The sequence below is a fragment of the Mesoplodon bidens genome, assembly GCF_964165515.1.
Source record: "Mesoplodon bidens genome assembly, chromosome: Y".
NCBI classification, from domain to species: Eukaryota; Metazoa; Chordata; class Mammalia; order Artiodactyla; family Ziphiidae; genus Mesoplodon; species Mesoplodon bidens.
Window position 1 is genome coordinate 30,584,318 of NC_138180.1, and position 576,716 is coordinate 31,161,033.

The following is a 576,716-nucleotide window of genomic DNA, read 5'->3' on the forward strand; positions in this document are numbered from 1 at the left end:
ATGGGCAGAAGATCTAAAGAGACGTTTCTTCAAAGAAGACACAGAGATGGCCAAGACGCACATGAAAAGCTGCTCAACATCACTAATTATTAGAGAAATGCAAATCAAAACTACAATGAGGTAAGACCTCACACCTGTTAGAATCGGCATCATCAGATAATGTACAAACAACAAATTCTGGGGAGGGTGTGGACAAAAGGAACCCTCTTCCGCTATTGGTGGGAATGTAAATTGATTCAGTCACTATGGAGAACAGTATGGAGGTTCCTTTAAAAAACTAAAAAGAGAATTACCATAGGATCCAGCAATCCCACTTCTGGGCATATACCCAGAGAAAACCATAAATCACAAAGACACATTCACCACAATGTTCATTGCAGCACTATTTACAATAGCCAGGTAATGGAAGCAACCTAAATGGCCACAGACAGAAGAATGGATAAAGATGTGGTACATATATAAAATGGAATATTACTCAGCCATAAAAAGGAATGAAACGGTCATTTGTAGAGAAGTTGATGGATCTAGAGACTGTCATGCAGAGTGAAGTAAGTCAGAAAGAGAAAAACATATATTGTATATTAATGTCTATATGTGGAACCTAGAAAAATGGTACAGATGAACTGGTTTGCAGGGCAGAAATAGACACAGAGGTAGAGAACAAACGTATGGACACAAAGTGGGGGAAGCCATGGGGTGGTGGTGGTGGGATGAGTTGGGAGATTGGGATTGGCCTGTATACATGTTTATGCATAAAATAGATAACTAATAATAACCTACTGTATAAAAAAATAAATAAAATTAAATTTCAATTTTTTTAAAAATAAAATGTAAAAATAATACAGAAAAAAAAGTTCTTCCATTCACACTGATATATTTATAAGAATGAATTATTTCCATGCTTATATCCATAAATACATAAAAGAGGAATAAAATCTAACTTGAACCAAAAAAAAAAAAAAACTGAACCTAACAGTTATACAGAGGAAAACACTACCAAGGCACTTGTTCCAGTGGTAAACAATTCTGAAATTGGTCAGAGGTGGGGAATCATCTCCCATACAGCCAGCAGCCCCGCCCACCCACGCAAGGAGCGTCCTTATTGCAAACCTGGGGGACCGTGCCGAGGCCTCTGTGAGTATACGTGAGCTGAGCCCCAGGCCAGCTGCTGCTAAACTGTTCCCACCCTTCCCAGGTGAAACACCTGAATATGTACAAGGGCTTGAAAGCCTAGAAGAAGGGCCGTGGAGCCACACCAGCGACAGCACGCAGGCCAACTTGGTGCCTGCAGGTCAGCCAGGATGGTCCTGGCCACGGGCGCTCTTCTGGAAGCTTTCCATTGCCCTGCCTGAGATACCCCTCCTGTCCCGGCCCCCACTCCTTTTTTTCCTTCCTCACCTCAGCCCGGAGAGATATTCCAGTGGAATTTATGGGTGACACATCCTCTTGTTTACAGGTGGCAGCCTGGCAACTCCTGCCGAAATTCCAGCAGAGCCCCACTCACACCGGGCCACCAACAAAGCCGTGAACTCTCACACCCTCCCACCGGCACAGCCCCGAGACTGCTGATGGTGCAGAGAATATGGAGTCAGGCACAGCTGCAGGGGCTATTGCTGCCTGGAGTGCTGTTTATATTGACCTCAACCCAGGCACACCTGGGAAGGGCTTGCCGACAGGGTCAGGCTGCCCAGGTCAGCTAATCCTCAGCCCTCAGGGAATCACATTGCAGAAAATGGACCTCGCTAAGACAGAATATTCGCCAAGGAAAAAAAGTACACAATGCCATTTGCAGCACCGTAGATGAGTCTAGAGGTAATCACGTGACTTGGAGTAAGTCAGAAAGTGAAAGACACATATCATATCATATCACTTATAGGTGTTACCTATAAATTGATACCAGGGCAGATATTTCCACGGAGAAGGGCAATCACAGATTCATTAAACAAACTTATGGTTCACCAAAGGAAAGGTGTGAGGATTGAATTCATTACGATATTGGGGTTAACAGACATATACAAACACAGTAGACGTATATAATCACCAAAGACCTACGGAGTACCAAGAGAAGACTACTCAACATTCTGTCATAACGTAAATGGGAAAAGGATCCCAGGGAGAACAGACATATGTATATGTGTAAAAGAACCACCTCTTGCACACCTACAACAAGCTAAACGTTGTACTCAAACTTGCTGTAATAAAAACTAAAAAATTAAATTAAAAACACGAACAAGAAGTAGTGAGACAAACTTGAGGGGCTTTCTCCTGGCACATTCCGTTCTACATTCCAATCTAGAACGCTTCTTCCATTGAGGCTCTGCTGCCCTAGTAACCAGATTTGGTAAGGGAGAACTGCTGCCACCTTGTGGCCGTTTCACACAACAGCAGCTTTAATCCCAGCGCTAATGGTCAGTGCATATTCCAAATCATTACATGCCTGTAAATGACACCTGCCCTGAAAAGAAATCCTGGGGTCATATATCGACCAAAAAATTCAAAAGACGTCCATATTTCAAAACGACAGTTTCAAGAGGCATATTTCACGCACATTAGTGTTCTGCTTCTTTTGCTTTCTTTCTTTCTTTGTTAAAAATACGGGAATGGAAAAAGGCAACCCTCAGAATGGGCGAAAACGTTCACAAACGAATCAATGGACAAAGGTTTAATCTCCAATATATATAAACAGCTCATGCAGCTTAATATTAATAAAACAAACAACCCAATACAAAAATGGGCAGAAGATCTAAATAGACGTTTCTTCAAAGAAGACACAGAGATGGCCAAGACGCACATGAAAAGCTGCTCAACATCACTAATTATTAGAGAAATGCAAATCAAAACTACAATGAGGTAAGACCTCACACCTGTTAGAATCGGCATCATCAGATAATCTACAAACAACAAATTCTGGGGAGGGTGTGGACAAAAGGAACCCTCTTCCGCGATTGGTGGAAATGTAAATTGATACAGTCACTATGGAGAACAGTATGGAGGTTCCTTTAAAAAACTAAAAAGAGAATTACCATAGGATCCAGCAATCCCACTTCTGGGCATATACCCAGAGAAAACCATAAATCACAAAGACACATTCACCACAATGTTCATTGCAGCACTATTTACAATAGCCAGGTAATGGAAGCAACCTAAATGGCCACAGACAGACGAATGGATAAAGATGTGGTACATATATAAAATGGAATATTACTCAGCCATAAAAAGGAATGAAACTGGGTCATTTGTAGAGAAGTTGATGGATCTAGAGACTGTCATGCAGAGTGAAGTAAGTCAGAAAGAGAAAAACAAATATTGTATATTAAGGCCTATATGTGGAACCTAGAAAAATGGTACAGATGAACTGGTTTGCAGGGCAGAAATAGAGACACAGAGGTAGAGAACAAACGTATGGACACAAAGTGGGGGAAGCCATGGGGTGGTGGTGGTGGGATGAGTTGGGAGATTGGGATTGACCTGTATACATGTTTATGCATAAAATAGATAACTAATAATAACCTACTGTATAAAAAAAATAAATAAAATTAAATTTCAAAATTTTTAAAAATAAAATGTAAAAATAAAACAGAAAAAAATGTTCTTCCATTCACACTGATGTATTTATAAGAGTGAATTATTTCCATGCTTATATCCATAAATACATAAAAGAGGAATAAAATCTAATTTGAACCAAAAAAGAAAAAAAACTGAACCTAACAGTTATACAGAGGAAAACACTACCAAGGCACTTGCTCCAGTGGTAAACAATTCTGAAATTGGTCAGAGGTGGGGAATCATCTCCCATACAGCCAGCAGCCCCGCCCGCCCACGCAAGGAGCGTCCTTATTGCAAAGCTGGGGGACCGTGCCGAGGCCTCTGTGAGTAAACGTGAGCTGAGCCCCAGGCCAGCTGCTGCTGAACTGTTCCCACCCTTCCCAGGTGAAACACCTGAATATGTACAAGGGCTTGAAAGCCTAGAGGAAGGGCCGTGGAGCCACACCAGCGACAGCACGCAGGCCAACTTGGTGCCTGCAGGTCAGCCAGGATGGTCCTGGCCACGGGCGCTCTTCTGGAAGATTTCCATTGCCCTGCCTGAGATACCCCTCCTGTCCTGGCCCCCACTCCTTTTTTTCCTTCCTCACCTCAGCCCGGAAAAAATATTCCAGTGGAAGTTATGGGTGACACATCCTCTGCTTTACAGGTGGCAGCCTGGCAACTCCTGCCGAAAATCCAGCAGAGCCCCACTCACACCGGACCAACCACAAAGCCGTGGACCCTCACACCGTCCCACCAGCACAGCCCAGAGACTTCTGATGGTGCAGAGAATATGGAGTCAGGCACAGCTGCAGGGTCTATTGCTGCCTGGAGTGCTGTTTATATTGACCTCAACCCAGGCACACCTGGGGAGGGCTTGCCGGCAGGGTCAGGCTGCCCAGGTCAGCTAATCCTCAGCCCTCAGGGAATCACATTGCAGAAAATGGACCTCGCTAAGACAGAATATTGGCCAAGGAAAAAAAGGACACAATGCCATTTGCAGCACCGTAGATGAGTCTAGAGGTAATCACGTGACTTGGAGTAAGTCAGAAAGTGAAAGACACATATCATATCATATCACTTATAGGTGTTACCTATAAATTGATACCAGGGCAGATATTTCCACGGAGAAGGGCAATCACAGATTCATTAAACAAACTTATGGTTCACCAAAGGAAAGGTGTGAGGATTGAATTCATTACGATATTGGGGTTAACAGACATATACAAACACAGTAGACGTATATAATCACCAAAGACCTACGGAGTACCAAGAGAAGACTACTCAACATTCTGTCATAACGTACATGGGAAAAGGATCCCAGGGAGAACAGACATATGTATATGTGTAAAAGAACCACCTCTTGCACACCTACAACAAGCTAAACGTTATACTCAAACTTGCTGTAATAAAAACTAAAAAATTAAAATAAAAACACGAACAAGAAGTAGTGAGACAAACTTGAGGGGCTTTCTCCTGGCACATTCCGTTCTACATTCCAATCTAGAACACTTCTTCCATTGAGGCTCTGCTGCCCTAGTAACCAGATTTGGTAAGGGAGAACTGCTGCCACCTTGTGGCCGTTTCACACAACAGCAGCTTTAATCCCAGCGCTAATGGTCAGTGGATATTCCAAATCATTACATGCCTGTAAATGACACCTGCCCTGAAAACAAATCCTGGGGTCATATATCGACCAAAAAATTCAAAAGACGTCCATATTTCAAAACGACAGTTTCAAGAGGCATATTTCACGCACATTAGTGTTCTGCTTCTTTTGCTTTCTTTCTTTCTTTGTTAAAAAAACGGGAATGGAAAAAGGCAACCCTCAGAATGGGCGAAAACGTTCACAAACGAATCAATGGACAAAGGTTTAATCTCCAATATATATAAACAATTCATGCAGCTTAATATTAATAAAACAAACAACCCAATACAAAAATGGGCAGAAGATCTAAAGAGACGTTTCTTCAAAGAAGACACAGAGATGGCCAAGACGCACATGAAAAGCTGCTCAACATCACTAATTATTAGAGAAATGCAAATCAAAACTACAATGAGGTAAGACCTCACACCTGTTAGAATCGGCATCATCAGATAATCTACAAACAACAAATTCTGGGGAGGGTGTGGACAAAAGGAACCCTCTTCCGCTATTGGTGGAAATGTAAATTGATACAGTCACTATGGAGAACAGTATGGAGGTTCCTTTAAAAAACTAAAAAGAGAATTACCATAGGATCCAGCAATCCCACTTCTGGGCATATACCCAGAGAAAACCATAAATCACAAAGACACATTCACCACAATGTTCATTGCAGCACTATTTACAATAGCCAGGTAATGGAAGCAACCTAAATGGCCACAGACAGACGAATGGATAAAGATGTGGTACATATATAAAATGGAATATTACTCAGCCATAAAAAGGAATGAAACTGGGTCATTTGTAGAGAAGTTGATGGATCTAGAGACTGTCATGCAGAGTGAAGTAAGTCAGAAAGAGAAAAACAAATATTGTATATTAAGGCCTATATGTGGAACCTAGAAAAATGGTACAGATGAACTGGTTTGCAGGGCAGAAATAGAGACACAGAGGTAGAGAACAAACGTATGGACACAAAGTGGGGGAAGCCATGGGGTGGTGGTGGTGGGATGAGTTGGGAGATTGGGATTGACCTGTATACATGTTTATGCATAAAATAGATAACTAATAATAACCTACTGTATAAAAAAAATAAATAAAATTAAATTTCAAAATTTTTAAAAATAAAATGTAAAAATAAAACAGAAAAAAATGTTCTTCCATTCACACTGATGTATTTATAAGAGTGAATTATTTCCATGCTTATATCCATAAATACATAAAAGAGGAATAAAATCTAACTTGAACCAAAAAAGAAAAAAAACTGAACCTAACAGTTATACAGAGGAAAACACTACCAAGGCACTTGCTCCAGTGGTAAACAATTCTGAAATTGGTCAGAGGTGGGGAATCATCTCCCATACAGCCAGCAGCCCCGCCCGCCCACGCAAGGAGCGTCCTTATTGCAAAGCTGGGGGACCGTGCCGAGGCCTCTGTGAGTAAACGTGAGCTGAGCCCCAGGCCAGCTGCTGCTGAACTGTTCCCACCCTTCCCAGGTGAAACACCTGAATATGTACAAGGACTTGAAAGCCTAGAGGAAGGGCCGTGGAGCCACACCAGCGACAGCACGCAGGCCAACTTGGTGCCTGCAGGTCAGCCAGGATGGTCCTGGCCACGGGCGCTCTTCTGGAAGATTTCCATTGCCCTGCCTGAGATACCCCTCCTGTCCTGGCCCCCACTCCTTTTTTTCCTTCCTCACCTCAGCCCAGAAAAAATATTCCAGTGGAAGTTATGGGTGACACATCCTCTGCTTTACAGGTGGCAGCCTGGCAACTCCTGCCGAAAATCCAGCAGAGCCCCACTCACACCGGACCAACCACAAAGCCGTGGACCCTCACACCGTCCCACCAGCACAGCCCAGAGACTTCTGATGGTGCAGAGAATATGGAGTCAGGCACAGCTGCAGGGGCTATTGCTGCCTGGAGTGCTGTTTATATTGACCTCAACCCAGGCACACCTGGGGAGGGCTTGCCGGCAGGGTCAGGCTGCCCAGGTCAGCTAATCCTCAGCCCTCAGGGAATCACATTGCAGAAAATGGACCTCGCTAAGACAGAATATTGGCCAAGGAAAAAAAGGACACAATGCCATTTGCAGCACCGTAGATGAGTCTAGAGGTAATCACGTGACTTGGAGTAAGTCAGAAAGTGAAAGACACATATCATATCATATCACTTATAGGTGTTACCTATAAATTGATACCAGGGCAGATATTTCCACGGAGAAGGGCAATCACAGATTCATTAAACAAACTTATGGTTCACCAAAGGAAAGGTGTGAGGATTGAATTCATTACGATATTGGGGTTAACAGACATATACAAACACAGTAGACGTATATAATCACCAAAGACCTACGGAGTACCAAGAGAAGACTACTCAACATTCTGTCATAACGTACATGGGAAAAGGATCCCAGGGAGAACAGACATATGTATATGTGTAAAAGAACCACCTCTTGCACACCTACAACAAGCTAAACGTTATACTCAAACTTGCTGTAATAAAAACTAAAAAATTAAAATAAAAACACGAACAAGAAGTAGTGAGACAAACTTGAGGGGCTTTCTCCTGGCACATTCCGTTCTACATTCCAATCTAGAACACTTCTTCCATTGAGGCTCTGCTGCCCTAGTAACCAGATTTGGTAAGGGAGGACTGCTGCCACCTTGTGGCCGTTTCACACAACAGCAGCTTTAATCCCAGCGCTAATGGTCAGTGGATATTCCAAATCATTACATGCCTGTAAATGACCCCTGCCCTGAAAACAAATCCTGGGGTCATATATCGACCAAAAAATTCAAAAGACGTCCATATTTCAAAACGACAGTTTCAAGAGGCATATTTCACGCACATTAGTGTTCTGCTTCTTTTGCTTTCTTTCTTTCTTTGTTAAAAAAACGGGAATGGAAAAAGGCAACCCTCAGAATGGGCGAAAACGTTCACAAACGAATCAATGGACAAAGGTTTAATCTCCAATATATATAAACAATTCATGCAGCTTAATATTAATAAAACAAACAACCCAATACAAAAATGGGCAGAAGATCTAAAGAGACGTTTCTTCAAAGAAGACACAGAGATGGCCAAGACGCACATGAAAAGCTGCTCAACATCACTAATTATTAGAGAAATGCAAATCAAAACTACAATGAGGTAAGACCTCACACCTGTTAGAATCGGCATCATCAGATAATCTACAAACAACAAATTCTGGGGAGGGTGTGGACAAAAGGAACCCTCTTCCGCTATTGGTGGAAATGTAAATTGATACAGTCACTATGGAGAACAGTATGGAGGTTCCTTTAAAAAACTAAAAAGAGAATTACCATAGGATCCAGCAATCCCACTTCTGGGCATATACCCAGAGAAAACCATAAATCACAAAGACACATTCACCACAATGTTCATTGCAGCACTATTTACAATAGCCAGGTAATGGAAGCAACCTAAATGGCCACAGACAGACGAATGGATAAAGATGTGGTACATATATAAAATGGAATATTACTCAGCCATAAAAAGGAATGAAACTGGGTCATTTGTAGAGAAGTTGATGGATCTAGAGACTGTCATGCAGAGTGAAGTAAGTCAGAAAGAGAAAAACAAATATTGTATATTAAGGCCTATATGTGGAACCTAGAAAAATGGTACAGATGAACTGGTTTGCAGGGCAGAAATAGAGACACAGAGGTAGAGAACAAACGTATGGACACAAAGTGGGGGAAGCCATGGGGTGGTGGTGGTGGGATGAGTTGGGAGATTGGGATTGACCTGTATACATGTTTATGCATAAAATAGATAACTAATAATAACCTACTGTATAAAAAAAATAAATAAAATTAAATTTCAAAATTTTTAAAAATAAAATGTAAAAATAAAACAGAAAAAAATGTTCTTCCATTCACACTGATGTATTTATAAGAGTGAATTATTTCCATGCTTATATCCATAAATACATAAAAGAGGAATAAAATCTAACTTGAACCAAAAAAGAAAAAAAACTGAACCTAACAGTTATACAGAGGAAAACACTACCAAGGCACTTGCTCCAGTGGTAAACAATTCTGAAATTGGTCAGAGGTGGGGAATCATCTCCCATACAGCCAGCAGCCCCGCCCGCCCACGCAAGGAGCGTCCTTATTGCAAAGCTGGGGGACCGTGCCGAGGCCTCTGTGAGTAAACGTGAGCTGAGCCCCAGGCCAGCTGCTGCTGAACTGTTCCCACCCTTCCCAGGTGAAACACCTGAATATGTACAAGGGCTTGAAAGCCTAGAGGAAGGGCCGTGGAGCCACACCAGCGACAGCACGCAGGCCAACTTGGTGCCTGCAGGTCAGCCAGGATGGTCCTGGCCACGGGCGCTCTTCTGGAAGCTTTCCATTGCCCTGCCTGAGATACCCCTCCTGTCCCGGCCCCCACTCCTTTTTTTCCTTCCTCACCTCAGCCCGGAAAAAATATTCCAGTGGAAGTTATGGGTGACACATCCTCAGCCTTACAGGTGGCAGCCTGGCAACTCCTGCCGAAAATCCAGCAGAGCCCCACTCACACCGGACCAACCACAAAGCCGTGGACCCTCACACCCTCCCACCAGCACAGCCCAGAGACTTCTGATGGTGCAGAGAATATGGAGTCAGGCACAGCTGCAGGGGCTATTGCTGCCTGGAGTGCTGTTTATATTGACCTCAACCCAGGCACACCTGGGGAGGGCTTGCCGGAAGGGTCAGGCTGCCCAGGTCAGCTAATCCTCAGCCCTCAGGGAATCACATTGCAGAAAATGGACCTCGCTAAGACAGAATATTGGCCAAGGAGAAAAAGGACACAATGCCATTTGCAGCACCGTAGATGGGTCTAGAGGTAATCACGTGACTTGGAGTAAGTCAGAAAGTGAAAGACACATATCATATCATATCACTTATAGGTGTTACCTATAAATTGATACCAGGGCAGATATTTCCACGGAGAAGGGCAATCACAGATTCATTAAACAAACTTATGGTTCACCAAAGGAAAGGTGTGAGGATTGAATTCATTACGATATTGGGGTTAACAGACATATACAAACACAGTAGACGTATATAATCACCAAAGACCTACGGAGTACCAAGAGAAGACTACTCAACATTCTGTCATAACGTACATGGGAAAAGGATCCCAGGGAGAACAGACATATGTATATGTGTAAAAGAACCACGTCTTGCACACCTACAACAAGCTAAACGTTGTACTCAAACTTGCTGTAATAAAAAATAAAAAATTAAATTAAAAACACGAACAAGAAGTAGTGAGACAAACTTGAGGGGCTTTCTCCTGGCACATTCCGTTCTACATTCCAATCTAGAACGCGACTTCCATTGAGGCTCTGCTGCCCTAGTAACCAGATTTGGTAAGGGAGAACTGCTGCCACCTTGTGGCCGTTTCACACAACAGCAGCTTTAATCCCAGCGCTAATGGTCAGTGGATATTCCAAATCATTACAGGCCTGTAAATGACACCTGCCCTGAAAAGAAATCCTGGGGTCATATATCGACCAAAAAATTCAAAAGACGTCCATATTTCAAAACGACAGTTTCAAGAGGCATATTTCACGCACATTAGTGTTCTGCTTCTTTTGCTTTCTTTCTTTCTTTGTTAAAAAAACGGGAATGGAAAAAGGCAACCCTCAGAAAGGGCAAACACGTTCACAAACGAATCAATGGACAAAGGTTTAATCTCCAATATATATAAACAGCTCATGCAGCTTAATATTAATAAAACAAACAACCCAATACAGAAATGGGCAGAAGATCTAAAGAGACGTTTCTTCAAAGAAGACACAGAGATGGCCAAGACGCACATGAAAAGCTGCTCAACATCACTAATTATTAGAGAAATGCAAATCAAAACTACAATGAGGTAAGACCTCACACCTGTTAGAATCGGCATCATCAGATAATCTACAAACAACAAATTCCTCGGAGGGTGTGGACAAAAGGAACCCTCTTCCGCTATTGGTGGGAATGTAAATTGATTCAGTCACTATGGAGAACAGTATGGAGGTTCCTTTAAAAAACTAAAAAGAGAATTACCATAGGATCCAGCAATCCCACTTCTGGGCATATACCCAGAGAAAACCATAAATCACAAAGACACATTCACCACAATGTTCATTGCAGCACTATTTACAATAGCCAGGTAATGGAAGCAACCTAAATGGCCACAGACAGACGAATGGATAAAGATGTGGTACATATATAAAATGGAATATTACTCAGCCATAAAAAGGAATGAAACTGGGTCATTTGTAGAGAAGTTGATGGATCTAGAGACTGTCATGCAGAGTGAAGTAAGTCAGAAAGAGAAAAACATATATTGTATATTAATGCCTATATGTGGAACCTAGAAAAATGGTACAGATGAACTGGTTTGCAGGGCAGAAATAGACACAGAGGTAGAGAACAAACGTATGGACACAAAGTGGGGGAAGCCATGGGGTGGTGGTGGTGGGATGAGTTGGGAGATTGGGATTGGCCTGTATACATGTTTATGCATAAAATAGATAACTAATAATAACCTACTGTATAAAAAAAATAAATAAAATTAAATTTCAAATTTTTTAAAAATAAAATGTAAAAATAATACAGAAAAAAAAGTTCTTCCATTCACACTGATATATTTATAAGAATGAATTATTTCCATAAATACATAAAAGAGGAATAAAATCTAACTTGAACCAAAAAAAAAAAAACTGAACCTAACAGTTATACAGAGGAAAACACTACCAAGGCACTTGTTCCAGTGGTAAACAATTCTGAAATTGGTCAGAGGTGGGGAATCATCTCCCATACAGCCAGCAGCCCCACCCGCCCACGCAAGGAGCGTCCTTATTGCAAACCTGGGGGACCGTGCCGAGGCCTCTGTGAGTATACGTGAGCTGAGCCCCAGGCCAGCTGCTGCTAAACTGTTCCCACCCTTCCCAGGTGAAACACCTGAATATGTACAAGGGCTTGAAAGCCTAGAAGAAGGGCCGTGGAGCCACACCAGCGACAGCACGCAGGCCAACTTGGTGCCTGCAGGTCAGCCAGGATGGTCCTGGCCACGGGCGCTCTTCTGGAAGCTTTCCATTGCCCTGCCTGAGATACCCCTCCTGTCCCGGCCCCCACTCCTTTTTTTCCTTCCTCACCTCAGCCCGGAGAGATATTCCAGTGGAATTTATGGGTGACACATCCTCTTGTTTACAGGTGGCATCCTGGCAACTCCTGCCAAAAATCCAGCAGAGCCCCACTCACACCGGGCCACCAACAAAGCCGTGAACTCTCACACCCTCCCACCAGCACAGCCCCGAGACTGCTGATGGTGCAGAGAATATGGAGTCAGGCACAGCTGCAGGGGCTATTGCTGCCTGGAGTGCTGTTTATATTGACCTCAACCCAGGCACACATGGGGAGGGCTTACCGACAGGGTCAGGCTGCCCAGGGCAGCAAATCCTCAGCCCTCAGGGAATCACATTGCAGAAAATGGACCTCGCTAAGACAGAATATTCGCCAAGGAAAAAAAGGACACAATGCCATTTGCAGCACCGTAGATGAGTCTAGAGGTAATCACGTGACTTGGAGTAAGTCAGAAAGTGAAAGACACATATCATATCATATCACTTATAGGTGTTACCTATAAATTGATACCAGGGCAGATATTTCCACGGAGAAGGGCAATCACAGATTCATTAAACAAACTTATGGTTCACCAAAGGAAAGGTGTGAGGATTGAATTCATTACGATATTGGGGTTAACAGACATATACAAACACAGTAGACGTATATAATCACCAAAGACCTACGGAGTACCAAGAGAAGACTACTCAACATTCTGTCATAACGTACATGGGAAAAGGTTCCCAGGAAGAACAGACATATGTATATGTGTAAAAGAACCACCTCTTGCACACCAACAACAAGCTAAACGTTGTACTCAAACTTGCTGTAATAAAAAATAAAAAATTAAATTAAAAACACGAACAAGAAGTAGTGAGACAAACTTGAGGGGCTTTCTCCTGGCACATTCCGTTCTACATTCCAATCTAGAACGCTTCTTCCATTGAGGCTCTGCTGCCCTAGTAACCAGATTTGGTAAGGGAGAACTGCTGCCACCTTGTGGCCGTTTCACACAACAGCTGCTTTAATCCCAGCGCTAATGGTCAGTGGATATTCCAAATCATTACAGGCCTGTAAATGACACCTGCCCTGAACACAAATCCTGGGGTCATATATCGACCAAAAAATTCAAAACACGTCCATATTTCAAAACGGCAGTTTCAAGAGGCATATTTCACGCACATTAGTGTTCTGCTTCTTTTGCTTTCTTTCTTTCTTTGTTAAAAATACGGGAATGGAAAAAGGCAACCCTCAGAATGGGCGAAAACGTTCACAAACGAATCAATGGACAAAGGTTTAATCTCCAATATATATAAACAGCTCATGCAGCTTAATATTAATAAAACAAACAACCCAATACAAAAATGGGCAGAAGATCTAAAGAGACGTTTCTTCAAAGAAGACACAGAGATGGCCAAGACGCACATGAAAAGCTGCTCAACATCACTAATTATTAGAGAAATGCAAATCAAAACTACAATGAGGTAAGACCTCACACCTGTTAGAATCGGCATCATCAGATAATCTACAAACAACAAATTCTGGGGAGGGTGTGGACAAAAGGAACCCTCTTCCGCTATTGGTGGAAATGTAAATTGATACAGTCACTATGGAGAACAGTATGGAGGTTCCTTTAAAAAACTAAAAAGAGAATTACCATAGGATCCAGCAATCCCACTTCTGGGCATATACCCAGAGAAAACCATAAATCACAAAGACACATTCACCACAATGATCATTGCAGCACTATTTACAATAGCCAGGTAATGGAAGCAACCTAAATGGCCATAGACAGACGAATGGATAAAGATGTGGTACATATATAAAATGGAATATTACTCAGCCATAAAAAGGAATGAAACTGGGTCATTTGTAGAGAAGTTGATGGATCTAGAGACTGTCATGCAGAGTGAAGTAAGTCAGAAAGAGAAAAACAAATATTGTATATTAAGGCCTATATGTGGAACCTAGTAAAATGGTACAGATGAACTGGTTTGCAGGGCAGAAATAGAGACACAGAGGTAGAGAACAAACGTATGGACACAAAGTGGGGGAAGCCATGGGGTGGTGGTGGTGGGATGAGTTGGGAGATTGGGATTGACCTGTATACATGTTTATGCATAAAATAGATAACTAATAATAACCTACTGTATAAAAAAATAAATAAAATTAAATTTCAAAATTTTTAAAAATAAAATGTAAAAATAAAACAGAAAAAAATGTTCTTCCATTCACACTGATGTATTTATAAGAGTGAATTATTTCCATGCTTATATCCATAAATACATAAAAGAGGATTAAAATCTAACTTGAACCAAAAAAGAAAAAAAACTGAACCTAACAGTTATACAGAGGAAAACACTACCAAGGCACTTGCTCCAGTGGTAAACAATTCTGAAATTGGTCAGAGGTGGGGAATCATCTCCCATACAGCCAGCAGCCCCGCCCGCCCACACAAGGAGCGTCCTTATTGCAAAGCTGGGGGACCGTGCCGAGGCCTCTGTGAGTAAACGTGAGCTGAGCCCCAGGCCAGCTGCTGCTGAACTGTTCCCACCCTTCCCAGGTGAAACCCGTGAATATGTACAAGGGCTTGAAAGCCTAGAGGAAGGGCCGTGGAGGCACACCAGCGACAGCACGCAGGCCAACTTGGTGCCTGCAGGTCAGCCAGGATGGTCCTGGCCACGGGCGCTCTTCTGGAAGCTTTCCATTGCCCTGCCTGAGATACCCGTCCTGTCCCGGCCCCCACTCCTTTTTTTCCTTCCTCACCTCAGCCCGGAGAGATATTCCAGTGGAAGTTATGGGTGACACATCCTCTTCTTTACAGGTGGCAGCATCGCAACTCCTGCCAAAAATCCAGCAGAGCCCCACTCACACCGGGCCACCCACAAAGCCGTGGACCCTCACACCCTCCCACCAGCACAGCCCCGAGACTGCTGATGGTGCAGAGAATATGGAGTCAGGCACAGCTGCAGGGGCTATTGCTGCCTGGAGTGCTCTTTATATTGACCTCAACCCAGGCACACCTGGGGAGGGCTTGCCGGCAGGGTCAGGCTGCCCAGGTCAGCTAATCCTCAGCCCTCAGGGAATCACATTGCAGAAAATGGACCTCGCTAAGAGAGAATATTCGCCAAAGAAAAAAAGGACACAATGCCATTTGCTGCACCGTAGATGAGTCTACAGGTAATCACGTGACTTGGAGTAAGTCAGAAAGTGAAAGACACATATCATGTCATATCACTTATAGGTGTTACCTATAAATTGATACCAGGGCAGATATTTCCACGGAGAAGGGCAATCACAGATTCATTAAACAAACTTATGGTTCACCAAAGGAAAGGTGTGAGGATTGAATTCATTACGATATTGGGGTTAACAGACATATACAAACACAGTAGACGTATATAATCACCAAAGACCTACGGAGTACCAAGAGAAGACTACTCAACATTCTGTCATAACGTACATGGGAAAAGGATTCCAGGAAGAACAGACATATGTATATGTGTAAAAGAACCACCTCTTGCACACCTACAACAAGCTAAACATTGTACTCAAACTTGCTGTAATAAAAAATAAAAAATTAAATTAAAAACACGAACAAGAAGTAGTGAGACAAACTTGAGGGGCTTTCTCCTGGCACATTCCGTTCTACATTCCAATCTAGAACGCGACTTCCATTGAGGCTCTGCTGTCCTAGTAACCAGATTTGGTAAGGGAGAACTGCTGCCACCTTGTGACCGTTTCACACAACAGCAGCTTTAATCCCAACTCTAATGGTCAGTGGATATTCCAAATCATTACAGGCCTGTAAATGACACCTGCCCTGAAAAGAAATCCTGGGGTCATATATCGACCAAAAAATTCAAAAGACGTCCATATTTCAAAACGACAGTTTCAAGAGGCATATTTCACGCACATTAGTGTTCTGCTTCTTTTGCTTTCTTTCTTTCTTTGTTAAAAAAACGGGAATGGAAAAAGGCAACCCTCAGAATAGGCGAAAACGTTCACAAACGAATCAATGGACAAAGGTTTAATGTCCAATATATATAAACAGCTCATGCAGCTTAATATTAATAAAACAAACAACCCAATACAAAAATGGGCAGAAGATCTAAAGAGACGTTTCTTCAAAGAAGACACAGAGATGGCCAAGACGCACATGAAAAGCTGCTCAACATCACTAATTATTAGAGAAATGCAAATCAAAACTACAATGAGGTAAGAACTCACACCTGTTAGAATCGGCATCATCAGATAATGTACAAACAACAAATTCTGGGGAGGGTGTGGACAAAAGGAACCTTCTTCCGCTATTGGTGGGAATGTAAATTGATACAGTCACTATGGAGAACAGTATGGAGGTTCCTTTAAAAAACGAAAAAGAGAATTACCATAGGATCCAGCAATCCCACTTCTGGGCATATACCCAGGGAAAACCATAAATCACAAAGACACATTCACCACAATGTTCATTGCAGCACTATTTACAATAGCCAGGTAATGGAAGCAACCTAAATGGCCACAGACAGACTAATGGATAAAGATGTGGTACATATATAAAATGGAATATTACTCAGCCATAAAAAGAAATGAAACTGGGTCATTTGTAGAGAAGTTGATGGATCTAGAGACTGTCATGCAGAGTGAAGTAAGTCAGAAAGAGAAAAACAAATATTGTATATTAAGGCCTATATGTGGAACCTAGAAAAATGGAACAGATGAACTGGTTTGCAGGGCAGAAATAGAGACACAGAGGTAGAGAACAAACGTATGGACACAAAGTGGGGGAAGCCATGGGGTGGTGGTGGTGGGATGAGTTGGGAGATTGGGATTGACCTGTATACATGTTTATGCATAAAATAGATAACTAATAATAACCTACTGTATAAAAAAATAAATAAAATTAAATTTCAAAATTTTTAAAAATAAAATGTAAAAATAAAACAGAAAAAAATGTTCTTCCATTCACACTGATGTATTTATAAGAATGAATTATTTCCATGCTTATATCCATAAATACATAAAAGAGGAATAAAATCTAACTTGAACCAAAAAAGAAAAAAAACTGAACCTAACAGTTATACAGAGGAAAACACTACCAAGGCACTTGCTCCAGTGGTAAACAATTCTGAAATTGGTCAGAGGTGGGGAATCATCTCCCATACAGCCAGCAGCCCCGCCCGCCCACGCAAGGAGCGTCCTTATTGCAAAGTTGGGGGACCGTGCCGAGGCCTCTGTGAGTAAACGTGAGCTGAGCCCCAGGCCAGCTGCTGCTGAACTGTTCCCACCCTTCCCAGGTGAAACCCCTGAATATGTACAAGGGCTTGAAAGCCTAGAGGAAGTGCCGTGGAGGCACACCAGCGACAGCACGCAGGCCAACTTGGTGCCTGCAGGTCAGCCAGGATGGTCCTGGCCACGGGCGCTCTTCTGGAAGCTTTCCATTGCCCTGCCTGAGATACCCCTCCTGTCCCGGCCCCCACTCCTTTTTTTCCTTCCTCACCTCAGCCCGGAGAGATATTCCAGTGGAAGTTATGGGTGACACATCCTCTTCTTTACAGGTGGCAGCCTGGCAACTCCTGCCAAAAATCCAGCAGAGCCCCACTCACACCGGGCCACCAACAAAGCCGTGGACCCTCACACCCTCCCACCAGCACAGCCCCGAGACTGCTGATGGTGCAGAGAATATGGAGTCAGGCACAGCTGCAGGGGCTATTGCTGCATGGAGTGCTGTTTATATTGACCTCAACCCAGGCACACCTGGGGAGGGCTTGCCGGCAGGGTCAGGCTGCCCAGGTGAGCTAATCCTCAGCCCTCAGGGAATCACATTGCAGAAAATGGACCTCGCTAAGACAGAATATTCGCCAAAGAAAAAAAGGACACAATGCCATTTGCTGCACCGTAGATGAGTCTACAGGTAATCACGTGACTTGGAGTAAGTCAGAAAGTGAAAGACACATATCATGTCATATCACTTATAGGTGTTACCTATAAATTGATACCAGGGCAGATATTTCCACGGAGAAGGGCAATCACAGATTCATTAAACAAACTTATGGTTCACCAGAGGAAAGGTGTGAGGATTGAATTCATTACGATATTGGGGTTAGCAGACATATACAAACACAGTAGACGTATATAATCACCAAAGACCTACGGAGTACCAAGAGAAGACTACTCAACATTCTGTCATAACGTACATGGGAAAAGGTTCCCAGGAAGAACAGACATATGTATATGTGTAAAAGAACCACCTCTTGCACACCAACAACAAGCTAAACGTTGTACTCAAACTTGCTGTAATAAAAAATAAAAAATTAAATTAAAAACACGAACAAGAAGTAGTGAGACAAACTTGAGGGGCTTTCTCCTGGCACATTCCGTTCTACATTCCAATCTAGAACGCTTCTTCCATTGAGGCTCTGCTGCCCTAGTAACCAGATTTGGTAAGGGAGAACTGCTGCCACCTTGTGGCCGTTTCACACAACAGCAGCTTTAATCCCAGCGCTAATGGTCAGTGGATATTCCAAATCATTACAGGCCTGTAAATGACACCTGCCCTGAACACAAATCCTGGGGTCATATATCGACCAAAAAATTCAAAACACGTCCATATTTCAAAACGGCAGTTTCAAGAGGCATATTTCACGCACATTAGTGTTCTGCTTCTTTTGCTTTCTTTCTTTCTTTGTTAAAAATACGGGAATGGAAAAAGGCAACCCTCAGAATGGGCGAAAACGTTCACAAACGAATCAATGGACAAAGGTTTAATCTCCAATATATATAAACAGCTCATGCAGCTTAATATTAATAAAACAAACAACCCAATACAAAAATGGGCAGAAGATCTAAAGAGACGTTTCTTCAAAGAAGACACAGAGATGGCCAAGACGCACATGAAAAGCTGCTCAACATCACTAATTGTTAGAGAAATGCAAATCAAAACTACAATGAGGTAAGACCTCACACCTGTTAGAATCGGCATCATCAGATAATCTACAAACAACAAATTCTGGGGAGGGTGTGGACAAAAGGAACCCTCTTCCGCTATTGGTGGGAATGTAAATTGATACAGTCACTATGGAGAACAGTATGGAGATTCCTTTAAAAAACTAAAAAGAGAATTACCATAGGATCCAGCAATCCCACTTCTGGGCATATACCCAGAGAAAACCATAAATCACAAAGACACATTCACCACAATGTTCATTGCAGCACTATTTACGATAGCCAGGTAATGGAAGCAACCTAAATGGCCACAGACAGACGAATGGATAAAGATGTGGTACATATATAAAAAGGAATATTACTCAGCCATAAAAAGGAATGAAACGGTCATTTGTAGAGAAGTTGATGGATCTAGAGACTGTCATGCAGAGTGAAGTAAGTCAGAAAGAGAAAAACAAATATTGTATATTAATGCCTATATGTGGAACCTAGAAAAATGGTACAGATGAACTGGTTTGCAGGGCAGAAATAGAGACACAGAGGTAGAGAACAAACGTATGGACACAAAGTGGGGGAAGCCATTGGGTGGTGGTGGTGGGATGAGTTGGGAGATGGGGATTGACCTGTATACATGTTTATGCATAAAATAGATAACTAATAATAACCTACTGTATAAAAAAATAAATAAAATTAAATTTCAAATTTTTAAAAAATAAAATGTAAAAATAAAACAGAAAAAAAGTTCTTCCATTCACACTGATGTATTTATAAGAATGAATTATTTCCATGCTTATATCCATAAATACATAAAAGAGGAATATTATCTAACTTGAACGAAAAAAGAAAAAACAAACTGAACCTAACAGTTATACAGAGGAAAACACTACCAAGGCACTTGCTCCAGTGGTAAACAATTCTGAAATTGGTCAGAGGTGGGGAATCATCTCCCATACAGCCAGCAGCCCCGCCCGCCCACGCAAGGAGCGTCCTTATTGCAAAGCTGGGGGACCGTGCCGAGGCCTCTGTGAGTAAACGTGAGCTGAGCCCCATGCCAGCTGCTGCTGAACTGTTCCCACCCTTCCCAGGTGAAACACCTGAATATGTACAAGGGCTTGAAAGCCTAGAGGAAGGGCCGTGGAGGCACACCAGCGACAGCACGCAGGCCAACTTGGTGCCTGCAGGTCAGCCAGGATGGTCCTGGCCACGGGCGCTCTTCTGGAAGCTTTCCATTGCCCTGCCTGAGATACCCCTCCTGTCCCGGCCCCCACTCCTTTTTTTCCTTCCTCACCTCAGCCCGGAGAGATATTCCAGTGGAAGTTATGGGTGACACATCCTCTTCTTTACAGGTGGCAGCCTGGCAACTCCTGCCGAAAATCCAGCAGAGCCCCACTCACACCGGACCAACCACAAAGCCGTGGACCCTCACACCCTCCCACCAGCACAGCCCAGAGACTGCTGATGGTGCAGAGAATATGGAGTCAGGCACAGCTGCAGGGGCTATTGCTGCCTGGAGTGCTGTTTATATTGACCTCAACCCAGGCACACCTGGAGAGGGCTTGCCGGCAGGGTCAGGCTGGCCAGGTCAGCTAATCCTCAGCCCTCAGGGAATCACATTGCAGAAAATGGACCTCGCTAAGACAGAATATTGGCCAAGGAAAAAGAGGACACAATGTCATTTGCAGCACCGTAGATGAGTCTAGAGGTAATCACGTGACTTGGAGTAAGTCAGAAAGTGAAAGACACATATCATATCATATCACTTATAGGTGTTACCTATAAATTGATACCAGGGCAGATATTTCCACGGAGAAGGGCAATCACAGATTCATTAAACAAACTTACGGTTCACCAAAGAAAAGGTGTGAGGATTGAATTCATTACGATATTGGGGTTAACAGACATATACAAACACAGTAGAAGTATATAATCACCAAAGACCTACGGAGTACCAAGAGAAGACTACTCAACATTCTGTCATAACGTACATGGGAAAAGGTTCCCAGGAAGAACAGACATATGTATATGTGTAAAAGAACCACCTCTTGCACACCAACAACAAGCTAAACGTTGTACTCAAACTTTCTGTAATAAAAAATAAAAAACTAAATTAAAAACACGAACAAGAAGTAATGAGACAAACTTGAGGGGCTTTCTCCTGGCACATTCCGTTCTACATTCCAATCTAGAACGCTTCTTCCATTGAGGCTCTGCTGCACTAGTAACCAGATTTGGTAAGGGAGAACTGCTGCCACCTTGTGGCCGTTTCACACAACAGCAGCTTTAATCCCAGCGCTAATGGTCAGTGCATATTCCAAATCATTACAGGCCTGTAAATGACACCTGCCCTGAAAACAAATCCTGGGGTCATATATCGACCAAAAAATTCAAAAGACGTCCATATTTCAAAACGACAGTTTCAAGAGGCATATTTCACGCACATTAGTCTTCTGCTTCTTTTGCTTTCTTTCCTTCTTTGTTAAAAATACGGGAATGGAAAAAGGCAACCCTCAGAATGGGCGAAAACGTTCACAAGCGAATCAATGGACAAAGGTTTAATCTCCAATATATATAAACAGCTCATGCAGCTTAATATTAATAAAAAAACAACCCAATACAAAAATGGGCAGAAGATCTAAAGAGACGTTTCTTCAAAGAAGACACAGAGATGGCCAAGACGCACATGAGAAGCTGCTCAACATCACTAATTATTAGAGAAATGCAAATCAAAACTACAATGAGGTAAGACCTCACACCTGTTAGAATCTGCATCATCAGATAATCTACAAACAACAAATTCTGGGGAGTGTGTGGACCAAAGGAACCCATTTCCGCTATTGGTGGGAATGTAAATTGATACAGTCACTATGGAGAACAGTATGGAGGCTCCTTTAAAAAACGAAAAAGAGAATTACCATAGGATCCAGCAATCCCACTTCTGGGCATATACACAGAGAAAACCATAAATCACAAAGACACATTCACCACAATGTTCATTGCAGCACTATTTACAATAGCCAGGTAATGGAAGCAACCTAAATGGCCACAGACAGACGAATGGATAAAGATGTGGTACATATATAAAATGGAATATTACTCAGCCATAAAAAGGAATGAAACTGGGTCATTTGTAGAGAAGTTGATGGATCTAGAGACTGTCATGCAGAGTGAAGTAAGTCAGAAAGAGAAAAACAAATATTGTATATTAAGGCCTATATGTGGAACATAGAAAAATGGTACAGATGAACTGGTTTGCAGGGCAGAAATAGAGACACAGAGGTAGAGAACAAACGTATGGACACAAAGTGGGGGAAGCCATGGGGTGGTGGTGGTGGGATGAGTTGGGAGATTGGGATTGACCTGTATACATGTTTATGCATAAAATAGATAACTAATAATAACCTACTGTATAAAATAATAAATAAAATTAAATTTCAAAAATTTTAAAAATAAAATGTAAAAATAAAACAGAAAAAAAAGTTCTTCCATTCACACTGATGTATTTATAAGAATGAATTATTTCCATGCTTATATCCATAAATACATAAAAGAGGAATAAAATCTAACTTGAACCAAAAAAGAAAAAAAACTGAACCTAACAGTTATACAGAGGAAAACACTACCAAGGCACTTGCTCCAGTGGTAAACAATTCTGAAATTGGTCAGAGGTGGGGAATCATCTCCCATACAGACAGCAGCCCCGCCCGCCCACGCAAGGAGCGTCCTTATTGCAAAGCTGGGGGACCGTGCCGAGGCCTCTGTGAGTAAACGTGAGCTGAGCCCCAGGCCAGCTGCTGTTGAACTGTTCCCACCCTTCCCAGGTGAAACACCTGAATATGTACAAGGGCTTGAAAGCCTAGAGGAAGGGCCGTGGAGCCACACGAGCGACAGCACGCAGGCCAACTTGGTGCCTGCAGGTCAGCCAGGATGGTCCTGGCCACGGGCGCTCTTCTGGAAGCTTTCCATTGCCCTGCCTGAGATACCCCTCCTGTCCCGGCCCCCACTCCTTTCTTTCCTTCCTCACCTCAGCCCGGAGAGATATTCCAGTGGAAGTTATGGGTGACACATCCTCTTCTTTACAGGTGGCAGCCTGGCAACTCCTGCCGAAAATCCAGCAGAGCCCCACTCACACCGGGCCACCCACAAAGCCGTGGACCCTCACACCCTCCCACCAGCACAGCCCCGAGACTGCTGATGGTGCAGAGAATATGGAGTCAGGCACAGCTGCAGGGGCTATTGCTGCCTGGAGTGCTGTTTATATTGACCTCAACCCAGGCACACCTGGGGAGGGCTTGCCGGCAGGGTCAGGCTGCCCAGGTCAGCTAATCCTCAGCCCTCAGGGAATCACATTGCAGAAAATGGACCTCGCTAAGAGAGAATATTCGCCAAGGAAAAAAAGCACGCAATGCCATTTGCAGCACCGTAGATGAGTCTCGAGGTAATCACGTGACTTGGAGTAAGTCAGAAAGTGAAAGACACATATCATGTCATATCACTTATAGATGTTACCTATAATTTGATACCAGGGCAGATATTTCCACGGAGAAGGGCAATCACAGATTCATTAAACAAACTTATGGTTCACCAAAGGAAAGGTGTGAGGATTGAATTCATTACGATATTGGGGTTAACAGACATATACAAACACAGTAGACGTATATAATCACCAAAGACCTACGGAGTACCAAGAGAAGACTACTCAACATTCTGTCATAACGTACATGGGAAAAGGATTCCAGGAAGAACAGACATATGTATATGTGTAAAAGAACAACCTCTTGCACACCTACAACAAGCTAAACGTTGTACTCAAACTTGCTGCAATAAAAAATAAAAAAGTTAAATTAAAAACACGAACAAGAAGTAGTGAGACAAAGTTGAGGGGCTTTCTCCTGGCACATTCCGTTCTACATTCCAAAGTACAACGCGTCTTCCATTGAGGCTCTGCCGCCCTAGTAACCAGATTTGGTAAGGGAGAACTGCTGCCACCTTGTGGCCGTTTCACACAACAGCAGCTTTAATCCCAGCGCTAATGGTCAGTGGATATTCCAAATCATTACAGGCTTGTAAATGACACCTGCCCTGAAAATAAATCCTGGGGTCATATATCGACCAAAAAATTCAAAAGACGTCCATATTTCAAAACGGCAGTTTCAAGAGGCATATTTCACGCACATTAGTGTTCTGCTTCTTTTGCTTTCTTTCTTTCTTTGTTAAAAAAAACGGGAATGGAAAAAGGCTACCCCCAGAATGGGCGAAAACGTTCACAAACGAATCAATGGACACAGGTTTAATCTCCAATATATATAAACAGCTCATGCAGCTTAATATTAATAAAACAAACAACCCAATACAAAAATGGGCAGAAGATCTAAAGAGACGTTTCTTCAAAGAAGATACAGAGATGGCCAATACGCACATGAAAAGCTGCTCAACATCACTAATTATTAGAGAAATGCAAATCAAAACTACAATGAGGTAAGACCTCACACCTGTTAGAATCGGCATCATCAGATAATCTACAAACACCAAATTCTGGGGAGGGTGTGGACAAAAGGAACCCTCTTCCGCTATTGGTGGGAATGTAAATTGATACAGTCACTATGGAGAACAGTATGGAGGTTCCTTTAAAAAACTAAAAAGAGAATTACCATAGGATCCAGCAATCCCACTTCTGGGCATATACCCAGAGAAAACCATAAATCACAAAGACACATTCACCACAATGTTCATTGCAGCACTATTTACAATAGCCAGGTAATGGAAGCAACCTAAATGCCCACAGACAGACGAATGGATAAAGATGTGGTACATATATAAAATGGAATATTACTCAGCCATAAAAAGGAATGAAACGGTCATTTGTAGAGAAGTTGATGGATCTAGAGACTGTCATGCAGAGTGAAGTAAGTCAGAAAAAGAAAAACAAATATTGTATATTAATGCCTATATGTGGAACCTAGAAAAATGGTACAGATGAACTGGTTTGCAGGGCTGAAATAGAGACACAGAGGTAGAGAAGAAACGTATGGACACAAAGTAGGGGAAGCCATGGGGTGGTGGTGGTGGGATGAGTTGGGAGATTGGGATTTACCTGTATACATGTTTATGCATAAAATAGATAACTAATAATAACCTACTGTATAAAAATATAAATAAAATTAAATTTCAAATTTTTGAAAAATAAAATGTAAAAATAAAACAGAAAAAAAGTTCTTCCATTCACACTGATGTATTTATAAGAATGAATTATTTCCATGCTTATATCCATAAATACATAAAAGAGGAATAAAATCTAACTTGAACCAAAAAAGAAAAAAAAACTGAACCTAACAGTTATACAGAGGAAAACACTACCAAGGCACTTGCTCCAGTGGTAAACAATTCTGAAATTGGTCAGAGGTGGGGAATCATCTCCCATACAGCCAGCAGCCCCGCCCGCCCACGCAAGGAGCATCCTTATTGCAAAGCTGGGGGACCGTGCCGAGGCCTCTGTGAGTAAACGTGAGCTGAGCCCCAGGCCAGCTGCTGCTGAAATGTTCCCACCCTTCCCAGGTGAAACACCTGAATATGTACAAGGGCTTGAAAGCCTAGAGGAATGGCCGTGGAGCCACACCAGCGACAGCACGCAGGCCATCTTGGTGCCTGCAGGTCAGCCAGGATGGTCCTGGCCACGGGCGCTCTTCTGGAAGCTTTCCATTGCCCTGCCTGAGATACCCCTCCTGTCCTGGCCCCCACTCCTTTTTTTCCTTCCTCACCTCAGCCCGGAAAGATATTCCAGTGGAAGTTATGGGTGACACATCCTCTTCTTTACAGGTGGCAGCCTGGCAACTCCTGCCGAAAATCCAGCAGAGCCCCACTCACACCGGACCAACCACAAAGCCGTGGACCCTCACACACTCCCACCAGCACAGCCCAGAGACTGCTGATGGTGCAGAGAATATGGAGTCAGGCACAGCTGCAGGGGCTATTGCTGCCTGGAGTGCTGTTTATATTGACCTCAACCCAGGCACACCTGGGGAGGGCTTGCCGGCAGGGTCAGGCTGGCCAGGTCAGCTAATCCTCAGCCCTCAGGGAATCACATTGCAGAAAATGGACCTCGCTAAGAGAGAATATTCGCCAAGGAAAAAAAGGACACAATGCCATTTGCAGCACCGTAGATGAGTCTCGAGGTAATCACGTGACTTGGAGTAAGTCAGAAAGTGAAAGACACATATCATGTCATATCACTTATAGGTGTTACCTATAAATTGATACCAGGGCAGATATTTCCACGGAGAAGGGCAATCACAGATTCATTAAACAAACTTATGGTTCACCAAAGGAAAGGTGTGAGGATTGAATTCATTACGATATTGGGGTTAACAGACATATACAAACACAGTAGACGTATATAATCACCAAAGACCTACGGATTACCAAGAGAAGACTACTCAACATTCTGTCATAACGTACATGGGAAAAGGTTCCCAGGAAGAACAGACATATGTATATGTGTAAAAGAACCACCTCTTGCACACCAACAACAAGCTAAACGTTGTACTCAAACTTGCTGTAATAAAAAATAAAAAATTAAATTAAAAACACGAACAAGAAGTAGTGAGACAAACTTGAGGGGCTTTCTCCTGGCACATTCCGTTCTACATTCCAAACTAGAACGCGACTTCCATTGAGGCTCTGCTGCCCTAGTAACCAGATTTGCTAAGGGAGAACTGCTGCCACCTTGTGGCCGTTTCACACAACAGCAGCTTTAATCCCAGCGCTAATGGTCAGTGGATATTCCAAATCATTACAGGCCTGTAAATGACACCTGCCCTGAAAAGAAATCCTGGGGTCATATATCGACCAAAAAATTCAAAAGACGTCCATATTTCAAAGCGGCAGTTTCAAGAGGCATATTTCACGCACATTAGTGTTCTGCTTCTTTTGCTTTCTTTCTTTCTTTGTTAAAAAAAACGGGAATGGAGAAAGGCAACCCTCAGAATGGGCGAAAACGTTCACAAATGAATCAATGGACACAGGTTTAATCTCCAATATATATAAACAGCTCATGCAGCTTAATATTAATAAAACAAACAACCCAATACAAAAATGGCCCGAAGATCTAAAGAGACGTTTCTTCAAAGAAGACACAGAGATGGCCAAGACGCACATGAAAAGCTGCTCAACATCACTAATTATTAGAGAAATGGAAATCAAAACTACAATGAGGTAAGACCTCACACCTGTTAGAATCGGCATCATCAGATAATCTACAAACAACAAATTCTGGGGAGGGTGTGGACAAAAGGAACCCTCTTCCGCTATTGGTGGGAATGTAAATTGATACAGTCACTATGGAGAACTGTATGGAGGTTCCTTTAAAAAACTAAAAAGAGAATTACCATAGGATCCAGCAATCCCACTTCTGGGCATATACCCAGAGAAAACCATAAATCACAAAGACACATTCACCACAATGTTCATTGCAGCACTATTTACAATAGCCAGGTAATGGAAGCAACCTAAATGGCCACAGACAGACGAATGGATAAAGATGTGGTACATATATAAAATGGAATATTACTCAGCCATAAAAAGGAATGAAACTGGGTCATTTGTAGAGAAGTTGATGGATCTAGAGACTGTCATGCAGAGTGAAGTAAGTCAGAAAGAGAAAAACAAATATTGTATATTAATGCCTATATGTGGAACCTAGAAAAATGGTACAGATGAACTGGTTTGCAGGGCAGAAATAGAGACAAAGAGGTAGAGAACAAACGTATGGACACAAAGTGGGGGAAGCCATGGGGTGGTGGTGGTGGGATGAGTTGGGAGATTGGGATTGACCTGTATACATGTTTATGCATAAAATAGATAACTAATAATAACCTACTGTATAAAAAAAATAAATAAAATTAAATTTCAAAATTTTTAAAAATAAAATGTAAAAATAAAACAGAAAAAAATGTTGTTCCATTCACACTGATGTATTTATAAGAATGATTTATTTCCATGCTTATATCCATAAATACATAAAAGAGGAATAAAATCTAACTTGAACCAAAAAAGAAAAAAAACTGAACCTAACAGTTATACAGAGGAAAACACTACCAAGGCAATTGCTCCAGTGGTAAACAATTCTGAAATTGGTCAGAGGTGGGGAATCATCTCCCATACAGCCAGCAGCCCCGCCCGCCCACGCAAGGAGCGTCCTTATTGCAAAGCTGGGGGACCGTGCCGAGGCCTCTGTGAGTAAACGTGAGCTGAGCCCCAGGCCAGCTGCTGCTGAACTGTTCCCACCCTTCCCAGGTGAAACACCTGAATATGTACAAGGGCTTGAAAGCCTAGAGGAGGGGCCGTGGAGGCACACCAGCGACAGCACGCAGGACAACTTGGTGCCTGCAGGTCAGCCAGGATGGTCCTGGCCACGGGCGCTCTTCTGGAAGCTTTCCATTGCCCTGCCTGAGATACCCATCCTGTCCCGGCCCCCACTCCTTTCTTTCCTTCCTCACCTCAGCCCGGAGAGATATTCCAGTGGAAGTTATGGGTGACACATCCTCTTCTTTACAGGTGGCAGCCTGGCAACTCCTGCCAAAAATCCAGCAGAGCCCCACTCACACCGGGCCACCCACAAAGCCATGGACCCTCACACCCTCCCACCAGCACAGCCCCGAGACTGCTGATGGTGCAGAGAATATGGAGTCAGGCACAGCTGCAGGGGCTATTGCTGCCTGGAGTGCTGTTTATATTGACCTCAACCCAGGCACACCTGGGGAGGGCTTGCCGGCAGGGTCAGGCTGCCCAGGTCAGCTAATCCTCAGCCCTCAGGGAATCACATTGCAGAAAATGGACCTCGCTAAGAGAGAATATTTGCCAAGGAAAAAAAGGACACAATGCCATTTGCAGCACCGTAGATGAGTCTACAGGTAATCACGTGACTTGGAGTAAGTCAGAAAGTGAAAGACACATATCATGTCATATCACTTATAGGTGTTACCTATAAATTGATACCAGGGCAGATATTTCCACGGAGAAGGGCAATCACAGATTCATTAAACAAACTTATGGTTCACCAAAGGAAAGGTGTGAGGATTGAATTCATTACGATATTGGGGTTAACAGACATATACAAACACAGTAGACGTATATAATCACCAAAGACCTACGGAGTACCAAGAGAAGACTACTCAACATTCTGTCATAACGTACATGGGAAAAGGATCCCAGGGAGAACAGACATATGTATAAGTGTAAAAGAACCACCTCTTGCACACCTACAACAAGCTAAACGTTGTACTCAAACTTGCTGTAATAAAAACTAAAAAATTAAATTAAAAACACGAACAAGAAGTAGTGAGACAAACTTGAGGGGCTTTCTCCTGGCACATTCCGTTCTACATTCCAATCTAGAACGCGACTTCCATTGAGGCTCTGCTGCCCTAGTAACCAGATTTGGTAAGGGAGAACTGCTGCCACCTTGTGGCCGTTTCACACAACAGCAGCTTTAATCCCAGCGCTAATGGTCAGTGGATATTCCAAATCATTACAGGCCTGTAAATGACACCTGCCCTGAAAAGAAATCCTGGGGTCATATATCGACCAAAAAATTCAAAAGACGTCCATATTTCAAAACGACAGTTTCAAGAGGCATATTTCACGCACATTAGTGTTCTGCTTCTTTTGCTTTCTTTCTTTCTTTGTTAAAAATACGGGAATGGAAAAAGGCAACCCTCAGAATGGGCGAAAACGTTCACAAACGAATCAATGGACAAAGGTTTAATCTCCAATATATATAAACAGCTCATGCAGCTTAATATTAATAAAACAAACAACCCAATACAAAAATGGGCAGAAGATCTAAAGAGACGTTTCTTCAAAGCAGACACAGAGATGGCCAAGACGCACATGAAAAGCTGCTCAACATCACTAATTATTAGAGAAATGCAAATCAAAACTACAATGAGGGCTTCCCTGGTGGCGCAGTGGTTGGGAGTCTGCCTGCCGATGCAGGGGACACGGGTTCGTGCCCTGGTCTGGGAAGATCCCAAATGCCGCGGAGCAACTGGGCCCGTGAGCCAAAATTACTGAGCCTGCGCGGCTGGAGCCTGTGCTCCGCAACAGGAGAGGCCGCGATAGTGAGAGGCCTGCGCACTGCGATGAAGAGTGGCCCCCACTCTCCACAACTAGAGAAAGCCCTCGCACAGAAACGAAGACCCAATACAGCCAAAAATAAATAAATAAATAAATAAATAAAACTACAATGAGGTAAGACCTCACACCTGTTAGAATCGGCATCATCAGATAATCTACAAACAACAAATTCTGGGGAGGGTGTGGACAAAAGGAACCCTCTTCCGCTATTGGTGGAAATGTAAATTGATACAGTCACTATGGAGAACAGTATGGAGGTTCCTTTAAAAAACTAAAAAGAGTATTACCATAGGATCCAGCAATCCCACTTCTGGGCATATACCCAGAGAAAACCATAAATCACAAAGACACATTCACCACAATGTTCATTGCAGCACCATTTACAATAGCCAGGTAATGGAAGCAACCTAAATGGCCACAGACAGACGAATGGATAACGATGTGGTACATATATAAAATGGAATATTACTCAGCCATAAAAAGGAATGAAACTGGTTCATTTGTAGAGAAGTTGATGGATCTAGAGACTGTCATGCAGAGTGAAGTAAGTCAGAAAGAGAAAAACAAATATTGTATATTAAGGCCTATATGTGGAACCTAGAAAAATGGTACAGATGAACTGGTTTGCAGGGCAGAAATAGAGACACAGAGGTAGAGAACAAACGTATGGACACAAAGTGGGGGAAGCCATGGGGTGGTGGTGGTGGGATGAGTTGGGAGATTGGGATTGACCTGTATACATGTTTATGCATAAAATAGATAAATAATAATAACCTACTGTATAAAAAAATAAATAAAATTAAATTTCAAAATTTTTAAAAATAAATTGTAAAAATAAAACAGAAAAAAATGTTCTTCCATTCACACTGATGTATTTATAAGAATGAATTATTTCCATGCTTATATCCATAACTACATAAAAGAGGAATAAAATCTAACTTGAACCAAAAAAGAAAAAAAACTGAACCTAACAGTTATACAGAGGAAAACACTACCAAGGCACTTGCTCCAGTGGTAGACAATTCTGAAATTGGTCAGAGGTGGGGAATCATCTCCCATACAGCCAGCAGACCCGCCCGCCCACGCAAGGAGCGTCCTTATTGCAAAGCTGGGGGACCGTGCCGAGGCCTCTGTGAGTAAACGTGAGCTGAGCCCCAGGCCAGCTGCTGCTGAACTGTTCCCACATTCCCAGGTGAAACACCTGAATATGTACAATGGCTTCAAAGCCTAGAGGAAGGGCCGTGGAGGCACACCAGCGACAGCACGCAGGCCAACTTGGTGCCTGCAGGTCAGCCAGGATGGTCCTGGCCACGGGCGCTCTTCTGGAAGCTTTCCATTGCCCTGCCTGAGATACCCCTCCTGTCCCGGCCCCCACTCCTTTCTTTCCTTCCTCACCTCAGCCCGGAGAGATATTCCAGTGGAAGTTATGGGTGACACATCCTCTTCTTTACAGGTGGCAGCCTGGCAACTCCTGCCGAAAATCCAGCAGAGCCCCACTCACACCGGGCCACCCACAAAGCCGTGGACCCTCACACCCTCCCACCAGCACAGCCCCGAGACTTCTGATGGTGCAGAGAATATGGAGTCAGGCACAGCTGCAGGGGCTATTGCTGCCTGGAGTGCTGTTTATATTGACCTCAACCCAGGCACACCTGGGGAGGGCTTGCCGGCAGGGTCAGGCTGCCCAGGTCAGCTAATCCTCAGCCCTCAGGGAATCACATTGCAGAAAATGGACCTTGCTAAGAGAGAATATTCGCCAAGGAAAAAAAGGACACAATGCCATTTGCAGCACCGTAGATGAGTCTCGAGGTAATCACGTGACTTGGAGTAAGTCAGAAAGTGAAAGACACATATCATGTCATATCACTTATAGGTGTTACCTATAAATTGATACCAGGGCAGATATTTCCACGGAGAAGGGCAATCACAGATTCATTAAACAAACTTATGGTTCACCAAAGGAAAGGTGTGAGGATTGAATTCATTACGATATTGGGGTTAACAGACATATACAAACACAGTAGACGTATATAATCACCAAAGACCTACGGAGTACCAAGAGAAGACTACTCAACATTCTGTCATAACGTACATGGGCAAAGGATTCCAGGAAGAACAGACATATGTATATGTGTAAAAGAACAACCTCTTGCACACCTACAACAAGCTAAACGTTGTACTCAAACTTGCTGTAATAAAAAATAAAAAAGTTAAATTAAAAACACGAACAAGAAGTAGTGAGACAAAGTTGAGGGGCTTTCTCCTGGCACATTCCGTTCTACATTCCAAACGAGAACGCGACTTCCATTGAGGCTCTGCTGCCCTAGTAACCAGATTTGGTAAGGGAGAACTGCTGCCACCTTGTGGCCGTTTCACACAACAGCAGCTTTAATCCCAGCGCTAATGGTCAGTGGATATTCAAAATCATTACAGGCTTGTAAATGACACCTGCCCTGAAAAGAAATCCTGGGGTCATATATCGACCAAAAAATTCAAAAGACGTCCATATTTCAAAACGGCAGTTTCAAGAGGCATATTTCACGCACATTAGTGTTCTGCTTCTTTTGCTTTCTTTCTTTCTTTGTTAAAAAAAACGGGAATGGAAAAAGGCAACCGCCAGAATGGGCGAAAACGTTCACAAACGAATCAATGGACACAGGTTTAATCTCCAATATATATAAACAGCTCATGCAGCTTAATATTAATAAAACAAACAACCCAATACAAAAATGGGCAGAAGATCTAAAGAGACGTTTCTTCAAAGAAGACACAGAGATGGCCAAGACGCACATGAAAAGCTGCTCAACATCACTAATTATTAGAGAAATGCAAATCAGAACTACAATGAGGTAAGACCTCACACCTGTTAGAATCGGCATCATCAGATAATCTACAAACAACAAATTCTGGGGAGGGTGTGGACAAAAGGAACCCTCTTCCGCTATTGGTGGGAATGTAAATTGATACAGTCACTATGGAGAACAGTATGGAGGTTCCTTTAAAAAACTAAAAAGAGAATTACCATAGGATCCAGCAATCCCACTTCTGGGCATATACCCAGAGAAAACCATAAATCACAAAGACACATTCACCACAATGTTCATTGCAGCACTATTTACAATAGCCAGGTAATGGAAGCAACCTAAATGGCCACAGACAGACGAATGGATAAAGATGTGGTACATATATAAAATGGAATATTACTCAGCCATAAAAAGGAATGAAACGGTCATTTGTAGAGAAGTTGATGGATCTAGAGACTGTCATGCAGAGTGAAGTAAGTCAGAAAAAGAAAAACAAATATTGTATATTAATGCCTATATGTGGAACCTAGAAAAATGGTACAGATGAACTGGTTTGCAGGGCAGAAATAGAGACACAGAGGTAGAGAACAAACGTATGGACACAAAGTGGGGGAAGCCATGGGGTGGTGGTGGTGGGATGAGTTGGGAGATTGGGATTGACCTGTATACATGTTTATGCATAAAATAGATAAATAATAATAACCTACTGTATAAAAATATAAATAAAATTAAATTTAAAATATTTTAAAAATAAAATGTAAAAATAAAACAGAAAAAAAGTTCTTCCATTCACACTGATGTATTTATAAGAATGAATTATTTCCATGCTTATATCCATAAATACATAAAAGAGGAATAAAATCTAACTTGAACCAAAAAAGAAAAAAAACTGAACCTAACAGTTATACAGAGGAAAACACTACCAAGGCACTTGCTCCAGTGGTAAACAATTCTGAAATTGGTCAGAGGTGGGGAATCATCTCACATACAGCCAGCAGCCCCGCCCGCCCACGCAAGGAGCGTCCTTATTGCAAAGCTGGGGGACCGTGCCGAGGCCTCTGTGAGTAAACATGAGCTGAGCCCCAGGCCAGCTGCTGCTGAACTGTTCCCACCCTTCCCAGGTGAAACACCTGAATATGTACAAGGGCTTGAAAGCCTAGAGGAAGGGCCGTGGAGCCACACCAGCGACAGCACGCAGGCCAACTTGGTGCCTGCAGGTCAGCCAGGATGGTCCTGGCCACGGGCGCTCTTCTGGAAGCTTTCCATTGCCCTGCCTGAGATACCCCTCCTGTCCTGGCCCCCACTCCTTTTTTTCCTTCCTCACATCAGCCCGGAAAGATATTCCAGTGGAAGTTATGGGTGACACATCCTCTTCTTTACAGGTGGCAGCCTGGCAACTCCTGCCGAAAATCCAGCAGAGCCCCACTCACACCGGGCCACCCACAAAGCCGTGGACCCTCACACCCTCCCACCAGCACAGCCCAGAGACTGCTGATGGTGCAGAGAATATGGAGTCAGGCACAGCTGCAGGGGCTATTGCTGCCTGGAGTGCTGTTTATATTGACCTCAACCCAGGCACACCTGGGGAGGGCTTGCCGGCAGGGTCAGGCTGGCCAGGTCAGCTAATCCTCAGCCCTCAGGGAATCACATTGCAGAAAATGGACCTCGCTAAGACAGAATATTGGCCAAGGAAAAAAACGACACAATGCCCTTTGCAGCACCGTAGATGAGTCTAGAGGTAATCACGTGACTTGGAGTAAGTCAGAAAGTGAAAGACACATATCATATCATATCACTTATAGGTGTTACCTATAAATTGATACCAGGGCAGATATTTCCACGGAGAAGGGCAATCACAGATTCATTAAACAAACTTATGGTTCACCAAAGGAAAGGTGTGAGGATTGAATTCATTACGATATTGGGGTTAACAGACATATACAAACACAGTAGACGTATATAATCACCAAAGACCTACGGAGTACCAAGAGAAGACTACTCAACATTCTGTCATAACGTACATGGGCAAAGGATTCCAGGAAGAACAGACATATGTATATGTGTAAAAGAACAACCTCTTGCACACCTACAACAAGCTAAACGTTGTACTCAAACTTGCTGTAATAAAAAATAAAAAAGTTAAATTAAAAACACGAACAAGAAGTAGTGAGACAAAGTTGAGGGGCTTTCTCCTGGCACATTCCGTTCTACATTCCAAACGAGAACGCGACTTCCATTGAGGCTCTGCTGCCCTAGTAACCAGATTTGGTAAGGGAGAACTGCTGCCACCTTGTGGCCGTTTCACACAACAGCAGCTTTAATCCCAGCGCTAATGGTCAGTGGATATTCAAAATCATTACAGGCTTGTAAATGACACCTGCCCTGAAAAGAAATCCTGGGGTCATATATCGACCAAAAAATTCAAAAGACGTCCATATTTCAAAACGGCAGTTTCAAGAGGCATATTTCACGCACATTAGTGTTCTGCTTCTTTTGCTTTCTTTCTTTCTTTGTTAAAAAAAACGGGAATGGAAAAAGGCAACCGCCAGAATGGGCGAAAACGTTCACAAACGAATCAATGGACACAGGTTTAATCTCCAATATATATAAACAGCTCATGCAGCTTAATATTAATAAAACAAACAACCCAATACAAAAATGGGCAGAAGATCTAAAGAGACGTTTCTTCAAAGAAGACACAGAGATGGCCAAGACGCACATGAAAAGCTGCTCAACATCACTAATTATTAGAGAAATGCAAATCAGAACTACAATGAGGTAAGACCTCACACCTGTTAGAATCGGCATCATCAGATAATCTACAAACAACAAATTCTGGGGAGGGTGTGGACAAAAGGAACCCTCTTCCGCTATTGGTGGGAATGTAAATTGATACAGTCACTATGGAGAACAGTATGGAGGTTCCTTTAAAAAACTAAAAAGAGAATTACCATAGGATCCAGCAATCCCACTTCTGGGCATATACCCAGAGAAAACCATAAATCACAAAGACACATTCACCACAATGTTCATTGCAGCACTATTTACAATAGCCAGGTAATGGAAGCAACCTAAATGGCCACAGACAGACGAATGGATAAAGATGTGGTACATATATAAAATGGAATATTACTCAGCCATAAAAAGGAATGAAACGGTCATTTGTAGAGAAGTTGATGGATCTAGAGACTGTCATGCAGAGTGAAGTAAGTCAGAAAAAGAAAAACAAATATTGTATATTAATGCCTATATGTGGAACCTAGAAAAATGGTACAGATGAACTGGTTTGCAGGGCAGAAATAGAGACACAGAGGTAGAGAACAAACGTATGGACACAAAGTGGGGGAAGCCATGGGGTGGTGGTGGTGGGATGAGTTGGGAGATTGGGATTGACCTGTATACATGTTTATGCATAAAATAGATAAATAATAATAACCTACTGTATAAAAATATAAATAAAATTAAATTTAAAATATTTTAAAAATAAAATGTAAAAATAAAACAGAAAAAAAGTTCTTCCATTCACACTGATGTATTTATAAGAATGAATTATTTCCATGCTTATATCCATAAATACATAAAAGAGGAATAAAATCTAACTTGAACCAAAAAAGAAAAAAAACTGAACCTAACAGTTATACAGAGGAAAACACTACCAAGGCACTTGCTCCAGTGGTAAACAATTCTGAAATTGGTCAGAGGTGGGGAATCATCTCACATACAGCCAGCAGCCCCGCCCGCCCACGCAAGGAGCGTCCTTATTGCAAAGCTGGGGGACCGTGCCGAGGCCTCTGTGAGTAAACATGAGCTGAGCCCCAGGCCAGCTGCTGCTGAACTGTTCCCACCCTTCCCAGGTGAAACACCTGAATATGTACAAGGGCTTGAAAGCCTAGAGGAAGGGCCGTGGAGCCACACCAGCGACAGCACGCAGGCCAACTTGGTGCCTGCAGGTCAGCCAGGATGGTCCTGGCCACGGGCGCTCTTCTGGAAGCTTTCCATTGCCCTGCCTGAGATACCCCTCCTGTCCTGGCCCCCACTCCTTTTTTTCCTTCCTCACATCAGCCCGGAAAGATATTCCAGTGGAAGTTATGGGTGACACATCCTCTTCTTTACAGGTGGCAGCCTGGCAACTCCTGCCGAAAATCCAGCAGAGCCCCACTCACACCGGGCCACCCACAAAGCCGTGGACCCTCACACCCTCCCACCAGCACAGCCCAGAGACTGCTGATGGTGCAGAGAATATGGAGTCAGGCACAGCTGCAGGGGCTATTGCTGCCTGGAGTGCTGTTTATATTGACCTCAACCCAGGCACACCTGGGGAGGGCTTGCCGGCAGGGTCAGGCTGGCCAGGTCAGCTAATCCTCAGCCCTCAGGGAATCACATTGCAGAAAATGGACCTCGCTAAGACAGAATATTGGCCAAGGAAAAAAACGACACAATGCCCTTTGCAGCACCGTAGATGAGTCTAGAGGTAATCACGTGACTTGGAGTAAGTCAGAAAGTGAAAGACACATATCATATCATATCACTTATAGGTGTTACCTATAAATTGATACCAGGGCAGATATTTCCACGGAGAAGGGCAATCACAGATTCATTAAACAAACTTATGGTTCACCAAAGGAAAGGTGTGAGTATTGAATTCATTACGATATTGGGGTTAAAAGACATATACAAACACAGTAGACGTATATAATCACCAAAGACCTACGGAGTACCAAGAGAAGACTACTCAACATTCTGTCATAACGTACATGGGAAAAGGTTCCCAGGAAGAACAGACATATGTATATGTGTAAAAGAACCACCTCTTGCACACCAACAACAAGCTAAACGTTGTACTCAAACTTGCTGTAATAAAAAATAAAAAATTAAATTAAAAACACGAACAAGAAGTAGTGAGACAAACTTGAGGGGCTTTCTCCTGGCACATTCCGTTCTACATTCCAATCTAGAACGCTTCTTCCATTGAGGCTCTGCTGCACTAGTAACCAGATTTGGTAAGGGAGAACTGCTGCCACCTTGTGGCCGTTTCACACAACAGCAGCTTTAATCCCAGCGCTAATGGTCAGTGCATATTCCAAATCATTACAGGCCTGTAAATGACACCTGCCCTGAAAACAAATCCTGGGGTCATATATCGACCAAAAAATTCAAAAGACGTCCATATTTCAAAACGACAGTTTCAAGAGGCATATTTCACGCACATTAGTGTTCTGCTTTTTTGCTTTCTTTCTTTCTTTGTTAAAAAAACGGGAATGGAAAAAGGCAACCCTCAGAATGGGCGAAAACGTTCACAAACGAATCAATGGACAAAGGTTTAATCTCCAATATATATAAACAGCTCATGCAGCTTAATATTAATAAAACAAACAACCCAATACAAAAATGGGCAGAATATCTAAATAGACGTTTCTTCAAAGAAGACACAGAGATGGCCAAGACGCACATGAAAAGCTGCTCAACATCACTAATTATTAGAGAAATGCAAATCAAAACTACAATGAGGTAAGACCTCACACCTGTTAGAATCGGCATCATCAGATAATCTACAAACAACAAATTCTGGGGAGGGTGTGGACAAAAGGAACCCTCTTCCGCTATTGGTGGGAATGTAAATTGATACAGTCACTATGGAGAACAGTATGGAGGTTCCTTTAAAAAACGAAAAAGAGAATTACCATAGGATCCAGCAATCCCACTTCTGGGCATATACCCAGAGAAAACCATAAATCACAAAGACACATTCACCACAATGTTCATTGCAGCACTCTTTACAATAGCCAGGTAAAGGAAGCAACCTAAATGGCCACAGACAGACGAATGGATAAAGATGTGGTACATATATAAAATGGAATATTAGCCATAAAAAGGAATGAAACTGGGTCATTTGTAGAGAAGTTGATGCATCTAGAGACTGTCATGCAGAGTGAAGTAAGTCAGAAAGAGAAAAACATATATTGTATATTAATGCCTATATGTGGAACCTAGAAAAATGGTACAGATGAACTGGTTTGCAGGGCAGAAATAGAGACACAGAGGTAGAGAACAAACGTATGGACACAAAGTGGCGGAAGCCATGGGGTGGTGGTGGTGGGATGAGTTGGGAGATTGGGATTGACCTGTATACATGTTTATGCGTAAAATAGATAACTAATAATAACCTACTGTATAAAAAAAATAAATAAAATTAAATTTCAAAAATTTTAAAAATAAAATGTAAAAATAAAACAGAAAAAAAAGTTCTTCCATTCACACTGATGTATTTATAAGAATGAATTATTTCCATGCTTATATCCATAAATACATAAAGGAGGAATAAAATCTAACTTGAACCAAAAAAGAAAAAAAACTGAACCTAACAGTTATGCAGAGGAAAACACTACCAAGGCACTTGCTCCAGTGGTAAACAATTCTGAAATTGGTCAGAGGTGGGGAATCATCTCCCATACAGCCAGCAGCCCCGCCCGCCCACGCAAGGAGCGTCCTTATTGCAAAGCTGGGAGACCGTGCCGAGGCCTCTGTGAGTAAACGTGAGCTGAGCCCCAGGCCAGCTGCTGCTGAACTGTTCCCAACCTTCCCAGGTGAAACACCTGAATATGTACAAGGGCTTGAAAGCCTAGAGGAAGGGCCGTGGAGGCACACCAGCGACAGCACGCAGGCCAACTTGGTGCCTGCAGGTCAGCCAGGATGGTCCTGGCCACGGGCGCTTTCTGGAAGCTTTCCATTGCCTTGCCTGAGATAACCCTCCTGTCCCGACCCCACTCCTTTCTTTCCTTCCTCACCTCAGCCCGGAGAGATATTCCAGTGGAAATTATGGGTGACACATCCTCTTCTTTACAGGTGGCAGCCTGGCAACTCCTGCCAAAAATCCAGAAGAGCCCCACTCACACCGGGCCACCCACAAAGCCATGGACCCTCACAACCTCCCACCAGCACAGCCCCGAGACTGCTGATGGTGCAGAGAATATGGAGTCAGGCACAGCTGCAGGGGCTATTGCTGCCTGGAGTGCTGTTTATATTGACCTCAACCCAGGCACTCCTGGGGAGGGCTTGCCGGCAGGGTCAGGCTGCCCAGGTCAGCTAATCCTCAGCCCTCAGGGAAACACATTGCAGAAAATGGACCTCGCTAAGAGAGAATATTCGCCAAGGAAAAAAAGGACACAATGCCATTTGCAGCACCGTAGATGAGTCTCGAGGTAATCACGTGACTTGGAGTAAGTCAGAAAGTGAAAGACACATATCATGTCATATCACTTATAGGTGTTACCTATAAATTGATACCAGGGCAGATATTTCCACGGAGAAGGGCAATCACAGATTCATTAAACAAACTTATGGTTCACCAAAGGAAATGTGTGAGGATTGAATTCATTACGATATTGGGGTTAACAGACATATACAAACACAGTAGACGTATATAATCACCAAAGACCTACGGAGTACCAAGAGAAGACTACTCAACATTCTGTCATAACGTACATGGGAAAAGGTTCCCAGGAAGAACAGACATATGTATATGTGTAATAGAACCACCTCTTGCACACCAACAACAAGCTAAACGTTGTACTCAAACTTGCTGTAATAAAAAATAAAAAATTATATTAAAAACACGAACAAGAAGTAGTGAGACAAACTTGAGGGGCTTTCTCCTGGCACATTCCGTTCTACATTCCAATCTAGAACGCTTCTTCCATTGAGGCTCTGCTGCCCTAGTAACCAGATTTGGTAAGGGAGAACTGCTGCCACCTTGTGGCCGTTTCACACAACAGCAGCTTTAATCCCAGCGCTAATGGTCAGTGGATATTCCAAATCATTACAGGCCTGTAAATGACACCTGCCCTGAAAAGAAATCCTGGGGTCATATATCGACCAAAAAATTCAAAAGACGTCCATATTTCAAAACGACAGTTTCAAGAGGCATATTTCACGCACATTAGTGTTCTGCTTCTTTGGCTTTCTTTCTTTCTTTGTTAAAAAAACGGGAATGGAAAAAGGCAACCCTCAGAATGGGCGAAAACGTTCACAAACGAATCAATGGACAAAGGTTTAATCTCCAATATATATAAACAGCTCATGCAGCTTAATATTAATAAAACAAACAACCCAATACAAAAATGGGCAGAAGATCTAAAGAGACGTTTCTTCAAAGAAGACACAGATGTGGCCAAGACGCACATGAAAAGCTGCTCAACATCACTAATTATTAGAGAAATGCAAATCAAAACTACAATGAGGTAAGACCTCACACCTGTTAGAATCGGCATCATCAGATAATCTACAAACAACAAATTCTGGGGAGGGTGTGGACAAAAGGAACCCTCTTCCGCTATTGGTGGAAATGTAAATTGATACAGTCACTATGGAGAACAGTATGGAGGTTCCTTTAAAAAACTAAAAAGAGAATTACCATAGGATCCAGCAATCCCACTTCTGGGCATATACCCAGAGAAAACCATAAATCACAAAGACACATTCACCACAATGTTCATTGCAGCACTATTTACAATAGCCAGGTAATGGAAGCAACCTAAATGGCCACAGACAGACGAATGGATAAAGATGTGGTACATATATAAAATGGAATATTACTCAGCCATAAAAAGGAATGAAACTGGGTCATTTGTAGAGAAGTTGATGGATCTAGAGACTGTCATGCAGAGTGAAGTAAGTCAGAAAGAGAAAAACAAATATTGTATATTAATGCCTATATGTGGAACCTAGAAAAATGGTACAGATGAACTGGTTTGCAGGGCAGAAATAGAGACACAGAGGTAGAGAACAAACGTATGGACACAAAGTGGGGGAAGCCATGGGGTGGTGGTGGTGGGATGAGTTGGGAGAATGGGATTGACCTGTATATATGTTTATGCATAAAATAGATAACTAATAATAACCTACTGTATAAAAAAAATAAATAAAATTAAATTTCAAAAATTTTAAAAATAAAATGTAAAAATAAAACAGAAAAAAATGTTCTTCCATTCACACTGATGTATTTATAAGAATGAATTATTTCCATGCTTATATCCATAAATACATAAAAGAGGAATAAAATCTAACTTGAACCAAAAAAGAAAAAAAACTGAACCTAACAGTTATGCAGAGGAAAACACTACCAAGGCACTTGCTCCAGTGGTAAACAATTCTGAAATTGGTCAGAGGTGGGGAATCATCTCCCATACAGCCAGCAGCCCCGCCCGCCCACGCAAGGAGCGTCCTTATTGCAAAGCTGGGGACCATGCCGAGGCCTCTGTGAGTAAACGTGAGCTGAGCCCCAGGCCAGCTGCTGCTGAACTGTTCCCACCCTTCCCAGGTGAAACACCTGAATATGTACAAGGGCTTGAAAGCCTAGAGGAAGGGCCGTGGAGGCACACCAGCGACAGCACGCAGGCCAACTTGGTGCCTGCAGGTCAGCCAGGATGGTCCTGGCCACGGGAGCTCTTCTGGAAACTTTCCATTGCCCTGCCTGAGATACCCCTCCTGTCCCGGCCCCCACTCCTTTCTTTCCTTCCTCACCTCAGCCCGGAGAGATATTCCAGTGGAAGTTATGGGTGACACATCCTCTTCTTTACAGGTGGCAGCCTGGCAACTCCTGCCGAAAATCCAGCAGAGCCCCACTCACACCGGGCCACCCACAAAGCCGTGGACCCTCACACCCTCCCACCAGCACAGCCCAGAGACTGCTGATGGTGCAGAGAATATGGAGTCAGGCACAGCTGCAGGGCCTATTGCTGCCTGGAGTGCTGTTTATATTGACCTCAACCCAGGCACACCTGGGGAGGGCTTGCCGGCAGGGTCACGCTGCCCAGGTCAGCTAATCCTCAGCCCTCAGGGAATCACATTGCAGAAAATGGACCTCGCTAAGAGAATATTCGCCAAGGAAAAAAAGGACACAATGCCATTTGCAGCACCGTAGATGAGTCTACAGGTAATCACGTGACTTGGAGTAAGTCAGAAAGTGAAAGACACATATCATATCATATCACATATAGGTGTTACCTATAAATTGATACCAGGGCAGATATTTCCATGGAGAAGGGCAATCACAGATTCATTAAACAAACTTATGGTTCACCAAAGGAAAGGTGTGAGGATTGAATTCATTACGATATTGGGGTTAACAGACATATACAAACACAGTAGACGTATATAATCACCAAAGACCTACGGAGTACCAAGAGAAGACTACTCAACATTCTGTCATAACGTACATGGGAAAAGGATTCCAGGAAGAACAGACATATGTATATGTGTAAAAGAACCACCTCTTGCACACCTACAACAAGCTAAACGTTGTACTCAAACTTGCTGTAATAAAAACTAAAAAATTAAATTAAAAACACGAACAAGAAGTAGTGAGACAAAGTTGATGGACTTTCTCCTGGCACATTCCGTTCTACATTCCAATCTAGAACACTTCTTCCATTGAGGCTCTGCTGCCCTAGTAACCAGATTTGGTAAGGGAGAACTGCTGCCACCTTGTGGCCGTTTCACACAACAGCAGCTTTAATCCCAGCGCTAATGGTCAGTGGATATTCAAAATCATTACAGGCCTGTAAATGACACCTGCCCTGAAAAGAAATCCTGGGGTCATATATCGACCAAAAAATTCAAAAGACGTCCATATTTCAAAAAGGCAGTTTCAAGAGGCATATTTCACGCACATTAGTGTTCTGCTTCTTTTGCTTTCTTTCTTTCTTTGTTAAAAAAACGGGAATGGAAAAAGGCAACCCTCAGAATGGGCGAAAACGTTCACAAACGAATCAATGGACAAAGGTTTAATCTCCAATATATATAAACAGCTCATGCAGCTTAATATTAATAAAACAAACAACCCAATACAAAAATGGGCAGAAGATCTAAAGAGACGTTTCTTCAAAGAAGACACAGAGATGGCCAATACGCACATGAAAAGCTGCTCAACATCACTAATTATTAGAGAAATGGAAATCAAAACTACAATGAGGTAAGACCTCACACCTGTTAGAATCGGCATCATCAGATAATCTACAAACAACAAATTCTGGGGAGGGTGTGGACAAAAGGAACCCTCTTCCGCTATTGGTGGGAATGTAACTTGATACAGTCACTATGGAGAACAGTATGGAGGTTCCTTTAAAAAACTAAAAAGAGAATTACCATAGGATCCAGCAATCCCACTTCTGGGCATATACCCAGAGAAAACCATAAATCACAAAGACACATTCACCACAATGTTCATTGCAGCACTATTTACAATAGCCAGGTAATGGAAGCAACCTAAATGGCCACAGACAGACGAATGGATAAAGAGGTGGTACATATATAAAATGGAATATTACTCAGCCATAAAAAGGAATGAAACGGTCATTTGTAGAGAAGTTGATGGATCTAGAGACTGTCATGCAGAGTGAAGTAAGTCAGAAAGAGAAAAACAAATATTGTATATTAATGCCTATATGTGGAACCTAGAAAAATGGTACAGATGAACTGGTTTGCAGGGCAGAAATAGAGACACAGAGGTAGAGAACAAACGTATGGACACAAAGTGGGGGAAGCCATGGGGTGGTGGGGGTGGGATGAGTTGGGAGATTGGGATTGACCTGTATACATGTTTATGCATAAAATAGATAACTAATAATAACCTACTGTATAAAAATATAAATAAAATTAAATTTCAAATTTTTTAAAAATAAAATGTAAAAATAAAACAGAAAAAAAGTTCTTCCATTCACACTGATGTATTTATAAGAATGAATTATTTCCATGCTTATATCCATATACATAAAAGAGGAATAAATTCTAACTTGAACCAAAAAAGAAAAAAAAAAAAACTGAACCTAACAGTTATACAGATAAAACACTACCAAGGCACTTGCTCCAGTGGTAAACAATTCTGAAATTGGTCAGAGGTGGGGAATCATCTCCCATACAGCCAGCAGCCCCGCCCGCCCACGCAAGGAGCGTCCTTATTGCAAAGCTTGGGGACCATGCCGAGGCCTCTGTGAGTAAACGTGAGCTGAGCCCCAGGCCAGCTGCAGCTGAACTGTTCCCACCCTTCCCAGGTGAAACACCTGAATATGTACAAGGGCTTGAAAGCCTAGAGGAAGGGCCGTGGAGCCACACCAGCGACAGCACGCAGGCCAACTTGGTGCCTGCAGGTCAGCCAGGATGGTCCTGGCCACGGGCGCTCTTCTGGAAGCTTTCCATTGCCCTGCCTGAGATACCCCTCCTGTCCTGGCCCCCACTCCTTTTTTTCCTTCCTCACCTCAGCCCGGAAAGATATTCCAGTGGAAGTTATAGGTGACACATCCTCTTCTTTACAGGTGGCAGCCTGGCAACTCCTGCCGAAAATCCAGCAGAGCCCCACTCACACCGGACCAACCACAAAGCCGTGGACCCTCACACCCTCCCACCAGCACAGCCCCGAGACTGCTGATGGTGCAGAGAATATGGAGTCAGGCACAGCTGCAGGGGCTATTGCTGCCTGGAGTGCTGTGTATATTGACCTCAACCTAGGCACACCTGGGGAGGGCTTGCCGGCAGGGTCAGGCTGCCCAGGTCAGCTAATCCTCAGCCCTCAGGGAATCACATTGCAGAAAATGGACCTCGCTAAGACAGAATATTGGCCAAGGAAAAAAAGGACACAATGCCATTTGCAGCACCGTAGACGAGTCTAGAGGTAATCACGTGACTTGGAGTAAGTCAGAAAGTGAAAGACACATATCATATCCTATCACTTATAGGTGTTACCTATAAATTGATACCAGGGCAGATATTTCCACGGAGAAGGGCAATCACAGATTCATTAAACAAACTTATGGTTCACCAAAGGAAAGGTGTGAGGATTGAATTCATTACGATATTGGGGTTAACAGACATATACAAACACAGTAGACGTATATAATCACCAAAGACCTACGGAGTACCAAGAGAAGACTACTAAACATTCTGTCATAACGTACATGGGAAAAGGATCCCAGGGAGAACAGACATATGTATATGTGTAAAAGAACCACGTCTTGCACACCTACAACAAGCTAAACGTTGTACTCAAAATTGCTGTAATAAAAAATAAAAAATTAAATTAAAAACACGAACAAGAAGTAGTGAGACAAACTTGAGGGGCTTTCTCCTGGCACATTCCGTTCTACATTCCAATCTAGAACGCGACTTCCATTGAGGCTCTGCTGCCCTAGTAACCAGATTTGGTAAGGGAGAACTGCTGCCACCTTGTGGCCGTTTCACACAACAGCAGCTTTAATCCCAGCGCTAATGGTCAGTGGATATTCCAAATCATTACAGGCCTGTAAATGACACCTGCCCTGAAAAGAAATCCTGGGGTCATATATTGACCAAAAAATTCAAAAGACGTCCATATTTCAAAACGACAGTTTCAAGAGGCATATTTCACGCACATTAGTGTTCTGCTTCTTTTGCTTTCTTTCTTTCTTTGTTAAAAAAACGGGAATGGAAAAAGGCAACCCTCACAATGGGCGAAAACGTTCACAAACGAATCAATGGACAAAGGTTTAATCTCCAATATATATAAACAGCTCATGCAGCTTAATATTAATAAAACAAACAACCCAATACAAAAATGGGCAGAAGATCTAAAGAGACGTTTCTTCAAAGAAGACACAGAGATGGCCAAGACGCACATGAAAAGCTGCTCAACATCACTTATTATTAGAGAAATGCAAATCAAAACTACAATGAGGTAAGACCTCACACCTGTTAGAATCGGCATCATCAGATAATCTACAAACAACAAATTCTGGGGAGGGTGTGGACAAAAGGAACCCACTTCCGCTATTGGTGGGAATGTAAATTGATACAGTCACTATGGAGAACAGTATGGAGCTTCCTTTAAAAAACTAAAAAGAGAATTACCATAGGATCCAGCAATCCCACTTCTGGGCATATACCCAGAGAAAACCATAAATCACAAAGACACATTCACCACAATGTTCATTGCAGCACTATTTACAATAGCCAGGTAATGGAAGCAACCTAAATGGCCACAGACAGACGAATGGATAAAGATGTGGTACATATATAAAATGGAATATTACTCAGCCATAAAAAGGAATGAAACTGGGTCATTTGTAGAGAAGTTGATGGATCTAGAGACTGTCATGCAGAGTGAAGTAAGTCAGAAAGAGAAAAACAAATATTGTATATTAATGCCTATATGTGGAACCTAGAAAAATGGTACAGATGAACTGGTTTGCAGGGCAGAAATAGAGACACAGAGGTAGAGAACAAACGTATGGACACAAAGTGGGGGAAGCCATGGGGTGGTGGTGGTGGGATGAGTTGGGAGATTGGGATTGACCTGTATACATGTTTATGCATAAAATAGATAACTAATAATAATATACTGTATAAAAAAATAAATAAAATTAAATTTCAAAATTTTTAAAAATAAAACAGAAAAAAATGTTCTTCCATTCACACTGATGTATTTATAAGAATGAATTATTTCCATGCTTATATCCATAAATACATAAAAGAGGAATAAAATCTAACTTGAACCAAAAAAGAAAAAAAAACTGAACCTAACAGTTATACAGAGGAAAACACTACCAAGGCACTTGCTCCAGTGGTAAACAATTCTGAAATTGGTCAGAGGTGGGGAATCATCTCCATACAGCCAGCAGCCCCGCCCGCCCACGCAAGGAGCGTCCTTATTGCAAAGCTGGGGGACCATGCCGAGGCCTCTGTGAGTAAACGTGAGCTGAGCCCCAGGCCAGCTGCTGCTGAACTGTTCCCACCCTTCCCAGGTGAAACACCTGAATATGTACAAGGGCTTGAAAGCCTAGAGGAAGGGCCGTGGAGCCACACCAGCGACAGCACGCAGGCCAACTTGGTGCCTGATTGTCAGCCAGGATGGTCCTGGCCACGGGCGCTCTTCTGGAAGCTTTCCATTGCCCTGCCTGAGATACCCCTCCTGTCCCGGCCCCCACTCCTTTCTTTCCTTCCTCACCTCAGCCCGGAGAGATATTCCAGTGGAAATTATGGGTGACACATCCTCTTCTTTACAGGTGGCAGCCTGGCAACTCCTGCCGAAAATCCAGCAGAGCCCCACTCACACCGGGCCACACACAAAGCCGTGGACCCTCACACCCTCCCACCAGCACAGCCCAGAGACTGCTGATGGTGCAGAGAATATGGAGTCAGGCACAGCTGCAGGGCCTATTGCTGCCTGGAGTGCTGTTTATATTGACCTCAACCCAGGCACACATGGGGAGGGCTTGCCGGCAGGGTCAGGCTGCCCAGGTCAGCTAATCCTCAGCCCTCAGGGAATCACATTGCAGAAAATGGACCTCGCTAAGACAGAATATTCGCCAAGGAAAAAAAGGACACAATGCCATTTGCAGCACCGTAGATGAGTCTAGAGGTAATCACGTGACTTGGAGTAAGTCAGAAAGTGAAAGACACATATCATATCATATCACTTATAGGTGTTACCTATAAATTGATACCAGGGCAGATATTTCCACGGAGAAGGGCAATCACAGATTCATTAAACAAACTTATGGTTCACCAAAGGAAAGGTGTGAGGATTGAATTCATTACGATATTGGGGTTAACAGACATATACAAACACAGTAGACGTATATAATCACCAAAGACCTACGGAGTACCAAGAGAAGACTACTCAACATTCTGTCATAACGTACATGGGAAAAGGATCCCAGGGAGAACAGACATATGTATATGTGTAAAAGAACCACCTCTTGCACACCTACAACAAGCTAAACGTTGTACTCAAACTTGCTGTAATAAAAAATAAAAAATTAAATTAAAAACACGAACAAGAAGTAGTGAGACAAACTTGAGGGGCTTTCTCCTGGCACATTCCGTTCTACATTCCAATCTAGAACGCGACTTCCATTGAGGCTCTGCTGCCCTAGTAACCAGATTTGGTAAGGGAGAACTGCTGCCACCTTGTGGCCGTTTCACACAACAGCAGCTTGAATCCCAGCGCTAATGGTCAGTGGATATTCCAAATCATTACAGGCCTGTAAATGACACCTGCCCTGAAAAGAAATCCTGGGGTCATATATCGACCAAAAAATTCAAAAGACGTCCATATTTCAAAACGACAGTTTCAAGAGGCATATTTCACGCACATTAGTGTTCTGCTTCTTTTGCTTTCTTTCTTTCATTGTTAAAAAAACGGGAATGGAAAAAGGCAACCGTCAGAATGGGCAAACACGTTCACAAACGAATCAATGGACAAAGGTTTAATCTCCAATATATATAAACAGCTCATGCAGCTTAATATTAATAAAACAAACAACCCAATACAAAAATGGGCAGAAGATCTAAAGAGACGTTTCTTCAAAGAAGACACAGAGATGGCCAAGACGCACATGAAAAGCTGCTCAACATCACTAATTATTAGGGAAATGCAAATCAAAACTACAATGAGGTAAGACCTCACACCTGTTAGAATCGGCATCATCAGATAATGTACAAACAACAAATTCTGGGGAGGGTGTGGACAAAAGGAACCCTATTCCGCTATTGGTGGGAATGTAAATTGATACAGTCACTATGGAGAACAGTATGGAGGTTCCTTTAAAAAACTAAAAAGAGAATTACCATAGGATCCAGCAATCCCACTTCTGGGCATATACCCAGAGAAAACCATAAATCACAAAGACACATTCACCACAATGTTCATTGCAGCACTATTTACAATAGCCAGGTAATGGAAGCAACCTAAATGGCCACAGACAGACGAATGGATAAAGATGTGGTACATATATAAAATGGAATATTACTCAGCCATAAAAAGGAATGAAACGGTCATTTGTAGAGAAGTTGATGGATCTAGAGACTGTCATGCAGAGTGAAGTAAGTCAGAAAGAGAAAAACAAATATTGTATATTAATGCCTATATGTGGAACCTAGAAAAATGGTACAGATGAACTGGTTTGCAGGGCAGAACTAGAGACACAGAGGTAGAGAACAAACGTATGGACACAAAGTGGGGGAAGCCATGGGGTGGTGGTGGTGGGATGAGTTGGGAGATTGGGATTGGCCTGTATACATGTTTATGCATAAAATAGATAACTAATAATAACCTACTGTATAAAAAAATAAATAAAATTAAATTTCAAATTATTTAAAAATAAAATGTAAAAATAATACAGAAAAAAAAGTTCTTCCATTCACACTGATGTATTTATAAGAATGAATTATTTCCATGCTTATATCCATAAATACATAAAAGAGGAATAAAATCTAACTTGAACCAAAAAAAAAAAAAAACTGAACCTAACAGTTATACAGAGGAAAACACTACCAAGGCACTTGTTCCAGTGGTAAACAATTCTGAAATTGGTCAGAGGTGGGGAATCATCTCCCATACAGCCAGCAGCCCCGCCCGCCCACGCAAGGAGCGTCCTTATTGCAAACCTGGGGGACCGTGCCGAGGCCTCTGTGAGTAAACGTGAGCTGAGCCCCAGGCCAGCTGCTGCTAAACTGTTCCCACCCTTCCCAGGTGAAACACCTGAATATGTACAAGGGCTTGAAAGCCTAGAAGAAGGGCCGTGGAGCCACACCAGCGACAGCACGCAGGCCAACTTGGTGCCTGCAGGTCAGCCAGGATGGTCCTGGCCACGGGCGCTCTTCTGGAAGCTTTCCATTGCCCTGCCTGAGATACCCCTCCTGTCCCGGCCCCCACTCCTTTTTTTCCTTCCTCACCTCAGCCCGGAGAGATATTCCAGTGGAATTTATGGGTGACACATCCTCTTGTTTACAGGTGGCAGCCTGGCAACTCCTGCCGAAAATCCAGCAGAGCCCCACTCACACCGGGCCACCAACAAAGCCGTGAACTCTCACACCCTCCCACCAGCACAGCCCCGAGACTGCTGATGGTGCAGAGAATATGGAGTCAGGCACAGCTGCAGGGGCTATTGCTGCCTGGAGTGCTGTTTATATTGACCTCAACCTAGGCACACCTGGGGAGGGCTTGCCGACAGGGTCACGCTGCCCAGGTCAGCTAATCCTCAGCCCTCAGGGAATCACATTGCAGAAAATGGACCTCGCTAAGAGACAATATTGGCCAAGGAAAAAAAGGACACAATGCCAGTTGCAGCACCGTAGATGAGTCTAGAGGTAATCACGTGATTTGGAGTAAGTCAGAAAGTGAAAGACACATATCATATCATATCACTTATAGGTGTTACCTATAAATTGATACCAGGGCAGATATTTCCACGGAGAAGGGCAATCACAGATTCATTAAACAAACTTATGGTTCACCAAAGGAAAGGTGTGAGGATTGAATTCATTACGATATTGGGGTTAACAGACATATACAAACACAGTAGACGTATATAATCACCAAAGACCTATGGAGTACCAAGAGAAGACTACTCAACATTCTGTCATAACGTACATGGGAAAAGGATCCCAGGGAGAACAGACATATGTATAAGTGTAAAAGAACCACCTCTTGCACACCTACAACAAGCTAAACGTTGTACTCAAACTTGCTGTAATAAAAACTAAAAAATTAAATTAAAAACACGAACAAGAAGTAGTGAGACAAACTTGAGGGGCTTTCTCCTGGCACATTCCGTTCTACATTCCAATCTAGAACGCGACTTCCATTGAGGCTCTGCTGCCTTAGTAACCAGATTTGGTAAGGGAGAACTGCTGCCACCTTGTGGCCGTTTCACACAACAGCAGCTTTAATCCCAGCGCTAATGGTCAGTGGATATTCCAAATCATTACAGGCCTGTAAATGACACCTGCCCTGAAAAGAAATCCTGGGGTCATATATCGACCAAAAAATTCAAAAGACGTCCATATTTCAAAACGACAGTTTCAAGAGGCATATTTCACGCACATTAGTGTTCTGCTTCTTTTGCTTTCTTTCTTTCTTTGTTAAAAAAACGGGAATGGAAAAAGGCAACCCTCAGAATGGGCGAAAACGTTCACAAACGAATCAATGGACAAAGGTTTAATCTCCAATATATATAAACAGCTCATGCAGCTTAATATTAATAAAACAAACAACCCAATACAAAAATGGGCAGAAGATCTAAAGAGACGTTTCTTCAAAGAAGACACAGAGATGGCCAAGACGCACATGAAAAGCTGCTCAACATCACTAATTATTAGAGAAATGCAAATCAAAACTACAATGAGGTAAGACCTCACACCTGTTAGAATCGGCATCATCAGATAATCTACAAACAACAAATTCTGGGGAGGGTGTGGACAAAAGGAACCCTCTTCCGCTATTGGTGGAAATGTAAATTGATACAGTCACTATGGAGAACAGTATGGAGGTTCCTTTAAAAAACTAAAAAGAGAATTACCATAGGATCCAGCAATCCCACTTCTGGGCATATACCCAGAGAAAACCATAAATCACAAAGACACATTCACCACAATGTTCATTGCAGCACTATTTACAATAGCCAGGTAATGGAAGCAACCTAAATGGCCACAGACAGACGAATGGATAAAGATGTGGTACATATATAAAATGGAATATTACTCAGCCATAAAAAGGAATGAAACTGGGTCATTTGTAGAGAAGTTGATGGATCTAGAGACTGTCATGCAGAGTGAAGTAAGTCAGAAAGAGAAAAACAAATATTGTATATTAAGGCCTATATGTGGAACCTTGTAAAATGGTACAGATGAACTGGTTTGCAGGGCAGAAATAGAGACACAGAGGTTGAGAACAAACGTATGGACACAAAGTGGGGGAAGCCATGGGGTGGTGGTGGTGGGATGAGTTGGGAGATTGGGATTGACCTGTATACATGTTTATGCATAAAATAGATAACTAATAATAACCTACTGTATAAAAAAATAAATAAAATTAAATTTCAAAATTTTTAAAAAAAAAATGTAAAAATAAAACAGAAAAAAATGTTCTTCCATTCACACTGATGTATTTATAAGAGTGAATTATTTCCATGCTTATATCCATAAATACATAAAAGAGGAATAAAATCTAACTTGAACCAAAAAAGAAAAAAAACTGAACCTAACAGTTATACAGAGGAAAACACTACCAAGGCACTTGCTCCAGTGGTAAACAATTCTGAAATTGGTCAGAGGTGGGGAATCATCTCCCATACAGCCAGCAGCCCCGCCCGCCCACGCAAGGAGCATCCTTATTGCAAAGCTGGGGGACCGTGCCTAGGCCTCTGTGAGTAAACGTGAGCTGAGCCCCAGGCCAGCTGCTGCTGAACTGTTCCCACCCTTCCCAGGTGAAACCCCTGAATATGTACAAGGGCTTGAAAGCCTAGAAGAAGGGCCGTGGAGGCACACCAGCGACAGCACGCAGGCCAACTTGGTGCCTGCAGGTCAGCCAGGATGGTCCTGGCCACGGGCGCTCTTCTGGAAGCTTTCCATTGCCCTGCCTGAGATACCCCTCCTGTCCCGGCCCCCTCTCCTTTCTTTCCTTCCTCACCTCAGCCCGGAGAGATATTCCAGTGGAAGTTATGGGTGACACATCCTCTTCTTTACAGGTGGCAGCCTGGCAACTCCTGCCGAAAATCCAGCAGAGCCCCACTCACACCGGGCCACCCACAAAGCCGTGGACCCTCACACCCTCCCACCAGCACAGCCCCGAGACTGCTGATGGTGCAGAGAATATGGAGTCAGGCACAGCTGCAGGGGCTATTGCTGCCTGGAGTGCTGTTTATATTGACCTCAACCCAGGCACACCTGGGGAGGGCTTGCCGGCAGGGTCAGGCTGCCCAGGTCAGCTAATCCTCAGCCCTCAGGGAATCACATTGCAGAAAATGGACCTCGCTAAGAGAGAATATTCGCCAAAGAAAAAAAGGACACAATGCCATTTGCAGCACCGTAGATGAGTCTACAGGTAATCACGTGACTTGGAGTAAGTCAGAAAGTGAAAGACACATATCATGTCATATCACTTAAAGGTGTTACCTATAAATTGATACCAGGGCAGATATTTCCACTGAGAAGGGCAATCACAGATTCATTAAACAAACTTATGGTTCACCAAAGGAAAGGTGTGAGGATTGAATTCATTACGATATTGGGGTTAACAGACATATACAAACACAGTAGACGTATATAATCACCAAAGACCTACGGAGTACCAAGAGAAGACTACTCAACATTCTGTCATAACGTACATTGGAAAAGGATCCCAGGGAGAACAGACATATGTATAAGTGTAAAAGAACCACCTCTTGCACACCTACAACAAGCTAAACGTTGTACTCAAACTTGCTGTAATAAAAACTAAAAAATTAAATTAAAAACACGAACAAGAAGTAGTGAGACAAACTTGAGGGGCTTTCTCCTGGCACATTCCGTTCTACATTCCAATCTAGAACGCGACTTCCATTGAGGCTCTGCTGCCTTAGTAACCAGATTTGGTAAGGGAGAACTGCTGCCACCTTGTGGCCGTTTCACACAACAGCAGCTTTAATCCCAGCGCTAATGGTCAGTGGATATTCCAAATCATTACAGGCCTGTAAATGACACCTGCCCTGAAAAGAAATCCTGGGGTCATATATCGACCAAAAAATTCAAAAGACGTCCATATTTCAAAACGACAGTTTCAAGAGGCATATTTCACGCACATTAGTGTTCTGCTTCTTTGGCTTTCTTTCTTTCTTTGTTAAAAAAACGGGAATGGAAAAAGGCAACCCTCAGAATGGGCGAAAACGTTCACAAACGAATCAATGGACAAAGGTTTAATCTCCAATATATATAAACAGCTCATGCAGCTTAATATTAATAAAACAAACAACCCAATACAAAAATGGGCAGAAGATCTAAAGAGACGTTTCTTCAAAGAAGACACAGATGTGGCCAAGACGCACATGAAAAGCTGCTCAACATCACTAATTATTAGAGAAATGCAAATCAAAACTACAATGAGGTAAGACCTCACACCTGTTAGAATCGGCATCATCAGATAATCTACAAACAACAAATTCTGGGGAGGGTGTGGACAAAAGGAACCCTCTTCCGCTATTGGTGGGAATGTAAATTGATACAGTCACTATGGAGAACAGTATGGAGGTTCCTTTAAAAAACTAAAAAGAGAATTACCATAGGATCCAGCAATCCCACTTCTGGGCATATACCCAGAGAAAACCATAAATCACAGAGACACATTCACCACAATGTTCATTGCAGCACTATTTACAATAGCCAGGTAATGGAAGCAACCTAAATGGCCACAGACAGACGAATGGATAAAGATGTGGTACATATATAAAATGGAATATTACTCAGCCATAAAAAGGAATGAAACGGTCATTTGTAGAGAAGTTGATGGATCTAGAGACTGTCATGCAGAGTGAAGTAAGTCAGAAAGAGAAAAACAAATATTGTATATTAATGCCTATATGTGGAACCTAGAAAAATAGTACAGATAAACTGGTTTGCAGGGCCGAAATAGAGACTCAGAGGTAGAGAACAAACGCATGGACACAAAGTGGGGGAAGCCATGGGGTGGTGGTGGTGGGATGAGTGGGGAGATTGGCATTGACCTGTATACATGTTTATGCATAAAATAGAAAACTAATAATAACCTACTGTATATAAATATAAATAAAATTAAATTTCAAATTTTTTAAAAATAAAATGTAAAAATAAAACAGAAAAAAATGTTCTTCCATTCACACTGATGTATTTATAAGAATGAATTATTTCCATGCTTATATCCATAAATACATAAAAGAGGAATAAAATCTAACTTGAACCAAAAAAGAAAAAAAACTGAACCTAACAGTTATACAGAGGAAAACACTACCAAGGCACTTGCTCCAGTGGTAAACAATTCTGAAATTGGTCAGAGGTGGGGAATCATCTCCCATACAGCCAGCAGCCCCGTCCGCCCACGCAAGGAGCGTCCTTATTGCAAAGCTGGGGGACCGTGCCGATGCCTCTGTGAGTAAACGTGAGCTGAGCCCCAGGCCAGCTGCTGCTGAACTGTTCCCACCCTTCCCAGGTGAAACACCTGAATATGTACAAGGGCTTGAAAGCCTAGAGGAAGGGCCGTGGAGCCACACCAGCGACAGCACGCAGGCCAACTTGGTGCCTGCAGGTCAGCCAGGATGGTCCTGGCCACGGGCGCTCTTCTGGAAGATTTCCATTGCCCTGCCTGAGATACCCCTCCTGTCCTGGCCCCCACTCCTTTTTTTCCTTCCTCACCTCAGCCCGAAAAACATATTCCAGTGGAAGTTATGGGTGACACATCCTCTGCTTTACAGGTGGCAGCCTGGCAACTCCTGCCGAAAATCCAGCAGAGCCCCACTCACACCGGACCAACCACAAAGCCGTGGACCCTCACACCCTCCCACCAGCTCAGCCCAGAGACTTCTGATGGTGCAGAGAATATGGAGTCAGGCACAGCTGCAGGGGCTATTGCTGCCTGGAGTGCTGTTTATATTGACCTCAACCCAGGCACACCTGGGGAGGGCTTGCCGGCAGGGTCAGGCTGGCCAGGTCAGCTAATCCTCAGCCCTCAGGGAATCACATTGCAGAAAATGGACCTCGCTAAGACAGAATATTCGCCAAGGAAAAAAAGGACACAATGCCATTTGCAGCACCGTAGATGAGTCTAGAGGTAATCACGTGACTTGGAGTAAGTCAGAAAGTGAAAGACACATATCATATCATATCACTTATAGGTGTTACCTATAAATTGATACCAGGGCAGATATTTCCACGGAGAAGGGCAATCACAGATTCATTAAACAAACTTATGGTTCACCAAAGGAAAGGTGTGAGGATTGAATTCATTACGATATTGGGGTTAACAGACATATACAAACACAGTAGACGTATATAATCACCAAAGACCTACGGAGTACCAAGAGAAGACTACTCAACATTCTGTCATAACGTACATGGGAAAAGGTTCCCAGGAAGAACAGACATATGTATATGTGTAAAAGAACCACCTCTTGCACACCAACAACAAGCTAAACGTTGTACTCAAACTTGCTGTAATAAAAAATAAAAAATTAAATTAAAAACACGAACAAGAAGTAGTGAGACAAACTTGAGGGGCTTTCTCCTGGCACATTCCGTTCTACATTCCAATCTAGAACGCTTCTTCCATTGAGGCTCTGCTGCCCTAGTAACCAGATTTGGTAAGGGAGAACTGCTGCCACCTTGTGGCCGTTTCACACAACAGCAGCTTTAATCCCAGCGCTAATGGTCAGTGGATATTCCAAATCATTACAGGCCTGTAAATGACACCTGCCCTGAAAACAAATTCTGGGGTCATATATCGACCAAAAAATTCAAAAGACGTCCATATTTCAAAACGACAGTTTCAAGAGGCATATTTCACGCACATTAGTGTTCTGCTTCTTTTGCTTTCTTTCTTTCTTTGTTAAAAATACGGGAATGGAAAAAGGCAACCCTCAGAATGGGCGAAAACGTTCACAAACGAATCAATGGACAAAGGTTTAATCTCCAATATATATAAACAGCTCATGCAGCTTAATATTAATAAAACAAACAACCCAATACAAAAATGGGCAGAAGATCTAAAGAGACGTTTCTTCAAAGAAGACACAGAGATGGCCAAGACGCACATGAAAAGCTGCTCAACATCACTAATTATTAGAGAAATGCAAATCAAAACTACAATGAGGTAAGACCTCACACCTGTTAGAATCGGCATCATCAGATAATGTACAAACAACAAATTCTGGGGAGGGTGTGGACAAAAGGAACCCTCTTCCGCTATTGGTGGGAATGTAAATTGATACAGTCACTATGGAGAACAGTATGGAGGTTCCTTTAAAAAACTAAAAAGAGAATTACCATAGGATCCAGCAATCCCACTTCTGGGCATATACCCAGAGAAAACCATAAATCACAAAGACACATTCACCACAATGTTCATTGCAGCACTATTTACAATAGCCAGGTAATGGAAGCAACCTAAATGGCCACAGACAGACGAATGGATAAAGATGTGGTACATATATAAAATGGAATATTACTCAGCCATAAAAAGGAATGAAACGGTCATTTGTAGAGAAGTTGATGGATCTAGAGACTGTCATGCAGAGTGAAGTAAGTCAGAAAGAGAAAAACAAATATTGTATATTAATGCCTATATGTGGAACCTAGAAAAATGGTACAGATGAACTGGTTTGCAGGGCAGAACTAGAGACACAGAGGTAGAGAACAAACGTATGGACACAAAGTGGGGGAAGCCATGGGGTGGTGGTGGTGGGATGAGTTGGGAGATTGGGATTGACCTGTATACATGTTTATGCATAAAATAGATAACTAATAATAACCTACTGTATAAAAATATAAATAAAATTAAATTTCAAATTTTTAAAAAATAAAATGTAAAAATAAAACAGAAAAAAATGTTCTTCCATTCACACTGATGTATTTATAAGAATGAATTATTTCCATGCTTATATCCATAAATACATAAAAGAGGAATAAAATCTAACTTGAACCAAAAAAGAAAAAAAACTGAACCTAACAGTTATACAGAGGAAAACACTACCAAGGCACTTGTTCCAGTGGTAAACAATTCTGAAATTGGTCAGAGGTGGGGAATCATCTCCCATACAGCCAGCAGCCCCGCCCGCCCACGCAAGGAGCGTCCTTATTGCAAACCTGGGGGACCGTGCCGAGGCCTCTGTGAGTAAACGTGAGCTGAGCCCCAGGCCAGCTGCTGCTAAACTGTTCCCACCCTTCCCAGGTGAAACACCTGAATATGTACAAGGGCTTGAAAGCCTAAAAGAAGGGCCGTGGAGCCACACCAGCGACAGCACGCAGGCCAACTTGGTGCCTGCAGGTCAGCCAGGATGGTCCTGGCCACGGGCGCTCTTCTGGAAGCTTTCCATTGCCCTGCCTGAGATACCCCTCCTGTCCCGGCCCCCACTCCTTTTTTTCCTTCCTCACCTCAGCCCGGAGAGATATTCCAGTGGAATTTATGGGTGACACATCCTCTTGTTTACAGGTGGCAGCCTGGCAACTCCTGCCGAAAATCCAGCAGAGCCCCACTCACACCGGGCCACCAACAAAGCCGTGAACTCTCACACCCTCCCACCAGCACAGCCCCGAGACTGCTGATGGTGCAGAGAATATGGAGTCAGGCACAGCTGCAGGGGCTATTGCTGCCTGGAGTGCTGTTTATATTGACCTCAACCCAGGCACACCTGGGGAGGGCTTGCCGACAGGGTCAGGCTGCCCAGGTCAGCTAATCCTCAGCCCTCAGGGAATCACATTGCAGAAAATGGACCTCGCTAAGAGACAATATTGGCCAAGGAAAAAAAGGACACAATGCCAGTTGCAGCACCGTAGATGAGTCTAGAGGTAATCACGTGATTTGGAGTAAGTCAGAAAGTGAAAGACACATATCATATCATATCACTTATAGGTGTTACCTATAAATTGATACCAGGGCAGATATTTCCACGGAGAAGGGCAATCACAGATTCATTAAACAAACTTATGGTTCACCAAAGGAAAGGTGTGAGGATTGAATTCATTACGATATTGGGGTTAACAGACATATACAAACACAGTAGACGTATATAATCACCAAAGACCTACGGAGTACCAAGAGAAGACTACTCAACATTCTGTCATAACGTACATGGGAAAAGGATCCCAGGGAGAACAGACATATGTATAAGTGTAAAAGAACCACCTCTTGCACACCTACAACAAGCTAAACGTTGTACTCAAACTTGCTGTAATAAAAACTAAAAAATTAAATTAAAAACACGAACAAGAAGTAGTGAGACAAACTTGAGGGGCTTTCTCCTGGCACATTCCGTTCTACATTCCAATCTAGAACGCGACTTCCATTGAGGCTCTGCTGCCTTAGTAACCAGATTTGGTAAGGGAGAACTGCTGCCACCTTGTGGCCGTTTCACACAACAGCAGCTTTAATCCCAGCGCTAATGGTCAGTGGATATTCCAAATCATTACAGGCCTGTAAATGACACCTGCCCTGAAAAGAAATCCTGGGGTCATATATCGACCAAAAAATTCAAAAGACGTCCATATTTCAAAACGACAGTTTCAAGAGGCATATTTCACGCACATTAGTGTTCTGCTTCTTTTGCTTTCTTTCTTTCTTTGTTAAAAAAACGGGAATGGAAAAAGGCAACCCTCAGAATGGGCGAAAACGTTCACAAACGAATCAATGGACAAAGGTTTAATCTCCAATATATATAAACAGCTCATGCAGCTTAATATTAATAAAACAAACAACCCAATACAAAAATGGGCAGAAGATCTAAAGAGACGTTTCTTCAAAGAAGACACAGAGATGGCCAAGACGCACATGAAAAGCTGCTCAACATCACTAATTATTAGAGAAATGCAAATCAAAACTACAATGAGGTAAGACCTCACACCTGTTAGAATCGGCATCATCAGATAATCTACAAACAACAAATTCTGGGGAGGGTGTGGACAAAAGGAACCCTCTTCCGCTATTGGTGGGAATGTAAATTGATACAGTCACTATGGAGAACAGTATGGAGGTTCCTTTAAAAAAGTAAAAAGAGAATTACCATAGGATCCAGCAATCCCACTTCTGGGCATATACCCAGAGAAAACCATAAATCACAAAGACACATTCACCACAATGTTCATTTCAGCACTATTTACAATAGCCAGGTAATGGAAGCAACCTAAATGGCCACAGACAGACGAATGGATAAAGATGTGGTACATATATAAAATGGAATATTACTCAGCCATAAAAAGGAATGAAACGGTCATTTGTAGAGAAGTTGATGGATCTAGAGACTGTCATGCAGAGTGAAGTAAGTCAGAAAGAGAAAAACAAATATTGTATATTAATGCCTATATGTGGAACCTAGAAAAATGGTACAGATGAACTGGTTTGCAGGGCAGAAATAGAGACACAGAGGTAGAGAACAAACGTATGGACAAAAAGTGGGGGAAGCCATGGGGTGGTGGTGGTGGCATGAGTTGGGAGATTGGGATTGGCCTGTATACATGTTTATGCATAAAATAGATAACTAATAATAACCTACTGTATAAAAAAAGAAATAAAATTAAATTTCAAATTTTTTAAAAATAAAATGTAAAAATAATACAGAAAAAAAAGTTCTTCCATTCACACTGATGTATTTATAAGAATGAATTATTTCCATGCTTATATCCATAAATACATAAAAGAGGAATAAAATCTAACTTGAACCAAAAAAAAAAAAAAACTGAACCTAACAGTTATACAGAGGAAAACACTACCAAGGCACTTGTTCCAGTGGTAAACAATTCTGAAATTGGTCAGAGGTGGGGAATCATCTCCCATACAGCCAGCAGCCCCGCCCGCCCACGCAAGGAGCGTCCTTATTGCAAACCTGGGGGACCGTGCCGAGGCCTCTGTGAGTAAACGTGAGCTGAGCCCCAGGCCAGCTGCTGCTAAACTGTTCCCACCCTTCCCAGGTGAAACACCTGAATATGTACAAGGGCTTGAAAGCCTAGAAGAAGGGCCGTGGAGCCACACCAGCGACAGCACGCAGGCCAACTTGGTGCCTGCAGGTCAGCCAGGATGGTCCTGGCCACGGGCGCTCTTCTGGAAGCTTTCCATTGCCCTGCCTGAGATACCACTCCTGTCCCGGCCCCCACTCCTTTTTTTCCTTCCTCACCTCAGCCAGGAGAGATATTCCAGTGGAATTTATGGGTGACACGTCCTCTTGTTTACAGGTGGCAGCCTGGCAACTCCTGCCGAAAATCCAGCAGAGCCCCACTCACACCGGGCCACCAACAAAGCCGTGAACTCTCACACCCTCCCACCAGCACAGCCCCGAGACTGCTGATGGTGCAGAGAATATGGAGTCAGGCACAGCTGCAGGGCCTATTGCTGCCTGGAGTGCTGTTTATATTGACCTCAACCCAGGCACACCTGGGGAGGGCTTGCCGACAGGGTCAGGCTGCCCAGGTCAGCTAATCCTCAGCCCTCAGGGAATCACATTGCAGAAAATGGACCTCGCTAAGAGACAATATTGGCCAAGGAAAAAAAGGACACAATGCCAGTTGCAGCACCGTAGATGAGTCTAGAGGTAATCACGTGATTTGGAGTAAGTCAGAAAGTGAAAGACACATATCATATCATATCACTTATAGGTGTTACCTATAAATTGATACCAGGGCAGATATTTCCACGGAGAAGGGCAATCACAGATTCATTAAACAAACTTATGGTTCACCAAAGGAAAGGTGTGAGGATTGAATTCATTACGATATTGGGGTTAACAGACATATACAAACACAGTAGACGTATATAATCACCAAAGACCTACGGAGTACCAAGAGAAGACTACTCAACATTCTGTCATAACGTACATGGGAAAAGGATCCCAGGGAGAACAGACATATGTATAAGTGTAAAAGAACCACCTCTTGCACACCTACAACAAGCTAAACGTTGTACTCAAAGTTGCTGTAATAAAAAATAAAAAATTAAATTAAAAACACGAACAAGAAGTAGTGAGACAAACTTGAGGGGCTTTCTCCTGGCACATTCCGTTCTACATTCCAATCTAGAACGCGACTTCCATTGAGGCTCTGCTGCCTTAGTAACCAGATATGGTAAGGATGAACTGCTGCCACCTTGTGGCCGTTTCACACAACAGCAGCTTTAATCCCAGCGCTAATGGTCAGTGGATATTCCAAATCATTACAGGCCTGTAAATGACACCTGCCCTGAAAAGAAATCCTGGGGTCATATATCGACCAAAAAATTCAAAAGACGTCCATATTTCAAAACGACAGTTTCAAGAGGCATATTTCACGCACATTAGTGTTCTGCTTCTTTTGCTTTCTTTCTTTCTTTGTTAAAAAAACGGGAATGGAAAAAGGCAACCCTCAGAATGGGCGAAAACGTTCACAAACGAATCAATGGACAAAGGTTTAATCTCCAATATATATAAACAGCTCATGCAGCTTAATATTAATAAAACAAACAACCCAATACAAAAATGGGCAGAAGATCTAAAGAGACGTTTCTTCAAAGAAGACACAGAGATGGCCAAGACGCACATGAAAAGCTGCTCAACATCACTAATTATTAGAGAAATGCAAATCAAAACTACAATGAGGTAAGACCTCACACCTGTTAGAATCGGCATCATCAGATAATCTACAAACAACAAATTCTGGGGAGGGTGTGGACAAAAGGAACCCTCTTCCGCTATTGGTGGGAATGTAAATTGATACAGTCACTATGGAGAACAGTATGGAGGTTCCTTTAAAAAACTAAAAAGAGAATTACCATAGGATCCAGCAATCCCACTTCTGGGCATATACCCAGAGAAAACCATAAATCACAAAGACACATTCACCACAATGTTCATTGCAGCACTATTTACAATAGCCAGGTAATGGAAGCAACCTAAATGGCCACAGACAGACGAATGGATAAAGATGTGGTACATATATAAAATGGAATATTACTCAGCCATAAAAAGGAATGAAACGGTCATTTGTAGAGAAGTTGATGGATCTAGAGACTGTCATGCAGAGTGAAGTAAGTCAGAAAGAGAAAAACAAATATTGTATATTAATGCCTATATGTGGAACCTAGAAAAATGGTACAGATAAACTGGTTTGCAGGGCCGAAATAGAGACTCAGAGGTAGAGAACAAACGCATGGACACAAAGTGGGGGAAGCCATGGGGTGGTGGTGGTGGGATGAGTTGGGAGATTGGCATTGACCTGTATACATGTTTATGCATAAAATAGATAACTAATAATAACCTACTGTATAAAAATATAAATAAAATTAAATTTCAAATTTTTAAAAAATAAAATGTAAAAATAAAACAGAAAAAAATGTTCTTCCATTCACACTGATGTATTTATAAGAATGAATTATTTCCATGCTTATATCCATAAATACATAAAAGAGGAATAAAATCTAACTTGAACCAAAAAAGAAAAAAAACTGAACCTAACAGTTATACAGAGGAAAACACTACCAAGTCACTTGCTCCAGTGGTAAACAATTCTGAAATTGGTCAGAGGTGGGGAATCATCTCCCATACAGCCAGCAGCCCCGTCCGCCCACGCAAGGAGCGTCCTTATTGCAAAGCTGGGGGACCGTGCCGAGGCCTCTGTGAGTAAACGTGAGCTGAGCCCCAGGCCAGCTGCTGCTGAACTGTTCCCACCCTTCCCAGGTGAAACACCTGAATATGTACAAGGGCTTGAAAGCCTAGAGGAAGGGCCGTGGAGCCACACCAGCGACAGCACGCAGGCCAACTTGGTGCCTGCAGGTCAGCCAGGATGGTCCTGGCCACGGGCGCTCTTCTGGAAGATTTCCATTGCCCTGCCTGAGATACCCCTCCTGTCCTGGCGCCCACTCCTTTTTTTCCTTCCTCACCTCAGCCCGGAAAATATATTCCAGTGGAAGTTATAGGTGACACATCCTCTGCTTTACAGGTGGCAGCCTGGCAACTCCTGCCAAAAATCCAGCAGAGCCCCACTCACACCGGGCCAACCACAAAGCCGTGGACCCTCACACCCTCCCACCAGCACAGCCCAGAGACTTCTGATGGTGCAGAGAATATGGAGTCAGGCACAGCTGCAGGGGCTATTGCTGCCTGGAGTGCTGTTTATATTGACCTCAACCCAGGCACACCTGGGGAGGGCTTGCCGACAGGGTCAGGCTGCCCAGGTCAGCTAATCCTCAGCCCTCAGGGAATCACATTGCAGAAAATGGACCTCGCTAAGAGACAATATTGGCCAAGGAAAAAAAGGACACAATGCCAGTTGCAGCACCGTAGATGAGTCTAGAGGTAATCACGTGATTTGGAGTAAGTCAGAAAGTGAAAGACACATATCATATCATATCACTTATAGGTGTTACCTATAAATTGATACCAGGGCAGATATTTCCACGGAGAAGGGCAATCACAGATTCATTAAACAAACTTATGGTTCACCAAAGGAAAGGTGTGAGGATTGAATTCATTACGATATTGGGGTTAACAGACATATACAAACACAGTAGACGTATATAATCACCAAAGACCTACGGAGTACCAAGAGAAGACTACTAAACATTCTGTCATAACGTACATGGGAAAAGGATCCCAGGGAGAACAGACATATGTATAAGTGTAAAAGAACCACCTCTTGCACACCTACAACAAGCTAAACGTTGTACTCAAACTTGCTGTAATAAAAACTAAAAAATTAAATTAAAAACACGAACAAGAAGTAGTGAGACAAACTTGAGGGGCTTTCTCCTGGCACATTCCGTTCTACATTCCAATCTAGAACGCGACTTCCATTGAGGCTCTGCTGCCTTAGTAACCAGATTTGGTAAGGGAGAACTGCTGCCACCTTGTGGCCGTTTCACACAACAGCAGCTTTAATCCCAGCGCTAATGGTCAGTGGATATTCCAAATCATTACAGGCCTGTAAATGACACCTGCCCTGAAAAGAAATCCTGGGGTCATATATCGACCAAAAAATTCAAAAGACGTCCATATTTCAAAACGACAGTTTCAAGAGGCATATTTCACGCACATTAGTGTTCTGCTTCTTTTGCTTTCTTTCTTTCTTTGTTAAAAAAACGGGAATGGAAAAAGGCAACCCTCAGAATGGGCGAAAACGTTCACAAACGAATCAATGGACAAAGGTTTAATCTCCAATATATATAAACAGCTCATGCAGCTTAATATTAATAAAACAAACAACCCAATACAAAAATGGGCAGAAGATCTAAAGAGACGTTTCTTCAAAGAAGACACAGAGATGGCCAAGACGCACATGAAAAGCTGCTCAACATCACTAATTATTAGAGAAATGCAAATCAAAACTACAATGAGGTAAGACCTCACACCTGTTAGAATCGGCATCATCAGATAATCTACAAACAACAAATTCTGGGGAGGGTGTGGACAAAAGGAACCCTCTTCCGCTATTGGTGGGAATGTAAATTGATACAGTCACTATGGAGAACAGTATTGAGGTTCCTTTAAAAAACTAAAAAGAGAATTACCATAGGATCCAGCAATCCCACTTCTGGGCATATACCCAGAGAAAACCATAAATCACAAAGACACATTCACCACAATGTTCATTGCAGCACTATTTACAATAGCCAGGTAATGGAAGCAACCTAAATGGCCACAGACAGACGAATGGATAAAGATGTGGTACATATATAAAATGGAATATTACTCAGCCATAAAAAGGAATGAAACGGTCATTTGTAGAGAAGTTGATGGATCTAGAGACTGTCATGCAGAGTGAAGTAAGTCAGAAAGAGAAAAACAAATATTGTATATTAATGCCTATATGTGGAACCTAGAAAAATGGTACAGATGAACTGGTTTGCAGGGCCGAAATAGAGACTCAGAGGTAGAGAACAAACGCATGGACACAAAGTGGGGGAAGCCATGGGGTGGTGGTGGTGGGATGATTTGGGAGATTGGCATTGACCTGTATACATGTTTATGCATAAAATAGATAACTAATAATAACCTACTGTATAAAAATATAAATAAAATTAAATTTCAAATTTTTAAAAAATAAAATGTAAAAATAAAACAGAAAAAAATGTTCTTCCATTCACACTGATGTATTTATAAGAATGAATTATTTCCATGCTTATATCCATAAATACATAAAAGAGGAATAAAATCTAACTTGAACCAAAAAAGAAAAAAAACTGAACCTAACAGTTATACAGAGGAAAACACTACCAAGGCACTTGCTCCAGTGGTAAACAATTCTGAAATTGGTCAGAGGTGGGGAATCATCTCCCATACAGCCAGCAGCCCCGTCCGCCCACGCAAGGAGCGTCCTTATTGCAAAGCTGGGGGACCGTGCCGAGGCCTCTGTGAGTAAACGTGAGCTGAGCCCCAGGCCAGCTGCTGCTGAACTGTTCCCACCCTTCCCAGGTGAAACACCTGAATATGTACAAGGGCTTGAAAGCCTAGAGGAAGGGCCGTGGAGCCACACCAGCGACAGCACGCAGGCCAACTTGGTGCCTGCAGGTCAGCCAGGATGGTCCTGGCCACGGGCGCTCTTCTGGAAGATTTCCATTGCCCTGCCTGAGATACCCCTCCTGTCCTGGCCCCCACTCCTTTTTTTCCTTCCTCACCTCAGCCCGGAAAAAATATTCCAGTGGAAGTTATGGGTGACACATCCTCTGCTTTACAGGTGGCAGCCTGGCAACTCCTGCCGAAAATCCAGCAGAGCCCCACTCACACCGGGCCAACCACAAAGCCGTGGACCCTCACACCCTCCCACCAGCACAGCCCAGAGACTTCTGATGGTGCAGAGAATATGGAGTCAGGCACAGCTGCAGGGGCTATTGCTGCCTGGAGTGCTGTTTATATTGACCTCAACCCAGGCACACCTGGGGAGGGCTTGCCGGCAGGGTCAGGCTGGCCAGGTCAGCTAATCCTCAGCCCTCAGGGAATCACATTGCAGAAAATGGACCTCGCTAAGACAGAATATTCGCCAAGGAAAAAAAGGACACAATGCCATTTGCAGCACCGTAGATGAGTCTAGAGTTAATCACGTGACTTGGAGTAAGTCAGAAAGTGAAAGACACATATCATATCATATCACTTATAGGTGTTACCTATAAATTGATACCAGGGCAGATATTTCCACGGAGAAGGGCAATCACAGATTCATTAAACAAACTTATGGTTCACCAAAGGAAAGGTGTGAGGATTGAATTCATTACGATATTGGGGTTAACAGACATATACAAACACAGTAGACGTATATAATCACCAAAGACCTACGGAGTACCAAGAGAAGACTACTCAACATTCTGTCATAACGTACATGGGAAAAGGTTCCCAGGAAGAACAGACATATGTATATGTGTAAAAGAACCACCTCTTGCACACCAACAACAAGCTAAACGGTGTACTCAAACTTGCTGTAATAAAAAATAAAAAATTAAATTAAAAACACGAACAAGAAGTAGTGAGACAAACTTGAGGGGCTTTCTCCTAGCACATTCCGTTCTACATTCCTATCTAGAACGCTTCTTCCATTGAGGCTCTGCTGCCCTAGTAACCAGATTTGGTAAGGGAGAACTGCTGCCACCTTGTGGCCGTTTCACACAACAGCAGCTTTAATCCCAGCGCTAATGGTCAGTGGATATTCCAAATCATTACAGGCCTGTAAATGACACCTGCCCTGAAAACAAATTCTGGGGTCATATATCGACCAAAAAATTCAAAAGACGTCCATATTTCAAAACGACAGTTTCAAGAGGCATATTTCACGCACATTAGTGTTCTGCTTCTTTTGCTTTCTTTCTTTCTTTGTTAAAAATACGGGAATGGAAAAAGGCAACCCTCAGAATGGGCGAAAACGTTCACAAACGAATCAATGGACAAAGGTTTAATCTCCAATATATATAAACAGCTCATGCAGCTTAATATTAATAAAACAAACAACCCAATACAAAAATGGGCAGAAGATCTAAAGAGACGTTTCTTCAAAGAAGACACAGAGATGGCCAAGACGCACATGAAAAGCTGCTCAACATCACTAATTATTAGAGAAATGCAAATCAAAACTACAATGAGGTAAGACCTCACACCTGTTAGAATCGGCATCATCAGATAATCTACAAACAACAAATTCTGGGGAGGGTGTGGACAAAAGGAACCCTCTTCCGCTATTGGTGGGAATGTAAATTGATACAGTCACTATGGAGAACAGTATGGAGGTTCCTTTAAAAAACTAAAAAGAGAATTACCATAGGATCCAGCAATCCCACTTCTGGGCATATACCCAGAGAAAACCATAAATCACAAAGACACATTCACCACAATGTTCATTGCAGCACTATTTACAATAGCCAGGTAATGGAAGCAACCTAAATGGCCACAGACAGACGAATGGATAAAGATGTGGTACATATATAAAATGGAATATTACTCAGCCATAAAAAGGAATGAAACGGTCATTTGTAGAGAAGTTGATGGATCTAGAGACTGTCATGCAGAGTGAAGTAAGTCAGAAAGAGAAAAACAAATATTGTATATTAATGCCTATATGTGGAACCTAGAAAAATGGTACAGATGAACTGGTTTGCAGGGCAGAAATAGAGACACAGAGGTAGAGAACAAACGTATGGACACAAAGTGGGGGAAGCCATGGGGTGGTGGTGGTGGGATGAGTTGGGAGATTGGGATTGGCCTGTATACATGTTTATGCATAAAATAGATAACTAATAATAACCTACTGTATAAATAAATAAATAAAATTAAATTTCAAATTTTTTAAAAATAAAATGTAAAAATAATACAGAAAAAAAAGTTCTTCCATTCACACTGATGTATTTATAAGAATGAATTATTTCCATGCTTATATCCATAAATACATAAAAGAGGAATAAAATCTAACTTGAACCAAAAAAAAAAAAAACTGAACCTAACAGTTATACAGAGGAAAACACTACCAAGGCACTTGTTCCAGTGGTAAACAATTCTGAAATTGGTCAGAGGTGGGGAATCATCTCCCATACAGCCAGCAGCCCCGCCCGCCCACGCAAGGAGCGTCCTTATTGCAAACCTGGGGGACCGTGCCGAGGCCTCTGTGAGTAAACGTGAGCTGAGCCCCAGGCCAGCTGCTGCTGAACTGTTCCCACCCTTCCCAGGTGAAACACCTGAATATGTACAAGGGCTTGAAAGCCTAGAGGAAGGGCCGTGGAGCCACACCAGCGACGGCACGCAGGCCAAATTGGTGCCTGCAGGTCAGCCAGGATGGTCCTGGCCACGGGCGCTCTTCTGGAAGCTTTCCATTGCCCTGCCTGAGATACCCCTCCTGTCCCGGACCCCACTCCTTTCTTTCCTTCCTCACCTCAGCCCGGAGAGATATTCCAGTGGAAGTTATGGGTGACACATCCTCTTCTTTACAGGTGGCAGCCTGGCAACTCCTGCCGAAAATCCAGCAGAGCCCCACTCACACCGGGCCACACACAAAGCCGTGGACCCTCACACCCTCCCACCAGCACAGCCCAGAGACTGCTGATGGTGCAGAGAATATGGAGTCAGGCACAGCTGCAGGGCCTATTGCTGCCTGGAGTGCTGTTTATATTGACCTCAACCCAGGCACACCTGGGGAGGGCTTGCCGGCAGGGTCAGGCTGGCCAGGTCAGCTAATCCTCAGCCCTCAGGGAATCACATTGCAGAAAATGGACCTCGCTAAGAGAATATTCGCCAAGGAAAAAAAGGACACAATGCCATTTGCAGCACCGTAGATGAGTCTAGAGGTAATCACGTGACTTGGAGTAAGTCAGAAAGTGAAAGACACATATCATATCATATCACTCATAGGTTTTACCTATAAATTGATACCAGGGCAGATATTTCCACGGAGAAGGGCAATCACAGATTCATTAAACAAACTTATGGTTCACCAAAGGAAAGGTGTGAGGATTGAATTCATTACGATATTGGGGTTAACAGACATATACAAACACAGTAGACGTATATAATCACCAAAGACCTACGGAGTACCAAGAGAAGACTACTCAACATTCTGTCATAACGTACATGGGAAAAGGATCCCAGGGAGAACAGACATATGTATATGTGTAAAAGAACCACCTCTTGCACACCTACAACAAGCTAAACGTTGTACTCAAACTTGCTGTAATAAAAACTAAAAAATTAAATTAAAAACACGAACAAGAAGTAGTGAGACAAACTTGAGGGGCTTTCTCCTGGCACATTCCGTTCTACATTCCAATCTAGAACGCAACTTCCATTGTTGCTCTGCTGCCCTAGTAACCAGATTTGGTAAGGGAGAACTGCTGCCACCTTGTGGCCGTTTCACACAACAGCAGCTTTTATCCCAGCGCTAATGGTCAGTGGATATTCCAAATCATTACAGGCCTGTAAATGACACCTGCCCTGAAAAGAAATCCTGGGGTCATATATCGACCAAAAAATTCAAAAGACGTCCATATTTCAAAACGACAGTTTCAAGAGGCATATTTCACGCACATTAGTGTTCTGCTTCTTTTGCTTTCTTTCTTTCTTTGTTAAAAAAACGGGAATGGAAAAAGGCAACCCTCAGAATGGGCAAACACGTTCACAAACGAATCAATGGACAAAGGTTTAATCTCCAATATATATAAACAGCTCATGCAGCTTAATATTAATAAAACAAACAACCCAATACAGAAATGGGTAGAAGATCTAAAGAGACGTTTCTTCAAAGAAGACACAGAGATGGCCAAGACGCACATGAAAAGCTGCTCAACATCACTAATTTTTAGAGAAATGCAAATCAAAACTACAATGAGGTAAGACCTCACACCTGTTAGAATCGGCATCATCAGATAATCTACAAACAACAAATTCTGGGGAGGGTGTGGACAAAAGGAACGCTCTTCCGCTACTGGTGGGAATGTAAATTGATACAGTCACTATGGAGAACAGTATGGAGGTTCCTTTAAAAAACTAAAAAGAGAATTACCATAGGATCCAGCAATCCCACTTCTGGGCATATACCCAGAGAAAACCATAAATCACAACGACACATTCACCACAATGTTCATTGCAGCACTATTTACAATAGCCAGGTAATGGAAGCAACCTAAATGGCCACAGACAGACGAATGGATAAAGATGTGGTACATATATAAAATGGAATATTACTCAGCCATAAAAAGGAATGAAACGGTCATTTGTAGAGAAGTTGATGGATCTAGAGACTGTCATGCAGAGTGAAGTAAGTCAGAAAGAGAAAAACAAATATTGTATATTAATGCCTATATGTGGAACCTAGAAAAATGGTACAGATGAACTGGTTTGCAGGGCAGAAATAGAGACACAGATGTAGAGAACAAACGTATGGACACAAAGTGGGGGAAGCAATGGGGTGGTGGTGGTGGCATCAGTTGGGAGATTGGGATTGGCCTGTATACATGTTTATGCATAAAATAGATAACTAATAATAACCTACTGTATAAAAAAATAAATAAAATTAAATTTCAAATTTTTTAAAAATAAAATGTAAAAATAATACAGAAAAAAAAGTTCTTCCATTCACACTGATGTATTTATAAGAATGAATTATTTCCATGCTTATATCCATAAATACATAAAAGAGGAATAAAATCTAACTTGAACCAAAAAAAAAACAAAACTGAACCTAACAGTTATACAGAGGAAAACACTACCAAGGCACTTGTTCCAGTGGTAAACAATTCTGAAATTGGTCAGAGGTGGGGAATCATCTCCCATACAGCCAGCAGCCCCGCCCGCCCACGCAAGGAGCGTCCTTATTGCAAACCTGGGGGACCGTGCCGAGGCCTCTGTGAGTAAACGTGAGCTGAGCCCCAGGCCAGCTGCTGCTAAACTGTTCCCACCCTTCCCAGGTGAAACACCTGAATATGTACAAGGGCTTGAAAGCCTAGAAGAAGGGCCGTGGAGCCACACCAGCGACAGCACGCAGGCCAACTTGGTGCCTGCAGGTCAGCCAGGATGGTCCTGGCCACGGGCGCTCTTCTGGAAGCTTTCCATTGCCCTGCCTGAGATACCCCTCCTGTCCCGGCCCCCACTCCTTTTTTTCCTTCCTCACCTCAGCCCGGAGAGATATTCCAGTGGAATTTATGGGTGACACATCCTCTTGTTTACAGGTGGCAGCCTGGCAACTCCTGCCGAAAATCCAGCAGAGCCCCACTCACACCGGGCCATCAACAAAGCCGTGAACTCTCACACCCTCCCACCAGCACAGCCCCGAGACTGCTGATGGTGCAGAGAATATGGAGTCAGGCACAGCTGCAGGGGCTATTGCTGCCTGGAGTGCTGTTTATATTGACCTCAACCCAGGCACACCTGGGGAGGGCTTGCCGACAGGGTCAGGCTGCCCAGGTCAGCTAATCCTCAGCCCTCAGGGAATCACATTGCAGAAAATGGACCTCGCTAAGAGACAATATTGGCCAAGGAAAAAAAGGACACAATGCCAGTTGCAGCACCGTAGATGAGTCTAGAGGTAATCACGTGATTTGGAGTAAGTCAGAAAGTGAAAGACACATATCATACCATATCACTTATAGGTGTTACCTATAAATTGATACCAGGGCAGATATTTCCACGGAGAAGGGCAATCACAGATTCATTAAACAAACTTATGGTTCACCAAAGGAAAGGTGTGAGGATTGAATTCATTACGATATTGGGGTTAACAGACATATACAAACACAGTAGACGTATATAATCACCAAAGACCTACGGAGTACCAAGAGAAGACTACTCAACATTCTGTCATAACGTACATGGGAAAAGGATCCCAGGGAGAACAGACATATGTATAAGTGTAAAAGAACCACCTCTTGCACACCTACAACAAGCTAAACGTTGTACTCAAACTTGCTGTAATAAAAACTAAAAAATTAAATTAAAAACACGAACAAGAAGTAGTGAGACAAACTTGAGGGGCTTTCTCCTGGCACATTCCGTTCTACATTCCAATCTAGAACGCGACTTCCATTGAGGCTCTGCTGCCTTAGTAACCAGATTTGGTAAGGGAGAACTGCTGCCACCTTGTGGCCGTTTCACACAACAGCAGCTTTAATCCCAGCGCTAATGGTCAGTGGATATTCCAAATCATTACAGGCCTGTAAATGACACCTGCCCTGAAAAGAAATCCTGGGGTCATATATCGACCAAAAAATTCAAAAGACGTCCATATTTCAAAACGACAGTTTCAAGAGGCATATTTCACGCACATTAGTGTTCTGCTTCTTTTGCTTTCTTTCTTTCTTTGTTAAAAAAACGGGAATGGAAAAAGGCAACCCTCAGAATGGGCGAAAACGTTCACAAACGAATCAATGGACAAAGGTTTAATCTCCAATATATATAAACAGCTCATGCAGCTTAATATTAATAAAACAAACAACCCAATACAAAAATGGGCAGAAGATCTAAAGAGACGTTTCTTCAAAGAAGACACAGAGATGGCCAAGACGCACATGAAAAGCTGCTCAACATCACTAATTATTAGAGAAATGCAAATCAAAACTACAATGAGGTAAGACCTCACACCTGTTAGAATCGGCATCATCAGATAATCTACAAACAACAAATTCTGGGGAGGGTGTGGACAAAAGGAACCCTCTTCCGCTATTGGTGGGAATGTAAATTGATACAGTCACTATGGAGAACAGTATGGAGGTTCCTTTAAAAAAGTAAAAAGAGAATTACCATAGGATCCAGCAATCCCACTTCTGGGCATATACCCAGAGAAAACCATAAATCACAAAGACACATTCACCACAATGTTCATTTCAGCACTATTTACAATAGCCAGGTAATGGAAGCAACCTAAATGGCCACAGACAGACGAATGGATAAAGATGTGGTACATATATAAAATGGAATATTACTCAGCCATAAAAAGGAATGAAACGGTCATTTGTAGAGAAGTTGATGGATCTAGAGACTGTCATGCAGAGTGAAGTAAGTCAGAAAGAGAAAAACAAATATTGTATATTAATGCCTATATGTGGAACCTAGAAAAATGGTACAGATGAACTGGTTTGCAGGGCAGAAATAGAGACACAGAGGTAGAGAACAAACGTATGGACAAAAAGTGGGGGAAGCCATGGGGTGGTGGTGGTGGCATGAGTTGGGAGATTGGGATTGGCCTGTATACATGTTTATGCATAAAATAGATAACTAATAATAACCTACTGTATAAAAAAAGAAATAAAATTAAATTTCAAATTTTTTAAAAATAAAATGTAAAAATAATACAGAAAAAAAAGTTCTTCCATTCACACTGATGTATTTATAAGAATGAATTATTTCCATGCTTATATCCATAAATACATAAAAGAGGAATAAAATCTAACTTGAACCAAAAAAAAAAAAAAACTGAACCTAACAGTTATACAGAGGAAAACACTACCAAGGCACTTGTTCCAGTGGTAAACAATTCTGAAATTGGTCAGAGGTGGGGAATCATCTCCCATACAGCCAGCAGCCCCGCCCGCCCACGCAAGGAGCGTCCTTATTGCAAACCTGGGGGACCGTGCCGAGGCCTCTGTGAGTAAACGTGAGCTGAGCCCCAGGCCAGCTGCTGCTAAACTGTTCCCACCCTTCCCAGGTGAAACACCTGAATATGTACAAGGGCTTGAAAGCCTAGAAGAAGGGCCGTGGAGCCACACCAGCGACAGCACGCAGGCCAACTTGGTGCCTGCAGGTCAGCCAGGATGGTCCTGGCCACGGGCGCTCTTCTGGAAGCTTTCCATTGCCCTGCCTGAGATACCACTCCTGTCCCGGCCCCCACTCCTTTTTTTCCTTCCTCACCTCAGCCAGGAGAGATATTCCAGTGGAATTTATGGGTGACACGTCCTCTTGTTTACAGGTGGCAGCCTGGCAACTCCTGCCGAAAATCCAGCAGAGCCCCACTCACACCGGGCCACCAACAAAGCCGTGAACTCTCACACCCTCCCACCAGCACAGCCCCGAGACTGCTGATGGTGCAGAGAATATGGAGTCAGGCACAGCTGCAGGGCCTATTGCTGCCTGGAGTGCTGTTTATATTGACCTCAACCCAGGCACACCTGGGGAGGGCTTGCCGACAGGGTCAGGCTGCCCAGGTCAGCTAATCCTCAGCCCTCAGGGAATCACATTGCAGAAAATGGACCTCGCTAAGAGACAATATTGGCCAAGGAAAAAAAGGACACAATGCCAGTTGCAGCACCGTAGATGAGTCTAGAGGTAATCACGTGATTTGGAGTAAGTCAGAAAGTGAAAGACACATATCATATCATATCACTTATAGGTGTTACCTATAAATTGATACCAGGGCAGATATTTCCACGGAGAAGGGCAATCACAGATTCATTAAACAAACTTATGGTTCACCAAAGGAAAGGTGTGAGGATTGAATTCATTACGATATTGGGGTTAACAGACATATACAAACACAGTAGACGTATATAATCACCAAAGACCTACGGAGTACCAAGAGAAGACTACTCAACATTCTGTCATAACGTACATGGGAAAAGGATCCCAGGGAGAACAGACATATGTATAAGTGTAAAAGAACCACCTCTTGCACACCTACAACAAGCTAAACGTTGTACTCAAAGTTGCTGTAATAAAAAATAAAAAATTAAATTAAAAACACGAACAAGAAGTAGTGAGACAAACTTGAGGGGCTTTCTCCTGGCACATTCCGTTCTACATTCCAATCTAGAACGCGACTTCCATTGAGGCTCTGCTGCCTTAGTAACCAGATATGGTAAGGATGAACTGCTGCCACCTTGTGGCCGTTTCACACAACAGCAGCTTTAATCCCAGCGCTAATGGTCAGTGGATATTCCAAATCATTACAGGCCTGTAAATGACACCTGCCCTGAAAAGAAATCCTGGGGTCATATATCGACCAAAAAATTCAAAAGACGTCCATATTTCAAAACGACAGTTTCAAGAGGCATATTTCACGCACATTAGTGTTCTGCTTCTTTTGCTTTCTTTCTTTCTTTGTTAAAAAAACGGGAATGGAAAAAGGCAACCCTCAGAATGGGCGAAAACGTTCACAAACGAATCAATGGACAAAGGTTTAATCTCCAATATATATAAACAGCTCATGCAGCTTAATATTAATAAAACAAACAACCCAATACAAAAATGGGCAGAAGATCTAAAGAGACGTTTCTTCAAAGAAGACACAGAGATGGCCAAGACGCACATGAAAAGCTGCTCAACATCACTAATTATTAGAGAAATGCAAATCAAAACTACAATGAGGTAAGACCTCACACCTGTTAGAATCGGCATCATCAGATAATCTACAAACAACAAATTCTGGGGAGGGTGTGGACAAAAGGAACCCTCTTCCGCTATTGGTGGGAATGTAAATTGATACAGTCACTATGGAGAACAGTATGGAGGTTCCTTTAAAAAACTAAAAAGAGAATTACCATAGGATCCAGCAATCCCACTTCTGGGCATATACCCAGAGAAAACCATAAATCACAAAGACACATTCACCACAATGTTCATTGCAGCACTATTTACAATAGCCAGGTAATGGAAGCAACCTAAATGGCCACAGACAGACGAATGGATAAAGATGTGGTACATATATAAAATGGAATATTACTCAGCCATAAAAAGGAATGAAACGGTCATTTGTAGAGAAGTTGATGGATCTAGAGACTGTCATGCAGAGTGAAGTAAGTCAGAAAGAGAAAAACAAATATTGTATATTAATGCCTATATGTGGAACCTAGAAAAATGGTACAGATAAACTGGTTTGCAGGGCCGAAATAGAGACTCAGAGGTAGAGAACAAACGCATGGACACAAAGTGGGGGAAGCCATGGGGTGGTGGTGGTGGGATGAGTTGGGAGATTGGCATTGACCTGTATACATGTTTATGCATAAAATAGATAACTAATAATAACCTACTGTATAAAAATATAAATAAAATTAAATTTCAAATTTTTAAAAAATAAAATGTAAAAATAAAACAGAAAAAAATGTTCTTCCATTCACACTGATGTATTTATAAGAATGAATTATTTCCATGCTTATATCCATAAATACATAAAAGAGGAATAAAATCTAACTTGAACCAAAAAAGAAAAAAAACTGAACCTAACAGTTATACAGAGGAAAACACTACCAAGTCACTTGCTCCAGTGGTAAACAATTCTGAAATTGGTCAGAGGTGGGGAATCATCTCCCATACAGCCAGCAGCCCCGTCCGCCCACGCAAGGAGCGTCCTTATTGCAAAGCTGGGGGACCGTGCCGAGGCCTCTGTGAGTAAACGTGAGCTGAGCCCCAGGCCAGCTGCTGCTGAACTGTTCCCACCCTTCCCAGGTGAAACACCTGAATATGTACAAGGGCTTGAAAGCCTAGAGGAAGGGCCGTGGAGCCACACCAGCGACAGCACGCAGGCCAACTTGGTGCCTGCAGGTCAGCCAGGATGGTCCTGGCCACGGGCGCTCTTCTGGAAGATTTCCATTGCCCTGCCTGAGATACCCCTCCTGTCCTGGCGCCCACTCCTTTTTTTCCTTCCTCACCTCAGCCCGGAAAATATATTCCAGTGGAAGTTATAGGTGACACATCCTCTGCTTTACAGGTGGCAGCCTGGCAACTCCTGCCAAAAATCCAGCAGAGCCCCACTCACACCGGGCCAACCACAAAGCCGTGGACCCTCACACCCTCCCACCAGCACAGCCCAGAGACTTCTGATGGTGCAGAGAATATGGAGTCAGGCACAGCTGCAGGGGCTATTGCTGCCTGGAGTGCTGTTTATATTGACCTCAACCCAGGCACACCTGGGGAGGGCTTGCCGACAGGGTCAGGCTGCCCAGGTCAGCTAATCCTCAGCCCTCAGGGAATCACATTGCAGAAAATGGACCTCGCTAAGAGACAATATTGGCCAAGGAAAAAAAGGACACAATGCCAGTTGCAGCACCGTAGATGAGTCTAGAGGTAATCACGTGATTTGGAGTAAGTCAGAAAGTGAAAGACACATATCATATCATATCACTTATAGGTGTTACCTATAAATTGATACCAGGGCAGATATTTCCACGGAGAAGGGCAATCACAGATTCATTAAACAAACTTATGGTTCACCAAAGGAAAGGTGTGAGGATTGAATTCATTACGATATTGGGGTTAACAGACATATACAAACACAGTAGACGTATATAATCACCAAAGACCTACGGAGTACCAAGAGAAGACTACTAAACATTCTGTCATAACGTACATGGGAAAAGGATCCCAGGGAGAACAGACATATGTATAAGTGTAAAAGAACCACCTCTTGCACACCTACAACAAGCTAAACGTTGTACTCAAACTTGCTGTAATAAAAACTAAAAAATTAAATTAAAAACACGAACAAGAAGTAGTGAGACAAACTTGAGGGGCTTTCTCCTGGCACATTCCGTTCTACATTCCAATCTAGAACGCGACTTCCATTGAGGCTCTGCTGCCTTAGTAACCAGATTTGGTAAGGGAGAACTGCTGCCACCTTGTGGCCGTTTCACACAACAGCAGCTTTAATCCCAGCGCTAATGGTCAGTGGATATTCCAAATCATTACAGGCCTGTAAATGACACCTGCCCTGAAAAGAAATCCTGGGGTCATATATCGACCAAAAAATTCAAAAGACGTCCATATTTCAAAACGACAGTTTCAAGAGGCATATTTCACGCACATTAGTGTTCTGCTTCTTTTGCTTTCTTTCTTTCTTTGTTAAAAAAACGGGAATGGAAAAAGGCAACCCTCAGAATGGGCGAAAACGTTCACAAACGAATCAATGGACAAAGGTTTAATCTCCAATATATATAAACAGCTCATGCAGCTTAATATTAATAAAACAAACAACCCAATACAAAAATGGGCAGAAGATCTAAAGAGACGTTTCTTCAAAGAAGACACAGAGATGGCCAAGACGCACATGAAAAGCTGCTCAACATCACTAATTATTAGAGAAATGCAAATCAAAACTACAATGAGGTAAGACCTCACACCTGTTAGAATCGGCATCATCAGATAATCTACAAACAACAAATTCTGGGGAGGGTGTGGACAAAAGGAACCCTCTTCCGCTATTGGTGGGAATGTAAATTGATACAGTCACTATGGAGAACAGTATTGAGGTTCCTTTAAAAAACTAAAAAGAGAATTACCATAGGATCCAGCAATCCCACTTCTGGGCATATACCCAGAGAAAACCATAAATCACAAAGACACATTCACCACAATGTTCATTGCAGCACTATTTACAATAGCCAGGTAATGGAAGCAACCTAAATGGCCACAGACAGACGAATGGATAAAGATGTGGTACATATATAAAATGGAATATTACTCAGCCATAAAAAGGAATGAAACGGTCATTTGTAGAGAAGTTGATGGATCTAGAGACTGTCATGCAGAGTGAAGTAAGTCAGAAAGAGAAAAACAAATATTGTATATTAATGCCTATATGTGGAACCTAGAAAAATGGTACAGATGAACTGGTTTGCAGGGCCGAAATAGAGACTCAGAGGTAGAGAACAAACGCATGGACACAAAGTGGGGGAAGCCATGGGGTGGTGGTGGTGGGATGATTTGGGAGATTGGCATTGACCTGTATACATGTTTATGCATAAAATAGATAACTAATAATAACCTACTGTATAAAAATATAAATAAAATTAAATTTCAAATTTTTAAAAAATAAAATGTAAAAATAAAACAGAAAAAAATGTTCTTCCATTCACACTGATGTATTTATAAGAATGAATTATTTCCATGCTTATATCCATAAATACATAAAAGAGGAATAAAATCTAACTTGAACCAAAAAAGAAAAAAAACTGAACCTAACAGTTATACAGAGGAAAACACTACCAAGGCACTTGCTCCAGTGGTAAACAATTCTGAAATTGGTCAGAGGTGGGGAATCATCTCCCATACAGCCAGCAGCCCCGTCCGCCCACGCAAGGAGCGTCCTTATTGCAAAGCTGGGGGACCGTGCCGAGGCCTCTGTGAGTAAACGTGAGCTGAGCCCCAGGCCAGCTGCTGCTGAACTGTTCCCACCCTTCCCAGGTGAAACACCTGAATATGTACAAGGGCTTGAAAGCCTAGAGGAAGGGCCGTGGAGCCACACCAGCGACAGCACGCAGGCCAACTTGGTGCCTGCAGGTCAGCCAGGATGGTCCTGGCCACGGGCGCTCTTCTGGAAGATTTCCATTGCCCTGCCTGAGATACCCCTCCTGTCCTGGCCCCCACTCCTTTTTTTCCTTCCTCACCTCAGCCCGGAAAAAATATTCCAGTGGAAGTTATGGGTGACACATCCTCTGCTTTACAGGTGGCAGCCTGGCAACTCCTGCCGAAAATCCAGCAGAGCCCCACTCACACCGGGCCAACCACAAAGCCGTGGACCCTCACACCCTCCCACCAGCACAGCCCAGAGACTTCTGATGGTGCAGAGAATATGGAGTCAGGCACAGCTGCAGGGGCTATTGCTGCCTGGAGTGCTGTTTATATTGACCTCAACCCAGGCACACCTGGGGAGGGCTTGCCGGCAGGGTCAGGCTGGCCAGGTCAGCTAATCCTCAGCCCTCAGGGAATCACATTGCAGAAAATGGACCTCGCTAAGACAGAATATTCGCCAAGGAAAAAAAGGACACAATGCCATTTGCAGCACCGTAGATGAGTCTAGAGTTAATCACGTGACTTGGAGTAAGTCAGAAAGTGAAAGACACATATCATATCATATCACTTATAGGTGTTACCTATAAATTGATACCAGGGCAGATATTTCCACGGAGAAGGGCAATCACAGATTCATTAAACAAACTTATGGTTCACCAAAGGAAAGGTGTGAGGATTGAATTCATTACGATATTGGGGTTAACAGACATATACAAACACAGTAGACGTATATAATCACCAAAGACCTACGGAGTACCAAGAGAAGACTACTCAACATTCTGTCATAACGTACATGGGAAAAGGTTCCCAGGAAGAACAGACATATGTATATGTGTAAAAGAACCACCTCTTGCACACCAACAACAAGCTAAACGGTGTACTCAAACTTGCTGTAATAAAAAATAAAAAATTAAATTAAAAACACGAACAAGAAGTAGTGAGACAAACTTGAGGGGCTTTCTCCTAGCACATTCCGTTCTACATTCCTATCTAGAACGCTTCTTCCATTGAGGCTCTGCTGCCCTAGTAACCAGATTTGGTAAGGGAGAACTGCTGCCACCTTGTGGCCGTTTCACACAACAGCAGCTTTAATCCCAGCGCTAATGGTCAGTGGATATTCCAAATCATTACAGGCCTGTAAATGACACCTGCCCTGAAAACAAATTCTGGGGTCATATATCGACCAAAAAATTCAAAAGACGTCCATATTTCAAAACGACAGTTTCAAGAGGCATATTTCACGCACATTAGTGTTCTGCTTCTTTTGCTTTCTTTCTTTCTTTGTTAAAAATACGGGAATGGAAAAAGGCAACCCTCAGAATGGGCGAAAACGTTCACAAACGAATCAATGGACAAAGGTTTAATCTCCAATATATATAAACAGCTCATGCAGCTTAATATTAATAAAACAAACAACCCAATACAAAAATGGGCAGAAGATCTAAAGAGACGTTTCTTCAAAGAAGACACAGAGATGGCCAAGACGCACATGAAAAGCTGCTCAACATCACTAATTATTAGAGAAATGCAAATCAAAACTACAATGAGGTAAGACCTCACACCTGTTAGAATCGGCATCATCAGATAATCTACAAACAACAAATTCTGGGGAGGGTGTGGACAAAAGGAACCCTCTTCCGCTATTGGTGGGAATGTAAATTGATACAGTCACTATGGAGAACAGTATGGAGGTTCCTTTAAAAAACTAAAAAGAGAATTACCATAGGATCCAGCAATCCCACTTCTGGGCATATACCCAGAGAAAACCATAAATCACAAAGACACATTCACCACAATGTTCATTGCAGCACTATTTACAATAGCCAGGTAATGGAAGCAACCTAAATGGCCACAGACAGACGAATGGATAAAGATGTGGTACATATATAAAATGGAATATTACTCAGCCATAAAAAGGAATGAAACGGTCATTTGTAGAGAAGTTGATGGATCTAGAGACTGTCATGCAGAGTGAAGTAAGTCAGAAAGAGAAAAACAAATATTGTATATTAATGCCTATATGTGGAACCTAGAAAAATGGTACAGATGAACTGGTTTGCAGGGCAGAAATAGAGACACAGAGGTAGAGAACAAACGTATGGACACAAAGTGGGGGAAGCCATGGGGTGGTGGTGGTGGGATGAGTTGGGAGATTGGGATTGGCCTGTATACATGTTTATGCATAAAATAGATAACTAATAATAACCTACTGTATAAATAAATAAATAAAATTAAATTTCAAATTTTTTAAAAATAAAATGTAAAAATAATACAGAAAAAAAAGTTCTTCCATTCACACTGATGTATTTATAAGAATGAATTATTTCCATGCTTATATCCATAAATACATAAAAGAGGAATAAAATCTAACTTGAACCAAAAAAAAAAAAAACTGAACCTAACAGTTATACAGAGGAAAACACTACCAAGGCACTTGTTCCAGTGGTAAACAATTCTGAAATTGGTCAGAGGTGGGGAATCATCTCCCATACAGCCAGCAGCCCCGCCCGCCCACGCAAGGAGCGTCCTTATTGCAAACCTGGGGGACCGTGCCGAGGCCTCTGTGAGTAAACGTGAGCTGAGCCCCAGGCCAGCTGCTGCTGAACTGTTCCCACCCTTCCCAGGTGAAACACCTGAATATGTACAAGGGCTTGAAAGCCTAGAGGAAGGGCCGTGGAGCCACACCAGCGACGGCACGCAGGCCAAATTGGTGCCTGCAGGTCAGCCAGGATGGTCCTGGCCACGGGCGCTCTTCTGGAAGCTTTCCATTGCCCTGCCTGAGATACCCCTCCTGTCCCGGACCCCACTCCTTTCTTTCCTTCCTCACCTCAGCCCGGAGAGATATTCCAGTGGAAGTTATGGGTGACACATCCTCTTCTTTACAGGTGGCAGCCTGGCAACTCCTGCCGAAAATCCAGCAGAGCCCCACTCACACCGGGCCACACACAAAGCCGTGGACCCTCACACCCTCCCACCAGCACAGCCCAGAGACTGCTGATGGTGCAGAGAATATGGAGTCAGGCACAGCTGCAGGGCCTATTGCTGCCTGGAGTGCTGTTTATATTGACCTCAACCCAGGCACACCTGGGGAGGGCTTGCCGGCAGGGTCAGGCTGGCCAGGTCAGCTAATCCTCAGCCCTCAGGGAATCACATTGCAGAAAATGGACCTCGCTAAGAGAATATTCGCCAAGGAAAAAAAGGACACAATGCCATTTGCAGCACCGTAGATGAGTCTAGAGGTAATCACGTGACTTGGAGTAAGTCAGAAAGTGAAAGACACATATCATATCATATCACTCATAGGTTTTACCTATAAATTGATACCAGGGCAGATATTTCCACGGAGAAGGGCAATCACAGATTCATTAAACAAACTTATGGTTCACCAAAGGAAAGGTGTGAGGATTGAATTCATTACGATATTGGGGTTAACAGACATATACAAACACAGTAGACGTATATAATCACCAAAGACCTACGGAGTACCAAGAGAAGACTACTCAACATTCTGTCATAACGTACATGGGAAAAGGATCCCAGGGAGAACAGACATATGTATATGTGTAAAAGAACCACCTCTTGCACACCTACAACAAGCTAAACGTTGTACTCAAACTTGCTGTAATAAAAACTAAAAAATTAAATTAAAAACACGAACAAGAAGTAGTGAGACAAACTTGAGGGGCTTTCTCCTGGCACATTCCGTTCTACATTCCAATCTAGAACGCAACTTCCATTGTTGCTCTGCTGCCCTAGTAACCAGATTTGGTAAGGGAGAACTGCTGCCACCTTGTGGCCGTTTCACACAACAGCAGCTTTTATCCCAGCGCTAATGGTCAGTGGATATTCCAAATCATTACAGGCCTGTAAATGACACCTGCCCTGAAAAGAAATCCTGGGGTCATATATCGACCAAAAAATTCAAAAGACGTCCATATTTCAAAACGACAGTTTCAAGAGGCATATTTCACGCACATTAGTGTTCTGCTTCTTTTGCTTTCTTTCTTTCTTTGTTAAAAAAACGGGAATGGAAAAAGGCAACCCTCAGAATGGGCAAACACGTTCACAAACGAATCAATGGACAAAGGTTTAATCTCCAATATATATAAACAGCTCATGCAGCTTAATATTAATAAAACAAACAACCCAATACAGAAATGGGTAGAAGATCTAAAGAGACGTTTCTTCAAAGAAGACACAGAGATGGCCAAGACGCACATGAAAAGCTGCTCAACATCACTAATTTTTAGAGAAATGCAAATCAAAACTACAATGAGGTAAGACCTCACACCTGTTAGAATCGGCATCATCAGATAATCTACAAACAACAAATTCTGGGGAGGGTGTGGACAAAAGGAACGCTCTTCCGCTACTGGTGGGAATGTAAATTGATACAGTCACTATGGAGAACAGTATGGAGGTTCCTTTAAAAAACTAAAAAGAGAATTACCATAGGATCCAGCAATCCCACTTCTGGGCATATACCCAGAGAAAACCATAAATCACAACGACACATTCACCACAATGTTCATTGCAGCACTATTTACAATAGCCAGGTAATGGAAGCAACCTAAATGGCCACAGACAGACGAATGGATAAAGATGTGGTACATATATAAAATGGAATATTACTCAGCCATAAAAAGGAATGAAACGGTCATTTGTAGAGAAGTTGATGGATCTAGAGACTGTCATGCAGAGTGAAGTAAGTCAGAAAGAGAAAAACAAATATTGTATATTAATGCCTATATGTGGAACCTAGAAAAATGGTACAGATGAACTGGTTTGCAGGGCAGAAATAGAGACACAGATGTAGAGAACAAACGTATGGACACAAAGTGGGGGAAGCAATGGGGTGGTGGTGGTGGCATCAGTTGGGAGATTGGGATTGGCCTGTATACATGTTTATGCATAAAATAGATAACTAATAATAACCTACTGTATAAAAAAATAAATAAAATTAAATTTCAAATTTTTTAAAAATAAAATGTAAAAATAATACAGAAAAAAAAGTTCTTCCATTCACACTGATGTATTTATAAGAATGAATTATTTCCATGCTTATATCCATAAATACATAAAAGAGGAATAAAATCTAACTTGAACCAAAAAAAAAACAAAACTGAACCTAACAGTTATACAGAGGAAAACACTACCAAGGCACTTGTTCCAGTGGTAAACAATTCTGAAATTGGTCAGAGGTGGGGAATCATCTCCCATACAGCCAGCAGCCCCGCCCGCCCACGCAAGGAGCGTCCTTATTGCAAACCTGGGGGACCGTGCCGAGGCCTCTGTGAGTAAACGTGAGCTGAGCCCCAGGCCAGCTGCTGCTAAACTGTTCCCACCCTTCCCAGGTGAAACACCTGAATATGTACAAGGGCTTGAAAGCCTAGAAGAAGGGCCGTGGAGCCACACCAGCGACAGCACGCAGGCCAACTTGGTGCCTGCAGGTCAGCCAGGATGGTCCTGGCCACGGGCGCTCTTCTGGAAGCTTTCCATTGCCCTGCCTGAGATACCCCTCCTGTCCCGGCCCCCACTCCTTTTTTTCCTTCCTCACCTCAGCCCGGAGAGATATTCCAGTGGAATTTATGGGTGACACATCCTCTTGTTTACAGGTGGCAGCCTGGCAACTCCTGCCGAAAATCCAGCAGAGCCCCACTCACACCGGGCCATCAACAAAGCCGTGAACTCTCACACCCTCCCACCAGCACAGCCCCGAGACTGCTGATGGTGCAGAGAATATGGAGTCAGGCACAGCTGCAGGGGCTATTGCTGCCTGGAGTGCTGTTTATATTGACCTCAACCCAGGCACACCTGGGGAGGGCTTGCCGACAGGGTCAGGCTGCCCAGGTCAGCTAATCCTCAGCCCTCAGGGAATCACATTGCAGAAAATGGACCTCGCTAAGAGACAATATTGGCCAAGGAAAAAAAGGACACAATGCCAGTTGCAGCACCGTAGATGAGTCTAGAGGTAATCACGTGATTTGGAGTAAGTCAGAAAGTGAAAGACACATATCATACCATATCACTTATAGGTGTTACCTATAAATTGATACCAGGGCAGATATTTCCACGGAGAAGGGCAATCACAGATTCATTAAACAAACTTATGGTTCACCAAAGGAAAGGTGTGAGGATTGAATTCATTACGATATTGGGGTTAACAGACATATACAAACACAGTAGACGTATATAATCACCAAAGACCTACGGAGTACCAAGAGAAGACTACTCAACATTCTGTCATAACGTACATGGGAAAAGGATCCCAGGGAGAACAGACATATGTATAAGTGTAAAAGAACCACCTCTTGCACACCTACAACAAGCTAAACGTTGTACTCAAACTTGCTGTAATAAAAACTAAAAAATTAAATTAAAAACACGAACAAGAAGTAGTGAGACAAACTTGAGGGGCTTTCTCCTGGCACATTCCGTTCTACATTCCAATCTAGAACGCGACTTCCATTGAGGCTCTGCTGCCTTAGTAACCAGATTTGGTAAGGGAGAACTGCTGCCACCTTGTGGCCGTTTCACACAACAGCAGCTTTAATCCCAGCGCTAATGGTCAGTGGATATTCCAAATCATTACAGGCCTGTAAATGACACCTGCCCTGAAAAGAAATCCTGGGGACATATATCGACCAAAAAATTCAAAAGACGTCCATATTTCAAAACGACAGTTTCAAGAGGCATATTTCACGCACATTAGTGTTCTGCTTCTTTTGCTTTCTTTCTTTCTTTGTTAAAAAAACGGGAATGGAAAAAGGCAACCCTCAGAATGGGCGAAAACGTTCACAAACGAATCAATGGACAAAGGTTTAATCTCCAATATATATAAACAGCTCATGCAGCTTAATATTAATAAAACAAACAACCCAATACAAAAATGGGCAGAAGATCTAAAGAGACGTTTCTTCAAAGAAGACACAGAGATGGCCAAGACGCACATGAAAAGCTGCTCAACATCACTAATTATTAGAGAAATGCAAATCAAAACTACAATGAGGTAAGACCTCACACCTGTTAGAATCGGCATCATCAGATAATCTACAAACAACAAATTCTGGGGAGGGTGTGGACAAAAGGAACCCTCTTCCGCTATTGGTGGGAATGTAAATTGATACAGTCACTATGGAGAACAGTATGGAGGTTCCTTTAAAAAACTAAAAAGAGAATTACCATAGGATCCAGCAATCCCACTTCTGGGCATATACCCAGAGAAAACCATAAATCACAAAGACACATTCACCACAATGTTCATTGCAGCACTATTTACAATAGCCAGGTAATGGAAGCAACCTAAATGGCCACAGACAGACGAATGGATAAAGATGTGGTACATATATAAAATGGAATATTACTCAGCCATAAAAAGGAATGAAACGGTCATTTGTAGAGAAGTTGATGGATCTAGAGACTGTCATGCAGAGTGAAGTAAGTCAGAAAGAGAAAAACAAATATTGTATATTAATGCCTATATGTGGAACCTAGAAAAATGGTACAGATGAACTGGTTTGCAGGGCAGAAATAGAGACACAGAGGTAGAGAACAAACGTATGGACACAAAGTGGGGGAAGCCATGGGGTGGTGGTGGTGGGATGAGTTGGGAGATTGGGATTGGCCTGTATACATGTTTATGCATAAAATAGATAACTAATAATAACCTACTGTATAAAAAAATAAATAAAATTAAATTTCAAATTTTTTAAAAATAAAATATAAAAATAATACAGAAAAAAAAGTTCTTCCATTCACACTGATGTATTTATAAGAATGAATTATTTCCATGCTTATATCCATAAATACATAAAAGAGGAATAAAATCTAACTTGAACCAAAAAAAAAAAAAAACTGAACCTAACAGTTATACAGAGGAAAACACTACCAAGGCACTTGTTCCAGTGGTAAATAATTCTGAAATTGGTCAGAGGTGGGGAATCATCTCCCATACAGCCAGCAGCCCCGCCCGCCCACGCAAGGAGCGTCCTTATTGCAAACCTGGGGGACCGTGCCGAGGCCTCTGTGAGTAAACGTGAGCTGAGCCCCAGGCCAGCTGCTGCTAAACTGTTCCCACCCTTCCCAGATGAAACACCTGAATATGTACAAGGGCTTGAAAGCCTAGAAGAAGGGCCGTGGAGCCACACCAGCGACAGCACGCAGGCCAACTTGGTGCCTGCAGGTCAGCCAGGATGGTCCTGGCCACGGGCGCTCTTCTGGAAGCTTTCCATTGCCCTGCCTGAGATACCCCTCCTGTCCCGGCCCCCACTCCTTTTTTTCCTTCCTCACCTCAGCCAGGAGAGATATTCCAGTGGAATTTATGGGTGACACATCCTCTTGTTTACAGGTGGCAGCCTGGCAACTCCTGCCGAAAATCCAGCAGAGCCCCACTCACACCGGGCCACCAACAAAGCCGTGAACTCTCACACCCTCCCACCAGCACAGCCCCGAGACTGCTGATGGTGCAGAGAATATGGAGTCAGGCACAGCTGCAGGGTCTATTGCTGACTGGAGTGCTGTTTATATTGACCTCAACCCAGGCACACCTGGGGAGGTCTTGCCAACAGGGTCAGGCTGCCCAGGTCAGCTAATCCTCAGCCCTCAGGGAATCACATTGCAAAAAATGGACCTCGCTAAGAGACAATATTGGCCAAGGAAAAAAAGGACACTATGCCAGTTGCAGCACCGTAGATGAGTCTAGAGGTAATCACGTGATTTGGAGTAAGTCAGAAAGTGAAAGACACATATCATATCATATCACTTATAGGTGTTACCTATAAATTGATACCAGGGCAGATATTTCCACGGAGAAGGGCAATCACAGATTCATTAAACAAACTTATGGTTCACCAAAGGAAAGGTGTGAGGATTGAATTCATTACGATATTGGGGTTAACAGACATATACAAACACAGTAGACGTATATAATCACCAAAGACCTACGGAGTACCAAGAGAAGACTACTCAACATTCTGTCATAACGTACATGGGAAAAGGATCCCAGGGAGAACAGACATATGTATAAGTGTAAAAGAACCACCTCTTGCACACCTACAACAAGCTAAACGTTGTACTCAAACTTGCTGTAATAAAAACTAAAAAATTAAATTAAAAACACGAACAAGAAGTAGTGAGACAAACTTGAGGGGCTTTCTCCTGGCACATTCCGTTCTACATTCCAATCTAGAACGCGACTTCCATTGAGGCTCTGCTGCCTTAGTAACCAGATTTGGTAAGGGAGAACTGCTGCCACCTTGTGGCCGTTTCACACAACAGCAGCTTTAATCCCAGCGCTAATGGTCAGTGGATATTCCAAATCATTACAGGCCTGTAAATGACACCTGCCCTGAAAAGAAATCCTGGGGTCATATATCGACCAAAAAATTCAAAAGACGTCCATATTTCAAAACGACAGTTTCAAGAGGCATATTTCACGCACATTAGTGTTCTGCTTCTTTTGCTTTCTTTCTTTCTTTGTTAAAAAAACGGGAATGGAAAAAGGCAACCCTCAGAATGGGCGAAAACGTTCACAAACGAATCAATGGACAAAGGTTTAATCTCCAATATATATAAACAGCTCATGCAGCTTAATATTAATAAAACAAACAACCCAATACAAAAATGGGCAGAAGATCTAAAGAGACGTTTCTTCAAAGAAGACACAGATGTGGCCAAGACGCACATGAAAAGCTGCTCAACATCACTAATTATTAGAGAAATGCAAATCAAAACTACAATGAGGTAAGACCTCACACCTGTTAGAATCGGCATCATCAGATAATCTACAAACAACAAATTCTGGGGAGGGTGTGGACAAAAGGAACCCTCTTCCGCTATTGGTGGGAATGTAAATTGATACAGTCACTATGGAGAACAGTATGGAGGTTCCTTTAAAAAACTAAAAAGAGAATTACCATAGGATCCAGCAATCCCACTTCTGGGCATATACCCAGAGAAAACCATAAATCACAAAGACACATTCACCACAATGTTCATTGCAGCACTATTTACAATAGCCAGGTAATGGAAGCAACCTAAATGGCCACAGACAGACGAATGGATAAAGATGTGGTACATATATATAATGGAATATTACTCAGCCATAAAAAGGAATGAAACGGTCATTTGTAGAGAAGTTGATGGATCTAGAGACTGTCATGCAGAGTGAAGTAAGTCAGAAAGAGAAAAACAAATATTGTATATTAATGCCTATATGTGGAACCTAGAAAAATGGTACAGATAAACTGGTTTGCAGGGCCGAAATAGAGACTCAGAGGTAGAGAACAAACGCATGGACACAAAGTGGGGGAAGCCATGGGGTGGTGGTGGTGGGATGAGTTGGGAGATTGGCATTGACCTGTATACATGTTTATGCATAAAATAGATAACTAATAATAACCTACTGTATAAAAATATAAATAAAATTAAATTTCAAATTTTTAAAAAATAAAATGTAAAAATAAAACAGAAAAAAATGTTCTTCCATTCACACTGATGTATTTATAAGAATGAATTATTTCCATGCTTATATCCATAAATACATAAAAGAGGAATAAAATCTAACTTGAACCAAAAAAGAAAAAAAACTGAACCTAACAGTTATACAGAGGAAAACACTACCAAGGCACTTGCTCCAGTGGTAAACAATTCTGAAATTGGTCAGAGGTGGGGAATCATCTCCCATACAGCCAGCAGCCCCGTCCGCCCACGCAAGGAGCGTCCTTATTGCAAAGCTGGGGGACCGTGCCGAGGCCTCTGTGAGTAAACGTGAGCTGAGCCCCAGGCCAGCTGCTGCTGAACTGTTCCCACCCTTCCCAGGTGAAACACCTGAATATGTACAAGGGCTTGAAAGCCTAGAGGAAGGGCCGTGGAGCCACACCAGCGACAGCACGCAGGCCAACTTGGTGCCTGCAGGTCAGCCAGGATGGTCCTGGCCACGGGCGCTCTTCTGGAAGCTTTCCATTGCCCTGCCTGAGATACCCCTCCTGTCCTGGCGCCCACTCCTTTTTTTCCTTCCTCACCTCAGCCCGGAAAAAATATTCCAGTGGAAGTTATGGGTGACACATCCTCTGCTTTACAGGTGGCAGCCTGGCAACTCCTGCCGAAAATCCAGCAGAGCCCCACTCACACCGGGCCAACCACAAAGCCGTGGACCCTCACACCCTCCCACCAGCACAGCCCAGAGACTTCTGATGGTGCAGATAATATGGAGTCAGGCACAGCTGCAGGGGCTATTGCTGCCTGGAGTGCTGTTTATATTGACCTCAACCCAGGCACACCTGGGGAGGGCTTGCCGGCAGGGTCAGGCTGGCCAGGTCAGCTAATCCTCAGCCCTCAGGGAATCACATTGCAGAAAATGGACCTCGCTAAGACAGAATATTCGCCAAGGAAAAAAAGGACACAATGCCATTTGCAGCACCGTAGATGAGTCTAGAGGTAATCACGTGACTTGGAGTAAGTCAGAAAGTGAAAGACACATATCATATCATATCACTTATAGGTGTTACCTATAAATTGATACCAGGGCAGATATTTCCACGGAGAAGAGCAATCACAGATTCATTAAACAAACTTATGGTTCACCAAAGGAAAGGTGAGAGGATTGAATTCATTACGATATTGGGGTTAACAGACATATACAAACACAGTAGACGTATATAATCACCAAAGACCTACGGAGTACCAAGAGAAGACTACTCAACATTCTGTCATAACGTACATGGGAAAAGGTTCCCAGGAAGAACAGACATATGTATATGTGTAAAAGAACCACCTCTTGCACACCAACAACAAGCTAAACGTTGTACTCAAACTTGCTGTAATAAAAAATAAAAAATTAAATTAAAAACACGAACAAGAAGTAGTGAGACAAACTTGAGGGGCTTTATCCTAGCACATTCCGTTCTACATTCCAATCTAGAACGCTTCTTCCATTGAGGCTCTGCTGCCCTAGTAACCAGATTTGGTAAGGGAGAACTGCTGCCACCTTGTGGCCGTTTCACACAACAGCAGCTTTAATCCCAGCGCTAATGGTCAGTGGATATTCCAAATCATTACAGGCCTGTAAATGACACCTGCCCTGAAAACAAATTCTGGGGTCATATATCGACCAAAAAATTCAAAAGACGTCCATATTTCAAAACGACAGTTTCAAGAGGCATATTTCACGCACATTAGTGTTCTGCTTCTTTTGCTTTCTTTCTTTCTTTGTTAAAAATACGGGAATGGAAAAAGGCAACCCTCAGAATGGGCGAAAACGTTCACAAACGAATCAATGGACAAAGGTTTAATCTCCAATATATATAAACAGCTCATGCAGCTTAATATTAATAAAACAAACAACCCAATACAAAAATGGGCAGAAGATCTAAATAGACGTTTCTTCAAAGAAGACACAGAGATGGCCAAGACGCACATGAAAAGCTGCTCAACATCACTAATTATTAGAGAAATGCAAATCAAAACTACAATGAGGTAAGACCTCACACCTGTTAGAATCGGCATCATCAGATAATCTACAAACAACAAATTCTGGGGAGGGTGTGGACAAAAGGAACCTTCTTCCGCTATTGGTGGGAATGTAAATTGATACAGTCACTATGGAGAACAGTATGGAGGTTCCTTTAAAAAACTAAAAAGAGAATTACCATAGGATCCAGCAATCCCACTTCTGGGCATATACCCAGAGAAAACCATAAATCACAAAGACACATTCACCACAATGTTCATTGCAGCACTATTTACAATAGCCAGGTAATGGAAGCAACCTAAATGGCCACAGACAGACGAATGGATAAAGATGTGGTACATATATAAAATGGAATATTACTCAGCCATAAAAAGGAATGAAACGGTCATTTGTAGAGAAGTTGATGGATCTAGAGACTGTCATGCAGAGTGAAGTAAGTCAGAAAGAGAAAAACAAATATTGTATATTAATGCCTATATGTGGAACCTAGAAAAATGGTACAGATGAACTGGTTTGCAGGGCAGAAATAGAGACACAGAGGTAGAGAACAAACGTATGGACACAAAGTGGGGGAAGCCATGGGGTGGTGGTGGTGGGATGAGTTGGGAGATTGGGATTGACCTGTATACATGTTTATGCATAAAATAGATAACTAATAATAACCTACTGTATAAAAATATAAATAAAATTAAATTTCAAATTTTTTAAAAATAAAATGTAAAAATAAAACAGAAAAAAAGTTCTTCCATTCACACTGATGTATTTATAAGAATGAATTATTTCCATGCTTATATCCATAAATACATAAAAGAGGAATAAATTCTAACTTGAACCAAAAAAGAAAAAAAAAAACTGAACCTAACAGTTATACAGATAAAACACTACCAAGGCACTTGCTCCAGTGGTAAACAACTCTGAAATTGGTCAGAGGTGGGGAATCATCTCCCATACAGCCAGCAGCCCCGCCCGCCCACGCAAGGAGCGTCCTTATTGCAAACCTGGGGGACCGTGCCGAGGCCTCTGTGAGTAAACGTGAGCTGAGCCACAGGCCAGCTGCTGCTGAACTGTTCCCACCCTTCCCAGGTGAAACACCTGAATATGTACAAGGGCTTGAAAGCCTAGAAGAAGGGCCGTGGAGCCACACCAGCGACAGCACGCAGGCCAACTTGGTGCCTGCAGGTCAGCCAGGATGGTCCTGGCCACGGGCGCTCTTCTGGAAGCTTTCCATTGCCCTGCCTGAGATACCCCTCCTGTCCGGACCCCACTCCTTTCTTTCCTTCCTCACCTCAGCCCGGAGAGATATTCCAGTGGAAGTTATGGGTGACACATCCTCTTCTTTACAGGTGGCAGCCTGGCAACTCCTGCCGAAAATCCAGCAGAGCCCCACTCACACCGGGCCACACACAAAGCCGTGGACCCTCACACCCTCCCACCAGCACAGCCCCGAGACTGCTGATGGTGCAGAGAATATGGAGTCAGGCACAGCTGCAGGGCCTATTGCTGCCTGGAGTGCTGTTTATATTGACCTCAACCCAGGCACACCTGGGGAGGGCTTGCCGGCAGGGTCAGGCTGCCCAGGTCAGCTAATCCTCAGCCCTCAGGGAATCACATTGCAGAAAATGGACCTCGCTAAGACAGAATATTCGCCAAGGAAAAAAAGGACACAATGCCATTTGCAGCACCGTAGATGAGTCTAGAGGTAATCACGTGACTTGGAGTAAGTCAGAAAGTGAAAGACACATATCATATCATATCACTCATAGGTTTTACCTATAAATTGATACCAGGGCAGATATTTCCACGGAGAAGGGCAATCACAGATTCATTAAACAAACTTATGGTTCACCAAAGGAAAGGTGTGAGGATTGAATTCATTACGATATTGGGGTTAACAGACATATACAAACACAGTAGACGTATATAATCACCAAAGACCTACGGAGTACCAAGAGAAGACTACTCAACATTCTGTCATAACGTACATGGGAAAAGGATCCCAGGGAGAACAGACATATGTATATGTGTAAAAGAACTACCTCTTGCACACCTACAACAAGCTAAACGTTGTACTCAAACTTGCTGTAATAAAAAATAAAAAATTAAATTAAAAACACGAACAAGAAGTAGTGAGACAAACTTGAGGGGCTTTCTCCTGGCACATTCCGTTCTACATTCCAATCTAGAACGCAAATTCCATTGAGGCTCTGCTGCCGTATTAACCAGATTTGGTAAGGGAGAACTGCTGCCACCTTGTGGCCGTTTCACACAACAGCAGCTTTAATCCCAGCGCTAATGGTCAGTGGATATTCCAAATCATTACAGGCCTGTAAATGACACCTGCCCTGAAAACAAATCCTGGGGTCATATATCGACCAAAAAATTCAAAAGACGTCCATATTTCAAAACGACAGTTTCAAGAGGCATATTTCACGCACATTAGTGTTCTGCTTCTTTTGCTTTCTTTCTTTCTTTGTTAAAAAAACGGGAATGGATAAAGGCAACCCTCAGAATGGGCAAACACGTTCACAAACGAATCAATGGACAAAGGTTTAATCTCCAATATATATAAACAGCTCATGCAGCTTAATATTAATAAAACAAACAACCCAATACAGAAATGGGCAGAAGATCTAAAGAGACGTTTCTTCAAAGAAGACACAGAGATGGCCAAGACGCACATGAAAAGCTGCTCAACATCACTAATTATTAGAGAAATGCAAATCAAAACTACAATGAGGTAAGACCTCACACCTGTTAGAATCGGCATCATCAGATAATGTACAAACAACAAATTCTGGGGAGGGTGTGGACAAAAGGAACCCTCTTCCGCTATTGGTGGGAATGTAAATTGATACAGTCACTATGGAGAACAGTATGGAGGTTCCTTTAAAAAACTAAAAAGAGAATTACCATAGGATCCAGCAATCCCACTTCTGGGCATATACCCAGAGAAAACCATAAATCACAAAGACACATTCACCACAATGTTCATTGCAGCACTATTTACAATAGCCAGGTAATGGAAGCAACCTAAATGGCCACAGACAGACGAATGGATAAAGATGTGGTACATATATAAAATGGAATATTACTCAGCCATAAAAAGGAATGAAACGGTCATTTGTAGAGAAGTTGATGGATCTAGAGACTGTCATGCAGAGTGAAGTAAGTCAGAAAGAGAAAAACAAATATTGTATATTAATGCCTATATGTGGAACCTAGAAAAATGGTACAGATGAACTGGTTTGCAGGGCAGAAATAGAGACACAGAGGTAGAGAACAAACGTATGGACACAAAGTGGGGGAAGCCATGGGGTGGTGGTGGTGGGATGAGTTGGGAGATTGGGATTGGCCTGTATACATGTTTATGCATAAAATAGATAACTAATAATAACCTACTGTATAAAAAAATAAATAAAATTAAATTTCAAATTTTTTAAAAATAAAATGTAAAAATAATACAGAAAAAAAAGTTCTTCCATTCACACTGATGTATTTATAAGAATGAATTATTTCCATGCTTATATCCATAAATACATAAAAGAGGAATAAAATCTAACTTGAACCAAAAAAAAAAAAAACTGAACCTAACAGTTATACAGAGGAAAACACTACCAAGGCACTTGTTCCATTGGTAAACAATTCTGAAATTGGTCAGAGGTGGGGAATCATCTCCCATACAGCCAGCAGCCCCGCCCGCCCACGCAAGGAGCGTCCTTATTGCAAACCTGGGGGACCGTGCCGAGGCCTCTGTGAGTAAACGTGAGCTGAGCCCCAGGCCAGCTGCTGCTGAACTGTTCCCACCCTTCCCAGGTGAAACACCTGAATATGTACAAGGGCTTGAAAGCCTAGAGGAAGGGCCGTGGAGCCACACCAGCGACGGCACGCAGGCCAAATTGGTGCCTGCAGGTCAGCCAGGATGGTCCTGGCCACGGGCGCTCTTCTGGAAGCTTTCCATTGCCCTGCCTGAGATACCCCTCCTGTCCCGGACCCCACTCCTTTCTTTCCTTCCTCACCTCAGCCCGGAGAGATATTCCAGTGGAAGTTATGGGTGACACATCCTCTTCTTTACAGGTGGCAGCCTGGCAACTCCTGCCGAAAATCCAGCAGAGCCCCACTCACACCGGGCCACACACAAAGCCGTGGACCCTCACACCCTCCCACCAGCACAGCCCAGAGACTGCTGATGGTGCAGAGAATATGGAGTCAGGCACAGCTGCAGGGCCTATTGCTGCCTGGAGTGCTGTTTATATTGACCTCAACCCAGGCACACCTGGGGAGGGCTTGCCGGCAGGGTCAGGCTGGCCAGGTCAGCTAATCCTCAGCCCTCAGGGAATCACATTGCAGAAAATGGACCTCGCTAAGAGAATATTCGCCAAGGAAAAAAAGGACACAATGCCATTTGCAGCACCGTAGATGAGTCTAGAGGTAATCACGTGACTTGGAGTAAGTCAGAAAGTGAAAGACACATATCATATCATATCACTCATAGGTTTTACCTATAAATTGATACCAGGGCAGATATTTCCACGGAGAAGGGCAATCACAGATTCATTAAACAAACTTATGGTTCACCAAAGGAAAGGTGTGAGGATTGAATTCATTACGATATTGGGGTTAACAGACATATACAAACACAGTAGACGTATATAATCACCAAAGACCTACGGAGTACCAAGAGAAGACTACTCAACATTCTGTCATAACGTACATGGGAAAAGGATCCCAGGGAGAACAGACATATGTATATGTGTAAAAGAACCACCTCTTGCACACCTACAACAAGCTAAACGTTGTACTCAAACTTGCTGTAATAAAAACTAAAAAATTAAATTAAAAACACGAACAAGAAGTAATGAGACAAACTTGAGGGGCTTTCTCCTGGCACATTCCGTTCTACATTCCAATCTAGAACGCAACTTCCATTGTTGCTCTGCTGCCCTAGTAACCAGATTTGGTAAGGGAGAACTGCTGCCACCTTGTGGCCGTTTCACACAACAGCAGCTTTTATCCCAGCGCTAATGGTCAGTGGATATTCCAAATCATTACAGGCCTGTAAATGACACCTGCCCTGAAAAGAAATCCTGGGGTCATATATCGACCAAAAAATTCAAAAGACGTCCATATTTCAAAACGACAGTTTCAAGAGGCATATTTCACGCACATTAGTGTTCTGCTTCTTTTGCTTTCTTTCTTTCTTTGTTAAAAAAACGGGAATGGAAAAAGGCAACCCTCAGAATGGGCAAACACGTTCACAAACGAATCAATGGACAAAGGTTTAATCTCCAATATATATAAACAGCTCATGCAGCTTAATATTAATAAAACAAACAACCCAATACAGAAATGGGTAGAAGATCTAAAGAGACGTTTCTTCAAAGAAGACACAGAGATGGCCAAGACGCACATGAAAAGCTGCTCAACATCACTAATTTTTAGAGAAATGCAAATCAAAACTACAATGAGGTAAGACCTCACACCTGTTAGAATCGGCATCATCAGATAATCTACAAACAACAAATTCTGGGGAGGGTGTGGACAAAAGGAACGCTCTTCCGCTACTGGTGGGAATGTAAATTGATACAGTCACTATGGAGAACAGTATGGAGGTTCCTTTAAAAAACTAAAAAGAGAATTACCATAGGATCCAGCAATCCCACTTCTGGGCATATACCCAGAGAAAACCATAAATCACAACGACACATTCACCACAATGTTCATTGCAGCACTATTTACAATAGCCAGGTAATGGAAGCAACCTAAATGGCCACAGACAGACGAATGGATAAAGATGTGGTACATATATAAAATGGAATATTACTCAGCCATAAAAAGGAATGAAACGGTCATTTGTAGAGAAGTTGATGGATCTAGAGACTGTCATGCAGAGTGAAGTAAGTCAGAAAGAGAAAAACAAATATTGTATATTAATGCCTATATGTGGAACCTAGAAAAATGGTACAGATGAACTGGTTTGCAGGGCAGAAATAGAGACACAGATGTAGAGAACAAACGTATGGACACAAAGTGGGGGAAGCAATGGGGTGGTGGTGGTGGCATCAGTTGGGAGATTGGGATTGGCCTGTATACATGTTTATGCATAAAATAGATAACTAATAATAACCTACTGTATAAAAAAATAAATAAAATTAAATTTCAAATTTTTTAAAAATAAAATGTAAAAATAATACAGAAAAAAAAGTTCTTCCATTCACACTGATGTATTTATAAGAATGAATTATTTCCATGCTTATATCCATAAATACATAAAAGAGGAATAAAATCTAACTTGAACCAAAAAAAAAACAAAACTGAACCTAACAGTTATACAGAGGAAAACACTACCAAGGCACTTGTTCCAGTGGTAAACAATTCTGAAATTGGTCAGAGGTGGGGAATCATCTCCCATACAGCCAGCAGCCCCGCCCGCCCACGCAAGGAGCGTCCTTATTGCAAACCTGGGGGACCGTGCCGAGGCCTCTGTGAGTAAACGTGAGCTGAGCCCCAGGCCAGCTGCTGCTAAACTGTTCCCACCCTTCCCAGGTGAAACACCTGAATATGTACAAGGGCTTGAAAGCCTAGAAGAAGGGCCGTGGAGCCACACCAGCGACAGCACGCAGGCCAACTTGGTGCCTGCAGGTCAGCCAGGATGGTCCTGGCCACGGGCGCTCTTCTGGAAGCTTTCCATTGCCCTGCCTGAGATACCCCTCCTGTCCCGGCCCCCACTCCTTTTTTTCCTTCCTCACCTCAGCCCGGAGAGATATTCCAGTGGAATTTATGGGTGACACATCCTCTTGTTTACAGGTGGCAGCCTGGCAACTCCTGCCGAAAATCCAGCAGAGCCCCACTCACACCGGGCCATCAACAAAGCCGTGAACTCTCACACCCTCCCACCAGCACAGCCCCGAGACTGCTGATGGTGCAGAGAATATGGAGTCAGGCACAGCTGCAGGGGCTATTGCTGCCTGGAGTGCTGTTTATATTGACCTCAACCCAGGCACACCTGGGGAGGGCTTGCCGACAGGGTCAGGCTGCCCAGGTCAGCTAATCCTCAGCCCTCAGGGAATCACATTGCAGAAAATGGACCTCGCTAAGAGACAATATTGGCCAAGGAAAAAAAGGACACAATGCCAGTTGCAGCACCGTAGATGAGTCTAGAGGTAATCACGTGATTTGGAGTAAGTCAGAAAGTGAAAGACACATATCATACCATATCACTTATAGGTGTTACCTATAAATTGATACCAGGGCAGATATTTCCACGGAGAAGGGCAATCACAGATTCATTAAACAAACTTATGGTTCACCAAAGGAAAGGTGTGAGGATTGAATTCATTACGATATTGGGGTTAACAGACATATACAAACACAGTAGACGTATATAATCACCAAAGACCTACGGAGTACCAAGAGAAGACTACTCAACATTCTGTCATAACGTACATGGGAAAAGGATCCCAGGGAGAACAGACATATGTATAAGTGTAAAAGAACCACCTCTTGCACACCTACAACAAGCTAAACGTTGTACTCAAACTTGCTGTAATAAAAACTAAAAAATTAAATTAAAAACACGAACAAGAAGTAGTGAGACAAACTTGAGGGGCTTTCTCCTGGCACATTCCGTTCTACATTCCAATCTAGAACGCGACTTCCATTGAGGCTCTGCTGCCTTAGTAACCAGATTTGGTAAGGGAGAACTGCTGCCACCTTGTGGCCGTTTCACACAACAGCAGCTTTAATCCCAGCGCTAATGGTCAGTGGATATTCCAAATCATTACAGGCCTGTAAATGACACCTGCCCTGAAAAGAAATCCTGGGGACATATATCGACCAAAAAATTCAAAAGACGTCCATATTTCAAAACGACAGTTTCAAGAGGCATATTTCACGCACATTAGTGTTCTGCTTCTTTTGCTTTCTTTCTTTCTTTGTTAAAAAAACGGGAATGGAAAAAGGCAACCCTCAGAATGGGCGAAAACGTTCACAAACGAATCAATGGACAAAGGTTTAATCTCCAATATATATAAACAGCTCATGCAGCTTAATATTAATAAAACAAACAACCCAATACAAAAATGGGCAGAAGATCTAAAGAGACGTTTCTTCAAAGAAGACACAGAGATGGCCAAGACGCACATGAAAAGCTGCTCAACATCACTAATTATTAGAGAAATGCAAATCAAAACTACAATGAGGTAAGACCTCACACCTGTTAGAATCGGCATCATCAGATAATCTACAAACAACAAATTCTGGGGAGGGTGTGGACAAAAGGAACCCTCTTCCGCTATTGGTGGGAATGTAAATTGATACAGTCACTATGGAGAACAGTATGGAGGTTCCTTTAAAAAAGTAAAAAGAGAATTACCATAGGATCCAGCAATCCCACTTCTGGGCATATACCCAGAGAAAACCATAAATCACAAAGACACATTCACCACAATGTTCATTGCAGCACTATTTACAATAGCCAGGTAATGGAAGCAACCTAAATGGCCACAGACAGACGAATGGATAAAGATGTGGTACATATATAAAATGGAATATTACTCAGCCATAAAAAGGAATGAAACGGTCATTTGTAGAGAAGTTGATGGATCTAGAGACTGTCATGCAGAGTGAAGTAAGTCAGAAAGAGAAAAACAAATATTGTATATTAATGCCTATATGTGGAACCTAGAAAAATGGTACAGATGAACTGGTTTGCAGGGCAGAAATAGAGACACAGAGGTAGAGAACAAACGTATGGACACAAAGTGGGGGAAGCCATGGGGTGGTGGTGGTGGGATGAGTTGGGAGATTGGGATTGGCCTGTATACATGTTTATGCATAAAATAGATAACTAATAATAACCTACTGTATAAAAAAATAAATAAAATTAAATTTCAAATTTTTTAAAAATAAAATATAAAAATAATACAGAAAAAAAAGTTCTTCCATTCACACTGATGTATTTATAAGAATGAATTATTTCCATGCTTATATCCATAAATACATAAAAGAGGAATAAAATCTAACTTGAACCAAAAAAAAAAAAAAACTGAACCTAACAGTTATACAGAGGAAAACACTACCAAGGCACTTGTTCCAGTGGTAAATAATTCTGAAATTGGTCAGAGGTGGGGAATCATCTCCCATACAGCCAGCAGCCCCGCCCGCCCACGCAAGGAGCGTCCTTATTGCAAACCTGGGGGACCGTGCCGAGGCCTCTGTGAGTAAACGTGAGCTGAGCCCCAGGCCAGCTGCTGCTAAACTGTTCCCACCCTTCCCAGATGAAACACCTGAATATGTACAAGGGCTTGAAAGCCTAGAAGAAGGGCCGTGGAGCCACACCAGCGACAGCACGCAGGCCAACTTGGTGCCTGCAGGTCAGCCAGGATGGTCCTGGCCACGGGCGCTCTTCTGGAAGCTTTCCATTGCCCTGCCTGAGATACCCCTCCTGTCCCGGCCCCCACTCCTTTTTTTCCTTCCTCACCTCAGCCAGGAGAGATATTCCAGTGGAATTTATGGGTGACACATCCTCTTGTTTACAGGTGGCAGCCTGGCAACTCCTGCCGAAAATCCAGCAGAGCCCCACTCACACCGGGCCACCAACAAAGCCGTGAACTCTCACACCCTCCCACCAGCACAGCCCCGAGACTGCTGATGGTGCAGAGAATATGGAGTCAGGCACAGCTGCAGGGTCTATTGCTGACTGGAGTGCTGTTTATATTGACCTCAACCCAGGCACACCTGGGGAGGTCTTGCCAACAGGGTCAGGCTGCCCAGGTCAGCTAATCCTCAGCCCTCAGGGAATCACATTGCAAAAAATGGACCTCGCTAAGAGACAATATTGGCCAAGGAAAAAAAGGACACTATGCCAGTTGCAGCACCGTAGATGAGTCTAGAGGTAATCACGTGATTTGGAGTAAGTCAGAAAGTGAAAGACACATATCATATCATATCACTTATAGGTGTTACCTATAAATTGATACCAGGGCAGATATTTCCACGGAGAAGGGCAATCACAGATTCATTAAACAAACTTATGGTTCACCAAAGGAAAGGTGTGAGGATTGAATTCATTACGATATTGGGGTTAACAGACATATACAAACACAGTAGACGTATATAATCACCAAAGACCTACGGAGTACCAAGAGAAGACTACTCAACATTCTGTCATAACGTACATGGGAAAAGGATCCCAGGGAGAACAGACATATGTATAAGTGTAAAAGAACCACCTCTTGCACACCTACAACAAGCTAAACGTTGTACTCAAACTTGCTGTAATAAAAACTAAAAAATTAAATTAAAAACACGAACAAGAAGTAGTGAGACAAACTTGAGGGGCTTTCTCCTGGCACATTCCGTTCTACATTCCAATCTAGAACGCGACTTCCATTGAGGCTCTGCTGCCTTAGTAACCAGATTTGGTAAGGGAGAACTGCTGCCACCTTGTGGCCGTTTCACACAACAGCAGCTTTAATCCCAGCGCTAATGGTCAGTGGATATTCCAAATCATTACAGGCCTGTAAATGACACCTGCCCTGAAAAGAAATCCTGGGGTCATATATCGACCAAAAAATTCAAAAGACGTCCATATTTCAAAACGACAGTTTCAAGAGGCATATTTCACGCACATTAGTGTTCTGCTTCTTTTGCTTTCTTTCTTTCTTTGTTAAAAAAACGGGAATGGAAAAAGGCAACCCTCAGAATGGGCGAAAACGTTCACAAACGAATCAATGGACAAAGGTTTAATCTCCAATATATATAAACAGCTCATGCAGCTTAATATTAATAAAACAAACAACCCAATACAAAAATGGGCAGAAGATCTAAAGAGACGTTTCTTCAAAGAAGACACAGATGTGGCCAAGACGCACATGAAAAGCTGCTCAACATCACTAATTATTAGAGAAATGCAAATCAAAACTACAATGAGGTAAGACCTCACACCTGTTAGAATCGGCATCATCAGATAATCTACAAACAACAAATTCTGGGGAGGGTGTGGACAAAAGGAACCCTCTTCCGCTATTGGTGGGAATGTAAATTGATACAGTCACTATGGAGAACAGTATGGAGGTTCCTTTAAAAAACTAAAAAGAGAATTACCATAGGATCCAGCAATCCCACTTCTGGGCATATACCCAGAGAAAACCATAAATCACAAAGACACATTCACCACAATGTTCATTGCAGCACTATTTACAATAGCCAGGTAATGGAAGCAACCTAAATGGCCACAGACAGACGAATGGATAAAGATGTGGTACATATATAAAATGGAATATTACTCAGCCATAAAAAGGAATGAAACGGTCATTTGTAGAGAAGTTGATGGATCTAGAGACTGTCATGCAGAGTGAAGTAAGTCAGAAAGAGAAAAACAAATATTGTATATTAATGCCTATATGTGGAACCTAGAAAAATGGTACAGATAAACTGGTTTGCAGGGCCGAAATAGAGACTCAGAGGTAGAGAACAAACGCATGGACACAAAGTGGGGGAAGCCATGGGGTGGTGGTGGTGGGATGAGTTGGGAGATTGGCATTGACCTGTATACATGTTTATGCATAAAATAGATAACTAATAATAACCTACTGTATAAAAATATAAATAAAATTAAATTTCAAATTTTTAAAAAATAAAATGTAAAAATAAAACAGAAAAAAATGTTCTTCCATTCACACTGATGTATTTATAAGAATGAATTATTTCCATGCTTATATCCATAAATACATAAAAGAGGAATAAAATCTAACTTGAACCAAAAAAGAAAAAAAACTGAACCTAACAGTTATACAGAGGAAAACACTACCAAGGCACTTGCTCCAGTGGTAAACAATTCTGAAATTGGTCAGAGGTGGGGAATCATCTCCCATACAGCCAGCAGCCCCGTCCGCCCACGCAAGGAGCGTCCTTATTGCAAAGCTGGGGGACCGTGCCGAGGCCTCTGTGAGTAAACGTGAGCTGAGCCCCAGGCCAGCTGCTGCTGAACTGTTCCCACCCTTCCCAGGTGAAACACCTGAATATGTACAAGGGCTTGAAAGCCTAGAGGAAGGGCCGTGGAGCCACACCAGCGACAGCACGCAGGCCAACTTGGTGCCTGCAGGTCAGCCAGGATGGTCCTGGCCACGGGCGCTCTTCTGGAAGATTTCCATTGCCCTGCCTGAGATACCCCTCCTGTCCTGGCGCCCACTCCTTTTTTTCCTTCCTCACCTCAGCCCGGAAAAAATATTCCAGTGGAAGTTATGGGTGACACATCCTCTGCTTTACAGGTGGCAGCCTGGCAACTCCTGCCGAAAATCCAGCAGAGCCCCACTCACACCGGGCCAACCACAAAGCCGTGGACCCTCACACCCTCCCACCAGCACAGCCCAGAGACTTCTGATGGTGCAGAGAATATGGAGTCAGGCACAGCTGCAGGGGCTATTGCTGCCTGGAGTGCTGTTTATATTGACCTCAACCCAGGCACACCTGGGGAGGGCTTGCCGGCAGGGTCAGGCTGGCCAGGTCAGCTAATCCTCAGCCCTCAGGGAATCACATTGCAGAAAATGGACCTCGCTAAGACAGAATATTCGCCAAGGAAAAAAAGGACACAATGCCATTTGCAGCACCGTAGATGAGTCTAGAGGTAATCACGTGACTTGGAGTAAGTCAGAAAGTGAAAGACACATATCATATCATATCACTTATAGGTGTTACCTATAAATTGATACCAGGGCAGATATTTCCACGGAGAAGAGCAATCACAGATTCATTAAACAAACTTATGGTTCACCAAAGGAAAGGTGAGAGGATTGAATTCATTACGATATTGGGGTTAACAGACATATACAAACACAGTAGACGTATATAATCACCAAAGACCTACGGAGTACCAAGAGAAGACTACTCAACATTCTGTCATAACGTACATGGGAAAAGGTTCCCAGGAAGAACAGACATATGTATATGTGTAAAAGAACCACCTCTTGCACACCAACAACAAGCTAAACGTTGTACTCAAACTTGCTGTAATAAAAAATAAAAAATTAAATTAAAAACACGAACAAGAAGTAGTGAGACAAACTTGAGGGGCTTTCTCCTAGCACATTCCGTTCTACATTCCAATCTAGAACGCTTCTTCCATTGAGGCTCTGCTGCCCTAGTAACCAGATTTGGTAAGGGAGAACTGCTGCCACCTTGTGGCCGTTTCACACAACAGCAGCTTTAATCCCAGCGCTAATGGTCAGTGGATATTCCAAATCATTACAGGCCTGTAAATGACACCTGCCCTGAAAACAAATTCTGGGGTCATATATCGACCAAAAAATTCAAAAGACGTCCATATTTCAAAACGACAGTTTCAAGAGGCATATTTCACGCACATTAGTGTTCTGCTTCTTTTGCTTTCTTTCTTTCTTTGTTAAAAATACGGGAATGGAAAAAGGCAACCCTCAGAATGGGCGAAAACGTTCACAAACGAATCAATGGACAAAGGTTTAATCTCCAATATATATAAACAGCTCATGCAGCTTAATATTAATAAAACAAACAACCCAATACAAAAATGGGCAGAAGATCTAAAGAGACGTTTCTTCAAAGAAGACACAGAGATGGCCAAGACGCACATGAAAAGCTGCTCAACATCACTAATTATTAGAGAAATGCAAATCAAAACTACAATGAGGTAAGACCTCACACCTGTTAGAATCGGCATCATCAGATAATGTACAAACAACAAATTCTGGGGAGGGTGTGGACAAAAGGAACCCTCTTCCGCTATTGGTGGGAATGTAAATTGATACAGTCACTATGGAGAACAGTATGGAGGTTCCTTTAAAAAACTAAAAAGAGAATTACCATAGGATCCAGCAATCCCACTTCTGGGCATATACCCAGAGAAAACCATAAATCACAAAGACACATTCACCACAATGTTCATTGCAGCACTATTTACAATAGCCAGGTAATGGAAGCAACCTAAATGGCCACAGACAGACGAATGGATAAAGATGTGGTACATATATAAAATGGAATATTACTCAGCCATAAAAAGGAATGAAACGGTCATTTGTAGAGAAGTTGATGGATCTAGAGACTGTCATGCAGAGTGAAGTAAGTCAGAAAGAGAAAAACAAATATTGTATATTAATGCCTATATGTGGAACCTAGAAAAATGGTACAGATGAACTGGTTTGCAGGGCAGAAATAGAGACACAGAGGTAGAGAACAAACGTATGGACACAAAGTGGGGGAAGCCATGGGGTGGTGGTGGTGGGATGAGTTGGGAGATTGGGATTGGCCTGTATACATGTTTATGCATAAAATAGATAACTAATAATAACCTACTGTATAAAAAAATAAATAAAATTAAATTTCAAATTTTTTAAAAATAAAATGTAAAAATAATACAGAAAAAAAAGTTCTTCCATTCACACTGATGTATTTATAAGAATGAATTATTTCCATGCTTATATCCATAAATACATAAAAGAGGAATAAAATCTAACTTGAACCAAAAAAAAAAAAAACTGAACCTAACAGTTATACAGAGGAAAACACTACCAAGGCACTTGTTCCAGTGGTAAACAATTCTGAAATTGGTCAGAGGTGGGGAATCATCTCCCATACAGCCAGCAGCCCCGCCCACCCACGCAAGGAGCGTCCTTATTGCAAACCTGGGGGACCGTGCCGAGGCCTCTGTGAGTAAACGTGAGCTGAGCCACAGGCCAGCTGCTGCTGAACTGTTCCCACCCTTCCCAGGTGAAACACCTGAATATGTACAAGGGCTTGAAAGCCTAGAGGAAGGGCCGTGGAGCCACACCAGCGACGGCACGCAGGCCAAATTGGTGCCTGCAGGTCAGCCAGGATGGTCCTGGCCACGGGCGCTCTTCTGGAAGCTTTCCATTGCCCTGCCTGAGATACCCCTCCTGTCCCGGATCCCACTCCTTTCTTTCCTTCCTCACCTCAGCCCGGAGAGATATTCCAGTGGAAGTTATGGGTGACACATCCTCTTCTTTACAGGTGGCAGCCTGGCAACTCCTGCCGAAAATCCAGCAGAGCCCCACTCACACCGGGCCACACACAAAGCCGTGGACCCTCACACCCTCCCACCAGCACAGCCCAGAGACTGCTGATGGTGCAGAGAATATGGAGTCAGGCACAGCTGCAGAGCCTATTGCTGCCTGGAGTGCTGTTTATATTGACCTCAACCCAGGCACACCTGGGGAGGGCTTGCCGGCATGGTCAGGCTGCCCAGGTCAGCTAATCCTCAGCCCTCAGGGAATCACATTGCAGAAAATGGACCTCGCTAAGACAGAATATTCGCCAAGGAAAAAAAGGACACAATGCCATTTGCAGCACCGTAGATGAGTCTAGAGGTAATCACGTGACTTGGAGTAAGTCAGAAAGTGAAAGACACATATCATATCATATCACTCATAGGTTTTACCTATAAATTGATACCAGGGCAGATATTTCCACGGAGAAGGGCAATCACAGATTCATTAAACAAACTTATGGTTCACCAAAGGAAAGGTGTGAGGATTGAATTCATTACGATATTGGGGTTAACAGACATATACAAACACAGTAGACGTATATAATCACCAAAGACCTACGGAGTACCAAGAGAAGACTACTCAACATTCTGTCATAACGTACATGGGAAAAGGATCCCAGGGAGAACAGACATATGTATATGTGTAAAAGAACCACCTCTTGCACACCTACAACAAGCTAAACGTTGTACTCAAACTTGCTGTAATAAAAACTAAAAAATTAAATTAAAAACACGAACAAGAAGTAGTGAGACAAACTTGAGGGGCTTTCTCCTGGCACATTCCGTTCTACATTCCAATCTAGAACGCAACTTCCATTGAGGCTCTGCTGCCCTAGTAACCAGATTTGGTAAGGGAGAACTGCTGCCACCTTGTGGCCGTTTCACACAACAGCAGCTTTTATCCCAGCGCTAATGGTCAGTGGATATTCCAAATCATTACAGGCCTGTAAATGACACCTGCCCTGAAAAGAAATCCTGGGGTCATATATCGACCAAAAAATTCAAAAGACGTCCATATTTCAAAACGACAGTTTCAAGAGGCATATTTCACGCACATTAGTGTTCTGCTTCTTTTGCTTTCTTTCTTTCTTTGTTAAAAATACGGGAATGGAAAAAGGCAACCCTCAGAATGGGCAAACACGTTCACAAACGAATCAATGGACAAAGGTTTAATCTCCAATATATATAAACAGCTCATGCAGCTTAATATTAATAAAACAAACAACCCAATACAGAAATGCGTAGAAGATCTAAAGAGACGTTTCTTCAAAGAAGACACAGAGATGGCCAAGACGCACATGAAAAGCTGCTCAACATCACTAATTTTTAGAGAAATGCAAATCAAAACTACAATGAGGTAAGACCTCACACCTGTTAGAATCGGCATCATCAGATAATCTACAAACAACAAATTCTGGGGAGGGTGTGGACAAAAGGAACGCTCTTCCGCTATTGGTGGGAATGTAAATTGATACAGTCACTATGGAGAACAATATGGAGGTTCCTTTAAAAAACTAAAAAGAGAATTACCATAGGATCCAGCAATCCCACTTCTGGGCATATACCCAGAGAAAACCATAAATCACAACGACACATTCACCACAATGTTCATTGCAGCACTATTTACAATAGCCAGGTAATGGAAGCAACCTAAATGGCCACAGACAAACGAATGGATAAAAATGTGGTACATATATAAAATGGAATATTACTCAGCCATAAAAAGGAATGAAACGGTCATTTGTAGAGAAGTTGATGGATCTAGAGACTGTTATGCAGAGTGAAGTAAGTCAGAAAGAGAAAAACAAATATTGTATATTAATGCCTATATGTGGAACCTAGAAAAATGGTACAGATGAACTGGTTTGCAGGGCAGAACTAGAGACACAGAGGTAGAGAACAAACGTATGGACACAAAGTGGGGGAAGCCATGGGGTGGTGGTGGTGGCATCAGTTGGGAGATTGGGATTGGCCTGTATACATGTTTATGCATAAAATAGATAACTAATAATAACCTACTGTATAAAAAAATAAATAAAATTAAATTTCAAATTTTTAAAAAATAAAATGTAAAAATAATACAGAAAAAAAAGTTCTTCCATTCACACTGATGTATTTATAAGAATGAATTATTTCCATGCTTATATCCATAAATACATAAAAGAGGAATAAAATCTAACTTGAACCAAAAAAAAAAACAAAACTGAACCTAACAGTTATACAGAGGAAAACACTACCAAGGCACTTGTTCCAGTGGTAAACAATTCTGAAATTGGTCAGAGGTGGGGAATCATCTCCCATACAGCCAGCAGCCCCGCCCGCCCACGCAAGGAGCGTCCTTATTGCAAACCTGGGGGACCGTGCCGAGGCCTCTGTGAGTAAACGTGAGCTGAGCCCCAGGCCAGCTGCTGCTAAACTGTTCCCACCCTTCCCAGGTGAAACACCTGAATATGTACAAGGGCTTGAAAGCCTAGAAGAAGGGCCGTGGAGCCACACCAGCGACAGCACGCAGGCCAACTTGGTGCCTGCAGGTCAGCCAGGATGGTCCTGGCCACGGGCGCTCTTCTGGAAGCTTTCCATTGCCCTGCCTGAGATACCCCTCCTGTCCCGACCCGCACTCCTTTTTTTCCTTCCTCACATCAGCCCGGAGAGATATTCCAGTGGAATTTATGGGTGACACATCCTCTTGTTTACAGGTGGCAGCCTGGCAACTCCTGCCGAAAATCCAGCAGAGCCCCACTCACACCGGGCCACCAACAAAGCCGTGAACTCTCACACCCTCCCACCAGCACAGCCCCGAGACTGCTGATGGTGCAGAGAATATGGAGTCAGGCACAGCTGCAGGGGCTATTGCTGCCTGGAGTGCTGTTTATATTGACCTCAACCCAGGCACACCTGGGGAGGGCTTGCCGACAGGGTCAGGCTGCCCAGGTCAGCTAATCCTCAGCCCTCAGGGAATCACATTGCAGAAAATGGACCTCGCTAAGAGACAATATTGGCCAAGGAAAAAAAGGACACAATGCCAGTTGCAGCACCGTAGATGAGTCTAGAGGTAATCACGTGATTTGGAGTAAGTCAGAAAGTGAAAGACACATATCATACCATATCACTTATAGGTGTTACCTATAAATTGATACCAGGGCAGATATTTCCACGGAGAAGGGCAATCACAGATTCATTAAACAAACTTATGGTTCACCAAAGGAAAGGTGTGAGGATTGAATTCATTACGATATTGGGGTTAACAGACATATACAAACACAGTAGACGTATATAATCACCAAAGACCTACGGAGTACCAAGAGAAGACTACTCAACATTCTGTCATAACGTACATGGGAAAAGGACCCAGGAAGAACAGACATATGTATATGTGTAAAAGAACCACCTCTTGCACACCTACAACAAGCTAAACCTTGTCCTCAAACTTGCTGTAATAAAAAATAAAAAATTAAATTAAAAACACGAACAAGAAGTAGTGAGACAAACTTGAGGGGCTTTCTCCTGGCACATTCCGTTCTACATTCCAATCTAGAACGCGACTTCCATTGAGGCTCTGCTGACCTAGTAACCAGATTTGGTAAGGGAGAACTGCTGCCACCTTGTGGCCGTTTCACACAACAGCAGCTTTAATCCCAGCGCTAATGGTCAGTGGATATTCCAAATCATTACAGGCCTGTAAATGACACCTGCCCTGTAAAGAAATCCTGGGGTCATATATCGACCAAAAAATTCAAAAGACGTCCATATTTCAAAACAACAGTTTCAAGAGGCATATTTCACGCACATTAGTGTTCTGCTTCTTTTGCTTTCTTTCTTTCTTTGTTAAAAACACGGGAATGGAAAAAGGCAACCTTCAGAATGGGCGAAAACGTTCACAAACGAATCAATGGACAAAGGTTTAATCTCCAATATATATATAAACAGCTCATGCAGCTTAATATTAATAAAACAAACAACCCAATACAAAAATGGGCAGAAGATCTAAAGAGACGTTTCTTCAAAGAAGACACAGAGATGGCCAAGACGCACATGAAAAGCTGCTCAACATCACTAATTATTAGAGAAATGCAAATCAAAACTACAATGAGGTAAGACCTCACACCTGTTAGAATCGGCATCATCAGATAATCTACAAACAACAAATTCTGGGGAGGGTGTGGACAAAAGGAACCCTCTTCTGCTATTGGTGGGAATGTAAATTGATACAGTCACTATGGAGAACAGTATGGAGGTTCCTTTAAAAAACTAAAAAGAGAATTACCATAGGATCCAGCAATCCCACTTCTGGGCATATACCAAGAGAAAACCATAAATCACAAAGACACATTCACCACAATGTTCATTGCAGCACTATTTACAATAGCCAGGTAATGGAAGCAACCTAAATGGCCACAGACAGACGAATGGATAAAGATGTGGTACATATATAAAATGGAATATTACTCAGCCATAAAAAGGAATGAAACGGTCATTTGTAGAGAAGTTGATGGATCTAGAGACTGTCATGCAGAGTGAAGTAAGTCAGAAAGAGAAAAACAAATATTGTATATTAATGCCTATATGTGGAACCTAGAAAAATGGTACAGATGAACTGGTTTGCAGGGCAGAAATAGAGACACAGAGGTAGAGAACAAACGTATGGACACAAAGTGGGGGAAGCCATGGGGTGGTGGTGGTGGGATGAGTTGGGAGATTGGGATTGACCTGTATACATGTTTATGAATAAAATAGATAACTAATAATAACCTACTGTATAAAAAAAATAAATAAAATTAAATTTCAAAATTTTTAAAAATAAAATGTAAAAATAAAACAGAAAAAAATGTTCTTCCATTCACACTGATGTATTTATAAGAATGAATTATTTCCATGCTTATATCCATAAATACATAAAAGAGGAATAAAATCTAACTTGAACCAAAAAAGAAAAAAAACTGAACCTAACAGTTATACAGAGGAAAACACTACCAAGGCACTTGCTCCAGTGGTAAACAATTCTGAAATTGGTCAGAGGTGGGGAATCATCTCCCATACAGCCAGCAGCCCCGCCCGCCCAGTCAAGCAGCGTCCTTATTGCAAAGCTTGGGGACCGTGCCGAGGCCTCTGTGAGTAAACGTGAGCTGAGCCCCAGGCCAGCTGCTGCTGAACTGTTCCCACCCTTCCCAGGTGAAACACCTGAATATGTACAAGGGCTTGAAAGCCTAGAGGAAGGGCCGTGGAGGCACACCAGCGACAGCACGCAGGCCAACTTGGTGCCTGCAGGTCAGCCAGGATGGTCCTGGCCACGGGCGCTCTTCTGGAAGCTTTCCATTGCCCTGCCTGAGATACCCCTCCTGTCCCGGCACCCACTCCTTTTTTTCCTTCCTCACCTCAGCCCGGAGAGATATTCCAGTGGAAGTTATGGGTGACACATCCTCTTCTTTACAGGTGGCAGCCTGGCAACTCCTGCCGAAAATCCAGCAGAGCCCCACTCACACCGGGCCACCCACGAAGCCGTGGACCCTCACACCCTCCCACCAGCACAGCCCCGAGACTTCTGATGGTGCAGAGAATATGGAGTCAGGCACAGCTGCAGGGGCTATTGCTGCCTGGAGTGCTGTTTATATTGACCTCATCCCAGGCACACCAGGGGAGGGCTTGCCGGCAGGGTCAGGCTGCCCAGGTCAGCTAATCCTCAGCCCTCAGGGAATCACATAGCAGAAAATGGACCTCGCTAAGAGACAATATTGGCCAAGGAAAAAAAGGACACAATGCCATTTGCAGCACCGTAGATGAGACTAGAGGTAATCACGTGACTTGGAGTAACTCAGAAAGTTAAAGACAAATATCATATCATATCACTTATAGGTGTTACCTATAAATTGATACCAGGGCAGATATTTTCACGGAGAAGGGCAATCACAGATTCATTAAACAAACTTATGGTTCACCAAAGGAAAGGTGTGAGGATTGAATTCATTACGATATTGGGGTTAACAGACATATACAAACACAGTAGACGTATATAATCACCAAAGACCTACGGAGTACCAAGAGAAGACTACTCAACATTCTATCATAACGTACATGGGAAAAGGATCCCAGGAAGAACAGACATATGTATATGTGTAAAAGAACCACCTCTTGCACACCTACAACAAGCTAAACCTTGTACTCAAACTTGCTGTAATAAAAAATAAAAAAATTAAATTAAAAACACGAACAAGAAGTAGTGAGACAAACTTGAGGGGCTTTCTCCTGGCACATTCCGTTCTACATTCCAATCTAGAACGCGACTTCCATTGAGGCTCTGCTGCCCTAGTAACCAGATTTGGTAAGGGAGAACTGCTGCCACCTTGTGGCCGTTTCACACAACAGCAGCTTTAATCCCAGCGCTAATGGTCAGGGGATATTCCAAATCATTTCAGGCCTGTAAATGACACCTGCCTTGAAAAGAAATCCTGGGGTCATATATCGACCAAAAAATTCAAAAGACGTCCATATTTCAAAACGACAGTTTCAAGAGGCATATTTCACGCACATTAGTGTTCTGCTTCTTTTGCTTTCTTTCTTTCTTTGTTAAAAATACGGGAATGGAAAAAGGCAACCCTCAGAATGGGTGAAAACGTTCACAAACGAATCAATGGACAAAGGTTTAATCTCCAATATATATAAACAGCTCATGCAGCTTAATATTAATAAAACAAACAACCCAATACAAAAATGGGCAGAAGATCTAAAGAGACGTTTCTTCAAAGAAGACACAGAGATGGCCAAGACGCACATGAGAAGCTGCTCAACATCACTAATTATTAGAGAAATGCAAATCAAAACTACAATGAGGTAAGACCTCACACCTGTTAGAATCGGCATCATCAGATAATCTACAAACAACAAATTCTGGGGAGGGTGTGGACAAAAGGAACCCTCTTCCGCTATTGGTGGAAATGTAAATTGATACAGTCACTATGGAGAACAGTATGGAGGTTCCTTTAAAAAACTAAAAAGAGAATTACCATAGGATCCAGCAATCCCACTTCTGGGCATATACCCAGAGAAAACCATAAATCACAAAGACACATTCACCACAATATTCATTGCAGCACTATTTACAATAGCCAGGTAAAGGAAGTAACCTAAATGGCCACAGACAGACGAATGGATAAAGATGTGGTACATATATAAAATGGAATATTACTCAGCCATAAAAAGGAATGAAACTGGGTCATTTGTAGAGAAGTTGATGGATCTAGAGACTGTCATGCAGAGTGAAGTAAGTCAGAAAGAGAAAAACAAATATTGTATATTAATGCCTATATGTGGAACCTAGAAAAATGGTACAGATGAACTGGTTTGCATGGCAGAAATAGAGACACAGAGGTAGAGAACAAACGTATGGACACAAAGTGGGGGAAGCCATGGGGTGGTGGTGGTGGGATGAGTTGGGAGATTGGGATTGACCTGTATACATGTTTATGCATAAAATAGATAACTAATAATAACCTACTGTATAAAAAAAATAAATAAAATTAAATTTCAAAATTTTTAAAAATAAAATGTAAAAATAAAACAGAAAAAAATGTTCTTCCATTCACACTGATGTATTTATAAGGATGAATTATTTCCATGCTTATATCCATAAATACATAAAAGAGGAATAAAATCTAACTTGAAACAAAAAAGAAAAAAAACTGAACCTAACAGTTATACAGAGGAAAACACTACCAAGGCACTTGCTCCAGTGGTAAACAATTCTGAAATTGGTCAGAGGTGGGGAATCATCTCCCATACAGCCAACAGCCCCGCCCGCCCACGCAAGGAGCGTCCTTATTGCAAAGCTGGGTGACCGTGCCGAGGCCTCTGTGAGTAAACGTGAGCTGAGCCCCAGGCCAGCTGCTGCTGAACTGTTCCCACCCTTCCCAGGTGAAACACCTGAATATGTACAAGGGCTTGAAAGCCTAGAGGAAGGGCCGTGGAGGCACACCAGCGACAGCACGCAGGCCAACTTGGTGCCTGCAGGTCAGCCAGGATGGTCCTGGCCACGGGCGCTCTTCTGGAAGCTTTCCATTGCCCTGCCTGAGATACCCCTCCTGTCCCGGCCCCCACTCCTTTTTTTCCTTCCTCACCTCAGCCCGGAGAGATATTCCAGTGGAAGTTATGGGTGACACATCCTCTTCTTTACAGGTGGCAGCCTGGCAACTCCTGCCGAAAATCCAGCAGAGCCCCACTCACACCGGGCCACCCACAAAGCCGTGGACCCTCACACCTTCCCACCAGCACAGCCCCGAGACTGCTGATGGTGCAGAGAATATGGAGTCAGGCACAGCTGAAGGGGCGATTGCTGCCTGGAGTGCTGTTTATATTGACCTCAACCAAGGCACACTTGGGGAGGGCTTGCCGGCAGGGTCAGGCTGCCAAGGTCAGCTAATCCTCAGCCCTCAGGGAATCACATTGCAGAAAATGGACCTCGCTAAGACAGCATATTCGCCAAGGAAAAAAAGGACACAATGCCATTTGCAGCACCGTATATGAGTCTAGAGGTAATCACGTGACTTGGAGTAAGTCAGAAAGTGAAAGACACATATCATATCATATCACTTATAGGTGTTACCTATAAATTGATACCAGGGCAGATATTTCCACGGAGAAGGGCAATCACAGATTCATTAAACAAACTTATGGTTCACCAAAGGAAAGCTGTGAGGATTGAATTCATTACGAAATTGGGGTTAACAGACATATACAAACACAGTAGACGTATATAATCACCAAAGACCTACGGAGTACCAAGAGAAGACTACTCAACATTCTGTCATAACGTACATGGGAAAAGGACCCAGGAAGAACAGACATATGTATATGTGTAAAAGAACCACCTCTTGCACACCTACAACAAGCTAAACCTTGTACTCAAACTTGCTGTAATAAAAAATAAAAAATTAAATTAAAAACACGAACAAGAAGTAGTGAGACAAACTTGAGGGGCTTTCTCCTGGCACATTCCGTTCTACATTCCAATCTAGAACGCGACTTCCATTGAGGCTCTGCTTCCCTAGTAACCAGATTTGGTAAGGGAGAACTGCTGCCACCTTGTGGCCGTTTCACACAACAGCAGCTTTAATCCCAGCGCTAATGGTCAGTGGATATTCCAAATCATTACAGGCCTGTAAATGACACCTGCCCTGAAAACAAATCCTGGGGTCATATATCGACCAAAAAACTTCAAAAGACGTCCATATTTCAAAACGACAGTTTCAAGAGGCATATTTCACGCACATTAGTGTTCTGCTTCTTTTGCTTTCTTTCTTTCTTTGTTAAAAAAACGGGAATGGAAAAAGGCAACCTTCAGAATGGGCGAAAACGTTCACAAACGAATCAATGGACAAAGGTTTAATCTCCAATATATATATAAACAGCTCATGCAGCTTAATATTAATAAAACAAACAACCCAATACAAAAATGGGCAGAAGATCTAAAGAGACGTTTCTTCAAAGAAGACACAGAGATGGCCAAGACGCACATGAAAAGCTGCTCAACATCAATAATTATTAGAGAAATGCAAATCAAAACTACAATGAGGTAAGACCTCACACCTGTTAGAATCGGCATCATCAGATAATCTACAAACAACAAATTCTGGGGAGGGTGTGGACAAAAGGAACCCTCTTCTGCTATTGGTGGGAATGTAAATTGATACAGTCACTATGGAGAACACTATGGAGGTTCCTTTAAAAAACTAAAAAGAGAATTACCATAGGATCCAGCAATCCCACTTCTGGGCATATACCCAGAGAAAACCATAAATCACAAAGACACATTCACCACAATGTTCATTGCAGCACTATTTACAATAGCCAGGTAATGGAAGCAACCTAAATGGCCACAGACAGACGAATGGATAAAGATGTGGTACATATATAAAATGGAATATTACTCAGCCATAAAAAGGAATGAAACGGTCATTTGTAGAGAAGTTGATGGATCTAGAGACTGTCATGCAGAGTGAAGTAAGTCAGAAAGAGAAAAACAAATATTGTATATTAATGCCTATATGTGGAACCTAGAAAAATGGTACAGATGAACTGGTTTGCAGGGCAGAAATAGAGACACAGAGGTAGAGAACAAACGTATGGACACAAAGTGGGGGAAGCCATGGGGTGGTGGTGGTGGGATGAGTTGGGAGATTGGGATTGACCTGTATACATGTTTATGCATAAAATAGATAACTAATAATAACCTACTGTATAAAAAAAATAAATAAAATTAAATTTCAAAATTTTTAAAAATAAAATGTAAAAATAAAACAGAAAAAAATGTTCTTCCATTCACACTGATGTATTTATAAGAATGAATTATTTCCATGCTTATATCCATAAATACATAAAAGAGGAATAAAATCTAACTTGAACCAAAAAAGAAAAAAAACTGAACCTAACAGTTATACAGAGGAAAACAATACCAAGGCATTTGCTCCAGTGGTAAACAATTCTGAAATTGGTCAGAGGTGGGAAATCATCTCCCATACAGCCAGCAGCCCCGCCCGCCCAGTCAAGCAGCGTCCTTATTGCAAAGCTGGGGGACCGTGCCGAGGCCTCTGTGAGTAAACGTGAGCTGAGCCCCAGGCCAGCTGCTGCTGAACTGTTCCCACCCTTCCCAGGTGAAACACCTGAATATGTACAAGGGCTTGAAAGCCTAGAGGAAGGGCCGTGGAGGCACACCAGCGACAGCATGCAGGCCAACTTGGTGCCTGCAGGTCAGCCAGGATGGTCCTGGCCACGGGCGCTCTTCTGGAAGCTTTCCATTGCCCTGCCTGAGATACCCCTCCTGTCCCGGCCCCCACTCCTTTTTTTCCTTCCTCACCTCAGCCCGGAGAGATATTCCAGTGGAAGTTATGGGTGACACATCCTCTTCTTTACAGGTGGAAGCCTGGCAACTCCTGCCGAAAATCCAGCAGAGCCCCACTCACACCGGGCCACCCACGAAGCCGTGGACCCTCACACCCTCCCACAAGCACAGCCCCGAGACTGCTGATGGTGCAGAGAATATGGAGTCAGGCACAGCTGCAGGGGCTATTGCTGCCTGGAGTGCTGTTTATATTGACCTCATCCCAGGCACACCAGGGGAGGTCTTGCCGGCAGGGTCAGGCTGCCCAGGTCAGCTAATCCTCAGCCCTCAGGGAATCACATAGCAGAAAATGGACCTCGCTAAGAGACAATATTGGCCAAGGAAAAAAAGGACACAATGCCATTTGCAGCACCGTAGATGAGTCTAGAGGTAATCACGTGACTTGGAGTAACTCAGAAAGTTAAAGACAAATATCATATCATATCACTTATAGGTGTTACCTATAAATTGATACCAGGGCAGATATTTCCACGGAGAAGGGCAATCACAGATTCATTAAACAAACTTATGGTTCACCAAAGGAAAGGTGTGAGGATTGAATTCATTACGATATTGGGGTTAACAGACATATACAAACACAGTAGACGTATATAATCACCAAAGACCTACGGAGTACCAAGAGAAGACTACTCAACATTCTATCATAACGTACATGGGAAAAGGATCCCAGTAAGAACAGACATATGTATATGTTTAAAAGAACCACCTCTTGCACACCTACAACAAGCTAAACGTTGTACTCAAACTTGCTGTAATAAAAAATAAAAAAATTAAATTAAAAACACGAACAAGAAGTAGTGAGACAAACTTGAGGGGCTTTCTCCTGGCACATTCCGTTCTACATTCCAATCTAGAACGCGACTTCCATTGAGGCTCTGCTGCCCTAGTAACCAGATTTGGTAAGGGAGAACTGCTGCCACCTTGTGGCCGTTTCACACAACAGCAGCTTTAATCCCAGCGCTAATGGTCAGGGGATATTCCAAATCATTACAGGCCTGTAAATGACACCTGCCTTGAAAAGAAATCCTGGGGTCATATATCGACCAAAAAATTCAAAAGACGTCCATATTTCAAAACGACAGTTTCAAGAGGCATATTTCACGCACATTAGTGTTCTGCTTCTTTTGCTTTCTTTCTTTCTTTGTTAAAAAAACGGGAATGGAAAAAGTCAACCCTCAGAATGGGAGAAAACGTTCACAAACGAATCAATGGACAAAGGTTTAATCTCCAATATATATAAACAGCTCATGCAGCTTAATATTAATAAAACAAACAACCCAATACAAAAATGGGCAGAAGATCTAAATAGACGTTTCTTCAAAGAAGACACAGAGATGGCCAAGACGCACATGAAAAGCTGCTCAACATCAATAATTATTAGAGAAATGCAAATCAAAACTACAATGAGGTAAGACCTCACACCTGTTAGAATCGGCATCATCAGATAATCTACAAACAACAAATTCTGGGGAGGGTGTGGACAAAAGGAACCCTCTTCCGCTATTGGTGGGAATGTAAATTGATACAGTCACTATGGAGAACACTATGGAGGTTCCTTTAAAAAACTAAAAAGAGAATTACCATAGGATCCAGCAATCCCACTTCTGGGCATATACCCAGAGAAAACCATAAATCACAAAGACACATTCACCACAATGTTCATTGCAGCACTATTTACAATAGCCAGGTAATGGAAGCAACCTAAATGGCCACAGACAGACGAATGGATAAAGATGTGGTACATATATAAAATGGAATATTACTCAGCCATAAAAAGGAATGAAACGGTCATTTGTAGAGAAGTTGATGGATCTAGAGACTGTCATGCAGAGTGAAGTAAGTCAGAAAGAGAAAAACAAATATTGTATATTAATGCCTATATGTGGAACCTAGAAAAATGGTACAGATGAACTGGTTTGCAGGGCAGAAATAGAGACACAGAGGTAGAGAACAAACGTATGGACACAAAGTGGGGGAAGCCATGGGGTGGTGGTGGTGGGATGAGTTGGGAGATTGGGATTGACCTGTATACATGTTTATGCATAAAATAGATAACTAATAATAACCTACTGTATAAAAAAAATAAATAAAATTAAATTTCAAAATTTTTAAAAATAAAATGTAAAAACAAAAACAGAAAAAAATGTTCTTCCATTCACACTGATGTATTTATAAGAATGAATTATTTCCATGCTTATATCCATAAATACATAAAAGAGGAATAAAATCTAACTTGAACCAAAAAAGAAAAAAAACTGAACCTAACAGTTATACAGAGGAAAACACTACCAAGGCACTTGCTCCAGTGGTAAACAATTCTGAAATTGGTCAGAAGTGGGGAATCATCTCCCATACAGCCAGCAGCCCCGCCCGCCCACGCAAGGAGCGTCCTTATTGCAAAGCTGGGGGACCGTGCCGAGGCCTCTGTGAGTAAACGTGAGCTGCGCCCCAGGCCAGCTGCTGCTGAACTGTTCCCACCCTTCCCAGGTGAAACACCTGAATATGTACAAGGGCTTGAAAGCCTAGAGGAAGGGCCGTGGAGGCACACCAGCGACAGCACGCAGGCCAACTTGGTGCCTGCAGGTCAGCCAGGATGGTCCTGGCCACGGTCGCTCTTCTGGAAGCTTTCCATAGCCCTGCCTGAGATGCCAATCCTGTCCTGGCCCCCACTCCTTTTTTTCCTTCCTCACCTCAGCCCGGAAAGATATTCCAGTGGAAGTTATGGGTGACACATCCTCTTCTTTACAGGTGGCAGCCTGGCAACTCCTGCCGAAAATCCAGCAGAGCCCCACTCACACCGGACCAACCACAAAGCCGTGGACCCTCACACCCTCCCACCAGCACAGCCCCGAGACTGCTGATGGTGCAGAGAATATGGAGTCAGGCACAGCTGCAGGGGCTATTGCTGCCTGGAGTGCTGTTTATATTGACCTCAACCCAGGCACACCTGGGGAGGATTTGCCGGCAGGGTCAGGCTGCCCAGGTCAGCTAATCCTCAGCCCTCAGGGAATCACATTGCAGAAAATGGACCTCGCTAAGAGAGAATATTCGCCAAGGAAAAAAAGGACACAATGCCATTTGCAGCACCGTAGATGAGTCTAGAGGTAATCACGTGACTTGGAGTAAGTCAGAAAGAGAAAGACACATATCATATCATATCACTTATTGGTGTTACCTATAAATTGATACCAGGGCAGATATTTCCACGGAGAAGGGCAATCACAGATTCATTAAACAAACTTATGGTTCACCAAAGGAAAGGTGTGAGGATTGAATTCATTACGATATTGGGGTTAACAGACATATACAAACACAGTAGACGTATATAATCACCAAAGACCTACGGAGTACCAAGAGAAGACTACTCAACATTCTGTCATAACGTACATGGGAAAAGGATCCCAGGGAGAACAGACATATGTATATGTGTAAAAGAACCACCTCTTGCACACCTACAACAAGCTAAACGTTGTACTCAAACTTGCTGTAATAAAAAATAAAAAATTAAATTAAAAACACGAACAAGAAGTAGTGAGACAAACTTGAGGGGCTTTCTCCTGGCACATTCCGTTCTACATTCCAATCTAGAACGCGACTTCCATTGAGGCTCTGCTGCCCTAGTAACCAGATTTGGTAAGGGAGAACTGCTGCCACCTTGTGGCCGTTTCACACAACAGCAGCTTTAATCCCAGCGCTAATGGTCAGTGGATATTCCAAATCATTACAGGCCTGTAAATGACACCTGCCCTGAAAACAAATCCTGGGGTCATATATCGACCAAAAAATTCAAAAGACGTCCATATTTCAAAACGACGGTTTCAAGAGGCATATTTCACGCACATTAGTGTTCTGCTTCTTTTGCTTGCTTTCTTTCTTTGTTAAAAAAACGGGAATGGAAAAAGGCAACCCACAGAATGGGCGAAAACGTTCACAAACGAATCAATGGACAAAGGTTTAATCTCCAATATATATAAACAGCTCATGCAGCTTAATATTAATAAAACAAACAACCCAATACAAAAATGGGCAGAAGATCTAAAGAGACGTTTCTTCAAAGAAGACAGAGAGATGGCCAAGACGCACATGAAAAGCTGCTCAACATCACTAATTATTAGAGAAATGCAAATCAAAACTACAATGAGGTAAGACCTCACACCTGTTAGAATCGGCATCATCGGATAATCTACAAACAACAAATTCTGGGGAGGGTGTGGACAAAAGGAACCCTCTTCCGCTATTGGTGGGAATGTAAATTGATACAGTCACTATGGAGAACAGTATGGAGGTTCCTTTAAAAAACTAAAAAGAGAATTACCATAGGATCCAGCAATCCCACTTCTGGGCATATACCCAGAGAAAACCATAAATCACAAAGACACTTTCACCACAATGTTCATTGCAGCACTATTTACAATAGCCAGGTAATGGAAGCAACCTAAATGGCCACAGACAGACGAATGGATAAAGATGTGGTACATATATAAAATGGAATATTACTCAGCCATAAAAAGGAATGAAACGGTCATTTGTAGAGAAGTTGATGGATCTAGAGACTGTCAGGCAGAGTGAAGTAAGTCAGAAAGAGAAAAACAAATATTGTATATTAATGCCTATATGTGGAACCTCGAAAAATGGTACATATGAACTGGTTTGCAGGGCAGAAATAGAGACACAGAGGTAGAGAACAAACGTATGGACACAAAGTGGGGGAAGCCATGGGGTGGTGGTGGTGGGATGAGTTTGGAGATTGGGATTGACCTGTATACATGTTTATGCATAAAATAGATAACTAATAATAACCTACTGTATAAAAAATAAATAAAATTAAATTTCAAATTTTGAAAAAATAAAATGTAAAAATAAAACATAAAAAAAGTTCTTCCATTCACACTGATGTATTTATAAGAATGAATTATTTCCATGCTTATATCCATAAATACATAAAAGAGGAATAAAATCTAACTTGAACCAAGAAAGAAAACAAACTGAACCTAACAGTTATGCAGAGGAAAACACTACCAAGGCACTTGCTCCAGTGGTAAACAATTCTGAAATTGGTCAGAGGTGGGGAATCATCTCCCATACAGCCTGCAGCCCAGCCCGCCCACGCAAGGAGCGTCCTTATTGCAAAGCTGGGGGACCATGCCGAGGCCTCTGTGAGTAAACGTGAGCTGAGCCCCAGGCCAGCTGCTGCTGAACTGTTCCCACCCTTCCCAGGTGAAACACCTGAATATGTACAAGGGCTTGAAAGCCTAGGGGAAGGGCCGTGGAGGCACACCAGCGACAGCACGCAGGCCAACTTGGTGCCTGCAGGTCAGCCAGGATGGTCGTGGCCACGGGCGCTCTTCTGGAAGCTTTCCATTGCCCTGCCTGAGATACCCCTCCTGTCCCGGCCCCCACTCCTTTCTTTCCTTCCTCACCTCAGCCCGGAGAGGTATTCCAGTGGAAGTTATGGGTGACACATCCTCTTCTTTACAGGTGGCAGCCTGGCAACTCCTGCCGAAAATCCAGCAGAGCCCCACTCACACCGGGCAACCCACAAGGCCGTGGACCCTCACACCCTCCCACCAGCACAGCCCCGAGACTGCTGATGGGCAGAGAATATGGAGTCAGGCACAGCTGCAGGATCTATTGCTGCCTGGAGTGCTGTTTATATTGACCTCAACCCAGGCACACCTGGGAAGGGCTTGCCGGCAGGGTCATGCTGCCCAGGTCAGCTAATCCTCAGCCCTCAGGGAATCACATTGCTGAAAATGGACCTCGCTAAGACAGCATATTCGCCAAGGAAAAAAAGGACACAATGCCATTTGCAGCACCGTAGATGAGTCTAGAGGCAATCACGTGACTTGCAGTAAGTCAGAAAGTGAAAGCCACATATCATATCATATCACTTATAGGTGTTACCTATAAATTGATACCAGGGCAGATATTTCCACGGAGAAGGGCAATCACAGATTCATGAAACAAACTTATGGATCACCAAAGGAAAGGTGTGAGGATTGAATTCATTACGATATTGGGGTTAACAGACATATACAAACACAGTAGACGTATATAATCACCAAAGACCTACGGAGTACCAAGAGAAGACTACTCAACATTCTGTCATAACGTACATGGGAAAAGGATCCCAGGGAGAACAGACATATGTATATGTGTAAAAGAACCACCTCTTGCACACCTAGAACAAGCTAAACGTTGTACTCAAACTTGCTGTAATAAAAAATAAAAAAATTAAATTAAAAACACGAACAAGAAGTAGTGAGACAAACTTGAGGGGCTTTCTCCTGGCACATTCCGTTCTACATTCCAATCTAGAACGCGACTTCCATTGAGGCTCTGCTGCCCTAGTAACCAGATTTGGTAAGGGAGAACTGCTGCCACCTTGTGGCCGTTTCACACAACAGCAGCTTTAATCCCAGCGCTAATGATCAGTGGATATTCCAAATCATTACAGGCCTGTAAATGACACCTGCCCTGAAAACAAATCCTGGGGTCATATATCGACCAAAAAATTCAAAAGACGTCCATATTTCAAAACGACAGTTTCAAGAGGCATATTTCACGCACATTAGTGTTCTGCTTCTTTTGCTTGCTTTCTTTCTTTGTTAAAAAAACGGGAATGGAAAAAGGCAACCCTCAGAATGGGCGAAAACGTTCACAAACGAATCAATGGGCAAAGGTTTAATCTCCAATATATATAAACAGCTCATGCAGCTTAATATTAATAAAACAAACAACCCAATACAAAAATGGGCAGAAGATCTAAAGAGACGTTTCTTCAAAGAAGTCACAGAGATGGCCAAGACGCACATGAAAAGCTGCTCAACATCACTAATTATTAGAGAAATGCAAATCAAAACTACAATGAGGTAAGACCTCACACCTGTTAGTATCGGCATCATCAGATAATCTACAAACAACAAATTCTGGGGAGGGTGTGGACAAAAGGAACCCTCTTCCGCTATTGGTGGGAATGTAAATTGATACAGTCACTATGGAGAACAGTATGGAGGTTCCTTTAAAAAACTAAAAAGAGAATTACCATAGGATCCAGCAATCCCACTTCTGGGCATATACCCAGAGAAAACCATAAATCACAAAGACACATTCACCACAATGTTCATTGCAGCACTATTTACAATAGCCAGGAAATGGAAGCAACCTAAATGGCCACAGACAGACGAATGGATAAAGATGTGGTACATATATAAAATGGAATATTACTCAGGCATAAAAAGGAATGAAACGGTCATTTGTAGAGAAGTTGATGGATCTAGAGACTGTCAGGCAGAGTGAAGTAAGTCAGAAAGAGAAAAACAAATATTGTATATTAATGCCTATATGTGGAACCTCGAAAAATGGTACACATGAACTGGTTTGCAGGGCAGAAATAGAGACACAGAGGTAGAGAACAAACGTATGGACACAAAGTGGGGGAAGCCATGGGGTGGTGGTAGTGGGATGAGTTGGGAGATTGGGATTGACCTGTATACATGTTTATGCATAAAATAGATAACTAATAATAACCTACTGTATAAAAAATAAATAAAATTAAATTTCAAATTTTTTAAAAATAAAATGTAAAAATAAAACAGAAAAAAAGTTCTTCCATTCACACTGATGTATTTATAAGAATGAATTATTTCCATGCTTATATCCATAAATACATAAAAGAGGAATAAAATCTAACTTGAACCAAGAAAGAAAACAAACTGAACCTAACAGATATACAGAGGAAAACACTACCAAGGCACTTGCTCCAGTGGTAAACAATTCTGAAATTGGTCAGAGGTGGGGAATCATCTCCCATACAGCCTGCAGCCCAGCCCGCCCACGCAAGGAGCGTCCTTATTGCAAAGCTGGGGGACCATGCCGAGGCCTCTGTGAGTAAACGTGAGCTGAGCACCAGGCCAGCTGCTGCTGAACTGTTCGCACCCATCCCAGGTGAAACACCTGAATATGTACAAGGGCTTGAAAGCCTAGGGGAAGGGCCGTGGAGGCACACCAGCGACAGCACGCAGGCCAACTTGGTGCCTGCAGGTCAGCCAGGATGGTCGTGGCCACGGGCGCTCTTCTGGAAGCTTTCCATTGCCCTGCCTGAGATACCCCTCCTGTCCCGGCCCCCACTCCTTTCTTTCCTTCCTCACCTCAGCCCGGAAAGATATTCCAGTGGAAGTTATAGGTGACACATCCTCTTCTTTACAGGTGGCAGCCTGGCAAATCCTGCCGAAAATCCAGCAGAGCCCCACTCACACCGGGCCACCCACAAAGCCGTGGACCCTCACACCCTCCCACCAGCACAGCCCCGAGACTGCTGATGGTGCAGAGAATATGGAGTCAGGCACAGCTGCAGGGGCTCTTGCTGCCTGGAGTGCTGTTTATATTGACCTCAACCCAGGCACACCTGGGGAGGGCTTGCCGGCAGGGTCAGGCTGCCCAGGTCAGCTAATCCTCAGCCCTCAGGGAATCACATTGCAGAAAATGGGCCTCGCTAAGTGAGAATATTGGCCAAGGAAAAAAAGGACACAATGCCATTTGCAGCACCGTAGATGAGTCTAGAGGTAATCACGTGACTTGGAGTAAGTCAGAAAGTGAAAGACACATATCATATCATATCACTTATAGGTGTTACCTATAAATTAATACCAGGGCAGATATTTCCACGGAGAAGGGCAATCACAGATTCATTAAACAAACTTATGGTTCACCAAAGAAAGGTGTGAGGATTGAATTCATTACGATATTGGTGTTAACAGACATATACAAACACAGTAGACGTATATAATCACCAAAGACCAACAGAGTACCAAGAGAAGACTACTAAACATTCTGTCATAACGTACATGGGAAAAGATTCCCAGGAAGAACAGACATATGTTTATGTGTAAAAGAACCACCTCTTGCACACCAACAAAAAGCTAAACGTTGTACTCAAACTTGCTGTAATAAAAAATAAAAAATTAAATTAAAAACACGAACAAGAAGTTGTGAGACAAAGTTGAGGGGCTTTCTCCTGGCACATTCCGTTCTACATTCCAATCTAGAACGCTTCTTCCATTGAGGATCTGCTGCCCTAGTAACCAGATTTGGTAAGGGAGAACTGCTGCTACCTTGTGGCCCTTTCACACAACAGCAGCTTTAATCCCAGCGCTAATGGTCAGTGGATATTCAAAATCATTACAGGCCTGTAAATGACACCTGCCCTGAAAACAAATCCTGGGGTCATATATCGACCAAAAAATTCAAAAGACGTCCATATTTCAAAACGACAGTTTCAAGAGGCATATTTCACGCACATTAGTGTTCTGCTTCTTTTGCTTTCTTTCTTTCTTTGTTAAAAATACGGGAATGGAAAAAGGCAACCCTCAGAATGGGCGAAAACGTTCACAAACGAATCAATGGACAAAGGTTTAATCTCCAATATATATAAACAGCTCATGCAGCTTAATATTAATAAAACAAACAACCCAATACAAAAATGTGCAGAAGATCTAAAGAGACGTTTCTTCAAAGAAGACACAGAGATGGCCAAGACGCGCATGATAAGCTGCTCAACATCACTAATTATTAGAGAAATGCAAATCAAAACTACAATGAGGTAAGACCTCACACCTGTTAGAATCGGCATCATCAGATAATCTACAAACAACAAATTCTGGGGAGGGTGTGGACAAAAGGAACCCTCTTCCGCTATTGGTGGGAATGTAAATTGATACAGTCACTATGGAGAACAGTATGGAGGTTCCTTTGAAAAACTAAAAAGAGAATTACCATAGGATCCAGCAATCCCACTTCTGGGCATATACCCAGAGAAAACCATAAATCACAACGACACATTCACCACAATGTTCATTGCAGCACTATTTACAATAGCCAGGTAATGGAAGCAACCTAAATGGCCACAGACAGACGAATGGATAAAGATGTGGTACATGTATAAAATGGAATATTACTCAGCCATAAAAAGGAATGAAACTGGGTCATTTGTAGAGAATTTGATGGATCTGGAGACTGTCATGCAGAGTGAAGTAAGTCAGAAAGAGAAAAAGAAATATTGTATATTAAGGCCTATATGTGGATCCTAGAAAAATGGTACAGATGAACTGGTTTGCAGGACAGAAATAGAGACACAGAGGTAGAGAACAAACATATGGACACAAAGTGGGGGAAGCCATGGGGTGGTGGTGGTGGGATGAGTTGGGAGATTGGGATTGACCTGCATACATGTTTATGCATAAAATAGATAACTAATAATAACCTACTGTATAAAAAAATAAATAAAATTAAATTTCAAAATTTTTAAAAATAAAATGTAAAAGTAAAACAGAAAAAAAAGTTCTTCCATTCACACTGTTGTATTTATAAGAACGAATTATTTCCATGCTTATATCCATAAATACATAAAAGAGGCATAAAATCTAACTTGAACCAAAAAAGAAAAAAAAACTGAACGTTACAGTTATACAGAGGAAAACACAACCAAGGCACATGCTCCAGTGGTAAACAATTCTGAAATTGGTCAGAGGTGGGGAATCATCTCCCATTCATCTAGCAGCCCCGCCCTCCCACGCAAGGAGCGTCCTTATTGCAAAGCTGGGGGACCGTGCCGAGGCCTCTGTGAGTAAACGTGAGCTGAGCCCCAGGCCAGCTGCTGCTCAACTTTTCCCACCCTTCCCAGGTGAAACACCTGAATATGTACAAGGGCTTGAAAGCCTAGAGGAAGGGCCGTGGAGGCACACAAGCGACAGCACGCAGGCCAACTTGGTGCCTGCAGGTCAGCCAGGATGGTCCTGGCCACGGGTGCTCTTCTGGAAGCTTTCCATTGCCCTGCCTGAGATACCCCTCCTGTCCCGGCCCCCACTCCTTTTTTTCCTTCCTCACCTCAGCCCGGAGAGATATTCCAGTGGAAGTGATGGGTGACACATCCTCTTCTTTACAGGTGGCAGCCTGGCAACTCCTGCCGAAAATCCAGCAGAGCCCCACTCACACCGGGCCACCCACAAAGCCGTGGACCCTCACACCCTCCCACCAGCACAGCCCCGAGACTGCTGATGGTGCAGAGAATATGGAGTCAGGCACAGCTGCAGGGGCTATTGCTGCCTGGAGTGCTGTTTATATGGACCTCAACCCAGGCACACCTGGGGAGGGCTTGCCGGCAGGGTCAGGCTGCCCAGGTCAGCTAATCCTCAGCCCTCAGGGAATCACATTGCAGAAAATGGACCTCGCTAACACAGAATATTCGCCAAGGAAAAAAAGGACACAATGCCATTTGCAGCACCGTAGATGAGTCTAGAGGTAATCACGTGACTTGGAGTAAGTCAGAAAGTGAAAGACACATATCATATCATATCACTTATAGTTGTTACCTATAAATTGATACCAGGGCAGATATTTCCACGGAGAAGGGCAATCACAGATTCATTAAACAAACTTATGGTTCACCAAAGGAAAAGTGTGAGGATTGAATTGATTCCAATATTGGGGTTAACAGACATATACAAACACAGTAGACGTATATAATCACCAAAGACCTACGGAGTACCAAGAGAAGACTACTCAACATTCTGTCATAACGTACATGGGAAAAGGATCCCAGGAAGAACAGACATATGTATATGTGTAAAAGAACCACCTCTTGCACACCTACAACAAGCTAAACGTTGTACTCAAACTTGCTGTAATAAAAAATAAAAAATTAAATTAAAAACACGAACAAGAAGTAGTGAGACAAACTTGAGGGGCTTTCTCCTGGCACATTCCGTTCTACATTCCAATCTAGAACGCGACTTCCATTGAGGCTCTGCTGCCCTAGTAACCAGATTTGGTAAGGGAGAACTGCTGCCACCTTGTGGCCGTTTCACACAACAGCAGCTTTAATCCCAGCGCTAATGGTCAGTGGATATTCCAAATCATTACAGGCCTGTAAATGACACCTGCCCTGAAAACAAATCCTGGGGTCATATATCGACCAAAAAATTCAAAAGACGTCCATATTTCAAAACGACAGTTTCAAGAGGCATATTTCACGCACATTAGTGTTCTGCTTCTTTTGCTTTCTTTCTTTCTTTGTTAAAAAAACGGGAATGGAAAAAGGCAACCCTCAGAATGGGCGAAAACGTTCACAAACGAATCAATGGACAAAGGTTTAATCTCCAATATATATAAACAGCTCATGAAGCTTAATATTAATAAAACAAACAACCCAATACAAAAATGGGCAGAAGATCTAAAGAGACGTTTCTTCAAAGAAGACACAGAGATGGCCAAGACGCACATGAAAAGCTGCTCAACATCACTAATTATTAGAGAAATGCAAATCAAAACTACAATGAGGTAAGAACTCATACCTGTTAGAATCGGCATCATCAGATAATCTACAAACAACAAATTCTGGGGAGGGTGTGGACAAAAGGAACCCTCTTCCGCTATTGGTGGAAATGTAAATTGATACAGTCACTATGGAGAACAGTATGGAGGTTCCTTTAAAAAACTAAAAAGAGAATTACCATAGGATCCAGCAATCCCACTTCTGGGCATATACCCAGAGAAAACCATAAATCAAAAAGGCACATTCACCACAATGTTCATTGCAGCACTATTTACAATAGCCAGGTAATGGAAGCAACCTAAATGGCCACAGACAGACGAATGGATAAAGATGTGGTACATATATAAAATGGAATATTACTCAGCCATAAAAAGGAATGAAACGGTCATTTGTAGAGAAGTTGATGGATCTAGAGACTGTCATGCAGAGTGAAGTAATTCAGAAACAGAAAAACAAATATTGTATATCAATGCCTATATGTGGAACCTAGAAAAATGGTACAGATGAACTGGTTTGCAGGGCAGAAATAGAGACACAGAGGTAGAGAACAAACGTATGGACACAAAGTGGGGGAAGCCATGGGGTGGTGGTGGTGGGATGAGTTGGGAGATTGAGATTGACCTGTATACATGTATATGCATAAAATACATAACTAAAAATAACCTGCTGTATAAAAATGTAAATAAGATTAAATTTCAAAATTATAAAAAATAAAATTTAAAAATAAAACAGAAAAAAGTTCTTCCCTTCACACAGATGTATTTATAGGAATGAATTATTTCCATGCTTATATCTATAAATACATAAAAGAGGAATAAAAGCTAACTTGAACCATAAAAGAAGAAAAACTTGAAACCACCAGTTATACAGAGGAAAACCCTATCAGGGCACTTGCTGCAGTGGTAAACAATTCTGAAAATGGTCAGAGGTGGGGAATCATCTCCCATACAGCCAGCAACACACCCCCCACACAAGGAGCGTCCTCATTGCAAAGCTGGGGGACCGAGCCGAGGCATCTCTGAATAAAGGTGAGCTGAGCCCCAGGCCAGCTGTTGCTGAACTGTTCCCACCCTTCCCAGGTAAAACACCTGAATATGTACAAGGGCTTGAAAGACTAGAAGAAAGGCCGTGGAGCCCCACCAGCGACAGCACGCAGTCCAACTTGGTGCCTGCAGGCCAGCCAGGGTGGTCCTGGACCCAGGCGCTGCTCTTCCGGAAGCTTTCCATTGTCCTGCCTGAGATACGGCACCTGTCCCGGCCCCACTGCTTTTTTCCTTCCTCACCTCTGTCCGGAGAGAAATTCCAGCGGAAGGTATGGGTGACACATCCTCTTCTTTACAGGAGGCAGCCTGGCAACTCCTGCAGAAAGGCCAGCAGAACTCCACTCACACCGGGCGACAAACAAAGCTGTGGCCCCTCACTCCCTCCCACCAGCACAGTCCCGAGACTGCTGACGGGGCAGAGAATATGGAGTCAGCCACAGCTTCACGGGCTATTGCTGCCTGGAGCGCTGTTTATATCGACCTCAACCAGGCACACCTGGGGAGGGCCGGCCGGCAGGATAAGGCTGCCCACGTCAGCTAATCCACAACCCGCTGGGAATCACATTGTTGAAAATGGACCTCGCTAAGTCACAATAGAAGGCAAGGAAAAAAAGGACACAATGCCATTTGAAGCACCGTAGATGATTCTAGAGGTAATCACGTGACATATAGTAAGTCAGAAAGTGAAAGACACATCATATCATATCACTTATAGGTGTTACCTAAAAATGGATACCAGGGCAGATATTTCCACCGAGAAGGGCAATCAGAGATTCATTAAACAAACTTATGGTTCACCCATGGAAAGGTGTGAGGATTGGTTTCATTACGATATCGGGTTTAACAGACTTATACAAACACAGGTGACACATATAATCACCAAAGACCTACGGAATACCAAAAGACTACTCAACATTCTGTCATAACGTACATGGGATAAGGATCCCAGGAAAAACAGACATCTGTATATGTGTAAAAGAACCACATCTTCCACACCTACAACAAGCCAAACATTGTAATCAAACTTGCTGTAAAAAAAAATAAAAATTAAATTAAAAACATGAACAAGAAGTAGGGAGACAAACTTGAGGGGCTTTCTCCTGGCACATTCCATTCTAAATTCCAATCTAGAACACGACTTCCATTGAGGCTCTGTTGCCCTAGTAACCAGAATTGGTAAGGGAGAACTGCTGCCACCTTGTGGCCGTTTCACACAACAGCAGCTTTAATCCCAGCGCTAATGGTCAGTTGATATTCAAAATCATTGCAGACCTGTAAATGACACCTGCCCTGAAAACAAATCCTGGGGTCACTTATCGACCAAAAAATTCAAAGGACGTCCATATTTCAAAACGACCGTTTCAAAAGGCAAATTTTACGCATATTAGTTTTCTACTTCTTTTTCTTTCTTTCTTTTTTGGTTAAAAAAACGGGAAAGGAAAAAGGCATGCCTCAGAAGGGGCGAAAATAGTTGCAAACGAATCAATGGACAAAGGTTTAATCTCCAATATATATAAACAGCTCATGCAGCTTAATATTAAAAAAACAAACAACCCAATACAAAAATGGGCAGATCTAAAGAGAAGTTTCTTTAAAGAAGACACAGAGATGGCCAAGACACACATGAAAAGCTGCTCAACAGCACTAATTATTAGAGAAATGCAAATCAAAACTACAATGAGGTATCACCTCGCACCTCTTAGAATCGGCATCATCAGAAAATCTACAAACAACAAATTCTGGGAGTGAGTGGACAAAAGGAGCCCTCTTCCACTATTGGTGAGAATGTAAATTGATACAGTCACTACGGAGAACGCTATGGAGTTTCCTTAAAAAATCTAGAAATAGAATTACCATCTGATCCAGCAATCCCACTTCTGGGCATATACCCAAAGAAAACCATAAATCAAAAAGGCACATTCACCACAATGTTCATTGCTGCACTATTTACAATAGCCAGGTAATGGAAGCAACCTAAATGCCCACAGACAGATGAATGGATAAAGATTGGGTACATATATAAAATGGAATATTACTCGGCCATAAAAAGGAATGAAACTGGGTCATTTGTAGAGAAATCGATGGATCTAGAGACTGTCATACAGAATGAAGTAAGTCAGAAAGAGGAAAACAAATATTGTATATTAATGCATATATGTGGAACCAAAAAAATTGTACAGATGATCTGGTTTGCAGGGAAGAAATAGAGACACAGAGGTAGAGAACAAACGTATGGACACCAAGTGTGGGAAGCCATGGGTTGGTGGTGGTGGGATGAGTTTGGAGATTGAAAATGACCTGTATACATGTATATGCATAAAATACATAACTAATAATAGCCTGCTGTATATAAAAGTAAATAAAATTAAATTTCAAAATTATATAAAATAAAATTTAAAAATAAAACAGAAAAAAGTTCTTCCCTTCACACAGATGAATTTATAGGAATGAATTATTTCCATGCTTATATCTATAAATACATAAAAGAGGAATAAATTCCAACTTGAACCAAAATAAAAAAATAAACCTGAACCTATCAGGTATACAGAAGAAAACCCTACCAAGGCAATTGCTCCTGCGGTAAACAATTCTGTAGTTGGTCAGAGGTGGGGAATCATCTCACATATAGCCAGCAGCCACACGCCCCCAAGCAAGGAGCATCCTCATCGTGAAGCTGGGGTACCGTGCCGAGGCCTCTGTGAGTAAACGTAAGCTGAGCCCCAGGCCAGCTGCTGCTGAACTGTTCCCACCCTTCCCAGGTAAAACACCTGAATATGTACTAGGGCTTGAAAGCCTAGAGGAAGGGCCGCGGAGCCACACCAGCGACCGCACGCAGGCCAACTTGGTGCCTGCAGGCCAGCCAGGGTTGTCCTGGCCCCGGGCGCTCTTCCGGAAGCTTTCCATTGTCCTGCCTGAGATACCCAACCTGTCCCGGCCCCCACTGCTTTTTTCCTTCCTCACCTCTGTCCGGAGAGAAATTCCAGCGGAAGGTATGGGTGACACATCCTCTTCTTTACAGGAGGCAGCCTGGCAACTCCTGCAGTAAGGCCAGCAGAACCCCACTCACACCGGGCCACCAACAAAGCCTTGGCCCCTCACTCCCTCCCACCAGCACAGCCCCGAGACTGCTGGCGGGGCAGAGAATCTGGAGTCAGGCACAGCTTCAGGGGCTATTGCTGCCTGGAGCGCTGTTTATATTGAACTCAACCAGGCACACCTGGGGAGGGCCGGCCGGCAGGGTAAGGCTGCCCAGGTCAGCTAATCCACAACCCTCAGGGAATCATATTGTTGAAAATGGACCTCGCTAAGTCAGAATAGAAGGCAAGGAAGAAAAGGACACAATGCCATTTGCAGCACCGTAGATGAGTCTAGAGGTAATCACGTGACATGTAGTAAGTCAGAAAGTGAAAGACACATATCATATCATATCACTTATAGGTGTTACCTAAAAATAGATACCAGGGCAGATATTTCCACGGAGAAGGGCAATCACAGATTCATTAAACAAACTTATGTTTCATCAAAGGAAATGTGTGAGGATCGGTTTCCTTATGATATCGGGGTTCACAGACATATACAAACACAGGTGACATATATAAGCACCAAAGACGTACGGAATACCAAGAGAGGACTACTCAACATTCTATCATAACGTACATGGGAAAAGGACCCCAGGAAGAACAGACATCTGTATATGTGTAAAAGAACCACATCTTCCACACCTACAACAAGCCAAACATTGTAATCAAACTTGCTGTAATAAAAAATAAAAATTAAATTAAAAACACGAACAAGAAATAGGGAGACAAACTTGAGGGGCTTTCTCCTGGCACATTCCATTCTAAATTCCAATCTAGAACAGGACTTCCATTGAGGCTCTGTTGCCCTAGTAACCAGATTTGGTAAGGGAGAACTGCTGCCACCTTGTGGCCGTTTCACACAACAGCAGCTTTAATCCCAGCGCTAATGGTCAGTTGATATTCAACATCATTGCAGGCCTGTAAATGACACCTGCCCTGAAAACAAATCCTGGGGTCACATATCGACCAAAAAATTCTAAGGACGTCCATATTTCAAAACGACCGTTTCAAAAGGCATATTTTATGCACATTAGTGTTCTGCTTCTTTGTCTTTCTTTCTTGTTTGGTTAAAAAGACGGGAATGGAAAAAGGCATCCCTCAGACTGGGCGAAAATCGTTGCAAACGAATCAATGTACAAAGGTTTAATCTCCAATATATATAAACAGCTCATGTAGCTTAATATTAAAAAAACAAACAACCCAATACAAAAATGGGCAGAAGTTCTAAATAGACTTTTCTTCAAAGAAGACACAGAGATGGCCAAGACGCACATGAAAAGCTGCTCAACAGCACTAATTATTAGAGAAATGCAAATCAAAACTACAATGAGGTATCACCTCACACCTGTTAGGATCGGCATCATCAGAAAATCTACAAACAACAAATTCTGGGGAGGGTGTGGACAAAAGGAGCCCTCTTCCACTATTGGTGGGAATGTAAATTGATACAGTCACTATGGAGAACAGTATGGAGTTTCCTTTAAAAAACTAGAAATAGAATTTCTATCCGATCCAGCAATCCCACTTCTGGTCATATACCCAGAGAAAACCATAAATCAAAAAGGCACATTCACCACAATGATCATTGCAGCACTATTTACAATAGCCAGGTAATGGAAGCAACCTAAATGCCCACAGACAGATGAATGGATAAAGATGGGGTACATATATAAAATGGAATATTACACGGCCATAAAAAGGAATGAAACTGGGTCATTTGTAGAGACATCGATGGATCTAGAGACTGTCATACAGAATGAAGTAAGTCAGAAAGAGGAAAACAAATATTGTATATTAATGCATATATGTGGAACCAAAAAAACTGTACAGATGAACTGGTTTGCAGGGAAGAAATAGAGACACAGAGGTAGAGAACAAACGTATGGACACCAAGTGTGGGAAGCCATGGGTTGGTGGTGGTGGGATGAGTTTGGAGATTGAAAATGACCTGTATACATGTATATGCATAAAATACATAACTAATAATAGCCTGCTGTATATAAAAGTAAATAAAATTAAATTTCAAAATTATAAAAAATAAAATTTAAAAATAAAACAGTAAAAAGTTCTTCCCTTCACACAGATGAATTTATAGGAATGAATTATTTCCATGCTTATATCTATAAATACATAAAAGAGGAATAAATTCCAACTTGAACCAAAATAAAAAAAAAACCTGAACCTATCAGGTATACAGAAGAAAACCCTACCAAGGCAATTGCTCCTGCGGTAAACAATTCTGTAGTTGGTCAGAGGTGGGGAATCATCTCACATATAGCCAGCAGCCACACGCCCCCAAGCAAGGAGCATCCTCATCGTGAAGCTGGGGTACCGTGCCGAGGCCTCTGTGAGTAAACGTAAGCTGAGCCCCAGGCCAGCTGCTGCTGAACTGTTCCCACCCTTCCCAGGTAAAACACCTGAATATGTACTAGGGCTTGAAAGCCTAGAGGAAGGGCCGCGGAGCCACACCAGCGACCGCACGCAGGCCAACTTGGTGCCTGCAGGCCAGCCAGGGTTGTCCTGGCCCCGGGCGCTCTTCCAGAAGCTTTCCATTGTCCTGCCTGAGATACCCAACCTGTCCCGGCCCCCACTGCTTTTTTCCTTCCTCACCTCTGTCCGGAGAGAAATTCCAGCGGAAGGTATGGGTGACACATCCTCTTCTTTACAGGAGGCAGCCTGGCAACTCCTGCAGTAAGGCCAGCAGAACCCCACTCACACCGGGCCACCAACAAAGCCTTGGCCCCTCACTCCCTCCCACCAGCACAGCCCCGAGACTGCTGGCGGGGCAGAGAATCTGGAGTCAGGCACAGCTTCAGGGGCTATTGCTGCCTGGAGCGCTGTTTATATTGAACTCAACCAGGCACACCTGGGGAGGGCCGGCCGGCAGGGTAAGGCTGCCCAGGTCAGCTAATCCACAACCCTCAGGGAATCATATTGTTGAAAATGGACCTCGCTAAGTCAGAACAGAAGTCAAGGAAAAAAGGACACAATGCCTTTTGCAGCACCGTAGATGAGTCTAGAGGTAATCACGTGACATGTAGTAAGTCAGAAAGTGAAAGACACATATCATATCATATCACTTATAGGTGTTACCTAAAAATAGATACCAGGGCAGATATTTCCACGGAGAAGGGCAATCACAGATTCATTAAACAAACTTTTGTTTCATCAAAGGAAATGTGTGAGGATCGGTTTCCTTATGATATCGGGGTTCACAGACATATACAAACACAGGTGACATATATAAGCACCAAAGACGTAAGGAATACAAAGAGAGGAGTACTCAACATTCTATCATAACGTACATGGGAAAAGGATCCCAGGAAGAACAGACATCTGTATATGTGTAAAAGAACCACATCTTCCACACCTACAACAAGCCAAACATTGTAATCAAACTTGCTGTAATAAAAAATAAAAATTAAATTAAAAACACGAACAAGAAATAGGGAGACAAACTTGAGGGGCTTTCTCCTGGCACATTCCATTCTAAATTCCAATCTAGAACAGGACTTCCATTGAGGCTCTGTTGCCCTAGTAACCAGATTTGGTAAGGGAGAACTGCTGCCACCTTGTGGCCGTTTCACACAACAGCAGCTTTAATCCCAGCGCTAATGGTCAGTTGATATTCAACATCATTGCAGGCCTGTAAATGACACCTGCCCTGAAAACAAATCCTGGGGTCACATATCGACCAAAAAATTCTAAGGACGTGCATATTTCAAAACGACCGTTTCAAAAGGCATATTTTATGCACATTAGTGTTCTGCTTCTTTGTCTTTCTTTCTTTTTTGGTTAAGAAGACGGGAATGGAAAAAGGCATCCCTCAGACTGGGCGAAAATCGTTGCAAACGAATCAATGTACAAAGGTTTAATCTCCAATATATATAAACAGCTCATGTAGCTTAATATTAAAAAAACAAACAACCCAATACAAAAATGGGCAGAAGTTCTAAATAGACTTTTCTTCAAAGTAGACACAGAGATGGCCAAGACGCACATGAAAAGCTGCTCAACAGCACTAATTATTAGAGAAATGCAAATCAAAACTACAATAAGGTATCACCTCACACCTGTTAGGATCGGCATCATCAGAAAATCTACAAACAACAAATTCTGGGGAGGGTGTGGACAAAAGGAGCCCTCTTCCACTATTGGTGGGAATGTAAATTGATACAGTCACTATGGAGAACAGTATGGAGTTTCCTTTAAAAAACTAGAAATAGAATTACCATCTGATCCAGCAATCCCACTTCTGGTCATATACCCAAAGAAAACCATAAATCAAAAAGGCACATTCACCACAATGTTCATTGCAGCACTATTTACAATAGCCAGGTAATGGAAGCAACCTAAATGCCCACAGACAAATGAATGGATATAGATGGGGTACATATATAAAATGGAATATTACTCGGCCGTAAAAAGGAATGAAACTGGGTCATTTGTAGAGACATCGATGGATCTAGAGACTGTCATACAGAATGAAGTAAGTCAGAAAGAGGAAAACAAATATTGTATATTAATGCATATATGTGGAACCTAAAAGATGGTACAGATGAACTGGTTTGCAGGGAAGAAATAGAGACACAGAGGTAGAGAACAAACGTATGGACACCAAGTGTGGGAAGCCATGGGGTGGTGGTGGTGGGATGAGTTGGGAGATTGAGATTGACCTGTATACATGTATATGCATAAAATACATAACTAAAAATAACCTGCTGTATAAAAATGTAAATAAGATTAAATTTCAAAATTATAAAAAATAAAATTTAAAAATAAAACAGAAAAAAGTTCTTCCCTTCACACAGATGTATTTATAGGAATGAATTATTTCCATGCTTATATCTATAAATACATAAAAGAGGAATAAAAGCTAACTTGAACCATAAAAGAAGAAAAACTTGAAACCACCAGTTATACAGAGGAAAACCCTATCAGGGCACTTGCTGCAGTGGTAAACAATTCTGAAAATGGTCAGAGGTGGGGAATCATCTCCCATACAGCCAGCAACACACCCCCCACACAAGGAGCGTCCTCATTGCAAAGCTGGGGGACCGAGCCGAGGCATCTCTGAATAAAGGTGAGCTGAGCCCCAGGCCAGCTGTTGCTGAACTGTTCCCACCCTTCCCAGGTAAATCACCTGAATATGTACAAGGGCTTGAAAGACTAGAAGAAAGGCCGTGGAGCCCCACCAGCGACAGCACGCAGTCCAACTTGGTGCCTGCAGGCCAGCCAGGGTGGTCCTGGACCCAGGCGCTGCTCTTCCGGAAGCTTTCCATTGTCCTGCCTGAGATACGGCACCTGTCCCGGCCCCACTGCTTTTTTCCTTCCTCACCTCTGTCCGGAGAGAAATTCCAGCGGAAGGTATGGGTGACACATCCTCTTCTTTACAGGAGGCAGCCTGGCAACTCCTGCAGAAAGGCCAGCAGAACTCCACTCACACCGGGCGACAAACAAAGCTGTGGCCCCTCACTCCCTCCCACCAGCACAGTCCCGAGACTGCTGACGGGGCAGAGAATATGGAGTCAGCCACAGCTTCACGGGCTATTGCTGCCTGGAGCGCTGTTTATATCGACCTCAACCAGGCACACCTGGGGAGGGCCGGCCGGCAGGATAAGGCTGCCCACGTCAGCTAATCCACAACCCGCTGGGAATCACATTGTTGAAAATGGACCTCGCTAAGTCACAATAGAAGGCAAGGAAAAAAAGGACACAATGCCATTTGAAGCACCGTAGATGATTCTAGAGGTAATCACGTGACATATAGTAAGTCAGAAAGTGAAAGACACATCATATCATATCACTTATAGGTGTTACCTAAAAATGGATACCAGGGCAGATATTTCCACCGAGAAGGGCAATCAGAGATTCATTAAACAAACTTATGGTTCACCCATGGAAAGGTGTGAGGATTGGTTTCATTACGATATCGGGTTTAACAGACTTATACAAACACAGGTGACACATATAATCACCAAAGACCTACGGAATACCAAAAGACTACTCAACATTCTGTCATAACGTACATGGGATAAGGATCCCAGGAAAAACAGACATCTGTATATGTGTAAAAGAACCACATCTTCCACACCTACAACAAGCCAAACATTGTAATCAAACTTGCTGTAAAAAAAAATAAAAATTAAATTAAAAACATGAACAAGAAGTAGGGAGACAAACTTGAGGGGCTTTCTCCTGGCACATTCCATTCTAAATTCCAATCTAGAACACGACTTCCATTGAGGCTCTGTTGCCCTAGTAACCAGAATTGGTAAGGGAGAACTGCTGCCACCTTGTGGCCGTTTCACACAACAGCAGCTTTAATCCCAGCGCTAATGGTCAGTGGATATTCAAAATCATTGCAGACCTGTAAATGACACCTGCCCTGAAAACAAATCCTGGGGTCACTTATCGACCAAAAAATTCAAAGGACGTCCATATTTCAAAACGACCGTTTCAAAAGGCAAATTTTACGCATATTAGTTTTCTACTTCTTTTTCTTTCTTTCTTTTTTGGTTAAAAAAACGGGAAAGGAAAAAGGCATCCCTCAGAAGGGGCGAAAATAGTTGCAAACGAATCAATGGACAAAGGTTTAATCTCCAATATATATAAACAGCTCATGCAGCTTAATATTAAAAAAACAAACAACCCAATACAAAAATGGGCAGATCTAAAGAGACGTTTCTTTAAAGAAGACACAGAGATGGCCAAGACACACATGAAAAGCTGCTCAACAGCACTAATTATTAGAGAAATGCAAATCAAAACTACAATGAGGTATCACCTCGCACCTCTTAGAATCGGCATCATCAGAAAATCTACAAACAACAAATTCTGGGAGTGAGTGGACAAAAGGAGCCCTCTTCCACTATTGGTGAGAATGTAAATTGATACAGTCACTACGGAGAACGCTATGGAGTTTCCTTAAAAAATCTAGAAATAGAATTACCATCTGATCCAGCAATCCCACTTCTGGGCATATACCCAAAGAAAACCATAAATCAAAAAGGCACATTCACCACAATGTTCATTGCTGCACTATTTACAATAGCCAGGTAATGGAAGCAACCTAAATGCCCACAGACAGATGAATGGATAAAGATTGGGTACATATATAAAATGGAATATTACTCGGCCATAAAAAGGAATGAAACTGGGTCATTTGTAGAGACATCGATGGATCTAGAGACTGTCATACAGAATGAAGTAAGTCAGAAAGAGGAAAACAAATATTGTATATTAATGCATATATGTGGAACCAAAAAAATTGTACAGATGATCTGGTTTGCAGGGAAGAAATAGAGACACAGAGGTAGAGAACAAACGTATGGACACCAAGTGTGGGAAGCCATGGGTTGGTGGTGGTGGGATGAGTTTGGAGATTGAAAATGACCTGTATACATGTATATGCATAAAATACATAACTAATAATAGCCTGCTGTATATAAAAGTAAATAAAATTAAATTTCAAAATTATATAAAATAAAATTTAAAAATAAAACAGAAAAAAGTTCTTCCCTTCACACAGATGAATTTATAGGAATGAATTATTTCCATGCTTATATCTATAAATACATAAAAGAGGAATAAATTCCAACTTGAACCAAAATAAAAAAATAAACCTGAACCTATCAGGTATACAGAAGAAAACCCTACCAAGGCAATTGCTCCTGCGGTAAACAATTCTGTAGTTGGTCAGAGGTGGGGAATCATCTCACATATAGCCAGCAGCCACACGCCCCCAAGCAAGGAGCATCCTCATCGTGAAGCTGGGGTACCGTGCCGAGGCCTCTGTGAGTAAACGTAAGCTGAGCCCCAGGCCAGCTGCTGCTGAACTGTTCCCACCCTTCCCAGGTAAAACACCTGAATATGTACTAGGGCTTGAAAGCCTAGAGGAAGGGCCGCGGAGCCACACCAGCGACCGCACGCAGGCCAACTTGGTGCCTGCAGGCCAGCCAGGGTTGTCCTGGCCCCGGGCGCTCTTCCGGAAGCTTTCCATTGTCCTGCCTGAGATACCCAACCTGTCCCGGCCCCCACTGCTTTTTTCCTTCCTCACCTCTGTCCGGAGAGAAATTCCAGCGGAAGGTATGGGTGACACATCCTCTTCTTTACAGGAGGCAGCCTGGCAACTCCTGCAGTAAGGCCAGCAGAACCCCACTCACACCGGGCCACCAACAAAGCCTTGGCCCCTCACTCCCTCCCACCAGCACAGCCCCGAGACTGCTGGCGGGGCAGAGAATCTGGAGTCAGGCACAGCTTCAGGGGCTATTGCTGCCTGGAGCGCTGTTTATATTGAACTCAACCAGGCACACCTGGGGAGGGCCGGCCGGCAGGGTAAGGCTGCCCAGGTCAGCTAATCCACAACCCTCAGGGAATCATATTGTTGAAAATGGACCTCGCTAAGTCACAATAGAAGGCAAGGAAGAAAAGGACACAATGCCATTTGCAGCACCGTAGATGAGTCTAGAGGTAATCACGTGACATGTAGTAAGTCAGAAAGTGAAAGACACATATCATATCATATCACTTATAGGTGTTACCTAAAAATAGATACCAGGGCAGATATTTCCACGGAGAAGGGCAATCACAGATTCATTAAACAAACTTATGTTTCATCAAAGGAAATGTGTGAGGATCGGTTTCCTTATGATATCGGGGTTCACAGCCATATACAAACACAGGTGACATATATAAGCACCAAAGACGTACGGAATACCAAGAGAGGACTACTCAACATTCTATCATAACGTACATGGGAAAAGGACCCCAGGAAGAACAGACATCTGTATATGTGTAAAAGAACCACATCTTCCACACCTACAACAAGCCAAACATTGTAATCAAACTTGCTGTAATAAAAAATAAAAATTAAATTAAAAACACGAACAAGAAATAGGGAGACAAACTTGAGGGGCTTTCTCCTGGCACATTCCATTCTAAATTCCAATCTAGAACAGGACTTCCATTGAGGCTCTGTTGCCCTAGTAACCAGATTTGGTAAGGGAGAACTGCTGCCACCTTGTGGCCGTTTCACACAACAGCAGCTTTAATCCCAGCGCTAATGGTCAGTTGATATTCAACATCATTGCAGGCCTGTAAATGACACCTGCCCTGAAAACAAATCCTGGGGTCACATATCGACCAAAAAATTCTAAGGACGTCCATATTTCAAAACGACCGTTTCAAAAGGCATATTTTATGCACATTAGTGTTCTGCTTCTTTGTCTTTCTTTCTTTTTTGGTTAAAAAGACGGGAATGGAAAAAGGCATCCCTCAGACTGGGCGAAAATCGTTGCAAACGAATCAATGTACAAAGGTTTAATCTCCAATATACATAAACAGCTCATGTAGCTTAATATTAAAAAAACAAACAACCCAATACAAAAATGGGCAGAAGTTCTAAATAGACTTTTCTTCAAAGAAGACACAGAGATGGCCAAGACGCACATGAAAAGCTGCTCAACAGCACTAATTATTAGAGAAATGCAAATCAAAACTACAATGAGGTATCACCTCACACCTGTTAGGATCGGCATCATCAGAAAATCTACAAACAACAAATTCTGGGGAGGGTGTGGACAAAAGGAGCCCTCTTCCACTATTGGTGGGAATGTAAATTGATACAGTCACTATGGAGAACAGTATGGAGTTTCCTTTAAAAAACTAGAAATAGAATTACCATCCGATCCAGCAATCCCACTTCTGGTCATATACCCAGAGAAAACCATAAATCAAAAAGGCACATTCACCACAATGATCATTGCAGCACTATTTACAATAGCCAGGTAATGGAAGCAACCTAAATGCCCACAGACAGATGAATGGATAAAGATGGGGTACATATATAAAATGGAATATTACTCGGCCGTAAAAAGGAATGAAACTGGGTCATTTGTAGAGACATCGATGGATCTAGAGACTGTCATACAGAATGAAGTAAGTCAGAAAGAGGAAAACAAATATTGTATATTAATGCATATATGTGGAACCTAAAAGATGGTACAGATGAACTGGTTTGCAGGGAAGAAATAGAGACACAGAGGTAGAGAACAAACGTATGGACACCAAGTGTGGGAAGCCATGGGGTGGTGGTGGTGGGATGAGTTGGGAGATTGAGATTGACCTGTATACATGTATATGCATAAAATACATAACTAAAAATAACCTGCTGTATAAAAATGTAAATAAGATTAAATTTCAAAATTATAAAAAATAAAATTTAAAAATAAAACAGAAAAAAGTTCTTCCCTTCACACAGATGTATTTATAGGAATGAATTATTTCCATGCTTATATCTATAAATACATAAAAGAGGAATAAAAGCTAACTTGAACCATAAAAGAAGAAAAACTTGAAACCACCAGTTATACAGAGGAAAACCCTATCAGGGTACTTGCTGCAGTGGTAAACAATTCTGAAAATGGTCAGAGGTGGGGAATCATCTCCCATACAGCCAGCAACACACACCCCCACACAAGGAGCGTCCTCATTGCAAAGCTGGGGGACCGAGCCGAGGCATCTCTGAATAAAGGTGAGCTGAGCCCCAGGCCAGCTGCTGCTGAACTGTTCCCACCCTTCCCAGGTAAAACACCTGAATATGTACAAGGGCTTGAAAGACTAGAAGAAAGGCCGTGGAGCCCCACCAGCGACAGCACGCAGTCCAACTTGGTGCCTGCAGGCCAGCCAGGGTGGTCCTGGACCCAGGCGCTGCTCTTCCGGAAGCTTTCCATTGTCCTGCCTGAGATACGGCACCTGTCCCGGCCCCACTGCTTTTTTCCTTCCTCACCTCTGTCCGGAGAGAAATTCCAGCAGAAGGTATGGGTGACACATCCTCTTCTTTACAGGAGGCAGCCTGGCAACTCCTGCAGAAAGGCCAGCAGAACTCCACTCACACCGGGCGACAAACAAAGCTGTGGCCCCTCACTCCCTCCCACCAGCACAGTCCCGAGACTGCTGACGGGGCAGAGAATATGGAGTCAGCCAGAGCTTCACGGGCTATTGCTGCCTGGAGCGCTGTTTATATCGACCTCAACCAGGCACACCTGGGGAGGGCCGGCCGGCAGGATAAGGCTGCCCACGTCAGCTAATCCACAACCCGCAGGGAATCACATTGTTGAAAATGGACCTCGCTAAGTCACAATAGAAGGCAAGGAAAAAAAGGACACAATGCCATTTGAAGCACCGTAGATGATTCTAGAGGTAATCACGTGACATATAGTAAGTCAGAAAGTGAAAGACACATCATATCATATCACTTAGAGGTGTTACCTAAAAATGGATACCACGGCAGATATTTCCACCGAGAAGGGCAATCAGAGATTCATTAAACAAACTTATGGTTCACCCATGGAAAGGTGTGAGGATTGGTTTCATTACGATATCGGGTTTAACAGACTTATACAAACACAGGTGACACATATAATCACCAAAGACCTACGGAATACCAAAAGACTACTCAACATTCTGTCATGACGTACATTGGAAAAGTATCCCAGGAAAAACAGACATCTGTATATGTGTAAAAGAACCACATCTTCCACACCTACAACAAGCCAAACATTGTAATCAAACTTGCTGAAAAAAAAATAAAAATTAAATTAAAAACACGAACAAGAAGTAGGGAGACAAACTTGAGGGGCTTTCTCCTGGCACATTCCATTCTAAATTCCAATCTAGAACACGACTTCCATTGAGGCTCTGTTGCCCTAGTAACCAGAATTGGTAAGGGAGAACTGCTGCCACCTTGTGGCCGTTTCACACAACAGCAGCTTTAATCCCAGCGCTAATGGTCAGTTGATATTCAAAATCATTGCAGACCTGTAAATGACACCTGCCCTGAAAACAAATCCTGGGGTCACTTATCGACCAAAAAATTCAAAGGACGTCCATATTTCAAAACGACCGTTTCAAAAGGCAAATTTTACGCATATTAGTTTTCTACTTCTTTTTCTTTCTTTCTTTTTTGGTTAAAAAAACGGGAAAGGAAAAAGGCATCCCTCAGAAGTGGCGAAAATAGTTGCAAACGAATCAATGGACAAAGGTTTAATCTCCAATATATATAAACAGCTCATGCAGCTTAATATTAAAAAAACAAACAACCCAATACAAAAATGGGCAGATCTAAAGAGACGTTTCTTTAAAGAAGACACAGAGATGGCCAAGACGCACATGAAAAGCTGCTCAACAGCACTAATTATTAGAGAAATGCAAATCAAAACTACAATGAGGTATCACCTCGCACCTCTTAGAATCGGCATCATCAGAAAATCTACAAACAACAAATTCTGGGAGTGAGTGGACAAAAGGAGCCCTCTTCCACTATTGGTGAGAATGTAAATTGATACAGTCACTACGGAGAACGCTATGGAGTTTCCTTAAAAAATCTAGAATTAGAATTACCATCTGATCCAGCAATCCCACTTCTGGGCATATACCCAAAGAAAACCATAAATCAAAAAGGCACATTCACCACAATGTTCATTGCTGCACTATTTACAATAGCCAGGTAATGGAAGCAACCTAAATGCCCACAGACAGATGAATGGATAAAGATTGGGTACATATATAAAATGGAATATTACTCGGCCATAAAAAGGAATGAAACTGGGTCATTTGTAGAGACATCGATGGATCTAGAGACTGTCATACAGAATGAAGTAAGTCAGAAAGAGGAAAACAAATATTGTATATTAATGCATATATGTGGAACCTAAAAGATGGTACAGATGAACTGGTTTGCAGGGAAGAAATAGAGACACAGAGCTAGAGAACAAACGTATGGACACCAAGTGTGGGAAGCCATGGGTTGGTGGTGGTGGGATGAGTTTGGAGATTGAAAATGACCTGTATACATGTATATGCATAAAATATATAACTAATAATAGCCTGCTGTATATAAAAGTAAATAAAATTAAATTTCAAAATTATAAAAAATAAAATTTAAAAATAAAACAGAAAAAAGTTCTTCCCTTCACACAGATGAATTTATAGGAATGAATTATTTCCATGCTTATATCTATAAATACATAAAAGAGGAATAAATTCCAACTTGAACCAAAATAAAAAAAAAAACCTGAACCTATCAGGTATACAGAAGAAAACCCTACCAAGGCAATTGCTCCTGCGGTAAACAATTCTGTAGTTGGTCAGAGGTGGGGAATCATCTCACATATAGCCAGCAGCCACACGCCCCCAAGCAAGGAGCATCCTCATCGTGAAGCTGGGGTACCGTGCCGAGGCCTCTGTGAGTAAACGTAAGCTGAGCCCCAGGCCAGCTGCTGCTGAACTGTTCCCACCCTTCCCAGGTAAAACACCTGAATATGTACTAGGGCTTGAAAGCCTAGAGGAAGGGCCGCGGAGCCACACCAGCGACAGCACGCAGGCCAACTTGGTGCCTGCAGGGCAGCCAGGGTTGTCCTGGCCCCGGGCGCTCTTCCGGAAGCTTTCCATTGTCCTGCCTGAGATACCCAACCTGTCCCGGCCCCCACTGCTTTTTTCCTTCCTCACCTCTGTCCGGAGAGAAATTCCAGCGGAAGGTATGGGTGACACATCCTCTTCTTTACAGGAGGCAGCCTGGCAACTCCTGCAGTAAGGCCAGCAGAACCCCACTCACACCGGGCCACCAACAAAGCCTTGGCCCCTCACTCCCTCCCACCAGCACAGCCCCGAGACTGCTGGCGGGGCAGAGAATCTGGAGTCAGGCACAGCTTCAGGGGCTATTGCTGCCTGGAGCGCTGTTTATATTGAACTCAACCAGGCACACCTGGGGAGGGCCGGCCGGCAGGGTAAGAATGCCCAGGTCAGCTAATCCACAACCCTCAGGGAATCATATTGTTGAAAATGGACCTCGCTAAGTCAGAATAGAAGGCAAGGAAGAAAAGGACACAATGCCATTTGCAGCACCGTAGATGAGTCTAGAGGTAATCACGTGACATGTAGTAAGTCAGAAAGTGAAAGACACATATCATATCATATCACTTATAGGTGTTACCTAAAAATAGATACCAGGGCAGATATTTCCACGGAGAAGGGCAATCACAGATTCATTAAACAAACTTATGTTTCATCAAAGGAAATGTGTGAGGATCGGTTTCCTTATGATATCGGGGTTCACAGACATATACAAACACAGGTGACATATATAAGCACCAAAGACGTACGGAATACCAAGAGAGGACTACTCAACATTCTATCATAACGTACATGGGAAAAGGATCCCAGGAAGAACAGACATCTGTATATGTGTAAAAGAACCACATCTTCCACACCTACAACAAGCCAAACATTGTAATCAAACTTGCTGTAATAAAAAATAAAAATTAAATTAAAAACACGAACAAGAAATAGGGAGACAAACTTGAGGGGCTTTCTCCTGGCACATTCCATTCTAAATTCCAATCTAGAACAGGACTTCCATTGAGGCTCTGTTGCCCTAGTAACCAGATTTGGTAAGGGAGAACTGCTGCCACCTTGTGGCCGTTTCACACAACAGCAGCTTTAATCCCAGCGCTAATGGTCAGTTGATATTCAACATCATTGCAGGCCTGTAAATGACACCTGCCCTGAAAACAAATCCTGGGGTCACATATCGACCAAAAAATTCTAAGGACGTCCATATTTCAAAACGACCGTTTCAAAAGGCATATTATATGCACATTAGTGTTCTGCTTCTTTGTCTTTCTTTCTTTTTTGGTTAAAAAGACGGGAATGGAAAAAGGCATCCCTCAGACTCGGCGAAAATCGTTGCAAACGAATCAATTTACAAAGGTTTAATCTCCAATATATATAAACAGCTCATGTAGCTTAACATTAAAAAAACAAACAACCCAATACAAAAATGGGCAGAAGTTCTAAATAGACTTTTCTTCAAAGAAGACACAGAGATGGCCAAGACGCACATGAAAAGCTGCTCAACAGCACTAATTATTAGAGAAATGCAAATCAAAACTAGAATGAGGTATCACCTCACACCTGTTAGGATCGGCATCATCAGAAAATCTACAAACAACAAATTCTGGGGAGGGTGTGGACAAAAGGAGCCCTCTTCCACTATTGGTGGGAATGTAAATTGATACAGTCACTATGGAGAACAGTATGGAGTTTCCTTTAAAAAACTAGAAATAGAATTACCATCCGATCCAGCAATCCCACTTCTGGTCATATACCCAGAGAAAACCATAAATCAAAAAGGCACATTCACCACAATGTTCTTAGCAGCACTATTTACAATAGCCAGGTAATGGAAGCAACCTAAATGCCCACAGACAGATGAATGGATAAAGATTGGGTACATATATAAAATGGAATATTACTCGGCCATAAAAAGGAATGAAACTGGGTCATTTGTAGAGACATCGATGGATCTAGAGACTGTCATACAGAATGAAGTAAGTCAGAAAGAGGAAAACAAATATTGTATATTAATGCATATATGTGGAACCAAAAAAACTGTACAGATGAACTGGTTTGCAGGGAAGAAATAGAGACACAGAGGTAGAGAACAAACGTATGGACACCAAGTGTGGGAAGCCATGGGTTGGTGGTGGTGGGATGAGTTTGGAGATTGAAAATGACCTGTATACATGTATATGCATAAAATACATAACTAATAATAGCCTGCTGTATATAAAAGTAAATAAAATTAAATTTCAAAATTATAAAAAATAAAATTTAAAAATAAAACAGAAAAAAGTTCTTCCCTTCACACAGATGAATTTATAGGAATGAATTATTTCCATGCTTATATCTATAAATACATAAAAGAGGAATAAATTCCAACTTGAACCAAAATAAAAAAAAAAACCTGAACCTATCAGGTATACAGAAGAAAACCCTACCAAGGCAATTGCTCCTGCGGTAAACAATTCTGTAGTTGGTCAGAGGTGGGGAATCATCTCACATATAGCCAGCAGCCACACGCCCCCAAGCAAGGAGCATCCTCATCGTGAAGCTGGGGTACCGTGCCGAGGCCTCTGTGAGTAAACGTAAGCTGAGCCCCAGGCCAGCTGCTGCTGAACTGTTCCCACCCTTCCCAGGTAAAACACCTGAATATGTACTAGGGCTTGAAAGCCTAGAGGAAGGGCCGCGGAGCCACACCAGCGACCGCACGCAGGCCAACTTGGTGCCTGCAGGCCAGCCAGGGTTGTCCTGGCCCCGGGCGCTCTTCCGGAAGCTTTCCATTGTCCTGCCTGAGATACCCAACCTGTCCCGGCCCCCACTGCTTTTTTCCTTCCTCACCTCTGTCCGGAGAGAAATTCCAGCGGAAGGTATGGGTGACACATCCTCTTCTTTACAGGAGGCAGCCTGGCAACTACTGCAGTAAGGCCAGCAGAACCCCACTCACACCGGGCCACCAACAAAGCCTTGGCCCCTCACTCCCTCCCACCAGCACAGCCCCGAGACTGCTGGCGGGGCAGAGAATCTGGAGTCAGGCACAGCTTCAGGGGCTATTGCTGCCTGGAGCGCTGTTTATATTGAACTCAACCAGGCACACCTGGGGAGGGCCGGCCGGCAGGGTAAGGCTGCCCAGGTCAGCTAATCCACAACCCTCAGGGAATCATATTGTTGAAAATGGACCTCGCTAAGTCACAATAGAAGGCAAGGAAGAAAAGGACACAATGCCATTTGCAGCACCGTAGATGAGTCTAGAGGTAATCACGTGACATGTAGTAAGTCAGAAAGTGAAAGACACATACCATATCATATCACTTATAGGTGTTACCTAAAAATAGATACCAGGGCAGATATTTCCACGGAGAAGGGCAATCACAGATTCATTAAACAAACTTATGTTTCATCAAAGGAAATGTGTGAGGATCGGTTTCCTTATGATATCGGGGTTCACAGACATATACAAACACAGGTGACATATATAAGCACCAAAGACGTACGGAATACCAAGAGAGGACTACTCAACATTCTATCATAACGTACATGGGAAAAGGACCCCAGGAAGGACAGACATCTGTATATGTGTAAAAGAACCACATCTTCCACACCTACAACAAGCCAAACATTGTAATCAAACTTGCTGTAATAAAAAATAAAAATTAAATTAAAAACACGAACAAGAAATAGGGAGACAAACTTGAGGGGCTTTCTCCTGGCACATTCCATTCTAAATTCCAATCTAGAACAGGACTTCCATTGAGGCTCTGTTGCCCTAGTAACCAGATTTGGTAAGGGAGAACTGCTGCCACCTTGTGGCCGTTTCACACAACAGCAGCTTTAATCCCAGCGCTAATGGTCAGTTGATATTCAACATCATTGCAGGCCTGTAAATGACACCTGCCCTGAAAACAAATCCTGGGGTCACATATCGACCAAAAAATTCTAAGGACGTCCATATTTCAAAACGACCGTTTCAAAAGGCATATTTTATGCACATTAGTGTTCTGCTTCTTTGTCTTTCTTTCTTTTTTGGTTAAAAAGACGGGAATGGAAAAAGGCATCCCTCAGACTGGGCGAAAATCGTTGCAAACGAATCAATGTACAAAGGTTTAATCTCCAATATATATAAACAGCTCATGTAGCTTAATATTAAAAAAACAAACAACCCAATACAAAAATGGGCAGATGTTCTAAATAGACTTTTCTTCAAAGAAGACACAGAGATGGCCAAGACGCACATGAAAAGCTGCTCAACAGCACTAATTATTAGAGAAATGCAAATCAAAACTACAATAAGGTATCACCTCACACATGTTAGGATCGGCATCATCAGAAAATCTACAAACAACAAATTCTGGGGAGGGTGTGGACAAAAGGAGCCCTCTTCCACTATTGGTGGGAATGTAAATTGATACAGTCACTATGGAGAACAGTATGGAGTTTCCTTTAAAAAACTAGAAATAGAACTACCATCCGATCCAGCAATCCCACTTCTGGTCATATACCCAGAGAAAACCATAAATCAAAAAGGCACATTCACCACAATGTTCATTGCAGCACTATTTACAATAGCCAGGTAATGGAAGCAACCTAAATGCCCACAGACAGATGAATGGATAAAGATGGGGTACATATATAAAATGGAATATCACTGGGCCGTAAAAAGGAATGAAACTGGGTCATTTGTAGAGACATCGATGGATCTAGAGACTGTCATACAGAATGAAGTAAGTCAGAAAGAGGAAAACAAATATTGTATATTAATGCATATATGTGGAACCTAAAAGATGGTACAGATGAACTGGTTTGCAGGGAAGAAATAGAGACACAGAGGTAGAGAACAAACGTATGGACACCAAGTGTGGGAAGCCATGGGGTGGTGGTGGTGGGATGAGTTGGGAGATTGAGATTGACCTGTATACATGTATATGCATAAAATACATAACTAAAAATAACCTGCTGTATAAAAATGTAAATAAGATTAAATTTCAAAATTATAAAAAATAAAATTTAAAAATAAAACAGAAAAAAGTTCTTCCCTTCACACAGATGTATTTATAGGAATGAATTATTTCCATGCTTATATCTATAAATACATAAAAGAGGAATAAAAGCTAACTTGAACCATAAAAGAAGAAAAACTTGAAACCACCAGTTATACAGAGGAAAACCCTATCAGGGCACTTGCTGCAGTGGTAAACAATTCTGAAAATGGTCAGAGGTGGGGAATCATCTCCCATACAGCCAGCAACACACCCCCCACACAAGGAGCGTCCTCATTGCAAAGCTGGGGGACCGAGCCGAGGCATCTCTGAATAAAGGTGAGCTGAGCCCCAGGCCAGCTGCTGCTGAACTGTTCCCACCCTTCCCAGGTAAAACACCTGAATATGTACAAGGGCTTGAAAGACTAGAAGAAAGGCCGTGGAGCCCCACCAGCGACAGCACGCAGTCCAACTTGGTGCCTGCAGGCCAGCCAGGGTGGTCCTGGACCCAGGCGCTGCTCTTCCGGAAGCTTTCCATTGTCCTGCCTGAGATACGGCACCTGTCCCGGCCCCACTGCTTTTTTCCTTCCTCACCTCTGTCCGGAGAGAAATTCCAGCGGAAGGTATGGGTGACACATCCTCTTCTTTACAGGAGGCAGCCTGGCAACTCCTGCAGAAAGGCCAGCAGAACTCCACTCACACCGGGCGACAAACAAAGCTGTGGCCCCTCACTCCCTCCCACCAGCACAGTCCCGAGACTGCTGACGGGGCAGAGAATATGGAGTCAGCCACAGCTTCACGGGCTATTGCTGCCTGGAGCGCTGTTTATATCGACCTCAACCAGGCACACCTGGGGAGGGCCGGCCGGCAGGATAAGGCTGCCCACGTCAGCTAATCCACAACCCGCTGGGAATCACATTGTTGAAAATGGACCTCGCTAAGTCACAATAGAAGGCAAGGAAAAAAAGGACACAATGCCATTTGAAGCACCGTAGATGATTCTAGAGGTAATCACGTGACATATAGTAAGTCAGAAAGTGAAAGACACATCATATCATATCACTTATAGGTGTTACCTAAAAATGGATACCAGGGCAGATATTTCCACCGAGAAGGGCAATCAGAGATTCATTAAACAAACTTATGGTTCACCCATGGAAAGGTGTGAGGATTGGTTTCATTACGATATCGGGTTTAACAGACTTATACAAACACAGGTGACACATATAATCACCAAAGACCTATTGAATACCAAAAGACTACTCAACATTCTGTCATGACGTACATGGGAAAAGGATCCCAGGAAAAACAGACATCTGTATATGTGTAAAAGAACCACATCTTCCACACCTACAACAAGCCAAACATTGTAATCAAACTTGCTGTAAAAAAAATAAAAATTAAATTAAAAACACGAACAAGAAGTAGGGAGACAAACTTGAGGGGCTTTCTCCTGGCACATTCCATTCTAAATTCCAATCTAGAACACGACTTCCATTGAGGCTCTGTTGCCCTAGTAACCAGAATTGGTAAGGGAGAACTGCTGCCACCTTGTGGCCGTTTCACACAACAGCAGCTTTAATCCCAGCGCTAATGGTCAGTTGATATTCAAAATCATTGCAGACCTGTAAATGACACCTGCCCAGAAAACAAATCCTGGGGTCACTTATCGACCAAAAAATTCAAAGGACGTCCATATTTCAAAACGACCGTTTCAAAAGGCAAATTTTACGCATATTAGTTTTCTACTTCTTTTTCTTTCTTTCTTTTTTGGTTAAAAAAACGGGAAAGGAAAAAGGCATCCCTCAGAAGGGGCGAAAATAGTTGCAAACGAATCAATGGACAAAGGTTTAATCTCCAATATATATAAACAGCTCATGCAGCTTAATATTAAAAAAACAAACAACCCAATACAAAAATGGGCAGATCTAAAGAGACGTTTCTTTAAAGAAGACACAGAGATGGCCAAGATGCACATGAAAAGCTGCTCAACAGCACTAATTATTAGAGAAATGCAAATCAAAACTACAATGAGGTATCACCTCGCACCTGTTAGAATCGGCATCATCAGAAAATCTACAAACAACAAATTCTGGGAGTGAGTGGACAAAAGGAGCCCTCTTCCACTATTGGTGAGAATGTAAATTGATACAGTCACTACGGAGAACGCTATGGAGTTTCCTTAAAAAATCTAGAAATAGAATTACCATCTGATCCAGCAATCCCACTTCTGGGCATATACCCAAAGAAAACCATAAATCAAAAAGGCACATTCACCACAATGTTCATTGCTGCACTATTTACAATAGCCAGGTAATGGAAGCAACCTAAATGCCCACAGACAGATGAATGGATAAAGATTGGGTACATATATAAAATGGAATATTACTCGGCCATAAAAAGGAATGAAACTGGGTCATTTGTAGAGACATCGATGGATCTAGAGACTGTCATACAGAATGAAGTAAGTCAGAAAGAGGAAAACAAATATTGTATATTAATGCATATATGTGGAACCAAAAAAATTGTACAGATGATCTGGTTTGCAGGGAAGAAATAGAGACACAGAGGTAGAGAACAAACGTATGGACACCAAGTGTGGGAAGCCATGGGTTGGTGGTGGTGGGATGAGTTTGGAGATTGAAAATGACCTGTATACATGTATATGCATAAAATACATAACTAATAATAGCCTGCTGTATATAAAAGTAAATAAAATTAAATTTCAAAATTATAAAAAATAAAATTTAAAAATAAAACAGAAAAAAGTTCTTCCCTTCACACAGATGAATTTATAGGAATGAATTATTTCCATGCTTATATCTATAAATACATAAAAGAGGAATAAATTCCAACTTGAACCAAAATAAAAAAAAAAACCTGAACCTATCAGGTATACAGAAGAAAACCCTACCAAGGCAATTGCTCCTGCGGTAAACAATTCTGTAGTTGGTCAGAGGTGGGGAGTCATCTCACATATAGCCAGCAGCCACACGCCCCCAAGCAAGGAGCATCCTCATCGTGAAGCTGGGGTACCGTGCCGAGGCCTCTGTGAGTAAACGTAAGCTGAGCCCCAGGCCAGCTGCTGCTGAACTGTTCCCACCCTTCCCAGGTAAAACACCTGAATATGTACTAGGGCTTGAAAGCCTAGAGGAAGGGCCGCGGAGCCACACCAGCGACCGCACGCAGGCCAACTTGGTGCCTGCAGGCCAGCCAGGGTTGTCCTGGCCCCGGGCGCTCTTCCGGAAGCTTTCCATTGTCCTGCCTGAGATACCCAACCTGTCCCGGCCCCCACTGCTTTTTTCCTTCCTCACCTCTGTCCGGAGAGAAATTCCAGCGGAAGGTATGGGTGACACATCCTCTTCTTTACAGGAGGCAGCCTGGCAACTACTGCAGTAAGGCCAGCAGAACCCCACTCACACCGGGCCACCAACAAAGCCTTGGCCCCTCACTCCCTCCCACCAGCACAGCCCCGAGACTGCTGGCGGGGCAGAGAATCTGGAGTCAGGCACAGCTTCAGGGGCTATTGCTGCCTGGAGCGCTGTTTATATTGAACTCAACCAGGCACACCTGGGGAGGGCCGGCCGTCAGGGTAAGGCTGCCCAGGTCAGCTAATCCACAACCCTCAGGGAATCATATTGTTGAAAATGGACCTCGCTAAGTCACAATAGAAGGCAAGGAAGAAAAGGACACAATGCCATTTGCAGCACCGTAGATGAGTCTAGAGGTAATCACGTGACATGTAGTAAGTCAGAAAGTGAAAGACACATATCATATCATATCACTTATAGGTGTTACCTAAAAATAGATACCAGGGCAGATATTTCCACGGAGAAGGGCAATCACAGATTCATTAAACAAACTTATGTTTCATCAAAGGAAATGTGTGAGGATCGGTTTCCTTATGATATCGTGGTTCACAGCCATATACAAACACAGGTGACATATATAAGCACCAAAGACGTACGGAATACCAAGAGAGGACTACTCAACATTCTATCATAACGTACATGGGAAAAGGACCCCAGGAAGAACAGACATCTGTATATGTGTAAAAGAACCACATCTTCCACACCTACAACAAGCCAAACATTGTAATCAAACTTGCTGTAATAAAAAATAAAAATTAAATTAAAAACACGAACAAGAAATAGGGAGACAAACTTGAGGGGCTTTCTCCTGGCACATTCCATTCTAAATTCCAATCTAGAACAGGACTTCCATTGAGGCTCTGTTGCCCTAGTAACCAGATTTGGTAAGGGAGAACTGCTGCCACCTTGTGGCCGTTTCACACAACAGCAGCTTTAATCCCAGCGCTAATGGTCAGTTGATATTCAACATCATTGCAGGCCTGTAAATGACACCTGCCCTGAAAACAAATCCTGGGGTCACATATCGACCAAAAAATTCTAAGGACGTCCATATTTCAAAACGACCGTTTCAAAAGGCATATTTTATGCACATTAGTGTTCTGCTTCTTTGTCTTTCTTTCTTTTTTGGTTAAAAAGACGGGAATGGAAAAAGGCATCCCTCAGACTGGGCGAAAATCGTTGCAAACGAATCAATGTACAAAGGTTTAATCTCCAATATATATAAACAGCTCATGTAGCTTAATATTAAAAAAACAAACAACCCAATACAAAAATGGGCAGAAGTTCTAAATAGACTTTTCTTCAAAGAAGACACAGAGATGGCCAAGACGCACATGAAAAGCTGCTCAACAGCACTAATTATTAGAGAAATGCAAATCAAAACTACAATGAGGTATCACCTCACACCTGTTAGGATCGGCATCATCAGAAAATCTACAAACAACAAATTCTGGGGAGGGTGTGGACAAAAGGAGCCCTCTTCCACTATTGGTGGGAATGTAAATTGATACAGTCACTATGGAGAACAGTATGGAGTTTCCTTTAAAAAACTAGAAATAGAACTACCATCCGATCCAGCAATCCCACTTCTGGTCATATACCCAGAGAAAACCATAAATCAAAAAGGCACATTCACCACAATGTTCATTGCAGCACTATTTACAATAGCCAGGTAATGGAAGCAACCTAAATGCCCACAGACAGATGAATGGATAAAGATGGGGTACATATATAAAATGGAATATCACTGGGCCGTAAAAAGGAATGAAACTGGGTCATTTGTAGAGACATCGATGGATCTAGAGACTGTCATACAGAATGAAGTAAGTCAGAAAGAGGAAAACAAATATTGTATATTAATGCATATATGTGGAACCTAAAAGATGGTACAGATGAACTGGTTTGCAGGGAAGAAATAGAGACACAGAGGTAGAGAACAAACGTATGGACACCAAGTGTGGGAAGCCATGGGGTGGTGGTGGTGGGATGAGTTGGGAGATTGAGATTGACCTGTATACATGTATATGCATAAAATACATAACTAAAAATAACCTGCTGTATAAAAATGTAAATAAGATTAAATTTCAAAATTATAAAAAATAAAATTTAAAAATAAAACAGAAAAAAGTTCTTCCCTTCACACAGATGTATTTATAGGAATGAATTATTTCCATGCTTATATCTATAAATACATAAAAGAGGAATAAAAGCTAACTTGAACCATAAAAGAAGAAAAACTTGAAACCACCAGTTATACAGAGGAAAACCCTATCAGGGCACTTGCTGCAGTGGTAAACAATTCTGAAAATGGTCAGAGGTGGGGAATCATCTCCCATACAGCCAGCAACACACCCCCCACACAAGGAGCGTCCTCATTGCAAAGCTGGGGGACCGAGCCGAGGCATCTCTGAATAAAGGTGAGCTGAGCCCCAGGCCAGCTGCTGCTGAACTGTTCCCACCCTTCCCAGGTAAAACACCTGAATATGTACAAGGGCTTGAAAGACTAGAAGAAAGGCCATGGAGCCCCACCAGCGACAGCACGCAGTCCAACTTGGTGCCTGCAGGCCAGCCAGGGTGGTCCTGGACCCAGGCGCTGCTCTTCCGGAAGCTTTCCTTTGTCCTGCCTGAGATACGGCACCTGTCCCGGCCCCACTGCTTTTTTCCTTCCTCACCTCTGTCCGGAGAGAAATTCCAGCGGAAGGTATGGGTGACACATCCTCTTCTTTACAGGAGGCAGCCTGGCAACTCCTGCAGAAAGGCCAGCAGAACTCCATTCACACCGGGCGACAAACAAAGCTGTGGCCCCTCACTCCCTCCCACCAGCACAGTCCCGAGACTGCTGACGGGGCAGAGAATATGGAGTCAGCCACAGCTTCACGGGCTATTGCTGCCTGGAGCGCTGTTTATATCGACCTCAACCAGGCACACCTGGGGAGGGCCGGCCGGCAGGATAAGGCTGCCCACGTCAGCTAATCCACAACCCGCTGGGAATCACATTGTTGAAAATGGACCTCGCTAAGTCACAATAGAAGGCAAGGAAAAAAAGGACACAATGCCATTTGAAGCACCTTAGATGATTCTAGAGGTAATCACGTGACATATAGTAAGTCAGAAAGTGAAAGACACATCATATCATATCACTTATAGGTGTTACCTAAAAATGGATACCAGGGCAGATATTTCCACCGAGAAGGGCAATCAGAGATTCATTAAACAAACTTATGGTTCACCCATGGAAAGGTGTGAGGATTGGTTTCATTACGATATCGGGTTTAACAGACTTATACAAACACAGGTGACACATATAATCACCAAAGACCTATTGAATACCAAAAGACTACTCAACATTCTGTCATGACGTACATGGGAAAAGGATCCCAGGAAAAACAGACATCTGTATATGTGTAAAAGAACCACATCTTCCACACCTACAACAAGCCAAACATTGTAATCAAACTTGCTGTAAAAAAAATAAAAATTAAATTAAAAACACGAACAAGAAGTAGGGAGACAAACTTGAGGGGCTTTCTCCTGGCACATTCCATTCTAAATTCCAATCTAGAACACGACTTCCATTGAGGCTCTGTTGCCCTAGTAACCAGAATTGGTAAGGGAGAACTGCTGCCACCTTGTGGCCGTTTCACACAACAGCAGCTTTAATCCCAGCGCTAATGGTCAGTTGATATTCAAAATCATTGCAGACCTGTAAATGACACCTGCCCAGAAAACAAATCCTGGGGTCACTTATCGACCAAAAAATTCAAAGGACGTCCATATTTCAAAACGACCGTTTCAAAAGGCAAATTTTACGCATATTAGTTTTCTACTTCTTTTTCTTTCTTTCTTTTTTGGTTAAAAAAACGGGAAAGGAAAAAGGCATCCCTCAGAAGGGGCGAAAATAGTTGCAAACGAATCAATGGACAAAGGTTTAATCTCCAATATATATAAACAGCTCATGCAGCTTAATATTAAAAAAACAAACAACCCAATACAAAAATGGGCAGATCTAAAGAGACGTTTCTTTAAAGAAGACACAGAGATGGCCAAGATGCACATGAAAAGCTGCTCAACAGCACTAATTATTAGAGAAATGCAAATCAAAACTACAATGAGGTATCACCTCGCACCTGTTAGAATCGGCATCATCAGAAAATCTACAAACAACAAATTCTGGGAGTGAGTGGACAAAAGGAGCCCTCTTCCACTATTGGTGAGAATGTAAATTGATACAGTCACTACGGAGAACGCTATGGAGTTTCCTTAAAAAATCTAGAAATAGAATTACCATCTGATCCAGCAATCCCACTTCTGGGCATATACCCAAAGAAAACCATAAATCAAAAAGGCACATTCACCACAATGTTCATTGCTGCACTATTTACAATAGCCAGGTAATGGAAGCAACCTAAATGCCCACAGACAGATGAATGGATAAAGATTGGGTACATATATAAAATGGAATATTACTCGGCCATAAAAAGGAATGAAACTGGGTCATTTGTAGAGACATCGATGGATCTAGAGACTGTCATACAGAATGAAGTAAGTCAGAAAGAGGAAAACAAATATTGTATATTAATGCATATATGTGGAACCAAAAAAATTGTACAGATGATCTGGTTTGCAGGGAAGAAATAGAGACACAGAGGTAGAGAACAAACGTATGGACACCAAGTGTGGGAAGCCATGGGTTGGTGGTGGTGGGATGAGTTTGGAGATTGAAAATGACCTGTATACATGTATATGCATAAAATACATAACTAATAATAGCCTGCTGTATATAAAAGTAAATAAAATTAAATTTCAAAATTATAAAAAATAAAATTTAAAAATAAAACAGAAAAAAGTTCTTCCCTTCACACAGATGAATTTATAGGAATGAATTATTTCCATGCTTATATCTATAAATACATAAAAGAGGAATAAATTCCAACTTGAACCAAAATAAAAAAAAAAACCTGAACCTATCAGGTATACAGAAGAAAACCCTACCAAGGCAATTGCTCCTGCGGTAAACAATTCTGTAGTTGGTCAGAGGTGGGGAGTCATCTCACATATAGCCAGCAGCCACACGCCCCCAAGCAAGGAGCATCCTCATCGTGAAGCTGGGGTACCGTGCCGAGGCCTCTGTGAGTAAACGTAAGCTGAGCCCCAGGCCAGCTGCTGCTGAACTGTTCCCACCCTTCCCAGGTAAAACACCTGAATATGTACTAGGGCTTGAAAGCCTAGAGGAAGGGCCGCGGAGCCACACCAGCGACCGCACGCAGGCCAACTTGGTGCCTGCAGGCCAGCCAGGGTTGTCCTGGCCCCGGGCGCTCTTCCGGAAGCTTTCCATTGTCCTGCCTGAGATACCCAACCTGTCCCGGCCCCCACTGCTTTTTTCCTTCCTCACCTCTGTCCGGAGAGAAATTCCAGCGGAAGGTATGGGTGACACATCCTCTTCTTTACAGGAGGCAGCCTGGCAACTACTGCAGTAAGGCCAGCAGAACCCCACTCACACCGGGCCACCAACAAAGCCTTGGCCCCTCACTCCCTCCCACCAGCACAGCCCCGAGACTGCTGGCGGGGCAGAGAATCTGGAGTCAGGCACAGCTTCAGGGGCTATTGCTGCCTGGAGCGCTGTTTATATTGAACTCAACCAGGCACACCTGGGGAGGGCCGGCCGTCAGGGTAAGGCTGCCCAGGTCAGCTAATCCACAACCCTCAGGGAATCATATTGTTGAAAATGGACCTCGCTAAGTCACAATAGAAGGCAAGGAAGAAAAGGACACAATGCCATTTGCAGCACCGTAGATGAGTCTAGAGGTAATCACGTGACATGTAGTAAGTCAGAAAGTGAAAGACACATATCATATCATATCACTTATAGGTGTTACCTAAAAATAGATACCAGGGCAGATATTTCCACGGAGAAGGGCAATCACAGATTCATTAAACAAACTTATGTTTCATCAAAGGAAATGTGTGAGGATCGGTTTCCTTATGATATCGGGGTTCACAGACATATACAAACACAGGTGACATATATAAGCACCAAAGACGTACGGAATACCAAGAGAGGACTACTCAACATTCTATCATAACGTACATGGGAAAAGGACCCCAGGAAGAACAGACATCTGTATATGTGTAAAAGAACCACATCTTCCACACCTACAACAAGCCAAACATTGTAATCAAACTTGCTGTAATAAAAAATAAAAATTAAATTAAAAACACGAACAAGAAATAGGGAGACAAACTTGAGGGGCTTTCTCCTGGCACATTCCATTCTAAATTCCAATCTAGAACAGGACTTCCATTGAGGCTCTGTTGCCCTAGTAACCAGATTTGGTAAGGGAGAACTGCTGCCACCTTGTGGCCGTTTCACACAACAGCAGCTTTAATCCCAGCGCTAATGGTCAGTTGATATTCAACATCATTGCAGGCCTGTAAATGACACCTGCCCTGAAAACAAATCCTGGGGTCACATATCGACCAAAAAATTCTAAGGACGTCCATATTTCAAAACGACCGTTTCAAAAGGCATATTTTATGCACATTAGTGTTCTGCTTCTTTGTCTTTCTTTCTTTTTTGGTTAAAAAGACGGGAATGGAAAAAGGCATCCCTCAGACTGGGCGAAAATCGTTGCAAACGAATCAATGTACAAAGGTTTAATCTCCAATATATATAAACAGCTCATGTAGCTTAATATTAAAAAAACAAACAACCCAATACAAAAATGGGCAGAAGTTCTAAATAGACTTTTCTTCAAAGAAGACAAAGAGATGGCCAAGACGCACATGAAAAGCTGCTCAACAGCACTAATTATTAGAGAAATGCAAATCAAAACTACAATGAGGTATCACCTCACACCTGTTAGGATCGGCATCATCAGAAAATCTACAAACAACAAATTCTGGGGAGGGTGTGGACAAAAGGAGCCCTCTTCCACTATTGGTGGGAATGTAAATTGATACAGTCACTATGGAGAACAGTATGGAGTTTCCTTTAAAAACTAGAAATAGAATTACCATCCGATCCAGCAATCCCACTTCTGGTCATATACCCAGAGAAAACCATAAATCAAAAAGGCACATTCACCACAATGTTCTTAGCAGCACTATTTACAATAGCCAGGTAATGGAAGCAACCTAAATGCCCACAGACAGATGAATGGATAAAGATGGGGTACATATATAAAATGGAATATTACTCGGCCGTAAAAAGGAATGAAACTGGGTCACTTGTAGAGACATCGATGGATCTAGAGACTGTCATACAGAATGAAGTAAGTCAGAAAGAGGAAAACAAATATTGTATATTAATGCATATATGTGGAACCTAAAAGATGGTACAGATGAACTGGTTTGCAGGGAAGAAATAGAGACACAGAGGTAGAGAACAAACGTATGGACACCAAGTGTGGGAAGCCATGGGGTGGTGGTGGTGGGATGAGTTGGGAGATTGAGATTGACCTGTATACATGTATATGCATAAAATACATAACTAAAAATAACCTGCTGTATAAAAATGTAAATAAGATTAAATTTCAAAATTATAAAAAATAAAATTTAAAAATAAAACAGAAAAAAGTTCTTCCCTTCACACAGATGTATTTATAGGAATGAATTATTTCCATGCTTATATCTATAAATACATAAAAGAGGAATAAAAGCTAACTTGAACCATAAAAGAAGAAAAACTTGAAACCACCAGTTATACAGAGGAAAACCCTATCAGGGCACTTGCTGCAGTGGTAAACAATTCTGAAAATGGTCAGAGGTGGGGAATCATCTCCCATACAGCCAGCAACACACCCCCCACACAAGGAGCGTCCTCATTGCAAAGCTGGGGGACTGAGCCGAGGCATCTCTGAATAAAGGTGAGCTGAGCCCCAGGCCAGCTGCTGCTGAACTGTTCCCACCCTTCCCAGGTAAAACACCTGAATATGTACAAGGGCTTGAAAGACTAGAAGAAAGGCCGTGGAGCCCCACCAGCGACAGCACGCAGTCCAACTTGGTGCCTGCAGGCCAGCCAGGGTGGTCCTGGACCCAGGCGCTGCTCTTCGGGAAGCTTTCCATTGTCCTGCCTGAGATACGGCACCTGTCCCGGCCCCACTGCTTTTTTCCTTCCTCACCTCTGTCCGGAGAGAAATTCCAGCGGAAGGTATGGGTGACACATCCTCTTCTTTACAGGAGGCAGCCTGGCAACTCCTGCAGAAAGGCCAGCAGAACTCCACTCACACCGGGCGACAAACAAAGCTGTGGCCCCTCACTCCCTCCCACCAGCACAGTCCCGAGACTGCTGACGGGGCAGAGAATATGGAGTCAGCCAGAGCTTCACGGGCTATTGCTGCCTGGAACGCTGTTTATATCGACCTCAACCAGGCACACCTGGGGAGGGCCGGCCGGCAGGATAAGGCTGCCCACGTCAGCTAATCCACAACCCTCAGGGAATCATATTGTTGAAAATGGACCTCGCTAAGTCACAATAGAAGGCAAGGAAGAAAAGGACACAATGCCATTTGCAGCACCGTAGATGAGTCTAGAGGTAATCACGTGACATGTAGTAAGTCAGAAAGTGAAAGACACATATCATATCATATCACTTATAGGTGTTACCTAAAAATAGATACCAGGGCAGATATTTCCACGGAGAAGGGCAATCACAGATTCATTAAACAAACTTATGTTTCATCAAAGGAAATGTGTGAGGATCGGTTTCCTTATGATATCGGGGTTCACAGCCATATACAAACACAGGTGACATATATAAGCACCAAAGACGTACGGAATACCAAGAGAGGACTACTCAACATTCTATCATAACGTACATGGGAAAAGGATCCCAGGAAGAACAGACATCTGTATATGTGTAAAAGAACCACATCTTCCACACCTACAACAAGCCAAACATTGTAATCAAACTTGCTGTAATAAAAAATAAAAATTAAATTAAAAACACGAACAAGAAATAGGGAGACAAACTTGAGGGGCTTTCTCCTGGCACATTCCATTCTAAATTCCAATCTAGAACAGGACTTCCATTGAGGCTCTGTTGCCCTAGTAACCAGATTTGGTAAGGGAGAACTGCTGCCACCTTGTGGCCGTTTCACACAACAGCAGCTTTAATCCCAGCGCTAATGGTCAGTTGATATTCAACATCATTGCAGGCCTGTAAATGACACCTGCCCTGAAAAGAAATCCTGGGGTCACATATCGACCAAAAAATTCTAAGGACGTCCATATTTCAAAACGACCGTTTCAAAAGGCATATTTTATGCACATTAGTGTTCTGCTCCTTTGTCTTTATTTCTTTTTTGGTTAAGAAGACGGGAATGGAAAAAGGCATCCCTCAGACTGGGCGAAAATCGTTGCAAACGAATCAATGTACAAAGGTTTAATCTCCAATATATATAAACAGCTCATGTAGCTTAATATTAAAAAAACAAACAACCCAATACAAAAATGGGCAGAAGTTCTAAATAGACTTTTCTTCAAAGAAGACACAGAGATGGCCAAGACGCACATGAAAAGCTGCTCAACAGCACTAATTATTAGAGAAATGCAAATCAAAACTCCAATGAGGTATCACCTCACACCTGTTAGGATCGGCATCATCAGAAAATCTACAAACAACAAATTCTGGGGAGGGTGTGGACAAAAGGAGCCCTCTTCCACTATTGGTGGGAATGTAAATTGATACAGTCACTATGGAGAACAGTATGGAGTTTCCTTTAAAAAACTAGAAATAGAATTACCATCCGATCCAGCAATCCCACTTCTGGTCATATACCCAGAGAAAACCATAAATCAAAAAGGCACATTCACCACAATGTTCTTAGCAGCACTATTTACAATAGCCAGGTAATGGAAGCAACCTAAATGCCCACAGACAGATGAATGGATAAAGATGGGGTACATATATAAAATGGAATATTACTCGGCCGTAAAAAGGAATGAAACTGGGTCATTTGTAGAGACATCGATGGATCTAGAGACTGTCATACAGAATGAAGTAAGTCAGAAAGAGGAAAACAAATATTGTATATTAATGCATATATGTGGAACCTAAAAGATGGTACAGATGAACTGGTTTGCAGGGAAGAAATAGAGACACAGAGGTAGAGAACAAACGTATGGACACCAAGTGTGGGAAGCCATGGGGTGGTGGTGGTGGGATGAGTTGGGAGATTGAGATTGACCTGTATACATGTATATGCATAAAATACATAACTAAAAATAACCTGCTGTATAAAAATGTAAATAAGATTAAATTTCAAAATTATAAAAAATAAAATTTAAAAATAAAACAGAAAAAAGTTCTTCCCTTCACACAGATGTATTTATAGGAATGAATTATTTCCATGCTTATATCTATAAATACATAAAAGAGGAATAAAAGCTAACTTGAACCATACAAGAAGAAAAACTTGAAACCACCAGTTATACAGAGGAAAACCCTATCAGGGCACTTGCTGCAGTGGTAAACAATTCTGAAAATGGTCAGAGGTGGGGAATCATCTCCCATACAGCCAGCAACACACCCCCCACACAAGGAGCGTCCTCATTGCAAAGCTGGGGGACCGAGCCGAGGCATCTCTGAATAAAGGTGAGCTGAGCCCCAGGCCAGCTGCTGCTGAACTGTTCCCACCCTTCCCAGGTAAAACACCTGAATATGTACAAGGGCTTGAAAGACTAGAAGAAAGGCCGTGGAGCCCCACCAGCGACAGCACGCAGTCCAACTTGGTGCCTGCAGGCCAGCCAGGGTGGTCCTGGACCCAGGCGCTGCTCTTCGGGAAGCTTTCCATTGTCCTGCCTGAGATACGGCACCTGTCCCGGCCCCACTGCTTTTTTCCTTCCTCACCTCTGTCCGGAGAGAAATTCCAGCGGAAGGTATGGGTGACACATCCTCTTCTTTACAGGAGGCAGCCTGGCAACTCCTGCAGAAAGGCCAGCAGAACTCCACTCACACCGGGCGACAAACAAAGCTGTGGCCCCTCACTCCCTCCCACCAGCACAGTCCCGAGACTGCTGACGGGGCAGAGAATATGGAGTCAGCCAGAGCTTCACGGGCTATTGCTGCCTGGAGCGCTGTTTATATCGACCTCAACCAGGCACACCTGGGGAGGGCCGGCCGGCAGGATAAGGCTGCCCACGTCAGCTAATCCACAACCCGCAGGGAATCACATTGTTGAAAATGGACCTCGCTAAGTCACAATAGAAGGCAAGGAAAAAAAGGACACAATGCCATTTGAAGCACCGTAGATGATTCTAGATGTAATCACGTGACATATAGTAAGTCAGAAAGTGAAAGACACATCATATCATATCACTTATAGGTGTTACCTAAAAATGGATACCAGGGCAGATATTTCCACCGAGAAGGGCAATCAGAGATTCATTAAACAAACTTATGGTTCACCCATGGAAAGGTGTGAGGATTGGTTTCATTACGATATCGGGTTTAACAGACTTATACAAACACAGGTGACACATATAATCACCAAAGACCTAGGGAATACCAAAAGACTACTCAACATTCTGTCATGACGTACATGGGAAAAGGATCCCAGGAAAAACAGACATCTGTATATGTGTAAAAGAACCACATCTTCCACACCTACAACAAGCCAAACATTGTAATCAAACTTGCTGTAAAAAAAAATAAAAATTAAATTAAAAACATGAACAAGAAGTAGGGAGACAAACTTGAGGGGCTTTCTCCTGGCACATTCCATTCTAAATTCCAATGTAGAACACGACTTCCATTGAGGCTCTGTTGCCCTAGTAACCAGAATTGGTAAGGGAGAACTGCTGCCACCTTGTGGCCGTTTCACACAACAGCAGCTTTAATCCCAGCGCTAATGGTCAGTTGATATTCAAAATCATTGCAGACCTGTAAATGACACCTGCCCTGAAAACAAATCCTGGGGTCACTTATCGACCAAAAAATTCAAAGGACGTCCATATTTCAAAACGACCGTTTCAAAAGGCAAATTTTACGCATATTAGTTTTCTACTTCTTTTTCTTTCTTTCTTTTTTGGTTAAAAAAACGGGAAAGGAAAAAGGCATCCCTCAGAAGGGGCGAAAATAGTTGCAAACGAATCAATGGACAAAGGTTTAATCTCCAATATATATAAACAGCTCATGCAGCTTAATATTAAAAAAACAAACAACCCAATACAAAAATGGGCAGATCTAAAGAGACGTTTCTTTAAAGAAGACACAGAGATGGCCAAGACGCACATGAAAAGCTGCTCAACCGCACTAATTATTAGAGAAATGCAAATCAAAACTACAATGAGGTATCACCTCGCACCTGTTAGAATCGGCATCATCAGAAAATCTACAAACAACAAATTCTGGGAGTGTGTGGACAAAAGGAGCCCTCTTCCACTATTGGTGAGAATGTAAATTGATACAGTCACTACGGAGAACGCTATGGAGTTTCCTTAAGAAATCTAGAAATAGAATTACCATCTGATCCAGCAATCCCACTTCTGGGCATATACCCAAAGAAAACCATAAATCAAAAAGGCACATTCACCACAATGTTCATTGCTGCACTATTTACAATAGCCAGGTAATGGAAGCAACCTAAATGCCCACAGACAGATGAATGGATAAAGATTGGGTACATATATAAAATGGAATATTACTCGGCCATAAAAAGGAATGAAACTGGGTCATTTGTAGAGACATCGATGGATCTAGAGACTGTCATACAGAATGAAGTAAGTCAGAAAGAGGAAAACAAATATTGTATATTAATGCATATATGTGGAACCTAAAAGATGGTACAGATGAACTGGTTTGCAGGGAAGAAATAGAGACACAGAGCTAGAGAACAAACGTATGGACACCAAGTGTGGGAAGCCATGGGTTGGAGGTGGTGGGATGAGTTTGGAGATTGAAAATGACCTGTATACATGTATATGCATAAAATATATAACTAATAATAGCCTGCTGTATATAAAAGTAAATAAAATTAAATTTCAAAATTATAAAAAATAAAATTTAAAAATAAAACAGAAAAAAGTTCTTCCCTTCACACAGATGAATTTATAGGAATGAATTATTTCCATGCTTATATCTATAAATACATAAAAGAGGAATAAATTCCAACTTGAACCAAAATAAAAAAAAAAACCTGAACCTATCAGGTATACAGAAGAAAACCCTACCAAGGCAATTGCTCCTGCGGTAAACAATTCTGTAGTTGGTCAGAGGTGGGGAATCATCTCACATATAGCCAGCAGCCACACGCCCCCAAGCAAGGAGCATCCTCATCGTGAAGCTGGGGTACCGTGCCGAGGCCTCTGTGAGTAAACGTAAGCTGAGCCCCAGGCCAGCTGCTGCTGAACTGTTCCCACCCTTCCCAGGTAAAACACCTGAATATGTACTAGGGCTTGAAAGCCTAGAGGAAGGGCCGCGGAGCCACACCAGCGACAGCACGCAGGCCAACTTGGTGCCTGCAGGCCAGCCAGGGTTGTCCTGGCCCCGGGCGCTCTTCCGGAAGCTTTCCATTGTCCTGCCTGAGATACCCAACCTGTCCCGGCCCCCACTGCTTTTTTCCTTCCTCACCTCTGTCCAGAGAGAAATTCCAGCGGAAGGTATGGGTGACACATCCTCTTCTTTACAGGAGGCAGCCTGGCAACTCCTGCAGTAAGGCCAGCAGAACCCCACTCACACCGGGCCACCAACAAAGCCTTGGCCCCTCACTCCCTCCCACCAGCACAGCCCCGAGACTGCTGGCGGGGCAGAGAATCTGGAGTCAGGCACAGCTTCAGGGGCTATTGCTGCCTGGAGCGCTGTTTATATTGAACTCAACCAGGCACACCTGGGGAGGGCCGGCCGGCAGGGTAAGGCTGCCCAGGTCAGCTAATCCACAACCCTCAGGGAATCATATTGTTGAAAATGGACCTCGCTAAGTCACAATAGAAGGCAAGGAAGAAAAGGACACAATGCCATTTGCAGCACCGTAGATGAGTCTAGAGGTAATCACGTGACATGTAGTAAGTCAGAAAGTGAAAGACACATATCATATCATATCACTTATAGGTGTTACCTAAAAATAGATACCAGGGCAGATATTTCCACGGAGAAGGGCAATCACAGATTCATTAAACAAACTTATGTTTCATCAAAGGAAATGTGTGAGGATCGGTTTCCTTATGATATCGGGGTTCACAGCCATATACAAACACAGGTGACATATATAAGCACCAAAGACGTACGGAATACCAAGAGAGGACTACTCAACATTCTATCATAACGTACATGGGAAAAGGATCCCAGGAAGAACAGACATCTGTATATGTGTAAAAGAACCACATCTTCCACACCTACAACAAGCCAAACATTGTAATCAAACTTGCTGTAATAAAAAATAAAAATTAAATTAAAAACACGAACAAGAAATAGGGAGACAAACTTGAGGGGCTTTCTCCTGGCACATTCCATTCTAAATTCCAATCTAGAACAGGACTTCCATTGAGGCTCTGTTGCCCTAGTAACCAGATTTGGTAAGGGAGAACTGCTGCCACCTTGTGGCCGTTTCACACAACAGCAGCTTTAATCCCAGCGCTAATGGTCAGTTGATATTCAACATCATTGCAGGCCTGTAAATGACACCTGCCCTGAAAAGAAATCCTGGGGTCACATATCGACCAAAAAATTCTAAGGACGTCCATATTTCAAAACGACCGTTTCAAAAGGCATATTTTATGCACATTAGTGTTCTGCTTCTTTGTCTTTATTTCTTTTTTGGTTAAGAAGACGGGAATGGAAAAAGGCATCCCTCAGACTGGGCGAAAATCGTTGCAAACGAATCAATGTACAAAGGTTTAATCTCCAATATATATAAACAGCTCATGTAGCTTAATATTAAAAAAACAAACAACCCAATACAAAAATGGGCAGAAGTTCTAAATAGACTTTTCTTCAAAGAAGACACAGAGATGGCCAAGACGCACATGAAAAGCTGCTCAACAGCACTAATTATTAGAGAAATGCAAATCAAAACTACAATGAGGTATCACCTCACACCTGTTAGGATCGGCATCATCAGAAAATCTACAAACAACAAATTCTGGGGAGGGTGTGGACAAAAGGAGCCCTCTTCCACTATTGGTGGGAATGTAAATTGATACAGTCACTATGGAGAACAGTATGGAGTTTCCTTTAAAAAACTAGAAATAGAATTACCATCCGATCCAGCAATCCCACTTCTGGTCATATACCCAGAGAAAACCATAAATCAAAAAGGCACATTCACCACAATGTTCTTAGCAGCACTATTTACAATAGCCAGGTAATGGAAGCAACCTAAATGCCCACAGACAGATGAATGGATAAAGATGGGGTACATATATAAAATGGAATATTACTCGGCCGTAAAAAGGAATGAAACTGGGTCATTTGTAGAGACATCGATGGATCTAGAGACTGTCATACAGAATGAAGTAAGTCAGAAAGAGGAAAACAAATATTGTATATTAATGCATATATGTGGAACCTAAAAGATGGTACAGATGAACTGGTTTGCAGGGAAGAAATAGAGACACAGAGGTAGAGAACAAACGTATGGACACCAAGTGTGGGAAGCCATGGGGTGGTGGTGGTGGGATGAGTTGGGAGATTGAGATTGACCTGTATACATGTATATGCATAAAATACATAACTAAAAATAACCTGCTGTATAAAAATGTAAATAAGATTAAATTTCAAAATTATAAAAAATAAAATTTAAAAATAAAACAGAAAAAAGTTCTTCCCTTCACACAGATGTATTTATAGGAATGAATTATTTCCATGCTTATATCTATAAATACATAAAAGAGGAATAAAAGCTAACTTGAACCATACAAGAAGAAAAACTTGAAACCACCAGTTATACAGAGGAAAACCCTATCAGGGCACTTGCTGCAGTGGTAAACAATTCTGAAAATGGTCAGAGGTGGGGAATCATCTCCCATACAGCCAGCAACACACCCCCCACACAAGGAGCGTCCTCATTGCAAAGCTGGGGGACCGAGCCGAGGCATCTCTGAATAAAGGTGAGCTGAGCCCCAGGCCAGCTGCTGCTGAACTGTTCCCACCCTTCCCAGGTAAAACACCTGAATATGTACAAGGGCTTGAAAGACTAGAAGAAAGGCCGTGGAGCCCCACCAGCGACAGCACGCAGTCCAACTTGGTGCCTGCAGGCCAGCCAGGGTGGTCCTGGACCCAGGTGCTGCTCTTCGGGAAGCTTTCCATTGTCCTGCCTGAGATACGGCACCTGTCCCGGCCCCACTGCTTTTTTCCTTCCTCACCTCTGTCCGGAGAGAAATTCCAGCGGAAGGTATGGGTGACACATCCTCTTCTTTACAGGAGGCAGCCTGGCAACTCCTGCAGAAAGGCCAGCAGAACTCCACTCACACCGGGCGACAAACAAAGCTGTGGCCCCTCACTCCCTCCCACCAGCACAGTCCCGAGACTGCTGACGGGGCAGAGAATATGGAGTCAGCCAGAGCTTCACGGGCTATTGCTGCCTGGAGCGCTGTTTATATCGACCTCAACCAGGCACACCTGGGGAGGGCCGGCCAGCAGGATAAGGCTGCCCACGTCAGCTAATCCACAACCCGCAGGGAATCACATTGTTGAAAATGGACCTCGCTAAGTCACAATAGAAGGCAAGGAAAAAAAGGACACAATGCCATTTGAAGCACCGTAGATGATTCTAGATGTAATCACGTGACATATAGTAAGTCAGAAAGTGAAAGACACATCATATCATATCACTTATAGGTGTTACCTAAAAATGGATACCAGGGCAGATATTTCCACCGAGAAGGGCAATCAGAGATTCATTAAACAAACTTATGGTTCACCCATGGAAAGGTGTGAGGATTGGTTTCATTACAATATCGGGTTTAACAGACTTATACAAACACAGGTGACACATATAATCACCAAAGACCTGGGGAATACCAAAAGACTACTCAACATTCTGTCATGACGTACATGGGAAAAGGATCCCAGGAAAAACAGACATCTGTATATGTGTAAAAGAACCACATCTTCCACACCTACAACAAGCCAAACATTGTAATCAAACTTGCTGTAAAAAAAAATAAAAATTAAATTAAAAACATGAACAAGAAGTAGGGAGACAAACTTGAGGGGCTTTCTCCTGGCACATTCCATTCTAAATTCCAATCTAGAACACGACTTCCATTGAGGCTCTGTTGCCCTAGTAACCAGAATTGGTAAGGGAGAACTGCTGCCACCTTGTGGCCGTTTCACACAACAGCAGCTTTAATCCCAGCGCTAATGGTCAGTTGATATTCAAAATCATTGCAGACCTGTAAATGACACCTGCCCTGAAAACAAATCCTGGGGTCACTTATCGACCAAAAAATTCAAAGGACGTCCATATTTCAAAACGACCGTTTCAAAAGGCAAATTTTACGCATATTAGTTTTCTACTTCTTTTTCTTTCTTTCTTTTTTGGTTAAAAAAACGGGAAAGGAAAAAGGCATCCCTCAGAAGGGGCGAAAATAGTTGCAAACGAATCAATGGACAAAGGTTTAATCTCCAATATATATAAACAGCTCATGCAGCTTAATATTAAAAAAACAAACAACCCAATACAAAAATGGGCAGATCTAAAGAGACGTTTCTTTAAAGAAGACACAGAGATGGCCAAGACGCACATGAAAAGCTGCTCAACCGCACTAATTATTAGAGAAATGCAAATCAAAACTACAATGAGGTATCACCTCGCACCTGTTAGAATCGGCATCATCAGAAAATCTACAAACAACAAATTCTGGGAGTGTGTGGACAAAAGGAGCCCTCTTCCACTATTGGTGAGAATGTAAATTGATACAGTCACTACGGAGAACGCTATGGAGTTTCCTTAAGAAATCTAGAAATAGAATTACCATCTGATCCAGCAATCCCACTTCTGGGCATATACCCAAAGAAAACCATAAATCAAAAAGGCACATTCACCACAATGTTCATTGCTGCACTATTTACAATAGCCAGGTAATGGAAGCAACCTAAATGCCCACAGACAGATGAATGGATAAAGATTGGGTACATATATAAAATGGAATATTACTCGGCCATAAAAAGGAATGAAACTGGGTCATTTGTAGAGACATCGATGGATCTAGAGACTGTCATACAGAATGAAGTAAGTCAGAAAGAGGAAAACAAATATTGTATATTAATGCATATATGTGGAACCTAAAAGATGGTACAGATGAACTGGTTTGCAGGGAAGAAATAGAGACACAGAGCTAGAGAACAAACGTATGGACACCAAGTGTGGGAAGCCATGGGTTGGAGGTGGTGGGATGAGTTTGGAGATTGAAAATGACCTGTATACATGTATATGCATAAAATATATAACTAATAATAGCCTGCTGTATATAAAAGTAAATAAAATTAAATTTCAAAATTATAAAAAATAAAATTTAAAAATAAAACAGAAAAAAGTTCTTCCCTTCACACAGATGAATTTATAGGAATGAATTATTTCCATGCTTATATCTATAAATACATAAAAGAGGAATAAATTCCAACTTGAACCAAAATAAAAAAAAAAAACCTGAACCTATCAGGTATACAGAAGAAAACCCTACCAAGGCAATTGCTCCTGCGGTAAACAATTCTGTAGTTGGTCAGAGGTGGGGAATCATCTCACATATAGCCAGCAGCCACACGCCCCCAAGCAAGGAGCATCCTCATCGTGAAGCTGGGGTACCGTGCCGAGGCCTCTGTGAGTAAACGTAAGCTGAGCCCCAGGCCAGCTGCTGCTGAACTGTTCCCACCCTTCCCAGGTAAAACACCTGAATATGTACTAGGGCTTGAAAGCCTAGAGGAAGGGCCGCGGAGCCACACCAGCGACAGCACGCAGGCCAACTTGGTGCCTGCAGGCCAGCCAGGGTTGTCCTGGCCCCGGGCGCTCTTCCGGAAGCTTTCCATTGTCCTGCCTGAGATACCCAACCTGTCCCGGCCCCCACTGCTTTTTTCCTTCCTCACCTCTGTCCAGAGAGAAATTCCAGCGGAAGGTATGGGTGACACATCCTCTTCTTTACAGGAGGCAGCCTGGCAACTCCTGCAGTAAGGCCAGCAGAACCCCACTCACACCGGGCCACCAACAAAGCCTTGGCCCCTCACTCCCTCCCACCAGCACAGCCCCGAGACTGCTGGCGGGGCAGAGAATCTGGAGTCAGGCACAGCTTCAGGGGCTATTGCTGCCTGGAGCGCTGTTTATATTGAACTCAACCAGGCACACCTGGGGAGGGCCGGCCGGCAGGGTAAGGCTGCCCAGGTCAGCTAATCCACAACCCTCAGGGAATCATATTGTTGAAAATGGACCTCGCTAAGTCACAATAGAAGGCAAGGAAGAAAAGGACACAATGCCATTTGCAGCACCGTAGATGAGTCTAGAGGTAATCACGTGACATGTAGTAAGTCAGAAAGTGAAAGACACATATCATATCATATCACTTATAGGTGTTACCTAAAAATAGATACCAGGGCAGATATTTCCACGGAGAAGGGCAATCACAGATTCATTAAACAAACTTATGTTTCATCAAAGGAAATGTGTGAGGATCGGTTTCCTTATGATATCGGGGTTCACAGCCATATACAAACACAGGTGACATATATAAGCACCAAAGACGTACGGAATACCAAGAGAGGACTACTCAACATTCTATCATAACGTACATGGGAAAAGGATCCCAGGAAGAACAGACATCTGTATATGTGTAAAAGAACCACATCTTCCACACCTACAACAAGCCAAACATTGTAATCAAACTTGCTGTAATAAAAAATAAAAATTAAATTAAAAACACGAACAAGAAATAGGGAGACAAACTTGAGGGGCTTTCTCCTGGCACATTCCATTCTAAATTCCAATCTAGAACAGGACTTCCATTGAGGCTCTGTTGCCCTAGTAACCAGATTTGGTAAGGGAGAACTGCTGCCACCTTGTGGCCGTTTCACACAACAGCAGCTTTAATCCCAGCGCTAATGGTCAGTTGATATTCAACATCATTGCAGGCCTGTAAATGACACCTGCCCTGAAAAGAAATCCTGGGGTCACATATCGACCAAAAAATTCTAAGGACGTCCATATTTCAAAACGACCGTTTCAAAAGGCATATTTTATGCACATTAGTGTTCTGCTTCTTTGTCTTTATTTCTTTTTTGGTTAAGAAGACGGGAATGGAAAAAGGCATCCCTCAGACTGGGCGAAAATCGTTGCAAACGAATCAATGTACAAAGGTTTAATCTCCAATATATATAAACAGCTCATGTAGCTTAATATTAAAAAAACAAACAACCCAATACAAAAATGGGCAGAAGTTCTAAATAGACTTTTCTTCAAAGAAGACACAGAGATGGCCAAGACGCACATGAAAAGCTGCTCAACAGCACTAATTATTAGAGAAATGCAAATCAAAACTACAATGAGGTATCACCTCACACCTGTTAGGATCGGCATCATCAGAAAATCTACAAACAACAAATTCTGGGGAGGGTGTGGACAAAAGGAGCCCTCTTCCACTATTGGTGGGAATGTAAATTGATACAGTCACTATGGAGAACAGTATGGAGTTTCCTTTAAAAAACTAGAAATAGAATTACCATCCGATCCAGCAATCCCACTTCTGGTCATATACCCAGAGAAAACCATAAATCAAAAAGGCACATTCACCACAATGTTCTTAGCAGCACTATTTACAATAGCCAGGTAATGGAAGCAACCTAAATGCCCACAGACAGATGAATGGATAAAGATGGGGTACATATATAAAATGGAATATTACTCGGCCGTAAAAAGGAATGAAACTGGGTCATTTGTAGAGACATCGATGGATCTAGAGACTGTCATACAGAATGAAGTAAGTCAGAAAGAGGAAAACAAATATTGTATATTAATGCATATATGTGGAACCTAAAAGATGGTACAGATGAACTGGTTTGCAGGGAAGAAATAGAGACACAGAGGTAGAGAACAAACGTATGGACACCAAGTGTGGGAAGCCATGGGGTGGTGGTGGTGGGATGAGTTGGGAGATTGAGATTGACCTGTATACATGTATATGCATAAAATACATAACTAAAAATAACCTGCTGTATAAAAATGTAAATAAGATTAAATTTCAAAATTATAAAAAATAAAATTTAAAAATAAAACAGAAAAAAGTTCTTCCCTTCACACAGATGTATTTATAGGAATGAATTATTTCCATGCTTATATCTATAAATACATAAAAGAGGAATAAAAGCTAACTTGAACCATACAAGAAGAAAAACTTGAAACCACCAGTTATACAGAGGAAAACCCTATCAGGGCACTTGCTGCAGTGGTAAACAATTCTGAAAATGGTCAGAGGTGGGGAATCATCTCCCATACAGCCAGCAACACACCCCCCACACAAGGAGCGTCCTCATTGCAAAGCTGGGGGACCGAGCCGAGGTATCTCTGAATAAAGGTGAGCTGAGCCCCAGGCCAGCTGCTGCTGAACTGTTCCCACCCTTCACAGGTAAAACACCTGAATATGTACAAGGGCTTGAAAGACTAGAAGAAAGGCCGTGGAGCCCCACCAGCGACAGCACGCAGTCCAACTTGGTGCCTGCAGGCCAGCCAGGGTGGTCCTGGACCCAGGCGCTGCTCTTCGGGAAGCTTTCCATTGTCCTGCCTGAGATTCGGCACCTGTCCCGGCCCCACTGCTTTTTTCCTTCCTCACCTCTGTCCGGAGAGAAATTCCAGCGGAAGGTATGGGTGACACATCCTCTTCTTTACAGGAGGCAGCCTGGCAACTCCTGCAGAAAGGCCAGCAGAACTCCACTCACACCGGGCGACAAACAAAGCTGTGGCCCCTCACTCCCTCCCACCAGCACAGTCCCGAGACTGCTGACGGGGCAGAGAATATGGAGTCAGCCAGAGCTTCACGGGCTATTGCTGCCTGGAGCGCTGTTTATATCGACCTCAACCAGGCACACCTGGGGAGGGCCGGCCGGCAGATAATGCTGCCCACGTCAGATAATCCACAACCCGCAGGGAATCACATTGTTGAAAATGGACCTCGCTAAGTCACAATAGAAGGCAAGGAAAAAAAGGACACAATGCCATTTGAAGCACCGTAGATGATTCTAGATGTAATCACGTGACATATAGTAAGTCAGAAAGTGAAAGACACATCATATCATATCACTTATAGGTGTTACCTAAAAATGGATACCAGGGCAGATATTTCCACCGAGAAGGGCAATCAGAGATTCATTAAACAAACTTATGGTTCACCCATGGAAAGGTGTGAGGATTGGTTTCATTACGATATCGGGTTTAACAGACTTATACAAACACAGGTGACACATATAATCACCAAAGACCTAGGGAATACCAAAAGACTACTCAACATTCTGTCATGACGTACATGGGAAAAGGATCCCAGGAAAAACAGACATCTGTATATGTGTAAAAGAACCACATCTTCCACACCTACAACAAGCCAAACATTGTAATCAAACTTGCTGTAAAAAAAAATAAAAATTAAATTAAAAACATGAACAAGAAGTAGGGAGACAAACTTGAGGGGCTTTCTCCTGGCACATTCCATTCTAAATTCCAATGTAGAACACGACTTCCATTGAGGCTCTGTTGCCCTAGTAACCAGAATTGGTAAGGGAGAACTGCTGCCACCTTGTGGCCGTTTCACACAACAGCAGCTTTAATCCCAGCGCTAATGGTCAGTTGATATTCAAAATCATTGCAGACCTGTAAATGACACCTGCCCTGAAAACAAATCCTGGGGTCACTTATCGACCAAAAAATTCAAAGGACGTCCATATTTCAAAACGACCGTTTCAAAAGGCAAATTTTACGCATATTAGTTTTCTACTTCTTTTTCTTTCTTTCTTTTTTGGTTAAAAAAACGGGAAAGGAAAAAGGCATCCCTCAGAAGGGGCGAAAATAGTTGCAAACGAATCAATGGACAAAGGTTTAATCTCCAATATATATAAACAGCTCATGCAGCTTAATATTAAAAAAACAAACAACCCAATACAAAAATGGGCAGATCTAAAGAGACGTTTCTTTAAAGAAGACACAGAGATGGCCAAGACGCACATGAAAAGCTGCTCAACCGCACTAATTATTAGAGAAATGCAAATCAAAACTACAATGAGGTATCACCTCGCACCTGTTAGAATCGGCATCATCAGAAAATCTACAAACAACAAATTCTGGGAGTGTGTGGACAAAAGGAGCCCTCTTCCACTATTGGTGAGAATGTAAATTGATACAGTCACTACGGAGAACGCTATGGAGTTTCCTTAAGAAATCTAGAAATAGAATTACCATCTGATCCAGCAATCCCACTTCTGGGCATATACCCAAAGAAAACCATAAATCAAAAAGGCACATTCACCACAATGTTCATTGCTGCACTATTTACAATAGCCAGGTAATGGAAGCAACCTAAATGCCCACAGACAGATGAATGGATAAAGATTGGGTACATATATAAAATGGAATATTACTCGGCCATAAAAAGGAATGAAACTGGGTCATTTGTAGAGACATCGATGGATCTAGAGACTGTCATACAGAATGAAGTAAGTCAGAAAGAGGAAAACAAATATTGTATATTAATGCATATATGTGGAACCTAAAAGATGGTACAGATGAACTGGTTTGCAGGGAAGAAATAGAGACACAGAGCTAGAGAACAAACGTATGGACACCAAGTGTGGGAAGCCATGGGTTGGAGGTGGTGGGATGAGTTTGGAGATTGAAAATGACCTGTATACATGTATATGCATAAAATATATAACTAATAATAGCCTGCTGTATATAAAAGTAAATAAAATTAAATTTCAAAATTATAAAAAATAAAATTTAAAAATAAAACAGAAAAAAGTTCTTCCCTTCACACAGATGAATTTATAGGAATGAATTATTTCCATGCTTATATCTATAAATACATAAAAGAGGAATAAATTCCAACTTGAACCAAAATAAAAAAAAAAACCTGAACCTATCAGGTATACAGAAGAAAACCCTACCAAGGCAATTGCTCCTGCGGTAAACAATTCTGTAGTTGGTCAGAGGTGGGGAATCATCTCACATATAGCCAGCAGCCACACGCCCCCAAGCAAGGAGCATCCTCATCGTGAAGCTGGGGTACCGTGCCGAGGCCTCTGTGAGTAAACGTAAGCTGAGCCCCAGGCCAGCTGCTGCTGAACTGTTCCCACCCTTCCCAGGTAAAACACCTGAATATGTACTAGGGCTTGAAAGCCTAGAGGAAGGGCCGCGGAGCCACACCAGCGACAGCACGCAGGCCAACTTGGTGCCTGCAGGCCAGCCAGGGTTGTCCTGGCCCCGGGCGCTCTTCCGGAAGCTTTCCATTGTCCTGCCTGAGATACCCAACCTGTCCCGGCCCCCACTGCTTTTTTCCTTCCTCACCTCTGTCCAGAGAGAAATTCCAGCGGAAGGTATGGGTGACACATCCTCTTCTTTACAGGAGGCAGCCTGGCAACTCCTGCAGTAAGGCCAGCAGAACCCCACTCACACCGGGCCACCAACAAAGCCTTGGCCCCTCACTCCCTCCCACCAGCACAGCCCCGAGACTGCTGGCGGGGCAGAGAATCTGGAGTCAGGCACAGCTTCAGGGGCTATTGCTGCCTGGAGCGCTGTTTATATTGAACTCAACCAGGCACACCTGGGGAGGGCCGGCCGGCAGGGTAAGGCTGCCCAGGTCAGCTAATCCACAACCCTCAGGGAATCATATTGTTGAAAATGGACCTCGCTAAGTCACAATAGAAGGCAAGGAAGAAAAGGACACAATGCCATTTGCAGCACCGTAGATGAGTCTAGAGGTAATCACGTGACATGTAGTAAGTCAGAAAGTGAAAGACACATATCATATCATATCACTTATAGGTGTTACCTAAAAATAGATACCAGGGCAGATATTTCCACGGAGAAGGGCAATCACAGATTCATTAAACAAACTTATGTTTCATCAAAGGAAATGTGTGAGGATCGGTTTCCTTATGATATCGGGGTTCACAGCCATATACAAACACAGGTGACATATATAAGCACCAAAGACGTACGGAATACCAAGAGAGGACTACTCAACATTCTATCATAACGTACATGGGAAAAGGATCCCAGGAAGAACAGACATCTGTATATGTGTAAAAGAACCACATCTTCCACACCTACAACAAGCCAAACATTGTAATCAAACTTGCTGTAATAAAAAATAAAAATTAAATTAAAAACACGAACAAGAAATAGGGAGACAAACTTGAGGGGCTTTCTCCTGGCACATTCCATTCTAAATTCCAATCTAGAACAGGACTTCCATTGAGGCTCTGTTGCCCTAGTAACCAGATTTGGTAAGGGAGAACTGCTGCCACCTTGTGGCCGTTTCACACAACAGCAGCTTTAATCCCAGCGCTAATGGTCAGTTGATATTCAACATCATTGCAGGCCTGTAAATGACACCTGCCCTGAAAAGAAATCCTGGGGTCACATATCGACCAAAAAATTCTAAGGACGTCCATATTTCAAAACGACCGTTTCAAAAGGCATATTTTATGCACATTAGTGTTCTGCTTCTTTGTCTTTATTTCTTTTTTGGTTAAGAAGACGGGAATGGAAAAAGGCATCCCTCAGACTGGGCGAAAATCGTTGCAAACGAATCAATGTACAAAGGTTTAATCTCCAATATATATAAACAGCTCATGTAGCTTAATATTAAAAAAACAAACAACCCAATACAAAAATGGGCAGAAGTTCTAAATAGACTTTTCTTCAAAGAAGACACAGAGATGGCCAAGACGCACATGAAAAGCTGCTCAACAGCACTAATTATTAGAGAAATGCAAATCAAAACTACAATGAGGTATCACCTCACACCTGTTAGGATCGGCATCATCAGAAAATCTACAAACAACAAATTCTGGGGAGGGTGTGGACAAAAGGAGCCCTCTTCCACTATTGGTGGGAATGTAAATTGATACAGTCACTATGGAGAACAGTATGGAGTTTCCTTTAAAAAACTAGAAATAGAATTACCATCCGATCCAGCAATCCCACTTCTGGTCATATACCCAGAGAAAACCATAAATCAAAAAGGCACATTCACCACAATGTTCTTAGCAGCACTATTTACAATAGCCAGGTAATGGAAGCAACCTAAATGCCCACAGACAGATGAATGGATAAAGATGGGGTACATATATAAAATGGAATATTACTCGGCCGTAAAAAGGAATGAAACTGGGTCATTTGTAGAGACATCGATGGATCTAGAGACTGTCATACAGAATGAAGTAAGTCAGAAAGAGGAAAACAAATATTGTATATTAATGCATATATGTGGAACCTAAAAGATGGTACAGATGAACTGGTTTGCAGGGAAGAAATAGAGACACAGAGGTAGAGAACAAACGTATGGACACCAAGTGTGGGAAGCCATGGGGTGGTGGTGGTGGGATGAGTTGGGAGATTGAGATTGACCTGTATACATGTATATGCATAAAATACATAACTAAAAATAACCTGCTGTATAAAAATGTAAATAAGATTAAATTTCAAAATTATAAAAAATAAAATTTAAAAATAAAACAGAAAAAAGTTCTTCCCTTCACACAGATGTATTTATAGGAATGAATTATTTCCATGCTTATATCTATAAATACATAAAAGAGGAATAAAAGCTAACTTGAACCATACAAGAAGAAAAACTTGAAACCACCAGTTATACAGAGGAAAACCCTATCAGGGCACTTGCTGCAGTGGTAAACAATTCTGAAAATGGTCAGAGGTGGGGAATCATCTCCCATACAGCCAGCAACACACCCCCCACACAAGGAGCGTCCTCATTGCAAAGCTGGGGGACCGAGCCGAGGCATCTCTGAATAAAGGTGAGCTGAGCCCCAGGCCAGCTGCTGCTGAACTGTTCCCACCCTTCCCAGGTAAAACACCTGAATATGTACAAGGGCTTGAAAGACTAGAAGAAAGGCCGTGGAGCCCCACCAGCGACAGCACGCAGTCCAACTTGGTGCCTGCAGGCCAGCCAGGGTGGTCCTGGACCCAGGCGCTGCTCTTCGGGAAGCTTTCCATTGTCCTGCCTGAGATACGGCACCTGTCCCGGCCCCACTGCTTTTTTCCTTCCTCACCTCTGTCCGGAGAGAAATTCCAGCGGAAGGTATGGGTGACACATCCTCTTCTTTACAGGAGGCAGCCTGGCAACTCCTGCAGAAAGGCCAGCAGAACTCCACTCACACCGGGCGACAAACAAAGCTGTGGCCCCTCACTCCCTCCCACCAGCACAGTCCCGAGACTGCTGACGGGGCAGAGAATATGGAGTCAGCCAGAGCTTCACGGGCTATTGCTGCCTGGAGCGCTGTTTATATCGACCTCAACCAGGCACACCTGGGGAGGGCCGGCCGGCAGGATAAGGCTGCCCACGTCAGCTAATCCACAACCCGCAGGGAATCACATTGTTGAAAATGGACCTCGCTAAGTCACAATAGAAGGCAAGGAAAAAAAGGACACAATGCCATTTGAAGCACCGTAGATGATTCTAGATGTAATCACGTGACATATAGTAAGTCAGAAAGTGAAAGACACATCATATCATATCACTTATAGGTGTTACCTAAAAATGGATACCAGGGCAGATATTTCCACCGAGAAGGGCAATCAGAGATTCATTAAACAAACTTATGGTTCACCCATGGAAAGGTGTGAGGATTGGTTTCATTACAATATCGGGTTTAACAGACTTATACAAACACAGGTGACACATATAATCACCAAAGACCTGGGGAATACCAAAAGACTACTCAACATTCTGTCATGACGTACATGGGAAAAGGATCCCAGGAAAAACAGACATCTGTATATGTGTAAAAGAACCACATCTTCCACACCTACAACAAGCCAAACATTGTAATCAAACTTGCTGTAAAAAAAAATAAAAATTAAATTAAAAACATGAACAAGAAGTAGGGAGACAAACTTGAGGGGCTTTCTCCTGGCACATTCCATTCTAAATTCCAATCTAGAACACGACTTCCATTGAGGCTCTGTTGCCCTAGTAACCAGAATTGGTAAGGGAGAACTGCTGCCACCTTGTGGCCGTTTCACACAACAGCAGCTTTAATCCCAGCGCTAATGGTCAGTTGATATTCAAAATCATTGCAGACCTGTAAATGACACCTGCCCTGAAAACAAATCCTGGGGTCACTTATCGACCAAAAAATTCAAAGGACGTCCATATTTCAAAACGACCGTTTCAAAAGGCAAATTTTACGCATATTAGTTTTCTACTTCTTTTTCTTTCTTTCTTTTTTGGTTAAAAAAACGGGAAAGGAAAAAGGCATCCCTCAGAAGGGGCGAAAATAGTTGCAAACGAATCAATGGACAAAGGTTTAATCTCCAATATATATAAACAGCTCATGCAGCTTAATATTAAAAAAACAAACAACCCAATACAAAAATGGGCAGATCTAAAGAGACGTTTCTTTAAAGAAGACACAGAGATGGCCAAGACGCACATGAAAAGCTGCTCAACCGCACTAATTATTAGAGAAATGCAAATCAAAACTACAATGAGGTATCACCTCGCACCTGTTAGAATCGGCATCATCAGAAAATCTACAAACAACAAATTCTGGGAGTGTGTGGACAAAAGGAGCCCTCTTCCACTATTGGTGAGAATGTAAATTGATACAGTCACTACGGAGAACGCTATGGAGTTTCCTTAAGAAATCTAGAAATAGAATTACCATCTGATCCAGCAATCCCACTTCTGGGCATATACCCAAAGAAAACCATAAATCAAAAAGGCACATTCACCACAATGTTCATTGCTGCACTATTTACAATAGCCAGGTAATGGAAGCAACCTAAATGCCCACAGACAGATGAATGGATAAAGATTGGGTACATATATAAAATGGAATATTACTCGGCCATAAAAAGGAATGAAACTGGGTCATTTGTAGAGACATCGATGGATCTAGAGACTGTCATACAGAATGAAGTAAGTCAGAAAGAGGAAAACAAATATTGTATATTAATGCATATATGTGGAACCTAAAAGATGGTACAGATGAACTGGTTTGCAGGGAAGAAATAGAGACACAGAGCTAGAGAACAAACGTATGGACACCAAGTGTGGGAAGCCATGGGTTGGAGGTGGTGGGATGAGTTTGGAGATTGAAAATGACCTGTATACATGTATATGCATAAAATATATAACTAATAATAGCCTGCTGTATATAAAAGTAAATAAAATTAAATTTCAAAATTATAAAAAATAAAATTTAAAAATAAAACAGAAAAAAAGTTCTTCCATTCACACTGATGTATTTATAAGAATGAATTATTTCCATGCTTATATCCATAAATACATAAAAGGGAATAAAATCTAACTTGAACCAAAAAAGAAAAAACAAACTGAACCTAACAGTTATACAGAGGAAAACACTACCAAGGCACTTGCTCCAGTGGTAAACAATTCTGAAATTGGTCAGAGGTGGGAAATCATCTCCCAAACAGCCAGCAGCCCCGCCCGCCCACGCAAGGAGCGTCCTTATTGCAAAGCTGGGGGACCGTGCCGAGGCCTCTGTGAGTAAACGTGAGCTGAGCCCCAGGCCAGCTGCTGCTGAACTGTTCCCACCCTTCCCAGGTGAAACACCTGAATATGTACAAGGGCTTGAAAGCCCAGAGGAAGGGCGGTGGAGCCACACCAGTGACAGCACGCAGGCCAACTTGGTGCCTGCAGGTCAGCCAGGATGCTCCTGGCCACGGGTGCTCTTCTGGAAGCTTTCCATTGCCCTGCCTGAGATACCCCTCCTGTCCCGGCCCCCACTCCTATTTTTCTTTCCTCACCTCAGCCCGGAGAGATATTCCAGTGGAAGTGATGGGTGACACATCCTCTTCCTTACAGGTGGCAGCCTGGCAACTCCTGCCAAATTCCAGCAGAGCCCCACTTACACCGTGCCACCCACAAAGCCGTGGACCCTCACACCCTCCCACCAGCACAGCCCCGAGACTGCTGACGGGGCAGAGAATATGGAGTCAGGCACAGCTGCAGGGGCTATTGCTGCCTGGAGTGCTCTTTATATTGACCTCATCCCAGGCACACCTGGGGAGAGCTTGCCGGCAGGGTCAGGCTGCCCAGGTCAGCTAATCCTCAGCCCTCAGGGAATCACATTGCAGAAAATGGACCTCGCTAAGACAGAATATTAGCCAAGGAAAAAACGCACACAATGCCATTTGCAGCACGGTAGATGAGTCTAGAGGTAATCACGTGACTTGGAGTAAGTCAGAAAGTGAACGACACATATCATATCATATCACTTATAGGTGTTACCTATAAATTGATACCAGGGCAGATATTTCCACGGAGAAGGGCAATCACAGATTCATTAAACAAACTTATGGTTCACCAAAGGAAAGGTGTGAGGATTGAATTCATTACGGTATTGGGGTTAACAGACATATACAAACACAGTAGACGTATATAATCACCAAAGACCTACGGAGTACCAAGAGAAGACTACTCAACATTCTGTCATAACGTACATGGGAAAAGGATCCCAGGAAGAACAGACATATGTATATGTGTAAAAGAACCACCTCTTGCACACCTACAACAAGCTAAACGTTGTACTCAAACTTGCTGTAATAAAAAATAAAAAAATTAAATTAAAAACACGAACAAGAAGTAGTGAGACAAACTCGAGGGGCTTTCTCCTGGCACATTACCTTCTACATTTCAATCTAGAACGCGACTTCCATTGAGGCTCTGCAGCCCTAGTAACCAGATTTGGTAAGGGAGAACTGCTGCCACCTTGTGGCCGTTTCACACAACAGCAGCTTTAATCCCAGCGCTAAAGGTCACTGGATATTCCAAATCATTACAGACCTGTAAATGACACCTGCCCTGAAAACAAATCCTGGGTTCATATATCGACCAAAAAATTCAAAAGACGTCCATATTTCAAAACGACAGTTTCAAGAGGCATATTTCACGCACATTAGTGTTCTGCTTCTTTTGCTTTCTTTCTTTCTTTGTTAAAAAAACGGGAATGGAAAAAGGCAACCCTCAGAATGGGCGAAAACGTTCACAAACGAATCAATGGACAAAGGTTTAATCTCCAATATATATAAACAGCTCATGCAGCTTAATATTAATAAAACAAACAAACCAATACAAAAATGGGCAGAAGATCTAAAGAGACGTTTCTTCAAAGAAGACACAGAGATGGCCAAGACGCACATGAAAAGCAGCTCAACATCACTAATTATTAGAGAAATGCAAATCAAAACTACAATGAGGTAAGACCTCACACCTGTTAGAATCGGCATCATCAGATAATCTACAAACAACAAATTCTGGGGCGGGTGTGGACAAAAGGAACCCTCTTCCGCTATTGGTGGGAATGTAAATTGATACAGTCACTATGGAGAACAGTATGGAGGTTCCTTTAAAAAACTAAAAAGAGAATTAACATAGGATCCAGCAATCCCACTTCTGGGCATATACCCAGAGAAAACCATAAATCACTAAGACACATTCACCACAATGTACATTGCAGCACTATTTACAATAGCCAGGTAATGGAAGAAACCTAAATGCCCACAGACAGACGAATGGATAAAGATGTGGTACATATATAAAATGGAATATTACTCAGCCATAAAAAGGAATGAACCTGGGTCATTTGTAGAGAAGTTGATGGATCTAGAGACTGTCATACACAGTGAAGTAAGTCAGAAAGAGAAAAACAAATATTGTATATTAATGCCTATATGTGGAACCTAGAAAAATGGTACAGATGAACTGGTTTGCAGGGCAGAAATAGAGACACAGAGGTAGAGAACAAACGAATGGACACAAAGTGGCGGAAGCCATGGGGTGGTGGTGGTGGGATGAGTTGGGAGATTGGGATTGACCTGTATACATGTATATGCATAAAATAGATAACTAATAATAACCTACTGTATAAAAAAATAAATAAAATTAAATTTCAAAATTTTAAAAAATAAAATGTATAAATAAAACAGAAAAAAAGTTCTTCCATTCACACTGATGTATTTATAAGAATGAATTATTTCCATGCTTATATCCATAAATACATAAAAGGGAATATAATCTAACTTGAACCAAAAAAGAAAAAAAAAACTGAACCTAACAGTTTTACAGAGGAAAACACTCCCAGGGCACTTGCTCCAGTGGTAAACAATTCTGAAATTGGTCAGAGGTGGGAAATCATCTCCCATACAGCCAGCAGCCCCGCCCGCCCACGCAAGGAGCGTCCTTATTGCAAAGCTGGGGGACCGTGCCGAGGCCTCTGTGAGTAAACGTGAGCTGAGCCCCAGGCCAGCTGCTGCTGAACTGTTCCCACCCTTCCAAGGTGAAACACCTAAATATGTACAAGGGCTTGAAAGCCTAGACGAAGGTCCGTGGAGCCACTCCAGCGACAGCACGCAGGCCAACTTGGTGCCTGCAGGTCAGCCAGGATGGTCCTGGCCACGGGTGCTCTTCTGGAAGCTTTCCATTGCCCTGCCTGAGATACCCCTCCTGTCCCGGCCCCCACTCCTTTTTTTCCTTACTCACCTCAGCCCGGAGAGATATTCCAGTGGAAGTTATGGGTGACACATCCTCTTCTTTACAGGTGGCAGCCTGGCAACTCCTGCCGAAAGTCCAGCAGAGACCCACTCACACCGGGCCACCCACAAAGCCGTGGACCATCACACTCACACCAGCACAGCCCCAGGACTGCTGACAGGGCAGAGAATATGGAGTCAGGCACAGCTGCAGGGGCTATTGCTGCCTGGAGTGCTCTTTATATTGACCTCAACCCAGGCACACCTGGGGAGGGCTTGCCGGCAGGGTCAGGCTGCCCAGGTCAGCTAATCCTCAGCCCTCAGGGAATCACATTGCAGAAAATGGACCTCGCTAAGACAGAATATTCTCCAAGGAAAAAAAGCACACAATGCCATTTTCAGCACCGTAGATGTGTCTAGAGGTAATCACGTGACTTGGAGTAAGTCAGAAAGTGAAAGACACATATCATATCATATCACTTATAGGTGTTACCTATAAATTGATACCAGGGCAGATATTTCCACGGACAAGGGCAGTCACAGATTCATTAAACAAACTTATGGTTCACCAAAGGAAAGGTGTGAGGATTGAATTCATTACGATATTGGGGTTAACAGACATATACAAACACAGTAGACGTATATAATCACCAAAGACCTACGGAGTACCAAGAGAAGACTACTCAACATTCTGTCATAACGTACATGGGAAAAGGATCCCAGGAAGAACAGACATATGTATATGTGTAAAAGAATCACCGCTTGCACACCTACAACAAGCTAAACGTTGTACTCAAACTTGCTGTAATAAAAAATAAAAAATTAAATTAAAAACACGAACAAGAAGTAGTGAGACAAACTCGAGGGGCTTTCTCCTGGCACATTCCGTTCTACATTCCAATCTAGAATGCGACTTCCATTGAGGCTCTGCTGCCCTAGTAACCAGATTTGGTAAGGGAGAACTGCTGCCACCTTGTGGCCGTTTCACACAACAGCAGCTTTAATCCCAGCGCTCTTGGTCAGTGGATATTCCAAATCATTACAGGCCTGTAAATGACACCTGCCCTGAAAACAAATCCTGGGGTCATATATCGACCAAAAAATTCAAAAGACGTCCATATTTCAAAACGACAGTTTCAAGAGGCATATTTCACGCACATTAGTGTTCTGCTTCTTTTGCTTTCTTTCTTTCTTTGTTAAAAAAACGGGAATGGAAAAAGGCAACCCTCAGAATGGGCAAAAACGTTCACAAACGAATCAATGGACAAAGGTTTAATCTCCAATATATATAAACAGCTCATGCAGCTTAATATTAATAAAACAAACAACCCAATACAAAAATGGGCAGAAGATCTAAAGAGACGTTTCTTCAAAGAAGACACAGAGATGGCCAAGACGCACATGAAAAGCTGCTCAACATCACTAATTATTAGAGAAATGCAAATCAAAACTACAATGAGGTAAGACCTCACACCTGTTAGAATCGGCATCATCAGATAATCAACAAACAACAAATTCTGGGGGGGGGTGTGGACAAAAGGAACCCTCTTCTGCTATTGGTGCGAATGTAAATTGATACAGTCACTATGGAGAACAGTATGGAGGTTCCTTTAAAAAACTAAAAAGAGAATTACCATAGGATCCAGCAATCCCACTTCTCGGCATATACCCAGAGAAAACCATAAATCACAAAGACACATTCACCACAATGTTCATTGCAGCACTATTTACAATAGCCAGGTAATGGAAGCAACGTAAATGCCCACAGACAGACGAATGGATAAAGATGTGGTACATATATAAAATGGAAAATTACTCAGCCATAAAAAGGAATGAAACTGGGTCATTTGTAGAGAAGTTGATGGATCTAGAGACTGTCATACAGACTGAAGTAAGTCAGAAAGAGAAAAACAAATATTGTATATTAATGCCTATATATGGAACCTAGAATAATGGTACAGATGAACTGGTTTTCAGGGCAGAAATAGAGACACAGAGGTAGAGAACAAACGAATGGACACAAAGTTGGGGAAGCCATGGGGTGGTGGTGTTGGGATGAGTTGGGAGATTGGGATTGACCTGTATACATGTATATGCATAAAATAGATAACTAATAATAACCTACTGTATAAAAAAATAAATAAAATTAAATTTCCATATTTTTAAAAATAAAATGTAAAAATAAAACAGAAAAAAAGTTCTTCCATTCACACTGATGTATTTATAAGAATGAATTATTTCCATGCTTATATCCATAAATACATAAAAGAGGAATAAAATCTAACTTGAACCAAAAAAGAAAAAAAAAACTGAACCTAACAGTTTTACAGAGGAAAACAATACCAAGGCACTTGCTCCAGTGGTAAACAATTCTGAAATTGGTCAGAGGTGGGAAATCATCTCCCATACAGCCAGCAGCCCCGCCCGCCCACGCAAGGAGCGTCCTTATTGCAAAGCTGGGGGACCGTGCCGAGGCCTCTGAGAGTAAACGTGAGCTGAGCCCCAGGCCAGCTGCTGCTGAACTGTACCCACCCTTCCCAGGTGAAACACCTGAATATGTACAAGGGCTTGAAAGCGTAGACGAAGGGCCGTGGAGCCACACTAGCGACAGCACGCAGGCCAACTTGGTGCCTGCAGGTCAGCCAGGATGGTCCTGGCCACGGGTGCTCTTCTGGAAGCTTTCCATTGCCCTGCCTGAGATACCCCTCCTGTCCCGGCCCCCACTCCTTTTTTTCCTTACTCACCTCAGCCGGAGAGATATTCCAGTGGAAGTTATGTGTGACACATCCTCTTCTTTACAGGTGGCAGCCTGGCAACTCCTGCCGAAAGTCCAGCAGAGCCCCACTCACACCGGGCCACCCACAAAGCCGTGGACCCTCACACCCTCCCACCAGCACAGCCCCGAGACTGCTGACAGGGCAGAGAATATGGAGTCAGGCACAGCTGCATGGGCTATTGCTGCCTGGAGTGCTCTTTATATTGAACTCAACACAGGCACACCTGGGGAGGGCTTGCCGGCATGGTCAGTCTGCCCAGGTCAGCTAATCCTCAGCCCTCAGGGAATCACATTGCAGAAAATGGACCTCGCTAAGACAGAATATTCGCCAAGGAAAAAAAGGACACAATGCCTTTTGCAGCACGGTAGATGAGTCTAGAGGTAATCACGTGACTTGGAGTAAGTCAGAAAGTGAAACAAACATATCATATCATATCACTTATAGGTGTTACCCATAAATTGATACCAGGGCAGATATTTCCACGGAGAAGGGCAGTCACAGATTCATTAAACAAACTTATGGTTCACCAAAGGAAAGTTGTGAGGATTGAATCCATTACGATATTGGGGTTAACAGGCATATACAAACACAGTAGACGTATATTATCACCATAGACCTACGGAGTACCAAGAGAAGACTACTCAACATTCTTTCATAACGTACATGGGAAAAGGATCCCAGGAAGAACAGACATATGTATATGTGTAAAAGAACCACCTCTTGCACACCTACAACAAGCTAAACGTTGTACTCAAACTTGCTGTAATAAAAAATAAAAAATTAAATTAAAAACACGAACAAGAAGTAGTGAGACAAACTCGAGGGGCTTTCTCCTGGCACATTCCGTTCTACATTCCAATCTAGAACGCGACTTCCATTGAGGCTCTGCTGCCCTAGTAACAAGATTTGGTAAGGGAGAACTGCTGCCACCTTGTGGCCGTTTCACACAACAGCAGCTTTAATCCCAGCGCTAATGGTCAGTGGATATTCCAAATCATTACAGGCCTGTAAATGACACCTGCCCTGAAAACAAATCCTGGGGTCATATATCGACCAACAAATACAAAAGACGTCCATATTTCAAAACGACAGTTTCAAGAGGCATATTTCACGCACATTAGTGTTCTGCTTCTTTTGCTTTCTTTCTTTCTTTGTTAAAAAAACGGGAATGGAAAAAGGCAACCCTCAGAAGGGGCGAAAACGTTCACAAACGACTCAATGGACAAAGGTTTAATCTCCAATATATATAAACAGCACATGCAGCTTAATATTAATAAAACAAACAACCCAATACAAAAATGGGCAGAAGATCTAAAGAGACGTTTCTTCAAAGAAGACACAGAGATGGCCAAGACGCACATGAAAAGCTGCTCAACATCACTAATTATTAGAGAAATGCAAATCAAAACTACAATGAGGTAAGCCCTCACACCTGTTAGAATCGGCATCATCAGATAATCAACAAACAACAAATTCTGGGGAGGGTGTGGACAAAAGGGGCCCTCTTCCGCTATTGGTGGGAATGTAAATTGATACAGTCACTATGGAGAACAGTATGGAGGTTCCTTTAAAAAACTAAAAACAGAATTACCATAGGATCCAGCAATCCCACTTCTGGGCATATACCCGGAGAAAACCATAAATCACAAAGACACTTTCACCACAATGTTCATTGCAGCACTATTTACAATAGCCAGGTAATGGAAGCAACCTAAATGGCCACAGACAGACGAATGGATAAAGATGTGGTACATATATAAAATGGAATATTTCACAGCCATAAAAAGGAATGAAACTGTGTCAAATGTAGAGAAGTTGATGGATCTAGAGACTGTCATACACAGTGAATTAAGTCAGAAAGAGAAAAACAAATATTGTATATTAATGCCTATATGTGGAACCTAGAAAAATGGTACAGATGAACTGGTTTGCAGGGCAGAAATAGAGACACAGAGGTAGAGAACAAACGAATGGACACAAAGTGGGGGAAGCCATGGGGTGGTGGTGGTGGGATGAGTTGGGAGATTGGGATTTACCTGTATACATGTATATGCATAAAATAGATAACTAATAATAACCTACTGTATAAGAAATAAATAAAATTAAATTTCAAAATTTTAAAAAATAAAATGTAAAAATAAAAGAGAAAAGAAGTTCTTCCATTCACACTGATGTATTTATAAGAATGAATTTTTTCCATGCTTATATCCATAAATACATAAAAGGTAATAAAATCTAACTTGAACCAAAAAAGAAAAAAAAACTGAACCTAACACCTATACAGAGGAAAACACTACCAAGGCACTTGATCCAGTGGTAAACAATTCTGAAATTGGTCAGAGGTGGGAAATCATCTCCCATACAGCCAGCAGCCCCGCCCACCCACGCAAGGAGCGTCCTTATTGCAAAGCTGGGGGACCGTGCCGAGGCCTCTGAGAGTAAACGTGAGCTGAGCCCCAGGCCAGCTGCTGCTGAACTGTTCCCACCCTTCCCAGGTGAAACACCTGAATATGTACAAGGGCTTGAAAGCCCAGAAGAAGGGCCGTGGAGCCACACCAGCGACAGCACGCAGGCCAACTTGGTGTCTGCAGGTCAGCCAGGATGGTCCTGGCCACGGGTGCTCTTCTGGAAGCTTTCCATTGCCCTGCCTGAGATACCCCTCCTCTCCCGGCCCCCACTCCATTTTTAACTTCCTCACCTCAGCCCGGAGAGATATTCCAGTGGAAGTTATGGGTGACACATCCTCTTCTTTACAGGTGGCAGCCTGGCAACTCCTGCCGAAAGTCCAGCAGAGCCCCACTCACACCGGGCCACCCACAAAGCCGTGGACCCTCACACCCTCCCACCAGCACAGCCCGAGACTGCTGACGGGGCAGAGAATATGGAGTCAGGCACATCTGCAGGGGCTATTGCTGCCTGGAATGCTGTTTATATTGACCTCAACCCAGGCACACCTGGGGAGGGCTTGCCGTCAGGGTCAGGCTGCCCAGGTCAGCTAATCCTCAGCCCTCAGGGAATCACATTGCAGAAAATGGAACTCGCTAAGACAGAATATTCGCCAAGGAAAAAACGCACACAATGCCATTTGCAGCACGGTAGATGAGTCTAGAGGTAATCACGTGACTTGGAGTAAGTCAGAAAGTGAAAGACACATATCGTATCATATCACGTATAGGTATTACCTATAAATTGATACCAGGGCAGATATTTCCACGGAGAAGGGCAATCACAGATTCATTAAACAAACTTATGGTTCACCAAAGGAAAGGTGTGAGGATTGAATTCATTACGATATTGGGGTTAACAGACATATACAAACACAGTAGACGTATATAATCACCAAAGACCTACGGAGTACCAAGAGAAGACTACTCAACATTCTGTCATAACGTACATGGGAAAAGGACCCCAGGAAGAACAGACATATGTATATGTGTAAAAGAACCACCTCTTGCACACCTACAACAAGCTAAACGTTGTACTCAAACTTGCTGTAATAAAAAATAAAAAAATAAATTAAAAACACAAACAAGAAGTAGAGAGACAAACTGGAGGGCCTTTCTCCTGGCACATTGAGTTCTACATTCCAATCTAGAACGCGACTTCCATTGAGGCTCTGCTGCCCTAGTAACCAGATTTGGTAAGGGAGAACTGCTGCCACCTTGTGGCCGTTTCACACAACCCCAGCTTTAATCCCAGCGCTAATGGTCAGTGGATATTCCAAATCATTACAGGCCTGTAAATGACACCTGCCCTGAAAACAAATCCTGGGGTCATATATCGACCAAAAAATTCAAAAGACGTCCATATTTCAAAACGACAGTTTCAAGAGGCATATTTCACGCACATTAGTGTTCTGCTTCTTTTGCTTTCTTTCTTTCTTTGTTAAAAATACGGGAATGGAAAAAGGCAACCCTCAGAATGGGCGAAAACGTTCACAAATGAATCAATGGACAAAGGTTTAATCTCCAATATATATAAACAGCTCATGCAGCTTAATATTAATAAAACAAACAACCCAATACAAAAATGGGCAGAAGATCTAAAGAGACGTTTCTTCAAAGAAGACACAGAGATGGCCAAGACGCACATGAAAAGCTGCTCAACATCACTAATTATTAGAGAAATGCAAATCAAAACTACAATGAGGTAAGACCTCACACCTGTTAGAATCGGCAACATCAGATAATCTACAAACAACAAATTCTGGGGAGTGTGTGGACAAAAGGAACCCTCTTCCGCTATTGGTGGGAATGTAAATTGATACAGTCACTATGGAGAACAGTATGGAGGTTCCTTTAAAAAACTAAAAAGAGAATTACCATAGGATCCAGCAATCCCACTTCTGGGCATATACCCAGAGAAAACCATAAATCACAAAGACACATTCACCACAATGTTCATTGCAGCACTATTTACAATAGCCAGGTAATGGAAGCAACATAAATGGCCTCAGACAGACGAATGGATAAAGATGTGGTACATATATAAAATGGAATATTACTCAGCCATAAAAAGGAATGAAACTGGGTCATTTGTAGAGAAGTTGATGGATCTAGAGACTGTCATACAGAGTGAAGTAAGTCAGAAAGAGAAAAACAAATATTGTATATTAATGCCTATATGTGGAACCTTGAAAAATGGTACTGATGAACTGGTTTGCAGGGCAGAAATAGAGACACAGAGGTAGAGAAAAAAAGTATGGACACAAAGTGGGGGAAGCCATGGGGTGTTGGTGGTGGGATGAGTTGGGAGATTGGGATTGACCTTTATACATGTATATGCATAAAATAGATAACCAATAATAACCTACTGTATAAAAAAATAAATAAAATTAAATTTCAATATTTTTAAAAATAAAATGTAAAAATAAATCAGAAAAAAAGTTCTTCCATTCACACTGATGTATTTATAAGAATGAATTATTTCCATGCTTATATCCATAAATACATAAAAGAGGAATAAAATCTAACTTGAATCAAAAAAGAATAAAAAAAACTGAACCTAACAGTTTTACAGAGGAAAACACTACCAAGGCACTTGCTCCAGTGGTAAACAATTCTGAAATTGGTCAGAGGTGGGAAATCATCTCCCATACATCCAGCAGCCCCGCCCGCCCACGCAAGGAGCGTCCTTATTGCAAAGCTGGGGGACCGTGCCGAGGCCTCTGAGAGTAAACGTGAGCTGAGCCACAGGCCAGCTGCTGCTGAACTGTTCCCACCCTTCCCACGTGAAACACCTGAGTATGTGCAAGGGCTTGAAAGCCTAGAGGAAAGGCCGTGGAGCCACACCAGCGACAGCACGCAGGCCAACTTGGTGCTTGCAGGTCAGCCAGGATGGTCCTGGCCACGGGCTCTCTTCTGGAAGCTTTCCATTGCCCTGCATGTGATACACCTCCTGTCCCGCCCCAACTCCTTTTTTTCCTTCCTCACCTCAGCCCGGAGAGATATTCCAGTGGAAGTTATGGGGGACACATCCTCTTCTTAACATGTGGCAGCCTGGCAACTCCTGCCGAAAGTCCAGCAGAGCCCCACTCACACAGGGCCACCCACAATGCCGTGGACCTCACACCCTCCCACCAGCACAGCCCCGAGACTGCTGACGGGGCAGAGAATATGGAGTCAGGCACAGCTGCAGGGGCTATTGCTGCCTGGAGTGCTGTTTATATTGACCTCAACCCAGGCACACCTGGGGACGTCTTGCCGGCAGGGACAGGCTGCCCAGGTCAGCTAATCCTCAGCCCTCAGGGAACCACATTGCAGAAAATGGACCTTACTAAGACAGAATATTCGCCAAGCAAAAAGAGCACACAATGCCATTTGCAGCACCGTAGATGAGTCTAGAGGTAATCACGTGACCTGGAGTACGTCAGAAAGTGAAAGACACATATCATATCATATCACTTATAGGTGTTACCTATACATTGATACCAGGGCAGATATTTCCACGGAGAAGGGCAATCACAGATTCATTAAACAAACTTATGGTTCACCAAAGGAAAGGTGTGAGGATTGAATTCATTACGATATTGGGGTTAACAGACATATACAAACACAGTAGACGTATATAATCACCAAAGATCTACGGAGTACCAAGAGAAGACTACTCAACATTCTGTCATAACGTACATGGGAAAAGGATCCCAGGAAGAACAGACATATGTATATGTGTAAAAGAACCACCTCTTGCACACCTACAACAAGCTAAATGTTGTATTCAAACTTGCTGTAATAAAAAATAAAAAAATAAATTAAACACACGAACAAGAACTATTGAGAAAAACTTGAGGGGCTTTCTTCTGGTACATTCCGTTCTTAATTACAATGTAGAACGCGACGTCCATTGAGGCTCTGCTGCCCTATTAACCAGATTTGGTAAGGGAGAACTGCTGCCACCTTGTGGCCGTTTCACACTACAGCAGCTTTAATCCCAGCTCTAATGGTCAGTGGATATTCCAAATCATTACAGGCCTGTAAATGACACCTGCCCTGAAAACAAATCCTGAGGTCATATATCGACGAAAAAATTCAAAAGACGTCCATATTTCAAAACGACAGTTTCAAGAGGCATATTTCACGCACATTAGTGTTCTGCTTCTTTTGCTTTCTTTCTTTCTTTGTTAAAAAAACGGGAATGGAAAAAGGCAACCCTCAGAATGGGCGAAAACGTTCACAAACGAATCAATGGACAAAGGTTTAATCTCCAATATATATAAACAGCTCATGCAGCTTAATATTAATAAAACAAACAACCCAATACAAAAATGGGCAGAAGATCTAAATAGACGTTTCTTCAAAGAAGACACAGAGATGGCCAAGACGCACATGAAAAGCTGCTCAACATCACTAATTATTAGAGAAATGCAAATCAAAACTACAATGAGGTAAGACCTCACACCTGTTAGAATCGGCATCATCAGATAATGTACAAACAACAAATTCTGGGGAGGGTGTGGACAAAAGGAACCCTCTTCCGCTATTGGTGGGAATGTAAATTGATACAGTCACTATGGAGAACAGTATGGAGGTTCCTTTAAAAAACTAAAAAGAGAATTACCATAGGATCCAGCAATCCCACTTCTGGGCATATACCCATAGAAAACCATAAATCACAAAGACACATTCACCACAATGTTCATTGCAGCACTATTTACAATAGCCAGGTAATGGAAGCAACCTAAATGCCCACAGACAGACGAATGGATAAAGATGTGCTACATATATAAAATGGAATATTACTCAGCCATAAAAAGGAATGAAACGGTCATTTGTAGAGAAGTTGATGGATCTAGAGACTGTCATACAGATTGAAGTAAGTCAGAAAGAGAAAAACAAATATTGTATATTAATGCCTATATGTGGAACCTAGAAAAATGGTACAGATGAACTGGTTTGCAGGGCAGAAATAGAGACACAGAGGTAGAGAACAAACGAATGGACACAAAGTGGGGGAAGCCATGGGGTGGTGGTGGTGGGATGAGTTGCGAGATTGGGATTGACCTGTATACATGTATATGCATAAAATAGATAACTAATAATAACCTACTGTATAAAAAAAATAAATAAAATTAAATTTCAAAATTTTTAAAAATAAAATGTAAAAATAAAACAGAAAAAAAGTTCTTCCATTCACACTGCTGTATTTATAAGAATGAATTATTTCCATGCTTATATCCATAAATACATAAAAGAGGAATAAAATCTAACTTGAACCAAAAAAGAAAAAAAAAACTGAACCTAACTGTTTTACAGAGGAAAACACTACCAAGGCACTTGCTCCAGTGGTAAACAATTCTGAAATTGGTCAGAGGTGGGAAATCATCTTCCTTCCAGCCAGCAGCCCCGCCCGCCCACGCATGGAGCGTCCTTATTGCAAAGCTGGGGGACCGTGCCGAGGCCTCTGTGAGTAAACGTGAGCTGAGCCCCAGGCCAGCTGCTGCTGAACTGTTCCCACCCTTCCCAGGTGAAACACCTGAATATGTACAAGGGCTTGAAACCCTAGACGAAGGGCCGTGGAGCCACACCAGCGACCGCACGCAGGCCAACTTGGTGCCTGCAGGTCAGCCACGACGGTCCTGACCACGGGTGCTTTTCTGGAAGCTTTCCACTGCCCTGCCTGAGATACCCCTCCTGTCCCGGCCCCCACTCCTTTTTTTCTTCCCTCACCTCAGCCCGGAGAGTTATTCCAGTGGAAGTTATGGGTGACACATCCTCTTCTTTACAGGTGGCAGCCTGGCAACTCCTGGTGAAAGTCCAGCAGAGCCCCACTCACACCGGGCCTCCCACAAAGCCGTGTACCCTCACACCCTCCCACCAGCACAGCCCCGAGACTGCTGACGGGGCAGAGAATATGGAGTCAGGCACAGCTGCAGGGGCTATTGCTGCCTGGAGTGCTGTTTATATTGACCTCAACCCAGTCACACCTGGGGAGGGCTTGCCGGCAGGGTCAGGCTGCCCAGGTCAGCTAATCCTCAGCCCTCAGGGAATCACATTGCAGAAAATGGACCTCGCTAAGACAGAATATTCGCCAAGGAAAAAAAGCACACAATGCCATTTCAGCACCGTAGATGAGTCTAGAGGTAATCACGTGACCAGGAGTACGTCAGAAAGTGAAAGACACATATCATATCATATCACTTATAGTTGTTACCTATAAATTGATACCAGGGCAGATATTTCCACGGAGATGGGCAATCACAGATTCATTATACAAACTTACGGTTCACCAAAGGAAAGGTGTGAGGATTGAATCCATTACGATATTGGGGTTAACAGACATATACAAACACAGTAGACGTATATAATCACCAAAGACCTACGGAGTACCAAGAGAAGACTACTCAACATTCTCTCATAACGTACATGGGAAAAGGATCCGAGGAAGAACAGACATATGTATATGTGTAAAAGAACCACCTCTTGCACACCTACAACAAGCTAAACGTTGTATTCAAACTTGCTGTAATAAAAAATAAAAAATTAAATTAAAAACACGAACAAGAAGTAGTGAGACAAACTTGAGGGGCTTTCTCCTGGTACATTCCGTTCTAAATTACAATCTAGAACACGACTTCCATTGAGGCTCTGCTGCCCAATAACCAGATTTGGTAAGGGAGAACTGCTGCCACCTTGTGGCCGTTTCACACAACAGCACCTTTAATCCCAGCGCTAATGGTCAGTGGATATTCCAAATCATTACAGGCCTGTAAATGACACCTGCCCTGAAAACAAATCCTGGGGTCATATATCGACCAAAAAATTCAAAAGACGTCCATATTTCAAAACGACAGTTTCAAGAGGCATATTTCACGCACATTAGTGTTCTGCTTCTTTTGCTTTCTTTCTTTCTTTGTTAAAAAAACGGGAATGGAAAAAGGCAACCCTCAGAATGGGCGAAAACGTTCACAAACGAATCAATGGACAAAGGTTTAATCTCCAATATATATAAACAGCTCATGCAGCTTAATATTAATAAAACAAACAACCCAATACAAAATTGGGCAGAAGATCTAAAGAGACGTTTCTTCAAAGAAGACACAGAGATGGCCAAGACGCACATGAAAAGCTGCTCAACATCACTAATTATTAGAGAAATGCAAATCAAAACTACAATGAGGTAAGACCTCACACCTGTTAGAATCGGCATCATCAGATAATCTACAAACAACAAATTCTGGGGAGGTTGTGGACAAAAGGAACCATCTTCCACTATTGGTGGGAATATAAATTGATACAGTCACTATGGAGAACAGTATGGAGGTTCCTTTAAAAAACTAAAAAGAGAATTACCATAGGATCCAGCAATCCCACTTCTGGGCATATACCCAGAGAAAACCATAAATCACAAAGACACATTCACCACAATGTTCATTGCAGCACTATTTACAATAGCCAGGTAATGGAAGCAACCTAAATGCCCACAGACAGACGAATGGATAAAGATGTGGTACATATATAAAATGGAATATTAAGCAGCCATAAAAAGGAATGAAAATGGGTTATTTGTAGAGAAGTTGATGGATCTAGAGACTGTCATACAGACTGAAGTAAGTCAGAAAGAGAAAAACACATATTGTATATTAATGCCTATATGTGGAACCTAGAAAAATGGTACAGATGAACTGGTTTGCAGGGCAGAAATAGAGACACAGAGCTAGAGAACAAACGTATGGACACAAAGTGGGGGAAGCCATGGGGTGTTGGTGGTGGGATCAGTTGGGAGATTGGGATTGACCTGTATACATGTTTATGCATAAAATAGATAACTAATAATAACCTACTCTATAAAAAAATAAATAAAATTAAATTTCAAATTTTTTAAAAATAAAATGTAAAAATAATACAGAAAAAAAAGTTCTTCCATTCACACTGATGTATTTATAAGAATGAATTATTTCCATGCTTATATCCATAAATACATAAAAGAGGAATAAAATCTAACTTGAACCAAAAAAGAAAAAAAAACTGAACCTAACAGTTATACAGAGGAAAACACTACCAAGGCACTTGCTCCAGTGGTAAACAATTCTGAAATTGGTCAGAGGTGGGGAATCAATTCTCATACAGCCAGCAGCCCCGCCCGCCCACGCAAGGAGCGTCCTTATTGCAAAGCTGGGGGACCGTGCCGAGGCCTCTGTGAGTAAACGTGAGCTGAGCCCCAGGCCAGCTGCTGCTCAACTGTTCCCACCCTTCCCAGGTGAAACACCTGAATATGTACAAGGGCTTGAAAGCCTAGAGGGAGGGCCGTGGAGCCACACCAGCGACGGCACCCAGGCCAACTTGGTGCCTGCATGTCAGCCAGGATAGTCCTAGCCACGGGCACTCTTCTGGAAGCTTTCCATTGCCCTGCCTGAGATACCCCTCCTGTCCCGGCCCCCACTCCTTTTTTTCCTTCCTCACCTCAGCCCGGAGAGATATTCCAGTGGAAGTTATGGGTGACACATCCTCTTCTTTACAGGTGGCAGCCTGGCAACTACTGCCGAAAGTCCAGCAGAGCCCCACTCACACCGGGCCACCCACAAAGCCGTGGACACTCACAACCTCCCACCAGCACAGCCCCGAGACTGCTGACGGGGCAGAGAATATGGAGTCAGGCACAGCTGCAGGGGCTATTGCTGCCTGGAGTGCTGTTTATATTGACCTCAACCCAGGCACACCTGGGGAGGGCTTGCCGGCAGGGTCAAGCTGCCCAGGGCAGCTAATCCTCAGCCCTCAGGGAATCACATTGCAGAAAATGGACCTCGCTAAGACAGAATATTCGCCAAGGAGAAAAAGGACACAATGCCATTTGCAGCACTGTAGATGAGTCTCGAGGTAATCACGTGACTTGGAGTAAGTCAGAAAGTGAACGACACATATCATATCATATCACTTATAGGTGTTACCTATAAATTGATACCAGGGCAGATATTTCCATGGAGAAGGGCAATCACAGATTCATTAAACAAACTTATGGTTCACCAAAGGAAAGGTGTGAGGATTGAATTCATTACGATATTGGGGTTAACAGACATATAGAAACACAGTAGACGTATATAATCACCAAAGACCTACGGAGTACCAAGAGAAGACTACTCAACATTCTGTCATAACGTACATGGGAAAAGGATCCCAGGAAGAACAGACATATGTATATGTGTAAAAGAACCTCCTCTTGCACACCTACAACAAGCTAAACGTTGTACTCAAACTTGCTGTAATAAAAAATAAAAAATTAAATTAAAAACAAGAACAAGAAGTAGTGAGACACACTTGAGGGGCTTTCTCCTGGCACATTCCGTTCTACATTCCAATCTAGAACGCGACTTCCATTGAGGCTCTGCTGCCCTAGTAACCAGATTTGGTTAGGGAGAACTGCTGCCACCTTGTGGCCCTTTCACACAACAGCAGCTTTAATCCCAGCGCTAATGGTCAGTGGATATTCCAAATCATTACAGGCCTGTAAATGACACCTGCCCTGAAAACAAATCCTGGGGTCATATATCGACCAAAAAATTCAAAAGACGTCCATATTTCAAAACGACAGTTTCAAGAGGCATATTTCACGCACATTAGTGTTCTGCTTCTTTTGCTTTCTTTCCTTCTTTGTTAAAAATACGGGAATGGAAAAAGGCAACCCTCAGAATGGGCGAAAACGTTCACAAACGAATCAATGGACAAAGGTTTAATCTCCAATATATATAAACAGCTCATGCAGCTTAATATTAATAAAACAAACAACCAAATACAAAAATGGGCAGAAGATCTAAAGAGACGTTTCTTCAAAGAAGACACAGAGATGGCCAAGACGCACATGAAAAGCTGCTCAACATCACTAATTATTAGAGAAATGCAAATCAAAACTACAATGAGGTAAGACCTCACACCTGTTAGAATCGGCATCATAAGATAATCTACAAACAACAAATTCTGGGGAGGGTGTGGACAAAAGGAACCCTCTTCCGCTATTGGTGGGAATGTAAATTGATACAGTCACTATGGAGAACAGTATGGAGGTTCCTTTAAAAAACTAAAAAGAGAATTACCATAGGATCCAGCAATCCCACTTCTGGGCATATACCCAGAGAAAACCATAAATCACAAAGACACATTCACCACAATATTCATTGCAGCACTATTTACAATAGCCAGGTAATGGAAGCAAGCTAAATGGCCACAGACAGACGAATGGATAAAGATGTGGTACATATATAAAATGGAATATTACTCAGCCATAAAAAGGAATGAAACTGGGTCATTTGTAGAGAAGTTGATGGATCTAGAGACTGTCATACAGAGTGAAGTCAGTCAGAAAGAGAAAAACAAATATTGTATATTAATGCCTATATGTGGAACCTAGAAAAATGGTACAGATGAACTGGTTTGCAGGGCAGAAATAGAGACACAGAGGTAGAGAACAGACGTATGGACACAAAGTGGAGGAATCCATGGGGTGGTGGTGGTGGGATGAGTTGGGAGATTGGGATTGACCTGTATACATGTATATGCAAAAAATAGATAACTAATATTAACCTACTGTATAAAAAAATAAACAAAATTAAATTGCAAAATTTTTAAAAATAAAATGTAAAAATAAAACAGAAAAAAAGTTCTTCCATTCACACTGATGTATATATATCAATGAATTATTTCCATGCTTATATCTATAAATACATAAAAGAGGAATAAAATCTAACTTGAAACAAAAAAGAAAAAAAAACTGAACCTAACAGTTATACTGAGGAAAACACTACCAAGGCACTTGCTCCAGTGGTAAACAATTCTGAAATTGGTCAGAGGTGGGGAATCATCTCCCATACAGCCAGCAGCCCCACCCGCCCACGCAAGGAGCGTCCTTATTGCAAAGCTCGGAGACCGTGCCCAGGCCTCTGTGAGTAAACGTGAGCTGAGCCCCAGGCCAGATGCTGCTGAACTGTTCCCACCCTTCCCAGGTGAAACACCTGAATATGTACAAGGGCTTGAAAGCCTAGAGGGAGGGCCGTGGAGCCTCACAAGCGACGGCACGCAGGCCAACTTGGTGCCTGCATGTCAGCCAGGATAGTCCTAGCCACGGGCGCTCTTCTGGAAGCTTTCCATTGCCCTGCCTGAGATACCCCTCCTGTCCCGGCCCCCACTCCTTTTTTTCCTTCCTCACCTCAGCCTGGAGAGATATTCCAGTGGAAGTTATGGGTGACACATCCTCTTGTTTACAGGTGGCAGCCTGGCAACTCCTGCCGAAAGTCCAGCAGAGCCCCACTCACACCGGGCCACCCACAAAGCCGTGGACACTCACAACCTCCCACCAGCACAGCCCCGAGACTGCTGACGGGGCAGAGAATATGGAGTCAGGCACAGCTGCAGGGGCTATTGCTGCCTGGAGTGCTGTTTATATTGACCTCAACCCAGGCACACCTGGGGAGGGCTTGCCGGCAGGGTCAGGCTGCCCAGGGCAGCTAATCCTCAGCCCTCAGGGAATCACATTGCAGAAAATGGACCTCGCTAAGACAGAATATTCGCCAAGGAGAAAAAGGACACAATGCCATTTGCAGCACTGTAGATGAGTCTCGAGGTAATCACGTGACTTGGAGTAAGTCAGAAAGTGAACGACACATATCATATCATATCACTTATAGGTGTTACCTATAAATTGATACCAGGGCAGATATTTCCATGGAAAAGGGCAATCACAGATTCATTAAACAAACTTATGGTTCACCAAAGGAAAGGTGTGAGGATTGAATTCATTACGATATTGGGGTTAACAGACATATAGAAACACAGTAGACGTATATAATCACCAAAGACCTACGGAGTACCAAGAGAAGACTACTCAACATTCTGTCATAACGTACATGGGAAAAGGATCCCAGGAAGAACAGACATATGTATATGTGTAAAAGAACCTCCTCTTGCACACCTACAACAAGCTAAACGTTGTACTCAAACTTGCTGTAATAAAAAATAAAAAATTAAATTAAAAACAAGAACAAGAAGTAGTGAGACACACTTGAGGGGCTCTCTCCTGGCACATTCCGTTCTACATTCCAATCTAGAACGCGACTTCCATTGAGGCTCTGCTGCCCTAGTAACCAGATTTGGTTAGGGAGAAATGCTGCCACCTTGTGGCCGTTTCACACAACAGCACCTTTAATCCCAGCGCTAATGGTCAGTGGATATTCCAAATCATTACAGGCCTGTAAATGACACCTGCCCTGAAAAGAAATCCTGGGGTCATATATCGACCAAAAAATTCAAAAGACGTCCATATTTCAAAACGACAGTTTCAAGAGGCATATTTCACGCACATTAGTGTTCTGCTTCTTTTGCTTTCTTTCTTTCTTTGTTAAAAATACGGGAATGGAATAAGGCAACCCTCAGAATGGGCGAAAACGTTCACAAACGAATCAATGGACAAAGGTTTAATCTCCAATATATATAAACAGCTCATGCAGCTTAATATTAATAAAACAAACAACCCAATACAAAAATGGGCAGAAGATCTAAAGAGACGTTTCTTCAAAGAAGACACAGAGATGGCCAAGACGCACATGAGAAGCTGCTCAACATCACTAATTATTAGAGAAATGCAAATCAAAACTACAATGAGGTAAGACCTCACACCTGTTAGAATCGGCATCATCAGATAATGTACAAACAACAAATTCTGGGGAGGGTGTGGACAAAAGGAACCCTCTTCCGCTATTGGTGGGAATGTAAATTGATACAGTCACTATGGAGAACAGTATGGAGGTTCCTTTAAAAAACTAAAAAGAGAATTACCATAGGATCCAGCAATCCCACTTCTGGGCATATACCCAGAGAAAACCATAAATCACAAAGACACATTCACCACAATGTTCATTGCAGCACTATTTACAATAGCCAGGTAATGGAAGCAACCTAAATGGCCACAGACAGACGAATGGATAAAGATGTGGTACATATATAAAATGGAATATTACTCAGCCATAAAAAGGAATGAAACGGTCAATTGTAGAGAAGTTGATGGATCTAGAGACTGTCATGCAGAGTGAAGTAAGTCAGAAAGAGAAAAACAAATATTGTTTATTAATGCCTATATGTGGGACCTAGAAAAATGGTACAGATGAACTGGTTTGCAGGGCAGAAATAGAGACACAGAGGTAGAGAACTAACGTATGGACACAAAGTGGGGGAAGCCATGGGGTGGTGGTGGTGGGATGAGTTGGGAGATTGGGATTGACCTTTATACATGTTTATGCATAAAATAGATAACTAATAATAACCTACTGTATAAAAAAATAAACAAAATTAAATTTCAAAATTTTGAAAAATAAAATGTAAAAATAAAACAGAAAAAAAATTCTTCCATTCACACTGATGTATATATAACAATGAATTATTTCCATGCTTATATCTATAAATACAAAAAAGAGGAATAAAATCTAACTTGAACCAAAAAAGAAAAAAAAAAACTGAACCTAACAGTTATACAGAGGAAAATTCTACCAAGGCACTTGCTCCAGTGGTAAACAATTGTGAAATTGGTCAGAGGTGGGGAATCATCTCCCATACAGTCAGCAGCCCCACCCGCCCACGCAAGGAGCGTCCTTATTGCGAAGCTGGGAGACCGTGCCCAGGCTTCTGTGAGTAAACGTGAGCTGAGCCCCAGGCCAGATGCTGCTGAACTGTTCCCACCCTTCCCAGGTGAAACACCTGAATATGTACAAGGGCTTGAAAGCCTAGAGGAAGGGCCGTGGAGCCACACCAGCGACGGCACGCAGGCCAACTTGGTGCCTGCAGGTCAGCCAGGATGGTCCTGGCCACGGGCGCTCTTCTGGAAGATTTCCATTGCCATGCCTGAGATACCCCTCCTGTCCCGGCCCCCACTCCTTTTTTTCCTTCCTCACCTCAGCCCGGAGAGATATTCCAGTGGAAGTTATGGGTGACACAACCTCTTCTTTACAGGTGGCAGCCTGGCAACTCCTGCCGAAAATCCAGCAGAGCCCCACTCACACCGGGCCACGCACAAAGCCGTGGACCCTCACACCCTCCCACCAGCACAGCCCCGAGACTGCTGATGGTGCAGAAATATGGAGTCAGGCACAGCTGCAGTGGCTATTGCTGCCTGGAGTGCTCTTTATATTGACCTCAACCCTGGCACACCAGGGGAGGGCTTGCCGGCAGGGTCAGGCTGCCCAGGGCAGCTAATCCTCAGCCCTCAGGGAATCACATTGCAGAAAATGGACCTCGCTAAGACAGAATATTCGCCAAGGAAAAAAAGGACACAATGCCATTTGCAGCACCGTAGATGAGTCTCGAGGAAATCACGTGACTTGGAGTAAGTCAGAAAGTGAAAGACACATATCATATCATATCACTTATAGGTGTTACCTATAAATTGATACCAGGGCAGATATTTCCACGGAGAAGGGCAATCACAGATTCATTAAACAAACTTATGGTTCACCAAAGGAAAGGTGTGAGGATTGAATTCATTACGATATTGGGGTTAACAGACATATACAAACACTGTAGAAGTATATAATCACCAAAGACCTACGGAGTACCAAGAGAAGACTACTCAACATTCTGTCATAACGTACATGGGAAAAGGATCCCAGGAAGAACAGACATATGTATATGTGTAAAAGAACCACCTCTTGCACACCTACAACAAGCTAAACGATGTACTCAAACTTGCTGTAATAAAAAATAAAAAATTAAATTAAAAACAAGAACAAGAAGTAGTGAGACACACTTGAGGGGCTTTCTCCTGGCACATTCCGTTCTACATTCCAATCTAGAACGCGACTTCCATTGAGGCTCTGCTGCCCTAGTAACCAGATTTGGTAAGGGAGAACTGCTGCCACCTTGTGGCCGTTTCTCACAACTGCAGCTTTAATCCCAGCGCTAATGGTCAGTGGATATTCCAAATCATTACAGGCCTGTAAATGACACCTGCCCTGAAAAGAAATCCTGGGGTCATATATCGACCAAAAAATTCAAAAGACGTCCATATTTCAAAACGACAGTTTCAAGAGGCATATTTCACGCACATTAGTGTTCTGCTTCTTTTGCTTTCTTTCTTTCTTTGTTAAAAATACGGGAATGGAAAAAGGCAACCCTCAGAATGGGCGAAAACGTTCACAAACGAATCAATGGACAAAGGTTTAATCTCCAATATATATAAACAGCTCATGCAGCTTAATATTAATAAAACAAACAACCCAATACAAAAATGGGCAGAAGATCTAAAGAGACGTTTCTTCAAAGAAGACACAGAGATGGCCAAGACGCACATGAAAAGCTGCTCAACATCACTAATTATTAGAGAAATGCAAATCAAAACTACAATGAGGTAAGACCTCACACCTGTTAGAATCGGCAACATCAGATAATCTACAAACAACAAATTCTGGGGAGGGTGTGGACAAAAGGAACCCTCTTCCGCTATTGGTGGGAATGTAAATTGATACAGTCACTATGGAGAACAGTATGGAGGTTCCTTTAAAAAACTAAAAAGAGAATTACCATAGGATCCAGCAATCCCACTTCTGGGCATATACCCAGAGAAAACCATAAATCACAAAGACACATTCACCACAATGTTCATTGCAGCACTATTTACAATAGCCAGGTAATGGAAGCAACATAAATGGCCTCAGACAGACGAATGGATAAAGATGTGGTACATATATAAAATGGAATATTACTCAGCCATAAAAAGGAATGAAACTGGGTCATTTGTAGAGAAGTTGATGGATCTAGAGACTGTCATACAGAGTGAAGTAAGTCAGAAAGAGAAAAACAAATATTGTATATTAATGCCTATATGTGGAACCTTGAAAAATGGTACTGATGAACTGGTTTGCAGGGCAGAAATAGAGACACAGAGGTAGAGAAAAAAAGTATGGACACAAAGTGGGGGAAGCCATGGGGTGTTGGTGGTGGGATGAGTTGGGAGATTGGGATTGACCTTTATACATGTATATGCATAAAATAGATAACCAATAATAACCTACTGTATAAAAAAATAAATAAAATTAAATTTCAATATTTTTAAAAATAAAATGTAAAAATAAATCAGAAAAAAAGTTCTTCCATTCACACTGATGTATTTATAAGAATGAATTATTTCCATGCTTATATCCATAAATACATAAAAGAGGAATAAAATCTAACTTGAATCAAAAAAGAATAAAAAAAACTGAACCTAACAGTTTTACAGAGGAAAACACTACCAAGGCACTTGCTCCAGTGGTAAACAATTCTGAAATTGGTCAGAGGTGGGAAATCATCTCCCATACATCCAGCAGCCCCGCCCGCCCACGCAAGGAGCGTCCTTATTGCAAAGCTGGGGGACCGTGCCGAGGCCTCTGAGAGTAAACGTGAGCTGAGCCACAGGCCAGCTGCTGCTGAACTGTTCCCACCCTTCCCACGTGAAACACCTGAGTATGTGCAAGGGCTTGAAAGCCTAGAGGAAAGGCCGTGGAGCCACACCAGCGACAGCACGCAGGCCAACTTGGTGCTTGCAGGTCAGCCAGGATGGTCCTGGCCACGGGCTCTCTTCTGGAAGCTTTCCATTGCCCTGCATGTGATACACCTCCTGTCCCGCCCCAACTCCTTTTTTTCCTTCCTCACCTCAGCCCGGAGAGATATTCCAGTGGAAGTTATGGGGGACACATCCTCTTCTTAACATGTGGCAGCCTGGCAACTCCTGCCGAAAGTCCAGCAGAGCCCCACTCACACAGGGCCACCCACAATGCCGTGGACCTCACACCCTCCCACCAGCACAGCCCCGAGACTGCTGACGGGGCAGAGAATATGGAGTCAGGCACAGCTGCAGGGGCTATTGCTGCCTGGAGTGCTGTTTATATTGACCTCAACCCAGGCACACCTGGGGACGTCTTGCCGGCAGGGACAGGCTGCCCAGGTCAGCTAATCCTCAGCCCTCAGGGAACCACATTGCAGAAAATGGACCTTACTAAGACAGAATATTCGCCAAGCAAAAAGAGCACACAATGCCATTTGCAGCACCGTAGATGAGTCTAGAGGTAATCACGTGACCTGGAGTACGTCAGAAAGTGAAAGACACATATCATATCATATCACTTATAGGTGTTACCTATACATTGATACCAGGGCAGATATTTCCACGGAGAAGGGCAATCACAGATTCATTAAACAAACTTATGGTTCACCAAAGGAAAGGTGTGAGGATTGAATTCATTACGATATTGGGGTTAACAGACATATACAAACACAGTAGACGTATATAATCACCAAAGATCTACGGAGTACCAAGAGAAGACTACTCAACATTCTGTCATAACGTACATGGGAAAAGGATCCCAGGAAGAACAGACATATGTATATGTGTAAAAGAACCACCTCTTGCACACCTACAACAAGCTAAATGTTGTATTCAAACTTGCTGTAATAAAAAATAAAAAAATAAATTAAACACACGAACAAGAACTATTGAGAAAAACTTGAGGGGCTTTCTTCTGGTACATTCCGTTCTTAATTACAATGTAGAACGCGACGTCCATTGAGGCTCTGCTGCCCTATTAACCAGATTTGGTAAGGGAGAACTGCTGCCACCTTGTGGCCGTTTCACACTACAGCAGCTTTAATCCCAGCTCTAATGGTCAGTGGATATTCCAAATCATTACAGGCCTGTAAATGACACCTGCCCTGAAAACAAATCCTGAGGTCATATATCGACGAAAAAATTCAAAAGACGTCCATATTTCAAAACGACAGTTTCAAGAGGCATATTTCACGCACATTAGTGTTCTGCTTCTTTTGCTTTCTTTCTTTCTTTGTTAAAAAAACGGGAATGGAAAAAGGCAACCCTCAGAATGGGCGAAAACGTTCACAAACGAATCAATGGACAAAGGTTTAATCTCCAATATATATAAACAGCTCATGCAGCTTAATATTAATAAAACAAACAACCCAATACAAAAATGGGCAGAAGATCTAAATAGACGTTTCTTCAAAGAAGACACAGAGATGGCCAAGACGCACATGAAAAGCTGCTCAACATCACTAATTATTAGAGAAATGCAAATCAAAACTACAATGAGGTAAGACCTCACACCTGTTAGAATCGGCATCATCAGATAATGTACAAACAACAAATTCTGGGGAGGGTGTGGACAAAAGGAACCCTCTTCCGCTATTGGTGGGAATGTAAATTGATACAGTCACTATGGAGAACAGTATGGAGGTTCCTTTAAAAAACTAAAAAGAGAATTACCATAGGATCCAGCAATCCCACTTCTGGGCATATACCCATAGAAAACCATAAATCACAAAGACACATTCACCACAATGTTCATTGCAGCACTATTTACAATAGCCAGGTAATGGAAGCAACCTAAATGCCCACAGACAGACGAATGGATAAAGATGTGCTACATATATAAAATGGAATATTACTCAGCCATAAAAAGGAATGAAACGGTCATTTGTAGAGAAGTTGATGGATCTAGAGACTGTCATACAGATTGAAGTAAGTCAGAAAGAGAAAAACAAATATTGTATATTAATGCCTATATGTGGAACCTAGAAAAATGGTACAGATGAACTGGTTTGCAGGGCAGAAATAGAGACACAGAGGTAGAGAACAAACGAATGGACACAAAGTGGGGGAAGCCATGGGGTGGTGGTGGTGGGATGAGTTGCGAGATTGGGATTGACCTGTATACATGTATATGCATAAAATAGATAACTAATAATAACCTACTGTATAAAAAAAATAAATAAAATTAAATTTCAAAATTTTTAAAAATAAAATGTAAAAATAAAACAGAAAAAAAGTTCTTCCATTCACACTGCTGTATTTATAAGAATGAATTATTTCCATGCTTATATCCATAAATACATAAAAGAGGAATAAAATCTAACTTGAACCAAAAAAGAAAAAAAAAACTGAACCTAACTGTTTTACAGAGGAAAACACTACCAAGGCACTTGCTCCAGTGGTAAACAATTCTGAAATTGGTCAGAGGTGGGAAATCATCTTCCTTCCAGCCAGCAGCCCCGCCCGCCCACGCATGGAGCGTCCTTATTGCAAAGCTGGGGGACCGTGCCGAGGCCTCTGTGAGTAAACGTGAGCTGAGCCCCAGGCCAGCTGCTGCTGAACTGTTCCCACCCTTCCCAGGTGAAACACCTGAATATGTACAAGGGCTTGAAACCCTAGACGAAGGGCCGTGGAGCCACACCAGCGACCGCACGCAGGCCAACTTGGTGCCTGCAGGTCAGCCACGACGGTCCTGACCACGGGTGCTCTTCTGGAAGCTTTCCACTGCCCTGCCTGAGATACCCCTCCTGTCCCGGCCCCCACTCCTTTTTTTCTTCCCTCACCTCAGCCCGGAGAGTTATTCCAGTGGAAGTTATGGGTGACACATCCTCTTCTTTACAGGTGGCAGCCTGGCAACTCCTGGTGAAAGTCCAGCAGAGCCCCACTCACACCGGGCCTCCCACAAAGCCGTGTACCCTCACACCCTCCCACCAGCACAGCCCCGAGACTGCTGACGGGGCAGAGAATATGGAGTCAGGCACAGCTGCAGGGGCTATTGCTGCCTGGAGTGCTGTTTATATTGACCTCAACCCAGTCACACCTGGGGAGGGCTTGCCGGCAGGGTCAGGCTGCCCAGGTCAGCTAATCCTCAGCCCTCAGGGAATCACATTGCAGAAAATGGACCTCGCTAAGACAGAATATTCGCCAAGGAAAAAAAGCACACAATGCCATTTCAGCACCGTAGATGAGTCTAGAGGTAATCACGTGACCAGGAGTACGTCAGAAAGTGAAAGACACATATCATATCATATCACTTATAGTTGTTACCTATAAATTGATACCAGGGCAGATATTTCCACGGAGATGGGCAATCACAGATTCATTATACAAACTTACGGTTCACCAAAGGAAAGGTGTGAGGATTGAATCCATTACGATATTGGGGTTAACAGACATATACAAACACAGTAGACGTATATAATCACCAAAGACCTACGGAGTACCAAGAGAAGACTACTCAACATTCTCTCATAACGTACATGGGAAAAGGATCCGAGGAAGAACAGACATATGTATATGTGTAAAAGAACCACCTCTTGCACACCTACAACAAGCTAAACGTTGTATTCAAACTTGCTGTAATAAAAAATAAAAAATTAAATTAAAAACACGAACAAGAAGTAGTGAGACAAACTTGAGGGGCTTTCTCCTGGTACATTCCGTTCTAAATTACAATCTAGAACACGACTTCCATTGAGGCTCTGCTGCCCAATAACCAGATTTGGTAAGGGAGAACTGCTGCCACCTTGTGGCCGTTTCACACAACAGCACCTTTAATCCCAGCGCTAATGGTCAGTGGATATTCCAAATCATTACAGGCCTGTAAATGACACCTGCCCTGAAAACAAATCCTGGGGTCATATATCGACCAAAAAATTCAAAAGACGTCCATATTTCAAAACGACAGTTTCAAGAGGCATATTTCACGCACATTAGTGTTCTGCTTCTTTTGCTTTCTTTCTTTCTTTGTTAAAAAAACGGGAATGGAAAAAGGCAACCCTCAGAATGGGCGAAAACGTTCGCAAACGAATCAATGGACAAAGGTTTAATCTCCAATATATATAAACAGCTCATGCAGCTTAATATTAATAAAACAAACAACCCAATACAAAATTGGGCAGAAGATCTAAAGAGACGTTTCTTCAAAGAAGACACAGAGATGGCCAAGACGCACATGAAAAGCTGCTCAACATCACTAATTATTAGAGAAATGCAAATCAAAACTACAATGAGGTAAGACCTCACACCTGTTAGAATCGGCATCATCAGATAATCTACAAACAACAAATTCTGGGGAGGTTGTGGACAAAAGGAACCATCTTCCACTATTGGTGGGAATATAAATTGATACAGTCACTATGGAGAACAGTATGGAGGTTCCTTTAAAAAACTAAAAAGAGAATTACCATAGGATCCAGCAATCCCACTTCTGGGCATATACCCAGAGAAAACCATAAATCACAAAGACACATTCACCACAATGTTCATTGCAGCACTATTTACAATAGCCAGGTAATGGAAGCAACCTAAATGCCCACAGACAGACGAATGGATAAAGATGTGGTACATATATAAAATGGAATATTAAGCAGCCATAAAAAGGAATGAAAATGGGTTATTTGTAGAGAAGTTGATGGATCTAGAGACTGTCATGCAGAGTGAAGTAAGTCAGAAAGAGAAAAACAAATATTGTATATTAATGCCTATATGTGGAACCTAGAAAAATGGTACAGATGAACTGGTTTGCAGGGCAGAAATAGAGACACAGAGCTAGAGAACAAACGTATGGACACAAAGTGGGGGAAGCCATGGGGTGTTGGTGGTGGGATCAGTTGGGAGATTGGGATTGACCTGTATACATGTTTATGCATAAAATAGATAACTAATAATAACCTACTCTATAAAAAAATAAATAAAATTAAATTTCAAATTTTTTAAAAATAAAATGTAAAAATAATACAGAAAAAAAAGTTCTTCCATTCACACTGATGTATTTATAAGAATGAATTATTTCCATGCTTATATCCATAAATACATAAAAGAGGAATAAAATCTAACTTGAACCAAAAAAGAAAAAAAAAACTGAACCTAACAGTTATACAGAGGAAAACACTACCAAGGCACTTGCTCCAGTGGTAAACAATTCTGAAATTGGTCAGAGGTGGGGAATCAATTCTCATACAGCCAGCAGCCCCGCCCGCCCACGCAAGGAGCGTCCTTATTGCAAAGCTGGGGGACCGTGCCGAGGCCTCTGTGAGTAAACGTGAGCTGAGCCCCAGGCCAGCTGCTGCTCAACTGTTCCCACCCTTCCCAGGTGAAACACCTGAATATGTACAAGGGCTTGAAAGCCTAGAGGGAGGGCCGTGGAGCCTCACCAGCGACGGCACCCAGGCCAACTTGGTGCCTGCATGTCAGCCAGGATAGTCCTAGCCACGGGCACTCTTCTGGAAGCTTTCCATTGCCCTGCCTGAGATACCCCTCCTGTCCCGGCCCCCACTCCTTTTTTTCCTTCCTCACCTCAGCCCGGAGAGATATTCCAGTGGAAGTTATGGGTGACACATCCTCTTCTTTACAGGTGGCAGCCTGGCAACTACTGCCGAAAGTCCAGCAGAGCCCCACTCACACCGGGCCACCCACAAAGCCGTGGACACTCACAACCTCCCACCAGCACAGCCCCGAGACTGCTGACGGGGCAGAGAATATGGAGTCAGGCACAGCTGCAGGGGCTATTGCTGCCTGGAGTGCTGTTTATATTGACCTCAACCCAGGCACACCTGGGGAGGGCTTGCCGGCAGGGTCAAGCTGCCCAGGGCAGCTAATCCTCAGCCCTCAGGGAATCACATTGCAGAAAATGGACCTCGCTAAGACAGAATATTCGCCAAGGAGAAAAAGGACACAATGCCATTTGCAGCACTGTAGATGAGTCTCGAGGTAATCACGTGACTTGGAGTAAGTCAGAAAGTGAACGACACATATCATATCATATCACTTATAGGTGTTACCTATAAATTGATACCAGGGCAGATATTTCCATGGAGAAGGGCAATCACAGATTCATTAAACAAACTTATGGTTCACCAAAGGAAAGGTGTGAGGATTGAATTCATTACGATATTGGGGTTAACAGACATATAGAAACACAGTAGACGTATATAATCACCAAAGACCTACGGAGTACCAAGAGAAGACTACTCAACATTCTGTCATAACGTACATGGGAAAAGGATCCCAGGAAGAACAGACATATGTATATGTGTAAAAGAACCTCCTCTTGCACACCTACAACAAGCTAAACGTTGTACTCAAACTTGCTGTAATAAAAAATAAAAAATTAAATTAAAAACAAGAACAAGAAGTAGTGAGACACACTTGAGGGGCTTTCTCCTGGCACATTCCGTTCTACATTCCAATCTAGAACGCGACTTCCATTGAGGCTCTGCTGCCCTAGTAACCAGATTTGGTTAGGGAGAACTGCTGCCACCTTGTGGCCGTTTCACACAACAGCAGCTTTAATCCCAGCGCTAATGGTCAGTGGATATTCCAAATCATTACAGGCCTGTAAATGACACCTGCCCTGAAAAGAAATCCTGGGGTCATATATCGACCAAAAAATTCAAAAGACGTCCATATTTCAAAACGACAGTTTCAAGAGGCATATTTCACGCACATTAGTGTTCTGCTTCTTTTGCTTTCTTTCCTTCTTTGTTAAAAATACGGGAATGGAAAAAGGCAACCCTCAGAATGGGCGAAAACGTTCACAAACGAATCAATGGACAAAGGTTTAATCTCCAATATATATAAACAGCTCATGCAGCTTAATATTAATAAAACAAACAACCAAATACAAAAATGGGCAGAAGATCTAAAGAGACGTTTCTTCAAAGAAGACACAGAGATGGCCAAGACGCACATGAAAAGCTGCTCAACATCACTAATTATTAGAGAAATGCAAATCAAAACTACAATGAGGTAAGACCTCACACCTGTTAGAATCGGCATCATAAGATAATCTACAAACAACAAATTCTGGGGAGGGTGTGGACAAAAGGAACCCTCTTCCGCTATTGGTGGGAATGTAAATTGATACAGTCACTATGGAGAACAGTATGGAGGTTCCTTTAAAAAACTAAAAAGAGAATTACCATAGGATCCAGCAATCCCACTTCTGGGCATATACCCAGAGAAAACCATAAATCACAAAGACACATTCACCACAATATTCATTGCAGCACTATTTACAATAGCCAGGTAATGGAAGCAAGCTAAATGGCCACAGACAGACGAATGGATAAAGATGTGGTACATATATAAAATGGAATATTACTCAGCCATAAAAAGGAATGAAACTGGGTCATTTGTAGAGAAGTTGATGGATCTAGAGACTGTCATACAGAGTGAAGTCAGTCAGAAAGAGAAAAACAAATATTGTATATTAATGCCTATATGTGGAACCTAGAAAAATGGTACAGATGAACTGGTTTGCAGGGCAGAAATAGAGACACAGAGGTAGAGAACAGACGTATGGACACAAAGTGGAGGAATCCATGGGGTGGTGGTGGTGGGATGAGTTGGGAGATTGGGATTGACCTGTATACATGTATATGCAAAAAATAGATAACTAATAATAACCTACTGTATAAAAAAATAAACAAAATTAAATTGCAAAATTTTTAAAAATAAAATGTAAAAATAAAACAGAAAAAAAGTTCTTCCATTCACACTGATGTATATATATCAATGAATTATTTCCATGCTTATATCTATAAATACATAAAAGAGGAATAAAATCTAACTTGAAACAAAAAAGAAAAAAAAACTGAACCTAACAGTTATACTGAGGAAAACACTACCAAGGCACTTGCTCCAGTGGTAAACAATTCTGAAATTGGTCAGAGGTGGGGAATCATCTCCCATACAGCCAGCAGCCCCACCCGCCCACGCAAGGAGCGTCCTTATTGCAAAGCTCGGAGACCGTGCCCAGGCCTCTGTGAGTAAACGTGAGCTGAGCCCCAGGCCAGATGCTGCTGAACTGTTCCCACCCTTCCCAGGTGAAACACCTGAATATGTACAAGGGCTTGAAAGCCTAGAGGGAGGGCCGTGGAGCCTCACAAGCGACGGCACGCAAGCCAACTTGGTGCCTGCATGTCAGCCAGGATAGTCCTAGCCACGGGCGCTCTTCTGGAAGCTTTCCATTGCCCTGCCTGAGATACCCCTCCTGTCCCGGCCCCCACTCCTTTTTTTCCTTCCTCACCTCAGCCCGGAGAGATATTCCAGTGGAAGTTATGGGTGACACATCCTCTTGTTTACAGGTGGCAGCCTGGCAACTCCTGCCGAAAGTCCAGCAGAGCCCCACTCACACCGGGCCACCCACAAAGCCGTGGACACTCACAACCTCCCACCAGCACAGCCCCGAGACTGCTGACGGGGCAGAGAATATGGAGTCAGGCACAGCTGCAGGGGCTATTGCTGCCTGGAGTGCTGTTTATATTGACCTCAACCCAGGCACACCTGGGGAGGGCTTGCCGGCAGGGTCAGGCTGCCCAGGGCAGCTAATCCTCAGCCCTCAGGGAATCACATTGCAGAAAATGGACCTCGCTAAGACAGAATATTCGCCAAGGAGAAAAAGGACACAATGCCATTTGCAGCACTGTAGATGAGTCTCGAGGTAATCACGTGACTTGGAGTAAGTCAGAAAGTGAACGACACATATCATATCATATCACTTATAGGTGTTACCTATAAATTGATACCAGGGCAGATATTTCCATGGAAAAGGGCAATCACAGATTCATTAAACAAACTTATGGTTCACCAAAGGAAAGGTGTGAGGATTGAATTCATTACGATATTGGGGTTAACAGACATATAGAAACACAGTAGACGTATATAATCACCAAAGACCTACGGAGTACCAAGAGAAGACTACTCAACATTCTGTCATAAAGTACATGGGAAAAGGATCCCAGGAAGAACAGACATATGTATATGTGTAAAAGAACCTCCTCTTGCACACCTACAACAAGCTAAACGTTGTACTCAAACTTGCTGTAATAAAAAATAAAAAATTAAATTAAAAACAAGAACAAGAAGTAGTGAGACACACTTGAGGGGCTCTCTCCTGGCACATTCCGTTCTACATTCCAATCTAGAACGCGACTTCCATTGAGGCTCTGCTGCCCTAGTAACCAGATTTGGTTAGGGAGAAATGCTGCCACCTTGTGGCCGTTTCACACAACAGCACCTTTAATCCCAGCGCTAATGGTCAGTGGATATTCCAAATCATTACAGGCCTGTAAATGACACCTGCCCTGAAAAGAAATCCTGGGGTCATATATCGACCAAAAAATTCAAAAGACGTCCATATTTCAAAACGACAGTTTCAAGAGGCATATTTCACGCACATTAGTGTTCTGCTTCTTTTGCTTTCTTTCTTTCTTTGTTAAAAATACGGGAATGGAATAAGGCAACCCTCAGAATGGGCGAAAACGTTCACAAACGAATCAATGGACAAAGGTTTAATCTCCAATATATATAAACAGCTCATGCAGCTTAATATTAATAAAACAAACAACCCAATACAAAAATGGGCAGAAGATCTAAAGAGACGTTTCTTCAAAGAAGACACAGAGATGGCCAAGACGCACATGAGAAGCTGCTCAACATCACTAATTATTAGAGAAATGCAAATCAAAACTACAATGAGGTAAGACCTCACACCTGTTAGAATCGGCATCATCAGATAATGTACAAACAACAAATTCTGGGGAGGGTGTGGACAAAAGGAACCCTCTTCCGCTATTGGTGGGAATGTAAATTGATACAGTCACTATGGAGAACAGTATGGAGGTTCCTTTAAAAAACTAAAAAGAGAATTACCATAGGATCCAGCAATCCCACTTCTGGGCATATACCCAGAGAAAACCATAAATCACAAAGACACATTCACCACAATGTTCATTGCAGCACTATTTACAATAGCCAGGTAATGGAAGCAACCTAAATGGCCACAGACAGACGAATGGATAAAGATGTGGTACATATATAAAATGGAATATTACTCAGCCATAAAAAGGAATGAAACGGTCAATTGTAGAGAAGTTGATGGATCTAGAGACTGTCATGCAGAGTGAAGTAAGTCAGAAAGAGAAAAACAAATATTGTTTATTAATGCCTATATGTGGGACCTAGAAAAATGGTACAGATGAACTGGTTTGCAGGGCAGAAATAGAGACACAGAGGTAGAGAACTAACGTATGGACACAAAGTGGGGGAAGCCATGGGGTGGTGGTGGTGGGATGAGTTGGGAGATTGGGATTGACCTTTATACATGTTTATGCATAAAATAGATAACTAATAATAACCTACTGTATAAAAAAATAAACAAAATTAAATTTCAAAATTTTGAAAAATAAAATGTAAAAATAAAACAGAAAAAAAATTCTTCCATTCACACTGATGTATATATAACAATGAATTATTTCCATGCTTATATCTATAAATACAAAAAAGAGGAATAAAATCTAACTTGAACCAAAAAAGAAAAAAAAAAACTGAACCTAACAGTTATACAGAGGAAAACACTACCAAGGCACTTGCTCCAGTGGTAAACAATTGTGAAATTGGTCAGAGGTGGGGAATCATCTCCCATACAGTCAGCAGCCCCACCCGCCCACGCAAGGAGCGTCCTTATTGCGAAGCTGGGAGACCGTGCCCAGGCTTCTGTGAGTAAACGTGAGCTGAGCCCCAGGCCAGATGCTGCTGAACTGTTCCCACCCTTCCCAGGTGAAACACCTGAATATGTACAAGGGCTTGAAAGCCTAGAGGAAGGGCCGTGGAGCCACACCAGCGACGGCACGCAGGCCAACTTGGTGCCTGCAGGTCAGCCAGGATGGTCCTGGCCACGGGCGCTCTTCTGGAAGATTTCCATTGCCATGCCTGAGATACCCCTCCTGTCCCGGCCCCCACTCCTTTTTTTCCTTCCTCACCTCAGCCCGGAGAGATATTCCAGTGGAAGTTATGGGTGACACAACCTCTTCTTTACAGGTGGCAGCCTGGCAACTCCTGCCGAAAATCCAGCAGAGCCCCACTCACACCGGGCCACGCACAAAGCCGTGGACCCTCACACCCTCCCACCAGCACAGCCCCGAGACTGCTGATGGTGCAGAAATATGGAGTCAGGCACAGCTGCAGTGGCTATTGCTGCCTGGAGTGCTCTTTATATTGACCTCAACCCTGGCACACCAGGGGAGGGCTTGCCGGCAGGGTCAGGCTGCCCAGGGCAGCTAATCCTCAGCCCTCAGGGAATCACATTGCAGAAAATGGACCTCGCTAAGACAGAATATTCGCCAAGGAAAAAAAGGACACAATGCCATTTGCAGCACCGTAGATGAGTCTCGAGGTAATCACGTGACTTGGAGTAAGTCAGAAAGTGAAAGACACATATCATATCATATCACTTATAGGTGTTACCTATAAATTGATACCAGGGCAGATATTTCCACGGAGAAGGGCAATCACAGATTCATTAAACAAACTTATGGTTCACCAAAGGAAAGGTGTGAGGATTGAATTCATTACGATATTGGGGTTAACAGACATATACAAACACTGTAGAAGTATATAATCACCAAAGACCTACGGAGTACCAAGAGAAGACTACTCAACATTCTGTCATAACGTACATGGGAAAAGGATCCCAGGAAGAACAGACATATGTATATGTGTAAAAGAACCACCTCTTGCACACCTACAACAAGCTAAACGATGTACTCAAACTTGCTGTAATAAAAAATAAAAAATTAAATTAAAAACAAGAACAAGAAGTAGTGAGACACACTTGAGGGGCTTTCTCCTGGCACATTCCGTTCTACATTCCAATCTAGAACGCGACTTCCATTGAGGCTCTGCTGCCCTAGTAACCAGATTTGGTAAGGGAGAACTGCTGCCACCTTGTGGCCGTTTCTCACAACTGCAGCTTTAATCCCAGCGCTAATGGTCAGTGGATATTCCAAATCATTACAGGCCTGTAAATGACACCTGCCCTGAAAAGAAATCCTGGGGTCATATATCGACCAAAAAATTCAAAAGACGTCCATATTTCAAAACGACAGTTTCAAGAGGCATATTTCACGCACATTAGTGTTCTGCTTCTTTTGCTTTCTTTCTTTCTTTGTTAAAAAAACGGGAATGGATAAAGGCAACCCTCAGAATGGGCGAAAACGTTCACAAGCGAATCAATGGACAAAGGTTTAATCTCCAATATATATAAACAGCTCATGCAGCTTAATATTAATAAAACAAACAACCCAATACAAAAATGGGCAGAAGATCTAAAGAGACGTTTCTTCAAAGAAGACACAGAGATGGCCAAGACCCACATGAAAAGCTGCTCAACATCACTAATTATTAGAGAAGTGCAAATCAAAACTACAATGTGGTAAGACCTCACACCTGTTAGAATCGGCATCATCAGATAATCTACAAATAACAAATTCTGGGGAGGGTGTGGACAAAAGGAACCATCTTCCGCTATTGGTGGGAATGTAAATTGATACAGTCACTATGGAGAACAGTATGGAGGTTCCTTTAAAAAACTAAAAAGAGAATTACCATAGGATCCAGCAATCCCTCTTCTGGGCATATACCCAGAGAAAACCATAAATCACAAAGACACATTCACCACAATGTTCATTGCAGCACTATTTACAATAGCCAGGTAATGGAAGCAAGCTAAATGGCCACAGACAGACGAATGGATAAAGATGTGGTACATATATAAAATGGAATATTACTCAGCCATAAAAAGGAATGAAACGGTCATTTGTAGAGAAGTTGATGGATCTAGAGACTGTCATGCAGAGTGAAGTAAGTCAGAAAGAGAAAAACAAATATTGTATATTAATGCCTATATGTGGAACCTAGAAAAATGGTACAGATGAACTGGTTTGCAGGGCAGAAATAGAGACACAGAGGTAGAGAACAAACGTATGGACACAAAGTGGGGGAAGCCAAGGGGTGGTGGTGGTGGGATGAGTTGGGAGATTGGGATTGACCTGTATACATATTTATGCATAAAATAGATAACTAATAATAACCTACTGTATAAAAAAATAAATAAAATTAAATTTCAAATTTTTTAAAAATAAAATGTAAAAATAATACAGAAAAAAAAGTTCTTCCATTCACACTGATGTATTTATAAGAATGAATTATTTCCATGCTTATATCCATAAATACATAAAAGAGAAATAAAATCTAACTTGAAACAAAAAAGAAAAAAAAACTGAACGTAACAGTTATACAGAGGAAAATATTACCAAGGCATTGCTCCAGTGGTAAACAATTCTGAAATTGGTCAGAGGTGGGGAATCATCTCCCATACAGCCAGCAGCCCCGCCCGCCCACGCAAGGAGCGTCCTTATTGCAAAGCTGGGGGACCGTGCCGAGGCCTCTGTGAGTAAACGTGAGCTGAGCCCCAGGCCAGCTGCTGCTCAACTGTTCCCACCCTTCCCAGGTGAAACACCTGAATATGTACAAGGGCTTGAAAGCCTAGAGGGAGGGCCGTGGAGCCTCACCAGCGACGGCACGCAGGCCAACTTGGTGCCTGCATGTCAGCCAGGATAGTCCTAGCCACGGGCACTCTTCTGGAAGCTTTCCATTGCCCTGCCTGAGATACCCCTCCTGTCCCGGCCCCCACTCCTTTTTTTCCTTCCTCACCTCAGCCCGGAGAGATATTCCAGTGGAAGTTATGGGTGACACATCCTCTTCTTTACAGGTGGCAGCCTGGCAACTCCTGCCGAAAGTCCAGCAGAGCCCCACTCACACCGGGCCACCCACAAAGCCGTGGACACTCACAACCTCCCACCAGCACAGCCCCGAGACTGCTGACGGGGCAGAGAATATGGAGTCAGGCACAGCTGCAGGGGCTATTGCTGCCTGGAGTGCTGTTTATATTGACCTCAACCCAGGCACACCTGGGGAGGGCTTGCCGGCAGGGTCAGGCTGCCCAGGGCAGCTAATCCTCAGCCCTCAGGGAATCACATTGCAGAAAATGGACCTCGCTAAGACAGAATATTCGTCAAGGAGAAAAAGGACACAATGCCATTTGCAGCACTGTAGATGAGTCTCGAGGTAATCACGTGACTTGGAGTAAGTCAGAAAGTGAACGACACATATCATATCATATCTCTTATAGGTGTTACCTATATATTGATACCAGGGCAGATATTTCCATGGAGAAGGGCAATCACAGATTCATTAAACAAACTTATGGTTCACCAAAGGAAAGGTGTGAGGATTGAATTCATTACGATATTGGGGTTAACAGACATAGAGAAACACAGTAGACGTATATAATCACCAAAGACCTACGGAGTACCAAGAGAAGACTACTCAACATTCTGTCATAACGTACATGGGAAAAGGATCCCAGGAAGAACAGACATATGTATATGTGTAAAAGAACCTCCTCTTGCACACCTACAACAAGCTAAACGTTGTACTCAAACTTGCTGTAATAAAAAATAAAAAATTAAATTAAAAACAAGAACAAGAAGTAGTGAGACACACTTGAGGGGCTTTCTCCTGGCACATTCCGTTCTACATTCCAATCTAGAACGTGACTTCCATTGAGGCTCTGCTGCCCTAGTAACCAGATTTGGTTAGGGAGAAATGCTGCCACCTTGTGGCCGTTTCACACAACAGCAGCTTTAATCCCAGCGCTAATGGTCAGTGGATATTCCAAATCATTACAGGCCTGTAAATGACACCTGCCCTGAAAAGAAATCCTGGGGTCATATATCGACCAAAAAATTCAAAAGACGTCCATATTTCAAAACGACAGTTTCAAGAGGCATATTTCACGCACATTAGTGTTCTGCTTCTTTTGCTTTCTTTCTTTCTTTGTTAAAAAAACGGGAATGGATAAAGGCAACCCTCAGAATGGGCGAAAACGTTCACAAGCGAATCAATGGACAAAGGTTTAATCTCCAATATATATAAACAGCTCATGCAGCTTAATATTAATAAAACAAACAACCCAATACAAAAATGGGCAGAAGATCTAAAGAGACGTTTCTTCAAAGAAGACACAGAGATGGCCAAGACCCACATGAAAAGCTGCTCAATATCACTAATTATTAGAGAAGTGCAAATCAAAACTACAATGTGGTAAGACCTCACAACTGTTAGAATCGGCATCATCAGATAATCTACAAATAACAAATTCTGGGGAGGGTGTGGACAAAAGGAACCCTCTTCCGCTATTGGCGGGAATGTAAATTGATACGGTCACTATGGAGAACAGTATGGAGGTTCCTTTAAAAAACTAAAAAGAGAATTACCATAGGATCCAGCAATCCCTCTTCTGGGCATATACCCAGAGAAAACCATAAATCACAAAGACACATTCACCACAATGTTCATTGCAGCACTATTTACAATAGCCAGGTAATGGAAGGAAGCTAAATGGCCACAGACAGACGAATGGATAAAGATGTGGTACATATATAAAATGGAATATTACTCAGCCATAAAAAGGAATGAAACGGTCATTTGTAGAGAAGTTGATGGATCTAGAGTCTGTCATGCAGAGTGAAGTAAGTCAGAAAGAGAAAAACAAATATTGTTTATTAATGCCTATATGTGGGACCTAGAAAAATGGTACAGATGAACTGGTTTGCAGGGCAGAAATAGAGACACAGAGGTAGAGAACTAACGTATGGACACAAAGTGGGGGAAGCCATGGGGTGGTGGTGGTGGGATGAGTTGGGAGACTGGGATTGACCTTTATACATGTTTATGCATAAAATAGATAACTAATAATAACCTACTGTATAAAAAAATAAACAAAATTAAATTTCAAAATTTTTAAAAATAAAATGTAAAAATAAAACAGAAAAAAAATTCTTCCATTCACACTGATGTATATATAACAATGAATTATTTCCATGCTTATATCTATAAATACATAAAAGAGGAATAAAATCTAACTTGAACCAAAAAAGAAAAAAAAAACTGAACCTAACAGTTATACAGAGGAAAACACTACCAAGGCACTTGCTCCAGTGGTAAACAATTGTGAAATTGGTCAGAGGTGGGGAATCATCTCCCATACAGTCAGCAGCCCCACCCGCCCACGCAAGGGGCGTCCTTATTGCGAAGCTGGGAGACCGTGCCCAGGCCTCTGTGAGTAAACGTGAGCTGAGCCCCAGGCCAGATGCTGCTGAACTGTTCCCACCCTTCCCAGGTGAAACACCTGAATATGTACAAGGGCTTGAAAGCCTAGAGGAAGGGCCGTGGAGCCACACCAGCAACGGCACGCAGGCCAACTTGGTGCCTGCAGGTCAGCCAGGATGGTCCTGGCCACGGGCGCTCTTCTGGAAGATTTCCATTGCCCTGCCTGAGATACCCCTCCTGTCCCGGCCCCCACTCCTTTTTTTCCTTCCTCACCTCAGCCCGGAGAGATATTCCAGTGGAAGTTATGGGTGACACATCCTCTTCTTTACAGGTGGCAGCCTGGCAACTCCTGCCGAAAGTCCAGCAGAGCCCCACTCACACCGGGCCACGCACAAAGCCGTGGACCCTCACACCCTCCCACCAGCACAGCCCCGAGACTGCTGATGGTGCAGAGAATATGGATTCAGGCACAGCTGCAGTGGCTATTGCTGCCTGGAGTGCTGTTTATATTGACCTCAACGCTGGCACACCTGGGGAGGGCTTGCCGGCAGGGTCAGGCTGCCCAGGGCAGCTAATCCTCAGCCCTCAGGGAATCACATTGCAGAAAATGGACCTCGCTAAGACAGAATATTCGCCAAGGAAAAAAAGGACACAATGCCATTTGCAGCACCGTAGATGAGTCTCGAGGTAATCACGTGACTTGGAGTAAGTCAGAAAGTGAAAGACACATATCATATCATATCACTTATAGGTGTTACCTATAAATTGATACCAGGGCAGATATTTCCACGGAGAAGGGCAATCACAGATTCATTAAACAAACTTATGGTTCACCAAAGGAAAGGTGTGAGGATTGAATTCATTACGATATTGGGGTTAACAGACATATACAAACACTGTAGAAGTATATAATCACCAAAGACCTACGGAGTACCAAGAGAAGACTACTCAACATTCTGTCATAACGTACATGGGAAAAGGATCCCAGGAAGAACAGACATATGTATATGTGTAAAAGAACCACCACTTGCACACCTACAACAAGCTAAACGTTGTACTCAAACTTGCTGTAATAAAAAATAAAAAATTAAATTAAAAACAAGAACAAGAAGTAGTGAGACACACTTGAGGGGCTTTCTCCTGGCACATTCCGTTCTACATTCCAATCTAGAACGCGACTTCCATTGAGGCTCTGCTGCCCTAGTAACCAGATTTGGTAAGGGAGAACTGCTGCCACCTTGTGGCCGTTTCTCACAACTGCAGCTTTAATCCCAGCGCTAATGGTCAGTGGATATTCCAAATCATTACAGGCCTGTAAATGACACCTGCCCTGAAAAGAAATCCTGGGGTCATATATCGACCAAAAAATTCAAAAGACGTCCATATTTCAAAACGACAGTTTCAAGAGGCATATTTCACGCACATTAGTGTTCTGCTTCTTTTGCTTTCTTTCTTTCTTTGTTAAAAAAACGGGAATGGAAAAAGGCAACCCTCAGAATGGGCGAAAACGTTCACAAGCGAATCAATGGACAAAGGTTTAATCTCCAATATATATAAACAGCTCATGCAGCTTAATATTAATAAAACAAACAACCCAGTACAAAAATGGGCAGAAGATCTAAAGAGACGTTTCTTCAAAGAAGACACAGAGATGGCCATGACGCACATGAAAAGCTGCTCAACATCACTAATTATTAGAGAAGTGCAAATCAAAACTACAATGTGGTAAGACCTCACACCTGTTAGAATCGGCATCATCAGATAATCTACAAATAACAAATTCTGGGGAGGGTGTGGACAAAAGGAACCCTCTTCCGCTATTGGTGGGAATGTAAATTGATACAGTCACTATGGAGAACAGTATGGAGGTTCCTTTAAAAAACTAAAAAGAGAATTACCATAGGATCCAGCAATCCCTCTTCTGGGCATATACCCAGAGAAAACCATAAATCACAAAGACACATTCACCACAATGTTCATTGCAGCACTATTTACAATAGCCAGGTAATGGAAGCAAGCTAAATGGCCACAGACAGACGAATGGATAAAGATGTGGTACATATATAAAATGGAATATTACTCAGCCATAAAAAGGAATGAAACGGTCATTTGTAGAGAAGTTGATGGATCTAGAGACTGTCATGCAGAGTGAAGTAAGTCAGAAAGAGAAAAACAAATATTGTATATTAATGCCTATATGTGGAACCTAGAAAAATGGTACAGATGAACTGGTTTGCAGGGCAGAAATAGAGACACAGAGGTAGAGAACAAACGTATGGACACAAAGTGGGGGAAGCCAAGGGGTGGTGGTGGTGGGATGAGTTGGGAGATTGGGATTGACCTGTATACATGTTTATGCATAAAATAGATAACTAATAATAACCTACTGTATAAAAAAATAAATAAAATTAAATTTCAAATTTTTAAAAAATAAAATGTAAAAATAATACAGAAAATAAAGTTCTTCCATTCACACTGATGTATTTATAAGAATGAATTATTTCCATGCTTATATCCATAAATACATAAAAGAGGAATAAAATCTAACTTGAACCTAAAAAGAAAAAAAAAAAAGTGAACGTAACAGTTATACAGAGGAAAACATTACCAAGGCATTGCTCCAGTGGTAAACAATTCTGAAATTGGTCAGAGGTGGGGAATCATCTCCCATACAGCCAGCAGCCCCGCCCGCCCACGCAAGGAGCGTCCTTATTGAGAAGCTGGGGGACCGTGCCGAGGCCTCTGTGAGTAAACGTGAGCTGAGCCCCAGGCCAGCTGCTGCTCAACTGTTCCCACCCTTCCCAGGTGAAACACCTGAATATGTACAAGGGCTTGAAAGCCTAGAGGGAGGGCCGTGGAGCCTCACCAGCGACGGCACCCAGGCCAACTTGGTGCCTGCATGTCAGCCAGGATAGTCCTAGTCACGGGCACTCTTCTGGAAGCTTTCCATTGCCCTGCCTGAGATACCCCTCCTGTCCCGGCCCCCACTCCTTTTTTTCCTTCCTCACCTCAGCCCGGAGAGATATTCCAGTGGAACTTATGGGTGACACATCCTCTTCTTTACAGGTGGCAGCCTGGCAACTACTGCCGAAAGTCCAGCAGAGCCCCACTCACACCGGGCCACCCACAAAGCCGTGGACACTCACAACCTCCCACCAGCACAGCCCCGAGACTGCTGACGGGGCAGAGAATATGGAGTCAGGCACAGCTGCAGGGGCTATTGCTTCCTGGAGTGCTGTTTATATTGAACTCAACCCAGGCACACCTGGGGAGGGCTTGCCGGCAGGGTCAGGCTGCCCAGGGCAGCTAATCCTCAGCCCTCAGGGAATCACATTGCAGAAAATGGACCTCGCTAAGACAGAATATTCGCCAAGGAGAAAAAGGACACAATGCCATTTGCAGCACTGTAGATGAGTCTCGAGGTAATCACGTGACTTGGAGTAAGTCAGAAAGTGAACGACACATATCATATCATATCACTTATAGGTGTTACCTATAAATTGATACCAGGGCAGATATTTCCATGGAGAAGGGCAATCACAGATTCATTAAACAAACTTATGGTTCACCAAAGGAAAGGTGTGAGGATTGAATTCATTACGATATTGGGGTTAACAGACATATAGAAACACAGTAGACGTATATAATCACCAAAGACCTACGGAGTACCAAGAGAAGACTACTCAACATTCTGTCATAACGTACATGGGAAAAGGATCCCAGGAAGAACAGACATATGTATATGTGTAAAAGAACCACCTCTTGCACACCTACAACAAGCTAAACGATGTACTCAAACTTGCTGTAATAAAAAATAAAAAATTAAATTAAAAACAAGAACAATAAGTAGTGAGACACACTTGAGGGGCTTTCTCCTGGCACATTCCGTTCTACATTCCAATCTAGAACGCGACTTCCATTGAGGCTCTGCTGCCCTAGTAACCAGATTTGGTAAGGGAGAACTGCTGCCACCTTGTGGCCGTTTCTCACAACTGCAGCTTTAATCCCAGCGCTAATGGTCAGTGGATATTCCAAATCATTACAGGCCTGTAAATGACACCTGCCCTGAAAAGAAATCCTGGGGTCATATATCGACCAAAAAATTCAAAAGACGTCCATATTTCAAAACGACAGTTTCAAGAGGCATATTTCATGCACATTAGTGTTCTGCTTCTTTTGCTTTCTTTCTTTCTTTGTTAAAAATACGGGAATGGAAAAAGGCAACCCTCAGAATGGGCGAAAACGTTCACAAGCGAATCAATGGACAAAGGTTTAATCTCCAATATATATAAACAGCTCATGCAGCTTAATATTAATAAAAGAAACAACCCAATACAAAAATGGGCAGAAGATCTAAAGAGACGTTTCTTCAAAGAAGACACAGAGATGGCCAAGACGCACATGAAAAGCTGCTCAACATCACTAATTATTAGAGAAGTGCAAATCAAAACTACAATGTGGTAAGACCTCACACCTGTTAGAATCGGCATCATCAGATAATCTACAAATAACAAATACTGGGGAGGGTGTGGACAAAAGGAACCCTCTTCCGCTATTGGTGGGAATGTAAATTGATACAGTCACTATGGAGAACAGTATGGAGGTTCCTTTAAAAAACGAAAAAGAGAATTACCATAGGATCCAGCAATCCCTCTTCTGGGCATATACCCAGAGAAAACCATAAATCACAAAGACACATTCACCACAATGTTCATTGCAGCACTATTTACAATAGCCAGGTAATGGAAGCAAGCTAAATGGCCACAGACAGACGAATGGATAAAGATGTGGTACATATATAAAATGGAATATTACTCAGCCATAAAAAGGAATGAAACGGTCATTTGTAGAGAAGTTGATGGATCTAGAGACTGTCATGCAGAGTGAAGTAAGTCAGAAAGAGAAAAACAAATATTGTATATTAATGCCTATATGTGGAACCTAGAAAAATGGTACAGATGAACTGGTTTGCAGGGCAGAAATAGAGACACAGAGGTAGAGAACAAACGTATGGACACAAAGTGGGGGAAGCCATGGGGTGGTGGTGGTGGGATGAGTTGGGAGATTGGGATTGACCTGTATACATGTTTATGCATAAAATAGATAACTAATAATAACCTACTGTATAAAAAAATAAATAAAATTAAATTTCAAATTTTTTAAAAATAAAATGTAAAAATAATACAGAAAAAAAAGTTCTTCCATTCACACTGATGTATTTATAAGAATGAATTATTTCCATGCTTATATCCATAAATACATAAAAGAGGAATAAAATCTAACTTGAACCTAAAAAGAAAAAAAAAAACTGAACGTAACAGTTATACAGAGGAAATCATTACCAAGGCATTGCTCCAGTGGTAAACAATTCTGAAATTGGTCAGAGGTGGGGAATCATCTCCCATACAGCCAGCAGCCCCGCCCGCCCACGCAAGGAGCGTCCTTATTGCAAAGCTGGGGGACCGTGCCGAGGCCTCTGTGAGTAAACGTGAGCTGAGCCCCAGGCCAGCTGCTGCTCAACTGTTCCCACCCTTCCCAGGTGAAACACCTGAATATGTACAAGGGCTTGAGAGCCTAGAGGGAGGGCCGTGGAGCCGCAGCAGCGAGGGCACGCAGGCCAACTTGGTGCCTGCATGTCAGCCAGGATAGTCCTAGCCACGGGCGCTCTTCTGGAAGCTTTCCATTGCCCTGCCTGAGATACCCCTCCTGTCCCGGCCCCCACTCCTCTTTTTCCTTCCTCACCTCAGCCCGGAGAGATATTCCATTGGAAGTTATGGGTGACACATCCTCTTCTTTACAGGTGGCAGCCTGGCAACTACTGCCGAAAGTCCAGCAGAGCCCCACTCACACCGGGCCACCCACAAAGCCGTGGACACTCACAACCTCCCACCAGCACAGCCCCGAGACTGCTGACGGGGCAGAGAATATGGAGTCAGGCACAGCTGCAGGGGCTATTGCTGCCTGGAGTGCTGTTTATATTGACCTCAACCCAGGCACACCTGGGGAGGGCTTGCCGGCAGGGTCAGGCTGCCCAGGGCAGCTAATCCTCAGCCCTCAGGGAATCACATTGCAGAAAATGGACCTCGCTAAGACAGAATATTCGCCAAGGAGAAAAAGGACACAATGCCATTTGCAGCACTGTAGATGAGTCTCGAGGTAATCACGTGACTTGGAGTAAGTCAGAAAGTGAACGACACATATCATATCATATCACTTATAGGTGTTACCTATAAATTGATACCAGGGCAGATATTTCCATGGAGAAGGGCAATCACAGATTCATTAAACAAACTTATGGTTCACCAAAGGAAAGGTGTGAGGATTGAATTCATTACGATATTGGGGTTAACAGACATATAGAAACACAGTAGACGTATATAATCACCAAAGACCTACGGAGTACCAAGAGAAGACTACTCAACATTCTGTCATAACGTACATGGGAAAAGGATCCCAGGAAGAACAGACATATGTATATGTGTAAAAGAACCTCCTCTTGCACACCTACAACAAGCTAAACGTTGTACTCAAACTTGCTGTAATAAAAAATAAAAAATTAAATTAAAAACAAGAACAAGAAGTAGTGAGACACACTTGAGGGGCTTTCTCCTGGCACATTCCGTTCTACATTCCAATCTAGAACGCGACTTCCATTGAGGCTCTGCTGCCCAAGTAACCAGATTTGGTTAGGGAGAACTGCTGCCACCTTGTGGCCGTTTCACACAACAGCAGCTTTAATCCCAGCGCTAATGGTCAGTGGATATTCCAAATCATTACAGGCCTGTAAATGACACCTGCCCTGAAAAGAAATCCTGGGGTCATATATCGACCAAAAAATTCAAAAGACGTCCATATTTCAAAACGACAGTTTCAAGAGGCATATTTCACGCACATTAGTGTTCTGCTTCTTTTGCTTTCTTTCTTCCTTTGTTAAAAATACGGGAATGGAAAAAGGCAACCCTCAGAATGGGCGAAAACGTTCAAAAATGAATCAATGGACAAAGGTTTAATCTCCAATATATATAAACAGCTCATGCAGCTTAATATTAATAAAACAAACAACCCAATACAAAAATGGGCAGAAGATCTAAAGAGACGTTTCTTCAAAGAAGACACAGAGATGGCCAAGACGCACATGAAAAGCTGCTCAACATCACTAATTATTAGAGAAATGCAAATCAAAACTACAATGAGGTAAGACCTCACACCTGTTAGAATCGGCATCATCAGATAATCTACAAACAACAAATTCTGGGGAGGGTGTGGACAAAAGGAACCCTCTTCCGCTATTGGTGGGAATGTAAATTGATACAGTCACTATGGAGAACAGTATGGAGGTTCCTTTAAAAAACGAAAAAGAGAATTACCATAGGATCCAGCAATCCCACTTCTGGGCATATACCCAGAGAAAACCATAAATCACAAAGACACATTCACCACAATGTTCATTGCAGCACTATTTACAATAGCCAGGTAATGGAAGCAACCTAAATGGCCACAGACAGACGAATGGATAAAGATGTGGTACATATATAAAATGGAATATTACTCAGCCATAAAAAGGAATGAAACGGTCATTTGTAGAGAAGTTGATGGATCTAGAGACTGTCATGCAGAGTGAAGTAAGTCAGAAAGAGAAAAACAAATATTGTTTATTAATGCCTATATGTGGGACCTAGAAAAATGGTACAGATGAACTGGTTTGCAGGGCAGAAATAGAGACACAGAGGTAGAGAACTAACGTATGGACACAAAGTGGGGGAAGCCATGGGGTGGTGGTGGTGGGATGAGTTGGGAGATTGGGATTGACCTGTATACATGTTTATGCATAAAATAGATAACTAATAATAACCTACTGTATAAAAAAATAAACAAAATTAAATTTCAAAATTTTTAAAATTAAAATGTAAAAATAAAACAGAAAAAAAATTCTTCCATTCACACTGATGTATATATAACAATGAATTATTTCCATGCTTATATCTATAAATACATAAAAGAGGAATAAAATCTAACTTGAACCAAAAAAGAAAAAAAAAACTGAACGTAACAGTTATACAGAGGAAAACACTACCAAGGCACTTGCTCCAGTGGTAAACAATTGTGAAATTGGTCAGAGGTGTGGAATCATCTCCCATACAGTCAGCAGCCCCACCCGCCCACGCAAGGAGCGTCCTTATTGCGAAGCTGGGAGACCGGGCCCAGGCCTCTGTGAGTAAACGTGAGCTGAGCCCCAGGCCAGAAGCTGCTGAACTGTTCCCACCCTTCCCAGGTGAAACACCTGAATATGTACAAGGGCTTGAAAGCCTAGAGGAAGGGCCGTGGAGCCACACCAGCGACGGCACGCAGGCCAACTTGGTGCCTGCAGGTCAGCCAGGATGGTCCTGGCCACGGGCGCCCTTCTGGAAGATTTCCATTGCCCTGCCTGAGATACCCCTCCTGTCCCGGCACCCACTCCTTTTTTTCCTTCCTCACCTCAGCCCGGAGAGATATTCCAGTGGAAGTTATGGGTGACACATCCTCTTCTTTACAGGTGGCAGCCTGGCAACTCCTGCCGAAAATCCAGCAGAGCCCCACTCACACCGGGCCACGCACAAAGCCGTGGACCCTCACACCCTCCCACCAGCACAGACCCGTGACAGCTGATGGTGCAGAGAATATGGAGTCAGGCACAGCTGCAGTGGCTATTGCTGCCTGGAGTGCTGTTTATATTGACCTCAACGCTGGCACACCTGGGGAGGGCTTGCCGGCAGGGTCAGGCTGCCCAGGGCAGCTAATCCTCAGCCCTCAGGGAATCACATTGCAGAAAATGGACCTCGCTAAGACAGAATATTCGCCAAGGACAAAAAGGACACAATGCCATTTGCAGCACCGTAGATGAGTCTCGAGGTAATCACGTGACTTGGAGTAAGTCAGAAAGTGAAAGACACATATCATATCATATCACTTATAGGTGTTACCTATAAATTGATACCAGGGCAGATATTTCCACGGAGAAGGGCAATCACAGATTCATTAAACAAACTTATGGTTCACCAAAGGAAAGGTGTGAGGATTGAATTCATTACGATATTGGGGTTAACAGACATATACAAACACTGTAGAAGTATATAATCACCAAAGACCTACGGAGTATCAAGAGAAGACTACTCAACATTCTGTCATAACGTACATGGGAAAAGGATCCCAGGAAGAACAGACATATGTATATGTGTAAAAGAACCTCCTCTTGCACACCTACAACAAGCTAAACGTTGTACTCAAACTTGCTGTAATAAAAAATAAAAAATTAAATTAAAAACAAGAAGAAGAAGCAGTGAGACACACTTGAGGGGCTTTCTCCTGGCACATTCCCTTCTACATTCCAATCTAGAACGCGACTTCCATTGAGGCTCTGCTGCCCTAGTAACCAGTTTTGGTTAGGGAGAACTGCTGCCACCTTGTGGCCGTTTCACACAACAGCAGCTTTAATCCCAGCGCTAATGGTCAGTGGATATTCCAAATCATTACAGGCCTGTAAATGACACCTGCCCTGAAAAGAAATCCTGGGGTCATATATCGACCAAAAAATTCAAAAGACGTCCATATTTCAAAACGACAGTTTCAAGAGGCATATTTCACGCACATTAGTGTTCTGCTTCTTTTGCTTTCTTTCTTTCTTTGTTAAAAATACGGGAATGGAAAAAGGCAACCCTCAGAATGGGCGAAAACGTTCACAAGCGAATCAATGGACAAAGGTTTAATCTCCAATCTATATAAACAGCTCATGCAGCTTAATATTAATAAAACAAACAACCCAATACAAAAATGGGCAGAAGATCTAAAGAGACGTTTCTTCAAAGAAGACACAGAGATGGCCAAGACGCACATGAAAAGCTGCTCAACATCACTAATTATTAGAGAAATGCAAATCAAAACTACAATGAGGTAAGACCTCACACCTGTTAGAATCGGCATCATCAGATAATCTACAAACAACAAATTCTGGGGAGGGTGTGGACAAAAGGAACCCTCTTCCGCTATTGGTGGGAATGTAAATTGATACAGTCACTATGGAGAACAGTATGGAGGTTCCTTTAAAAAACGAAAAAGAGAATTACCATAGGATCCAGCAATCCCACTTCTGGGCATATACCCAGAGAAAACCATAAATCACAAAGACACATTCACCACAATGTTCATTGCAGCACTATTTACAATAGCCAGGTAATGGAAGCAACCTAAATGGCCACAGACAGACGAATGGATAAAGATGTGGTACATATATAAAATGGAATATTACTCAGCCATAAAAAGGAATGAAACGGTCATTTGTAGAGAAGTTGATGGATCTAGAGACTGTCATGCAGAGTGAAGTAAGTCAGAAAGAGAAAAACAAATATTGTTTATTAATGCCTATATGTGGGACCTAGAAAAATGGTACAGATGAACTGGTTTGCAGGGCAGAAATAGAGACACAGAGGTAGAGAACTAACGTATGGACACAAAGTGGGGGAAGCCATGGGGTGGTGGTGGTGGGATGAGTTGGGAGATTGGGATTGACCTGTATACATGTTTATGCATAAAATAGATAACTAATAATAACCTACTGTATAAAAAAATAAACAAAATTAAATTTCAAAATTTTTAAAATTAAAATGTAAAAATAAAACAGAAAAAAAATTCTTCCATTCACACTGATGTATATATAACAATGAATTATTTCCATGCTTATATCTATAAATACATAAAAGAGGAATAAAATCTAACTTGAACCAAAAAAGAAAAAAAAAACTGAACCTAACAGTTATACAGAGGAAAACACTACCAAGGCACTTGCTCCAGTGGTAAACAATTGTGAAATTGGTCAGAGGAGGGGAATCATCTCCCATACAGTCAGCAGCCCCACCCGCCCACGCAAGGAGCGTCCTTATTGCGAAGCTGGGAGACCGTGCCCAGGCCTCTGTGAGTAAACGTGAGCTGAGCCCCAGGCCAGATGCTGCTGAACTGTTCCCACCCTTCCCAGGTGAAACACCTGAATATGTACAAGGGCTTGAAAGCCTAGAGGAAGGGCCGTGGAGCCACACCAGCGACGGCACGCAGGCCAACTTGGTGCCTGCAGGTCAGCCAGGATGGTCCTGGCCACGGGCGCCCTTCTGGAAGATTTCCATTGCCCTGCCTGAGATACCCCTCCTGTCCCGGCACCCACTCCTTTTTTTCCTTCCTCACCTCAGCCCGGAGAGATATTCCAGTGGAAGTTATGGGTGACACATCCTCTTCTTTACAGGTGGCAGCCTGGCAACTCCTGCCGAAAATCCAGCAGAGCCCCACTCACACCGGGCCACGCACAAAGCCGTGGACCCTCACACCCTCCCACCAGCACAGACCCGAGACTGCTGATGGTGCAGAGAATATGGAGTCAGGCACAGCTGCAGTGGCTATTGCTGCCTGGAGTGCTGTTTATATTGACCTCAACGCTGGCACACCTGGGGAGGGCTTGCCGGCAGGGTCAGGCTGCCCAGGGCAGCTAATCCTCAGCCCTCAGGGAATCACATTGCAGAAAACGGACCTCGCTAAGACAGAATATTCGCCAAGGAAAAAAAGGACACAATGCCATTTGCAGCACCGTAGATGAGTCTCGAGGTAATCAAGTGACTTGGAGTAAGTCAGAAAGTGAAAGACACATATCATATCATATCACTTATAGGTGTTACCTATAAATTGATACCAGGGCAGATATTTCCACGGAGAAGGGCAATCACAGATTCATTAAACAAACTTATGGTTCACCAAAGGAAAGGTGTGAGGATTGAATTCATTACGATATTGGGGTTAACAGACATATACAAACACTGTAGAAGTATATAATCACCAAAGACCTACGGAGTACCAAGAGAAGACTACTCAACATTCTGTCATAACGTACATGGGAAAAGGATCCCAGGAAGAACAGACATATGTATATGTGTAAAAGAACCACCTCTTGCACACCTACAACAAGCTAAACGATGTACTCAAACTTGCTGTAATAAAAAATAAAAAATTAAATTAAAAACAAGAACAAGAAGTAGTGAGACACACTTGAGGGGCTTTCTCCTGGCACATTCCGTTCTACATTCCAATCTAGAACGCGACTTCCATTGAGGCTCTGCTGCCCTAGTAACCAGATTTGGTAAGGGAGAACTGCTGCCACCTTGTGGCCGTTTCACACAACAGCAGCTTTAATCCCAGCGCTAATGGTCGGTGGATATTCCAAATCATTACAGGCCTGTAAATGACACCTGCCCTGAAAACAAATCCTGGGGTCATATATCGACCAAAAAATTCAAAAGACGTCCATATTTCAAAACGACAGTTACAAGAGGCATATTTCACGCACATTAGTGTTCTGCTTCTTTGGCTTTCTTTCTTTCTTTGTTAAAAAAACGGGAATGGAAAAAGGCAACCCTCAGAATGGGCGAAAACGTTCACAAACGAATCAGTGGACAAAGGTTTAATCTCCAATATATATAAACAGCTCATGCAGCTTAATATTAATAAAACAAACAACCCAATACAAAAATCGGCAGAAGATCTAAAGAGACGTTTCTTCAAAGAAGACACAGAGATGGCCAAGACGCACATGAAAAGCTGCTCAACATCACTAATTATTAGAGAAATGCAAATCAAAACTACAATGAGGTAAGACCTCACACCTGTTAGAATCGGCATCATCAGATAATCTACAAACAACAAATTCTGGGGAGGGTGTGGACAAAAGGAACCCTCTTCCGCTATTGGTGGGAATGTAAATTGATACAGTCACTATGGAGAACAGTATGGAGGTTTCTTTAAAAAACTAAAAAGAGAATTACCATAGGATCCAGCAATCCCACTTATGGGCATATACCCAGAGAAAACCATAAATCACAAAGACACATTCACCACAATGTTCATTGCAGCACTATTTACAATAGCCAGGTAATGGAAGCAACCTAAATGGCCACAGACAGACGAATGGATAAAGATGTGGTACATATATAAAATGGAATATTACTCAGCCATAAAAAGGAATGAAACGGTCATTTGTAGAGAAGTTGATGGATCTAGAGACTGTCATGCAGAGTGAAGTAAGTCACAAAGAGAAAAACAAATATTGTATATTAATGCCTATATGTGGAACCTAGAAAAATGGTACAGATGAACTGGTTTGCAGGGCAGAAATAGAGACACAGAGGTAGAGAACAAACGTATGGACACAAAGTGTGGGAAGCCATGGGGTGGTGGTGGTGGGATGAGTTGGGAGATTGGGATTGACCTGTATACATGTTTATGCATAAAATAGATAACTAATAATAACCTACTGTATAAAAAATAAATAAAATTAAATTTCAAATTTTTTAAAAATAAAATGTAAAAATAATACAGAAAAAAAAGTTCTTCCATTCACACTGATGTATTTATAAGAATGAATTATTTCCATGCTTATATCCATAAATACATAAAAGAGGAATAAAATCTAACTTGAACCAAAAAAAAAAAAAACTGATCCTAACAGTTATACAGAGGAAAACACGACCAAGGCACTTGCTCCAGTGGTAAACAATTCTGAAATTGGTCAGAGGTGGGGAATCATCTCCCATACAGCCAGCAGCCCCGCCCGCCCACGCAAGGAGCGTCCTTATTGCAAAGCTGGGGGACCGTGCCGAGGCCTCTGTGAGTAAACGTGAGCTGAGCCCCAGGCCAGCTGCTGCTGAACTGTTCCCACCCTTCCCAGGTGAAACACCTGAATATGTACAAGGGCTTGAAAGCCTAGAGAAGGGCCGTGGAGCCACACCAGTGACAGCACGCAGGCCAACTTGGTGCCTGCAGGTCATCCAGGATGGTCCTGGCCACGGGCGCTCTTCTGGAAGCTTTCCATTGCCCTGCCTGTGATACCCCTCCTGTCCCGGCCCCCACTCCTTTCTTTCCTTCCTCACCTCAGCCCGGAGAGATATTCCAGTGGAAGTTATGGGTGACACATCCTCTTCTTTACAGGTGGCAGCCTGGCAACTCCTGCCGAAAATCCAGCAGAGCCCCACTCACACTGGACCAACCACAAAGCCGTGGACCCTCACACCCTCCCACCAGCACAGCCCCGAGACTGCTGATGGTGCAGAGAATATGGAGTCAGGCACAGCTGCAGGGGCTATTGCTGCCTGGAGTGCTGTTTATATTGACCTCAACCCAGGCACACCTGGGGAGGGCTTGCCGGCAGGGTCTGGCTGGCCAGGTCAGCTAATCCTCAGCCCTCAGGGAATTACATTGCAGAAAATGGACCTCGCTAAGACAGAATATTCGCCAAGGGAAAAAAAGACACAATGCCATTTGCAGCACCGTAGATGAGTCTAGAGGTAATCACGTGACTTGGAGTAAGTCAGAAAGTGAAAGACACATATCATATCATATCACTTATAGGTGTTACCTATAAATTGATACCAGGGCAGATATTTCCACGGAGAAGGGCAATCACAGATTCATTAAACAAACTTATGGTTCACCAAAGGAAAGGTGTGAGGATTGAATTCATTACGATATTGGGGTTAACAGACATATTCAAACACACTAGAAGTATATAATCACCAAAGCCCTACGGAGTACCAAGAGAAGACTACTCAACATTCTGTCATAACGTACATGGGAAAAGGTTCCCAGGAAGAACAGACATATGTATATGTGTAAAAGAACCACCTCTTGCACACCAACAACAAACTAAACGTTGTACTCAAACTTGCTGTAATAAAAAATAAAAAATTAAATTAAAAACACGAACAAGAAGTAGTGAGACAAAGTTGAGGGGATTTCTCCTGGCACATTCCGTTCTACATTCCAATCTAGAACGGGACTTCCATTGAGGCTCTGCTGCCCTAGTAACCAGATATGGTAAGGGAGAACTGCTGCCACCTTGTGGCCGTTTCACCCAACAGCAGCTTTAATCTCAGCGCTAATGGTCAGTGGATATTCCAAATCATTACATGCCGGTAAATGACACCTGCCCTGAAAACAAATCCTGGGGTCATATATCGACCAAAAAATTCAAAAGACGTCCATATTTCAAAACGACAGTTACAAGAGGCATATTTCACGCACATTAGTGTTCTGCTTCTTTGGCTTTCTTTCTTTCTTTGTTAAAAAAACGGGAATGGAAAAAGGCAACCCTCAGAATGGGCGAAAACGTTCACAAACGAATCAATGGACAAAGGTTTAATCGCCAATATATATAAACAGGTCATGGAGCTTAATATTAATAAAACAAACAACCCAATACAAAAATGGGCAGAAGTTCTAAAGAGACGTTTCTTCAAAGAAGACACAGAGATGGCCAAGACGCACATGAAAAGCTGCTCAACATCACTAATTATTAGAGAAATGCAAATCAAAACTACAATGAGGTAAGACCTCACACCTGTTAGAATCGGCATCATCAGATAATCTACAAACAACAAATTCTGGGGAGGGTGTGGACAAAAGGAACCCTCTTCCGCTATTGGTGGGAATGTAAATTGATACAGTCACTATGGAGAACAGTATGGAGGTTCCTTTAAAAAACTAAAAAGAGAATTACCATAGGATCCAGCAATCCCACTTCTGGGCATATACCCAGAGAAAACCATAAATCACAAAGACACATTCACCACAATGTTCATTGCAGCACTATTTACAATAGCCAGGTAATGGAAGCAACCTAAATGGCCACAGACAGACGAATGGATAAAGATGTGGTACATATATAAAAAGGAATATTACTCAGCCATAAAAAGGAATGAAACTGGGTCATTTGTAGAGAAGTTGATGGATCTAGAGACTGTCATGCAGAGTGAAGTAAGTCAGAAAGAGAAAAACAAATATTGTATATTAAGGCCTATATGTGGAACCTAGAAAAATGGTACAGATGAACTGGTTTGCAGGGCAGAAATAGAGACACAGAGGTAGAGAACAAACGTATGGACACAAAGTGGGGGAAGCATTGGGGTGGTGGCGGTGGGATGAGTTGGGTGATTGTGATTGACCTGTATACATGTTTATGCATAAAATAGATAACTAATAATAACCTACTGTATAAAAAAATAAATAAAATTAAATTTCAAATTTTTAAAAAATAAAATGTAAAAATAAAACAGAAAAAAAGTTCTTCCATTCACACTGATGTATTTATAAGAATGAATTATTTCCATGCTTATATCCATAAATACATAAAAGAGGAATAAAATCTAACTTGAACCAAAAAAGAAAAAATAAAACTGAACTTAACAGTTATACAGAGGAAAACACTACCAAGGCACTTGCTCCAGTGGTAAACAATTCTGAAATTGGTCAGAGGTGGGGAATCATCTCCCATACAGACAGCAGCCCCGCCCACCCAGGCAAGGAGCGTCCTTATTGCAAAGCTAGGGGACCGTGCCGAGGCCTCTGTAAGTAAACGTGAGCTGAGCCCCAGGCCAGCTGCTGTTCAACTGTTCCCACCCTTCCCAGGTGAAACACCTGCATATGTACAAGGGCCTGAAAGCCTAGAGGAAGGGCCGTGGAGCCACACCAGCGACAGCACGCAGGCCAACTTGGTGCCTGCAGGTCAGCCAGTATGGTCCTGGCCACGGGTGCTCTTCTGGAAGCTTTCCATTGCCCTGCCTGTGATACCCCTCCTGTCCTGGCCCCCACTCCTTGTTTTCCTTCCTCACCTCAGCCCGGAAAGATATTCCAGTGGAAGTTATGGGTGACACATCCTCTTCTTTACAGGTGGCAGCCTGGCAACTCCTGCCGAAAATCCAGCAGAGCCCCACTCACACCGGACCAACAACAAAGCCGTGGACCCTCACACCCTCCCACCAGCACAGCCCAGAGACTGCTGATGGTGCAGAGAATATGGAGTCAGGCACAGCTGCAGGGGCTATTGATGCCTGGAGTGCTGTTTATATTGACCTCAACACAGGCACACCTGGGGAGGGCTTGCCGGCAGGGTCAGGCTGCCCAGGGCAGCTAATCCTCAGCCCTCAGGGAATCACATTGCAGAAAATGGACCTCACTAAGACAGAATATTCGCCAAGGAAAAAAAGGACACAATGCCATTCGCAGCACCGTAGATGAGTCTCGAGGTAATCACGTGACTTGGAGTAAGTCAGAAAGTGAAAGACACATATCATATCATATCACTTATAGGTGTTACCTATAAATTGATACCAGGGCAGATATTTCCACGGAGAAGGGCAATCACAGATTCATTAAACAAACTTAAGGTTCACCAAAGGAAAGGTGTGAGGATTGAATTCATTACGATATTGGGGTTAACAGACATATACAAACACAGTAGAAGTATATAATCACCAAAGACCTACGGAGTACCAAGAGAAGACTACTCAACATTCTGTCATAACGTACATGGGAAAAGGTTCCCAGGAAGAACAGACATATTATATGTGTAAAAGAACCACCTCTTGCACACCAACAACAAGCTAAACGTTGTACTCAAACTTGCTGTAATAAAAAATAAAAAATTAAATTAAAAACACGAACAAGAAGTAGTGAGTCAAACTTGAGGGGCTTTCTCCTGGCACCTTCCGTTCTACATTCCAATCTAGAACGCGACTTCCATTGAGGCTCTGCTGCCCTAGTAACCAGATTTGGTAAGGGAGAACTGCTGCCACCTTGTGGCTGTTTCACACAACAGCAGCTTTCATCCCAGCGCTAATGGTCAGAGGATATTCCAAATCATTACAGGCCTGTAAATGACACCTGCCCTGAAAAGAAATCCTGGGGTCATATATCGACCAAAAAATTCAAAAGACGTCCATATTTCAAAACGACAGTTACAAGAGGCATATTTCACGCACATTAGTGTTCTGCTTCTTTGGCTTTCTTTCTTTCTTTGTTAAAAAAACGGGAATGGAAAAAGGCAACCCTCAGAATGGGCGAAAACGTTCACAAACGAATCAGTGGACAAAGGTTTAATCTCCAATATATATAAACAGCTCATGCAGCTTAATATTAATAAAACAAACAACCCAATACAAAAATCGGCAGAAGATCTAAAGAGACGTTTCTTCAAAGAAGACACAGAGATGGCCAAGACGCACATGAAAAGCTGCTCAACATCACTAATTATTAGAGAAATGCAAATCAAAACTACAATGAGGTAAGACCTCACACCTGTTAGAATCGGCATCATCAGATAATCTACAAACAACAAATTCTGGGGAGGGTGTGGACAAAAGGAACCCTCTTCCGCTATTGGTGGGAATGTAAATTGATACAGTCACTATGGAGAACAGTATGGAGGTTTCTTTAAAAAACTAAAAAGAGAATTACCATAGGATCCAGCAATCCCACTTATGGGCATATACCCAGAGAAAACCATAAATCACAAAGACACATTCACCACAATGTTCATTGCAGCACTATTTACAATAGCCAGGTAATGGAAGCAACCTAAATGGCCACAGACAGACGAATGGATAAAGATGTGGTACATATATAAAATGGAATATTACTCAGCCATAAAAAGGAATGAAACGGTCATTTGTAGAGAAGTTGATGGATCTAGAGACTGTCATGCAGAGTGAAGTAAGTCAGAAAGAGAAAAACAAATATTGTATATTAATGCCTATATGTGGAACCTAGAAAAATGGTACAGATGAACTGGTTTGCAGGGCAGAAATAGAGACACAGAGGTAGAGAACAAACGTATGGACACAAAGTGTGGGAAGCCATGGGGTGGTGGTGGTGGGATGAGTTGGGAGATTGGGATTGACCTGTATACATGTTTATGCATAAAATAGATAACTAATAATAACCTACTGTATAAAAAATAAATAAAATTAAATTTCAAATTTTTTAAAAATAAAATGTAAAAATAATACAGAAAAAAAAGTTCTTCCATTCACACTGATGTATTTATAAGAATGAATTATTTCCATGCTTATATCCATAAATACATAAAAGAGGAATAAAATCTAACTTGAACCAAAAAAAAAAAAAACTGATCCTAACAGTTATACAGAGGAAAACACGACCAAGGCACTTGCTCCAGTGGTAAACAATTCTGAAATTGGTCAGAGGTGGGGAATCATCTCCCATACAGCCAGCAGCCCCGCCCGCCCACGCAAGGAGCGTCCTTATTGCAAAGCTGGGGGACCGTGCCGAGGCCTCTGTGAGTAAACGTGAGCTGAGCCCCAGGCCAGCTGCTGCTGAACTGTTCCCACCCTTCCCAGGTGAAACATCTGAATATGTACAAGGGCTTGAAAGCCTAGAGAAGGGCCGTGGAGCCACACCAGTGACAGCACGCAGGCCAACTTGGTGCCTGCAGGTCATCCAGGATGGTCCTGGCCACGGGCGCTCTTCTGGAAGCTTTCCATTGCCCTGCCTGTGATACCCCTCCTGTCCCGGCCCCCACTCCTTTCTTTCCTTCCTCACCTCAGCCCGGAGAGATATTCCAGTGGAAGTTATGGGTGACACATCCTCTTCTTTACAGGTGGCAGCCTGGCAACTCCTGCCGAAAATCCAGCAGAGCCCCACTCACACTGGACCAACCACAAAGCCGTGGACCCTCACACCCTCCCACCAGCACAGCCCCGAGACTGCTGATGGTGCAGAGAATATGGAGTCAGGCACAGCTGCAGGGGCTATTGCTGCCTGGAGTGCTGTTTATATTGACCTCAACCCAGGCACACCTGGGGAGGGCTTGCCGGCAGGGTCTGGCTGGCCAGGTCAGCTAATCCTCAGCCCTCAGGGAATTACATTGCAGAAAATGGACCTCGCTAAGACAGAATATTCGCCAAGGGAAAAAAAGACACAATGCCATTTGCAGCACCGTAGATGAGTCTAGAGGTAATCACGTGACTTGGAGTAAGTCAGAAAGTGAAAGACACATATCATATCATATCACTTATAGGTGTTACCTATAAATTGATACCAGGGCAGATATTTCCACGGAGAAGGGCAATCACAGATTCATTAAACAAACTTATGGTTCACCAAAGGAAAGGTGTGAGGATTGAATTCATTACGATATTGGGGTTAACAGACATATTCAAACACAGTAGAAGTATATAATCACCAAAGCCCTACGGAGTACCAAGAGAAGACTACTCAACATTCTGTCATAACGTACATGGGAAAAGGTTCCCAGGAAGAACAGACATATGTATATGTGTAAAAGAACCACCTCTTGCACACCAACAACAAACTAAACGTTGTACTCAAACTTGCTGTAATAAAAAATAAAAAATTAAATTAAAAACACGAACAAGAAGTAGTGAGACAAAGTTGAGGGGATTTCTCCTGGCACATTCCGTTCTACATTCCAATCTAGAACGGGACTTCCATTGAGGCTCTGCTGCCCTAGTAACCAGATATGGTAAGGGAGAACTGCTGCCACCTTGTGGCCGTTTCACCCAACAGCAGCTTTAATCTCAGCGCTAATGGTCAGTGGATATTCCAAATCATTACATGCCGGTAAATGACACCTGCCCTGAAAACAAATCCTGGGGTCATATATCGACCAAAAAATTCAAAAGACGTCCATATTTCAAAACGACAGTTACAAGAGGCATATTTCACGCACATTAGTGTTCTGCTTCTTTGGCTTTCTTTCTTTCTTTGTTAAAAAAACGGGAATGGAAAAAGGCAACCCTCAGAATGGGCGAAAACGTTCACAAACGAATCAATGGACAAAGGTTTAATCGCCAATATATATAAACAGGTCATGGAGCTTAATATTAATAAAACAAACAACCCAATACAAAAATGGGCAGAAGTTCTAAAGAGACGTTTCTTCAAAGAAGACACAGAGATGGCCAAGACGCACATGAAAAGCTGCTCAACATCACTAATTATTAGAGAAATGCAAATCAAAACTACAATGAGGTAAGACCTCACACCTGTTAGAATCGGCATCATCAGATAATCTACAAACAACAAATTCTGGGGAGGGTGTGGACAAAAGGAACCCTCTTCCGCTATTGGTGGGAATGTAAATTGATACAGTCACTATGGAGAACAGTATGGAGGTTCCTTTAAAAAACTAAAAAGAGAATTACCATAGGATCCAGCAATCCCACTTCTGGGCATATACCCAGAGAAAACCATAAATCACAAAGACACATTCACCACAATGTTCATTGCAGCACTATTTACAATAGCCAGGTAATGGAAGCAACCTAAATGGCCACAGACAGACGAATGGATAAAGATGTGGTACATATATAAAAAGGAATATTACTCAGCCATAAAAAGGAATGAAACTGGGTCATTTGTAGAGAAGTTGATGGATCTAGAGACTGTCATGCAGAGTGAAGTAAGTCAGAAAGAGAAAAACAAATATTGTATATTAAGGCCTATATGTGGAACCTAGAAAAATGGTACAGATGAACTGGTTTGCAGGGCAGAAATAGAGACACAGAGGTAGAGAACAAACGTATGGACACAAAGTGGGGGAAGCATTGGGGTGGTGGCGGTGGGATGAGTTGGGTGATTGTGATTGACCTGTATACATGCTTATGCATAAAATAGATAACTAATAATAACCTACTGTATAAAAAAATAAATAAAATTAAATTTCAAATTTTTAAAAAATAAAATGTAAAAATAAAACAGAAAAAAAGTTCTTCCATTCACACTGATGTATTTATAAGAATGAATTATTTCCATGCTTATATACATAAATACATAAAAGAGGAATAAAATCTAACTTGAACCAAAAAAGAAAAAAAAAAACTGAACTTAACAGTTATACAGAGGAAAACACTACCAAGGCACTTGCTCCAGTGGTAAACAATTCTGAAATTGGTCAGAGGTGGGGAATCATCTCCCATACAGACAGCAGCCCCGCCCACCCAGGCAAGGAGCGTCCTTATTGCAAAGCTAGGGGACCGTGCCGAGGCCTCTGTAAGTAAACGTGAGCTGAGCCCCAGGCCAGCTGCTGTTCAACTGTTCCCACCCTTCCCAGGTGAAACACCTGCATATGTACAAGGGCCTGAAAGCCTAGAGGAAGGGCCGTGGAGCCACACCAGCGACAGCACGCAGGCCAACTTGGTGCCTGCAGGTCAGCCAGTATGGTCCTGGCCACGGGTGCTCTTCTGGAAGCTTTCCATTGCCCTGCCTGTGATACCCCTCCTGTCCTGGCCCCCACTCCTTGTTTTCCTTCCTCACCTCAGCCCGGAAAGATATTCCAGTGGAAGTTATGGGTGACACATCCTCTTCTTTACAGGTGGCAGCCTGGCAACTCCTGCCGAAAATCCAGCAGAGCCCCACTCACACCGGACCAACAACAAAGCCGTGGACCCTCACACCCTCCCACCAGCACAGCCCAGAGACTGCTGATGGTGCAGAGAATATGGAGTCAGGCACAGCTGCAGGGGCTATTGATGCCTGGAGTGCTGTTTATATTGACCTCAACACAGGCACACCTGGGGAGGGCTTGCCGGCAGGGTCAGGCTGCCCAGGGCAGCTAATCCTCAGCCCTCAGGGAATCACATTGCAGAATATGGACCTCACTAAGACAGAATATTCGCCAAGGAAAAAAAGGACACAATGCCATTCGCAGCACCGTAGATGAGTCTCGAGGTAATCACGTGACTTGGAGTAAGTCAGAAAGTGAAAGACACATATCATATCATATCACTTATAGGTGTTACCTATAAATTGATACCAGGGCAGATATTTCCACGGAGAAGGGCAATCACAGATTCATTAAACAAACTTAAGGTTCACCAAAGGAAAGGTGTGAGGATTGAATTCATTACGATATTGGGGTTAACAGACATATACAAACACAGTAGAAGTATATAATCACCAAAGACCTACGGAGTACCAAGAGAAGACTACTCAACATTCTGTCATAACGTACATGGGAAAAGGTTCCCAGGAAGAACAGACATATTATATGTGTAAAAGAACCACCTCTTGCACACCAACAACAAGCTAAACGTTGTACTCAAACTTGCTGTAATAAAAAATAAAAAATTAAATTAAAAACACGAACAAGAAGTAGTGAGTCAAACTTGAGGGGCTTTCTCCTGGCACCTTCCGTTCTACATTCCATTCTAGTACGCGACTTCCATTGAGGCTCTGCTGCCCTAGTAACCAGATTTGGTAAGGGAGAACTGCTGCCACCTTGTGGCTGTTTCACACAACAGCAGCTTTCATCCCAGCGCTAATGGTCAGAGGATATTCCAAATCATTACAGGCCTGTAAATGACACCTGCCCTGAAAAGAAATCCTGGGGTCATATATCGACCAAAAAATTCAAAAGACGTCCATATTTCAAAACGACAGTTTCAAGAGGCATATTTCACGCACATTAGTGTTCTGCTTCTTTTGCTTGCTTTCTTTCTTTGTTAAAAATACGGGAATGGAAAAAGGCAACCCTCAGAATGGGCGAAAACGTTCAAAAACGAATCAATGGACAAAGGTTTAATCTCCAATATATATAAACAGCTCATGCAGCTTAATATTAATAAAACAAACAACCCAATACAAAAATGGGCAGAAGATCTAAAGAGACGATTCTTCAAAGAAGACACAGAGATGGCCAAGACGCACATGAAACGCTGCTCAACATCACTAATTATTAGAGAAATGCAAATCAAAACTACAATGAGGTAAGACCTCACACCTGTTAGAATCGGCATCATCAGATAATCTACAAACAACAAATTCTGGGGAGGGTGTGGACAAAAGGAACCCTCTTCCGCTATTGGTGGGAATGTAAATTGATACAGTCACTATGGAGAACAGTATGGAGGTTCCTTTAAAAAACTAAAAAGAGAATTACCATACGATCCAGCAATCCCACTTCTGGGCATATACCCAGAGAAAACCATAAATCACAAAGACACATTCACCACAATGTTCATTGCAGCACTATTTACAATAGCCAGGTAATGGAAGCAACCTAAATGGCCACAGACAGACGAATGGATAAAGATGTGGTACATATATAAAATGGAATATTACTCAGCCATAAAAAGGAATGAAACGGTCATTTGTAGAGAAGTTGATGGATCTAGAGACTGTCATGCAGAGTGAAGTAAGTCAGAAAGAGAAAAACAAATATTGTATATTAATGCCTATATGTGGAACCTAGAAAAATGGTACAGATGAACTGGTTTGCAGGGCAGAAATAGAGACACAGAGGTAGAGAACAAACGTATGGACACAAAGTGGGGGAAGCCATGGGGTGGTGGTGGTGGGATGATTTGGGAGATTGGGATTGACCTGTATACATGTTTATGCATAAAATAGATAACTAATAATAACCTACTGTATAAAAAAATAAATAAAATTAAATTTCAAATTTTTTAAAAATGAATTGTAAAAATAAAACAGAAAAAAAAGTTCTTCCATTCACGCTGATGTATTTATAAGAATGAATTATTTCCATGCTTATATCCATATATACATAAAAGAGGAATAAAACCTAACTTGAACCAAAAAAGAAAAAAAAAACTGAACCTAACAGTTATACAGAGGAAAACACTACCAAGGCACTTGCTCCAGTGGTAAACAATTCTGAAATTGGTCAGAGGTGGGGAATCATCTCCCATACAGCCAGCAGCCCCGCCCGCCCACGCAAGGAGCGTCCTTATTGCAAAGCTGGGGGACCGTGCCGAGGCCTCTGTGAGTAAACGTGAGCTGAGCCCCAGGCCAGCTGCTGCTGAACTGTTCCCACCCTTCCCAGGCGAAACACCTGAATATGTACAAGGGCTTGAAAGCCTAGAGGAAGGGCCGTGGAGCCACACCAGCGACAGCACGCAGGCCAACTTGGTGCCTGCAGGTCAGCCAGGATGGTCCTGGCCACGGGCGCTCTTCTGGAAGCTTTCCATTGCCCTGCCTGAGATACCCCTCCCGTCCCGGACCCCACTCCTTTTTTTCCTTCCTCACCTGAGCCCGAAGAGATATTCCCGTGGAAGTTATGGGTGACACATCCTCTCCTTTACAGGTGGCAGCCTGGCAACTCCTGCCGAAAGTCCAGCAGAGCCCCACTCACACTGGGCCACCCACAAAGCCGTGGACCCTCCCACCCTCCCACCAGCACAGCCCCGAGACTGCTGACGGGGCAGAGAATATGGAGTCAGGCACAGCTGCAGGGGCTATTGCTGCCTGGAGTGCTGTTTATATTGACCTCAACCCAGGCACACCTGGGGAGGGCTTGCCGGCAGGGTCAGGCTGGCCAGGTCAGCTAATCCTCAGCCCTCAGGGAATCACATTGCAGAAAATGGACCTCGCTAAGACAGAATATTCGCCAAGGAAAAAAAGGAAACAATGCCATTTGCAGCACCGTAGATGAGTCTAGAGGTAATCACGTGACTTGGAGTAAGTCAGAAAGTGAAAGACACATATCATATCATATCACTTATAGGTGTTACCTATAAATTGATACAAGGGCAGATATTTCCACGGAGAAGGGCAATCACAGATTCATTAAACAAACTTATGGTTCACCAAAGGAAAGGTGTGAGGATTGAATTCATTACGATATTGGGGTTAACAGACATATACAAACACAGTAGACGTATATAATCACCAAAGACCTACGGAGTACCAAGAGAAGACTACTCAACATTCTGTCATAACGTACATGGGAAAAGGTTCCCAGGAAGAACAGACATATGTATATGTGTAAAAGAACCACCTCTTGCACACCTACAACAAGCTAAACGTTGTACTCAAACCTGCTGTAATAAAAAATAGAAAATTAAATTAAAAACACGAACAAGATGTAGTGAGACAAACTTGAGGGGCTTTCTCATGGCACATTCCGTTCTACATTCCAATCTAGAACGCGACTTCCATTGAGGCTCTGCTGCCCTAGTAACCAGATTTGGTAAGGGAGAACTGCTGCCACCTTGTGGCCGTTTCACACAACAGCAGCTTTAATCCCAGCGCTAATGGTCAGTGGATATTCCAAATCATTACAGGCCTGTAAATGACACCTGCCCTGAAAACAAATCCTGGGGTCATATATCGACCAAAAAATTCAAAAGACGTCCATATTTCAAAACGACAGTTTCAAGAGGCATATTTCATGCACATTAGTGTTCTGCTTCTTTTGCTTTCTTTCTTTCTTTGTTAAAAATACGGGAATGGAAAAAGGCAACCCTCAGAATGGGCGAAAACGTTCACAAACGAATCAATGGACAAAGGTTTAATCTCCAATATATATAAACAGCTCATGCAGCTTAATATTAATAAAACAAACAACCCAATACAAAAATGGGCAGAAGATCTAAAGAGACGTTTCTTCAAAGAAGACACAGAGATGGCCAAGACGCACATGAAAAGCTGCTCAACATCACTAATTATTAGAGAAATGCAAATCAAAACTACAATGAGGTAAGACCTCACACCTGTTAGAATCGGCATCATCAGATAATCTACAAACAACAAATTCTGGGGAGGGTGTGGACAAAAGGAACCCTCTTCCGCTATTGGTGGGAATGTAAATTGATACAGTCACTATGGAGAACAGTATGGAGGTTCCTTTAAAAAACTAAAAAGAGAATTACCATAGGATCCAGCAATCCCACTTCTGGGCATATACCCAGAGAAAACCATAAATCACAAAGACACATTCACCACAATGTTCATTGCAACACTATTTACAATAGCCAGGTAATGGAAGCAACCTAAATGGCCACAGACAGACGAATGGATAATGATGTGGTACATATATAAAAAGGAATATTACTCAGCCATAAAAAGGAATGAAACGGTCATTTGTAGAGAAGTTGATGGATCTAGAGACTGTCATGCAGAGTGAAGTAAGTCAGAAAGAGAAAAACAAATATTGTATATTAATGCCTATATGTGGAACCTAGAAAAATGGTACAGATGAACTGGTTTGCAGGGCAGAAATAGAGACACAGAGGTAGAGAACATACGTATGGACACAAAGTGGAGGAAGCCATGGGGTGGTGGTGGTGGGATGAGTTGGGAGATTGGGATTGACCTGTATACATGTTTATGCATAAAATAGATAACTAATAATAACCTACTGTATAGAAAAATAAATAAAATTAAATTTCAAATTTTTTAAAAATAAAATGTAAAAATAAAACAGAAAAAAAAGTTCTTCCATTCACACTGATGTACTTATAAGAATGAATTATTTCCATGCTTATATCCATAAATACATAAAAGAGGAATAAAATCTAACTTGAACCAAAAAAAAAAAACTGAACCTAACAGTTATACAGAGGAAAACACTACTAAGGCACTTGCTCCAGTGGTAAACAATTCTGAAATTGGTCAGAGGTGGGGAATCATCTCCCATACAGCCAGCAGCCCTGCCCGCCCACGCAAGGAGCGTCCTTATTGCAAAGCTGGGGGACCGTGCCGAGGCCTCTGTGAGTAAACGTGAGCTGAGCCCCAGGCCAGCTGCTGCTGAACTGTTCCCACCCTTCCCAGGTGAGACACCTGAATATGTACAAGGGCTTGAAAGCCTAGAGGAAGGGCCGTGGATCCACACCAGCGACAGCACGCAGGCCAACTTGGTGCCTGCAGGTCAGCCAGGATGGTCCTGGCCACGGGCGCTCTTCTGGAAGCTTTCCATTGCCCTGCCTGAGATACCCCTCCTGTCCCGGCCCCCACTACTTTTTTTCCTTCCTCACCACAGCCCGGAGAGATATTCCAGTGGAAATTATGGGTGACACATCCTCTTCTTTACAGGTGGCAGCCTGGCAACTCCTGCCGAAAATCCAGCAGAGCCCCACTCACACCGGGCCACCCACAAAGCCGTGGACCCTCACACCCTCCCACCAGCACAGCCCCGAGACTGCTGATGGTGCAGAGAATATGGAGTCAGGCACAGCTGCAGGGGCTATTGCTGCCTGGAGTGCTGTTTATATTGACCTCAACCCAGGCACACCTGGGGAGGGCTTGCCGGCAGGGTCAGGCTGCCCAGGTCAGCTAATCCTCAGCCCTCAGGGAATCACATTGCAGAAAATGGACCTCGCTAAGACAGAATATTCGCCAAGGAAAAAAGGACACAATGCCATTTGCAGCACCGTAGATGAGTCTAGAGGTAATCACGTGACTTGGAGTAAGTCAGAAAGTGAAAGACACATATCATATCATATCACTTATAGGTGTTACCTATAAATTGATACCAGGGCAGATATTTCCAAGGAGAAGGGCAATCACAGATTCATTAAACAAACTTATGGTTCACCAAAGGAAAGGTGTGAGGATTGAATTCATTACGATATTGGGGTTAACAGACATATACAAACACAGTAGAAGTATATAATCACCAAAGACCTACGGAGTACCAAGAGAAGACTACTCAACATTCTGTCATAACGTACATGGGAAATGGTTCCCAGGAAGAAAAGACATATGTATATGTGTAAAAGAACCACCTCTTGCACACCAACAACAAGCTAAACGTTGTACTCAAACTTGCTGTAATAAAAAATAAAAAATTAAATTAAAAACACGAACAAGAAGTAGTGAGACAAACTTGAGGGGCTTTCTCCTGGCACATTCCGTTCTACATTCCAATCTAGAACGCTTCTTCCATTGAGGCTCTGCTCCCCTAGTAACCAGATTTGGTAAGGGAGAACTGCTGCCACCTTGTGGCCGTTTCACACAACAGCAGCTTTAATCCCAGCGCTAATGGTCAGTGGATATTCAAAATCATTACAGGCCTGTAAATGACACCTGCCCTGAAAACAAATCCTGGGGTCATATACCGACCAAAAAATTCAAAAGACGTCCATATTTCAAAACGACAGTTTCAAGAGGCATATTTCACGCACATTAGTGTTCTGCTTCTTTTGCTTTCTTTCTTTCTTTGTTAAAAATACGGGAATGGAAAAAGGCAACCGTCAGAATGGGCGAAAACGTTCACAAACGAATCAATGGACAAAGGTTTAATCTCCAATATATATAAACAGCTCATGCAGCTTAATGTTAATAAAACAAACAACCCAATACAAAAATGGGTCGAAGATCTAAAGAGACGTTTCTTCAAAGAAGACACAGAGATGGCCAAGACGCACATGAAAAGCTGCTCAACATCACTAATTATTAGAGAAATGCAAATCAAAACTACAATGAGGTAAGACCTCACACCTGTTAGAATCGGCATCATCAGATAATCTACAAACAACAAATTCTGGGGAGGGTGTGGACAAAAGGAACCCTCTTCCGCTATTGGTGGGAATGTAAATTGATACAGTCACTATGGAGAACAGTATGGAGGTTCCTTTAAAAAACTAAAAAGAGAATTACCATAGGATCCAGCAATCCCACGTCTGGGCATATACCCAGAGAAAACCATAAATCACAAAGACACATTCACCACAATGTTCATTGCAGCACTATTTACAATAGCCAGGTAATGGAAGCAACCTAAATGGCCACAGACAGACGAATGGATAAAGATGTGGTACATATATAAAATGGAATATTACTCAGCCATAAAAAGGAATGAAACGGTCATTTGTAGAGAAGTTGATGGATCTAGAGACTGTCATGCAGAGTGAAGTAAGTCAGAAAGAGAAAAACATATATTGTATATTAAGGCCTATATGTGGAACCTAGAAAAATGGTACAGATGAACTGGTTTGCAGGGCAGAAATAGAGACACAGAGGTAGAGAACAAACGTATGGACACAAAGTGGGGGAAGTCATGGGGTAGTGGTGGTGGTATGAGTTGGGAGATTGGGATTGATCTGTATACATGTTTATGCATAAAATAGATAACTAATAATAACCTACTGTATAAAAAAATAAATAAAATTAAATTTCAAATTTTTTAAAAATAAAATGTAAAAATAAAACAGAAAAAAATGTTATTCCATTCACACTGATGTATTTATAAGAATGAATTATTTCCATGCTTATATCCATAAATACATAAAAGAGGAATAAAATCTAACTTGAACCAAAAAAAAAAAAACTGAACCTAACAGTTATACAGAGGAAAACACTACCAAGGCACTTGCTCCAGTGGTAAACAATTCTGAAATTGGTCAGAGGTGGGGAATCATCTCCCATACAGCCAGCAGCCCCGCCCGCCCACGCAAGGAGCGTCCTTATTGCAAAGCTGGGGGACCGTGCCGAGGCCTCTGTGAGTAAACGTGAGCTGAGCCCCAGGCCAGCTGCTGCTGAACTGTTCCCACCCTTCCCAGGTGAAACACCTGAATATGTACAAGGGCTTGAAAGCCTAGAGGAAGGGCCGTGGAGCCACACCAGCGACAGCACGCAGGCCAACTTGGTGCCTGCAGGTCAGCCAGGATGGTCCTGGCCACGGGCGCTCTTCTGGAAGCTTTCCATTGCCCTGCCTGAGATACCCCTCCTGTCCCGGCAACCACTCCTTTCTTTCCTTCCTCACCTCAGCCCGGAGAGATATTCCAGTGGAAGTTATGGGTGACACATCCTCTTCTTTACAGGTGGCAGCCTGGCAACTCCTGCCGAAAATCCAGCAGAGCCCCACTCACACCGGGCCACCCACAAAGGCGTGGACCCTCACATCCTCCCACCAGCACAGCCCCGAGACTGCTGATGGTGCAGAGAATATGGAGTCAGGCACAGCTGCAGGGGCTATTGCTGCCTGGAGTGCTGTTTATATTGACCTCAACCCAGGCACACCTGGGGAGGGCTTGCCGCCAGGGTCAGGCTGCCCAGGTCAGCTAATCCTCAGCCCTCAGGGAATCACATTGCAGAAAATGGACCTCGCTAAGACAGAATATTCGCCAAGGAAAAAAAGGACACAATGCCATTTGCAGCACCGTAGATGAGTCTAGAGGTAATCATGTGAATTGGAGTAGATCAGAAAGTGAAAGACACATATCATATCATATCACTTATAGGTGTTACCTATAAATTGATACCAGGGCAGATATTTCCACGGAGAAGGGCAATCACAGATTCATTAAACAAACTTATGGTTCACCAAAGGAAAGGTGTGAGGATTGAATTCATTACGATATTGGGGTTAACAGACATATACAAACACAGTAGACGTATATAATCACCAAAGACCTACGGAGTACCAAGAGAAGACTACTCAACATTCTGTCATAACGTACATGGGAAAAGGTTCCCAGGAAGAACAGACATATGTATATGTGTAAAAGAACCACCTCTTGCACACCTACAACAAGCTAAACGTTGTACTCAAACTTGCTGTAATAAAAAATAGAAAATTAAATTAAAAACACGAACAAGAAGTAGTGAGACAAACTTGAGGGGCTTTCTCCTGGCACATTCCGTTCTACATTCCAATCTAGAACGCGACTTCCATTGAGGCTCTGCTGCCCTAGTAACCAGATTTGGTAAGGGAGAACTGCTGCCACCTTGTGGCCGTTTCACACAACAGCAGCTTTAATCCCAGCGCTAAGGGTCAGTGGATATTCCAAATCATTACAGGCCTGTAAATGACACCTGCCCTGAAAACAAATCCTGGGGTCATATATCGACCAAAAAATTCAAAAGACGTCCATATTTCAAAACGACAGTTTCAAGAGGCATATTTCACGCACATTAGTGTTCTGCTTCTTTTGCTTGCTTTCTTTCTTTGTTAAAAAAACGGGAATGGAAAAAGGCAACCCTCAGAATGGGCGAACACGTTCACAAACGAATCAATGGACAAAGGTTTAATCTCCAATATATATAAACAGCTCATGCAGCTTAATATTAATAAAACAAACAACCCAATACAAAAATGGGCAGAAGATCTAAAGAGACGTTTCTTCAAAGAAGACACAGAGATGGCCAAGACGCACATGAAAAGCTGCTCAACATCACTAATTATTAGAGAAATGCAAATCAAAACTACAATGAGGTAAGACCTCACACCTGTTAGAATCGGCATCATCAGATAATCTACAAACAACAAATTCTGGGGAGGGTGTGGACAAAAGGAACCCTCTTCCGCTATTGGTGGGAATGTAAATTGATACAGTCACTATGGAGAACAGTATGGAGGTTCCTTTAAAAAGCTAAAAAGAGAATTACCACAGGTTCCAGCAATCCCACTTCTGGGCATATACCCAGAGAAAACCATAAATCACAAAGACACATTCACCACAATGTTCGTTGCAACACTATTTACAATAGCCAGGTAATGGAAGCAACCTAAATGGCCACAGACAGACGAATGGATAAAGATGTGGTACATATATAAAAAGGAATATTACTCAGCCATAAAAAGGAATGAAACGGTCATTTGTAGAGAAGTTGATGGATCTAGAGACTGTCATGCAGAGTGAAGTAAGTCTGAAAGAGAAAAACAAATATTGTATATTAATGCCTATATGTGGAACCTAGAAAAATGGTACAGATGAACTGGTTTGCAGGGCAGAAATAGAGACACAGAGGTAGAGAACAAACGTATGGACACAAAGTGGGGGAAGCCATGGGGTGGTGGTGGTGGGATGAGTTGGGAGATTGGGATTGACCTGTATACATGTTTATGCATAAAATAGTTAACTAATAATAACCTACTGTATAAAAAAATAAATAAAATTAAATTTCAAATTTTTAAAAAAGAAAATGTAAAAATAAAACAGAAAAAAAGTTCTTCCATTCACACTGATGTATTTATAAGAATGAATTATTTCCATGCTTATATCCATAAATACATAAAAGAGGAATAAAATCTAACTTGAACCAAAAAAAAAAAACAAACTGAACCTAACAGTTATACAGAGGAAAACACTACCAAGGCACTTGCTCCAGTGGTAAACAATTCTGAAATTGGTCAGAGGTGGGGAATCATCTCCCATACAGCCAGCAGCCCCGCCCGCCCACGCAAGGAGCGTCCTTATTGCAAAGCTGGGGGACCGTGCCGAGGCCTCTGTGAGTAAACGTGAGCTGAGCCCCAGGCCAGCTGCTGCTGAACTGTTCCCACCCTTCCCAGGCGAAACACCTGAATATGTACAAGGGCTTGAAAGCCTAGAGGAAGGGCCGTGGAGCCACACCAGCGACAGCACGCAGGCCAACTTGGTGCCTGCAGGTCAGCCAGGATGGTCCTGGCCACGGGAGCTCTTCTGGAAGCTTTCCATTGCCCTGCCTGAGATACCCCTCCCGTCCCGGCCCCCACTCCTTTTTTTCCTTCCTCACCTGAGCCCGAAGAGATATTCCCGTGGAAGTTATGGGTGACACATCCTCTCCTTTACAGGTGGCAGCCTGGCAACTCCTGCCGAAAGTCCAGCAGAGCCCCACTCACACTGGGCCACCCACAAAGCCGTGGACCCTCCCACCCTCCCACCAGCACAGCCCCGAGACTGCTGACGGGGCAGAGAATATGGAGTCAGGCACAGCTGCAGGGGCTATTGCTGCCTGGAGTGCTGTTTATATTGACCTCAACCCAGGCACACCTGGGGAGGGCTTGCCGGCAGGGTCAGGCTGGCCAGGTCAGCTAATCCTCAGCCCTCAGGGAATCACATTGCAGAAAATGGACCTCGCTAAGACAGAATATTCGCCAAGGAAAAAAAGGAAACAATGCCATTTGCAGCACCGTAGATGAGTCTAGAGGTAATCACGTGACTTGGAGTAAGTCAGAAAGTGAAAGACACATATCATATCATATCACTTATAGGTGTTACCTATAAATTGATACAAGGGCAGATATTTCCACGGAGAAGGGCAATCACAGATTCATTAAACAAACTTATGGTTCACCAAAGGAAAGGTGTGAGGATTGAATTCATTACGATATTGGGGTTAACAGACATATACAAACACAGTAGACGTATATAATCACCAAAGACCTACGGAGTACCAAGAGAAGACTACTCAACATTCTGTCATAACGTACATGGGAAAAGGTTCCCAGGAAGAACAGACATATGTATATGTGTAAAAGAACCACCTCTTGCACACCTACAACAAGCTAAACGTTGTACTCAAACCTGCTGTAATAAAAAATAGAAAATTAAATTAAAAACACGAACAAGATATAGTGAGACAAACTTGAGGGGCTTTTTCATGGCACATTCCGTTCTACATTCCAATCTAGAACGCGACTTCCATTGAGGCTCTGCTGCCCTATTAACCAGATTTGGTAAGGGAGAACTGCTGCCACCTTGTGGCCGTTTCACACAACAGCAGCTTTAATCCCAGCGCTAATGGTCAGTGGATATTCCAAATCATTACAGGCCTGTAAATGACACCTGCCCTGAAAACAAATCCTGGGGTCATATATTGACCAAAAAATTCAAAAGACGTCCATATTTCAAAACGACAGTTTCAAGAGGCATATTTCATGCACATTAGTGTTCTGCTTCTTTTGCTTTCTTTCTTTCTTTGTTAAAAATACGGGAAAGGAAAAAGGCAACCTCAGAATGGGCGAAAACGTTCACAAACGAATCAATGGACAAAGGTTTAATCTCCAATATATATAAACAGCTCATGCAGCTTAATATTAATAAAACAAACAACCCAATACAAAAATGGGCAGAAGATCTAAAGAGACGTTTCTTCAAAGAAGACACAGAGATGGCCAAGACGCACATGAAAAGCTGCTCAACATCACTAATTATTAGAGAAATGCAAATCAAAACTACAATGAGGTAAGACCTCACACCTGTTAGAATCGGCATCATCAGATAATCTACAAACAACAAATTCTGGGGAGGGTGTGGACAAAAGGAACCCTCTTCCGCTATTGGTGGGAATGTAAATTGATACAGTCACTATGGAGAACAGTATGGAGGTTCCTTTAAAAAACGAAAAAGAGAATTACCATAGGATCCAGCAATCCCACTTCTGGGCATATACCCAGAGAAAACCATAAATCACAAAGACACATTCACCACAATGTTCATTGCAACACTATTTACAATAGCCAGGTAATGGAAGCAACCTAAATGGCCACAGACAGACGAATGGATAAAGATGTGGTACATATATAAAAAGGAATATTACTCAGCCATAAAAAGGAATGAAACGGTCATTTGTAGAGAAGTTGATGGATCTAGAGACTGTCATGCAGAGTGAAGTAAGTCAGAAAGAGAAAAACAAATATTGTATATTAATGCCTATATGTGGAACCTAGAAAAATGGTACAGATGAACTGGTTTGCAGGGCAGAAATAGAGACACAGAGGTAGAGAACATACGTATGGACACAAAGTGGAGGAAGCCATGGGGTGGTGGTGGTGGGATGAGTTGGGAGATTGGGATTGACCTGTATACATGTTTATGCATAAAATTGATAACTAATAATAACCTACTGTATAAAAAAATAAATAAAATTAAATTTCAAATTTTTAAAAAAGAAAATGTAAAAATAAAACAGAAAAAAAGTTCTTCCATTCACACTGATGTATTTATAAGAATGAATTATTTCCATGCTTATATCCATAAATACATAAAAGAGGAATAAAATCTAACTTGAACCAAAAAAGAAAAAACAAACTGAACCTAACAGTTATACAGAGGAAAACACTACCAAGGCACTTGCTCCAGTGGTAAACAATTCTGAAATTGGTCAGAGGTGGGGAATCATCTCCCATACAGCCAGCAGCCCCGCCCGCCCACGCAAGGAGCGTCCTTATTGCAAAGCTGGGGGACCGTGCCGAGGCCTCTGTGAGTAAACGTGAGCTGAGCCCCAGGCCAGCTGCTGCTGAACTGTTCCCACCCTTCCCAGGTGAAACACCTGAATATGTACAAGGGCTTGAAAGCCTAGAGGAAGGGCCGTGGAGCCACACCAGCGACAGCACGCAGGCCAACTTGGTGCCTGCAGGTCAGCCAGGATGGTCCTGGCCACGGGCGCTCTTCTGGAACCTTTCCATTGCCCTGCCTGAGATACCCCTCCTGTCCATGCACCCACTCCTTTTTTTCCTTCCTCACCTCACCCCGGAAAGATATTCCAGTGGAAGTTATGGGTGACACATCCTCTTGTTTACAGGTGGCAGCCTGGCAACTCCTGCCGAAAATCCAGCAGAGCCCCACTCACACCGGACCAACCACAAAGCCGTGGACCCTCACACGCTCCCACCAGCACAGCCCAGAGACTGCTGATGGTGCAGAGAATATGGAGTCAGGCACAGCTGCAGGGGCTATTGCTGCCTGGAGTGCTGTTAATATTGACCTCAACCCAGGCACACCTGGAGAGGGCTTGCCGGCAGGGTCAGGCTGGCCAGGTCAGCTAATCCTCAGCCCTCAGGGAATCACATTGCAGAAAATGGACCTCGCTAAGACAGAATATTCGCCAAGGAAAAAAAGGACACAATGCCATTTGCAGCACCGTAGATGAGTCTAGAGGTAATCACGTGACTTGGAGTAAGTCAGAAAGTGAAAGACACATATCATATCATATCACTTATAGGTGTTACCTATAAATTGATACCAGGGCAGATATTTCCAAGGAGAAGGGCAATCACAGATTCATTAAACAAACTTATGGTTCACCAAAGGAAAGGTGTGAGGATTGAATTCATTACGATATTGGGGTTAACAGACATATACAAACACAGTAGAAGTATATAATCACCAAAGACCTACGGAGTACCAAGAGAAGACTACTCAACATTCTGTCATAACGTACATGGGAAATGGTTCCCAGGAAGAACAGACATATGTATATGTGTAAAAGAACCACCTCTTGCACACCAACAACAAGCTAAACGTTGTACTCAAACTTGCTGTAATAAAAAATAAAAAATTAAATTAAAAACACGAACAAGAAGTAGTGAGACAAACTTGAGGGGCTTTCTCCTGGCACATTCCGTTCTACATTCCAATCTAGAACGCTTCTTCCATTGAGGCTCTGCTGCCCTAGTAACCAGATTTGGTAAGGGAGAACTGCTGCCACCTTGTGGCCGTTTCACACAACAGCAGCTTTAATCCCAGCGCTAATGGTCAGTGGATATTCCAAATCATTACAGGCCTGTAAATGACACCTGCCCTGAAAACAAATCCTGGGGTCATATACCGACCAAAAAATTCAAAAGACGTCCATATTTGAAAACGACAGTTTCAAGAGGCATATTTCACGCACATTAGTGTTCTGCTTCTTTTGCTTTCTTTCTTTCTTTGTTAAAAAAACGGGAATGGAAAAAGGCAAGCCTCAGAATGGGCGAAAACGTTCACAAACGAATCTTTGGACAAAGGTTTAATCTCCAATATATATAAACAGCTCATGCAGCTTAATATTAATAAAACAAAGAACCCAATACAAAAATGGGCAGAAGATCTAAAGAGACGTTTCTTCAAAGAAGACACAGAGATGGCCAAGACGCACATGAAAAGCTGCTCAACATCACTAATTATTAGAGAAATGCAAATCAAAACTACAATGAGGTAAGACCTCACACCTGTTAGAATCGGCATCATCAGATAATCTACAAACAACAAATTCTGGGGAGGGTGTGGACAAAAGGAACCCTCTTCCGCTATTGGTGGGAATGTAAATTGATATAGTCACTATGGAGAACAGTATGGAGGTTCCTTTAAAAAATGAAAAAGAGAATTACCATAGGATCCAGCAATCCCACTTCTGGGCATATACCCAGAGAAAACCATAAATCACAAAGACACATTCACCACAATGTTCATTGCAGCACTATTTACAATAGCCAGGTAATGGAAGCAACCTAAATGGCCACAGACAGACGAATGGATAAAGATGTGGTACATATATAAAATGGAATATTACTCAGCCATAAAAAGGAAAGAAACGGTCATTTGTAGAGAAGTTGATGGATCTAGAGACTGTCATGCAGAGTGAAGTAAGTCAGAAAGAGAAAAACAAATATTGTATATTAAGGCCTATATGTGGAACCTAGAAAAATGGTACAGATGAACTGGTTTGCAGGGCAGAAATAGAGACACAGAGGTAGAGAACAAACGTATGGACACAAAGTGGGGGAAGCCATGGGGTGGTGGTGGTGGGATGAGTTGGGAGATTGGGATTGACCTGTATACATGTTTATGCATAAAATAGATAACTAATAATAACCTACTGTATAAAAAAATAAATAAAATTAAATTTCAAATTTTTTAAAAATAAAATGTAAAAATAAAACAGAAAAAAAGTTCTTCCATTCACACTGATGTATTTATAAGAATGAATTATTTCCATGCTTATATCCATAAATACATAAAAGAGGAATAAAATCTAACTTGAACCAAAAAAAAAAAAACTGAACCTAACAGTTATACAGAGGAAAACACTACCAAGGCACTTGCTCCAGTGGTAAACAATTCTGAAATTGGTCAGAGGTGGGGAATCATCTCCCATACAGCCAGCAGCCCCGCCCGCCCACGCAAGGAGCGTCCTTATTGCAAAGCTGGGGGACCGTGCCAAGGCCTCTGTGAGTAAACGTGAGCTGAGCCCCAGGCCAGCTGCTGCTGAACTGTTCCCACCCTTCCCAGGTGAAACACCTGAATATGTACAAGGGCTTGAAAGCCTAGAGGAAGGGCCGTGGAGCCACACCAGCGACAGCACGCAGGCCAACTTGGTGCCTGCAGGTCAGCCAGGATGGTCCTGGCCACGGGCGCTCTTCTGGAAGCTTTCCATTGCCCTGCCTGAGATACCCCTCCTGTCTCGGCCCCCACTCCTTTTTTTCCTTCCTCACCTCAGCCCGGAGAGATATTCCAGTGGAAGTTATGGGTGACACATCCTCTTCTTTACAGGTGGCAGCCTGGCAACTCCTGCCGAAAATCCAGCACAGCCCCACTCACACCGGGCCACCCACAAAGCCGTGGACCCTCACACCCTCCCACCAGCACAGCCCCGAGACTGCTGATGGTGCAGAGAATATGGAGTCAGGCACAGCTGCAGGGGCTATTGCTGCCTGGAGTGCTGTTTATATTGACCTCAACCCAGGCACACCTGGGGAGGGCTTGCCGCCAGGGTCAGGCTGCCCAGGTCAGCTAATCCTCAGCCCTCAGGGAATCACATTGCAGAAAATGGACCTCGCTAAGACAGAATATTCGCCAAGGAAAAATAGGACACAATGCCATTTGCAGCACCGTAGATGAGTCTCGAGGTAATCACGTGACTTGGAGTAAGTCAGAAAGTGAAAGACACATATCATATCATATCACTTATAGGTGTTACCTATAAATTGATACCAGGGCAGATATTTCCACGGAGAAGGGCAATCACAGATTCATTAAACAAACTTATGGTTCACCAAAGGAAAGGTGTGAGGATTGAATTCATTACGATATTGGGGTTAACAGACATATACAAACACAGTAGACGTATATAATCACCAAAGACCTACGGAGTACCAAGAGAAGACTACTCAACATTCTGTCATAACGTACATGGGAAAAGGATCCCAGGAAGAACAGACATATGTATATGTGTAAAAGAACCACCTCTTGCACACCTACAACAAGCTAAACGTTGTACTCAAACTTGCTGTAATAAAAAATAGAAAATTAAATTAAAAACACGAACAAGAAGTAGTGAGACAAACTTGAGGGGCTTTCTCCTGGCACATTCCGTTCTACATTCCAATCTAGAACGCGACTTCCATTGAGGCTCTGCTGCCCTAGTAACCAGATTTGGTAAGGGAGAACTGCTGCCACCTTGTGGCCGTTTCACACAACAGCAGCTTTAATCCCAGCGCTAATGGTCAGTGGATATTCCAAATCATTACAGGCCTGTAAATGACACCTGCCCTGAAAACAAATCCTGGGGTCATATATCGACCAAAAAATTCAAAAGACGTCCATATTTCAAAACGACAGTTTCAAGAGGCATATTTCACGCACATTAGTGTTCTGCTTCTTTTGCTTTCTTACTTTCTTTGTTAAAAATACGGGAATGGAAAAAGGCAACCCTCAGAATGGGCGAAAACGTTCACAAACGAATCAATGGACAAAGGTTTAATCTCCAATATATATAAACAGCTCATGCAGCTTAATATTAATAAAACAAACAACCCAATACAAAAATGGGCAGAAGATCTAAAGAGACGTTTCTTCAAAGAAGACACAGAGATGGCCAAGACGCACATGAAAAGCTGCTCAACATCACTAATTATTAGAGAAATGCAAATCAAAACTACAATGAGGTAAGACCTCACACCTGTTAGAATCGGCATCATCAGATAATGTACAAACAACAAATTCTGGGGAGGGTGTGGACAAAAGGAACCCTCTTCCGCTATTGGTGGGAATGTAAATTGATACAGTCACTATGGAGAACAGTATGGAGGTTCCTTTAAAAAACTAAAAAGAGAATTACCATAGGATCCAGCAATCCCACTTCTGGGCATATACCCAGAGAAAACCATAAATCACAAAGACACATTCACCACAATGTTCATTGCAACACTATTTACAATAGCCAGGTAATGGAAGCAACCTAAATGGCCACAGACAGACGAATGGATAAAGATGTGGTACATATATAAAAAGGAATATTACTCAGCCATAAAAAGGAATGAAACGGTCATTTGTAGAGAAGTTGATGGATCTAGAGACTGTCATGCAGAGTGAAGTAAGTCAGAAAGAGAAAAACAAATATTGTATATTAATGCCTATATGTGGAACCTAGAAAAATGGTACAGATGAACTGGTTTGCAGGGCAGAAATAGAGACACAGAGGTAGAGAACAAACGTATGGACACAAAGTGGGGGAAGCCATGGGGTGGTGGTGGTGGGATGAGTTGGGAGATTGGGATTGACCTGTATACATGTTTATGCATAAAATAGATAACTAATAATAAGCTACTGTATAAAAAAATAAATAAAATTAAATTTCAAATTTTTAAAAAATAAAATGTGAAAATAAAACAGAAAAAAAGTTCTTCCATTCACACTGATGTATTTATAAGAATGAATTATTTCCATGCTTATATCCATAAATACATAAAAGAGGAATAAAATCTAACTTGAACCAAGAAAGAAAAAACAAACTGAACCTAACAGTTATACAGAGGAAAACACGACCAAGGCACTTGCTCCAGTGGTAAACAATTCTGAAATTGGTCAGAGGTGGGGAATCATCTCCCATACAGCCAGAAGCCCCGCCCGCCCACGCAAGGAGCGTCCTTATTGCAAAGCTGGGGGACCGTGCCGAGGCCTCTGTGAGTAAACGTGAGCTGAGCCCCAGGCCAGCTGCTGCTGAACTGTTCCCACCCTTCCCAGGTGAAACACCTGAATATGTACAAGGGCTTGAAAGCCTAGAGGAAGGGCCGTGGAGCCACACCAGCGACAGCACGCAGGCCAACTTGGTGCCTGCAGGTCAGCCAGGATGGTCCTGGCCACGGGCGCTCTTCTGGAAGCTTTCCATTGCCCTGCCTGAGATACCCCTCCAGTCCATGCACCCACTCCTTTTTTTCCTTCCTCACCTCACCCCGGAAAGATATTCCAGTGGAAGTTATGGGTGACACATCCTCTTGTTTACAGGTGGCAGCCTGGCAACTCCTGCCGAAAATCCAGCAGAGCCCCACTCACACCGGACTAACCACAAAGCCGTGGACCCTCACACGCTCCCACCAGCACAGCCCAGAGACTGCTGATGGTGCAGAGAATATGGAGTCAGGCACAGCTGCAGGGGCTATTGCTGCCTGGAGTGCTGTTTATATTGACCTCAACCCAGGCACACCTGGAGAGGGCTTGCCGGCAGGGTCAGGCTGGCCAGGTCAGCTAATCCTCAGCCCTCAGGGAATCACATTGCAGAAAATGGACCTCGCTAAGACAGAATATTCGCCAAGGAAAAAAAAGGACACAATGCCATTTGCAGCACCGTAGATGAGTCTAGAGGTAATCACGTGACTTGGAGTAAGTCAGAAAGTGAAAGTGAAAGACACATATCATATCATATCACTTATAGGTGTTACCTATAAATTGATACCAGGGCAGATATTTCCACCAGGGCAATCACAGATTCATTAAACAAACTTATGGTTCACCAAAGGAAAGGTGTGAGGATTGAATTCATTACGATATTGGGGTTAACAGACATATACAAACACAGTAGAAGTATATAATCACCAAAGACCTACGGAGTACCAAGAGAAGACTACTCAACATTCTGTCATAACGTACATGGGAAATGGTTCCCAGGAAGAACAGACATATGTATATGTGTAAAAGAACCACCTCTTGCACACCAACAACAAGCTAAACGTTGTACTCAAACTTGCTGTAATAAAAAATAAAAAATTAAATTAAAAACACGAACAAGAAGTAGTGAGACAAACTTGAGGGGCTTTCTCCTGGCACATTCCGTTCTACATTCCAATCTAGAACGCTTCTTCCATTGAGGCTCTGCTGCCCTAGTAACCAGATTTGGTAAGGGAGAACTGCTGCCACCTTGTGGCCGTTTCACACAACAGCAGCTTTAATCCCAGCGCTAATGGTCAGTGGATATTCCAAATCATTACAGGCCTGTAAATGACACCTGCCCTGAAAACAAATCCTGGGGTCATATACCGACCAAAAAATTCAAAAGACGTCCATATTTGAAAACGACAGTTTCAAGAGGCATATTTCACGCACATTAGTGTTCTGCTTCTTTTGCTTTCTTTCTTTCTTTGTTAAAAATACGGGAATGGAAAAAGGCAACCCTCAGAATGGGCGAAAACGTTCACAAACGAATCAATGGACAAAGGTTTAATCTCCAATATATATAAACAGCTCATGCAGCTTAATGTTAATAAAACAAACAACCCAATACAAAAATGGGTCGAAGATCTAAAGAGACGTTTCTTCAAAGAAGACACAGAGATGGCCAAGACGCACATGAAAAGCTGCTCAACATCACTAATTATTAGAGAAATGCAAATCAAAACTACAATGAGGTAAGACCTCACACCTGTTAGAATCGGCATCATCAGATAATCTACAAACAACAAATTCTGGGGAGGGTGTGGACAAAAGGAACCCTCTTCCGCTATTGGTGGGAATGTAAATTGATACAGTCACTATGGAGAACAGTATGGAGGTTCCTTTAAAAAACTAAAAAGAGAATTACCATAGGATCCAGCAATCCCACGTCTGGGCATATACCCAGAGAAAACCATAAATCACAAAGACACATTCACCACAATGTTCATTGCAGCACTATTTACAATAGCCAGGTAATGGAAGCAACCTAAATGGCCACAGACAGACGAATGGATAAAGATGTGGTACATATATAAAATGGAATATTACTCAGCCATAAAAAGGAATGAAACGGTCATTTGTAGAGAAGTTGATGGATCTAGAGACTGTCATGCAGAGTGAAGTAAGTCAGAAAGAGAAAAACATATATTGTATATTAAGGCCTATATGTGGAACCTAGAAAAATGGTACAGATGAACTGGTTTGCAGGGCAGAAATAGAGACACAGAGGTAGAGAACAAACGTATGGACACAAAGTGGGGGAAGCCATGGGGTGGTGGTGGTGGGATGAGTTGGGAGATTGGGATTGACCTGTATACATGTTTATGCATAAAATAGATAACTAATAATAACCTACTCTATAAAAAAATAAATAAAATTAAATTTCAAATTTTTAAAAAATAAAATGTAAAAATAAAACAGAAAAAAGTTCTTCCATTCACACTGATGTATTTATAAGAATGAATTATTTCCATGCTTATATCCATAAATACATAAAAGAGGAATAAAATCTAACTTGAACCGAAAAAGAAAAAACAAACTGAACCTAACAGTTATACAGAGGAAAACACTACCAAGGCACTTGCTCCAGTGGTAAACAATTCTGAAATTGGTCAGAGGTGGGGAATCATCTCCCATACAGCCAGCAGCCCCGCCCGCCAACGCAAGGAGCGTCCTTATTGCAAAGCTGGGGGACCGTGCCGAGGCCTCTGTGAGTAAACGTGAGCTGAGCCCCAGGCCAGCTGCTGCTGAACTGTTCCCACCCTTCCCAGGTGAAACACCTGAATATGTACAAGGGCTTGAAAGCCTAGAGGAAGGGCCGTGGAGCCACACCAGCGACAGCACGCAGGCCAACTTGGTGCCTGCAGGTCAGCCAGGATGGTCCTGGCCACGGGCGCTCTTCTGGAAGCTTTCCATTGCCCTGCCTGAGATACCCCTCCTGTCCTGGCATCCACTCCTTTTTTTCCTTCCTCACCTCAGCCCGGAAAGATATTCCAGTGGACGTTATGGGTGACACATCCTCTTCTTAACAGGTGGCAGCCTGGCAACTCCTGCCGAAAATCCAGCAGAGCCCCACTCACACCGGACCAACCACAAAGCCGTGGACCCTCACACCCTCCCACCAGCACAGCCCAGAGACTGCTGATGGTGCAGAGAATATGGAGTCAGGCACAGCTGCAGGGGCTATTGCTGCCTGGAGTGCTGTTTATATTGACCTCAACCCAGGCACACCTGGAGAGGGCTTGCCGGCAGGGTCAGGCTGGCCAGGTCAGCTAATCCTCAGCCCTCAGGGAATCACATTGCAGAAAATGGACCTCGCTAAGACAGAATATTCGCCAAGGAAAAAAAGGACACAATGCCATTTGCAGCACCGTAGATGAGGCTAGAGGTAATCACGTGACTTGGAGTAAGTCAGAAAGTGAAAGACACATATCATATCATATCACTTATAGGTGTTACCTATAAATTGATACCAGGGCAGATATTTCCACGGAGAAGGGCAATCACAGATTCATTAAACAAACTTATGGTTCACCAAAGGAAAGGTGTGAGGATTGAATTCATTACGATATTGGGGTTAACAGACATATACAAACACAGTAGAAGTATATAATCACCAAAGACCTACGGAGTACCAAGAGAAGACTACTCAACATTCTGTCATAACGTACATGGGAAATGGTTCCCAGGAAGAACAGACATATGTATATGTGTAAAAGAACCACCTCTTGCACACCAACAACAAGCTAAACGTTGTACTCAAACGTGCTGTAATAAAAAATAAAAAAATTAAATTATAAACACGAACAAGAAGTAGTGAGACAAACTTGAGGGGCTTTCTCCTGGCACATTCCGTTCTACATTCCAATCTAGAACGCTTCTTCCATTGAGGCTCTGCTGCCCTAGTAACCAGATTTGGTAAGGGAGAACTGCTGCCACCTTGTGGCCGTTTCACACAACAGCAGCTTTAATCCCAGCGCTAATGGTCAGTGGATATTCCAAATCATTACAGGCCTGTAAATGACACCTGCCCTGAAAACAAATCCTGGGGTCATATATCGACCAAAAAATTCAAAAGACGTCCATATTTCAAAGCGACAGTTTCAAGAGGCATATTTCACGCACATTAGTGTTCTGCTTCTTTTGCTTGCTTTCTTTCTTTGTTAAAAATACGGGAATGGAAAAAGGCAACCCTCAGAATGGGCGAAAACGTTCACAAACGAATCAATGGACAAAGGTTTAATTTCCAATATATATAAACAGCTCATGCAGCTTAATATTAATAAAACAAACAACCCAATACAAAAATGGGCAGAAGATCTAAAGAGACGTTTCTTCAAAGAAGACACAGAGATGGCCAAGACGCACATGAAAAGCTGCTCAACATCACTAATTATTAGAGAAATGCAAATCAAAACTACAATGAGGTAAGACCTCACACCTGTTAGAATCGGCATCATCAGATAACCTACAAACAACAAATTCTGGGGAGGGTGTGGACAAAAGGAACCCTCTTCCGCTATTGGTGGGAATGTAAATTGATACAGTCACTATGGAGAACAGTATGGAGGTTCCTTTAAAAAACGAAAAAGAGAATTACCATAGGATCCAGCAATCCCACTTCTGGGCATATACCCAGAGAAAACCATAAATCACAAAGACACATTCAGCACAATGTTCATTGCAGCACTATTTACAATAGCCAGGTAATGGAAGCAACCTAAATGGCCACAGACAGACGAATGGATAAAGATGTGGTACATATATAAAATGGAATATTACTCAGCCATAAAAAGGAATGAAACGGTCATTTGTAGAGAAGTTGATGGATCTAGAGACTGTCATGCAGAGTGAAGTAAGTCAGAAAGAGAAAAACAAATATTGTATATTAATGCCTGTATGTGGAACCTAGAAAAATGGTACAGATGAACTGGTTTGCAGGGCAGAAATAGAGACACAGAGGTAGAGAACAAACGTATGGACACAAAGTGGGGGAAGCCATGGGGTGGTGGTGGTGGGATGAGTTGGGAGATTGGGATTGGCCTGTATACATGTTTATGCATAAAATAGATAACTAATAATAACCTACTGTATAGAAAAATAAATAAAATTAAATTTCAAATTTTTTAAAAATAAAATGTAAAAATAAAACAGAAAAAAAAGTTCTTCCATTCACACTGATGTATTTATAAGAATGAATTATTTCCATGCTTATATCCATAAATACATAAAAGAGGAATAAAATCTAACTTGAACCAAAAAAAAAAAAACTGAACCTAACAGTTATACAGAGGAAAACACTACCAAGGCACTTGCTCCAGTGGTAAACAATTCTGAAATTGGTCAGAGGTGGGGAATCATCTCCCATACAGCCAGCAGCCCTGCCCGCCCACGCAAGGAGCGTCCTTATTGCAAAGCTGGGGGACCGTGCCGAGGCCTCTGTGAGTAAACGTGAGCTGAGCCCCAGGCCAGCTGCTGCTGAACTGTTCCCACCCTTCCCAGGTGAGACACCTGAATATGTACAAGGGCTTGAAAGCCTAGAGGAAGGGCCGTGGAGCCACACCAGCGACCGCACGCAGGCCAACTTGGTGCCTGCAGGTCAGCCAGGATGGTCCTGGCCACGGGCGCTCTTCTGGAAGCTTTCCATTGCCCTGCCTGAGATACCCCTCCTGTCCCGGCCCCCACTACTTTTTTTCCTTCCTCACCACAGCCCGGAGAGATATTCCAGTGGAAATTATGGGTGACACATCCTCTTCTTTACAGGTGGCAGCCTGGCAACTCCTCCCGAAAATCCAGCAGAGCCCCACTCACACCGGGCCACCCACAAAGCCGTGGACCCTCACACCCTCCCACCAGCACAGCCCCGAGACTGCTGATGGTGCAGAGAATATGGAGTCAGGCACAGCTGCAGGGGCTATTGCTGCCTGGAGTGCTGTTTATATTGACCTCAACCCAGGCACACCTGGGGAGGGCTTGCCGGCAGGGTCAGGCTGCCCAGGTCAGCTAATCCTCAGCCCTCAGGGAATCACATTGCAGAAAATGGACCTCGCTAAGACAGAATATTCGCCAAGGAAAAAAAGGACACAATGCCATTTGCAGCACCGTAGATGAGTCTAGAGGTAATCACGTGACTTGGAGTAAGTCAGAAAGTGAAAGACACATATCATATCATATCACTTATAGGTGTTACCTATAAATTGATACCAGGGCAGATATTCCCACGGAGAAGGGCAATCACAGATTCATTAAACAAACTTATGGTTCACCAAAGGAAAGGTGTGAGGATTGAATTCATTACGATATTGGGGTTAACAGACATATACAAACACAGTAGACGTATATAATCACCAAAGACCTACGGAGTACCAAGAGAAGACTACTCAACATTCTGTCATAACGTACATGGGAAAAGGTTCCCAGGAAGAACAGACATATGTATATGTGTAAAAGAACCACCTCTTGCACACCTACAACAAGCTAAACGTTGTACTCAAACTTGCTGTAATAAAAAATAGAAAATTAAATTAAAAACACGAACAAGAAGTAGTGAGACAAACTTGAGGGGCTTTCTCCTGGCACATTCCGTTCTACATTCCAATCTAGAACGCGACTTCCATTGAGGCTCTGCTGCCCTAGTAACCAGATTTGGTAAGGGAGAACTGCTGCCACCTTGTGGCCGTTTCACACAACAGCAGCTTTAATCCCAGCGCTAAGGGTCAGTGGATATTCCAAATCATTACAGGCCTGTAAATGACACCTGCCCTGAAAACAAATCCTGGGGTCATATATCGACCAAAAAATTCAAAAGACGTCCATATTTCAAAACGACAGTTTCAAGAGGCATATTTCACGCACATTAGTGTTCTGCTTCTTTTGCTTTCTTTCTTTCTTTGTTAAAAAAACGGGAATGGAAAAAGGCAACCCTCAGAATGGGCGAAAACGTTCACAAACGAATCAATGGACAAAGGTTTAATCTCCAATATATATAAACAGCTCATGCAGCTTAATATTAATAAAACAAACAACCCAATACAAAAATGGGCAGAAGATCTAAAGAGACGTTTCTTCAAAGAAGACACAGAGATGGCCAAGACGCACATGAAAAGCTGCTCAACATCACTAATTATTAGAGAAATGCAAATCAAAACTACAATGAGGTAAGACCTCACACCTGTTAGAATCGGCATCATCAGATAATCTACAAACAACAAATTCTGGGGAGGGTGTGGACAAAAGGAACCCTCTTCCGCTATTGGTGGGAATGTAAATTGATACAGTCACTATGGAGAACAGTATGGAGGTTCCTTTAAAAAGCTAAAAAGAGAATTACCACAGGTTCCAGCAATCCCACTTCTGGGCATATACCCAGAGAAAACCATAAATCACAAAGACACATTCACCACAATGTTCGTTGCAACACTATTTACAATAGCCAGGTAATGGAAGCAACCTAAATGGCCACAGACAGACGAATGGATAAAGATGTGGTACATATATAAAAAGGAATATTACTCAGCCATAAAAAGGAATGAAACGGTCATTTGTAGAGAAGTTGATGGATCTAGAGACTGTCATGCAGAGTGAAGTAAGTCAGAAAGAGAAAAACAAATATTGTATATTAATGCCTATATGTGGAACCTAGAAAAATGGTACAGATGAACTGGTTTGCAGGGCAGAAATAGAGACACAGAGGTAGAGAACAAACGTATGGACACAAAGTGGGGGAAGCGATGGGGTGGTGGTGGTGGGATGAGTTGGGAGATTGGGATTGACCTGTATACATGTTTATGCATAAAATAGTTAACTAATAATAACCTACTGTATAAAAAAATAAATAAAATTAAATTTCAAATTTTTAAAAAAGAAAATGTAAAAATAAAACAGAAAAAAAGTTCTTCCATTCACACTGATGTATTTATAAGAATGAATTATTTCCATGCTTATATCCATAAATACATAAAAGAGGAATAAAATCTAACTTGAACCAAAAAAAAAAAAAAAACTGAACCTAACAGTTATACAGAGGAAAACACTACCAAGGCACTTGCTCCAGTGGTAAACAATTCTGAAATTGGTCAGAGGTGGGGAATCATCTCCCATACAGCCAGCAGCCCCGCCCGCCCACGCAAGGAGCGTCCTTATTGCAAAGCTGGGGGACCGTGCCGAGGCCTCTGTGAGTAAACGTGAGCTGAGCCCCAGGCCAGCTGCTGCTGAACTGTTCCCACCCTTCCCAGGCGAAACACCTGAATATGTACAAGGGCTTGAAAGCCTAGAGGAAGGGCCGTGGAGCCACACCAGCGACAGCACGCAGGCCAACTTGGTGCCTGCAGGTCAGCCAGGATGGTCCTGGCCACGGGCGCTCTTCTGGAAGCTTTCCATTGCCCTGCCTGAGATACCCCTCCCGTCCCGGCCCCCACTCCTTTTTTTCCTTCCTCACCTGAGCCCGAAGAGATATTCCCGTGGAAGTTATGGGTGACACATCCTCTCCTTTACAGGTGGCAGCCTGGCAACTCCTGCCGAAAGTCCAGCAGAGCCCCACTCACACTGGGCCACACAAAAAGCCGTGGACCCTCCCACCCTCCCACCAGCACAGCCCCGAGACTGCTGACGGGGCAGAGAATATGGAGTCAGGCACAGCTGCAGGGGCTATTGCTGCCTGGAGTGCTGTTTATATTGACCTCAACCCAGGCACACCTGGGGAGGGCTTGCCGGCAGGGTCAGGCTGCCCAGGGCAGCTAATCCTCAGCCCTCAGGGAATCACATTGCAGAAAATGGACCTCGCTAAGACAGAATATTCGCCAAGGAAAAAAAGGAAACAATGCCATTTGCAGCACCGTAGATGAGTCTAGAGGTAATCACGTGACTTGGAGTAAGTCAGAAAGTGAAAGACACATATCATATCATATCACTTATAGGTGTTACCTATAAATTGATACAAGGGCAGATATTTCCACGGAGAAGGGCAATCACAGATTCATTAAACAAACTTATGGTTCACCAAAGGAAAGGTGTGAGGATTGAATTAATTACGATATTGGGGTTAACAGACATATACAAACACAGTAGACGTATATAATCACCAAAGACCTACGGAGTACCAAGAGAAGACTACTCAACATTCTGTCATAACGTACATGGGAAAAGGTTCCCAGGAAGAACAGACATATGTATATGTGTAAAAGAACCACCTCTTGCACACCTACAACAAGCTAAACGTTGTACTCAAACCTGCTGTAATAAAAAATAGAAAATTAAATTAAAAACACGAACAAGATGTAGTGAGACAAACTTGAGGGGCTTTCTCCTGGCACATTCCGTTCTACATTCCAATCTAGAACGCGACTTCCATTGAGGCTCTGCTGCCCTAGTAACCAGATTTGGTAAGGGAGAACTGCTGCCACCTTGTGGCCGTTTCACACAACAGCAGCTTTAATCCCAGCGCTAATGGTCAGTGGATATTCCAAATCATTACAGGCCTGTAAATGACACCTGCCCTGAAAACAAATCCTGGGGTCATATATCGACCAAAAAATTCAAAAGACGTCCATATTTCAAAACGACAGTTTCAAGAGGCATATTTCATGCACATTAGTGTTCTGCTTCTTTTGCTTTCTTTCTTTCTTTGTTAAAAATACGGGAATGGAAAAAGGCAACCCTCAGAATGGGCGAAAACGTTCACAAACGAATCAATGGACAAAGGTTTAATCTCCAATATATATAAACAGCTCATGCAGCTTAATATTAATAAAACAAACAACCCAATACAAAAATGGGCAGAAGATCTAAAGAGACGTTTCTTCAAAGAAGACACAGAGATGGACAAGACGCACATGAGAAGCTGCTCAACATCACTAATTATTAGATAAATGCAAATCAAAACTACAATGAGGTAAGACCTCACACCTGTTAGAATCGGCATCATCAGATAATCTACAAACAACAAATTCTGGGGAGGGTGTGGACAAAAGGAACCCTCTTCCGCTATTGGTGGGAATGTAAATTGATACAGTCACTATGGAGAACAGTATGGAGGTTCCTTTAAAAAACGAAAAAGAGAATTACCATAGGATCCAGCAATCCCACTTCTGGGCATATACCCAGAGAAAACCATAAATCACAAAGACACATTCACCACAATGTTCATTGCAACACTATTTACAATAGCCAGGTAATGGAAGCAACCTAAATGGCCACAGACAGACTAATGGATAAAGATGTGGTACATATATAAAATGGAATATTACTCAGCCATAAAAAGGAATGAAACGGTCATTTGTAGAGAAGTTGATGGATCTAGAGAGTGTCATGCAGAGTGAAGTAAGTCAGAAAGAGAAAAACAAATATTGTATATTAATGCCTATATGTGGAACCTAGAAAAATGGTACAGATGAACTGGTTTGCAGGGCAGAAATAGAGACACAGAGGTAGAGAACATACGTATGGACACAAAGTGGAGGAAGCCATGGGGTGGTGGTGGTGGGATGAGTTGGGAGATTGGGATTGACCTGTATACATGTTTATGCATAAAATAGATAACTAATAATAACCTACTGTATAAAAAAATAAATAAAATTAAATTTCAAATTTTTAAAAAAGAAAATGTAAAAATAAAACAGAAAAAAAGTTCTTCCATTCACACTGATGTATTTATAAGAATGAATTATTTCCATGCTTATATCCATAAATACATAAAAGAGGAATAAAATCTAACTTGAACCAAAAAAGAAAAAACAAACTGAACCTAACAGTTATACAGAGGAAAACACTACCAAGGCACTTGCTCCAGTGGTAAACAATTCTGAAATTGGTCAGAGGTGGGGAATCATCTCCCATTCAGCCAGCAGCCCCGCCCGCCCACGCAAGGAGCGTCCTTATTGCAAAGCTGGGGGACCGTGCCGAGGCCTCTGTGAGTAAACGTGAGCTGAGCCCCAGGCCAGCTGCTGCTGAACTGTTCCCACCCTTCCCAGGTGAAACACCTGAATATGTACAAGGGCTTGAAAGCCTAGAGGAAGGGCCGTGGAGCCACACCAGCGACAGCACGCAGGCCAACTTGGTGCCTGCAGGTCAGCCAGGATGGTCCTGGCCACGGGCGCTCTTCTGGAAGCTTTCCATTGCCCTGCCTGAGATACCCCTCCTGTCCATGCACCCACTCCTTTTTTTCCTTCCTCACCTCACCCCGGAAAGATATTCTAGTGGAAGTTATGGGTGACACATCCTCTTGTTTACAGGTGGCAGCCTGGCAACTCCTGCCGAAAATCCAGCAGAGCCCCACTCACACCGGACCAACCACAAAGCCGTGGACCCCCACACGCTCCCACCAGCACAGCCCAGAGCCTGCTGATGGTGCAGAGAATATGGAGTCAGGCACAGCTGCAGGGGCAATTGCTGCCTGGAGTGCTGTTAATATTGACCTCAACCCAGGCACACCTGGAGAGGGCTTGCCGGCAGGGTCAGGCTGGCCAGGTCAGCTAATCCTCAGCCCTCAGGGAATCACATTGCAGAAAATGGACCTCGCTAAGACAGAATATTCGCCAAGGAAAAAAAGGACACAATGCCATTTGCAGCACCGTAGATGAGTCTAGAGGTAATCACGTGACTTGGAGTAAGTCAGAAAGTGAAAGACACATATCATATCATATCACTTATAGGTGTTACCTATAAATTGATACCAGGGCAGATATTTCCAAGGAGAAGGGCAATCACAGATTCATTAAACAAACTTATGGTTCACCAAAGGAAAGGTGTGAGGATTGAATTCATTACGATATTGGGGTTAACAGACATATACAAACACAGTAGAAGTATATAATCACCAAAGACCTACGGAGTACCAAGAGAAGACTACTCAACATTCTGTCATAACGTACATGGGAAATGGTTCCCAGGAAGAACAGACATATGTATATGTGTAAAAGAACCACCTCTTGCACACCAACAACAAGCTAAACGTTGTACTCAAACTTGCTGTAATAAAAAATAAAAAATTAAATTAAAAACACGAACAAGAAGTAGTGAGACAAACTTGAGGGGCTTTCTCCTGGCACATTCCGTTCTACATTCCAATCTAGAACGCTTCTTCCATTGAGGCTCTGCTCCCCTAGTAACCAGATTTGGTAAGGGAGAACTGCTGCCACCTTGTGGCCGTTTCACACAACAGCAGCTTTAATCCCAGCGCTAATGGTCAGTGGATATTCAAAATCATTACAGGCCTGTAAATGACACCTGCCCTGAAAACAAATCCTGGGGTCATATACCGACCAAAAAATTCAAAAGACGTCCATATTTCAAAACGACAGTTTCAAGAGGCATATTTCACGCACATTAGTGTTCTGCTTCTTTTGCTTTCTTTCTTTCTTTGTTAAAAATACGGGAATGGAAAAAGGCAACCGTCAGAATGGGCGAAAACGTTCACAAACGAATCAATGGACAAAGGTTTAATCTCCAATATATATAAACAGCTCATGCAGCTTAATGTTAATAAAACAAACAACCCAATACAAAAATGGGTCGAAGATCTAAAGAGACGTTTCTTCAAAGAAGACACAGAGATGGCCAAGACGCACATGAAAAGCTGCTCAACATCACTAATTATTAGAGAAATGCAAATCAAAACTACAATGAGGTAAGACCTCACACCTGTTAGAATCGGCATCATCAGATAATCTACAAACAACAAATTCTGGGGAGGGTGTGGACAAAAGGAACCCTCTTCCGCTATTGGTGGGAATGTAAATTGATACAGTCACTATGGAGAACAGTATGGAGGTTCCTTTAAAAAACTAAAAAGAGAATTACCATAGGATCCAGCAATCCCACGTCTGGGCATATACCCAGAGAAAACCATAAATCACAAAGACACATTCACCACAATGTTCATTGCAGCACTATTTACAATAGCCAGGTAATGGAAGCAACCTAAATGGCCACAGACAGACGAATGGATAAAGATGTGGTACATATATAAAATGGAATATTACTCAGCCATAAAAAGGAATGAAACGGTCATTTGTAGAGAAGTTGATGGATCTAGAGACTGTCATGCAGAGTGAAGTAAGTCAGAAAGAGAAAAACATATATTGTATATTAAGGCCTATATGTGGAACCTAGAAAAATGGTACAGATGAACTGGTTTGCAGGGCAGAAATAGAGACACAGAGGTAGAGAACAAACGTATGGACACAAAGTGGGGGAAGTCATGGGGTAGTGGTGGTGGTATGAGTTGGGAGATTGGGATTGATCTGTATACATGTTTATGCATAAAATAGATAACTAATAATAACCTACTGTATAAAAAAATAAATAAAATTAAATTTCAAATTTTTTAAAAATAAAATGTAAAAATAAAACAGAAAAAAATGTTATTCCATTCACACTGATGTATTTATAAGAATGAATTATTTCCATGCTTATATCCATAAATACATAAAAGAGGAATAAAATCTAACTTGAACCAAAAAAAAAAAACTGAACCTAACAGTTATACAGAGGAAAACACTACCAAGGCACTTGCTCCAGTGGTAAACAATTCTGAAATTGGTCAGAGGTGGGGAATCATCTCCCATACAGCCAGCAGCCCCGCCCGCCCACGCAAGGAGCGTCCTTATTGCAAAGCTGGGGGACCGTGCCGAGGCCTCTGTGAGTAAACGTGAGCTGAGCCCCAGGCCAGCTGCTGCTGAACTGTTCCCACCCTTCCCAGGTGAAACACCTGAATATGTACAAGGGCTTGAAAGCCTAGAGGAAGGGCCGTGGAGCCACACCAGCGACAGCACGCAGGCCAACTTGGTGCCTGCAGGTCAGCCAGGATGGTCCTGGCCACGGGCGCTCTTCTGGAAGCTTTCCGTTGCCCTGCCTGAGATACCCCTCCTGTCCCGGCACCCACTCCTTTCTTTCCTTCCTCACCTCAGCCCGGAGAGATATTCCAGTGGAAGTTATGGGTGACACATCCTCTTCTTTACAGGTGGCAGCCTGGCAACTCCTGCCGAAAATCCAGCAGAGCCCCACTCACACCGGGCCACCCACAAAGGCGTGGACCCTCACATCCTCCCACCAGCACAGCCCCGAGACTGCTGATGGTGCAGAGAATATGGAGTCAGGCACAGCTGCAGGGGCTATTGCTGCCTGGAGTGCTGTTTATATTGACCTCAACCCAGGCACACCTGGGGAGGGCTTGCCGCCAGGGTCAGGCTGCCCAGGTCAGCTAATCCTCAGCCCTCAGGGAATCACATTGCAGAAAATGGACCTCGCTAAGACAGAATATTCGCCAAGGAAAAAAAGGACACAATGCCATTTGCAGCACCGTAGATGAGTCTAGAGGTAATCATGTGAATTGGAGTAGATCAGAAAGTGAAAGACACATATCATATCATATCACTTATAGGTGTTACCTATAAATTGATACCAGGGCAGATATTTCCACGGAGAAGGGCAATCACAGATTCATTAAACAAACTTATGGTTCACCAAAGGAAAGGTGTGAGGATTGAATTCATTACGATATTGGGGTTAACAGACATATACAAACACAGTAGACGTATATAATCACCAAAGACCTACGGAGTACCAAGAGAAGACTACTCAACATTCTGTCATAACGTACATGGGAAAAGGTTCCCAGGAAGAACAGACATATGTATATGTGTAAAAGAACCACCTCTTGCACACCTACAACAAGCTAAACTTTGTACTCAAACTGGCTGTAATAAAAAATAGAAAATTAAATTAAAAACACGAACAAGAAGTATTGAGACAAACTTGAGGGGCTTTCTCCTGGCACATTCCGTTCTACATTCCAATCTAGAACGCGACTTCCATTGAGGCTCTGCTGCCCTAGTAACCAGATTTGGTAAGGGAGAACTGCTGCCACCTTGTGGCCGTTTCACACAACAGCAGCTTTAATCCCAGCGCTAATGGTCAGTGGATATTCCAAATCATTACAGGCCTGTAAATGACACCTGCCCTGAAAACAAATCCTGGGGTCATATATCGACCAAAAAATTCAAAAGATGTCCATATTTCAAAACGACAGTTTCAAGAGGCATATTTCACGCACATTAGTGTTCTGCTTCTTTTGCTTTCTTTCTTTCTTTGTTAAAAAAACGGGAATGGAAAAAGGCAACCCTCAGAATGGGCGAAAACGTTCACAAACGAATCAATGGACAAAGGTTTAATCTCCAATATATATAAACAACTCATGCAGCTTAATATTAATAAAACAAACAACCCAATACAAAAATGGGCAGAAGATCTAAAGAGACGTTTCTTCAAAGAAGACACAGAGATGGCCAAGACGCACATGAAAAGCTGCTCAACATCACTAATTATTAGAGAAATGCAAATCAAAACTACAATGAGGTAAGACCTCACACCTGTTAGAATCGGCATCATCAGATAATCTACAAACAACAAATTCTGGGGAGGGTGTGGACAAAAGGAACCCTCTTCCGCTATTGGTGGGAATGTAAATTGATACAGTCACTATGGAGAACAGTATGGAGGTTCCTTTAAAAAACGAAAAAGAGAATTACCATAGGATCCAGCAATCCCACTTCTGGGCATATACCCAGAGAAAACCATAAATCACAAAGACACATTCACCACAATGTTCATTGCAACACTATTTACAATAGCCAGGTAATGGAAGCAACCTAAATGGCCACAGACAGACGAATGGATAAAGATGTGGTACATATATAAAAAGGAATATTACTCAGCCATAAAAAGGAATGAAACGGTCATTTGTAGAGAAGTTGATGGATCTAGAGACTGTCATGCAGAGTGAAGTAAGTCAGAAAGAGAAAAACAAATATTGTATATTAATGCCTATATGTGGAACCTAGAAAAATGGTACAGATGAACTGGTTTGCAGGGCAGAAATAGAGACACAGAGGTAGAGAACAAACGTATGGACACAAAGTGGAGGAAGCCATGGGGTGGTGGTGGTGGGATGAGTTGGGAGATTGGGATTGACCTGTATACATGTTTATGCATAAAATAGATAACTAATAATAACCTACTGTATAAAAAAATAAATAAAATTAAATTTCAAATTTTTAAAAAATAAAATGTGAAAATAAAACAGAAAAAAAGTTCTTCCATTCACACTGATGTATTTATAAGAATGAATTATTTCCATGCTTATATCCATAAATACATAAAAGAGGAATAAAATCTAACTTGAAGCAAAAAAGAAAAAACAAACTGAACCTAACAGTTATACAGAGGAAAACACTACCAAGGCACTTGCTCCAGGGGTAAACAATTCTGAAATTGGTCAGAGGTGGGGAATCATCTCCCATACAGCCAGCAGCCCCGCCCGCCCACGCAAGGAGCATCCTTATTGAAAATCTGGGGGACCGTGCCGAGGCCTCTGTGAGTAAACGTGAGCTGAGCCCCAGGCCAGCTGCTGCTGAACTGTTCCCACCCTTCCCAGGTGAAACACCTGAATATGTACAAGGGCTTGAAAGCCTAGAGGAAGGGCCGTGGAGCCACACCAGCGACAGCACGCAGGCCAACTTGGTGCCTGCAGGTCAGCCAGGATGATCCTGGCCACGGGCGCTCTTCTGGAAGCTTTCCATTGCCCTGCCTGAGATACCCCTCCTGTCCCTGCACCCACTCCTTTTTTTCCTTCCTCACCTCACCCCGGAAAGATATTCCAGTGGAAGTTAAGGGTGACACATCCTCTTGTTTACAGGTGGCAGCCTGGCAACTCCTGCCGAAAATCCAGCAGAGCCCCACTCACACCGGACCAACCACAAAGCCGTGGACCCTCACACGCTCCCACCAGCACAGCCCAGAGACTGCTGATGGTGCGGAGAATATGGAGTCAGGCACAGGTGCAGGGGCTATTGCTGCCTGGAGTGCTGTTTATATTGACCTCAACCCAGGCACACCTGGAGAGGTCTTGCCGGCAGGGTCAGGCTGGCCAGGTCAGCTAATCCTCAGCCCTCAGGGAATCACATTGCAGAAAATGGACCTCGCTAAGACAGAATATTCGCCAAGGAAAAAAAGGACACAATGCCATTTGCAGCACCGTAGATGAGTCTCGAGGTAATCACGTGACTTGGAGTAAGTCAGAAAGTGACAGTGAAAGACACATATCATATCATATCACTTATAGGTGTTACCTATAAATTGATACCAGGGCAGATATTTCCACGGAGAAGGGCAATCACAGATTCATTAAACAAACTTATGGTTCACCAAAGGAAAGGTGTGAGGATTGAATTCATTACGATATTGGGGTTAACAGACATATACAAACACAGTAGACGTATATAATCACCAAAGACCTACGGAGTACCAAGAGAAGACTACTCAACATTCTATCATAACGTACATGGGAAAAGGTTCCCAGGAAGAACAGACATATGTATATGTGTAAAAGAACCACCTCTTGCACACCTACAACAAGCTAAACGTTGTACTCAAACTTGCTGTAATAAAAAATAGAAAATTAAATTAAAAACACGAACAAGAAGTAGTGAGACAAACTTGAGGGGCTTTCTCCTGGCACATTCCGTTCTACATTCCAATCTAGAATGCGACTTCCTTTGAGGCTCTGCTGCCCTAGTAACCAGATTTGGTAAGGGAGAACTGCTGCCACCTTGTGGCCGTTTCACACAACAGCAGCTTTAATCCCAGCGCTAATGGTCAGTGGATATTCCAAATCATTACAGGCCTGTAAATGACACCTGCCCTGAAAACAAATCCTGGGGTCATATACCGACCAAATAATTCAAAAGACGTCCATATTTCAAAACGACAGTTTCAAGAGGCATATTTCACGCACATTAGTGTTCTGCTTCTTTTGCTTTCTTTCTTTCTTTGTTAAAAATACGGGAATGGAAAAAGGCAACCCTCAGAATGGGCGAAAACGTTCACAAACGAATCAATGGACAAAGGTTTAATCTCCAATATATATAAACAGCTCATGCAGCTTAATGTTTATAAAACAAACAACCCAATACAAAAATGGGTCGAAGATCTAAAGAGACGTTTCTTCAAAGAAGACACAGAGATAGCCAAGACGCACATGAAAAGCTGCTCAACATAACTAATTATTAGAGAAATGCAAATCAAAACTACAATGAGGTAAGACCTCACACCTGTTAGAATCGGCATCATCAGATAATCTACAAACAACAAATTCTGGGGAGGGTGTGGACAAAAGGAACCCTCTTCCGCTATTGGTGGGAATGTAAATTGATACAGTCACTATGGAGAACAGTATGGAGGTTCCTTTAAAAAACTAAAAAGAGAATTACCATAGGATCCAGCAATCCCACTTCTGGGCATATACCCAGAGAAAACCATAAATCACAAAGACACATTCACCACAATGTTCATTGCAGCACTATTTACAATAGCCAGGTAATGGAAGCAACCTAAATGGCCACAGACAGACGAATGGATAAAGATGTGGTACATATATAAAAAGGAATATTACTCAGCCATAAAAAGGAATGAAACGGTCATTTGTAGAGAAGTTGATGGATCTAGAGACTGTCATGCAGAGTGAAGTAAGTCAGAAAGAGAAAAACAAATATTGTATATTAAGGCCTATATGTGGAACCTAGAAAAATGGTACAGATGAACTGGTTTGCAGGGCAGAAATAGAGACACAGAGGTAGAGAACAAACGTATGGACACAAAGTGGGGGAAGCCATGGGGTGGTGGTGGTGGGATGAGTTGGGAGATTGGGATTGACCTGTATACATGTTTATGCATAAAATAGATAACTAATAATAACGTAGTGTATAAAAAAATAAATAAAATTAAATTTCAAATTTTTTAAAAATAAAATGTAAAAATAAAACAGAAAAAAAGTTCTTCCATTCACACTGATGTATTTATAAGAATGAATTATTTCCATGCTTATATCCATAAATACATAAAAGAGGAATAAAATCTAACTTGAACCAAAAAAAAAAAATGAACCTAACAGTTATACAGAGGAAAACACTACCAAGGCACTTGCTCCAGGGGTAAACAATTCTGAAATTGGTCAGAGGTGGGGAATCATCTCCCATACAGCCAGCAGCCCCGCCCGCCCACGCAAGGAGCGTCCTTATTGCAAAGCTGTGGGACCGTGCCAAGGCCTCTGTGAGTAAACGTGAGCTGAGCCCCAGGCCAGCTGCTGCTGAACTGTTCCCACCCTTCCCAGGTGAAACACCTGAATATGTACAAGGGCTTGAAAGCCTAGAGGAAGGGCCGTGGAGCCACACCAGCGACAGCACGCAGGCCAACTTGGTGCCTGCAGGTCAGCCAGGATGGTCCTGGCCACGGGCGCTCTTCTGGAAGCTTTCCATTGCCCTGCTGAGATACCCCTCCTGTCTCGGCCCCCACTCCTTTTTTTCCTTCCTCACCTCAGCCCGGAGAGATATTCCAGTGGAAGTTATGGGTGACACATCCTCTTGTTTACAGGTGGCAGCCTGGCAACTCCTGCCGAAAATTCAGCAGAGCCCCACTCACACCGGACCAACCACAAAGCCGTGGACCCTCACACGCTCCCACCAGCACAGCCCCGAGACTGCTGATGGTGCAGAGAATATGGAGTCAGGCACAGCTGCAGGGGCTATTGCTGCCTGGAGTGCTGTTTATATTGACCTCAACCCAGGCACACCTGGGGAGGGCTTGCCGCCAGGGTCAGGCTGGCCAGGTCAGCTAATCCTCAGCCCTCAGGGAATCACATTGCAGAAAATGGACCTCGCTGAGACAGAATATTCGCCAAGGAAAAAAAGGACACAATGCCATTTGCAGCACCGTAGATGAGTCTAGAGGTAATCACGTGACTTGGAGTAAGTCAGAAAGTGAAAGTGAAAGACACATATCATATCATATCACTTATAGGTGTTACCTATAAATTGATACCAGGGCAGATATTTCCACCTAGAAGGGCAATCACAGATTCATTAAACAAACTTATGGTTCACCAAAGGAAAGGTGTGAGGATTGAATTCATTACGATATTGGGGTTAACAGACATATACAAACACAGTAGAAGTATATAATCACCAAAGACCTACGGAGTACCAAGAGAAGACTACTCAACATTCTGTCATAACGTACATGGGAAATGGTTCCCAGGAAGAACAGACATATGTATATGTGTAAAAGAACCACCTCTTGCACACCAACAACAAGCTAAACGTTGTACTCAAACTTGCTTTAATAAAAAATAAAAAATTAAATTAAAAACACGAACAAGAAGTAGTGAGACAAACTTGAGGGGCTTTCTCCTGGCACATTCCGTTCTACATTCCAATCTAGAACGCTTCTTCCATTGAGGCTCTGCTGCCCTAGTAACCAGATTTGGTAAGGGAGAACTGCTGCCACCTTGTGGCCGTTTCACACAATAGCAGCTTTAATCCCAGCGCTAATGGTCAGTGGATATTCAAAATCATTACAGGCCTGTAAATGACACCTGCCCTGAAAACAAATCCTGGGGTCATATACCGACCAAAAAATTCAAAAGACGTCCATATTTCAAAACGACAGTTTCAAGAGGCATATTTCACGCACATTAGTGTTCTGCTTCTTTTGCTTTCTTTCTTTCTTTGTTAAAAATACGGGAATGGAAAAAGGCAACCCTCAGAATGGGCGAAAACGTTCACAAACGAATCAATGGACAAAGGTTTAATCTCCAATATATATAAACAGCTCATGCAGCTTAATGTTAATAAAACAAACAACCCAATACAAAAATGGGCAGAAGATCTAAAGAGACGTTTCTTCAAAGAAGACACAGAGATGGCCAAGACGCACATGAAAAGCTGCTCAACATCACTAATTATTAGAGAAATGCAAATCAAAACTACAATGAGGTAAGACCTCACACCTGTTAGAATCGGCATCATCAGATAATCTACAAACAACAAATTCTGGGGAGGGTGTGGACAAAAGGAACCCTCTTCCGCTATTGGTGGGAATGTAAATTGATACAGTCACTATGGAGAACAGTATGGAGGTTCCTTTAAAAAACTAAAAAGAGAATTACCATAGGATCCAGCAATCCCACTTCTGGGCATATACCCAGAGAAAACCATAAATCACAAAGACACATTCACCACAATGTTCATTGCAGCACTATTTACAATAGCCATGTAATGGAAGCAACCTAAATGGCCACAGACAGACGAATGGATAAAGATGTGGTACATATATAAAAAGGAATATTACTCAGCCATAAAAAGGAATGAAACGGTCATTTGTAGAGAAGTTGATGGATCTAGAGACTGTCATGCAGAGTGAAGTAAGTCAGAAAGAGAAAAACAAATATTGTATATTAAGGCCTATATGTGGAACCTAGAAAAATAGTACAGATGAACTGGTTTGCAGGGCAGAAATAGAGACACAGAGGTAGAGAACAAACGTATGGACACAAAGTGGGGGAAGCCATGGGGTGGTGGTGGTGGGATGAGTTGGGAGATTGGGATTGATCTGTATACATGTTTATGCATAAAATAGATAACTAATAATAACCTACTGTATAAAAAAATAAATAAAATTAAATTTCAAATTTTTTAAAAATAAAATGTAAAAATAAAACAGAAAAAAAAGTTCTTCCATTCACACTGATGTATTTATAAGAATGAATTATTTCCATGCTTATATCCATAAATACATAAAAGAGGAATAAAATCTAACTTGAAGCAAAAAAGAAAAAACAAACTGAACCTAACAGTTATACAGAGGAAAACACTACCAAGGCACTTGCTCCAGTGGTAAACAATTCTGAAATTGGTCAGAGGTGGGGAATCATCTCCCATACAGCCAGCAGCCCCGCCCGCCCACGCAAGGAGCGTCCTTATTGCAAAGCTGGGGGACCGTGCCGAGGCCTCTGTGAGTAAACGTGAGCTGAGCCCCAGGCCAGCTGCTGCTGAACTGTTCCCACCCTTCCCAGGTGAAACACCTGAATATGTACAAGGGCTTGAAAGCCTAGAGGAAGGGCCGTGGAGCCACACCAGCGACAGCACGCAGGCCAACTTGGTGCCTGCAGGTCAGCCAGGATGGTCCTGGCCACGGGCGCTCTTCTGGAAGCTTTCCATTGCCCTGCCTGAGATACCCCTCCTGTCCCTGCACCCACTCCTTTTTTTCCTTCCTCACCTCAGCCCGGAAAGATATTCCAGTGGAAGTTATGGGTGACACATCCTCTTGTTTACAGGTGGCAGCCTGGCAACTCCTGCCGAAAATCCAGCAGAGCCCCACTCACACCGGACCAACCACAAAGCCGTGGACCCTCACACGCTCCCACCAGCACAGCCCCGAGACTGCTGATGGTGCAGAGAATATGGAGTCAGGCACAGCTGCAGGGGCTATTGCTGCCTGGAGTGCTGTTTATATTGACCTCAACCCAGGCACACCTGGGGAGGGCTTGCCGCCAGGGTCAGGCTGGCCAGGTCAGCTAATCCTCAGCCCTCAGGGAATCACATTGCAGAAAATGGACCTCGCTGAGACAGAATATTCGCCAAGGAAAAAAAGGACACAATACCATTTGCAGCACCGTAGATGATTCTAGAGGTAATCACGTGACTTGGATTAAGTCAGAAAGTGAAAGTGAAAGACACATATCATATCATATCACTTATAGGTGTTACCTATAAATTGATACCAGGGCAGATATTTCCACCTAGAAGGGCAATCACAGATTCATTAAACAAACTTATGGTTCACCAAAGGAAAGGTGTGAGGATTGAATTCATTACGATATTGGGGTTAACAGACATATACAAACACAGTAGAAGTATATAATCACCAAAGACCTACGGAGTACCAAGAGAAGACTACTCAACATTCTGTCATAACGTACATGGGAAATGGTTCCCAGGAAGAACAGACATATGTATATGTGTAAAAGAACCACCTCTTGCACACCAACAACAAGCTAAACGTTGTACTCAAACTTGCTGTAATAAAAAATAAAAAATTAAATTAAAAACACGAACAAGAAGTAGTGAGACAAACTTGAGGGGCTTTCTCCTGGCACATTCCGTTCTACATTCCAATCTAGAACGCTTCTTCCAATGAGGCTCTGCTGCCCTAGTAACCAGATTTGGTAAGGGAGAACTGCTGCCACCTTGTGGCCGTTTCACACAACAGCAGCTTTAATCCCAGCGCTAATGGTCAGTGGATATTCAAAATCATTACAGGCCTGTAAATGACACCTGCCCTGAAAACAAATCCTGGGGTCATATACCGACCAAAAAATTCAAAAGACGTCCATATTTCAAAACGACAGTTTCAAGAGGCATATTTCACGCACATTAGTGTTCTGCTTCTTTTGCTTTCTTTCTTTCTTTGTTAAAAATACGGGAATGGAAAAAGGCAACCCTCAGAATGGGCGAAAACGTTCACAAACGAATCAATGGACAAAGGTTTAATCTCCAATATATATAAACAGCTCATGCAGCTTAATGTTAATAAAACAAACAACCCAATACAAAAATGGGCAGAAGATCTAAAGAGACGTTTCTTCAAAGAAGACACAGAGATGGCCAAGACGCACATGAAAAGCTGCTCAACATCACTAATTATTAGAGAAATGCAAATCAAAACTACAATGAGGTAAGACCTCACACCTGTTAGAATCGGCATCATCAGATAATCTACAAACAACAAATTCTGGGGAGGGTGTGGACAAAAGGAACCCTCTTCCGCTATTGGTGGGAATGTAAATTGATACAGTCACTATGGAGAACAGTATGGAGGTTCCTTTAAAAAACTAAAAAGAGAATTACCATAGGATCCAGCAATCCCACTTCTGGGCATATACCCAGAGAAAACCATAAATCACAAAGACACATTCACCACAATGTTCATTGCAGCACTATTTACAATAGCCAGGTAATGGAAGCAACCTAAATGGCCACAGACAGACGAATGGATAAAGATGTGGTACATATATAAAAAGGAATATTACTCAGCCATAAAAAGGAATGAAACGGTCATTTGTAGAGAAGTTGATGGATCTAGAGACTGTCATGCAGAGTGAAGTAAGTCAGAAAGAGAAAAACAAATATTGTATATTAAGGCCTATATGTGGAACCTAGAAAAATAGTACAGATGAACTGGTTTGCAGGGCAGAAATAGAGACACAGAGGTAGAGAACAAACGTATGGACACAAAGTGGGGGAAGCCATGGGGTGGTGGTGGTGGGATGAGTTGGGAGATTGGGATTGATCTGTATACATGTTTATGCATAAAATAGATAACTAATAATAACGTAGTGTATAAAAAAATAAATAAAATTAAATTTCAAATTTTTTAAAAATAAAATGTAAAAATAAAACAGAAAAAAAAGTTCTTCCATTCACACTGATGTATTTATAAGAATGAATTATTTCCATGCTTATATCCATAAATACATAAAAGAGGAATAAAATCTAACTTGAACCAAAAAAAAAAAAAACTGAACCTAACAGTTATACAGAGGAAAACACTACCAAGGCACTTGCTCCAGTGGTAAACAATTCTGAAATTGGTCAGAGGTGGGGAATCATCTCCCATACAGCCAGCAGCCCCGCCCGCCCACGCAAGGAGCGTCCTTATTGCAAAGCTGGGGGACCGTGCCGAGGCCTCTGTGAGTAAACGTGAGCTGAGCCCCAGGCCAGCTGCTGCTGAACTGTTCCCACCCTTCCCAGGTGAAACACCTGAATATGTACAAGGGCTTGAAAGCCTAGAGGAAGGGCCGTGGAGCCACACCAGCGACAGCACGCAGGCCAACTTGGTGCCTGCAGGTCAGCCAGGATGGTCCTGGCCACGGGCGCTCTTCTGGAAGCTTTCCATTGCCCTGCCTGAGATACCCCTCCTGTCTCGGCCCCCACTCCTTTTTTTCCTTCCTCACCTCAGCCCGGAGAGATATTCCAGTGGAAGTTATGGGTGACACATCCTCTTCTTTACAGGTGGCAGCCTGGCAACTCCTGCCGAAAATCCAGCAGAGCCCCACTCACACCGGGCCACCCACAAAGCCGTGGACCCTCACACCCTCCCACCAGCACAGCCCCGAGACTGCTGATGGTGCAGAGAATATGGAGTCAGGCACAGATGCAGGGGCTATTGCTGCCTGGAGTGCTGTTTATATTGAACTCAACCCAGGCACACCTGGGGTGGGCTTGCCGGCAGGGTCAGGCTGCCCAGGTCAGCTAATCCTCAGCCCTCAGGGAATCACATTGCAGAAAATGGACCTCGCTAAGACAGAATATTCGCCAAGGAAAAAAAGGACACAATGCCATTTGCAGCACCGTAGATGAGTCTAGAGGTAATCACGTGACTTGGAGTAAGTCAGAAAGTGAAAGACACATATCATATCATATCACTTATAGGTGTTACCTATAAATTGATACCAGGGCAGATATTTCCACGGAGAAGTGCAATCACAGATTCATTAAACAAACTTATGGTTCACCAAAGGAAAGGTGTGAGGATTGAATTCATTACGATATTGGGGTTAACAGACATATAAAAACACAGTAGAAGTATATAATCACCAAAGACCTACGGAGTACCAAAAGAAGACTACTCAACATTCTCTCATAACGTACATGGGAAATGGTTCCCAGGAAGAACAGACATATGTATATGTGTAAAAGAACCACCTCTTGCACACCAACAACAAGCTAAACGTTGTACTCAAACTTGCTGTAATAAAAAATAAAAAATTAAATTAAAAACACGAACAAGAAGTAGTGAGACAAACTTGAGGGGCTTTCTCCTGGCACATTCCGTTCTACATTCCAATCTAGAACGCTTCTTCCATTGAGGCTCTGCTGCCCTAGTAACCAGATTTGGTAAGGGAGAACTGCTGCCACCTTGTGGCCGTTTCACACAACAGCAGCTTTAATCCCAGCGCTAATGGTCAGTGGATATTCAAAATCATTACAGGCCTGTAAATGACACCTGCCCTGAAAACAAATCCTGGGGTCATATACCGACCAAAAAATTCAAAAGACGTCCATATTTCAAAACGACAGTTTCAAGAGGCATATTTCACGCACATTAGTGTTCTGCTTCTTTTGCTTTCTTTCTTTCTTTGTTAAAAAAACGGGAATGGAAAAAGGCAACCCTCAGAATGGGCGAAAACGTTCACAAACGAATCAATGGACAAAGGTTTAATCTCCAATATATATAAACAGCTCATGCAGCTTAATATTAATAAAACAAAGAACCCAATACAAAAATGGGCAGAAGATCTAAAGAGACGTTTCTTCAAAGAAGACACAGAGATGGCCAAGACACACATGAAAAGCTGCTCAACATCACTAATTATTAGAGAAATGCAAATCAAAACTACAATGAGGTAAGACCTCACACCTGTTAGAATCGGCATCATCAGATAATCTACAAACAACAAATTCTGGGGAGGGTGTGGACAAAAGGAACCCTCTTCCGCTATTGGTGGGAATGTAAATTGATACAGTCACTATGGAGAACAGTATGGAGGTTCCTTTAAAAAACTAAAAAGAGAATTACCATAGGATCCAGCAATCCCACTTCTGGGCATATACCCAGAGAAAACCATAAATCACAAAGACACATTCACCACAATGTTCATTGCAGCACTATTTACAATAGCCAGGTAATGGAAGCAACCTAAATGGCCACAGACAGACGAATGGATAAAGATGTGGTACATATATAAAATGGAATATTACTGAGCCATAGAAAGGAATGAAACGGTCATTTGTAGAGAAGTTGATGGATCTAGAGACTGTCATGCAGAGTGAAGTAAGTCATAAAGAGAAAAACAAATATTGTATATTAAGGCCTATATGTGGAACCTAGAAAAATGATACAGATGAACTGGTTTGCAGGGCAGAAATAGAGACACAGAGGTAGAGAACAAACGTATGGACACAAAGTGGGGGAAGCCATGGGGTGGTGGTGGTGGGATGAGTTGGGAGATTGGGATTGATCTGTATACATGTTTATGCATAAAATAGATAACTAATAATAACCTACTGTATAAAAAAATAAATAAAATTAAATTTCAAATTTTTTAAATATAAAATGTAAAAATAAAACAGAAAAAAAAGTTCTTCCATTCACACTGATGTATTTATAAGAATGAATTATTTCCATGCTTATATCCATAAATACATAAAAGAGGAATAAAATCTAACTTGAAGCAAAAAAGAAAAAAAAAACTGAACCTAACAGTTATACAGAGGAAAACACTACCAAGGCACTTGCTCCAGTGGTAAACAATTCTGAAATTGGTCAGAGGTGGGGAATCATCTCCCATACAGCCAGCAGCCCCGCCCGCCCACGCAAGGAGCGTCCTTATTGCAAAGCTGGGGGACCGTGCCGAGGCCTCTGTGAGTAAACGTGAGCTGAGCCCCAGGCCAGCTGCTGCTGAACTGTTCCCACCCTTCCCAGGTGAAACACCTGAATATGTACAAGGGCTTGAAAGCCTAGAGGAAGGGCCGTGGAGCCACACCAGCGACAGCACGCAGGCCAACTTGGTGCCTGCAGGTCAGCCAGGATGGTCCTGGCCACGGGCGCTCTTCTGGAAGCTTTCCATTGCCCTGCCTGAGATACCCCTCCTGTCTCGGCCCCCACTCCTTTTTTTCCTTCCTCACCTCAGCCCGGAGAGATATTCCAGTGGAAGTTATGGGTGACACATCCTCTTCTTTACAGGTGGCAGCCTGGCAACTCCTGCCGAAAATCCAGCAGAGCCCCACTCACACCGGGCCACCCACAAAGCCGTGGACCCTCACACCCTCCCACCAGCACAGCCCCGAGACTGCTGATGGTGCAGAGAATATGGAGTCAGGCACAGATGCAGGGGCTATTGCTGCCTGGAGTGCTGTTTATATTGACCTCAACCCAGGCACACCTGGGGAGGGCTTGCCAGCAGGGTCAGGCTGCCCAGGTCAGCTAATCCTCAGCCCTCAGGGAATCACATTGCAGAAAATGGACCTCGCTAAGACAGAATATTCGCCAAGGAAAAAAAGGACACAATGCCATTTGCAGCACCGTAGATGAGTCTAGAGGTAATCACGTGACTTGGAGTAAGTCAGAAAGTGAAAGACACATATCATATCATATCACTTATAGGTGTTACCTATAAATTGATACCAGGGCAGATATTTCCACGGAGAAGGGCAATCACAGATTCATTAAACAAACTTATGGTTCACCAAAGGAAAGGTGTGAGGATTGAATTCATTATGATATTGGGGTTAACAGACATATAAAAACACAGTAGAAGTATATAATCACCAAAGACCTACGGAGTACCAAAAGAAGACTACTCAACATTCTCTCATAACGTACATGGGAAATGGTTCCCAGGAAGAACAGACATATGTATATGTGTAAAAGAACCACCTCTTGCACACCAACAACAAGCTAAACGTTGTACTCAAACTTGCTGTAATAAAAAATAAAAAATTAAATTAAAAACACGAACAAGAAGTAGTGAGACAAACTTGAGGGGCTTTCTCCTGGCACATTCCGTTCTACATTCCAATCTAGAACGCTTCTTCCATTGAGGCTCTGCTGCCCTAGTAACCAGATTTGGTAAGGGAGAACTGCTGCCACCTTGTGGCCGTTTCACACAACAGCAGCTTTAATCCCAGCGCTAATGGTCAGTGGATATTCCAAATCATTACAGGCCTGTAAATGACACCTGCCCTGAAAACAAATCCTGGGGTCATATATCGACCAAAAAATTCAAAAGACGTCCATATTTCAAAACGACAGTTTCAAGAGGCATATTTCACGCACATTAGTGTTCTGCTTCATTTGCTTTCTTTCTTTCTTTGTTAAAAAAACGGGAATGGAAAAAGGCAAACCTCAGAATGGGCGAAAACGTTCACAAACGAATCTTTGGACAAAGGTTTAATCTCCAATATATATAAACAGCTCATGCAGCTTAATATTAATAAAACAAACAACCCAATACAAAAATGGGCAGAAGATCTAAAGAGACGTTTCTTCAAAGAAGACACAGAGATGGCCAAGACGCACATGAAAAGCTGCTCAACATCACTAATTATTAGAGAAATGCAAATCAAAACTACAATGAGGTAAGCCCTCACACCTGTTAGAATCGGCATCATCAGATAATCTACAAACAACAAATTCTGGGGAGGGTGTGGACAAAAGGAACCCTCTTCCGCTATTGGTGGGAATGTAAATTGATACAGTCACTATGGAGAACAGTATGGAGGTTCCTTTAAAAAACTAAAAAGAGAATTACCACAGGTTCCAGCAATCCCACTTCTGGGCATATACCCAGAGAAAACCATAAATCACAAAGACACATTCACCACAATGTTCATTGCAACACTATTTACAATAGCCAGGTAATGGAAGCAACCTAAATGGCAACAGACAGACGAATGGATAAAGATGTGGTACATATATAAAATGGAATATTACTCAGCCATAAAAAGGAATGAAACGGTCATTTGTAGAGAAGTTGATGGATCTAGAGACTGTCATGCAGAGTGAAGTAAGTCAGAAAGAGAGAAACAAATATTGTATATTAATGCCTATATGTGGAACCTAGAAAAATGGTACAGATGAACTGGTTTGCAGGGCAGAAATAGAGACACAGAGGTAGAGAACAAACGTATGGACACAAAGTGGAGGAAGCCATGGGGTGGTGGTGTTGGGATGAGTTGGGAGATTGGGATTGACCTGTATACATGTTTATGCATAAAATAGATAACTAATAATAACCTACTGTATAAAAAAAATAAATAAAATTAAATTTCAAAATTTTTAAAAATAAAATGTAAAAATAAAACAGAAAAAAAAGTTCTTCCATTCACACTGATGTATTTATAAGAATGAATTATTTAAATGCTTATATCCATAAATACATAAAAGAGGAATAAAATCTAATTTGAACCAAAAAAAAAAAACTGAACCTAACAGTTATACAGAGGAAAACACTACCAAGGCACTTGCTCCAGTGGTAAACAATTCTGAAATTGCTCAGAGGTGGGGAATCATCTTCCATACAGCCAGCAGCCCCGCCCGCCCACGCAAGGAGCGTCCTTATTGCAAAGCTGGGGGACCGTGCCGAGGCCTCTGTGAGTAAACGTGAGCTGAGCCCCAGGCCAGCTGCTGCTGAACTGTTCCCACCCTTCCCAGGTGAAACACCTGAATATGTACAAGGGCTTGAAAGCCTAGAGGAAGGGCCGTGGAGCCACACCAGCGACAGCACGCAGGCCAACTTGGTGCCTGCAGGTCAGCCAGGATGGTCCTGGCCACGGGCGCTCTTCTGGAAGCTTTCCATTGCCCTGCCTGAGATACCCCTCCTGTCTCGGACCCCACTCCTTTTTTTCCTTCCTCACCTCAGCCCGGAGAGATATTCCAGTGGAAGTTATGGGTGACACATCCTCTTCTTTACAGGTGGCAGCCTGGCAACTCCTGCCGAAAATCCAGCAGAGCCCCACTCACACCGGGCCACCCACAAAGCCGTGGACCCTCACACCCTCCCACCAGCACAGCCCCGAGACTGCTGATGGTGCAGAGAATATGGAGTCAGGCACAGATGCAGGGGCTATTGCTGCCTGGAGTGCTGTTTATATTGAACTCAACCCAGGCACACCTGGGGTGGGCTTGCCGGCAGGGTCAGGCTGCCCAGGTCAGCTAATCCTCAGCCCTCAGGGAATCACATTGCAGAAAATGGACCTCGCTAAGACAGAATATTCGCCAAGGAAAAAAAGGACACAATGCCATTTGCAGCACCGTAGATGAGTCTAGAGGTAATCACGTGACTTGGAGTAAGTCAGAAAGTGAAAGACACATATCATATCATATCACTTATAGGTGTTACCTATAAATTGATACCAGGGCAGATATTTCCACGGAGAAGTGCAATCACAGATTCATTAAACAAACTTATGGTTCACCAAAGGAAAGGTGTGAGGATTGAATTCATTACGATATTGGGGTTAACAGACATATAAAAACACAGTAGAAGTATATAATCACCAAAGACCTACGGAGTACCAAAAGAAGACTACTCAACATTCTCTCATAACGTACATGGGAAATGGTTCCCAGGAAGAACAGACATATGTATATGTGTAAAAGAACCACCTCTTGCACACCAACAACAAGCTAAACGTTGTACTCAAACTTGCTGTAATAAAAAATAAAAAATTAAATTAAAAACACGAACAAGAAGTAGTGAGACAAACTTGAGGGGCTTTCTCCTGGCACATTCCGTTCTACATTCCAATCTAGAACGCTTCTTCCATTGAGGCTCTGCTGCCCTAGTAACCAGATTTGGTAAGGGAGAACTGCTGCCACCTTGTGGCCGTTTCACACAACAGCAGCTTTAATCCCAGCGCTAATGGTCAGTGGATATTCAAAATCATTACAGGCCTGTAAATGACACCTGCCCTGAAAACAAATCCTGGGGTCATATACCGACCAAAAAATTCAAAAGACGTCCATATTTCAAAACGACAGTTTCAAGAGGCATATTTCACGCACATTAGTGTTCTGCTTCTTTTGCTTTCTTTCTTTCTTTGTTAAAAAAACGGGAATGGAAAAAGGCAACCCTCAGAATGGGCGAAAACGTTCACAAACGAATCAATGGACAAAGGTTTAATCTCCAATATATATAAACAGCTCATGCAGCTTAATATTAATAAAACAAAGAACCCAATACAAAAATGGGCAGAAGATCTAAAGAGACGTTTCTTCAAAGAAGACACAGAGATGGCCAAGACACACATGAAAAGCTGCTCAACATCACTAATTATTAGAGAAATGCAAATCAAAACTACAATGAGGTAAGACCTCACACCTGTTAGAATCGGCATCATCAGATAATCTACAAACAACAAATTCTGGGGAGGGTGTGGACAAAAGGAACCCTCTTCCGCTATTGGTGGGAATGTAAATTGATACAGTCACTATGGAGAACAGTATGGAGGTTCCTTTAAAAAACTAAAAAGAGAATTACCATAGGATCCAGCAATCCCACTTCTGGGCATATACCCAGAGAAAACCATAAATCACAAAGACACATTCACCACAATGTTCATTGCAGCACTATTTACAATAGCCAGGTAATGGAAGCAACCTAAATGGCCACAGACAGACGAATGGATAAAGATGTGGTACATATATAAAATGGAATATTACTGAGCCATAGAAAGGAATGAAACGGTCATTTGTAGAGAAGTTGATGGATCTAGAGACTGTCATGCAGAGTGAAGTAAGTCATAAAGAGAAAAACAAATATTGTATATTAAGGCCTATATGTGGAACCTAGAAAAATGATACAGATGAACTGGTTTGCAGGGCAGAAATAGAGACACAGAGGTAGAGAACAAACGTATGGACACAAAGTGGGGGAAGCCATGGGGTGGTGGTGGTGGGATGAGTTGGGAGATTGGGATTGATCTGTATACATGTTTATGCATAAAATAGATAACTAATAATAACCTACTGTATAAAAAAATAAATAAAATTAAATTTCAAATTTTTTAAATATAAAATGTAAAAATAAAACAGAAAAAAAAGTTCTTCCATTCACACTGATGTATTTATAAGAATGAATTATTTCCATGCTTATATCCATAAATACATAAAAGAGGAATAAAATCTAACTTGAAGCAAAAAAGAAAAAAAAAACTGAACCTAACAGTTATACAGAGGAAAACACTACCAAGGCACTTGCTCCAGTGGTAAACAATTCTGAAATTGGTCAGAGGTGGGGAATCATCTCCCATACAGCCAGCAGCCCCGCCCGCCCACGCAAGGAGCGTCCTTATTGCAAAGCTGGGGGACCGTGCCGAGGCCTCTGTGAGTAAACGTGAGCTGAGCCCCAGGCCAGCTGCTGCTGAACTGTTCCCACCCTTCCCAGGTGAAACACCTGAATATGTACAAGGGCTTGAAAGCCTAGAGGAAGGGCCGTGGAGCCACACCAGCGACAGCACGCAGGCCAACTTGGTGCCTGCAGGTCAGCCAGGATGGTCCTGGCCACGGGCGCTCTTCTGGAAGCTTTCCATTGCCCTGCCTGAGATACCCCTCCTGTCTCGGCCCCCACTCCTTTTTTTCCTTCCTCACCTCAGCCCGGAGAGATATTCCAGTGGAAGTTATGGGTGACACATCCTCTTCTTTACAGGTGGCAGCCTGGCAACTCCTGCCGAAAATCCAGCAGAGCCCCACTCACACCGGGCCACCCACAAAGCCGTGGACCCTCACACCCTCCCACCAGCACAGCCCCGAGACTGCTGATGGTGCAGAGAATATGGAGTCAGGCACAGATGCAGGGGCTATTGCTGCCTGGAGTGCTGTTTATATTGACCTCAACCCAGGCACACCTGGGGAGGGCTTGCCAGCAGGGTCAGGCTGCCCAGGTCAGCTAATCCTCAGCCCTCAGGGAATCACATTGCAGAAAATGGACCTCGCTAAGACAGAATATTCGCCAAGGAAAAAAAGGACACAATGCCATTTGCAGCACCGTAGATGAGTCTAGAGGTAATCACGTGACTTGGAGTAAGTCAGAAAGTGAAAGACACATATCATATCATATCACTTATAGGTGTTACCTATAAATTGATACCAGGGCAGATATTTCCACGGAGAAGGGCAATCACAGATTCATTAAACAAACTTATGGTTCACCAAAGGAAAGGTGTGAGGATTGAATTCATTATGATATTGGGGTTAACAGACATATAAAAACACAGTAGAAGTATATAATCACCAAAGACCTACGGAGTACCAAAAGAAGACTACTCAACATTCTCTCATAACGTACATGGGAAATGGTTCCCAGGAAGAACAGACATATGTATATGTGTAAAAGAACCACCTCTTGCACACCAACAACAAGCTAAACGTTGTACTCAAACTTGCTGTAATAAAAAATAAAAAATTAAATTAAAAACACGAACAAGAAGTAGTGAGACAAACTTGAGGGGCTTTCTCCTGGCACATTCCGTTCTACATTCCAATCTAGAACGCTTCTTCCATTGAGGCTCTGCTGCCCTAGTAACCAGATTTGGTAAGGGAGAACTGCTGCCACCTTGTGGCCGTTTCACACAACAGCAGCTTTAATCCCAGCGCTAATGGTCAGTGGATATTCCAAATCATTACAGGCCTGTAAATGACACCTGCCCTGAAAACAAATCCTGGGGTCATATATCGACCAAAAAATTCAAAAGACGTCCATATTTCAAAACGACAGTTTCAAGAGGCATATTTCACGCACATTAGTGTTCTGCTTCATTTGCTTTCTTTCTTTCTTTGTTAAAAAAACGGGAATGGAAAAAGGCAAACCTCAGAATGGGCGAAAACGTTCACAAACGAATCTTTGGACAAAGGTTTAATCTCCAATATATATAAACAGCTCATGCAGCTTAATATTAATAAAACAAACAACCCAATACAAAAATGGGCAGAAGATCTAAAGAGACGTTTCTTCAAAGAAGACACAGAGATGGCCAAGACGCACATGAAAAGCTGCTCAACATCACTAATTATTAGAGAAATGCAAATCAAAACTACAATGAGGTAAGCCCTCACACCTGTTAGAATCGGCATCATCAGATAATCTACAAACAACAAATTCTGGGGAGGGTGTGGACAAAAGGAACCCTCTTCCGCTATTGGTGGGAATGTAAATTGATACAGTCACTATGGAGAACAGTATGGAGGTTCCTTTAAAAAACTAAAAAGAGAATTACCACAGGTTCCAGCAATCCCACTTCTGGGCATATACCCAGAGAAAACCATAAATCACAAAGACACATTCACCACAATGTTCATTGCAACACTATTTACAATAGCCAGGTAATGGAAGCAACCTAAATGGCAACAGACAGACGAATGGATAAAGATGTGGTACATATATAAAATGGAATATTACTCAGCCATAAAAAGGAATGAAACGGTCATTTGTAGAGAAGTTGATGGATCTAGAGACTGTCATGCAGAGTGAAGTAAGTCAGAAAGAGAGAAACAAATATTGTATATTAATGCCTATATGTGGAACCTAGAAAAATGGTACAGATGAACTGGTTTGCAGGGCAGAAATAGAGACACAGAGGTAGAGAACAAACGTATGGACACAAAGTGGAGGAAGCCATGGGGTGGTGGTGTTGGGATGAGTTGGGAGATTGGGATTGACCTGTATACATGTTTATGCATAAAATAGATAACTAATAATAACCTACTGTATAAAAAAAATAAATAAAATTAAATTTCAAAATTTTTAAAAATAAAATGTAAAAATAAAACAGAAAAAAAAGTTCTTCCATTCACACTGATGTATTTATAAGAATGAATTATTTAAATGCTTATATCCATAAATACATAAAAGAGGAATAAAATCTAATTTGAACCAAAAAAAAAAAACTGAACCTAACAGTTATACAGAGGAAAACACTACCAAGGCACTTGCTCCAGTGGTAAACAATTCTGAAATTGCTCAGAGGTGGGGAATCATCTTCCATACAGCCAGCAGCCCCGCCCGCCCACGCAAGGAGCGTCCTTATTGCAAAGCTGGGGGACCGTGCCGAGGCCTCTGTGAGTAAACGTGAGCTGAGCCCCAGGCCAGCTGCTGCTGAACTGTTCCCACCCTTCCCAGGTGAAACACCTGAATATGTACAAGGGCTTGAAAGCCTAGAGGAAGGGCCGTGGAGCCACACCAGCGACAGCACGCAGGCCAACTTGGTGCCTGCAGGTCAGCCAGGATGGTCCTGGCCACGGGCGCTCTTCTGGAAGCTTTCCATTGCCCTGCCTGAGATACCCCTCCTGTCTCGGCCCCCACTCCTTTTTTTCCTTCCTCACCTCAGCCCGGAGAGATATTCCAGTGGAAGTTATGGGTGACACATCCTCTTCTTTACAGGTGGCAGCCTGGCAACTCCTGCCGAAAATCCAGCAGAGCCCCACTCACACCGGGCCACCCACAAAGCCGTGGACCCTCACACCCTCCCACCAGCACAGCCCCGAGACTGCTGATGGTGCAGAGAATATGGAGTCAGGCACAGATGCAGGGGCTATTGCTGCCTGGAGTGCTGTTTATATTGAACTCAACCCAGGCACACCTGGGGAGGGCTTGCCGGCAGGGTCAGGCTGCCCAGGTCAGCTAATCCTCAGCCCTCAGGGAATCACATTGCAGAAAATGGACCTCGCTAAGACAGAATATTCGCCAAGGAAAAAAAGGACACAATGCCATTTGCAGCACCGTAGATGAGTCTAGAGGTAATCACGTGACTTGGAGTAAGTCAGAAAGTGAAAGACACATATCATATCATATCACTTATAGGTGTTACCTATAAATTGATACCAGGGCAGATATTTCCACGGAGAAGGGCAATCACAGATTCATTAAACAAACTTATGGTTCACCAAAGGAAAGGTGTGAGGATTGAATTCATTACGATATTGGGGTTAACAGACATATAAAAACACAGTAGAAGTATATAATCACCAAAGACCTACGGAGTACCAAAAGAAGACTACTCAACATTCTCTCATAACGTACATGGGAAATGGTTCCCAGGAAGAACAGACATATGTATATGTGTAAAAGAACCACCTCTTGCACACCAACAACAAGCTAAACGTTGTACTCAAACTTGCTGTAATAAAAAATAAAAAATTAAATTAAAAACACGAACAAGAAGTAGTGAGACAAACTTGAGGGGCTTTCTCCTGGCACATTCCGTTCTACATTCCAATCTAGAACGCTTCTTCCATTGAGGCTCTGCTGCCCTAGTAACCAGATTTGGTAAGGGAGAACTGCTGCCACCTTGTGGCCGTTTCACACAACAGCAGCTTTAATCCCAGCGCTAATGGTCAGTGGATATTCCAAATCATTACAGGCCTGTAAATGACACCTGCCCTGAAAACAAATCCTGGGGTCATATACCGACCAAAAAATTCAAAAGACGTCCATATTTCAAAACGACAGTTTCAAGAGGCATATTTCACGCACATTAGTGTTCTGCTTCTTTTGCTTTCTTTCTTTCTTTGTTAAAAAAATGGGAATGGAAAAAGGCAACCCTCAGAATGGGCGAAAACGTTCACAAACGAATCAATGGACAAAGGTTTAATCTCCAATATATATAAACATCTCATGCAGCTTAATATTAATAAAACATAGAACCCAATACAAAAATGGGCAGAAGATCTAAAGAGACGTTTCTTCAAAGAAGACACAGAGATGGCCAAGACGCACATGAAAAGCTGCTCAACATCACTAATTATTAGAGAAATGCAAATCAAAACTACAATGAGGTAAGCCCTCACACCTGTTAGAATCGGCATCATCAGATAATCTACAAACAACAAATTCTGGGGAGGGTGTGGACAAAAGGAACCCTCTTCCGCTATTGGTGGGAATGTAAATTGATACAGTCACTATGGAGAACAGTATGGAGGTTCCTTTAAAAAACTAAAAAGAGAATTACCACAGGTTCCAGCAATCCCACTTCTGGGCATATACCCAGAGAAAACCATAAATCACAAAGACACATTCACCACAATGTTCATTGCAACACTATTTACAATAGCCAGGTAATGGAAGCAACCTAAATGGCAACAGACAGACGAATGGATAAAGATGTGGTACATATATAAAAAGGAATATTACTCAGCCATAAAAAGGAATGAAACGGTCATTTGTAGAGAAGTTGATGGATCTAGAGACTGTCATGCAGAGTGAAGTAAGTCAGAAAGAGAAAAACAAATATTGTATATTAATGCCTATATGTGGAACCTAGAAAAATGGTACAGATGAACTGGTTTGCAGGGCAGAAATAGAGACACAGAGGTAGAGAACAAACGTATGGACACAAAGTGGAGGAAGCCATGGGGTGGTGGTGGTGGGATGAGTTGGGAGATTGGGATTGACCTGTATACATGTTTATGCATAAAATAGATAACTAATAATAACCTACTGTATAAGAAAAATAAATAAAATTAAATTTCAAAATTTTTAAAAATAAAATGTAAAAATAAAACAGAAAAAAAAGTTCTTCCATTCACACTGATGTATTTATAAGAATGAATTATTTCCATGCTTATATCCATAAATACATAAAAGAGGAATAAAATCTAACTTGAACCAAAAAAAAAAAAACTGAACCTAACAGTTATACAGAGGAAAACACGACCAAGGCACTTGCTCCAGTGGTAAACAATTCTGAAATTGGTCAGAGGTGGGGAATCATCTCCCATACAGCCAGCAGCCCCGCCCGCCCACGCAAGGAGCGTCCTTATTGCAAAGCTGGGTGACCGTGCCGAGGCCTCTGTGAGTAAACGTGAGCTGAGCCCCAGGCCAGCTGCTGCTGAACTGTTCCCACCCTTCCCAGGTGAAACACCTGAATATGTACAAGGGCTTGAAAGCCTAGAGGAAGGGCCGTGGAGCCACACCAGCGACAGCACGCAGGCCAACTTGGTGCCTGCAGGTCAGCCAGGATGGTCCTGGCCACGGGCGCTCTTCTGGAAGCTTTCCATTGCCCTGCCTGAGATACCCCTCCTGTCTCGGCCCCCACTCCTTTTTTTCCTTCCTCACCTCAGCCCGGAGAGATATTCCAGTGGAAGTTATGGGTGACACATCCTCTTCTTTACAGGTGGCAGCCTGGCAACTCCTGCCGAAAATCCAGCAGAGCCCCACTCACACCGGGCCACCCACAAAGCCGTGGACCCTCACACCCTCCCACCAGCACAGCCCCGAGACTGCTGATGGTGCAGAGAATATGGAGTCAGGCACAGATGCAGGGGCTATTGCTGCCTGGAGTGCTGTTTATATTGAACTCAACCCAGGCACACCTGGGGAGGGCTTGCCGGCAGGGTCAGGCTGCCCAGGTCAGTTAATCCTCAGCCCTCAGGGAATCACATTGCAGAAAATGGACCTCGCTAAGACAGAATATTCGCCAAGGAAAAAAAGGACACAATGCCATTTGCAGCACCGTAGATGAGTCTAGAGGTAATCACGTGACTTGGAGTAAGTCAGAAAGTGAAAGACACATATCATATCATATCACTTATAGGTGTTACCTATAAATTGATACCAGGGCAGATATTTCCACGGAGAAGGGCAATCACAGATTCATTAAACAAACTTATGGTTCACCAAAGGAAAGGTGTGAGGATTGAATTCATTACGATATTGGGGTTAACAGACATATAAAAACACAGTAGAAGTATATAATCACCAAAGACCTACGGAGTACCAAAAGAAGACTACTCAACATTCTCTCATAACGTACATGGGAAATGGTTCCCAGGAAGAACAGACATATGTATATGTGTAAAAGAACCACCTCTTGCACACCAACAACAAGCTAAACGTTGTACTCAAACTTGCTGTAATAAAAAATAAAAAATTAAATTAAAAACACGAACAAGAAGTAGTGAGACAAACTTGAGGGGCTTTCTCCTGGCACATTCCGTTCTACATTCCAATCTAGAACGCTTCTTCCATTGAGGCTCTGCTGCCCTAGTAACCAGATTTGGTAAGGGAGAACTGCTGCCACCTTGTGGCCGTTTCACACAACAGCAGCTTTAATCCCAGCGCTAATGGTCAGTGGATATTCCAAATCATTACAGGCCTGTAAATGACACCTGCCCTGAAAACAAATCCTGGGGTCATATACCGACCAAAAAATTCAAAAGACGTCCATATTTCAAAACGACAGTTTCAAGAGGCATATTTCACGCACATTAGTGTTCTGCTTCTTTTGCTTTCTTTCTTTCTTTGTTAAAAAAACGGGAATGGAAAAAGGCAACCCTCAGAATGGGCGAAAACGTTCACAAACGAATCAATGGACAGAGGTTTAATCTCCAATATATATAAACAGCTCATGCAGCTTAATATTAATAAAACAAAGAACCCAATACAAAAATGGGCAGAAGATCTAAAGAGACGTTTCTTCAAAGAAGACACAGAGATGGCCAAGACGCACAAGAAAAGCTGCTCAACATCACTAATTATTAGAGAAATGCAAATCAAAACTACAATGAGGTAAGACCTCACACCTGTTAGAATCGGCATCATCAGATAATCTACAAACAACAAATTCTGGGGAGGGTGTGGACAAAAGGAACCCTCTTCCGCTATTGGTGGGAATGTAAATTGATACAGTGACTATGGAGAACAGTATGGAGGTTCCTTTAAAAAACTAAAAAGAGAATTACCATAGGATCCAGCAATCCCACTTCTGGGCATATACCCAGAGAAAACCATAAATCACAAAGACACATTCACCACAATGTTCATTGCAGCACTATTTACAATAGCCAGGTAATGGAAGCAACCTAAATGGCCACAGACAGACGAATGGATAAAGATGTGGTACATATATAAAATGGAATATTACTCAGCCATAGAAAGGAATGAAACGGTCATTTGTAGAGAAGTTGATGGATCTAGAGACTGTCATGCAGAGTGAAGTAAGTCAGAAAGAGAAAAACAAATATTGTATATTAAGGCCTATATGTGGAACCTAGAAAAATGGTACAGATGAACTGGTTTGCAGGGCAGAAATAGAGACACAGAGGTAGAGAACAAACGTATGGACACAAAGTGGGGGAAGCCATGGGGTGGTGGTGGTGGGATGAGTTGGGAGATTGGGATTGATCTGTATACATGTTTATGCATAAAATAGATAACTAATAATAACCTACTGTATAAAAAAATAAATAAAATTAAATTTCAAATTTTTTAAATATAAAATGTAAAAATAAAACAGAAAAAAAAGTTCTTCCATTCACACTGATGTATTTATAAGAATGAATTATTTCCATGCTTATATCCATAAATACATAAAAGAGGAATAAAATCTAACTTGAACCAAAAAAAAAAAAAAACTGAACCTAACAGTTATACAGAGGAAAACACTACCAAGGCACTTTCTCCAGTGGTAAACAATTCTGAAATTGGTCAGAGGTGGGGAATCATCTCCCATACAGCCAGCAGCCCCGCCCGCCCACGCAAGGAGCGTCCTTATTGCAAAGCTGGGGGACCGTGCCGAGGCCTCTGTGAGTAAACGTGAGCTGAGCCCCTGGCCAGCTGCTGCTGAACTGTTCCCACCCTTCCCAGGTGAAACACCTGAATATGTACAAGGGCTTGAAAGCCTAGAGGAAGGGCCGTGGAGCCACACCAGCGACAGCACGTAGGCCAACTTGGTGCCTGCAGGTCAGCCAGGATGGTCCTGGCCACGGGCGCTCTTCTGGAAGCTTTCCATTGCCCTGCCTGAGATACCCCTCCTGTCTCGGCCCCCACTCCTTTTTTTCCTTCCTCACCTCAGCCCGGAGAGATATTCCAGTGGAAGTTATGGGTGACACATCCTCTTCTTTACAGGTGGCAGCCTGGCAACTCCTGCCGAAAATCCAGCAGAGCCCCACTCACACCGGGCCACCCACAAAGCCGTGGACCCTCACACCCTCCCACCAGCACAGCCCCGAGACTGCTGATGGTGCAGAGAATATGGAGTCAGGCACAGATGCAGGGGCTATTGCTGCCTGGAGTGCTGTTTATATTGACCTCAACCCAGGCACACCTGGGGAGGGCTTGCCAGCAGGGTCAGGCTGCCCAGGTCAGCTAATCCTCAGCCCTCAGGGAATCACATTGCAGAAAATGGACCTCGCTAAGACAGAATATTCGCCAAGGAAAAAAAGGACACAATGCCATTTGCAGCACCGTAGATGAGTCTAGAGGTAATCACGTGACTTGGAGTAAGTCAGAAAGTGAAAGAGACATATCATATCATATCACTTATAGGTGTTACCTATAAATTGATACCAGGGCAGATATTTCCACGGAGAAGGGCAATCACAGATTCATTAAACAAACTTATGGTTCACCAAAGGAAAGGTGTGAGGATTGAATTCATTACGATATTGGGGTTAACAGACATATAAAAACACAGTAGAAGTATATAATCACCAAAGACCTACGGAGTACCAAAAGAAGACTACTCAACATTCTCTCATAACGTACATGGGAAATGGTTCCCAGGAAGAACAGACATATGTATATGTGTAAAAGAACCACCTCTTGCACACCAACAACAAGCTAAACGTTGTACTCAAACTTGCTGTAATAAAAAATAAAAAATTAAATTAAAAACACGAACAAGAAGTAGTGAGACAAACTTGAGGGGCTTTCTCCTGGCACATTCCGTTCTACATTCCAATCTAGAACGCTTCTTCCATTGAGGCTCTGCTGCCCTAGTAACCAGATTTGGTAAGGGAGAACTGCTGCCACCTTGTGGCCGTTTCACACAACAGCAGCTTTAATCCCAGCGCTAATGGTCAGTGGATATTCCAAATCATTACAGGCCTGTAAATGACACCTGCCCTGAAAACAAATCCTGGGGTCATATATCGACCAAAAAATTCAAAAGACGTCCATATTTCAAAACGACAGTTTCAAGAGGCATATTTCACGCACATTAGTGTTCTGCTTCTTTTGCTTTCTTTCTTTCTTTGTTAAAAAAACGGGAATGGAAAAAGGCAAACCACAGAATGGGCGAAAACGTTCAGAAACGAATCTTTGGACAAAGGTTTAATCTCCAATATATATAAACAGCTCATGCAGCTTAATATTAATAAAACAAAGAACCCAATACAAAAATGGGCAGAAGATCTAAAGAGACGTTTCTTCAAAGAAGACACAGAGATGGCCAAGACGCACATGAAAAGCTGCTCAACATCACTAATTATTAGAGAAATGCAAATCAAAACTACAATGAGGTAAGCCCTCACACCTGTTAGAATCGGCATCATCAGATAATCTACAAACAACAAATTCTGGGGAGGGTGTGGACAAAAGGAACCCTCTTCCGCTATTGGTGGGAATGTAAATTGATACAGTCACTATGGAGAACAGTATGGAGGTTCCTTTAAAAAACTAAAAAGAGAATTACCACAGGTTCCAGCAATCCCACTTCTGGGCATATACCCAGAGAAAACCATAAATCACAAAGACACATTCACCACAATGTTCATTGCAACACTATTTACAATAGCCAGGTAATGGAAGCAACCTAAATGGCAACAGACAGAGGAATGGATAAAGATGTGGTACATATATAAAATGGAATATTACTCAGCCATAAAAAGGAATGAAACGGTCATTTGTAGAGAAGTTGATGGATCTAGAGACTGTCATGCAGAGTGAAGTAAGTCAGAAAGAGAAAAACAAATACTGTATATTAATGCCTATATGTGGAACCTAGAAAAATGGTACAGATGAACTGGTTTGCAGGGCAGAAATAGAGACACAGAGGTAGAGAACAAACGTATGGACACAAAGTGGAGGAAGCCATGGGGAGGTGGTGTTGGGATGAGTTGGGATATTGGGATTGACCTGTATACATGTTTATGCATAAAATAGATAACTAATAATAACCTACTGTATAAAAAAAATAAATAAAATTAAATTTCAAAATTTTTAAAAATAAAATGTAAAAATAAAACAGAAAAAAAAGTTCTTCCATTCACACTGATGCATTTATAAGAATGAATTATTTAAATGCTTATATCCATAAATACATAAAAGAGGAATAAAATCTAACTTGAACCCAAAAAAAAAAAAACTGAACCTAACAGTTATACAGAGGAAAACACTACCAAGGCACTTGCTCCAGTGGTAAACAATTCTGAAATTGGTCAGAGGTGGGGAATCATCTCCCATACAGCCAGCAGCCCCGCCCGCCCACGCAAAGAGCGTCCTTATTGCAAAGCTGGGGGACCGTGCCGAGGCCTCTGTGAGTAAACGTGAGCTGAGCCCCAGGCCAGCTGCTGCTGAACTGTTCCCACCCTTCCCAGGTGAAACACCTGAATATGTACAAGGGCTTGAAAGCCTAGAGGAAGGGCCGTGGAGCCACACCAGCGACAGCACGCAGGCCAACTTGGTGCCTGCAGGTCAGCCAGGATGGTCCTGGCCACGGGCGCTCTTCTGGAAGCTTTCCATTGCCCTGCCTGAGATACCCCTCCTGTCTCGGCCCCCACTCCTTTTTTTCCTTCCTCACCTCAGCCCGGAGAGATATTCCAGTGGAAGTTATGGGTGACACATCCTCTTCTTTACAGGTGGCAGCCTGGCAACTCCTGCCGAAAATCCAGCAGAGCCCCACTCACACCGGGCCACCCACAAAGCCGTGGACCCTCACACCCTCCCACCAGCACAGCCCCGAGACTGCTGATGGTGCAGAGAATATGGAGTCAGGCACAGATGCAGGGGCTATTGCTGCCTGGAGTGCTGTTTATATTGACCTCAACCCAGGCACACCTGGGGAGGGCTTGCCGGCAGGGTCAGGCTGCCCAGGTCAGCTAATCCTCAGCCCTCAGGGAATCACATTGCAGAAAATGGACCTCGCTAAGACAGAATATTCGCCAAGGAAAAAAAGGACACAATGCCATTTGCAGCACCGTAGATGAGTCTAGAGGTAATCACGTGACTTGGAGTAAGTCAGAAAGTGAAAGACACATATCATATCATATCACTTATAGGTGTTACCTATAAATTGATACCAGGGCAGATATTTCCACGGAGAAGGGCAATCACAGATTCATTAAACAAACTTATGGTTCACCAAAGGAAAGGTGTGAGGATTGAATTCATTACGATATTGGGGTTAACAGACATATAAAAACACAGTAGAAGTATATAATCACCAAAGACCTACGGAGTACCAAAAGAAGACTACTCAACATTCTCTCATAACGTACATGGGAAATGGTTCCCAGGAAGAAGAGACATATGTATATGTGTAAAAGAACCACCTCTTGCACACCAACAACAAGCTAAACGTTGTACTCAAACTTGCTGTAATAAAAAATAAAAAATTAAATTAAAAACACGAACAAGAAGTAGTGAGACAAACTTGAGGGGCTTTCTCCTGGCACATTCCGTTCTACATTCCAATCTAGAACGCTTCTTCCATTGAGGCTCTGCTGCCCTAGTAACCAGATTTGGTAAGGGAGAACTGCTGCCACCTTGTGGCCGTTTCACACAACAGCAGCTTTAATCCCAGCGCTAATGGTCAGTGGATATTCCAAATCATTACAGGCCTGTAAATGACACCTGCCCTGAAAACAAATCCTGGGGTCATATATCGACCAAAAAATTCAAAAGACGTCCATATTTCAAAACGACAGTTTCAAGAGGCATATTTCACGCACATTAGTGTTCTGCTTCTTTTGCTTTCTTTCTTTCTTTGTTAAAAAAACGGGAATGGAAAAAGGCAAACCTCAGAATGGGCGAAAACGTTCACAAACGAATCTTTGGACAAAGGTTTAATCTCCAATATATATAAACAGCTCATGCAGCTTAATATTAATAAAACAAACAACCCAATACAAAAATGGGCAGAAGATCTAAAGAGACGTTTCTTCAAAGAAGACACAGAGATGGCCAAGACGCACATGAAAAGCTGCTCAACATCACTAATTATTAGAGAAATGCAAATCAAAACTACAATGAGGTAAGCCCTCACACCTGTTAGAATCGGCATCATCAGATAATCTACAAACAACAAATTCTGGGGAGGGTGTGGACAAAAGGAACCCTCTTCCGCTATTGGTGGGAATGTAAATTGATACAGTCACTATGGAGAACAGTATGGAGGTTCCTTTAAAAAACTAAAAAGAGAATTACCACAGGTTCCAGCAATCCCACTTCTGGGCATATACCCAGAGAAAACCATAAATCACAAAGACACATTCACCACAATGTTCATTGCAACACTATTTACAATAGCCAGGTAATGGAAGCAACCTAAATGGCCACAGACAGAGGAATGGATAAAGATGTGGTACATATATAAAATGGAATATTACTCAGCCATAAAAAGGAATGAAACGGTCATTTGTAGAGAAGTTGATGGATCTAGAGACTGTCATGCAGAGTGAAGTAAGTCAGAAACAGAAAAACAAATACTGTATATTAATGCCTATATGTGGAACCTAGAAAAATGGTACAGATGAACTGGTTTGCAGGGCAGAAATAGAGACACAGAGGTAGAGAACAAACGTATGGACACAAAGTGGAGGAAGCCATGGGGAGGTGGTGTTGGGATGAGTTGGGAGATTGGGATTGACCTGTATACATGTTTATGCATAAAATAGATAACTAATAATAACCTACTGTATAAAAAAAATAAATAAAATTAAATTTCAAAATTTTTAAAAATAAAAAGTAAAAATAAAACAGAAAAAAAAGTTCTTCCTTTCACACTGATGCATTTATAAGAATGAATTATTTAAATGCTTATATCCATAAATACATAAAAGAGGAATAAAATCTAACTTGAACCAAAAAAAAAAAAAACTGAACCTAACAGTTATACAGAGGAAAACACTACCAAGGCACTTGCTCCAGTGGTAAACAATTCTGAAATTGTTCAGAGGTGGGGAATCATCTCCCATACAGCCAGCAGCCCCGCCCGCCCACGCAAGGAGCGTCCTTATTGCAAAGCTGGGGGACCGTGCCGAGGCCTCTGTGAGTAAACGTGAGCTGAGCCCCAGGCCAGCTGCTGCTGAACTGTTCCCACCCTTCCCAGGTGAAACACCTGAATATGTACAAGGGCTTGAAAGCCTAGAGGAAGGGCCGTGGAGCCACACCAGCGACAGCACGCAGGCCAACTTGGTGCCTGCAGGTCAGCCAGGATGGTCCTGGCCACGGGCGCTCTTCTGGAAGCTTTCCATTGCCCTGCCTGAGATACCCCTCCTGTCTCGGCCCCCACTCCTTTTTTTCCTTCCTCACCTCAGCCCGGAGAGATATTCCAGTGGAAGTTATGGGTGACACATCCTCTTCTTTACAGGTGGCAGCCTGGCAACTCCTGCCGAAAATCCAGCAGAGCCCCACTCACACCGGGCCACCCACAAAGCCGTGGACCCTCACACCCTCCCACCAGCACAGCCCCGAGACTGCTGATGGTGCAGAGAATATGGAGTCAGGCACAGATGCAGGGGCTATTGCTGCCTGGAGTGCTGTTTATATTGAACTCAACCCAGGCACACCTGGGGAGGGCTTGCCGGCAGGGTCAGGCTGCCCAGGTCAGCTAATCCTCAGCCCTCAGGGAATCACATTGCAGAAAATGGACCTCGCTAAGACAGAATATTCGCCAAGGAAAAAAAGGACACAATGCCATTTGCAGCACCGTAGATGAGTCTAGAGGTAATCACGTGACTTGGAGTAAGTCAGAAAGTGAAAGACACATATCATATCATATCACTTATAGGTGTTACCTATAAATTGATACCAGGGCAGATATTTCCACGGAGAAGGGCAATCACAGATTCATTAAACAAACTTATGGTTCACCAAAGGAAAGGTGTGAGGATTGAATTCATTACGATATTGGGGTTAACAGACATATAAAAACACAGTAGAAGTATATAATCACCAAAGACCTACGGAGTACCAAAAGAAGACTACTCAACATTCTCTCATAACGTACATGGGAAATGGTTCCCAGGAAGAACAGACATATGTATATGTGTAAAAGAACCACCTCTTGCACACCAACAACAAGCTAAACGTTGTACTCAAACTTGCTGTAATAAAAAATAAAAAGTTAAATTAAAAACACGAACAAGAAGTAGTGAGACAAACTTGAGGGGCTTTCTCCTGGCACATTCCGTTCTACATTCCAATCTAGAACGCTTCTTCCATTGAGGCTCTGCTGCCCTAGTAACCAGATTTGGTAAGGGAGAACTGCTGCCACCTTGTGGCCGTTTCACACAACAGCAGCTTTAATCCCAGCGCTAATGGTCAGTGGATATTCCAAATCATTACAGGCCTGTAAATGACACCTGCCCTGAAAACAAATCCTGGGGTCATATACCGACCAAAAAATTCAAAAGACGTCCATATTTCAAAACGACAGTTTCAAGAGGCATATTTCACGCACATTAGTGTTCTGCTTCTTTTGCTTTCTTTCTTTCTTTGTTAAAAAAACGGGAATGGAAAAAGGCAACCCTCAGAATGGGCGAAAACGTTCACAAACGAATCAATGGACAAAGGTTTAATCTCCAATATATATAAACAGCTCATGCAGCTTAATATTAATAAAACAAAGAACCCAATACAAAAATGGGCAGAAGATCTAAAGAGACGTTTCTTCAAAGAAGACACAGAGATGGCCAAGACGCACATGAAAAGCTGCTCAACATCACTAATTATTAGAGAAATGCAAATCAAAACTACAATGAGGTAAGACCTCACACCTGTTAGAATCGGCATCATCAGATAATCTACAAACAACAAATTCTGGGGAGGGTGTGGACAAAAGGAACCCTCTTCCGCTATTGGTGGGAATGTAAATTGATACAGTCACTATGGAGAACAGTATGGAGGTTCCTTTAAAAAACTAAAAAGAGAATTACCATAGGATCCAGCAATCCCACTTCTGGGCATATACCCAGAGAAAACCATAAATCACAAAGACACATTCACCACAATGTTCATTGCAGCACTATTTACAATAGCCAGGTAATGGAAGCAACCTAAATGGCCACAGACAGACGAATGGATAAAGATGTGGTACATATATAAAATGGAATATTACTGAGCCATAGAAAGGAATGAAACGGTCATTTGTAGAGAAGTTGATGGATCTAGAGACTGTCATGCAGAGTGAAGTAAGTTAGAAAGAGAAAAACAAATATTGTATATTAAGGCCTATATGTGGAACCTAGAAAAATGATACAGATGAACTGGTTTGCAGGGCAGAAATAGAGACACAGAGGTAGAGAACAAACGTATGGACACAAAGTGGGGGAAGCCATGGGGTGGTGGTGGTGGGATGAGTTGGGAGATTGGGATTGATCTGTATACATGTTTATGCATAAAATAGATAACTAATAATAACCTACTGTATAAAAAAATAAATAAAATTAAATTTCAATTTTTTTAAATATAAAATGTAAAAATAAAACAGAAAAAAAAGTTCTTCCATTCACACTGATGTATTTATAAGAATGAATTATTTCCATGCTTATATCCATAAATACATAAAAGAGGAATAAAATCTAACTTGAACCAAAAAAAAAAAAAACTGAACCTAACAGTTATACAGAGGAAAACACTACCAAGGCACTTGCTCCAGTGGTAAACAATTCTGAAATTGGTCAGAGGTGGGGAATCATCTCCCATACAGCCAGCAGCCCCGCCCGCCCACGCAAGGAGCGTCCTTATTGCAAAGCTGGGGGACCGTGCCTAGGCCTCTGTGAGTAAACGTGAGCTGAGCCCCAGGCCAGCTGCTGCTGAACTGTTCCCACCCTTCCCAGGTGAAACACCTGAATATGTACAAGGGCTTGAAAGCCTAGAGGAAGGGCCGTGGAGCCACACCAGCGACAGCACGCAGGCCAACTTGGTGCCTGCAGGTCAGCCAGGATGGTCCTGGTCACGGGCGCTCTTCTGGAAGCTTTCCATTGCCCTGCCTGAGATACCCCTCCTGTCTCGGCCCCCACTCCTTTTTTTCCTTCCTCACCTCAGCCCGGAGAGATATTCCAGTGGAAGTTATGGGTGACACATCCTCTTCTTTACAGGTGGCAGCCTGGCAACTCCTGCCGAAAATCCAGCAGAGCCCCACTCACACCGGGCCACCCACAAAGCCGTGGACCCTCACACCCTCCCACCAGCACAGCCCCGAGACTGCTGATGGTGCAGAGAATATGGAGTCAGGCACAGATGCAGGGGCTATTGCTGCCTGGAGTGCTGTTTATATTGACCTCAACCCAGGCACACCTGGGGAGGGCTTGCCAGCAGGGTCAGGCTGCCCAGGTCAGCTAATCCTCAGCCCTCAGGGAATCACATTGCAGAAAATGGACCTCGCTAAGAGAGAATATTGGCCAAGGAAAAAAAGGACACAATGCCATTTGCAGCACCGTAGATGAGTCTAGAGGTAATCACGTGACTTGGAGTAAGTCAGAAAGTGAAAGACACATATCATATCATATCACTTATAGGTGTTACCTATAAATTGATACCAGGGCAGATATTTCCACGGAGAAGGGCAATCACAGATTCATTAAACAAACTTATGGTTCACCAAAGGAAAGGTGTGAGGATTGAATTCATTACGATATTGGGGTTAACAGACATATAAAAACACAGTAGAAGTATATAATCACCAAAGACCTACGGAGTACCAAAAGAAGACTACTCAACATTCTCTCATAACGTACATGGGAAATGGTTCCCAGGAAGAACAGACATATGTATATGTGTAAAAGAACCACCTCTTGCACACCAACAACAAGCTAAACGTTGTACTCAAACTTGCTGTAATAAAAAATAAAAAATTAAATTAAAAACACGAACAAGAAGTAGTGAGACAAACTTGAGGGGCTTTCTCCTGGCACATTCCGTTCTACATTCCAATCTAGAACGCTTCTTCCATTGAGGCTCTGCTGCCCTAGTAACCAGATTTGGTAAGGGAGAACTGCTGCCACCTTGTGGCCGTTTCACACAACAGCAGCTTTAATCCCAGCGCTAATGGTCAGTGGATATTCCAAATCATTACAGGCCTGTAAATGACACCTGCCCTGAAAACAAATCCTGGGGTCATATATCGACCAAAAAATTCAAAAGACGTCCATATTTCAAAACGACAGTTTCAAGAGGCATATTTCACGCACATTAGTGTTCTGCTTCTTTTGCTTTCTTTCTTTCTTTGTTAAAAAAACGGGAATGGAAAAAGGCAAACCTCAGAATGGGCGAAAACGTTCACAAACGAATCTTTGGACAAAGGTTTAATCTCCAATATATATAAACAGCTCATGCAGCTTAATATTAATAAAACAAACAACCCAATACAAAAATGGGCAGAAGATCTAAAGAGACGTTTCTTCAAAGAAGACACAGAGATGGCCAAGACGCACATGAAAAGCTGCTCAACATCACTAATTATTAGAGAAATGCAAATCAAAACTACAATGAGGTAAGCCCTCACACCTGTTAGAATCGGCATCATCAGATAATCTACAAACAACAAATTCTGGGGAGGGTGTGGACAAAAGGAACCCTCTTCCGCTATTGGTGGGAATGTAAATTGATACAGTCACTATGGAGAACAGTATGGAGGTTCCTTTAAAAAACTAAAAAGAGAATTACCACAGGTTCCAGCAATCCCACTTCTGGGCATATACCCAGAGAAAACCATAAATCACAAAGACACATTCACCACAATGTTCATTGCAACACTATTTACAATAGCCAGGTAATGGAAGCAACCTAAATGGCAACAGACAGAGGAATGGATAAAGATGTGGTACATATATAAAATGGAATATTACTCAGCCATAAAAAGGAATGAAACGGTCATTTGTAGAGAAGTTGATGGATCTAGAGACTGTCATGCAGAGTGAAGTAAGTCAGAAAGAGAGAAACAAATATTGTATATTAATGCCTATATGTGGAACCTAGAAAAATGGTACAGATGAATTGGTTTGCAGGGCAGAAATAGAGACACAGAGGTAGAGAACAAACGTATGGACACAAAGTGGAGGAAGCCATGGGGTGGTGGTGTTGGGATGAGTTGGGAGATTGGGATTGACCTGTATACATGTTTATGCATAAAATAGATAACTAATAATAACCTACTGTATAAAAAAATAAATAAAATTAAATTTCAAAATTTTTAAAAATAAAATGTAAAAATAAAACAGAAAAATAGTTCTTCCATTTACACTGATGTATTTATAAGAATGAATTATTTAAATGCTTATATCCATAAATACATAAAAGAGGAATAAAATCTAATTTGAACCAAAAAAAAAAAAACTGAACCTAACAGTTATACAGAGGAAAACACTACCAAGGCACTTGCTCCAGTGGTAAACAATTCTGAAATTGCTCAGAGGTGGGGAATCATCTTCCATACAGCCAGCAGCCCCGCCCGCCCACGCAAGGAGCGTCCTTATTGCAAAGCTGGGGGACCGTGCCGAGGCCTCTGTGAGTAAACGTGAGCTGAGCCCCAGGCCAGCTGCTGCTGAACTGTTCCCACCCTTCCCAGGTGAAACACCTGAATATGTACAAGGGCTTGAAAGCCTAGAGGAAGGGCCGTGGAGCCACACCAGCGACAGCACGCAGGCCAACTTGGTGCCTGCAGGTCAGCCAGGATGGTCCTGGCCACGGGCGCTCTTCTGGAAGCTTTCCATTGCCCTGCCTGAGATACCCCTCCTGTCTCGTCCTCCACTCCTTTTTTTCCTTCCTCACCTCAGCCCGGAGAGATATTCCAGTGGAAGTTATGGGTGACACATCCTCTTCTTTACAGGTGGCAGCCTGGCAACTCCTGCAGAAAATCCAGCAGAGCCCCACTCACACCGGGCCACCCACAAAGCCGTGGACCCTCACACCCTCCCACCAGCACAGCCCAGAGACTGCTGATGGTGCAGAGAATATGGAGTCAGGCACAGCTTCAGGGGCTATTGCTGCCTGGAGTGCTGTTTATATTGACCTCAACCCAGGCACACCTGGGGAGGTCTTGCCGGCAGGGTCAGGCTGGCCAGGTCAGCTAATCCTCAGCCCTCAGGGAATCACATTGCAGAAAATGGACCTCGCTAAGACAGAATATTCGCCAAGGAAAAAAAGGACACAATGCCATTTGCAGCACCGTAGATGAGTCTAGAGGTAATCACGTGACTTGGAGTAAGTCAGAAAGTGAAAGACACATATCATATCATATCACTTATAGGTGTTACCTATAAATTGATACCAGGGCAGATATTTCCACGGAGAAGTGCAATCACAGATTCATTAAACAAACTTATGGTTCACCAAAGGAAAGGTGTGAGGATTGAATTCATTACGATATTGGGGTTAACAGCCATATAAAAACACAGTAGAAGTATATAATCACCAAAGACCTATGGAGTACCAAAAGAAGACTACTCAACATTCTGTCATAACGTACATGGGAAATGGTTCCCAGGAAGAACAGACATATGTATATGTGTAAAAGAACCACCTCTTGCACACCAACAACAAGCTAAACGTTGTACTCAAACTTGCTGTAATAAAAAATAAAAAATTAAATTAAAAACACGAACAAGAAGTAGTGAGACAAACTTGAGGGGCTTTCTCCTGGCACATTCCGTTCTACATTCCAATCTAGAACGCTTCTTCCATTGAGGCTCTGCTGCCCTAGTAACCAGATTTGGTAAGGGAGAACTGCTGCCACCTTGTGGCCGTTTCACACAACAGCAGCTTTAATCCCAGTGCTAATGGTCAGTGGATATTCAAAATCATTACAGGCCTGTAAATGACACCTGCCCTGAAAACAAATCCTGGGGTCATATACCGACCAAAAAATTCAAAAGACGTCCATATTTCAAAACGACAGTTTCAAGAGGCATATTTCACGCACATTAGTGTTCTGCTTCTTTTGCTTTCTTTCTTTCTTTGTTAAAAAAACGGGAATGGAAAAAGGCAACCCTCAGAATGGGCGAAAACGTTCACAAACGAATCAATGGACAAAGGTTTAATCTCCAATATATATAAACAGCTCATGCAGCTTAATATTAATAAAACAAACAACCCAATACAAAAATGGCAGAAGATCTAAAGAGACGTTTCTTCAAAGAAGACACAGAGATGGCCAAGACGCACATGAAAAGCTGCTCAACATCACTAATTATTAGAGAAATGCAAATCAAAACTACAATGAGGTAAGACCTCACACCTGTTAGAATCGGCATCATCAGATAATCTACAAACAACAAATTCTGGGGAGGGTGTGGACAAAAGGAACCCTCTTCCGCTATTGGTGGGAATGTAAATTGATACAGTCACTATGGAGAACAGTATGGAGGTTCCTTTAAAAAACGAAAAAGAGAATTACCATAGGATCCAGCAATCCCACTTCTGGGCATATACCCAGAGAAAACCATAAATCACAAAGACACATTCACCACAATGTTCATTGCAGCACTATTTACAATAGCCAGGTAATGGAAGCAACCTAAATGGCAACAGACAGACGAATGGATAAAGATGTGGTACATATATAAAATGGAATATTACTCAGCCATAAAAAGGAATGAAACGGTCATTTGTAGAGAAGTTGATGGATCTAGAGACTGTCATGCAGAGTGAAATAATCAGAAAGAGAAAATCAAATATTGTATATTAATGCCTATATGTGGAACCTAGAAAAATGGTACAGATAAACTGGTTTGCATGGCAGAAATAGAGACACAGAGGTAGAGAACAAACGTATGGACACAAAGTGGGGGAAGCCATGGGGTGGTGGTGGTGGGATGAGTTGGGAGATTTTGATTGGCCTGTATACATGTTTATGCATAAAATAGATAACTAATAATAACCTACTGTATAAAAAAATAAATAAAATTAAATTTCAAATTTTTTAAAAATAAAATGTAAAAATAATACAGAAAAAAAAGTTCTTCCATTAACACTGATGTATTTATAAGAATGAATTATTTCCATGCTTATATCCATAAATACATAAAAGAGGAATAAAATCTAACATGAACCAAAAAAAAAAAAAAACTGAACCTAACAGTTATACAGAGGAAAACACTACCAAGGCACTTGTTCCAGTGGTAAACAATTCTGAAATTGGTCAGAGGTGGGGAATCATCTCCCATACAGCCAGCAGCACCGCCCGCCCACGCAAGGAGCGTCCTTATTGCAAAGCTGGGGGACCGTGCCGAGGCCTCTGTGAGTAAACGTGAGCTGAGCCCCAGGCCAGCTGCTGCTGAACTGTTCCCACCCTTCCCAGGTGAAACACCTGAATATGTACAAGGGCTTGAAAGCCTAGATGAAGGGCCGTGGAGCCACACCAGCGACAGCACGCAGGCCAACTTGTTGCCTGCAGGTCAGCCAGGATGGTCCTGGCCACGGGCGCTCTTCTGGAAGCTTTCCATTGCCCTGCCTGAGATACCCCTCCTGTCCCAGCCCCCACTCCTTTTTTTCCTTCCTCACCTCAGCCCGGTGAGATATTCCAGTGCAAGTTATGGGTGACACATCCTCTTCTTTACAGGTGGCAGCCTGGCAACTCCTGCCGAAAATCCAGCAGAGCCCCACTCACACCGGGCCACCAACAAAGCCGTGAACCCTCACACCCTCCCACCAGCACAGCCCCGAGACTGCTGATGGTGCAGAGAATATGGAGTCAGGCACAGCTGCAGGGGCTATTGCTGCCTGAAGTGCTGTTTGTATTGACCTCAACCCAGGCACACCTGGGGAGGGCTTGCCGGCAGGGTCAGGCTGCCCAGGTCAGCTAATCCTCAGCCCTCAGGGAATCATATTGCAGAAAATGGACCTCGCTAAGAGACAATATTGGCCAAGGAAAAAAAGGACACAATGCCAGTTGCAGCACCGTAGATGAGTCTAGAGGTAATCACGTGACTTGGAGTAAGTCAGAAAGTGAAAGACACATATCATATCATATCACTTATAGGTGTTACCTATAAATTGATACCAGGGCAGATATTTCCACGGAGAAGGGCAATCACAGATTCATTAAACAAACTTATGGTTCACCAAAGGAAAGGTGTGAGGATTGAATTCATTACGATATTGGGGTTAACAGACATATACAAACACAGTAGACGTATATAATCACCAAAGACCTACGGAGTACCAAGAGAAGACTACTCAACATTCTGTCATAACGTACATGGGAAAAGGATCCCAGGGAGAACTGACATATGTATATGTGTAAAAGAACCACCTCTTGCACACCTACAACAAGCTAAACGTTGTACTCAAACTTGCTGTAATAAAAAATAAAAAATTAAATTAAAAACACGAACAAGAAGTAGTGAGACAAACTTGAGGGGCTTTCTCCTGGCACATTCCGTTCTACATTCCAATCTAGAACGTGACTACCATTGAGGCTCTGCTGCCCTAGTAACCAGATTTGGTAAGGGAGAACTGCTGCCACCTTTTGGCCGTTTCACACAACAGCAGCTTTAATCCCAGCGCTAATGGTCAGAGGATATTCCAAATCATTACAGGCCTGTAAATGACACCTGCCCTGAAAAAAAATCCTGGGGTCATATATCGACCAAAAAATTCAAAAGACGTCCATATTTCAAAACGACAGTTTCAAGAGGCATATTTCACGCACATTAGTGTTCTGCTTCTTTTGCTTTCTTTCTTTCTTTGTTAAAAAAACGGGAATGGAAAAAGGCAACCCTCAGAATGGGCGAAAACGTTCACAAACGAATCAATGGACAGAGGTTTAATCTCCAATATATATAAACAGCTCATGCAGCTTAATGTTAATAAAACAAACAACCCAATACAAAAATGGGCAGAAGATCTAAAGAGACGTTTCTTCAAAGAAGACACAGAGATGGCCAAGACGCACATGAAAAGCTGCTCAACATCACTAATTATTAGAGAAATGCAAATCAAAACTACAATGAGTTAAGACCTCACACCTGTTAGAATCGGCATCATCAGATAATCTACAAACAACAAATTCTGGGGAGGGTGTGGACAAAAGGAACCCTCTTCCGCTATTGGTGGGAATGTAAATTGATACAGTTACTATGGAGAACAGTATGGAGGTTCCTTTAAAAAACTAAAAAGAGAATTACCATAGGATCCAGCAATCCCACTTCTGGGCATATACCCAGAGAAAACCATAAATCACAAAGACACATTCACCACAATGTTCATTGCAGCACTATTTACAATAGCCAGGTAATGGAAGCAACCTAAATGGCCACAGACAGACGAATGGATAAAGATGTGGTACATATATAAAATGGAATATTACTCAGCCATAAAAAGGAATGAAACTGGGTCATTTGTAGAGAAGTTGATGGATCTAGAGACTGTCATGCAGAGTGAAGTAAGTCAGAAAGAGAAAAACAAATATTGTATATTAAGGCCTATATGTGGAACCTAGAAAAATGGTACAGATGAACTGGTTTGCAGGGCAGAAATAGAGACACAGAGGTAGAGAACAAACGTATGGACACAAAGTGGGGGAAGCCATGGGGTGGTGGTGGTGGGATGAGTTGGGAGATTGGGATTGACCTGTATACATGTTTATACATAAAATAGATAACTAATAATAACCTACTGTATAAAAAAAATAAATAAAACTAAATTTCAAAATTTTTAAAAATAAAATGTAAAAATAAAACAGAAAAAAATGTTCTTCCATTCACACTGATGTATTTATAAGAATGAATTATTTCCATGCTTATATCCATAAATACATAAAAGAGGAATAAAATCTAACTTGAACCAAAAAAGAAAAAAAAAACTGAACCTAACAGTTATACAGAGGAAAACACGACCAAGGCACTTGCTCCAGTGGTAAACAATTCTGAAATTGGTCAGAGGTGGGGAATCATCTCCCATACAGCCAGCAGCCCCGCCCGCCCACGCAAGGAGCGTCATTATTGCAAAGCTGGTGGACCGTGCCGAGGCCTCTGTGAGTAAACGTGAGCTGAGCCCCAGGCCAGCTGCTGCTGAACTGTTCCCACCCTTCCCAGGTGAAACACCTGAATATGTACAAGGGCTTGAAAGCCTAGAGGAAGGGCCGTGGAGGCACATCAGCGACAGCACGCAGGCCAACTTGGTGCCTGCAGGTCAGCCAGGATGGTCCTGGCCACGGGCGCTCTTCTGGAAGCTTTCCATTGCCCTGCCTGAGATACCCCTCCTGTCCCGGCCCCCACTCCTTTTTTCCTTCCTCACCTCAGCCCGGAGAGATATTCCAGTGGAAGTTATGAGTGACACATCCTCTTCTTTACAGGTGGCAGCCTGGCATCTCCTGCCGAAAATCCAGCAGAGCCCCACTCACACCGGGCCACCCACAAAGGCGTGGACCCTCACACCCTCCCACCAGCACAGCCCCGAGACTGCTGCTGGTGCAGAGAATATGGAGTCAGGCACAGCTGCAGGGGCTATTGCTGCCTGGAGTGCTGTTTATATTGACCTCAACCCAGGCACACCTGTGGAGGGCTTGCCGGCAGGGTCAGGCTGCCCAGGTCAGCTAATCCTCAGCCCTCAGGGAATCACATTGCAGAAAATGGACCTAGCTAAGACAGAATATTCGCCAAGGAAAAAAAGGACACAATGCCATTTGCAGCACCGTAGATGAGTCTAGAGGTAATCACGTGACTTGGAGTAAGTCAGAAAGTGAAAGACACATATCATATCATATCACTTATAGGTGTTACCTATAAATTGATACCAGGGCAGATATTTCCACGGAGAAGGGCAATCACAGATTCATTAAACAAACTTATGGTTCACCAAAGGAAAGGTGTGAGGATTGAATTCATTACGATATTGGGGTTAACAGACATATACAAACACAGTAGACGTATATAATCACCAAAGACCTACGGAGTACCAAGAGAAGACTACTCAACATTCTGTCATAACGTACATGGGAAAAGGATCCCAGGAAGAACAGACATATGTTTATGTGTAAAAGAACCACCTCTTGCACACCTACAACAAGCTAAACGTTGTACTCAAACTTGCTGTAATAAAAAATAAAAAATTAAATTAAAAACACGAACAAGAAGTAGTGAGACAAACTTGAGGGGCTTTCTCCTGGCACATTCCGTTCTACATTCCAATCTAGAACGCGACTTCCATTGAGGCTCTGCTGCCCTAGTAACCAGATTTGGTAAGGGAGAACTGCTGCCACCTTGTGGCCGTTTCACACAACAGCAGCTTTAATCCCAGCGCTAATGATCAGTGGATATTCCAAATCATTACAGGCCTGTAAATGACACCTGCCCTGAAAACAAATCCTGGGGTCATATATCGACCAAAAAATTCAAAAGACGTCCATATTTCAAAACGACAGTTTCAAGAGGCATATTTCACGCACATTAGTGTTCTGCTTCTTTTGCTTTCTTTCTTTCTTTGTTAAAAAAACGGGAATGGAAAAAGGCAACCCTCAGAATGGGCGAAAACGTTCACAAACGAATCAATGGACAAAGGTTTAATCTCCAATATATATAAACAGCTCATGCAGCTTAATATTAATAAAACAAACAACCCAATACAAAAATGGGCAGAAGATCTAAAGAGACGTTTCTTCAAAGAAGACACAGAGATGGCCAAGACGCACATGGAAAGCTGCTCAACATCACTAATTATTAGAGAAATGCAAATCAAAACTACAATGAGGTAAGACCTCACACCTGTTAGAATCGGCATCATCAGATAATGTACAAACAACAAATTCTGGGGAGTGTGTGGACAAAAGGAACCCTCTTCCGCTATTGGTGGGAATGTAAATTGATACAGTCACTATGGAGAACAGTATGGAGGTTCCTTTAAAAAACTAAAAAGAGAATTACCATAGGATCCAGCAATCCCACTTCTCGGCATATACCCAGAGAAAACCATAAATCACAAAGACACATTCACCACAATGTTCATTGCAGCACTATTTACAATAGCCAGGTAATGGAAGCAACGTAAATGGCCAGAGACAGACGAATGGATAAAGATGTGGTACATATATAAAATGGAATATTACTCAGCCATAAAAAGGAATGAAACGGTCATTTGTAGAGAAGTTGATGGATCTAGAGACTGTCATGCAGAGTGAAGTAAGTCAGAAAGAGAAAAACAAATATTGTATATTAATGCCTATATGTGGAACCTAGAAAAATGGTACAGATGAACTGGTTTGCAGGGCAGAAATAGAGACACAGAGGTAGAGAACAAACGTATGGACACAAAGTGGGGGAAGCCATGGGGTGGTGGTGGTGGGATGAGTTGGGAGATTGGGATTGACCTGTATACATGTTTATGCATAAAATAGATAACTAATAATAACCTACTGTATAAAAAAATAAATAAAATTAAATTTCAAATTTTTTAAAAATAAAATGTAAAAATAATACAGAAAAAAAGTTCTTCCATTCACACTGATGTATTTATAAGAATGAATTATTTCCATGCTTATACCCATAAATACATAAAAGAGGAATAAAATCTAACTTGAACCAAAAAAGAAAAAAAAAATGAACCTAACAGTTATACAGAGGAAAACACGACCAAGGCACTTGCTCCAGTGGTAAAAAATTCTGAAATTGGTCAGAGGTGGGGAATCATCTCCCATACAGCCAGCAGCCCCGCCCGCCCACGCAAGGAGCGTCCTTATTGCAAAGCTGGGGGACCGTGCCGAGGCCTCTGTGAGTAAACGTGAGCTGAGCCCCAGGCCAGCTGCTGCTGAACTGTTCCCACCCTTCCCAGGTGAAACACCTGAATATGTACAAGGGCTTGAAAGCCTAGAGGAAGGGCTGTGGAGCCACACCAGCGACAGCACGCAGGCGAACTTGGTGCCTGCAGGTCAGCCAGGATGGTCCTGGCCTCGGGCGCTCTTCTGGAAGCTTTCAATTGCCCTGCCTGAGATACCCCTCCTGTCACGGCCCCCACTCCTTTTTTTCCTTCCTCACCTCAGCCCGGAGAGATATTCCAGTGGAAGTTATGGGTGACACATCCTCTTGTTTACAGGTGGCAGCCTGGCAACTCCTGCCGAAAATCCAGCAGAGCCCCACTCACACCCGACCAACCACACAGCCGTGGACCCTCAAAACTTCCCACCAGCACAGCCCCGAGACTGCTGATGGTGCAGAGAATATGGAGTCAGGCACAGCTGCAGGTGCTATTGCTGACTGGAGTGCTGTTTATATTGCCCTCAACACAGGCACACCTGGGGAGGGCTTGCCGGCAGGGTCAGGCTGCCCAGGTCAGCTAATCCTCAGCCCTCAGGGAATCACATTGCAGAAAATGGACCTCGCTAAGACAGAATATTCGCCAAGGGAAAAAAGTACACAATGCCATTTGCAGCACCGTAGATGAGTCTAGAGGTAATCACGTGACTTGGAGTAAGTCAGAAAGTGAAAGACACATATCATATCATATCACTTATAGGTGTTACCTATAAATTGATACCAGGGCAGATATTTCCACGGAGAAGGGCAATCACAGATTCATTAAACAAACTTATGGTTCACCAAAGGAAAGGTGTGAGGATTGAATTCATTACGATATTGGGGTTAACAGACATATACAAACACAGTAGAAGTATATAATCACCAAAGACCTACGGAGTACCAAGAGAAGACTACTCAACATTCTGTCATAACGTACATGGGAAAAGGTTCCCAGGAAGTACAGACATATGTATATGTGTAAAGAACCACCTCTTGCACACCTACAACAAGCTAAACGTTGTACTCAAACTTGCTGTAATAAAAAATAAAAAATTAAATTAAAAACACGAACAAGAAGTAGAGAGACAAACTTGAGGGGCTTTCTCCTGGCACATTCCGTTCTACATTCCAATCTAGAACGCGACTTCCATTGAGGCTCTGCTGCCCTATTAACCAGATTTGGTAAGGGAGAACTGCTGCCACTTGTGGCCGTTTCACACAACAGCAGCTTTAATCCCAGCGCTAATGATCAGTGGATATTCCAAATCATTACAGGCCTGTAAATGACACCTGCCCTGAAAACAAATCCTGGGGTCATATATCGACCAAAAAATTCAAAAGACGTCCATATTTCAAAACGACAGTTTCAAGAGGCATATTTCACGCACATTAGTGTTCTGCTTCTTTTGCTTGCTTTCTTTCTTTGTTAAAAATACGGGAATGGAAAAAGGCAACCCTCAGAATGGGGTAAAACGTTAACAAACGTATCAATGGACAAAGGTTTAATCTCCAATATATATAAACAGCTCATGCAGCTTAATATTAATAAAACAAACAACCCAATACAAAAATGGGCAGAAGATCTAAAGAGACGTTTCTTCAAAGAAGACACAGAGATGGCCAAGACGCACATGAAAAGCTGCTCAACATCACTAATTATTAGAGAAATGCAAATCAAAACTACAATGAGGTAAGACCTCACACCTGTTAGAATCGGCATCATCAGATAATCTACAAACAACAAATTCTGGGGAGGGTGTGGACAAAAGGAACCCTCTTCCGCTATTGGTGGGAATGTAAATTGATACAGTCACTATGGAGAACAGTATGGAGGTTCCTTTAAAAAACTAAAAAGAGAATTACCATAGGATCCAGCAATCCCACTTCTGGGCATATACCCAGAGAAAACCATAAATCACAAAGACACATTCACCACAATGTTCATTGCAGCACTATTTACAATAGCCAGGTAATGGAAGCAACCTAAATGGCCACAGACAGAGGAATGGATAAAGATGTGGTACATATATAAAATGGAATATTACTCAGCCATAAAAAGGAATGAAACTGGGTCATTTGTAGAGAAGTTGATGGATCTAGAGACTGTCATGCAGAGTGAAGTAAGTCAGAAAGAGAAAAACAAATATTGTATATTAAGGCCTATATGTGGAACCTAGAAAAATGGTACAGATGAACTGGTTTGCAGGGCAGAAATAGAGACACAGAAGTAGAGAACAAACGTATGGACACAAAGTGGGGGAAGCCATGGTGTGGTGGTTGTGGGATGAGTTGGGAGATTGGGATTGGCCTGTATACATGTTTATGCATAAAATAGATAACTAATAATAAACTACTGTAAAAAAATGAATAAAATTAAATTTCAAATTTTTTAAAAATAAAATGTAAAAATAATACAGAAAAAAAAGTTCTTCCATTCACACTGATGTATTTATAAGAATGAATTATTTCCATGCTTATATCCATAAATACATAAAAGAGGAATAATATCTAACTTGAACCAAAAAAGAAAAAAAAACCTGAACCTAACAGTTATACAGAGGAAAACACTACCAAGGCACTTGCTGCAGTGGTAAACAATTCTGAAATTGGTCAGAGGTGGGGAATCATCTCCCATACAGCCAGAAGTCCCGCCCGCCCACGCAAGGAGCGTCCTTATTGCAAAGCTGGGGGACCGTGCCGAGCCCTCTGTGAGTAAACGTGAGCTGAGCCCCAGGCCAGCTGCTGCTCAACTGTTCCCACCCTTCCCAGGTGAAACACCTGAATATGTACAAGGGCTTGAAAGCCTAGAGGAAGGGCCGTGGAGGCACACCAGCGACAGCACGCAGGGCAACTTGGTGCCTGCAGGTCAGCCAGGATGGTCCTGGCCACGGGCGCTCTTCTGGAAGCTTTCCATTGCCCTGCCTGAGATACCCCTCCTGTCCCGTCCCCCACTCCTTTTTTCCTTCCTCACCTCAGCCCGGAGAGATATTCCAGTGGAAGTTCTGGGTGACAAATCCTCTTCTTTACAGGTGGCAGCCTGGCAACTCCTGCCGAAAATCCAGCAGAGCCCCACTCACACCGGGCCACCCACAAAGCCGTGGACCCTCACACCCTCCCACCAGCACAGCCCCGAGACTGCTGATGGTGCAGAGAATATGGAGTCAGGCACAGATGCAGGGGCTATTGCTGCCTGGAGTGCTGTTTATATTGACCTCAACCCAGGCACACCTGGGGAGGGCTTGCCAGCAGGGTCAGGCTGCCCAGGTCAGCTAATCCTCAGCCCTCAGGGAATCACATTGCAGAAAATGGACCTCGCTAAGACAGAATATTCGCCAAGGAAAAAAAGGACACAATGCCATTTGCAGCACCGTAGATGAGTCTAGAGGTAATCACGTGACTTGGAGTAAGTCAGAAAGTGAAAGACACATATCATATCATATCACTTATAGGTGTTACCTATAAATTGATACCAGGGCAGATATTTCCACGGAGAAGGGCAATCACAGATTCATTAAACAAACTTATGGTTCACCAAAGGAAAGGTGTGAGGATTGAATTCATTACGATATTGGGGTTAACAGACATATACAAACACAGTAGACGTATATAATCACCAAAGACCTACGGAGTACCAAGAGAAGACTACTCAACATTCTGTCATAACGTACATGGGAAAAGGTTCCCAGGAAGAACAGACATATGTATATGTGTAAAAGAACCACCTCTTGCACCCCTACAACAAGCTAAACGTTGTACTCAAACTTGCTGTAATAAAAAATAAAAAATTAAATTAAAAACACGAACAAGAAGTAGTGAGACAAACTTGAGGGGCTTTCTCCTGGCACATTCCGTTCTACATTCCAATCTAGAACGCGACTTCCATTGAGGCTCTGCTGCCCTAGTAACCAGATTTGGTAAGGGAGAACTGCTGCCACCTTGTGGCCGTTTCACACAACAGCAGCTTTAATCCCAGCGCTAATGGTCAGTGGATATTCCAAATCATTACAGGCCTGTAAATGACACCTGCCCTGAAAACAAATCCTGGGGTCATATATCGACCAAAAAATTCAAAAGACGTCCATATTTCAAAACGACAGTTTCAAGAGTCATATTTCACGCACATTAGTGTTCTGCTTCTTTTGCTTTCTTTCTTTCTTTGTTAAAAAAACGGGAATGGAAAAAGGCAAACCTCAGAATGGGCAAACACGTTCACAAACGAATCAATGGACAAAGGTTTAATCTCCAATATATATAAACAGCTCATGCAGCTTAATATTAATAAAACAAACAACCCAATACAAAAATGGGCAGAAGATCTAAAGAGACGTTTCTTCAAAGAAGACACAGAGATGGCCAAGACGCACATGAAAAGCTGCTCAACATCACTAATTATTAGAGAAATGCAAATCAAAACTACAATGAGGTAAGCCCTCACACCTGTTAGAATCGGCATCATCAGATAATCTACAAACAACAAATTCTGGGGAGGGTGTGGAAAAAGGAACCCTCTTCCGCTATTGGTGGGAATGTAAATTGATACAGTCACTATGGAGAACAGTATGGAGGTTCCTTTAAAAAACTAAAAAGAGAATTACCACAGGTTCCAGCAATCCCACTTCTGGGCATATACCCAGAGAAAACCATAAATCACAAAGACACATTCACCACAATGTTCATTGCAACACTATTTACAATAGCCAGGTAATGGAAGCAACCTAAATGGCAACAGACAGACGAATGGATAAAGATGTGGTACATATATAAAAAGGAATATTACTCAGCCATAAAAAGGAATGAAACGGTCATTTGTAGAGAAGTTGATGGATCTAGAGACTGTCATGCAGAGTGAAGTAAGTCAGAAAGAGAAAAACAAATATTGTATATTAATGCCTATATGTGGAACCTAGAAAAATGGTACAGATGAACTGGTTTGCAGGGAAGAAATAGAGACACAGAGGTAGAGAACAAACGTATGGACACAAAGTGGAGGAAGCCATGGGGTGGTGGTGGTGGGATGAGTTGGGAGATTGGGATTGACCTGTATACATGTTTATGCATAAAATAGATAACTAATAATAACCTACTGTATAAAAAAAATAAATAAAATTAAATTTCAAAATTTTTAAAAATAAAATGTAAAAATAAAACAGAAAAAAAAGTTCTTCCATTCACACTGATGTATTTATAAGAATGAATTATTTCCATGCTTATATCCATAAATACATAAAAGAGGAATAAAATCTAACTTGAACCAAAAAAAAAAAACTGAACCTAACAGTTATACAGAGGAAAACACTACCAAGGCACTTGCTCCAGTGGTAAACAATTCTGAAATTGGTCAGAGGTGGGGAATCATCTCCCATACAGCCAGCAGCCCCGCCCGCCCACGCAAGGAGCGTCCTTATTGCAAAGCTGGGGGACCGTGCCGAGGCCTCTGTGAGTAAACGTGAGCTGAGCCCCAGGCCAGCTGCTGCTGAACTGTTCCCACCCTTCCCAGGTGAAACACCTGAATATGTACAAGGGCTTGAAAGCCTAGAGGAAGGGCCGTGGAGCCACACCAGCGACAGCACGCAGGCCAACTTGGTGCCTGCAGGTCAGCCAGGATGGTCCTGGCCACGGGCGCTCTTCTGGAAGCTTTCCATTGCCCTGCCTGAGATACCCCTCCTGTCTCGGCCCCCACTCCTTTTTTTCCTTCCTCACCTCAGCCCGGAGAGATATTCCAGTGGAAGTTATGGGTGACACATCCTCTTCTTTACAGGTGGCAGCCTGGCAACTCCTGCCGAAAATCCAGCAGAGCCCCACTCACACCGGGCCACCCACAAAGCCGTGGACCCTCACACCCTCCCACCAGCACAGCCCCGAGACTGCTGATGGTGCAGAGAATATGGAGTCAGGCACAGCTGCAGGGGCTATTGTTGCCTGGAGTGCTGTTTATATTGACCTCAACCCAGGCACACCTGGGGAGGGCTTGCCGGCAGGGTCAGGCTGCCCAGGTCAGCTAATCCTCAGCCCTCAGGGAATCACATTGCAGAAAATGGACCTCGCTAAGACAGAATATTCGCCAAGGAAAAAAAGGACACAATGCCATTTGCAGCACCGTAGATGAGTCTAGAGGTAATCACGTGACTTGGAGTAAGTCAGAAAGTGAAAGAGACATATCATATCATATCACTTATAGGTGTTACCTATAAATTGATACCAGGGCAGATATTTCCACGGAGAAGGGCAATCACAGATTCATTAACAAACTTATGGTTCACCAAAGGAAAGGTGTGAGGATTGAATTCATTACGATATTGGGGTTAACAGACATATACAAACACAGTAGAAGTGTATAATCACCAAAGACCTACGGAGTACCAAGAGAAGACTACTCAACATTCTGTCATAACGTACATGGGAAATGGTTCTCAGGAAGAACAGACATATGTATATGTGTAAAAGAACCACCTCTTGCACACCAACAACAAGCTAAACGTTGTACTCAAACTTGCTGTAATAAAAAATAAAAAATTAAATTAAAAACACGAACAAGAAGTAGTGAGACAAACTTGAGGGGCTTTCTCCTGGCACATTCCGTTCTACATTCCAATCTAGAACGCTTCTTCCATTGAGGCTCTGCTGCCCTAGTAACCAGATTTGGTAAGGGAGAACTGCTGCCACCTTGTGGCCGTTTCACACAACAGCAGCTTTAATCCCAGTGCTAATGGTCAGTGGATATTCAAAATCATTACAGGCCTGTAAATGACACCTGCCCTGAAAACAAATCCTGGGGTCATATACCGACCAAAAAATTCAAAAGACGTCCATATTTCAAAACGACAGTTTCAAGAGGCATATTTCACGCACATTAGTGTTCTGCTTCTTTTGCTTTCTTTCTTTCTTTGTTAAAAAAACGGGAATGGAAAAAGGCAAACCTCAGAATGGGCGAAAACGTTCACAAACGAATCTTTGGACAAAGGTTTAATCTCCAATATATATAAACAGCTCATGCAGCTTAATATTAATAAAACAAAGAACCCAATACAAAAATGGGCAGAAGATCTAAAGAGACGTTTCTTCAAAGAAGACACAGAGATGGCCAAGACGCACATGAAAAGCTGCTCAACATCACTAATTATTAGAGAAATGCAAATCAAAACTACAATGAGGTAAGACCTCACACCTGTTAGAATCGGCATCATCAGATAATGTACAAACAACAAATTCTGGGGAGGGTGTGGACAAAAGGAACCCTCTTCCGCTATTGGTGGGAATGTAAATTGATACAGTCACTATGGAGAACAGTATGGAGGTTCCTTTAAAAAACGAAAAAGAGAATTACCATAGGATCCAGCAATCCCACTTCTGGGCATATACCCAGAGAAAACCATAAATCACAAAGACACATTCACCACAATGTTCATTGCAGCACTATTTACAATAGCCAGGTAATGGAAGCAACCTAAATGGCCACAGCATACGAATGGATAAAGATGTGGTACATATATAAAATGGAATATTACTCAGCCATAAAAAGGAATGAAACGGTCATTTGTAGAGAATTTGATGGATCTAGAGACTGTCATGCAGAGTGAAGTAAGTCAGAAAGAGAAAAACAAATATTGTATATTAAGGCCTATATGTGGAACCTAGAAAAATGGTACAGATGAACTGGTTTGCAGGGCAGAAATAGAGACAAAGAGGTAGAGAACAAACGTATGGACACAAAGTGGGGGAAGCCATGGGGTGGTGGTGGTGGGATGAGTTGGGAGATTGGGATTGATCTGTATACATGTTTATGCATAAAATAGATAACTAATAATAACCTACTGTATAAAAAAATAAATAAAATTAAATTTCAAATTTTTTAAAAATAAAATGTAAAAATAATACAGAAAAAAAAGTTCTTCCATTCACACTGATGTATTTATAAGAATGAATTATTTCCATGCTTATATCCATAAATACATAAAAGAGGAATAAAATCTAACTTGAACCAAAAAAAAAAAACTGAACCTAACAGTTATACAGAGGAAAACACTACCAAGGCACTTGCTCCAGTGGTAAACAATTCTGAAATTGGTCAGAGGTGGGGAATCATCTCCCATACAGCCAGCAGCCCCGCCCGCCCACGCAAGGAGCGTCCTTATTGCAAAGCTGGGGGACCGTGCCGAGGCCTCTGTGAGTAAACGTGAGCTGAGCCCCAGGCCAGCTGCTGCTGAACTGTTCCCACCCTTCCCAGGTGAAACACCTGAATATGTACAAGGGCTTGAAAGCCTAGAGGAAGGGCCGTGGAGCCACACCAGCGACAGCACGCAGGCCAACTTGGTGCCTGCAGGTCAGCCAGGATGGTCCTGGCCACGGGCGCTCTTCTGGAAGCTTTCCATTGCCCTGCCTGAGATACCCCTCCTGTCTCGGCCGCACTCCTTTTTTTCCTTCCTCACCTCAGCCCGGAGAGATATTCCAGTGGAAGTTATGGGTGACACATCCTCTTCTTTACAGGTGGCAGCCTGGTAACTCCTGCCGAAAATCCAGCAGAGCCCCACTCACACCGGGCCACCCACAAAGCCGTGGACCCTCACACCCTCCCACCAGCACAGCCCCGAGACTGCTGATGGTGCAGAGAATATGGAGTCAGGCACAGCTGCAGGGGCTATTGCTGCCTGAAGTGCTGTTTATATTGACCTCAACCCAGGCACACCTGGGGAGGGCTTGCCGGCAGGGTCAGGCTGCCCAGGTCAGCTAATCCTCAGCCCTCAGGGAATCACATTGCAGAAAATGGACCTCGCTAAGACAGAATATTCGCCAAGGAAAAGAAGGACACAATGCCATTTGCAGCACCGTAGATGAGTCTTGAGGTAATCACGTGACTTGGAGTAAGTCAGAAAGTGAAAGACACATATCATATCATATCACTTATAGGTGTTACCTATAAATTGATACCAGGGCAGATATTTCCACGGAGAAGGGCAATCACAGATTCATTAAACAAACTTATGGTTCACCAAAGGAAAGGTGTGAGGATTGAATTCATTACGATATTGGGGTTAACAGACATATACAAACACAGTAGACGTATATAATCACCAAAGACCTACGGAGTACCAAGAGAAGACTACTCAACATTCTGTCATAACGTACATGGGAAAAGGATCCCAGGGAGAACAGACATATGTATATGTGTAAAAGAACCACCTCTTGCACACCTACAACAAGCTAAACGTTGTACTCAAACTTGCTGTAATAAAAAATAAAAAATTAAATTAAAAACACGAACAAGAAGTAGTGAGACAAACTTGAGGGGCTTTCTCCTGGCACATTCCGTTCTACATTCCTATCTAGAACGCGACTTCCATTGAGGCTCTGCGGCCCTAGTAACCAGATTTGGTAAGGGAGAACTGCTGCCACCTTGTGGCCGTTTCACACAACTGCAGCTTTAATTCCAGCGCTAATGGTCAGTGGATATTCCAAATCATTACAGGCCTGTAAATGACACCTGCCCTGAAAACAAATCCTGGGGTCATATATCGACCAAAAAATTCAAAAGACGTCCATATTTCAAAACGACAGTTTCAAGAGGCATATTTCACGCACATTAGTGTTCTGCTTCTTTTGCTTTCTTTCTTTCTTTGTTAAAAAAACGGGAATGGAAAAAGGCAACCCTCAGAATGGGCGAAAACGTTCACAAACGAATCAATGGACAAAGGTTTAATCTCCAATATATATAAACAGCTCATGCAGCTTAATATTAATAAAACAAACAACCCAATACAAAAATGGGCAGAAGATCTAAATAGACGTTTCTTCAAAGAAGACACAGAGATGGCCAAGACGCACATGAAAAGCTGCTCAACATCACTAATTATTAGAGAAATGCAAATCAAAACTACAATGAGGTAAGACCTCACACCTGTTAGAATCGGCATCATCAGATAATCTACAAACAACAAATTCTGGGGAGGGTGTGGACAAAAGGAACCCTCTTCCGCTATTGGTGGAAATGTAAATTGATACAGTCACTATGGAGAACAGTATGGAGTTTCCTTTAAAAAACGAAAAAGCGAATTACCATAGGATCCAGCAATCCCACTTCTGGGCATATACCCAGAGAAAACCATAAATCACAAAGACACATTCACCACAATGTTCATTGCAGCACTATTTACAATAGCCAGGTAATGGAAGCAACCTAAATGGCCACAGACAGACGAATGGATAAAGATGTGGTACATATATAAAATGGAATATTACTCAGCCATAAAAAGGAATGAAACTGGGTCATTTGTAGAGAAGTTGATGGATCTAGAGACTGTCATGCAGAGTGAAGTAAGTCAGAAAGAGATAAACAAATATTGTATATTAAGGCCTATATGTGGAACCTAGAAAAATGGTACAGATGAACTGGTTTGCAGGGCAGAAATTGAGACACAGAGGTAGAGAACAAACGTATGGACACAAAGTGGGGGAAGCCATGGGGTGGTGGTGGTGGGATGAGTTGGGAGATTGGGATTGGCCTGTATACATGTTTATGCATAAAATAGATAACTAATAATAACCTACTGTATAAAAAAATAAATAAAATTAAATTACAAAAATTTTAAAAATAAAATGTAAAAATAAAACAGAAAAAAATGTTGTTCCATTCACACTGATGTATTTATAAGAATGAATTATTTCCATGCTTATATCCATAAATACATAAAAGAGGAATAAAATCTAACTTCAACCAAAAAAGAAAAAAAACTGAACCTAACAGTTATACAGAGGAAAACACTACCAAGGCAATTGCTCCAGTCGTAAACAATTCTGAAATTGGTCAGAGGTGGGGAATCATCTCCCATAGAGCCAGCAGCCCTGCCCGCCCACGCAAGGAGCGTCCTTATTGCAAAGCTGGGGGACCGTGCCGAGGCCTCTGTGAGTAAACGTGAGCTGAGCCCCAGGCCAGCTGCTGCTGAACTGTTCCCACCCTTCCCAGGTGAAACACCTGAATATGTACAAGGGCTTGAAAGCCTAGAGGAAGGGCCGTGGAGCCACACCAGCGACAGCACGCAGGCCAACTTGGTGCCTGCAGGTCAGCCAGGATGGTCCTGCCCACGGGCACTCTTCTGGAAGCTTTCCATTGCCCTGCGTGAGATACCCCTCCAGTCCCTGCCCCCACTCCTTTTTTTCCTTCCTCACCTCAGCCCGGAGAGATATTCCATTGGAAGTTATGGGTGACACATCCTCTTCTTTACAGGTGGCAGCCTGGCAACTCCTGCCGAAAATCCAGCAGAGACCCACTCACACCGGGCCACCCACAAAGCCGTGGACCCTCACACCCTCCCACCAGCACAGCCCCGAGACTGCTGATGGTGCAGAGAATATGGAGTCAGGCACAGCTGCAGGGGCTATTGCTGCCTGGAGTGCTGTTTATATTGACCTCAACCCAGGCACACCTGGGGAGGGCTTGCCGGCAGGGTCAGGCTGCCCAGGTCAGCTAATCCTCAGCCCTCAGGGAATCACATTGCAGAAAATGGACCTCGCTAAGAGAGAATATTGGCCAAGGAAAAAAAGGACACAATGCCTTTTGCAGCACCGTAGATAAGTCTAGAGGTAATCACGTGACTTGGAGTAAGTCAGAAAGTGAAACAAACATATCATATCATATCACTTATAGGTGTTACCTATAAATTGATACCAGGGCAGATATTTCCACGGAGAAGGGCAATCACAGATTCATTAAACAAACTTATGGTTCACCAAAGGAAAGGTGTGAGTATTGAATTCATTACGATATTGGGGTTAACAGACATATACAAACACAGTTGACGTATATAATCACCAAAGACCTACGGAGTACCAAGAGAAGACTACTCAACATTCTGTCATAACGTACATGGGAAAAGGATCCCAGGGAGAACAGACATATGTATATGTGTAAAAGAACCACCTCTTGCACACCTACAACAAGCTAAACGTTGTACTCAAACTTGCTGTAATAAAAAATAAAAAATTAAATTAAAAACACGAACAAGAAGTAGTGAGAGAAACTTGAGGGGCTTTCTCCTGGCACATTCCGTTCTACATTCCAATCTAGAACGCGACTTCCATTGAGGCTCTGCTGCCCTAGTAACCAGATTTGGTAAGGGAGAACTGCTGCCACCTTGTGGCCGTTTCACACAACAGCAGCTTTAATCCCAGCGCTAATGGTCAGTGGATATTCCAAATCATTACAGGCCTGTAAATGACACCTGCCCTGAAAACAAATCCTGGGGTCATATATCGACCAAAAAATTCAAAAGACGTCCATATTTCAAAACGACAGTTTCAAGAGGCATATTTCACGCACATTAGTGTTCTGCTTCTTTTGCTTTCTTTCTTTCTTTGTTAAAAAAACGGGAATGGAAAAAGGCAACCCTCAGAATGGGCGAAAACGTTCACAAACGAATCAATGGACAAAGGTTTAATCTCCAATATATATAAACAGCTCATGCAGCTTAATATTAATAAAACAAACAACCCAATACAAAAATGGGCAGAAGATCTAAAGAGACGTTTCTTCAAAGAAGACACAGAGATGGCCAAGACGCACATGAAAAGCTGCTCAACATCACTAATTATTAGAGAAATGCAAATCAAAACTACAATGAGGTAAGACCTCACACCTGTTAGAATCGGCATCATCAGATAATCTACAAACAACAAATTCTGGGGAGGGTGTGGACAAAAGGAACCCTCTTCCGCTATTGGTGGGAATGTAAATTGATACAGTCACTATGGAGAACAGTATGGAGGTTCCTTTAAAAAACGAAAAAGAGAATTACCATAGGATCCAGCAATCCCACTTCTGGGCATATACCCAGAGAAAACCATAAATCACAAAGACACTTTCACCACAATGTTTATTGCAGCACTATTTACAATAGCCTGGTAATGGAAGCAACCTAAATGGCCACAGACAGACGAATGGATAAAGATGTGGTACATATATAAAATGGAATATTGGGCTTCCCTGGTGGCGCAGTGGTTGAGAGTCCGCCTGCCGATGCAGGGGACACGGGTTCGTGCCCCTATCCCGGAAGATCCCACGTGCCGCGCAGCGGCTGGGCCCGCGAGCCATGGCCGCGGGGCCTGTGTGTCCGGAGCCTGTGCTCCGCGACGGGAGAGGCCACAGCAGTGAGAGGCCCGCGTACAGCAAAAAAAAAAAAAAAAAAAAAAAAAAAAAAAAAAAAAAATGGAATATTACTCAGCCATAAAAAGGAATGAAATGGTCATTTGTAGAGAAGTTGATGGATCTAGAGACTGTCATGCAGAGTGAAGTAAGTCAGAAAGAGAAAAACAAATATTGTATATTAATGCCTATATGTGGAACCTAGAAAAATGGTACAGATGAACTGGTTTGCAGGGCAGAAATAGAGACACAGAGGTAGAGAACAAACGTATGGACACAAAGTGGGGGAAGCCATGGGGTGGTGGTGGTGGGATGAGTTGGGAGATTGGGATTGGCCTGTATACATGTTTATGCATAAAATAGATAACTAATAATAACCTACTGTAAAAAAATAAATAAAATTAAATTTCAAATTTTTTAAAAATAAAATGTAAAAATAATACAGAAAAAAAAGTTCTTCCATACACACTGATGTATTTATAAGAATGAATTATTTCCATGCTTATATCCATAAATACATAAAAGAGGAATAAAATCTAACTTGAACCAAAAAAAAAAAAAAACTGAACCAAACAGTTATACAGAGGAAAACACTACCAAGGCACTTGTTCCAGTGGTAAACAATTCTGAAATTGGTCAGAGGTGGGGAATCATCTCCCATACAGCCAGCAGCCCCGCCCGCCCACGCAAGGAGCGTCCTTATTGCAAAGCTGGGGACCTTGCCGAGGCCTCTGTGAGTAAACGTGAGCTGAGCCGCAGGCCAGCTGCTGCTGAACTGTTCCCACCCTTCCCAGGTGAAACACCTGAATATGTACAAGGGCTTGAAAGCCTAGAGGAAGGGCCGTGGAGGCACACCAGCGACAGCACGCAGGCCAACTTGGTGCCTGCAGGTCAGCCAGGATGGTCCTGGCCATGGGCGCTCTTCTGGAAGCTTTCCATGGCCCTGCCTGAGATACCCCTCCTGTCCCGGCCCCCACTCCTTTCTTTCCTTCCTCACCTCAGCCCGGAGAGATATTCCAGTGGAAGTTATGGGTGACACATCCTCTTGTTTACAGGTGGCAGCCTGGCAACTCCTGCCGAAAATCCAGCAGAGCCCCACTCACACCGGGCCACCAACAAAGCCGTGAACCCTCACACCCTCCCACCAGCACAGCCCCGAGACTGCTGATGGTGCAGAGAATATGGAGTCAGGCACAGCTGCAGGGGCTATTGCTGCCTGGAGTGCTGTTTATATTGACCTCAACCCAGGCACACCTGGGGAGGGCTTGCCGGCAGGGTCAGGCTGCCCAGGTCAGCTAATCCTCAGCCCTCAGGGAATCACATTGCAGAAAATGGACCTCGCTAAGAGAGAATATTGGCCAAGGAAAAAAAGGACACAATGCCTTTTGCAGCACCGTAGATAAGTCTAGAGGTAATCACGTGACTTGGAGTAAGTCAGAAAGTGAAACAAACATATCATATCATATCACTTATAGGTGTTACGTATAAATTGATACCAGGGCAGATATTTCCACGGAGAAGGGCAATCACAGATTCATTAAACAAACTTATGGTTCACCAAAGGAAAGGTGTGAGGATTGAATTCATTACGATATTGGGGTTAACAGACATATACAAACACAGTTGACGTATATAATCACCAAAGACCTACGGAGTACCAAGAGAAGACTACTCAACATTCTGTCATAACGTACATGGGAAAAGGATCCCAGGGAGAACAGACATATGTATATGTGTAAAAGAACCACCTCTTGCACACCTACAACAAGCTAAACGTTGTACTCAAACTTGCTGTAATAAAAAATAAAAAATTAAATTAAAAACACGAACAAGAAGTAGTGAGAGAAACTTGAGGGGCTTTCTCCTGGCACATTCCGTTCTACATTCCAATCTAGAACGCGACTTCCATTGAGGCTCTGCTGCCCTAGTAACCAGATTTGGTAAGGGAGAACTGCTGCCACCTTGTGGCCGTTTCACACAACAGCAGCTTTAATCCCAGCGCTAATGATCAGTGGATATTCCAAATCATTACAGGCCTGTAAATGACACCTGCCCTGAAAACAAATCCTGGGGTCATATATCGACCAAAAAATTCAAAAGACGTCCATATTTCAAAACGACAGTTTCAAGAGGCATATTTCACGCACATTAGTGTTCTGCTTCTTTTGCTTTCTTTCTTTCTTTGTTAAAAAAACGGGAATGGAAAAAGGCAACCCTCAGAATGGGCGAAAACGTTCAAAAACGAATCAATGGACAAAGGTTTAATCTCCAATATATATAAACAGCTCATGCAGCTTAATATTAATAAAACAAAGAACCCAATACAAAAATGGGCAGAAGATCTAAAGAGACGTTTCTTCAAAGAAGACACAGAGATGGCCAAGACGCACATGAAAAGCTGCTCAACATCACTAATTATTAGAGAAATGCAAATCAAAACTACAATGAGGTAAGACCTCACACCTGTTAGAATCGGCATCATCAGATAATCTACAAACAACAAATTCTGGGGAGGGTGTGGACAAAAGGAACCCTCTTCCGCTATTGGTGGGAATGTAAATTGATACAGTCACTATGGAGAACAGTATGGAGGTTCCTTTAAAAAACGAAAAAGAGAATTACCATAGGATCCAGCAATCCCACTTCTGGGCATATACCCAGAGAAAACCATAAATCACAAAGACACTTTCACCACAATGTTTATTGCAGCACTATTTACAATAGCCAGGTAATGGAAGCAACCTAAATGGCCACAGACAGACGAATGGATAAAGATGTGGTACATATATAAAATGGAATATTACTCAGCCATAGAAAGGAATGAAACGGTCATTTGTAGAGAAGTTGATGGATCTAGAGACTGTCATGCAGAGTGAAGTAAGTCAGAAAGAGAAAAACAAATATTGTATATTAATGCCTATATGTGGAACCTAGAAAAATGGTACAGATGAACTGGTTTGCAGGGCAGAAATAGAGACACAGAGGTAGAGAACAAACGTATGGACACAAAGTGGGGGAAGCCATGGGGTGGTGGTGGTGGGATGAGTTGGGAGATTGGGATTGGCCTGTATACATGTTTATGCATAAAATAGATAACTAATAATAACCTACTGTAAAAAAATAAATAAAATTAAATTTCAAATTTTTTAAAAATAAAATGTAAAAATAATACAGAAAAAAAAGTTCTTCCATACACACTGATGTATTTATAAGAATGAATTATTTCCATGCTTATATCCATAAATACATAAAAGAGGAATAAAATCTAACTTGAACCAAAAAAAAAAAAAAACTGAACCAAACAGTTATACAGAGGAAAACACTACCAAGGCACTTGTTCCAGTGGTAAACAATTCTGAAATTGGTCAGAGGTTGGGAATCATCTCCCATACAGCCAGCAGCCCCGCCCGCCCACGCAAGGAGCGTCCTTATTGCAAAGCTGGGGACCTTGCCGAGGCCTCTGTGAGTAAACGTGAGCTGAGCCCCAGGCCAGCTGCTGCTGAACTGTTCCCACCCTTCCCAGGTGAAACACCTGAATATGTACAAGGGCTTGAAAGCCTAGAGGAAGGGCCGTGGAGGCACACCAGCGACAGCACGCAGGCCAACTTGGTGCCTGCAGGTCAGCCAGGATGGTCCTGGCCATGGGCGCTCTTCTGGAAGCTTTCCATTGCCCTGCCTGAGATACCCCTCCTGTCCCGGCCCCCACTCCTTTCTTTCCTTCCTCACCTCAGCCCGGAGAGATATTCCAGTGGAAGTTATGGGTGACACATCCTCTTCTTTACAGGTGGCAGCCTGGCAACTCCTGCCGAAAATCCAGCAGAGCCCCACTCACACCGGGCCACCAACAAAGCCGTGAACCCTCACACCCTCCCACCAGCACAGCCCCGAGACTGCTGATGGTGCAGAGAATATGGAGTCTGGCACAGCTGCAGGGGCTATTGCTGCCTGGAGTGCTGTTTATATTGACCACAACCCAGGCACACCTGGGGAGGGCTTGCCGGCAGGGTCAGGCTGCCCAGGTCAGCTAATCCTCAGCCCTCAGGGAATCACATTGCAGAAAATGGACCTCGCTAAGAGAGAATATTGGCCAAGGAAAAAAAGGACACAATGCCTTTTGCAGCACCGTAGATAAGTCTAGAGGTAATCACGTGACTTGGAGTAAGTCAGAAAGTGAAACAAACATATCATATCATATCACTTATAGGTGTTACCTATAAATTGATACCAGGGCAGATATTTCCACGGAGAAGGGCAATCACAGATTCATTAAACAAACTTATGGTTCACCAAAGGAAAGGTGTGAGGATTGAATTCATTACGATATTGGGGTTAACAGACATATACAAACACAGTTGACGTATATAATCACCAAAGACCTACGGAGTACCAAGAGAAGACTACTCAACATTCTGTCATAACGTACATGGGAAAAGGATCCCAGGGAGAACAGACATATGTATATGTGTAAAAGAACCACCTCTTGCACACCTACAACAAGCTAAACGTTGTACTCAAACTTGCTGTAATAAAAAATAAAAAATTAAATTAAAAACACGAACAAGAAGTAGTGAGAGAAACTTGAGGGGCTTTCTCCTGGCACATTCCGTTCTACATTCCAATCTAGAACGCGACTTCCATTGAGGCTCTGCTGCCCTAGTAACCAGATTTGTTAAGGGAGAACTGCTGCCACCTTGTGGCCGTTTCACACAACTGCAGCTTTAATCCCAGCGCTAATGGTCAGTGGATATTCCAAATCATTACAGGCCTGTAAATGACACCTGCCCTGAAAACAAATCCTGGGGTCATATATCGACCAAAAAATTCAAAAGACGTCCATATTTCAAAACGACAGTTTCAAGAGGCATATTTCACGCACATTAGTGTTCTGCTTCTTTTGCTTTCTTTCTTTCTTTGTTAAAAAAACGGGAATGGAAAAAGGCAACCCTCAGAATGGGCGAAAACGTTCACAAACGAATCAATGGACAAAGGTTTAATCTCCAATATATATAAACAGCTCATGCAGCTTAATATTAATAAAACAAACAACCCAATACAAAAATGGGCAGAAGATCTAAAGAGACGTTTCTTCAAAGAAGACACAGAGATGGCCAAGACACACATGAAAAGCTGCTCAACATCACTAATTATTAGAGAAATGCAAATCAAAACTACAATGAGGTAAGACCTCACACCTGTTAGAATCGGCATCATCAGATAATCTACAAACAACAAATTCTGGGGAGGGTGTGGACAAAAGGAACCCTCTTCCGCTATTGGTGGGAATGTAAATTGATACAGTCACTATGGAGAACAGTATGGAGGTTCCTTTAAAAAACGAAAAAGAGAATTACCATAGGATCCAGCAATCCCACTTCTGGGCATATACCCAGAGAAAACCATAAATCACAAAGACACTTTCACCACAATGTTTATTGCAGCACTATTTACAATAGCCAGGTAATGGAAGCAACCTAAATGGCCACAGACAGACGAATGGATAAAGATGTGGTACATATATAAAATGGAATATTACTCAGCCATAAAAAGGAATGAAACGGTCATTTGTAGAGAAGTTGATGGATCTAGAGACTGTCATGCAGAGTGAAGTAAGTCAGAAAGAGAAAAACAAATATTGTATATTAATGCCTATATGTGGAACCTAGAAAAATGGTACAGATGAACTGGTTTGCAGGGCAGAAATAGAGACACAGAGGTAGAGAACAAACGTATGGACACAAAGTGGGGGAAGCCATGGGGTGGTGGTGGTGGGATGAGTTGGGAGATTGGGATTGGCCTGTATACATGTTTATGCATAAAATAGATAACTAATAATAACCTACTGTAAAAAAATAAATAAAATTAAATTTCAAATTTTTAAAAAATAAAATGTAAAAATAATACAGAAAAAAAAGTTCTTCCATACACACTGATGTATTTATAAGAATGAATTATTTCCATGCTTATATCCATAAATACATAAAAGAGGAATAAAATCTAACTTGAACCAAAAAAAAAAAAACTGAACCAAACAGTTATACAGAGGAAAACACTACCAAGGCACTTGTTCCAGTGGTAAACAATTCTGAAATTGGTCAGAGGTGGGGAATCATCTCCCATACAGCCAGCAGCCCCGCCCGCCCACGCAAGGAGCGTCCTTATTGCAAAGCTGGGGACCTTGCCGAGGCCTCTGTGAGTAAACGTGAGCTGAGCCCCAGGCCAGCTGCTGCTGAACTGTTCCCACCCTTCCCAGGTGAAACACCTGAATATGTACAAGGGCTTGAAAGCCTAGAGGAAGGGCCGTGGAGGCACACCAGCGACAGCACGCAGGCCAACTTGGTGCCTGCAGGTCAGCCAGGATGGTCCTGGCCATGGGCGCTCTTCTGGAAGCTTTCCATTGCCCTGCCTGAGATACCCCTCCTGTCCCGGCCCCCACTCCTTTCTTTCCTTCCTCACCTCAGCCCGGAGAGATATTCCAGTGGAAGTTATGGGTGACACATCCTCTTCTTTACAGGTGGCAGCCTGGCAACTCCTGCCGAAAATCCAGCAGAGCCCCACTCACACCGGGCCACCAACAAAGCCGTGAACCCTCACACCCTCCCACCAGCACAGCCCCGAGACTGCTGATGGTGCAGAGAATATGGAGTCAGGCACAGCTGCAGGGGCTATTGCTGCCTGGAGTGCTGTTTATATTGACCTCAACCCAGGCACACCTGGGGAGGGCTTGCCGGCAGGGTCAGGCTGCCCAGGTCAGCTAATCCTCAGCCCTCAGGGAATCACATTGCAGAAAATGGACCTCGCTAAGAGAGAATATTGGCCAAGGAAAAAAAGGACACAATGCCATTTGCAGCACCGTAGATGAGTCTAGAGGTAATCACGTGACTTGGAGTAAGTCAGAAAGTGAAAGACACATTTCATATCATATCACTTATAGGTGTTACCTATAAATTGATACCAGGGCAGATATTTCCACGGAGAAGGGCAATCACAGATTCATTAAACAAACTTATGGTTCACCAAAGGAAAGGTGTGAGGATTGAATTCATTACGATATTGGGGTTAACAGACATATACAAACACAGTAGACGTATATAATCACCAAAGACCTACGGAGTACCAAGAGAAGACTACTCAACATTCTGTCATAACGTACATGGGAAAAGGATCCCAGGGAGAACAGACATATGTATATGTGTAAAAGTACCACCTCTTGCACACCTACAACAAGCTAAACGTTGTACTCAAACTTGCAGTAATAAAACAAAAAAAATTAAATTAAAAACACGAACAAGAAGTAGTGAGACAAACTTGAGGGGCTTTCTCCTGGCACATTCCGTTCTACATTCCAATCTAGAACGCGACTTCCATTGAGGCTCTGCTGCCCTAGTAACCAGATTTGGTAAGGGAGAACTGCTGCCACCTTGTGGCCGTTTCACACAACTGCAGCTTTAATCCCAGCGCTAATGGTCAGTGGATATTCCAAATCATTACAGGCCTGTAAATGACACCTGCCCTGAAAACAAATCCTGGGGTCATATATCGACCAAAAAATTCAAAAGACGTCCATATTTCAAAACGACAGTTTCAAGAGGCATATTTCACGCACATTAGTGTTCTGCTTCTTTTGCTTTCTTTCTTTCTTTGTTAAAAAAACGGGAATGGAAAAAGGCAACCCTCAGAATGGGCGAAAACGTTCACAAACGAATCAATGGACAAAGGTTTAATCTCCAATATATATAAACAGCTCATGCAGCTTAATATTAATAAAACAAACAACCCAATACAAAAATGGGCAGAAGATCTAAAGAGACGTTTCGTCAAAGAAGACACAGAGATGGCCAAGACGCACATGAAAAGCTGCTCAACATCACTAATTATTAGAGAAATGCAAATCAAAACTACAATGAGGTAAGACCTCACACCTGTTAGAATCGGCATCATCAGATAATCTACAAACAACAAATTCTGGGGAGGGTGTGGACAAAAGGAACCCTCTTCCGCTATTGGTGGGAATGTAAATTGATACAGTCACTATGGAGAACAGTATGGAGGTTCCTTTAAAAAACGAAAAAGAGAATTACCATAGGATCCAGCAATCCCACTTCTGGGCATATACCCAGAGAAAACCATAAATCACAAAGACACTTTCACCACAATGTTCATTGCAGCACTATTTACAATAGCCAGGTAATGGAAGCAACCTAAATGGCCACAGACAGACGAATGGATAAAGATGTGGTACATATATAAAATGGAATATTACTCAGCCATAAAAAGGAATGAAACGGTCATTTGTAGAGAAGTTGATGGATCTAGAGACTGTCATGCAGAGTGAAATAATCAGAAAGAGAAAATCAAATATTTTATATTAATGACTATATGTGGAACCTAGAAAAATGGTACAGATGAACTGGTTTGCATGGCAGAAATAGAGACACAGAGGTAGAGAACAAACGTATGGACAGAAAGTGGGGGAAGCCATGGGGTGGTGGTGGTGGGATGAGTTGGGAGATTGGGATTGACCTGTATACATGTTTATGCATAAAATAGATAACTAATAATAACCTACTGTATAAAAAAATAAATAAAATTAAATTTCAAATTTTTTAAAAATAAAATGTAAAAATAAAACAGAAAAAAATGTTGTTCCATTCACACTGATGTATTTATAAGAATGAATTATTTCCATGCTTATATCCATAAATACATAAAAGAGGAATAAAATCTAACTTCAACCAAAAAAGAAAAAAAACTGAACCTAACAGTTATACAGAGGAAAACACTACCAAGGCAATTGCTCCAGTCGTAAACAATTCTGAAATTGGTCAGAGGTGGGGAATCATCTCCCATAGAGCCAGCAGCCCTGCCCGCCCACGCAAGGAGCGTCCTTATAGCAAAGCTGGGGGACCGTGCCGAGGCCTCTGTGAGTAAACGTGAGCTGAGCCCCAGGCCAGCTGCTGCTGAACTGTTCCCACCCTTCCCAGGTGAAACACCTGAATATGTACAAGGGCTTGAAAGCCTAGAGGAAGGGCCGTGGAGGCACACCAGCGACAGCACGCAGGGCAACTTGGTGCCTGCAGGTCAGCCAGGATGGTCCTGGCCACGGGCGCTCTTCTGGAAGCTCTCCATTGCCCTGCCTGAGATACCCCTCCTGTCCCGTCCCCCACTCCTTTTTTCCTTCCTCACCTCAGCCCGGAGAGATATTCCAGTGGAAGTTCTGGGTGACAAATCCTCTTCTTTACAGGTGGCAGCCTGGCAACTCCTGCCGAAAATCCAGCAGAGCCCCACTCACACCGGGCCACCCACAAAGCCGTGGACCCTCACACCCTCCCACCAGCACAGCCCCGAGACTGCTGATGGTGCAGAGAATATGGAGTCAGGCACAGCTGCAGGGGCTATTGCTGCCTGGAGTGCTGTTTATATTGACCTCAACCCAGGCACACCTGGGGAGGGCTTGCCGGCAGGGTCAGGCTGCCCAGGTCAGCTAATCCTCAGCCCTCAGGGAATCACATTGCAGAAAATGGACCTCGCTAAGGCAGAATATTGGCCAAGGAAAAAAAGGACACAATGCCATTTGCAGCACCGTAGATGAGTCTAGATGTAATCACGTGACTTGGAGTAAGTCAGAAAGTGAAAGACACATATCATATCATATCAGTTATAGGTGTTACCTATAAATTGATACCAGGGCAGATATTTCCACGGAGCAGGGCAATCACAGATTCATTAAACAAACTTATGGTACACCAAAGGAAAGGTGTGAGGATTGAATTCATTACGATATTGGGGTTAACAGACATATACAAACACAGTAGACGTATATAATCACCAAAGACCTACGGAGTACCAAGAGAAGACTACTCAACATTCTGTCATAACGTACATGGGAAAAGGTTCCCAGGAAGAACAGACATATGTATATGTGTAAAAGAACCACCTCTTGCACACCTACAACAAGCTAAACGTTGTACTCAAACTTGCTGTAATAAAAAATAGAAAATTAAATTAAAAACACGAACAAGAAGTAGTGAGACAAACTTGAGGGGCTTTCTCCTGGCACATTCCGTTCTACATTCCAAACTAGAACGCGACTTCCATTGAGGCTCTGCTGCCCGAGTAACCAGATTTGGTAAGGGAGAACTGCTGCCACCTTGTGGCCGTTTCACACAACAGCAGCTTTAATCCCAGCGCTAATGGTTAGTGGATATTCCAAATCATTACAGGCCTGTAAATGACACCTGCCCTGAAAACAAATCCTGGGGTCATATATCGACCAAAAAATTCAAAAGACGTCCATATTTCAAAACGACAGTTTCAAGAGGCATATTTCACGCACATTAGTGTTCTGCTTCTTTTGATTTCTTTCTTTCTTTGTTAAAAATACGGGAATGGAAAAAGGCAACCCTCAGAATGGGCGAAAACGTTCACAAACGAATCAATGGACAAAGGTTTAATCTCCAATATATATAAACAGCTCATGCAGCTTAATATTAATAAAACAAACAACCCAATACAAAAATGGGCAGAAGATCTAAAGAGACGTTTCTTCAAAGAAGACACAGAGATGGCCAAGACGCACATGAAAAGCTGCTCAACATCACTAATTATTAGAGAAATGCAAATCAAAACTACAATGAGGTAAGACCTCACACCTGTTAGAATCGGCATCATCAGATAATCTACAAACAACAAATTCTGGGGAGGGTGTGGACAAAAGGAACCCTCTTCCACTATTGGTGGGAATGTAAATTGATACAGTCACTATGGAGAACAGTATGGAGGTTCCTTTAAAAAACTAAAAAGAGAATTACCATAGGATCCAGCAATCCCACTTCTGGGCATATACCCAGAGAAATCCATAAATCACAAAGACACATTCACCACAATGTTCATTGCAACACTATTTACAATAGCCAGGTAATGGAAGCAACCTAAATGGCCACAGACACACGAATGGATAAAGATGTGGTACATATATAAAAAGGAATATTACTCAGCCATAAAAAGGAATGAAACGGTCATTTGTAGAGAAGTTGATGGATCTAGAGACTGTCATGCAGAGTGAAGTAAGTCAGAAAGAGAAAAACAAATATTGTATATTAATGCCTATATGTGGAACCTAGAAAAATGGTACAGATGAACTGGTTTGCAGGGCAGAAATAGAGACACAGAGGTAGAGAACAAACGTATGGACACAAAGTGGAGGAAGCCATGGGGTGGTGGTGGTGGGATGAGTTGGGAGATTGGGATTGACCTGTATACATGTTTATGCATAAAATAGATAACTAATAATAACCTACTGTATAAAAAAATAAATAAAATTAAATTTCAAATTTTTAAAAAATAAAATGTGAAAATAAAACAGAAAAAAAGTTCTTCCATTCACACTGATGTATTTATAAGAATGAATTATTTCCATGCTTATATCCATAAATACATAAAAGAGGAATAAAATCTAACTTGAACCAAGAAAGAAAAAACAAACTGAACCTAACAGTTATACAGAGGAAAACACGACCAAGGCACTTGCTCCAGTGGTAAACAATTCTGAAATTGGTCAGAGGTGGGGAATCATCTCCCATACAGCCAGAAGCCCCGCCCGCCCACGCAAGGAGCGTCCTTATTGCAAAGCTGGGGGACCGTGCCGAGGCCTCTGTGAGTAAACGTGAGCTGAGCCCCAGGCCAGCTGCTGCTGAACTGTTCCCACCCTTCCCAGGTGAAACACCTGAATATGTACAAGGGCTTGAAATCCTAGAGGAAGGGCCGTGGAGCCACACCAGCGACAGCACGCAGGCCAACTTGGTGCCTGCAGGTCAGCCAGGATGGTCCTGGCCACGGGCGCTCTTCTGGAAGCTTTCCATTGCCCTGCCTGAGATACCCCTCCTGTCCCTGCACCCACTCCTTTTTTTCATTCCTCACCTCACCCCGGAAAGATATTCCAGTGGAAGTTATGGGTGACACATCCTCTTGTTTACAGGTGGCAGCCTGGCAACTCCTGCCGAAAATCCAGCAGAGCCCCACTCACACCGGACCAACCACAAAGCCGTGTACCCTCACACGCTCACACCAGCACAGCCCAGAGACTGCTGATGGTGCAGAGAATATGGAGTCAGGCACAGCTGCAGGGGCTATTGCTGCCTGGAGTGCTGTTTATATTGACCTCAACCCAGGCACACCTGGAGAGGGCTTGCCGGCAGGGTCAGGCTGGCCAGGTCAGCTAATCCTCAGCCCTCAGGGAATCACATTGCAGAAACTGGACCTCGCTAAGACAGAATATTCGCCAAGGAAAAAAAGGACACAATGCCATTTGCAGCACCGTAGATGAGTCTAGAGGTAATCACGTGACTTGGAGTAAGTCAGAAAGTGAAAGTGAAAGACACATATCATATCATATCACTTATAGGTGTTACCTATAAATTGATACCAGGGCAGATATTTCCACGGAGAAGGGCAATCACAGATTCATTAAACAAACTTATGGTTCACCAGAAGAAAGGTGTGAGGATTGAATTCATTACGATATTGGGATTAACAGACATATACAAACACAGTAGAAGTATATAATCACCAAAGATCTACAGAGTACCAAGAGAAGACTACTCAACATTCTGTCATAACGTACATGGGAAATGGTTCCCAGGAAGAACAGACATATGTATATGTGTAAAAGAACCACCTCTTGCACACCAACAACAAGCTAAACGTTGTACTCAAACTTGCTGTAATAAAAAATAAAAAATTAAATTAAAAACACGAACAAGAAGTAGTGAGACAAACTTGAGGGGCTTTCTCCTGGCACATTCCGTTCTACATTCCAATCTAGAACGCTTCTTCCAATGAGCCTCTGCTGCCCTAGTAACCAGATTTGGTAAGGGAGAACTGCTGCCACCTTGTGGCCGTTTCACACAACAGCAGCTTTAATCCCAGCGCTAATGGTCAGTGGATATTCCAAATCAATACAGGCCTGTAAATGACACCTGCCCTGAAAACAATTCCTGGGGTCATATACCGACCAAAAAATTCAAAAGACGTCCATATTTCAAAACGACAGTTTCAAGAGGCATATTTCACGCACATTAGTGTTCTGCTTCTTTTGCTTTCTTTCTTTCTTTGTTAAAAATACGGGAATGGAAAAAGGCAACCCTCAGAATGGGCGAAAACGTTCACAAACGAATCAATGGACAAAGGTTTAATCTCCAATATATATAAACAGCTCATGCAGCTTAATCTTAATAAAACAAACAACCCAATACAAAAATGGGCAGAAGATCTAAAGAGACGTTTCTTCAAAGAAGACACAGAGATGGCCAAGACGCACATGAAAAGCTGCTCAACATCACTAATTATTAGAGAAATGCAAATCAAAACTACAATGAGGTAAGACCTCACACCTGTTAGAATCGGCATCATCAGATAATCTACAAACAACAAATTCTGGGGAGGGTGTGGACAAAAGGAACCCTCTTCCGCTATTGGTGGGAATGTAAATTGATACAGTCACTATGGAGAACAGTATGGAGGTTCCTTTAAAAAACGAAAAAGAGAATTACCATAGGATCCAGCAATCCCACTTCTGGGCATATACCCAGAGAAAACCATAAATCACAAAGACACATTCACCACAATGTTCATTGCAGCACTATTTACAATAGCCAGGTAATGGAAGCAACCTAAATGGCCACAGACAGACGAATGGATAAAGATGTGGTACATATATAAAAAGGAATATTACTCAGCCATAAAAAGGAATGAAACGGTCATTTGTAGAGAAGTTGATGGATTTAGAGACTGTCATGCAGAGTGAAGTAAGTCAGAAAGAGAAAAACAAATATTGTATATTAAGGCCTATATGTGGAACCTAGAAAAATGGTACAGATGAACTGGTTTGCAGGGCAGAAATAGAGACACAGAGGTAGAGAACAAACGTATGGACACAAAGTGGGGGAAGCCATGGGGTGGTGGTGGTGGGATGAGTTGGGAGATTGGGATTGATCTGTATACATGTTTATGCATAAAATAGATAACTAATAATAACCTACTGTATAAAAAAATAAATAAAATTAAATTTCAAATTTTTTAAAAATAAAATGTAAAAATAAAACAGAAAAAAAAGTTCTTCCATTCACACTGATGTATTTATAAGAATGAATTATTTCCATGCTTATATCCATAAATACATAAATGAGGAATAAAATCTAACTTGAACCAAAAAAAAAAAAAACTGAACCTAACAGTTATACAGAGGAAAACACTACCAAGGCACTTGCTCCAGTGGTAAACAATTCTGAAATTGGTCAGAGGTGGGGAATCATCTCCCATACAGCCAGCAGCCCCGCCCGCCCACGCAAGGAGCGTCCTTATTGCAAAGCTGGGGGACCGTGCCGAGGCCTCTGTGAGTAAACGTGAGCTGAGCCCCAGGCCAGCTGCTGCTCAACTGTTCCCACCCTTCCCAGGTGAAACACCTGAATATGTACAAGGGCTTGAAAGCCTAGAGGAAGGGCCGTGGAGCCACACCAGCGACAGCACGCAGGCCAACTTGGTGCCTGCAGGTCAGCCAGGATGGTCCTGGCCACGGGCGCTCTTCTGGAAGCTTTCCATTGCCCTGCCTGAGATACCCCTCCTGTCTCGGCCCCCACTCCTTTTTTTCCTTCCTCACCTCAGCCCGGAGAGATATTCCAGTGGAAGTTATGGGTGACACATCCTCTTCTTTACAGGTGGCAGCCTGGCAACTCCTGCCGAAAATCCAGCAGAGCCCCACTCACACCGGGCCACCCACAAAGCCGTGGACCCTCACACCCTCCCACCAGCACAGCCCCGAGACTGCTGATGGTGCAGAGAATATGGAGTCAGGCACAGATGCAGGGGCTATTGCTGCCTGGAGTGCTGTTTATATTGACCTCAACCCAGGCACACCTGGGGAGGGCTTGCCGCCAGGGTCAGGCTGCCCAGGTCAGCTAATCCTCAGCCCTCAGGGAATCACATTGCAGAAAATGGACCTCGCTAAGACAGAATATTCGCCAAGGAAAAAAAGGACACAATGCCATTTGCAGCACCGTAGATGAGTCTAGAGGTAATCACGTGACTTGGAGTAAGTCAGAAAGTGAAAGACACATATCATATCATATCACTTATAGGTGTTACCTATAAATTGATACCAGGGCAGATATTTCCACGGAGAAGGGCAATCACAGATTCATTAAACAAACTTATGGTTCACCAAAGGAAAGGTGTGAGGATTGAATTCATTACGATATTGGGGTTAACAGACATATAAAAACACAGTAGAAGTATATAATCACCAAAGACCTACGGAGTACCAAAAGAAGACTACTCAACATTCTCTCATAACGTACATGGGAAATGGTTCCCAGGAAGAACAGACATATGTATATGTGTAAAAGAACCACCTCTTGCACACCAACAACAAGCTAAACGTTGTACTCAAACTTGCTGTAATAAAAAATAAAAAATTAAATTAAAAACACGAACAAGAAGTAGTGAGACAAACTTGAGGGGCTTTCTCCTGGCACATTCCGTTCTACATTCCAATCTAGAACGCTTCTTCCATTGAGGCTCTGCTGCCCTAGTAACCAGATTTGGTAAGGGAGAACTGCTGCCACCTTGTGGCCGTTTCACACAACAGCAGCTTTAATCCCAGCGCTAATGGTCAGTGGATATTCCAAATCATTACAGGCCTGTAAATGACACCTGCCCTGAAAACAAATCCTGGGGTCATATACCGACCAAAAAATTCAAAAGACGTCCATATTTCAAAACGACAGTTTCAAGAGGCATATTTCACGCACATTAGTGTTCTGCTTCTTTTGCTTTCTTTCTTTCTTTGTTAAAAAAACGGGAATGGAAAAAGGCATCCCTCAGAATGGGCGAAAACGTTCACAAACGAATCAATGGACAAAGGTTTAATCTCCAATATATATAAACAGCTCATGCAGCTTAATATTAATAAAACAAACAACCCAATACAAAAATGGGCAGAAGATCTAAAGAGACGTTTCTTCAAAGAAGACACAGAGATGGCCAAGACGCACATGAAAAGCTGCTCAACATCACTAATTATTAGAGAAATCCAAATCAAAACTACAATGAGGTAAGACCTCACACCTGTTAGAAACGGCATCATCAGATAATCTACAAACAACAAATTCTGGGGAGGGTGTGGACAAAAGGAACCCTCTTCCGCTATTGGTGGGAATGTAAATTGATACAGTCACTATGGAGAACAGTATGGAGGTTCCTTTAAAAAACTAAAAAGAGAATTACCATAGGATCCAGCAATCCCACTTCTGGGCATATACCCAGAGAAAACCATAAATCACAAAGACACATTCACCACAATGTTCATTGCAGCACTATTTACAATAGCCAGGTAATGGAAGCAACCTAAATGGCCACAGACAGACGAATGGATAAAGATGTGGTACATATATAAAATGGAATATTACTCAGCCATAAAAAGGAATGAAACGGTCATTTGTAGAGAAGTTGATGGATCTAGAGACTGTCATGCAGAGTGAAGTAAGTCAGAAAGAGAAAAACAAATATTGTATATTAAGGCCTATATGTGGAACCTAGAAAAATGGTACAGATGAACTGGTTTGCAGGGCAGAAATAGAGACACAGAGGTAGAGAACAAACGTATGGACACAAAGTGGGGGAAGCCATGGGGTGGTGGTGGAGGGATGAGTTGGGAGATTGGGATTGATCTGTATACATGTTTATGCATAAAATAGATAACTAATAATAACCTACTGTATAAAAAAATAAATAAAATTAAATTTCAAATTTTTTAAAAATAAAATGTAAAAATAAAACAGAAAAAAAAGTTCTTCCATTCACACTGATGTATTTATAAGAATGAATTATTTCCATGCTTATATCCATAAATACATAAAAGAGGAATAAAATCTAACTTGAACCAAAAAAAAAAAAAACTGAACCTAACAGTTATACAGAGGAAAACACTACCATGGCACTTGCTCCAGTGGTAAACAATTCTGAAATTTGTCAGAGGTGGGGAATCATCTCCCATACAGCCAGCAGCCCCGCCCGCCCACGCAAGGAGCGTCCTTATTGCAAAGCTGGGGGACCGTGCCGAGGCCTCTGTGAGTAAACGTGAGCTGAGCCCCAGGCCAGCTGCTGCTGAACTGTTCCCACCCTTCCCAGGTGAAACACCTGAATATGTACAAGGGCTTGAAAGCCTAGAGGAAGGGCCGTGGAGCCACACCAGCGACAGCACGCAGGCCAACTTGGTGCCTGCAGGTCAGCCAGGATGGTCCTGGCCACGGGCGCTCTTCTGGAAGCTTTCCATTGCCCTGCCTGAGATACCCCTCCTGTCCCGGCCCCCACTCCTTTTTTTCCTTCCTCACCTCAGCCCGGAGAGATATTCCAGTGGAAGTTATGGGTGACACAACCTCTTCTTTACAGGTGGCAGCCTGGCAACTCCTGCCGAAAGTCCAGCAGAGCCCCACTCACACCGGGCCACCCACAAAGCCGTGGACACTCACAACCTCCCACCAGCACAGCCCCGAGACTGCTGACGGGGCAGAGAATATGGAGTCAGGCACAGCTGCAGGGGCTATTGCTGCCTGGAGTGCTGTTTATATTGACCTCAACCCAGGCACACCTGGGGAGGGCTTGCCGGCAGGGTCAGGCTGCCCAGGGCAGCTAATCCTCAGCCCTCAGGGAATCACATTGCAGAAAATGGACCTCGCTAAGACAGAATATTCGCCAAGGAGAAAAAGGACACAATGCCATTTGCAGCACTGTAGATGAGTCTCGAGGTAATCACGTGACTTGGAGTAAGTCAGAAAGTGAACGACACATATCATATCATATCACTTATAGGTGTTACCTATAAATTGATACCAGGGCAGATATTTCCATGGAAAAGGGCAATCACAGATTCATTAAACAAACTTATGGTTCACCAAAGGAAAGGTGTGAGGATTGAATTCATTACGATATTGGGGTTAACAGACATATAGAAACACAGTAGACGTATATAATCACCAAAGACCTACGGAGTACCAAGAGAAGACTACTCAACATTCTGTCATAACGTACATGGGAAAAGGATCCCAGGAAGAACAGACATATGTATATGTGTAAAAGAACCTCCTCTTGCACACCTACAACAAGCTAAACGTTGTACTCAAACTTGCTGTAATAAAAAATAAAAAATTAAATTAAAAACAAGAACAAGAAGTAGTGAGACACACTTGAGGGGCTCTCTCCTGGCACATTCCGTTCTACATTCCAATCTAGAACGCGACTTCCATTGAGGCTCTGCTGCCCTAGTAACCAGATTTGGTTAGGGAGAAATGCTGCCACCTTGTGGCCGTTTCACACAACAGCACCTTTAATCCCAGCGCTAATGGTCAGTGGATATTCCAAATCATTACAGGCCTGTAAATGACACCTGCCCTGAAAAGAAATCCTGGGGTCATATATCGACCAAAAAATTCAAAAGACGTCCATATTTCAAAACGACAGTTTCAAGAGGCATATTTCACGCACATTAGTGTTCTGCTTCTTTTGCTTTCTTTCTTTCTTTGTTAAAAATACGGGAATGGAATAAGGCAACCCTCAGAATGGGCGAAAACGTTCACAAACGAATCAATGGACAAAGGTTTAATCTCCAATATATATAAACAGCTCATGCAGCTTAATATTAATAAAACAAACAACCCAATACAAAAATGGGCAGAAGATCTAAAGAGACGTTTCTTCAAAGAAGACACAGAGATGGCCAAGACGCACATGAGAAGCTGCTCAACATCACTAATTATTAGAGAAATGCAAATCAAAACTACAATGAGGTAAGACCTCACACCTGTTAGAATCGGCATCATCAGATAATGTACAAACAACAAATTCTGGGGAGGGTGTGGACAAAAGGAACCCTCTTCCGCTATTGGTGGGAATGTAAATTGATACAGTCACTATGGAGAACAGTATGGAGGTTCCTTTAAAAAACTAAAAAGAGAATTACCATAGGATCCAGCAATCCCACTTCTGGGCATATACCCAGAGAAAACCATAAATCACAAAGACACATTCACCACAATGTTCATTGCAGCACTATTTACAATAGCCAGGTAATGGAAGCAACCTAAATGGCCACAGACAGACGAATGGATAAAGATGTGGTACATATATAAAATGGAATATTACTCAGCCATAAAAAGGAATGAAACGGTCAATTGTAGAGAAGTTGATGGATCTAGAGACTGTCATGCAGAGTGAAGTAAGTCAGAAAGAGAAAAACAAATATTGTTTATTAATGCCTATATGTGGGACCTAGAAAAATGGTACAGATGAACTGGTTTGCAGGGCAGAAATAGAGACACAGAGGTAGAGAACTAACGTATGGACACAAAGTGGGGGAAGCCATGGGGTGGTGGTGGTGGGATGAGTTGGGAGATTGGGATTGACCTTTATACATGTTTATGCATAAAATAGATAACTAATAATAACCTACTGTATAAAAAAATAAACAAAATTAAATTTCAAAATTTTGAAAAATAAAATGTAAAAATAAAACAGAAAAAAAATTCTTCCATTCACACTGATGTATATATAACAATGAATTATTTCCATGCTTATATCTATAAATACAAAAAAGAGGAATAAAATCTAACTTGAACCAAAAAAGAAAAAAAAAAACTGAACCTAACAGTTATACAGAGGAAAACACTACCAAGGCACTTGCTCCAGTGGTAAACAATTGTGAAATTGGTCAGAGGTGGGGAATCATCTCCCATACAGTCAGCAGCCCCACCCGCCCACGCAAGGAGCGTCCTTATTGCGAAGCTGGGAGACCGTGCCCAGGCTTCTGTGAGTAAACGTGAGCTGAGCCCCAGGCCAGATGCTGCTGAACTGTTCCCACCCTTCCCAGGTGAAACACCTGAATATGTACAAGGGCTTGAAAGCCTAGAGGAAGGGCCGTGGAGCCACACCAGCGACGGCACGCAGGCCAACTTGGTGCCTGCAGGTCAGCCAGGATGGTCCTGGCCACGGGCGCTCTTCTGGAAGATTTCCATTGCCATGCCTGAGATACCCCTCCTGTCCCGGCCCCCACTCCTTTTTTTCCTTCCTCACCTCAGCCCGGAGAGATATTCCAGTGGAAGTTATGGGTGACACAACCTCTTCTTTACAGGTGGCAGCCTGGCAACTCCTGCCGAAAATCCAGCAGAGCCCCACTCACACCGGGCCACGCACAAAGCCGTGGACCCTCACACCCTCCCACCAGCACAGCCCCGAGACTGCTGATGGTGCAGAAATATGGAGTCAGGCACAGCTGCAGTGGCTATTGCTGCCTGGAGTGCTCTTTATATTGACCTCAACCCTGGCACACCAGGGGAGGGCTTGCCGGCAGGGTCAGGCTGCCCAGGGCAGCTAATCCTCAGCCCTCAGGGAATCACATTGCAGAAAATGGACCTCGCTAAGACAGAATATTCGCCAAGGAAAAAAAGGACACAATGCCATTTGCAGCACCGTAGATGAGTCTCGAGGTAATCACGTGACTTGGAGTAAGTCAGAAAGTGAAAGACACATATCATATCATATCACTTATAGGTGTTACCTATAAATTGATACCAGGGCAGATATTTCCACGGAGAAGGGCAATCACAGATTCATTAAACAAACTTATGGTTCACCAAAGGAAAGGTGTGAGGATTGAATTCATTACGATATTGGGGTTAACAGACATATACAAACACTGTAGAAGTATATAATCACCAAAGACCTACGGAGTACCAAGAGAAGACTACTCAACATTCTGTCATAACGTACATGGGAAAAGGATCCCAGGAAGAACAGACATATGTATATGTGTAAAAGAACCACCTCTTGCACACCTACAACAAGCTAAACGATGTACTCAAACTTGCTGTAATAAAAAATAAAAAATTAAATTAAAAACAAGAACAAGAAGTAGTGAGACACACTTGAGGGGCTTTCTCCTGGCACATTCCGTTCTACATTCCAATCTAGAACGCGACTTCCATTGAGGCTCTGCTGCCCTAGTAACCAGATTTGGTAAGGGAGAACTGCTGCCACCTTGTGGCCGTTTCTCACAACTGCAGCTTTAATCCCAGCGCTAATGGTCAGTGGATATTCCAAATCATTACAGGCCTGTAAATGACACCTGCCCTGAAAAGAAATCCTGGGGTCATATATCGACCAAAAAATTCAAAAGACGTCCATATTTCAAAACGACAGTTTCAAGAGGCATATTTCACGCACATTAGTGTTCTGCTTCTTTTGCTTTCTTTCTTTCTTTGTTAAAAAAACGGGAATGGATAAAGGCAACCCTCAGAATGGGCGAAAACGTTCACAAGCGAATCAATGGACAAAGGTTTAATCTCCAATATATATAAACAGCTCATGCAGCTTAATATTAATAAAACAAACAACCCAATACAAAAATGGGCAGAAGATCTAAAGAGACGTTTCTTCAAAGAAGACACAGAGATGGCCAAGACCCACATGAAAAGCTGCTCAACATCACTAATTATTAGAGAAGTGCAAATCAAAACTACAATGTGGTAAGACCTCACACCTGTTAGAATCGGCATCATCAGATAATCTACAAATAACAAATTCTGGGGAGGGTGTGGACAAAAGGAACCATCTTCCGCTATTGGTGGGAATGTAAATTGATACAGTCACTATGGAGAACAGTATGGAGGTTCCTTTAAAAAACTAAAAAGAGAATTACCATAGGATCCAGCAATCCCTCTTCTGGGCATATACCCAGAGAAAACCATAAATCACAAAGACACATTCACCACAATGTTCATTGCAGCACTATTTACAATAGCCAGGTAATGGAAGCAAGCTAAATGGCCACAGACAGACGAATGGATAAAGATGTGGTACATATATAAAATGGAATATTACTCAGCCATAAAAAGGAATGAAACGGTCATTTGTAGAGAAGTTGATGGATCTAGAGACTGTCATGCAGAGTGAAGTAAGTCAGAAAGAGAAAAACAAATATTGTATATTAATGCCTATATGTGGAACCTAGAAAAATGGTACAGATGAACTGGTTTGCAGGGCAGAAATAGAGACACAGAGGTAGAGAACAAACGTATGGACACAAAGTGGGGGAAGCCAAGGGGTGGTGGTGGTGGGATGAGTTGGGAGATTGGGATTGACCTGTATACATATTTATGCATAAAATAGATAACTAATAATAACCTACTGTATAAAAAAATAAATAAAATTAAATTTCAAATTTTTTAAAAATAAAATGTAAAAATAATACAGAAAAAAAAGTTCTTCCATTCACACTGATGTATTTATAAGAATGAATTATTTCCATGCTTATATCCATAAATACATAAAAGAGAAATAAAATCTAACTTGAAACAAAAAAGAAAAAAAAACTGAACGTAACAGTTATACAGAGGAAAATATTACCAAGGCATTGCTCCAGTGGTAAACAATTCTGAAATTGGTCAGAGGTGGGGAATCATCTCCCATACAGCCAGCAGCCCCGCCCGCCCACGCAAGGAGCGTCCTTATTGCAAAGCTGGGGGACCGTGCCGAGGCCTCTGTGAGTAAACGTGAGCTGAGCCCCAGGCCAGCTGCTGCTCAACTGTTCCCACCCTTCCCAGGTGAAACACCTGAATATGTACAAGGGCTTGAAAGCCTAGAGGGAGGGCCGTGGAGCCTCACCAGCGACGGCACGCAGGCCAACTTGGTGCCTGCATGTCAGCCAGGATAGTCCTAGCCACGGGCACTCTTCTGGAAGCTTTCCATTGCCCTGCCTGAGATACCCCTCCTGTCCCGGCCCCCACTCCTTTTTTTCCTTCCTCACCTCAGCCCGGAGAGATATTCCAGTGGAAGTTATGGGTGACACATCCTCTTCTTTACAGGTGGCAGCCTGGCAACTCCTGCCGAAAGTCCAGCAGAGCCCCACTCACACCGGGCCACCCACAAAGCCGTGGACACTCACAACCTCCCACCAGCACAGCCCCGAGACTGCTGACGGGGCAGAGAATATGGAGTCAGGCACAGCTGCAGGGGCTATTGCTGCCTGGAGTGCTGTTTATATTGACCTCAACCCAGGCACACCTGGGGAGGGCTTGCCGGCAGGGTCAGGCTGCCCAGGGCAGCTAATCCTCAGCCCTCAGGGAATCACATTGCAGAAAATGGACCTCGCTAAGACAGAATATTCGTCAAGGAGAAAAAGGACACAATGCCATTTGCAGCACTGTAGATGAGTCTCGAGGTAATCACGTGACTTGGAGTAAGTCAGAAAGTGAACGACACATATCATATCATATCTCTTATAGGTGTTACCTATATATTGATACCAGGGCAGATATTTCCATGGAGAAGGGCAATCACAGATTCATTAAACAAACTTATGGTTCACCAAAGGAAAGGTGTGAGGATTGAATTCATTACGATATTGGGGTTAACAGACATAGAGAAACACAGTAGACGTATATAATCACCAAAGACCTACGGAGTACCAAGAGAAGACTACTCAACATTCTGTCATAACGTACATGGGAAAAGGATCCCAGGAAGAACAGACATATGTATATGTGTAAAAGAACCTCCTCTTGCACACCTACAACAAGCTAAACGTTGTACTCAAACTTGCTGTAATAAAAAATAAAAAATTAAATTAAAAACAAGAACAAGAAGTAGTGAGACACACTTGAGGGGCTTTCTCCTGGCACATTCCGTTCTACATTCCAATCTAGAACGTGACTTCCATTGAGGCTCTGCTGCCCTAGTAACCAGATTTGGTTAGGGAGAAATGCTGCCACCTTGTGGCCGTTTCACACAACAGCAGCTTTAATCCCAGCGCTAATGGTCAGTGGATATTCCAAATCATTACAGGCCTGTAAATGACACCTGCCCTGAAAAGAAATCCTGGGGTCATATATCGACCAAAAAATTCAAAAGACGTCCATATTTCAAAACGACAGTTTCAAGAGGCATATTTCACGCACATTAGTGTTCTGCTTCTTTTGCTTTCTTTCTTTCTTTGTTAAAAAAACGGGAATGGATAAAGGCAACCCTCAGAATGGGCGAAAACGTTCACAAGCGAATCAATGGACAAAGGTTTAATCTCCAATATATATAAACAGCTCATGCAGCTTAATATTAATAAAACAAACAACCCAATACAAAAATGGGCAGAAGATCTAAAGAGACGTTTCTTCAAAGAAGACACAGAGATGGCCAAGACCCACATGAAAAGCTGCTCAATATCACTAATTATTAGAGAAGTGCAAATCAAAACTACAATGTGGTAAGACCTCACAACTGTTAGAATCGGCATCATCAGATAATCTACAAATAACAAATTCTGGGGAGGGTGTGGACAAAAGGAACCCTCTTCCGCTATTGGCGGGAATGTAAATTGATACGGTCACTATGGAGAACAGTATGGAGGTTCCTTTAAAAAACTAAAAAGAGAATTACCATAGGATCCAGCAATCCCTCTTCTGGGCATATACCCAGAGAAAACCATAAATCACAAAGACACATTCACCACAATGTTCATTGCAGCACTATTTACAATAGCCAGGTAATGGAAGGAAGCTAAATGGCCACAGACAGACGAATGGATAAAGATGTGGTACATATATAAAATGGAATATTACTCAGCCATAAAAAGGAATGAAACGGTCATTTGTAGAGAAGTTGATGGATCTAGAGTCTGTCATGCAGAGTGAAGTAAGTCAGAAAGAGAAAAACAAATATTGTTTATTAATGCCTATATGTGGGACCTAGAAAAATGGTACAGATGAACTGGTTTGCAGGGCAGAAATAGAGACACAGAGGTAGAGAACTAACGTATGGACACAAAGTGGGGGAAGCCATGGGGTGGTGGTGGTGGGATGAGTTGGGAGACTGGGATTGACCTTTATACATGTTTATGCATAAAATAGATAACTAATAATAACCTACTGTATAAAAAAATAAACAAAATTAAATTTCAAAATTTTTAAAAATAAAATGTAAAAATAAAACAGAAAAAAAATTCTTCCATTCACACTGATGTATATATAACAATGAATTATTTCCATGCTTATATCTATAAATACATAAAAGAGGAATAAAATCTAACTTGAACCAAAAAAGAAAAAAAAAACTGAACCTAACAGTTATACAGAGGAAAACACTACCAAGGCACTTGCTCCAGTGGTAAACAATTGTGAAATTGGTCAGAGGTGGGGAATCATCTCCCATACAGTCAGCAGCCCCACCCGCCCACGCAAGGGGCGTCCTTATTGCGAAGCTGGGAGACCGTGCCCAGGCCTCTGTGAGTAAACGTGAGCTGAGCCCCAGGCCAGATGCTGCTGAACTGTTCCCACCCTTCCCAGGTGAAACACCTGAATATGTACAAGGGCTTGAAAGCCTAGAGGAAGGGCCGTGGAGCCACACCAGCAACGGCACGCAGGCCAACTTGGTGCCTGCAGGTCAGCCAGGATGGTCCTGGCCACGGGCGCTCTTCTGGAAGATTTCCATTGCCCTGCCTGAGATACCCCTCCTGTCCCGGCCCCCACTCCTTTTTTTCCTTCCTCACCTCAGCCCGGAGAGATATTCCAGTGGAAGTTATGGGTGACACATCCTCTTCTTTACAGGTGGCAGCCTGGCAACTCCTGCCGAAAGTCCAGCAGAGCCCCACTCACACCGGGCCACGCACAAAGCCGTGGACCCTCACACCCTCCCACCAGCACAGCCCCGAGACTGCTGATGGTGCAGAGAATATGGATTCAGGCACAGCTGCAGTGGCTATTGCTGCCTGGAGTGCTGTTTATATTGACCTCAACGCTGGCACACCTGGGGAGGGCTTGCCGGCAGGGTCAGGCTGCCCAGGGCAGCTAATCCTCAGCCCTCAGGGAATCACATTGCAGAAAATGGACCTCGCTAAGACAGAATATTCGCCAAGGAAAAAAAGGACACAATGCCATTTGCAGCACCGTAGATGAGTCTCGAGGTAATCACGTGACTTGGAGTAAGTCAGAAAGTGAAAGACACATATCATATCATATCACTTATAGGTGTTACCTATAAATTGATACCAGGGCAGATATTTCCACGGAGAAGGGCAATCACAGATTCATTAAACAAACTTATGGTTCACCAAAGGAAAGGTGTGAGGATTGAATTCATTACGATATTGGGGTTAACAGACATATACAAACACTGTAGAAGTATATAATCACCAAAGACCTACGGAGTACCAAGAGAAGACTACTCAACATTCTGTCATAACGTACATGGGAAAAGGATCCCAGGAAGAACAGACATATGTATATGTGTAAAAGAACCACCACTTGCACACCTACAACAAGCTAAACGATGTACTCAAACTTGCTGTAATAAAAAATAAAAAATTAAATTAAAAACAAGAACAAGAAGTAGTGAGACACACTTGAGGGGCTTTCTCCTGGCACATTCCGTTCTACATTCCAATCTAGAACGCGACTTCCATTGAGGCTCTGCTGCCCTAGTAACCAGATTTGGTAAGGGAGAACTGCTGCCACCTTGTGGCCGTTTCTCACAACTGCAGCTTTAATCCCAGCGCTAATGGTCAGTGGATATTCCAAATCATTACAGGCCTGTAAATGACACCTGCCCTGAAAAGAAATCCTGGGGTCATATATCGACCAAAAAATTCAAAAGACGTCCATATTTCAAAACGACAGTTTCAAGAGGCATATTTCACGCACATTAGTGTTCTGCTTCTTTTGCTTTCTTTCTTTCTTTGTTAAAAAAACGGGAATGGAAAAAGGCAACCCTCAGAATGGGCGAAAACGTTCACAAGCGAATCAATGGACAAAGGTTTAATCTCCAATATATATAAACAGCTCATGCAGCTTAATATTAATAAAACAAACAACCCAGTACAAAAATGGGCAGAAGATCTAAAGAGACGTTTCTTCAAAGAAGACACAGAGATGGCCAAGACGCACATGAAAAGCTGCTCAACATCACTAATTATTAGAGAAGTGCAAATCAAAACTACAATGTGGTAAGACCTCACACCTGTTAGAATCGGCATCATCAGATAATCTACAAATAACAAATTCTGGGGAGGGTGTGGACAAAAGGAACCCTCTTCCGCTATTGGTGGGAATGTAAATTGATACAGTCACTATGGAGAACAGTATGGAGGTTCCTTTAAAAAACTAAAAAGAGAATTACCATAGGATCCAGCAATCCCTCTTCTGGGCATATACCCAGAGAAAACCATAAATCACAAAGACACATTCACCACAATGTTCATTGCAGCACTATTTACAATAGCCAGGTAATGGAAGCAAGCTAAATGGCCACAGACAGACGAATGGATAAAGATGTGGTACATATATAAAATGGAATATTACTCAGCCATAAAAAGGAATGAAACGGTCATTTGTAGAGAAGTTGATGGATCTAGAGACTGTCATGCAGAGTGAAGTAAGTCAGAAAGAGAAAAACAAATATTGTATATTAATGCCTATATGTGGAACCTAGAAAAATGGTACAGATGAACTGGTTTGCAGGGCAGAAATAGAGACACAGAGGTAGAGAACAAACGTATGGACACAAAGTGGGGGAAGCCAAGGGGTGGTGGTGGTGGGATGAGTTGGGAGATTGGGATTGACCTGTATACATGTTTATGCATAAAATAGATAACTAATAATAACCTACTGTATAAAAAAATAAATAAAATTAAATTTCAAATTTTTAAAAAATAAAATGTAAAAATAATACAGAAAATAAAGTTCTTCCATTCACACTGATGTATTTATAAGAATGAATTATTTCCATGCTTATATCCATAAATACATAAAAGAGGAATAAAATCTAACTTGAACCTAAAAAGAAAAAAAAAAAAGTGAACGTAACAGTTATACAGAGGAAAACATTACCAAGGCATTGCTCCAGTGGTAAACAATTCTGAAATTGGTCAGAGGTGGGGAATCATCTCCCATACAGCCAGCAGCCCCGCCCGCCCACGCAAGGAGCGTCCTTATTGAGAAGCTGGGGGACCGTGCCGAGGCCTCTGTGAGTAAACGTGAGCTGAGCCCCAGGCCAGCTGCTGCTCAACTGTTCCCACCCTTCCCAGGTGAAACACCTGAATATGTACAAGGGCTTGAAAGCCTAGAGGGAGGGCCGTGGAGCCTCACCAGCGACGGCACCCAGGCCAACTTGGTGCCTGCATGTCAGCCAGGATAGTCCTAGTCACGGGCACTCTTCTGGAAGCTTTCCATTGCCCTGCCTGAGATACCCCTCCTGTCCCGGCCCCCACTCCTTTTTTTCCTTCCTCACCTCAGCCCGGAGAGATATTCCAGTGGAACTTATGGGTGACACATCCTCTTCTTTACAGGTGGCAGCCTGGCAACTACTGCCGAAAGTCCAGCAGAGCCCCACTCACACCGGGCCACCCACAAAGCCGTGGACACTCACAACCTCCCACCAGCACAGCCCCGAGACTGCTGACGGGGCAGAGAATATGGAGTCAGGCACAGCTGCAGGGGCTATTGCTTCCTGGAGTGCTGTTTATATTGAACTCAACCCAGGCACACCTGGGGAGGGCTTGCCGGCAGGGTCAGGCTGCCCAGGGCAGCTAATCCTCAGCCCTCAGGGAATCACATTGCAGAAAATGGACCTCGCTAAGACAGAATATTCGCCAAGGAGAAAAAGGACTCAATGCCATTTGCAGCACTGTAGATGAGTCTCGAGGTAATCACGTGACTTGGAGTAAGTCAGAAAGTGAACGACACATATCATATCATATCACTTATAGGTGTTACCTATAAATTGATACCAGGGCAGATATTTCCATGGAGAAGGGCAATCACAGATTCATTAAACAAACTTATGGTTCACCAAAGGAAAGGTGTGAGGATTGAATTCATTACGATATTGGGGTTAACAGACATATAGAAACACAGTAGACGTATATAATCACCAAAGACCTACGGAGTACCAAGAGAAGACTACTCAACATTCTGTCATAACGTACATGGGAAAAGGATCCCAGGAAGAACAGACATATGTATATGTGTAAAAGAACCACCTCTTGCACACCTACAACAAGCTAAACGATGTACTCAAACTTGCTGTAATAAAAAATAAAAAATTAAATTAAAAACAAGAACAATAAGTAGTGAGACACACTTGAGGGGCTTTCTCCTGGCACATTCCGTTCTACATTCCAATCTAGAACGCGACTTCCATTGAGGCTCTGCTGCCCTAGTAACCAGATTTGGTAAGGGAGAACTGCTGCCACCTTGTGGCCGTTTCTCACAACTGCAGCTTTAATCCCAGCGCTAATGGTCAGTGGATATTCCAAATCATTACAGGCCTGTAAATGACACCTGCCCTGAAAAGAAATCCTGGGGTCATATATCGACCAAAAAATTCAAAAGACGTCCATATTTCAAAACGACAGTTTCAAGAGGCATATTTCATGCACATTAGTGTTCTGCTTCTTTTGCTTTCTTTCTTTCTTTGTTAAAAATACGGGAATGGAAAAAGGCAACCCTCAGAATGGGCGAAAACGTTCACAAGCGAATCAATGGACAAAGGTTTAATCTCCAATATATATAAACAGCTCATGCAGCTTAATATTAATAAAAGAAACAACCCAATACAAAAATGGGCAGAAGATCTAAAGAGACGTTTCTTCAAAGAAGACACAGAGATGGCCAAGACGCACATGAAAAGCTGCTCAACATCACTAATTATTAGAGAAGTGCAAATCAAAACTACAATGTGGTAAGACCTCACACCTGTTAGAATCGGCATCATCAGATAATCTACAAATAACAAATACTGGGGAGGGTGTGGACAAAAGGAACCCTCTTCCGCTATTGGTGGGAATGTAAATTGATACAGTCACTATGGAGAACAGTATGGAGGTTCCTTTAAAAAACGAAAAAGAGAATTACCATAGGATCCAGCAATCCCTCTTCTGGGCATATACCCAGAGAAAACCATAAATCACAAAGACACATTCACCACAATGTTCATTGCAGCACTATTTACAATAGCCAGGTAATGGAAGCAAGCTAAATGGCCACAGACAGACGAATGGATAAAGATGTGGTACATATATAAAATGGAATATTACTCAGCCATAAAAAGGAATGAAACGGTCATTTGTAGAGAAGTTGATGGATCTAGAGACTGTCATGGAGAGTGAAGTAAGTCAGAAAGAGAAAAACAAATATTGTATATTAATGCCTATATGTGGAACCTAGAAAAATGGTACAGATGAACTGGTTTGCAGGGCAGAAATAGAGACACAGAGGTAGAGAACAAACGTATGGACACAAAGTGGGGGAAGCCATGGGGTGGTGGTGGTGGGATGAGTTGGGAGATTGGGATTGACCTGTATACATGTTTATGCATAAAATAGATAACTAATAATAACCTACTGTATAAAAAAATAAATAAAATTAAATTTCAAATTTTTTAAAAATAAAATGTAAAAATAATACAGAAAAAAAAGTTCTTCCATTCACACTGATGTATTTATAAGAATGAATTATTTCCATGCTTATATCCATAAATACATAAAAGAGGAATAAAATCTAACTTGAACCTAAAAAGAAAAAAAAAAACTGAACGTAACAGTTATACAGAGGAAATCATTACCAAGGCATTGCTCCAGTGGTAAACAATTCTGAAATTGGTCAGAGGTGGGGAATCATCTCCCATACAGCCAGCAGCCCCGCCCGCCCACGCAAGGAGCGTCCTTATTGCAAAGCTGGGGGACCGTGCCGAGGCCTCTGTGAGTAAACGTGAGCTGAGCCCCAGGCCAGCTGCTGCTCAACTGTTCCCACCCTTCCCAGGTGAAACACCTGAATATGTACAAGGGCTTGAGAGCCTAGAGGGAGGGCCGTGGAGCCGCAGCAGCGAGGGCACGCAGGCCAACTTGGTGCCTGCATGTCAGCCAGGATAGTCCTAGCCACGGGCGCTCTTCTGGAAGCTTTCCATTGCCCTGCCTGAGATACCCCTCCTGTCCCGGCCCCCACTCCTCTTTTTCCTTCCTCACCTCAGCCCGGAGAGATATTCCATTGGAAGTTATGGGTGACACATCCTCTTCTTTACAGGTGGCAGCCTGGCAACTACTGCCGAAAGTCCAGCAGAGCCCCACTCACACCGGGCCACCCACAAAGCCGTGGACACTCACAACCTCCCACCAGCACAGCCCCGAGACTGCTGACGGGGCAGAGAATATGGAGTCAGGCACAGCTGCAGGGGCTATTGCTGCCTGGAGTGCTGTTTATATTGACCTCAACCCAGGCACACCTGGGGAGGGCTTGCCGGCAGGGTCAGGCTGCCCAGGGCAGCTAATCCTCAGCCCTCAGGGAATCACATTGCAGAAAATGGACCTCGCTAAGACAGAATATTCGCCAAGGAGAAAAAGGACACAATGCCATTTGCAGCACTGTAGATGAGTCTCGAGGTAATCACGTGACTTGGAGTAAGTCAGAAAGTGAACGACACATATCATATCATATCACTTATAGGTGTTACCTATAAATTGATACCAGGGCAGATATTTCCATGGAGAAGGGCAATCACAGATTCATTAAACAAACTTATGGTTCACCAAAGGAAAGGTGTGAGGATTGAATTCATTACGATATTGGGGTTAACAGACATATAGAAACACAGTAGACGTATATAATCACCAAAGACCTACGGAGTACCAAGAGAAGACTACTCAACATTCTGTCATAACGTACATGGGAAAAGGATCCCAGGAAGAACAGACATATGTATATGTGTAAAAGAACCTCCTCTTGCACACCTACAACAAGCTAAACGTTGTACTCAAACTTGCTGTAATAAAAAATAAAAAATTAAATTAAAAACAAGAACAAGAAGTAGTGAGACACACTTGAGGGGCTTTCTCCTGGCACATTCCGTTCTACATTCCAATCTAGAACGCGACTTCCATTGAGGCTCTGCTGCCCAAGTAACCAGATTTGGTTAGGGAGAACTGCTGCCACCTTGTGGCCGTTTCACACAACAGCAGCTTTAATCCCAGCGCTAATGGTCAGTGGATATTCCAAATCATTACAGGCCTGTAAATGACACCTGCCCTGAAAAGAAATCCTGGGGTCATATATCGACCAAAAAATTCAAAAGACGTCCATATTTCAAAACGACAGTTTCAAGAGGCATATTTCACGCACATTAGTGTTCTGCTTCTTTTGCTTTCTTTCTTCCTTTGTTAAAAATACGGGAATGGAAAAAGGCAACCCTCAGAATGGGCGAAAACGTTCAAAAATGAATCAATGGACAAAGGTTTAATCTCCAATATATATAAACAGCTCATGCAGCTTAATATTAATAAAACAAACAACCCAATACAAAAATGGGCAGAAGATCTAAAGAGACGTTTCTTCAAAGAAGACACAGAGATGGCCAAGACGCACATGAAAAGCTGCTCAACATCACTAATTATTAGAGAAATGCAAATCAAAACTACAATGAGGTAAGACCTCACACCTGTTAGAATCGGCATCATCAGATAATCTACAAACAACAAATTCTGGGGAGGGTGTGGACAAAAGGAACCCTCTTCCGCTATTGGTGGGAATGTAAATTGATACAGTCACTATGGAGAACAGTATGGAGGTTCCTTTAAAAAACGAAAAAGAGAATTACCATAGGATCCAGCAATCCCACTTCTGGGCATATACCCAGAGAAAACCATAAATCACAAAGACACATTCACCACAATGTTCATTGCAGCACTATTTACAATAGCCAGGTAATGGAAGCAACCTAAATGGCCACAGACAGACGAATGGATAAAGATGTGGTACATATATAAAATGGAATATTACTCAGCCATAAAAAGGAATGAAACGGTCATTTGTAGAGAAGTTGATGGATCTAGAGACTGTCATGCAGAGTGAAGTAAGTCAGAAAGAGAAAAACAAATATTGTTTATTAATGCCTATATGTGGGACCTAGAAAAATGGTACAGATGAACTGGTTTGCAGGGCAGAAATAGAGACACAGAGGTAGAGAACTAACGTATGGACACAAAGTGGGGGAAGCCATGGGGTGGTGGTGGTGGGATGAGTTGGGAGATTGGGATTGACCTGTATACATGTTTATGCATAAAATAGATAACTAATAATAACCTACTGTATAAAAAAATAAACAAAATTAAATTTCAAAATTTTTAAAATTAAAATGTAAAAATAAAACAGAAAAAAAATTCTTCCATTCACACTGATGTATATATAACAATGAATTATTTCCATGCTTATATCTATAAATACATAAAAGAGGAATAAAATCTAACTTGAACCAAAAAAGAAAAAAAAAACTGAACGTAACAGTTATACAGAGGAAAACACTACCAAGGCACTTGCTCCAGTGGTAAACAATTGTGAAATTGGTCAGAGGTGTGGAATCATCTCCCATACAGTCAGCAGCCCCACCCGCCCACGCAAGGAGCGTCCTTATTGCGAAGCTGGGAGACCGGGCCCAGGCCTCTGTGAGTAAACGTGAGCTGAGCCCCAGGCCAGAAGCTGCTGAACTGTTCCCACCCTTCCCAGGTGAAACACCTGAATATGTACAAGGGCTTGAAAGCCTAGAGGAAGGGCCGTGGAGCCACACCAGCGACGGCACGCAGGCCAACTTGGTGCCTGCAGGTCAGCCAGGATGGTCCTGGCCACGGGCGCCCTTCTGGAAGATTTCCATTGCCCTGCCTGAGATACCCCTCCTGTCCCGGCACCCACTCCTTTTTTTCCTTCCTCACCTCAGCCCGGAGAGATATTCCAGTGGAAGTTATGGGTGACACATCCTCTTCTTTACAGGTGGCAGCCTGGCAACTCCTGCCGAAAATCCAGCAGAGCCCCACTCACACCGGGCCACGCACAAAGCCGTGGACCCTCACACCCTCCCACCAGCACAGACCCGTGACAGCTGATGGTGCAGAGAATATGGAGTCAGGCACAGCTGCAGTGGCTATTGCTGCCTGGAGTGCTGTTTATATTGACCTCAACGCTGGCACACCTGGGGAGGGCTTGCCGGCAGGGTCAGGCTGCCCAGGGCAGCTAATCCTCAGCCCTCAGGGAATCACATTGCAGAAAATGGACCTCGCTAAGACAGAATATTCGCCAAGGACAAAAAGGACACAATGCCATTTGCAGCACCGTAGATGAGTCTCGAGGTAATCACGTGACTTGGAGTAAGTCAGAAAGTGAAAGACACATATCATATCATATCACTTATAGGTGTTACCTATAAATTGATACCAGGGCAGATATTTCCACGGAGAAGGGCAATCACAGATTCATTAAACAAACTTATGGTTCACCAAAGGAAAGGTGTGAGGATTGAATTCATTACGATATTGGGGTTAACAGACATATACAAACACTGTAGAAGTATATAATCACCAAAGACCTACGGAGTATCAAGAGAAGACTACTCAACATTCTGTCATAACGTACATGGGAAAAGGATCCCAGGAAGAACAGACATATGTATATGTGTAAAAGAACCTCCTCTTGCACACCTACAACAAGCTAAACGTTGTACTCAAACTTGCTGTAATAAAAAATAAAAAATTAAATTAAAAACAAGAAGAAGAAGCAGTGAGACACACTTGAGGGGCTTTCTCCTGGCACATTCCCTTCTACATTCCAATCTAGAACGCGACTTCCATTGAGGCTCTGCTGCCCTAGTAACCAGTTTTGGTTAGGGAGAACTGCTGCCACCTTGTGGCCGTTTCACACAACAGCAGCTTTAATCCCAGCGCTAATGGTCAGTGGATATTCCAAATCATTACAGGCCTGTAAATGACACCTGCCCTGAAAAGAAATCCTGGGGTCATATATCGACCAAAAAATTCAAAAGACGTCCATATTTCAAAACGACAGTTTCAAGAGGCATATTTCACGCACATTAGTGTTCTGCTTCTTTTGCTTTCTTTCTTTCTTTGTTAAAAATACGGGAATGGAAAAAGGCAACCCTCAGAATGGGCGAAAACGTTCACAAGCGAATCAATGGACAAAGGTTTAATCTCCAATCTATATAAACAGCTCATGCAGCTTAATATTAATAAAACAAACAACCCAATACAAAAATGGGCAGAAGATCTAAAGAGACGTTTCTTCAAAGAAGACACAGAGATGGCCAAGACGCACATGAAAAGCTGCTCAACATCACTAATTATTAGAGAAATGCAAATCAAAACTACAATGAGGTAAGACCTCACACCTGTTAGAATCGGCATCATCAGATAATCTACAAACAACAAATTCTGGGGAGGGTGTGGACAAAAGGAACCCTCTTCCGCTATTGGTGGGAATGTAAATTGATACAGTCACTATGGAGAACAGTATGGAGGTTCCTTTAAAAAACGAAAAAGAGAATTACCATAGGATCCAGCAATCCCACTTCTGGGCATATACCCAGAGAAAACCATAAATCACAAAGACACATTCACCACAATGTTCATTGCAGCACTATTTACAATAGCCAGGTAATGGAAGCAACCTAAATGGCCACAGACAGACGAATGGATAAAGATGTGGTACATATATAAAATGGAATATTACTCAGCCATAAAAAGGAATGAAACGGTCATTTGTAGAGAAGTTGATGGATCTAGAGACTGTCATGCAGAGTGAAGTAAGTCAGAAAGAGAAAAACAAATATTGTTTATTAATGCCTATATGTGGGACCTAGAAAAATGGTACAGATGAACTGGTTTGCAGGGCAGAAATAGAGACACAGAGGTAGAGAACTAACGTATGGACACAAAGTGGGGGAAGCCATGGGGTGGTGGTGGTGGGATGAGTTGGGAGATTGGGATTGACCTGTATACATGTTTATGCATAAAATAGATAACTAATAATAACCTACTGTATAAAAAAATAAACAAAATTAAATTTCAAAATTTTTAAAATTAAAATGTAAAAATAAAACAGAAAAAAAATTCTTCCATTCACACTGATGTATATATAACAATGAATTATTTCCATGCTTATATCTATAAATACATAAAAGAGGAATAAAATCTAACTTGAACCAAAAAAGAAAAAAAAAACTGAACCTAACAGTTATACAGAGGAAAACACTACCAAGGCACTTGCTCCAGTGGTAAACAATTGTGAAATTGGTCAGAGGAGGGGAATCATCTCCCATACAGTCAGCAGCCCCACCCGCCCACGCAAGGAGCGTCCTTATTGCGAAGCTGGGAGACCGTGCCCAGGCCTCTGTGAGTAAACGTGAGCTGAGCCCCAGGCCAGATGCTGCTGAACTGTTCCCACCCTTCCCAGGTGAAACACCTGAATATGTACAAGGGCTTGAAAGCCTAGAGGAAGGGCCGTGGAGCCACACCAGCGACGGCACGCAGGCCAACTTGGTGCCTGCAGGTCAGCCAGGATGGTCCTGGCCACGGGCGCCCTTCTGGAAGATTTCCATTGCCCTGCCTGAGATACCCCTCCTGTCCCGGCCCCCACTCCTTTCTTTCCTTCCTCACCTCAGCCCGGAGAGATATTCCAGTGGAAGTTATGGGTGACACATCCTCTTCTTTACAGGTGGCAGCCTGGCAACTCCTGCCGAAAATCCAGCAGAGCCCCACTCACACTGGACCAACCACAAAGCCGTGGACCCTCACACCCTCCCACCAGCACAGCCCCGAGACTGCTGATGGTGCAGAGAATATGGAGTCAGGCACAGCTGCAGGGGCTATTGCTGCCTGGAGTGCTGTTTATATTGACCTCAACCCAGGCACACCTGGGGAGGGCTTGCCGGCAGGGTCTGGCTGGCCAGGTCAGCTAATCCTCAGCCCTCAGGGAATTACATTGCAGAAAATGGACCTCGCTAAGACAGAATATTCGCCAAGGGAAAAAAAGACACAATGCCATTTGCAGCACCGTAGATGAGTCTAGAGGTAATCACGTGACTTGGAGTAAGTCAGAAAGTGAAAGACACATATCATATCATATCACTTATAGGTGTTACCTATAAATTGATACCAGGGCAGATATTTCCACGGAGAAGGGCAATCACAGATTCATTAAACAAACTTATGGTTCACCAAAGGAAAGGTGTGAGGATTGAATTCATTACGATATTGGGGTTAACAGACATATTCAAACACAGTAGAAGTATATAATCACCAAAGCCCTACGGAGTACCAAGAGAAGACTACTCAACATTCTGTCATAACGTACATGGGAAAAGGTTCCCAGGAAGAACAGACATATGTATATGTGTAAAAGAACCACCTCTTGCACACCAACAACAAACTAAACGTTGTACTCAAACTTGCTGTAATAAAAAATAAAAAATTAAATTAAAAACACGAACAAGAAGTAGTGAGACAAAGTTGAGGGGATTTCTCCTGGCACATTCCGTTCTACATTCCAATCTAGAACGGGACTTCCATTGAGGCTCTGCTGCCCTAGTAACCAGATATGGTAAGGGAGAACTGCTGCCACCTTGTGGCCGTTTCACCCAACAGCAGCTTTAATCTCAGCGCTAATGGTCAGTGGATATTCCAAATCATTACATGCCGGTAAATGACACCTGCCCTGAAAACAAATCCTGGGGTCATATATCGACCAAAAAATTCAAAAGACGTCCATATTTCAAAACGACAGTTACAAGAGGCATATTTCACGCACATTAGTGTTCTGCTTCTTTGGCTTTCTTTCTTTCTTTGTTAAAAAAACGGGAATGGAAAAAGGCAACCCTCAGAATGGGCGAAAACGTTCACAAACGAATCAATGGACAAAGGTTTAATCGCCAATATATATAAACAGGTCATGGAGCTTAATATTAATAAAACAAACAACCCAATACAAAAATGGGCAGAAGTTCTAAAGAGACGTTTCTTCAAAGAAGACACAGAGATGGCCAAGACGCACATGAAAAGCTGCTCAACATCACTAATTATTAGAGAAATGCAAATCAAAACTACAATGAGGTAAGACCTCACACCTGTTAGAATCGGCATCATCAGATAATCTACAAACAACAAATTCTGGGGAGGGTGTGGACAAAAGGAACCCTCTTCCGCTATTGGTGGGAATGTAAATTGATACAGTCACTATGGAGAACAGTATGGAGGTTCCTTTAAAAAACTAAAAAGAGAATTACCATAGGATCCAGCAATCCCACTTCTGGGCATATACCCAGAGAAAACCATAAATCACAAAGACACATTCACCACAATGTTCATTGCAGCACTATTTACAATAGCCAGGTAATGGAAGCAACCTAAATGGCCACAGACAGACGAATGGATAAAGATGTGGTACATATATAAAAAGGAATATTACTCAGCCATAAAAAGGAATGAAACTGGGTCATTTGTAGAGAAGTTGATGGATCTAGAGACTGTCATGCAGAGTGAAGTAAGTCAGAAAGAGAAAAACAAATATTGTATATTAAGGCCTATATGTGGAACCTAGAAAAATGGTACAGATGAACTGGTTTGCAGGGCAGAAATAGAGACACAGAGGTAGAGAACAAACGTATGGACACAAAGTGGGGGAAGCATTGGGGTGGTGGCGGTGGGATGAGTTGGGTGATTGTGATTGACCTGTATACATGCTTATGCATAAAATAGATAACTAATAATAACCTACTGTATAAAAAAATAAATAAAATTAAATTTCAAATTTTTAAAAAATAAAATGTAAAAATAAAACAGAAAAAAAGTTCTTCCATTCACACTGATGTATTTATAAGAATGAATTATTTCCATGCTTATATCCATAAATACATAAAAGAGGAATAAAATCTAACTTGAACCAAAAAAGAAAAAAAAAAACTGAACTTAACAGTTATACAGAGGAAAACACTACCAAGGCACTTGCTCCAGTGGTAAACAATTCTGAAATTGGTCAGAGGTGGGGAATCATCTCCCATACAGACAGCAGCCCCGCCCACCCAGGCAAGGAGCGTCCTTATTGCAAAGCTAGGGGACCGTGCCGAGGCCTCTGTAAGTAAACGTGAGCTGAGCCCCAGGCCAGCTGCTGTTCAACTGTTCCCACCCTTCCCAGGTGAAACACCTGCATATGTACAAGGGCCTGAAAGCCTAGAGGAAGGGCCGTGGAGCCACACCAGCGACAGCACGCAGGCCAACTTGGTGCCTGCAGGTCAGCCAGTATGGTCCTGGCCACGGGTGCTCTTCTGGAAGCTTTCCATTGCCCTGCCTGTGATACCCCTCCTGTCCTGGCCCCCACTCCTTGTTTTCCTTCCTCACCTCAGCCCGGAAAGATATTCCAGTGGAAGTTATGGGTGACACATCCTCTTCTTTACAGGTGGCAGCCTGGCAACTCCTGCCGAAAATCCAGCAGAGCCCCACTCACACCGGACCAACAACAAAGCCGTGGACCCTCACACCCTCCCACCAGCACAGCCCAGAGACTGCTGATGGTGCAGAGAATATGGAGTCAGGCACAGCTGCAGGGGCTATTGATGCCTGGAGTGCTGTTTATATTGACCTCAACACAGGCACACCTGGGGAGGGCTTGCCGGCAGGGTCAGGCTGCCCAGGGCAGCTAATCCTCAGCCCTCAGGGAATCACATTGCAGAATATGGACCTCACTAAGACAGAATATTCGCCAAGGAAAAAAAGGACACAATGCCATTCGCAGCACCGTAGATGAGTCTCGAGGTAATCACGTGACTTGGAGTAAGTCAGAAAGTGAAAGACACATATCATATCATATCACTTATAGGTGTTACCTATAAATTGATACCAGGGCAGATATTTCCACGGAGAAGGGCAATCACAGATTCATTAAACAAACTTAAGGTTCACCAAAGGAAAGGTGTGAGGATTGAATTCATTACGATATTGGGGTTAACAGACATATACAAACACAGTAGAAGTATATAATCACCAAAGACCTACGGAGTACCAAGAGAAGACTACTCAACATTCTGTCATAACGTACATGGGAAAAGGTTCCCAGGAAGAACAGACATATTATATGTGTAAAAGAACCACCTCTTGCACACCAACAACAAGCTAAACGTTGTACTCAAACTTGCTGTAATAAAAAATAAAAAATTAAATTAAAAACACGAACAAGAAGTAGTGAGTCAAACTTGAGGGGCTTTCTCCTGGCACCTTCCGTTCTACATTCCAATCTAGAACGCGACTTCCATTGAGGCTCTGCTGCCCTAGTAACCAGATTTGGTAAGGGAGAACTGCTGCCACCTTGTGGCTGTTTCACACAACAGCAGCTTTCATCCCAGCGCTAATGGTCAGAGGATATTCCAAATCATTACAGGCCTGTAAATGACACCTGCCCTGAAAAGAAATCCTGGGGTCATATATCGACCAAAAAATTCAAAAGACGTCCATATTTCAAAACGACAGTTTCAAGAGGCATATTTCACGCACATTAGTGTTCTGCTTCTTTTGCTTGCTTTCTTTCTTTGTTAAAAATACGGGAATGGAAAAAGGCAACCCTCAGAATGGGCGAAAACGTTCAAAAACGAATCAATGGACAAAGGTTTAATCTCCAATATATATAAACAGCTCATGCAGCTTAATATTAATAAAACAAACAACCCAATACAAAAATGGGCAGAAGATCTAAAGAGACGATTCTTCAAAGAAGACACAGAGATGGCCAAGACGCACATGAAACGCTGCTCAACATCACTAATTATTAGAGAAATGCAAATCAAAACTACAATGAGGTAAGACCTCACACCTGTTAGAATCGGCATCATCAGATAATCTACAAACAACAAATTCTGGGGAGGGTGTGGACAAAAGGAACCCTCTTCCGCTATTGGTGGGAATGTAAATTGATACAGTCACTATGGAGAACAGTATGGAGGTTCCTTTAAAAAACTAAAAAGAGAATTACCATACGATCCAGCAATCCCACTTCTGGGCATATACCCAGAGAAAACCATAAATCACAAAGACACATTCACCACAATGTTCATTGCAGCACTATTTACAATAGCCAGGTAATGGAAGCAACCTAAATGGCCACAGACAGACGAATGGATAAAGATGTGGTACATATATAAAATGGAATATTACTCAGCCATAAAAAGGAATGAAACGGTCATTTGTAGAGAAGTTGATGGATCTAGAGACTGTCATGCAGAGTGAAGTAAGTCAGAAAGAGAAAAACAAATATTGTATATTAATGCCTATATGTGGAACCTAGAAAAATGGTACAGATGAACTGGTTTGCAGGGCAGAAATAGAGACACAGAGGTAGAGAACAAACGTATGGACACAAAGTGGGGGAAGCCATGGGGTGGTGGTGGTGGGATGATTTGGGAGATTGGGATTGACCTGTATACATGTTTATGCATAAAATAGATAACTAATAATAACCTACTGTATAAAAAAATAAATAAAATTAAATTTCAAATTTTTTAAAAATGAATTGTAAAAATAAAACAGAAAAAAAAGTTCTTCCATTCACGCTGATGTATTTATAAGAATGAATTATTTCCATGCTTATATCCATATATACATAAAAGAGGAATAAAACCTAACTTGAACCAAAAAAGAAAAAAAAAACTGAACCTAACAGTTATACAGAGGAAAACACTACCAAGGCACTTGCTCCAGTGGTAAACAATTCTGAAATTGGTCAGAGGTGGGGAATCATCTCCCATACAGCCAGCAGCCCCGCCCGCCCACGCAAGGAGCGTCCTTATTGCAAAGCTGGGGGACCGTGCCGAGGCCTCTGTGAGTAAACGTGAGCTGAGCCCCAGGCCAGCTGCTGCTGAACTGTTCCCACCCTTCCCAGGCGAAACACCTGAATATGTACAAGGGCTTGAAAGCCTAGAGGAAGGGCCGTGGAGCCACACCAGCGACAGCACGCAGGCCAACTTGGTGCCTGCAGGTCAGCCAGGATGGTCCTGGCCACGGGCGCTCTTCTGGAAGCTTTCCATTGCCCTGCCTGAGATACCCCTCCCGTCCCGGACCCCACTCCTTTTTTTCCTTCCTCACCTGAGCCCGAAGAGATATTCCCGTGGAAGTTATGGGTGACACATCCTCTCCTTTACAGGTGGCAGCCTGGCAACTCCTGCCGAAAGTCCAGCAGAGCCCCACTCACACTGGGCCACCCACAAAGCCGTGGACCCTCCCACCCTCCCACCAGCACAGCCCCGAGACTGCTGACGGGGCAGAGAATATGGAGTCAGGCACAGCTGCAGGGGCTATTGCTGCCTGGAGTGCTGTTTATATTGACCTCAACCCAGGCACACCTGGGGAGGGCTTGCCGGCAGGGTCAGGCTGGCCAGGTCAGCTAATCCTCAGCCCTCAGGGAATCACATTGCAGAAAATGGACCTCGCTAAGACAGAATATTCGCCAAGGAAAAAAAGGAAACAATGCCATTTGCAGCACCGTAGATGAGTCTAGAGGTAATCACGTGACTTGGAGTAAGTCAGAAAGTGAAAGACACATATCATATCATATCACTTATAGGTGTTACCTATAAATTGATACAAGGGCAGATATTTCCACGGAGAAGGGCAATCACAGATTCATTAAACAAACTTATGGTTCACCAAAGGAAAGGTGTGAGGATTGAATTCATTACGATATTGGGGTTAACAGACATATACAAACACAGTAGACGTATATAATCACCAAAGACCTACGGAGTACCAAGAGAAGACTACTCAACATTCTGTCATAACGTACATGGGAAAAGGTTCCCAGGAAGAACAGACATATGTATATGTGTAAAAGAACCACCTCTTGCACACCTACAACAAGCTAAACGTTGTACTCAAACCTGCTGTAATAAAAAATAGAAAATTAAATTAAAAACACGAACAAGATGTAGTGAGACAAACTTGAGGGGCTTTCTCATGGCACATTCCGTTCTACATTCCAATCTAGAACGCGACTTCCATTGAGGCTCTGCTGCCCTAGTAACCAGATTTGGTAAGGGAGAACTGCTGCCACCTTGTGGCCGTTTCACACAACAGCAGCTTTAATCCCAGCGCTAATGGTCAGTGGATATTCCAAATCATTACAGGCCTGTAAATGACACCTGCCCTGAAAACAAATCCTGGGGTCATATATCGACCAAAAAATTCAAAAGACGTCCATATTTCAAAACGACAGTTTCAAGAGGCATATTTCATGCACATTAGTGTTCTGCTTCTTTTGCTTTCTTTCTTTCTTTGTTAAAAATACGGGAATGGAAAAAGGCAACCCTCAGAATGGGCGAAAACGTTCACAAACGAATCAATGGACAAAGGTTTAATCTCCAATATATATAAACAGCTCATGCAGCTTAATATTAATAAAACAAACAACCCAATACAAAAATGGGCAGAAGATCTAAAGAGACGTTTCTTCAAAGAAGACACAGAGATGGCCAAGACGCACATGAAAAGCTGCTCAACATCACTAATTATTAGAGAAATGCAAATCAAAACTACAATGAGGTAAGACCTCACACCTGTTAGAATCGGCATCATCAGATAATCTACAAACAACAAATTCTGGGGAGGGTGTGGACAAAAGGAACCCTCTTCCGCTATTGGTGGGAATGTAAATTGATACAGTCACTATGGAGAACAGTATGGAGGTTCCTTTAAAAAACTAAAAAGAGAATTACCATAGGATCCAGCAATCCCACTTCTGGGCATATACCCAGAGAAAACCATAAATCACAAAGACACATTCACCACAATGTTCATTGCAACACTATTTACAATAGCCAGGTAATGGAAGCAACCTAAATGGCCACAGACAGACGAATGGATAAAGATGTGGTACATATATAAAAAGGAATATTACTCAGCCATAAAAAGGAATGAAACGGTCATTTGTAGAGAAGTTGATGGATCTAGAGACTGTCATGCAGAGTGAAGTAAGTCAGAAAGAGAAAAACAAATATTGTATATTAATGCCTATATGTGGAACCTAGAAAAATGGTACAGATGAACTGGTTTGCAGGGCAGAAATAGAGACACAGAGGTAGAGAACATACGTATGGACACAAAGTGGAGGAAGCCATGGGGTGGTGGTGGTGGGATGAGTTGGGAGATTGGGATTGACCTGTATACATGTTTATGCATAAAATAGATAACTAATAATAACCTACTGTATAGAAAAATAAATAAAATTAAATTTCAAATTTTTTAAAAATAAAATGTAAAAATAAAACAGAAAAAAAAGTTCTTCCATTCACACTGATGTACTTATAAGAATGAATTATTTCCATGCTTATATCCATAAATACATAAAAGAGGAATAAAATCTAACTTGAACCAAAAAAAAAAAACTGAACCTAACAGTTATACAGAGGAAAACACTACTAAGGCACTTGCTCCAGTGGTAAACAATTCTGAAATTGGTCAGAGGTGGGGAATCATCTCCCATACAGCCAGCAGCCCTGCCCGCCCACGCAAGGAGCGTCCTTATTGCAAAGCTGGGGGACCGTGCCGAGGCCTCTGTGAGTAAACGTGAGCTGAGCCCCAGGCCAGCTGCTGCTGAACTGTTCCCACCCTTCCCAGGTGAGACACCTGAATATGTACAAGGGCTTGAAAGCCTAGAGGAAGGGCCGTGGATCCACACCAGCGACAGCACGCAGGCCAACTTGGTGCCTGCAGGTCAGCCAGGATGGTCCTGGCCACGGGCGCTCTTCTGGAAGCTTTCCATTGCCCTGCCTGAGATACCCCTCCTGTCCCGGCCCCCACTACTTTTTTTCCTTCCTCACCACAGCCCGGAGAGATATTCCAGTGGAAATTATGGGTGACACATCCTCTTCTTTACAGGTGGCAGCCTGGCAACTCCTGCCGAAAATCCAGCAGAGCCCCACTCACACCGGGCCACCCACAAAGCCGTGGACCCTCACACCCTCCCACCAGCACAGCCCCGAGACTGCTGATGGTGCAGAGAATATGGAGTCAGGCACAGCTGCAGGGGCTATTGCTGCCTGGAGTGCTGTTTATATTGACCTCAACCCAGGCACACCTGGGGAGGGCTTGCCGGCAGGGTCAGGCTGCCCAGGTCAGCTAATCCTCAGCCCTCAGGGAATCACATTGCAGAAAATGGACCTCGCTAAGACAGAATATTCGCCAAGGAAAAAAGGACACAATGCCATTTGCAGCACCGTAGATGAGTCTAGAGGTAATCACGTGACTTGGAGTAAGTCAGAAAGTGAAAGACACATATCATATCATATCACTTATAGGTGTTACCTATAAATTGATACCAGGGCAGATATTTCCAAGGAGAAGGGCAATCACAGATTCATTAAACAAACTTATGGTTCACCAAAGGAAAGGTGTGAGGATTGAATTCATTACGATATTGGGGTTAACAGACATATACAAACACAGTAGAAGTATATAATCACCAAAGACCTACGGAGTACCAAGAGAAGACTACTCAACATTCTGTCATAACGTACATGGGAAATGGTTCCCAGGAAGAAAAGACATATGTATATGTGTAAAAGAACCACCTCTTGCACACCAACAACAAGCTAAACGTTGTACTCAAACTTGCTGTAATAAAAAATAAAAAATTAAATTAAAAACACGAACAAGAAGTAGTGAGACAAACTTGAGGGGCTTTCTCCTGGCACATTCCGTTCTACATTCCAATCTAGAACGCTTCTTCCATTGAGGCTCTGCTCCCCTAGTAACCAGATTTGGTAAGGGAGAACTGCTGCCACCTTGTGGCCGTTTCACACAACAGCAGCTTTAATCCCAGCGCTAATGGTCAGTGGATATTCAAAATCATTACAGGCCTGTAAATGACACCTGCCCTGAAAACAAATCCTGGGGTCATATACCGACCAAAAAATTCAAAAGACGTCCATATTTCAAAACGACAGTTTCAAGAGGCATATTTCACGCACATTAGTGTTCTGCTTCTTTTGCTTTCTTTCTTTCTTTGTTAAAAATACGGGAATGGAAAAAGGCAACCGTCAGAATGGGCGAAAACGTTCACAAACGAATCAATGGACAAAGGTTTAATCTCCAATATATATAAACAGCTCATGCAGCTTAATGTTAATAAAACAAACAACCCAATACAAAAATGGGTCGAAGATCTAAAGAGACGTTTCTTCAAAGAAGACACAGAGATGGCCAAGACGCACATGAAAAGCTGCTCAACATCACTAATTATTAGAGAAATGCAAATCAAAACTACAATGAGGTAAGACCTCACACCTGTTAGAATCGGCATCATCAGATAATCTACAAACAACAAATTCTGGGGAGGGTGTGGACAAAAGGAACCCTCTTCCGCTATTGGTGGGAATGTAAATTGATACAGTCACTATGGAGAACAGTATGGAGGTTCCTTTAAAAAACTAAAAAGAGAATTACCATAGGATCCAGCAATCCCACGTCTGGGCATATACCCAGAGAAAACCATAAATCACAAAGACACATTCACCACAATGTTCATTGCAGCACTATTTACAATAGCCAGGTAATGGAAGCAACCTAAATGGCCACAGACAGACGAATGGATAAAGATGTGGTACATATATAAAATGGAATATTACTCAGCCATAAAAAGGAATGAAACGGTCATTTGTAGAGAAGTTGATGGATCTAGAGACTGTCATGCAGAGTGAAGTAAGTCAGAAAGAGAAAAACATATATTGTATATTAAGGCCTATATGTGGAACCTAGAAAAATGGTACAGATGAACTGGTTTGCAGGGCAGAAATAGAGACACAGAGGTAGAGAACAAACGTATGGACACAAAGTGGGGGAAGTCATGGGGTAGTGGTGGTGGTATGAGTTGGGAGATTGGGATTGATCTGTATACATGTTTATGCATAAAATAGATAACTAATAATAACCTACTGTATAAAAAAATAAATAAAATTAAATTTCAAATTTTTTAAAAATAAAATGTAAAAATAAAACAGAAAAAAATGTTATTCCATTCACACTGATGTATTTATAAGAATGAATTATTTCCATGCTTATATCCATAAATACATAAAAGAGGAATAAAATCTAACTTGAACCAAAAAAAAAAAAACTGAACCTAACAGTTATACAGAGGAAAACACTACCAAGGCACTTGCTCCAGTGGTAAACAATTCTGAAATTGGTCAGAGGTGGGGAATCATCTCCCATACAGCCAGCAGCCCCGCCCGCCCACGCAAGGAGCGTCCTTATTGCAAAGCTGGGGGACCGTGCCGAGGCCTCTGTGAGTAAACGTGAGCTGAGCCCCAGGCCAGCTGCTGCTGAACTGTTCCCACCCTTCCCAGGTGAAACACCTGAATATGTACAAGGGCTTGAAAGCCTAGAGGAAGGGCCGTGGAGCCACACCAGCGACAGCACGCAGGCCAACTTGGTGCCTGCAGGTCAGCCAGGATGGTCCTGGCCACGGGCGCTCTTCTGGAAGCTTTCCATTGCCCTGCCTGAGATACCCCTCCTGTCCCGGCACCCACTCCTTTCTTTCCTTCCTCACCTCAGCCCGGAGAGATATTCCAGTGGAAGTTATGGGTGACACATCCTCTTCTTTACAGGTGGCAGCCTGGCAACTCCTGCCGAAAATCCAGCAGAGCCCCACTCACACCGGGCCACCCACAAAGGCGTGGACCCTCACATCCTCCCACCAGCACAGCCCCGAGACTGCTGATGGTGCAGAGAATATGGAGTCAGGCACAGCTGCAGGGGCTATTGCTGCCTGGAGTGCTGTTTATATTGACCTCAACCCAGGCACACCTGGGGAGGGCTTGCCGCCAGGGTCAGGCTGCCCAGGTCAGCTAATCCTCAGCCCTCAGGGAATCACATTGCAGAAAATGGACCTCGCTAAGACAGAATATTCGCCAAGGAAAAAAAGGACACAATGCCATTTGCAGCACCGTAGATGAGTCTAGAGGTAATCATGTGAATTGGAGTAGATCAGAAAGTGAAAGACACATATCATATCATATCACTTATAGGTGTTACCTATAAATTGATACCAGGGCAGATATTTCCACGGAGAAGGGCAATCACAGATTCATTAAACAAACTTATGGTTCACCAAAGGAAAGGTGTGAGGATTGAATTCATTACGATATTGGGGTTAACAGACATATACAAACACAGTAGACGTATATAATCACCAAAGACCTACGGAGTACCAAGAGAAGACTACTCAACATTCTGTCATAACGTACATGGGAAAAGGTTCCCAGGAAGAACAGACATATGTATATGTGTAAAAGAACCACCTCTTGCACACCTACAACAAGCTAAACGTTGTACTCAAACTTGCTGTAATAAAAAATAGAAAATTAAATTAAAAACACGAACAAGAAGTAGTGAGACAAACTTGAGGGGCTTTCTCCTGGCACATTCCGTTCTACATTCCAATCTAGAACGCGACTTCCATTGAGGCTCTGCTGCCCTAGTAACCAGATTTGGTAAGGGAGAACTGCTGCCACCTTGTGGCCGTTTCACACAACAGCAGCTTTAATCCCAGCGCTAAGGGTCAGTGGATATTCCAAATCATTACAGGCCTGTAAATGACACCTGCCCTGAAAACAAATCCTGGGGTCATATATCGACCAAAAAATTCAAAAGACGTCCATATTTCAAAACGACAGTTTCAAGAGGCATATTTCACGCACATTAGTGTTCTGCTTCTTTTGCTTTCTTTCTTTCTTTGTTAAAAAAACGGGAATGGAAAAAGGCAACCCTCAGAATGGGCGAACACGTTCACAAACGAATCAATGGACAAAGGTTTAATCTCCAATATATATAAACAGCTCATGCAGCTTAATATTAATAAAACAAACAACCCAATACAAAAATGGGCAGAAGATCTAAAGAGACGTTTCTTCAAAGAAGACACAGAGATGGCCAAGACGCACATGAAAAGCTGCTCAACATCACTAATTATTAGAGAAATGCAAATCAAAACTACAATGAGGTAAGACCTCACACCTGTTAGAATCGGCATCATCAGATAATCTACAAACAACAAATTCTGGGGAGGGTGTGGACAAAAGGAACCCTCTTCCGCTATTGGTGGGAATGTAAATTGATACAGTCACTATGGAGAACAGTATGGAGGTTCCTTTAAAAAGCTAAAAAGAGAATTACCACAGGTTCCAGCAATCCCACTTCTGGGCATATACCCAGAGAAAACCATAAATCACAAAGACACATTCACCACAATGTTCGTTGCAACACTATTTACAATAGCCAGGTAATGGAAGCAACCTAAATGGCCACAGACAGACGAATGGATAAAGATGTGGTACATATATAAAAAGGAATATTACTCAGCCATAAAAAGGAATGAAACGGTCATTTGTAGAGAAGTTGATGGATCTAGAGACTGTCATGCAGAGTGAAGTAAGTCTGAAAGAGAAAAACAAATATTGTATATTAATGCCTATATGTGGAACCTAGAAAAATGGTACAGATGAACTGGTTTGCAGGGCAGAAATAGAGACACAGAGGTAGAGAACAAACGTATGGACACAAAGTGGGGGAAGCCATGGGGTGGTGGTGGTGGGATGAGTTGGGAGATTGGGATTGACCTGTATACATGTTTATGCATAAAATAGTTAACTAATAATAACCTACTGTATAAAAAAATAAATAAAATTAAATTTCAAATTTTTAAAAAAGAAAATGTAAAAATAAAACAGAAAAAAAGTTCTTCCATTCACACTGATGTATTTATAAGAATGAATTATTTCCATGCTTATATCCATAAATACATAAAAGAGGAATAAAATCTAACTTGAACCAAAAAAAAAAAACAAACTGAACCTAACAGTTATACAGAGGAAAACACTACCAAGGCACTTGCTCCAGTGGTAAACAATTCTGAAATTGGTCAGAGGTGGGGAATCATCTCCCATACAGCCAGCAGCCCCGCCCGCCCACGCAAGGAGCGTCCTTATTGCAAAGCTGGGGGACCGTGCCGAGGCCTCTGTGAGTAAACGTGAGCTGAGCCCCAGGCCAGCTGCTGCTGAACTGTTCCCACCCTTCCCAGGCGAAACACCTGAATATGTACAAGGGCTTGAAAGCCTAGAGGAAGGGCCGTGGAGCCACACCAGCGACAGCACGCAGGCCAACTTGGTGCCTGCAGGTCAGCCAGGATGGTCCTGGCCACGGGAGCTCTTCTGGAAGCTTTCCATTGCCCTGCCTGAGATACCCCTCCCGTCCCGGCCCCCACTCCTTTTTTTCCTTCCTCACCTGAGCCCGAAGAGATATTCCCGTGGAAGTTATGGGTGACACATCCTCTCCTTTACAGGTGGCAGCCTGGCAACTCCTGCCGAAAGTCCAGCAGAGCCCCACTCACACTGGGCCACCCACAAAGCCGTGGACCCTCCCTCCCTCCCACCAGCACAGCCCCGAGACTGCTGACGGGGCAGAGAATATGGAGTCAGGCACAGCTGCAGGGGCTATTGCTGCCTGGAGTGCTGTTTATATTGACCTCAACCCAGGCACACCTGGGGAGGGCTTGCCGGCAGGGTCAGGCTGGCCAGGTCAGCTAATCCTCAGCCCTCAGGGAATCACATTGCAGAAAATGGACCTCGCTAAGACAGAATATTCGCCAAGGAAAAAAAGGAAACAATGCCATTTGCAGCACCGTAGATGAGTCTAGAGGTAATCACGTGACTTGGAGTAAGTCAGAAAGTGAAAGACACATATCATATCATATCACTTATAGGTGTTACCTATAAATTGATACAAGGGCAGATATTTCCACGGAGAAGGGCAATCACAGATTCATTAAACAAACTTATGGTTCACCAAAGGAAAGGTGTGAGGATTGAATTCATTACGATATTGGGGTTAACAGACATATACAAACACAGTAGACGTATATAATCACCAAAGACCTACGGAGTACCAAGAGAAGACTACTCAACATTCTGTCATAACGTACATGGGAAAAGGTTCCCAGGAAGAACAGACATATGTATATGTGTAAAAGAACCACCTCTTGCACACCTACAACAAGCTAAACGTTGTACTCAAACCTGCTGTAATAAAAAATAGAAAATTAAATTAAAAACACGAACAAGATATAGTGAGACAAACTTGAGGGGCTTTTTCATGGCACATTCCGTTCTACATTCCAATCTAGAACGCGACTTCCATTGAGGCTCTGCTGCCCTATTAACCAGATTTGGTAAGGGAGAACTGCTGCCACCTTGTGGCCGTTTCACACAACAGCAGCTTTAATCCCAGCGCTAATGGTCAGTGGATATTCCAAATCATTACAGGCCTGTAAATGACACCTGCCCTGAAAACAAATCCTGGGGTCATATATTGACCAAAAAATTCAAAAGACGTCCATATTTCAAAACGACAGTTTCAAGAGGCATATTTCATGCACATTAGTGTTCTGCTTCTTTTGCTTTCTTTCTTTCTTTGTTAAAAATACGGGAAAGGAAAAAGGCAACCTCAGAATGGGCGAAAACGTTCACAAACGAATCAATGGACAAAGGTTTAATCTCCAATATATATAAACAGCTCATGCAGCTTAATATTAATAAAACAAACAACCCAATACAAAAATGGGCAGAAGATCTAAAGAGACGTTTCTTCAAAGAAGACACAGAGATGGCCAAGACGCACATGAAAAGCTGCTCAACATCACTAATTATTAGAGAAATGCAAATCAAAACTACAATGAGGTAAGACCTCACACCTGTTAGAATCGGCATCATCAGATAATCTACAAACAACAAATTCTGGGGAGGGTGTGGACAAAAGGAACCCTCTTCCGCTATTGGTGGGAATGTAAATTGATACAGTCACTATGGAGAACAGTATGGAGGTTCCTTTAAAAAACGAAAAAGAGAATTACCATAGGATCCAGCAATCCCACTTCTGGGCATATACCCAGAGAAAACCATAAATCACAAAGACACATTCACCACAATGTTCATTGCAACACTATTTACAATAGCCAGGTAATGGAAGCAACCTAAATGGCCACAGACAGACGAATGGATAAAGATGTGGTACATATATAAAAAGGAATATTACTCAGCCATAAAAAGGAATGAAACGGTCATTTGTAGAGAAGTTGATGGATCTAGAGACTGTCATGCAGAGTGAAGTAAGTCAGAAAGAGAAAAACAAATATTGTATATTAATGCCTATATGTGGAACCTAGAAAAATGGTACAGATGAACTGGTTTGCAGGGCAGAAATAGAGACACAGAGGTAGAGAACATACGTATGGACACAAAGTGGAGGAAGCCATGGGGTGGTGGTGGTGGGATGAGTTGGGAGATTGGGATTGACCTGTATACATGTTTATGCATAAAATTGATAACTAATAATAACCTACTGTATAAAAAAATAAATAAAATTAAATTTCAAATTTTTAAAAAAGAAAATGTAAAAATAAAACAGAAAAAAAGTTCTTCCATTCACACTGATGTATTTATAAGAATGAATTATTTCCATGCTTATATCCATAAATACATAAAAGAGGAATAAAATCTAACTTGAACCAAAAAAGAAAAAACAAACTGAACCTAACAGTTATACAGAGGAAAACACTACCAAGGCACTTGCTCCAGTGGTAAACAATTCTGAAATTGGTCAGAGGTGGGGAATCATCTCCCATACAGCCAGCAGCCCCGCCCGCCCACGCAAGGAGCGTCCTTATTGCAAAGCTGGGGGACCGTGCCGAGGCCTCTGTGAGTAAACGTGAGCTGAGCCCCAGGCCAGCTGCTGCTGAACTGTTCCCACCCTTCCCAGGTGAAACACCTGAATATGTACAAGGGCTTGAAAGCCTAGAGGAAGGGCCGTGGAGCCACACCAGCGACAGCACGCAGGCCAACTTGGTGCCTGCAGGTCAGCCAGGATGGTCCTGGCCACGGGCGCTCTTCTGGAACCTTTCCATTGCCCTGCCTGAGATACCCCTCCTGTCCATGCACCCACTCCTTTTTTTCCTTCCTCACCTCACCCCGGAAAGATATTCCAGTGGAAGTTATGGGTGACACATCCTCTTGTTTACAGGTGGCAGCCTGGCAACTCCTGCCGAAAATCCAGCAGAGCCCCACTCACACCGGACCAACCACAAAGCCGTGGACCCTCACACGCTCCCACCAGCACAGCCCAGAGACTGCTGATGGTGCAGAGAATATGGAGTCAGGCACAGCTGCAGGGGCTATTGCTGCCTGGAGTGCTGTTAATATTGACCTCAACCCAGGCACACCTGGAGAGGGCTTGCCGGCAGGGTCAGGCTGGCCAGGTCAGCTAATCCTCAGCCCTCAGGGAATCACATTGCAGAAAATGGACCTCGCTAAGACAGAATATTCGCCAAGGAAAAAAAGGACACAATGCCATTTGCAGCACCGTAGATGAGTCTAGAGGTAATCACGTGACTTGGAGTAAGTCAGAAAGTGAAAGACACATATCATATCATATCACTTATAGGTGTTACCTATAAATTGATACCAGGGCAGATATTTCCAAGGAGAAGGGCAATCACAGATTCATTAAACAAACTTATGGTTCACCAAAGGAAAGGTGTGAGGATTGAATTCATTACGATATTGGGGTTAACAGACATATACAAACACAGTAGAAGTATATAATCACCAAAGACCTACGGAGTACCAAGAGAAGACTACTCAACATTCTGTCATAACGTACATGGGAAATGGTTCCCAGGAAGAACAGACATATGTATATGTGTAAAAGAACCACCTCTTGCACACCAACAACAAGCTAAACGTTGTACTCAAACTTGCTGTAATAAAAAATAAAAAATTAAATTAAAAACACGAACAAGAAGTAGTGAGACAAACTTGAGGGGCTTTCTCCTGGCACATTCCGTTCTACATTCCAATCTAGAACGCTTCTTCCATTGAGGCTCTGCTGCCCTAGTAACCAGATTTGGTAAGGGAGAACTGCTGCCACCTTGTGGCCGTTTCACACAACAGCAGCTTTAATCCCAGCGCTAATGGTCAGTGGATATTCCAAATCATTACAGGCCTGTAAATGACACCTGCCCTGAAAACAAATCCTGGGGTCATATACCGACCAAAAAATTCAAAAGACGTCCATATTTGAAAACGACAGTTTCAAGAGGCATATTTCACGCACATTAGTGTTCTGCTTCTTTTGCTTTCTTTCTTTCTTTGTTAAAAAAACGGGAATGGAAAAAGGCAAGCCTCAGAATGGGCGAAAACGTTCACAAACGAATCTTTGGACAAAGGTTTAATCTCCAATATATATAAACAGCTCATGCAGCTTAATATTAATAAAACAAAGAACCCAATACAAAAATGGGCAGAAGATCTAAAGAGACGTTTCTTCAAAGAAGACACAGAGATGGCCAAGACGCACATGAAAAGCTGCTCAACATCACTAATTATTAGAGAAATGCAAATCAAAACTACAATGAGGTAAGACCTCACACCTGTTAGAATCGGCATCATCAGATAATCTACAAACAACAAATTCTGGGGAGGGTGTGGACAAAAGGAACCCTCTTCCGCTATTGGTGGGAATGTAAATTGATATAGTCACTATGGAGAACAGTATGGAGGTTCCTTTAAAAAATGAAAAAGAGAATTACCATAGGATCCAGCAATCCCACTTCTGGGCATATACCCAGAGAAAACCATAAATCACAAAGACACATTCACCACAATGTTCATTGCAGCACTATTTACAATAGCCAGGTAATGGAAGCAACCTAAATGGCCACAGACAGACGAATGGATAAAGATGTGGTACATATATAAAATGGAATATTACTCAGCCATAAAAAGGAAAGAAACGGTCATTTGTAGAGAAGTTGATGGATCTAGAGACTGTCATGCAGAGTGAAGTAAGTCAGAAAGAGAAAAACAAATATTGTATATAAAGGCCTATATGTGGAACCTAGAAAAATGGTACAGATGAACTGGTTTGCAGGGCAGAAATAGAGACACAGAGGTAGAGAACAAACGTATGGACACAGAGTGGGGGAAGCCATGGGGTGGTGGTGGTGGGATGAGTTGGGAGATTGGGATTGACCTGTATACATGTTTATGCATAAAATAGATAACTAATAATAACCTACTGTATAAAAAAATAAATAAAATTAAATTTCAAATTTTTTAAAAATAAAATGTAAAAATAAAACAGAAAAAAAGTTCTTCCATTCACACTGATGTATTTATAAGAATGAATTATTTCCATGCTTATATCCATAAATACATAAAAGAGGAATAAAATCTAACTTGAACCAAAAAAAAAAAAACTGAACCTAACAGTTATACAGAGGAAAACACTACCAAGGCACTTGCTCCAGTGGTAAACAATTCTGAAATTGGTCAGAGGTGGGGAATCATCTCCCATACAGCCAGCAGCCCCGCCCGCCCACGCAAGGAGCGTCCTTATTGCAAAGCTGGGGGACCGTGCCAAGGCCTCTGTGAGTAAACGTGAGCTGAGCCCCAGGCCAGCTGCTGCTGAACTGTTCCCACCCTTCCCAGGTGAAACACCTGAATATGTACAAGGGCTTGAAAGCCTAGAGGAAGGGCCGTGGAGCCACACCAGCGACAGCACGCAGGCCAACTTGGTGCCTGCAGGTCAGCCAGGATGGTCCTGGCCACGGGCGCTCTTCTGGAAGCTTTCCATTGCCCTGCCTGAGATACCCCTCCTGTCTCGGCCCCCACTCCTTTTTTTCCTTCCTCACCTCAGCCCGGAGAGATATTCCAGTGGAAGTTATGGGTGACACATCCTCTTCTTTACAGGTGGCAGCCTGGCAACTCCTGCCGAAAATCCAGCACAGCCCCACTCACACCGGGCCACCCACAAAGCCGTGGACCCTCACACCCTCCCACCAGCACAGCCCCGAGACTGCTGATGGTGCAGAGAATATGGAGTCAGGCACAGCTGCAGGGGCTATTGCTGCCTGGAGTGCTGTTTATATTGACCTCAACCCAGGCACACCTGGGGAGGGCTTGCCGCCAGGGTCAGGCTGCCCAGGTCAGCTAATCCTCAGCCCTCAGGGAATCACATTGCAGAAAATGGACCTCGCTAAGACAGAATATTCGCCAAGGAAAAATAGGACACAATGCCATTTGCAGCACCGTAGATGAGTCTCGAGGTAATCACGTGACTTGGAGTAAGTCAGAAAGTGAAAGACACATATCATATCATATCACTTATAGGTGTTACCTATAAATTGATACCAGGGCAGATATTTCCACGGAGAAGGGCAATCACAGATTCATTAAACAAACTTATGGTTCACCAAAGGAAAGGTGTGAGGATTGAATTCATTACGATATTGGGGTTAACAGACATATACAAACACAGTAGACGTATATAATCACCAAAGACCTACGGAGTACCAAGAGAAGACTACTCAACATTCTGTCATAACGTACATGGGAAAAGGATCCCAGGAAGAACAGACATATGTATATGTGTAAAAGAACCACCTCTTGCACACCTACAACAAGCTAAACGTTGTACTCAAACTTGCTGTAATAAAAAATAGAAAATTAAATTAAAAACACGAACAAGAAGTAGTGAGACAAACTTGAGGGGCTTTCTCCTGGCACATTCCGTTCTACATTCCAATCTAGAACGCGACTTCCATTGAGGCTCTGCTGCCCTAGTAACCAGATTTGGTAAGGGAGAACTGCTGCCACCTTGTGGCCGTTTCACACAACAGCAGCTTTAATCCCAGCGCTAATGGTCAGTGGATATTCCAAATCATTACAGGCCTGTAAATGACACCTGCCCTGAAAACAAATCCTGGGGTCATATATCGACCAAAAAATTCAAAAGACGTCCATATTTCAAAACGACAGTTTCAAGAGGCATATTTCACGCACATTAGTGTTCTGCTTCTTTTGCTTTCTTACTTTCTTTGTTAAAAATACGGGAATGGAAAAAGGCAACCCTCAGAATGGGCGAAAACGTTCACAAACGAATCAATGGACAAAGGTTTAATCTCCAATATATATAAACAGCTCATGCAGCTTAATATTAATAAAACAAACAACCCAATACAAAAATGGGCAGAAGATCTAAAGAGACGTTTCTTCAAAGAAGACACAGAGATGGCCAAGACGCACATGAAAAGCTGCTCAACATCACTAATTATTAGAGAAATGCAAATCAAAACTACAATGAGGTAAGACCTCACACCTGTTAGAATCGGCATCATCAGATAATGTACAAACAACAAATTCTGGGGAGGGTGTGGACAAAAGGAACCCTCTTCCGCTATTGGTGGGAATGTAAATTGATACAGTCACTATGGAGAACAGTATGGAGGTTCCTTTAAAAAACTAAAAAGAGAATTACCATAGGATCCAGCAATCCCACTTCTGGGCATATACCCAGAGAAAACCATAAATCACAAAGACACATTCACCACAATGTTCATTGCAACACTATTTACAATAGCCAGGTAATGGAAGCAACCTAAATGGCCACAGACAGACGAATGGATAAAGATGTGGTACATATATAAAAAGGAATATTACTCAGCCATAAAAAGGAATGAAACGGTCATTTGTAGAGAAGTTGATGGATCTAGAGACTGTCATGCAGAGTGAAGTAAGTCAGAAAGAGAAAAACAAATATTGTATATTAATGCCTATATGTGGAACCTAGAAAAATGGTACAGATGAACTGGTTTGCAGGGCAGAAATAGAGACACAGAGGTAGAGAACAAACGTATGGACACAAAGTGGGGGAAGCCATGGGGTGGTGGTGGTGGGATGAGTTGGGAGATTGGGATTGACCTGTATACATGTTTATGCATAAAATAGATAACTAATAATAAGCTACTGTATAAAAAAATAAATAAAATTAAATTTCAAATTTTTAAAAAATAAAATGTGAAAATAAAACAGAAAAAAAGTTCTTCCATTCACACTGATGTATTTATAAGAATGAATTATTTCCATGCTTATATCCATAAATACATAAAAGAGGAATAAAATCTAACTTGAACCAAGAAAGAAAAAACAAACTGAACCTAACAGTTATACAGAGGAAAACACGACCAAGGCACTTGCTCCAGTGGTAAACAATTCTGAAATTGGTCAGAGGTGGGGAATCATCTCCCATACAGCCAGAAGCCCCGCCCGCCCACGCAAGGAGCGTCCTTATTGCAAAGCTGGGGGACCGTGCCGAGGCCTCTGTGAGTAAACGTGAGCTGAGCCCCAGGCCAGCTGCTGCTGAACTGTTCCCACCCTTCCCAGGTGAAACACCTGAATATGTACAAGGGCTTGAAAGCCTAGAGGAAGGGCCGTGGAGCCACACCAGCGACAGCACGCAGGCCAACTTGGTGCCTGCAGGTCAGCCAGGATGGTCCTGGCCACGGGCGCTCTTCTGGAAGCTTTCCATTGCCCTGCCTGAGATACCCCTCCAGTCCATGCACCCACTCCTTTTTTTCCTTCCTCACCTCACCCCGGAAAGATATTCCAGTGGAAGTTATGGGTGACACATCCTCTTGTTTACAGGTGGCAGCCTGGCAACTCCTGCCGAAAATCCAGCAGAGCCCCACTCACACCGGACTAACCACAAAGCCGTGGACCCTCACACGCTCCCACCAGCACAGCCCAGAGACTGCTGATGGTGCAGAGAATATGGAGTCAGGCACAGCTGCAGGGGCTATTGCTGCCAGGAGTGCTGTTTATATTGACCTCAACCCAGGCACACCTGGAGAGGGCTTGCCGGCAGGGTCAGGCTGGCCAGGTCAGCTAATCCTCAGCCCTCAGGGAATCACATTGCAGAAAATGGACCTCGCTAAGACAGAATATTCGCCAAGGAAAAAAAAGGACACAATGCCATTTGCAGCACCGTAGATGAGTCTAGAGGTAATCACGTGACTTGGAGTAAGTCAGAAAGTGAAAGTGAAAGACACATATCATATCATATCACTTATAGGTGTTACCTATAAATTGATACCAGGGCAGATATTTCCACCAGGGCAATCACAGATTCATTAAACAAACTTATGGTTCACCAAAGGAAAGGTGTGAGGATTGAATTCATTACGATATTGGGGTTAACAGACATATACAAACACAGTAGAAGTATATAATCACCAAAGACCTACGGAGTACCAAGAGAAGACTACTCAACATTCTGTCATAACGTACATGGGAAATGGTTCCCAGGAAGAACAGACATATGTATATGTGTAAAAGAACCACCTCTTGCACACCAACAACAAGCTAAACGTTGTACTCAAACTTGCTGTAATAAAAAATAAAAAATTAAATTAAAAACACGAACAAGAAGTAGTGAGACAAACTTGAGGGGCTTTCTCCTGGCACATTCCGTTCTACATTCCAATCTAGAACGCTTCTTCCATTGAGGCTCTGCTGCCCTAGTAACCAGATTTGGTAAGGGAGAACTGCTGCCACCTTGTGGCCGTTTCACACAACAGCAGCTTTAATCCCAGCGCTAATGGTCAGTGGATATTCCAAATCATTACAGGCCTGTAAATGACACCTGCCCTGAAAACAAATCCTGGGGTCATATACCGACCAAAAAATTCAAAAGACGTCCATATTTGAAAACGACAGTTTCAAGAGGCATATTTCACGCACATTAGTGTTCTGCTTCTTTTGCTTTCTTTCTTTCTTTGTTAAAAATACGGGAATGGAAAAAGGCAACCCTCAGAATGGGCGAAAACGTTCACAAACGAATCAATGGACAAAGGTTTAATCTCCAATATATATAAACAGCTCATGCAGCTTAATGTTAATAAAACAAACAACCCAATACAAAAATGGGTCGAAGATCTAAAGAGACGTTTCTTCAAAGAAGACACAGAGATGGCCAAGACGCACATGAAAAGCTGCTCAACATCACTAATTATTAGAGAAATGCAAATCAAAACTACAATGAGGTAAGACCTCACACCTGTTAGAATCGGCATCATCAGATAATCTACAAACAACAAATTCTGGGGAGGGTGTGGACAAAAGGAACCCTCTTCCGCTATTGGTGGGAATGTAAATTGATACAGTCACTATGGAGAACAGTATGGAGGTTCCTTTAAAAAACTAAAAAGAGAATTACCATAGGATCCAGCAATCCCACGTCTGGGCATATACCCAGAGAAAACCATAAATCACAAAGACACATTCACCACAATGTTCATTGCAGCACTATTTACAATAGCCAGGTAATGGAAGCAACCTAAATGGCCACAGACAGACGAATGGATAAAGATGTGGTACATATATAAAATGGAATATTACTCAGCCATAAAAAGGAATGAAACGGTCATTTGTAGAGAAGTTGATGGATCTAGAGACTGTCATGCAGAGTGAAGTAAGTCAGAAAGAGAAAAACATATATTGTATATTAAGGCCTATATGTGGAACCTAGAAAAATGGTACAGATGAACTGGTTTGCAGGGCAGAAATAGAGACACAGAGGTAGAGAACAAACGTATGGACACAAAGTGGGGGAAGCCATGGGGTGGTGGTGGTGGGATGAGTTGGGAGATTGGGATTGACCTGTATACATGTTTATGCATAAAATAGATAACTAATAATAACCTACTCTATAAAAAAATAAATAAAATTAAATTTAAAATTTTTAAAAAATAAAATGTAAAAATAAAACAGAAAAAAGTTCTTCCATTCACACTGATGTATTTATAAGAATGAATTATTTCCATGCTTATATCCATAAATACATAAAAGAGGAATAAAATCTAACTTGAACCGAAAAAGAAAAAACAAACTGAACCTAACAGTTATACAGAGGAAAACACTACCAAGGCACTTGCTCCAGTGGTAAACAATTCTGAAATTGGTCAGAGGTGGGGAATCATCTCCCATACAGCCAGCAGCCCCGCCCGCCAACGCAAGGAGCGTCCTTATTGCAAAGCTGGGGGACCGTGCCGAGGCCTCTGTGAGTAAACGTGAGCTGAGCCCCAGGCCAGCTGCTGCTGAACTGTTCCCACCCTTCCCAGGTGAAACACCTGAATATGTACAAGGGCTTGAAAGCCTAGAGGAAGGGCCGTGGAGCCACACCAGCGACAGCACGCAGGCCAACTTGGTGCCTGCAGGTCAGCCAGGATGGTCCTGGCCACGGGCGCTCTTCTGGAAGCTTTCCATTGCCCTGCCTGAGATACCCCTCCTGTCCTGGCATCCACTCCTTTTTTTCCTTCCTCACCTCAGCCCGGAAAGATATTCCAGTGGACGTTATGGGTGACACATCCTCTTCTTAACAGGTGGCAGCCTGGCAACTCCTGCCGAAAATCCAGCAGAGCCCCACTCACACCGGACCAACCACAAAGCCGTGGACCCTCACACCCTCCCACCAGCACAGCCCAGAGACTGCTGATGGTGCAGAGAATATGGAGTCAGGCACAGCTGCAGGGGCTATTGCTGCCTGGAGTGCTGTTTATATTGACCTCAACCCAGGCACACCTGGAGAGGGCTTGCCGGCAGGGTCAGGCTGGCCAGGTCAGCTAATCCTCAGCCCTCAGGGAATCACATTGCAGAAAATGGACCTCGCTAAGACAGAATATTCGCCAAGGAAAAAAAGGACACAATGCCATTTGCAGCACCGTAGATGAGGCTAGAGGTAATCACGTGACTTGGAGTAAGTCAGAAAGTGAAAGACACATATCATATCATATCACTTATAGGTGTTACCTATAAATTGATACCAGGGCAGATATTTCCACGGAGAAGGGCAATCACAGATTCATTAAACAAACTTATGGTTCACCAAAGGAAAGGTGTGAGGATTGAATTCATTACGATATTGGGGTTAACAGACATATACAAACACAGTAGAAGTATATAATCACCAAAGACCTACGGAGTACCAAGAGAAGACTACTCAACATTCTGTCATAACGTACATGGGAAATGGTTCCCAGGAAGAACAGACATATGTATATGTGTAAAAGAACCACCTCTTGCACACCAACAACAAGCTAAACGTTGTACTCAAACGTGCTGTAATAAAAAATAAAAAAATTAAATTATAAACACGAACAAGAAGTAGTGAGACAAACTTGAGGGGCTTTCTCCTGGCACATTCCGTTCTACATTCCAATCTAGAACGCTTCTTCCATTGAGGCTCTGCTGCCCTAGTAACCAGATTTGGTAAGGGAGAACTGCTGCCACCTTGTGGCCGTTTCACACAACAGCAGCTTTAATCCCAGCGCTAATGGTCAGTGGATATTCCAAATCATTACAGGCCTGTAAATGACACCTGCCCTGAAAACAAATCCTGGGGTCATATATCGACCAAAAAATTCAAAAGACGTCCATATTTCAAAGCGACAGTTTCAAGAGGCATATTTCACGCACATTAGTGTTCTGCTTCTTTTGCTTGCTTTCTTTCTTTGTTAAAAATACGGGAATGGAAAAAGGCAACCCTCAGAATGGGCGAAAACGTTCACAAACGAATCAATGGACAAAGGTTTAATTTCCAATATATATAAACAGCTCATGCAGCTTAATATTAATAAAACAAACAACCCAATACAAAAATGGGCAGAAGATCTATAGAGACGTTTCTTCAAAGAAGACACAGAGATGGCCAAGACGCACATGAAAAGCTGCTCAACATCACTAATTATTAGAGAAATGCAAATCAAAACTACAATGAGGTAAGACCTCACACCTGTTAGAATCGGCATCATCAGATAACCTACAAACAACAAATTCTGGGGAGGGTGTGGACAAAAGGAACCCTCTTCCGCTATTGGTGGGAATGTAAATTGATACAGTCACTATGGAGAACAGTATGGAGGTTCCTTTAAAAAACGAAAAAGAGAATTACCATAGGATCCAGCAATCCCACTTCTGGGCATATACCCAGAGAAAACCATAAATCACAAAGACACATTCAGCACAATGTTCATTGCAGCACTATTTACAATAGCCAGGTAATGGAAGCAACCTAAATGGCCACAGACAGACGAATGGATAAAGATGTGGTACATATATAAAATGGAATATTACTCAGCCATAAAAAGGAATGAAACGGTCATTTGTAGAGAAGTTGATGGATCTAGAGACTGTCATGCAGAGTGAAGTAAGTCAGAAAGAGAAAAACAAATATTGTATATTAATGCCTGTATGTGGAACCTAGAAAAATGGTACAGATGAACTGGTTTGCAGGGCAGAAATAGAGACACAGAGGTAGAGAACAAACGTATGGACACAAAGTGGGGGAAGCCATGGGGTGGTGGTGGTGGGATGAGTTGGGAGATTGGGATTGGCCTGTATACATGTTTATGCATAAAATAGATAACTAATAATAACCTACTGTATAGAAAAATAAATAAAATTAAATTTCAAATTTTTTAAAAATAAAATGTAAAAATAAAACAGAAAAAAAAGTTCTTCCATTCACACTGATGTATTTATAAGAATGAATTATTTCCATGCTTATATCCATAAATACATAAAAGAGGAATAAAATCTAACTTGAACCAAAAAAAAAAAAACTGAACCTAACAGTTATACAGAGGAAAACACTACCAAGGCACTTGCTCCAGTGGTAAACAATTCTGAAATTGGTCAGAGGTGGGGAATCATCTCCCATACAGCCAGCAGCCCTGCCCGCCCACGCAAGGAGCGTCCTTATTGCAAAGCTGGGGGACCGTGCCGAGGCCTCTGTGAGTAAACGTGAGCTGAGCCCCAGGCCAGCTGCTGCTGAACTGTTCCCACCCTTCCCAGGTGAGACACCTGAATATGTACAAGGGCTTGAAAGCCTAGAGGAAGGGCCGTGGAGCCACACCAGCGACCGCACGCAGGCCAACTTGGTGCCTGCAGGTCAGCCAGGATGGTCCTGGCCACGGGCGCTCTTCTGGAAGCTTTCCATTGCCCTGCCTGAGATACCCCTCCTGTCCCGGCCCCCACTACTTTTTTTCCTTCCTCACCACAGCCCGGAGAGATATTCCAGTGGAAATTATGGGTGACACATCCTCTTCTTTACAGGTGGCAGCCTGGCAACTCCTCCCGAAAATCCAGCAGAGCCCCACTCACACCGGGCCACCCACAAAGCCGTGGACCCTCACACCCTCCCACCAGCACAGCCCCGAGACTGCTGATGGTGCAGAGAATATGGAGTCAGGCACAGCTGCAGGGGCTATTGCTGCCTGGAGTGCTGTTTATATTGACCTCAACCCAGGCACACCTGGGGAGGGCTTGCCGGCAGGGTCAGGCTGCCCAGGTCAGCTAATCCTCAGCCCTCAGGGAATCACATTGCAGAAAATGGACCTCGCTAAGACAGAATATTCGCCAAGGAAAAAAAGGACACAATGCCATTTGCAGCACCGTAGATGAGTCTAGAGGTAATCACGTGACTTGGAGTAAGTCAGAAAGTGAAAGACACATATCATATCATATCACTTATAGGTGTTACCTATAAATTGATACCAGGGCAGATATTCCCACGGAGAAGGGCAATCACAGATTCATTAAACAAACTTATGGTTCACCAAAGGAAAGGTGTGAGGATTGAATTCATTACGATATTGGGGTTAACAGACATATACAAACACAGTAGACGTATATAATCACCAAAGACCTACGGAGTACCAAGAGAAGACTACTCAACATTCTGTCATAACGTACATGGGAAAAGGTTCCCAGGAAGAACAGACATATGTATATGTGTAAAAGAACCACCTCTTGCACACCTACAACAAGCTAAACGTTGTACTCAAACTTGCTGTAATAAAAAATAGAAAATTAAATTAAAAACACGAACAAGAAGTAGTGAGACAAACTTGAGGGGCTTTCTCCTGGCACATTCCGTTCTACATTCCAATCTAGAACGCGACTTCCATTGAGGCTCTGCTGCCCTAGTAACCAGATTTGGTAAGGGAGAACTGCTGCCACCTTGTGGCCGTTTCACACAACAGCAGCTTTAATCCCAGCGCTAAGGGTCAGTGGATATTCCAAATCATTACAGGCCTGTAAATGACACCTGCCCTGAAAACAAATCCTGGGGTCATATATCGACCAAAAAATTCAAAAGACGTCCATATTTCAAAACGACAGTTTCAAGAGGCATATTTCACGCACATTAGTGTTCTGCTTCTTTTGCTTTCTTTCTTTCTTTGTTAAAAAAACGGGAATGGAAAAAGGCAACCCTCAGAATGGGCGAAAACGTTCACAAACGAATCAATGGACAAAGGTTTAATCTCCAATATATATAAACAGCTCATGCAGCTTAATATTAATAAAACAAACAACCCAATACAAAAATGGGCAGAAGATCTAAAGAGACGTTTCTTCAAAGAAGACACAGAGATGGCCAAGACGCACATGAAAAGCTGCTCAACATCACTAATTATTAGAGAAATGCAAATCAAAACTACAATGAGGTAAGACCTCACACCTGTTAGAATCGGCATCATCAGATAATCTACAAACAACAAATTCTGGGGAGGGTGTGGACAAAAGGAACCCTCTTCCGCTATTGGTGGGAATGTAAATTGATACAGTCACTATGGAGAACAGTATGGAGGTTCCTTTAAAAAGCTAAAAAGAGAATTACCACAGGTTCCAGCAATCCCACTTCTGGGCATATACCCAGAGAAAACCATAAATCACAAAGACACATTCACCACAATGTTCGTTGCAACACTATTTACAATAGCCAGGTAATGGAAGCAACCTAAATGGCCACAGACAGACGAATGGATAAAGATGTGGTACATATATAAAAAGGAATATTACTCAGCCATAAAAAGGAATGAAACGGTCATTTGTAGAGAAGTTGATGGATCTAGAGACTGTCATGCAGAGTGAAGTAAGTCAGAAAGAGAAAAACAAATATTGTATATTAATGCCTATATGTGGAACCTAGAAAAATGGTACAGATGAACTGGTTTGCAGGGCAGAAATAGAGACACAGAGGTAGAGAACAAACGTATGGACACAAAGTGGGGGAAGCGATGGGGTGGTGGTGGTGGGATGAGTTGGGAGATTGGGATTGACCTGTATACATGTTTATGCATAAAATAGTTAACTAATAATAACCTACTGTATAAAAAAATAAATAAAATTAAATTTCAAATTTTTAAAAAAGAAAATGTAAAAATAAAACAGAAAAAAAGTTCTTCCATTCACACTGATGTATTTATAAGAATGAATTATTTCCATGCTTATATCCATAAATACATAAAAGAGGAATAAAATCTAACTTGAACCAAAAAAAAAAAAAAAACTGAACCTAACAGTTATACAGAGGAAAACACTACCAAGGCACTTGCTCCAGTGGTAAACAATTCTGAAATTGGTCAGAGGTGGGGAATCATCTCCCATACAGCCAGCAGCCCCGCCCGCCCACGCAAGGAGCGTCCTTATTGCAAAGCTGGGGGACCGTGCCGAGGCCTCTGTGAGTAAACGTGAGCTGAGCCCCAGGCCAGCTGCTGCTGAACTGTTCCCACCCTTCCCAGGCGAAACACCTGAATATGTACAAGGGCTTGAAAGCCTAGAGGAAGGGCCGTGGAGCCACACCAGCGACAGCACGCAGGCCAACTTGGTGCCTGCAGGTCAGCCAGGATGGTCCTGGCCACGGGCGCTCTTCTGGAAGCTTTCCATTGCCCTGCCTGAGATACCCCTCCCGTCCCGGCCCCCACTCCTTTTTTTCCTTCCTCACCTGAGCCCGAAGAGATATTCCCGTGGAAGTTATGGGTGACACATCCTCTCCTTTACAGGTGGCAGCCTGGCAACTCCTGCCGAAAGTCCAGCAGAGCCCCACTCACACTGGGCCACACAAAAAGCCGTGGACCCTCCCACCCTCCCACCAGCACAGCCCCGAGACTGCTGACGGGGCAGAGAATATGGAGTCAGGCACAGCTGCAGGGGCTATTGCTGCCTGGAGTGCTGTTTATATTGACCTCAACCCAGGCACACCTGGGGAGGGCTTGCCGGCAGGGTCAGGCTGCCCAGGGCAGCTAATCCTCAGCCCTCAGGGAATCACATTGCAGAAAATGGACCTCGCTAAGACAGAATATTCGCCAAGGAAAAAAAGGAAACAATGCCATTTGCAGCACCGTAGATGAGTCTAGAGGTAATCACGTGACTTGGAGTAAGTCAGAAAGTGAAAGACACATATCATATCATATCACTTATAGGTGTTACCTATAAATTGATACAAGGGCAGATATTTCCACGGAGAAGGGCAATCACAGATTCATTAAACAAACTTATGGTTCACCAAAGGAAAGGTGTGAGGATTGAATTAATTACGATATTGGGGTTAACAGACATATACAAACACAGTAGACGTATATAATCACCAAAGACCTACGGAGTACCAAGAGAAGACTACTCAACATTCTGTCATAACGTACATGGGAAAAGGTTCCCAGGAAGAACAGACATATGTATATGTGTAAAAGAACCACCTCTTGCACACCTACAACAAGCTAAACGTTGTACTCAAACCTGCTGTAATAAAAAATAGAAAATTAAATTAAAAACACGAACAAGATGTAGTGAGACAAACTTGAGGGGCTTTCTCCTGGCACATTCCGTTCTACATTCCAATCTAGAACGCGACTTCCATTGAGGCTCTGCTGCCCTAGTAACCAGATTTGGTAAGGGAGAACTGCTGCCACCTTGTGGCCGTTTCACACAACAGCAGCTTTAATCCCAGCGCTAATGGTCAGTGGATATTCCAAATCATTACAGGCCTGTAAATGACACCTGCCCTGAAAACAAATCCTGGGGTCATATATCGACCAAAAAATTCAAAAGACGTCCATATTTCAAAACGACAGTTTCAAGAGGCATATTTCATGCACATTAGTGTTCTGCTTCTTTTGCTTTCTTTCTTTCTTTGTTAAAAATACGGGAATGGAAAAAGGCAACCCTCAGAATGGGCGAAAACGTTCACAAACGAATCAATGGACAAAGGTTTAATCTCCAATATATATAAACAGCTCATGCAGCTTAATATTAATAAAACAAACAACCCAATACAAAAATGGGCAGAAGATCTAAAGAGACGTTTCTTCAAAGAAGACACAGAGATGGACAAGACGCACATGAGAAGCTGCTCAACATCACTAATTATTAGATAAATGCAAATCAAAACTACAATGAGGTAAGACCTCACACCTGTTAGAATCGGCATCATCAGATAATCTACAAACAACAAATTCTGGGGAGGGTGTGGACAAAAGGAACCCTCTTCCGCTATTGGTGGGAATGTAAATTGATACAGTCACTATGGAGAACAGTATGGAGGTTCCTTTAAAAAACGAAAAAGAGAATTACCATAGGATCCAGCAATCCCACTTCTGGGCATATACCCAGAGAAAACCATAAATCACAAAGACACATTCACCACAATGTTCATTGCAACACTATTTACAATAGCCAGGTAATGGAAGCAACCTAAATGGCCACAGACAGACGAATGGATAAAGATGTGGTACATATATAAAAAGGAATATTACTCAGCCATAAAAAGGAATGAAACGGTCATTTGTAGAGAAGTTGATGGATCTAGAGAGTGTCATGCAGAGTGAAGTAAGTCAGAAAGAGAAAAACAAATATTGTATATTAATGCCTATATGTGGAACCTAGAAAAATGGTACAGATGAACTGGTTTGCAGGGCAGAAATAGAGACACAGAGGTAGAGAACATACGTATGGACACAAAGTGGAGGAAGCCATGGGGTGGTGGTGGTGGGATGAGTTGGGAGATTGGGATTGACCTGTATACATGTTTATGCATAAAATAGATAACTAATAATAACCTACTGTATAAAAAAATAAATAAAATTAAATTTCAAATTTTTAAAAAAGAAAATGTAAAAATAAAACAGAAAAAAAGTTCTTCCATTCACACTGATGTATTTATAAGAATGAATTATTTCCATGCTTATATCCATAAATACATAAAAGAGGAATAAAATCTAACTTGAACCAAAAAAGAAAAAACAAACTGAACCTAACAGTTATACAGAGGAAAACACTACCAAGGCACTTGCTCCAGTGGTAAACAATTCTGAAATTGGTCAGAGGTGGGGAATCATCTCCCATTCAGCCAGCAGCCCCGCCCGCCCACGCAAGGAGCGTCCTTATTGCAAAGCTGGGGGACCGTGCCGAGGCCTCTGTGAGTAAACGTGAGCTGAGCCCCAGGCCAGCTGCTGCTGAACTGTTCCCACCCTTCCCAGGTGAAACACCTGAATATGTACAAGGGCTTGAAAGCCTAGAGGAAGGGCCGTGGAGCCACACCAGCGACAGCACGCAGGCCAACTTGGTGCCTGCAGGTCAGCCAGGATGGTCCTGGCCACGGGCGCTCTTCTGGAAGCTTTCCATTGCCCTGCCTGAGATACCCCTCCTGTCCATGCACCCACTCCTTTTTTTCCTTCCTCACCTCACCCCGGAAAGATATTCTAGTGGAAGTTATGGGTGACACATCCTCTTGTTTACAGGTGGCAGCCTGGCAACTCCTGCCGAAAATCCAGCAGAGCCCCACTCACACCGGACCAACCACAAAGCCGTGGACCCCCACACGCTCCCACCAGCACAGCCCAGAGACTGCTGATGGTGCAGAGAATATGGAGTCAGGCACAGCTGCAGGGGCAATTGCTGCCTGGAGTGCTGTTAATATTGACCTCAACCCAGGCACACCTGGAGAGGGCTTGCCGGCAGGGTCAGGCTGGCCAGGTCAGCTAATCCTCAGCCCTCAGGGAATCACATTGCAGAAAATGGACCTCGCTAAGACAGAATATTCGCCAAGGAAAAAAAGGACACAATGCCATTTGCAGCACCGTAGATGAGTCTAGAGGTAATCACGTGACTTGGAGTAAGTCAGAAAGTGAAAGACACATATCATATCATATCACTTATAGGTGTTACCTATAAATTGATACCAGGGCAGATATTTCCAAGGAGAAGGGCAATCACAGATTCATTAAACAAACTTATGGTTCACCAAAGGAAAGGTGTGAGGATTGAATTCATTACGATATTGGGGTTAACAGACATATACAAACACAGTAGAAGTATATAATCACCAAAGACCTACGGAGTACCAAGAGAAGACTACTCAACATTCTGTCATAACGTACATGGGAAATGGTTCCCAGGAAGAACAGACATATGTATATGTGTAAAAGAACCACCTCTTGCACACCAACAACAAGCTAAACGTTGTACTCAAACTTGCTGTAATAAAAAATAAAAAATTAAATTAAAAACACGAACAAGAAGTAGTGAGACAAACTTGAGGGGCTTTCTCCTGGCACATTCCGTTCTACATTCCAATCTAGAACGCTTCTTCCATTGAGGCTCTGCTCCCCTAGTAACCAGATTTGGTAAGGGAGAACTGCTGCCACCTTGTGGCCGTTTCACACAACAGCAGCTTTAATCCCAGCGCTAATGGTCAGTGGATATTCAAAATCATTACAGGCCTGTAAATGACACCTGCCCTGAAAACAAATCCTGGGGTCATATACCGACCAAAAAATTCAAAAGACGTCCATATTTCAAAACGACAGTTTCAAGAGGCATATTTCACGCACATTAGTGTTCTGCTTCTTTTGCTTTCTTTCTTTCTTTGTTAAAAATACGGGAATGGAAAAAGGCAACCGTCAGAATGGGCGAAAACGTTCACAAACGAATCAATGGACAAAGGTTTAATCTCCAATATATATAAACAGCTCATGCAGCTTAATGTTAATAAAACAAACAACCCAATACAAAAATGGGTCGAAGATCTAAAGAGACGTTTCTTCAAAGAAGACACAGAGATGGCCAAGACGCACATGAAAAGCTGCTCAACATCACTAATTATTAGAGAAATGCAAATCAAAACTACAATGAGGTAAGACCTCACACCTGTTAGAATCGGCATCATCAGATAATCTACAAACAACAAATTCTGGGGAGGGTGTGGACAAAAGGAACCCTCTTCCGCTATTGGTGGGAATGTAAATTGATACAGTCACTATGGAGAACAGTATGGAGGTTCCTTTAAAAAACTAAAAAGAGAATTACCATAGGATCCAGCAATCCCACGTCTGGGCATATACCCAGAGAAAACCATAAATCACAAAGACACATTCACCACAATGTTCATTGCAGCACTATTTACAATAGCCAGGTAATGGAAGCAACCTAAATGGCCACAGACAGACGAATGGATAAAGATGTGGTACATATATAAAATGGAATATTACTCAGCCATAAAAAGGAATGAAACGGTCATTTGTAGAGAAGTTGATGGATCTAGAGACTGTCATGCAGAGTGAAGTAAGTCAGAAAGAGAAAAACATATATTGTATATTAAGGCCTATATGTGGAACCTAGAAAAATGGTACAGATGAACTGGTTTGCAGGGCAGAAATAGAGACACAGAGGTAGAGAACAAACGTATGGACACAAAGTGGGGGAAGTCATGGGGTAGTGGTGGTGGTATGAGTTGGGAGATTGGGATTGATCTGTATACATGTTTATGCATAAAATAGATAACTAATAATAACCTACTGTATAAAAAAATAAATAAAATTAAATTTCAAATTTTTTAAAAATAAAATGTAAAAATAAAACAGAAAAAAATGTTATTCCATTCACACTGATGTATTTATAAGAATGAATTATTTCCATGCTTATATCCATAAATACATAAAAGAGGAATAAAATCTAACTTGAACCAAAAAAAAAAAAACTGAACCTAACAGTTATACAGAGGAAAACACTACCAAGGCACTTGCTCCAGTGGTAAACAATTCTGAAATTGGTCAGAGGTGGGGAATCATCTCCCATACAGCCAGCAGCCCCGCCCGCCCACGCAAGGAGCGTCCTTATTGCAAAGCTGGGGGACCGTGCCGAGGCCTCTGTGAGTAAACGTGAGCTGAGCCCCAGGCCAGCTGCTGCTGAACTGTTCCCACCCTTCCCAGGTGAAACACCTGAATATGTACAAGGGCTTGAAAGCCTAGAGGAAGGGCCGTGGAGCCACACCAGCGACAGCACGCAGGCCAACTTGGTGCCTGCAGGTCAGCCAGGATGGTCCTGGCCACGGGCGCTCTTCTGGAAGCTTTCCGTTGCCCTGCCTGAGATACCCCTCCTGTCCCGGCACCCACTCCTTTCTTTCCTTCCTCACCTCAGCCCGGAGAGATATTCCAGTGGAAGTTATGGGTGACACATCCTCTTCTTTACAGGTGGCAGCCTGGCAACTCCTGCCGAAAATCCAGCAGAGCCCCACTCACACCGGGCCACCCACAAAGGCGTGGACCCTCACATCCTCCCACCAGCACAGCCCCGAGACTGCTGATGGTGCAGAGAATATGGAGTCAGGCACAGCTGCAGGGGCTATTGCTGCCTGGAGTGCTGTTTATATTGACCTCAACCCAGGCACACCTGGGGAGGGCTTGCCGCCAGGGTCAGGCTGCCCAGGTCAGCTAATCCTCAGCCCTCAGGGAATCACATTGCAGAAAATGGACCTCGCTAAGACAGAATATTCGCCAAGGAAAAAAAGGACACAATGCCATTTGCAGCACCGTAGATGAGTCTAGAGGTAATCATGTGAATTGGAGTAGATCAGAAAGTGAAAGACACATATCATATCATATCACTTATAGGTGTTACCTATAAATTGATACCAGGGCAGATATTTCCACGGAGAAGGGCAATCACAGATTCATTAAACAAACTTATGGTTCACCAAAGGAAAGGTGTGAGGATTGAATTCATTACGATATTGGGGTTAACAGACATATACAAACACAGTAGACGTATATAATCACCAAAGACCTACGGAGTACCAAGAGAAGACTACTCAACATTCTGTCATAACGTACATGGGAAAAGGTTCCCAGGAAGAACAGACATATGTATATGTGTAAAAGAACCACCTCTTGCACACCTACAACAAGCTAAACTTTGTACTCAAACTGGCTGTAATAAAAAATAGAAAATTAAATTAAAAACACGAACAAGAAGTATTGAGACAAACTTGAGGGGCTTTCTCCTGGCACATTCCGTTCTACATTCCAATCTAGAACGCGACTTCCATTGAGGCTCTGCTGCCCTAGTAACCAGATTTGGTAAGGGAGAACTGCTGCCACCTTGTGGCCGTTTCACACAACAGCAGCTTTAATCCCAGCGCTAATGGTCAGTGGATATTCCAAATCATTACAGGCCTGTAAATGACACCTGCCCTGAAAACAAATCCTGGGGTCATATATCGACCAAAAAATTCAAAAGATGTCCATATTTCAAAACGACAGTTTCAAGAGGCATATTTCACGCACATTAGTGTTCTGCTTCTTTTGCTTTCTTTCTTTCTTTGTTAAAAAAACGGGAATGGAAAAAGGCAACCCTCAGAATGGGCGAAAACGTTCACAAACGAATCAATGGACAAAGGTTTAATCTCCAATATATATAAACAACTCATGCAGCTTAATATTAATAAAACAAACAACCCAATACAAAAATGGGCAGAAGATCTAAAGAGACGTTTCTTCAAAGAAGACACAGAGATGGCCAAGACGCACATGAAAAGCTGCTCAACATCACTAATTATTAGAGAAATGCAAATCAAAACTACAATGAGGTAAGACCTCACACCTGTTAGAATCGGCATCATCAGATAATCTACAAACAACAAATTCTGGGGAGGGTGTGGACAAAAGGAACCCTCTTCCGCTATTGGTGGGAATGTAAATTGATACAGTCACTATGGAGAACAGTATGGAGGTTCCTTTAAAAAACGAAAAAGAGAATTACCATAGGATCCAGCAATCCCACTTCTGGGCATATACCCAGAGAAAACCATAAATCACAAAGACACATTCACCACAATGTTCATTGCAACACTATTTACAATAGCCAGGTAATGGAAGCAACCTAAATGGCCACAGACAGACGAATGGATAAAGATGTGGTACATATATAAAAAGGAATATTACTCAGCCATAAAAAGGAATGAAACGGTCATTTGTAGAGAAGTTGATGGATCTAGAGACTGTCATGCAGAGTGAAGTAAGTCAGAAAGAGAAAAACAAATATTGTATATTAATGCCTATATGTGGAACCTAGAAAAATGGTACAGATGAACTGGTTTGCAGGGCAGAAATAGAGACACAGAGGTAGAGAACAAACGTATGGACACAAAGTGGAGGAAGCCATGGGGTGGTGGTGGTGGGATGAGTTGGGAGATTGGGATTGACCTGTATACATGTTTATGCATAAAATAGATAACTAATAATAACCTACTGTATAAAAAAATAAATAAAATTAAATTTCAAATTTTTAAAAAATAAAATGTGAAAATAAAACAGAAAAAAAGTTCTTCCATTCACACTGATGTATTTATAAGAATGAATTATTTCCATGCTTATATCCATAAATACATAAAAGAGGAATAAAATCTAACTTGAAGCAAAAAAGAAAAAACAAACTGAACCTAACAGTTATACAGAGGAAAACACTACCAAGGCACTTGCTCCAGGGGTAAACAATTCTGAAATTGGTCAGAGGTGGGGAATCATCTCCCATACAGCCAGCAGCCCCGCCCGCCCACGCAAGGAGCATCCTTATTGAAAATCTGGGGGACCGTGCCGAGGCCTCTGTGAGTAAACGTGAGCTGAGCCCCAGGCCAGCTGCTGCTGAACTGTTCCCACCCTTCCCAGGTGAAACACCTGAATATGTACAAGGGCTTGAAAGCCTAGAGGAAGGGCCGTGGAGCCACACCAGCGACAGCACGCAGGCCAACTTGGTGCCTGCAGGTCAGCCAGGATGATCCTGGCCACGGGCGCTCTTCTGGAAGCTTTCCATTGCCCTGCCTGAGATACCCCTCCTGTCCCTGCACCCACTCCTTTTTTTCCTTCCTCACCTCACCCCGGAAAGATATTCCAGTGGAAGTTAAGGGTGACACATCCTCTTGTTTACAGGTGGCAGCCTGGCAACTCCTGCCGAAAATCCAGCAGAGCCCCACTCACACCGGACCAACCACAAAGCCGTGGACCCTCACACGCTCCCACCAGCACAGCCCAGAGACTGCTGATGGTGCGGAGAATATGGAGTCAGGCACAGGTGCAGGGGCTATTGCTGCCTGGAGTGCTGTTTATATTGACCTCAACCCAGGCACACCTGGAGAGGTCTTGCCGGCAGGGTCAGGCTGGCCAGGTCAGCTAATCCTCAGCCCTCAGGGAATCACATTGCAGAAAATGGACCTCGCTAAGACAGAATATTCGCCAAGGAAAAAAAGGACACAATGCCATTTGCAGCACCGTAGATGAGTCTCGAGGTAATCACGTGACTTGGAGTAAGTCAGAAAGTGACAGTGAAAGACACATATCATATCATATCACTTATAGGTGTTACCTATAAATTGATACCAGGGCAGATATTTCCACGGAGAAGGGCAATCACAGATTCATTAAACAAACTTATGGTTCACCAAAGGAAAGGTGTGAGGATTGAATTCATTACGATATTGGGGTTAACAGACATATACAAACACAGTAGACGTATATAATCACCAAAGACCTACGGAGTACCAAGAGAAGACTACTCAACATTCTATCATAACGTACATGGGAAAAGGTTCCCAGGAAGAACAGACATATGTATATGTGTAAAAGAACCACCTCTTGCACACCTACAACAAGCTAAACGTTGTACTCAAACTTGCTGTAATAAAAAATAGAAAATTAAATTAAAAACACGAACAAGAAGTAGTGAGACAAACTTGAGGGGCTTTCTCCTGGCACATTCCGTTCTACATTCCAATCTAGAATGCGACTTCCTTTGAGGCTCTGCTGCCCTAGTAACCAGATTTGGTAAGGGAGAACTGCTGCCACCTTGTGGCCGTTTCACACAACAGCAGCTTTAATCCCAGCGCTAATGGTCAGTGGATATTCCAAATCATTACAGGCCTGTAAATGACACCTGCCCTGAAAACAAATCCTGGGGTCATATACCGACCAAATAATTCAAAAGACGTCCATATTTCAAAACGACAGTTTCAAGAGGCATATTTCACGCACATTAGTGTTCTGCTTCTTTTGCTTTCTTTCTTTCTTTGTTAAAAATACGGGAATGGAAAAAGGCAACCCTCAGAATGGGCGAAAACGTTCACAAACGAATCAATGGACAAAGGTTTAATCTCCAATATATATAAACAGCTCATGCAGCTTAATGTTTATAAAACAAACAACCCAATACAAAAATGGGTCGAAGATCTAAAGAGACGTTTCTTCAAAGAAGACACAGAGATAGCCAAGACGCACATGAAAAGCTGCTCAACATAACTAATTATTAGAGAAATGCAAATCAAAACTACAATGAGGTAAGACCTCACACCTGTTAGAATCGGCATCATCAGATAATCTACAAACAACAAATTCTGGGGAGGGTGTGGACAAAAGGAACCCTCTTCCGCTATTGGTGGGAATGTAAATTGATACAGTCACTATGGAGAACAGTATGGAGGTTCCTTTAAAAAACTAAAAAGAGAATTACCATAGGATCCAGCAATCCCACTTCTGGGCATATACCCAGAGAAAACCATAAATCACAAAGACACATTCACCACAATGTTCATTGCAGCACTATTTACAATAGCCAGGTAATGGAAGCAACCTAAATGGCCACAGACAGACGAATGGATAAAGATGTGGTACATATATAAAAAGGAATATTACTCAGCCATAAAAAGGAATGAAACGGTCATTTGTAGAGAAGTTGATGGATCTAGAGACTGTCATGCAGAGTGAAGTAAGTCAGAAAGAGAAAAACAAATATTGTATATTAAGGCCTATATGTGGAACCTAGAAAAATGGTACAGATGAACTGGTTTGCAGGGCAGAAATAGAGACACAGAGGTAGAGAACAAACGTATGGACACAAAGTGGGGGAAGCCATGGGGTGGTGGTGGTGGGATGAGTTGGGAGATTGGGATTGACCTGTATACATGTTTATGCATAAAATAGATAACTAATAATAACCTACTGTATAAAAAAATAAATAAAATTAAATTTCAAATTTTTTAAAAATAAAATGTAAAAATAAAACAGAAAAAAAGTTCTTCCATTCACACTGATGTATTTATAAGAATGAATTATTTCCATGCTTATATCCATAAATACATAAAAGAGGAATAAAATCTAACTTGAACCAAAAAAAAAAAATGAACCTAACAGTTATACAGAGGAAAACACTACCAAGGCACTTGCTCCAGGGGTAAACAATTCTGAAATTGGTCAGAGGTGGGGAATCATCTCCCATACAGCCAGCAGCCCCGCCCGCCCACGCAAGGAGCGTCCTTATTGCAAAGCTGTGGGACCGTGCCAAGGCCTCTGTGAGTAAACGTGAGCTGAGCCCCAGGCCAGCTGCTGCTGAACTGTTCCCACCCTTCCCAGGTGAAACACCTGAATATGTACAAGGGCTTGAAAGCCTAGAGGAAGGGCCGTGGAGCCACACCAGCGACAGCACGCAGGCCAACTTGGTGCCTGCAGGTCAGCCAGGATGGTCCTGGCCACGGGCGCTCTTCTGGAAGCTTTCCATTGCCCTGCTGAGATACCCCTCCTGTCTCGGCCCCCACTCCTTTTTTTCCTTCCTCACCTCAGCCCGGAGAGATATTCCAGTGGAAGTTATGGGTGACACATCCTCTTGTTTACAGGTGGCAGCCTGGCAACTCCTGCCGAAAATTCAGCAGAGCCCCACTCACACCGGACCAACCACAAAGCCGTGGACCCTCACACGCTCCCACCAGCACAGCCCCGAGACTGCTGATGGTGCAGAGAATATGGAGTCAGGCACAGCTGCAGGGGCTATTGCTGCCTGGAGTGCTGTTTATATTGACCTCAACCCAGGCACACCTGGGGAGGGCTTGCCGCCAGGGTCAGGCTGGCCAGGTCAGCTAATCCTCAGCCCTCAGGGAATCACATTGCAGAAAATGGACCTCGCTGAGACAGAATATTCGCCAAGGAAAAAAAGGACACAATGCCATTTGCAGCACCGTAGATGAGTCTAGAGGTAATCACGTGACTTGGAGTAAGTCAGAAAGTGAAAGTGAAAGACACATATCATATCATATCACTTATAGGTGTTACCTATAAATTGATACCAGGGCAGATATTTCCACCTAGAAGGGCAATCACAGATTCATTAAACAAACTTATGGTTCACCAAAGGAAAGGTGTGAGGATTGAATTCATTACGATATTGGGGTTAACAGACATATACAAACACAGTAGAAGTATATAATCACCAAAGACCTACGGAGTACCAAGAGAAGACTACTCAACATTCTGTCATAACGTACATGGGAAATGGTTCCCAGGAAGAACAGACATATGTATATGTGTAAAAGAACCACCTCTTGCACACCAACAACAAGCTAAACGTTGTACTCAAACTTGCTTTAATAAAAAATAAAAAATTAAATTAAAAACACGAACAAGAAGTAGTGAGACAAACTTGAGGGGCTTTCTCCTGGCACATTCCGTTCTACATTCCAATCTAGAACGCTTCTTCCATTGAGGCTCTGCTGCCCTAGTAACCAGATTTGGTAAGGGAGAACTGCTGCCACCTTGTGGCCGTTTCACACAATAGCAGCTTTAATCCCAGCGCTAATGGTCAGTGGATATTCAAAATCATTACAGGCCTGTAAATGACACCTGCCCTGAAAACAAATCCTGGGGTCATATACCGACCAAAAAATTCAAAAGACGTCCATATTTCAAAACGACAGTTTCAAGAGGCATATTTCACGCACATTAGTGTTCTGCTTCTTTTGCTTTCTTTCTTTCTTTGTTAAAAATACGGGAATGGAAAAAGGCAACCCTCAGAATGGGCGAAAACGTTCACAAACGAATCAATGGACAAAGGTTTAATCTCCAATATATATAAACAGCTCATGCAGCTTAATGTTAATAAAACAAACAACCCAATACAAAAATGGGCAGAAGATCTAAAGAGACGTTTCTTCAAAGAAGACACAGAGATGGCCAAGACGCACATGAAAAGCTGCTCAACATCACTAATTATTAGAGAAATGCAAATCAAAACTACAATGAGGTAAGACCTCACACCTGTTAGAATCGGCATCATCAGATAATCTACAAACAACAAATTCTGGGGAGGGTGTGGACAAAAGGAACCCTCTTCCGCTATTGGTGGGAATGTAAATTGATACAGTCACTATGGAGAACAGTATGGAGGTTCCTTTAAAAAACTAAAAAGAGAATTACCATAGGATCCAGCAATCCCACTTCTGGGCATATACCCAGAGAAAACCATAAATCACAAAGACACATTCACCACAATGTTCATTGCAGCACTATTTACAATAGCCATGTAATGGAAGCAACCTAAATGGCCACAGACAGACGAATGGATAAAGATGTGGTACATATATAAAAAGGAATATTACTCAGCCATAAAAAGGAATGAAACGGTCATTTGTAGAGAAGTTGATGGATCTAGAGACTGTCATGCAGAGTGAAGTAAGTCAGAAAGAGAAAAACAAATATTGTATATTAAGGCCTATATGTGGAACCTAGAAAAATAGTACAGATGAACTGGTTTGCAGGGCAGAAATAGAGACACAGAGGTAGAGAACAAACGTATGGACACAAAGTGGGGGAAGCCATGGGGTGGTGGTGGTGGGATGAGTTGGGAGATTGGGATTGATCTGTATACATGTTTATGCATAAAATAGATAACTAATAATAACCTACTGTATAAAAAAATAAATAAAATTAAATTTCAAATTTTTTAAAAATAAAATGTAAAAATAAAACAGAAAAAAAAGTTCTTCCATTCACACTGATGTATTTATAAGAATGAATTATTTCCATGCTTATATCCATAAATACATAAAAGAGGAATAAAATCTAACTTGAAGCAAAAAAGAAAAAACAAACTGAACCTAACAGTTATACAGAGGAAAACACTACCAAGGCACTTGCTCCAGTGGTAAACAATTCTGAAATTGGTCAGAGGTGGGGAATCATCTCCCATACAGCCAGCAGCCCCGCCCGCCCACGCAAGGAGCGTCCTTATTGCAAAGCTGGGGGACCGTGCCGAGGCCTCTGTGAGTAAACGTGAGCTGAGCCCCAGGCCAGCTGCTGCTGAACTGTTCCCACCCTTCCCAGGTGAAACACCTGAATATGTACAAGGGCTTGAAAGCCTAGAGGAAGGGCCGTGGAGCCACACCAGCGACAGCACGCAGGCCAACTTGGTGCCTGCAGGTCAGCCAGGATGGTCCTGGCCACGGGCGCTCTTCTGGAAGCTTTCCATTGCCCTGCCTGAGATACCCCTCCTGTCCCTGCACCCACTCCTTTTTTTCCTTCCTCACCTCAGCCCGGAAAGATATTCCAGTGGAAGTTATGGGTGACACATCCTCTTGTTTACAGGTGGCAGCCTGGCAACTCCTGCCGAAAATCCAGCAGAGCCCCACTCACACCGGACCAACCACAAAGCCGTGGACCCTCACACGCTCCCACCAGCACAGCCCCGAGACTGCTGATGGTGCAGAGAATATGGAGTCAGGCACAGCTGCAGGGGCTATTGCTGCCTGGAGTGCTGTTTATATTGACCTCAACCCAGGCACACCTGGGGAGGGCTTGCCGCCAGGGTCAGGCTGGCCAGGTCAGCTAATCCTCAGCCCTCAGGGAATCACATTGCAGAAAATGGACCTCGCTGAGACAGAATATTCGCCAAGGAAAAAAAGGACACAATACCATTTGCAGCACCGTAGATGATTCTAGAGGTAATCACGTGACTTGGATTAAGTCAGAAAGTGAAAGTGAAAGACACATATCATATCATATCACTTATAGGTGTTACCTATAAATTGATAGCAGGGCAGATATTTCCACCTAGAAGGGCAATCACAGATTCATTAAACAAACTTATGGTTCACCAAAGGAAAGGTGTGAGGATTGAATTCATTACGATATTGGGGTTAACAGACATATACAAACACAGTAGAAGTATATAATCACCAAAGACCTACGGAGTACCAAGAGAAGACTACTCAACATTCTGTCATAACGTACATGGGAAATGGTTCCCAGGAAGAACAGACATATGTATATGTGTAAAAGAACCACCTCTTGCACACCAACAACAAGCTAAACGTTGTACTCAAACTTGCTGTAATAAAAAATAAAAAATTAAATTAAAAACACGAACAAGAAGTAGTGAGACAAACTTGAGGGGCTTTCTCCTGGCACATTCCGTTCTACATTCCAATCTAGAACGCTTCTTCCAATGAGGCTCTGCTGCCCTAGTAACCAGATTTGGTAAGGGAGAACTGCTGCCACCTTGTGGCCGTTTCACACAACAGCAGCTTTAATCCCAGCGCTAATGGTCAGTGGATATTCAAAATCATTACAGGCCTGTAAATGACACCTGCCCTGAAAACAAATCCTGGGGTCATATACCGACCAAAAAATTCAAAAGACGTCCATATTTCAAAACGACAGTTTCAAGAGGCATATTTCACGCACATTAGTGTTCTGCTTCTTTTGCTTTCTTTCTTTCTTTGTTAAAAATACGGGAATGGAAAAAGGCAACCCTCAGAATGGGCGAAAACGTTCACAAACGAATCAATGGACAAAGGTTTAATCTCCAATATATATAAACAGCTCATGCAGCTTAATGTTAATAAAACAAACAACCCAATACAAAAATGGGCAGAAGATCTAAAGAGACGTTTCTTCAAAGAAGACACAGAGATGGCCAAGACGCACATGAAAAGCTGCTCAACATCACTAATTATTAGAGAAATGCAAATCAAAACTACAATGAGGTAAGACCTCACACCTGTTAGAATCGGCATCATCAGATAATCTACAAACAACAAATTCTGGGGAGGGTGTGGACAAAAGGAACCCTCTTCCGCTATTGGTGGGAATGTAAATTGATACAGTCACTATGGAGAACAGTATGGAGGTTCCTTTAAAAAACTAAAAAGAGAATTACCATAGGATCCAGCAATCCCACTTCTGGGCATATACCCAGAGAAAACCATAAATCACAAAGACACATTCACCACAATGTTCATTGCAGCACTATTTACAATAGCCAGGTAATGGAAGCAACCTAAATGGCCACAGACAGACGAATGGATAAAGATGTGGTACATATATAAAAAGGAATATTACTCAGCCATAAAAAGGAATGAAACGGTCATTTGTAGAGAAGTTGATGGATCTAGAGACTGTCATGCAGAGTGAAGTAAGTCAGAAAGAGAAAAACAAATATTGTATATTAAGGCCTATATGTGGAACCTAGAAAAATAGTACAGATGAACTGGTTTGCAGGGCAGAAATAGAGACACAGAGGTAGAGAACAAACGTATGGACACAAAGTGGGGGAAGCCATGGGGTGGTGGTGGTGGGATGAGTTGGGAGATTGGGATTGATCTGTATACATGTTTATGCATAAAATAGATAACTAATAATAACGTAGTGTATAAAAAAATAAATAAAATTAAATTTCAAATTTTTTAAAAATAAAATGTAAAAATAAAACAGAAAAAAAAGTTCTTCCATTCACACTGATGTATTTATAAGAATGAATTATTTCCATGCTTATATCCATAAATACATAAAAGAGGAATAAAATCTAACTTGAACCAAAAAAAAAAAAAACTGAACCTAACAGTTATACAGAGGAAAACACTACCAAGGCACTTGCTCCAGTGGTAAACAATTCTGAAATTGGTCAGAGGTGGGGAATCATCTCCCATACAGCCAGCAGCCCCGCCCGCCCACGCAAGGAGCGTCCTTATTGCAAAGCTGGGGGACCGTGCCGAGGCCTCTGTGAGTAAACGTGAGCTGAGCCCCAGGCCAGCTGCTGCTGAACTGTTCCCACCCTTCCCAGGTGAAACACCTGAATATGTACAAGGGCTTGAAAGCCTAGAGGAAGGGCCGTGGAGCCACACCAGCGACAGCACGCAGGCCAACTTGGTGCCTGCAGGTCAGCCAGGATGGTCCTGGCCACGGGCGCTCTTCTGGAAGCTTTCCATTGCCCTGCCTGAGATACCCCTCCTGTCTCGGCCCCCACTCCTTTTTTTCCTTCCTCACCTCAGCCCGGAGAGATATTCCAGTGGAAGTTATGGGTGACACATCCTCTTCTTTACAGGTGGCAGCCTGGCAACTCCTGCCGAAAATCCAGCAGAGCCCCACTCACACCGGGCCACCCACAAAGCCGTGGACCCTCACACCCTCCCACCAGCACAGCCCCGAGACTGCTGATGGTGCAGAGAATATGGAGTCAGGCACAGATGCAGGGGCTATTGCTGCCTGGAGTGCTGTTTATATTGAACTCAACCCAGGCACACCTGGGGTGGGCTTGCCGGCAGGGTCAGGCTGCCCAGGTCAGCTAATCCTCAGCCCTCAGGGAATCACATTGCAGAAAATGGACCTCGCTAAGACAGAATATTCGCCAAGGAAAAAAAGGACACAATGCCATTTGCAGCACCGTAGATGAGTCTAGAGGTAATCACGTGACTTGGAGTAAGTCAGAAAGTGAAAGACACATATCATATCATATCACTTATAGGTGTTACCTATAAATTGATACCAGGGCAGATATTTCCACGGAGAAGTGCAATCACAGATTCATTAAACAAACTTATGGTTCACCAAAGGAAAGGTGTGAGGATTGAATTCATTACGATATTGGGGTTAACAGACATATAAAAACACAGTAGAAGTATATAATCACCAAAGACCTACGGAGTACCAAAAGAAGACTACTCAACATTCTCTCATAACGTACATGGGAAATGGTTCCCAGGAAGAACAGACATATGTATATGTGTAAAAGAACCACCTCTTGCACACCAACAACAAGCTAAACGTTGTACTCAAACTTGCTGTAATAAAAAATAAAAAATTAAATTAAAAACACGAACAAGAAGTAGTGAGACAAACTTGAGGGGCTTTCTCCTGGCACATTCCGTTCTACATTCCAATCTAGAACGCTTCTTCCATTGAGGCTCTGCTGCCCTAGTAACCAGATTTGGTAAGGGAGAACTGCTGCCACCTTGTGGCCGTTTCACACAACAGCAGCTTTAATCCCAGCGCTAATGGTCAGTGGATATTCAAAATCATTACAGGCCTGTAAATGACACCTGCCCTGAAAACAAATCCTGGGGTCATATACCGACCAAAAAATTCAAAAGACGTCCATATTTCAAAACGACAGTTTCAAGAGGCATATTTCACGCACATTAGTGTTCTGCTTCTTTTGCTTTCTTTCTTTCTTTGTTAAAAAAACGGGAATGGAAAAAGGCAACCCTCAGAATGGGCGAAAACGTTCACAAACGAATCAATGGACAAAGGTTTAATCTCCAATATATATAAACAGCTCATGCAGCTTAATATTAATAAAACAAAGAACCCAATACAAAAATGGGCAGAAGATCTAAAGAGACGTTTCTTCAAAGAAGACACAGAGATGGCCAAGACACACATGAAAAGCTGCTCAACATCACTAATTATTAGAGAAATGCAAATCAAAACTACAATGAGGTAAGACCTCACACCTGTTAGAATCGGCATCATCAGATAATCTACAAACAACAAATTCTGGGGAGGGTGTGGACAAAAGGAACCCTCTTCCGCTATTGGTGGGAATGTAAATTGATACAGTCACTATGGAGAACAGTATGGAGGTTCCTTTAAAAAACTAAAAAGAGAATTACCATAGGATCCAGCAATCCCACTTCTGGGCATATACCCAGAGAAAACCATAAATCACAAAGACACATTCACCACAATGTTCATTGCAGCACTATTTACAATAGCCAGGTAATGGAAGCAACCTAAATGGCCACAGACAGACGAATGGATAAAGATGTGGTACATATATAAAATGGAATATTACTGAGCCATAGAAAGGAATGAAACGGTCATTTGTAGAGAAGTTGATGGATCTAGAGACTGTCATGCAGAGTGAAGTAAGTCATAAAGAGAAAAACAAATATTGTATATTAAGGCCTATATGTGGAACCTAGAAAAATGATACAGATGAACTGGTTTGCAGGGCAGAAATAGAGACACAGAGGTAGAGAACAAACGTATGGACACAAAGTGGGGGAAGCCATGGGGTGGTGGTGGTGGGATGAGTTGGGAGATTGGGATTGATCTGTATACATGTTTATGCATAAAATAGATAACTAATAATAACCTACTGTATAAAAAAATAAATAAAATTAAATTTCAAATTTTTTAAATATAAAATGTAAAAATAAAACAGAAAAAAAAGTTCTTCCATTCACACTGATGTATTTATAAGAATGAATTATTTCCATGCTTATATCCATAAATACATAAAAGAGGAATAAAATCTAACTTGAAGCAAAAAAGAAAAAAAAAACTGAACCTAACAGTTATACAGAGGAAAACACTACCAAGGCACTTGCTCCAGTGGTAAACAATTCTGAAATTGGTCAGAGGTGGGGAATCATCTCCCATACAGCCAGCAGCCCCGCCCGCCCACGCAAGGAGCGTCCTTATTGCAAAGCTGGGGGACCGTGCCGAGGCCTCTGTGAGTAAACGTGAGCTGAGCCCCAGGCCAGCTGCTGCTGAACTGTTCCCACCCTTCCCAGGTGAAACACCTGAATATGTACAAGGGCTTGAAAGCCTAGAGGAAGGGCCGTGGAGCCACACCAGCGACAGCACGCAGGCCAACTTGGTGCCTGCAGGTCAGCCAGGATGGTCCTGGCCACGGGCGCTCTTCTGGAAGCTTTCCATTGCCCTGCCTGAGATACCCCTCCTGTCTCGGCCCCCACTCCTTTTTTTCCTTCCTCACCTCAGCCCGGAGAGATATTCCAGTGGAAGTTATGGGTGACACATCCTCTTCTTTACAGGTGGCAGCCTGGCAACTCCTGCCGAAAATCCAGCAGAGCCCCACTCACACCGGGCCACCCACAAAGCCGTGGACCCTCACACCCTCCCACCAGCACAGCCCCGAGACTGCTGATGGTGCAGAGAATATGGAGTCAGGCACAGATGCAGGGGCTATTGCTGCCTGGAGTGCTGTTTATATTGACCTCAACCCAGGCACACCTGGGGAGGGCTTGCCAGCAGGGTCAGGCTGCCCAGGTCAGCTAATCCTCAGCCCTCAGGGAATCACATTGCAGAAAATGGACCTCGCTAAGACAGAATATTCGCCAAGGAAAAAAAGGACACAATGCCATTTGCAGCACCGTAGATGAGTCTAGAGGTAATCACGTGACTTGGAGTAAGTCAGAAAGTGAAAGACACATATCATATCATATCACTTATAGGTGTTACCTATAAATTGATACCAGGGCAGATATTTCCACGGAGAAGGGCAATCACAGATTCATTAAACAAACTTATGGTTCACCAAAGGAAAGGTGTGAGGATTGAATTCATTATGATATTGGGGTTAACAGACATATAAAAACACAGTAGAAGTATATAATCACCAAAGACCTACGGAGTACCAAAAGAAGACTACTCAACATTCTCTCATAACGTACATGGGAAATGGTTCCCAGGAAGAACAGACATATGTATATGTGTAAAAGAACCACCTCTTGCACACCAACAACAAGCTAAACGTTGTACTCAAACTTGCTGTAATAAAAAATAAAAAATTAAATTAAAAACACGAACAAGAAGTAGTGAGACAAACTTGAGGGGCTTTCTCCTGGCACATTCCGTTCTACATTCCAATCTAGAACGCTTCTTCCATTGAGGCTCTGCTGCCCTAGTAACCAGATTTGGTAAGGGAGAACTGCTGCCACCTTGTGGCCGTTTCACACAACAGCAGCTTTAATCCCAGCGCTAATGGTCAGTGGATATTCCAAATCATTACAGGCCTGTAAATGACACCTGCCCTGAAAACAAATCCTGGGGTCATATATCGACCAAAAAATTCAAAAGACGTCCATATTTCAAAACGACAGTTTCAAGAGGCATATTTCACGCACATTAGTGTTCTGCTTCATTTGCTTTCTTTCTTTCTTTGTTAAAAAAACGGGAATGGAAAAAGGCAAACCTCAGAATGGGCGAAAACGTTCACAAACGAATCTTTGGACAAAGGTTTAATCTCCAATATATATAAACAGCTCATGCAGCTTAATATTAATAAAACAAACAACCCAATACAAAAATGGGCAGAAGATCTAAAGAGACGTTTCTTCAAAGAAGACACAGAGATGGCCAAGACGCACATGAAAAGCTGCTCAACATCACTAATTATTAGAGAAATGCAAATCAAAACTACAATGAGGTAAGCCCTCACACCTGTTAGAATCGGCATCATCAGATAATCTACAAACAACAAATTCTGGGGAGGGTGTGGACAAAAGGAACCCTCTTCCGCTATTGGTGGGAATGTAAATTGATACAGTCACTATGGAGAACAGTATGGAGGTTCCTTTAAAAAACTAAAAAGAGAATTACCACAGGTTCCAGCAATCCCACTTCTGGGCATATACCCAGAGAAAACCATAAATCACAAAGACACATTCACCACAATGTTCATTGCAACACTATTTACAATAGCCAGGTAATGGAAGCAACCTAAATGGCAACAGACAGACGAATGGATAAAGATGTGGTACATATATAAAATGGAATATTACTCAGCCATAAAAAGGAATGAAACGGTCATTTGTAGAGAAGTTGATGGATCTAGAGACTGTCATGCAGAGTGAAGTAAGTCAGAAAGAGAGAAACAAATATTGTATATTAATGCCTATATGTGGAACCTAGAAAAATGGTACAGATGAACTGGTTTGCAGGGCAGAAATAGAGACACAGAGGTAGAGAACAAACGTATGGACACAAAGTGGAGGAAGCCATGGGGTGGTGGTGTTGGGATGAGTTGGGAGATTGGGATTGACCTGTATACATGTTTATGCATAAAATAGATAACTAATAATAACCTACTGTATAAAAAAAATAAATAAAATTAAATTTCAAAATTTTTAAAAATAAAATGTAAAAATAAAACAGAAAAAAAAGTTCTTCCATTCACACTGATGTATTTATAAGAATGAATTATTTAAATGCTTATATCCATAAATACATAAAAGAGGAATAAAATCTAATTTGAACCAAAAAAAAAAAACTGAACCTAACAGTTATACAGAGGAAAACACTACCAAGGCACTTGCTCCAGTGGTAAACAATTCTGAAATTGCTCAGAGGTGGGGAATCATCTTCCATACAGCCAGCAGCCCCGCCCGCCCACGCAAGGAGCGTCCTTATTGCAAAGCTGGGGGACCGTGCCGAGGCCTCTGTGAGTAAACGTGAGCTGAGCCCCAGGCCAGCTGCTGCTGAACTGTTCCCACCCTTCCCAGGTGAAACACCTGAATATGTACAAGGGCTTGAAAGCCTAGAGGAAGGGCCGTGGAGCCACACCAGCGACAGCACGCAGGCCAACTTGGTGCCTGCAGGTCAGCCAGGATGGTCCTGGCCACGGGCGCTCTTCTGGAAGCTTTCCATTGCCCTGCCTGAGATACCCCTCCTGTCTCGGACCCCACTCCTTTTTTTCCTTCCTCACCTCAGCCCGGAGAGATATTCCAGTGGAAGTTATGGGTGACACATCCTCTTCTTTACAGGTGGCAGCCTGGCAACTCCTGCCGAAAATCCAGCAGAGCCCCACTCACACCGGGCCACCCACAAAGCCGTGGACCCTCACACCCTCCCACCAGCACAGCCCCGAGACTGCTGATGGTGCAGAGAATATGGAGTCAGGCACAGATGCAGGGGCTATTGCTGCCTGGAGTGCTGTTTATATTGAACTCAACCCAGGCACACCTGGGGTGGGCTTGCCGGCAGGGTCAGGCTGCCCAGGTCAGCTAATCCTCAGCCCTCAGGGAATCACATTGCAGAAAATGGACCTCGCTAAGACAGAATATTCGCCAAGGAAAAAAAGGACACAATGCCATTTGCAGCACCGTAGATGAGTCTAGAGGTAATCACGTGACTTGGAGTAAGTCAGAAAGTGAAAGACACATATCATATCATATCACTTATAGGTGTTACCTATAAATTGATACCAGGGCAGATATTTCCACGGAGAAGTGCAATCACAGATTCATTAAACAAACTTATGGTTCACCAAAGGAAAGGTGTGAGGATTGAATTCATTACGATATTGGGGTTAACAGACATATAAAAACACAGTAGAAGTATATAATCACCAAAGACCTACGGAGTACCAAAAGAAGACTACTCAACATTCTCTCATAACGTACATGGGAAATGGTTCCCAGGAAGAACAGACATATGTATATGTGTAAAAGAACCACCTCTTGCACACCAACAACAAGCTAAACGTTGTACTCAAACTTGCTGTAATAAAAAATAAAAAATTAAATTAAAAACACGAACAAGAAGTAGTGAGACAAACTTGAGGGGCTTTCTCCTGGCACATTCCGTTCTACATTCCAATCTAGAACGCTTCTTCCATTGAGGCTCTGCTGCCCTAGTAACCAGATTTGGTAAGGGAGAACTGCTGCCACCTTGTGGCCGTTTCACACAACAGCAGCTTTAATCCCAGCGCTAATGGTCAGTGGATATTCAAAATCATTACAGGCCTGTAAATGACACCTGCCCTGAAAACAAATCCTGGGGTCATATACCGACCAAAAAATTCAAAAGACGTCCATATTTCAAAACGACAGTTTCAAGAGGCATATTTCACGCACATTAGTGTTCTGCTTCTTTTGCTTTCTTTCTTTCTTTGTTAAAAAAACGGGAATGGAAAAAGGCAACCCTCAGAATGGGCGAAAACGTTCACAAACGAATCAATGGACAAAGGTTTAATCTCCAATATATATAAACAGCTCATGCAGCTTAATATTAATAAAACAAAGAACCCAATACAAAAATGGGCAGAAGATCTAAAGAGACGTTTCTTCAAAGAAGACACAGAGATGGCCAAGACACACATGAAAAGCTGCTCAACATCACTAATTATTAGAGAAATGCAAATCAAAACTACAATGAGGTAAGACCTCACACCTGTTAGAATCGGCATCATCAGATAATCTACAAACAACAAATTCTGGGGAGGGTGTGGACAAAAGGAACCCTCTTCCGCTATTGGTGGGAATGTAAATTGATACAGTCACTATGGAGAACAGTATGGAGGTTCCTTTAAAAAACTAAAAAGAGAATTACCATAGGATCCAGCAATCCCACTTCTGGGCATATACCCAGAGAAAACCATAAATCACAAAGACACATTCACCACAATGTTCATTGCAGCACTATTTACAATAGCCAGGTAATGGAAGCAACCTAAATGGCCACAGACAGACGAATGGATAAAGATGTGGTACATATATAAAATGGAATATTACTGAGCCATAGAAAGGAATGAAACGGTCATTTGTAGAGAAGTTGATGGATCTAGAGACTGTCATGCAGAGTGAAGTAAGTCATAAAGAGAAAAACAAATATTGTATATTAAGGCCTATATGTGGAACCTAGAAAAATGATACAGATGAACTGGTTTGCAGGGCAGAAATAGAGACACAGAGGTAGAGAACAAACGTATGGACACAAAGTGGGGGAAGCCATGGGGTGGTGGTGGTGGGATGAGTTGGGAGATTGGGATTGATCTGTATACATGTTTATGCATAAAATAGATAACTAATAATAACCTACTGTATAAAAAAATAAATAAAATTAAATTTCAAATTTTTTAAATATAAAATGTAAAAATAAAACAGAAAAAAAAGTTCTTCCATTCACACTGATGTATTTATAAGAATGAATTATTTCCATGCTTATATCCATAAATACATAAAAGAGGAATAAAATCTAACTTGAAGCAAAAAAGAAAAAAAAAACTGAACCTAACAGTTATACAGAGGAAAACACTACCAAGGCACTTGCTCCAGTGGTAAACAATTCTGAAATTGGTCAGAGGTGGGGAATCATCTCCCATACAGCCAGCAGCCCCGCCCGCCCACGCAAGGAGCGTCCTTATTGCAAAGCTGGGGGACCGTGCCGAGGCCTCTGTGAGTAAACGTGAGCTGAGCCCCAGGCCAGCTGCTGCTGAACTGTTCCCACCCTTCCCAGGTGAAACACCTGAATATGTACAAGGGCTTGAAAGCCTAGAGGAAGGGCCGTGGAGCCACACCAGCGACAGCACGCAGGCCAACTTGGTGCCTGCAGGTCAGCCAGGATGGTCCTGGCCACGGGCGCTCTTCTGGAAGCTTTCCATTGCCCTGCCTGAGATACCCCTCCTGTCTCGGCCCCCACTCCTTTTTTTCCTTCCTCACCTCAGCCCGGAGAGATATTCCAGTGGAAGTTATGGGTGACACATCCTCTTCTTTACAGGTGGCAGCCTGGCAACTCCTGCCGAAAATCCAGCAGAGCCCCACTCACACCGGGCCACCCACAAAGCCGTGGACCCTCACACCCTCCCACCAGCACAGCCCCGAGACTGCTGATGGTGCAGAGAATATGGAGTCAGGCACAGATGCAGGGGCTATTGCTGCCTGGAGTGCTGTTTATATTGACCTCAACCCAGGCACACCTGGGGAGGGCTTGCCAGCAGGGTCAGGCTGCCCAGGTCAGCTAATCCTCAGCCCTCAGGGAATCACATTGCAGAAAATGGACCTCGCTAAGACAGAATATTCGCCAAGGAAAAAAAGGACACAATGCCATTTGCAGCACCGTAGATGAGTCTAGAGGTAATCACGTGACTTGGAGTAAGTCAGAAAGTGAAAGACACATATCATATCATATCACTTATAGGTGTTACCTATAAATTGATACCAGGGCAGATATTTCCACGGAGAAGGGCAATCACAGATTCATTAAACAAACTTATGGTTCACCAAAGGAAAGGTGTGAGGATTGAATTCATTATGATATTGGGGTTAACAGACATATAAAAACACAGTAGAAGTATATAATCACCAAAGACCTACGGAGTACCAAAAGAAGACTACTCAACATTCTCTCATAACGTACATGGGAAATGGTTCCCAGGAAGAACAGACATATGTATATGTGTAAAAGAACCACCTCTTGCACACCAACAACAAGCTAAACGTTGTACTCAAACTTGCTGTAATAAAAAATAAAAAATTAAATTAAAAACACGAACAAGAAGTAGTGAGACAAACTTGAGGGGCTTTCTCCTGGCACATTCCGTTCTACATTCCAATCTAGAACGCTTCTTCCATTGAGGCTCTGCTGCCCTAGTAACCAGATTTGGTAAGGGAGAACTGCTGCCACCTTGTGGCCGTTTCACACAACAGCAGCTTTAATCCCAGCGCTAATGGTCAGTGGATATTCCAAATCATTACAGGCCTGTAAATGACACCTGCCCTGAAAACAAATCCTGGGGTCATATATCGACCAAAAAATTCAAAAGACGTCCATATTTCAAAACGACAGTTTCAAGAGGCATATTTCACGCACATTAGTGTTCTGCTTCATTTGCTTTCTTTCTTTCTTTGTTAAAAAAACGGGAATGGAAAAAGGCAAACCTCAGAATGGGCGAAAACGTTCACAAACGAATCTTTGGACAAAGGTTTAATCTCCAATATATATAAACAGCTCATGCAGCTTAATATTAATAAAACAAACAACCCAATACAAAAATGGGCAGAAGATCTAAAGAGACGTTTCTTCAAAGAAGACACAGAGATGGCCAAGACGCACATGAAAAGCTGCTCAACATCACTAATTATTAGAGAAATGCAAATCAAAACTACAATGAGGTAAGCCCTCACACCTGTTAGAATCGGCATCATCAGATAATCTACAAACAACAAATTCTGGGGAGGGTGTGGACAAAAGGAACCCTCTTCCGCTATTGGTGGGAATGTAAATTGATACAGTCACTATGGAGAACAGTATGGAGGTTCCTTTAAAAAACTAAAAAGAGAATTACCACAGGTTCCAGCAATCCCACTTCTGGGCATATACCCAGAGAAAACCATAAATCACAAAGACACATTCACCACAATGTTCATTGCAACACTATTTACAATAGCCAGGTAATGGAAGCAACCTAAATGGCAACAGACAGACGAATGGATAAAGATGTGGTACATATATAAAATGGAATATTACTCAGCCATAAAAAGGAATGAAACGGTCATTTGTAGAGAAGTTGATGGATCTAGAGACTGTCATGCAGAGTGAAGTAAGTCAGAAAGAGAGAAACAAATATTGTATATTAATGCCTATATGTGGAACCTAGAAAAATGGTACAGATGAACTGGTTTGCAGGGCAGAAATAGAGACACAGAGGTAGAGAACAAACGTATGGACACAAAGTGGAGGAAGCCATGGGGTGGTGGTGTTGGGATGAGTTGGGAGATTGGGATTGACCTGTATACATGTTTATGCATAAAATAGATAACTAATAATAACCTACTGTATAAAAAAAATAAATAAAATTAAATTTCAAAATTTTTAAAAATAAAATGTAAAAATAAAACAGAAAAAAAAGTTCTTCCATTCACACTGATGTATTTATAAGAATGAATTATTTAAATGCTTATATCCATAAATACATAAAAGAGGAATAAAATCTAATTTGAACCAAAAAAAAAAAACTGAACCTAACAGTTATACAGAGGAAAACACTACCAAGGCACTTGCTCCAGTGGTAAACAATTCTGAAATTGCTCAGAGGTGGGGAATCATCTTCCATACAGCCAGCAGCCCCGCCCGCCCACGCAAGGAGCGTCCTTATTGCAAAGCTGGGGGACCGTGCCGAGGCCTCTGTGAGTAAACGTGAGCTGAGCCCCAGGCCAGCTGCTGCTGAACTGTTCCCACCCTTCCCAGGTGAAACACCTGAATATGTACAAGGGCTTGAAAGCCTAGAGGAAGGGCCGTGGAGCCACACCAGCGACAGCACGCAGGCCAACTTGGTGCCTGCAGGTCAGCCAGGATGGTCCTGGCCACGGGCGCTCTTCTGGAAGCTTTCCATTGCCCTGCCTGAGATACCCCTCCTGTCTCGGCCCCCACTCCTTTTTTTCCTTCCTCACCTCAGCCCGGAGAGATATTCCAGTGGAAGTTATGGGTGACACATCCTCTTCTTTACAGGTGGCAGCCTGGCAACTCCTGCCGAAAATCCAGCAGAGCCCCACTCACACCGGGCCACCCACAAAGCCGTGGACCCTCACACCCTCCCACCAGCACAGCCCCGAGACTGCTGATGGTGCAGAGAATATGGAGTCAGGCACAGATGCAGGGGCTATTGCTGCCTGGAGTGCTGTTTATATTGAACTCAACCCAGGCACACCTGGGGAGGGCTTGCCGGCAGGGTCAGGCTGCCCAGGTCAGCTAATCCTCAGCCCTCAGGGAATCACATTGCAGAAAATGGACCTCGCTAAGACAGAATATTCGCCAAGGAAAAAAAGGACACAATGCCATTTGCAGCACCGTAGATGAGTCTAGAGGTAATCACGTGACTTGGAGTAAGTCAGAAAGTGAAAGACACATATCATATCATATCACTTATAGGTGTTACCTATAAATTGATACCAGGGCAGATATTTCCACGGAGAAGGGCAATCACAGATTCATTAAACAAACTTATGGTTCACCAAAGGAAAGGTGTGAGGATTGAATTCATTACGATATTGGGGTTAACAGACATATAAAAACACAGTAGAAGTATATAATCACCAAAGACCTACGGAGTACCAAAAGAAGACTACTCAACATTCTCTCATAACGTACATGGGAAATGGTTCCCAGGAAGAACAGACATATGTATATGTGTAAAAGAACCACCTCTTGCACACCAACAACAAGCTAAACGTTGTACTCAAACTTGCTGTAATAAAAAATAAAAAATTAAATTAAAAACACGAACAAGAAGTAGTGAGACAAACTTGAGGGGCTTTCTCCTGGCACATTCCGTTCTACATTCCAATCTAGAACGCTTCTTCCATTGAGGCTCTGCTGCCCTAGTAACCAGATTTGGTAAGGGAGAACTGCTGCCACCTTGTGGCCGTTTCACACAACAGCAGCTTTAATCCCAGCGCTAATGGTCAGTGGATATTCCAAATCATTACAGGCCTGTAAATGACACCTGCCCTGAAAACAAATCCTGGGGTCATATACCGACCAAAAAATTCAAAAGACGTCCATATTTCAAAACGACAGTTTCAAGAGGCATATTTCACGCACATTAGTGTTCTGCTTCTTTTGCTTTCTTTCTTTCTTTGTTAAAAAAATGGGAATGGAAAAAGGCAACCCTCAGAATGGGCGAAAACGTTCACAAACGAATCAATGGACAAAGGTTTAATCTCCAATATATATAAACATCTCATGCAGCTTAATATTAATAAAACATAGAACCCAATACAAAAATGGGCAGAAGATCTAAAGAGACGTTTCTTCAAAGAAGACACAGAGATGGCCAAGACGCACATGAAAAGCTGCTCAACATCACTAATTATTAGAGAAATGCAAATCAAAACTACAATGAGGTAAGCCCTCACACCTGTTAGAATCGGCATCATCAGATAATCTACAAACAACAAATTCTGGGGAGGGTGTGGACAAAAGGAACCCTCTTCCGCTATTGGTGGGAATGTAAATTGATACAGTCACTATGGAGAACAGTATGGAGGTTCCTTTAAAAAACTAAAAAGAGAATTACCACAGGTTCCAGCAATCCCACTTCTGGGCATATACCCAGAGAAAACCATAAATCACAAAGACACATTCACCACAATGTTCATTGCAACACTATTTACAATAGCCAGGTAATGGAAGCAACCTAAATGGCAACAGACAGACGAATGGATAAAGATGTGGTACATATATAAAAAGGAATATTACTCAGCCATAAAAAGGAATGAAACGGTCATTTGTAGAGAAGTTGATGGATCTAGAGACTGTCATGCAGAGTGAAGTAAGTCAGAAAGAGAAAAACAAATATTGTATATTAATGCCTATATGTGGAACCTAGAAAAATGGTACAGATGAACTGGTTTGCAGGGCAGAAATAGAGACACAGAGGTAGAGAACAAACGTATGGACACAAAGTGGAGGAAGCCATGGGGTGGTGGTGGTGGGATGAGTTGGGAGATTGGGATTGACCTGTATACATGTTTATGCATAAAATAGATAACTAATAATAACCTACTGTATAAGAAAAATAAATAAAATTAAATTTCAAAATTTTTAAAAATAAAATGTAAAAATAAAACAGAAAAAAAAGTTCTTCCATTCACACTGATGTATTTATAAGAATGAATTATTTCCATGCTTATATCCATAAATACATAAAAGAGGAATAAAATCTAACTTGAACCAAAAAAAAAAAAACTGAACCTAACAGTTATACAGAGGAAAACACGACCAAGGCACTTGCTCCAGTGGTAAACAATTCTGAAATTGGTCAGAGGTGGGGAATCATCTCCCATACAGCCAGCAGCCCCGCCCGCCCACGCAAGGAGCGTCCTTATTGCAAAGCTGGGTGACCGTGCCGAGGCCTCTGTGAGTAAACGTGAGCTGAGCCCCAGGCCAGCTGCTGCTGAACTGTTCCCACCCTTCCCAGGTGAAACACCTGAATATGTACAAGGGCTTGAAAGCCTAGAGGAAGGGCCGTGGAGCCACACCAGCGACAGCACGCAGGCCAACTTGGTGCCTGCAGGTCAGCCAGGATGGTCCTGGCCACGGGCGCTCTTCTGGAAGCTTTCCATTGCCCTGCCTGAGATACCCCTCCTGTCTCGGCCCCCACTCCTTTTTTTCCTTCCTCACCTCAGCCCGGAGAGATATTCCAGTGGAAGTTATGGGTGACACATCCTCTTCTTTACAGGTGGCAGCCTGGCAACTCCTGCCGAAAATCCAGCAGAGCCCCACTCACACCGGGCCACCCACAAAGCCGTGGACCCTCACACCCTCCCACCAGCACAGCCCCGAGACTGCTGATGGTGCAGAGAATATGGAGTCAGGCACAGATGCAGGGGCTATTGCTGCCTGGAGTGCTGTTTATATTGAACTCAACCCAGGCACACCTGGGGAGGGCTTGCCGGCAGGGTCAGGCTGCCCAGGTCAGTTAATCCTCAGCCCTCAGGGAATCACATTGCAGAAAATGGACCTCGCTAAGACAGAATATTCGCCAAGGAAAAAAAGGACACAATGCCATTTGCAGCACCGTAGATGAGTCTAGAGGTAATCACGTGACTTGGAGTAAGTCAGAAAGTGAAAGACACATATCATATCATATCACTTATAGGTGTTACCTATAAATTGATACCAGGGCAGATATTTCCACGGAGAAGGGCAATCACAGATTCATTAAACAAACTTATGGTTCACCAAAGGAAAGGTGTGAGGATTGAATTCATTACGATATTGGGGTTAACAGACATATAAAAACACAGTAGAAGTATATAATCACCAAAGACCTACGGAGTACCAAAAGAAGACTACTCAACATTCTCTCATAACGTACATGGGAAATGGTTCCCAGGAAGAACAGACATATGTATATGTGTAAAAGAACCACCTCTTGCACACCAACAACAAGCTAAACGTTGTACTCAAACTTGCTGTAATAAAAAATAAAAAATTAAATTAAAAACACGAACAAGAAGTAGTGAGACAAACTTGAGGGGCTTTCTCCTGGCACATTCCGTTCTACATTCCAATCTAGAACGCTTCTTCCATTGAGGCTCTGCTGCCCTAGTAACCAGATTTGGTAAGGGAGAACTGCTGCCACCTTGTGGCCGTTTCACACAACAGCAGCTTTAATCCCAGCGCTAATGGTCAGTGGATATTCCAAATCATTACAGGCCTGTAAATGACACCTGCCCTGAAAACAAATCCTGGGGTCATATACCGACCAAAAAATTCAAAAGACGTCCATATTTCAAAACGACAGTTTCAAGAGGCATATTTCACGCACATTAGTGTTCTGCTTCTTTTGCTTTCTTTCTTTCTTTGTTAAAAAAACGGGAATGGAAAAAGGCAACCCTCAGAATGGGCGAAAACGTTCACAAACGAATCAATGGACAGAGGTTTAATCTCCAATATATATAAACAGCTCATGCAGCTTAATATTAATAAAACAAAGAACCCAATACAAAAATGGGCAGAAGATCTAAAGAGACGTTTCTTCAAAGAAGACACAGAGATGGCCAAGACGCACAAGAAAAGCTGCTCAACATCACTAATTATTAGAGAAATGCAAATCAAAACTACAATGAGGTAAGACCTCACACCTGTTAGAATCGGCATCATCAGATAATCTACAAACAACAAATTCTGGGGAGGGTGTGGACAAAAGGAACCCTCTTCCGCTATTGGTGGGAATGTAAATTGATACAGTGACTATGGAGAACAGTATGGAGGTTCCTTTAAAAAACTAAAAAGAGAATTACCATAGGATCCAGCAATCCCACTTCTGGGCATATACCCAGAGAAAACCATAAATCACAAAGACACATTCACCACAATGTTCATTGCAGCACTATTTACAATAGCCAGGTAATGGAAGCAACCTAAATGGCCACAGACAGACGAATGGATAAAGATGTGGTACATATATAAAATGGAATATTACTCAGCCATAGAAAGGAATGAAACGGTCATTTGTAGAGAAGTTGATGGATCTAGAGACTGTCATGCAGAGTGAAGTAAGTCAGAAAGAGAAAAACAAATATTGTATATTAAGGCCTATATGTGGAACCTAGAAAAATGGTACAGATGAACTGGTTTGCAGGGCAGAAATAGAGACACAGAGGTAGAGAACAAACGTATGGACACAAAGTGGGGGAAGCCATGGGGTGGTGGTGGTGGGATGAGTTGGGAGATTGGGATTGATCTGTATACATGTTTATGCATAAAATAGATAACTAATAATAACCTACTGTATAAAAAAATAAATAAAATTAAATTTCAAATTTTTTAAATATAAAATGTAAAAATAAAACAGAAAAAAAAGTTCTTCCATTCACACTGATGTATTTATAAGAATGAATTATTTCCATGCTTATATCCATAAATACATAAAAGAGGAATAAAATCTAACTTGAACCAAAAAAAAAAAAAAACTGAACCTAACAGTTATACAGAGGAAAACACTACCAAGGCACTTTCTCCAGTGGTAAACAATTCTGAAATTGGTCAGAGGTGGGGAATCATCTCCCATACAGCCAGCAGCCCCGCCCGCCCACGCAAGGAGCGTCCTTATTGCAAAGCTGGGGGACCGTGCCGAGGCCTCTGTGAGTAAACGTGAGCTGAGCCCCTGGCCAGCTGCTGCTGAACTGTTCCCACCCTTCCCAGGTGAAACACCTGAATATGTACAAGGGCTTGAAAGCCTAGAGGAAGGGCCGTGGAGCCACACCAGCGACAGCACGTAGGCCAACTTGGTGCCTGCAGGTCAGCCAGGATGGTCCTGGCCACGGGCGCTCTTCTGGAAGCTTTCCATTGCCCTGCCTGAGATACCCCTCCTGTCTCGGCCCCCACTCCTTTTTTTCCTTCCTCACCTCAGCCCGGAGAGATATTCCAGTGGAAGTTATGGGTGACACATCCTCTTCTTTACAGGTGGCAGCCTGGCAACTCCTGCCGAAAATCCAGCAGAGCCCCACTCACACCGGGCCACCCACAAAGCCGTGGACCCTCACACCCTCCCACCAGCACAGCCCCGAGACTGCTGATGGTGCAGAGAATATGGAGTCAGGCACAGATGCAGGGGCTATTGCTGCCTGGAGTGCTGTTTATATTGACCTCAACCCAGGCACACCTGGGGAGGGCTTGCCAGCAGGGTCAGGCTGCCCAGGTCAGCTAATCCTCAGCCCTCAGGGAATCACATTGCAGAAAATGGACCTCGCTAAGACAGAATATTCGCCAAGGAAAAAAAGGACACAATGCCATTTGCAGCACCGTAGATGAGTCTAGAGGTAATCACGTGACTTGGAGTAAGTCAGAAAGTGAAAGAGACATATCATATCATATCACTTATAGGTGTTACCTATAAATTGATACCAGGGCAGATATTTCCACGGAGAAGGGCAATCACAGATTCATTAAACAAACTTATGGTTCACCAAAGGAAAGGTGTGAGGATTGAATTCATTACGATATTGGGGTTAACAGACATATAAAAACACAGTAGAAGTATATAATCACCAAAGACCTACGGAGTACCAAAAGAAGACTACTCAACATTCTCTCATAACGTACATGGGAAATGGTTCCCAGGAAGAACAGACATATGTATATGTGTAAAAGAACCACCTCTTGCACACCAACAACAAGCTAAACGTTGTACTCAAACTTGCTGTAATAAAAAATAAAAAATTAAATTAAAAACACGAACAAGAAGTAGTGAGACAAACTTGAGGGGCTTTCTCCTGGCACATTCCGTTCTACATTCCAATCTAGAACGCTTCTTCCATTGAGGCTCTGCTGCCCTAGTAACCAGATTTGGTAAGGGAGAACTGCTGCCACCTTGTGGCCGTTTCACACAACAGCAGCTTTAATCCCAGCGCTAATGGTCAGTGGATATTCCAAATCATTACAGGCCTGTAAATGACACCTGCCCTGAAAACAAATCCTGGGGTCATATATCGACCAAAAAATTCAAAAGACGTCCATATTTCAAAACGACAGTTTCAAGAGGCATATTTCACGCACATTAGTGTTCTGCTTCTTTTGCTTTCTTTCTTTCTTTGTTAAAAAAACGGGAATGGAAAAAGGCAAACCTCAGAATGGGCGAAAACGTTCAGAAACGAATCTTTGGACAAAGGTTTAATCTCCAATATATATAAACAGCTCATGCAGCTTAATATTAATAAAACAAAGAACCCAATACAAAAATGGGCAGAAGATCTAAAGAGACGTTTCTTCAAAGAAGACACAGAGATGGCCAAGACGCACATGAAAAGCTGCTCAACATCACTAATTATTAGAGAAATGCAAATCAAAACTACAATGAGGTAAGCCCTCACACCTGTTAGAATCGGCATCATCAGATAATCTACAAACAACAAATTCTGGGGAGGGTGTGGACAAAAGGAACCCTCTTCCGCTATTGGTGGGAATGTAAATTGATACAGTCACTATGGAGAACAGTATGGAGGTTCCTTTAAAAAACTAAAAAGAGAATTACCACAGGTTCCAGCAATCCCACTTCTGGGCATATACCCAGAGAAAACCATAAATCACAAAGACACATTCACCACAATGTTCATTGCAACACTATTTACAATAGCCAGGTAATGGAAGCAACCTAAATGGCAACAGACAGAGGAATGGATAAAGATGTGGTACATATATAAAATGGAATATTACTCAGCCATAAAAAGGAATGAAACGGTCATTTGTAGAGAAGTTGATGGATCTAGAGACTGTCATGCAGAGTGAAGTAAGTCAGAAAGAGAAAAACAAATACTGTATATTAATGCCTATATGTGGAACCTAGAAAAATGGTACAGATGAACTGGTTTGCAGGGCAGAAATAGAGACACAGAGGTAGAGAACAAACGTATGGACACAAAGTGGAGGAAGCCATGGGGAGGTGGTGTTGGGATGAGTTGGGATATTGGGATTGACCTGTATACATGTTTATGCATAAAATAGATAACTAATAATAACCTACTGTATAAAAAAAATAAATAAAATTAAATTTCAAAATTTTTAAAAATAAAATGTAAAAATAAAACAGAAAAAAAAGTTCTTCCATTCACACTGATGCATTTATAAGAATGAATTATTTAAATGCTTATATCCATAAATACATAAAAGAGGAATAAAATCTAACTTGAACCCAAAAAAAAAAAAACTGAACCTAACAGTTATACAGAGGAAAACACTACCAAGGCACTTGCTCCAGTGGTAAACAATTCTGAAATTGGTCAGAGGTGGGGAATCATCTCCCATACAGCCAGCAGCCCCGCCCGCCCACGCAAAGAGCGTCCTTATTGCAAAGCTGGGGGACCGTGCCGAGGCCTCTGTGAGTAAACGTGAGCTGAGCCCCAGGCCAGCTGCTGCTGAACTGTTCCCACCCTTCCCAGGTGAAACACCTGAATATGTACAAGGGCTTGAAAGCCTAGAGGAAGGGCCGTGGAGCCACACCAGCGACAGCACGCAGGCCAACTTGGTGCCTGCAGGTCAGCCAGGATGGTCCTGGCCACGGGCGCTCTTCTGGAAGCTTTCCATTGCCCTGCCTGAGATACCCCTCCTGTCTCGGCCCCCACTCCTTTTTTTCCTTCCTCACCTCAGCCCGGAGAGATATTCCAGTGGAAGTTATGGGTGACACATCCTCTTCTTTACAGGTGGCAGCCTGGCAACTCCTGCCGAAAATCCAGCAGAGCCCCACTCACACCGGGCCACCCACAAAGCCGTGGACCCTCACACCCTCCCACCAGCACAGCCCCGAGACTGCTGATGGTGCAGAGAATATGGAGTCAGGCACAGATGCAGGGGCTATTGCTGCCTGGAGTGCTGTTTATATTGACCTCAACCCAGGCACACCTGGGGAGGGCTTGCCGGCAGGGTCAGGCTGCCCAGGTCAGCTAATCCTCAGCCCTCAGGGAATCACATTGCAGAAAATGGACCTCGCTAAGACAGAATATTCGCCAAGGAAAAAAAGGACACAATGCCATTTGCAGCACCGTAGATGAGTCTAGAGGTAATCACGTGACTTGGAGTAAGTCAGAAAGTGAAAGACACATATCATATCATATCACTTATAGGTGTTACCTATAAATTGATACCAGGGCAGATATTTCCACGGAGAAGGGCAATCACAGATTCATTAAACAAACTTATGGTTCACCAAAGGAAAGGTGTGAGGATTGAATTCATTACGATATTGGGGTTAACAGACATATAAAAACACAGTAGAAGTATATAATCACCAAAGACCTACGGAGTACCAAAAGAAGACTACTCAACATTCTCTCATAACGTACATGGGAAATGGTTCCCAGGAAGAAGAGACATATGTATATGTGTAAAAGAACCACCTCTTGCACACCAACAACAAGCTAAACGTTGTACTCAAACTTGCTGTAATAAAAAATAAAAAATTAAATTAAAAACACGAACAAGAAGTAGTGAGACAAACTTGAGGGGCTTTCTCCTGGCACATTCCGTTCTACATTCCAATCTAGAACGCTTCTTCCATTGAGGCTCTGCTGCCCTAGTAACCAGATTTGGTAAGGGAGAACTGCTGCCACCTTGTGGCCGTTTCACACAACAGCAGCTTTAATCCCAGCGCTAATGGTCAGTGGATATTCCAAATCATTACAGGCCTGTAAATGACACCTGCCCTGAAAACAAATCCTGGGGTCATATATCGACCAAAAAATTCAAAAGACGTCCATATTTCAAAACGACAGTTTCAAGAGGCATATTTCACGCACATTAGTGTTCTGCTTCTTTTGCTTTCTTTCTTTCTTTGTTAAAAAAACGGGAATGGAAAAAGGCAAACCTCAGAATGGGCGAAAACGTTCACAAACGAATCTTTGGACAAAGGTTTAATCTCCAATATATATAAACAGCTCATGCAGCTTAATATTAATAAAACAAACAACCCAATACAAAAATGGGCAGAAGATCTAAAGAGACGTTTCTTCAAAGAAGACACAGAGATGGCCAAGACGCACATGAAAAGCTGCTCAACATCACTAATTATTAGAGAAATGCAAATCAAAACTACAATGAGGTAAGCCCTCACACCTGTTAGAATCGGCATCATCAGATAATCTACAAACAACAAATTCTGGGGAGGGTGTGGACAAAAGGAACCCTCTTCCGCTATTGGTGGGAATGTAAATTGATACAGTCACTATGGAGAACAGTATGGAGGTTCCTTTAAAAAACTAAAAAGAGAATTACCACAGGTTCCAGCAATCCCACTTCTGGGCATATACCCAGAGAAAACCATAAATCACAAAGACACATTCACCACAATGTTCATTGCAACACTATTTACAATAGCCAGGTAATGGAAGCAACCTAAATGGCCACAGACAGAGGAATGGATAAAGATGTGGTACATATATAAAATGGAATATTACTCAGCCATAAAAAGGAATGAAACGGTCATTTGTAGAGAAGTTGATGGATCTAGAGACTGTCATGCAGAGTGAAGTAAGTCAGAAAGAGAAAAACAAATACTGTATATTAATGCCTATATGTGGAACCTAGAAAAATGGTACAGATGAACTGGTTTGCAGGGCAGAAATAGAGACACAGAGGTAGAGAACAAACGTATGGACACAAAGTGGAGGAAGCCATGGGGAGGTGGTGTTGGGATGAGTTGGGAGATTGGGATTGACCTGTATACATGTTTATGCATAAAATAGATAACTAATAATAACCTACTGTATAAAAAAAATAAATAAAATTAAATTTCAAAATTTTTAAAAATAAAAAGTAAAAATAAAACAGAAAAAAAAGTTCTTCCTTTCACACTGATGCATTTATAAGAATGAATTATTTAAATGCTTATATCCATAAATACATAAAAGAGGAATAAAATCTAACTTGAACCAAAAAAAAAAAAAACTGAACCTAACAGTTATACAGAGGAAAACACTACCAAGGCACTTGCTCCAGTGGTAAACAATTCTGAAATTGGTCAGAGGTGGGGAATCATCTCCCATACAGCCAGCAGCCCCGCCCGCCCACGCAAGGAGCGTCCTTATTGCAAAGCTGGGGGACCGTGCCGAGGCCTCTGTGAGTAAACGTGAGCTGAGCCCCAGGCCAGCTGCTGCTGAACTGTTCCCACCCTTCCCAGGTGAAACACCTGAATATGTACAAGGGCTTGAAAGCCTAGAGGAAGGGCCGTGGAGCCACACCAGCGACAGCACGCAGGCCAACTTGGTGCCTGCAGGTCAGCCAGGATGGTCCTGGCCACGGGCGCTCTTCTGGAAGCTTTCCATTGCCCTGCCTGAGATACCCCTCCTGTCTCGGCCCCCACTCCTTTTTTTCCTTCCTCACCTCAGCCCGGAGAGATATTCCAGTGGAAGTTATGGGTGACACATCCTCTTCTTTACAGGTGGCAGCCTGGCAACTCCTGCCGAAAATCCAGCAGAGCCCCACTCACACCGGGCCACCCACAAAGCCGTGGACCCTCACACCCTCCCACCAGCACAGCCCCGAGACTGCTGATGGTGCAGAGAATATGGAGTCAGGCACAGATGCAGGGGCTATTGCTGCCTGGAGTGCTGTTTATATTGAACTCAACCCAGGCACACCTGGGGAGGGCTTGCCGGCAGGGTCAGGCTGCCCAGGTCAGCTAATCCTCAGCCCTCAGGGAATCACATTGCAGAAAATGGACCTCGCTAAGACAGAATATTTGCCAAGGAAAAAAAGGACACAATGCCATTTGCAGCACCGTAGATGAGTCTAGAGGTAATCACGTGACTTGGAGTAAGTCAGAAAGTGAAAGACACATATCATATCATATCACTTATAGGTGTTACCTATAAATTGATACCAGGGCAGATATTTCCACGGAGAAGGGCAATCACAGATTCATTAAACAAACTTATGGTTCACCAAAGGAAAGGTGTGAGGATTGAATTCATTACGATATTGGGGTTAACAGACATATAAAAACACAGTAGAAGTATATAATCACCAAAGACCTACGGAGTACCAAAAGAAGACTACTCAACATTCTCTCATAACGTACATGGGAAATGGTTCCCAGGAAGAACAGACATATGTATATGTGTAAAAGAACCACCTCTTGCACACCAACAACAAGCTAAACGTTGTACTCAAACTTGCTGTAATAAAAAATAAAAAGTTAAATTAAAAACACGAACAAGAAGTAGTGAGACAAACTTGAGGGGCTTTCTCCTGGCACATTCCGTTCTACATTCCAATCTAGAACGCTTCTTCCATTGAGGCTCTGCTGCCCTAGTAACCAGATTTGGTAAGGGAGAACTGCTGCCACCTTGTGGCCGTTTCACACAACAGCAGCTTTAATCCCAGCGCTAATGGTCAGTGGATATTCCAAATCATTACAGGCCTGTAAATGACACCTGCCCTGAAAACAAATCCTGGGGTCATATACCGACCAAAAAATTCAAAAGACGTCCATATTTCAAAACGACAGTTTCAAGAGGCATATTTCACGCACATTAGTGTTCTGCTTCTTTTGCTTTCTTTCTTTCTTTGTTAAAAAAACGGGAATGGAAAAAGGCAACCCTCAGAATGGGCGAAAACGTTCACAAACGAATCAATGGACAAAGGTTTAATCTCCAATATATATAAACAGCTCATGCAGCTTAATATTAATAAAACAAAGAACCCAATACAAAAATGGGCAGAAGATCTAAAGAGACGTTTCTTCAAAGAAGACACAGAGATGGCCAAGACGCACATGAAAAGCTGCTCAACATCACTAATTATTAGAGAAATGCAAATCAAAACTACAATGAGGTAAGACCTCACACCTGTTAGAATCGGCATCATCAGATAATCTACAAACAACAAATTCTGGGGAGGGTGTGGACAAAAGGAACCCTCTTCCGCTATTGGTGGGAATGTAAATTGATACAGTCACTATGGAGAACAGTATGGAGGTTCCTTTAAAAAACTAAAAAGAGAATTACCATAGGATCCAGCAATCCCACTTCTGGGCATATACCCAGAGAAAACCATAAATCACAAAGACACATTCACCACAATGTTCATTGCAGCACTATTTACAATAGCCAGGTAATGGAAGCAACCTAAATGGCCACAGACAGACGAATGGATAAAGATGTGGTACATATATAAAATGGAATATTACTGAGCCATAGAAAGGAATGAAACGGTCATTTGTAGAGAAGTTGATGGATCTAGAGACTGTCATGCAGAGTGAAGTAAGTTAGAAAGAGAAAAACAAATATTGTATATTAAGGCCTATATGTGGAACCTAGAAAAATGATACAGATGAACTGGTTTGCAGGGCAGAAATAGAGACACAGAGGTAGAGAACAAACGTATGGACACAAAGTGGGGGAAGCCATGGGGTGGTGGTGGTGGGATGAGTTGGGAGATTGGGATTGATCTGTATACATGTTTATGCATAAAATAGATAACTAATAATAACCTACTGTATAAAAAAATAAATAAAATTAAATTTCAATTTTTTTAAATATAAAATGTAAAAATAAAACAGAAAAAAAAGTTCTTCCATTCACACTGATGTATTTATAAGAATGAATTATTTCCATGCTTATATCCATAAATACATAAAAGAGGAATAAAATCTAACTTGAACCAAAAAAAAAAAAAACTGAACCTAACAGTTATACAGAGGAAAACACTACCAAGGCACTTGCTCCAGTGGTAAACAATTCTGAAATTGGTCAGAGGTGGGGAATCATCTCCCATACAGCCAGCAGCCCCGCCCGCCCACGCAAGGAGCGTCCTTATTGCAAAGCTGGGGGACCGTGCCTAGGCCTCTGTGAGTAAACGTGAGCTGAGCCCCAGGCCAGCTGCTGCTGAACTGTTCCCACCCTTCCCAGGTGAAACACCTGAATATGTACAAGGGCTTGAAAGCCTAGAGGAAGGGCCGTGGAGCCACACCAGCGACAGCACGCAGGCCAACTTGGTGCCTGCAGGTCAGCCAGGATGGTCCTGGTCACGGGCGCTCTTCTGGAAGCTTTCCATTGCCCTGCCTGAGATACCCCTCCTGTCTCGGCCCCCACTCCTTTTTTTCCTTCCTCACCTCAGCCCGGAGAGATATTCCAGTGGAAGTTATGGGTGACACATCCTCTTCTTTACAGGTGGCAGCCTGGCAACTCCTGCCGAAAATCCAGCAGAGCCCCACTCACACCGGGCCACCCACAAAGCCGTGGACCCTCACACCCTCCCACCAGCACAGCCCCGAGACTGCTGATGGTGCAGAGAATATGGAGTCAGGCACAGATGCAGGGGCTATTGCTGCCTGGAGTGCTGTTTATATTGACCTCAACCCAGGCACACCTGGGGAGGGCTTGCCAGCAGGGTCAGGCTGCCCAGGTCAGCTAATCCTCAGCCCTCAGGGAATCACATTGCAGAAAATGGACCTCGCTAAGAGAGAATATTGGCCAAGGAAAAAAAGGACACAATGCCATTTGCAGCACCGTAGATGAGTCTAGAGGTAATCACGTGACTTGGAGTAAGTCAGAAAGTGAAAGACACATATCATATCATATCACTTATAGGTGTTACCTATAAATTGATACCAGGGCAGATATTTCCACGGAGAAGGGCAATCACAGATTCATTAAACAAACTTATGGTTCACCAAAGGAAAGGTGTGAGGATTGAATTCATTACGATATTGGGGTTAACAGACATATAAAAACACAGTAGAAGTATATAATCACCAAAGACCTACGGAGTACCAAAAGAAGACTACTCAACATTCTCTCATAACGTACATGGGAAATGGTTCCCAGGAAGAACAGACATATGTATATGTGTAAAAGAACCACCTCTTGCACACCAACAACAAGCTAAACGTTGTACTCAAACTTGCTGTAATAAAAAATAAAAAATTAAATTAAAAACACGAACAAGAAGTAGTGAGACAAACTTGAGGGGCTTTCTCCTGGCACATTCCGTTCTACATTCCAATCTAGAACGCTTCTTCCATTGAGGCTCTGCTGCCCTAGTAACCAGATTTGGTAAGGGAGAACTGCTGCCACCTTGTGGCCGTTTCACACAACAGCAGCTTTAATCCCAGCGCTAATGGTCAGTGGATATTCCAAATCATTACAGGCCTGTAAATGACACCTGCCCTGAAAACAAATCCTGGGGTCATATATCGACCAAAAAATTCAAAAGACGTCCATATTTCAAAACGACAGTTTCAAGAGGCATATTTCACGCACATTAGTGTTCTGCTTCTTTTGCTTTCTTTCTTTCTTTGTTAAAAAAACGGGAATGGAAAAAGGCAAACCTCAGAATGGGCGAAAACGTTCACAAACGAATCTTTGGACAAAGGTTTAATCTCCAATATATATAAACAGCTCATGCAGCTTAATATTAATAAAACAAACAACCCAATACAAAAATGGGCAGAAGATCTAAAGAGACGTTTCTTCAAAGAAGACACAGAGATGGCCAAGACGCACATGAAAAGCTGCTCAACATCACTAATTATTAGAGAAATGCAAATCAAAACTACAATGAGGTAAGCCCTCACACCTGTTAGAATCGGCATCATCAGATAATCTACAAACAACAAATTCTGGGGAGGGTGTGGACAAAAGGAACCCTCTTCCGCTATTGGTGGGAATGTAAATTGATACAGTCACTATGGAGAACAGTATGGAGGTTCCTTTAAAAAACTAAAAAGAGAATTACCACAGGTTCCAGCAATCCCACTTCTGGGCATATACCCAGAGAAAACCATAAATCACAAAGACACATTCACCACAATGTTCATTGCAACACTATTTACAATAGCCAGGTAATGGAAGCAACCTAAATGGCAACAGACAGAGGAATGGATAAAGATGTGGTACATATATAAAATGGAATATTACTCAGCCATAAAAAGGAATGAAACGGTCATTTGTAGAGAAGTTGATGGATCTAGAGACTGTCATGCAGAGTGAAGTAAGTCAGAAAGAGAGAAACAAATATTGTATATTAATGCCTATATGTGGAACCTAGAAAAATGGTACAGATGAATTGGTTTGCAGGGCAGAAATAGAGACACAGAGGTAGAGAACAAACGTATGGACACAAAGTGGAGGAAGCCATGGGGTGGTGGTGTTGGGATGAGTTGGGAGATTGGGATTGACCTGTATACATGTTTATGCATAAAATAGATAACTAATAATAACCTACTGTATAAAAAAATAAATAAAATTAAATTTCAAAATTTTTAAAAATAAAATGTAAAAATAAAACAGAAAAATAGTTCTTCCATTTACACTGATGTATTTATAAGAATGAATTATTTAAATGCTTATATCCATAAATACATAAAAGAGGAATAAAATCTAATTTGAACCAAAAAAAAAAAAACTGAACCTAACAGTTATACAGAGGAAAACACTACCAAGGCACTTGCTCCAGTGGTAAACAATTCTGAAATTGCTCAGAGGTGGGGAATCATCTTCCATACAGCCAGCAGCCCCGCCCGCCCACGCAAGGAGCGTCCTTATTGCAAAGCTGGGGGACCGTGCCGAGGCCTCTGTGAGTAAACGTGAGCTGAGCCCCAGGCCAGCTGCTGCTGAACTGTTCCCACCCTTCCCAGGTGAAACACCTGAATATGTACAAGGGCTTGAAAGCCTAGAGGAAGGGCCGTGGAGCCACACCAGCGACAGCACGCAGGCCAACTTGGTGCCTGCAGGTCAGCCAGGATGGTCCTGGCCACGGGCGCTCTTCTGGAAGCTTTCCATTGCCCTGCCTGAGATACCCCTCCTGTCTCGTCCTCCACTCCTTTTTTTCCTTCCTCACCTCAGCCCGGAGAGATATTCCAGTGGAAGTTATGGGTGACACATCCTCTTCTTTACAGGTGGCAGCCTGGCAACTCCTGCAGAAAATCCAGCAGAGCCCCACTCACACCGGGCCACCCACAAAGCCGTGGACCCTCACACCCTCCCACCAGCACAGCCCAGAGACTGCTGATGGTGCAGAGAATATGGAGTCAGGCACAGCTTCAGGGGCTATTGCTGCCTGGAGTGCTGTTTATATTGACCTCAACCCAGGCACACCTGGGGAGGTCTTGCCGGCAGGGTCAGGCTGGCCAGGTCAGCTAATCCTCAGCCCTCAGGGAATCACATTGCAGAAAATGGACCTCGCTAAGACAGAATATTCGCCAAGGAAAAAAAGGACACAATGCCATTTGCAGCACCGTAGATGAGTCTAGAGGTAATCACGTGACTTGGAGTAAGTCAGAAAGTGAAAGACACATATCATATCATATCACTTATAGGTGTTACCTATAAATTGATACCAGGGCAGATATTTCCACGGAGAAGTGCAATCACAGATTCATTAAACAAACTTATGGTTCACCAAAGGAAAGGTGTGAGGATTGAATTCATTACGATATTGGGGTTAACAGCCATATAAAAACACAGTAGAAGTATATAATCACCAAAGACCTATGGAGTACCAAAAGAAGACTACTCAACATTCTGTCATAACGTACATGGGAAATGGTTCCCAGGAAGAACAGACATATGTATATGTGTAAAAGAACCACCTCTTGCACACCAACAACAAGCTAAACGTTGTACTCAAACTTGCTGTAATAAAAAATAAAAAATTAAATTAAAAACACGAACAAGAAGTAGTGAGACAAACTTGAGGGGCTTTCTCCTGGCACATTCCGTTCTACATTCCAATCTAGAACGCTTCTTCCATTGAGGCTCTGCTGCCCTAGTAACCAGATTTGGTAAGGGAGAACTGCTGCCACCTTGTGGCCGTTTCACACAACAGCAGCTTTAATCCCAGTGCTAATGGTCAGTGGATATTCAAAATCATTACAGGCCTGTAAATGACACCTGCCCTGAAAACAAATCCTGGGGTCATATACCGACCAAAAAATTCAAAAGACGTCCATATTTCAAAACGACAGTTTCAAGAGGCATATTTCACGCACATTAGTGTTCTGCTTCTTTTGCTTTCTTTCTTTCTTTGTTAAAAAAACGGGAATGGAAAAAGGCAACCCTCAGAATGGGCGAAAACGTTCACAAACGAATCAATGGACAAAGGTTTAATCTCCAATATATATAAACAGCTCATGCAGCTTAATATTAATAAAACAAACAACCCAATACAAAAATGGCAGAAGATCTAAAGAGACGTTTCTTCAAAGAAGACACAGAGATGGCCAAGACGCACATGAAAAGCTGCTCAACATCACTAATTATTAGAGAAATGCAAATCAAAACTACAATGAGGTAAGACCTCACACCTGTTAGAATCGGCATCATCAGATAATGTACAAACAACAAATTCTGGGGAGGGTGTGGACAAAAGGAACCCTCTTCCGCTATTGGTGGGAATGTAAATTGATACAGTCACTATGGAGAACAGTATGGAGGTTCCTTTAAAAAACGAAAAAGAGAATTACCATAGGATCCAGCAATCCCACTTCTGGGCATATACCCAGAGAAAACCATAAATCACAAAGACACATTCACCACAATGTTCATTGCAGCACTATTTACAATAGCCAGGTAATGGAAGCAACCTAAATGGCAACAGACAGACGAATGGATAAAGATGTGGTACATATATAAAATGGAATATTACTCAGCCATAAAAAGGAATGAAACGGTCATTTGTAGAGAAGTTGATGGATCTAGAGACTGTCATGCAGAGTGAAATAATCAGAAAGAGAAAATCAAATATTGTATATTAATGCCTATATGTGGAACCTAGAAAAATGGTACAGATAAACTGGTTTGCATGGCAGAAATAGAGACACAGAGGTAGAGAACAAACGTATGGACACAAAGTGGGGGAAGCCATGGGGTGGTGGTGGTGGGATGAGTTGGGAGATTTTGATTGGCCTGTATACATGTTTATGCATAAAATAGATAACTAATAATAACCTACTGTATAAAAAAATAAATAAAATTAAATTTCAAATTTTTTAAAAATAAAATGTAAAAATAATACAGAAAAAAAAGTTCTTCCATTAACACTGATGTATTTATAAGAATGAATTATTTCCATGCTTATATCCATAAATACATAAAAGAGGAATAAAATCTAACATGAACCAAAAAAAAAAAAAAACTGAACCTAACAGTTATACAGAGGAAAACACTACCAAGGCACTTGCTCCAGTGGTAAAAAATTCTGAAATTGGTCAGAGGTGGGGAATCATCTCCCATACAGCCAGCAGCCCCGCCCGCCCACGCAAGGAGCGTCCTTATTGCAAAGCTGGGGGACCGTGCCGAGGCCTCTGTGAGTAAACGTGAGCTGAGCCCCAGGCCAGCTGCTGCTGAACTGTTCCCACCCTTCCCAGGTGAAACACCTGAATATGTACAAGGGCTTGAAAGCCTAGAGGAAGGGCCGTGGAGCCACACCAGCGACAGCACGCAGGCCAACTTGGTGCCTGCAGGTCAGCCAGGATGGTCCTGGCCACGGGCGCTCTTCTGGAAGCTTTCCATTGCCCTGCCTGAGATACCCCTCCTGTCTCGGCCGCACTCCTTTTTTTCCTTCCTCACCTCAGCCCGGAGAGATATTCCAGTGGAAGTTATGGGTGACACATCCTCTTCTTTACAGGTGGCAGCCTGGTAACTCCTGCCGAAAATCCAGCAGAGCCCCACTCACACCGGGCCACCCACAAAGCCGTGGACCCTCACACCCTCCCACCAGCACAGCCCCGAGACTGCTGATGGTGCAGAGAATATGGAGTCAGGCACAGCTGCAGGGGCTATTGCTGCCTGAAGTGCTGTTTATATTGACCTCAACCCAGGCACACCTGGGGAGGGCTTGCCGGCAGGGTCAGGCTGCCCAGGTCAGCTAATCCTCAGCCCTCAGGGAATCACATTGCAGAAAATGGACCTCGCTAAGACAGAATATTCGCCAAGGAAAAGAAGGACACAATGCCATTTGCAGCACCGTAGATGAGTCTTGAGGTAATCACGTGACTTGGAGTAAGTCAGAAAGTGAAAGACACATATCATATCATATCACTTATAGGTGTTACCTATAAATTGATACCAGGGCAGATATTTCCACGGAGAAGGGCAATCACAGATTCATTAAACAAACTTATGGTTCACCAAAGGAAAGGTGTGAGGATTGAATTCATTACGATATTGGGGTTAACAGACATATACAAACACAGTAGACGTATATAATCACCAAAGACCTACGGAGTACCAAGAGAAGACTACTCAACATTCTGTCATAACGTACATGGGAAAAGGATCCCAGGGAGAACAGACATATGTATATGTGTAAAAGAACCACCTCTTGCACACCTACAACAAGCTAAACGTTGTACTCAAACTTGCTGTAATAAAAAATAAAAAATTAAATTAAAAACACGAACAAGAAGTAGTGAGACAAACTTGAGGGGCTTTCTCCTGGCACATTCCGTTCTACATTCCTATCTAGAACGCGACTTCCATTGAGGCTCTGCGGCCCTAGTAACCAGATTTGGTAAGGGAGAACTGCTGCCACCTTGTGGCCGTTTCACACAACTGCAGCTTTAATTCCAGCGCTAATGGTCAGTGGATATTCCAAATCATTACAGGCCTGTAAATGACACCTGCCCTGAAAACAAATCCTGGGGTCATATATCGACCAAAAAATTCAAAAGACGTCCATATTTCAAAACGACAGTTTCAAGAGGCATATTTCACGCACATTAGTGTTCTGCTTCTTTTGCTTTCTTTCTTTCTTTGTTAAAAAAACGGGAATGGAAAAAGGCAACCCTCAGAATGGGCGAAAACGTTCACAAACGAATCAATGGACAAAGGTTTAATCTCCAATATATATAAACAGCTCATGCAGCTTAATATTAATAAAACAAACAACCCAATACAAAAATGGGCAGAAGATCTAAATAGACGTTTCTTCAAAGAAGACACAGAGATGGCCAAGACGCACATGAAAAGCTGCTCAACATCACTAATTATTAGAGAAATGCAAATCAAAACTACAATGAGGTAAGACCTCACACCTGTTAGAATCGGCATCATCAGATAATCTACAAACAACAAATTCTGGGGAGGGTGTGGACAAAAGGAACCCTCTTCCGCTATTGGTGGAAATGTAAATTGATACAGTCACTATGGAGAACAGTATGGAGTTTCCTTTAAAAAACGAAAAAGCGAATTACCATAGGATCCAGCAATCCCACTTCTGGGCATATACCCAGAGAAAACCATAAATCACAAAGACACATTCACCACAATGTTCATTGCAGCACTATTTACAATAGCCAGGTAATGGAAGCAACCTAAATGGCCACAGACAGACGAATGGATAAAGATGTGGTACATATATAAAATGGAATATTACTCAGCCATAAAAAGGAATGAAACTGGGTCATTTGTAGAGAAGTTGATGGATCTAGAGACTGTCATGCAGAGTGAAGTAAGTCAGAAAGAGATAAACAAATATTGTATATTAAGGCCTATATGTGGAACCTAGAAAAATGGTACAGATGAACTGGTTTGCAGGGCAGAAATTGAGACACAGAGGTAGAGAACAAACGTATGGACACAAAGTGGGGGAAGCCATGGGGTGGTGGTGGTGGGATGAGTTGGGAGATTGGGATTGGCCTGTATACATGTTTATGCATAAAATAGATAACTAATAATAACCTACTGTATAAAAAAATAAATAAAATTAAATTACAAAAATTTTAAAAATAAAATGTAAAAATAAAACAGAAAAAAATGTTGTTCCATTCACACTGATGTATTTATAAGAATGAATTATTTCCATGCTTATATCCATAAATACATAAAAGAGGAATAAAATCTAACTTCAACCAAAAAAGAAAAAAAACTGAACCTAACAGTTATACAGAGGAAAACACTACCAAGGCAATTGCTCCAGTCGTAAACAATTCTGAAATTGGTCAGAGGTGGGGAATCATCTCCCATAGAGCCAGCAGCCCTGCCCGCCCACGCAAGGAGCGTCCTTATTGCAAAGCTGGGGGACCGTGCCGAGGCCTCTGTGAGTAAACGTGAGCTGAGCCCCAGGCCAGCTGCTGCTGAACTGTTCCCACCCTTCCCAGGTGAAACACCTGAATATGTACAAGGGCTTGAAAGCCTAGAGGAAGGGCCGTGGAGCCACACCAGCGACAGCACGCAGGCCAACTTGGTGCCTGCAGGTCAGCCAGGATGGTCCTGCCCACGGGCACTCTTCTGGAAGCTTTCCATTGCCCTGCGTGAGATACCCCTCCAGTCCCTGCCCCCACTCCTTTTTTTCCTTCCTCACCTCAGCCCGGAGAGATATTCCATTGGAAGTTATGGGTGACACATCCTCTTCTTTACAGGTGGCAGCCTGGCAACTCCTGCCGAAAATCCAGCAGAGACCCACTCACACCGGGCCACCCACAAAGCCGTGGACCCTCACACCCTCCCACCAGCACAGCCCCGAGACTGCTGATGGTGCAGAGAATATGGAGTCAGGCACAGCTGCAGGGGCTATTGCTGCCTGGAGTGCTGTTTATATTGACCTCAACCCAGGCACACCTGGGGAGGGCTTGCCGGCAGGGTCAGGCTGCCCAGGTCAGCTAATCCTCAGCCCTCAGGGAATCACATTGCAGAAAATGGACCTCGCTAAGAGAGAATATTGGCCAAGGAAAAAAAGGACACAATGCCTTTTGCAGCACCGTAGATAAGTCTAGAGGTAATCACGTGACTTGGAGTAAGTCAGAAAGTGAAACAAACATATCATATCATATCACTTATAGGTGTTACCTATAAATTGATACCAGGGCAGATATTTCCACGGAGAAGGGCAATCACAGATTCATTAAACAAACTTATGGTTCACCAAAGGAAAGGTGTGAGTATTGAATTCATTACGATATTGGGGTTAACAGACATATACAAACACAGTTGACGTATATAATCACCAAAGACCTACGGAGTACCAAGAGAAGACTACTCAACATTCTGTCATAACGTACATGGGAAAAGGATCCCAGGGAGAACAGACATATGTATATGTGTAAAAGAACCACCTCTTGCACACCTACAACAAGCTAAACGTTGTACTCAAACTTGCTGTAATAAAAAATAAAAAATTAAATTAAAAACACGAACAAGAAGTAGTGAGAGAAACTTGAGGGGCTTTCTCCTGGCACATTCCGTTCTACATTCCAATCTAGAACGCGACTTCCATTGAGGCTCTGCTGCCCTAGTAACCAGATTTGGTAAGGGAGAACTGCTGCCACCTTGTGGCCGTTTCACACAACAGCAGCTTTAATCCCAGCGCTAATGGTCAGTGGATATTCCAAATCATTACAGGCCTGTAAATGACACCTGCCCTGAAAACAAATCCTGGGGTCATATATCGACCAAAAAATTCAAAAGACGTCCATATTTCAAAACGACAGTTTCAAGAGGCATATTTCACGCACATTAGTGTTCTGCTTCTTTTGCTTTCTTTCTTTCTTTGTTAAAAAAACGGGAATGGAAAAAGGCAACCCTCAGAATGGGCGAAAACGTTCACAAACGAATCAATGGACAAAGGTTTAATCTCCAATATATATAAACAGCTCATGCAGCTTAATATTAATAAAACAAACAACCCAATACAAAAATGGGCAGAAGATCTAAAGAGACGTTTCTTCAAAGAAGACACAGAGATGGCCAAGACGCACATGAAAAGCTGCTCAACATCACTAATTATTAGAGAAATGCAAATCAAAACTACAATGAGGTAAGACCTCACACCTGTTAGAATCGGCATCATCAGATAATCTACAAACAACAAATTCTGGGGAGGGTGTGGACAAAAGGAACCCTCTTCCGCTATTGGTGGGAATGTAAATTGATACAGTCACTATGGAGAACAGTATGGAGGTTCCTTTAAAAAACGAAAAAGAGAATTACCATAGGATCCAGCAATCCCACTTCTGGGCATATACCCAGAGAAAACCATAAATCACAAAGACACTTTCACCACAATGTTTATTGCAGCACTATTTACAATAGCCTGGTAATGGAAGCAACCTAAATGGCCACAGACAGACGAATGGATAAAGATGTGGTACATATATAAAATGGAATATTGGGCTTCCCTGGTGGCGCAGTGGTTGAGAGTCCGCCTGCCGATGCAGGGGACACGGGTTCGTGCCCCTATCCCGGAAGATCCCACGTGCCGCGCAGCGGCTGGGCCCGCGAGCCATGGCCGCGGGGCCTGTGTGTCCGGAGCCTGTGCTCCGCGACGGGAGAGGCCACAGCAGTGAGAGGCCCGCGTACAGCAAAAAAAAAAAAAAAAAAAAAAAAAAAAAAAAAAATGGAATATTACTCAGCCATAAAAAGGAATGAAATGGTCATTTGTAGAGAAGTTGATGGATCTAGAGACTGTCATGCAGAGTGAAGTAAGTCAGAAAGAGAAAAACAAATATTGTATATTAATGCCTATATGTGGAACCTAGAAAAATGGTACAGATGAACTGGTTTGCAGGGCAGAAATAGAGACACAGAGGTAGAGAACAAACGTATGGACACAAAGTGGGGGAAGCCATGGGGTGGTGGTGGTGGGATGAGTTGGGAGATTGGGATTGGCCTGTATACATGTTTATGCATAAAATAGATAACTAATAATAACCTACTGTAAAAAAATAAATAAAATTAAATTTCAAATTTTTTAAAAATAAAATGTAAAAATAATACAGAAAAAAAAGTTCTTCCATACACACTGATGTATTTATAAGAATGAATTATTTCCATGCTTATATCCATAAATACATAAAAGAGGAATAAAATCTAACTTGAACCAAAAAAAAAAAAAAACTGAACCAAACAGTTATACAGAGGAAAACACTACCAAGGCACTTGTTCCAGTGGTAAACAATTCTGAAATTAGTCAGAGGTGGGGAATCATCTCCCATACAGCCAGCAGCCCCGCCCGCCCACGCAAGGAGCGTCCTTATTGCAAAGCTGGGGACCTTGCCGAGGCCTCTGTGAGTAAACGTGAGCTGAGCCGCAGGCCAGCTGCTGCTGAACTGTTCCCACCCTTCCCAGGTGAAACACCTGAATATGTACAAGGGCTTGAAAGCCTAGAGGAAGGGCCGTGGAGGCACACCAGCGACAGCACGCAGGCCAACTTGGTGCCTGCAGGTCAGCCAGGATGGTCCTGGCCATGGGCGCTCTTCTGGAAGCTTTCCATGGCCCTGCCTGAGATACCCCTCCTGTCCCGGCCCCCACTCCTTTCTTTCCTTCCTCACCTCAGCCCGGAGAGATATTCCAGTGGAAGTTATGGGTGACACATCCTCTTCTTTACAGGTGGCAGCCTGGCAACTCCTGCCGAAAATCCAGCAGAGCCCCACTCACACCGGGCCACCAACAAAGCCGTGAACCCTCACACCCTCCCACCAGCACAGCCCCGAGACTGCTGATGGTGCAGAGAATATGGAGTCAGGCACAGCTGCAGGGGCTATTGCTGCCTGGAGTGCTGTTTATATTGACCTCAACCCAGGCACACCTGGGGAGGGCTTGCCGGCAGGGTCAGGCTGCCCAGGTCAGCTAATCCTCAGCCCTCAGGGAATCACATTGCAGAAAATGGACCTCGCTAAGAGAGAATATTGGCCAAGGAAAAAAAGGACACAATGCCTTTTGCAGCACCGTAGATAAGTCTAGAGGTAATCACGTGACTTGGAGTAAGTCAGAAAGTGAAACAAACATATCATATCATATCACTTATAGGTGTTACCTATAAATTGATACCAGGGCAGATATTTCCACGGAGAAGGGCAATCACAGATTCATTAAACAAACTTATGGTTCACCAAAGGAAAGGTGTGAGTATTGAATTCATTACGATATTGGGGTTAACAGACATATACAAACACAGTTGACGTATATAATCACCAAAGACCTACGGAGTACCAAGAGAAGACTACTCAACATTCTGTCATAACGTACATGGGAAAAGGATCCCAGGGAGAACAGACATATGTATATGTGTAAAAGAACCACCTCTTGCACACCTACAACAAGCTAAACGTTGTACTCAAACTTGCTGTAATAAAAAATAAAAAATTAAATTAAAAACACGAACAAGAAGTAGTGAGACAAACTTGAGGGGCTTTCTCCTGGCACATTCCGTTCTACATTCCAATCTAGAACGCGACTTCCATTGAGGCTCTGCTGCCCTAGTAACCAGATTTGGTAAGGGAGAACTGCTGCCACCTTGTGGCCGTTTCACACAACAGCAGCTTTAATCCCAGCGCTAATGGTCAGTGGATATTCCAAATCATTACAGGCCTGTAAATGACACCTGCCCTGAAAACAAATCCTGGGGTCATATATCGACCAAAAAATTCAAAAGACGTCCATATTTCAAAACGACAGTTTCAAGAGGCATATTTCACGCACATTAGTGTTCTGCTTCTTTTGCTTTCTTTCTTTCTTTGTTAAAAAAACGGGAATGGAAAAAGGCAACCCTCAGAATGGGCGAAAACGTTCACAAACGAATCAATGGACAAAGGTTTAATCTCCAATATATATAAACAGCTCATGCAGCTTAATATTAATAAAACAAACAACCCAATACAAAAATGGGCAGAAGATCTAAAGAGACGTTTCTTCAAAGAAGACACAGAGATGGCCAAGACGCACATGAAAAGCTGCTCAACATCACTAATTATTAGAGAAATGCAAATCAAAACTACAATGAGGTAAGACCTCACACCTGTTAGAATCGGCATCATCAGATAATCTACAAACAACAAATTCTGGGGAGGGTGTGGACAAAAGGAACCCTCTTCCGCTATTGGTGGGAATGTAAATTGATACAGTCACTATGGAGAACAGTATGGAGGTTCCTTTAAAAAACGAAAAAGAGAATTACCATAGGATCCAGCAATCCCACTTCTGGGCATATACCCAGAGAAAACCATAAATCACAAAGACACTTTCACCACAATGTTTATTGCAGCACTATTTACAATAGCCTGGTAATGGAAGCAACCTAAATGGCCACAGACAGACGAATGGATAAAGATGTGGTACATATATAAAATGGAATATTACTCAGCCATAAAAAGGAATGAAACGGTCATTTGTAGAGAAGTTGATGGATCTAGAGACTGTCATGCAGAGTGAAGTAAGTCAGAAAGAGAAAAACAAATATTGTATATTAATGCCTATATGTGGAACCTAGAAAAATGGTACAGATGAACTGGTTTGCAGGGCAGAAATAGAGACACAGAGGTAGAGAACAAACGTATGGACACAAAGTGGGGGAAGCCATGGGGTGGTGGTGGTGGGATGAGTTGGGAGATTGGGATTGGCCTGTATACATGTTTATGCATAAAATAGATAACTAATAATAACCTACTGTAAAAAAATAAATAAAATTAAATTTCAAATTTTTTAAAAATAAAATGTAAAAATAATACAGAAAAAAAAGTTCTTCCATACACACTGATGTATTTATAAGAATGAATTATTTCCATGCTTATATCCATAAATACATAAAAGAGGAATAAAATCTAACTTGAACCAAAAAAAAAAAAAAACTGAACCAAACAGTTATACAGAGGAAAACACTACCAAGGCACTTGTTCCAGTGGTAAACAATTCTGAAATTGGTCAGAGGTGGGGAATCATCTCCCATACAGCCAGCAGCCCCGCCCGCCCACGCAAGGAGCGTCCTTATTGCAAAGCTGGGGACCTTGCCGAGGCCTCTGTGAGTAAACGTGAGCTGAGCCGCAGGCCAGCTGCTGCTGAACTGTTCCCACCCTTCCCAGGTGAAACACCTGAATATGTACAAGGGCTTGAAAGCCTAGAGGAAGGGCCGTGGAGGCACACCAGCGACAGCACGCAGGCCAACTTGGTGCCTGCAGGTCAGCCAGGATGGTCCTGGCCATGGGCGCTCTTCTGGAAGCTTTCCATGGCCCTGCCTGAGATACCCCTCCTGTCCCGGCCCCCACTCCTTTCTTTCCTTCCTCACCTCAGCCCGGAGAGATATTCCAGTGGAAGTTATGGGTGACACATCCTCTTGTTTACAGGTGGCAGCCTGGCAACTCCTGCCGAAAATCCAGCAGAGCCCCACTCACACCGGGCCACCAACAAAGCCGTGAACCCTCACACCCTCCCACCAGCACAGCCCCGAGACTGCTGATGGTGCAGAGAATATGGAGTCAGGCACAGCTGCAGGGGCTATTGCTGCCTGGAGTGCTGTTTATATTGACCTCAACCCAGGCACACCTGGGGAGGGCTTGCCGGCAGGGTCAGGCTGCCCAGGTCAGCTAATCCTCAGCCCTCAGGGAATCACATTGCAGAAAATGGACCTCGCTAAGAGAGAATATTGGCCAAGGAAAAAAAGGACACAATGCCTTTTGCAGCACCGTAGATAAGTCTAGAGGTAATCACGTGACTTGGAGTAAGTCAGAAAGTGAAACAAACATATCATATCATATCACTTATAGGTGTTACGTATAAATTGATACCAGGGCAGATATTTCCACGGAGAAGGGCAATCACAGATTCATTAAACAAACTTATGGTTCACCAAAGGAAAGGTGTGAGGATTGAATTCATTACGATATTGGGGTTAACAGACATATACAAACACAGTTGACGTATATAATCACCAAAGACCTACGGAGTACCAAGAGAAGACTACTCAACATTCTGTCATAACGTACATGGGAAAAGGATCCCAGGGAGAACAGACATATGTATATGTGTAAAAGAACCACCTCTTGCACACCTACAACAAGCTAAACGTTGTACTCAAACTTGCTGTAATAAAAAATAAAAAATTAAATTAAAAACACGAACAAGAAGTAGTGAGAGAAACTTGAGGGGCTTTCTCCTGGCACATTCCGTTCTACATTCCAATCTAGAACGCGACTTCCATTGAGGCTCTGCTGCCCTAGTAACCAGATTTGGTAAGGGAGAACTGCTGCCACCTTGTGGCCGTTTCACACAACAGCAGCTTTAATCCCAGCGCTAATGATCAGTGGATATTCCAAATCATTACAGGCCTGTAAATGACACCTGCCCTGAAAACAAATCCTGGGGTCATATATCGACCAAAAAATTCAAAAGACGTCCATATTTCAAAACGACAGTTTCAAGAGGCATATTTCACGCACATTAGTGTTCTGCTTCTTTTGCTTTCTTTCTTTCTTTGTTAAAAAAACGGGAATGGAAAAAGGCAACCCTCAGAATGGGCGAAAACGTTCAAAAACGAATCAATGGACAAAGGTTTAATCTCCAATATATATAAACAGCTCATGCAGCTTAATATTAATAAAACAAACAACCCAATACAAAAATGGGCAGAAGATCTAAAGAGACGTTTCTTCAAAGAAGACACAGAGATGGCCAAGACGCACATGAAAAGCTGCTCAACATCACTAATTATTAGAGAAATGCAAATCAAAACTACAATGAGGTAAGACCTCACACCTGTTAGAATCGGCATCATCAGATAATCTACAAACAACAAATTCTGGGGAGGGTGTGGACAAAAGGAACCCTCTTCCGCTATTGGTGGGAATGTAAATTGATACAGTCACTATGGAGAACAGTATGGAGGTTCCTTTAAAAAACGAAAAAGAGAATTACCATAGGATCCAGCAATCCCACTTCTGGGCATATACCCAGAGAAAACCATAAATCACAAAGACACTTTCACCACAATGTTTATTGCAGCACTATTTACAATAGCCAGGTAATGGAAGCAACCTAAATGGCCACAGACAGACGAATGGATAAAGATGTGGTACATATATAAAATGGAATATTACTCAGCCATAGAAAGAATGAAACGGTCATTTGTAGAGAAGTTGATGGATCTAGAGACTGTCATGCAGAGTGAAGTAAGTCAGAAAGAGAAAAACAAATATTGTATATTAATGCCTATATGTGGAACCTAGAAAAATGGTACAGATGAACTGGTTTGCAGGGCAGAAATAGAGACACAGAGGTAGAGAACAAACGTATGGACACAAAGTGGGGGAAGCCATGGGGTGGTGGTGGTGGGATGAGTTGGGAGATTGGGATTGGCCTGTATACATGTTTATGCATAAAATAGATAACTAATAATAACCTACTGTAAAAAAATAAATAAAATTAAATTTCAAATTTTTTAAAAATAAAATGTAAAAATAATACAGAAAAAAAAGTTCTTCCATACACACTGATGTATTTATAAGAATGAATTATTTCCATGCTTATATCCATAAATACATAAAAGAGGAATAAAATCTAACTTGAACCAAAAAAAAAAAAAAACTGAACCAAACAGTTATACAGAGGAAAACACTACCAAGGCACTTGTTCCAGTGGTAAACAATTCTTAAATTGGTCAGAGGTTGGGAATCATCTCCCATACAGCCAGCAGCCCCGCCCGCCCACGCAAGGAGCGTCCTTATTGCAAAGCTGGGGACCTTGCCGAGGCCTCTGTGAGTAAACGTGAGCTGAGCCCCAGGCCAGCTGCTGCTGAACTGTTCCCACCCTTCCCAGGTGAAACACCTGAATATGTACAAGGGCTTGAAAGCCTAGAGGAAGGGCCGTGGAGGCACACCAGCGACAGCACGCAGGCCAACTTGGTGCCTGCAGGTCAGCCAGGATGGTCCTGGCCATGGGCGCTCTTCTGGAAGCTTTCCATTGCCCTGCCTGAGATACCCCTCCTGTCCCGGCCCCCACTCCTTTCTTTCCTTCCTCACCTCAGCCCGGAGAGATATTCCAGTGGAAGTTATGGGTGACACATCCTCTTCTTTACAGGTGGCAGCCTGGCAACTCCTGCCGAAAATCCAGCAGAGCCCCACTCACACCGGGCCACCAACAAAGCCGTGAACCCTCACACCCTCCCACCAGCACAGCCCCGAGACTGCTGATGGTGCAGAGAATATGGAGTCTGGCACAGCTGCAGGGGCTATTGCTGCCTGGAGTGCTGTTTATATTGACCACAACCCAGGCACACCTGGGGAGGGCTTGCCGGCAGGGTCAGGCTGCCCAGGTCAGCTAATCCTCAGCCCTCAGGGAATCACATTGCAGAAAATGGACCTCGCTAAGAGAGAATATTGGCCAAGGAAAAAAAGGACACAATGCCTTTTGCAGCACCGTAGATAAGTCTAGAGGTAATCACGTGACTTGGAGTAAGTCAGAAAGTGAAACAAACATATCATATCATATCACTTATAGGTGTTACCTATAAATTGATACCAGGGCAGATATTTCCACGGAGAAGGGCAATCACAGATTCATTAAACAAACTTATGGTTCACCAAAGGAAAGGTGTGAGGATTGAATTCATTACGATATTGGGGTTAACAGACATATACAAACACAGTTGACGTATATAATCACCAAAGACCTACGGAGTACCAAGAGAAGACTACTCAACATTCTGTCATAACGTACATGGGAAAAGGATCCCAGGGAGAACAGACATATGTATATGTGTAAAAGAACCACCTCTTGCACACCTACAACAAGCTAAACGTTGTACTCAAACTTGCTGTAATAAAAAATAAAAAATTAAATTAAAAACACGAACAAGAAGTAGTGAGAGAAACTTGAGGGGCTTTCTCCTGGCACATTCCGTTCTACATTCCAATCTAGAACGCGACTTCCATTGAGGCTCTGCTGCCCTAGTAACCAGATTTGGTAAGGGAGAACTGCTGCCACCTTGTGGCCGTTTCACACAACTGCAGCTTTAATCCCAGCGCTAATGGTCAGTGGATATTCCAAATCATTACAGGCCTGTAAATGACACCTGCCCTGAAAACAAATCCTGGGGTCATATATCGACCAAAAAATTCAAAAGACGTCCATATTTCAAAACGACAGTTTCAAGAGGCATATTTCACGCACATTAGTGTTCTGCTTCTTTTGCTTTCTTTCTTTCTTTGTTAAAAAAACGGGAATGGAAAAAGGCAACCCTCAGAATGGGCGAAAACGTTCACAAACGAATCAATGGACAAAGGTTTAATCTCCAATATATATAAACAGCTCATGCAGCTTAATATTAATAAAACAAACAACCCAATACAAAAATGGGCAGAAGATCTAAAGAGACGTTTCTTCAAAGAAGACACAGAGATGGCCAAGACACACATGAAAAGCTGCTCAACATCACTAATTATTAGAGAAATGCAAATCAAAACTACAATGAGGTAAGACCTCACACCTGTTAGAATCGGCATCATCAGATAATCTACAAACAACAAATTCTGGGGAGGGTGTGGACAAAAGGAACCCTCTTCCGCTATTGGTGGGAATGTAAATTGATACAGTCACTATGGAGAACAGTATGGAGGTTCCTTTAAAAAACGAAAAAGAGAATTACCATAGGATCCAGCAATCCCACTTCTGGGCATATACCCAGAGAAAACCATAAATCACAAAGACACTTTCACCACAATGTTTATTGCAGCACTATTTACAATAGCCAGGTAATGGAAGCAACCTAAATGGCCACAGACAGACGAATGGATAAAGATGTGGTACATATATAAAATGGAATATTACTCAGCCATAAAAAGGAATGAAACGGTCATTTGTAGAGAAGTTGATGGATCTAGAGACTGTCATGCAGAGTGAAGTAAGTCAGAAAGAGAAAAACAAATATTGTATATTAATGCCTATATGTGGAACCTAGAAAAATGGTACAGATGAACTGGTTTGCAGGGCAGAAATAGAGACACAGAGGTAGAGAACAAACGTATGGACACAAAGTGGGGGAAGCCATGGGGTGGTGGTGGTGGGATGAGTTGGGAGATTGGGATTGGCCTGTATACATGTTTATGCATAAAATAGATAACTAATAATAACCTACTGTAAAAAAATAAATAAAATTAAATTTCAAATTTTTAAAAAATAAAATGTAAAAATAATACAGAAAAAAAAGTTCTTCCATACACACTGATGTATTTATAAGAATGAATTATTTCCATGCTTATATCCATAAATACATAAAAGAGGAATAAAATCTAACTTGAACCAAAAAAAAAAAAACTGAACCAAACAGTTATACAGAGGAAAACACTACCAAGGCACTTGTTCCAGTGGTAAACAATTCTGAAATTGGTCAGAGGTGGGGAATCATCTCCCATACAGCCAGCAGCCCCGCCCGCCCACGCAAGGAGCGTCCTTATTGCAAAGCTGGGGACCTTGCCGAGGCCTCTGTGAGTAAACGTGAGCTGAGCCCCAGGCCAGCTGCTGCTGAACTGTTCCCACCCTTCCCAGGTGAAACACCTGAATATGTACAAGGGCTTGAAAGCCTAGAGGAAGGGCCGTGGAGGCACACCAGCGACAGCACGCAGGCCAACTTGGTGCCTGCAGGTCAGCCAGGATGGTCCTGGCCATGGGCGCTCTTCTGGAAGCTTTCCATTGCCCTGCCTGAGATACCCCTCCTGTCCCGGCCCCCACTCCTTTCTTTCCTTCCTCACCTCAGCCCGGAGAGATATTCCAGTGGAAGTTATGGGTGACACATCCTCTTCTTTACAGGTGGCAGCCTGGCAACTCCTGCCGAAAATCCAGCAGAGCCCCACTCACACCGGGCCACCAACAAAGCCGTGAACCCTCACACCCTCCCACCAGCACAGCCCCGAGACTGCTGATGGTGCAGAGAATATGGAGTCAGGCACAGCTGCAGGGGCTATTGCTGCCTGGAGTGCTGTTTATATTGACCTCAACCCAGGCACACCTGGGGAGGGCTTGCCGGCAGGGTCAGGCTGCCCAGGTCAGCTAATCCTCAGCCCTCAGGGAATCACATTGCAGAAAATGGACCTCGCTAAGAGAGAATATTGGCCAAGGAAAAAAAGGACACAATGCCATTTGCAGCACCGTAGATGAGTCTAGAGGTAATCACGTGACTTGGAGTAAGTCAGAAAGTGAAAGACACATTTCATATCATATCACTTATAGGTGTTACCTATAAATTGATACCAGGGCAGATATTTCCACGGAGAAGGGCAATCACAGATTCATTAAACAAACTTATGGTTCACCAAAGGAAAGGTGTGAGGATTGAATTCATTACGATATTGGGGTTAACAGACATATACAAACACAGTAGACGTATATAATCACCAAAGACCTACGGAGTACCAAGAGAAGACTACTCAACATTCTGTCATAACGTACATGGGAAAAGGATCCCAGGGAGAACAGACATATGTATATGTGTAAAAGTACCACCTCTTGCACACCTACAACAAGCTAAACGTTGTACTCAAACTTGCAGTAATAAAACAAAAAAAATTAAATTAAAAACACGAACAAGAAGTAGTGAGACAAACTTGAGGGGCTTTCTCCTGGCACATTCCGTTCTACATTCCAATCTAGAACGCGACTTCCATTGAGGCTCTGCTGCCCTAGTAACCAGATTTGGTAAGGGAGAACTGCTGCCACCTTGTGGCCGTTTCACACAACTGCAGCTTTAATCCCAGCGCTAATGGTCAGTGGATATTCCAAATCATTACAGGCCTGTAAATGACACCTGCCCTGAAAACAAATCCTGGGGTCATATATCGACCAAAAAATTCAAAAGACGTCCATATTTCAAAACGACAGTTTCAAGAGGCATATTTCACGCACATTAGTGTTCTGCTTCTTTTGCTTTCTTTCTTTCTTTGTTAAAAAAACGGGAATGGAAAAAGGCAACCCTCAGAATGGGCGAAAACGTTCACAAACGAATCAATGGACAAAGGTTTAATCTCCAATATATATAAACAGCTCATGCAGCTTAATATTAATAAAACAAACAACCCAATACAAAAATGGGCAGAAGATCTAAAGAGACGTTTCGTCAAAGAAGACACAGAGATGGCCAAGACGCACATGAAAAGCTGCTCAACATCACTAATTATTAGAGAAATGCAAATCAAAACTACAATGAGGTAAGACCTCACACCTGTTAGAATCGGCATCATCAGATAATCTACAAACAACAAATTCTGGGGAGGGTGTGGACAAAAGGAACCCTCTTCCGCTATTGGTGGGAATGTAAATTGATACAGTCACTATGGAGAACAGTATGGAGGTTCCTTTAAAAAACGAAAAAGAGAATTACCATAGGATCCAGCAATCCCACTTCTGGGCATATACCCAGAGAAAACCATAAATCACAAAGACACTTTCACCACAATGTTCATTGCAGCACTATTTACAATAGCCAGGTAATGGAAGCAACCTAAATGGCCACAGACAGACGAATGGATAAAGATGTGGTACATATATAAAATGGAATATTACTCAGCCATAAAAAGGAATGAAACGGTCATTTGTAGAGAAGTTGATGGATCTAGAGACTGTCATGCAGAGTGAAATAATCAGAAAGAGAAAATCAAATATTTTATATTAATGACTATATGTGGAACCTAGAAAAATGGTACAGATGAACTGGTTTGCATGGCAGAAATAGAGACACAGAGGTAGAGAACAAACGTATGGACAGAAAGTGGGGGAAGCCATGGGGTGGTGGTGGTGGGATGAGTTGGGAGATTGGGATTGACCTGTATACATGTTTATGCATAAAATAGATAACTAATAATAACCTACTGTATAAAAAAATAAATAAAATTAAATTTCAAATTTTTTAAAAATAAAATGTAAAAATAAAACAGAAAAAAATGTTGTTCCATTCACACTGATGTATTTATAAGAATGAATTATTTCCATGCTTATATCCATAAATACATAAAAGAGGAATAAAATCTAACTTCAACCAAAAAAGAAAAAAAACTGAACCTAACAGTTATACAGAGGAAAACACTACCAAGGCAATTGCTCCAGTCGTAAACAATTCTGAAATTGGTCAGAGGTGGGGAATCATCTCCCATAGAGCCAGCAGCCCTGCCCGCCCACGCAAGGAGCGTCCTTATAGCAAAGCTGGGGGACCGTGCCGAGGCCTCTGTGAGTAAACGTGAGCTGAGCCCCAGGCCAGCTGCTGCTGAACTGTTCCCACCCTTCCCAGGTGAAACACCTGAATATGTACAAGGGCTTGAAAGCCTAGAGGAAGGGCCGTGGAGGCACACCAGCGACAGCACGCAGGGCAACTTGGTGCCTGCAGGTCAGCCAGGATGGTCCTGGCCACGGGCGCTCTTCTGGAAGCTCTCCATTGCCCTGCCTGAGATACCCCTCCTGTCCCGTCCCCCACTCCTTTTTTCCTTCCTCACCTCAGCCCGGAGAGATATTCCAGTGGAAGTTCTGGGTGACAAATCCTCTTCTTTACAGGTGGCAGCCTGGCAACTCCTGCCGAAAATCCAGCAGAGCCCCACTCACACCGGGCCACCCACAAAGCCGTGGACCCTCACACCCTCCCACCAGCACAGCCCCGAGACTGCTGATGGTGCAGAGAATATGGAGTCAGGCACAGCTGCAGGGGCTATTGCTGCCTGGAGTGCTGTTTATATTGACCTCAACCCAGGCACACCTGGGGAGGGCTTGCCGGCAGGGTCAGGCTGCCCAGGTCAGCTAATCCTCAGCCCTCAGGGAATCACATTGCAGAAAATGGACCTCGCTAAGGCAGAATATTGGCCAAGGAAAAAAAGGACACAATGCCATTTGCAGCACCGTAGATGAGTCTAGATGTAATCACGTGACTTGGAGTAAGTCAGAAAGTGAAAGACACATATCATATCATATCAGTTATAGGTGTTACCTATAAATTGATACCAGGGCAGATATTTCCACGGAGCAGGGCAATCACAGATTCATTAAACAAACTTATGGTACACCAAAGGAAAGGTGTGAGGATTGAATTCATTACGATATTGGGGTTAACAGACATATACAAACACAGTAGACGTATATAATCACCAAAGACCTACGGAGTACCAAGAGAAGACTACTCAACATTCTGTCATAACGTACATGGGAAAAGGTTCCCAGGAAGAACAGACATATGTATATGTGTAAAAGAACCACCTCTTGCACACCTACAACAAGCTAAACGTTGTACTCAAACTTGCTGTAATAAAAAATAGAAAATTAAATTAAAAACACGAACAAGAAGTAGTGAGACAAACTTGAGGGGCTTTCTCCTGGCACATTCCGTTCTACATTCCAAACTAGAACGCGACTTCCATTGAGGCTCTGCTGCCCGAGTAACCAGATTTGGTAAGGGAGAACTGCTGCCACCTTGTGGCCGTTTCACACAACAGCAGCTTTAATCCCAGCGCTAATGGTTAGTGGATATTCCAAATCATTACAGGCCTGTAAATGACACCTGCCCTGAAAACAAATCCTGGGGTCATATATCGACCAAAAAATTCAAAAGACGTCCATATTTCAAAACGACAGTTTCAAGAGGCATATTTCACGCACATTAGTGTTCTGCTTCTTTTGATTTCTTTCTTTCTTTGTTAAAAATACGGGAATGGAAAAAGGCAACCCTCAGAATGGGCGAAAACGTTCACAAACGAATCAATGGACAAAGGTTTAATCTCCAATATATATAAACAGCTCATGCAGCTTAATATTAATAAAACAAACAACCCAATACAAAAATGGGCAGAAGATCTAAAGAGACGTTTCTTCAAAGAAGACACAGAGATGGCCAAGACGCACATGAAAAGCTGCTCAACATCACTAATTATTAGAGAAATGCAAATCAAAACTACAATGAGGTAAGACCTCACACCTGTTAGAATCGGCATCATCAGATAATCTACAAACAACAAATTCTGGGGAGGGTGTGGACAAAAGGAACCCTCTTCCACTATTGGTGGGAATGTAAATTGATACAGTCACTATGGAGAACAGTATGGAGGTTCCTTTAAAAAACTAAAAAGAGAATTACCATAGGATCCAGCAATCCCACTTCTGGGCATATACCCAGAGAAATCCATAAATCACAAAGACACATTCACCACAATGTTCATTGCAACACTATTTACAATAGCCAGGTAATGGAAGCAACCTAAATGGCCACAGACACACGAATGGATAAAGATGTGGTACATATATAAAAAGGAATATTACTCAGCCATAAAAAGGAATGAAACGGTCATTTGTAGAGAAGTTGATGGATCTAGAGACTGTCATGCAGAGTGAAGTAAGTCAGAAAGAGAAAAACAAATATTGTATATTAATGCCTATATGTGGAACCTAGAAAAATGGTACAGATGAACTGGTTTGCAGGGCAGAAATAGAGACACAGAGGTAGAGAACAAACGTATGGACACAAAGTGGAGGAAGCCATGGGGTGGTGGTGGTGGGATGAGTTGGGAGATTGGGATTGACCTGTATACATGTTTATGCATAAAATAGATAACTAATAATAACCTACTGTATAAAAAAATAAATAAAATTAAATTTCAAATTTTTAAAAAATAAAATGTGAAAATAAAACAGAAAAAAAGTTCTTCCATTCACACTGATGTATTTATAAGAATGAATTATTTCCATGCTTATATCCATAAATACATAAAAGAGGAATAAAATCTAACTTGAACCAAGAAAGAAAAAACAAACTGAACCTAACAGTTATACAGAGGAAAACACGACCAAGGCACTTGCTCCAGTGGTAAACAATTCTGAAATTGGTCAGAGGTGGGGAATCATCTCCCATACAGCCAGAAGCCCCGCCCGCCCACGCAAGGAGCGTCCTTATTGCAAAGCTGGGGGACCGTGCCGAGGCCTCTGTGAGTAAACGTGAGCTGAGCCCCAGGCCAGCTGCTGCTGAACTGTTCCCACCCTTCCCAGGTGAAACACCTGAATATGTACAAGGGCTTGAAATCCTAGAGGAAGGGCCGTGGAGCCACACCAGCGACAGCACGCAGGCCAACTTGGTGCCTGCAGGTCAGCCAGGATGGTCCTGGCCACGGGCGCTCTTCTGGAAGCTTTCCATTGCCCTGCCTGAGATACCCCTCCTGTCCCTGCACCCACTCCTTTTTTTCATTCCTCACCTCACCCCGGAAAGATATTCCAGTGGAAGTTATGGGTGACACATCCTCTTGTTTACAGGTGGCAGCCTGGCAACTCCTGCCGAAAATCCAGCAGAGCCCCACTCACACCGGACCAACCACAAAGCCGTGTACCCTCACACGCTCACACCAGCACAGCCCAGAGACTGCTGATGGTGCAGAGAATATGGAGTCAGGCACAGCTGCAGGGGCTATTGCTGCCTGGAGTGCTGTTTATATTGACCTCAACCCAGGCACACCTGGAGAGGGCTTGCCGGCAGGGTCAGGCTGGCCAGGTCAGCTAATCCTCAGCCCTCAGGGAATCACATTGCAGAAACTGGACCTCGCTAAGACAGAATATTCGCCAAGGAAAAAAAGGACACAATGCCATTTGCAGCACCGTAGATGAGTCTAGAGGTAATCACGTGACTTGGAGTAAGTCAGAAAGTGAAAGTGAAAGACACATATCATATCATATCACTTATAGGTGTTACCTATAAATTGATACCAGGGCAGATATTTCCACGGAGAAGGGCAATCACAGATTCATTAAACAAACTTATGGTTCACCAGAAGAAAGGTGTGAGGATTGAATTCATTACGATATTGGGATTAACAGACATATACAAACACAGTAGAAGTATATAATCACCAAAGATCTACAGAGTACCAAGAGAAGACTACTCAACATTCTGTCATAACGTACATGGGAAATGGTTCCCAGGAAGAACAGACATATGTATATGTGTAAAAGAACCACCTCTTGCACACCAACAACAAGCTAAACGTTGTACTCAAACTTGCTGTAATAAAAAATAAAAAATTAAATTAAAAACACGAACAAGAAGTAGTGAGACAAACTTGAGGGGCTTTCTCCTGGCACATTCCGTTCTACATTCCAATCTAGAACGCTTCTTCCAATGAGCCTCTGCTGCCCTAGTAACCAGATTTGGTAAGGGAGAACTGCTGCCACCTTGTGGCCGTTTCACACAACAGCAGCTTTAATCCCAGCGCTAATGGTCAGTGGATATTCCAAATCAATACAGGCCTGTAAATGACACCTGCCCTGAAAACAATTCCTGGGGTCATATACCGACCAAAAAATTCAAAAGACGTCCATATTTCAAAACGACAGTTTCAAGAGGCATATTTCACGCACATTAGTGTTCTGCTTCTTTTGCTTTCTTTCTTTCTTTGTTAAAAATACGGGAATGGAAAAAGGCAACCCTCAGAATGGGCGAAAACGTTCACAAACGAATCAATGGACAAAGGTTTAATCTCCAATATATATAAACAGCTCATGCAGCTTAATCTTAATAAAACAAACAACCCAATACAAAAATGGGCAGAAGATCTAAAGAGACGTTTCTTCAAAGAAGACACAGAGATGGCCAAGACGCACATGAAAAGCTGCTCAACATCACTAATTATTAGAGAAATGCAAATCAAAACTACAATGAGGTAAGACCTCACACCTGTTAGAATCGGCATCATCAGATAATCTACAAACAACAAATTCTGGGGAGGGTGTGGACAAAAGGAACCCTCTTCCGCTATTGGTGGGAATGTAAATTGATACAGTCACTATGGAGAACAGTATGGAGGTTCCTTTAAAAAACGAAAAAGAGAATTACCATAGGATCCAGAAATCCCACTTCTGGGCATATACCCAGAGAAAACCATAAATCACAAAGACACATTCACCACAATGTTCATTGCAGCACTATTTACAATAGCCAGGTAATGGAAGCAACCTAAATGGCCACAGACAGACGAATGGATAAAGATGTGGTACATATATAAAAAGGAATATTACTCAGCCATAAAAAGGAATGAAACGGTCATTTGTAGAGAAGTTGATGGATTTAGAGACTGTCATGCAGAGTGAAGTAAGTCAGAAAGAGAAAAACAAATATTGTATATTAAGGCCTATATGTGGAACCTAGAAAAATGGTACAGATGAACTGGTTTGCAGGGCAGAAATAGAGACACAGAGGTAGAGAACAAACGTATGGACACAAAGTGGGGGAAGCCATGGGGTGGTGGTGGTGGGATGAGTTGGGAGATTGGGATTGATCTGTATACATGTTTATGCATAAAATAGATAACTAATAATAACCTACTGTATAAAAAAATAAATAAAATTAAATTTCAAATTTTTTAAAAATAAAATGTAAAAATAAAACAGAAAAAAAAGTTCTTCCATTCACACTGATGTATTTATAAGAATGAATTATTTCCATGCTTATATCCATAAATACATAAATGAGGAATAAAATCTAACTTGAACCAAAAAAAAAAAAAAACTGAACCTAACAGTTATACAGAGGAAAACACTACCAAGGCACTTGCTCCAGTGGTAAACAATTCTGAAATTGGTCAGAGGTGGGGAATCATCTCCCATACAGCCAGCAGCCCCGCCCGCCCACGCAAGGAGCGTCCTTATTGCAAAGCTGGGGGACCGTGCCGAGGCCTCTGTGAGTAAACGTGAGCTGAGCCCCAGGCCAGCTGCTGCTCAACTGTTCCCACCCTTCCCAGGTGAAACACCTGAATATGTACAAGGGCTTGAAAGCCTAGAGGAAGGGCCGTGGAGCCACACCAGCGACAGCACGCAGGCCAACTTGGTGCCTGCAGGTCAGCCAGGATGGTCCTGGCCACGGGCGCTCTTCTGGAAGCTTTCCATTGCCCTGCCTGAGATACCCCTCCTGTCTCGGCCCCCACTCCTTTTTTTCCTTCCTCACCTCAGCCCGGAGAGATATTCCAGTGGAAGTTATGGGTGACACATCCTCTTCTTTACAGGTGGCAGCCTGGCAACTCCTGCCGAAAATCCAGCAGAGCCCCACTCACACCGGGCCACCCACAAAGCCGTGGACCCTCACACCCTCCCACCAGCACAGCCCCGAGACTGCTGATGGTGCAGAGAATATGGAGTCAGGCACAGATGCAGGGGCTATTGCTGCCTGGAGTGCTGTTTATATTGACCTCAACCCAGGCACACCTGGGGAGGGCTTGCCGCCAGGGTCAGGCTGCCCAGGTCAGCTAATCCTCAGCCCTCAGGGAATCACATTGCAGAAAATGGACCTCGCTAAGACAGAATATTCGCCAAGGAAAAAAAGGACACAATGCCATTTGCAGCACCGTAGATGAGTCTAGAGGTAATCACGTGACTTGGAGTAAGTCAGAAAGTGAAAGACACATATCATATCATATCACTTATAGGTGTTACCTATAAATTGATACCAGGGCAGATATTTCCACGGAGAAGGGCAATCACAGATTCATTAAACAAACTTATGGTTCACCAAAGGAAAGGTGTGAGGATTGAATTCATTACGATATTGGGGTTAACAGACATATAAAAACACAGTAGAAGTATATAATCACCAAAGACCTACGGAGTACCAAAAGAAGACTACTCAACATTCTCTCATAACGTACATGGGAAATGGTTCCCAGGAAGAACAGACATATGTATATGTGTAAAAGAACCACCTCTTGCACACCAACAACAAGCTAAACGTTGTACTCAAACTTGCTGTAATAAAAAATAAAAAATTAAATTAAAAACACGAACAAGAAGTAGTGAGACAAACTTGAGGGGCTTTCTCCTGGCACATTCCGTTCTACATTCCAATCTAGAACGCTTCTTCCATTGAGGCTCTGCTGCCCTAGTAACCAGATTTGGTAAGGGAGAACTGCTGCCACCTTGTGGCCGTTTCACACAACAGCAGCTTTAATCCCAGCGCTAATGGTCAGTGGATATTCCAAATCATTACAGGCCTGTAAATGACACCTGCCCTGAAAACAAATCCTGGGGTCATATACCGACCAAAAAATTCAAAAGACGTCCATATTTCAAAACGACAGTTTCAAGAGGCATATTTCACGCACATTAGTGTTCTGCTTCTTTTGCTTTCTTTCTTTCTTTGTTAAAAAAACGGGAATGGAAAAAGGCAACCCTCAGAATGGGCGAAAACGTTCACAAACGAATCAATGGACAAAGGTTTAATCTCCAATATATATAAACAGCTCATGCAGCTTAATATTAATAAAACAAACAACCCAATACAAAAATGGGCAGAAGATCTAAAGAGACGTTTCTTCAAAGAAGACACAGAGATGGCCAAGACGCACATGAAAAGCTGCTCAACATCACTAATTATTAGAGAAATCCAAATCAAAACTACAATGAGGTAAGACCTCACACCTGTTAGAAACGGCATCATCAGATAATCTACAAACAACAAATTCTGGGGAGGGTGTGGACAAAAGGAACCCTCTTCCGCTATTGGTGGGAATGTAAATTGATACAGTCACTATGGAGAACAGTATGGAGGTTCCTTTAAAAAACTAAAAAGAGAATTACCATAGGATCCAGCAATCCCACTTCTGGGCATATACCCAGAGAAAACCATAAATCACAAAGACACATTCACCACAATGTTCATTGCAGCACTATTTACAATAGCCAGGTAATGGAAGCAACCTAAATGGCCACAGACAGACGAATGGATAAAGATGTGGTACATATATAAAATGGAATATTACTCAGCCATAAAAAGGAATGAAACGGTCATTTGTAGAGAAGTTGATGGATCTAGAGACTGTCATGCAGAGTGAAGTAAGTCAGAAAGAGAAAAACAAATATTGTATATTAAGGCCTATATGTGGAACCTAGAAAAATGGTACAGATGAACTGGTTTGCAGGGCAGAAATAGAGACACAGAGGTAGAGAACAAACGTATGGACACAAAGTGGGGGAAGCCATGGGGTGGTGGTGGAGGGATGAGTTGGGAGATTGGGATTGATCTGTATACATGTTTATGCATAAAATAGATAACTAATAATAACCTACTGTATAAAAAAATAAATAAAATTAAATTTCAAATTTTTTAAAAATAAAATGTAAAAATAAAACAGAAAAAAAAGTTCTTCCATTCACACTGATGTATTTATAAGAATGAATTATTTCCATGCTTATATCCATAAATACATAAAAGAGGAATAAAATCTAACTTGAACCAAAAAAAAAAAAAACTGAACCTAACAGTTATACAGAGGAAAACACTACCATGGCACTTGCTCCAGTGGTAAACAATTCTGAAATTTGTCAGAGGTGGGGAATCATCTCCCATACAGCCAGCAGCCCCGCCCGCCCACGCAAGGAGCGTCCTTATTGCAAAGCTGGGGGACCGTGCCGAGGCCTCTGTGAGTAAACGTGAGCTGAGCCCCAGGCCAGCTGCTGCTGAACTGTTCCCACCCTTCCCAGGTGAAACACCTGAATATGTACAAGGGCTTGAAAGCCTAGAGGAAGGGCCGTGGAGCCACACCAGCGACAGCACGCAGGCCAACTTGGTGCCTGCAGGTCAGCCAGGATGGTCCTGGCCACGGGCGCTCTTCTGGAAGCTTTCCATTGCCCTGCCTGAGATACCCCTCCTGTCCCGGCCCCCACTCCTTTTTTTCCTTCCTCACCTCAGCCCGGAGAGATATTCCAGTGGAAGTTATGGGTGACACATCCTCTTCTTTACAGGTGGCAGCCTGGCAACTCCTGCCGAAAATCCAGCAGAGCCCCACTCACACCGGGCCACCCACAAAGCCGTGGACCCTCACACCCTCCCACCAGCACAGCCCCGAGACTGCTGATGGTGCAGAGAATATGGAGTCAGGCACAGATGCAGGGGCTATTGCTGCCTGGAGTGCTGTTTATATTGACCTCAACCCAGGCACACCTGGGGAGGGCTTGCCGGTAGGGTCAGGCTGCCCAGGTCAGCTAATCCTCAGCCCTCAGGGAATCACATTGCAGAAAATGGACCTCGCTAAGACAGAATATTCGCCAAGGAAAAAAAGGACACAATGCCATTTGCAGCACCTTAGATGAGTCTAGAGGTAATCACGTGACTTGGAGTAAGTCAGAAAGTGAAAGACACATATCATATCATATCACTTATAGGTGTTACCTATAAATTGATACCAGGGCAGATATTTCCACGGAGAAGGGCAATCACAGATTCATTAAACAAACTTATGGTTCACCAAAGGAAAGGTGTGAGGATTGAATTCATTACGATATTGGGGTTAACAGACATATACAAACACAGTAGACGTATATAATCACCAAAGACCTACGGAGTACCAAGAGAAGACTACTCAACATTCTGTCATAACGTACATGGGAAAAGGTTCCCAGGAAGAACAGACATATGTATATGTGTAAAAGAACCACCTCTTGCACACCTACAACAAGCTAAACGTTGTACTCAAACTTGCTGTAATAAAAAATAAAAAATTAAATTAAAAACACGAACAAGAAGTAGTGAGACAAACTTGAGGGGCTTTCTCCTGGCACATTCCGTTCTACATTCCAATCTAGAACGCGACTTCCATTGAGGCTCTGCTGCCCTAGTAACCAGATTTGGTAAGGAAGAACTGCTGCCACCTTGTGGCCGTTTCACACAACAGCAGCTTTAATCCCAGCGCTAATGGTCAGTGGATATTCCAAATCATTACAGGCCTGTAAATGACACCTGCCCTGAAAACAAATCCTGGGGTCATATATCGACCAAAAAATTCAAAAGACGTCCATATTTCAAAACGACAGTTTCAAGAGGCATATTTCACGCACATTAGTGTTCTGCTTCTTTTGCTTTCTTTCTTTCTTTGTTAAAAAAACGGGAATGGAAAAAGGCAACCCTCAGAATGGGCGAAAACGTTCAAAAACGAATCAATGGACAAAGGTTTAATCTCCAATATATATAAACAGCTCATGCAGCTTAATATTAATAAAACAAACAACCCAATACAAAATGGGCAGAAGATCTAAAGAGACGTTTCTTCAAAGAAGACACAGAGATGGCCAAGACGCACATGAAAAGCTGCTCAACATCACTAATTATTAGAGAAATGCAAATCAAAACTACAATGAGGTAAGCCCTCACACCTGTTAGAATCGGCATCATCAGATAATCTACAAACAACAAATTCTGGGGAGGGTGTGGACAAAAGGAACCCTCTTCCGCTATTGGTGGGAATGTAAATTGATACAGTCACTATGGAGAACAGTATGGAGGTTCCTTTAAAAAACTAAAAAGAGAATTACCACAGGTTCCAGCAATCCCACTTCTGGGCATATACCCAGAGAAAACCATAAATCACAAAGACACATTCACCACAATGTTCATTGCAACACTATTTACAATAGCCAGGTAATGGAAGCAACCTAAATGGCAACAGACAGAGGAATGGATAAAGATGTGGTACATATATAAAATGGAATATTACTCAGCCATAAAAAGGAATGAAACGGTCATTTGTAGAGAAGTTGATGGATCTAGAGACTGTCATGCAGAGTGAAGTAAGTCAGAAAGAGAAAAACAAATATTGTATATTAATGCCTATATGTGGAACCTAGAAAAATGGTACAGATGAACTGGTTTGCAGGGCAGAAATAGAGACACAGAGGTAGAGAACAAACGTATGGACACAAAGTGGAGGAAGCCATGGGGTGGTGGTGTTGGGATGAGTTGGGAGATTGGGATTGACCTGTATACATGTTTATGCATAAAATAGATAACTAATAATAACCTACTGTATAAAAAAAATAAATAAAATTAAATTTCAAAATTTTTAAAAATAAAATGTAAAAATAAAACAGAAAAAAAAGTTCTTCCATTCACACTGATGTATTTATAAGAATGAATTATTTAAATGCTTATATCCATAAATACATAAAAGAGGAATAAAATCTAACTTGTACCAAAAAAAAAAAACTGAACCTAACAGTTATACAGAGGAAAACACTACCAAGGCACTTGCTCCAGTGGTAAACAATTCTGAAATTGGTCAGATGTGGGGAATCATCTCCCATACAGCCAGCAGCCCCGCCCGCCCACGCAAGGAGCGTCCTTATTGCAAAGCTGGGGGACCGTGCCGAGGCCTCTGTGAGTAAACGTGAGCTGAGCCCCAGGCCAGCTGCTGCTGAACTGTTCCCACCCTTCCCAGGTGAAACACCTGAATATGTACAAGGGCTTGAAAGCCTAGAGGAAGGGCCGTGGAGCCACACCAGCGACAGCACGCAGGCCAACTTGGTGCCTGCAGGTCAGCCAGGATGGTCCTGGCCACGGGCGCTCTTCTGGAAGCTTTCCATTGCCCTGCCTGAGATACCCCTCCTGTCTCGTCCCCCACTCCTTTTTTTCCTTCCTCACCTCAGCCCGGAGAGATATTCCAGTGGAAGTTATGGGTGACACATCCTCTTCTTTACAGGTGGCAGCCTGGCAACTCCTGCCGAAAATCCAGCAGAGCCCCCTCACACCGGGCCACCCACAAAGCCGTGGACCCTCACACCCTCCCACCAGCACAGCCCCGAGACTGCTGATGGTGCAGAGAATATGGAGTCAGGCACAGCTGCAGGGGCTATTGCTGCCTGGAGTGCTGTTTATATTGACCTCAACCCAGGCACACCTGGGGAGGTCTTGCCGGCAGGGTCTGGCTGGCCAGGTCAGCTAATCCTCAGCCCTCAGGGAATCACATTGCAGAAAATGGACCTCGCTAAGACAGAATATTCGCCAAGGAAAAAAAGGACACAATGCCATTTGCAGCACCGTAGATGAGTCTAGAGGTAATCACGTGACTTGGAGTAAGTCAGAAAGTGAAAGACACATATCATATCATATCACTTATAGGTGTTACCTATAAATTGATACCAGGGCAGATATTTCCACGGAGAAGGGCAATCACAGATTCATTAAACAAACTTATGGTTCACCAAAGGAAAGGTGTGAGGATTGAATTCATTACGATATTGGGGTTAACAGCCATATAAAAACACAGTAGAAGTATATAATCACCAAAGACCTATGGAGTACCAAAAGAAGACTACTCAACATTCTGTCATAACGTATATGGGAAATGGTTCCCAGGAAGAACAGACATATGTATATGTGTAAAAGAACCACCTCTTGCACACCAACAACAAGCTAAACGTTGTACTCAAACTTGCTGTAATAAAAAATAAAAAATTAAATTAAAAACACGAACAAGAAGTAGTGAGACAAACTTGAGGGGCTTTCTCCTGGCACATTCCGTTCTACATTCCAATCTAGAACGCTTCTTCCATTGAGGCTCTGCTGCCCTAGTAACCAGATTTGGTAAGGGAGAACAGCTGCCACCTTGTGGCCGTTTCACACAACAGCAGCTTTAATCCCAGCGCTAATGGTCAGTGGATATTCAAAATCATTACAGGCCTGTAAATGACACCTGCCCTGAAAACAAATCCTGGGGTCATATACCGACCAAAAAATTCAAAAGACGTCCATATTTCAAAACGACAGTTTCAAGAGGCATATTTCACGCACATTAGTGTTCTGCTTCTTTTGCTTTCTTTCTTTCTTTGTTAAAAAAACGGGAATGGAAAAAGGCAACCCTCAGAATGGGCGAAAACGTTCACAAACGAATCAATGGACAAAGGTTTAATCTCCAATATATATAAACATCTCATGCAGCTTAATATTAATAAAACAAAGAACCCAATACAAAAATGGGCAGAAGATCTAAAGAGACGTTTCTTCAAAGAAGACACAGAGATGGCCAAGACGCACATGAAAAGCTGCTCAACATCACTAATTATTAGAGAAATGCAAATCAAAACTACAATGAGGTAAGACCTCACACCTGTTAGAATCGGCATCATCAGATAATCTACAAACAACAAATTCTGGGGAGGGTGTGGACAAAAGGAACCCTCTTCCGCTATTGGTGGGAATGTAAATTGATACAGTCACTATGGAGAACAGTATGGAGGTTCCTTTAAAAAACGAAAAAGAGAATTACCATAGGATCCAGCAATCCCACTTCTGGGCATATACCCAGAGAAAACCATAAATCACAAAGACACATTCACCACAATGTTCATTGCAGCACTATTTACAATAGCCAGGTAATGGAAGCAACCTAAATGGCCACAGACAGACGAATGGATAAAGATGTGGTACATATATAAAATGGAATATTACTCAGCCATAAAAAGGAATGAAACGGTCATTTGTAGAGAAGTTGATGGATCTAGAGACTGTCATGCAGAGTGAAGTAAGTCAGAAAGAGAAAAACAAATATTGTATATTAATGCCTATATGTGGAACCTAGAAAAATGGTACAGATGAACTGGTTTGCAGGGCAGAAATAGAGACACAGAGGTAGAGAACAAACGTATGGACACAAAGTGGGGGAAGCCATGGGGTGGTGGTGGTGGGATGAGTTGGGAGATTGGGATTGACCTGTATACATGTTTATGCATAAAATAGATAACTAATAATAACCTATTGTATAAAAAATAAATAAAATTAAATTTCAAATTTTTAAAAAATAAAATGTAAAAATAAAACAGAAAAAAAAGTTCTTCCATTCACACTGATGTATTTATAAGAATGAATTATTTCCATGCTTATATCCATAAATACATAAAAGAGGAATAAAATCTAACTTGAACCAAAAAAAAAAAAAACTGAACCTAACAGTTATACAGAGGAAAACACTACCAAGGCACTTGCTCCAGTGGTAAACAATTCTGAAATTGGTCAGAGGTGGGGAATCATCTCCCATACAGCCAGCAGCCCCGCCCGCCCACGCAAGGAGCGTCCTTATTGCAAAGCTGGGGGACCGTGCCGAGGCCTCTGTGAGTAAACGTGAGCTGAGCCCCAGGCCAGCTGCTGCTCAACTGTTCCCACCCTTCCCAGGTGAAACACCTGAATATGTACAAGGGCTTGAAAGCCTAGAGGAAGGGCCGTGGAGCCACACCAGCGACAGCACGCAGGCCAACTTGGTGCCTGCAGGTCAGCCAGGATGGTCCTGGCCACGGGCGCTCTTCTGGAAGCTTTCCATTGCCCTGCCTGAGATACCCCTCCTGTCTCGGCCCCCACTCCTTTTTTTCCTTCCTCACCTCAGCCCGGAGAGATATTCCAGTGGAAGTTATGGGTGACACATCCTCTTCTTTACAGGTGGCAGCCTGGCAACTCCTGCCGAAAATCCAGCAGAGCCCCACTCACACCGGGCCACCCACAAAGCCGTGGACCCTCACACCCTCCCACCAGCACAGCCCCGAGACTGCTGATGGTGCAGAGAATATGGAGTCAGGCACTGATTCAGGGACTATTGCTGCCTGGAGTGCTGTTTATATTGACCTCAACCCAGGCACACCTGGGGAGGGCTTGCCGCCAGGGTCAGGCTGCCCAGGTCAGCTAATCCTCAGCCCTCAGGGAATCACATTGCAGAAAATGGACCTCGCTAAGACAGAATATTCGCCAAGGAAAAAAAGGACACAATGCCATTTGCAGCACCGTAGATGAGTCTAGAGGTAATCACGTGACTTGGAGTAAGTCAGAAAGTGAAAGACACATATCATATCATATCACTTATAGGTGTTACCTATAAATTGATACCAGGGCAGATATTTCCACGGAGAAGGGCAATCACAGATTCATTAAACAAACTTATGGTTCACCAAAGGAAAGGTGTGAGGATTGAATTCATTACGATATTGGGGTTAACAGACATATACAAACACAGTAGACGTATATAATCACCAAAGACCTACGGAGTACCAAGAGAAGACTACTCAACATTCTGTCATAACGTACATGGGAAAAGGTTCCCAGGAAGAACAGACATATGTATATGTGTAAAAGAACCACCTCTTGCACACCTACAACAAGCTAAACGTTGTACTCAAACTTGCTGTAATAAAAACTAAAAAATTAAATTAAAAACACGAACAAGAAGTAGTGAGACAAACTTGAGGGGCTTTCTCCTGGCACATTCCGTTCTACATTCCAATCTAGAACGCGACTTCCATTGAGGCTCTGCTGCCCTAGTAACCAGATTTGGTAGGGAGAACTGCTGCCACCTTGTGGCCGTTTCACACAACAGCAGCTTTAGTCACAGCGCTAATGGTCAGTGGATATTCCAAATCATTACAGGCCTGTAAATGACACCTGCCCTGAAAACAAATCCTGGGGTCATATATCGACCAAAAAATTCAAAAGACGTCCATATTTCAAAACGACAGTTTCAAGAGGCATATTTCACGCACATTAGTGTTCTGCTTCTTTTGCTTTCTTTCTTTCTTTGTTAAAAAAACGGGAATGGAAAAAGGCAACCCTCAGAATGGGCGAAAACGTTCACAAACGAATCAATGGACAAAGGTTTAATCTCCAATATATATAAACAGCTCATGCAGCTTAATATTAATAAAACAAACAACCCAATACAAAAATGTGCAGAAGATCTAAAGAGACGTTTCTTCAAAGAAGACACAGAGATGGCCAAGACGCACATGAAAAGCTGCTCAACATCACTAATTATTAGAGAAATGCAAATCAAAACTACAATGAGGTAAGACCTCACACCTGTTAGAATCGGCATCATCAGATAATCTACAAACAACAAATTCTGGGGAGGGTGTGGACAAAAGGAGCCCTCTTCCGCTATTGGTGGGAATGTAAATTGATACAGTCACTATGGAGAACAGTATGGAGGTTCCTTTAAAAAACTAAAAAGAGAATTACCACAGGTTCCAGCAATCCCACTTCTGGGCATATACCCAGAGAAAACCATAAATCACAAAGACACATTCACCACAATGTTCATTGCAACACTATTTACAATAGCCAGGTAATGGAAGCAACCTAAATGGCAACAGACAGACGAATGGATAAAGATGTGGTACATATATAAAAAGGAATATTACTCAGCCATAAAAAGGAATGAAACGGTCATATGTAGAGAAGTTGATGGATCTAGAGACTGTCCTGCAGAGTGAAGTAAGTCAGAAAGAGAAAAACAAATATTGTATATTAATGCCTATATGTGGAACCTAGAAAAATGGTACAGATGAACTGGTTTGCAGGGCAGAAATAGAGACACAGAGGTAGAGAACAAACGTATGGACACAAAGTGGAGGAAGCCATGGGGTGGTGGTGGTGGGATGAGTTGGGAGATTGGGATTGACCTGTATACATGTTTATGCATAAAATAGATAACTAATAATAACCTACTGTATAAAAAAAATAAATAAAATTATATTTCAAAATTTTTAAAAATAAAATGTAAAAATAAAACAGAAAAAAAATTTCTTCCATTCACACTGATGTATTTATAAGAATGAATTATTTCCATGCTTATATCCATAAATACATAAAAGAGGAATAAAATCTAACTTGAACCAAAAAAAAAAAAAACTGAACCTAACAGTTATACAGAGGAAAACACTACCGAGGCACTTGCTCCAGTGGTAAACAATTCTGAAATTGGTCAGAGGTGGGGAATCATCTCCCATACAGCCAGCAGCCCCGCCCGCCCACGCAAGGAGCGTCCTTATTGCAAAGCTGGGGGACCGTGCCGAGGCCTCTGTGAGTAAACGTGAGCTGAGCCCCAGGCCAGCTGCTGCTGAACTGTACCCACCCTTCCCAGGTGAAACACCTGAATATGTACAAGGGCTTGAAAGCCTAGCGGAAGGGCCGTGGAGCCACACCAGCGACAGCACGCAGGCCAACTTGGTGCCTGCAGGTCAGCCAGGATGGTCCTGGCCACGGGCACTCTTCTGGAAGCTTTCCATTGCCCTGCCTGAGATACCCCTCCTGTCTCGGCCCCCACTCCTTTTTTTCCTTCCTCACCTCAGCCCGGAGAGATATTCCAGTGGAAGTTATGGGTGACACATCCTCTTCTTTACAGGTGGCAGCCTGGCAACTCCTGCCGAAAATCCAGCAGAGCCCCACTCACACCGGGCCACCCACAAAGCCGTGGACCCTCACACCCTCCCACCAGCACAGCCCCGAGACTGCTGATGGTGCAGAGAATATGGAGTCAGGCACAGCTGCAGGGGTTTTGCTGCCTGGAGTGCTGTTTATATTGACCTCAACCCAGGCACACCTGGAGAGGGCTTGCCGGCAGGGTCAGGCTGGCCAGGTCAGCTAATCCTCAGCCCTCAGGGAATCACATTGCAGAAAATGGACCTCGCTAAGACAGCATATTCGCCAAGGAAAAAAAGGACACAATGCCATTTGCAGCACCGTAGATGAGTCTAGAGGTAATCACGTGACTTGGAGTAAGTCAGAAAGTGAAAGACACATATCATATCATATCACTTATAGGTGTTACCTATAAATTGATACCAGGGCAGATATTTTCACGGAGAAGGGCAATCACAGATTCATTAAACAAATTTATGGTTCACCAAAGGAAAGGTGTGAGGATTGAATTCATTACGATATTGGGGTTAACAGACATATACAAACACAGTAGAAGTATATAATCACCAAAGACCTACGGAGTACCAAGAGAAGACTACTCAACATTCTGTCATAACGTACATGGGAAATGGTTCCCAGGAAGAACAGACATATGTATATGTGTAAAAGAACCACCTCTTGCACACCAACAACAAGCTAAACGTTGTACTCAAACTTGCTGTAATAAAAAATAAAAAATTAAATTAAAAACACGAACAAGAAGTAGTTAGACAAACTTGAGGGGCTTTCTCCTGGCACATTCCGTTCTACATTCCAATCTAGAACGCTTCTTCCATTGAGGCTCTGCTGCCCTAGTAACCAGATTTGGTAAGGGAGAACTGCTGCCACCTTGTGGCCGTTTCACACAACAGCAGCTTTAATCCCAGCGCTAATGGTCAGTGGATATTCCAAATCATTACAGGCCTGTAAATGACACCTGCCCTGAAAACAAATCCTGGGGTCATATACCGACCAAAAAATTCAAAAGACGTCTATATTTCAAAACGACAGTTTCAAGAGGCATATTTCACGCACATTAGTGTTCTGCTTCTTTTGCTTTCTTTCTTTCTTTGTTAAAAAAACGGGAATGGAAAAAGGCAAACCTCAGAATGGGCGAAAACGTTCACAAACGAATCTTTGGACAAAGGTTTAATCTCCAATATATATAAACAGCTCATGCAGCTTAATATTAATAAAACAAACAACCCAATACAAAAATGGGCAGAAGATCTAAAGAGACGTTTCTTCAAAGAAGACACAGAGATGGCCAAGACGCACATGAAAAGCTGCTCAACATCACTAATTATTAGAGTAATGCAAATCAAAACTACAATGAGGTAAGACCTCACACCTGTTAGAATCGGCATCATCAGATAATCTACAAACAACAAATTCTGGGGAGGGTGTGGACAAAAGGAACCCTCTTCCGCTATTGGTGGGAATGTAAATTGATACAGTCACTATGGAGAACTGTATGGAGGTTCCTTTAAAAAACGAAAAAGAGAATTACCATAGGATCCAGCAATCCCACTTCTGGGCATATACCCAGAGAAAACCATAAATCACAAAGACACTTTCACCACAATGTTTATTGCAGCACTATTTACAATAGCCAGGTAATGGAAGCAACCTAAATGGCCACAGACAGACGAATGGATAAAGATGTGGTACATATATAAAATGGAATATTACTCAGCCATAAAAAGGAATGAAACGGTCATTTGTAGAGAAGTTGATGGATCTAGAGACTGTCATGCAGAGTGAAGTAAGTCAGAAAGAGAAAAACAAATATTGTATATTAATGCCTATATGTGGAACCTAGAAAAATGGTACAGATGAACTGGTTTGCAGGGCAGAAATAGAGACACAGAGGTAGAGAACAAACGTATGGACACAAAGTGGGGGAAGCCATGGGGTGGTGGTGGTGGGATGAGTTGGGAGATTGGGATTGGCCTGTATACATGTTTATGCATAAAATAGATAACTAATAATAACCTACTGTAAAAAAATAAATAAAATTAAATTTCAAATTTTTTAAAAATAAAGTGTAAAAATAATACAGAAAAAAAAGTTCTTCCATTCACACTGATGTATTTATAAGAATGAATTATTTCCATGCTTATATCCATAAATACATAAAAGAGGAATAAAATCTAACTTGAACCAAAAAAAAAAAAAACTGAACCAAACAGTTATACAGAGGAAAACACTACCAAGGCACTTGTTCCAGTGGTAAACAATTCTGAAATTGGTCAGAGGTGGGGAATCATCTCCCATACAGCCAGCAGCCCCGCCCGCCCACGCAAGGAGCGTCCTTATTGCAAAGCTGGGGACCTTGCCGAGGCCTCTGTGAGTAAACGTGAGCTGAGCCCCAGGCCAGCTGCTGCTGAACTGTTCCCACCCTTCCCAGGTGAAACACCTGAATATGTACAAGGGCTTGAAAGCCTAGAGGAAGGGCCGTGGAGGCACACCAGCGACAGCACGCAGGCCAACTTGGTGCCTGCAGGTCAGCCAGGATGGTCCTGGCCACGGGCGCTCTTCTGGAAGCTTTCCATTGCCCTGCCTGAGATACCCCTCCTGTCTCGGCCGCACTCCTTTTTTTCCTTCCTCACCTCAGCCCGGAGAGATATTCCAGTGGAAGTTATGGGTGACACATCCTCTTCTTTACAGGTGGCAGCCTGGTAACTCCTGCCGAAAATCCAGCAGAGCCCCACTCACACCGGGCCACCCACAAAGCCGTGGACCCTCACACCCTCCCACCAGCACAGCCCCGAGACTGCTGATGGTGCAGAGAATATGGAGTCAGGCACAGCTGCAGGGGCTATTGCTGCCTGAAGTGCTGTTTATATTGACCTCAACACTGGCACACATGGGGAGGGCTTGCCGGCAGGGTCAGGCTGCCCAGGTCAGCTAATCCTCAGCCCTCAGGGAATCACATTGCAGAAAATGGACCTCGCTAAACAGAATATTCGCCAAGGAAAAAAAGGACACAATGCCATTTGCAGCACCGTAGATGAGTCTAGAGGTAATCACGTGACTTGGAGTAAGTCAGAAAGTGAAAGACACATATCATATCATATCACTTATAGGTGTTACCTATAAATTGATACCAGGGCAGATATTTCCACGGAGAAGGGCAATCACAGATTCATTAAACAAACTTATGGTTCACCAAAGGAAAGGTGTGAGGATTGAATTCATTACGATATTGGGGTTAACAGACATATACAAACACAGTAGACGTATATAATCACCAAAGACCTACGGAGTACCAAGAGAAGACTACTCAACATTCTGTCATAACGTACATGGGAAAAGGTTCCCAGGAAGAACAGACATATGTATATGTGTAAAAGAACCACCTCTTGCACACCTACAACAAGCTAAACGTTGTACTCAAACTTGCTGTAATAAAAAATAAAAAATTAAATTAAAAACACGAACAAGAAGTAGTGAGACAAACTTGAGGGGCTTTCTCCTGGCACATTCCGTTCTACATTCCAATCTAGAACGCGACTTCCATTGAGGCTCTGCTGCCCTAGTAACCAGATTTGGTAAGGAAGAACTGCTGCCACCTTGTGGCCGTTTCACACAACAGCAGCTTTAATCCCAGCGCTAATGGTCAGTGGATATTCCAAATCATTACAGGCCTGTAAATGACACCTGCCCTGAAAACAAATCCTGGGGTCATATATCGACCAAAAAATTCAAAAGACGTCCATATTTCAAAACGACAGTTTCAAGAGGCATATTTCACGCACATTAGTGTTCTGCTTCTTTTGCTTTCTTTCTTTCTTTGTTAAAAAAACGGGAATGGAAAAAGGCAAACCTCAGAATGGGCGAAAACGTTCACAAACGAATCTTTGGACAAAGGTTTAATCTCCAATATATATAAACATCTCATGCAGCTTAATATTAATAAAACAAAGAACCCAATACAAAAATGGGCAGAAGATCTAAAGAGACGTTTCTTCAAAGAAGACACAGAGATGGCCAAGACGCACATGAAAAGCTGCTCAACATCACTAATTATTAGAGAAATGCAAATCAAAACTACAATGAGGTAAGACCTCACACCTGTTAGAATCGGCATCATCAGATAATCTACAAACAACAAATTCTGGGGAGGGTGTGGACAAAAGGAACCCTCTTCCGCTATTGGTGGGAATGTAAATTGATACAGTCACTATGGAGAACAGTATGGAGGTTCCTTTAAAAAACGAAAAAGAGAATTACCATAGGATCCAGCAATCCCACTTCTGGGCATATACCCAGAGAAAACCATAAATCACAAAGACACATTCACCACAATGTTCATTGCAGCACTATTTACAATAGCCAGGTAATGGAAGCAACCTAAATGGCCACAGACAGACGAATGGATAAAGATGTGGTACATATATAAAATGGAATATTACTCAGCCATAAAAAGGAATGAAACGGTCATTTGTAGAGAAGTTGATGGATCTAGAGACTGTCATGCAGAGTGAAGTAAGTCAGAAAGAGAAAAACAAATATTGTATATTAATGCCTATATGTGGAACCTAGAAAAATGGTACAGATGAACTGGTTTGCAGGGCAGAAATAGAGACACAGAGGTAGAGAACAAACGTATGGACACAAAGTGGGGGAAGCCATGGGGTGGTGGTGGTGGGATGAGTTGGGAGATTGGGATTGACCTGTATACATGTTTATGCATAAAATAGATAACTAATAATAACCTATTGTATAAAAAATAAATAAAATTAAATTTCAAATTTTTAAAAAATAAAATGTAAAAATAAAACAGAAAAAAAAGTTCTTCCATTCACACTGATGTATTTATAAGAATGAATTATTTCCATGCTTATATCCATAAATACATAAAAGAGGAATAAAATCTAACTTGAACCAAAAAAAAAAAAACTGAACCTAAGAGTTATACAGAGGAAAACACTACCAAGGCACTTGCTCCAGTGGTAAACAATTCTGAAATTGGTCAGAGGTGGGGAATCATCTCCCATACAGCCAGCAGCCCCGCCCGCCCATGCAAGGAGCGTCCTTATTGCAAAGCTGGGGGACCGTGCCGAGGCCTCTGTGAGTAAACGTGAGCTGAGCCCCAGGCCAGCTGCTGCTGAACTGTTCCCACCCTTCCCAGGTGAAACACCTGAATATGTACAAGGGCTTGAAAGCCTAGAGGAAGGGCCGTGGAGCCACACCAGCGACAGCACGCAGGCCAACTTGGTGCCTGCAGGTCAGCCAGGATGGTCCTGGCCACGGGCGCTCTTCTGGAAGCTTTCCATTGCCCTGCCTGAGATACCCCTCCTGTCTCGTCCCCCACTCCTTTTTTTCCTTCCTCACCTCAGCCCGGAGAGATATTCCAGTGGAAGTTATGGGTGACACATCCTCTTCTTTACAGGTGGCAGCCTGGCAACTCCTGCCGAAAATCCAGCAGAACCCCCTCACACCGGGCCACCCACAAAGCCGTGGACCCTCACACCCTCCCACCAGCACAGCCCCGAGACTGCTGATGGTGCAGAGAATATGGAGTCAGGCACAGCTGCAGGGGCTATTGCTGCCTGGAGTGCTGTTTATATTGACCTCAACCCAGGCACACCTGGGGAGGTCTTGCCGGCAGGGTCTGGCTGGCCAGGTCAGCTAATCCTCAGCCCTCAGGGAATCACATTGCAGAAAATGGACCTCGCTAAGACAGAATATTCGCCAAGGAAAAAAAGGACACAATGCCATTTGCAGCACCGTAGATGAGTCTAGAGGTAATCACGTGACTTGGAGTAAGTCAGAAAGTGAAAGACACATATCATATCATATCACTTATAGGTGTTACCTATAAATTGATACCAGGGCAGATATTTCCACGGAGAAGGGCAATCACAGATTCATTAAACAAACTTATGGTTCACCAAAGGAAAGGTGTGAATATTGAATTCATTACGATATTGGGGTTAACAGCCATATAAAAACACAGTAGAAGTATATAATCACCAAAGACCTATGGAGTACCAAAAGAAGACTACTCAACATTCTGTCATAACGTACATGGGAAATGGTTCCCAGGAAGAACAGACATATGTATATGTGTAAAAGAACCACCTCTTGCACACCAACAACAAGCTAAACGTTGTACTCAAACTTGCTGTAATAAAAACTAAAAAATTAAATTAAAAACACGAACAAGAAGTAGTGAGACAAACTTGAGGGGCTTTCTCCTGGCACATTCCGTTCTACATTCCAATCTAGAACGCTTCTTCCATTGAGGCTCTGCTGCCCTAGTAACCAGATTTGGTAAGGGAGAACAGCTGCCACCTTGTGGCCGTTTCACACAACAGCAGCTTTAATCCCAGCGCTAATGGTCAGTGGATATTCAAAATCATTACAGGCCTGTAAATGACACCTGCCCTGAAAACAAATCCTGGGGTCATATACCGACCAAAAAATTCAAAAGACGTCCATATTTCAAAACGACAGTTTCAAGAGGCATATTTCACGCACATTAGTGTTCTGCTTCTTTTGCTTTCTTTCTTTCTTTGTTAAAAAAACGGGAATGGAAAAAGGCAACCCTCAGAATGGGCGAAAACGTTCACAAACGAATCAATGGACAAAGGTTTAATCTCCAATATATATAAACATCTCATGCAGCTTAATATTAATAAAACAAAGAACCCAATACAAAAATGGGCAGAAGATCTAAAGAGACGTTTCTTCAAAGAAGACACAGAGATGGCCAAGACGCACATGAAAAGCTGCTCAACATCACTAATTATTAGAGAAATGCAAATCAAAACTACAATGAGGTAAGACCTCACACCTGTTAGAATCGGCATCATCAGATAATCTACAAACAACAAATTCTGGGGAGGGTGTGGACAAAAGGAACCCTCTTCCGCTATTGGTGGGAATGTAAATTGATACAGTCACTATGGAGAACAGTATGGAGGTTCCTTTAAAAAACGAAAAAGAGAATTACCATAGGATCCAGCAATCCCACTTCTGGGCATATACCCAGAGAAAACCATAAATCACAAAGACACATTCACCACAATGTTCATTGCAGCACTATTTACAATAGCCAGGTAATGGAAGCAACCTAAATGGCCACAGACAGACGAATGGATAAAGATGTGGTACATATATAAAATGGAATATTACTCAGCCATAAAAAGGAATGAAACGGTCATTTGTAGAGAAGTTGATGGATCTAGAGACTGTCATGCAGAGTGAAGTAAGTCAGAAAGAGAAAAACAAATATTGTATATTAATGCCTATATGTGGAACCTAGAAAAATGGTACAGATGAACTGGTTTGCAGGGCAGAAATAGAGACACAGAGGTAGAGAACAAACGTATGGACACAAAGTGGGGGAAGCCATGGGGTGGTGGTGGTGGGATGAGTTGGGAGATTGGGATTGATCTGTATACATGTTTATGCATAAAATAGATAACTAATAATAACCTACTGTATAAAAAAATAAATAAAATTAAATTTCAAATTTTTTAAATATAAAATGTAAAAATAAAACAGAAAAAAAAGTTCTTCCATTCACACTGATGTATTTATAAGAATGAATTATTTCCATGCTTATATCCATAAATACATAAAAGAGGAATAAAATCTAACTTGAACCAAAAAAAAAAAAAACTGAACCTAACAGTTATACAGAGGAAAACACTACCAAGGCACTTGCTCCAGTGGTAAACAATTCTGAAATTGGTCAGAGGTGGGGAATCATCTCCCATACAGCCAGCAGCCCCGCCCGCCCACGCAAGGAGCGTCCTTATTGCAAAGCTGGGGGACCGTGCCGAGGCCTCTGTGAGTAAACGTGAGCTGAGCCCCAGGCCAGCTGCTGCTGAACTGTTCCCACCCTTCCCAGGTGAAACACCTGAATATGTACAAGGGCTTGAAAGCCTAGAGGAAGGGCCGTGGAGCCACACCAGCGACAGCACGCAGGCCAACTTGGTGCCTGCAGGTCAGCCAGGATGGTCCTGGCCACGGGCGCTCTTCTGGAAGCTTTCCATTGCCCTGCCTGAGATACCCCTCCTGTCTCGGCCCCCACTCCTTTTTTTCCTTCCTCACCTCAGCCCGGAGAGATATTCCAGTGGAAGTTATGGGTGACACATCCTCTTCTTTACAGGTGGCAGCCTGGCAACTCCTGCCGAAAATCCAGCAGAGCCCCACTCACACCGGGCCACCCACAAAGCCGTGGACCCTCACACCCTCCCACCAGCACAGCCCCGAGACTGCTGATGGTGCAGAGAATATGGAGTCAGGCACTGATTCAGGGACTATTGCTGCCTGGAGTGCTGTTTATATTGACCTCAACCCAGGCACACCTGGGGAGGGCTTGCCGGTAGGGTCAGGCTGCCCAGGTCAGCTAATCCTCAGCCCTCAGGGAATCACATTGCAGAAAATGGACCTCGCTAAGACAGAATATTCGCCAAGGAAAAAAAGGACACAATGCCATTTGCAGCACCGTAGATGAGTCTAGAGGTAATCACGTGACTTGGAGTAAGTCAGAAAGTGAAAGACACATATCATATCATATCACTTATAGGTGTTACCTATAAATTGATACCAGGGCAGATATTTCCACGGAGAAGGGCAATCACAGATTCATTAAACAAACTTATGGTTCACCAAAGGAAAGGTGTGAGGATTGAATTCATTACGATATTGGGGTTAACAGACATATACAAACACAGTAGACGTATATAATCACCAAAGACCTACGGAGTACCAAGAGAAGACTACTCAACATTCTGTCATAACGTATATGGGAAAAGGTTCCCAGGAAGAACAGACATATGTATATGTGTAAAAGAACCACCTCTTGCACACCTACAACAAGCTAAACGTTGTACTCAAACTTGCTGTAATAAAAACTAAAAAATTAAATTAAAAACACGAACAAGAAGTAGTGAGACAAACTTGAGGGGCTTTCTCCTGGCACATTCCGTTCTACATTCCAATCTAGAACGCGACTTCCATTGAGGCTCTGCTGCCCTAGTAACCAGATTTGGTAAGGGAGAACTGCTGCCACATTGTGGCCGTTTCACACAACAGCAGCTTTAGTCACAGCGCTAATGGTCAGTGGATATTCCAAATCATTACAGGCCTGTAAATGACACCTGCCCTGAAAACAAATCCTGGGGTCATATACCGACCAAAAAATTCAAAAGACGTCCATATTTCAAAACGACAGTTTCAAGAGGCATATTTCACGCACATTAGTGTTCTGCTTCTTTTGCTTTCTTTCTTTCTTTGTTAAAAAAACGGGAATGGAAAAAGGCAACCCTCAGAATGGGCGAAAACGTTCACAAACGAATCAATGGACAAAGGTTTAATCTCCAATATATATAAACATCTCATGCAGCTTAATATTAATAAAACAAAGAACCCAATACAAAAATGGGCAGAAGATCTAAAGAGACGTTTCTTCAAAGAAGACACAGAGATGGCCAAGACGCACATGAAAAGCTGCTCAACATCACTAATTATTAGAGAAATGCAAATCAAAACTACAATGAGGTAAGACCTCACACCTGTTAGAATCGGCATCATCAGATAATCTACAAACAACAAATTCTGGGGAGGGTGTGGACAAAAGGAACCCTCTTCCGCTATTGGTGGGAATGTAAATTGATACAGTCACTATGGAGAACAGTATGGAGGTTCCTTTAAAAAACGAAAAAGAGAATTACCATAGGATCCAGCAATCCCACTTCTGGGCATATACCCAGAGAAAACCATAAATCACAAAGACACATTCACCACAATGTTCATTGCAGCACTATTTACAATAGCCAGGTAATGGAAGCAACCTAAATGGCCACAGACAGACGAATGGATAAAGATGTGGTACATATATAAAATGGAATATTACTCAGCCATAAAAAGGAATGAAACGGTCATTTGTAGAGAAGTTGATGGATCTAGAGACTGTCATGCAGAGTGAAGTAAGTCAGAAAGAGAAAAACAAATATTGTATATTAATGCCTATATGTGGAACCTAGAAAAATGGTACAGATGAACTGGTTTGCAGGGCAGAAATAGAGACACAGAGGTAGAGAACAAACGTATGGACACAAAGTGGGGGAAGCCATGGGGTGGTGGTGGTGGGATGAGTTGGGAGATTGGGATTGACCTGTATACATGTTTATGCATAAAATAGATAACTAATAATAACCTATTGTATAAAAAATAAATAAAATTAAATTTCAAATTTTTAAAAAATAAAATGTAAAAATAAAACAGAAAAAAAAGTTCTTCCATTCACACTGATGTATTTATAAGAATGAATTATTTCCATGCTTATATCCATAAATACATAAAAGAGGAATAAAATCTAACTTGAACCAAAAAAAAAAAAAACTGAACCTAACAGTTATACAGAGGAAAACACTACCAAGGCACTTGCTCCAGTGGTAAACAATTCTGAAATTGGTCAGAGGTGGGGAATCATCTCCCATACAGCCAGCAGCCCCGCCCGCCCACGCAAGGAGCGTCCTTATTGCAAAGCTGGGGGACCGTGCCGAGGCCTCTGTGAGTAAACGTGAGCTGAGCCCCAGGCCAGCTGCTGCTGAACTGTTCCCACCCTTCCCAGGTGAAACACCTGAATATGTACAAGGGCTTGAAAGCCTAGAGGAAGGGCCGTGGAGCCACACCAGCGACAGCACGCAGGCCAACTTGGTGCCTGCAGGTCAGCCAGGATGGTCCTGGCCACGGGCGCTCTTCTGGAAGCTTTCCATTGCCCTGCCTGAGATACCCCTCCTGTCTCGGCCCCCACTCCTTTTTTTCCTTCCTCACCTCAGCCCGGAGAGATATTCCAGTGGAAGTTATGGGTGACACATCCTCTTCTTTACAGGTGGCAGCCTGGCAACTCCTGCCGAAAATCCAGCAGAGCCCCACTCACACCGGGCCACCCACAAAGCCGTGGACCCTCACACCCTCCCACCAGCACAGCCCCGAGACTGCTGATGGTGCAGAGAATATGGAGTCAGGCACTGATTCAGGGACTATTGCTGCCTGGAGTGCTGTTTATATTGACCTCAACCCAGGCACACCTGGGGAGGGCTTGCCGCCAGGGTCAGGCTGCCCAGGTCAGCTAATCCTCAGCCCTCAGGGAATCACATTGCAGAAAATGGACCTCGCTAAGACAGAATATTCGCCAAGGAAAAAAAGGACACAATGCCATTTGCAGCACCGTAGATGAGTCTAGAGGTAATCACGTGACTTGGAGTAAGTCAGAAAGTGAAAGACACATATCATATCATATCACTTATAGGTGTTACCTATAAATTGATACCAGGGCAGATATTTCCACGGAGAAGGGCAATCACAGATTCATTAAACAAACTTATGGTTCACCAAAGGAAAGGTGTGAGGATTGAATTCATTACGATATTGGGGTTAACAGACATATACAAACACAGTAGACGTATATAATCACCAAAGACCTACGGAGTACCAAGAGAAGACTACTCAACATTCTGTCATAACGTACATGGGAAAAGGTTCCCAGGAAGAACAGACATATGTATATGTGTAAAAGAACCACCTCTTGCACACCTACAACAAGCTAAACGTTGTACTCAAACTTGCTGTAATAAAAACTAAAAAATTAAATTAAAAACACGAACAAGAAGTAGTGAGACAAACTTGAGGGGCTTTCTCCTGGCACATTCCGTTCTACATTCCAATCTAGAACGCGACTTCCATTGAGGCTCTGCTGCCCTAGTAACCAGATTTGGTAAGGGAGAACTGCTGCCACCTTGTGGCCGTTTCACACAACAGCAGCTTTAGTCACAGCGCTAATGGTCAGTGGATATTCCAAATCATTACAGGCCTGTAAATGACACCTGCCCTGAAAACAAATCCTGGGGTCATATATCGACCAAAAAATTCAAAAGACGTCCATATTTCAAAACGACAGTTTCAAGAGGCATATTTCACGCACATTAGTGTTCTGCTTCTTTTGCTTTCTTTCTTTCTTTGTTAAAAAAACGGGAATGGAAAAAGGCAACCCTCAGAATGGGCGAAAACGTTCACAAACGAATCAATGGACAAAGGTTTAATCTCCAATATATATAAACAGCTCATGCAGCTTAATATTAATAAAACAAACAACCCAATACAAAAATGTGCAGAAGATCTAAAGAGACGTTTCTTCAAAGAAGACACAGAGATGGCCAAGACGAACATGAAAAGCTGCTCAACATCACTAATTATTAGAGAAATGCAAATCAAAACTACAATGAGGTAAGCCCTCACACCTGTTAGAATCGGCATCATCAGATAATCTACAAACAACAAATTCTGGGGAGGGTGTGGACAAAAGGAACCCTCTTCCGCTATTGGTGGGAATGTAAATTGATACAGTCACTATGGAGAACAGTATGGAGGTTCCTTTAAAAAACTAAAAAGAGAATTACCACAGGTTCCAGCAATCCCACTTCTGGGCATATACCCAGAGAAAACCATAAATCACAAAGACACATTCACCACAATGTTCATTGCAACACTATTTACAATAGCCAGGTAATGGAAGCAACCTAAATGGCAACAGACAGACGAATGGATAAAGATGTGGTACATATATAAAAAGGAATATTACTCAGCCATAAAAAGGAATGAAACGGTCATTTGTAGAGAAGTTGATGGATCTAGAGACTGTCATGCAGAGTGAAGTAAGTCAGAAAGAGAAAAACAAATATTGTATATTAATGCCTATATGTGGAACCTAGAAAAATGGTACAGATGAACTGGTTTGCAGGGCAGAAATAGAGACACAGAGGTAGAGAACAAACGTATGGACACAAAGTGGAGGAAGCCATGGGGTGGTGGTGGTGGGATGAGTTGGGAGATTGGGATTGACCTGTATACATGTTTATGCATAAAATAGATAACTAATAATAACCTACTGTATAAAAAAAATAAATAAAATTAAATTTCAAAATTTTTAAAAATAAAATGTAAAAATAAAACAGAAAAAAAAGTTCTTCCATTCACACTGATGTATTTATAAGAATGAATTATTTCCATGCTTATATCCATAAATACATAAAAGAGGAATAAAATCTAACTTGAACCAAAAAAAAAAAAAACTGAACCTAACAGTTATACAGAGGAAAACACTACCGAGGCACTTGCTCCAGTGGTAAACAATTCTGAAATTGGTCAGAGGTGGGGAATCATCTCCCATACAGCCAGCAGCCCCGCCCGCCCACGCAAGGAGCGTCCTTATTGCAAAGCTGGGGGACCGTGCCGAGGCCTCTGTGAGTAAACGTGAGCTGAGCCCCAGGCCAGCTGCTGCTGAACTGTTCCCACCCTTCCCAGGTGAAACACCTGAATATGTACAAGGGCTTGAAAGCCTAGAGGAAGGGCCGTGGAGCCACACCAGCGACAGCACGCAGGCCAACTTGGTGCCTGCAGGTCAGCCAGGATGGTCCTGGCCACGGGCACTCTTCTGGAAGCTTTCCATTGCCCTGCCTGAGATACCCCTCCTGTCTCGGCCCCCACTCCTTTTTTTCCTTCCTCACCTCAGCCCGGAGAGATATTCCAGTGGAAGTTATGGGTGACACATCCTCTTCTTTACAGGTGGCAGCCTGGCAACTCCTGCCGAAAATCCAGCAGAGCCCCACTCACACCGGGCCACCCACAAAGCCGTGGACCCTCACACCCTCCCACCAGCACAGCCCCGAGACTGCTGATGGTGCAGAGAATATGGAGTCAGGCACAGCTGCAGGGGCTATTGCTGCCTGGAGTGCTGTTTATATTGACCTCAACCCTGGCACACATGGGGAGGGCTTGCCGGCAGGGTCAGGCTGCCCAGGTCAGCTAATCCTCAGCCCTCAGGGAATCACATTGCAGAAAATGGACCTCGCTAAGACAGCATATTCGCCAAGGAAAAAAAGGACACAATGCCATTTGCAGCACCGTAGATGAGTCTAGAGGTAATCACGTGACTTGGAGTAAGTCAGAAAGTGAAAGACACATATCATATCATATCACTTATAGGTGTTACCTATAAATTGATACCAGGGCAGATATTTCCACGGAGAAGGGCAATCACAGATTCATTAAACCAATTTATGGTTCACCAAAGGAAAGGTGTGAGGATTGAATTCATTACGATATTGGGGTTAACAGACATATACAAACACAGTAGACGTATATAATCACCAAAGACCTACGGAGTACCAAGAGAAGACTACTCAACATTCTGTCATAACGTACATGGGAAAAGGTTCCCAGGAAGAACAGACATATGTATATGTGTAAAAGAACCACCTCTTGCACACCAACAACAAGCTAAACGTTGTACTCAAACTTGCTGTAATAAAAAATAAAAAATTAAATTAAAAACACGAACAAGAAGTAGTGAGACAAACTTGAGGGGCTTTTTCCTAGCACATTCCGTTCTACATTCCAATCTAGAACGCTTCTTCCATTGAGGCTCTGCTGCCCTAGTAACCAGATTTGGTAAGGGAGAACTGCTGCCACCTTGTGGCCGTTTCACACAACAGCAGCTTTAATCCCAGCGCTAATGGTCAGTGGATATTCCAAATCATTACAGGCCTGTAAATGACACCTGCCCTGAAAACAAATCCTGGGGTCATATATCGACCAAAAAATTCAAAAGACGTCCATATTTCAAAACGACAGTTTCAAGAGGCATATTTCACGCACATTAGTGTTCTGCTTCTTTTGCTTTCTTTCTTTCTTTGTTAAAAAAACGGGAATGGAAAAAGGCAACCCTCAGAATGGGCGAAAACGTTCACAAACGAATCAATGGACAAAGGTTTAATCTCCAATATATATAAACAGCTCATGCAGCTTAATATTAATAAAACAAACAACCCAATACAAAAATGTGCAGAAGATCTAAAGAGACGTTTCTTCAAAGAAGACACAGAGATGGCCAAGACGAACATGAAAAGCTGCTCAACATCACTAATTATTAGAGAAATGCAAATCAAAACTACAATGAGGTAAGCCCTCACACCTGTTAGAATCGGCATCATCAGATAATCTACAAACAACAAATTCTGGGGAGGGTGTGGACAAAAGGAACCCTCTTCCGCTATTGGTGGGAATGTAAATTGATACAGTCACTATGGAGAACAGTATGGAGGTTCCTTTAAAAAACTAAAAAGAGAATTACCACAGGTTCCAGCAATCCCACTTCTGGGCATATACCCAGAGAAAACCATAAATCACAAAGACACATTCACCACAATGTTCATTGCAACACTATTTACAATAGCCAGGTAATGGAAGCAACCTAAATGGCAACAGACAGACGAATGGATAAAGATGTGGTACATATATAAAAAGGAATATTACTCAGCCATAAAAAGGAATGAAACGGTCATTTGTAGAGAAGTTGATGGATCTAGAGACTGTCATGCAGAGTGAAGTAAGTCAGAAAGAGAAAAACAAATATTGTATATTAATGCCTATATGTGGAACCTAGAAAAATGGTACAGATGAACTGGTTTGCAGGGCAGAAATAGAGACACAGAGGTAGAGAACAAACGTATGGACACAAAGTGGAGGAAGCCATGGGGTGGTGGTGGTGGGATGAGTTGGGAGATTGGGATTGACCTGTATACATGTTTATGCATAAAATAGATAACTAATAATAACCTACTGTATAAAAAAAATAAATAAAATTAAATTTCAAAATTTTTAAAAATAAAATGTAAAAATAAAACAGAAAAAAAAGTTCTTCCATTCACACTGATGTATTTATAAGAATGAATTATTTCCATGCTTATATCCATAAATACATAAAAGAGGAATAAAATCTAACTTGAACCAAAAAAAAAAAAAACTGAACCTAACAGTTATACAGAGGAAAACACTACCGAGGCACTTGCTCCAGTGGTAAACAATTCTGAAATTGGTCAGAGGTGGGGAATCATCTCCCATACAGCCAGCAGCCCCGCCCGCCCACGCAAGGAGCGTCCTTATTGCAAAGCTGGGGGACCGTGCCGAGGCCTCTGTGAGTAAACGTGAGCTGAGCCCCAGGCCAGCTGCTGCTGAACTGTTCCCACCCTTCCCAGGTGAAACACCTGAATATGTACAAGGGCTTGAAAGCCTAGAGGAAGGGCCGTGGAGCCACACCAGCGACAGCACGCAGGCCAACTTGGTGCCTGCAGGTCAGCCAGGATGGTCCTGGCCACGGGCACTCTTCTGGAAGCTTTCCATTGCCCTGCCTGAGATACCCCTCCTGTCTCGGCCCCCACTCCTTTTTTTCCTTCCTCACCTCAGCCCGGAGAGATATTCCAGTGGAAGTTATGGGTGACACATCCTCTTCTTTACAGGTGGCAGCCTGGCAACTCCTGCCGAAAATCCAGCAGAGCCCCACTCACACCGGGCCACCCACAAAGCCGTGGACCCTCACACCCTCCCACCAGCACAGCCCCGAGACTGCTGATGGTGCAGAGAATATGGAGTCAGGCACAGCTGCAGGGGCTATTGCTGCCTGGAGTGCTGTTTATATTGACCTCAACCCAGGCACACCTGGAGAGGGCTTGCCGGCAGGGTCAGGCTGGCCAGGTCAGCTAATCCTCAGCCCTCAGGGAATCACATTGCAGAAAATGGACCTCGCTAAGACAGCATATTCGCCAAGGAAAAAAAGGACACAATGCCATTTGCAGCACCGTAGATGAGTCTAGAGGTAATCACGTGACTTGGAGTAAGTCAGAAAGTGAAAGACACATATCATATCATATCACTTATAGGTGTTACCTATAAATTGATACCAGGGCAGATATTTCCACGGAGAAGGGCAATCACAGATTCATTAAACCAATTTATGGTTCACCAAAGGAAAGGTGTGAGGATTGAATTCATTACGATATTGGGGTTAACAGACATATACAAACACAGTAGACGTATATAATCACCAAAGACCTACGGAGTACCAAGAGAAGACTACTCAACATTCTGTCATAACGTACATGGGAAAAGGTTCCCAGGAAGAACAGACATATGTATATGTGTAAAAGAACCACCTCTTGCACACCAACAACAAGCTAAACGTTGTACTCAAACTTGCTGTAATAAAAAATAAAAAATTAAATTAAAAACACGAACAAGAAGTAGTGAGACAAACTTGAGGGGCTTTTTCCTAGCACATTCCGTTCTACATTCCAATCTAGAACGCTTCTTCCATTGAGGCTCTGCTGCCCTAGTAACCAGATTTGGTAAGGGAGAACTGCTGCCACCTTGTGGCCGTTTCACACAACAGCAGCTTTAATCCCAGCGCTAATGGTCAGTGGATATTCCAAATCATTACAGGCCTGTAAATGACACCTGCCCTGAAAACAAATCCTGGGGTCATATACCGACCAAAAAATTCAAAAGACGTCTATATTTCAAAACGACAGTTTCAAGAGGCATATTTCACGCACATTAGTGTTCTGCTTCTTTTGCTTTCTTTCTTTCTTTGTTAAAAAAACGGGAATGGAAAAAGGCAAACCTCAGAATGGGCGAAAACGTTCACAAACGAATCTTTGGACAAAGGTTTAATCTCCAATATATATAAACAGCTCATGCAGCTTAATATTAATAAAACAAAGAACCCAATACAAAAATGGGCAGAAGATCTAAAGAGACGTTTCTTCAAAGAAGACACAGAGATGGCCAAGACGCACATGAAAAGCTGCTCAACATCACTAATTATTAGAGAAATGCAAATCAAAACTACAATGAGGTAAGACCTCACACCTGTTAGAATCGGCATCATCAGATAATCTACAAACAACAAATTCTGGGGAGGGTGTGGACAAAAGGAACCCTCTTCCGCTATTGGTGGGAATGTAAATTGATACAGTCACTATGGAGAACAGTATGGAGGTTCCTTTAAAAAACGAAAAAGAGAATTACCATAGGATCCAGCAATCCCACTTCTGGGCATATACCCAGAGAAAACCATAAATCACAAAGACACATTCACCACAATGTTCATTGCAGCACTATTTACAATAGCCAGGTAATGGAAGCAACCTAAATGGCCACAGACATACGAATGGATAAAGATGTGGTACATATATAAAATGGAATATTACTCAGCCATAAAAAGGAATGAAACGGTCATTTGTAGAGAAGTTGATGGATCTAGAGACTGTCATGCAGAGTGAAGTAAGTCAGAAAGAGAAAAACAAATATTGTATATTAAGGCCTATATGTGGAACCTAGAAAAATGGTACAGATGAACTGGTTTGCAGGGCAGAAATAGAGACACAGAGGTAGAGAACAAACGTATGGACACAAAGTGGGGGAAGCCATGGGGTGGTGGTGGTGGGATGAGTTGGGAAATTGGGATTGATCTGTATACATGTTTATGCATAAAATAGATAACTAATAATAACCTACTGTATAAAAAAATAAATAAAATTAAATTTCAAATTTTTTAAAAATAAAATGTAAAAATAATACAGAAAAAAAAGTTCTTCCATTCACACTGATGTATTTATAAGAATGAATTATTTCCATGCTTATATCCATAAATACATAAAAGAGGAATAAAATCTAACTTGAACCAAAAAAAAAAAACTGAACCTAACAGTTATACAGAGGAAAACACTACCAAGGCACTTGCTCCAGTGGTAAACAATTCTGAAATTGGTCAGAGGTGGGGAATCATCTCCCATACAGCCAGCAGCCACGCCCGCCCACGCAAGGAGCGTCCTTATTGCAAAGCTGGGGGACCGTGCCGAGGCCTCTGTGAGTAAACGTGAGCTGAGCCCCAGGCCAGCTGCTGCTGAACTGTTCCCACCCTTCCCAGGTGAAACACCTGAATATGTACAAGGGCTTGAAAGCCTAGAGGAAGGGCCGTGGAGCCACACCAGCGACAGCACGCAGGCCAACTTGGTGCCTGCAGGTCAGCCAGGATGGTCCTGGCCACGGGCGCTCTTCTGGAAGCTTTCCATTGCCCTGCCTGAGATACCCCTCCTGTCTCGGCCGCACTCCTTTTTTTCCTTCCTCACCTCAGCCCGGAGAGATATTCCAGTGGAAGTTATGGGTGACACATCCTCTTCTTTACAGGTGGCAGCCTGGTAACTCCTGCCGAAAATCCAGCAGAGCCCCACTCACACCGGGCCACCCACAAAGCCGTGGACCCTCACACCCTCCCACCAGCACAGCCCCGAGACTGCTGATGGTGCAGAGAATATGGAGTCAGGCACAGCTGCAGGGGCTATTGCTGCCTGAAGTGCTGTTTATATTGACCTCAACCCTGGCACACATGGGGAGGGCTTGCCGGCAGGGTCAGGCTGCCCAGGTCAGCTAATCCTCAGCCCTCAGGGAATCACATTGCAGAAAATGGACCTCGCTAAGACAGAATATTCGCCAAGGAAAAAAAGGACACAATGCCATTTGCAGCACCGTAGATGAGTCTAGAGGTAATCACGTGACTTGGAGTAAGTCAGAAAGTGAAAGACACATATCATATCATATCACTTATAGGTGTTACCTATAAATTGATACCAGGGCAGATATTTCCACGGAGAAGGGCAATCACAGATTCATTAAACAAACATATGGTTCACCAAAGGAAAGGTGTGAGGATTGAATTCATTACGATATTGGGGTTAACAGACATATACAAACACAGTAGAAGTATATAATCACCAAAGACCTACGGAGTACCAAGAGAAGACTACTCAACATTCTGTCATAACGTACATGGGAAAAGGATCCCAGGGAGAACAGACATATGTATATGTGTAAAAGAACCACCTCTTGCACACCTACAACAAGCTAAACGTTGTACTCAAACTTGCTGTAATAAAAAATAAAAAATTAAATTAAAAACACGAACAAGAAGTAGTGAGACAAACTTGAGGGGCTTTCTCCTGGCACATTCCGTTCTACATTCCAATCTAGAACGCGACTTCCATTGAGGCTCTGCGGCCCTGGTAACCAGAATTGGTAAGGGAGAACTGCTGCCACCTTGTGGCCGTTTCACACAACTGCAGCTTTAATTCCAGCGCTAATGGTCAGTGGATATTCCAAATCAATACAGGCCTGTAAATGACACCTGCCCTGAAAACAAATCCTGGGGTCATATATCGACCAAAAAATTCAAAAGACGTCCATATTTCAAAACGACAGTTTCAAGAGGCATATTTCACGCACATTAGTGTTCTGCTTCTTTTGCTTTCTTTCTTTCTTTGTTAAAAAAACGGGAATGGAAAAAGGCAACCCTCAGAATGGGCGAAAACGTTCACAAACGAATCAATGGACAAAGGTTTAATCTCCAATATATATAAACAGCTCATGCAGCTTAATATTAATAAAACAAACAACCCAATACAAAAATGGGCAGAAGTTCTAAAGAGACGTTTCTTCAAAGAAGACACAGAGATGGCCAAGACGCACATGAAAAGCTGCTCAACATCACTAATTATTAGAGAAATGCAAATCAAAACTACAATGAGGTAAGACCTCACACCTGTTAGAATCGGCATCATCAGATAATCTACAAACAACAAATTCTGGGGACGGTGTGGACAAAAGGAACCCTCTTCCGCTATTGGTGGAAATGTAAATTGATACAGTCACTATGGAGAACAGTATGGAGTTTCCTTTAAAAAACGAAAAAGAGAATTACCATAGGATCCAGCAATCCCACTTCTGGGCATATACCCAGAGAAAACCATAAATCACAAAGACACATTCACCACAATGTTCATTGCAGCACTATTTACAATAGCCAGGTAATGGAAGCAACATAAATGGCCACAGACAGACGAATGGATAAAGATGTGGTACATATATAAAATGGAATATTACTCAGCCATAAAAAGGAATCAAACTGGGTCATTTGTAGAGAAGTTGATGGATCTAGAGACTGTCATGCAGAGTGAAGTAAGTCAGAAAGAGATAAACAAATATTGTATATTAAGGCCTATATGTGGAACCTAGAAAAATGGTACAGATGAACTGGTTTGCAGCGCAGAAATTGAGACACAGAGGTAGAGAACAAACGTATGGACACAAAGTGGGGGAAGCCATGGGGTGGTGGTGGTGGGATGAGTTGGGAGATTGGGATTGGCCTGTATACATGTTTATGCATAAAATAGATAACTAATAATAACCTACTGTATAAAAAAATAAAGAAAATTAAATTACAAAAATTTTAAAAATAAAATGTAAAAATAAAACAGAAAAAAATGTTGTTCCATTCACACTGATGTATTTATAAGAATGAATTATTTCCATGCTTATATCCATAAATACATAAAAGAGGAATAAAATCTAACTTCAACCAAAAAAGAAAAAAAACTGAACCTAACAGTTATACAGAGGAAAACACTACCAAGGCAATTGCTCCAGTCGTAAACAATTCTGAAATTGGTCAGAGGTGGGGAATCATCTCCCATAGAGCCAGCAGCCCTGCCCGCCCACGCAAGGAGCGTCCTTATTGCAAAGCTGGGGGACCGTGCCGAGGCCTCTGTGAGTAAACGTGAGCTGAGCCCCAGGCCAGCTGCTGCTGAACTGTTCCCACCCTTCCCAGGTGAAACACCTGAATATGTACAAGGGCTTGAAAGCCTAGAGGAAGGGCCGTGGAGCCACACCAGCGACAGCACGCAGGCCAACTTGGTGCCTGCAGGTCAGCCAGGATGGTCCTGCCCACGGGCACTCTTCTGGAAGCTTTCCATTGCCCTGCGTGAGATACCCCTCCTGTCCCGGCCCGCACTCCTTTTTTTCCTTCCTCACCTCAGCCCGGAGAGATATTCCATTGGAAGTTATGGGTGACACATCCTCTTCTTTACAGGTGGCAGCCTGGCAACTCCTGCCGAAAATCCAGCAGAGACCCACTCACACCGGGCCACCCACAAAGCCGTGGACCCTCACACCCTCCCACCAGCACAGCCCCGAGACTGCTGATGGTGCAGAGAATATGGAGTCAGGCACAGCTGCAGGGGCTATTGCTGCCTGGAGTGCTGTTTATATTGACCTCAACCCAGGCACACCTGGGGAGGGCTTGCCGGCAGGGTCAGGCTGCCCAGGTCAGCTAATCCTCAGCCCTCAGGGAATCACATTGCAGAAAATGGACCTCGCTAAGAGAGAATATTGGCCAAGGAAAAAAAGGACACAATGCCTTTTGCAGCACCGTAGATAAGTCTAGAGGTAATCCCGTGACTTGGAGTAAGTCAGAAAGTGAAACAAACATATCATATCATATCACTTATAGGTGTTACCTATAAATTGATACCAGGGCAGATACTTCTACGGAGAAGGGCAAACACAGATTCATTAAACAAACTTATGGTTCACCAAAGGAAAGGTGTGAGGATTGAATTCATTACGATATTGGGGTTAACAGACATATACAAACACAGTTGACGTATATAATCACCAAAGACCTACGGAGTACCAAGAGAAGACTACTCAACATTCTGTCATAACGTACATGGGAAAAGGATCCCAGGGAGAACAGACATATGTATATGTGTAAAAGAACCACCTCTTGCACACCTACAACAAGCTAAACGTTGTACTCAAACTTGCTGTAATAAAACAAAAAAAATTAAATTAAAAACACGAACAAGAAGTAGTGAGACAAACTTGAGGGGCTTTCTCCTGGCACATTCCGTTCTACATTCCAATCTAGAACGCGACTTCCATTGAGGCTCTGCTGGCCTAGTAACCAGATTTGGTAAGGGAGAACTGCTGCCACCTTGTGGCCGTTTCACACAACAGCAGCTTTAATCCCAGCGCTAATGGTCAGTGGATATTCCAAATCATTACAGGCCTGTAAATGACACCTGCCCTGAAAACAAATCCTGGGGTCATATATCGACCAAAAAATTCAAAAGACGTCCATATTTCAAAACGACAGTTTCAAGAGGCATATTTCACGCACATTAGTGTTCTGCTTCTTTTGCTTTCTTTCTTTCTTTGTTAAAAAAACGGGAATGGAAAAAGGCAACCCTCAGAATGGGCGAAAACGTTCACAAACGAATCAATGGACAAAGGTTTAATCTCCAATATATATAAACAGCTCATGCAGCTTAATATTAATAAAACAAACAACCCAATACAAAAATGGGCAGAAGATCTAAAGAGACGTTTCTTCAAAGAAGACACAGAGATGGCCAAGACGCACATGAAAAGCTGCTCAACATCACTAATTATTAGAGAAATGCAAATCAAAACTACAATGAGGTAAGACCTCACACCTGTTAGAATCGGCATCATCAGATAATCTACAAACAACAAATTCTGGGCAGGGTGTGGACAAAAGGAACCCTCTTCCGCTATTGGTGGGAATGTAAATTGATACAGTCACTATGGAGAACAGTATGGAGGTTCCTTTAAAAAACGAAAAAGAGAATTACCATAGGATCCAGCAATCCCACTTCTGGGCATATACCCAGAGAAAACCATAAATCACAAAGACACTTTCACCACAATGTTTATTGCAGCACTATTTACAATAGCCAGGTAATGGAAGCAACCTAAATGGCCACAGACAGACGAATGGATAAAGATGTGGTACATATATAAAATGGAATATTACTCAGCCATAAAAAGGAATGAAACGGTCATTTGTAGAGAAGTTGATGGATCTAGAGACTGTCATGCAGAGTGAAGTAAGTCAGAAAGAGAAAAACAAATATTGTATATTAATGCCTATATGTGGAACCTAGAAAAATGGTACAGATGAACTGGTTTGCAGGGCAGAAATAGAGACACAGAGGTAGAGAACAAACGTATGGACACAAAGTGGGGGAAGCCATGGGGTGGTGGTGGTGGGATGAGTTGGGAGATTGGGATTGGCCTGTATACATGTTTATGCATAAAATAGATAACTAATAATAACCTACTGTATAGAAAAATAAATAAAATTAAATTTCAAATTTTTTAAAAATAAAATGTAAAAATAAAACAGAAAAAAAAGTTCTTCCATTCACACTGATGTATTTATAAGAATGAATTATTTCCATGCTTATATCCATAAATACATAAAAGAGGAATAAAATCTAACTTGAACCAAAAAAAAAAAAAACTGAACCAAACAGTTATACAGAGGAAAACACTACCAAGGCACTTGTTCCAGTGGTAAACAATTCTGAAATTGGTCAGAGGTGGGGAATCATCTCCCATACAGCCAGCAGCCCCGCCCGCCCACGCAAGGAGCGTCCTTATTGCAAAGCTGGGGACCTTGCCGAGGCCTCTGTGAGTAAACGTGAGCTGAGCCCCAGGCCAGCTGCTGCTGAACTGTTCCCACCCTTCCCAGGTGAAACACCTGAATATGTACAAGGGCTTGAAAGCCTAGAGGAAGGGCCGTGGAGGCACACCAGCGACAGCACGCAGGCCAACTTGGTGCCTGCAGGTCAGCCAGGATGGTCCTGGCCACGGGCGCTCTTCTGGAAGCTTTCCATTGCCCTGCCTGAGATACCCCTCCTGTCCCGGCCCCCACTCCTTTTTTTCCTTCCTCACCTCAGCCCGGAGAGATATTCCAGTGGAAGTTATGGGTGACACATCCTCTTCTTTACCGGTGGCAGCCTGGCAACTCCTGCCGAAAATCCAGCAGAGCCCCACTCACACCGGGCCACCAACAAAGCCGTGAACCCTCACACCCTCCCACCAGCACAGCCCCGAGACTGCTGCTGGTGCAGAGAATATGGAGTCAGGCACAGCTGCCGGGGCTATTGCTGACTGGAGTGCTGTTTATATTGACCTCAACACAGGCACACCTGGGGAGGGCTTGCCGGCTGGGTCAGGCTGCCCTGGTCAGCTAATCCTCAGCCCTCAGGGAATCACATTGCAGAAAATGGACCTCGCTAAGACAGAATATTCGCCAAGGTAAAAAAGGACACAATGCCATTTGCAGCACCGTAGATGAGTCTAGAGGTAATCACGTGACTTGGAGTAAGTCAGAAAGTGAAAGATAGATATCATATCATATCACTTATAGGTGTTACCTATAAATTGATACCAGGGCAGATATTTCCACGGAGAAGGGAAATCACAGATTCATTAAACAAACTTATGGTTCACCAAAGGAAAGGTGTGAGGATTGAATTCATTACGATATTGGGGTTAACAGATATATAAAAACACAGTAGAAGTATATAATCACCAAAGACCTACGGAGTACCAAAAGAAGACTACTCAACATTCTGTCATAACGTACATGGGAAAAGGTTCCCAGGAAGAACAGACATATGTATATGTGTAAAAGAACCACCTCTTGCACACCTACAACAAGCTAAACGTTGTACTCAAACTTGCTGTAATAAAAAATAAAAAATTAAGTTAAAAACACGAACAAGAAGTAGTGAGACAAACTTGAGGGGCTTTCTCCTGGCACATTCCGTTCTACATTCCAATCTAGAACGCGACTTCCATTGAGGCTCTGCTGCCCTAGTAACCAGATTTGGTAAGGGAGAACTGATGCCACCTTGTGGCCGTTTCACACAACAGCAGCTTTAATCCCAGCGCTAATGGTCAGTGGATATTCCAAATCATTACAGGCCTGTAAATGACACCTGCCCTGAAAACAAATCCTGGGGTCATATATCGACCAAAAAATTCAAAAGACGTCCATATTTCAAAACGACAGTTTCAAGAGGCATATTTCACGCACATTAGTGTTCTGCTTCTTTTGCTTGCTTTCCTTCTTTGTTAAAAATACGGGAATGGAAAAAGGCAACCCTCAGAATGGGGGAAAACGTTCACAAACGTATCAATGGACAAAGGTTTAATCTCCAATATATATAAACAGCTCATGCAGCTTAATATTAATAAAACAAACAACCCAATACAAAAATGGGCAGAAGATCTAAAGAGACGTTTCTTCAAAGAAGACACAGAGATGGCCAAGACGCACATGAAAAGCTGCTCAACATCACTAATTATTAGAGAAATGCAAATCAAAACTACAATGAGGTAAGACCTCACACCTGTTAGAATCGGCATCATCAGATAATCTACAAACAACAAATTCTGGGGAGGGTGTGGACAAAAGGAACCCTCTTCCGCTATTGGTGGGAATGTAAATTGATACAGTCACTATGGAGAACAGTATGGAGGTTCCTTTAAAAAACTAAAAAGAGAATTACCATAGGATCCAGCAATCCCACTTCTGGGCATATACCCAGAGAAAACCATAAATCACAAAGACACTTTCACCACAATGTTCATTGCAGCACTATTTACAATAGCCAGGTAATGGAAGCAACCTAAATGGCCACAGTCAGACGAATGGATAAAGATGTTGTACATATATAAAATGGAATATTACTCAGCCATAAAAAGGAATGAAACTGGGTCATTTGTAGAGAAGTTGATGGATCTAGAGACTGTCATGCAGAGTGAAGTAAGTCAGAATGAGAAAAACAAATATTGTATATTAAGGCCTATATGTGGAACCTAGAAAAATGGTACAGATGAACTGGTTTGCAGGGCAGAAATAGAGACACAGAGGTAGAGAACAAACGTATGGACACAGAGTGGGGGAAGCCATGGGGTTGTGGTTGTGGGATGAGTTGGGAGATTGGGATTGACCTGTATACATGTTTATGCATAAAATAGATAACTAATAATAACCAACTATATAAAAAAATAAATAAAATTAAATTTCAAATTTTTTAAAAATAAAATGTAAAAATAATACAGAAAAAAAAGTTCTTCCATTCACACTGATGTATTTATAAGAATGAATTATTTCCATGCTTATATCCATAAATACATAAAAGAGGAATAAAATCTAACTTGAACCAAAAAAGAAAAAAAAAAACTGAACCTAACAGTTATACAGAGGAAAACACGACCAAGGCACTTGCTCCAGTGGTAAACAATTCTGAAATTGGTCAGAGGTGGGGAATCATCTCCCATACAGCCAGCAGCCCCGCCCGCCCACGCAAGGAGCGTCCTTATTGCAAAGCTGGGGGACCGTGCCGAGGCCTCTGTGAGTAAACGTGAGCTGAGCCCCAGGCCAGCTGCTGCTGAACTGTTCCCACCCTTCCCAGGTGAAACACCTGAATATGTACAAGGGCTTGAAAGCCTAGAGGAAGGGCCGTGGAGGCACATCAGCGACAGCACGCAGGCCAACTTGGTGCCTGCAGGTCAGCCAGGATGGTCCTGGCCACGGGCGCTCTTCTGGAAGCTTTCCATTGCCCTGCCTGAGATACCCCTCCTGTCCCGTCCCCCACTCCTTTTTTCCTTCCTCACCTCAGCCCGGAGAGATATTCCAGTGGAAGTTCTGGGTGCCACATCCTCTTCTTTACAGGTGGCAGCCTGGCATCTCCTGCCGAAAATCCAGCAGAGCCCCACTCACACCGGGCCACCCACAAAGCCGTGGACCCTCACACCCTCCCACCAGCACAGCCCCGAGACTGCTGCTGGTGCAGAGAATATGGAGTCAGGCACAGCTGCAGGGGCTATTGCTGCCTGGAGTGCTGTTTATATTGACCTCAACCCAGGCACACCTGGGGAGGGCTTGCCGGCAGGGTCAGGCTGCCCAGGTCAGCTAATCCTCAGCCCTCAGGGAATCACATTGCAGAAAATGGACCTCGCTAAGACAGAATATTGGCCAAGGAAAAAAAGGACACAATGCCCTTTGCAGCACCATAGATGAGTCTAGAGGTAATCACGTGAGTTGGAGTAAGTCAGAAAGTGAAAGACACATATCATATCATATCACTTATAGGTGTTACCTATAAATTGATACCATGGCAGATATTTCCACGGAGAAGGGCAATCACAGATTCATTAAACAAACTTATGGTTCACCAAAGGAAAGATGTGAGGATTGAATTCATTACGATATTGGGGTTAACATACATATACAAACACAGTAGACGTATATAATCACCAAAGACCTGCGGAGTACCAAGAGAAGACTACTCAACATTCTGTCATAACGTACATGGGAAAAGGATCCCAGGAAGAACAGACATATGTATATGTGTAAAAGAACCACCTCTTGCACACCTAGAACAAGCTAAACGTTGTACTCAAACTTGCTGTAATAAAAAATAAAAAATTAAATTAAAAACACGAACTTGAAGTATTGAGACAAACTTGAGGGGCTTTCTCCTGGCACATTCCGTTCTACATTCCTATCTAGAACGCGACTTCCATTGAGGCTCTGCTGTCCTAGTAACCATTTTGGTAAGGGAGAACTGCTGCCACCTTGTGGCCGTTTCACACAACAGCAGCTTTAATCCCAGCGCTAATGGTCAGTGGATATTCCAAATCATTACAGGCCTGTAAATGACACCTGCCCTGAAAACAAATCCTGGGGTCATATATCGACCAAAAAATTCAAAAGACGTCCATATTTCAAAACGACAGTTTCAAGAGGCATATTTCACGCACATTAGTGTTCTGCCTCTATGGCTTTCTTTCTTTCTTTGTTAAAAAAACGGGAATGGAAAAAGGCAACCCTCAGAATGGGCGATATCGTTCACAAACGAATCAGTGGACAAAGGTTTAATCTCCAATATATATAAACAGCTCATGCAGCTTAATATTAATAAAACAAACAACCCAATACAAAAATGGGCAGAAGATCTAAAGAGACGTTTCTTCAAAGAAGACACAGAGATGGCCAAGACGCACATGAAAAGCTGCTCAACATCACTAATTATTAGAGAAATGCAAATCAAAACTACAATGAGGTAAGACCTCACACCTGTTAGAATCGGCATCATCAGATAATCTACAAACAACAAATTCTGGGGTGGGTGTGGACAAAAGGAACCCTCTTCCGCTATTGGTGGGAATGTAAATTGATACAGTCACTATGGAGAACAGTATGGAGGTTCCTTTAAAAAACGAAAAAGAGAATTACCATAGGATCCAGCAATCCCACTTCTGGGCATATACCCAGAAAAAACCATAAATCACAAAGACACATTCACCACAATGTTCATTGCAGCACTATTTACAATAGCCAGGTAATGGAAGCAACCTAAATGGCCACAGACAGACGAATGGATAAAGATGTGGTACATATATAAAATGGAATATTACTCAGCCATAAAGAGGAATGAAACGGTCATTTGTAGAGAAGTTGATGGATTTAGAGACTGTCATGCAGAGTGAAGTAAGTCAGAAAGAGAAAAACAAATATTGTATATTAATGCCTATATGTGGAACCTAGAAAAATGGTACAGATGAACTGGTTTGCAGGGCAGAAATAGAGAAACAGAGGTAGAGAACAAACGTATGGACCCAAAGTGGGGGAAGCCATGGGGTGGTGTTGGTGGGATGATTTGGGAGATTGGAATTGACCTGTATACATGTTTATGCATAAAATAGATAACTAATAATAACCTACTGTATAAAAAAATAAATAAAATTAAATTTCAAATGTTTTAAAAATAAAATGTAAAAATAATACAGAAAAAAAAGTTCATCCATTCACACTGATGTATTTATAAGAATGAATTATTTCCATGCTAATATCCATAAATACATAAAAGAGGAATAAAATCTAACTTGAACCAAAAAAGAAAAAAAAACTGAACCTAACAGTTATACAGAGGAAAACAAGACCAAGTCTCTTGCTCCAGTGGTAAACAATTCTGAAATTGGTCAGAGGTGGGGAATCATCTCCCATACAGCCAGCAGCCCCGCCCGCCCACGCAAGGAGCGTCCTTATTGCAAAGCTGGGGGACCGTGCCGAGGCCTCTGTGAGTAAACGTGAGCTGAGCCCCAGGCCAGCTGCTGCTGAACTGTTCCCACCCTTCCCAGGTGAAACACCTATATATGTACAAGGACTTGAAAGCCTAGAGGAAGTGCCGTGGAGCCACAGCAGCGACAGCACGCAGGCCAACTTGGTGCCTGCAGGTCAGCCAGGATGGTCCTGGCCACGGGCGCTCTTCTGGAAGCTTTCCATTGCCCTGCCTGAGATACCCCTCCTGTCCCTGCCCCCACTCCTTTCTTTCCTTCCTCACCTCATCCCGGAGAGATATTCCAGTGGAAGTTATGGGTGACACATCCTCTTCTTTACAGGTGGCAGCCTGGCAACTCCTGCCGAAAATCCAGCAGAGCCCCACTCACACCGGGCCACACACAAATCCGTGGACCCTCACACCCTCCCACCAGCACAGCCCCGAGACTGCTGATGGTGGAGAGAATATGGAGTCAGGCACAGCTGCAGGGGCTATTGCTGCCTGGAGTGCTGTTTATATTGACCTCAACCCAGGCACAACTGTGGAGGGCTTGCCGGCAGGGTCAGGCTGCCCAAGTCAGCTAATCCTCAGCCCTCAGGGAATCACATTGCAGAAAATGGACCTCGCTAAGACAGAATATTGGCCAAGGAAAAAAAGGACACAATGCCATTTGCAGCACCGTAGATGAGTCTAGAGGTAATCACGTGACTTGGAGTAAGTCAGAAAGTGAAAGACACATATCATATCATATCACTTATAGGTGTTACCTATAAATTGATACCAGGGCAGATATTTCCACGGAGAAGGGCAATCACAGATTCATTAAACAAACTTATGGTTCACCAAAGGAAAGGTGTGAGGATTGAATTCATTACGATATTGGGGTTAACAGACATATACAAACACAGCAGACGTATATAATCACCAAAGACCTACGGAGTACCAAGAGAAGACTACTCAACATTCTGTCATAACGTACATGGGAAAAGGTTCCCAGGAAGAACAGACATATGTATATGTGTAAAAGAACCACCTCTTGCACACCTACAACAAGCTAAACGTTGTACTCAAACTTGCTGTAATAAAAAATAAAAAATTAAATTAAAAACACGAACAAGAAGTAGTGAGACAAACTTGAGGGGCTTTCTCCTGGCACATTCCGTTCTACATTCCAATCTAGAACGCGACTTCCATTGAGGCTCTGCTGCCCTAGTAACCAGATTTGGTAAGGAAGAACTGCTGCCACCTTGTGGCCGTTTCACACAACAGCAGCTTTAATCCCAGCGCTAATGGTCAGTGGATATTCCAAATCATTACAGGCCTGTAAATGACACCTGCCCTGAAAACAAATCCTGGGGTCATATATCGACCAAAAAATTCAAAAGACGTCCATATTTCAAAACGACAGTTTCAAGAGGCATATTTCACGCACATTAGTGTTCTGCTTCTTTTGCTTTCTTTCTTTCTTTGTTAAAAAAACGGGAATGGAAAAAGGCAAACCTCAGAATGGGCGAAAACGTTCACAAACGAATCTTTGGACAAAGGTTTAATCTCCAATATATATAAACATCTCATGCAGCTTAATATTAATAAAACAAAGAACCCAATACAAAAATGGGCAGAAGATCTAAAGAGACGTTTCTTCAAAGAAGACACAGAGATGGCCAAGACGCACATGAAAAGCTGCTCAACATCACTAATTATTAGAGAAATGCAAATCAAAACTACAATGAGGTAAGACCTCACACCTGTTAGAATCGGCATCATCAGATAATCTACAAACACCAAATTCTGGGGAGGGTGTGGACAAAAGGAACCCTCTTCCGCTATTGGTGGGAATGTAAATTGATACAGTCACTATGGAGAACAGTATGGAGGTTCCTTTAAAAAACGAAAAAGAGAATTACCATAGGATCCAGCAATCCCACTTCTGGGCATATACCCAGAGAAAACCATAAATCACAAAGACACATTCACCACAATGTTCATTGCAGCACTATTTACAATAGCCAGGTAATGGAAGCAACCTAAATGGCCACAGACAGACGAATGGATAAAGATGTGGTACATATATAAAATGGAATATTACTCAGCCATAAAAAGGAATGAAACGGTCATTTGTAGAGAAGTTGATGGATCTAGAGACTGTCATGCAGAGTGAAGTAAGTCAGAAAGAGAAAAACAAATATTGTATATTAATGCCTATATGTGGAACCTAGAAAAATGGTACAGATGAACTGGTTTGCAGGGCAGAAATAGAGACACAGAGGTAGAGAACAAACGTATGGACACAAAGTGGGGGAAGCCATGGGGTGGTGGTGGTGGGATGAGTTGGGAGATTGGGATTGACCTGTATACATGTTTATGCATAAAATAGATAACTAATAATAACCTATTGTATAAAAAATAAATAAAATTAAATTTCAAATTTTTAAAAAATAAAATGTAAAAATAAAACAGAAAAAAAAGTTCTTCCATTCACACTGATGTATTTATAAGAATGAATTATTTCCATGCTTATATCCATAAATACATAAAAGAGGAATAAAATCTAACTTGAACCAAGAAAGAAAAAACTGAACCTAAGAGTTATACAGAGGAAAACACTACCAAGGCACTTGCTCCAGTGGTAAACAATTCTGAAATTGGTCAGAGGTGGGGAATCATCTCCCATACAGCCAGCAGCCCCGCCCGCCCACGCAAGGAGCGTCCTTATTGCAAAGCTGGGGGACCGTGCCGAGGCCTCTGTGAGTAAACGTGAGCTGAGCCCCAGGCCAGCTGCTGCTGAACTGTTCCCACCCTTCCCAGGTGAAACACCTGAATATGTACAAGGGCTTGAAAGCCTAGAGGAAGGGCCGTGGAGCCACACCAGCGACAGCACGCAGGCCAACTTGGTGCCTGCAGGTCAGCCAGTATGGTCCTGGCCACGGGCGCTCTTCTGGAAGCTTTCCATTGCCCTGCCTGAGATACCCCTCCTGTCTCGTCCCCCACTCCTTTTTTTCCTTCCTCACCTCAGCCCGGAGAGATATTCCAGTGGAAGTTATGGGTGACACATCCTCTTCTTTACAGGTGGCAGCCTGGCAACTCCTGCCGAAAATCCAGCAGAACCCCCTCACACCGGGCCACCCACAAAGCCGTGGACCCTCACACCCTCCCACCAGCACAGCCCCGAGACTGCTGATGGTGCAGAGAATATGGAGTCAGGCACAGCTGCAGGGGCTATTGCTGCCTGGAGTGCTGTTTATATTGACCTCAACCCAGGCACACCTGGGGAGGTCTTGCCGGCAGGGTCTGGCTGGCCAGGTCAGCTAATCCTCAGCCCTCAGGGAATCACATTGCAGAAAATGGACCTCGCTAAGACAGAATATTCGCCAAGGAAAAAAAGGACACAATGCCATTTGCAGCACCGTAGATGAGTCTAGAGGTAATCACGTGACTTGGAGTAAGTCAGAAAGTGAAAGACACATATCATATCATATCACTTATAGGTGTTACCTATAAATTGATACCAGGGCAGATATTTCCACGGAGAAGGGCAATCACAGATTCATTAAACAAACTTATGGTTCACCAAAGGAAAGGTGTGAATATTGAATTCATTACGATATTGGGGTTAACAGCCATATAAAAACACAGTAGAAGTATATAATCACCAAAGACCTATGGAGTACCAAAAGAAGACTACTCAACATTCTGTCATAACGTACATGGGAAATGGTTCCCAGGAAGAACAGACATATGTATATGTGTAAAAGAACCACCTCTTGCACACCAACAACAAGCTAAACGTTGTACTCAAACTTGCTGTAATAAAAAATAAAAAATTAAATTAAAAACACGAACAAGAAGTAGTGAGACAAACTTGAGGGGCTTTCTCCTGGCACATTCCGTTCTACATTCCAATCTAGAACGCTTCTTCCATTGAGGCTCTGCTGCCCTAGTAACCAGATTTGGTAAGGGAGAACAGCTGCCACCTTGTGGCCGTTTCACACAACAGCAGCTTTAATCCCAGCGCTAATGGTCAGTGGATATTCAAAATCATTACAGGCCTGTAAATGACACCTGCCCTGAAAACAAATCCTGGGGTCATATACCGACCAAAAAATTCAAAAGACGTCCATATTTCAAAACGACAGTTTCAAGAGGCATATTTCACGCACATTAGTGTTCTGCTTCTTTTGCTTTCTTTCTTTCTTTGTTAAAAAAACGGGAATGGAAAAAGGCAACCCTCAGAATGGGCGAAAACGTTCACAAACGAATCAATGGACAAAGGTTTAATCTCCAATATATATAAACATCTCATGCAGCTTAATATTAATAAAACAAAGAACCCAATACAAAAATGGGCAGAAGATCTAAAGAGACGTTTCTTCAAAGAAGACACAGAGATGGCCAAGACGCACATGAAAAGCTGCTCAACATCACTAATTATTAGAGAAATGCAAATCAAAACTACAATGAGGTAAGACCTCACACCTGTTAGAATCGGCATCATCAGATAATCTACAAACAACAAATTCTGGGGAGGGTGTGGACAAAAGGAACCCTCTTCCGCTATTGGTGGGAATGTAAATTGATACAGTCACTATGGAGAACAGTATGGAGGTTCCTTTAAAAAACGAAAAAGAGAATTACCATAGGATCCAGCAATCCCACTTCTGGGCATATACCCAGAGAAAACCATAAATCACAAAGACACATTCACCACAATGTTCATTGCAGCACTATTTACAATAGCCAGGTAATGGAAGCAACCTAAATGGCCACAGACAGACGAATGGATAAAGATGTGGTACATATATAAAATGGAATATTACTCAGCCATAAAAAGGAATGAAACGGTCATTTGTAGAGAAGTTGATGGATCTAGAGACTGTCATGCAGAGTGAAGTAAGTCAGAAAGAGAAAAACAAATATTGTATATTAATGCCTATATGTGGAACCTAGAAAAATGGTACAGATGAACTGGTTTGCAGGGCAGAAATAGAGACACAGAGGTAGAGAACAAACGTATGGACACAAAGTGGGGGAAGCCATGGGGTGGTGGTGGTGGGATGAGTTGGGAGATTGGGATTGATCTGTATACATGTTTATGCATAAAATAGATAACTAATAATAACCTACTGTATAAAAAAATAAATAAAATTAAATTTCAAATTTTTTAAATATAAAATGTAAAAATAAAACAGAAAAAAAAGTTCTTCCATTCACACTGATGTATTTATAAGAATGAATTATTTCCATGCTTATATCCATAAATACATAAAAGAGGAATAAAATCTAACTTGAACCAAAAAAAAAAAAAACTGAACCTAACAGTTATACAGAGGAAAACACTACCAAGGCACTTGCTCCAGTGGTAAACAATTCTGAAATTGGTCAGAGGTGGGGAATCATCTCCCATACAGCCAGCAGCCCCGCCCGCCCACGCAAGGAGCGTCCTTATTGCAAAGCTGGGGGACCGTGCCGAGGCCTCTGTGAGTAAACGTGAGCTGAGCCCCAGGCCAGCTGCTGCTGAACTGTTCCCACCCTTCCCAGGTGAAACACCTGAATATGTACAAGGGCTTGAAAGCCTAGAGGAAGGGCCGTGGAGCCACACCAGCGACAGCACGCAGGCCAACTTGGTGCCTGCAGGTCAGCCAGGATGGTCCTGGCCACGGGCGCTCTTCTGGAAGCTTTCCATTGCCCTGCCTGAGATACCCCTCCTGTCTCGGCCCCCACTCCTTTTTTTCCTTCCTCACCTCAGCCCGGAGAGATATTCCAGTGGAAGTTATGGGTGACACATCCTCTTCTTTACAGGTGGCAGCCTGGCAACTCCTGCCGAAAATCCAGCAGAGCCCCACTCACACCGGGCCACCCACAAAGCCGTGGACCCTCACACCCTCCCACCAGCACAGCCCCGAGACTGCTGATGGTGCAGAGAATATGGAGTCAGGCACTGATTCAGGGACTATTGCTGCCTGGAGTGCTGTTTATATTGACCTCAACCCAGGCACACCTGGGGAGGGCTTGCCGGTAGGGTCAGGCTGCCCAGGTCAGCTAATCCTCAGCCCTCAGGGAATCACATTGCAGAAAATGGACCTCGCTAAGACAGAATATTCGCCAAGGAAAAAAAGGACACAATGCCATTTGCAGCACCGTAGATGAGTCTAGAGGTAATCACGTGACTTGGAGTAAGTCAGAAAGTGAAAGACACATATCATATCATATCACTTATAGGTGTTACCTATAAATTGATACCAGGGCAGATATTTCCACGGAGAAGGGCAATCACAGATTCATTAAACAAACTTATGGTTCACCAAAGGAAAGGTGTGAGGATTGAATTCATTACGATATTGGGGTTAACAGACATATACAAACACAGTAGACGTATATAATCACCAAAGACCTACGGAGTACCAAGAGAAGACTACTCAACATTCTGTCATAACGTACATGGGAAAAGGTTCCCAGGAAGAACAGACATATGTATATGTGTAAAAGAACCACCTCTTGCACACCTACAACAAGCTAAACGTTGTACTCAAACTTGCTGTAATAAAAACTAAAAAATTAAATTAAAAACACGAACAAGAAGTAGTGAGACAAACTTGAGGGGCTTTCTCCTGGCACATTCCGTTCTACATTCCAATCTAGAACGCGACTTCCATTGAGGCTCTGCTGCCCTAGTAACCAGATTTGGTAAGGGAGAACTGCTGCCACATTGTGGCCGTTTCACACAACAGCAGCTTTAGTCACAGCGCTAATGGTCAGTGGATATTCCAAATCATTACAGGCCTGTAAATGACACCTGCCCTGAAAACAAATCCTGGGGTCATATACCGACCAAAAAATTCAAAAGACGTCCATATTTCAAAACGACAGTTTCAAGAGGCATATTTCACGCACATTAGTGTTCTGCTTCTTTTGCTTTCTTTCTTTCTTTGTTAAAAAAACGGGAATGGAAAAAGGCAACCCTCAGAATGGGCAAAAACGTTCACAAACGAATCAATGGACAAAGGTTTAATCTCCAATATATATAAACATCTCATGCAGCTTAATATTAATAAAACAAACAACCCAATACAAAAATGGGCAGAAGATCTAAAGAGACGTTTCTTCAAAGAAGACACAGAGATGGCCAAGACGCACATGAAAAGCTGCTCAACATCACTAATTATTAGAGAAATGCAAATCAAAACTACAATGAGGTAAGACCTCACACCTGTTAGAATCGGCATCATCAGATAATCTACAAACAACAAATTCTGGGGAGGGTGTGGACAAAAGGAACCCTCTTCCGCTATTGGTGGGAATGTAAATTGATACAGTCACTATGGAGAACAGTATGGAGGTTCCTTTAAAAAACGAAAAAGAGAATTACCATAGGATCCAGCAATCCCACTTCTGGGCATATACCCAGAGAAAACCATAAATCACAAAGACACATTCACCACAATGTTCATTGCAGCACTATTTACAATAGCCAGGTAATGGAAGCAACCTAAATGGCCACAGACAGACGAATGGATAAAGATGTGGTACATATATAAAATGGAATATTACTCAGCCATAAAAAGGAATGAAACGGTCATTTGTAGAGAAGTTGATGGATCTAGAGACTGTCATGCAGAGTGAAGTAAGTCAGAAAGAGAAAAACAAATATTGTATATTAATGCCTATATGTGGAACCTAGAAAAATGGTACAGATGAACTGGTTTGCAGGGCAGAAATAGAGACACAGAGGTAGAGAACAAACGTATGGACACAAAGTGGGGGAAGCCATGGGGTGGTGGTGGTGGGATGAGTTGGGAGATTGGGATTGACCTGTATACATGTTTATGCATAAAATAGATAACTAATAATAACCTATTGTATAAAAAATAAATAAAATTAAATTTCAAATTTTTAAAAAATAAAATGTAAAAATAAAACAGAAAAAAAAGTTCTTCCATTCACACTGATGTATTTATAAGAATGAATTATTTCCATGCTTATATCCATAAATACATAAAAGAGGAATAAAATCTAACTTGAACCAAAAAAAAAAAAAACTGAACCTAACAGTTATACAGAGGAAAACACTACCAAGGCACTTGCTCCAGTGGTAAACAATTCTGAAATTGGTCAGAGGTGGGGAATCATCTCCCATACAGCCAGCAGCCCCGCCCGCCCACGCAAGGAGCGTCCTTATTGCAAAGCTGGGGGACCGTGCCGAGGCCTCTGTGAGTAAACGTGAGCTGAGCCCCAGGCCAGCTGCTGCTGAACTGTTCCCACCCTTCCCAGGTGAAACACCTGAATATGTACAAGGGCTTGAAAGCCTAGAGGAAGGGCCGTGGAGCCACACCAGCGACAGCACGCAGGCCAACTTGGTGCCTGCAGGTCAGCCAGGATGGTCCTGGCCACGGGCGCTCTTCTGGAAGCTTTCCATTGCCCTGCCTGAGATACCCCTCCTGTCTCGGCCCCCACTCCTTTTTTTCCTTCCTCACCTCAGCCCGGAGAGATATTCCAGTGGAAGTTATGGGTGACACATCCTCTTCTTTACAGGTGGCAGCCTGGCAACTCCTGCCGAAAATCCAGCAGAGCCCCACTCACACCGGGCCACCCACAAAGCCGTGGACCCTCACACCCTCCCACCAGCACAGCCCCGAGACTGCTGATGGTGCAGAGAATATGGAGTCAGGCACTGATTCAGGGACTATTGCTGCCTGGAGTGCTGTTTATATTGACCTCAACCCAGGCACACCTGGGGAGGGCTTGCCGCCAGGGTCAGGCTGCCCAGGTCAGCTAATCCTCAGCCCTCAGGGAATCACATTGCAGAAAATGGACCTCGCTAAGACAGAATATTCGCCAAGGAAAAAAAGGACACAATGCCATTTGCAGCACCGTAGATGAGTCTAGAGGTAATCACGTGACTTGGAGTAAGTCAGAAAGTGAAAGACACATATCATATCATATCACTTATAGGCGTTACCTATAAATTGATACCAGGGCAGATATTTCCACGGAGAAGGGCAATCACAGATTCATTAAACAAACTTATGGTTCACCAAAGGAAAGGTGTGAGGATTGAATTCATTACGATATTGGGGTTAACAGACATATACAAACACAGTAGACGTATATAATCACCAAAGACCTACGGAGTACCAAGAGAAGACTACTCAACATTCTGTCATAACGTACATGGGAAAAGGTTCCCAGGAAGAACAGACATATGTATATGTGTAAAAGAACCACCTCTTGCACACCTACAACAAGCTAAACGTTGTACTCAAACTTGCTGTAATAAAAACTAAAAAATTAAATTAAAAACACGAACAAGAAGTAGTGAGACAAACTTGAGGGGCTTTCTCCTGGCACATTCCGTTCTACATTCCAATCTAGAACGCGACTTCCATTGAGGCTCTGCTGCCCTAGTAACCAGATTTGGTAAGGGAGAACTGCTGCCACATTGTGGCCGTTTCACACAACAGCAGCTTTAGTCACAGCGCTAATGGTCAGTGGATATTCCAAATCATTACAGGCCTGTAAATGACACCTGCCCTGAAAACAAATCCTGGGGTCATATACCGACCAAAAAATTCAAAAGACGTCCATATTTCAAAACGACAGTTTCAAGAGGCATATTTCACGCACATTAGTGTTCTGCTTCTTTTGCTTTCTTTCTTTCTTTGTTAAAAAAACGGGAATGGAAAAAGGCAACCCTCAGAATGGGCAAAAACGTTCACAAACGAATCAATGGACAAAGGTTTAATCTCCAATATATATAAACATCTCATGCAGCTTAATATTAATAAAACAAACAACCCAATACAAAAATGGGCAGAAGATCTAAAGAGACGTTTCTTCAAAGAAGACACAGAGATGGCCAAGACGCACATGAAAAGCTGCTCAACATCACTAATTATTAGAGAAATGCAAATCAAAACTACAATGAGGTAAGACCTCACACCTGTTAGAATCGGCATCATCAGATAATCTACAAACAACAAATTCTGGGGAGGGTGTGGACAAAAGGAACCCTCTTCCGCTATTGGTGGGAATGTAAATTGATACAGTCACTATGGAGAACAGTATGGAGGTTCCTTTAAAAAACGAAAAAGAGAATTACCATAGGATCCAGCAATCCCACTTCTGGGCATATACCCAGAGAAAACCATAAATCACAAAGACACATTCACCACAATGTTCATTGCAGCACTATTTACAATAGCCAGGTAATGGAAGCAACCTAAATGGCCACAGACAGACGAATGGATAAAGATGTGGTACATATATAAAATGGAATATTACTCAGCCATAAAAAGGAATGAAACGGTCATTTGTAGAGAAGTTGATGGATCTAGAGACTGTCATGCAGAGTGAAGTAAGTCAGAAAGAGAAAAACAAATATTGTATATTAATGCCTATATGTGGAACCTAGAAAAATGGTACAGATGAACTGGTTTGCAGGGCAGAAATAGAGACACAGAGGTAGAGAACAAACGTATGGACACAAAGTGGGGGAAGCCATGGGGTGGTGGTGGTGGGATGAGTTGGGAGATTGGGATTGACCTGTATACATGTTTATGCATAAAATAGATAACTAATAATAACCTATTGTATAAAAAATAAATAAAATTAAATTTCAAATTTTTAAAAAATAAAATGTAAAAATAAAACAGAAAAAAAAGTTCTTCCATTCACACTGATGTATTTATAAGAATGAATTATTTCCATGCTTATATCCATAAATACATAAAAGAGGAATAAAATCTAACTTGAACCAAAAAAAAAAAAAACTGAACCTAACAGTTATACAGAGGAAAACACTACCAAGGCACTTGCTCCAGTGGTAAACAATTCTGAAATTGGTCAGAGGTGGGGAATCATCTCCCATACAGCCAGCAGCCCCGCCCGCCCACGCAAGGAGCATCCTTATTGCAAAGCTGGGGGACCGTGCCGAGGCCTCTGTGAGTAAACGTGAGCTGAGCCCCAGGCCAGCTGCTGCTGAACTGTTCCCACCCTTCCCAGGTGAAACACCTGAATATGTACAAGGGCTTGAAAGCCTAGAGGAAGGGCCGTGGAGCCACACCAGCGACAGCACGCAGGCCAACTTGGTGCCTGCAGGTCAGCCAGGATGGTCCTGGCCACGGGCGCTCTTCTGGAAGCTTTCCATTGCCCTGCCTGAGATACCCCTCCTGTCTCGGCCCCCACTCCTTTTTTTCCTTCCTCACCTCAGCCCGGAGAGATATTCCAGTGGAAGTTATGGGTGACACATCCTCTTCTTTACAGGTGGCAGCCTGGCAACTCCTGCCGAAAATCCAGCAGAGCCCCACTCACACCGGGCCACCCACAAAGCCGTGGACCCTCACACCCTCCCACCAGCACAGCCCCGAGACTGCTGATGGTGCAGAGAATATGGAGTCAGGCACTGATTCAGGGACTATTGCTGCCTGGAGTGCTGTTTATATTGACCTCAACCCAGGCACACCTGGGGAGGGCTTGCCGCCAGGGTCAGGCTGCCCAGGTCAGCTAATCCTCAGCCCTCAGGGAATCACATTGCAGAAAATGGACCTCGCTAAGACAGAATATTCGCCAAGGAAAAAAAGGACACAATGCCATTTGCAGCACCGTAGATGAGTCTAGAGGTAATCACGTGACTTGGAGTAAGTCAGAAAGTGAAAGACACATATCATATCATATCACTTATAGGCGTTACCTATAAATTGATACCAGGGCAGATATTTCCACGGAGAAGGGCAATCACAGATTCATTAAACAAACTTATGGTTCACCAAAGGAAAGGTGTGAGGATTGAATTCATTACGATATTGGGGTTAACAGACATATACAAACACAGTAGACGTATATAATCACCAAAGACCTACGGAGTACCAAGAGAAGACTACTCAACATTCTGTCATAACGTACATGGGAAAAGGTTCCCAGGAAGAACAGACATATGTATATGTGTAAAAGAACCACCTCTTGCACACCTACAACAAGCTAAACGTTGTACTCAAACTTGCTGTAATAAAAACTAAAAAATTAAATTAAAAACACGAACAAGAAGTAGTGAGACAAACTTGAGGGGCTTTCTCCTGGCACATTCCGTTCTACATTCCAATCTAGAACGCGACTTCCATTGAGGCTCTGCTGCCCTAGTAACCAGATTTGGTAAGGGAGAACTGCTGCCACCTTGTGGCCGTTTCACACAACAGCAGCTTTAGTCACAGCGCTAATGGTCAGTGGATATTCCAAATCATTACAGGCCTGTAAATGACACCTGCCCTGAAAACAAATCCTGGGGTCATATATCGACCAAAAAATTCAAAAGACGTCCATATTTCAAAACGACAGTTTCAAGAGGCATATTTCACGCACATTAGTGTTCTGCTTCTTTTGCTTTCTTTCTTTCTTTGTTAAAAAAACGGGAATGGAAAAAGGCAACCCTCAGAATGGGCGAAAACGTTCACAAACGAATCAATGGACAAAGGTTTAATCTCCAATATATATAAACAGCTCATGCAGCTTAATATTAATAAAACAAACAACCCAATACAAAAATGTGCAGAAGATCTAAAGAGACGTTTCTTCAAAGAAGACACAGAGATGGCCAAGACGAACATGAAAAGCTGCTCAACATCACTAATTATTAGAGAAATGCAAATCAAAACTACAATGAGGTAAGCCCTCACACCTGTTAGAATCGGCATCATCAGATAATCTACAAACAACAAATTCTGGGGAGGGTGTGGACAAAAGGAACCCTCTTCCGCTATTGGTGGGAATGTAAATTGATACAGTCACTATGGAGAACAGTATGGAGGTTCCTTTAAAAAACTAAAAAGAGAATTACCACAGGTTCCAGCAATCCCACTTCTGGGCATATACCCAGAGAAAACCATAAATCACAAAGACACATTCACCACAATGTTCATTGCAACACTATTTACAATAGCCAGGTAATGGAAGCAACCTAAATGGCAACAGACAGACGAATGGATAAAGATGTGGTACATATATAAAAAGGAATATTACTCAGCCATAAAAAGGAATGAAACGGTCATTTGTAGAGAAGTTGATGGATCTAGAGACTGTCATGCAGAGTGAAGTAAGTCAGAAAGAGAAAAACAAATATTGTATATTAATGCCTATATGTGGAACCTAGAAAAATGGTACAGATGAACTGGTTTGCAGGGCAGAAATAGAGACACAGAGGTAGAGAACAAACGTATGGACACAAAGTGGAGGAAGCCATGGGGTGGTGGTGGTGGGATGAGTTGGGAGATTGGGATTGACCTGTATACATGTTTATGCATAAAATAGATAACTAATAATAACCTACTGTATAAAAAAAATAAATAAAATTAAATTTCAAAATTTTTAAAAATAAAATGTAAAAATAAAACAGAAAAAAAAGTTCTTCCATTCACACTGATGTATTTATAAGAATGAATTATTTCCATGCTTATATCCATAAATACATAAAAGAGGAATAAAATCTAACTTGAACCAAAAAAAAAAAAAACTGAACCTAACAGTTATACAGAGGAAAACACTACCGAGGCACTTGCTCCAGTGGTAAACAATTCTGAAATTGGTCAGAGGTGGGGAATCATCTCCCATACAGCCAGCAGCCCCGCCCGCCCACGCAAGGAGCGTCCTTATTGCAAAGCTGGGGGACCGTGCCGAGGCCTCTGTGAGTAAACGTGAGCTGAGCCCCAGGCCAGCTGCTGCTGAACTGTTCCCACCCTTCCCAGGTGAAACACCTGAATATGTACAAGGGCTTGAAAGCCTAGAGGAAGGGCCGTGGAGCCACACCAGCGACAGCACGCAGGCCAACTTGGTGCCTGCAGGTCAGCCAGGATGGTCCTGGCCACGGGCACTCTTCTGGAAGCTTTCCATTGCCCTGCCTGAGATACCCCTCCTGTCTCGGCCCCCACTCCTTTTTTTCCTTCCTCACCTCAGCCCGGAGAGATATTCCAGTGGAAGTTATGGGTGACACATCCTCTTCTTTACAGGTGGCAGCCTGGCAACTCCTGCCGAAAATCCAGCAGAGCCCCACTCACACCGGGCCACCCACAAAGCCGTGGACCCTCACACCCTCCCACCAGCACAGCCCCGAGACTGCTGATGGTGCAGAGAATATGGAGTCAGGCACAGCTGCAGGGGCTATTGCTGCCTGGAGTGCTGTTTATATTGACCTCAACCCAGGCACACCTGGAGAGGGCTTGCCGGCAGGGTCAGGCTGGCCAGGTCAGCTAATCCTCAGCCCTCAGGGAATCACATTGCAGAAAATGGACCTCGCTAAGACAGCATATTCGCCAAGGAAAAAAAGGACACAATGCCATTTGCAGCACCGTAGATGAGTCTAGAGGTAATCACGTGACTTGGAGTAAGTCAGAAAGTGAAAGACACATATCATATCATATCACTTATAGGTGTTACCTATAAATTGATACCAGGGCAGATATTTCCACGGAGAAGGGCAATCACAGATTCATTAAACCAATTTATGGTTCACCAAAGGAAAGGTGTGAGGATTGAATTCATTACGATATTGGGGTTAACAGACATATACAAACACAGTAGACGTATATAATCACCAAAGACCTACGGAGTACCAAGAGAAGACTACTCAACATTCTGTCATAACGTACATGGGAAAAGGTTCCCAGGAAGAACAGACATATGTATATGTGTAAAAGAACCACCTCTTGCACACCAACAACAAGCTAAACGTTGTACTCAAACTTGCTGTAATAAAAAATAAAAAATTAAATTAAAAACACGAACAAGAAGTAGTGAGACAAACTTGAGGGGCTTTTTCCTGGCACATTCCGTTCTACATTCCAATCTAGAACGCTTCTTCCATTGAGGCTCTGCTGCCCTAGTAACCAGATTTGGTAAGGGAGAACTGCTGCCACCTTGTGGCCGTTTCACACAACAGCAGCTTTAATCCCAGCGCTAATGGTCAGTGGATATTCCAAATCATTACAGGCCTGTAAATGACACCTGCCCTGAAAACAAATCCTGGGGTCATATATCGACCAAAAAATTCAAAAGACGTCTATATTTCAAAACGACAGTTTCAAGAGGCATATTTCACGCACATTAGTGTTCTGCTTCTTTTGCTTTCTTTCTTTCTTTGTTAAAAAAACGGGAATGGAAAAAGGCAAACCTCAGAATGGGCGAAAACGTTCACAAACGAATCTTTGGACAAAGGTTTAATCTCCAATATATATAAACAGCTCATGCAGCTTAATATTAATAAAACAAAGAACCCAATACAAAAATGGGCAGAAGATCTAAAGAGACGTTTCTTCAAAGAAGACACAGAGATGGCCAAGACGCACATGAAAAGCTGCTCAACATCACTAATTATTAGAGAAATGCAAATCAAAACTACAATGAGGTAAGACCTCACACCTGTTAGAATCGGCATCATCAGATAATCTACAAACAACAAATTCTGGGGAGGGTGTGGACAAAAGGAACCCTCTTCCGCTATTGGTGGGAATGTAAATTGATACAGTCACTATGGAGAACAGTATGGAGGTTCCTTTAAAAAACGAAAAAGAGAATTACCATAGGATCCAGCAATCCCACTTCTGGGCATATACCCAGAGAAAACCATAAATCACAAAGACACATTCACCACAATGTTCATTGCAGCACTATTTACAATAGCCAGGTAATGGAAGCAACCTAAATGGCCACAGACATACGAATGGATAAAGATGTGGTACATATATAAAATGGAATATTACTCAGCCATAAAAAGGAATGAAACGGTCATTTGTAGAGAAGTTGATGGATCTAGAGACTGTCATGCAGAGTGAAGTAAGTCAGAAAGAGAAAAACAAATATTGTATATTAAGGCCTATATGTGGAACCTAGAAAAATGGTACAGATGAACTGGTTTGCAGGGCAGAAATAGAGACACAGAGGTAGAGAACAAACGTATGGACACAAAGTGGGGGAAGCCATGGGGTGGTGGTGGTGGGATGAGTTGGGAAATTGGGATTGATCTGTATACATGTTTATGCATAAAATAGATAACTAATAATAACCTACTGTATAAAAAAATAAATAAAATTAAATTTCAAATTTTTTAAAAATAAAATGTAAAAATAATACAGAAAAAAAAGTTCTTCCATTCACACTGATGTATTTATAAGAATGAATTATTTCCATGCTTATATCCATAAATACATAAAAGAGGAATAAAATCTAACTTGAACCAAAAAAAAAAAACTGAACCTAACAGTTATACAGAGGAAAACACTACCAAGGCACTTGCTCCAGTGGTAAACAATTCTGAAATTGGTCAGAGGTGGGGAATCATCTCCCATACAGCCAGCAGCCCCGCCCGCCCACGCAAGGAGCGTCCTTATTGCAAAGCTGGGGGACCGTGCCGAGGCCTCTGTGAGTAAACGTGAGCTGAGCCCCAGGCCAGCTGCTGCTGAACTGTTCCCACCCTTCCCAGGTGAAACACCTGAATATGTACAAGGGCTTGAAAGCCTAGAGGAAGGGCCGTGGAGCCACACCAGCGACAGCACGCAGGCCAACTTGGTGCCTGCAGGTCAGCCAGGATGGTCCTGGCCACGGGCGCTCTTCTGGAAGCTTTCCATTGCCCTGCCTGAGATACCCCTCCTGTCTCGGCCGCACTCCTTTTTTTCCTTCCTCACCTCAGCCCGGAGAGATATTCCAGTGGAAGTTATGGGTGACACATCCTCTTCTTTACAGGTGGCAGCCTGGTAACTCCTGCCGAAAATCCAGCAGAGCCCCACTCACACCGGGCCACCCACAAAGCCGTGGACCCTCACACCCTCCCACCAGCACAGCCCCGAGACTGCTGATGGTGCAGAGAATATGGAGTCAGGCACAGCTGCAGGGGCTATTGCTGCCTGAAGTGCTGTTTATATTGACCTCAACCCTGGCACACATGGGGAGGGCTTGCCGGCAGGGTCAGGCTGCCCAGGTCAGCTAATCCTCAGCCCTCAGGGAATCACATTGCAGAAAATGGACCTCGCTAAGACAGAATATTCGCCAAGGAAAAAAAGGACACAATGCCATTTGCAGCACCGTAGATGAGTCTAGAGGTAATCACGTGACTTGGAGTAAGTCAGAAAGTGAAAGACACATATCATATCATATCACTTATAGGTGTTACCTATAAATTGATACCAGGGCAGATATTTCCACGGAGAAGGGCAATCACAGATTCATTAAACAAACATATGGTTCACCAAAGGAAAGGTGTGAGGATTGAATTCATTACGATATTGGGGTTAACAGACATATACAAACACAGTAGACGTATATAATCACCAAAGACCTACGGAGTACCAAGAGAAGACTACTCAACATTCTGTCATAACGTACATGGGAAAAGGATCCCAGGGAGAACAGACATATGTATATGTGTAAAAGAACCACCTCTTGCACACCTACAACAAGCTAAACGTTGTACTCAAACTTGCTGTAATAAAAAATAAAAAATTAAATTAAAAACACGAACAAGAAGTAGTGAGACAAACTTGAGGGGCTTTCTCCTGGCACATTCCGTTCTACATTCCAATCTAGAACGCGACTTCCATTGAGGCTCTGCGGCCCTAGTAACCAGAATTGGTAAGGGAGAACTGCTGCCACCTTGTGGCCGTTTCACACAACTGCAGCTTTAATTCCAGCGCTAATGGTCAGTGGATATTCCAAATCAATACAGGCCTGTAAATGACACCTGCCCTGAAAACAAATCCTGGGGTCATATATCGACCAAAAAATTCAAAAGACGTCCATATTTCAAAACGACAGTTTCAAGAGGCATATTTCACGCACATTAGTGTTCTGCTTCTTTTGCTTTCTTTCTTTCTTTGTTAAAAAAACGGGAATGGAAAAAGGCAACCCTCAGAATGGGCGAAAACGTTCACAAACGAATCAATGGACAAAGGTTTAATCTCCAATATATATAAACAGCTCATGCAGCTTAATATTAATAAAACAAACAACCCAATACAAAAATGGGCAGAAGATCTAAATAGACGTTTCTTCAAAGAAGACACAGAGATGGCCAAGACGCACATGAAAAGCTGCTCAACATCACTAATTATTAGAGAAATGCAAATCAAAACTACAATGAGGTAAGACCTCACACCTGTTAGAATCGGCATCATCAGATAATCTACAAACAACAAATTCTGGGGACGGTGTGGACAAAAGGAACCCTCTTCCGCTATTGGTGGAAATGTAAATTGATACAGTCACTATGGAGAACAGTATGGAGTTTCCTTTAAAAAACGAAAAAGAGAATTACCATAGGATCCAGCAATCCCACTTCTGGGCATATACCCAGAGAAAACCATAAATCACAAAGACACATTCACCACAATGTTCATTGCAGCACTATTTACAATAGCCAGGTAATGGAAGCAACATAAATGGCCACAGACAGACGAATGGATAAAGATGTGGTACATATATAAAATGGAATATTACTCAGCCATAAAAAGGAATCAAACTGGGTCATTTGTAGAGAAGTTGATGGATCTAGAGACTGTCATGCAGAGTGAAGTAAGTCAGAAAGAGATAAACAAATATTGTATATTAAGGCCTATATGTGGAACCTAGAAAAATGGTACAGATGAACTGGTTTGCAGCGCAGAAATTGAGACACAGAGGTAGAGAACAAACGTATGGACACAAAGTGGGGGAAGCCATGGGGTGGTGGTGGTGGGATGAGTTGGGAGATTGGGATTGGCCTGTATACATGTTTATGCATAAAATAGATAACTAATAATAACCTACTGTATAAAAAAATAAAGAAAATTAAATTACAAAAATTTTAAAAATAAAATGTAAAAATAAAACAGAAAAAAATGTTGTTCCATTCACACTGATGTATTTATAAGAATGAATTATTTCCATGCTTATATCCATAAATACATAAAAGAGGAATAAAATCTAACTTCAACCAAAAAAGAAAAAAAACTGAACCTAACAGTTATACAGAGGAAAACACTACCAAGGCAATTGCTCCAGTCGTAAACAATTCTGAAATTGGTCAGAGGTGGGGAATCATCTCCCATAGAGCCAGCAGCCCTGCCCGCCCACGCAAGGAGCGTCCTTATTGCAAAGCTGGGGGACCGTGCCGAGGCCTCTGTGAGTAAACGTGAGCTGAGCCCCAGGCCAGCTGCTGCTGAACTGTTCCCACCCTTCCCAGGTGAAACACCTGAATATGTACAAGGGCTTGAAAGCCTAGAGGAAGGGCCGTGGAGCCACACCAGCGACAGCACGCAGGCCAACTTGGTGCCTGCAGGTCAGCCAGGATGGTCCTGCCCACGGGCACTCTTCTGGAAGCTTTCCATTGCCCTGCGTGAGATACCCCTCCTGTCCCGGCCCGCACTCCTTTTTTTCCTTCCTCACCTCAGCCCGGAGAGATATTCCATTGGAAGTTATGGGTGACACATCCTCTTCTTTACAGGTGGCAGCCTGGCAACTCCTGCCGAAAATCCAGCAGAGACCCACTCACACCGGGCCAACCACAAAGCCGTGGACCCTCACACCCTCCCACCAGCACAGCCCCGAGACTGCTGATGGTGCAGAGAATATGGAGTCAGGCACAGCTGCAGGGGCTATTGCTGCCTGGAGTGCTGTTTATATTGACCTCAACCCAGGCACACCTGGGGAGGGCTTGCCGGCAGGGTCAGGCTGCCCAGGTCAGCTAATCCTCAGCCCTCAGGGAATCACATTGCAGAAAATGGACCTCGCTAAGAGAGAATATTGGCCAAGGAAAAAAAGGACACAATGCCTTTTGCAGCACCGTAGATAAGTCTAGAGGTAATCCCGTGACTTGGAGTAAGTCAGAAAGTGAAACAAACATATAATATCATATCACTTATAGGTGTTACCTATAAATTGATACCAGGGCAGATACTTCTACGGAGAAGGGCAAACACAGATTCATTAAACAAACTTATGGTTCACCAAAGGAAAGGTGTGAGGATTGAATTCATTACGATATTGGGGTTAACAGACATATACAAACACAGTTGACGTATATAATCACCAAAGACCTACGGAGTACCAAGAGAAGACTACTCAACATTCTGTCATAACGTACATGGGAAAAGGATCCCAGGGAGAACAGACATATGTATATGTGTAAAAGAACCACCTCTTGCACACCTACAACAAGCTAAACGTTGTACTCAAACTTGCTGTAATAAAACAAAAAAAATTAAATTAAAAACACGAACAAGAAGTAGTGAGACAAACTTGAGGGGCTTTCTCCTGGCACATTCCGTTCTACATTCCAATCTAGAACGCGACTTCCATTGAGGCTCTGCTGCCCTAGTAACCAGATTTGGTAAGGGAGAACTGCTGCCACCTTGTGGCCGTTTCACACAACAGCAGCTTTAATCCCAGCGCTAATGGTCAGTGGATATTCCAAATCATTACAGGCCTGTAAATGACACCTGCCCTGAAAACAAATCCTGGGGTCATATATCGACCAAAAAATTCAAAAGACGTCCATATTTCAAAACGACAGTTTCAAGAGGCATATTTCACGCACATTAGTGTTCTGCTTCTTTTGCTTTCTTTCTTTCTTTGTTAAAAAAACGGGAATGGAAAAAGGCAACCCTCAGAATGGGCGAAAACGTTCACAAACGAATCAATGGACAAAGGTTTAATCTCCAATATATATAAACAGCTCATGCAGCTTAATATTAATAAAACAAACAACCCAATACAAAAATGGGCAGAAGATCTAAAGAGACGTTTCTTCAAAGAAGACACAGAGATGGCCAAGACGCACATGAAAAGCTGCTCAACATCACTAATTATTAGAGAAATGCAAATCAAAACTACAATGAGGTAAGACCTCACACCTGTTAGAATCGGCATCATCAGATAATCTACAAACAACAAATTCTGGGCAGGGTGTGGACAAAAGGAACCCTCTTCCGCTATTGGTGGGAATGTAAATTGATACAGTCACTATGGAGAACAGTATGGAGGTTCCTTTAAAAAACGAAAAAGAGAATTACCATAGGATCCAGCAATCCCACTTCTGGGCATATACCCAGAGAAAACCATAAATCACAAAGACACTTTCACCACAATGTTTATTGCAGCACTATTTACAATAGCCAGGTAATGGAAGCAACCTAAATGGCCACAGACAGACGAATGGATAAAGATGTGGTACATATATAAAATGGAATATTACTCAGCCATAAAAAGGAATGAAACGGTCATTTGTAGAGAAGTTGATGGATCTAGAGACTGTCATGCAGAGTGAAGTAAGTCAGAAAGAGAAAAACAAATATTGTATATTAATGCCTATATGTGGAACCTAGAAAAATGGTACAGATGAACTGGTTTGCAGGGCAGAAATAGAGACACAGAGGTAGAGAACAAACGTATGGACACAAAGTGGGGGAAGACATGGGGTGGTGGTGGTGGGATGAGTTGGGAGATTGGGATTGGCCTGTATACATGTTTATGCATAAAATAGATAACTAATAATAACCTACTGTATAGAAAAATAAATAAAATTAAATTTCAAATTTTTTAAAAATAAAATGTAAAAATAAAACAGAAAAAAAAGTTCTTCCATTCACACTGATGTATTTATAAGAATGAATTATTTCCATGCTTATATCCATAAATACATAAAAGAGGAATAAAATCTAACTTGAACCAAAAAAAAAAAAAACTGAACCAAACAGTTATACAGAGGAAAACACTACCAAGGCACTTGTTCCAGTGGTAAACAATTCTGAAATTGGTCAGAGGTGGGGAATCATCTCCCATACAGCCAGCAGCCCCGCCCGCCCACGCAAGGAGCGTCCTTATTGCAAAGCTGGGGACCTTGCCGAGGCCTCTGTGAGTAAACGTGAGCTGAGCCCCAGGCCAGCTGCTGCTGAACTGTTCCCACCCTTCCCAGGTGAAACACCTGAATATGTACAAGGGCTTGAAAGCCTAGAGGAAGGGCCGTGGAGGCACACCAGCGACAGCACGCAGGCCAACTTGGTGCCTGCAGGTCAGCCAGGATGGTCCTGGCCACGGGCGCTCTTCTGGAAGCTTTCCATTGCCCTGCCTGAGATACCCCTCCTGTCCCGGCCCCCACTCCTTTTTTTCCTTCCTCACCTCAGCCCGGAGAGATATTCCAGTGGAAGTTATGGGTGACACATCCTCTTCTTTACCGGTGGCAGCCTGGCAACTCCTGCCGAAAATCCAGCAGAGCCCCACTCACACCGGGCGACCAACAAAGCCGTGAACCCTCACACCCTCCCACCAGCACAGCCCCGAGACTGCTGCTGGTGCAGAGAATATGGAGTCAGGCACAGCTGCCGGGGCTATTGCTGACTGGAGTGCTGTTTATATTGACCTCAACACAGGCACACCTGGGGAGGGCTTGCCGGCTGGGTCAGGCTGCCCTGGTCAGCTAATCCTCAGCCCTCAGGGAATCACATTGCAGAAAATGGACCTCGCTAAGACAGAATATTCGCCAAGGTAAAAAAGGACACAATGCCATTTGCAGCACCGTAGATGAGTCTAGAGGTAATCACGTGACTTGGAGTAAGTCAGAAAGTGAAAGATAGATATCATATCATATCACTTATAGGTGTTACCTATAAATTGATACCAGGGCAGATATTTCCACGGAGAAGGGCAATCACAGATTCATTAAACAAACTTATGGTTCACCAAAGGAAAGGTGTGAGGATTGAATTCATTACGATATTGGGGTTAACAGATATATAAAAACACAGTAGAAGTATATAATCACCAAAGACCTACGGAGTACCAAAAGAAGACTACTCAACATTCTGTCATAACGTACATGGGAAAAGGTTCCCAGGAAGAACAGACATATGTATATGTGTAAAAGAACCACCTCTTGCACACCTACAACAAGCTAAACGTTGTACTCAAACTTGCTGTAATAAAAAATAAAAAATTAAGTTAAAAACACGAACAAGAAGTAGTGAGACAAACTTGAGGGGCTTTCTCCTGGCACATTCCGTTCTACATTCCAATCTAGAACGCGACTTCCATTGAGGCTCTGCTGCCCTAGTAACCAGATTTGGTAAGGGAGAACTGATGCCACCTTGTGGCCGTTTCACACAACAGCAGCTTTAATCCCAGCGCTAATGGTCAGTGGATATTCCAAATCATTACAGGCCTGTAAATGACACCTGCCCTGAAAACAAATCCTGGGGTCATATATCGACCAAAAAATTCAAAAGACGTCCATATTTCAAAACGACAGTTTCAAGAGGCATATTTCACGCACATTAGTGTTCTGCTTCTTTTGCTTGCTTTCCTTCTTTGTTAAAAATACGGGAATGGAAAAAGGCAACCCTCAGAATGGGGGAAAACGTTCACAAACGTATCAATGGACAAAGGTTTAATCTCCAATATATATAAACAGCTCATGCAGCTTAATATTAATAAAACAAACAACCCAATACAAAAATGGGCAGAAGATCTAAAGAGACGTTTCTTCAAAGAAGACACAGAGATGGCCAAGACGCACATGAAAAGCTGCTCAACATCACTAATTATTAGAGAAATGCAAATCAAAACTACAATGAGGTAAGACCTCACAACTGTTAGAATCGGCATCATCAGATAATCTACAAACAACAAATTCTGGGGAGGGTGTGGACAAAAGGAACCCTCTTCCGCTATTGGTGGGAATGTAAATTGATACAGTCACTATGGAGAACAGTATGGAGGTTCCTTTAAAAAACTAAAAAGAGAATTACCATAGGATCCAGCAATCCCACTTCTGGGCATATACCCAGAGAAAACCATAAATCACAAAGACACTTTCACCACAATGTTCATTGCAGCACTATTTACAATAGCCAGGTAATGGAAGCAACCTAAATGGCCACAGTCAGACGAATGGATAAAGATGTTGTACATATATAAAATGGAATATTACTCAGCCATAAAAAGGAATGAAACTGGGTCATTTGTAGAGAAGTTGATGGATCTAGAGACTGTCATGCAGAGTGAAGTAAGTCAGAATGAGAAAAACAAATATTGTATATTAAGGCCTATATGTGGAACCTAGAAAAATGGTACAGATGAACTGGTTTGCAGGGCAGAAATAGAGACACAGAGGTAGAGAACAAACGTATGGACACAGAGTGGGGGAAGCCATGGGGTTGTGGTTGTGGGATGAGTTGGGAGATTGGGATTGACCTGTATACATGTTTATGCATAAAATAGATAACTAATAATAACCAACTATATAAAAAAATAAATAAAATTAAATTTCAAATTTTTTAAAAATAAAATGTAAAAATAATACAGAAAAAAAAGTTCTTCCATTCACACTGATGTATTTATAAGAATGAATTATTTCCATGCTTATATCCATAAATACATAAAAGAGGAATAAAATCTAACTTGAACCAAAAAAGAAAAAAAAATACTGAACCTAACAGTTATACAGAGGAAAACACGACCAAGGCACTTGCTCCAGTGGTAAACAATTCTGAAATTGGTCAGAGGTGGGGAATCATCTCCCATACAGCCAGCAGCCCCGCCCGCCCACGCAAGGAGCGTCCTTATTGCAAAGCTGGGGGACCGTGCCGAGGCCTCTGTGAGTAAACGTGAGCTGAGCCCCAGGCCAGCTGCTGCTGAACTGTTCCCACCCTTCCCAGGTGAAACACCTGAATATGTACAAGGGCTTGAAAGCCTAGAGGAAGGGCCGTGGAGGCACATCAGCGACAGCACGCAGGCCAACTTGGTGCCTGCAGGTCAGCCAGGATGGTCCTGGCCACGGGCGCTCTTCTGGAAGCTTTCCATTGCCCTGCCTGAGATACCCCTCCTGTCCCGTCCCCCACTCCTTTTTTCCTTCCTCACCTCAGCCCGGAGAGATATTCCAGTGGAAGTTCTGGGTGCCACATCCTCTTCTTTACAGGTGGCAGCCTGGCATCTCCTGCCGAAAATCCAGCAGAGCCCCACTCACACCGGGCCACCCACAAAGCCGTGGACCCTCACACCCTCCCACCAGCACAGCCCCGAGACTGCTGCTGGTGCAGAGAATATGGAGTCAGGCACAGCTGCAGGGGCTATTGCTGCCTGGAGTGCTGTTTATATTGACCTCAACCCAGGCACACCTGGGGAGGGCTTGCCGGCAGGGTCAGGCTGCCCAGGTCAGCTAATCCTCAGCCCTCAGGGAATCACATTGCAGAAAATGGACCTCGCTAAGACAGAATATTGGCCAAGGAAAAAAAGGACACAATGCCCTTTGCAGCACCATAGATGAGTCTAGAGGTAATCACGTGAGTTGGAGTAAGTCAGAAAGTGAAAGACACATATCATATCATATCACTTATAGGTGTTACCTATAAATTGATACCATGGCAGATATTTCCACGGAGAAGGGCAATCACAGATTCATTAAACAAACTTATGGTTCACCAAAGGAAAGATGTGAGGATTGAATTCATTACGATATTGGGGTTAACATACATATACAAACACAGTAGACGTATATAATCACCAAAGACCTGCGAAGTACCAAGAGAAGACTACTCAACATTCTGTCATAACGTACATGGGAAAAGGATCCCATTAAGAACAGACATATGTATATGTGAAAAAGAACCACCTCTTGCACACCTAGAACAAGCTAAACGTTGTACTCAAACTTGCTGTAATAAAAAATAAAAAATTAAATTAAAAACACGAACTTGAAGTATTGAGACAAACTTGAGGGGCTTTCTCCTGGCACATTCCGTTCTACATTCCTATCTAGAACGCGACTTCCATTGAGGCTCTGCTGTCCTAGTAACCATTTTGGTAAGGGAGAACTGCTGCCACCTTGTGGCCGTTTCACACAACAGCAGCTTTAATCCCAGCGCTAATGGTCAGTGGATATTCCAAATCATTACAGGCCTGTAAATGACACCTGCCCTGAAAAGAAATCCTGGGGTCATATATCGACCAAAAAATTCAAAAGACGTCCATATTTCAAAACGACAGTTTCAAGAGGCATATTTCACGCACATTAGTGTTCTGCCTCTATGGCTTTCTTTCTTTCTTTGTTAAAAAAACGGGAATGGAAAAAGGCAACCCTCAGAATGGGCGATAACGTTCACAAACGAATCAGTGGACAAAGGTTTAATCTCCAATATATATAAACAGCTCATGCAGCTTAATATTAATAAAACAAACAACCCAATACAAAAATGGGCAGAAGATCTAAAGAGACGTTTCTTCAAAGAAGACACAGAGATGGCCAAGACGCACATGAAAAGCTGCTCAACATCACTAATTATTAGAGAAATGCAAATCAAAACTACAATGAGGTAAGACCTCACACCTGTTAGAATCGGCATCATCAGATAATCTACAAACAACAAATTCTGGGGTGGGTGTGGACAAAAGGAACCCTCTTCCGCTATTGGTGGGAATGTAAATTGATACAGTCACTATGGAGAACAGTATGGAGGTTCCTTTAAAAAACGAAAAAGAGAATTACCATAGGATCCAGCAATCCCACTTCTGGGCATATACCCAGAAAAAACCATAAATCACAAAGACACATTCACCACAATGTTCATTGCAGCACTATTTACAATAGCCAGGTAATGGAAGCAACCTAAATGGCCACAGACAGACGAATGGATAAAGATGTGGTACATATATAAAATGGAATATTACTCAGCCATAAAGAGGAATGAAACGGTCATTTGTAGAGAAGTTGATGGATTTAGAGACTGTCATGCAGAGTGAAGTAAGTCAGAAAGAGAAAAACAAATATTGTATATTAATGCCTATATGTGGAACCTAGAAAAATGGTACAGATGAACTGGTTTGCAGGGCAGAAATAGAGAAACAGAGGTAGAGAACAAACGTATGGACCCAAAGTGGGGGAAGCCATGGGGTGGTGTTGGTGGGATGATTTGGGAGATTGGAATTGACCTGTATACATGTTTATGCATAAAATAGATAACTAATAATAACCTACTGTATAAAAAAATAAATAAAATTAAATTTCAAATGTTTTAAAAATAAAATGTAAAAATAATACAGAAAAAAAAGTTCATCCATTCACACTGATGTATTTATAAGAATGAATTATTTCCATGCTAATATCCATAAATACATAAAAGAGGAATAAAATCTAACTTGAACCAAAAAAGAAAAAAAAAACTGAACCTAACAGTTATACAGAGGAAAACAAGACCAAGTCTCTTGCTCCAGTGGTAAACAATTCTGAAATTGGTCAGAGGTGGGGAATCATCTCCCATACAGCCAGCAGCCCCGCCCGCCCACGCAAGGAGCGTCCTTATTGCAAAGCTGGGGGACCGTGCCGAGGCCTCTGTGAGTAAACGTGAGCTGAGCCCCAGGCCAGCTGCTGCTGAACTGTTCCCACCCTTCCCAGGTGAAACACCTATATATGTACAAGGACTTGAAAGCCTAGAGGAAGTGCCGTGGAGCCACAGCAGCGACAGCACGCAGGCCAACTTGGTGCCTGCAGGTCAGCCAGGATGGTCCTGGCCACGGGCGCTCTTCTGGAAGCTTTCCATTGCCCTGCCTGAGATACCCCTCCTGTCCCTGCCCCCACTCCTTTCTTTCCTTCCTCACCTCAGCCCGGAGAGATATTCCAGTGGAAGTTATGGGTGACACATCCTCTTCTTTACAGGTGGCAGCCTGGCAACTCCTGCCGAAAATCCAGCAGAGCCCTACTCACACCGGGCCACACACAAATCCGTGGACCCTCACACCCTCCCACCAGCACAGCCCCGAGACTGCTGATGGTGGAGAGAATATGGAGTCAGGCACAGCTGCAGGGGCTATTGCTGCCTGGAGTGCTGTTTATATTGACCTCAACCCAGGCACAACTGTGGAGGGCTTGCCAGCAGGGTCAGGCTGCCCAAGTCAGCTAATCCTCAGCCCTCAGGGAATCACATTGCAGAAAATGGACCTCGCTAAGACAGAATATTGGCCAAGGAAAAAAAGGACACAATGCCATTTGCAGCACCGTAGATGAGTCTAGAGGTAATCACGTGACTTGGAGTATGTCAGAAAGTGAAAGACACATATCATATCATATCACTTATAGGTGTTACCTATAAATTGATACCAGGGCAGATATTTCCACGGAGAAGGGCAATCACAGATTCATTAAACAAACTTATGGTTCACCAAAGGAAAGGTGTGAGGATTGAATTCATTACGATATTGGGGTTAACAGACATATACAAACACAGTAGACGTATATAATCACCAAAGACCTACGGAGTACCAAGAGAAGACTACTCAACATTCTGTCATAACGTACATGGGAAAAGGATCCCAGGAAGAACATACATATGTATATGTGTAAAAGAACCACCTCTTGCACACCTACAACAAGCTAAACGTTGTACTCAAACTTGCTGTAATAAAAAATAAAAAATTAAATTAAAAACACGAACAAGAAGTAGTGAGACAAACTTGAGGGGCTTTCTCCTGGCACATTCCGTTCTACATTCCAATCTAGAACGCGACTTCCATTGAGGCTCTGCTGCCCTAGTAACCAGATTTGGTAAGGGAGAACTGCTGCCACCTTGTGGCCGTTTCACACAACAGCAGCTTTAATCCCAGCGCTAATGGTCAGTGGATATTCCAAATCATTACAGGCCTGTTAATGACACCTGCCCTGAAAAGAAATCCTGGGGTCATATATCGAACAAAAAATTCAAAAGACGTCCATATTTCAAAAAGACAGTTTCAAGAGGCATATTTCACGCACATTAGTGTTCTGCTTCTTTTGCTTTCTTTCTTTCTTTGTTAAAAAAACGGGAATGGAAAAAGGCAACCCTCAGAATGGGCGAAAACGTTCACAAACGAATCAATGGACAAAGGTTTAATCTCCAATATATATAAACAGCTCATGCAGCTTAATATTAATAAAACAAACAACCCAATACAAAAATGGGCAGAAGATCTAAAGAGACGTTTCTTCAAAGAAGACACAGAGATGGCCAAGACGCACATGAAAAGCTGCTCAACATCACTAATTATTAGAGAAATGCAAATCAAAACTACAATGAGGTAAGACCTCACACCTGTTAGAATCGGCATCATCAGATAATCTACAAACACCAAATTCTGGGGAGGGTGTGGACAAAAGGAACCCTCTTCCGCTATTGGTGGGAATGTAAATTGATACAGTCACTATGGAGAACAGTATGGAGGTTCCTTTAAAAAACGAAAAAGAGAATTACCATAGGATCCAGCAATCCCACTTCTGGGCATATACCCAGAGAAAACCATAAATCACAAAGACACATTCACCACAATGTTCATTGCAGCACTATTTACAATAGCCAGGTAATGGAAGCAACCTAAATGGCCACAGTCAGACGAATGGATAAAGATGTGGTACATATATAAAAAGGAATATTACTCAGCCATAAAACGGAATGCAACGGTCATTTGTAGAGAAGTTGATGGATCTAGAGACTGTCATGCAGAGTGAAGTAAGTCAGAAAGAGAAAAACAAATATTGTATATTAATGCCTATATGTGGAACCTAGAAAAATGGTACAGATGAACTGGTTTGCAGGGCAGAAATAGAGACACAGAGGTAGAGAACAAACGTATGGACACAAAGTGGGGGAAGCCATGGGGTGGTGGTGGTGGGATGAGTTGGGAGATTGGGATTGACCTGTATACATGTTTATGCATAAAATAGATAACTAATAATAACCTACTGTATAAAAAAATAAATAAAATTAAATTTCAAATTTTTTAAAAATAAAATGTAAAAATAATACAGAAAAAAAAGTTCTTCCATTCACACTGATGTATTTATAAGAATGAATTATTTCCATGCTTATATCCATAAATACATAAAAGAGGAATAAAATCTAACTTGAACCAAAAAAAAAAAAAAATACTGAACCTAACAGTTATACAGAGGAAAACACGACCAAGGCACTTGCTCCAGTGGTAAACAATTCTGAAATTGGTCAGAGGTGGGGAATCATCTCCCATACAGCCAGCAGCCCCGCCCGGCCACGCAAGGAGCGTCCTTATTGCAAAGCTGGGGGACCGTGCCGAGGCCTCTGTGAGTAAACGTGAGCTGAGCCCCAGGCCAGCTGCTGCTGAACTGTTCCCACCCTTCCCAGGTGAAACACCTGAATATGTACAAGGGCTTGAAAGCCTAGAGGAAGGGCCGTGGAGCCACACCAGCGACAGCACGCAGGCCAACTTGGTGCCTGCAGGTCAGCCAGGATGGTCCTGGCCACGGGCGCTCTTCTGGAAGCTTTCCATTGCCCTGCCTGAGATACCCCTCTTGTCCCGGCCCCCACTCCTTTTTTTCCTTCCTCACCTCAGCCCGGAGAGATATTCCAGTGGAAGTTATGGGTGACACATCCTCTTCTTTACAGGTGGCAGCCTGGCAACTCCTGCCGAAAATCCAGCAGAGCCCCTCTCACACCCGACCAACCACACAGCCGTGGACCCTCACAACTTCCCACCAGCACAGCCCCGAGACTGCTGATGGTGCAGAGAATATGGAGTCAGGCACAGCTGCAGGGGCTATTGCTGACTGGAGTGCTGTTTATATGGACCTCAACACAGGCACACCTGGGGAGAGCTTGCCGGCAGGGTCAGGCTGCCCAGGTCAGCTAATCCTCAGCCCTCAGGGAATCACATTGCAGAAAATGGACCTCGCTAAGACAGAATATTCGCCAAGGGAAAAAAGGGCACAATGCCATTTGCAGCACCGTAGATGAGTCTAGAGGTAATCACGTGACTTGGAGTAAGTCAGAAAGTGAAAGATAGATATCATATCATATCACTTATAGGTGTTACCTATAAATTGATACCAGGGCAGATATTTCCACGGAGAAGGGCAATCACAGATTCATTAAACAAACTTATGGTTCACCAAAGGAAAGGTGTGAGGATTGAATTCATTACGATATTGGGGTTAACAGACATATACAAACACAGTAGAAGTATATAATCACCTAAGACCTACGGAGTACCAAGAGAAGACTACTCAACATTCTGTCATAACGTACATGGGAAAAGGTTCCCAGGAAGAACAGACATATGTATATGTGTAAAAGAACCACCTCTTGCACACCTACAACAAGCTAAACGTTGTACTCAAACTTGCTGTAATAAAAAATAAAAAATTAAATTAAAAACACGAACAAGAAGTAGTGAGACAAACTTGAGGGGCTTTCTCCTGGCACATTCCGTTCTACATTCCAATCTAGAACGCGACTTCCATTGAGGCTCTGCTGCCCTAGTAACCAGATTTGGTAAGGGAGAACTGCTGCCACCTTGTGGCCGTTTCACACAACAGCAGCTTTAATCCCAGCGCTAATGGTCAGTGGATATTCCAAATCATTACAGGCCTGTAAATGACACCTGCCCTGAAAACAAATCCTGGGGTCATATATCGACCAAAAAATTCAAAAGACGTCCATATTTCAAAACGACAGTTTCAAGAGGCATATTTCACGCACATTAGTGTTCTGCTTCTTTTGCTTGCTTTCTTTCTTTGTTAAAAATACGGGAATGGAAAAAGGCAACCCTCAGAATGGGGGAAAACGTTCACAAACGTATCAATGGACAAAGGTTTAATCTCCAATATATATAAACAGCTCATGCAGCTTAATATTAATAAAACAAACAACCCAATACAAAAATGGGCAGAAGATCTAAAGAGACGTTTATTCAAAGAAGACACAGAGATGGCCAAGACGCACATGAAAAGCTGCTCAACATCACTAATTATTAGAGAAATGCAAATCAAAACTACAATGAGGTAAGACCTCACACCTGTTAGAATCGGCATCATCAGATAATCTACAAACAACAAATTCTGGGGAGGGTGTGGACAAAAGGAACCTTCTTCCGCTATTGGTGGGAATGTAAATTGATACAGTCACTATGGAGAACAGTATGGAGGTTCCTTTAAAAAACGAAAAAGAGAATTACCATAGGATCCAGCAATCCCACTTCTGGGCATACACCCAGAGAAAACCATAAATCACAAAGACACATTCACCACAATGTTCATTGCAGCACTATTTACAATAGCCAGGTAATGGAAGCAACCTAAATGGCCACAGACAGACGAATGGATAAAGATGTGGTACATATATAAAATGGAATATTACTCAGCCATAAAAAGGAATGAAACTGGGTCATTTGTAGAGAAGTTGATGGATCTAGAGACTGTCATGCAGATTGAAGTAAGTCAGAATGAGAAAAACAAATATTGTATATTAAGGCCTATATGTGGAACCTAGAAAAATGGTACAGATGAACTGGTTTGCAGGGCAGAAATAGAGACACAGAGGTAGAGAACAAACGTATGGACACAAAGAGGGGAAACCATGGGGTGGTGGTGCTGGGATGAGTTGGGAGATTGGGATTGACCTGTATACATGTTTATGCATAAAATAGATAACTAATAATAACCTACTGTATAAAAAAATAAATAAAATTAAATTTCAAATTTTTTAAAAATATAATGTAAAAATAATACAGAAAAAAAAGTTCTTCCATTCACACTGATGTATTTATAAGAATGAATTATTTCCATGCTTATATCCATAAATACATAAAAGAGGAATAAAATCTAACTTGAACCAAAAAAGAAAAAAAAAAACTGAACCTAACAGTTATACAGAGGAAAACACGACCAAGGCACTTGCTCCAGTGGTAAACAATTCTGAAATTGGTCAGAGGTGGGGAATCATCTCCCATACAGCCAGCAGCCCCGCCCGCCCACGCAAGGAGCGTCCTTATTGCAAAGCTGGGGGACCGTGCCGAGGCCTCTGTGAGTAAACGTGAGCTGAGCCCCAGGCCAGCTGCTGCTCAACTGTTCCCACCCTTCCCAGGTGAAACACCTGAATATGTACAAGGGCTTGAAAGCCTAGAGGAAGGGCCGTGGAGGCACATCAGCGACAGCACGCAGGCCAACTTGGTGCCTGCAGGTCAGCCAGGATGGTCCTGGCCACGGGCGCTCTTCTGGAAGCTTTCCATTGCCCTGCCTGAGATACCCCTCCTGTCCCGTCCCCCACTCCTTTTTTCCTTCCTCACCTCAGCCCGGAGAGATATTCCAGTGGAAGTTATGGGTGACACATCCTCTTCTTTACAGGTGGCAGCCTGGCATCTCCTGCCGAAAATCCAGCAGAGCCCCACTCACACCGGGCCACCCACAAAGCCGTGGACCCTCACACCCTCCCACCAGCACAGCCCCGAGACTGCTGCTGGTGCAGAGAATATGGAGTCAGGCACAGCTGCAGGGGCTATTGCTGCCTGGAGTGCTGTTTATATTGACCTCAACCCAGGCACACCTGTGGAGGGCTTGCCGGCAGGGTCAGGCTGCCCAGGTCAGCTAATCCTCAGCCCTCAGGGAATCACATTGCAGAAAATGGACCTCGCTAAGAGAGAATATTTGCCAAGGAAAAAAAGGAAACAATGCCATTTGCAGCATCGTAGATGAGTCTAGAGGTAATCACGTGACTTGGAGTAAGTCAGAAAGTGAAAGACACATATCATATCATATCACTTATAGGTGTTACCTATAAATTGATACCAGGGCAGATATTTCCACGGAGAAGGGCAATCACAGATTCATTAAACAAACTTATGGTTCACCAAAGGAAAGGTGTGAGGATTGAATTCATTACGATATTGGGGTTAACAGACATATACAAACACAGTAGACGTATATAATCACCAAAGACCTACGGAGTACCAAGAGAAGACTACTCAACATTCTGTCATAACGTACATGGGAAAAGGATCCCAGGAAGAACAGACATATGTATATGTGTAAAAGAACCACCTCTTGCACACCTACAACAAGCTAAACGTTGTACTCAAACTTGCTGTAATAAAAAATAAAAAATTAAATTAAAAACACGAACAAGAAGTAGTGAGACAAACTTGAGGGGCTTTCTCCTGGCACATTCCGTTCTACATTCCAATCTAGAACGCGACTTCCATTGAGGCTCTGCTGCCCTAGTAACCAGATTTGGTAAGGGAGAACTGCTGCCACCTTGTGGCCGTTTCACACAACAGCAGCTTTAATCCCAGCGCTAATGATCAGTGGATATTCCAAATCATTACAGGCCTGTAAATGACACCTGCCCTGAAAACAAATCCTGGGGTCATATATCGACCAAAAAATTCAAAAGACGTCCATATTTCAAAACGACAGTTTCAAGAGGCATATTTCACGCACATTAGTGTTCTGCTTCTTTTGCTTTCTTTCTTTCTTTGTTAAAAAAACGGGAATGGAAAAAGGCAACCCTCAGAATGGGCGAAAACGTTCACAAACGAATCAATGGACAAAGGTTTAATCTCCAATATATATAAACAGCTCATGCAGCTTAATATTAATAAAACAAAGAACCCAATACAAAAATGGGCAGAAGATCTAAAGAGACGTTTCTTCAAAGAAGACACAGAGATGGCCAAGACGCACATGAAAAGCTGCTCAACATCACTAATTATTAGAGAAATGCAAATCAAAACTACAATGAGGTAAGACCTCACACCTGTTAGAATCGGCATCATCAGATAATCTACAAACAACAAATTCTGGGGAGGGTGTGGACAAAAGGAACCCCCTTCCGCTATTGGTGGGAATGTAAATTGATACAGTCACTATGGAGAACAGTATGGAGGTTCCTTTAAAAAACTAAAAAGAGAATTACCATAGGATCCAGCAATCCCACTTCTCGGCATATACCCAGAGAAAACCATAAATCACAAAGACACATTCACCACAATGTTCATTGCAGCACTATTTACAATAGCCAGGTAATGGAAGCAACCTAAATGGCCACAGTCAGACGAATGGATAAAGATGTGGTACATATATAAAATGGAATATTACTCAGCCATAAAAAGGAATGAAACGGTCATTTGTAGAGAAGTTGATGGATCTAGAGACTGTCATGCAGAGTGAAGTAAGTCAGAAAGAGAAAAACAAATATTGTATATTAATGCCTATATGTGGAACCTAGAAAAATGGTACAGATGAACTGGTTTGCAGGGCAGAAATAGAGACACAGAGGTAGAGAACAAACGTATGGACACAAAGTGGGGGAAGCCATGGGGTGGTGGTGGTGGGATGAGTTGGGAGATTGGGATTGACCTGTATACATGTTTATGCATAAAATAGATAACTAATAATAACCTACTGTATAAAAAAATAAATAAAATTAAATTTCAAATTTTTTAAAAATAAAATGTAAAAATAATACAGAAAAAAAGTTCTTCCATTCACACTGATGTATTTATAAGAATGAATTATTTCCATGCTTATATCCATAAATACATAAAAGAGGAATAAAATCTAACTTGAACCAAAAAAGAAAAAAAAAATGAACCTAACAGTTATTCAGAGGAAAACACGACCAAGGCACTTGCTGCAGTGGTAAAAAATTCTGAAATTGGTCAGAGGTGGGGAATCATCTCCCATACAGCCAGCAGCCCCGCCCGCCCACGCAAGGAGCGTCCTTATTGCAAAGCTGGGGGACCGTGCCGAGGCCTCTGTGAGTAAACGTGAGCTGAGCCCCAGGCCAGCTGCTGCTGAACTGTTCCCACCCTTCCCAGGTGAAACACCTGAATATGTACAAGGGCTTGAAAGCCTAGAGGAAGGGCTGTGGAGCCACACCAGCGACAGCACGCAGGCCAACTTGGTGCCTGCAGGTCAGCCAGGATGGTCCTGGCCACGGGCGTTCTTCTGGAAGCTTTCAATTGCCCTGCCTGAGATACCCCTCCTGTCACGGCCCCCACTCCTTTTTTTCCTTCCTCACCTCAGCCCGGAGAGATATTCTAGTGGAAGTTATGGGTGACACATCCTCTTGTTTACAGGTGGCAGCCTGGCAACTCCTGCCGAAAATCCAGCAGAGCCCAACTCACACCCGACCAACCACACAGCCGTGGACCCTCACAACTTCCCACCAGCACAGCCCCGAGACTGCTGATGGTGCAGAGAATATGGAGTCAGGCACAGCTGCAGGGGCTATTGCTGCCTGGAGTGCTGTTTATATTGCCCTCAACACAGGCACACCTGGGGAGGGCTTGCCGGCAGGGTCAGGCTGCCCAGGTCAGCTAATCCTCAGCCCTCAGGGAATCACATTGCAGAAAATGGACCTCGCTAAGACAGAATATTCGCCAAGGGAAAAAAGGACACAATGCCATTTGCAGCACCGTAGATGAGTCTAGAGGTAATCACGTGACTTGGAGTAAGTCAGAAAGTGAAAGATAGATATCATATCATATCACTTATAGGTGTTACCTATAAATTGATACCAGGGCAGATATTTCCACGGAGAAGGGCAATCACAGATTCATTAAACAAACTTATGGTTCACCAAAGGAAAGGTGTGAGGATTGAATTCATTACGATATTGGGGTTAACAGACATATACAAACACAGTAGAAGTATATAATCACCAAAGACCTACGGAGTACCAAGAGAAGACTACTCAACATTCTGTCATAACGTACATGGGAAAAGGTTACCAGGAAGTACAGACATATGTATATGTGTAAAAGAACCACCTCTTGCACACCTACAACAAGCTAAACGTTGTACTCAAACTTGCTGTAATCAAAAATAAAAAATTAAATTAAAAACACGAACAAGAAGTAGTGAGACAAACTTGAGGGGCTTTCTCCTGGCACATTCCGTTCTACATTCCAATCTAGAACGCGACTTCCATTGAGGCTCTGCTGCCCTAGTAACCAGATTTGGTAAGGGAGAACTGCTGCCACCTTGTGGCCGTTTCACACAACAGCAGCTTTAATCCCAGCGCTAATGATCAGTGGATATTCCAAATCATTACAGGCCTGTAAATGACACCTGCCCTGAAAACAAATCCTGGGGTCATATATCGACCAAAAAATTCAAAAGACGTCCATATTTCAAAACGACAGTTTCAAGAGGCATATTTCACGCACATTAGTGTTCTGCTTCTTTTGCTTGCTTTCTTTCTTTGTTAAAAATACGGGAATGGAAAAAGGCAACCCTCAGAATGGGGTAAAACGTTCACAAACGTATCAATGGACAAAGGTTTAATCTCCAATATATATAAACAGCTCATGCAGCTTAATATTAATAAAACAAACAACCCAATACAAAAATGGGCAGAAGATCTAAAGAGACGTTTCTTCAAAGAAGACACAGAGATGGCCAAGACGCACATGGAAAGCTGCTCAACATCACTAATTATTAGAGAAATGCAAATCAAAACTACAATGAGGTAAGACCTCACACCTGTTAGAATCGGCATCATCAGATAATCTACAAACAACAAATTCTGGGGAGGGTGTGGACAAAAGGAACCCTCTTCCGCTATTGGTGGGAATGTAAATTGATACAGTCACTATGGAGAACAGTATGGAGGTTCCTTTAAAAAACGAAAAAGAGAAATACCATAGGATCCAGCAATCCCACTTCTGGGCATATACCCAGAGAAAACCATAAATCACAAAGACACATTCACCACAATGTTCATTGCAGCACTATTTACAATAGCCAGGTAATGGAAGCAACCTAAATGGCCACAGACAGACGAATGGATAAAGATGTGGTACATATATAAAATGGAATATTACTCAGCCATAAAAAGGAATGAAACTGGGTCATTTGTAGAGAAGTTGATGGATCTAGAGACTGTCATGCAGAGTGAAGTAAGTCAGAAAGAGAAAAACAAATATTGTATATTAAGGCCTATATGTGGAACCTAGAAAAATGGTACAGATGAACTGGTTTGCAGGGCAGAAATAGAGACACAGAGGTAGAGAACAAACGTATGGACACAAAGTGGGGGAAGCCATGGGGTGGTGGTTGTGGGATGAGTTGGGAGATTGGGATTGGCCTGTATACATGTTTATGCATAAAATAGATAACTAATAATAAACTACTGTAAAAAAATGAATAAAATTAAATTTCAAATTTTTTAAAAATAAAATGTAAAAATAATACAGAAAAAAAAGTTCTTCCATTCACACTGATGTATTTATAAGAATGAATTATTTCCATGCTTATATCCATAAATACATAAAAGAGGAATAAAATCTAACTTGAACCAAAAAAGAAAAAAAAAACTGAACCTAACAGTTATACAGAGGAAAACACTACCAAGGCACTTGCTGCAGTGGTAAACAATTCTGAAATTGGTCAGAGGTGGGGAATCGTCTCCCATACAGCCAGCAGCCCCGCCCGCCCACGCAAGGAGCGTCCTTATTGCAAAGCTGGGGGACCGTGCCGAGGCCTCTGTGAGTAAACGTGAGCTGAGCCCCAGGCCAGCTGCTGCTGAACTGTTCCCACCCTTCCCAGGTGAAACACCTGAATATGTACAAGGGCTTGAAAGCCTAGAGGAAGGGCCGTGGAGGCACACCAGCGACAGCACGCAGGGCAACTTGGTGCCTGCAGGTCAGCAAGGATGGTCCTGGCCACGGGCGCTCTTCTGGAAGCTTTCCATTTCCCTGCCTGAAATACCTCTACTGTCCCGTCCCCCACTCCTTTTTTCCTTCCTCACCTCAGCCCGGAGAGATATTCCAGTGGAAGTTCTGGGTGAGAAATCCTCTTCTTTACAGGTGGCAGCCTGGCAACTCCTGCCGAAAATCCAGCAGAGCCCCACTCACACCGGGCCACACACAAATCCGTGAACCCTCACACCCTCCCACCAGCACAGCCCCGAGACTGCTGATGGTGCAGAGAATATGGAGTCAGGCACAGCTGCAGGGGCTATTGCTGCCTGGAGTGCTGTTTATATTGACCTCAACCCAGGCACACCTGTGGAGGGCTTGCCGGCAGGGTCAGGCTGCCCAGGTCAGCTAATCCTCAGCCCTCAGGGAATCACATTGCAGAAAATGGACCTCGCTAAGAGAGAATATTGGCCAAGGAAAAAAAGGACACAATGCCATTTGCAGCACCGTAGATGAGTCTAGATGTAATCACGTTACTTGGAGTATGTCAGAAAGTGAAAGACACATATCATATCATATCACTTATAGGTGTTACCTATAAATTGATACCAGGTCAGATATTTCCACGGAGAAGGGCAATCACAGATTCATTAAACAAACTTATGGTTCACCAAAGGAAAGGTGTGAGGATTGAATTCATTACGATATTGGGGTTAACAGACATATACAAACACAGTAGAAGTATATAATCACCAAAGACGTACGGAGTACCAAGAGAAGACTACTCAACATTCTGTCATAACGTACATGGGAAAAGGATCCCAGGAAGAACAGACATATGTATATGTGTAAAAGAACCACCTCTTGCACACCTACAACAAGCTAAACGTTGTACTCAAACTTGCTGTAATAAAAAATAAAAAATTAAGTTAAAAACACGAACAAGAAGTAGTGAGACAAACTTGAGGGGCTTTCTCCTGGCACATTCCGTTCTACATTCCAATCTAGAACGCGACTTCCATTGAGGCTCTGCTGCCCTAGTAACCAGATTTGGTAAGGGAGAACTGCTGCCACCTTGTGGCCGTTTCACACAACAGCAGCTTTAATCCCAGCGCTAATGGTCAGTGGATATTCCAAATCATTACAGGCCTGTAAATGACACCTGCCCTGAAAACAAATCCTGGGGTCATATATCGACCAAAAAATTCAAAAGACGTCCATATTTCAAAACGACAGTTTCAAGAGGCATATTTCACGCACATTAGTGTTCTGCTTCTTTTGCTTGCTTTCTTTCTTTGTTAAAAATACGGGAATGGAAAAAGGCAACCCTCAGAATGGGGGAAAACGTTCACAAACGTATCAATGGACAAAGGTTTAATCTCCAATATATATAAACAGCTCATGCAGCTTAATATTAATAAAACAAACAACCCAATACAAAAATGGGCAGAAGATCTAAAGAGACGTTTCTTCAAAGAAGACACAGAGATGGCCAAGACGCACATGAAAAGCTGCTCAACATCACTAATTATTAGAGAAATGCAAATCAAAACTACAATGAGGTAAGACCTCACACCTGTTAGAATCGGCATCATCAGATAATCTACAAACAACAAATTCTGGGGAGGGTGTGGACAAAAGGAACCCTCTTCCGCTATTGGTGGGAATGTAAATTGATACAGTCACTATGGAGAACAGTATGGAGGTTCCTTTAAAAAACTAAAAAGAGAATTACCATAGGATCCAGCAATCCCACTTCTGGGCATACACCCAGAGAAAACCATAAATCACAAAGACACATTCACCACAATGTTCATTGCAGCACTATTTACAATAGCCAGGTAATGGAAGCAACCTAAATGGCCACAGTCAGACGAATGGATAAAGATGTGGTACATATATAAAATGGAATATTACTCAGCCATAAAAAGGAATGAAACTGGGTCATTTGTAGAGAAGTTGATGGATCTAGAGACTGTCATGCAGAGTGAAGTAAGTCAGAATGAGAAAAACAAATATTGTATATTAAGGCCTATATGTGGAACCTAGAAAAATGGTACAGATGAACTGGTTTGCAGGGCAGAAATAGAGACACAGAGGTAGAGAACAAACGTATGGACACAGAGTGGGGGAAGCCATGGGGTGGTGGTTGTGGGATGAGTTGGGAGATTGGGATTGACCTGTATACATGTTTATGCATAAAATTGATAACTAATAATAACCTACTATATAAAAAAATAAATAAAATTAAATTTCAAATTTTTAAAAAATAAAATGTAAAAATAATACAGAAAAAAAAGTTCTTCCATTCACACTGATGTATTTATAAGAATGAATTATTTCCATGCTTATATCCATAAATACATAAAAGAGGAATAAAATCTAACTTGAACCAAAAAAGAAAAAAAAAAACTGAACCTAACAGTTATACAGAGGAAAACACGACCAAGGCACTTGCTCCAGTGGTAAACAATTCTGAAATTGGTCAGAGGTGGGGAATCATCTCCCATACAGCCAGCAGCCCCGCCCGCCCACGCAAGGAGCGTCCTTATTGCAAAGCTGGGGGACCGTGCCGAGGCCTCTGTGAGTAAACGTGAGCTGAGCCCCAGGCCAGCTGCTGCTGAACTGTTCCCACCCTTCCCAGGTGAAACACCTATATATGTACAAGGACTTGAAAGACTACAGGAAGGGCCGTGGAGCCACACCAGCGACAGCACGCAGGCCAACTTGTTGCCTGCAGGTCAGCCAGGATGGTCCTGGCCACGGGCGCTCTTCTGGAAACTTTCCATTGCCCTGCCTGAGATACGCCTCCTGTCCCTGCCCCCACTCCTTTCTTTCCTTCCTCACCTCAGCCCGGAGAGATATTCCAGTGGAAGCTATGGGTGACACATCCTCTTCTTTACAGGTGGCAGACAGGCAACTCCTGCCGAAAATCCAGCAGAGCCCCACTCACACCGGGCCACCCACAAATCCGTGGACCCTCACACCCTCCCACCAGCACAGCCCCGAGACTGCTGATGGTGCAGAGAATATGGAGTCAGGCACAGCTGCAGGGGCTATTGCTGCCTGGAGTGCTGTTTATATTGACCTCAACCCAGGCACACCTGTGGAGGGCTTGCCGGCAGGGTCAGGCTGCCCAGGTCAGCTAATCCTCAGCCCTCAGGGAATCACATTGCAGAAAATGGACCTCGCTAAGACAGAATATTCGCCAAGGGAAAAAAGGACACAATGCCATTTGCAGCACCGTAGATGAGTCTAGAGGTAATCACGTGACTTGGAGTAAGTCAGAAAGTGAAAGACACATATCATATCATATCACTTATAGGTGTTACCTATAAATTGATACCAGGGCAGATATTTCCACGGAGAAGGGCAATCACAGATTCATTAAACAAACTTATGGTTCACCAAAGGAAAGGTGTGAGGATTGAATTCATTACGATATTGGGGTTAACAGGCATATACAAACACAGTAGACGTATATAATCACCAAAGACCTACGGAGTACCAAGAGAAGACTACTCAACATTCTGTCATAACGTACATGGGAAAAGGATCCCAGGAAGAACAGACATATGTATATGTGTAAAAGAACCACCTCTTGCACACCTACAACAAGCTAAACGTTGTACTCAAACTTGCTGTAATAAAAACTAAAAAATTAAATTAAAAACACGAACAAGAAGTAGTGAGACAAACTTGAGGGGCTTTCTCCTGGCACATTCCGTTCTACATTCCAATCTAGTACGCGACTTCCATTGAGGCTCTGCTGCCCTAGTAACCAGATTTGGTAAGGGAGAACTGCTGCCACCTTGTGGCCGTTTCACACAACAGCAGCTTTAATCCCAGCGCTAATGATCAGTGGATATTCCAAATCATTACAGGCCTGTAAATGACACCTGCCCTGAAAACAAATCCTGGGGTCATATATCGACCAAAAAATTCAAAAGACGTCCATATTTCAAAACGACAGTTTCAAGAGGCATATTTCACGCACATTAGTGTTCTGCTTCTTTTGCTTTCTTTCTTTCTTTGTTAAAAAAACGGGAATGGAAAAAGGCAACCCTCAGAATGGGCGAAAACGTTCACAAACGAATCAATGGACAAAGGTTTAATCTCCAATATATATAAACAGCTCATGCAGCTTAATATTAATAAAACAAACAACCCAATACAAAAATGGGCAGAAGATCTAAAGAGACATTTCTTCAAAGAAGACACAGAGATGGCCAAGACGCACATGAAAAGCTGCTCAACATCACTAATTATTAGAGAAATGCAAATCAAAACTACAATGAGGTAAGACCTCACACCTGTTAGAATCGGCATCATCAGATAATCTACAAACAACAAATTCTGGGGAGGGTGTGGACAAAAGGAACCCTCTTCCGCTATTGGTGGGAATGTAAATTGATACAGTCACTATGGAGAACAGTATGGAGGTTCCTTTAAAAAACGAAAAAGAGAATTACCATAGGATCCAGCAATCCCACTTCAGGGCATATACCCAGAGAAAACCATAAATCACAAAGACACATTCACCACAATGTTCATTGCAGCACTATTTACAATAGCCAGGTAATGGAAGCAACCTAAATGGCCACAGACAGACGAATGGATAAAGATGTGGTACATATATAAAATGGAATATTACTCAGCCATAAAAAGGAATGAAACTGGGTCATTTGTAGAGAAGTTGATGGATCTAGAGACTGTCATGCAGAGTGAAGTAAGTCAGAAAGAGAAAAACAAATATTGTATATTAAGGCCAATATGTGGAACCTAGAAAAATGGTACAGATGAACTGGTTTGCAGGGCAGAAATAGAGACACAGAGGTAGAGAACAAACGTATGGACAGAAAGTGGGGGAAGCCATGGGGTGGTGGCGGTGGGATGAGTTGGGAGATTGGGATTGACCTGTATACATATTTATGCATAAAATAGATAACTAATAATAACCTACTGTATAAAAAAATAAATAAAATTAAATTTCAAATTTTTAAAAAATAAAATGTAAAAATAATACAGAAAAAAAGTACTTCCATTCACACTGATGTATTTATAAGAATGAATTATTTCCATGCTTATATCCATAAATACATAAAAGAGGAATAAAATCTAACTTGAACCAAAAAAGAAAAAAAAACTGAACCTAACAGTTATACAGAGGAAAACACTACCAAGGCACTTGCTCCAGTGGTAAACAATTCTGAAATTGGTCAGAGGTGGGGAATCATCTCCCATACAGCCAGCAGCCCCGCCCGCCCACGCAAGGAGCGTCCTTATTGCAAAGCTGGGGGACCGTGCCGAGGCCTCTGTGAGTAAACGTGAGCTGAGCCCCAGGCCAGCTGCTGCTGAACTGTTCCCACCCTTCCCAGGTGAAACACCTGAATATGTACAAGGGCTTGAAAGCCTAGAGGAAGGGCCGTGGAGCCACACCAGCGACAGCACGCAGGCCAACTTGGTGCCTGCAGGTCAGCCAGGATGGTCCTGGCCACGGGCGCTCTTCTGGAAGCTTTCCATTGCCCTGCCTGAGATACCCCTCCTGTCCCGGCCCCCACTCCTTTCTTTCATTCCTCACCTCAGCCCGGAGAGATATTCCAGTGGAAGTTATGGGTGACACATCCTCTTCTTTACAGGTGGCAGCCCGGCAACTCCTGCCGAAAATCCAGCAGATCCCCACTCACTCCGGACCAACCACAAAGCCGTTGACCCTCACACCCTCACACCAGCACAGCCCAGAGACTGCTGATGGTGCCGAGAATATGGATTCAGGCACAGCTGCAGGGGCTATTGCTGCCTGGAGTGCTGTTTATATTGACCTCAACCCAGGCACACCTGGGGAGGGCTTGCCGGCAGGGTCAGTCTGCCCAGGTCAGCTAATCCTCAGCCCTCAGGGAATCACATTGCAGAAAATGGACCTCGCTAAGACAGAATATTCGCCAAGGGAAAAAAGGACACAATGCCATTTGCAGCACCGTAGATGAGTCTAGAGGTAATCACGTGACATGGAATAAGTCAGAAAGTGAAAGACAGATATCATATCATATCACTTATAGGTGTTACCTATAAATTGATACCAGGGCAGATATTTCCAAGGAGAAGGGCAATCACAGATTCATTAAACAAACTTATGGTTCACCAAAGGAAAGGTGTGAGGATTGAATTCATTACGATATTGGGGTTAACAGACATATACAAACACAGTAGAAGTATATAATCACCAAAGACCTACGGAGTACCAAGAGAAGACTACTCAACATTCTGTCATAACGTACATGGGAAAAGGTTCCCAGGAAGAACAGACATATGTATATGTGTAAAAGAACCACCTCTTTCACACCAACAACAAGCTAAACGTTGTACTCAAACTTGCTGTAATAAAAAATAAAAAATTAAATTAAAAACACGAACAAGAAGTAGTGAGACAAACTTGAGGGGCTTTCTCCTGGCACATTCCGTTCTACATTCCAATCTAGAACGCTTCTTCCATTGAGGCTCTGCTGCCGTAGTAACCAGATTTGTTAAGGGAGAACTGCTGCCACCTTGTGGCCGTTTCACACAACAGCAGCTTTAATCCCAGCGCTAATGGTCAGTGGATATTCCAAATCATTACAGGCCTGTAAATGACACCTGCCCTGAAAACAAATCCTGGGGTCATATATCGACCAAAAAATTCAAAAGACGTCCATATTTCAAAACGACAGTTTCAAGAGGCATATTTCACGCACATTAGTGTTCTGCTTCTTTTGCTTGCTTTCTTTCTTTGTTAAAAATACGGGAATGGAAAAAGGCAACCCTCAGAATGGGCGAAAACGTTCACAAACGAATCAATGGACAAAGGTTTAAACTCCAATATATATAAACAGCTCATGCAGCTTAATATTAATAAAACAAACAACCCAATACAAAAATGGGCAGAAGATCTAAAGAGACGTTTCTTCAAAGAAGACACAGAGATGGCCAAGACGCACATGAAAAGCTTCTCAACATCACTAATTATTAGAGAAATGCAAATCAAAACTACAATGAGGTAAGACCTCACACCTGTTAGAATCGGCATCATTAGATAATCTACAAACAACAAATTCTGGGGAGGGTGTGGAAAAAAGGAACCCTCCTCCGCTATTGGTGGGAATGTAAATTGATACAGTCACTATGGAGAACAGTATAGAGGTTCCTTTAAAAAACTAAAAGGAGAATTACCATAGGATCCAGCAATCCCACTTCTGGGCATATACCCAGAGAAAACCATAAATCACAAAGACACATTCACCACAATGTTCATTGCAGCACTATTTACAATAGCCAGGTAATGGAAGCAACCTAAATGGCCACAGACAGACGAATGGATAAAGATGTGGTACATATTTAAAAAGGAATATTACTCAGCCATAAAAAGGAATGAATCTGGGTCATTTGTAGAGAAGTTGATGGATCTAGAGACTGTCATACAGAGTGAAGTAAAGTCAGAAAGAGAAAAACAAATATTGTATATTAATGCCTATATGTGGAACCTAGTAAAATGTTACAGATGAACTGGTTTGCAGGGCAGAAATAGAGACACAGAGGTAGAGAACAAACGTATGGACACAAAGTGGGGGAAGCCATGGGGTGGTGGTGGTGGGATGAGTTGGGAGATTGGGATTGACCTGTATACATGTTTATGCATAAAATAGATAACTAATAATAACCTACTGTATAAAAAAAATAAATAAAATTAAATTTCAAAATTTTTAAAAATAAAACAGAAAAAAATGTTCTTCCATTCACACTGATGTATTTATAAGGATGAATTATTTCCATGCTTATATCCATAAATACATAAAAGAGGAATAAAATCTAACTTGAACCAAAAAAGGAAAAAAAACTGAACCTAACAGTTATACAGAGGAAAACACTACCAAGGCACTTGCTCCAGTGGTAAACAATTCTGAAATTGGTCAGAGGTGGGGAATCATCTCCCATACAGCCAGCAGCCCCGTCCGCCCACGCAAGGAGCGTCCTTATTGCAAAGCTGGGGGACCGTGCCGAGGCCTCTGTGAGTAAACGTGAGCTGAGCCCCAGGCCAGCTGCTGCTGAACTGTTCCCACCCTTCCCAGGTGAAACACCTGAATATGTAAAAGGGCTTGAAAGCCTAGAGGAAGGGCCGTGGAGCCACACCAGCGACAGCACGCAGGCCAACTTGGTGCCTGCAGGTCATCCAGGATGGTCCTGGCCACGGGCACTCTTCTGGAAGCTTTCCATTGCCCTGCCTGAGATACCCCTCCTGTCCCGGCCCCCACTCCTTTTTTTCCTTCCTCACCTCAGCCCGGAGAGATATTCCAGTGGAAGTTATGGGTGACACATCCTCTTCTTTACAGGTGGCAGCCTGGCAACTCCTGCCGAAAATCCAGCAGAGCCCCACTCACACCGGGCCACCCACAAAGCCGTGGACCCTCACACCCTCCCACCAGCACAGCCCCGAGACTGCTGATGGTGCAGAGAATATGGAGTCAGGCACAGCTGCAGGGGCTATTGCTGCCTGGAGTGCTGTTTATATTGACCTCAACCCAGGCACACCTGTGGAGGGCTTGCCGGCAGGGTCAGGCTGCCCAGGTCAGCTAATCCTCAGCCCTCAGGGAATCACATTGCAGAAAATGGACCTCGCTAAGAGAGAATATTGGACAAGGAAAAAAAGGACACAATGCCATTTGCAGCACCATAGATGGGTCTAGAGGTAATCACGTGACTTGGAGTAAGTCAGAAAGTGAAAGACACATATCATATCATATCACTTATAGGAGTTACCTATAAATTGATACCAGGGCAGATATTTCCACGGAGAAGGGCAATCACAGATTCATTAAACAAACTTATGGTTCACCAGAGGAAAGGTGTGAGGATTGAATTCATTACGATATTGGGGTTAACAAACATATACAAACACAGTAGACGTATATAATCACCAAAGACCTACGGAGTACCAAGAGAAGACTACTCAACATTCTGTCATAACGTACATGGGAAAAGGATCCCAGGAAGAACAGACATATGTATATGTGTAAAAGAACCACCTCTTGCACACCTACAACAAGCTAAACGTTGTACTCAAACTTGCTGTAATAAAAAAATAAAAAATTAAATTAAAAACACGAACAAGAAGTAGTGAGACAAACTAGAGGGGCTTTCTCCTGGCACATTCCGTTCTACATTCCAATCTAGAACGCGACTTCCATTGAGGCTCTGCTGCCCTAGTAACCAGATTTGTTAAGGGAGAACTGCTGCCACCTTGTGGCCGTTTCACACAACAGCAGCTTTAATCCCAGCGCTAAGGGTCAGTGGATATTCCAAATCATTACAGGCCTGTAAATGACACCTGCCCTGAAAACAAATCCTGGGGTCATATATCGACCAAAAAATTCAAAAGACGTCCATATTTCAAAACGACAGTTTCAAGAGGCATATTTCACGCACATTAGTGTTCTGCTTCTTTTGCTTGCTTTCTTTCTTTGTTAAAAAATCGGGAATGGAAAAAGGCAACCCTCAGAATGGGCGAAAACGTTCACAAAGAAATCAATGGACAAAGGTTTAATCTCCAATATATATAAACAGCTCATGCAGCTTAATATTAATAAAACAAACAACCCAATACAAAAATGGGCAGAAGATCTAAAGAGACGTCTCTTCAAAGAAGACACAGAGATGGCCAAGACGCACATGAAAAGCTGCTCAACATCACTAATTATTAGAGAAATGCAAATCAAAACTACAATGAGGTAAGACCTCACACCTGTTAGAATCGGCATCATCAGATAATCTACAAACAACAAATTCTGGGGAGGGTGTGGACAAAAGGAACCCTCTTCCGCTATTGGTGGGAATGTAAATTGATACAGTCACTATGGAGAGCAGTATGGAGGTTCCTTTAAAAAACGAAAAAGAGAATTACCATAGGATCCAGCAATCCCACTTCTGGGCATATACCCAGAGAAAACCATAAATCACAAAGACACATTCACCACAATGTTCATTGCAGCACTATTTACAATAGCCAGGTAATGGAAGCAACCTAAATGGCCACAGACAGACGAATGGATAAAGATGTGGTACATATATAAAATGGAATATTACTCAGCCATAAAAAGGAATGAAACGGTCATTTGTAGAGAAGTTGATGGATCTAGAGACTGTCATGCAGAGTGAAGTAAGTCAGAAAGAGAAAAACAAATATTGTATATTAATGCCTGTATGTGGAACCTAGAAAAATGGTACAGATGAACTGGTTTGCAGGGCAGAAATAGAGACACAGAGGTAGAGAACAAACGTATGGACACAAAGTGGGGGAAGCCATGGGGTGGTGGTGCTGGGATGAGTTGGGAGAATGGGATTGACCTGTATACATGTTTATGCATAAAATAGATAACTAATAATAACCTACTGTATAGAAAAATAAATAAAATTAAATTTCAAATTTTTTAAAAATAAAATGTAAAAATAAAACAGAAAAAAAAGTTCTTCCATTCACACTGATGTATTTATAAGAATGAATTATTTCCATGCTTATATCCATAAATACATAAAAGAGGAATAAAATCTAACTTGAACCAAAAAAAAAAAAACTGAATCTAACAGTTATACCGAGGAAAACACTACCAAGGCACTTGCTCCAGTGGTAACCAATTCTGAAATTGGTCAGAGGTGGGGAATCATCTCCCATACAGCCAGCAGCCCCGCCCGCCCACGCAAGGAGCGTCCTTATTGCAAAGCTGGGGGACCGTGCCGAGGCCTCTGTGAGTAAACGTGAGCTGAGCCCCAGGCCAGCTGCTGCTGAACTGTTTCCACCCTTCCCAGGTGAAACACCTGAATATGTACAAGGGCTTGAAAGCCTAGAGGAAGGGCCGTGGAGCCACACCAGCGACAGCACGCAGGCCAACTTGGTGCCTGCAGGTCAGCCAGGATGGTCCTGGCCACGGGCGCTCTTCTGGAAGCTTTCCATTGCCCTGCCTGAGATACCCCTCCTGTCCCGGCCCCCACTCCTTTTTTTCCTTCCTCACCTCAGCCCGGAGAGATATTCCAGTGGAAGTTATGGGTGACACATCCTCTTCTTTACAGGTGGCAGCCTGGCAACTCCTGCCGAAAATCCAGCAGAGCCCCACTCACACCGGGCCACCCACAAAGCCGTGGACCCTCACACCCTCCCACCAGCACAGCCCCGAGACTGCTGATGGTGCAGAGAATATGGAGTCAGGCACAGCTGCAGGGGCTATTGCTGCCTGGAGGGCTGTTTATATTGACCTCAACCCAGGCACACCTGGGGAGGGCTTGCTGGCAGGGTCAGGCTGCCCAGGTCAGCTAATCCTCAGCCCTCAGGGAATCACATTGCAGAAAATGGACCTCGCTAAGACAGAATATTCGCCAAGGGAAAAAAGGACACAATGTAATTTGCAGCACCGTAGATGAGTCTAGAGGTAATCACGTGACATGGAGTAAGTCAGAAAGTGAAAGAGAGATATCATATCATATCACTTATAGGTGTTACCTATAAATTGATACCAGGGCAGATATTTCCAAGGAGAAGGGCAATCACAGATTCATTAAACAAACTTATGGTTCACCAAAGGAAAGGTGTGAGAATTGAATTCATTACGATATTGGGGTTAACAGACATATACAAACACAGTAGAAGTATATAATCACCAAAGACCTACGGAGTACCAAGAGAAGACTACTCAACTTTCTGTCATAACGTACATGGGAAAAGGTTCCCAGGAAGAACAGACATATGTATATGTGTAAAAGAACCACCTCTTGCACACCAACAACAAGCTAAACGTTGTACTCAAACTTGCTGTAATAAAAAATAAAAAATTAAATTAAAAACACGAACAAGAAGTAGTGAGACAAACTTGAGGGGCTTTCTCCTGGCACATTCCGTTCTACATTCCAATCTAGAACGCTTCTTCCATTGAGGCTCTGCTGCCGTAGTAACCAGATTTGGTAAGGGAGAACTGCTGCCACCTTGTGGCCGTTTCACACAACAGCAGCTTTAATCCCAGCGCTAATGGTCAGTGGATATTCCAAATCATTACAGGCCTGTAAATGACACCTGCCCTGAAAACAAATCCTGGGGTCATATATCGACCAAAAAATAAAAAGACGTCCATATTTCAAAACGACAGTTTCAAGAGGCATATTTCACGCACATTAGTGTTCTGCTTCTTTTGCTTGCTTTCTTTCTTTGTTAAAAATACGGGAATGGAAAAAGGCAACCCTCAGAATGGGCGAAAACGTTCACAAACGAATCAATGGACAAAGGTTTAAACTCCAATATATATAAACAGCTCATGCAGCTTAATATTAATAAAACAAACAACCCAATACAAAAATGGGCAGAAGATCTAAAGAGACGTTTCTTCAAAGAAGACACAGAGATGGCCAAGACGCACATGAAAAGCTGCTCAACATCACTAATTATTAGAGAAATGCAAATCAAAACTACAATGAGGTAAGACCTCACACCTGTTAGAATCGGCATCATTAGATAATCAACAAACAATAAATTCTGGGGAGGGTGTGGAAAAAAGGAACCCTCCTCCGCTATTGGTGGGAATGTAAATTGATACAGTCACTATGGAGAACAGTATAGAGGTTCCTTTAAAAAACTAAAAGGAGAATTACCATAGGATCCAGCAATCCCACTTCTGGGCATATACCCAGAGAAAACCATAAATCACAAAGACACATTCACCACAATGTTCATTGCAGCACTATTTACAATAGCCAGGTAATGGAAGCAACCTAAATGGCCACAGACAGACGAATGGATAAAGATGTGGTACATATTTAAAAAGGAATATTACTCAGCCATAAAAAGGAATGAATCTGGGTCATTTGTAGAGAAGTTGATGGATCTAGAGACTGTCATACAGAGTTAAGTAAAGTCAGAAAGAGAAAAACAAATATTGTATATTAATGCCTATATGTGGAAACTAGTAAAATGTTACAGATGATCTGGTTTGCAGGGCAGAAATAGAGACACAGAGGTAGAGAACAAACGTATGGACACAAAGTGGGGGAAGCCATGGGGTGGTGGTGGTGGGATGAGTTGGGAGATTGGGATTGACCTGTATACATGTTTATGCATAAAATAGATAACTAATAATAACCTACTGTATAAAATAAATAAATAAAATTAAATTTCAAAATTTTTAAAAATAAAATGAAAAAATAAAACAGAAAAAAATGTTCTTCCATTCACACTGATGTATTTATAAGGATGAATTATTTCCATGCTTATATTCATAAATACATAAAAGAGGAATAAAATCTAACTTGAACCAAAAAAGGAAAAAAAAACTTAACCCAACAGTTATACAGAGGAAAACACTACCAAGGCACTTGCTCCAGTGGTAAACAATTCTGAAATTGGTCAGAGGTGGGAATCATCTCCCATACAGCCAGCAGCCCCGCCCGCCCACGCAAGGAGCGTCCTTATTGCAAAACTGGGGGACCGTGCCGAGGCCTCTGTGAGTAAACGTGAGCTGAGCCCCAGGCCAGCTGCTGCTGAACTATTTCCACCCTTCCCAGGTGAAACACCTGAATATGTACAAGGGCTTGAAAGCCTAGAGGAAGGGCCGTGGAGCCACACGAGCGACAGCACACAGGCCAACTTGGTGCCTGCAGGTCAGCCAGGATGGTCCTGGCCACGGGCGCTCTTCTGGAAGCTTTCCATTGCCCTGCCTGAGATACCCCTAGTTTCTCAGCCCCCACTCCTTTTTTTCCTTCCTCACCTAAGCCCGGCGAGATATTCCAGTGGAAGTTATGGGTGACACATCCTCTTCTTTACAGGTGGCAGCCTGGAAACTCCTGCCGAAAATCCAGCAGAGCCGCACTCACACCGGGCCACCCACAAAGCCGTGGACCCTCACACCCTCCCACCAGCACAGCCCAGAGACTGCTGATGGTGCAGAGAATATGGAGTCAGGCACAGCTGCAGGGGCTATTGCTGCCTGGAGTGCTGTTTATATTGACCACAACCCAGGCACACCTGGGGAGGGCTTGCCGGCAGGGTCAGGCTGCCCAGGTCAGCTAATCCTCAGCCTTCAGGGAATCACATTGCAGAAAATGGACCTCGCTAAGAGAGAATATTGGCCAAGGAAAAAAAGGACACAATGCCATTTGCAGCACCGTAGATGAGTCTAGAGGTAATCACGTGACTTGGAGTAAGTCAGAAAGTGAAAGACACATATCATGTCATATCACTTATAGGTGTTATCTATAAATTGATACCAGGGCAGATATTTCCACGGAGAAGGGCAATCACAGATTCATTAAACAAACTTATGGTTCACCAAAGGAAATGTGTGAGGATTGAATTCATTACGATATTGGGGTTAACAGACATATACAAACACAGTAGACGTATATAATCACCAAAGACCTACGGAGTACCAAGAGAAGACTACTCAAAATTCTGTCATAACGTACATGGGAAAAGGATTCCAGGAAGAACAGACATATGTATATGTGTAAAAGAACCACCTCTTGCACACCTACAACAAGGTAAACGTTGTACTCAAACTTGCTGTAATAAAAACCAAAAAAATTAAATTAAAAACACGAACAAGAAGTAGTGAGACAAACTTGAGGGGCTTTCTCCTGGCACATTCCGTTCTACATTCCAATCTAGAACGCGACTTCCATTGAGGCTCTGCTGCTCTAGTAACCAGATTTGGTAAGGGAGAACTGCTGCCACCTTGTGGCCGTTTCACACAACAGCAGCTTTAATCCCAGCGCTAATGGTCAGTGGATATTGCAAATCATTACAGGCCTGTAAATGACACCTGCCCTGAAAACAAATCCTGGGGTCATATATCGACCAAAAAATTCAAAAGACGTCCATATTTCAAAACGACAGTTTCAAGAGGCATATTTCACGCACATTAGTGTTCTGCTTCTTTTGCTTTCTTTCTTTCTTTGTTAAAAAAACGGGAATGGAAAAAGGCAACCCTCAGAATGGGCGAAAACGTTCACAAACGAATCTTTGGACAAAGGTTTTATCTCCAATATATATAAACAGCTCATGCAGCTTAATATTAATAAAACAAACAACCCAATACAAAAATGGGCAGAAGATCTAAAGAGACGTTTCTTCAAAGAAGACACAGAGATGGCCAAGACGCACATGAAAAGCTGCTCAACATCACTAATTATTAGAGAAATGGAAATCAAAACTACAATGAGGTAAGACCTCACACCTGTTAGAATCAGCATCATCAGATAATCTACAAACAACAAATTCTGGGGAGGGTGTGGACAAAGGAACCCTCTTCCGCTATTGGTGGGAATGTAAATTGATACAGTCACTATGGAGAACAGTATAGAGGTTCCTTTAAAAAACGAAAAAGAGAATTACCATAGGATCCAGCAATCCCACTTCTGGGCATATACCCAGAGAAAACCATAAATCACAAAGACACATTCACCACAATGTTCATTGCAGCACTATTTACAATAGCCAGGTAATGGAAGCAACCTAAATGGCCACAGACAGACGAATGGATAAAGATGTGGTACATATATAAAATGGAATATTACTCAGCCATAAAAAGGAATGAAACTGGGTCATTTGTAGAGAAGTTGATGGATCTAGAGACTGTCATGCAGAGTGAAGTAAGTCAGAAAGAGAAAAACAAATATTGTATATTAAGGCCTATATGTGGAACCTAGAAAAATGGTACAGATGAACTGGTTTGCAGGGCAGAAATAGAGACACAGAGGTAGAGAACAAACGTATGGACACAAAGAGGGGAAACCATGGGGTGGTGGTGCTGGGATGAGTTGGGAGATTGGGATTGACCTGTATACATGTTTATGCATAAAATAGATAACTAATAATAACCTACTGTATAAAAAAATAAATAAAATTAAATTTCAAAATTTTTAAAAATAAAATGTAAAAATAAAACAGAAAAAAATGTTCTTCCATTCACACTGATGTATTTATATGAATGAATTATTTCCATGCTTATATCCATAAATACATAAAAGAGGAATAAAATCTAACTTGAACCAAAAAAGAAAAAAAAAACACAGAACCTAACAGTTATACAGAGGCAAACAATACCAAGGCAATTGTTCCAGTGGTAAACAATTCTGAAATTGGTCAGAGGTGGGGAATCATCTCCCATACAGCCAGCAGCCCCGCCCGCCCACGCAAGGAGCGTCCTTATTGCAAAGCTGGGGGACCGTGCCGAGGCCTCTGTGAGTAAACGTGAGCTGAGCCCCAGGCCAGCTGCAGCTGAACTCTTCCCACCCTTCCCAGGTGAAACACCTGAATATGTACAAGGGCTTGAAAGCCTAGAGGAAGGGCCGTGGAGCCACACCAGCGACAGCACGCAGGCCAACTTGGTGCCTGCAGGTCAGCCAGGATGGTCCTGGCCACGGGCGCTCTTCTGGAAGCTTTCCATTGCCCTGCCTGAGATACCCCTCCTGTCCCGGCCCCCACTCCTTTTTTTCCTTCCACACCTCAGCCCGGAGAGATATTCCAGTGGAAGTTATGGGTGACACATCCTCTTCTTTACAGGTGGCAGCCTGGCAACTCCTGCGAAAATCCAGCAGAGCCCCACTCCCACCGGGCCACCAACAAAGCCGTGGACCCTCACACCCTCCCACCAGCACAGCCCCGAGAATGCTGATGGTGCAGAGAATATGGAGTCAGGCACAGCTGCAGGGGCTATTGCTGCCTGGAGTGCTGTTTATATTGACCTCAACCCAGGCACACCTGGGGAGGGCTTGCCGGCAGGGTCAGGCTGCCCAGGTCAGCTAATCCTCAGCCCTCAGGGAATCACATTGCAGAAAATGGACCTCGCTAAGAGAGAATATTCGCCAAGGAAAAAAAGGACACAATGCCATTTGCAGCACCGTAGATGAGTCTCGAGGTAATCACGTGACTTGGAGTAAGTCAGAAAGTGAAAGACACATATCATGTCATATCACTTATAGGTGTTACCTATAAATTGATACCAGGGCAGATATTTCCACGGAGAAGGGCAATCACAGATTCATTAAACAAACTTATGGTTCAACAAAGGAAAGGTGTGAGGATTGAATTCATTACGATATTGGGGTTAACAGACATATACAAACACAGTAGACGTATATAATCACCAAAGACCTACGGAGTACCAAGAGAAGACTACTCAACATTCTGTCATAACGTACATGGGAAAAGGTTCCCAGGAAGAACAGACATATGTATATGTGTAAAAGAACCACCTCTTGCACACCAACAACAAGCTAAACGTTGTACTCAAACTTGCTGTAATAAAAAATAAAAAATTAAATTAAAAACACGAACAAGAAGTAGTGAGACAAACTTGAGGGGCTTTCTCCTGGCACATTCCGTTCTACATTCCAATCTAGAACGGTTCTTCCATTGAGGCTCTGCTGCCCTAGTAACCAGATTTGGTAAGGGAGAACTGCTGCCACCTTGTGGCCGTTTCACGCAACAGCAGCTTTAATCCCAGCGCTAATGGTCAGTGGATATTCCAAATCATTACAGGCCTGTAAATGACACCTGCCCTGAAAACAAATCCTGGGGTCATATATCGACCAAAAAATTCAAAAGACGTCCATATTTCAAAACGGCAGTTTCAAGAGGCATATTTCACGCACATTAGTGTTCTGCTTCTTTTGCTTTCTTTCTTTCTTTGTTAAAAATACGGGAATGGAAAAAGGCAACCCTCAGAATGGGCGAAAACGTTCACAAACGAATCAATGGACAAAGGTTTAATCTCCAATATATATAAACAGCTCATGCAGCTTAATATTAATAAAACAAACAACCCATTACAAAAATGGGCAGAAGATCGAAAGAGACGTTTCTTCAAAGAAGACACAGAGATGGCCAAGACGCACATGAAAAGCTGCTCAACATCACTAATTGTTAGAGAAATGCAAATCAAAACTACAATGAGGTAAGACCTCACACCTGTTAGAATCGGCATCATCAGATAATCTACAAACAACAAATTCTGGGGAGGGTGTGGACAAAAGGAACCCTCTTCCGCTATTGGTGGGAATGTAAATTGATACAGTCACTATGGAGAACAGTATGGAGGTTCCTTTAAAAAACTAAAAAGAGAATTACCATAGGATCTAGCAATCCCACTTCTGGGCATATACCCAGAGAAAACCACAAATCACAAAGACACATTCACCACAATGTTCATTGCAACACTATTTACAATAGCCAGGTAATGGAAGCAACCTAAATGGCCACAGACAGACGAATGGATAAAGATGTGGTACATATATAAAATGGAATATTACTCAGCCATAAAAAGGAATGAAACGGTCATTTGTAGAGAAGTTGATGTATCTAGAGACTGTCATGCAGAGTGAAGTAAGTCAGAAAGAGAAAAACAAATATTGTATATTAATGCCTATATGTGGAACCTAGAAAAATGGTACAGATGAACTGGTTTGCAGGGCAGAAATAGAGACACAGAGGTAGAGAACATACGTATGGACACAAAGTGGGGGAAGCCATGGGGTGGTGGTGGTGGGATGAGTTGGGAGATTGGGATTGACCTGTATACATGTTTATGCATAAAATAGATAACTAATAATAACCTACTGTATAAAAAAATAAATAAAATTAAATTTCAAATTTTTAAAAAATAAAATGTAAAAATAAAACAGAAAAAAAGTTCTTCCATTCACACTGATGTATTTATAAGAATGAATTATTTCCATGCTTATATCCATAAATACATAAAAGAGGAATATTATCTAACTTGAACCAAAAAAGAAAAAAACAAACTGAACCTAACAGTTATACAGAGGAAAACACTACCAAGGCACTTGCTCCAGTGGTAAACAATTCTGAAATTGGTCAGAGGTGGGGAATCATCTCCCATACAGCCAGCAGCCCCGCCCGCCCACGCAAGGAGCGTCCTTATTGCAAAGCTGGGGGACCGTGCCGAGGCCTCTGTGAGTAAACGTGAGCTGAGCCCCAGGCCAGCTGCTGCTGAACTGTTCCCACCCTTCCCAGGTGAAACACCTGAATATGTACAAGGGCTTGAAAGCCTAGAGGAAGGGCCGTGGAGGCACACCAGTGACAGCACGCAGGCCAACTTGGTGCCTGCAGGTCAGCCAGGATGGTCCTGGCCACGGGCGCTCTTCTGGAAGCTTTCCATTGCCCTGCCTGAGATACCACTCCTGTCCCGGCCCCCACTCCTTTTTTTCCTTCCTCACCTCAGCCCGGAGAGATATTCCAGTGGAAGTTATGGGTGACACATCCTCTTCTTTACAGGTGGCAGCCTGGCTACTCCTGCCGAAAATCCAGCAGAGCTCCACTCACACCGGACCAACCACAAAGCCGTGGACCCTCACACCCTCCCACCAGCACAGCCCAGAGACTGCTGATGGTGCAGAGAATATGGAGTCAGGCACAGCCGCAGGGGCTATTGCTGCCTGGAGTGCTGTTTATATTGACATCAACCCCGGCACACCTGGAGAGGGCTTGCCGACAGGGTCAGGCTGGCCAGGTCAGCTAATCCTCAGCCCTCAGGGAATCACATTGCAGAAAATGGACCTCGCTAAGACAGAATATTGGCCATGGAAAAAGAGGACACAATGCCATTTGCAGCACCGTAGATGAGTCTAGAGGTAATCACGTGACTTGGAGTAAGTCAGAAAGTGAAAGACACATATCATATCATATCACTTATAGGTGTTACCTATAAATTGATACCAGGGCAGATATTTCCACGGAGAAGGGCAATCACAGATTCATTAAACAAACTTATGGTTCACCAAAGGAAAGGTGTGAGGATTGAATTCATTACGATATTGGGGTTAACAGACATATACAAACACAGTAGAAGTATATAATCACCAAAGACCTACCGAGTACCAAGAGAAGACTACTCAACATTCTGTCATAACGTACACGGGAAATGGTTCCCAGGAAGAACAGACATATGTATATGTGTAAAAGAACCACCTCTTGCACACCAACAACAAGCTAAACGTTGTACTCAAACTTGCTGTAATAAAAAATAAAAAAGTTAAATTAAAAACAAGAACAAGAAGTAGTGAGACAAACTTGAGGGGCTTTCTCCTGGCACATTCCGTTCTACATTCCAAACTAGAACGCGACTTCCATTGAGGCTCTGCTGCCCTAGTAACCAGATT